General features: G+C 43.3%; 11 protein-coding genes, 1 non-coding gene and 1 pseudogene across 33 annotated transcripts in view; 4 read left to right on the plus strand and 9 right to left on the minus strand.

Moving 5' to 3' along the window:
• Nucleotides 1–129,775, plus strand: part of PPP1R12B (protein phosphatase 1 regulatory subunit 12B) — a 252,830-nt gene extending 123,055 nt beyond the window's left edge. The window contains exons 14-25 of one of the 2 annotated variants that reach the window (XM_004481913.3): nucleotides 14,907–14,997; nucleotides 24,351–24,554; nucleotides 26,780–26,963; nucleotides 27,052–27,164; nucleotides 27,882–27,923; nucleotides 100,818–100,834; nucleotides 105,243–105,378; nucleotides 106,327–106,431; nucleotides 109,890–109,940; nucleotides 111,195–111,245; nucleotides 116,788–116,968; nucleotides 122,265–129,775. In XM_004481913.3, the coding sequence (XP_004481970.1) occupies nucleotides 14,907–14,997; nucleotides 24,351–24,554; nucleotides 26,780–26,963; nucleotides 27,052–27,164; nucleotides 27,882–27,923; nucleotides 100,818–100,834; nucleotides 105,243–105,378; nucleotides 106,327–106,431; nucleotides 109,890–109,940; nucleotides 111,195–111,245; nucleotides 116,788–116,922 (1,129 nt within the window). In that variant the 3' untranslated portion in view covers nucleotides 116,923–116,968; nucleotides 122,265–129,775. The remainder of the gene's footprint in view (nucleotides 1–14,906; nucleotides 14,998–24,350; nucleotides 24,555–26,779; nucleotides 26,964–27,051; nucleotides 27,165–27,881; nucleotides 27,924–100,817; nucleotides 100,835–105,242; nucleotides 105,379–106,326; nucleotides 106,432–109,889; nucleotides 109,941–111,194; nucleotides 111,246–116,787; nucleotides 116,969–122,264) is intronic. The other variant, XM_004481915.3, reaches the window with a different exon arrangement.
• On the minus strand, nucleotides 9,135–9,879 carry LOC101444159 (lysosomal-associated transmembrane protein 4A-like). Its single transcript, XM_023585592.3, has one exon. The coding sequence runs from the start codon at nucleotides 9,877–9,879 to the stop codon at nucleotides 9,178–9,180; it is 702 nt and encodes a 233-aa protein (XP_023441360.2). The 3' UTR covers nucleotides 9,135–9,177.
• Nucleotides 129,776–131,764: 1,989 nt separating the features above from the next.
• SYT2 (synaptotagmin 2) lies at nucleotides 131,765–252,296 on the minus strand. Of its 4 annotated transcripts, none has more exons than XM_004481909.4 (9): nucleotides 252,011–252,296; nucleotides 149,543–149,737; nucleotides 145,706–145,872; nucleotides 144,245–144,364; nucleotides 143,636–143,803; nucleotides 143,129–143,296; nucleotides 141,671–141,788; nucleotides 140,627–140,760; nucleotides 131,765–137,969 (listed from the first exon to the last, which is right to left on the minus strand). In XM_004481909.4, exons 2-9 carry the CDS (start codon nucleotides 149,718–149,720, stop codon nucleotides 137,763–137,765), a joined length of 1,260 nt encoding a protein of 419 aa, XP_004481966.1. In that variant the 5' UTR covers nucleotides 149,721–149,737; nucleotides 252,011–252,296; the 3' UTR covers nucleotides 131,765–137,762. The 4 variants fall into 4 exon arrangements, with proteins under 4 accessions (XP_004481966.1, XP_004481965.1, XP_004481968.1 ...); XM_004481908.4 differs by having other exon boundaries at nucleotides 149,543–149,789; nucleotides 252,011–252,088; XM_004481911.4 differs by lacking the exon at nucleotides 252,011–252,296 and adding an exon at nucleotides 186,179–186,268.
• A 12,209-nt stretch (nucleotides 252,297–264,505) lies between these two features.
• Nucleotides 264,506–371,116, minus strand: KDM5B (lysine demethylase 5B). 7 transcript variants are annotated; one of them, XR_011645531.1, is made up of 28 exons: nucleotides 370,691–371,106; nucleotides 324,517–324,594; nucleotides 322,973–323,095; nucleotides 321,911–322,081; nucleotides 320,110–320,244; nucleotides 316,550–316,646; nucleotides 315,044–315,153; nucleotides 313,758–313,916; nucleotides 312,395–312,514; nucleotides 310,641–310,799; nucleotides 309,273–309,454; nucleotides 307,611–307,773; nucleotides 304,968–305,087; nucleotides 303,944–304,138; nucleotides 299,119–299,300; nucleotides 298,849–298,973; nucleotides 297,766–297,916; nucleotides 297,497–297,611; nucleotides 294,979–295,334; nucleotides 293,392–293,530; nucleotides 289,142–289,321; nucleotides 288,127–288,285; nucleotides 270,111–270,596; nucleotides 269,085–269,196; nucleotides 268,077–268,231; nucleotides 266,926–267,249; nucleotides 266,484–266,623; nucleotides 265,670–266,391 (listed from the first exon to the last, which is right to left on the minus strand). XR_011645531.1 is itself a non-coding variant. In XM_004481907.4 (27 exons), exons 1-27 carry the CDS (start codon nucleotides 370,886–370,888, stop codon nucleotides 266,254–266,256), a joined length of 4,632 nt encoding a protein of 1,543 aa, XP_004481964.3. In that variant the 5' UTR covers nucleotides 370,889–371,116; the 3' UTR covers nucleotides 264,506–266,253. The 7 variants fall into 7 exon arrangements, 5 of the variants coding, with proteins under 5 accessions (XP_004481964.3, XP_012376435.2, XP_058130949.1 ...); XR_011645530.1 differs by lacking the exon at nucleotides 370,691–371,106 and adding an exon at nucleotides 369,966–370,215; XM_004481907.4 differs by lacking the exon at nucleotides 266,484–266,623 and having other exon boundaries at nucleotides 264,506–266,391; nucleotides 370,691–371,116.
• LOC111761494 (U6 spliceosomal RNA) lies at nucleotides 267,746–267,848 on the plus strand. The gene has a single exon (XR_002794842.1). It is a non-coding gene; the product is annotated as a U6 spliceosomal RNA (small nuclear RNA).
• A 4,378-nt stretch (nucleotides 371,117–375,494) lies between the features above and the next one.
• On the plus strand, nucleotides 375,495–384,266 carry LOC101425259 (alpha-1,3-mannosyl-glycoprotein 4-beta-N-acetylglucosaminyltransferase-like protein MGAT4E). Of its 4 annotated transcripts, none has more exons than XM_058274971.2 (5): nucleotides 375,495–375,751; nucleotides 380,973–381,045; nucleotides 381,552–381,701; nucleotides 382,099–382,195; nucleotides 383,071–384,266. In XM_058274971.2, exons 3-5 carry the CDS (start codon nucleotides 381,576–381,578, stop codon nucleotides 384,228–384,230), a joined length of 1,383 nt encoding a protein of 460 aa, XP_058130954.1. In that variant the 5' UTR covers nucleotides 375,495–375,751; nucleotides 380,973–381,045; nucleotides 381,552–381,575; the 3' UTR covers nucleotides 384,231–384,266. The 4 variants fall into 4 exon arrangements, with proteins under 4 accessions (XP_058130954.1, XP_058130953.1, XP_058130955.1 ...); XM_058274970.2 differs by lacking the exon at nucleotides 375,495–375,751 and adding an exon at nucleotides 376,213–377,949 and having other exon boundaries at nucleotides 380,795–381,045; XM_058274972.2 differs by lacking the exon at nucleotides 375,495–375,751 and adding an exon at nucleotides 376,213–377,949.
• A 23,762-nt stretch (nucleotides 384,267–408,028) lies between these two features.
• LOC101438629 (tubulin alpha-1C chain) lies at nucleotides 408,029–415,778 on the minus strand. The gene is made up of 5 exons (XM_058274973.1): nucleotides 415,675–415,778; nucleotides 413,867–414,089; nucleotides 412,802–412,950; nucleotides 410,976–411,656; nucleotides 408,029–408,424 (listed from the first exon to the last, which is right to left on the minus strand). Exons 1-5 carry the CDS (start codon nucleotides 415,675–415,677, stop codon nucleotides 408,131–408,133), a joined length of 1,350 nt encoding a protein of 449 aa, XP_058130956.1. The 5' UTR covers nucleotides 415,678–415,778; the 3' UTR covers nucleotides 408,029–408,130.
• Nucleotides 415,779–427,572: 11,794 nt separating this feature from the next.
• Nucleotides 427,573–450,412, minus strand: RABIF (RAB interacting factor). Of its 3 annotated transcripts, none has more exons than XM_004481905.4 (2): nucleotides 450,183–450,412; nucleotides 427,573–430,149 (listed from the first exon to the last, which is right to left on the minus strand). In XM_004481905.4, the coding sequence occupies exons 1-2, from the start codon at nucleotides 450,306–450,308 to the stop codon at nucleotides 429,904–429,906; spliced, it is 372 nt and encodes a 123-aa protein (XP_004481962.2). In that variant the 5' UTR covers nucleotides 450,309–450,412; the 3' UTR covers nucleotides 427,573–429,903. The 3 variants fall into 3 exon arrangements, with proteins under 3 accessions (XP_004481962.2, XP_058130957.1, XP_058130958.1); XM_058274974.2 differs by lacking the exon at nucleotides 427,573–430,149 and adding an exon at nucleotides 436,629–441,046 and having other exon boundaries at nucleotides 450,183–450,344; XM_058274975.2 differs by lacking the exons at nucleotides 427,573–430,149; nucleotides 450,183–450,412 and adding exons at nucleotides 436,629–441,046; nucleotides 446,185–446,294.
• Nucleotides 450,413–453,551: 3,139 nt separating this feature from the next.
• KLHL12 (kelch like family member 12) lies at nucleotides 453,552–499,896 on the minus strand. 2 transcript variants are annotated; one of them, XM_058274976.1, is made up of 12 exons: nucleotides 499,813–499,896; nucleotides 497,484–497,723; nucleotides 489,395–489,548; nucleotides 488,290–488,507; nucleotides 481,591–481,740; nucleotides 479,087–479,201; nucleotides 458,293–458,399; nucleotides 457,284–457,479; nucleotides 456,645–456,803; nucleotides 456,261–456,359; nucleotides 455,282–455,468; nucleotides 453,552–455,096 (listed from the first exon to the last, which is right to left on the minus strand). In XM_058274976.1, exons 1-12 carry the CDS (start codon nucleotides 499,879–499,881, stop codon nucleotides 454,970–454,972), a joined length of 1,821 nt encoding a protein of 606 aa, XP_058130959.1. In that variant the 5' UTR covers nucleotides 499,882–499,896; the 3' UTR covers nucleotides 453,552–454,969. The 2 variants fall into 2 exon arrangements, with proteins under 2 accessions (XP_058130959.1, XP_004481961.1); XM_004481904.4 differs by lacking the exon at nucleotides 499,813–499,896 and adding an exon at nucleotides 499,333–499,517.
• Nucleotides 499,897–501,903: 2,007 nt separating this feature from the next.
• Nucleotides 501,904–516,942, minus strand: ADIPOR1 (adiponectin receptor 1). 6 transcript variants are annotated; one of them, XM_058274979.2, is made up of 11 exons: nucleotides 516,655–516,926; nucleotides 514,186–514,326; nucleotides 513,143–513,209; nucleotides 511,466–512,405; nucleotides 510,252–510,486; nucleotides 508,833–508,949; nucleotides 507,870–508,041; nucleotides 506,780–506,966; nucleotides 505,612–505,799; nucleotides 503,089–503,282; nucleotides 501,904–502,767 (listed from the first exon to the last, which is right to left on the minus strand). In XM_058274979.2, the coding sequence occupies exons 5-11, from the start codon at nucleotides 510,390–510,392 to the stop codon at nucleotides 502,639–502,641; spliced, it is 1,128 nt and encodes a 375-aa protein (XP_058130962.1). In that variant the 5' UTR covers nucleotides 510,393–510,486; nucleotides 511,466–512,405; nucleotides 513,143–513,209; nucleotides 514,186–514,326; nucleotides 516,655–516,926; the 3' UTR covers nucleotides 501,904–502,638. The 6 variants fall into 6 exon arrangements, with proteins under 6 accessions (XP_058130962.1, XP_012376439.1, XP_058130960.1 ...); XM_012520985.4 differs by lacking the exon at nucleotides 511,466–512,405; XM_058274977.2 differs by lacking the exon at nucleotides 514,186–514,326 and having other exon boundaries at nucleotides 516,655–516,912.
• Nucleotides 516,943–519,397: 2,455 nt separating this feature from the next.
• On the minus strand, nucleotides 519,398–524,635 carry CYB5R1 (cytochrome b5 reductase 1). Its single transcript, XM_004481900.5, has 9 exons — nucleotides 524,529–524,635; nucleotides 524,069–524,218; nucleotides 523,856–523,928; nucleotides 523,247–523,353; nucleotides 522,885–523,014; nucleotides 522,165–522,248; nucleotides 521,171–521,256; nucleotides 520,625–520,724; nucleotides 519,398–520,221 (listed from the first exon to the last, which is right to left on the minus strand). Exons 1-9 carry the CDS (start codon nucleotides 524,541–524,543, stop codon nucleotides 520,049–520,051), a joined length of 918 nt encoding a protein of 305 aa, XP_004481957.2. The 5' UTR covers nucleotides 524,544–524,635; the 3' UTR covers nucleotides 519,398–520,048.
• Nucleotides 524,636–559,077: 34,442 nt separating this feature from the next.
• Nucleotides 559,078–560,693, plus strand: LOC101424818 (POU domain, class 5, transcription factor 1-like; annotated as a pseudogene).
• A 4,098-nt stretch (nucleotides 560,694–564,791) lies between these two features.
• LOC101424368 (alpha-1,3-mannosyl-glycoprotein 4-beta-N-acetylglucosaminyltransferase-like protein MGAT4E) lies at nucleotides 564,792–568,434 on the minus strand. Its single transcript, XM_004481959.2, has 4 exons — nucleotides 568,345–568,434; nucleotides 567,873–568,002; nucleotides 566,748–566,904; nucleotides 564,792–566,008 (listed from the first exon to the last, which is right to left on the minus strand). The coding sequence occupies exons 2-4, from the start codon at nucleotides 567,978–567,980 to the stop codon at nucleotides 564,867–564,869; spliced, it is 1,407 nt and encodes a 468-aa protein (XP_004482016.2). The 5' UTR covers nucleotides 567,981–568,002; nucleotides 568,345–568,434; the 3' UTR covers nucleotides 564,792–564,866.
• Between the last annotated feature and the right edge of the window lie 8,282 nt (nucleotides 568,435–576,716).

A 576,716-nucleotide genomic window follows, 5' to 3' on the forward strand; every position in this document is an offset into this window, starting at 1 on the left:
AAATAGAAATTCTGCCCCACCCTCCAATCCAGTAATTGCACTGGTAAAAGGCCCTGTAGACTTCCAGGAAAATGGAGGATTAGAGAGGAGGAGGAAATATTTCTCTCCAAGAAAAAAATAGGTAGAGGACAGGCAGAGACTGTCTAGAGGGCTGTCCTGCGACTCAGCACACCTGGGGAAGATGAGACACCATCCAGAAGAAAGAGGGGCAAAGGAAAGGAGTCTCAGCTGCTGAAAAATGCCATGAATAAAGCTGCAGAAGCAGCAGCTGGCGACCATCCCCTAACCCTAAGAGCAAACAGCAGTCTGCAGACTGCAGGGACTGTGGACTGCAGTGGCTGTGGACCTAGGAGTTGCAGGGATCCTTTTCGCCTGTCTGCCAAAGCATATCATCTGCTGGCAGGCCAGAAAAAGTGCACAAAAAGGGAAAAATTAGTTAATTAAAATAAAATAAGGCAATCAGGTGCCTTTATTGCCCTCCCCTTGAAAACTGGATCTTGGAAACTGGCCTGTACCCCATTACTGGGTCCTTAGCCCTGCTTTGAGCAGTTAAACAGGGACAATCCTAAATATCTAGAACAAGTTGAACCAAGAGTCATAGAATAGTGGTAGCATACAAGTACTTAACAGTAAATCCTTAGATGAAAGAGAAACTGAACATCAGAGTAAACTCAGCATCAGAATCAGAACTAATTGTAGAATGACCTAAATAAGTAAAAGATTGTCATTTGTGAATATGACTTTGGCACTTGAGGCTGGCAGGTTTTAAAGGAAAAAAAAGTTCAAAATTACAAGGATTTAAGATGCTATAGTGCTTTTCTGGGATAGTTTACAGAAACACCAGACTCACATTTTCTTGAAAGCAAAGGAAATCCTTGAACCTGTAGTCTGGGCACTATGTAACTTGGAATCTGCAGCAGGGATTGCAAACTTTTTCTATAAAGCACCAGATAGTAACTATTTTAGACTTTGTGGGCCCTATGATCTTGTTGCAACTACTCAATTCTGCTGTTATAGAATGGCAGGTAGTGGCAGTGGGCACGCAGCCTCACCCATTTGTTTGTATTGTCTATGGCCGCTTCAGCATTACAACAGCAGAGTTATTGATTAGGCCTGCAAAATCTAAAGTATGTACTACTGACCCTCGACAGATAAAGTTATTGACCCCTGGTATTGAGCAACCTTGGCACTAGTGACATTTTGAGTCAGATAATTCCTTGTTGTTGCCTACTTGGGGACAAAATTGCCCTTTTTTGAGAACCACTGGTCTAGAGGATTAGGAAACCTTAGTTTGGATGAGGGCAATTTCCTTTTTTTTTTTTCTTTTAATGATTCTTATCAAAGAGTGGTAGTTTTGGTTCCTTACTCAAACTTCAGCTCTGATCGCAGCCTGGAATAAGAAAGGTTAAAATGACACTTGATCATTTGAATGCAGTAGTCCCTAAACTATAAAATCCGGTCATATCCTGATACGTGACACATTGGATATAGGAATTTTCCTAACTATAGTGAGCTTATCAAAATTGAACAGGATTTATAGTTTCCCTCCATCTAGGCTTACCCCATTTACACCAGATTAGAATTTTGCCCCTGCATTTCTCTGCCATATGTTTCTTTTTTCTTTATCTTTTCCCCACTGTTGGCATTTGCCAGCTGGCTTCTCCTCAGCCTCAAGTGAGGCAGTATTTACAGTTCACTTGGAAGGATGCTGCAACTAGGATAGCCCAAGGGCAGATGAAAAAATAACCAGAATGAGAATGCTCCATCTCTTTTGCTCTATTTTCTTTCACATGAGGGAGAATTCTTCTCTCTCCCCTGTCTATATCTAGTGAGTAGTATTGATTAGTTTGGTACAGTATATAAAATATGCATCTAATGGAGTGGTATTTTGGGAACTGTTAGCAGCATTGGTTCTGCCGAGCCCCAAGATTTTGCCTTCCTCCCTCTTTCTCCTCCCCTTCCTTCTCCTCCTCCTTCTTGGTAGACAGCTTCTTAGCAAATTACAAGCTCTGCCTCTGGCTTGCTGGATAGCAGTGGCAGTGCAAGCTTTTTCTAGTTTCCAAGGGAGACCGGATGCTGAGACTGCAGTGTTTCCCAGCAGCCACTTACCTTTCTTGCTTTCATCTCCACACATCTTTTGACCTTCATTCTGCTATGCAGGCCTGCGCAAGGAGGTAACAGTGTTTTCTTGATGCTCTCTTTGTCAAAGGGAACAGAGGGAAAGTGGGGTGGTATGGGGCAAGACATATAGGACAGCAGAGTGTAAATGCTATAATTAAGAGAAGAGTAGCTCTTGAAGTGTGCTGTGTCCATGCCCTTTTTCCTACTTGCTATATCTAATGACTGTCTTAAAGGTGGGAGCCCTAGTGCTAACTCATACGACATAAAAGTGCCATGTATAAGTGTAAAATTGGTATAATAATGCCTCCAGGAAGCATAGAAGAAAAATGAGAACTTTAACTTGAGAAGAATTTAAATCAATTACTTTTAAACTTATTGAACAAACTGCTTTTGTGAGAAAATTCTGTTATGTTTATTTTCTGTGAGTTGGATCTGGCTTTCAGGTTTACGGAGAGGGCTTGGCAATAATGCCTCTTAGCTGGATTTCAGAACTTCCAGAGCTGTGCAGTTCAATATGGTAGCCAGTAGCCACATGTAACTATTTAAAATTAAATGAAGTAAAAAATTCAGTTCCTCAGTCATACTATCCATGTTTTAAGTGCTCAGAGGCCATGTGTGACTGGTGGCTACCATATTGGACAGTACAGGTATAAACCTTTCCATTATCATGCAAAGTTCTATTGAACAATACCGTTCTAGAGAAAGTGACCTATGGAATGTAGGAAATTTGGTATTGCACCAGAACTAATGAATAAGCATTTTAATAAGAAGACTTAGAGCCATTTGTCTAGAATCAGCATATGGTTCACTGGTTTAAAGCCTGATAGGACCTTTAAAACTATAGACTTACCCCTTTATTTTATAAAATAAGAAACTAAGTTCCCAAAAGATTAAGTGATTCTCTTAAGGTCAATCAAGCAGTGAATGGTAGAACTGAAAGTATTAATAGAACCTAGAAACCTTGTTCTTTCTATTATACCACAGTATTGGCATCCTATTTCTAAATAAAAATAGCAAGGAAATTTGAAGTGAAACCTGCCTGATAGGACCCCAGCAGCTATAGAATTAACTATATCCTCTAAAGGAGAATTAAGTCCCTCATAATATCTGTCACTTATAGTTTATTGATGGCAGCCTGATAGCAGATAGATGACAACCTCTAAAAATGTGAAAATCATCCTTTCCCAAGACAGAGTTGATTATGACAAACTATTGGGAGGTGTCAAGGGGTGCTAGAAGTCTAATGTAAGACCTCTTTATCTACCAATTTCTGTTATTCTGGGTTTTGGAAGCAGAAATTTCTTGCTCTATAAATCTAGTTAGGTGGAAGAAATGGTTTCATTGTGGTGTAATATAAGAAAAACTATACTGGAAGCAGAAAGACCATGATTGTATCCTTTTAAATCTGTAACTAAATAACATTTTGACCTTGAGAAAGTATTTTAATGTTTCCTTAGGCCATGATGGACTCATTTATAAAGTAGGAATAAGTTTATCATCTCTACCTGAAGCCTTAGAAATAGATCAGATTATTTCTTGAAGTCATAAAATTTTTAGCCATAAGTTCTATGGTTCTGTTATTCCTCTATATTTTTCCCCTTCCCTGATAGCTATACATATGTTTTCTCTGAATATGACCTCTCTGAGTAACCTTTGTTTATATTCCTTATCTCCTATTCCAAGGGATGATAAGGTATCTTATAGGTCCATTAGTATCCCATAATTTACAATCATGGCATCCTGAGTGCTACACAGGACATATCCCCAACTTGGTTCTTCCCTGTTTAAAGCTAAAACATTTAAGTACCCTTTGCTTTTAAGAACAGATTTGAGGCATTGCACTACTTAAGGTTCTTTCAAAAACCAATTTCCCATTGGTGGATTCCAGAAGAAAATTTTATTTTCTCATCACTCTAGGGAAAGCAGTTTTGTTCTCTTCTTGGAAATCATGGTTATTTTTCTTTCATTCTTCTTTCACATAGAGTACTTAAAAAAAATTTTTTTTTAAAGATTTATTTATCTCCCTTCTCCCCTTACCCCCTCCCAGTTGTCTGCTCTCTGTGTCCATTCACTGTGTTCTTCTGTGACCGCTTTCTATCCTTATCAACAGCACTGGGAATCTTGTGTTTCTTCTTGTTGCGTCATCTTGTTGTGTCAGCTGTCTGTGTGCGTGGTGCCATTCTTGGGCAGGCTACATTTTCTTTCGTGCTGGGCGGCTCTCCTTATGGGGCACACTCGTTGCGTTTGGGGCTCCCCTACGCGGGGGGGCACCCCTGCGTGGCACGGCACTCCTTGCGCGCATCAGCACTGTGCATGGGCCAGCTCCACATGGGTCAAGGAGGCCCAGGGTTTGAACCATGGACCTCCCATGTGGTAGGCGGATGCCCTATCCATTGGGCCAAGTCCACTTCCCTAGAGTACTTTTATTAGGTACTTCTATGAACCTTCATGAAGAACATTTTCAAGGGAATTGATTTCTGCATGAGTTATCCATTTACGGGAAAATAATTAAGGGAAACTTTTTTTTTATTAATTTTTTTTTGTTTTTAAAATTTTTTTTCATTTATTGAAATATATTGCTCATACATAAACATGCATAAACAATAAATGTATAATAGTTGTGACCTTACAAAACAAATATATATAACATCAAACAAACATATATAACATCTCACCCTACCACCAATAACTTCAATTGTTTTTAAACCTTTTTAACTAATGATTAAAGACCATTGTCAAAGTATTACTACTAAACAAAGTATTTTTCCCCTAACCAATCCGATTATTATCTTTATATCATTTATATATGAACATACATAAACAAGTGTATAGTAAACGTTGTGAACTTACAAAGCAAACATGCATAACATCATATGGGGATCCCATATATCAACCCTCCACCAACACCTTGTATTGTCATGAGACGCTTGCTACAAACTATTTAGGACTTCTTTGATTGGGTTACAGTTTTCTGAATATGAGTGCTTTACATTGTTGGTTAAGTTTGTTCCTATTTGATTTTTATCTGTCATATTTTATTTTCACCACTCTTTTGACACTTTCAGTTACTTTTATTGATATAATCTTCATTTTTAGACTCTCTTCAAGGCCTCTCTCTCCTGTCTTTTCTTTTCAGGCTCTAGCACACCCTTTAATATTTCCTGAAAACCTGGTCTCTTGCTTAGAAATTCTCTCAGTTTCTGTTTATCTGTGAATATTCTAATTTCACCCTCATTTTTGAAAGACAGTCTTGCTGGATATAAGATTCTTGGCTGGAAGTTTTTATCTTGTAGTATCTTAAATACATCAGACCACTGTCTTCTTGCCTCCATGGTTTCTAGTGAGAAATCAACACTTAATCTTATTGGATATCCCTTATATGTTATGCATTGCTTTTCTCTTGCTGCTCTCAGAATTCTCTCTTTGTCTTTGGCCTTTGACATTCTGATGAGTATGTGTCTTGGAGTTGGTCTATTTGGATTTTTTCGGACAGGAGTACTTTGTGTTTCTTGGACAGGGATATCTATGTCCTTCAATAGGACTGGGAAATTTTCAACCATTGTTTCTTTAAATATTCCTTCTGCCCCTTTCCCTTCTCTTCTGCTTCTGGGACACCCATGGCACATATGTGTACATACCTTTTGCTATCATTTAGTTCCCTGAGACCTTGTTCAATTTTTTTCATTCTTTTCTTCATCTCTTCTTTTGTATGTTCACTTTCAGAGGCCATTTCTTCAAGTTTACCAATCCTTTCTTCTGCCTCCTTAAACCTGCTATTATATGATTCAAATGTTTTTTTAATTTCATTGATTGCACCTTTCATTACCATAAGATCTGCTACTTTTCTGTGTATGCTTTCAAATTCTTCTTTGTGCTCATCCAATGTCTTGTTAATATCCTTAATCTCTTTAGCCATCTCATTGAATTTATTAAGGAGATTTGTTTGAACATCTATAATTAGTTGTCTCAACTCCTTTATGTCATCTGGAGGCTTATCTTGTTCCTTTCACGGGGCCATAGCTTACTGTTTCTTGGTGTGAATTGTAATTTTTGGTTGGTGTCTTTGCATCTGGCTTACTCTTTTTTCTGGGTGCAGTTTTTCTCTCTTGTTTAGGGTTTCCTATTGTTTCTCCCTTGTAGGAGCCAAGCATGTAGTTGTTGCTTTAAGCTGTGGAGGCTCAAGCTGCTCTCATTGTCCCAGGGACTAATGAAGCTTCTTCCAACTTTCTCTTTTGCCAGGGGTAGGGACAGAGTCACAGCTATGTGGAATAATCCACGTGTAGACCTAGACTGTAGTTGCCCAGAGAGACTGATGAAGCTTCACATCCCTTTCTCCCCTACCTGGGGCATGGATGGAGCTTCAGATATGGGCAGCAATCTATGCAGTGTGGGTCCTAAGATGATTGCAGTTGCCCTGGTAGACTTCTGATTTTCAGTCTATGCCAGCCAAAATTCTGTGCAGTTGCCTGTATAGGCTGGTGCAGGGATCCTCAGCCCTCCTCCCTGCCAGTGGTGGGGCTGAAGCCTAGGCGGGCTGCAGGCTGGTCTGTGTGAAAGGAACTGTCAGCCCGGCTTCCCCTCAGGCTGGGGGCAGAGTCAGAATGGTGGCTACAGGCTTCTTTTTGACTTGGGCTGGTTCTCACCCCAGCTATTCCTAGGGTTATCTCTTAGCCAGCCAAGTCTCAGTAGCTGAAATCGGCAGCCACCTTTTCTGGGAAATGGAACTTCCAATTCCCGTCACAGAGCAGCTCCTGGGGTGGCTTGTGTCGCCAGAGTAGGACAATCACCAAGCTCCACAGCTTGACTGGTAATTTTCCAGAGGGGCTAGCGCAGGTCCCCACAGCTTCATTCCTGCTAGAGGTGGCATTGGGGCCTCGGCTAGCCCTGCAGTCTAATCTGGATGGGAAGAAGCTGGTCCCCAATAGTACTGGGATTTTCAGTCTGCCCCACTTCCCCTCGTGCCAGGCACAGAGTTCAGATGGCAGCTCTCAGCCTCTTTCTGACCTGGACAGGCTCAAACCTTAGCTGTTCTCAGGATCATACTATAGCCCACTGAATTTCCTCATCATAGCTGAAATTCCCCATTTTGGGGAAGTGGGGCTTTCAGTTCCAGCCGCGGAACAGCTCCCAGCTTGTGCCTCCAGTGGAGGATGGGCACTGGCCTCCAGGGTGTGGAGCGCTCTACTTACGAGTCTTCTCTGCAGATGGGCAGTCTCCTCCTTCCACTCCTTCAAGGACATTGCAGGATGCTCTTCTGGTCTCCTGGAGCATCCAAACAGGTGCTTCAGCTAGCTCCAGAGAGCTCTGGGTGTTTGCTAACTCCCTGTAGCAGGAGCTGACTCTAGGAGCTCTTACTCCACTGCCATCTTGCTGGTTTCTGGTTAATTTGAACTTTTTTTTTTTTATGAGGTATCAGGGTTCAACCCAGGACCTCGTACATGGAAAGCAGGTGCTCATCCACTGAACTACATCCACTCCCCAATGAGAGTTGGCTTTTTCGTTTATTTGTTTGTTTTTAGGAGGTACTGGGGGTTGAAACCTAGGACCTTGTACATGGGAAGCAGGTACTCAACCACTTGAGCTATATCCACTCACCAAGGGGAACTTTTTTATTAGATTAGATGAGTTGATATTATAGTGTAGCCAGCCTTTCTTTCTTTTCCAAATTACCATGACTGAGCTTTAAATGTGATGATGAAAATAATGTAGTAGTGGTGGTAGAAGTGGCAGTAGCAGCAATTGAACTGTATTGAATTTTTTAAATCTATTTCTCTCTCCTTCCCCACCCCCCACCCCCAGTTGTCTGCTCTTCTGTGTCCATTTGCTGTGTGTTCTTCCATGTCTGCTTGTATTCTTGTCAGCAGCACCAGGAATCTGTGTCTCTTTTTTTGTTGCGTCATCTTGCTGCATCAGCTCTGCATGTGTGCAGCGCCATTCCTGGGCAAGCTGCACTTTTTTTACATGGGGCGGCTCTCCTTATGGGGTGCATCCTTGCACATGGGCTACCTTATGGGGGGGACACTCCTGCGGGCATGGCACTTCTTGCACCCATCAGCACTGTGCATGGACCAGCTCACCACAAGGGTTAGGAGGCCCTGGATTTGAACCCTGGACTTCCCATGTGGTAGGCGGACGTTCTGTCAGTTAAGCCAAATCCATTTCCCTGAACTGTCCTGAATATGTCATGTGTGCCAGGTACTGTTCTAAGTGTTTCATGTAGATTTTCATTTAATCTTTACAACAACCCTATTAATGCTTGTTAATATCGCTTATGGCTGTTAAGATAGCCATCTTATAAACTTAGGTTTAGAGTGCTTAAGTAATTTATCCAAGATTATCCAACAAGTAAAATTGATGACCCAGGGAAAACCCAGGCAATCTGATTCCTTTGCTAGGGTATTTAATCACTACACTATATGTATCAGAAGCTATTTTAGGTCTTCTATCATTATTTCTTATGACCTTGATGTTCACTAGTGATTTGGTAGGCATTTTGTAAAGCTTCTTTTTTTTTTTTTTTATTTAAGAGATTTATTAAAGCATCTTATTACAAAGATGGAAACATACAAATCAGAAACATGCATCCGTCATCTTCCATAGTCAAGTAAAAATGTTATGCATTTTTCCTGTTTTCATAGCTGAAAACTTCAGATCTTATATCCATCTCAGTCCTGAATTTAATTCATTCATTCTCTCTGAAAGTATCCAGGGCAGCTAAAAACCAAAATATAAACTATTATATAATGAAAGTGCAGAGTTAAAAAAAGAAAATACATGGAGATACCCCTTTCCCACCCAACCCCCCAGTAAAGGCAAACAGTGGCACTTTGCTCTTGGTTAACCTAGATTGTCTTCAAAACTATTCAAATTTAATATGCTTAACAAAAAAATTACTTTGAATACTTATCCCAAAAGCTCCTTAGTGTTTTAAAGATAAATGCTTAAACAAAGGAAAATGTATTTTCTATCAAACAAGTTTGAAGAGCCCTGTATTGCACTGTAAAAGAAATAAGATTGAAAGTCGGTATAGGGTTTATTGACAAAGGCAGAATTTCTTCAGGCAGGTATGTAAGGAGGCAGTGGTTCTTTTTCAGGCATTTTCACTGCCATTTCATAGGTTGGCAAAATATACTGTGGAGGTGCTTCAAAGGCAGGATACTCAGCAATCTCTGGCACATTTCTGTTGTTAATATATTTATAGCAGTTCCAAATGCAGTTTATTAGATAAGCCTTAAACACGATGAATAAAGCAAAGAACACAAGAAAAATGAAGAGGAAGCAGCTGGAGTCCAATGCCAGGAGGTCATCTTTGTAGGGAAAATCAGGTAATTGATCCAGATATTCCTTGATTCTTGGCAAGTAAGTGAGAGAACTGATAGTAACCTGGCAACTGAGAACAAAATCAAAAAGGCGGTAACAAAAGAATGGAATCAGCCAACCCACTTGATAAGAAATTGCTCCATATACCAGCATTGAACTGATTATAAACGTAAGAACAGAGACGGCAAAAAGAACGCAGGCATTATCAGCCATTCTCTCAGGGGAATAGTAATTTCCTGTGACTTCATACTGAATGTTGATGGCTGGCAATGAGTTTGGATGAGTCACCTCCACAGTCAGCAAAATTGCCACCAACAGGTTTACCACCATGTACCAGGTACCGAGGATGATGGTTCTGGTGTGGACCTGGCAGCAACCGCAGCACTGGGTGCTGTAGAACTGCCCGCTGTGGCTCCGCTTGAAAGTCATGGACACCATCAGGAGTCTTGCGCTCCTCGCTCCTGTGAAATGCTCTTGGCCCAGCAGCTGAACCCGGAGAGGACTGTCTCCGCCTCCGAAAGCTGACAACTCATCTCTGGTAAAGCTTCTTTAGGCAAAATTTTTCTGTCTCATACATAAAGGATCACTGTGCACTTTAAAAGCAGAGAATAAATTATTTCTGTGAAGTTGTACTTAATTCACTATAATCAGTTATTGGAATGCCCTCTAATTATATAACCTCAAAGTCAACAAATACAAAGGAAAAAATGCTTCCTGCCTCATAGGAAAGAAACACAGTAGAAAGATAAGGTCATCAAATGACTTCCCATGCCTCTGAATTGAGGATGTGAGTCTGGTTTTATCTGGATGCCTCCATTATATGCCAGGAGCTATTATTTCTATTCTGTGACCTGTCTTCTTTTCAGATTCATGGTATGGTCGCAAATCCTTCTCAGAAAGAGCCAGGGGTGTTGAGTGTGGGCTTGGTCCAGCATAGGGGTCAGCAAAATCTTTCTGTGAAGGGCAAGATAGTAAATAACTAGCAGACCTTGTGGTCTCCATCTCAACTTTAAACTCTGCTGCTGTTGTGCAACCTTAAGACAATACATGAATAAATGGGTGTGACTATGTTACAATAACATTTTGTTTACAAAAATATGACAGGCCAGATTTGGTTTAAGGGATGGAGTTTGCTGACTGCCAGTCTAGGTTTTAGAAATCCAAGGACCTAGGATGTACTGAAAAGACAGTATGTCCACAAGGCAGTTGTAAGTTATGTACATCACTTCTGTGAGCCAGGGAATCCCCATCAACATAAAGAAGAAGATGACTGAAAATGCTACCTTCTCCCTCAAAGACATATACAAACTCAGGCACTGGAGTTTTCTGGGTTTTGTTTTCATAGGATTTTTTTTCTCTATGGCATCAGTAGTATAGTCTCATATATTGACAGGTTATAAAATACCCAAACTTTATATTTATATATATAAATACATGTGTTTTATCGATACATGCATAGATAAAATCTAGACATACATGTAGTCAAATAGAAATAGGGTTATCTTTATATGGTAGGATTTCACTTGATTTTTGTTTTCACATTTTTATCTGTTTTGTAATTTTTTTCCCATGAAAAACATGCATTATTTCAAATATTTAAGACTCCAAGTCAAGTGAAACCTTCTTAATCTCACTTACCAGACCCATTTTTACTAGCTCTGTTTGTCTCATTCCATAAAACTCTCTATAGTAGGCAGAGAAATAATGATCTTGGAAACTCTGTTTTACTGTGGCTTCTCTCCAGTATATAAAGAAATAATAGTCAACAACGAGTATAATAATGATACTATGTATGTTTTGAGGTTAGTAATGGCATGTGAGTTAAGTAGGGTGACTGATAATCCAGATAAGATTTCATGGGACACACCAGTGCAAGATGTTAATGATAGGGTGGTATATGGGAACCCTGTATTTTATGCATGATTTTTCTGTAAACCCATACTTTCTCTAATTAAAAAAAAAAGCCTTCATGGGAAGTTTACTCCTCAATATGCTTTCTTACCAATCCTAAGGTCTGGTCCACAGCTGTGCAAGTTTGGGGACTTTTGTTAATTCAGACACAGGGGAGAAATGTATTAAAAGAAGACTCAAGCCTACCAAACTCATAGTAGATTGATACATATATTGGAATTCCATTTTATTAATCTACACTGAAGGAAAAGAATATGACTAACTAAAATAGCCTGGTTGGGGACTTTTGCTTCAGGTTATGGCACATCTTGCATTAGACAAACTCTCCCACTTAGAAAAACTGAACAGAAATATTAAAAAGTATATTTGAAGACATTAGAGAGTTACTAAGGAAGTGAGGACTTGAGGGATCAAGATGCTGAAGAGCGGAGGGACTATAAAGAGGTGAACCCAGCATTTGGCTGTGCTTTCCTCCTGAGGCATTTGCTGATTAGTAAAGCAGTAGCTATGAGGCTAAGACACTGGGCAAGACCTTTAGCCATCTCTGGAGTTGAGGGGACAAAATCAGGTTAAGGATTTGCTGAGGAAAAGGGACTCCAGTAGACATCACATACTTTCAGCATGGGATCACTAAAGGGCAACACCCTACACATAAAGGCTTACCAGAAGTAGATCAGCCTTTGCAAAGACTGAAGCTTACCTTCCAATCATTTCAACCTCAAAATGGGTTAAGGTAATTTGCCTTAGCTGCAATGGTTCTGAAAGTGGTCCCCTAATCAGCAGCATCATCTGAGAAACTAACTTAAAACGCAAATTCTCAGACCCCACCCTAAACCTACTGAATCAGGACCTCTGAATGTGTACATTTCACAAGCCCTCCAAATGATTCTGATATAGGTGTATGTTTGAGAACTACTTCCATAATTTAACTGTCAAAAGGAAAAGAATATCTTCTATGGAGAATGAGAAAATCGTCCAGAGCCTTAAGTTATCCCTACATTTTTTCATAAAAAATGCCTGGCATTAACTTTAAAGGTACCAGACATACCAAGAAATAAGACCAATTTACAAAAACCAAGAGAGAAAACAGACAGTAGAGACAGATCCAGATATTTATATTATCAGGCATGGACTTTAAAATAGTATGTTCAAGAAAACAGAACACAAGATGGAGAATTTCACCAGAGAACTGCAATCTATTTGTAAAGAATCATGTGGAAATCCTAGAACTGAGAAGTAAAATAACTGATGTTAAGAAACTTGATGGATGAGTTTGCAGTAGACCAAATGAAGAAGATTAGTGAACTGAAAAGTTGGACAGTAGAAAATATCCAGAATGAAGCCCAGAGAGATAAAAGAATGGATATAGAAAAAAATGCATAATAAATAAATGGGACATGGCTAATAAAGTCTAACATAAATGTAATTGGAACCCCAGAAGAAGGGAAGGAGAGAAGCACTAGCTGCATTTTCATGGAACACCATTTTTCCTTGAAAGATTGACTGATGGTCAAACTGTGGTTATTCAGTCTTGGATATATGGCAGGCATTTTCTTAAAAATGAACAAAGTAAGCCTGCTACTTCAAGGAAAATAACTGATAGTGTTTGTTGCCAATTATAAAACTTAAACTTTTAAGCAAATTTTAGAAAACTTGTATCTCCTATTGTGTTATTATCGATAGCTTCCCATTATGTAAAGACTGTTCTAGAATTGGTGGTGATATTTAAAAATGTGAAGTTTTTATTATAGTATAAAGAAATATCAGCATTTGGAAGATCTGTATAACTTAGTACACCAATATTTTCCGTGTGATCAATAAATGATGTCACAAAAGCATGCATGGGTAAGAAGATTCATTTAAAGTACAAGATAGACCAATGAATTTTAAAATTACAATATGAAAAGTCTATTGACATGGCTTCAGATTCCACATTGCAATTATCCTTAAATTACAAATTGTGAGTTTTGGTATAGTATTAAAGAAGAATGTCGCAATTATTTGGAAAGGGTATTCTAATAGTCTTCCCTTTTCCAACTACATATCTGTGTGAGGCTGGTTAGTCTATATATTTCAAGCAAAACAAGAGATGGAATACAGAAGCAGTTAGGACAATCCAGCTGTCTTCTATTAAGCCAGACATTAAAGAAATTTGCAAAATTGTAAAATTTGCCATTTTTCTTACTAAATTTTTTTTGTTTAAAGAAATGGAGTTATTTTTTATGAAAATGTTAATAAGTAAGAGGTGATTATTTTTAAATGAATTAATACATATTTTTAAGTTTTCTCAGTTCTAATTTCTAATAAGGTAAATATTGGTAGACATACTCCCTGACATAAACAAAAGCCCTTTGGGGTTCTCAGTAATTTTTAAGAGGATAAAAGTGTCCTCAGATAAAAAAAAATTTGAGAACCACTGCTGTAAATATTAAAATGACATTTAAAAGATATCATAAAGGAGTGGGTGTAGCTTAGTAGTTGAGTGTTTGCTGCTCATTTATGAGGTCCTGGGTTCAATCCCTCGTTAAAAAAAAAAGATATCCTAAGGATGTTATGAACAATTTTATGCCACTAAATGTGGAAATAAAAATGAAATGGAAAATACCTTGTAAATCAAATATTACCAAAACAGAAAATGTGAATAACCATAAACTATTGAAGAAATTTAATCCATTATTTAAAACCTTCCCACAAAGTTCATTAGTGAACTTTTCAACTGTTCTGAGTAACCCTAATCTTACACAAATTCTTTCAGAAAATAGACAAAGAGAAAACATTTCCCAATTAGCTTCAGTTCAGCTTACTTTAATTCCCCTAAACCTCACCAGAATATTACAAGGAGGACAAATTACAGGCCAGTTTCCTTCGTGAAGATAGATGCAGAAATTCTAAACCAAATAATGAATCTATATAAAAAGATACCACATCATCAAATTGTGTGTGTCAAGAATTTAGTGTTGTTTTGTCACTCAAAAACCTTTCACTCAAAGATCATTCAGTGTGAGAAAAATGATGATAATCTTAATACATGAGGTGGGGGAAGCATGTGATAACTTCAACATGTACTAATGATTAAAAAGTAAAACAGACATACAAACATAACCTACTAGGATTGGAATAGAATTTCTTTATTGGTGAGGATATCTGTAGAAATCTTAGAGTATACGTCACACTTAGTGGTAATATAGTGTTCAACTCTCTGAAAGCACAGTTAACTACTAATCACCACTCCTTTTCAACATGTCCTGCACGTTTTAGCCACAGCAGTAAGCCAAGAAAAGACATACGCTTCTAAGGTTAGGGAAAGAGGAAATAAAAGTCTCATTTTCTGTCATTTTATGACAGGATTCTATGTGAACAGGGATACTTTTACAAATAAACTATGGGGTTATGTAATTTTTACTGATCGCTGATAGCATTCCTGTTATTTGGATTCTACCTAAGTTCATTTTTAGAGTATAGAAATAACTTCAGTTTGTGGAAATACCTTGTCATTCCCTAAATATGTGCAGGAAAGTGTCTAATTTTTGCTATTTTTTTTTTTTCCTCTGAAGGTCATATCTGACTCCCGTACGGGATGAGGAAGCAGAATCTTTACGGAAAGCACGCTCCAGACAAGCTCGGCAGACGCGAAGGTCGACTCAAGTAAGTGTGACCTTTTTTTATGCCCTTTTCTCTACCTACCTTTCCTTTACCTTTTTGTAGTTAGCAAGTACAATATAAAAAATGGTCAAATGAGTGCCTTAGTCCAACTACTGTATTAAGAGCTTTGCCTTACGTTAAATCTTATACCATATAGAATCAAATGAGTTTATAACCACACCTACCCACTCTCACCTCTGTTCTTCCAGGCTCAAAGCACTTCCTTCACAAGACTAATTATTCTACTTGTGCTTAAGGAACTGCATCTTAAGAATCCTGAGGGATGGTACAGGCACTTTAAGTTTGGCGGTTCCTAGAAACATGTAACATATGACCCAGCAATTCTGCTCCTGAGTATATACCCCCTAGAAAGGAAAACAGATGTCCACATACAAAAACTTGTATACTGATGTTCACAATAGCCAAAAAATATTACAACCTAAATGTCTGTTAACTTGTGAATGGACAAACCAAATGTAGCTTATCCATTCAGTGGAATATTATTTGACAATACCAAGGATTAAAGTACTGGTATATGCTAATGCATGCTACATTGTGGGTGAACCTTGAAATGTTATGTTAAGTGAAAGAAGCCAGACACAAAAGGCTTTACATTGTATGATTCCATTTGTATGAAATGTCCAGAATAAGCAAATCCATAGTGGGAGAGGAATGGGGAGTGACTTCTAGTGGGTATATGTTTTCTGTTTAGGATGATTGGTGTTGGGGTTTAAGATATATTTAGGGGATTTGAATCTCTGGACTGACAATATGATAGCCAGGACCTGAGCCTCAGCAGACTTCAGCTCCTACAATCTGATTTATTGGACTCACCTCACTCAGCTAAGATGGAGTTGAAGAAAGACAACCACCACCACGGAGCCTAGAGTGCCTACAACTGAAAGCAGGAGGATTGCATCCAGTATCCATGTGGAATCTGAGCCTCCTCTTGACATAGAGATGCCACGGACATAACCAATCCAAGGTCCACAGAGAAAAGATGGCATTGGAGTGGAGTGGGAAGAGTGGACATGGTGGCAGATATGGGTATGGGGAATGGCAGGAAGAGATGAGATGTGGAGGCGCCTTTGGGACTTAGAGTTGCCCTGGATGGTGCTGCAGGGGCAATCACTGGACATTGTAAATCCTCCCAGGGCCCACTGAATGGAATGTGGGAGAGTATGGGCCATGATGTGGACCATTGACCATGAGGTGCAGAGATGCCCAGAGATGTACTTACCAAATGCAATGGATGTATCATGATGATGGGAGTGAGTGTTACTGGGGGGGGGAGTAATGGGATGGGGGTGGTGGGGTTGAATGGGACCTCATATTGTTTTTTTAATGTAATATTTTTATAAAATCAATTAAAAAAAATAAAAAATCTTCTGAAATTAGACCATGTGGTAGAGATACAAAACAGCAGATTTGAAATCATAGAAGAAAGAATCAACAACGTAGAGGAAAGAACAATTGAAATTGAAAAGCAAGAACAAAGAGGGAAATGAATGGAAAAAAAATTGAGCAGGGGCACAAGAATTTGAATGATAGCACAAGCTGCACTAATATATGTGTTATGGGAGTTCCAGAAGGAGATGAGAAGGGAAAAGTGGTAGAAAGAGTATTTGAGGAAATAATGGCAAAAAATTTCTCAACTCTCACGAAAGACATAAATATACATGTCCAAGAAGCACAACATACTCCAATTAGAATAAATACAAATGGACCTACCCCAAGACACATAATATTCAGAATGCCAAGTGTCAAAGATAAAGAGAAAATTCTGAAAGCAGCAAGGGAAAAGGGAAACATCATATACAAGGGAAGTCCAATAAGACTCTGGATTTCTCTTTAGAAACCATGGAAGTGAGAAGGCAGTGGTATAATATAATTAAGGTACCGAAAGAGAAAAACTGCCAGCCAAGAATGTTTTATATGGGAAAAATGTCTTTTAAATATGACAGTGAATTTAAAATATTCACAGATAAACAGAAGCTAAGAGAGTTCATAAATAAGAATCCAGCTCTACAGGAAACACTAAAGGGAGTCTGTGACCAGAAAAGAAAAGAGAAGAGAGAGAGGCTAGAAGGAGAGTATAGAAGTGAAGACTATCAGAAAAGGTAACCAAGAAAGGTAAAGAAATGGACAAAAAGAAGATGTGACACATGAAAGCCAAAGGCTAAAATAGAAGTAAGTTATAACTTTACAGTAATAACATTGAATGTTAATAGATTAAACTCCCCAATCAAAAAACATAGGCTGACAGAATGGATAAGAAAACATGAACCATTCAAATGCTGTCTGCTCTTAAACTCACCAGAGACCCCAGAATGCAAATAGACTGAAAGTGAAAGGTTAGAAAAACATACTTCAAGCAAATAGTAAGCAAAAGGAGCAGGGATAGCTATACTGGTGTCAGACAAAACAGACTTCAAATGCAAGTAAGTGAAAAGAGATTCAGAAGGCCATTATATTTTAATAGAAGGCACAATGCACCAGCAAGGAGTAACAATAATAAATACCTATGCACTTAACCAAGGTGCCCCAAAATACATGAGGCAAACTCTGGCAAAACTAAAAGGAGAAATACACATACCTACAATAATAGTTGGAGACTTCAATATGTCACTCACGTCAATAGGTAGAACAACAAGACAGAAGATCAACAAGGAAACAGAGAGCTTGAACAATATAAAAGAGCTGGACATGACAGACATATATAGAACATTGCACCCCAAATCAGCAGGTTCAAACATTCTTCTCAAGTGCTCAGAGATCTTTCTCCAGAATAGCCCACATATTGGGCCACAACACAGCTCTCAATAAATTTAAGAAGATTTAAATGATTAAAAAACACCTTCTCTGATCATAATGGAATGAAGCTGGAAATCAATAATAGATGGGAAAGGGGTAAATTTGCAAATATATGGAGACTAAACTACATATTCTTAAACTGTCAGTGGATCAAAGAAGAAATTGCAAAAGAAATTAGTAGGTATCTTGAGATAAGGGAAAATAAGAACACAACTTATCAAGACATGGGATACAGGGAAAGCAATGCCGAGAAGGAAAAATGTTTATATTAAAGAAGAAAGAGCTAAAATCAAAGATCTAACTGAACAACTGGAGAAACAAGAAAAAGAACATCAAACCAATCCCAAAACAAGCAGAAAGAAAGAAATAACAATGATTAGAGCAGAAATAAATGAAATCGGCAACAAAAGAAATTGGGAAAATCAACAAAACCAAAAGCTGGTTCTTTGAGAAAATCAATAAAATCAACAAACCCTTAGCAAGACTGACAAAGGATGCAATATATAAAATCAGGAATGAGGGGGGAGGATATTAACGACTGACATCACAGAAATAAAAAGGATCATAAGAGGAAATTATGAGAAACTATATGCCAACAAATTAGAAAACCTAGATGAACAAATTCCTAGAAATGCATAAAAACCAACCTTGACTCTATAAGAAATATAAGAACTCAGCAAACCAATCACTTTTTTTTTTAAGATTTCTTTTATTTATTTCTTTCCCCTTCCCCCGATTGTCTGCTCTCTCTGTCCATTCACTGTGTGTTCTGTGTCAGCTTGTATTATCCCAGTGGCACTGGGAAACTGCGTCTCTTTTTTGCTGCATCATCTTGCTGCGTCAGCTCTCTGTATGTGCAGCGCCACTCCTGGGCAGGCTGCGCTTTTTTCACGCAGGGCGGCTCTCCTTGCGGGGTGCACTCCTTGTGCGTGGGACACCCCTACTCAGGGATGCCCCTGTGTGGCACAGCACTCCTTGCATGCAGCAGCATTGTGCGTGGGCCAGCTTACCACATGGGTCAGGAGGCCCTTGGGGATCAAACCTTGGACCCTCCATGTGGTAGATGAATGCTCTGTCAGTTGAGCCGTGTCCGTTTCCCCCAATCACATTTAAAGAGATTGATCATCAAAAATCTTCCAACAAAGAAAAGTCCAGGTCCAGATGGCTTCACTGGTCAATTCTACCAAACATTTCTAGAAGAGTTAATACCAATCCTGTGTAAACTCTTCCAAAGAATTAGAAAAAGAGGGAAAATTAACCAACAATTTTATGAAGCCAACATTACCCTAAAACCAAAGGCAGATAAAGGTACTACAAAAAAGAAAATTACAGACAGATCTCTGTAATAGACATAGATGCGAAAATTCTCAACAAAATACTTGCAAATCAAATCCAGCAGCATATTTAAAGAATTATATATCACAATCAAGTATGTTTTATTCCTGGTACACAAGGGTGATTCAACATAATAAAATTAATTAATGTAATACACCACATTAGCAAGTTGTAGGGAAAAAACCACACGATCATCCCAACTAATGCAGAAAAGGCATTTGACAAAATCCAACATCCTTTTTGATTAAAAATAAAACAAAACACCTCAAAAGTTAGGTATAGAAGGAAAGTTTCACAACATGCATAACAGGCATACACGAAAATCCCACAGCCAACATTGTACTCAATAGGAAGAGGGTGAAAGCTTTCCCTCTAAGATCAGAAACAAGACAAGGATGTCACTGTCACCACTGTTACTCAATATTATGCTGGAAGTTCTAGCTACAGCAATTAGGAAAAAAAAAAGAAAAGGGCATCCAAATTGGAAAAGAGGAAGTAAACTATTACTATCACTATTAGCAGATGACATAATTCTATATTTAGAAAATCCCGAAATATCTGCAACAAAGCCATTAGAGCTAATGAGTGAGTTCAGCAAAGTAGCAGGATACAAGATCAACACGCAAAAATTAGTAGCATTTCTATACTCTAGTAATGAGCAAACTGAGGAAGCATCAAGAAAAAAATTCCCTTTACAATAGCAACAAAAAGATTCACTTATCTAGGAATTAATTTAACCAGGAATGTCAAGGATCTGTATCCAGAAAACTACAAAACACTGCTAAAAGAAATCAAAGAAGACCTAAACAAATGGAAGGATGTTCCATGTTCATGAATGAAAAGATTAAGCATCATGAAGATGTCAGTTATACACAAATTGATTTATAGATTCATTGCAATATCAATTAAAATTTCCCTACTTTTGAGAAATAGAAAAGTCAATGACCAAATTTAATTGGAAGGGAAAGTGGTCCCAAATAGCCAAAATCATCCTAAAAAAGAACAGTGAAGTCAGAGGACTCATGCTTCCTGACCTTGAAGTATATTATAAAGCTACAGTGGTCAAAACAGAATGGTATTGGCATAATTATATACACATTGATGAATGGAATTGAACTGAGGGTTCAGAAATCCCTCACCTCTGTGCTCAATTGATTTTTGATAATCCTTCCAAGTCCACTTTTCTTAGACAGAACAGTCTCTTCAACAAATGGTGCTGGGAGAACTGGGTATCCATAACTAAAAGAATGAAAGAGTGCCCCTATCTCTCTTCCCATACAAGAATTAACTCAAAATGAATCAAACACCTAACCATAAAAGCCAGGACATAAAACTCCTAGAAGATGATGTAGGGGAAATATCTACAAGACTTGTAGTAGGTGGGGGTCTTTTAAACCTTATACCCAAAGCACAAGCAACAAAAGAAAAAAATAGATATATGGATGTCCTCAAAATTAAACACTTCTGTACCTCAGAGGACTTTGTGACAAGGTAAAAAGGCATTTGACTCAGTAGGAAAAAATATTTGGGAATCACACGTGGGACAAGTGTCTAATATCTATGATAGAGATTCTACAAGTCAACAATAAAAAAGCAAATGACTCAATTAAAAAATGAGCAAGAGACATGAAAAGACATTTTTGTAAAGAAGAATTACAAATGGCAAAAAAAACAAAAAAATGTTCAACATCACTGGCATTAGGGAAATGCAAATCAAAGCTGCAGTGAGATATTTCACACCTACTGGAATAGCCACCATCAACAAAAGAAAAAACTACAAGTGTTGGAGAGGATGTGGAGAGATAGGAATACTTATTCACTGTTGGTGGGAATGTAGAATGGTACAGCTACTGTGGAAATCTGTTTGGCGGTTCCTAAGGAAGTTAGATATAGATCTACCATATGAACCAGCAATACCACTACTAGATATATGCCCAGAAGAACTGAGAGCAGTGACACAAACAGACATCTCACACTGATGGTCATATTGACATCATTCATAATTGCCAAAGATGGAAACAACCCAGGTGTTCATCAAGCAATGAATGGATAAACAAACTGTGGTGTATTCACATATTGGAATATTATTCAGCTGTAAGAAGAAATGAAGTTGTGAAGCATATGACAACGTGGATGAACCTGGAGGACAATATATTGAGTGAAGCAAACCAGGCACAAAAGGACAAATATTGCATGATTTCACTATTATGAACTAAATATAATGAGCAAACTCTTGGAGTTAATAGCTAGAATATAAGTCACCAGAGAATAGAATGTGGTTTGAGATTGGAAAGCTGACTTTAATCTGTGCAGAATTGGTAAAACATTGTTTGGAAATGTTTGGAAATGAATAGGAATGGTGAAAACATATAATAGGATTTATAATTAGTAGCCTAACATGGGTATGATAGTGGAGTTTTTTTGTTTTGTTTTATTTTGGTTTTTTTGAGTAATGAAATGCTCTAATTATTGAAATGATGAATGTGCAACTCAGTGATTATGTCAAATGCCATTGATTGTACATTTTCTATAAGTTATATATAGTTTATGAACAAAAAAATAATAAGATGGGTTGGGGGGGAAATGTACCACATGTAAGACATGCACTGTAGTTAGTAGTAATACTTTGGCAATACTTTTATAATTTGTTACAAACATTTCATGGAAGTGCAAGGTATCTATGGTGGGGTGATGTGTGAGAGCCTTGTATGATATTATATATGTTTGTTTTGTAAGTTCACAACTTCTATATACTTACTCTTTATGTATGTTCATGTGTGAATGATATATTTCAATGAATTGTTTTTATAAGTGGGAAAAAAAAAAAAAGCTGACTGTGTCACTCCTCAGCCTAGAGCTTTTCACTAACTTCTCCTTGTTCTTAGAATACAGACTCAAATCTTCAACATGACCTATGAGCCCTTCAGTCCTCTGCCCTTGGCTGCCTTTCCAGCCTCATCTTATTTCCCATTCTTGCTGAACTCTGGCTACATGTGATGTGGTGCCTTGTATTGTACACAGGCCCTTGCTGATGTTCTTTCCTCTGCCTGGAGTTCTAGTGCCTATGTCTTTAACTGGTTAACTCTTACTCATACTTTAGAGTTTAGATGTAATAACCCTCTAGGACCTTCCCAAACTAGGTTAAGCATCCGTCTTTAATAGTAATTGTGATAATTATAATTTTAGTTTTGTTTGATGATTGTTTGTCTGTTTCATTTTACTAGAATGTAACTGCCATGAGGTTCAAGATGGATATTTTTGCTCACCATCTTTTCCCCTAGTATAAAATAAATAATATTTATCGAATAAATAAATAAGTAAGAATAAAGGGAGACTATAAACTGCTCTGTAACAACTTTAAATCTGCTTATGAAGGGATGGCAAAAGATAGGGAGGACATAGATTTGAAGTTGGAAGAGACTGGAAATGTAAATACCTTGACGGGAAAGATTCAGTAAAAAAGGGACTGAGGTCTATGTCAGAACTCGAAGGGATCTTTGAATCCCTTGAAATGTGTACCTTGTTTTTTTGTTTTGTTTTGTTTTTGTTTGTTTTTTTGAAGCACTCCAGGCCAGGGATTGAACCCAGGACCTCACGTGTGGGAAGCCGGCACCCAACCACTGAGCCACGTTGGCTTTCCTGAGCCGATTCTATCATTTATTTTGTGTGGTTTTGTTGTTGTTGTTGTTCTTTCAGGAGGCATCAGCAACCAAAGCTACAAAATGAATGAATCTTGACAACATTATTCTTAAGTGAAATGAGTCAGATGCAAAAGAACACTTTAATGGTTAGGCCAATGTGTCAACCTGGCCAAGTAATTGTGCCCAATTGTTTAGTCAAGCAAGCACTGGTCTAATCGAAAGCCGGGACCACTCTCATCCCCCATGTAAGAGGAGGTGCACAACCACTTGAGCCACATCTGTTCCCTATACATTACTTTTGAGAAGATTTTATCAGCATCTCAGTAGACTTCATAATGTTCTCAAAGGGACCTCTTACCCTAAAAGAAGCATATATCCAAAGGGAAAATCCAAGCTCCTTAGTATGGCATTTAGATCCTCTATGACCTAGCCTTTGCCTGCTTTCCTAAATTCTGCTATCCCCATTCTCCCTCTACTTCTCCAATTTCCTTTTCTTCTGTGGCATGCTTCACCTTTGCTAAATTACCTACAGATTCCTGAATCATCTGTGGCCCCACTTGCCTCTCTTTATCTTTGCACAGACTCCCTCTATCCATAATCCCTCTTTTCCTCCCTTCCTAACTCTTTTTACTTTTCAAAACCCAGTATTAGGTAAGCCTCTAATATACTCCTGTGTTTCTGTCTTAATGCTTACATTCCATTGCAGTCATCTGTTTTCTTATCTCTTTTCTACTAGATTAAAACTAGTCGTACAAGAATACTTGGATTTGTCTTTGTAGTTCCAGTGCTTGAAGACACTCAGTAATTTCTTTATTTAAAGAGATTGAGTGAATAAATGAATGAATAGCTAAAAAAGCAAGTTGTGGATATGGTACCTGCTCAACTTCCAGCTTTGGAATTTTCCTCTTCTTCTGAGGATTTAAGCATATAAATACTTGAGTTTGAACCAGCTCAGTCTCTTCCCAACTCCTTTTCTCCCTTCTGCTGATGTTTCCTCATCATTTGCTTATCTGCAGTCCTGCTCAGCCTGAGGGGAACATTAACTGTTGGAATGTATCCATGTAATTTTTAGAGCTACTTGGGAAATAATGTTAGAGAAAAACTAGTTTAGGGTTTTCGTTTTTGTCCTAGCTTAGCTCTGAATTTTCACCATTCTGAGCCTGATTTTTCTTTCTACTAGTAAAATTAAGTTCTAGTATCTGCCCTTCAAAGAACCTTTGTTAGTATCCATTTGACCTTGGGAGGACAGGGCCACTTTAGACAAAAGATAGAGAACTGTTTGATATGGAAAAAGTACATCCCCGATAGGCGGACCTCAATGTTGACCTGTTTTTTTAGAGAGCAAATTAGAAAAGCTAAAGTATTACATTTGAAATGAATCTGGACTGAAACCTGGGCTCTTTGCAAACTAAGGTGCTTATTTTAATCATTTTGGGAGCTTCATTTGGAATTTGGTACTATTCTTTCAGGAAGTTTCCCTGCTCACTCATTAAGTGTTATGCCATGGTTAGTGTGAAGCTAACCATTTGAAGACCATCTTTCTTTCCTGACTTCATATTTTCCTAGGGCGTAACCCTAACGGACCTTCAAGAAGCAGAAAGAACTTTCAGCCGGTCAAGGGCAGAGCGGCAAGCCCAGGAGCAGCCTAGCGAGAGGCCCGTAGACACTGCAGGGCTTGAGGGGAGCGCAGAGAAGCATGAGCCCTCCGGAGTGCTGGCAAAGGAAGCTGGGGAGGGCCACCAGCCCTGGGGGGCTAGCCTGGATGAAGAGGTGAGTTCATTTTTGCTGACATTACTGTGCTTAACACGGGATAATTCATTTGGGGAATCTCTTTCCTCCCTGATAACTTAAATGTTATCAACATTTGGACAACTCATAGAAACAACAACATATGGACAACAACATATGGACAACTCATAGAAAACACTGTTTTATGACTGTCTTTAACTGGCAAACCTGTATGACTGAAAGAATTCAGATGATATTGGTCCTTATGTAACTTTTTTTTCCTCTGGAGATTAAGTAATGCTTTTGAATAAATGTCTTCTATTCTAAAGAGGTTGGTACTAGCATAGTAAAATGAAAAAAAAAAAGGCATTTATTGAATGTTTATGCCAGGCACAATTTTAAGTATTTCATATGTATTCATTTAATCCTCAAAACAACTCTTTGTGGTAAATATTATTATTCCTATTTCTAGAGAAGTTAACTTGCCCAAAATGTCACATAGCTGATCAATCAAAGATTTGAACATAGACAGTCTAGGTCCATCCATAGCTTGCACTCCTAGCCACTAGTATGTTGCTTCTCCAAGTTCCCACAAAGCCTCCCTTAATCCTGTGCCACAAAATCTCATAGGCATTTTGACTTATGTTCCAATTTCCAAGTGGAGTTGGTAGTCAAAGCTATAGGGTTATAATTACGATGAACATACCTTCTGGTTTACCTAAGATGGTCCCAATTACATCACTTGTCACTGTTTAAATAATATCACTCCTTTTTCACCCTCAGAATGTCTCAGTTTGAATGAGAATTCATGGTTATGATAGTTATAGGAGAAAGGAACCTCTTCCTGCTTTAACTCTGAATGGCTAGACTTCAAAATTAAGGATCTACTATTTAGTTTGTTTTACCGGCTACTATCTATTTAGTACTTGTTACTAGGTACTGTTCTAAGCACCTATATTGGTCAGGATTCTCTAGAGAAATAGAACTGGCAAGATATATATATGCACACATGCATACACATACATATGTATATATGTCAATATTATGAGCTTTATTATAGCAGTTGTCCCATGTCACCATGGGGATTAGCAAGTCTAAATTCCATAGGGCAGGCCACACATTGGAACTCTTTTGAAGGTTTTCATTAATTCCCCAGGAGAAGCTGGCTGACTGAAGTAGAAACAGAAATTCTTCTTTCTGGCTGCTGCAATCATCAGTTGCCCCTTTTCGGCCTTCAGCTGCTTAGATGAAATGTTGCTCATTGCTGAAGGCAGTCTTCTCTGTTAATTGTAGATGCAATCTGCCATAGATGCAATCAACTGACTGATGATTTAAGTCCATGAAATACTCTCATAGTAACAATAAGGCCAGTACTTGCTTAATCAAACAACCAGACACCATTACATAGCCAAGGTGACACAGGATATTAACCATCACAGCACTCAACATATATTATCTTGTTTAATCCTCACAGTCCTCTCTGAGAAAGGTATTATCCCTACAGATGAGGAAGCTGAGGCCTAGAGAAGTTAAGTAACTTTTTCAAGTTCACACAGTAAGTGCTGAAGAATTTGAACCAAGTTCTGCCTGACTCCAAAGCTTACTATATTTTATTGCTTCTGTCTTTATAAGTTATAGGCAAAAAAATGTGCTGTCTGTATGATGTAAATTTAATGCATAGTAAGAATTTCTGTCTCTGCATCTTCATTGAAACAAGTTAAGGCTTATTGTCAGGCTTTATCTGTTCTCACAGGAAAAAAAAACTTCAAGGGGAAACTGGGAATTTAAGAAAAGTTTCAATAGGCTTGGTTATGGCAAGTTGGTAGAATGCCAGAATTTGGTAGAATGCACAGATTTGGTCTCTCTTCTCAGTTAACTCCTACATTCTGCTTCTTCATATTTATGAGCTCTTTATTTTTCTAAGCCTTGCCTTTCAGCTCTCTATCTTAAAAGGGCCATGATCCTCCCTATTTTCATTCCAACACCAAAAGACTTTTTATTAACAAGGCCAATGCTCTTTAGTTGCCCTTTGGTTAGTTTGGAAATGATTTGTCTCATCTGCTGTCAACATAATGGTATTTTTAGAATAGGAGACCTACTGTTTCCTTACTGGCTAATTAACTAACTGACTTTAATTCTGTTCAATAACTATTGAGCCTCTACTACTACTAAACCTCAAGATATAGAAAAAGCTCGTTTTGAATACACCTGCTACCCTTATTCTTTGGTTGAATTTGACTTGTAACATCTCATCCTATGTATTCCAGCCTGTCTATCGTCGCCTGAGGGGTTCAACTCAGTCAGACAAACCCACAACACCAGTGTCTCCTTCTGCATCAGGACCCTCACTCTACACCAGCTCCCATCTGCTACAGGCAAATCGGTCTTCAGTCCCTGATTCAGAAAGTTCAGAGACTACCACAAACGCCACAAAGGAGATGGACAAAAATGGTATATAGGACTTCAGAAAATGTTGACCCTTTCCCAATGCATGTAACCCAGATTCTTAAGACTCATATTTTCTTTTATGTCTGATCAGACCGTGAAGAAGCAGATTTGGATGATCAGTCCTCTAATAGGCTGTCCATCCGAGAGAGGAGGCGGCCCAAGGAACGGCGAAGAGGCACGGGTATCAATTTCTGGACAAAGGATGTAAGTAGATGGCTCTGTGTTAGGGCATATCATATTACCTTTGGCTGCCATCCTTTCTGTTGAGGTCAAAAGAAACAGTCCTTCATAGGGTCATGAATCTTGCAGATTGTCAGGATATATTACTGAGGGGAAAAAAAAGGAAGATTCAACTAGTGTGGGACTCATTTAGTATGTTCTTGCTGGGTGCCCTGTTCAACACACATTCAGTACTTTCATTTACCCTCCTCCTCATCCTGTTCTATCCTGTTCTCACTCAGCCTTATTATTGGCATTTTAAAAACCAAGCAGCCAATAATTTGAACAAGAAATACCTGATTACCACAGCTCATTTGAAAATTAGATAAACCATTTGGTGAAACAAGAAATCAGACAGTAATAGTCATTTGTTAGAAACTATTCTTTAGATAAAAGTTTTGTTGTTAGAGGGCCAGTTAGACTGACAGCTATTAACAGAGATGAAATAAAGTCTTTTTTCTTGAAGATACCTCTTCTTCAACTGTGGCTCATTCAATTCGATACCTTTGATGACGGTGATGTTCCAAAGAGCCTGCCTGTGGGGGCTACTAAAACCAGCAATAACAGAGCATCATTTGGCAGTCAATTTTCATTGCCCAAGTTTGAAATGCCGAGATACATAATTGATGGGAGCTGACCTTGTTGCTTTCAAGGGTGCCTATGACAATGATCCTCTTGTCTGTCTTCCTCCTCCCTTTTCAGGATGATGAAACTGATGTCTCTGAAGAGGTGAAAAAGGCATGGGTAAGCGACAAGCCAATGAGGCATGTCTTTTTAGGCTCAGCCTTGCTCTTGTGCACATGATTTTAATAGAAGAAAGAGCAGGCCCTATGCAAATTTCTCAGGGCACCAATGACCATATCTGGGTTAAGGGGGAGTTTGGAGATAGACATTCCTCTGACAGACATGGCACTTGTTAGTTGGTGGTACTATTTTCTTATGTGGCAGTACAATCCTTGGGCTCTTGATTAAGTTTCTTACACTTTTCTGTGCCTGCTGTCGATACCTTAACATTTGTATATCTGTCTTCTTTTCTCTCTCCTTTGTTATTGGATTGTACAAAGTACTTTGAAATCTTCAGAAGAAAAGTGAAGAGTGATACCATTTCCTTTAGCATCCACATTAATAGAGAGGAACATAAAAATGGAGAATATAAAACATCAGACTATCCAAAAGTCATTTATATTGTATTTGACTTTATAATGAGATTACAAGGTGGGGTGGTGGGATGAGGTATGGGAATCCTCTATGTTATGCATGATTGTTTTGTAAACTCACAACTTCTCTAATAAAAAAAAAAGTGGGATTAAACACCTGGCCTCTTATATAACTCAGAGCCCTAAGGCCTGGCATCCAAGTCTTCTCTGCAGATAAAGGCCTGGGCTCTGCTTGCTGGAAATACTCCAAGTTCCTGTAAGCCTCTCAAAGATGATAGAAAGTTAGCAGTTTTCTATTAGTATTACTTTGCAGGAAGGAAAGGTTTGGTTTTGACTAAATGAATTAAGACTATATATACATCTCTATTGGGAATTATGTAAAAAGATGGCCTTTTTCCACCTTGCAGTTCATTGAAAGTATGTTCTCAGAATAAATTTGATAACCCATACTGAAAATCAACAACTAACTCATTTTTAGCAGAGGAAATAGAGATATTATATTGTGTCAATGACCTGCCTGTTTTTTAGTCAAGATCAAAACAGTCAACAGTCACCTTCCAAAAAGCTATGCCCATTATGACTATGGTGACACAGGTGAGAATTGTCTACCTTTGGTCGAACCTGGCCTCTTTACTAACATGAGCTGTGTCATATAAAAATACCAGCATGGAGTTTCTTCGGGATGGGTTTGTGCCAATAACAACAACTCTTGGATCCTTCAGGGGTTTGGAAAGGCTTTTGGAGACAGGAAGAATGAATAAAGGAAAATTCCAAGGGAAACTATAACATTTCCTAAAGAGAGAATCTGAGTAATATATTGCAGAGAATTAAAATGGACATAATCCCTACATTGGTGAACAGACCATTTAAATCCATAAAGGGAATTATAACAAGGAAGGTTTTGTTGTCATAGAAAGTCTTTTGTCAGGGAAAATTGTTGTCGCTACCTTTTTAAACTACTTGCCACTGGGAAATACTACTATGTGGCACCAAGTAAGGAAAATTTAGAGGATCTTGATGCAGTGCTTTCCAGAGAATTTCATTTTAGGACCACTGACTTAAAATTATAGAAAAGTCTTTCTTGTTGGTGGCAAAGACTGTTGAGAATTGGCATGAAAATCATTTGTCAGGTTGAAAAGTATTCTACTCATCCAATTGCTTGAGGCATCTACCAATGTTTACCATGTATCAAGCAGACACCAGTGTGAATCTGAGAGAAGCATAAGTAGCCTATTATCTCTAGGCTGGTAACTTTGAATGTAAACAGCTAAGACTGGGTTGGTACAAAGGCACTCCAGGTGCCAGTCTCCAGCCCCACCAGCACTGTAGTAGGTAAGGCTAATTACAAGTCAGCACAAGGTGAGTCATCCTTTTCATAAAAACCTATTTCCTTTTTCACTGCTCCAGTTTATTTCAATGGAACTATAAGCTGTTTTTCTCCTCTGAGCTCTCTCTTCTAACACTAGAAGGCATGATGCCATTATCCATATGGGCCCACAGAGCAACATGCCTGCACATCGCCCAGTGTAAATTGCTGCAATTCTACTTCAAGATAATCAGCAGTACCTTACCACTTTCTCTCCCCTACCTACATGTCTACTCATCAAGCAGCACAGTTGACTCAGCTCTGCAGCAGAGGTGACCCAGTCAAAGGAGGGTCATTCTGTTGAAATGGCATTGTTAAATGATTGGCATGAATACTACTGAAAAGCCAGGGCAGTTCTTTCTTTTCTGTTTTTTGGTTTGTTTTCGTGTGTTGTGGGGGGTGGGTGTTGGTTCACTAAAACCTTATCTGCTATTGAGGTCATACCAGCAAACTTTTCTCTCTTGGCCTGTTCAGTAAGAGTGGTATAATCTGTTAAACTTAACTTTTTCCAAGACCTTGACATCTAATTTTTTTAAACTGAGATGTGATTTATAATCAGTAAAATGTAAAGATCTTATATGCACAATTTGATGAGTTTTGACAGTTGTAATCATCAGTATAAGCACCACCCAAATCAAGATACAGAATTTTTCTATCACCTTTGAAAATTCTCTCATCTCCAGAGGCAATCACTCTTCTGATTTCTATCACCACAAATTAGTGGTACCTGGTCTTGAGCAGGGAAACTATAACATTTCCTAAAGAGAGAATATTACTGAGTGATAATATCCAGTAATAATATCCACTCAGTAATAATATCCAGTTTTAATGGTAGAAAGGAAACTTCACTGGTTATTATTTCTATTTTATGTCTCCAGTTAGGGTTAGAGCTAAAATGACTTAAAATATGTGGAGATTTTTTTCCCTCCACTTGAAGATTTCTGAAGATTCTTCAACCTCTCACCCATGTATGAGTAACAACAACATAATTAAGAACATCTTTCTGTTGTTTAACCTAAATCTCTTTTTTATGCACCTAAATTAGAAAATAAAACAAGCATTTATATACAGGAAGGGTTTATAACCAAGAACGGCCCTGCTGTTTGTTATCAATAGAGTATGTGATAGAGGATAGACCAGTCATGCTATGCTAGAGACACAAAAGAGTGGCATTTGGAAGACCGGGGACTTTGCTTAATGAGCTCAACATAGTACATGGTTTTAGTCAAAACCCATCCCTATTGGTAAATCCATGAACCAGTGAGACTGACAATGAATATATAACTTGAGATCTTACCACCTCTTTGAGAGGTGTGTTTAAAGCAATTCTACTGAGTCATCCACATTAGGTATGTGGTGGATGGTCTCCAGAAGTCTTAATATATCCTTTGTCTTGGCTATCTGAAAAAGAAACTGAATCTGAATCTTAATGTGAGGAAAGGGTTATTCCAATTATACCTAAAAATGTTTTTATATTTAGAAGTGTGTTGAGGTTTTCTTTAGTAGTAGTAAGTGCACAGAATGTTTGCACAATCATAGGCACACTGCAAAAGGTGGTGGCCATTTGGATTCTTTCTATCTTTTTTACCCAAATCTTTGCTTGCCTTCGTTTTTCTTAATTTTGAGTTTTATCTGCTGCATTCTTATCACCTTCCCACATATCAAGATTTTAATCCTCTGGAACAAACTGTTTCCCAAGCCAATACCGTTGTATAATTGAATTTATCACTAGAGGGCACAAGTGGTCAACAGAATAGTTACTGATGAACTAGCAGAATGGTGTCCTAAAGAAGCTGAGCAGAAGATAAATTGCTTTTGTTTTAAGGGAATTGTTGAAGAACCCAGTTCAATGTAGCAAAGTTACCAGCCTCCCAACTTTTGGTATCTTAGAATTGGAAGGGATTTTAGAGAAAACCCGGTTTAGGAACCTCATTTTATAGTTAAGAAAACTGAAACCCAGAGAAGTTAAGAATTGTTCAGGGGCATGCAAGCTCTGCTAGGTAAGCACTCTGTACCCTGCACCTTTTTATTTGACTGTAGTGAAGTAGACCTGAAATTAGGGTTTATATCCTTTTCTACTCCCTATTCATCCATTTGGTTTTTTCCTCAGCATTTTACATATTCAAATTGACTTGCTAGTAGCATCTCACATCCTTGAGGGAAGGAATATCTTGAAGAACAACTTAAAAGCCTACTCAGTGTCAGGATTCCATGGGTAGAGCAACAGCATTCTTCTACTGTCCTTGACATAGGTGGGTAGTTATAGCTGTCAGAAAGTTAAGGATTTCCATACTTTAGATAGGAAAATATTTCTTTTCCTGTTGCTTTTTGGCAAGTTAGTGGCACTCAATCTAGATAAAACCTACCCTCAAAATTAGCCATGTACCTGTCCCAGACTAGGTTTAAATTACTAATTTATGGATAGCAAGGTATCTGCCATAGATTACTGGCAGCATGTTATAAGAGATCTGCCGGAAGTATTCCAAAAGAAGTAAGCAATTAAATATAAGGTTTTCAAACTAAATAAAAGAGAGAACAAGACTGAAATTTGCTGACAAAGTTTAGCTTTGAACTAAACTTTACCAGAAAATAAAACTTGCTTTGGTAGCCACTTGACCCCAGGAATCTCCCTTAATGCCAGAGACAACTAACTCCCATTTATTCACTCAAAAAGTACTTTCAGGGGTCTGTTATGTTCTAGATTCTGGGAATGCAACAACAAACAAAACCAACCAAAAACCCTTGCTCTTGTGGAGTTTACATTCTAGTGGGGGAGACAGATAATAAATATGATAAATATATAAAGTATATAGGATGCTAAAAGTGTTAGATGCTATGGAAAGACTATATAGAGTAGGGTAAGGAGGAATAGGAGTGCCAGGATGGGATAGGGGATAATCATCATAAGTGGAATGGTCACGATAGCCACACAGAGAAAGCACCACTTTAGCCTAGACTTAAAGGAAGTAAGGTGGGAAGCTATATGGCTATATGGAGCTAGAGGGTTTTAGGCAGAGGGAACGGCAATTACAAAGATCCTGAGGCAAGACCTTGCCCAGTATACTTGAAGACCAATGTGACTGGAGCAGAATGAGCAAGAGGGCCAGATGTAAGGATTTCAGCTTTTGGCCTGAGTGCATGGGTAGCCACTTGTAGAGTTTTGAGCAGAGAGAAACATTATTATATTTTTGAAAGTTGCTCTGGTTGCTCTTTTGAGAATAAACCCTAAAGGAGTCATGGATGGAAACAGGGGCATCGGGTAGGAGGCTATTGCAATAATCCAGGGAAAAGCTAATGGTAGTTTGAACTAGAGTGCTAGCAGGCAGTAAAGATGCTGAGGAGTTGTTGTATCTAGGCTACATTTTGAAGTTAGAACCAGTAAGATTTGCTTGGTGGATTAGATATAGAGTGAGAGAAAGAGAAGTCAAGGTAGCTAAGGCAAGTGAACTGAAAGGATGGAGTTTTCATTAACAGAGATGGAGAAGACCAGGGGAGAAGTAGATTCCGTGGGGGAAGAAGCATTTACTTTTGATTTTAAAGTATTAAACTTAATAGGTCTGGGAAGCAGACATCTCTCAACTGATAGAGCATCCACTTACAATATAGAGGGTCCAAGGTTCAATACCCAGGGCCTCCTGACCCATGTGGTGAGCTGGCCCACGTGCAGAGCTGCCACAGGCAAGGAGTGCTGTGCCATGCAGGGGCACCCCTGCTTGGGGGTGCCCCACACGCAAGGAGTGCGCCCTGCAGGGAGAGCCACTTCGTGTGAAAAGAAAAAAGCACAGCCCACCCAGGAGTGGCACCACAGACAAGGAGAGCTGACGCAGCAAGATGATGTAACAAAAAAGAGATAGTTTCCCGGTGCCACCGAAGGTGCACGGGGACCCAGAAGAACACACAGTGAGTGGACACAGAGAACAGACAATGGGGGTGGGGGGAGGGAAGAAGAGAAATAAAATTAAATCTTTTTAAAAAAAATTTTTAATAAGTCTGATTCACATCCACATGGAAATGTCAAGAGAATGCTTGGATATAGAAGTCTAGAGTTCAGGTGAGAGATCCAGTCTGGATATCTAACTTGGATGTCAGTACACATATAGATTGTACTTAAAATCATAAGACTAAAGGAGATCACCAAAAGAATGATTGTAGATATAGAAGAGGGCCAAGGACAGGGCCCTGGGTCACTCCAAAATTAAAAGTTAGGGGAAAGGGAAGAACCAGCACAGGATACTGCTTTACTCTGAGAATATGATTGCAGTTTTCCCCCTTTTCCAAAACAAAATCAAACAATACACAGGAATAGTTAAGTCATTTTGCTGTTGTTTTACCATTTTTTCTCAGCTTGCATAGGGACATGAAATCTGCTTGGCCTGTTTTTAAAGAGCCATGCAATAGTGTGAGAAAGCTAGATGTTCCAGACATCTTTTGAAACATTCATCCCCAGCCACCTCTCTATGAACCTTGTCTAGAAACCTTTGAAGTTCAGACGTGTCATAAGACTATTCTTACATCAGAAGGATTCTATTGATTAACCATGTCTGCAAACGATTTTTTAAAGTGGATTCACCTCTTGGTCCCCTTTGCTTTTTCTAAGTTTTATTACATCTTTGAACAACTAGCAGTTTCATTTCAGTTAAGAAGAGGCTTTCTTTGAAAAACAATGAAAGTTTTCTTTTATTTCTGGGTGCTGTTTTATACTAAAATCTGATTTAGCTAAAAGAGACTTTAAAGACCATCTAATTGGCCTTCTCATTTTACAAATAATAACTAAGGCCCAAAAAGCTTAAGTTACTTGTTTGGATCACATAGCTGTATTCCTCGTCCATTGCTGTTATACAAACTTCAGTTGAATATATCTGTCACATATTTTTATGACAAGCAATGCAGCATAGTAACTAAGTGCAAACCCCGGAACTTGATTCCCAGAACTCAAACCCTAACTAGGACACTTAACTATTTTGGATAAGTTACTTAATCATTCTGTGCCTCAGTTTCCTCAGCTGTAAAGTGAGTCTAATGAATTAATACATTTAAATAGTTAGAGATGATTGAAAGCCATTCACATTATTTCCAAAATCTATAGGTTGCTAGATTTGGATGAGTAAGACATTTTGGTGTACTTTCATTGACCTTAGAATTGTGTGATTTTGCAGTTGTTTATTAACTTGTCCTTAAAGAATGGATTATTTGGAGAGTCAAAGAAATAGCTCAGACTTCCCTATAAGTGTATGTCTGTGAACTGACACATACCTGAGGAATAAGTTTTTAAAAGGGAGAGCAGAAGTATAGAGGAAAATAAAAGAAGGGGAGGAACAAGGACTAAAGGTTTCAGATTTTGCTCAGAATCCTTTAAGTACCAGATCAGATCAAATCCCTAAAAATTTCTCTGTCGGTCTAGTGGGCTTTCATTTTTGTACCTAAATTACCCCTTCCATTTATGTTCCTCTTCCAGTATTTCTGAGAGTTCTAATTTCATAGATTTTTTTTTTTTAGGAGGTACAGGGGATTGAACCTGGGACCTCATACATGGGAAGCAGGTACTCAAACCACTGAGCTACACCCACTCCCTAAGTTTCATAGACCTTTATTATTTTCCCCATGCTCTTTCTTTGAGCAAATAACAGCCTTTGTTCTTGCCCTGATTTTTCACAACTTCGTTTCTGGCTGTTTGCTGGCTCATTTCCCCTCTCTCAAGTGGTATTTTTTAATCTTGTGAACCCCTGTATCTGCTAGAGGCACTGCTATTTTCTGTCCACTCTCCACCTCTGGAGCAATATCTTTGCCATTCTCCTTTTAGGTAAAATCTTAGGTCTGTTTTGCTTTCCCATTTGTGTGAGGCCTGATTGCCTAATATGGTAAGGTATGTCCCAGACAAGACTGCACTGTCAAAATAGAACAGCAGTTAGACTAGTTTAAAGGCACGGTAGGTGAGCTATCAGTTAGAGTTAGTTATTTATGTGGCAAAGTAATATTTATCATAGTATATAATGTAACACCTACACCCCTTTTTCTTTAAGCAAGCCTCTCTTGCTTTTAAAAGAATGAAAAGATAATAAAATATATATTTTCTCCCCTCAACCTCTTTATCATTCAGTGGATGAGGGGGAAAAAGGAAAAGGTAGTTTGTTCCCAGATGAGAGGGTTTTAAGGAAAAGTCTGAGAAATTTCATAACATGATAATGCTCAAAAGAATATAAGAATACATATAGGTTTATTAAGTGATGGCTATTATGAACCATGTTGTTTTAGCCAGCCTCTGGGAGTTGGCAGCCATTCCACATGCAGGAAAGTAAGGTGTCCTGGATTTGTAAAATTGATGACAATGAGCAGTCCCTGGGAAGGAGAAGTATAGCAATCAACCAGTCCTCTATGTGGAACTTGCCTTCTATCCAATGTGCACTGAAGAATCATCTCTAGTGGCAGACTCCACATAGGCCTGGAAGGATTTTTCCTCTCACTCTTATTTGTTCTTGCTTTACAACTGTAGTTTCTTAAAATACTGCCAATTTGCGATTTTCTATATATGGGTCATATTTGTGCCTTGCTCTAGCCCAAGCTGTATAAACCATCTTAAGAACAAAGTTTCTTTTGGCATCTTCCTTTTAAGGTATCTATTAATTTTAGGTCATGCTGTTGCCAAGGAAATCTCAGTAATCAAAGCTCAAATATATTCCTTTGAGACCTTGTAATTTTTGGATCTACTGTTCCATTACATCAGCAAACTCTGCTTTAGTCAGAAACCTTTCTTTAAGATAGAATAAATTGACCTTCAGGGTATTTTTTGGGCTTCTCAAACATCTTATGGAAAGATGTGTAAAGCTTATCGTCTACTAAGGATGGTTTGGTTAACCTCTTGACAAGCTTTTCTTATTTCTTCCTTCCTGCCTCCAACTGCCTTCAAGATACTGGCTTGTGTTAGTGACCTGTGACCCTATGCCTCTTTGTCAGAGGGACACTGAGGAGCTTAAAATTCTGCTTGAACTTTTCTTTCTTCATTTTTATTATTTTTTTGTTTTGTTGAACTTTTTTTTTGATTATAAAAAGTAATAGGCAAGTGGATGTGGCTCAAGCAGTTGGGCGTCTGCCTAGCATATGGGATGTCCGAGTTTTGGTTCCCAGTACCTCATAAAGAAGACGAGCAAGATGACAAGCTGATGTCATGGGCTGGTACAGCGAACTGATGCAGCAAGATGATGCAATGAAAGGACACAATGAGGAAACACAATGAGAGACACAACAAGCAGGGAGTGGAGGTGGCTCGAGTGATTGGGTGGCTCCCTCACACATGGGAGGTCCCAGGTTTGGTTCCCAATGCCTGCTAAAAAGAAGACTAGTAGACAGAGAGAGCAGACAGCAAAAACAACAAAGGGGGGATAGAAATAATTAAATAAATAAATCTTTTTAAAAATGTGTTGCCAATAAAAAAAGGAAAAAAGCAATATATTTCATTATAGAAAATTTATGAAGTATAAAGTATAAAGCAGTGGTTCTCAAATGCAACAGTAGCATTTTTAGAGAGGGTTATAAAAATTCATAAGGGTGCTTTTGGGAGTCACAACAATAGGGGATGTTTTAATATGCATTTAGTGGTCAAGGGCCTTCTGCTGTCAACAGGAGCAAGGATTTACACATGGAAACACATGTGTAATATGTTTTAGCCAAAGGGGTGCTGATGCAAAATGCCAGAAATTGGTTGGTTTTTATAAAAGGTATTTATTTAGGGTAGGAGCTTCAAGAAACCAGGCCAGAAAGCATAGGTTACTTCCCTAACCAAAGTCTATTTTCACACGTTAGAGCAAGATGTCTGCCGATGTCTGCCACGGTTCAGGCTTCCTGGATTCCTCTCTTCCCAGGTCTTGCTATCTTTCCGGGCTCAGGGTTCCTCTCTTCCCAGGGCTTGCTTCTCTTTCCTCTGTGTGCTTACTTCCAGGAGCTCCTGCTTAAGTCTTCAGCATCATACTCCAACATTAAGAACCCTCCAACTCTGTCCTTTGTCGTATCTTTTATCTCCTTTGGGCCTACTGAAGTGGCCCAATCAAAGCCCTAATCATAATTTAATCATGCCCGGGTACAGACCAGTTTACAAATATAATCCAGTATCTATTTTTAGAATTCATAACTATATCAAACTGCTGTACTCTACCCTCTGAATTCCAAAAAGACATTACAATATTTAAGAAAACCTTAAATCAGTAACAATGCAAGTACTAAATCATATCACAATCAATTTAAAGATATACAGTTTGTCTTGGGCAAATTCCCCTCTGCTATACACCTTTGAAACTTACGAAACAATTTATCTGCTTCCAATACACAAATGAACAGACAAAGGATAAACATTTTCATAACAATAAGGAAAAATTGGGAGGGAAACATGAGTCATGGGTCCTCTACATTTTGATAAACCTGCAGGACATACTTCATTAGTTGTCAAATTCTGAGAGTCATTCTTAACATGATGGTTTCTTCTCCTTGGTGTCTTATGGGAACCTACCCTTTCCACAGGCTTGCCCAATGGCCATTTTCTTGGTTCCACCCTCATCAAGCACCTGGGTGTCGACCAAGCTCCAGACCTTACTCTCAAAGAGTGTTGAGGTGATTATCACACCTTACCCAATCTCTGGGCTGGAGTCTTAACCCCCCTAGTACAGTGAAATGAAGACAACATTCCCCCTAACCTTTGGCATACAGGCTCAACCCTTTCAGAGCAATGAGTTGACCACATGGCCTTCCCTAACCTTTGACATGCAAACTCAACCCTCTCAGAGCAACGAGTTGACCACCTGGCCTTCCCTAATCCATGGGGGACAGGTCCACCCCTCTCAGACCTGTGGGGTGCTGACCTTAACCGCCCTAATCCTTGGGGAATGTGCTCTACCTTCTCTGTGCCCTGGGGCAGCAGAACTCTCCCAGAACATCAGGCAGGAACATCCACCCTCTTCAACTGCTGGGGCAAACTCACCATCTCTGTACACATGGGTGGGGTTCCTCTCTTGGCCCAAGGTGATGTCTTAATTCCAGATCTCAGCTTCCATGGTTTTCCTCTTGAAGTTGTTTCCCCTTCATTCTCTCCTTTCCATGTCCCTTTTATTCCAGGCTGACAGTGATTTTGTTCATACAGCTCTCTCAAAAAGTCTCTTGGTTAACATGCAGGAAGCAGGGGTCCAAGCCATTAGAGAGTAAGACTTTCCACAAGTTTGTTTGTTTGTTTGTTTGTTTTTTAAGATTTATTTATTATTTCTCTCCTTTTCCCCCCCTCCCCCCCGTCCCGGTTGTCTGTTCTCTGTGTCTATTTGCTGCGTCTTCTTCTTTGTCTGCTTCTGTTGTCAGTGGAATGGGAATCTGTGTTTCTTTTTGTTGCGTCATCTTGTTGTGCCAGTTCTCCGTGTGGGCGGTGCCATTCTTAGGCAGGCTGCACTTTCTTTCACACTGGGCGGCTCTCCTTATGGGGCAAACTCCTTGCACATGGGGCTCCCCTACGCGGGGGACACCCCTGTGTGGCATGGCACTCCTTGCGCACATCAGCACTGCACATGGGCCAGCCCCACACAGGTCAAGGAGGCCCGGGGTTTGAACCCCGGACCTCCCATGTGGTAGACGGACGCCCTAACCACTGGGCCAAGTCTGCTTCCCTCTACAAGTTTTTCTGACATAACTGCATCTTCAATCCTGATTTACAAATTCCAAAATTAGTTAAGTCCTCCAATGGGGCACCATCATCTGGGAGCTTGATTTCCAGAGGCTCGGACTTTCCAGAGTCAGTTTCTGTTTTCTTTGTTCCCAACAGTTCAGTCCTCAGCTTCTCTCTCTTCTCTACCATTTTGCTGTAAGCTGCAAGCAGAAGTCAAGCAGCATTCTCTGGGTGTAGTTTGGAAAGTTCTTCAGTTAAATGCTCAGACTCACCACTTTCAAATTCTGCCTTCCATAAAACACCAGGGGTTAATCTTGCTAAGTTCTCTGCAACTTTAAAGCACAGATTGCCTTTCCTTCAGTTTCCAATATTAGTTTCATCATTTACTTCTAAGGCATCATAAAAAGTCTCTTTAGCTCCATATTGCCCTCAACAGTCTCTTCAAAGTACTGTAGATCTTTTCTTCTAAGCATCTCACAAGTCCTCCAAAAAATACCCTTTACCCATTTATAAAACTGTTCCAGCATTTTGGTAATTACAAAAGCACTTCCCCATTCCTATGTACCAAATTCTATATTAGTCAGGGTTCTCTAGGGAAACAGAATCAATAAGAGGTATCTCTCAATAGTAAGAGATTTTATCAGAGTCTCTCATGTGACCATGGAGATACGCCAGTCCAGGTTCTGCAGGTAGGCTGCAATCAGGGGCTCCAAGGAAAGTCCAGTGAAGGTCCTTGATGAGTTTGGGGAGATGTTGGCTCTCCAAAGATGAGCTGGGAAATACTTACTCAATGCTGGAATCACTTCCCTTATAAGGCTTCAACTTACTGGATAAAGCGTCACATTGCTGATGGCAATCTCTCTGATTGTAATAAATATAATCAGCTATCTATGATTTACCACAGCAATGAAAGTAAAACCAATGGTGACTAAAGTCCATAAATACCCTTGTATTACAATTAGCCCAGTGCTTGCTTGACCAAACAACGGGGCACAATTACCTGGCCAGGTTGACACATTAGCCTAACCATCACACACATTTTATTATAAATTACTTTCCTTTTATTCTTCATATTACTGATTTTTTATTATTTTAGCTACATTTTATATCTATGAATTTTATGTCAGGATAATAAAGGGGAGGATGTTAGAAAATAATTGTTACAAAAAGGGGGTTGTTTCTGCTTTAAAAAACAGGAAGAAATTGCCTATTAACGTAACTTTCAGAGGAAATCACTATTAACATTCTGATTACTTTTCTGCTGGTATTTTACCTAAGTTTTCTTTTTTGTTTTAATTATATATATATATATAGCATGCCTAAGACCATCTAAGGACATTTTTAAGAAAAGGATCATTTTCAGTTGAGTTTTCCTGAGGCCCCATCATTACCATGATGACAATTTCATAAGGTTGTCTTCAAAGTAGTTGGGTTCAGCTCTTTTATCAAAGTAGTCATTTCTGTGATGGCTTTGATCATAGATAGCCTCCAGGAATAATTATTCCTTTTCAATTGGAGTTTGAGAGTTACCTTGGTTATGAAAGTATATATTTCTTCTTTTGACAGTATGGTTGGAGAGCCTTAACCATGTCTTAGATTTAGCTAAATATCAGAGTTCTAGCCCGATGATGGAGGTAGAAAGCTTAGTGTGGGATTTGCAGCTCCTTTTGAGTAAATACAATGTTTATGGATTTGCCCCAGCAGGACTGTTGAGCTTGAGGCACTAACAGATGTTGCTTTTTAACATTTTATTTTGGTAGGGTTTAAATGGTAGGATAGTTGTGATGAAAATGTAAAAATGAATGGTTATAACATGCCATTTTAAATGTTTCTCCATGCCATCTTAGTTTTCAATCAAGCAAATTCAAGAATCAGATAGCAGCCATTTAGTGACCTAGGTCTTTTTCATATAAAGAAGCCTTAGTTTTGTATCCAAATATGATCCTTTAAGGTACATAAATGTTTGCACAGGTGTGTCTTAAAAGAGTGTGATTGTTTAAAAATGCTTGGCATTTTTATGCTTTAAAATTTTTACATTTTCTTATAATCGCCATTCTTACACTCTAAACTATGCCAATGTTATTGCTATATAGAGGAAAAGAGGGATAATTTAAAAACCCATTAGCAAATTAATAGCTCAAAGTAAAATATTTAATATGGCCTTAGAGCTTATAACTCTTGTTATATTTCTGAAAATTTTTTCAGGTGATAGGAACATTTTAAGAGGAAAAATAACATATTGGATGTTATATCACCAAATAAAATATTTTATACTTTAAGATGGTATTTGACTTAGGAGTCGGGGGACTTTCAAAAATGATATGCCAAGCTGATGAGTCATGGGACTGTCTGTGGTGACTGAATGCCAAGTGTTTCATTTCTCCAAGTGTCTGGTGTAGTTAATTGCTGGCATTGTGGAAGGGTCACTTCTCTGCCTCTTCTGAGACCCATGGGGCAGATGTTTAGTTATTTTCCAGCAGTATGTGTTGTGGGAGGGACCTTGACAGCAGGGCCAGCCTCCATCTTTAGCACATAATTCTCTAGGTCAGGGATCAGCAAACTCTTTTCCATACGGGAGTTGATAGTAAATGATTTCAACTTTGTAGACCATATGGTCTGTTGCATCTACTCAACTCAGCTGTTATAATGGGAAAGCAGCCATATACAATACGTAAACAAATGGGAGTCTCTATGTTCCAATAAAACTTTATTTACAAAAATAGACCCATGCACCAGATTTGGCCTGTAGGCTAGGCCACAATTTCCTAGCCCCTACTCTAGGTTTTTTATTCAGAAAAGTGTTTGCTGATGTTAACAAAGCTCCAAAATGTCAGTTTTTCTCTCATAAAAGCACTTCTCTGGTAATTTATCTTCTTTCTAGTTCCCCTGATTCTTTATTATCTTCAACAGTTTGGGGGGTTGGGACAAGGGAAGTCATCTGTTTGGAGGGATACATATTCTCACTTAGAAAAGTTTTGGTCATGCTGCAGGAAACAAGCTATTAAGCTTGTTGAATAAGGGAATGAAGGAAGTTTGGGGGAGTTGCTTTCCTATCATTTTAGATGCAGTTTCTCTGTTCTATTTCAGCTCATTATCCTTTGAGGAGAGTCTGAAATATTTCTCCCAGTGTGTTGCTCTCTGCTTTTCTCATTGATCCTATCCCTTCTCACTCCAAAAGACATCGCTTTGGGTTTAGCGAAGATTGCAGTTTAGGGATATGTAATGAGGCACTTGAGAGATTCAGCTTTTTGTAGATTATGACCATAAATAAGGTTGCCTTTAAAGCTTACAGATTCCTAGAAGGGTGCCTGTCAGAAGAGTGTTAATTGCTGTCATTCACTTTAATTGCTGTGTATCATTTGAATTCCTTAGGAGTAGGTTTGGGGATATATTAGTCTTTGCCAAGTCAACTTTCAGTCTACTGCATATATGCAGGAAGAACTTTTGGGGCAGGTGAGGAGGGATGAAAGAAATCAAAGCTTTGACTCTGCAATTACTTGAAATAATGGTTAAGAGGAATACCTTTTAGGAAAAGGAAGCTAAATCTTAATTATTCAACAACTTTAAGGAAAATTTGATGGAAACTGACATTAATATGTTACAATAAAACCTCATATCAAGAGTGAGAACTAAGCATGAGTTTGCAGAATTAATTCCCCAAATAAACAATGCCAACTTCTTTCTGGAGAATAAATTCTATCTAGTATGTGGCATGTTGTTTGAGAAGGCCTCTCTTAGGTCACTGGTACAATATAGAGCTGTGGAATAAAATTAATGAAATATTGTTTTGACTCCTTATAAATCATTTCTGAAGTGCTTGACTTAGAGGTCAGGGCAAGTTTGATACTCACGTCCAGCAAGCTGAGCCATTTTCAATGATAATAACCTAATAGGTAAAGCTTCTGTAGTCTTCCTCAAAAGTGGTAAGAATCACTTATTTATACTGTAGATTTTCAAGCATCTCCCCTGGAAATTCTGATGTAGTAGAAGGGAGGCTATAGAGAGTGGAGGTCCTAGGAATCTGTATTATAAAAGTCCCCGAGTTAATTCAGCACTGTTCCTTTTTTTAAAAAAAGACTTATTTTATCTACTTACTTCTTCCCAGCCCCTCATTGTTTACATTTGCTGTGTCTGTTTGTTGTGTGTTTGTCTTTCTTTTAGGAGGCACCAAACCCAGGACCTCCTGTATGTACAGGAGACGCCTAATCGCTTGAGCCACTTCTGCTCCCTCCAGTGTTGAATCTCTCATTATGTTTTCCTCCTTGTGTCTCTTGTTTCATCATCATGTTGTGTCAACTTGCTGAACAAGCCCATCATGTCAGCTCACTGTCTTGCTTGTCTTCTTTAAGAGGCACCAGGAACCGAACCCGGGACCTCACATGTTGTAGATGGAAGCTTAATTGCTTGAGCCATGTCCACTTCCCAGCACTGTTCCTTGAGGTATAATGTTTAGGGATTGCAGACATCCCAGGTAAATCATCGTTAAAGAGTAAGATTAACTGTGGCACACTGATAAAGCTTAGAGCCAGCACCTATACCTTTCTGTCCTCCAGAAATATACATGTAACCCACAGAATACCAGATTTTCTTTTTTTTTTTTTTTTTAAAGATTTATGTATTTTTATTTATTTCTCTCCCCTACCCTCCCCACCCTGGTTGTCTGTTCTCTGTGTCTATTTGCTGTGTCTTCTTTGTCCACTTCTGTTGTCAGCGGCCCGGGAATCTGTATTTCTTTTTGTTGCATCATCTTGTGTCAGCTCTCCGTGTGTGCAGCACCATTCCTGGGCAGGCTGTACTTTCTTTCGCGCTGGACGGCTCTCCTTAAGGGGCGCACTCCTTGCGCGTGGGGCTCCCCTACGCAGGGGACACCCCTGCGTGACAGGCACTCCTTGCGTGCATCAGCACTGCGCGTAGGCCAGCTACACACGGGTCAAGGAGGCCCAGGGTTTGAACTGCAGACCTCCCATGTGGTGAACAGACGCCCTAACCACTGGGCCAAGTCCACCGCCTGAATACCAGATTTTCAAAGACCCTCTAGGGCAATCCTGTTCCATTTTTTTGATCACATAGCATCATGTATTTGTTCAGTCAACACATTTATTGACTATCTACTCTATGCCAAGTACTGTGGTCTAGGGGTACAGAAATGTACAGGTAGATGAAGTCCCTGCCCCTCATTGTATTCACATTGTAATGGAGCAGGAGATAGTCCTGTTAGACATCCAAGTTGAGATGGCAAATAGAGAGTTGAAGACAGGAGTCTGTTATTGAAGAGAAATATGAGAGCTGGAGTTTAAAAATTGGGAGTCATTGCCTTAGAGATGGTTTTTAAGAGTCAGAGGACTTGGTGAGTTCACCCAAGGAGAGAGTATAATTAAGAGGAAGACCCTTAGCTAAGCCCTAGATTATTCCAGGTCAGGCTTAGACAGGAACAGGAGTATTTTTTTTCCATTATAACAGGAGAATATTTAGATAAGTTGGTGTTGGGAAAATGAGGTGATTCTGATTTGGCTTATTGTGACACCATACATGTATACACACAAACATACATTACCTAGAGAGCTGTTAGAGCTATTGGAGTCCAGATGAAAGGTAATGAACTAGGACTTTAATGGTAGGTATGGACCAAAGGGAAGAAATTTAAGAAAGGTGAAAACTCAGCAGGATTTTGTATGTAATTGAATGTGGAGGATAAACATAAAGAAGAGCCTGGTGGTGGGAAGGCTGCTTGCTGAGTTTGGAGCAAGAAGATATAAGTCCAAAGCTGGTTCCAAATCTTATTCAGTATATGGTCTTAGAAAAGTAATTTAACCTCTCTGAACTTCAGTTCCATCTTTGAGCTTTCACACATTATTCTCATTACCTGGAATGGTCTTCTTCTCTCTTTACTGCCTTTTCATCTCCCCTTTTCCTTTTTTATCATCACATACTCATGTTTATTTTGGTCTTACCTCCTCCAAGAAGCCTTCCTGAAACCTTCCCCAGACCAGGCTGGTTTTCTCCTTGGTACCTTGGAGAGTTTGAACTTAATCTTTAATACAAAGTGCTAATCACACTGTATTGTATTTGCCTAATACTAAAATACTTAAAAACTAAATATTTTGAAGGCAGGATCTGTTTCTTCTTCATTATTTTACCCCCAGCTTCTAGCAGAGTACCTAGTATTTAGTAGGATTTCTACACTATTAGTAGGAAAATTCCTGTTTCTAATTATGATGACTGCGTGGATATTGTGCCAGTAGTGAGATTGGGAATTCAGGAGGAAAAATATGTTTGGGGATGAAAATAATGATTTGGCTTTTGTACATGCTGAGTCTGAGATACCTATCTGACATATGAAAGTAAATGTTCCACAGGCAATTAGATACATTGGCCTGAAGCGCAGGAAGTTCCCGGGCTAGAGACACAGGTTTGGGAAGGCATCAGCCTGCTGGTAATAGTTCTAAGCTATGAAAGGGATGATATTTTCCAAGGATAATTTATAGAGCAGTGATTCTCAACCATTTTTCTTCCCCAGTTAGTATTCTGAGGGATATTATGCACTCACATGACTAAATGTGGCTCAGTATCACATGATTATGAAGCAGAGGCAGAGAAAAGGAGCACATTCCCCAGGAGGAAGTCTATCAGAATGTCTGTGGGTTGTACAAAGAAGGACCACGCCATATAAAAAGGATAGTCCAGAACAGAGTCCTAGAGCACACAGGTGTTTTAAGGACAGGTCAAAGAAGAGAAATACCCGTGAAAAAGATAAGTAAGGAAATGGCCGGAGAAGTAGGGACAGAGCCAGGAAAGAATAGTGCTCCACCAAACAAGGAAGTGAAAAGTTTCAAGGATTCCAAGTGACAGAAACTAGCTTCATATAGCTCAAGCAAAAACCTTATGTAACTGGAAAACGTGCATATTGATCACACCTGGCTTCATCCAGTTAAATCTGGGAGGCTAAAATTGTCATCAGAGTTCTGTCTTCTCCTTTGTGTCAGTTGCAGAAGAAGAAAGACTTTGTTTTCTAGTGTCCATATATCACATTCACAGGGGGATGATAATTGAGCTCCTTGGGTCAGGTGAATTTTCCTGAATCAATTTCTGTGGCCAGAAATTGCACTGGACTAAGTTAGAGAAGCGGTAAAGCACAAGAGTCTGAACTCTGGAGCAAAGTTATTGAAGTTCAAACCCCTGTTCTGTGTAACTTTGGGAAAATTACATAATCTTCTTGTCTCTTAGTTTCCTCCACTATAAAATAGAAGGAATCATAGTACCTATCACATAGGTCATTTTTTTTCAATGAGATAATACACATTAATTAAGTGGACTACATCTGACATTGTAAGAGCTTATTAAATGTTAGCCAGGAAGCAGATGTGGCTCAAGTGATAGAGCTTCCACCTACCATATGGGAAGACCTGGGTTTGATCCATGGGCCCTCCTGGTGAAAAAGAAGAGGAGAAAGCGTGTCTGCATGGCAAGCCAGTGCCCACACAAGTGCCAATGTGGTGAGTGCAAGTGCCCGCGTAGTGAACTGTGCCCACGCAAGTGAGTCACACAGCAAGATAATGGTGCATCAAAAGAGAGACAAGGGGAAAGTCAAGGTGAAATGCAGCAGAAACCAGGAACTGAGATGGCACAGCTGACAGGGAACCTCTGTCCACATCAGGGGTTTCCAGGATTGAATCCCGGTGGATCCTAGAGGAGAGAAAATGAGAAGAGAAGACAACAAAGACAAGCAAAAACAGCAGGGTGGGAGGAAGGGAAGGGGGGAAAATAAATAAATAAATCTTAAAAAGAAAAAAGTTAGACACTTTGATGATGACGATGATAAGATGAAGAACCTATTCCTTGTTTTAGAGATGGGGTTAGGATAAGATCAGCTACATGGAATAGGTTACCCACAGGAAATAGGGGTTCTTTTACCCAGATGAGAAAGACAAATTAGAAAAACAAACTGTAGCCACCTTTGTGATCACATCCAGTAGTTTAAGAATTGAAAAGTATCCACTGGATTTGGCAACATAGAGGTTGCTGACTTTTGAGTTTGATTTGGTGGAATGGGGATTGGGGACATCAAAGGAATGATTATCTTCTTGTGACTCCTTGGCATGTGATGATTTTGATGGATTTTCTCTGTGTTAATTGCCTCTAGTTAGTAGCCATTGCTTCGTGGGCAAAGATTCGTGATAATTTTTCCATTAAAAAATAAATTCCTTGTAAAGACTTAAAGAGATCAAACTTCCCACAAATAATCCTTATTCCACTTTTCTGCTTTCTTCCCTTGTCGAGTACAGATGGTAGGTTATCATTCTTGCCTTCTTCTGCAAGCGTATTTTGAAGGAATGGAAAGCAAATATACTTGGGCCTGCAAGGGTATTTTGAAGGAATGGAAAGCAAATATACTTGGGCCTCAGAGGAGCATTTTTCTACCTGTTAGGCTAGCAATTATGAAAAGATTTAGTTGAGTTAGTGAGATATGATTGTCAGTCACTGTCAGGCTCTTGTTTCTGGTGATATGGCCTAGACCTACCCTGTTTTCTCCCGGTCATGTTTCTGCCTTTCCTGTGATGAGCTTACTTGCTTACAGAAAGGTTCAGAGAGAAAGCCTAATTTGGGATTGATAAAGTTCTGCTTTTAAGCTTTCCCTAGATAATCTTAACTAAAGTAGTTTCCTCAGAGTGCAGTCATAGATGACAGCTGTCAGAAATTGTCTAGAATGTCTTCCTTAAAGAAAACTTTTAGAAGAATAATTTTGGGAACCTTTTCCCACCAGCTGTGCTCCTCCCCAACTATATCGTCATCCCAGAAAACTATAAATAAAACTTTATAACATAATTATCAGGAAAAAGTCAGGAACTAAGAATTCTAGCCTCCAACTTTGCCATTAATACAGTGTAAAAAGGGCAAGTGGATGTGGCTCAGGCTGTTGGGCACCTGCCTCCAACATGGAAGGTCCTGGGTTTGGTTCCCTGTGCCTCCTAAAGAAGACAAGCAATAAGCAGACATTGAGCAAAAACAACGAGCAGACAACAAGCAAACAATGAGCAGACAGTGAGCAAAAACAAAACAAGTAGGGAGCGAATGTGACTCAAGCAGTTGGGCACCCACCTCTCACATGGGAGTTCCTAGGTTCAGTTCCCAGTGCCTCCTAAAGAAGAAATGAGCAAACAGTGAGCAAAAATAACAAGTAAAAAACAATGAGCCAACAGACAAAGGGGCCATCTCAACTTTTAGGAAAAAAAATAAAATGAAATGTGTAAGATATGCTCTATGAATAAGCTGTGCCTGCCTATGTATTTAGGTTAGTTCCTTAAAGAAAGTTTATTCCAGAATTTACTTCCTAAAATTGTTGCCTTTTTAAAAAAATATACACTACAACTAAGCTTCAAGGAATAAATTTCGTTTAAATAATGATTATTATAAAGCTATGTGTATCAACATAGACAACCAGTTAACAGATGTAAGGGAAAAGTGTTCAACCTCACTAGTATTCAAAACTATAGAATAAAATTATAATGAGCTATGATCATTTTCACCAACCAAAATAAAGACTTTGAAAAGATAATGTCCAGTTTAGAAAGTATAGTGAAATGGACTTTCTCATATTTTACTGTTGAGAATGCCATTTTTGGGAAGCAAATTGCAAAACTATCATAAGGCCCAAATTGACCCATGGTTTCCACTTGGGGAAATCTATCTCTAGGAAACACTCCTAAATATGAAAACAACAGCAACAACAACAAGCTTAGGTACAGAGGTTTTCATTACAGGGTATGTTATATATTTTTGCTATCTGTACGTTTATTCAGCAAATGCCTGCACATCCACTATGTGGAAGAGTGTTTGTTAGGTACAAGTGAACAAACAGATTTTGTCCATCTAGGCTATTTAAAATTGTGAAAATAGGAAACAACCTAAATGTCCAATATTCTGGCAGTAGTTAAATAAACTATGATTCATCCATGTAATGGAATATTATGAATCATAGTTTATTATTCCATGACTACTAGCCATTTAGTGTTGTTTTCTTGGAATAGATTATACAATTAGGCAGCCATTTAAAAATTAGTTACCAAGATAGTATAATAACCTGGATTAATGCTTATGATAAAATATACTGAATGAACTAAATTCAAAATGATTTATGTAGTATGATTACAACTACAGGGGGATGGAGGATACCTAGGCCCAGTTAAAAAGACCAAGAGAAAGTCACCAAAATGTTAGTGGGTGTGTCTCTTTGATAAGAATAAATATGACTGCCTCTTTTTTCTACTTTTCTTTTCTGAATTTTCTTTAGTGCACCCTTTTTACTTGTATAATTTTTTTTTTCTTAAATGCTTTGGTAAAATAAACTTACAAAAAGTGAAGGCTTACGTGAAAGTGAAAACTGCTCAGTGGCTTTTATGGGAACCAAATGGGAATTTAGAGAGCTTTATCCCTCTCTTCTGATTGGTTGCCTATTTTAGCAGTGATGGAAATATCAAATAGTGGCTAGAGATCTGCTGAATACCTACCCTTAATGTAATTTCTCACCACACATATGACAATGTGGATGCAAGATACTGCAATGTAGGCCTCGCATATAGCAAGGTACATGATGGTAAGATGCTTTTCACCGAACATGGTTTCTTAGAAAACAGTATGTCTTTAAGGTGTTATCTGAAAGTCATGCAGAATTGGGACTGACTATTTACTAACTCAACATCCTTGAGACATTTAAATTCTGAATCAGCTTGGGTTTTACTGCACTGTGGTGAAATTATACAGTTCACTTATAAATAAATTTACATCGTGACCTTTAGTCAAAGCTCTGAGATTTATATTTACGTTTTCCCTCCCACCTCAATCCAAATTTTTTATTCTTTTTTTTTTTTTAAAGATTTTTATTTTTATTTATTTAATTCCTCTCCCCTCCCCTGGTTGTCTGTTTTCTGTGTCTTTTTGCTGCGTCTTGTTTCTTTGTCCGCTTCTGTTGTCGTCAGCGGCACGGGAAGTGTGGGCAGCGCCATTCCTCGGCAGGCTGCTCCCTCCTTCACGCTGGGCGGCTCTCCTTGTGGGTTCACTCCTTGCGCCTGGGCTCCCCTACGCGGGGGACACCCCTGTGTGGCAGGGCACTCCTTGCGCACATCAGCACTGCGCATGGGCCAGCTCCACACCGGTCAAGGAGGCCCGGGCTTGAACCGCGGACCTCCCATGTGGTAGACGGATGCCCTACCACTGGGCCAAAGTCCGTTTCCCCAAATTTTTTATTCTTAATCCATTTCTTGCTATTCTGTAGAGCTCCATCTTTATCCTTGTAGACTTTTTCTCTCTCATTCTCTTCCTCACATTTCTGTTCACATGAAATTTCTAATTGAACAGACTCTGCAATATGAATGGTCAGATCTCTCACATCCTGTTAACTTTGAAACATGCCGCTTAGTTTTGTCACTATCTACAGTGCACTTTGATCTGGTCAATTTGAGTTTTATTTTTGTTGTCTTCTCAGATATCAATGACAGACACTTTTGTAGAAAAGATGACATCTTACCCTTTGTTGTGTCTGGAACTTGTGTGTAGGGTTTTTGTTTTGGTCTGGGTTGATGTGCTTTTTTTCTATTTAAAGCCTAGATTGGGTCTACACTCACACAGAAACTTTATCCAGCATCCAGGCATCAGTAGGCTGTTCCTTTGCAGAGTGATAATCAAAACCATGCACTGGCAATTGTGACTTCCATTTGCCTTGAAAACTGATTTCAGGAATGCATGGTTTCTTTGTTCACCTGGCAAGTTATTTACTCAGAAAACTGAGAAATGGAGAGCTCAGCCTACTTATAAAGTACCAAGCTGTTGAGGTCACAGAAAATTATTTCTGGAAGCTACTTTAGAAGCCATTCTACCCCAACTCCCTTATTTTACAGATGAAAACCAGAGGTCCAAAAAGGAGGCATGGCTTATCCTAAAAGCTGTACAATGACTTAGTGGCAGAGAATGAACAAGAACAGTTCTGAATTCCTAGTCCAGCATTCTTTCCACTATGCTGATGGCTGTCTTCCAGGTGCAAGGGTGCAGGCTGGTATTACAGATCTCTGCTGGCTACAATGGCTCTTCCTGGTGCTCAGAAAAGCACCCTTTTCTTTTGCTCAGTCTGATTCCTTTTATGGAAATCAGTGATAAAATTTGTATGTAAGTGAAACAATACAGTCTGCTACAGTCCCAAGTTTCTTATCTTTTTAAAGACATCGTCCTTCCATTTCTGATTGTCCTGTATGTCTGTAATTTCAATCCAAACAAATTCCTAATATTGGGAATTTTTCTTTACTGCAGTTGATTTTTTTTTTTTTAAGATTTATCTTATTTATTTCTCCCCCTCCCTCCTGCGCCGTTGTCTGCTATCTCCATTCGCTGTGTGTTCTTCTGTGTGTGCTTGCATTCTCGGTGGCACCGGGAATCTGTGTCTCTTTTTGTTGCGTCATCTTGCTGCATCAGTTTTCCATGTGTGTGGCACCACTCCTGGGCAGGCTGTGCTTTTTTTGCATGGGGCGGCTCAATGCAGGGCACGCTTCTTGCACGTGGGGCTCCCATATGCGGGGGACAGCCCTGCATGGCACAGCACTCCTTGCGCATGGCAGCGCAGCGCGTGGGCGAGCTCATCACATGGGGCCAGGAGGCCCTGGGTTCAAACTCTAGACCTCCCATATGGTAGGCAGATGCTCTCTCAGTTGAGCCCATCCGCTTCCCAACTGCAGTTGATTTTGAGTTTGAATTTGGCTGAATTTAAAATGTTTACAGACTAGTAAAGTCAAGAAAATTGAACTGCTATTATTTCAAAAGTGAAAGTCATTTTAGGACTTCCAGATCAGGATGGCAGACAGAATATATTCTGGATCCTATCCTTCCCATTCTGAAATGGAATGATGGGTGTTTTAATTTGTTAAAGCTGCTGAAATACAGATGCCATAAAACGGATTGCTTTTAACAATGGGAATTTGTTAGTTTACAAACTTATGGTTTCAAGACTGAGAAAGATGACCAAATCAAGACATCATCAGGCAATGCTGTCTCCCTAAAGACCAGCTACCGGTGATACTGGAGTCCTCTGCCACATGGCATGGCCCGTGGCGGCATCTGCTGGTCCCTCCCTTCTCTTCCAGGTTTCGTCACTTTCAGCTCCCTGCTTCCATGGCTTTCTCTTCTTATCTTTGTGTATTCATTCATTTATAAAGGACTCCAATAAGAAGAGTAACCTAATCAAAAGGCCTACTTACAATAGGTTTACAACCACATGAACAGATTAGCTCTAAGAACATGATTTTCTGGGGTACATACAACTTCAAACCATCACAATAGGTAAATATTTTTCTAAATATATTATTTTTAATACCTACCTATGCTTAGTAAGACAGTCTCTTTGGGTCAGTAATGGGGAAAAAAGCCACTGTGGTAAGGGAGCTATGAATGGATACAGGTAATTGGGACCAGGGTTTTTAAAAAATATTTGAAAATAAGAAAGAATGACAATGAATCAACTAAGCTTCAATTCAAGAAGCTAGGAATAGAATAGAGTAAACCCAGATAGAGTAGAAGGAAGGAAATAAAAATAAAAGCAGGCATCAATGAAAGTAAACAAAATAGAAATAGAGATAATTGGTAATGCCAGAAGCTGATTCTTTTAAAAGACTTACAAAATATAATAAACCTTTGACAAGTCTGATCAAGAAAAAAAATTTTTCTTATAGACTTACTGTTATTCTAGCAATGGAAGAACTTGTATCATTGATATAAAGGCAGTGGCCACCAGAGGTTCTGAGGGGAGGAAGAGTGAAAAATAGGTGTAATATGGGGGCATTTTTAGGATTTTGGAATTGCCCTCCATGACATTGCAATGACAGATACAGGTCATTGTATAGTTTGTGATAACTTACAAAATTGCGTGAGACAGAGTGTAAACTATAATGAAGGATGTTGTTAGTGTGGGAGGCGGAGGGAGTGGGGCATATGGGAATCCCCTATATTTTTTTATGTAACATTTATATAGTCAAAAGTTTCTTTAAAATAAATAAGAGCAGTAGGTAAAAAGAAAGATAAGAAAAGAAAAATCAATGCTGACCTAATTTCAAGGCAAGTTGACAGTAAAAATGTTATGTAGCACCCAGGGAAAACATTATCCGTATTCAGGTGAGCCTCAATGAAAATGGTAAATGTTTTCAAGGCCTGGCGAGAAAAATATTAAATATTTAAGAACAAAAAAAAAAAGAGATAAGAAAAAATAAATAGTATTAGGAAGGGAAAGCAGGACAAAATTACAGATATTAAAAATCATAAGATATTTTGAACCAATAATCTTGAAAATTTGAATAGACACTTCTGGGAAAATATAAAATATAAAAATGGCTCACAAAGAAGAGTAGGAAAACTAAAAAGCCTGCTACCCATTAAAGAAATGTAATCAAACTTTAACCGCAGTCACCCCAATCTCCTGCCAAAAGGCACCAAGCCTAACTGTTTTGGGGGGCATATTTTTTCAGACCTTCAAGTGAATAAAAAGAGGAAAATCAGAATCCTCTCTAGAGTCTCTTGCTTCCAACTTGTAAGAGCTACAAAAGGAGCCTGAGAACTGAGGCAAGGAAAACAAAGTCTAAATATTACCTACAAAAAGCACTAGTAAATAAAGAAATTTGCCTGATTATGACTAGGTGATACAAGTCTCACGGGTTGGAACATCAGGTTTCGTGTTCACCCTTAGCAAAAGATCTGCTTTGCTCTTTGAGTTTGATTCCAGTAGTAATGATGGGGTTTGGCCACTCACTCAGTCTATGACAACAAATGGACCAAAAATCTGTGACATGGGAAAGTTGTTTTATTTTGGTTATTTTTTTTTGGGGGGGGGGGAGGAGACAGAGGATAGGAATGGTTTGTTTTGATATGATTTGACTCTATGACCTTTGTTTTATACCACGTTGTTATCACTACCTAAATCCACCAGCCCAGCTAATAACATTACATGCAGTACCATGCAAACTTGTTAGAACAGTGACTGGGATGTGGTGAACATTCAAATATTAGCTTATATGTTCTTTGTGCTCAAAGGCAACAATGTGTAGTTATGTATATGCCAGTCAGAACAGTCATCATGGAGCTTAGTTCTTTCTTAAATTTCATGCTAAGCAAAAAACTCTTGGAATCTAATTAATTTGATTGCCACACTGACCCTGTTTGCCACAAACATTGCCACACCTCATAACCTGCATAAGTTGTATTTCTTAGAAAAATGTGTATGTAGCTCTTATACCCAGCAACAGTGTTTGCCTCAGCATAATTGTATTTATATGGGATTATATTGGCATTGCAGTGTGGGAATGACAGAGTTGACAGAACCATTAACTTGATGTCCTAGGCATTGTTTCACTTTTCCACCCATGGCTGGTTGAAGGAACTTTATTTCTGATTTATATTATGATGTGGGGGATGAATTACATTTTTTTTTTTACAAATGAATGTACACAGATATTTACCTACCTCAGGCAAAAATAAGTTGGTCATGTTCCAAATCTAGGCCAAAAAAATAGTACTTTTCCTCTGAAATGTTTTTTTTCTTTCAGCCTCTTTTTCTTTTTTTTTTCTTTCTTTTCTTTTCTTTTCTTTTCTTTTCTTTTCTTTTTCTTTTCTTTTCTTTCTCTTTTCTTTTCTTTTCTTTCTTTTGGCTTTTCTTTAGGTATATCCTATGTCTTGGACACAGGAAAACTCTTATGTCATCATCAGAATTACTGTCATATTTTTCAACCAGACCAAAGCTTAGGCCTTCCCTGGGAGAACCATAGTGAAGGGGCAAACTGGTGTCCAGTGGAAATATAAAAGGCAAAAAAGGAAAAGTTGGATATTACAAGGAAATTTGGTTTGGGGTGTCTGAGTATATATATATATATATATATTTTTTTTTTTTTAAGATTTATTTATTTGTTTAATCCCCCCCCCCCCTTTGTCTGTTCTCTGTGTCTATTTGCTGCGTCTTGTTTCTTTGTCCACTTCTGTTGTCATCAGCAGCACGGGAAGTGTGGGCGGCGCCATTCCTGGGCAGGCTGCACTTTCTTTCGCGCTGGGCAGCTTCACCTTATGGGGTACACTCCTTGCGCGTGGGGCTCCCCTACGTGGGGGACACCCCTGCGTGGCACAGCACTGCTTGCACGCATCAGCACTGCGCGTGGGCCAGCTCCACATGGGTCAAGGAGGCCCGGGGTTTGAACCGCGGACCTCCCATGTGGTAGACGGACGCCCTAACCACTGGGCCAAGTCCGTTTCCCTCTGAGTATATTTTTAATGTGAGAGAGTATTCTCAAGAAACCCAGGTGAACAGATTTTATTTCTAGACCAACTATGAAGACCAAAGAATTAAAATTTCTGGACTTTATTTAGATCATACATAGATTGGTTTTTTGTTTGTTTTTTGTTTGTTCGTTTGTTTTAGTAAGAACCTTCTTCCTTAACTTCTGCTATTACTACTAATGGGAAATAATTGCTCTTTTTACCATCTGATGGTACATACCGCCAAATTTATAGACCTTAAATAAAATTACCAAAATATAAAAATAAATCAAGTTGATGATGATTTAGAAATTGAACTTCAAGTAGGATTTCTGAACTTTCATGTTTTTAGTAATATATTTTTGTAAGTTTCTACTACTCATAGCTTCTGTAGCTTTATAGCTTTAAGTTGTAGATTTAATTTTCAAGATGCTCATAGTCACCAAACACTTGAGCTGAATTTTAAGTATGTTGCCGCTAGCTAGTAGTATGTTTTGCTTGACATACAGATTATAAGCACAACCCAAATATCATGTTAATTTTTTATGTACTAAACAAATTTATTTATTTTAAAAATTACTCTAAAATTTAATTCAGTAGAATTTCTGGGGTATTACGTAACATTTCTCTCCCTGAATTTTTACAGCAGCCTTATTGAGTTAAAATTTACATACACTCAACTACACATGAAGTATACTCTTTGATGTTTTGAGAAGTATACTAACTGTGACATTATCTTCAAAATTCTGCATCTAACTCTTAACTTTACTGAATCTTTATTTGGTAAAGTTTAACAAAATGTTTCAAATAAACCATATGCTTTTTTTTTTTTTAATTTATTTTTTATTTATTTCTCTCCCCTTCCCCCCGCCCCAGTTGTCTGTTCTCTGTGTCCATTTGCCGTGTGTTCTTCTGTGACTGCTTCTGTCCTTATCAGTGGCACCTGGAATCTGTGTTTCTTTTTGTTGTGTCAGTTCTCCGTTCTTGGGCAGGCTACACTTTCTTTCACGCTGGGTGGCTCTCCTTACGGGGCACACTCCTTGCGTGTGGGGCTCCCCTACATGGGGGACACCCCTGCGTGGCAGAGCACTCCTTATGCACTTCAGCACTGCGCATGGGCCAGCTCCCCACGGGTCAAGGAGGCCCCGGGTTTGAACCGCGGACCTCCTGTGTGATAGGCAGACACCCTATCCATTGGGCTAAGTCCGCTTCCCCTAAATAAACCATATGTTTTTAAACTACTTATCCAGTGTTTAACCAGTCATATACCATAGATAGAACCCTTTTGGCTGCTTTTAAGCTAATCAGAAAAAGAGATTTAATTTGCCCTGTTAGTGGTTCTGATCAGGTCAAGCAGTTTTTCTCATCAAGGCACAGTGATCATTTTGGCAAGGTTATTTTTCATCATACAGGCTTTCTTAAGCATAGCAAGAATATTCAGAGTCCTTGACCCTGCCCTACTAATTATAGGTAGTACCCTCCAGTGATCACATACAGGTGATCCACAATAAGACTCAAGTGCAGATTTCTCATCAGAAACCAGGGAAGCAAGTAACCAGTGGTATGACATTTTTAAGGTATTTAAAGTTGCCAGTCAAAAATTCTTTATCCAGCAAAACTGTCCTTCAACAGTGAGGGAGAGGGAAACGGACTTTGGCCCAGTGGTTAGGGCGTCCGTCTACCACATGGGAGGTCCGCGGTTCAAACCCCGGGCCTCCTTGACCCGTGTGGAGCTGGCCATGCACAGCGCTGATGCGCGCAAGGAGTGCCGTGCCACGCAAGGGTGTCCCCCGCATGGGGGAGCCCCACGCGCAAGAAGTGCGCCCCGTAAGGAGAGCCGCCCAGCGTGAAAAGAAAAGAGCAGCCTGCCCAGGAATGGCGCCGCCCACACTTCCCGAGACGCTGACGACAACAGAAGTGGACAAAGAAACAAGATGCAGCAAATAGACACCAAGAACAGACAACAAGGGGAGGGGGGGAATTAAATAAATAAATAAATCTTTTAAAAAAAAAAAAAAGTGAGGGAGAGTTTAAGACATTCATGAATAAACAAAAACTGCACAAGTTTGTCATCAGTAGACCTGGCCTGCAAGAAGTGCTTAAGGGAGTTCTTCAGTTTGAAAGGAGAGTAAATAATTGCTTGAAGCAGTGTAAAGAAGTGAAGGGGTAAATGCAAAGCCCAATAATATGGTATCCTCAGCATATAACTTTATTTTTATTTACTATATTTTTAAAACACAATTAAATAAAAAATAATTCTTTTTCCATGTATGGACATGCAAAATATAAAGTGGTAGTGTGTGACAAAAACAACATAAACAGGGAAAAAAGAGGGGTATAAGAGCAGAAACTGTATGCTTCTGAATATAAGTTGGTATCTTTTCTAATTAATAAGTTATAGACTTGGGTTGTTTAATATAAAGCCCAGGGTAACCACAAGGAAAGCACTTAACTTATATACTGAAATGAAAATGAGAAGGAGATCAATCATTTACATCATAGAAGATTAACTGTATGTGAAAGAAGACTGCAATAAAGGAAAAGAGGGACAAAAAATATATTACCTATAAGAAACAAAGGACCAAATGGCAGAAGTCCTGCCTTATCAGTAATTACACTGAATGTAAATGGATTAAACACACCAAATAGACACAGAGAACAGACAACGGTGGGGGGGGGGGGGGGGGAGAAAGAAAGAAATAAATCTTAAAAAAAAAAAGGCTTCATCCAACTATATGTTGTTTACAGGAGACTCACCTTAGACCCAAAAACACAAATAGGTTGAAAGTGAAAGAATGGTAAAAAATAATCCATGCAAATAGTAACCAGAAGAGAGCTGAGGGAAGTGGACTTGGCTCAACTGATAGAGCATCTGCCTACCATACAGGAGGTCCAGGGTTCAAACCCAGGGCCTCCTGACCCATGTGGTGAGCTGGCCCATGCACAATGCTGATGCGTGCAAGGAGCGTCAAGCCACACAGGGGTATCCCCCACGTAGGGGAGCCACACATGCAAGGAGTGCACCCTGCAAGGAGAGCCGTCCCTTGTGGAAAAAGCACAGCTTGCCCAGGAGTGACACTGCACACACAGAGAGCTGACACAGCCAGATGACACAACAAAAAGAGACACAGATTCCAGGTGCCGCTGACAAGAATGTGAGCAGACACAGAATACACAGCAAATGGACACAGAGCAGACAACAAGGGGAGGGGAAGGTGGGAAGGGGAGAGAAAGAAATAAAAAATAAATCTTTTAAAAAAAAAGAAAGAGAGCTGAGTTAGCTATAGTAATATCAAACAAAATAGACTTTAAGTCAAAAACTGGTAAAAGAAACAAAGAAGGAAACTATATATTAGTATAAGGGTAAATTCACCAAGAAGAAAAAATAATCGTAAGTTTGTACCCCTACCACAGTACCTCAAGATACATGAGGCAGGGAAGCAGATGTGGCTCAAGTGATATGGCTTCTCCCTACCATATGAGAGGACCCAGGTTCAATCCCTAGGTCCTCCTGGTGAAACAGAATGAGTGCCTGCGTGATGAGCCAGTGCCCACACTGTGAGCCAAGTGCCCATGCAGTGAGCCAGTGCCCACACAAGAGAGTCACACAGTGAGGTGGTGATGCAACAAAAGAGAATCGAAGGGGAGTCAAGGTGCAGCACAGCAGAAACCAAGAACTGAGGTGGCACAATTGACAGGGAACCTCTCTCTACATCAGAGATCCCCAGGATCGAATCCCAGTGAATCCTAGAAGAGAAAATAGATAGATAGATAGATAGATAGATAGATAGATAGATAGATAGATAGATAGATAGATAGATAGATAGATAGATCAAACTCAAATCACAGACCTAACCCCACACCTTGAAGATCTAGAAAAAGACTAGCAAGCTAAACCCAAAGCAAGCAGAAGGAAGGAAATAACAAATATTAAAATGGAAATAGAGAATGAAAAAACAATATAGAATCAACAAAACCAAAAATTGGATCTTTGATAAGATCAATAAAATTGACAAACCTTTAGCTAGAGTGACAAAGAAAAATAAGATGCAAATAATGTAAGTCAGGAAAGAGGGGGCATTTCTACTGCCTCCACAGAAATAAAAAGGATTATAAGAAGATACTATGAAGATACTATGAAGATATGCCAACAAATTAGATAACCTAGGTGAAGTGGAAAAATTCCTAAAAGCACACAAACTACCTACATTAACTCAAGAAGACATAGAAGATCTCAACAGACCAATAACAAATAAAGAGATTGAGCAATAATCAAAAACCTCCCAACAAAGAAATGCCCAGGACTAGACAGCTTCACTGGTGAATTCTACCAAAATTCAAAGAAGAATTAATACCAGTACTGATCAAACACTTCCAAAAAATTGGAGAGGGAACACTTCCCAATTCATTCTATGAGAAAACATCACCCTAATATCAAAGCCAGAGAAATCTATCACAAGAAAAGAAAATTACAAATACCTCTCGTGAATACTGAAGCAAAAATCCTCAACAAGCAAACCAAATCCAACAGAACATTTTAAAAATATGCACCATGATCAAGTGTGATTTATCCAAGGTATACAAGGGTAGTGCAACATAAGAAAGTCGAAGTTTTAATATACCACACTAATAGCACTAAGGAAAAAAAACAACACATGATCATCTCAATTGATGCAGGAAAAACATTTGACAAAATTCACAACCCTTCCTTATAAAAACACTAAGGAAGCTAGGAATAGAAGAAAACATCCTTAACATGATAAAGGGTGTAGATAAAAACCCACAGCTATCATAGTACTCAGTGTTGAAAGAGTGGAAGTTTTCCACTAAGAATGGGAGCAAGACCAGTATACCAGTGGGTATACTGGTAACATTGTACTGGAGGTTCTAGCCAGAGTGATTAGGCAAGAAAAAGAAATAAAAGGCCTCCAAATAGGAAAGAAGTAAAATTCTCCCTTTTTGTAGATGGCATGATCCTATACACAGTGAATCCTGAAAAATCTACAACAAAGCTGCTACAGCAAATCAACAGTTCAACAACATGGCAGGGTACAAGATCAACATGCAAAAGTCAGTGGAAGGGAAGCAGCTGTGGCTCAATCAGTTGGGCTCCCATCTACCATATGGGAGGCAAGGCTCACCTGTGCACCACGGAGAGCTGACACAGCAAGATGATGCAACAAAAGGGAGATGAGCAGATACAGAAAAAAAGTGCAGCAAATGGACACAGAGAAGAGACAGCAAAAGAAAAGGAACAAGCCTCAAGGGGGGGGGGGGAGACAAATAAATAAATCTTAAAAAAAAAGTCAGTGGAAGAGGAAGTCAAGAAAACGTTATTCTTACAATAGCAGCTACGAGAATTTAAAATAACCAGGGATAAATTTAGCCAAGAAGGTAAAGGACTTGTACATGGAAAACTACAAAACATTGCTGAAAGAAATTAAAGAAGGAAAGCGAATGTGGCTCAAGCAATTGGGCTCCCATCTACCATATAGGGGGTACCAGGTTCAGTTCCCAGGGTCTCCTGGTGAAAGCGAACTGGCCCTTGCCACAAGCTGACTCTAAAAGATGATGCAACAAAAAAGAGACACAGGGGAAAGTCAATGAGAGATACAACAAACCAGGGAGCTGAGGTGGCCAAAGTGATTGAATGCCTCTCCCCCACATCAGAGGTCCCAGGATCAGTTCCCAATGCCTCCTAAAGAGAAGATGAGAAGAGAAGACAAGCAGGCACAGAAGAACATGCAGCAAATGGACACAGAGGGCAGACAGCAAGTGCAGATGACAAGGAAGGATAAATTAAATAAAATAAATCTTTAAAAAAATTAAAGACGATCTAAATAAATAGTAGGGCATTCTGTGCTCATTGTTTTGAAGATTAAATGTTGTTGTCAGTTCTACCCAAAGCAATGTACATGTTCAGTACAATTCCTATCAAAATTCCAGCAGACTTCTTTGCAGTAATGGAAAAGCCAATCATTGAATTCATATGGAAGGGTAAGCAGTCCTGAATAGCCAAAATCATCTTTAAAAAGAAGATCAAAGTTGGAGGACTCACACATTCTGATTTTATTTTAAAACTTATTACAAAGCTACAGTAATCATAACAGCATTGTGCTGGCACAAAGACAGACATATAGACCAATGGAATAGAATTAAGAGCTCAGAAATAAATCCTCACACCTTTGGCCAAGTGATCTTTGGCAGGTGTACCAAGTCCTCTAGGTGGGGAAGGAGTAGTCTTTTCAACAAATGGTGCTGGGAGAACTGGATATCCATGTGCAAAACAATAGATACCTCACACCATATATAAAAATTAACTAAAAAATGACCAAAGATCTAAATATAGGAGTTGAAACTATTAAAAAAACCCTCAAAGAAAATGTAGGGAAACATCTTCAGGACCTTCTGTTAGGCAGTAACCTCCTAGATTTTACATCAAAGCATAAGCAATAAAAGAAAAGATAGATAAATGAGATTTCATTAAAATTAAAAACATTTGTACATCAAAGTATTATATCAAGAAAGTAGAAAGGCAAACTACAGAATGGGAGAAATATGTGGAAACCATATATCTGATAAGGGTTTGATATCTAGGATATATGAAGCATTCCTACATCTCAACCACAAAAAGACACACATCTCAGTTTAAAAACAGGCAGAAGACTTGAATAGACATTTCTTGCAAAGAAGATATACAAATAGCCAATAAATACATGAAAAGTTGCTCAACATTTTTAGCCATTAGGTAAATGCAAATCAAAACCACAATGAGATACCATTTTACATGCACTAGAATGGCTATTCTTTAAAAAACAGAAAATAACAAGTGTTGGGAAGGATGTAGAGAAATAGGAACAGTAGTTCATTTTTCGTGTAAATGTAAAATGGTGCAGGCACTGTGAAAAAGTTTAGGAATTCCTCAGAAAGTTATGTATAGAATTATTACCATATGACCCAGCAGTATTTCACCACTGTTCATAATATCATTCTTCACAATTGCCGAAAGGTAAAAGCAACCTAAGTGTCCAGCAACAGAAGAATGGATAAACAAAATGTGGTACTTACATACTGTCAAATATTTTTCAGTTGTTAAAAAAAAATGAACTTCTGATGCATGGATGAACCTTGAAGACTTCATATTGTGTGAAGTAAGCCAAACCAGACACAAAAGGACAAATACTGTATGATTTCCCTTATGTGAAATAATCAGAATATACAAATTCATAAAGTTATAAACTAGAATATAGGTTACCAGGACTGGGGGGAGAAGGGCAATGGGGAGTTCATGTTTAATTGATTTGGAGTTTCTTTTTGAGGTGATGGAAGATTTTGGCAATGGATGATTGTGATAGAGGCACAACTTTGTGAATGAAACCAACAGCACTGAAGTATATAGGTGAAAAAAGATAAAAGGGAAATTTTAGGTTGTGTATAAGTTACCCCTCTCCCCGCCCCCCCCAAAAAAATAACCATAGAACTGGACAACACACAGAGTGAACTCTAATGTAAACAGTCGCAGAAGTTAATAGAATAATTATAATAATATTAATTCATTAATTTAACCAAAGTACCACACTAATATAAAATGTTACTAATAGGGAACACTGTTGTGTGAGAGAGGGGTATATATGAACTCTACTTTCTGCATTGTTGTAGATTATAGTATGTTCTCCACAAAAGGCATGTTCAGGTCCTAACCCTTGGTCCTGTGGGTGAACCCATTTGTAAATAGGACCTTTGAAGATGTTATTACTTAAGGTGTGCCCAAGCTGAATGAGGGTGGGCTGTAATCCAATATGGCTGAAGTCCTTATGAACAAAGGAAATCGGACACAGAGACAGAAGGTGTAGATAGTGTAGATAGGGACTGTATAGGATTGTGGAGCTACCCTTCGATAACTTTAATGTTTAAAGTGCCCAGTTCCAAAAGATTTATAACATAATTAAAGAAAGTTCCTCTAAGTTTTATAAGCTAATAGAGTTATGGGAATTATTTGTAGCAATTATTTGCAGTAGGTATATGGTTTTGCAGGTATGGCCTATTCCCTTCCAACCCACACATATTTTTGTAAACTCTGTTCAGTGTGGTTCTGAACCAAAGGGGAAATGATACTCTTTCTCACTTACCTATTGCTTCACCCATGCCTCCCTGTTCTCTCCTTCCTCACATAGAGTTCAATCCTTGCCTTACTTAAAATCTTTACTAGATGAAGTGGTTTGTTGTTTTTTTCTTTCTTGTTTTTTGTCACTTTGTTCTATCCTGGGTAAATACTAGAATCCCTTCTGCAAGCAAGTAGTCCCAGTGAAAGACAAATACAGCAAGCAGAATAGCCAAAATGGTTTTTCTGTGAACTTCATAATTGTTTACATGCCTAAAATGTAATGTGCTTGTAAATTCTGAAAACAGGAATCTACCATCACCTCCCTCTTTTTATGGTAATGAATACTGTTGATCATGAATTGTCAGGTCATGAATTGGGGGTAGGAGCAGGAGAGCCTTGTTCTTCATTTCGGAAAAAATGAGTTAGAATCCAAACATTTCTTTCTTGAGATGATAGTAAAGGCTGTACTTTCTTTTAGTTAAAGCACTCCAGTGACATTCAAAGAATCACATTCATGCCATAGACCACACAAACAATATGCAGTGTGTGTTTAGGTAGTCTGAATGTTTGCTTGATGAAACTGACAGTTTGACACTGGAGATGATTCTGGAAATTGTATCAACTATAATTTTTTAAAATTAGTCATTCTTGGCTTGTAGTGATATTTGTCCATCAAATGCCAAATTTTGTTTAATGAGAGGGACTTTTTATAGTGTTTTCAGATTTTACTGATCAAGCAGTGTAAATGTTAAATTCAGCTCTAGTTCAAAGCACCTATCCTTTGCCAGTTTGATAGCTTAGGGATGAAATGACTAATCCTTCCATCATGCCACAGTAGAAACTGTTCTTGCTCTTCTCACGAGTGAATGACTTGTACTGGCTGTTTGTTCTTATAAACATCATTATACCAATAGCTTTCAAACTTTTTGACTGTAACTCACATTAAGAAATACATTTTACGCTGTCACCCTGTATACATACAAATTTATTTTATATAACTGAAACAAAGTTTTCATGAAAGTGTACCCTTACTTTACTATGTGTAATGTATTCTGTCATTTGCTATTCTGTTTCACATTTTATTGATCTGGTTGTGAACCATTAAATTGGTTCATGACCAACTAATGAGTCTCAGCCTGAAGTCACTATACTTCCAGATCAAGTGATTGCTGCTACTACTAGTGAACCCAATTCTTTGGTGAAGATATAATCTTAGAGTCCATTGTAACAAGAGGCTATCTTTCAAAAGGTCTCTGGGGTTAAAAGCAGTCACTTCATTTGTCTTGTCCCTCTTTTCCACCCCATTAAAATGAAAGAACTGTTGTTTTAGGATTTTTTATTTTGAAACAACTTCAAAATCACAGAAATATTTTAAGAATAGTATAAAGAACTCTTACATACTCTTCTCCCACAGATCCCATTCAAGTTTTCACCTGTTGTTCCAGTAATGTCCTTTATAGCAGAAGGATCTAATCAAGTCTCACACATTACATCCATTTCTCATGTCTTTAGTTAGCTTTTCCATGACTTTTATGACCTTGACATTTTTAAAGATAACAGACTATTTATTTATGTCTCTCAGTATGGCAGTTTGAGATTATTTATGAATCCCAAAAACAGAAAGATTATGTTTGTAAACTAATCTATTCTTGGTGTAATGCCCTTTGATTATATTAGATTCAGTTGAGGGGCCCTTGATTAAACTACCTGTTAAGATTAGGGCTTTAATTTGACTACATCAGGTTGAGTCCCTGCCCCCCTGGTGGGCCTGTGTAAACAGGCACACACTCAAGAAGACACATGGAAGAGACATGTTTGATCCTGGGGCCCCAGGAAGAGATGGACCATTTGCCTGATAGCTTACAACTGACCTTGGGAAGAGGGCCGAGACTGATATTGGAAGCCCTGAGGGACGAGCCCTAACCAGGAAAGAGAGAGAGGATTGGAAGCTGGAAAGAAAGGATAGACCAGGCAGAGATCAGCGACCATTTTGCTTCAACACATGGCAACTAACTTTGGTGAGAAAGCAACCTTGAGTTGGACTTTTTAGGGCCTTGTAACTGTAAGCTTTCGCTCCAAATAAATACCCTTTATAAAAGTCAGCAAATTTCTGGTACTACGTGTCAGGCTAATAACTCAGTTTAAATATGCCCAGTGTTTCTTCATGATTAGGCCCAGTTTATGCCTTTTTGGCTATAGTGACACAAAAGTGGTACTGTGCCCTTCTGAGTGCACCCTATCAATTTGTCTGATCACTGATGGTAACTTTGATCATTTGATTAAGATGGTGTCTGCCAGGTTTCTCCATTGTAAAGTTCCTTATTCTTCCTTTGTGATTATTAAGTATTTTATGGGTAGATGCTTTGCAATTATAAAAAATAGTTACTCATATGACTTTTACCTACAAGTTTTGGTATACATTCTTTCTTTCTCAAATTGATTTTATGATGATGGTTGTCAAATGGTGATTTTTCTTATTCCATTACTCCTTCATTTACTGGTAGGCATTCTACTGTAAAGAATACCTTTCTCTTCTTCCCATTTATTTTTTCATTATTTTGTTTATAGCAGTGTACTATTGGATTCCTATTTTATTCATGGTTTTATAATTCATTACTATCATAATTTATTTTGATGCTCAGATTGTCCAGATTTGGCTTTTAAGCAGGTTCTTGTGTCCTTTTGTCATGTTCCCATCATTGTTTAAGTACTGCCTCACTTTTCTGATACAACAAAATATTCAGGCTCATTCTCTTTCCCTGCCCCAACTCTGGAGTGAACCATTATCTCCCAGTTATCTCGATTCTTGAGATGAGTAAACTAAGATTCAGTGAGGTTGCAGAACTTGATTGTGTCAGATAGTTAAACAGGAATTTGAGCTGTAACCCAGGATATCTGGCTGTACAGTCCACACCCTTTCCTAGCCACATGTAATGCGTGATGGTATATTAATTGCTTTGGGAATCATCTCTGGGAGGGTAGGGGATTTCACCAAACACCATTACTCTTAAACCATAGGATATAATTTTCATGATTTAAAAAATAAAAAGAGGAAAAAGTAGAAATTACTCAACTGGTTCATTAATTTCTTCCTCTGCTAAGTTTTGGGAGAGTTGAATCAATGAGAGTTTGTGCTCAGGATTCAAGTCATGAGGCATTTTATTAGGTTGCTCACATATTTTATGTGTGCAGTCTCAAAGACAAACACTTGTAGCTCTTTATTTGGCAATGCTTACATTTGTTAGAGGTTCTATTAAACTGACTACTTACTTGGAACTCCTGATTCATTTACCACAAATAACTCCCAAAAGTTCACGGACTTTTTTTCTCCCTCTGGCTCACCTAGAAGAAATAAGCAGATGAAACCAACATTGTATCCTACCTATCTGGAATAAATTATCCACTAACCAAGTGGCTGTTAGAAAAGTTCATTGCTGTAAGACTGTGGAAGTCATCTGCCTCTGAAGTGTTTCTTTATCAGGCCCTTAAGTTACCAAGCCTGAATCATCAACTGCAGAACCCTCCTGAGAAGCAAAGAAGATAGTAATTGTTTCTTGTTTGATACTTCTTGCTTAGTCAATATGTACATGTATTTATAAAATATATATAAGGATCTTTGAGCAGAAAACTTGTCTGATTAGGCAGCCTTTTGAGTGAGAATGTGTATGCCCTATCCAAGAATGTTATCATTGCATTTGGCCAGAGTGGACAGAATTGTAGATTGTTTTCATCTCTGGATCCCTAAATGGAACTGGAAATGTGGTGTACTACCCAAAAACTAGATTCTCTTTATAACTGAAAGGCACAAGACTGTGACCAAGAATATTCTATTCAGTTCTTATTTTCATGGGGCCAGGAAGGATACTTTCATGTTTGCAGGGGAGTTAATATCTTCTGAGTCAGAAAGGATACAATAAGTGCTTATTGGCTAGGTTGAGAAAAAAAATAAATATGTAAAAGAACAAGTAAATTTTTAAAAAATTATAACTTTCTGGGGAATTTATCTCTGTCCCATATTTCTGATAAATTCCTATGAGTGTCTCAGATACCCAGAATCTTCTTTAAGGATTTGAATTGGTAGATCTATTCAGATTTGCTTTTACTTTAATTAACCAAAGCTTATTCCTCAGGCAGTTGTGTTTTGTTCCCTTGGTATTGGCTGTTAGACTTTGGTCAAATCATTTTAACCTTTCAGAATTTGTTTTCTCCTCTGTAAGATAATAGTAAGGTACTTTTCAGCAGAGTTGAGAGGATCCTGTGAGACATTTATGTTAGACCACCTTGTAAATAATGAAATAATTTACCATCACTTGTATTGGCTGTAAGTGGAGATAAAATAGAAGTAAAAAGAGACTGAGACCATTTGGGAGTAACAAGGGCTTACAGTCCCTCTTCAGTTGCCAGTGACTATGAAATCACTATATAAACCTTACAAAAACAGGTGAGGAAATGACTGATCAGAATTGTTCTTGCAGTTACTATATGGATTAATGTAACATGGTGAATTTCATTCTACATATTGAAAATATATCCCTAATCTTTCACTAACCAATCAAGCTTGCTTTGTTGCTATTTAGCTTTATATCAGTATTTTTTTCCTAAGTGAGGATTCTAATAAAGACTCACTCCCACTAGAAGGGATTAAGTATATAAGCAGGACTGTTAACATAATAAGATTCATAGATCTGAATCTCCAGGATAATTGACCTTTGAGACAATATAGTTCTGGTTTGTGGTAGAATTAATCAGTTTTCTTAAGGAGGTTTTTTCCCCCATAAATCATGAATTAGGACCCCTTTACATCTTATATTCCTTAGACCATGACCACCCCCATCCCCAAGTAGATGATTGTGTCCTTGATTTAATTTTGCAAAATTGGTCATAGGAATAAAGTAGATATCAGAACAATAGAAGAGAAAGAGTGCATATTGGGAAAGTTTCAAGAAAGAAGTATAAATTTCATGTGGAAAAAAGAGAGGCCAGGACAGAGTTTCCAAGCACAGAGAGAGAAGTAAGTTGTTACTTTGGGGATAAACCCATTGGCATAGAAAGCATTTGACCTAGAAATGTTGGAGAGTGTAATGATGACAACAGAATGTAAAAGATTAAATTTGAGAAATTTCTTCAAGGCCAAATATAAAATCCTTCAACACCAAGCAAAGAAATTCCTTTCTTTTTAACTCTCAATTTTCCCTATGAGTAACTTGAGTTCCACAGTAACTTGCAGTTCCATTGTTGTCTGTTTTCTCTCTTCGTTTCTGACCTTTTTTCATTTCCCTCACTTGCTTCCCCCCTGAGCCCCCTTCTTGTTCTTCTCTGATTATGACCTCTTAGAGGACTCCAGTAAGCTGTATACTTAAGAGACTCAGCCATTAAGGCCTCTAAAGTACAGGGAGCATCCTTTGCAGTGAGCCAAAGTTTCAGTTTGTTGGGTTTCCTCATGGTGCAGCAGGAATGATATGTCATTAAAATTGAACATAAACGGCCTGTCAGTGCTTTGACTGATGTGTCTGTCTGGGCTTTGTTACTTTAGAGACCCAGTAGTTGAAGAATCCCCATTCTTATACTTAGAGAAGTGTTCAGAGAAATCAGCTTTTGAGACCATCGCCTATTCTAACTGAGGTAGTAGCTCCCAGAAGATTAGTGGGTTTTGCCCCTGAGTGTGCCCCCAAAGAGAGTCCTGTTATTCCTACAAGCTGGCAGACTTTCTTTCCTCGTACAAGTGGCAACTCGAATCCTGAGTTGAAAGTGAATCTTTGCCCTTGGCTCCTCTCCAGCATTCCTCACTGAGCGAATAGGGATTTGGAATGTCAGAAAATAGAAGAGGGGAGGGGAAAAGATGTGTGTATGACTGTGAGTGTTTATATGTAAAAGCAGCTTCGTCTGGGAGGACTTAGGGAAACTCGACTTCCTCTGACGGCTTCCTTCTCATAAACTCTTGGTTCCCTGCTTAAGTTTTTGTTTTGTTTTGTTTTTTAAGTTGTTTAACCTGAGTTTATCACAGTAATTCCAAACCCCTTACAGCCTCTGGAGTCAAGCTAAAGGAGACAGCATGATTACAGAGGATTTATATTTCTTCACTCTGGATAAAGTGACAGTAGTTGTTCCCAGGCTCATCTCCGGCAGGATCCAAGGTCATCTTTCGTTTGGGATTTAATCTGGTGTCATCAGGAGCCTAGACTCAGGTTTTGTTGGGGAGCAAGCCTCAATAAGAAGTGTCCTTTTGGAGACTCAAGGAACCAATCGTAAAATTTGTGGCTCAGCACAACACCATCTACCATAAGCTGCCAGTCCTGGGCACTTGTGGTTGAAGCTGAATTGAAAATATTGATGGAACACGTCTCTCAGACTCTGTCTAACTGTGGACTGGTTCAGAGCTCGAGACTATAATTTACAGGGCAGCTTTTATCCTTTATTTAGTTCTATCCAAAGTCATCTTGCATCAAGCTAAAGGAGAGATTAAAAGTCTGTGAGGGCAACCTACAGAGGCAATTTTCCAGCTTTGTGTGAAGAATCCAGTGGTTGAGTGTCTGTCTGCATCCTCAGGAACCATGTCCTCTTTATATACCCGAAGTAAAGAATTCACTCGGAATAGGAAATCTCAGTCTGATTCTCCCCCAGCATCTCCCTCCCCGACTGCCAAGACACTCCGAGTAAGCAGCATTTTTATTTCCATATGTTCATAATTGTGTCAAAAGTAGAAAATGTAAAGATATGATTTGAGGGATTAAGTTTAGAGCAAAGGCATTTCAGAGCATATGGGAATCAGCAATAAAAAAAGAAAATTTGCAAGACTCTTAGTTTCTCTACAACAGCTTATGGTTCATAATTCTTCTTATAGTCTTACATAAAAGCAGACAAATATGTGAGACTACAGTTTGTTTCTTACCTTTCAACTATCAGTTGTAAACTGTTTGATAGTAAGATTTTAGAGTATTTGTCACTATATCTTAGAGGGTTTTAAAACATTTCTATGGCTATATTTAGTTGCTGCCTTTCCTGTGTTTTTGGGTTAATACTTTATTTCAAGGAAGAAGTTCCCAAATGACTATGAAACTATGTACAATTAAACTTCAGTTACTTGCATATTCTGCGTGCATGTTTGTATATGTGTGTATTTGAGAGAGTATATCTGTGCTTTTTTGTATGCCTGTCTGTTAGTGATAAAAAGAGAAGAAAGAAACTAGGAATTATGGACACCTGGAATCTCACTTCTCAGTCACCGGGTAGCACCCGGAAATTTCATGTATAAAAGCCAAAGAAATAACTCCTTGCCATTGACAACTAGTTGTATGGAGGTAATTGTGATGGCCTAGGTGGATCCATTTGTGACTTTTCTCCATTTTCTCTAGTGATTGTCTCTGTGAAAATGATTTGCATATGGCACTTGCATCCAATTTAGGGTCTTCCTCTGTAGGAAGCTGGCAAAAGCAAGAACTGCTGCTAATAGCAAGCAATAAGAAGCCCTAATGGGCATATTAGGTAGTAGACAAGGTAGTTCCTTCTTTGGGAACCAGATTGTGGTATGCTGTATATACAGAGTAAGAAGAGGAGAGGTCTTAGCTTCCTTATTTGGGGAAGTGTGGGAAGAAACACAGACTACTGAATTTCTTTTTAATTGTTTTATATCCATTTTCTATGCCTTTCTCATTGTGTAAATTACCATGTACTATAATTTTATATATGGCGTGTTGGTCTGGGACTTCAGCGAGAGATGTTTAGTTACTAAAATACTAAAAGATTTTTTTTATGAAGCTATTTCATTCATAAAATTTTCCTGTGAGTGGACCTAGACAGTTTCCATGTAAATATCACTGTCCTTGAGTTCTGGGAGTGTTTCTTCAACATGTGGGCTGGTTACCTTTCTTTTCCACAGAACCACTGAATGCTTTCTCCCCAGTTGCTATTGGATATTTTTTGGTGGCTACCAATTGGAGTCCACATAACTGAACACCTTTCCTTTGTTAGTGTTTCCCCTTGCTCCCTACACTTTTATCAAACTCAGCAGTACCTTTTGGTATAAAGAGCTCATTAACATGTTTGTTTACCACTGTATCCACAGCCCCTAGAGCAATCAACGAATATCTATTTAGTGAACATCTCCTTTTCTCCCTTTCTGTTTTAGCCCATTTTTTCTTTCAAGTTATGTGGCAGTTTGAAATTATTTGATGAGTCGCAAAAAGAGAAATACTGTGTTTGTAAATTAATCTATTCCTCTGGATGTGATACCCTTTGATTGCATTAAATTCAGCTGACAGGCCTTTGGTAAGATTGCTTTAGGGTTTTGTTTGGACTATGCCAGTGAGGCTTGACTAAGATTGAGACTCCACCCCCTTGCTGGGTCTAATATAAATAGAATCACAGAGACAGACAGAGGAAAAAAGGAACTGCCATATTTGATTCTGCCATGTGAGAGAAAATACTACAATTTTGCCCACAGCTGAGCTGCAAGGAGAGAAACCCTATGCCAGGCAAGAGAGGACTAGAGAACTGCTTAAGCACAAAGCCCCCAGAGGCAGGTCCCACAGAGCACCTCTAGAGGAAATGAACCGTATGTCTGATAGCTTGCACCTGAAATAGGGAAGAAAGCAGAGCAACTAAGCCTGAGAGAAGAAGCCCAGAGAAGGCAGAGACCAGGCAGAGATTGCCCTCCATCTTACTTTAATACATAGCAACTAACTTTGGTGAGAAAGCACCTCTTATGGTGTCTTTTTTAAATAAAAGATACTTAGATTACATAAATGTTACATAAAAAATAGAGGGGATTCCCATATGCCGTGCTCCCTATACCTCCCACATTTTCCCACATTAACAACATCCTTCATTAGTGTGGTACATTTGTTTACAATTGATGAACATATTTTAGAGCATTGCCACTAAGCATGGATTATAGTTTACATTGTAGTTTATACTCTTTCCCACACAATTTTGTAGGTTATGGCAAGATATATAATGGGCTATATCTGTCATTGCAATGTCATTCAGGACAATTCCTCTTATGGTATCTTGAGCTGGACTTTTCACAGCCTTGGAATTGAAACTTTTACCCCAAATAAATACCCTGTATAAAAGTCAACACACCCCTATATATTCTCTGTAACATTTATGTAGTCAAAGTATCTTTTAAAAAATAAAAAAAGTAGAAAAAAAAAAAAGGCCAACACATTTCTTACTTTACATCAGCACCCCTTTGGCAAACTAAAACAGAAATTGGTACCAGTAGTGGGGTCGTGCTGCTGCAGTTACCAAAAAAGCTGGAACGGTTTTATAAATGGGTGAAGTGTATTTTTTGAAGGAATTATGAAATGCTTGATAGAAAAGGCTAGATTCCTTTGCAGAAACTGTTAGTAGGAATATGAACCCTAAAGTTATTTCCAATGAAGCTTTAGACAGAAATGATGAAACTATTATTGGGAACTGGAGGAAAGGCAATCTGTGTTTTAAAGTTGTTGAAAACTTAGCAAAATTGACTCCTGAAGTTAGATGAAAGGCAGAATTTGAAAATGATGAGATTTTTAAAATAAATGTGGAAAATGCAGCCTGACTTCTCCTTGCAGCTTATAGCAAAATGTGAGGGGAAAGAGATAAACTTAGAACTGAATTGCTGGGTACAAAGAAACCAGAGACTGATTTTGGAAATTCCAAGCTTCCAGAAAACAAGTCCCCAAAGGATAGTGGCCCATGTGAAGCCTTAACTAAACTTGGAACTTGTAAGTCAGGATTAGAAATCGAGTTATCCAAAGAAGGACTTGTGGAAAATCTTACTGTCTGATTGCTTAGACTCCTGTTTCCTGCATGCTAAATCAACAAGCTTTTTGCAAGATCTGTGTGAATGAAATCACTTTCAGCCTAGACTAAAAGGGGCAGGGAGGGAAGAGATTGAAGGGAATACTCTAATCGAGTATGCCCTGCAGGTTTTCAGAACTGTTGGGGACCCTGACACATGTTTCCTTCTCAGTCTCTCTTTATGGTAATGCAAATGTTTATCCTATGTCTATCTGTCCTTTGTATATTGGAAGCAAATAACTAGCTTTGTAAGTTTCACAGGTCTACAGCAAGAGGGGACTTTTGACCCAAGACAAACTATATTCCTATAACTGATTTTGATGTGCTTTTGTGCTTAGCATTGCTACTGAAATGATTTTTTTTACAATATTGTAATGTCTTCTTTTTGAGATTCAGAGGATGGAGTGTAGGCTTTCTTTTTTTCTCCATCCTATCAGCTGCCATATACCTTCCACTTCTACTCCTGTCTTCCCCTCCCCCACCAGCCTTTTAGACCAAGGTCACAGTGGGAAAGAAGTTGAGTGTCATTGGATTACAGGAAACCAAGCATCAATGACTTTAATAAGAGATTGCTTCCCAGTTTCTGTGGTCAGTGGCAGTGGATTCCCATAATAGCATAAGCTTACTGTAACCAACTTCCAGTGTCCAAATGGCTTGTTTTCATACACCACTCATGTCCAGTTACGTTGCTTATATCTCTAACATCTGAGAAAGTGAAAGGTATGCCAGACTTATTTGAAGCCTGACGCTCAGGACTGGTTATAAAACTAAGATTTCATCTCCTAAGATTCTACTATAGCCTAGTTCCTTTCCTCTTATATCCCAACTAATTAAGATGCTCTTTAAAAAAAAGTTGGAAAGAACATTGTATGACCTCAGTGATATGAAATAGTTAGAATATGTAAACTCAGAGTCAGAATCTAGAATCTAGGTTCCTAGGGACTGGAGTGAGAGTAAGGAATAGAGAGTTAAGGCTTAAAATGTACAGTTTCTATTAGGAATGATGGAAAAGTTTGGGTAATAGATGGTGGTGATGGTAGCATAACATTGTGAACGTTAAAAGAAAAACAACTTTTTGAGTACCGTGTAGCAACTAGTTTTGTGCTGGTGGTAGTGTTGTGTTTATATCACTGGCTGTAACTGGCTGCTACATAAAGATGGTTACAGGGATTGACATCACCACTGGGGGACAGGAATGGGAACAGTATTCTAAACAGTCTAATACTAAGAAAAACATGAGCATTTACATCAAAGATACCTAGCATGTGCCAGGCCGTGTACTTACTTTATCTCATTTAATCCTCAGCAACCCTAGAAGGGTGAGTATTGCTATCCCCATTTTCCATATGAGGAAACTGAGATACATAGAAGAGAAATGGCTTATCTAGTATCACTCAGCTAATATGCAGCAGAGTCAAATTCAGGCTCAGGTCTGACTCCAAAATCCGTATTCATCAGCAAGACTGGACTACATACCAAAATATTTGAAAGCAGGGTTAAGGACATGCAAGGGTCAAAGACAACAGTTAAAAGCTTGAGTACCTGTGGTAGTCCATTCCACAATTCAGACTTGGTGGGGACACAGGAAACTGAACTTGAAGGAAGGAGGAAGACTGATCTGCAGACCAGGGGAGGGAATTGGCAGGCCATTTCTGAAGCTTCTGTTCCTGATTTGCAAATCCCTGTCAGAGCAGATACTCTGAGACCATGGACTCCACAAAGCCTGAGACCTTGTGAGCTACAGGGTCTTCACATTGCTCTTAAAGGCAGAAATGCTTGGACCTTTTACAGTAGAGGCTCTGAGAAGTAAAGATACAGTAAAGATGCTGGGAAGTTTCTGTGTTTCAGAGTTAAGGTCAAGTCGGCTCTCTCATTATCCCCATCCAAACCTCCGTAAGATGTGGGCATACAATTTTCTCGTAAAGACTGCACAAAGTTAAAGAGGTGCAGCCTGTGAGCCAACATTCTTCAAAACATGAATGGAATTTTGAGCCAGCATGTGAAAGTTTATGATTTTTTTTCAGTGTCTTTAAAGGAGCTAAATACTAAATGCTTTCCAAATAAGGAAAATGGCCTCAAAGGGAAGAAGTAATAGCTATTCTCATGAGGAGAATATTTTGAACACCTTGCTCTAGTCAAATGTCTAAGAAGCAGTATGGGCAGACTATAAACTGAAACTCAAAACAGATACTATATTTTTCTTTAACTTCAGAAAACAGAAGGCAAGATGAATATTAGATTTTTCAGTTTCCAGAAAACTGGAACTACTTTATCATACCTTCACTAAAGCCCCAGCAGCTTCTGACACTCAAAATATTATGTATTCAGTGTTTCTCCAGAAACTGAAGATCCTTTTTAATAACAACTATAGTATCTAAGATTGCCTGCCGATTGGACAACTAATATAAAACTTAGTTAAGAATCACTCACTACAGATAGTGGTGATGGTAGAGCATTGTGAATGTAATTAATCCCACAGAATTGTACATTTGAAAGTGGTTAAAATAGGAAATTTTAAATTTTATTTATATACGTTACCACAAAATAAAAAGTTTTTTTAAAAAAGAATCATTCACATGTAGAAGATAATACATCTCCAACCAAGAAGATTTTTGTTTACTTGCTGTAGTTGGTATTTCAAAAATGGTAACTATTTTTCATTTTCTGAACATAAACATAATTTTTAAAAAATTTACCTCTTTCCTTCAACAGGGTAAACATCCATCATCCATCTTTTTGGTATCCACCTCTCACACCACCCTTACCCACTACCACCTCCCTCTACCTTTCCCACCACCACCATTTACAGTGGCTGTTATAAGTGGTACACTCCTTATTGTGCTGTTTGGGTCTCTGTCCATACCTAACGATGAAATTTTTTTTGCCTTTTTCTTGGCTCGAATGGTTTTACACTAGCACACCATCTCTTTTGTCTAAAAGCTATAGAACTCCTTTGATTAAAATATCTGCTTATCTCTGATTTGTTACTCAGTCCGGTTTCACTCTCATATCTAATGGAAACCATACCACATAGTTATTTTTTTTCTTTTTTTCTTTTGTCTTAATTTTTTTAATGTTACATTACATGTTACATTAAAAAAATATGGGGTATGATAATTTGAAGGTACAGCCTATGTTCTCATACAGCATGAGATTCCAGGTTCACACAACTAGTAGAAAAGCTTCATTCTGGCAGTAATTTTCCAGCTTTAAAAAGAAAATTTGGAATTAAAGATACATTAAAGACCTTTACGTTTGGTTGGGTGCAAAGTTTATAAATTCTGTTAACTTACACACTGGTCACTTAGATGACTTAGCATTTTTTAATCTTCCTGAAAACAAGAGCTGGTTAAATATTGGTCAATATTTTCAAATTATTATTTGCTTAGTTAACAAAATATTTTTTAATACAGGCACATCTGACTGAAACAAATACTAGAGAACACCCAAAATATTTAGCAGTGCTTATTTGATATTTATTATATTGAAAGTAGATCATTATCTGAAACCTGGGGAACTTTTAGTCAGATTTTCAAATGGTATTTGTGGTCATAGGATTTGACTTGCATTTCTTTTCTTTTTTTTAAAAGATTTATTTTATTTCCCCCCCTCCCCCCTGTTGTCTGCTCTCTGTGTCCATTCGTTGTGTGTTCTGTGTCTGCTTGTATTCTCATTAGGCGGCTCCAGGAACCGATTGTGGGACCTTCCGGAGTGGGAAAGAGGCGATTACTCTCTTGCGCCACCTCAGCTCCCTGCTGTGCTACGTCTTCTTATTTTCTCTCTGTGACTCTTTTTGCGTTATCTTGCTGTGCCAGCTCTCAGCATCAGCCGGCACTCCTGCATGGGGCAACTTTCCCACGCAGCGGAGCACTCCCACGCAGGGCAGCATTCCAGTGTGAGCCAGCACTCCGTGTGGGCCAGCTTGCCACATGGGCCAGTTTGCCCTCACCAGGAGGCCCTGGGCATCAAACCCTGGACCTCCTGTATGGTAGATAGGAGCCCAGTTGGCTGAGTCACATCCATTTCCCTTTAACTTACATTTCTAAACCAATATCAGTAGCATTTTCTCATTTAATCTGGATTGCTACTCTTTCAGGACTCACATCTCAACAGAAAAGACAACGATTTTACGTAATATTTTTCACTTCAGCCATTAATGTACATAAAGGGAACAGTTACCCAACTTACTTTGTTTTTGTAACCAATCCTATAAACTGAGTACATTAGATAAACAGTTGGATAATAAAGGATTGCTGCCTTCAGGAGAGCTCCTGTCTGTGTGGCTACTCTGGTTACTAGGCAACATTCTGCTTCTTGGCCTTCCAAACTGTTGGTGTTGATAATAGTTCTCTGCATGTGCTTTGTACCCTCCTTCTTTAATGTATTCTCTTTTCTTCTGGGTCTCTGACACTGCACCTGGGGCACTACCAGTCTGGAATCTGTTCTTTTCTGTACTTTATAATCTATTGTTATAGAATGGGAAACATTTGTCTGGGTGAACAATGCTAATTAAGGGCACAATCTGTTGACCTTTTTTTTCTTTCTTTAATTAAAACCTCTAGTGTATTGGTTTTTCTTTTATTTAAAAAAAAAAGTCAATAAGCAGTAATTCTTCAGCCCAAGGCATATTCCTAGGCAAAAGTAGTGGAACATATAGGAATAAAAAGAGCCATTATATGAATTCTAAATACTGGGCTAGTTAACCCATGTCCCATATGGAGCAGGATGTAATGGAAGCTGAAGTCTCAGGTTTGTTGACCAGAGAGACTGGGAGCTTTGAAGGCATCAGTTTCTTTCCTAGAGTTTCCAGGTGACAAAACAGAGATGCCCACCCTGTCCTACCCTTATCTCTCTAATTTACTGGTTCTATGATAAATGGATATTTTGAATACTCTCACAACTAACATTCCATGAGCATCTGCTATGCAGTAGTCCCTGTACTGTACACTGGGATTCAGAGATGAAAGACAGTCCCTGTCTTCAAGGAACTGACAGTCTCTTTGGGGGAAATAAGAAAATCAAGGATTGTAACACATGAAAGTGAATGTTCTCATAAAGGTTTGTAGGTATAGGTACTTTAGATCAGTCAAGTGGAAAATACATTAGCATGTTTTTTGAAGAAAAATAAAAGCTAAGTAGACAAAGAAGTAGACAAAGAAGCACATTACAAAGGTGAACAAATATATGAGAAATTATGACATTATTTTGAGAGCTGCAGATCAGTATGGCCAGAAAAAAGATATATTTAGGAGTCATAAGAAACAAAGCTGGAGACATAGCAAGGGCCAGGTCATGTGGGTCTTAGTATGTCGTTCTTTTTTTTTTAAACAAATCAATTTTATTGATACATATTAATAAACATACAATTCATCCAAAGTGTATAATCAGTGGTATTTGGTATAATCATGTAGTTGTTTATTCATCACTTCAGTCATTCTTAGAGCATTTTCATTATTTCAATAATAATAATAAACAAAAGACAAGAAAATTCTTAACCTCTCAATCTCTTCCTGCTGTACATAAGTCCTGTCTCTGGCTCTTCTTGCACAATTACTTGTTTATTTATTTATTGATCAGTTTTATTGCGATATATTCACATAACATACAATCTATCTAAAGTGTATAATCAGGGAGCCGGTATAGCTCAAGTGTTTTGAGTGCTGGCATACCACATACAAGGTCCTATATTCAGTCCTGGCACAAGTACCTGAAAAATAAATAAGCAAAATATATAATCAACGGCTTTTAGTATAATCACAATATTGTGCATTCATCATCACAAAAAATTCTATAATTATTTCATTACTCCAAAAAGAAAAACACACCTCCTAGTGTGCTTTCCCTAGCCCTACATAACCACTAATCAAGTTTCATCTTTATAAATTGATTTATATTTATATTTTATATAAATGGAATTATACAATGTACTACACAACATATTTAGTTCATAATAATGCAGTCATACAGTATTCCTTTTGTGTCTGGCTTGCTTCACTCAACATAATGTCCTCTAGGTTCATCCATGTTGTCATATGCTTTACGAATTCAGTTCTTAACAGCTGCATAATGTTCCATCATGTGAATACACCACAGTTTGTTTATCCATTCATCAGTTGATGGACACCTGGGTTGGTTCCAACTTTTGGCAATCGTAAATAACACTGCTATGAACATAGGTGTGCAAGTGTCTATTCATGTCACTGCTCTCAGTTCTTCTGGGTATATACCCAATAGTGGTATTGCAGGGTCACATGGAAAATCTATATTCAACTTCTTCAGGAACTGCCAGTCCTCCACAGTGGCTGTACTATTCTACATTCCCATCAACAGTGAATAAGTGTTCCTATCTCTCCACATCCTCTCCAACATTTGTAGTTCTGTCTTTTTAATAGTGGCCATTCTGATAGGTGTGAAATGATATCTCATTGTAGTTTTGATTTGCATTTCACTAATCATTTGTGATGTTGAAAGTTTTTCATGTGTTTTTTTGCCATTTGTATTTCTTCTTTGGACAAATGTCTGTTCAAGTCTTTTGCCCATTTTTTAATTGGATTGTTTGACTTTTTATTGTTCAGTTGCAACATCTATATATCATGGATATTAAACCCTTATTAGACCTGATTAAACCTGATTTCCAAATATTTTCTCCCATTGAATCAGCTGCCTTTTTACCCTTTTGACAAAGTCCTTTGAGGTGCATTAAGTGTTTGATTTTGAGGAGGTCCCATTTATTTATTTTGTTGTTGTTGTTGCGTGTGCTTTGGGTGTAAGGTCCAAGAAACCACCACCTGCCGCAAGGTCTTTTAGATATTTTCCTACATTTTCTTCTAGTAGTTTTATGGTCCTGGCTTTTATATTTAGGTCTTTGATCCATTTTGACTAGATTCTTGTATAGGGTGGTGAGATACAGGTTCCCTCTCATTCTTTTGGTTATAGATATCCAGTTCTCCCCTTACCATTTGCTGAAGAGACTGTTTTGTCCTATTAACATGGACTTGGTAGGTTCGTCAAAAACCAGTTGACCACAGAGGTGAGGGTTTATTTCTGGACTCTCAATTACATCCCACTGATGAATGTGTCTTTCTTTATGCCATTACATGTGGTTTTGACCACTGTAGCTTTGTAATATGTTTCAAGTTCAGGAAGTGAAATTTCTCCCTTGTCACTCTTCTTTTTTTAAATATTTATTTATTTATTTAATTTACCCCCCTCCCCCAGTTGTCTGTTCTCTGTGTCTATTTGCTGCGTCTTGTTTCTTTGTCCGCTTCTGTTGTCAGCACGGGAAGTGTGGGCGACGCCATTCCTGGGCAGGCTGCACTTTCTTTCGCGCTGGGCCGCTCTCCTTACGGGGCACACTCCTTGCGCGTGGGGCTCCCCTACGCGGGGGACACCCCTCGCGCGCATCAGCACTGTGCATGGGCCAGCTCCACATGGGTCAAGGAGGCCCGGGGTTTGAACCGCGGACCTCCCATGTGGTAGACGGACGCCCTAACCACTGGGCCAAGTCCGTTTCCCTGTCACTCTTCTTTTTTAGAATGCTTTTGGCTATTCTGGTGCACTTACCCTTCCAAATGAATTTGGTAACCTCCATTTCTACTTCTGTGAAGTAGGCTATTGGTATTTTTATTGGTATTGCTTTGAATCTATAAATCAGTTTGGGTAGGATTGACATCTTCATGATATCTAGTCTTCCAATCCATGAACACAAATGTCTTTCCATTTGTTTAGGTCATCATCGATTTCTTTTAGTATTGTTTTGTAGTTTTCTGCATATAGATCCTGTACTTCTTTGGTTAAATTTATCACTAGGTATTTGAGGTTTTTTGTTGCTGTTGTAAATGTAATTTCCCCTCTGATTTCCTCTTCAGATTGTTCAGTAGTAGTGTACAAAAACATTATTGATTTTTGCATGTTGATCTTGTATCCTGTCACATTGCTGAACTCATCATTTATTAAATCAAGTAGCTTTCTTGTAGACATTTCAGAATTTTGTAAGTATGTGATCATGTCTTCCACAAATAGTGAGAGTTTTATTTCCTCTTTTCCTTATTTGGATGTCTTTAAGTTTTTTTTTCTTCTCTGATTGCTCTAGCAAGAACTTCTAGTACAATGTTGAACTTCTAGTACAATGGTGACAATGGTGACAGTGGGCATTCTTGGCTTGTCTTGTTCCCATCTCAGAGGGAAAGCTTTCAGCCTTTTCCCATTGAGTACAATGTGGGTGTGGGTTTTTCATAAATGCCTTTTATCAGATGAAGGAATTTTCCTTCTATTCCTATCATTTGAAGTGTTTTTATTGAGAAAGGATGCTGGATTTTGTCAAATGCCTTTTTCGCATTGGTCGAAATCATCATGTGTTTTTTTTTCCCCTTCAATTTGGTAATATGGTGTATTACATTGATTGATTTTCTTATGTTGAACCAGCTTTGCATACCAGGAATAAATCCCACTTGGTTGTGATGTGTGAGTCTTTCGATATGCTGTTGGATTTGATTTGCAAGTATTTTGCTGAGAATTTTTGCATCTCTGTTCATTAGAGAGATTGGTCTGTAATTTTCTTTTCTCGTAGCATCTTTACCTGGCTTTAGTATTAGGGTGATGTTGGCTTCCTAAAATGTGTTGGGTAATTTTCCCTCCTCTTCAAGAGTTTAAACAGGATTGGTGTTAATTTTTTTTGAAATGCTTGGTAGAATTCACCTGTTAAGCCATCTGGTCTTGGACTTTCTTTGTTGGGAGATTTTTGGTGACAGAGTCAATCTCATCAAATGTGATTGGTTTGCTGAGTTCCTTTATTTCTTGTAGAGTAAATGTAGGTTGTTTGTGTATTTCTAGGAATTTGTGCCTTTCATCTAGGTTTTCTAGTTTGTTGGCATATAATTTCTCACTATATCCTCTTATGATTCCTTTTATTTCTGTGGTATCATTGGTAACTCCACCTTTCATTTCTGATTGTATTTATTTGAATCTTCTCTCTGTTTTTCTTTGTTAGCCTAGCTAGGGGTTTGTCAATTTTATTGATCTTCTCAAAAAACCAGCTTTTTGTTTTGTTGATGTTCTCAATTGTCTTGTTTTTGTTGTTCTCAATTTCATTTATTTCTGCTCTGATCTTTTTTTCTTCCTTCCTGCTTACTTTGGGATTGGTTTGCTGTTCCTTTTCTAGTTTTCTAGTAATTAAATCTTGAGTTTAGCTCTTTCTTCTTTTTTAATATAGGTGTTTAGGGCTATACATTTCGCTCTCAAAACTGCCTTTGCTAATTCCCAAAAGTTTTAATAAGTTGTGTTCTCATTTTCATTTGTCTCAATGTATTTACTGATTTCACTTGCAATTTCTTCTTTAACCCACTGATTATTTAGGAATGTGTTGTTTAGTCTCCACACATTTGCAAATATATCTCTTTCCTGTCTGTTATTGGTTTCTAGTTCCATTCCATATGATCTGAGAAGGTACTTTGTATAATTTCAGTCCTTTTATATTTATTGAGAGCTGCATTGTGCCCTAACACATGGTCTTTTCTGGAGCAAGATCCATGGGCACTAGAGAAAAATGTATAACCCACTGAGTTTGGATGCAACATTGTGTATATGTCTGTTAGATCTAACTTGTTTATCATATTGTTCAAGTTTGCTGTTTCCTTGTTGATCTTCTGTCTAGTTCTGTCTAGCGATGTGAATAATGTATTGAAGTCTCCAACGATTATTGTATAGATGTCTGTTTCTCTCTTCAATTTTCCTAGAGTTTGTCTCATGTATTTGGGACACTCTAGTTAGGTGCATAGATATTTATGTTGTTATATCTTCCTGGTGAATTGCCCCTTTTATTAATATATAATGACCTGTATCTCTTATAACTTTTTTGCATTTAAAGTCTTGTTTTGTCTGATATTAGTATAGCTATCCCTGCTCTTTTTTTGGTTATTATTTGTGTGGAGTATCTTTTTCCAACCTTTCAGTTTCAGCTAGTTTGTATCCCTGGGTCTAAGGTGAGTCTCTTGTAAGCAGCATATGCATGGCTCATGTTTTTTTTTTTATCCATTCTGTCAGCCTATGTCTTTTGATTGGGGACTTTAATCCATTCACATTCAGTTGTATTACTGTAAATGTATTATTTACTTCTACCTTTTTATTCTTTGATTTTTATGTCATACCATATTTTCATCTCTTTTTACTCTTTAGGTTATCCTTTCTGCTGTTCTTTCTTCTATACCCTCCTCCATGCCTTCTCTCTCATATTTTTCTTTCAGGCTCTAAGGCTTCCTTTAAGATTTCCTGCAAGGGTGGATTCTTTTTTACAAACTCTCTTAGTTTCTGTTGTTTGTGAATATTTTATACTCACCTTCAGATTATTTATTTATTTATTTATTCTTTATTTCTCTCCCCTTCCCCCCCAGTTGTCTGCTCTCTCTGTCTATTTGCTGTGTGTTCTTCTGTGACCGCTTCCATCCTTATCAGTGGCACTGGGAATCTGTGTTTCTTTTTGTTGCGTCATCTTGTTGTGTCAGCTCCATGTGTGCGGCACCATTCTCGGGCAGACTGCACTTTCTTTCGCACTAGGCAGCTTTCCTTACGGGGTGCACTCCTTGCATGTGGGGCTCCCCTATTCAGGGGACACCCCTGCATGGCATGGCACTCCTTGCACACATCAGCACTGTGCATGGGCCAGCTCCACATGGGTCAAGTAGGCCCGGGGTATGAACCGCGGGCCTCCCGTGTGGTAGGCAGATGCCCTATCCATTGCACCAAGTCCGCTTCCCTCACCTTCAGATTTGAAGGACTGTTTTGCTGGATAGAAAATTCTCAGCTGGCAGTTTTTCTCTTTTAGTATCCTAAATGTACTTCTTGGTTCCATGATATCTGATGAGAAAACCATGCTAAGTCTCACTGGGCATCCCTTATATGTCATGATTTGCTTCTCCTTGCTGCTCTTAGAATTTTCTCTTTGTATTTGACATGTGACATTCTGAGTAGAATGTGTCTTGGAGTAGGTCAATTTGGATTTATTCTGATTAGGGTACAGTGCACTTCTTGGGCATGTAAGTTTATTTCTTTCATAGGAGCTGGGAAATTTTTGGCTATTATTTCCCCAAATACTCTTTCTGCCCCTTTTCCCTTCTCTTCTCCTTCTGGAACTCCCGTGATACATATGTTGTTGTGTTTTGTGTTGTCATTCAACTCCCTGAGACCCTGCTCAAATTTTTTCCATTCCTTTCTCTCTTCAATTTCAGCTGTTCTGTCTTCAGTATCATTTATTCTATCTTCTATCATTTCAAGTCTGCTGTGTATGCCTCTAATATGTTTTCTTTTTTCAGACTTATTTATTTCTCCTCCCCCCCTCATTGTTTGCACTTGCTGACTGCTTGTCTTATTTTTAGGAGGCACCAGGAACCAAACCCTGGGCCTCCCATGTAGAAGGGAGGCACCTAATCATTTGAGCCACCTCTACTCCCTGTTTGTTATGTCTCTCATTGTATTTCCTCACTGTGTCTCTTGGTTGCATCATCTTGTTCCATCAGCTCACCACGCCAGCTGGTCATGTTAGCTTACTGTCTTGCTCATCTTCTTTAGGAGGTACCAGGAACTGAACCCAGGACCTCCCATGGTGGTGGATGGGAGCCCAGCTGCTTGAGTCACATCCACTTCCCTCTAATGTGTTTTGTTTTTGTTTTTGTTTTTTATTGCTGGCAAATAGCTATTTTTTTTTTAAAGATACTTAAATTACATAAATATTACATAAAAAAAATATAGGTGGTTCCCATATGTCCTGCTCCCCACACCATGCATATTTACCCACATTAACAACATCCTTCATTTGGGTGACATTCATTGCAATTGATGAGCATATTTTGGGGCTGTTTCAGAAGTGTTCAATGAATTAAAATTACTCTACAGTTATCATTATTAGTGTGGTCTAAATTTTTTATTTTTTAACACTTTTTAAAATTAAAGGTAGTAGATCACAAAGAACATTACGTTAAAAAACATAAGAGGTTCCCATATAACCCACTCCCCCAAACCCCATCATTTTTGTAAATTGTATTTTTTTGAAGATATATACATCTCAAAAAATGTTATGGTAAAAAAGATAGGTGGTTCCCATATACCCCCCACCTCCCCACCCCACTCCTCCCACACCAACAACCTCCTCCATCATTGTGACACACTCATCACACTCGGTGAACACATTTTGGAGCACTGCTGCACCACATGGATAATAGTTTTCCCTGTAGTTCACACTCTCCCCCAGTACATTCAGTGGGTTATAACAGAATATATAAAGCCCAGCATCTGACCCTGCAGTATCATTTAGGACAACTCAAAGGCCCAAAAATGCCCCCACATCACATATTTTCTTCCCTCCCCCTGCCTTCAGCAACTACTGTGACCACTTTCTCCACCTCAATGATACAATTTCTTCTATTACTAGTCACAATATTTTTATAGTAGAATGTCAGTAAGTCCACTCTAATCCATATTTTATTCCTCCATTCTGTGGACCCTGGGATGGTGATGTGCACTCCACCTCTAGATCAAGAGGTGGCTTAGAGAGAGGTGAAGATGGTCAACCACCACACCAGGGAATCAAGAGTGCCTACAACTGCAAGCAGAAGAATTGCATCCATCATCCATGTGGAATCTAATGTGTTTTTGATCTCACCTATTGTGTCTTTCATTCCCATGAGCTCTGTTACTTTTTTATTCAGGATTTCAAATTCTTCTTTGTTCTTGCTCAGTGTCTTCTTGGTGTCATTTATCTCTTTAGCTATATTGTCTTTCAACTCATTAATCTGATTTTAGAAATTGTGTGCATCTCGTTAATTGTCTCAAATCCTGCTTCTCTTCTTGGTTTTGATATGTTGCTTTTCTTGGGCCATGTCTTCCATTTTCTTAGTATGGCTCCTAATTTTTTGCTGATGTCTAGGCATATGATTAAGATAGTAGTTTACTCAGATGCTCAGTTTCTTTCTCTTTTAGGGATTTAGTGGCAAGAGGCTGGGTTACTGCTGCTTTTTGATTCTTGGTTCGACCTGAATCATTAGGATTGTCCCTGTAAGTTGCTCAAAATTGGGCTCTGAACCCAGTAATGGGTTGCAGACCTGCTTCCTATGGCCTTGGGGAGGAAGACTATAAAGCCAAAAAAAGTCTCTCACTTTTAAAAAATTCTCTCACATGTACTTCCTGAGTCTGCCAGTAGATGGCACTCTTTGCCAATCCTCTATTCAGTGCCTGGTGGGGGTGTGTTTGCTGCAACACGACCATCAGAGTGCTAGGGGTTCCTCCCTGGAGGCTAAGAGCCTTGCCATTCAAATTTTCTCAGAGACAATTCTCCAGCCTTCTCTCTCGGCCCCCTCCCTTTTCCCAGGTAGGAAACAATGCCACTCCCCTCTGCATCTCAACATTCAATCCTGGTTAGTAGAGGAGATTGGGAGAGTCAGATCTCGTTAGCCTCAAATCTCTTTAGTCCCTTGGTGGCTTTCAGGGCAAACAATTTCACAGCCCTGCCCAACCTAGAAGGACCTATGGCACATAGCAGACCAAATCTGTGGGTCAAAATCTGAGTCAGCCTTAGCCTGTGTCCCTCTCGCTCCCTTTTCCTGGGGAGGTATGTCCTTATCAGTCCTGGTTAGAAGAGAGAGAGATTGAGAGTGTGGGATCTCTCCAGTCCCACACCAGCTCCCAGGACAAACAGTGGCGCAGTTACTCCCAGCCTGGAAGGGGTGGTGGGACACAGCAGATCAAATTTGTGGGTCAGAAGCTGAGACAGTCTTAGGCTTGTGTCCCCATCTCTCCCCTTTCCTGGGGCGGTGGATCCCTGGAGCCCCATTTGTCTGTAGCCGGCTCAGAGGCCTGAGAATCCTAGTGTCTTTAGTGGAAGAGAGAGTGCCTGCAGTAGCAGCCACTGGTTTCAATTCAGTTTTGCCGTCACAATTCCCCTCCTTTGTCCCTCTCTCTTCTGAGCAGTGTCCAGCCTTCACCCGGTGTCCTAAACCCTAGAAGATCTTTTTTCTGGGCTGTTTCAGCCTGTCCTCTAGCTATTTTTCTGGACGAGAAGATAGTCCTGTGTCTTTCTAAGCCGTCATCTTCCTAGAAGTCAGTATGTCATTCTACAGGTGAGGGGAGTTATCCTGTGGATGAAGGATTGAGGATTTGAAGTAAAGTTGCTTGATCAGATTTGCATATTAGAAAAATACTTGGCAGCTGTGGAGGCTGGTTTGTAGAGGGGGGGTCAGAGGGTGGTAAGGTCTGTTAGCCCATGATTGCAGTATTCCAGATGAGAAATGATAAGGGGCTGAACAGAGACATTTTCAGGGCAATACTGAGAAGTCAAGGGGTAGCTCCCAGGCCTCTGGTTTAAGTGACTTGGTTAAAAATGGTATGAGAAGCTGAGTTGCAAGATACAGAAGGAAAAAGAGTATTGAGTAGGGAAATGGTTTCACTTTTGGATATGTTTTTAGAGGTACTTTGGGACATTCAGGTGGTAATATCTAGAGAGTAATTGGTCTGAAGCTCAGTAGAAAATTATGGGCTGAAAATATTGATACTTATGATTGAAGCCTTGGGAGCAATGAGCTTGACTAAAAGGAGTAAATGTAGCATCAAGAAAGAGCTGAGAATAAAATCTGGATATAGAAGTGTGCTTCTGCTGCTTCTCGTGACTTTTTCTTATTCAGATACAATTAGAGTCACAGGCAGAAAATAGAGCAGGTCTTACTTATTTCTTGTTTCTTTATTTGGAGGTATGATAGTCAACTTTATATTACAGTGATAAGCTTCCATTTTCAAGGGATCCAGAAATTTAGGTCAGTTAAGGGTCCAAAGAGTTTTGGATTCTAGTTTTGTGTTTAGTACATAACCAGCTATATGACCAGGAATTGTTTTTTTTTTTTCAAATGTGAAGAAGTTCCCAGAGTATTCGGCATGTTTTGTGTTTTTTTGCTTCTTTTTCTCAATCTTATGTTTGGGTGATCTGACAATTATCATCAGAAAGCTGAAAGGAAATGATTTAGTAGTCTTTATATTGTTTTCCCACCTTTTTTTGGCTTTGTTCTTGACATACTAATTATGTAATGGGTTATAGTTATCCACAACTGGACAACTAGGTTGTTCTCATCGCAACCCCAAAAACCCAGCAGCCTTCTTTGGTTACACAATGCAGGAAGCTCTTCCAGTGAACTGACTGCATAAAAATACTATAACTGTGTCTGAACTTTAGCCTCTTCGTGGTTCATTATTAAAGCAACATTTTCCTATAGGAGTTGTTACATCTTTGTGTTGATTTTCAAAATCAATTTCAGACAATTGGTTCAGACAGCAAAATAATGACCTTAAGCATCTATAGATTAGAAAGGGTAAGAAGGGAATTAGCCTAGATAGTAAAAATCCACAAATAATCAAAACCCTTTACTTGAGTACTAAGGAATTTCTTTAAGCTTATTCCTTTTGCAGTCAATGTGCACTGGCAGCCAAAGACCAGAGAGGGACAAAAGAGAAAGAGAGGGAAGCGGATTTGGCTGAACTGATAGAGCATCTGCCTACCATATGGGAGGTCCAGGGTTCAAACCTGAACTTGTGAGGGAAGCGGACTTGGCCCAATGGCTAGGGCATCCGCCTACCACATGGGAGGTCCACGGTTCAAACCCCGGGCCTCCTTGACCCGTGGCAATGCTGATGCATGCAAGGAGTGCCCTGCCACGCAGGGATGTCCCCTGCGTAGGGGAGCCCCACGTGCAAGGAGTGCACCCTGTAAGGAGAGCTGCCCAGCGCGAAAGAAAGTGCAGCCTGCCCAAGAATGGTGCCACAAAACACGGAGAACAACGCAATAAGAGGACACAACAAAAAGAGACACAGATTCCCGTGCTGCTGATAACATCAGAAGCAGACAAAGAAGACACAGCAAATAGACACAGAGAACAGACAACCAGGGTGGGGGGGAGGGGAGAGAAATAAATAAATAAATAAATCTTTTAAAAAAACAAAAAGAAACACAGATTCCCGGTGCCTCTGATAAGGATAGAAGCGGTCACAGAAGAACACACAGCAAATGGACACAGAGAGCAGACAACTGGGGGTGGGGGTGGGGGAGAATAAATAAATAAATCTTTAAAAAAAAACAAAAACCTGAACCTGTGGTGTGGTGAGCTGGCCCACACGCAGTGCTGATGCGCGCAAGGAGTGCCCTGCCACGCAGGGGTGTCCCCCACCTATGGGTGTCTCACATAGGAGAGCCCCATGTGCAAGGAGTGCACCCTGCAAGGAAAGCCTCCCCATGTGGAAAAAGCGTAGCCTGCCCAGGAGTGGCGCCACACACACGGAGCACTGACACAGCAAGAAGACGCCAACAAAAGGAGATACAGATTCCCAGTGCCGCTGACAAGAGTGCAAGTGGACACAGAAGAACACACAGCAAATGGACACAGGCTGCAGACAAGGGGGGAGGGGAGAGAAATAAATTTTTAAAAATAATAATAAAAAAAGAGAAAGAATGGAAAAACGGAAAACTGTGGTAATATCAATAACTAACGTTTATAGAACATTTGCTTTGTACCAGGTACTATAGCAAGTACTTACATAGTTTGTCTCATCTAATGCTTTCCTTATGTCATTACCCTCATTTGACCAGTGAGGACACTGAGGCAGAGAGAAATTAATTATCTAAAACAACATGATTAGTAAGTGTAGGCCAGCAATCTGGCTCCAAAATATTAGTCTAAATCACTAAGCCATGTGCTATACCCTTGAACTTTGTTGGCTAGATTCAGTTTCGTGAGTGTATAAATTGTATGTAAACCATATAAAATGCTTAAAAACATATCCATTAAGTAGTCAGGTCCTCTCTCTTATTTTGTTTATGCTATTCATTGCTTTGTAAATTAAAAGATGGCACAAAGATATGCTTCAACTCAGAACCTGTTACATTATAACAAGTTTTGAATTAGTAGGGCCTGAATCATTGGGGTTTTCTTATCTGAGGGACCCTTCCCCTGCCAAAAAAAAATGAAAACATAGCCTGCCAGTGTAGTTCCTCTCCCAAAGATCTACATCATAAAATATTTGTCTTGCTCTGAGATACTTTTTATCCCCCTAAATTAAAAAAGCCTTGTGTATCTGAAGACTAATGGTCCATATGGAGTATAAAAGGCTAAATTTAGTAGAAGAATTAAAGAAAGCTATAGTCTTCATATTTCAGAACTGCTACTAGCACTTTGGGATAACTGTGGCCCTAGCAAAACCCCAATTTATACCAGATTTCTGACAAATCAGACATATATAACATCATTTTTGTGACTGCCAGTTTCAAACTCCAGGTTGATATATCCAGTAAGCCTACTCCTTCCATGAAGTCTTACCAAATATCCCTAGCCAATGTTGGTCTCTGCCTTTTCCAGCTATCCTTTTTATTTACTGTGTGCAGAAAGTAGTCTAATATTTGACTACATTCAGTTGACCACTCTTTTTATAACTGTATAATTGTTTCTGGGTGTGTTTTCTTGTCTCCTCAAAGAAGACTTTGAGCTCTTTGATATCAGGGAGTCATGTCTTAGATATCAGTAAACATCTATCTATTTTATTCCTCTAAGTAACACTCACAAAGCTGGTCACACACCAGGACTTTATACTCAAAGAATCAATGCTACTTGCCTGTTTAATATTCAGTCTCTCTGCTTCTTTCCCATTTGACCATCTGGAAAGGAGTCTGAGACCACACACTAAAGAATCCTATTTCTGAAATGAAGGCCAACCATAGATCTTTCCAAGGCAATTTGATCCCTGTTTGTTGCAATCTGCTGTGTATCTATGGCTCCAAAATATGTGGGTTAATATTTTGGTTCCTGTGGGGTCAGAAAGAGACAAAGCAAAGAAAAAAGAAGTCCTTGGTTTTATATGGAGTCTACTTAGAAATTAAAAGTTTTTATGTTACTTAGGTCCCAGGTATTTACTTAGGTCCTAGGTATTTATTACCTTATGTTACTTAGGTCCCAGGTAATTATCCTTTACTTATGGGGAACCTGGCTAACACTTTGCAAAAGTTTTGATTCACTGCCTAGTGCAAACAAAATTAAAATAACTACTACCCAGTTAGGTTTCTAGACTGTGATGCATACCATATTAAAAAACAAAATCAAACATGATTTGAGCATGGAAAGCTTAATCCTAAAGAAGTATTGTGGAAGTCAGGAATGTCTATTGAAAACTCTTGACAGAGTAGTGGAGTGAGACTAGGAAACTGAATTAGAGAAAGGGAATGAAATTCGGTCAAGTAATGGGATTTAAGGCCTAAATAGGAACTTTTAAAATTTATGACTTACTGGGAAGCAAATGTGGCTCAAGCAATTAGGTTCCCACCTACCACATGGGAAGTCCATGGTTCGATTCCTAAAGAAGACAGCGAACTAGTACGACGGGCAAGCGCAGCAAGCTGACACAACATGAAGATGCAACAAGAGACACGAGGAAAAACGTAATGAGAGACACAAGAAAGCAGGGAGCAGAAGTACCCACTGCCTCCTGAAGACAAGCATGACAGCAAGCTGACACGGCAGGCAGGCAGAGCAAGCTGACACAACAAGATGATGCAACAAGAAGCACAAGAAGAAGAAGAAAAAAGACAATGATATATACAACAAAAGCAGGGAACAGAGGTGACTTAAGTGATTAGGCTCCTCCCTCCCACATCAGAGGTCCCGGGTTCAGTTCCCAGTGCCTCCTAAAGAAAGAAAAAGAGAAGATAAACAGACACAGCAAGTGTAAAAAACGAGGAGGGGGGGGAGAAATAAATAAATAAAATTTTTTTAAAAATGTATGACTTACTATATGCAATATTTCCTAGAATATTATGAGAGGGACTGATCATGTGTTCACTGAGCCTGTTTTTTTTTTAATCATTTGAATGTATTTTTTGAGCTACTGTGGTTTCAGGTGGCCATGCACACCTGTGTTGACCTAAAATCATGACCTATGGGGAAAGTAAAAATAGATGTTAAATATGAGACATGTGACTTATATGCCAAAGCCACAGTTTTAGAGCTACTCATTCTCCTGTTGGTCATCTTCGTCATATATAGTATACAACATGTAGAAGGCTAGATGGAGAATATGCCTGAGCCTGCAAATGTATTTAGGGATCATAAGAGTTTATGAATTATCTTTAAATGTAAAATAGTTTACTTTGGATATTTTGGGGTGACCTTAGTATATTCATAAGTTTCCCTCTACTATAAGTAAGTTTTGTGAGTTCCCAAAAATCCAGAAATTCTTCAGAACTCGGGAATATCCACAATGAAAAGGTACAGGCCTGCATAGAAAACAAGAGTTATAAAATTCCAACAATATTTAGGTAGCATTATTTATAGACACAGCAAAAGATGAGTTTGTTGCTATCATTTAATCAATGATTTTCCTTTTAAAGCATAGTGAGCAATATACACTAGTATATGTGAGGTAGCATTACATGATCTCATCTCTATTTATAATATTAAATTGATAGGGTAATCCCAATTGGCATATAAGATTTTTCAGAAATATTTATAAAAATAGCTTACAGTATGTCCCTGTTACTGTTTTTCAATCATATGTGTACTAAGTAATTGATAGAGACAAATAAAGGAGTATAATGTGATTTAAAAGCTAATTTTGCTTGGAAGCATATTTTCTCACACACATACATACACCTGCTCACATTGGTGCACACTTTCCCCAGGATAAAACAGTTCTTTGGATGTTATTCTGATTTTTGAATGTATATAATATTCCTTACTTTGAGGATATTACAGATAAACTAGACTGTGGTTTTTTGTGGGTTTTTTTTTGTATTTTTTTTAAAAAGGAGGTCTTTATGGTAATCAGGATTTCTACAGTGGCTCCCCCAAGGATGTCCTGGTCTAACCCCCAGAACCTGTAAATACAATGAGATATCACTCCTGTGATTATGTTAGCTTATTGTAAAGCACAGTTGACTTTAAAATGCAGAGATTTACCACATAGGCCTGATTCTAATCACATGAGCCCTTAAAAGCAGATCATTTTCTCAGCTGATGGCAGGGGGGAAGCCAGAGAAATTAGAAGCATAGAAAGGACTCAATGTGTCATTGCTAGTTTGAAGATGAAGGGGGCCATGTGAGAAGGAATGTGGTGCCTTGGGGAACAGTGAGCAGCCTCCAGCTGGCAGCCAGTGAGGAAACAGGGACCTGAGAACTGCAGCCAAGGAACTGAATTCTACCAACAACCCAGATGAGCTTGTAAGCAGATTCTTCCCCAGATCTTCAGATAAGAGCCCAGTCAGCAGATACCTTGATTTTGACCTGGTGACAACTTGAGCAGAGAACCAAGTGAGCCATGCTAAATAAACTTCTTGCCTACAAACTGAGATAGTAAATTGATATTGTTTGAAGCCACTAACTTTTGTACTAATTGGTTGCAGCAACAATGGAAAACTAATACAGGCCTCGTTGTCTATGTTGTCTACTGTCACATCTTTGCATAAATCTTGAAAAGTTTTTATTCCACTTCTGCATATATTTCCAAGTTGTGCAGGATCCTCAAATATATTACTGGAGCAATATAGACTCAGAAAGATAAATTTCAAACAAAGCTAGAGACTGATGCACACTCCTTTAAAGTTTCCCCAAACCCCATCTGTTTGACTTACAAAGGACACTCTTACCTGGAAGTAGAAAGTTTGAAAACCTTTGTCTTTCTTAGGCATATATATGTAACAAGAAAGATTTCTTGAAAACTCAAAAAGTTATAAAATTATATTATTTTGCAATTAACTCAGATGATGATTAAGTTTGAAGTAGCCCTCAAAATCTGAAGGGCCCTTGCTGCAGCTTCATTTACATCAGTAACTTGTTCATCATCAGTCATTAATCTGAGAAGACTGAAAGAAAGGCTGGTTCTCTGTAGGCCATCCCAGAATAGCTCAAATAGTTTCCTCTGGCTCAGCTAGTACACAAGAACACAGTATAAAATGTTCCTTCTGCTGAGTCCCTCTTCAGGGAAAATGTAAATAGGAGTCATGTTCCCCCACCCCACCCCCATCACTGTAGGGTCGGGCCATAATTCCACAGGAACATGAGTTAACCCAGTTTTGGCCTTGGCAGTGGACATGTGACTTGGTCTCATTCCTTTCCCTTGGGCCCAGCTTCCCAGAGCCACAATTTTATTTTAAACTTGGTTGAAGGAGTTTGGTTTTAATTATGGGCCTTCTTGAACTCCTGATAACTTTAAAGTTAAAAGCTTTTGTGGGGATTTTTCTAAGCCAGTCTCTGGTGTGTAGAGAGCCCTACACATTTCACAAATCAAAACCAGCCTTGTTCACGTACCTTTCTAGCATTACCATCTGAACTAATGGTGATGGTTACTCTGTTCTTTTATTAGAAACAGGACTCAAGCAATAAGAATTTCAATAAGTATGAAAAGAAGGAGCCTGCTTCTTGGTTTTAGGGCATTTAAAAAACTATGACCCATCCAGCTAGTCATCTTTTTACTTCTGCTCTCAGTATTCTTGTTGGTTCTGAGCAGCATTTAGTCTCTTTTGCTTTGGGGTTCCATTCATAATATGTATTGCCCCCAATTGAACCATAAAAGCTGTGAAAATAATTCCTTCTCTGAAAGATTTTTATCTATTTCACACACACCAGAGCGTCTCATCTTAATGGCTAGCATTCTCTTCAGGAGAAGTTAGAGCAACAACTCGTAACAAAAACACTTAACAGAAGTTCCTTCTAAGATTACCTAGTAAGAACATATGATATATAATTTGTGCATTAGCCTTTAAATTGGATGGAAATCTCATGCCTTTTTAAAGACATATGATGTCATGTAAGAGAGAGTGAGCAAAAGAGGGACGCCAGAAGGATGGGGCCATTCCTAAAGCATAGATGAGAAGAACTCACAGTCCTAGCCTCCATAGTTTTGCCTCGAGTCCCTGAACTCTGTCCTAAGACTTCTCCTTATATCCTGCCCGCTAGGACGGCCTCCTAGAATTCTCTTCTCTCAGAGAACCTTCAGCGTTCATTTCCCTAGCCTGTTTCTGCCTGCCTCGAATGATGCCACTTCCTGGCTCATCGTTCCCCTAAGACCACTTAGAACTCCAACTCTAGTCTCCAGCCCTCCTGATTTACTCCATAATCTCCCTGCAGGGTTGACAGTTAACTTTATAAAATGAGAAGCAGTATCGGAGTAACAGTGAAATGTACTTGGTTTGAGTGACAGCAGGATGAAGAGGAAATATTGAAGTTAAATCTCCGCTAATTCAGTCACTCTGCTCCTTTACCCAAGAAACCCAAACTTTTCTCTCCTGCAATCTAACCAATGTTTTTTTCATTGAACCTAGATTATCTAGGATATCAAGAAGCCAAATAAAACGATAGTTTCCAGAAGTATCCATCAGTGAAAATCAACTGAGAAGTCTGATGTAAAAACCTAAGCCATTTTATCAGAAGCAAGGGAATTGAACTGTAAATCCAGAATACTTTTAAGCTATTTTGCCTTCCAGCCTATAAGAACATTATAAAACTTAGAGGAAACTGTCTAATACAATTACACCATCTCCTTTAAAATTCCAGTTTTCTCCCTTCTTTGAAGTAATATTGTTTGCATTATGGCAACTGTGGTTACCTCTACTGTATCCATATAATTCTATTACTATTACTGAGGTTTTATGTAAGAGGGCTCTCCTCTAATTGGTAAGGTTGACCCTCCCAGGACTTTGCTAAAGCTAGCCTTCAAAGGCAATAATCAAAAACCAAATCCAGATACCCCAGAGGAAGTTAGGTAAAAGTTAAGGGGAGTGTTAGAGAAAGTGGGGAAAGATCAACAATTAATTTGGAAGCCCTGTTTTTTCTGATATCTGGATCTAGGTGAATTGTGCCTTTTCTTATCCACTGGGTCACTCATCACCTATACATTTTTTATGAAAGTTCACCCCCAAAAAGCTGAAAACAAGAAATCTTAACATGCCTTAAAAAAAGATGATAAACAGCAGGTTGTGATATTTGCCTTTAGTTGCTCCTGGCAGGCAGATGTTAGAGTGTCATTCATCAGCTCTTTCTTACAGGACTGTCATTATGAAAAAACTGCCGTAAGCCTGTAGGGGCAAGAATTGGTGTGGCGATCGCAACTTTGAGTACCATTAATATTATCTTCCTCCACATGTTCTCATCTGTGGCAAAATTAATTTAGACCTCTTGAATACCCTCTGAAATCTGTGTTTTCCTATCCAGGAACCCTGTATAGGCTTTTTCTGATTGCTGCTTGGTAGTCCTAACTCATGTTTATATTTTATATTAACTTCCTCAGTAGAGGCCATACTGTACAATCAAATATCTGTAAATTTTGTTGATGGTGATGACAGAGCATAAATAGCTTCATTGTACTTCAGAACATTCTAAATGAAAAGGGTTGATAACATGTCATTCTTATAGAAGTAAATCAATGAAAATGATTAGCATATTTTGATTATAGATACTGGCTAAGATTGATACCTAGTACAACCCTAATTTCCCTGTCTCTGTGGAAGGAAAAGCTTGTTTCTTGGCTATAAAGGCAGCTGCCAGAGCTAACCCAGCAGAATTTAAAGTTAAATGTAGGGAAACGGATTTGGCTCAATGGATAAAGCATCCACCTACCACATGGGAGGTTCAAGGTTCAAACCCAGGGCCTCCTGACCCATGTAGTGAAGCTGGCCCATGCACAGTGCTGATGTGCGCAAGGAGTACCGTGCCATACAGGGGTGTGCCCCGCCTAAGGGAGCCCCATGCACAAGGAGTGTTCCCTGTAAGGAGAGCCACCCCGTGCGAAAAAAGTGCAGCCTGCCCAGGAGTGGGGCCGCACACACAGAAAGCTGATGCAGCAAGATGACACAACAAAAAGACACAGATTCCCAGTGCTGCTGACAAAAATACAAGCGGACACAGAAAGACAAACAGCGAATGGACACTGAAAGCAAACAACTGTGTGGGGGGGAGAAATAAATGAAAAATAAGTCTTTAAAAAAAATAATAAATAAATAATAAAGTTAAATGTAGCTAAAATCTTACCTAACAAATTAGATATTTACAAAGAGGAAACTAAAAAAGCATTTTCAAGTGAGGTCGCCGCATTTTCAGGAGAAAACAAAGTCAGCAAATAGACAGTGATTTAATTGTCAGAAAGGTAATCCCGCCTCAGTCCATGCACATCAAGGAGAACTGGGCTTATATTTCAGTAGGAGAAAGAAAAAGAAGGCCAAGGCAGATGTTTTCATTGTAGATGGGTCATTTTTTCCATATCTGAGAGAGTCCGTCTTTGGAGAGACTGTCAGGAATGGTTCTCCCATATGGATGGTTTAGTTTGAAGGCTATACTGCCTAGAAACAGTGAGAGAAACTAGTGTCCTAAATTATTGTCTCATTTAGTTGTGTGGGAACTCATTTCCTTGTATCAAATGCCCTAAGTTAACTTGATACCCTAATCAGCATCAACAAGCAATACAGTATCTTGCCAACTAAAAAATGAAAGAGAAAGGAAAGGGAGCTGGGGCCAGGGATGAACTGACCTTTTAAGAGCATATTTTCTCATAGTTATCACACTTAATTCTTACCATAAGAGTTAAGTGGCAGTTTGACCAAGGGCATATGGCTAGATGATGTCAGAACAGAAATTAGAACTCAGTTCCAGCCAAGGCCTTCATACTTCCTCCCAGAAACATTATTAAGGCAGATCAGTGAATGTTTGGGAATAAGATAGTGGATGGATCTCAGATAAAGAAATTTTAGGGAATCCTCCCGTAACATGTTTTAAATATATTATGTGGGTGTATTTCTCTAATACCATCTTCTCAAAACTTCCTTCTTTTCAGAAACCTTCTAAGTTGGAGCCCACCAGTTTCCACTGTTATCTCCATAGCACTTACTTGCACGTTTTGCCTACATTTGTTCAGACCATCTTGTTAATTATGGCTCCTCACATGGCTTACTCTACTTATTCTCCCCAGTACTCCCCCTAGGGGGCTTTGCACTCAGTGAGTGCTTAAATACAGTAGACTCTTAGCATTTGATAATATGAAGTTCAGTCCCAATTATTTATGAGTCTTGGACAAGTCACAATTTGCAGTTTTCTTGGGTTGTGAATTTTAATTCATCCAGCTATGAGGCCAGATCTCACCACAAAGCAGTGCCCACATAGCCAACAGCCCAGCATCTCAGTTTCACTGTAGTACACTTGAAGCTTTTTTATATATTGAGTAATTTCTTGAGAAGTGATTTAAATTTAGTTTCTTTATGGGAAAAAAAAAAAGGCTTAAACTAAGGAAAAAAACTTTGGTTAACATCAATGAAGTGGTCCTTGCTATGGGATAGCATATGACTCTCACTGGAGTTCAGTTATAAATACTTAAATGTGAGACAGGGAGCAGATTTAGCTCAGCTGATAGAGTGTCTGCCTACCATATGGGAGGTCCAGGGTTCAAACCCAGGGCCTCCTGACCCATGTGGTGAGCTGACCCATGTGCCATGCTGATGCGTGCAAGGAGTGCCGTGCCACAAAAGGGTATACCCCACATAGGAAGCCCCACGCACAAGGAGTGCACCCCACAAGGAGAGCTGCCCCACGTGAAAAATCACAGCCTGCCCAGGAGTGGGGCTGCACACATGGAAAGCTGACACAGCAAGATGATGCAACAAAAAGAGACACAGATTCCTGGTGCCGCTGACAAGAATGCAAGCAGACACAGAAGAACACACAGTGAATGGACGTAGAGAGCAGACAACTGCAGGGCGGGGGGGGGGGGGGGGGGAAGGGGAGAGAAATAAATAAAAGTAAATAAATCTTTAAAAAAAAAATGTGGAACAGGGAGAAAGCTCAGAATTGTCCTGAATTGCAGATTTGCAATTTTAGGATTCTCAAAGAACTCCAAGAACTCCAGGTAGATGAGAATGTTGAAGATATACTTTAACATTTTTCTTCCTGACTTCCTCATCTCAGTTGGGCATGTGTTCACGTTAAAAGCCTTTGTTTAGTCCACTGGTGCTTTTATCCAGGGCCATACATCAGAATCACCTGGGGGACTTTTTTTTAAAAGGCCCCTCTCTAAATCTACTGAAAGAGAGTCTCCACGGTTAAGGTTCAGATGTGCACATTTTGCAAAAGCACACATGATAATTCTAAAGAATATAGCCCTAGAGAGAAAGAGAGAAGAATTCCACCGTTAAAAGCCACCTTTTAGCAAGGTCATCCTACTTGGTCCCTCTTTAGTCAGAAATGCAATGTCACACTACACTTCCCCTGGACAGCTTTGGGGTATTGCACTGCCACACTGTGTTGGCTGACATGCTGGTTGCTTCCAGGGCCTGCTTAGTGCTTCAGCAACACAGTGTCATCCAGTGATTCCTCAGTAGTTCAAGAATTCATTATTAATTTTGTGGATTATTTGGTCCTTGTTTCTCTTCTTCCTTCTTCTGTCTATCCTTGAGGATTTTGTCCTTTTAATATCTCAAAAGAAATGAATAAAAGTCAATTAAGTTTTTATTTGCCCGAGTTCTTTAAAAAAAAAAAAAGTGAAGGGCTAGGAGGGCAAATGTCATCTATGATTTATATATATATTTGTTTGTTTGTTTTTGTTGTTCAGATTGTTTTAAATGACCATAGGTAATGAAGTTTACCATTTATATTTATAAAACCCCTTTTTTCTGAGACTTCAGAACATGGTCTTTTTCTTTTCATTTTTCTCCCATTATCCTAGGGACTATGAAGAGAATTTCTCACTTCCCCCTCCTGCTCTTCTCACCCATCTACTTTTACTAGCCATCTGGGAGAAACCCAGGAACTTTCCAGAGTTGTACTATTTTACAATTTTACAATTTACTATTATTTTACTATATAATTTATTATTTTACTATTTTACAATTTACTACTGTAAATTGCAGTATTCACTCAGGGTTGGGGGTAGTAAATTGAAGGAAATAAATAGAATGAATGTTGAGGTACACAGAGGTTAAATGTCACACAGAAAGGCATTAATGATCACCTTGAGAACACCAGATTGATTTGTTGGTTTGGGGGAATGGGGGAAGCTTTCAGTCATTTTTCATTTTGCTGATTTCTAGTTTAAAAAGATGCTATCCCAAATGCCCCAAATCTAGTGAGGGATGGATTACAAAAGGTATGAGCTACTGCTAAGTAGCCTGGCTTTCTTTGTACAATCAGTTGAATTGCTTTTCTTAAATTGCACCCCTATTTCCAGCTGTGAAGTTGAGACATCTAATTTAAAAAGTGCATTTATAAATGGAAATAATAAAATACTCCCTTGCTAATGCTATTTTTGTTTTGTCTCCTCCATTCTCTAGCATGAAAGACTTTCTAGGTAAGAACTTTACCTGTTTTATATGCATGCTTAATACTTGAGTGAATGCATGTCTAATTAAATTTAGCATTATATAGTTCAGTAATATTTCTCATATCCTTTCCTTCCTTTTCATTTCCATAGCCACCACAGCAATTCAGGCTTTTCTTATCTTCTGCCTAAAGTAACACAATAGCTTTTTAAAATATCGGTTTTATTGTTATTTTTTAAGGGGTACCAGGGATTGAACCCAGGACTTTGTACATGCAAAGCTGGAGCTCAACAACTGAGCTATACCTGCTCCCTGTGCAATAGCTTTTTAACTCACCTTCCTGCCTCCAGGTTCTCCCTTTTCCAGTTATCTTGTGTACTTCCACCAGAGTAGTTTTCCTAAAGTACCACTGTACTAGGCATTAGAGAAACAACATGAATAAGACACTAGCCATACCCTTAAGTACCTTAGAAACCGTTGGAGAGACAGATAATTTCGGTAGAATATAATGCTAAGGCAGAAATATGGACAGGTATCATGAGCACAGAGGAGAGGCAATTAACCTAATCTGGTGGTTCAGGGAAAGCTTCATTGTAGATACGTGAATTGAGATTGAGATTAGATACTGTCATTTGATAGTGTTGGATTTCATAGTTGATCCAACACAATACCTTGTACCTAGAAGTGCTCAGTAATAATTTATTGAATGAACTAACCTGTTTCACAACTGTTAAAAATTAAGGAAGGATATCAGGCTTTTTTATAGTTGAAGGTATAACCTTCCAATTTTTTACCTAAATTAATGGTACAAAATTGATTTTCCTGAAGAATAAAATAATAAAAAATAATCAAGACTATGGAACCCAAAGTTTAAAATCTCTTTTTCATTGTTCCTCTGATGGAGAAATTAAGAAGAGGTTGGGGAGAGGTGTAATTATGGCAAAACATAGAGAAAATGAGTCTCCACTTCTTATAGTTTGTTTGGTAATTAAGCTGGTTGTGCCTTATTAACATATTCTAAAATTTACAACTTTGCATGTGTTCTTTCTCCTTACTCTCTCACCAGGTACCAGCTGGGGATAAATAATATTACTTCTAACCTAGCAGAAAATTACTTAATTTTGCAAAATTGATAGAATGGCCTTTTGCTCTAATCTTTTGTGACTCTATTACATTATAATGACCATTTGTGAAAGTAGACTTTCCCTACAGACTTCAAAATATGCTATAAAACTGTAGTAATTAAAACATTGAGGTCCTAGTTCAGGAATAAAAAGAGATCAATGGGACACAATCAAAAGCCATGTGTATAAGCTGACTGTTCAACTCAGCAGGAAAAGGGTTATTCAGTAAATGATAATTGGAACAAGCTACACTGTAGTTGGGAAAATAGATCCTTCCGACAAGCCAGATTCCAGATGGATTCATTTTTAATGGAAAAGGTTTTAACACAAAATTAATAGAAGAGAATGTTTTATAATCTTCACATAGGAAAGACTTTCCCAAGCATGATACCATAAAGGTAAAGCTGTTGATTTAATTATGTAAAATTTTAAATCTCTGCTAGTAAGAGACACCATAAACAAGGACAAAAATTAAAGTGGGGAAAAATATTTGTAATCTGTCAGTTTTCAAACCCTTTCTATCTGTTAGGGCTACCACCCTCCCTACCTAACCCCCACCATTATAACAAGAAAAAGGCCTAATGAATAGGCAGGTCAGAAATAAAGCAAGGTAGGCGGCAGACTTGGCCCAGTGGTTAGGGCATCCGTCTACCACATGGGAAGTCTGTGGTTCAAACCCCCGGCCTCCCTGACCTGTGGGGAGCTGGCCCATGAGCAGTGCTGATGCACACAAGGAGTGCCCTGCCATGTAGGGGTGTCCCCCGCGTAGGGAAGCCCCACGCGCAAAGAGTGCACCCCATAAGGAGGGCCGCCCAGGGCGAAAGAAAGTGCAGCCTGCCCAGGAATGGTGCCGCACACACAGAGAACTGACACAACAAGATGACGCAACAAAAAGAAACACAGATTCCCGTGCCTCTGACAACAACAGAGGTGGACTAAGAAGAAGATGCAGCAAATAGACACAGAGAACAGACAACTGGGGTGGGTGGGTGGGTGGGCCAGAGGAAATAAATAAATAAATCTTTAAAAAAAAAAAAAGAAATAAAGCAAGGTAAATAACCAAAAATTTTGAACCTCACTAATGGTTAAAAAATATTAAAATTGACAATAGTAAGATGTTATATTTCTGCTATTGATTTGGAAAGGATTAAACCTCTCTGAAAATAGTATGGCTGTTGATATACATATATATATATATATATATACACATTTGAAATATATTTACCCCTTGACCTAACGGTTCCACTTCTAAGATATTATCCTAAGGAAAGTAATTGAACAAACACACTAAAATTTATAGAAAAGTCTACTCATTGTAGCAATGTTTATATAATAGTAAATTTCAAAACAATATAAATGTCTACTAATAGGGAATTCATTAAATTATCATACAAGTATACTATTGAAAACTGTGTGGTCATTTAAAAAAATGAGGCAAATCTATTTTTACTTACATGGAAAGGTACCTTAAAACATCATGATAAGTTGGGGCCAGGAATGAGGGGAGTTAGGCAACAGAATGTATTATTTTATTTATATAAATATATTTTTAACATATTTATTTAAAAACCTGCAGGGATACGATGTAAACTATTACTAGTGGTTATTTCTTGGTCAGGATTATAGGGTAACTTTCACTTTCTGTTTTAGACACTTTGATATGACTTAAATATTTTTATAAGCATGCATTGCTTTTGTAATCAGAGAAGTCAATAAAGAAATTTCTATTTACAAAAAGAATAAGAAGAACCCTGTGTGACATAACATCTCTAGAAAATTTTCTAGTGTCCCTTAATGTCATTAAGAGCTAATTACTTTGCCTTTCCCTTCTCTGTGTTATCCTTGTCCCTCCTCTACCCCATCTAGTGCTTATTTCAGCTTTCCTCCCCACCCCCACATTTGGCAATAGCTAACACAGAATAAAGACATTAGATGATGGTCCACAGCTGTTGAAGGAGACCAGTACTGTCTGCGGGCTTGTCACTTGGCACAGCAGAACAGACAGATACACTGAACTAGGCTGGGAAGAAAAAGGGGCTTTATTAGCTGGCATAGGACAGGAGAGCTAATCGATCTGAAATCTGCCTCCCTGTTAGGTTTTTTTGTTTGTTTGTTTTGTCTTTTAACAGCTTTTATACAGGTTTGAAACAAAGAGAATTAATCATAGACTCATCATCCTTGGGAAGGGGATTTGGGGAGCTTTTCTAATTTTTCTGCTCTGGTTAACAGATACACTTTGTGCCTTGTGCCTCTAAGTTTCACAGTGGTAAGAGTAGGGAATAAGTGAAGCATTATAAGGAAACATCGTACATTTTCTTTACAAAGAAAGAGAAGTAAAAGGTCTGATTAATATTAAACTCAATAGGACTATGTGCTTTTCTATAGAAACTCCATGTCTATTCCAAGGTACTTGCTAGGTTACAAGTACAATTTGTTTTGCTCCTGCTACTTATTCATGCTACACTGTGCCTTTTCAAGCCATCCCAGTTTTGGCAGGCTCTGCTGGGTGGGTTTGTACATAGCAGTCTGATTTGTGCCACATTTTACTCTGGGAAGAGTGAAGTCTGAAAAAAAACTTAAACCAGGGCGTGCACTTAACCAATGACCTTCAGCTTCCAGATACTCAGCTGAGAGACCACTCCCCTAATGAATTTGCCAGTGCTGGAAATAAACCCACCATCAACTCTAAGAGAGTTGCAATTTCTAGGAGATGGAGAAACCCTAATCACAGGCATAACACTCTCAATGTAGAATATAAGCAAGAGGATAGAAAACAAGCTGTTTTAGCACTGGGGTGGTATCCCTGAAGTATTTGGAATTTCAGCAAACTTGTAGTGTACCTTAAAAGTGTACATACCATGCCCCAACTGGCATTTCTCCTCCTTTCAACCTCCAGCTCAGACCTCCGAGTTCATATGTTTTTGATTCATTGACAGTTCATTGGAATTATTTTCTAAGAGCCACTGAGATCCAAGAAACTTTTGCTTTTAATGTATACTCTACTGAGGAAAGATGCTCAAACCTAAACTAATTTGAAAAGCTGTAAGATTTAAGTCAACACATAGCTCCAAACCACCAATTTTTCAAGTAAGCTCCATTCTTGGCAAGCAATGGCCTCCCTCCCCAAGCTCTAAGGCCTTGGAATGCTGACTGAGAGAGCAAGGAAGGACTGCTGCACATTGTTTCATACCAGGGCCATCAAGTGCTTCTTAGAGAGGATGCAAACTGCCTTTAAGCATTACTTTCCCCCTGCTTTTCCCCCTGCTTCTCTGTTCTCAAAACCAATTTTTTACCTTTAATTTATTTCCCACAGGTTGGAATCAGGAGGTAGTAACCCTACGACCAGCGATTCTTACAGTGACCGGGCCTCAGCAAGAGCCCGTCGGGAGGCCCGTCTAGCCTCCCTGACCAGCCGTGTGGAAGAGGACAGCAACAGGGACTATAAAAAAGTAGGGCCTTTTTTTAGTGTTCCTGCTCCTGGGCTACAACCTATAAAGCTTCTCAGCCTTTTTCCTCCCAGTGTAGAAAAGTGAGTGTAGTTCTGATGACACAGAAGCAAATGTACTTAAGTGACAAATAGTAACAACTAATTCCTTGTAAGTTTCTCGTTTCGCTCTACCTCTCCACCAACTAAATAAATACCCCTTTGTATATTGTTTTTTAGTACAGTAAATATATGCCTTATAATCAGATATCTAAAGGTATAAGAAAAGTAAGAAACTAAGAATTATTTTTAAAAGGGGAATAAAATGCTGAGCCCCTGAGAATCGTTTGGTAGACCCTGTAATTTTTAACAAATAAATGCTTTTAATAAGGTCATGTGTATATCAACTAAATATTTCTTGATGATAATAAAAATATTTAATAGTAATAGATTAATAATAATCTAGGTTTGGATAGAGTTTAAATCACTTCATTTGTTTCTTATAGAAGGGTACCCAGCTCCAAGGGTAGACTTGAAAACCTTCCTTTTCAGGTGCTTGAGATACCAGGGAAAAAAATGTTTTTGTTAATAAAATGTTTGTTTTGTTAGCAGAACTTAACTAAAATCAATATACACACTAGGCTGGTTCCAAAAAAAATAATTCTCTTTGGTATGAGGGTGTGTGAGCCATACTTTTTAAGCAATGTAATACCCCGGGAAGAAAATGGAATGATTATTTTTTCCCCAGAGATTAACATTGTTGAAGTTGGAGCATCGTTTTCTGTATGCTCAGCACCTGGGACTTCACTTTAAGAAGAAAGAGACCAGTTGCCTGAATGTATTCTTTCCATTTTCTCCATTTACCTCACAATAGTAGATTAGAACAGAGAGCCCTGGGCATTCTCATGTGATGCAAATTGGGAATTCCAATTCTGAGAGTATGTGATCAGATTCTCTCTTTTCCCTTCCCCAGCTCTATGAGAGTGCCCTCAGTGAAAACCAAAAACTGAAAACAAAACTTCAGGAGGCCCAGCTAGAGCTAGCAGATATAAAATCCAAGCTTGAGAAGATGGCCCAGGTAAGGAGGAAGAAGGGGACAAAAGATTGATAGGCAGGGATTGATGTAAGGAGGCATGGGGAGTGAGGAAGGGCTGGGCCAGGCCTCTGTGGAGGCAGTGAGGGATAAGATAAGCATCTTAGATTCTGATTTGATTTAGGGCTCAATCAGTATTTAATCTAAAACTGAAAATTCATAATTCAATGAACACCTCCTGATGGTCTGATGTTATGGATAATATATTTCTTACGTATTTCTCTACTGTACTACCAGATTAGTCCTAAACAGTTTCTCCTATCTTATTCATCATGTTTCAGTTCAGCTTACTACATATCACATCCTAGAGAAAGAGAAGCAAGACACTGTTAAACCTAATGCAGAGAGGTAGCAAATTAGGCCTAGAGAAATAAGTGTTTTGCTCAGGTCATATAAAAAATTAAGGGCAAAGTGGTACTAGAACATAGATACAAGTCCCAAACCAAAGATTCTCCCCAGTAGCATATACTGCCTCCCCAAGCCATCTCCATCTTTCCGCTTAGAAGTAAGGTTAGTTAGGAACAGAAAGACCAGATAAACCATTGCCTCTCACTACTGGGCCTGATTTAATAAGATATGCTTTAGAGGATGCCGGAGGTAATAACCTCATCACCAGTGTAATAAACCCTGCAACTGAAAGCTAAAGCAAGTACTGTCTTGGGTTATTTGCTGAGTCAACAGGAACCTTTTGAGTTATTGCCCTCCTGAAATGCCTGGGAACTTAGAATTTTGAAAGTTGAACAGAGATGAAAATGACTCTTTACTGGAGGGCATGAAATGAAAACCAGACGTGACTTGTTAGCTCTGGCCATGTGATATTATCCGAAAGCAAAGGCCAAAATGTTAGGGTTGTACGATACCAGTACATAGATTCTTGTGGGGAGGTGAGTTGAGTACCCTCTGAGCATGTCGTTGCATTCCCTCTGGAATGGGATGAGCAAGAGGGTGCCAACACTTGAAAGTCAGCACCACAGAGCTGTAAGGGATGCCAGCAGAACAGCCATTTTCCCTGGAGAAGGGTTGGGCCAGGCACAAAACATGTGACCTGACCTGTAAGCTGCCTACCAATTTGGAAGAGGCACCCCCTTCTACCTGGTTATAATAGCTGAACATGGCCCTTGTACTGGGAATTTTTGCGGTCTACTGCAAAACAAGCAGATAACATCTGGACTTAAAGTTATTTAGTGGAATTAGAAAAGTAGGTCGGTAGATCTAAAAGTAAAAACATATATATGTCCCCTCACTTACCCCTATGCACTTAAATATAATCCTGCCATAAGGTAGAGGGAGATGGACTAAATAATAACCCTTAAGGTCTCTTGACCCCAACATTACTGAGCCAGGCAAAATGTCTTGAATCATAGAAGACCCTCAGAAAATATTTGGAGCTATTAATAATTTTCATTCTGAATAGTGCCATGTATTGGCAACAGTTAATAAAAACAGATTATGCTGGATCTCATCAGGTTTTACTGGGGCTGTTTTACAGAAAATTAAGGAGGAACGCAGTTGCACCTTCTTGCCTGCTCCCCACTTTCCTCAGCAGAAGCTTCTGATAGCATTTCCTGACCTTTAGGGGTTCTCTGTTTTTCTACCAGACTGCTTTATAGCGGTGAACAGTTTAAGAAGCTGCTGGCATGGAACTGCATGTAGGATATTGAAAATAAAATCAGCCTTTCCAGGCGCTGGGGAAAAGTGTTTATTCTCCAGCCAACTGCTTTGCTGGGTGTGTCAGATTATACTTAGTTTTGCCAAATATAAAAAAATCAGAAGAATTGGTGGTACTACAGACCAAGTCTCTGCTGTTTACCAAACATGGAGTTATTTGGCAGGACAGTGAAGGGAGGGTCTGTCAGCCTCACACGTTTGTATGAAAAGACAGTTACCACATGAGAAGAGACACCCAGTGTTTTTACGTAAAAGGTCCACCTGTATGCTAAGGGGTTTAAAACTTAAGAAAGAAAATCTGGTTGTTCTTTATATAAGTGAAACTTGAAAATAATGGAATCATCACAGCTTCTTAGGTTTAGGAAAGAGAGACTTACGAGGATATGAACAAGCTAAAGGATTTCCTCCTGCATTTTTCCTTTTCCTTCTGTTTCATAGTAGATGCAGTGTAAAGGCAGGCAGCCATGACCTTCAGAATAGAAGGTGAAAGCCCAGGACAGGAGCCAGAATTTCAAGTTGTACTATTAGTTCTAGCTATTCCTTAATTTTAAAAAAAAAGAAATCTCTGCAAGACTGGCATAATGTCTATCTATGTTAAATGTTGTCTGAGTATAGCATGAAGCAATATAAAAACAATCACCCTGGGAGCAGATATGGCTCCTGTGGTTGAGCACCTGCTTCCCACATGGGATGTCCTAGGTTTGGTTCCCGATGCCTCCTAAAAATGGGGGGGAAAAACAAGGCAAGCAAACAAATGAAAAAACCAACTCAGGGGAGCCGATGGGGCTCAGTGGACAAGTGCCAGCTTCCCACATGCGAGGTCCTGGTTCAGTCCCTGGCCCTGGTACCTAAAAAACAAAACAACAACAAAAAAATCACCCCGTATTTATTAAATGCCTATTGAATGTGAGAAATTCTACCCAGTTCTGAAATGCTAAGCCAAAAAGGGCTCATTTCCATTTCCCTGTAAAAGGAAGGATTATAATCTGATTTTGTACTTTTTAGCTATGATGGCTAAATCTTTTTATTCCTTCTACAAAATTTAGTTTAAATTGAAAGTCACAGATGATCTAAAATAAACTTTCTAATTTTTTTCTTTTAAGTTTCATGCTCTTTTATTCAAATAAAGCCTTACCTTACCTAGGTAAGGTATATAACAGAAAAAAAAAAAAAAAGGAACTGCTCTACTCAAAGCAGGGCAAATCTCATCAATGGCTCCTACAACCCCTGAGCCTACCCCCACATGTGAAAACCACTGCCCTAAAAGAAAAACAGCTTCAAGTCTCCGAACAGTAAGAATAGGGGTAAAAGGGAGTAGAAGGGTGCCACAGGCTTAGACATTCAAGCTTAGGAGTCCTGGACTTTTTAAAGAAGAAAAGCCACTTTTCATTTCCTCTAGATTTCAAGATTACTCCTGGGGAAAAAAAGAGGGAGATCTGGTGAAGGGTGAGCAGGTGTAGTTGGCATTAAAGACCTAGTGAGAACGAGAGGGTGTTGGGAGTAATATCTTTGTACTTAGGAGTGTTATCAGTTTCAGGGAACACTACTAACAGTCTTTGCCTCCTTAGAGGGGGTTTTGTAAACTTCAGAGAGGTGGTTAATATTAGATTTAGAGATATATCAGAATCTGTTTACTAGGGAATCTATATAGTGAAAGCACAAAGCCCTGCCATCTACTTCTAGATGTCCGTTGGTGAAGCTGAACTAGACGGGGCTTTCCACTGGCCCTGAGTCAATTTAAGTAACAGCTGCTTTCCTTCCATTTGTGCTTGCAGAAACAAGAAAAGACCTCTGACCGCTCATCAATGCTGGAAGTAGAGAAACGGGTATGTGTGTGCTTTCCCCTCTCTTTCATCTTTTCTTCTCTTCTGACTTTCTTCAACTTTGTTGTTCGTGCCAACAGAAAAAGTTCATCTTAAGAAGGCGGGAGTTGTGCCACATTCCATTCCCAGCTTGATAATAAATTCTTTTTGTCTGACTCTGGTCAGCAATTTGATTGCTAGTCCTTTTGGCATCCTCACTTGATCAGTACTTTTCATGTATCCAGTCTTGGGGTGGGAAGGTTCCTTGGAAATTCATCTCATACGTTGTTTGGCCACCAGGCAGAACTGCACACACACACATATACTTGCAGTATGTTTTGGTTGATTATAAATCATCATACACAAACCCTCCCATCACTTTGAACAGAAAGGAAGCTTACAACAGGACCCTCTGCCATCAATTTAGAACTTGTGACTTGAAACATAAGCCAGCAGTCTTTTGCTCACTCTGACTGATGGGAGGATTTCTGGTTCAATTGCTGACCTCCTTCTGAGTGCCTTCAGAGTATTTTTCTGGAATTTGACATTCTTGGATTGGGAAAACTCAATTAGATTTATTGATGAACCCTAGCATGGATATGACCCAAGGGTTATAATATGTTCCCATCGTTCCTGTTACTGTCTGTTTAATTTGGAAAGCAGCTGAATTTTATGTTTTATTCCCTTGGCCTGTAACCAACCCTCCTTGGTGTCTCATCTAATCAAGGAATCCTCCTTGAGTTCAGGCTAAATCAGAAGGCACTTTTTGGGAGAGAGAACTACATTAAGGAGAGGGGTCTGTTTCTTTGCAGACAATGATGCCTATTACCCTGCTCTCCATCTGCTCCCCATCGTGAGAAAAGCAGTTCACTAGGAGTGTGGGGGGCATCACTAAAGGTCATGATGTCTTTTTCTTAGTAGAGAGCAAAGGTTCTTGTCACTTGCAGTCATCTGAAATTCTGTGAAATCGTCAACTTCAACAATATCTCAAAGTGCCCTGGAATTATTTTGGCTGCGTATTAACAAGTTGCTTCCCTAAATGTCTTCTAATTTTCTGATGGGAGACTTAGATATACTGTGACTTTTTGTTAGTAAAAAAGCCTCGTCTCAGAAGTGGCAGGATCAGATAGTGCTCAAATCTCCTGGGTAAAGTTTGCCTGAGTCACTTGATAAACCCCTCTGACCGTGGAGCTGCTGATCATATGGCAGCTGGAAGGTAACGTTTTGACTCCCTTCTAAATTCTTCAAGTGCTCAACAGTGTCATTGTTTTTAAATAGGAGAGGCGAGCCTTGGAACGGAAAATGTCAGAAATGGAGGAAGAGATGAAGGTATGAAGAGATTTTCTTTCTCTCTTTGTATGCCTGTTCTCTGAATGCCTGCTAAAACCAGATATTTAAGCAGAGGCCTACCCCCTCCAAATTTTGGTTTAAGTTCAACATCCTCAAGGAGAGATGATGTGTGAAATGGGGTGAGCACCTCTCTCCAGCCATTTGTTAGACTCTCAGCTCACAGACCATCCACTGGGTCCACCTCAAAGCTCTTCTGGAAAAAAAATGCTACCTTTAGTTTAAGTAGAGATCTCTGGAAGGCCTGACAAAAACCTGAGTTAAATTTTTAAGGTTTTCCATGCTGTGGAGCACAGAGTTGGCTAAAGGGTCAGAACAATTCTCCAGCTCTGTGATGTGTCACACTGGTACTCCTCCCGATCCCAGGCCCTTGCTGAAAGGAACACAGCTTGAGTCATTCTGCAGCAGAATGACAATTTATTGGCGTATTGGTTTCCTGCCCCAGGTCGTTTCCCCTGAAACGTTCAGCAATGCTTGGCACTCTCCCACTGGAATAAGCTCATGTCACCAGATATACTTCGCAACTCGCTGCTTTCCTCTCTCCCCTACCATGACCTCCAACCCACCTCCATTAGCCACTTTTTTGGACAGCTGCCATCCTGGCTAGTTTTGATTGCTAAGAATGGGCAATCTGCCCAAAGGAGTCACTTCACAGCAACAGGAGGGAAACCTAGAGCTGCTCAGGGTGGCCACCTGGCTATGATTTCAGAGCTCTGCAGTATGTGATGCCACATGCCCACACATCCTCAGCTTTTTTCTTCCTTGAAGGATATTATTTTCTTGGACATATGGTTCAAAGCATTCATTTGGTGAAACAGGTTCCTTCACTTGGGAGCAGAAGCACTGGGGCAGCAGTAGGCATATTCCCACTTCTCTTTCTGTGAGCAATTGTCCCTAACCTGCACTTGGAGCACTTTGGGAGTGACGTTTGTTTCAGGGGCCTAAAAATACTGATTATTTACTGAAGGAACTTTTCAGGACCTGACAAAGTCAAGGTTTACCTAGGATCCAGTGCTCGTAATCCTGTTACTCTTTATATTTCTAGTATGAAGAATAAATGACAGCCCCCTCCCCTGCCTTCTTTACTCACCATCCCAAGACTGTAACTGATAACAGTCACATGGAATTTCAAGCAATACCTATTTATATCTCAAAAAGAGCCATTTTAAAGCTCCCAAGGTGATTCAGAGCAGCAAGAAGTAGAAATAATAAATGGTTGGTTCCCCTGAGATGATGGAAATAGTATGATCTAACACCCTTAAGCTCCTCCATCTTCTGGTTTTACCATACAGGATTCTCTCCCATTTAGAATAGTGTGTTGGGAGAGCTAAACGGTTCTTTATGAATGAATCCCACAGCTCTTGGTTGCATAGGGTGCTCTTCCTATTGTTAAAACCCCCTGAGTTATACCATCTGCATCTTGTTAGGCAGCTCTCAACGATGCTCATTACGAAATGGCCTAGGTTCCTGCGACCCAGCAGGCAGTGTCCAGTCGGCCTCTCGCTCCCACGCCCTCGCGCTGCATCCCCCAGGCCTGGAACACCTCTCCTCCCCATGCCTGGTCGGCTCCTACAGGGCACCCCCCCTCTTTTTTTTTATGCTGGTGAAATATATAACATAAAGTTCATTTTAACCATTTTAAGTGGACAATTCTGTGACATTAAGTACACTGACAATGTTGTGTAACTTTCACCTCTATTTCCAGAACATTTCATCATCCAAAACAGAAACTCAAACCCATTTAGCAAAAACTCCCCATTCCCCCATCCCACCACCCCCCAATAACCACTATTCTGCTTTCTGTCACTATAATTTGCTTGTTATAAGTATTTCATGTAAGAAAAATCCATGCAGTATCTGTCCTTTTGTGTCTGGCTGCTCTCACTCAACATGATGTCTTCAAAGTTCATCCATGTTGTCACATATATTGGAACGTCATTCCTTTTTGCAGCTGAATGATATTCTATTGTGTGGATGGACCTTAATTTGTTTGTCCATTCACCTGTCAATGTTGTGAATAATCCTGTGATGAACCTTGGAGTAAAGATATGTATGAGTCAAAAAAAAAAAAAAAAAGAAGAAGAAAGAAAGAAATGGCCTAGATGCTGATCAAGAGCAGATAGATGAGGCAGAAGTACGCAAGAGCCCAGAGCCAGGCCATACCCTCCAATCAAGAAGACTGTATCATATCCACTAAGGCCCACACACACAATGATCCATAAAGTATCCAAAGGTAGAGAAATTGAGGTCCTTTCTTATTTCTCTTCCAAATCTAAATTGGCAACTTTGGGAGCCCCTTCAGTGGTTCTATTTGCTCTAAATCTTATGGGTTGACACAGACTTACATATTTCTCTGTCCTCATCCTTTGAGACTATGATTTCCTAAACTATGTCATGAGTTCTTCCCTTTCCTCAACAGAGATCATATTATATAAAAGTGTTTGCTCCCAGCCATAGGCCACTTGCTAGCCAATATCAAAATCAGTTGTGTCAGCTGGTACCACATCATGACTGTTAGCCCCCAAACCAGTAGGTAAGCTGATTTCAAGACTGATTTTTTAAGTTAAAAAATGCACCCATTCAGTCAGTTCCCATTATTCTTCATTACCCATTACAAAGCCAAATGAAGAAACATCTGCAGACTCTAAGGCCCCTAAACATCATTTGTCAAATCAAAGCCTTAATATCAGGTTTGCAAAGAGCCCAGCTCCCCCTAGAGGGCTAGGAGGAAGGTGCATTTCCAGTCACACCAATTTTATGTTTGTATCTGTATATTTGGAGTTTTGATCCTTTTGGGGGGGACCAAAAACTTCAAGTTTACAGACTCAAACTTTATAAAATTGCTGTGATTTGCTCTAAAGAAGTTTAGGAAAATACTTGGTTACCTGTCAAGCTCTTTATCCAAACTACTTTTTTGATGGTAACCAATTCTCTAGAGTAGTTAGTGGCCCAAATCTCTGTGTACTAGGTAGCCGGCCAACAGTACAAGTAACTGTCTTGTTAAATCGGGAACCCAGTAGAGCTTGGGGCTAGTCTGCATGCTTGTGGCATGCTCAGTTTATCCACAGATGCTCAAACCTTCTTGGAGCAATCATTAGGAAGCAGTTTGGGGACTGACCTCCAGTGAACCCTGAATATATAGAGTAGATGCTTAAGGAGACAGTAACTGCTTTCTACTAGGATCTTGTTTTTCTGACTCTAGTAAATAAAGTACGAAGACTGCAGGCCAGTGTTGGAAAGTGAAACGGGGTAACCATGAGATGGGCTCACCCATATATATGGGGCTCTGTGGTTCTGACATGGGTTATGCCTTACTGGTCTCTACTTGGAAAGGTAAGTATATATAAATTTTCCCCCAGGAGAAGCTCTACTCAGATCCTGGATTGGAGTAGCATAATATTTCAGCCCCTGACAGGTGTTCATTTCATTGTGAACTGTACTAGGCCTGCCAACATCAGACCTGGTTACCTTTCTACGACGTCTCCATTCAGCATCAGCCTCCTTGTCAGACCCTTCCAAGGTCCTTGCATGAGAGGAGCCCCGCAGCAAATCCCTTTTTAGCTTGGTCTTGAAATTTTTATTTAATTTATTCTAGAAACATCCCTAGCCTGATCCTTCCCCTGAGCTCTGCCCTTCCCCGCCCTACTCTATGCCCTGCTCTCCTCTCCATCCCCTTGCCACTCCATATATTCACTACTGCTTCGTATTGAACATTCTACCAGATTGTTTCCTGCCTCTCTCCTTCATGCTGATAACTTCCAAATTCTCCCACCTCAGTCTGCTTGTACTCACGTAGCTTGAGTCACTTTCATTGTTAATGTCTTTGATGTTACGCCTTGAGAGCTAGGGACATATAATGTATAATCACAATTGTATTGAAAGCCTTGGCCCAGTATAAACACCAAAGACAGGTAAGAGCCAGGGACTTCCCATTGATTCTTAAATTTGGTCCCTTCCCATCTCTAAATTTTTCCATACACTGCACCATGATCTCCCGCCTCTGTCCTCTCCGTGGCTGAGTTGCTTGCAGTGGGCAAAGAGAATTGCGTAGTCCCTAAACTTTAAGGGCTACATGGAACTATGTGGCTGTTCTACCTTTTTTCCAAACTGGCTCTTCTCCATGTTTGGGGAAAGAGATATTCAGCAGTTTGTCTCTGCTTGTTTTTCCTTCTCACTGTTTTGGGGGTTTTTCCCCCCTCATGCTATCTTTCATTTCCTTACTTCTTCACTTCCAAACAACTGACTCCACTAATCTTTCATTTCTATCATTCTCATACATGTGGGTATGAGGGACTTTTCTCTGGTACCTGGAGGCTTTTTTGTCATTATAACCTACAGAATTGTCCAGTTTCATCTATGAAACCCAATTCTCATAACAGAATCATTCCCCTCCTCCCAAAGAACTGCCTGTATCAGTTTAGGGTCAATACAGATGAACAGTTATGAAGGACAAGTAACAGAGTAGGCAGGCCTGTGATAAAATTTCACTTATTTAATCTTTAGATCCCTTATGGGATGAGAGGTATTAGGAAGAATATCTGTGAGCTGGTTTTTCTTTTCTATTTGCAACACTGACAGACAAAAGGGCTGGACTAGCACATCAGTCCAGACAATTCTGTCATTGTTGGACATTTAACAATTTCTCCAAACTTTCATGCACAGCTATAATTTCCAGAGTACGAGTCTGTTTGTAAACACCTTAAGCAGCAAACAGCCTCTCTTTGAACTGGGACAAAGGGAATACAGTTAGCTGTGAATTTAGTGATGCACATAATCAAATAGCAGGTCAGAGGCAGGTTAACAGTTATTGGATCCTGGAACAAGCTCTTGGACTGCAAAGGAGAATGAGCAGAGTTAATGAAGCAAGTTAGAGGACCAGCCAGAGAACTGCCAGTTCTTTATTATTTTGGTATGCATTACTTCAACCTTCTAAATGGTTCATGACCCATACAGAAAATGTTTAAAAAACAAATCCCTCTTTTATTCCCTTTTTATTTTTAAAAATAAAAAATAAATCAGGTAAGAGAAGGACCTGTAAAGAAAACACATGGGGGTAGAGGAACAAGTATGGGGGGAAGAAGGGAGAGAGAAAAGGGCAGCAACTAGATTTAGAGACACACAGTCCTCAGCTCCCATCCCAATGATGATGAAGAAGGGTCCCTGGGGCTATGGTTCAACCATGTTAATTAAGTTCATAAGTCCCCACATAGCGGGCTGTCATTCCCAAAAACAATCCAGATGTGGTTTTTGAGATGTTCAGTGGTTGTATTCATATGTCTGACCTGCACCATATTGAGACCTTAGCCAAGAATCACAGATGCAGCTCTCCCCTCCCTGGTGCTTTTCCCCATCATTCCCTCCCATTCGCTCTCATTACTCCTGCCTTTCTCATTTCCTTTCTTGCATGTGAACTAAAAACAAAAACAAAAAGTCACGTGATTTCTTTGTCCTACTTTTATCTCCTCTGGTCTGTCTTGTCTCTTTGTCTTGTCTGTCTGTCCCCTCCATGTCTCACTCTCTACAGAACCTCCACCAGCTAAAACAGATTCAAACCTTGAAGCAGATGAACGAGCAACTGCAGGCTGAGAACAGGGCCCTGACCCGAGTGGTGGCCAGACTCTCGGAGTCCATCGAGTCCTCGGAAACCCAAGAGCTCTAGTTCTTGCCCCTCCTCTCCACCTCACTTCCCTCCTCCACTACTCCAGGCAGGTTCACTCTTCTTGTTGGTCCCAGAAGCTCTGTGTTCATCCCCGCTCCATCAGAGCCTCCTCAAGCAGGTTCCTGTAAAGGTTGGTCATCTGGAGATAGAAGGAGCCAGGACTGAGACCACAGAGTGGGGTATAACATCCTAGGTCAAGAGAGGCAGTGGGGTAGCCCTCGACTGGCCTAGCGGTATATTTGGTAAGCTCACAACACAACAACCTTCTCCTCCCTTAGAGACTGAATATGGATTTGCTTACTTTGCTACACTTAGGTATACACATATGTATGCACATGACTGTGTGTACAGCATACACAGTTCTTTGATGGGGTCGTTACCAAACTGAGCTAGAGCTTTCTTAGTCAGCAATGACCCAGATGCAACCTGGTGCCAAGTACAAGCAACTGGGTTTTTGGTCCTAGACTCTAAGTTGTAAGTAGTTGGTCTGGCACCTAGGGCAGGAGCTCTTAACACTGTCTGCACATTAGAAGCACCTGGGAGCTTTTAACAGCTGCCAGTGCCTGGACTTACCCCCTAAGAATGAGGTTTAAATGGTCTGGATTGAGACCCAGGCATCAATGTTTTCAAAGCTCCCCTGTTGATTCTTAGGTACAACAGGATTGAGTACCTTTGCCTCTTGGATACCAGGTAGAACTAAAACCCCACGTTTGACAGCATTTCTAGATGGGGAGGCCTAGAACTGAAGGCTAGAGGATCACTACTAGCCGAAATAGACTCTCCTTCCCACCATATGAGCAGACTTGGATTCGTATTCTTTACCTCCTTCCCACAGTAGTCTTTACTTTCTTCTACCTCCTTGGAAGGCATTGCTCTCATTGTGTCACAAATCTCTGGGCCCTAGGGATTTGTCCCGCTGAATGTGTGGCCTGTAAGGCAGAATGTACCCTTAAAAAATGGGACCCTTACACAACCAAGCCCTCCCTACTGAGAATGGCTTTGCAAAGGGATGCCAGCAATGGAGCATAGAGAAAGAAGGGATTTGCAAGTAAGAACCAAAAAAATGTGTTTGGTCAACTGGAGCGCTTCCCTGCCAGTGGGTCTGAAAGACAAGTTCACAGATAACTTGTTTTCCCATCCCAAGATGCAGTCACCACTGCTGAGCAAATTCACTCTCTGAAATGAATTTTTAATTCTCAGCAACAATCCAATTAGTCCTGACCAGGTCCTGTTCTTTTTTCTGCCTGTTTGCTTTGCCTTTGGCATCAGTAGCTCGCAACTAATACCCACTAGCTCTGAAGCAGCTAAATTACCATAAGGGCTAAGCTAATTAATATCCTACTGCAGGAAGAAAATTGAAAGAGAAGTGCTGCCATGGCTCTGAAGCTTTCTCACCCTACTTACTGAATGCCTCTAATAGGTCCAAACTCCATGCTTTAAAATAAGCCAAAAGATTCCTGGAAAAGTTAATTTGGGGTGAGCTAGGACTTTCCCCAAAATGTTCAGTTTCCATCTTGTGCAAGATACTATAGGATATAGAGCAAAACTAGATTTCATGCTTTCAGTAGTTAGTACCAGTGACAACAGCTGTCATTTATTAAAGCCTGTACTAAATACTTTATATGCTTTATCACCTTCATTACCCAGAACAATCTTACTTGTGAAAAAAACTGAGTATCAGATTAAGTAACTTGCCCAAGGTTACTCAGGGAGTTCAAAGTGATAGAAACAAAATTCAAATATGTGAGGTTCCATGGCCCAAGCTTTTATTCCTGTTATGTAAGCTGTCTACATATTTGATAAAGAACCTTGAGCCATTTGTTAAGCATATGGCCTAAAAATTCCAGAAGAATCTATTGCACTACTACAACATACCCCCAGCATTGCAGCTGAGAGATGAAGTATAACCTGCTTTCTCAGCACTCTGACTTCCCTGCTGAATGTAAACTTCCAAAGAACCATTTACCTACCAAAAGCTTTTGCCACCGTAAAGAAAACCATTGCCTGGCATATGACCTTCTGTAGCAGAGTTCAGCACCCTGGCCTATCAGTATGGCCCAGAGCCCATACAAATAGGAAAAAAAAAAAAAAATCGGAAGAATAATACTTAATGATCCATGAAAATTATATGGAAATCAGACTTTGGTGTCCATAAATAAAGGTGTATTGGAACTGAGCCATGCTCATTCATTCATGTATTATGCCCATGGGTGCTTTTGCACAGACAGCAGAGTTGCGTAGTTGTAACAAAGAGGTGGTGTGACCTGCAAGGCCTAAAATATTTACTCTTTGGCCCTTAATCACAAAAGCTTGCTGAGCCCTGCCTTGGGGAAAGATAACTAAACCAGACTGGTAGTGTGGTCAAGAGATTTTGCCTTGCCTGACCTCCCAAAACCACTCCCCACCCCACCCCCTTTTTTTTAAATAATCCTCTGGAGAAATTGCCTTATCCCTCAGCATATTGTGCAAGCGATTTAACCAAGAAAATATAAATAGGGTCTCTCTTCCCACTACCCATGAAGCTGGGAGCAAAACAGTTCAGGAAAAGCTCATTGAGTCCCTCTCACCCTACAGCTTGCCTCTTTCTCTGCAGGTTCCAGACTTTCTCATCCTCTTCCTTTTTAAATCATTCCTGATTAAAGGATTATAAGAAATAATATTTGCGAATACATGTACTTAGGTTTTTTTTCGAAGTAACTTAACATCAAACAATTTTATGGAAATTTAGAAATTGAATTCCAAAGAATTAAAGTACTAAAGCTTTGTTAGACCACCTGTTTATATAGTGCTTTCAAGTGTATTCTTATGTAAGCATTCTTTAACTTTAGGCAAGTAGGAGATAACACTGTTCATTTTTCCCCTTGTCTCTTTTAAGAGTAGTTTATGAGGCTTTTCTCCCCCCCTTGATTTCTACATTCCTTTTCTTGTACTTTTTGACACTCCCTTAAGATATCAATTGCAGCATGTTGCAGCTGGGAAATTGCCTTGTCCAATTTTTTTTCCCCCAAAGAATGGAGTTCTTAATGTGGAAATAAATCACCAAGCCTTGACAAGTTGTTTGTAAGAAGAAAAAAAAAAGCTTAGTTCCGATTTGTTGGGCTGCTATCAGTGAAATGCAATCCATTGCCATATAGAGTTTCTTCCCCACCTCTGGAATCCCATTATAGAAATATGGCTTTCAGAGTCTTACTGCTGTCTAGGCCACAGGCCCCAAAATGGGACATTGGAGAGCAGATGGCAAGGTGAAGGGTTATGAGGCCACCTGGAGCTGACTTTTTTTGAAAATCTACTTGAGTAAGTTTCTGAGCACTCAATTTTGGCAGGCAAACTGTGGGGGTAGAGGTGTGAAAGAGAGGGCAGCCAGAGCTGCTTGGAGGTAGGAGTGGCAAGGACAAAGGTCTGAAATTTTTATTTTGATATTTTCTGTATTGAAGTCCTCTTAGTGAAGAGTTTAGAAGACCTACTTGCTCTCCCACATTCAAGGAAATACTCATAGTGGCAGTAGAAATACTCAGTATCACATGACACATTTTATGTGTCAGCACACTTCCACAGCTCTTACCTCCTGTAGACCACAGACCTCAGAGAGCCCCTGTTTTATGAGGAAGTAGGGCAGGGATTATTCTTTTATAGGTATCAAAATGGAAACGCAGAGAGCTCAAGTGATTTTCCTAAAGTAATACAAAGCGTCAGTGACCATGCTGATGCTGAAATTTCAGTTTCTGGACTTCTGGTGTTTTTACTCTCCCTTCACCCTACCTCTCTTACCTTAATGAAAGAATAAGCACACCTGCAATCAGTATTATCTTTGCTATTTAATAAATGGGTGCCTTGGACTAGTTATGAAATTCTTGGTTTCCTCATTTGTGGAAATAAGGATAAACAAGAGTATCCCAGATTCATAAGGTGCTAATGAGATCCTAGAAGTAAGAGCTTCTAGCACAGAGCCATTTACATTATAAATGTCTAAAACTTTTTTTCTTTTTGTTCCCCTAAGCCAAATTCTTTATATATCTGTGATGCATTACTTTCAAAGCATAAATGTGTGCGTAACAGATACATATTTATATAACTTAATCTACATTTTCCCTGAGATACCAGAAGCAAAGATGATATTTTTCGAGGTACAGTTAGATCCCATAAGTGGTTAATTACAAAACCAGAGTTAGAACAAGATAGGCCTCATGACACCTCAGCCCAGGCCATCCTTCACTGGCTGGTGGGAGCCACTGCCTGTGGTAGCAGTTCTGTATATCTGAGAGATTAGTCAATCAAAGAACATCTGTACTGAACAGATGTGGATGTAGAGTCCTGTAGCCTTCCTGGTGAAGATTTTCCTACCTTCTAATTTAAATTTCTCTTGCCGCCAACAGGGCCTACATATGAACTGTATCCTTGTCTACATCCCACTAGGGTTTTTCAGGTGTACACTTTACCTGTCAAAGTGCCTAATCACATAGAAAAACTTGGATATCCAGGCTGGGGCTTGGGGCTGCTCAATTTCCTTGATTCCATAAATTGGGCAACATGTTCCAAGATGGCAGAAGTTAGAATTGAATTCTTCATTCCCCACCCCCAAAGGTGCCTATTTCCTGGAATTGCATCATCATCCCCTAAAACTGCTGCTAATATTTTTGGATATAACTTGGTAATTATCACCAAGGGGCTTTGGGAGGAGTTAAATGCATGCCTAATGCTTACTCTGCCTCGCTGTATCCATGAGCTCCCTGGATTTTAGTGGTAGAAGGTGGATATGTACAATGTGACCAGCAAGAATTTTGCTGAATTATTTCACCAAAGCCATCTGGAAGGAAGAACACTTAAATAATCTCGTGCACATGGCAGGAAAGCTGAGTTCTGCCTCTCTCCCCTGCATTCTTGTTTTTGATGGGGTGTGAAGCAGTGTCCTCCTTTAACTCTTTAGTTGACCTCTTCCTGAACTCCTTCCCTGTGTCCTCACCAGCCCACATTGACACTGTCCCCAATTTCTGTAGGCTAGCGGTAAGTTTAAGAGCAGGAGCACTTGAAAATAGTCACTGATTCAGCAGAATGAAAGTATATACCATGTGAAACATGAAGTGTGCATTCAAAGAAATAAGATATATTCCTAAATGTGCTAGTTTAAAAGATGAAAGGGCTGTGGTCTCCCTCAGTTACTAATATTACCAACTCGCTACATAGGAAGATTTGAGAGAATTTCATCCCTGGGTGAAGGGGTGGTGACAGGTCATTACATAAGCTCGCAGAAGGCCCTGCTCACCAGGCGGACCTGGCCTGGTCAGGGAGGGTGGAGCGAGTGGTCGTGCCAGGCTCTAACACCCCTGTCCCTCTCGCCCTTACAGGTGTTAACAGAACTGAAATCCGACAACCAGAGGCTGAAAGATGAAAACGGTGCCCTTATCAGAGTCATCAGCAAACTGTCCAAATAGACTAGGCTCCATATTTAGGAGGGAAGAGACAGCATTTGCTGCCCTCAACCCTCTTCCAACCTTTGTCTTCCAACCAAAAGAAGTGAATATTTTGGTGGAAGGACACTTCTCTCTGAACCTCCTCCAGGCACCTCCTTTTCACTGTACATTTTCTCTGCACACTCAACACCCTGTTTCCTCCCATATCCCTACCCCTTAAGTTTTATTTGAAGCATGACTGTGATCATTGGAACCATCTGGAGAGGACCTTGGGGAATACACCTGGCTCAGCTGTGGATCCCCCAACTTCCTGCTGCTCAGCTACTTTGTCCACATTGGATTTGGTCCAAACATGTAAGGTCTCTACCCTAACCAGTACCCCCCAGTCTTTTACACTGACCCAGTGTCCTCTGATATAGGTGAGGCTTGTGGTGGCCACTCCAGGGTCTGTCTGGGATTCCAAGAATAACAGGAGAATGTTGAAATAATCACTGAAAAGCCTCTTGAGCTGTGTTTCTATTCGATTCCAAGGTGACTGCAAGTCTACTTTGAGGCGCTCTATTCTTCTTCACCCCTCAGGAACTTACTTTAACTCCCCACTGGTGTTACTTTTATTTTTTCTGTCAACAAACCAGTAACATCCCTGACTAGTCTTAACCCCTATTCCTCTTACATGCCTATGCCCTTTTCTTTCCCCAGGGCTCAGACAATCCTGGCATCATTTATTCCTTTTCTACCCTTTTATTTTCCCTTCTCCCTCCCCTAACCTCACCCCTTGATGTAAAAGCTAGAGCAGAGTATCTGACATCAGTTGTCTTTGGCCATTATGGAAAATCATGTCTCCTGGGCACTCCAGAGACTAGAATAATTGCCTTGGTTGGCAGCATCCCTGCCCTCTCTCTGAAAAGCTAGACCATGGTATAAGCAGCATCCTTTCTTATTATCTCCTACTTGTTTTCCCCTAAAAAGTGCTTTTCTTTATTGGAAAGTCTAGGCTCTGACTACTGCATTCTGCCTTACCTCCCTTGGACCTTGTTTTCCTCACTTCACAATGGCACCTGCTCCTAATGAAAAATGAAGACATTTCAAGGAGGCATAAGCACTGGGGAGCGTAGATTGATAGGAAATAGATCAGGGAATGGAAACAGGGTGGAAAGACATATAGGGTATAAAAGTAGAGTATCTGAGGACACTTGCAACCTTGTGGCAAAGAAGATGGAAGGTGGCAGCCCACTGGGCCGCAAGAATTGTGGTGAATTTGTTTCTTCTGGTGGTTAGATTTAGAGTAGAAACATTTGCTTTCTTAGGGGCCAACAGGAGAAATGACTTCTTAAGAGAGGTTTAAAAGGATGAAATAGTTTCAACTCATTGGCAAAAGCCATGAAATCTTTGAGTGGCAAGGCCCAGAGGTCATTTGGTCTAGTTTTCCATTGTTGGGTCACAAGGATCCCCTGCTACCACAGCTCTGACCCATAGTCAGGTAGCCTCTGATGACGCATTACTCCATGGTTAAGCAACTCTGGTAACAGAAAGTTTCCTAATCTGTGCTGAAGTCTGCCTTTGGATTCTTCCAGCAGTCCACATCTGCCCTTTGTTGCCCTTCTGGGGTGTGCAGCCCGTGATCCCCCTTAATCTAATCAGCTGAAGCATCCCTGGTTCTTTCAGTCCTTCCTCAAATGGCATGCTTTTCATGCCAGTCACATCTTGGTGATCCTCCTCTAGACAAAAAATATGTCATGCCCAAACCTGGACAGAATACTCCATAAATCCAGTATGAAATTAACCTAATAGTTCTTGGCAACCCAGCGTTAATAACTTAATATTTTTGCTTTTTGTAGGAGTCTTATCCCTTGGTTCATTTTGAGTATGCATGTCATTTAAATCCTCATCATTTTAGGGTGGCCGGTGATATTCAATACTTAGAGTGGTCCTTTCTCTTAACATATACTACTACCTCCATCCACTTTGATTTTCTTTCCAGGTTACAATGACGGTATAGTTCTCCATGGCCCTCTGAAACACCAAGTGTGCTTTAAACCAGAAGCTACAATTCAAGATCTCAATCCCAAAATAGGAGATATTTCTCTTCTGGCAAAACCCCATATTCAGAGTATACAAAACTCTCTTCCATTTTCAACCATTTTTCAAGAGTAACTACCACCATATTGGAATTTTGTATTATCGCAGGAGTACTGTAAGCTTGGTTCTCAGGGAATGCTAACTTAGAGTAGAAGTTTCTTATCTTCCACTAAAGGTATTTCTTTCATTTTAGGGAGAGAGAGCAACACAAGATATTGACTAATTGGTTCTCCTGGCACTTACAGATATTGAGGATGGGGCTGCTATCTTTTTTTGGGAAACGGGAACTAGATTATTAGGAAAACATCTTGACTTTCATTCATTAGGTAGACAGGGTAAAGGGGTTGCAGAGAGTTCCCTCATATCTACTTGTGCCTTTCAAAAGAGTTGGAGGCAGTTCTCAAACTCTTAGATTGGTGTCCCTGCTAATAGCAGCCCTTTCATGTTAAAGCTGCATTTTCTTGCCAAAAAGTTTGCCTTGTGGACCAAGAAACTTAGAAGTTTTTCAAACTCAGGAATACTGGAGTCTATGGCCAAGAACTCATGGAAGTATAAACCATCCTAGGGACTTTCAGGCACTCTCCCTTATGCAATTAATTTTATTAGACAAATTAACTGAATTCTGGTCACTCTCCAGAGAACAAAATATCATTTCTTCACAACTCCCATTTTGACTGGAACTCCCATGAGGTGTAGTGGTAGTCTTCTCCTAGCCAGCTATTTTTTCTATAGGTGCTGGCATCAGCAGGTCTGCCTTCTCTTGTGTTGCTCTGACAATACCTGCTTTTGGACAGTTCAGTAGCCACCAACCTTCAGTCCTTACCTGCTGTTTTGGATATTCACTGAGCACACCAGGTGCTAGCCAATACTTGGGGCTTAGGTTTGTCTATAATGAAATACCAGGAATGGGGTAGAGAAGATTCTAAGAATAGCTTTATACCTTCTGTTCTCATTAATATGGTATTTTTCAAAACCAAGCTACCCCTGTGGGAGTAATGATTTGGCCATTCCAGAAATTCTCTGGCTGAATTTTGCCGCTTTGCCTGATTGTTTTTCAAGGACTGCTTATCCTTTTGCAGATAGAGCCAGAACATTATGACTCTAGCCCTATCCAGTACTCTACTGTAACATGGCTGTGCAAATCTTAGGGTGTTGACTCTAAAGAATCAAAAGAACAGACATGCCTTGGACTTGATGCACTGAATTCTTTATTGAGCAGCTCATTTGATATTTCCTGGAACCTGCCTGTCTTATTCTATCCAAATGCAGGATGGGTTTGCTTCTTTTAGGGACTTTCCCTGGTTTCTATCCCAGCTCCCACCCTGTTTTTAAGGAGACCTAGATCCATTTATTGCCATCTGAAGCCTCTGGTAAGGTTTCAGATCTCTGTTTTGTATCATTTCACACACTCCCTCTGTCCCAAGCAATACATGTGCTTATTGTTAAGGAAGCAAGGTGGCTAACAAAATGTGCATGAACAACTATTTCTCCACTGGGAATTTTAATTGAGCCAGAGATGAGGGAAGAAGAAGAAATTCTCAGAGCCATCCAGTTTTGTTTGGTCTCTGGATTTCTGGCCCCGATACAGCCATTCAAGCACAGACAGACACTGCCTCCTCTCAGAGAATGGCCATTGTTTCAGTTGGGGGCACTGGTGCAGGAGATGGTCCTAGTAGAGCTGGCACTTCTGAGGAGGTGGGCACAGGAAGAGAAGGGAGCAAAGAGGCATGGAAAAGAAAACGACTTCAAGTGTCTCCAGTTGTTCAGCTTCCAGGCTGCTTTGTACCTCAAAAAGGAAAGCCTGAGGGGTTCAGCAACTAAGTCAATAGGAAGTGAGAATTCCTAGTTCCACCCCACCAAAAGCAACTGGTTTCACTGGAGCTTAACAACGAGGTGACACTACACATGAGTCCTGGTATCCTTCCCTCTAAGGCATCATCAGGGACTTCATCGAATGCCCATTGTTTATACTGACACTGTACCTAGCTCTGGACACAACAGCTATGGTCCCTGCCCAAATCTAGGTCCAATTATAAGCGTAGATCTGGACCACCATACTGGTTTTTAAGGAAGATTCCCAATCCCTCAAAGGATGTAAGTTCTTCTGATCCAAAAACCAAGGCAGCTTTGAAGACAGCATGAAAGGATAAGACCCTAGGAGTCAGAACTGGATTTTTAGGCCACCTCTTATTAGCTTTGTGACCTTGGACAAGCCACCACCCCTGTCTATAATGAGATTGGACTAGATAATCCTAACATCTCTTCTAGGCTTAAAATCCTGTGATTTATTCATTCCTAAGAAGGTCAGAACAGTTTAAACTCAGAGTTTCTACTGTTTCTAACATCAAAATTCAAGAGCAGAAATTTTTGTTTTCTTCTGGATTCAAACTGTTTAACACCAGCATATCAAGGTTGACTTCTTATCCTTTTGGAAAGTGAATTGAATAGTGAGGGTAATTGAATTGTATTGGAATTGCTTTCCCTTCTAATGGCTAGGTAAGAATTAAAACCTGCAGAGGTGGAAATTGGTACTCATAGGGAAATGGATAGAAAGCAATTTGTTGCAAGCAGCCTTTGGACAAATTGTTTTATAGAAAATAGAGCTGCTGCTTCATAGGTTTCCTCAGCCATCTTGAATGTGGTCTACGTGGCAGACTAACTGCATTTCTGCTGAGTGCCAGCTGGATCCTAGTCTTGAAATCTGCCTTTCAGCAGCAAAAGAAAATCTCAATTTTTAGTTCCATTGAGCTCCGCTGGATTCTGGACTTTCAGAAGTAAGAGGTTCCAGTGCTGTTCAGGATGGTCCTTCCTTTAAAGCAGATTTGCATGGGGCAGTACCAATGAGTAAGAACTTACAAATCCAAAGTCCACATAGCCACATCGCATAGAACAGCATGCAAGACTCCTGCAGGACTGGTGTGAGTGGAAACCCAAGAAATGGAGGTGAGCTGCTTGTTTGGTGAGAAGAAGTTAAAAGGTCAGGAGCTTTGAATATAGAGCAGAATGGAGGCAGTAACTCTGCGAGGAGGGAGTTATGCAGAAACAAAGCTTTGGCACATGGAAACGAATGTCTTTCTGGTAACCTCATCCCTCCTGCCCCCAGCTGAGGGGAGCTTTTAATCAGCTTGCATAATGGTATTGACGTTGCTTAGGAGCAGTGGCCCCTATCAGGGACAGCTCTGGATCACTTATGTTCTGATTAGAGTGGAAAATGGATCAACTTCCTTGCAGCCCATGAACTGCCATTGTCACAGCAACGAGGGAATGAAGTTGTCTCTGAGGGTTGAGAAAAACCGAATAGAGAATCTTGACTAGCCAGCCAGTAGCTGCATGGTAAAAGAAGATGTGTTCACTTTTCCTTTGAGAGTTGTGGTTGAAGATCAGAATTGAACCTAGACATGGCTTGTAACCCAGTATCCCAGAAGCCCCTCCTTGGGAAGAACTGTAAACAAGAAGTGGGTGTGTTCAAAGACCAACACCATTGATGAATGTTCTGACATTTCCTAAGAAGGTCTGATAATTTGAGGATTAGTCTTGCTTCTAACCTATGTGGTAAAAATATGCACATTTACTAGCCCAGAGCTGTCAGCCCCATATAGAAGTCTGGCATATTCTTGATTAGAAATGAAACCTCAGAAACCAATTTTATCCAAGTGTATTATTTTGTTAATTCATATCTTTTGCTTTTTCCTCTCCATTCCAATCTCTCACAGGACTTCTCTCTGAGCCATTCTCCAATTCATCTGCTTGTCATTTTGGACTGTGAATCTGCCAGAAGTGATTTTTTGTTGTTTCTCCTCCAAATTTTCCCCAATGCTTCCAATAAACTTTTTCTTGGGTGGCCCTTACAGTGACATCAGGATGCTCTTATGCCCTTCCAAAATAAGCATACACTTCACCCATCCTCTCCCTCTTATCTCCCCCCTCATTTTAATTCTTGGTTTTTCTCACTTGGGGCTGATGGTGCTTTGGAGAGGAGGTTTTCCATGAATCAGTCCAGATTCCTGGAGGAATTCCATACACCAGCAACGACCACTACCACCCTGTCCTCCAGTTTCAAAGTTCCCTGGCTATGCTAGTGGCTTCCCAGGACAGGGTTTGACTCCTAGGCCTTTGGTTCAGAATTGCTCCACGTTCCTGCAGAAAGGCAACGGTTAAGGAAGCAGAGCCATTCTCCAGGACTTGGTGTTTGTGGCTGGGTCTTCCTAACCATTCTCGACCGATGAGGGCTCGCTGTATGACTTAACCCATAGCCATGGGTAACTGTTGTCTAGATTACTCCTGAGAGGTTTGACTGTTTCCACCTTAAGACCAAAGTGTATCTTTTCAGAAAAAAAAACTTGATTAGTATGTCAGTGTATCTCTTGATAGTAACTCAGCCCATTCCTGCCTAGAAGAAGAAAGGATTCCGAAAGGCATGCTAACTGTGAAGAGCCTCTCAGGAGAGCCATGTTCTCGCCTACACAGAGCTGGGGGTCAGTGTGCAGATCCTGAGCATGGGACGTGCTGTCCTAGTGAGTCTCTCAAATATCTCTGCCCTTAACCTTTTCTCTCTCACACACTACTGAAACCTGGAACCGATTCCAGCTTGTCCTCTGGTGAAGAGAGACCAGGTAAAGAGGCTAGAGAAGAAAGGATAGGAGCTCAAGCACACACAAGAGGCAGGCTGCAGGGATAGGAGAGGGTTCTGGGAGAATGCAGCATCCCCAAATACCCCCTTTTCTAGCCAGCATCCCTTGAAAGATTGGGCCTGCCACCTGGCTGGTGCCCCAAGTAGGTCTGTCACCTCTCTGGGGAGGGAAGGGATCTCTTTCACCCTTGTATGTCCCCTCCTGGAGAAGATACGGCCTGTTCTCACTCGAATGGTTCAGACTCGGGCTTTGGCTTCATGGTTTTCCTCCTTTCATTCTTCCCTCTGCCCTGACCTTAATTAGACAGGGGTGAAAATAGCTGTTAAGAAACACCACAGCACTCCATGTCTCTCCCATTTTAGGTGTAGCGTTTGTCTCTTCTCCATTCACTCACCCTTCACTCCTGACTTCTGCTTCCACCACAGTTAAAGCACTAGATGTAATGTTTTCAGCTGAGTTGTATGGATTAACTTCAGTCAATTGTAAATACACCTGGGGTGGGGTGGGGTTGTTTAGGGAGGGGAAGCCAGACTCGCTTTGTGAACTGAATGTATTTTTATGCAATTTTGAGTGGCCTTTCAACCCTGAGATGAATGATTTTGTTTTACTGGTTGTTATTATATAGTATTATTAAGTATTCTGTGTTTGAAAGTTTGGTAATAATAATATTCACATCTCTGACTCTATACACAACAGTATTTATAAATGAGTAAATAAAACTGTGTTTTAACTTTGTGACTGTGTCTCCACCATGTTAAGAAATGGGATTTATGAAATCCCACATCCAGGGCAGCGTCTTGCAGTTTTATTTCATGTTACCCCCATCACCGTCGGGGCCTCACTCTCCTACCTCCTGCACTAAGAGGCCTCTTCCCCAGTGACAGCCACAAGTGAATCACGTCTGTAAGAGCAGGGTCTCTGGAAGTATCAAGACAAGTGCTAAGTGGGGACAGACCAAAGAAAAGCCTAGACTGGAGGTTCAAAAGAACTGTAAGAAGGAAGCAAGGTTCCAAGTAACTAAGTATAATTGTTTCTTTGAAGACAGCGTGCATGCTAAGTGACAAGGATGTTGAGCCCATCTACATGAGCACTAGGATACTTTTGTACATAGAAAAGTTGAGGTGCAGAGAGATGGAGGTTTTTCTGGAATCATAAAGGTCTCCTGGAGGTCTTTCTTCACCGTTAGCTCTCTGCTAGATACATAATGGTCTTCATTAGGTTATTGCTTTATTCAGGAGATCCAAAACTGCTCCATAGCTCCCAACTACAAATGTAGCTAATTTAGGGGTTGTTGGAGGGTAAAGCCACACTCAAAGGGGCCATACCCCGGGAGGAGGTTGCTCAGGCCCTTTGGCAGGGTTGTAGTTCGGTGGCCAGGTCTGACCTTGCTTAGCCAAGGTTCCCGTCTGCTTTCTCCATCCAGCAAGCCCTGTCCCTGGCTTTACCCAGCCCTGCGTTTTCTGCCAAGCAGAAATCCTTGGTCACAGACTTGGAGTGAGCAGAGGGAGGTCCAAGGGACGATTCCTTTCCCCTGTCATCACCCAGCTGTTGTAGCCCAAACAGCAGCGGAACAAATGTACATGATGTCATGGTTGAAGAGTTCAGACCTGCCCTAGAGCCTGAAACAGGCAAAGAAGCATGCCTGATGCAAGGGGTTCCAAGACCCAAATGTCATTTCTCTTTCTGTAACCCCCACTGGGTGCGGTGAGGACTGTGGAAACAATCCCCCAGCAGTCATGTGGCCTAGCCCCCCACAGAGGAGGGCCCACAGCTTCCCTGTAGCAGATGCAGCGCTCACGGGTTCAGCCAGGAGAGCCTGTTGTCAAGTCCTGTCCTTTGTGCTAAGCAGGCTCATCCTCCCCAGGCCTCCAGCCCACCCAGCCTTGGGGACTAAAGCAGCAAGACTGGATAGCCCTTTAAAGGACCCGGGCCCTGGCTGGCACCCACGGGCCCTGTTTCTGCCTTGCCTTCACTGCCCCTTGTGTATTTTGACCTGACTGGCAAGAACAGCCCAGCAGGTGGTGCGTCCAGGGAGGACAAGTGCTCCAAGCCGCTGAGGCCGACCGCCCCACTCCTCCCTCCCCAGATCTCACAGCCTGTTCTAGGGTCACAGGTCTAGAAGGCCACTGTGTGACCTGACAAGACGGCAGCAGCATGCTTGTCTTCAAGGTAAGGAGACAGGAGAGGTTGGTTCTGAGGAAGGACTATTGCCTCATTTGGGGGATAAGGCTGCCCTACTCTCTCTCTGCTTAAAAATTCTGGCGCTCTATCCTCAGGCCCCAACATCTTTGCCTCAGAAGTCAAAGGTGTTTGAAGCTGTTCGCAGTGAGGCAGTTGCAGACTTTGTAAAAATTCATCATCTTTTCAGACTCCAGAGCCTGCCTCCCCATCCTTGGGCTCAGGCTGTGACAGTTCCCTTCAGCCAGCTCTACCGGAAGTGCGAGAAACCAGTCTACCCCCACCCAGGCCTCCCCAGCACCACCACGCTCCCTCCAGAAAAGCGACTGTCGGGCACTGGCATATGGCGCAGCCCCACCACCCACCTAGAGCCCGTCTGGTCTACCCCCTCCCCAAGAAGAGAAGAGTGTGGGCTTTGGGCTCCTTGGTTGCGTCCCATAGGGAGATGCTGGAGAAGACTCTCGGAGCCATCTCCACACCCTCACCCACCATGCTGACCCTCATGGGTGCCCAGCAGAAACAACTAGAGATACCCCCCACCCCAGGTTTCTTTCAGCTCATTTCTTTAATAAGGAGACACAGCTCATTACAAAATAATTTGACAAGAGATCAGACAAGAACAACAGAGTCCACATTAGCAGGGGCTAAGGGGGTATGTGTGAAGAGCATTGCCAAGCAGAGGAGGGCAAGGCGGTCTATGCAAGTGTCCTTCCTGTAAAGACAAAGACGGGGCTCCCAGTGAGGCTGTGCATTCCAGGGGTGCCTTGGGGCAGGCGAGGGTCTGCCCCAGCCCTGGTTTCAAAGTTTTCAGGCCCCAGGGTTTTCAGGAGATAGCAAATCAAGTCCTTAGATGGGGAGGAGTCTGGGCAGGATGGCCAGGGTTCCTTGGCATGAGTCCTAATTGCTAAGGAAGGCTGGATGGAGAAACTCCCAACTCCCTGGATACACTGCTCCAGCCACCTCACCAGACCAGACTCAACTCTTGCCTCAGTTTCTACTCTACTGTGGGGAGGTCCCAGAAAGGGCTGGAGGGAGGCAAGACTTATCTTCCCTCCACTCCTCCTCCAAGCACCTCTTCCCAGTCTGTTCTGAATCAGTCCCCTCTGCGTGCTCCACTCTGCATATCCTCAGCACAAAGCTAGCCAAGGGACATCTGTGTTCTCACTCCACCCATGGGTCTCAGTATGGAAAGGGCAGAGCCCACCTTGCTGTCTTTGGCCTCATCTAACACACCCAGCAATGACAACCCTGCCTGCCCGTCACCTTCATGCCTCTCCTCCTCCTCCCCACAGCTGCCATGCCTGAGGCCTCCTGGGGCTATTCAGATGCATGGTCCACCCACCCTTGCCAAGTGGGCTCACGGACTGCAGGCTGGGAGCTGCATGTCCCTCTTGACTCAACACTTTGGCCTAGGGACCTTCAGAGCATCCTGTCCCCCCTCCTCACCTCCTACCACTGAGCATAGCTGTCGGTGGCTGCTCTGTGGACCCACATGCATATCTGCTCTACCCAGTTCTCTCCCAGAGAGGCCCCTCACAGCCAGAACTGCCCACCCACCACTCTCATGGAGCTCTACAGGTAGCCCCACCCTTGGGGTGCTGCCTGTCAGCCTGCAGGTAGAAACATGGAGAAGTCCACTGCATTTGCAAGGCTGTTTCCCTGGTTTCTCCCAAGAGTTCCTCCTCCATTACCACCCACAGACCCTGGCCCCACAGTGTTAAGTAAACCGAACTGATTCTGCCAACCCCAGGTGATAAATGGGAACCTGACCACTGGCTACTCCTGAAAATCTTAGTTGCCTTCACAGGGTCCCAGGAGAGGTATCCAAAATATGGACTTCCCACCACTGCCCTGTCTAGACACGGAGAAGAGGGGATTGGATTGTCAAAGTCCAGCTTGGGCAGGCCATCGGGGGCATCTCCTGAGACCCCAGCAGAAGTCCTGGACACCATCCATCCTCATGAGATGGGACTGAGGGAGCAGGAGAGGTGACAACAGGTGAGCCCTTCACAAGTGTTCTGTGGGGAGCCAGTCAGAGGGACATTGGGGGCCCCTGAGAGGAGCCAGAGGGCGGTCTCCAGCAGGAAGCCCCTTTATGGCTTTTCAGTTAATTCAGACAATGGGAGGAAGTGGCACACCACACACATACACAGGACACAGAAGCTGCCGAGACACTGGACACCAGGCAGGACGTGGGGCACCGCACACCGAAGGCTGGCTCTGCAGGCGGATGTGCAGCAGACGTCGGGGAAGGGTCTTCAGGGGCTCCGGGGGTCCTCCAGCATCTCCGACTGGCACAGAGCCAGAAACCAGCTCCCGCAGGATGATGGCTCCCATTGGGGGATCCCCCACGGGTGGAGGCAGGCGTGGGACTGGGGGACAAAGACTTTATACAACATAAAATCGAAGAAACAGCCTCGAGTTCTTTAAAATAGGTTTGGGGAGTAGGAAGACTCTGCATTGCCATGCAGCTATTTACAAAAAGTTATAGACATGCATCTTGATGAAACAAGATTCTGTTCATATGTTTATAGATAACTATCATCTTTTATGTATTACTAAGCACACATGGAGGGGGGATCAGATGAGGCTCGAATGGCTTCAGAAGGTTCTTTTTTGTTGTTGTCACTTTTTAAAAAAGTATATTCATGTGTCTTCAAGTCACAGTGTCCCCTTCTCAATATTGCAGTTCAAAAAACAGGTCAAGTTAAATCCTCGGTGACCAGTCTCTGGCCCCTAAGGACCGAGGGGGTGAGGGAGAAGGTCCTAGGATACGGTTGCCAGGGGTAAAATATAGGACACCTGGTTACATTTGAGTTTCAGATAAATAGTGACTAATTTTTTTTTAGTATGGTATGTCCCAAATGTTGCCTGGGACATCTTATACTTAAAAATTATTCACTGATTATCTGAAATTCAAATGTAAGAGGGCATCCTGTATTTTTATTTGCTAACTCTGACAACCCTGTCACAGGGGCCCTGGGCCACTGAGGTCAGGCCTTGGGACTCCTCCTGCCTGGAGAGGGCCCCAGCCAGCCTGGGTGATGGGGTGGGAGGGGAGAGGGTGGAAGGGGAGAGGTAGGGCAAGCTGGAGGATATAGGGCACTTCCTGGCTCAATTTCTTCCTACTTTTAGGGAGGAGGCACCACAGGCTTTCTCTTTAGGCTGGATGAGACCCAGGACTCAGAGGCCTCAAAAATTAGCCTACGGCTCTAAAAGAACACGGAATCTCTCCCTACCAGCTCCAAGGAAGGGCTTCGCAACCCTCCTGGTACCACCCTTATCCTGCCCCGTGCAGGGAGGCAGGCTTATAGGAGAGCTGGCTTTATCCACAGGGGGCTGCTGCAACCCCTCTTTTCTCTCTCTCAAGCCCTGGTGCAGGAAAATCATTCCAAACTGCTTCTGCTGAAACCCAAGATATATCTCATTTCCGGGGGAGAAGAGAAATCAGAATCGGAGACTGACCTAATCCCTTCTGCCATTCCTCTGGTTGAGGGACTCCAGGACAGTCACTTCTCATTCATGCAGGTGCCTGTTAACGTCTGGGGCTGCCCAGGTCTTTACCCAGCTGCTCCTAGGCTTCAGCTTCCTCTTCTAAAATCCAAAGATCTGCCCGTAGCTCTAAGAGTTAGTTTTCCTTCTGGGATGATTACTCAGGGAGAAAGGAGAAAACAGCTTTCAGGTCTCACCCCTGACTTTCGGGTGGGATTGGGCTTGGGTTTTCATGGTCTCAGCCCTCTGTAGAAATCACCTCTATATTAATTTCCTCTCTCTGCAGTAGACCTGGAGAGTGAAAATTCCATCCTCAGAGGCATCCAGAACCTCTCACTAGTCAGACACCCTACCTCTATCCTACTTAGTGCCAACACCCCAGCACCCTAATATCCCAGAAATAAATGCACATGGTAGAAAAGGGTGTGGAATGATGCTCTGTGGTTTGGGTGACACCAACCCTCAGTGTATGTAGAAACGTAAGCGTGTTCCCTGCTCAGCCCAGAGGCTGGAGAGAAGCCATCTCTCTGCTAGGGTAGCTCTTCTGGGCCAAATGCCCAACCCAGGATCAGACAAGCCCTGGGGAGGGAATTGCCCCTCATTCCCTTGCTCTCCACTGGGGCCAAGCCTCAGAGTTTCTCAGCCTCACTAGAGGCAGCCTCCAGGTAATAAAACCCAGCCCCTGACCCCAGGCAGGCAGACACCCTGCCTACCAGTGGTGCCTACTGTTGCCTTTCCTTCCCTGTTGGGAAGGGACAAGACTCAAGCTTTGGAAGGACTGAATGAGATTTAGAGGCAGAGAGAAATCCTAGGTGATAGCAGGTGGACAGGGAAATAAAAAAAGAATGAAGGTAGAGGGGAAGAGATTAGCAGGGGAGGGTCCATGAATGTGGCTAATAGGATGGAGGTGAGGAGAATGAGTGTGGGGAGAGACCCTGAGAAAGCACCAAAATCCCATAGCTCTGGGGGTGGGAGAAGAGTCCAATGACCTCTGATGCCCATGCCAGGAGATCCTACGCTATAGACTCCCAGATCCTGAAGCTACCCAGTTCTCTACAAACCCAGGTCCCAAGCACCAAAGCTCATAATCCTTGGCAGAGTCCAACTTTCCCATCAGTAAGTAAACACACACACACACTCTTACACAGGTTCCAATGAAAAAAATTTTTTTCCCATGTACCAGGAGCCACTAGCAAGAAGGGGAAGGGTCTCTGAGAGGCAGGCTGGGCTGGGCCTGCATCCCAGTTTGTTTCTGGTTGAGGTACCCCCTTCCCCACTCCAACCAAAAAACAAAAGACTCCAGTAAAATAAAAAGACATTCTGCACCTTCTTCATGCTGGGTCCTCAAAGCCTGATTCTCTCTGACACCTTTCATCTGTCTCAGGGGCCTACAGGAAGCTGAGGTGGCCCAGATGGGGCAGGACAGGAAGTGTTGCCATTTTTCCTGGGAAAGAAAGTGTGCCCCAGTCTTCTGAGGAAGTCATGGGTTTTCTGTGGTAAAGAAATTGCAAAGGCCTGAGGACTCCATGCATGGAAGAGAAGGGGCAAAGGAAGGGAGACAAGGAAGGGAGTCAAAGGAAGTGGTGCTGTCCCCTGGCCACATGGGAGCCTGTCTCTCTTGTCCAGGCTGAAGGTTTGGAAGGGGACTCAGTGCAAACTTGATGAACATATATATGGCTTTTTATTGATGCTGGGGACAAAAGGTGAAAGAGGAATGGGACATAACTGAGCATGGGGCAGAAACCCAGCAGGTTTCCTCCACTGCCCATTTGGAATGGGTGTCCTTCATTTCTCAGAGTACCTAGAGAGAAGCTTCCCTAAGGAAAGGTAAGATGGGCCCCCCCTTGGATCTCCCTGGGTCAGAGAGCAAGGAGTAGGGGGGCCCCAGTACTTCCATCTACCTCATCCAGGGAAATCTCTACCATCTGTATACCCTCTCTCTCTCACCACCCACCCCCTTCTTACCTGGACCTCAGGAGAACTAAGAACATTTAAACCTTCCTTTTAAAGGTCTCTGGCTCTGTACAGATAACTGTCTTCAGACAGTGTTGCTTCACTTAAGTTAAAAAAGAAAGAAAAGCAAAAGCATGAGAGGAATAAAATGCAAATGAACTGCACTGCTAATATTCTGGAAAGGGAGAAAGCATCTGTGTTTCCCACCAGAAGAAGGCAGAGTCCCAGGAGTTTCGTTTGGTTCTTTCTAGGTAACGGGCCTTCCGTTTGTCCATAGTTTGAAATTGTCAACAAGAGTGAGGTCCTGGGACTGATAGTCCCTGTTAGGATCTGATTAGTCTAGGAATAGTTTATTTACATGAATGTCCCAGAGACCACACTTCTGGGGAAACTAAGACTGACAGGAGTAAGTCTATGATGGCATCAGGCATTTGCTGCTAGTTCTGGACAAATCCATGTCCACATCTTGCTGCCTCCTGAATAGCCACCTACTAGGAATATAGGAGCTTCTGGCATCTGACAGGAATCTGAACCCTCTCCACAAGCTGACAGAAGAGCTCTCATTTAGACAGTGGACTTTCTTCATTTCAGGGTGCCTGAAGAGCCTTGTCTTCCCACATAGTTTCACTGTCCGTGGCTCATTCCAGGAGTGAATAGAGATGCTTGAAGCTACACATACATACACACACGTACACACGGATCATTGGCCACTGTGTTGCCTTTCCTGTCAGGAAACAGGATGTACTGCCATTTTGTTGGTCCAGAACACTCAAAAAACAGGAAGTGCTATGACTTCCCGTCAAAAGAGGGCCTCACTCAGGGTGAAGCTTAAGTGAAGCTTTGCAAGAGTGGAGGGGAAACATGGCAGGGCATGCAACAGGGGCAACTCCTGGGACAATGAAAAGAGCCAGGCTTCTCTTTCACCTCTTAGGGGACTCTCCTCACACAGCCGTCAGAGGAAAGTTGGTCTTTAAAAAGAGAAAAAGGAAGGGAAAACAAGGATACAACCACAAACAAACAAAAAAACCTCTAAGGTTGCATAACTGAGGTATTGATAGCTCTGGATCTCGTCAGTGTCTGTGAGGGGAGCAGTCCCGGCCTACTTGTTCTTGCCCAGAAGCGCGTCCACCTCCTCCTCGGGTTTGAGTGAGTGCCACTGGGCGATGGGCCTCCGGGGATTGGCCAGCATGTCGGACCAGTGCCGAAGCTCTGTGCCTGTGGCATTGCTGCCCACGAAGATCTTGCCAATGGCTTCGTTCTTGCCCAGCTTGTCATAGTCCAGCACAGTGACCACTACCTGGACTTTCTGCAGGGAAAGCAATGGAGAGTGGGAGTTGGCAGGTGAAGAGGTGAGATCCCATGACCAACCTTCTCCCCCTCCATCAACCCATACTCCAAACGATTGGGCAGAGAAGGTCTCCCAGAGCTCCTTGCTTCCATCCTTGGCTCCAAGTAAGACTGTACTTACATGGAGGCAGTGGCCTTTGAGAGGCAACCTCTGTTTCTGCTGATAGGCATTGACTGAGCATGGGCGATCTTCCAGGTACTGTGCTAAGTAAGCCCTTGGGATTCAGGAGAATGTGGTGGGGGGAGGAGGGCAAAAATTTACAACACCAACTGATAAAAAGTTACACTCGAAAGGTAAACACAAGGTAATATGGAAATTCAAAGGGGGTGACAGTCCTGCTTGGGTCAATCGGGAAAGGCTTCACAGAGGAGGTGATGTTTGAAATGGGGTCTGAAGGCTGAGGATTTCCCCAGGTAGGGAAAATAGGAAAGAGGAGTGCAGAAAAGAAAATTGGCCTGGGTAGAGGTATGAAGACATGAAAGTGCATTTAAGTTCACAGTCGTTGAGATGTAGAGAGGCACTCAGAAGCAAAGAGGCAGGAAATGAGGTTGGTAGGGTGGGTTGAGTCCAGCTAAGGAGTTAGGCAAACAGTAGGGCACTCCCCAAGACTTCTAAGATACTTCTAAAATATCCTGTATATTTTAGAAAGAGAACCTTGGCATTGAGGTCAAACTGAAGGAGGACCAGGTCTGGTGTCATGGACACCAGTGGGGACTGCCTGGGAGGGTGGATATCGAGGAGCCGCATCAAGGCTGCGGCAGTGGGGATGGGAAGGAGGGGGCAGACTGGAGATGTGTTTAGGGGAGAGAATCAGGGCAACTTGGTGGCCAGCTGGATTTGTTGAAGGAGACTGCCTTTCTCCTTCCTGAGCCCGGCTACTCGGTCTTACCCTTTATGAATGCACCTTTTTTATTTTTTTAGGAGGTACCAGGGACTGAACCCAGGACCTCGTACATGGGAAGCAGCACTCAACCACTTGGGCTACATCTGCTCCCCTCAGGCTCACCCTTTTTTTTTAAAGATTTATTTTTTTATTTATTTCTCTCCCCTCCCTCCCCCCCCCCCCACCAGTTGTCTGCTCTCTGTGTCCATTTGCTGTGTGTTCTTCTGTGTCCACTTATATTCTTGTCAACGGCACCGGGAATCTGTGTCTCTTTTTGTTGCGTCATCTTGCTGTGTCAACTCTCCGTGTGTGCGGCGCCATTCCTAGGCAGGCTGCACTTTTTTTGAGCTGGGCGGGTCTCCTTACGGGGCGCACTCCTTTACGCCCAGGACACCCCTGCATGGCAGGGCACTCCTTGTGTGTATCAGCACTGCGCATGGGCCATCTCATCACACAGGTCAGGAGGCCCTGGGTTTGAACCCTGGACCTCCCATGTGGTAGGCAGACACTCTATCCATTGAGCCAAACCTGCTTCCCTCAGGCTCACCTTTTAGACCCAAGCTTTCTCTGTGAAGCCTCACCTGAATTGCTCTCACTCCTCTACATTTCTGCAATGAAGCTGACACCTCACTATTTTGAATTGCTTGTTTCCTGGCCCCACTCCCACCTGTGTTCCTTGAGGGCAAGGGCTGTGTCTTCTCATTTGTCCCTGGCACTTAGGAAATGCTCAGTGAAGCATGTTGGATAAATGAGAATGGAAAAAGAGAGGGAAGGCATCTAAGATGATGCCCAGATTCCTGGCTTGGGCAGTGGGGTAGATGGTGGCGAATTCCTTTGAAAATTCAGAATTTGGAAAGAAGAGGCATGGCTGGGAAGGGGGACAGTATGGAGAAGATTATACTGGCTTAGACCTGTTGAGTTTGAGATGCCTGGGGCAATATTCTTTATGTCCATCTTCGGTTCTATAGTAAGGACTCCTCTTATTCTAGCACCATCCATGTGCCTTCAAAGAACTTCCCATAGATGATACCACCAGGCCTGATCATTCTCTCAGCACCCTCTCCCCCATCCCCTTCAGGGGAGGGGAGGCAAGGAGGGAGCAGCTCTTCATAAAGAGGGAGAGACGAGACTCCAATAGAACCCAGCACCCCGTGAGCTCCTGGCCACATCCGACTCCCAGCCCGGGGTGGGCAGTGGCTCTCTTGTCCCACTGTGTCCAGATCTCACATGCCCAGAAGCAGTGAGAACAGACCTCATCTCAAACACTTAGAGAACTCGCTGGCGGGGTGAAAGAGAGGAAAGGACGGAGGGAGCCGAGAAGGGAAGGATAGAGAGAAAAGAGGAGAGAGAAAGGGGGTCAGCGGGGAGATGGCAGCAAACGTGGGAAGCCGCAGAAGGGGCAGGGACGGCCGAGGCAGGAAGTGGCTGGGGGAGGACGGGGAGCCGGCTGCTCCCAGCTCGCTGGGGCCTGAGCTCCCCCCGCACACACCCACAGGTGAGTCAAGGAATGCCTCGTAGAATTGTTCAGTTCCTCTGAAAAGGAGGCGCCATGGGAAAGAGGCCCCCAAGCCCCGCAGCGTCATTAGACCCAGGGCCTTCCGGGGCCTGAGCGAGGCTGCGCCGCGGTCTCCGGGCAGCCCCGCTCTCCTCACCCCTCCGCCCTCCTCACCCCTCCGCCACCCACCCACGTGCATGCTCGCCTCCCCCGGCCCCGCTCCAAGGGCCCCAGCACCTGAATCTGCTCGAAAGGAATCTCGAAGCTGAAGGACTCGTTGAAGTACGGGTTCAGGGTCTTCTTCTTCACGGTCGTCTTCTTCTTCTTGAGCCTCTTGCCGTTCTGCATCAGGTGGATCTTCACGTAGGGGTCTGTGGAGGGAGCGTCCCCGCCCGAGGAGGGCCCCCTCAGCCTCCCGCCCGCCGCCCGATGCGCCTCCCGCCCTGCCGAGACCGGGCCCTGCCCGAGTCCAGAGTGCCCGTCAGGCCCAGGGGTGGCAGAGAGCTGTCACTTCAAGGACCAACTCAGATCGGGTGCCCGTGGCTGCCCGGAGCAGCGAGAAGCTCTGCGTCTAAGTGAGGCCTGGGTGGGAAAGAGCGTGGGGCTTGACTGGTGATGTCTGTCATAGGCAGGGACAGAGGAGTGCCGAAAGCACGCCGCACATCGGCCGTCCCGGATCCAGTCCAGTCCTCCTAACCTCGCAGATGAGAAAGTGAGGCCCAAAGAGGGGAAATGACCGACCCAAGGTCATGCAGGGAGTCGGCGACCGAGTTGGGACGAGCACGGAGAGGGGCCGGGTGGAAGGCACGTGCAGGCCTGCTTCTCAGGTAAGGCGTGGCAGAGGCCTCACCGTCCACCAGAGCCTGTGCTGTGGGCCAGCCCCACTCACTGCCAGGTAAAGCTGAAGCTCAGAGCACTCCCCTGGGGAGCCTTTCCTGGCCCACAGCCTCTCCCAGAAAAGTGTCTCGTTGCGGTGTCAGGATGAAGGCACATTTTGGGTTAACCCTCCCCACTTCCTACAAACTTCCCCTGGGAGAGGTAAAACCCTAAGTCACGGACACATTCCTCCATGACCCATGGAGTGGGGCAGGAAAACACCCAGACAGAGGGGGCAGGGGGCCCGCGGGGAAGGGGGTGCTGGAGGCCCTCAGGACCCAGCCTGCGGCATTCCCCCCGCGTCTTCCCGGCGGGGGTTTCCTTCTGAGCGGATGTGCACAAAGGGCTCTGGCGGTGACCGGCTCTCTGGTGCCGCCCAGCGGCAGCCAGGAGCTCTGCACGCACCTGAGAGGCCCCCCACGTCCATCTTCTTCAGGTTCTTGGCCTCCAGGATGCAGACAGTGAGCTTCCCGGCTGTGGGCACGTAGCGCAGGGAGGTGCAGATGTCCCCCAGCTTCTCGGGCTGCTCAGGGAGGAAAGCAGGACTCAGGGCCAGCTCAGCCACCCCGGGGCCTCCAGCCAGGCGGTGGTTTGTGCCCACCTGCCTCAGCCACCGTCGCCTAAGGAGGTCTTTCCGCATCTGACCTTGGTGCCTCTTGCTGCAGTTCAGCAAAGGCCCTGAGAGTGAGGGAGTGACACGGTGGAAGCCACGGCCCGGGGAGGCCCAGGGGCGAGTGGACCCAAGTGCAGAGGCCAGGGCGAGCTAGAGGCGCCCCTGTGGCATGTTCAGGTCCTGCCTGTCTCCCAGGGCAGGGGGGCCAGGACCGGAGGAGGGGAAGAGGAGCAGGTGTGGCACCCACGTGCTCGTGTCCCAGGGCCCCGGGACCTGGCGTGAGCACTGCCGGAGCCCCCCTGCCCGTGACTGCTCCCCCTGAGCTCCTCTCTGTCAGCCATGCCATGTCAGGGAGGTGGCGCTCTCCAAGGCGCTTTGCCTCCCTTTTCTCACGTTATTGTCACTGTCTTGCGTTCATGGAGGCAGGGCAAAGGGTTCGTTTTAACCAATGAGAAACTAAGGTTCAGAGAAGGGGATGATTTGCTCCAAATCACACAGTTTAGCCCTGGGGGCAGGGTGAGAACCCAGGGCTGGTTCCTAAACCCTCTCCCAACCCATGCCACCCGAGTCAAAGCTTGTCAGAGTCAGGGTCCCCAGGGCCAACACCGACCACATCACCTGGACCTGATTCAGGTGTGCGGACCCTTCCTGCCACACCCACATGAGCCCCAAGGCAGAGAAGGACGCTTCAGGCTTCTCTTCCAGCCCCTCCACCACCGCCTAGTACTGGGCTGGGCACACGGCTGGGGCTTGGCCAAGACACAAGTAACTGATGCTCCAAAGGGAGCAGCAGTTGAAATAGAGTTTTTGGCACATAGTAGGTGCTCAATAAATACTTGGCAAGTGAATGCTGTAATAGTTGTTGAGAGAACAAGGCCCCGTGCTGAGAATCCTTTAGTATAAAGGTGGGCTTCCTTGTGGGTAAATTGAGGCCCTCAGTGACAGCAGAACTTCCAGAGTCACAATAATAACGGTATTCTCATTTTCTTGAGCACCGACTAGGCAGGCACTGTGCTAGACGCTTTACATCCAAACTTCATCCTCATCGATACAAAAAAGGATAATGAAGAGAACCCAGATACAAAGAGATTAAGCAGCTTGCCCAGGGTCGCACAGCTGGGAGGCGTGGAGCTGGGCTCCTAACCCCGGCCCCCCGGCTCAAAGCCCACCCCCCCGTCATGCCCAGGGGAGGGAGCCCAGGAGAGCAGCCGCGTGTGTCTTGCTGCCGCCCGCCTGGTCCCTGCCCTCACCTCCTCCTTCTCCCCGCCCTGCAGGTCTCGCCACTCCTCGATGGGCTGGCCGAGGTCCACGGTGTTCATAGGCACCTTCACCTCTCCGATGATGTCGTGTTTGGAGAAGCGGTCAAAGTCGTAGATGGCCATCACCAGGGTTTTGCCCCCCAGCTCCTGGTATGGCACCTGCAGGGCACACTCAGGATCAGAGGGGGGCCAGAGCAACCCTGCACCTCCGGGGGCTGCTGCGGGTGGGTCCCTGGCCCCAGTGAGTCCACCGAGGTAGAGAGAAGGCCCAGGGTTCTGGGGGAGCAGAGGGCAAGAGTGCACTAGGGTGGTTGGGGTCCCAACCCTCCAAAGAGGCTAAGGCGGTGGGCCCACATGGAGGTGGACACCCTGCCATGGTCCCGGACTGAGCGGGTCCAAGGGGCCTCAGCCATGGCTAAGGACTAAAGAGAAGTCCGCAGAACCTGGGGTCCCGTGGGAGCAGGGAAGGAGCGGGATCCTCCTTCCAGCCCTCATCACCTTGAAGGTGAAAGTCTCATTGAAGGCAGGGTTCAGGGTCTTCCGATGGACTTTGGTCTCATATTTCTTCTTCTTGTCTGGAAGGAGGAAGACTTTGACGTAAGGGTCTGAGGTGCCCCCCATGTCCAGGGCAGGCAGTTCAGCCGCCTGTAGAACGCCCACGGTGAGCTGCGGAGACACGGAGGGAGGCGCCTGAGTCTCAGGACCGCCCCCACACCAGAGCGGGCCCCAGACCAGCACCCACCAGGCCCTCCTCAGAGGCAGGTGGGGCTGGGAGGGTGGAACTGGTGCTCGAGAGGGAGCTAAGCTCCATCTCCAGCCTCAAGAATTAGGAGAAACGTGGCGACCGGAAGCTAGAAGAGCAATTGATTTTGCCCAAGGTTGGTGGGCAGCTTAAGAGCTGTCAGCCTGGGGCAGGGAAGCTTTCCCAAAGCAGACTAGGGACCAGGGCAGCGTGGAGGTCCAGGAACACATGTCCTGCAGTTTCCAACCTGCCCCACTCCATGGCAAGGAGCCCCCCTGGGTCCGGAGGAGCTGCGGCGATCGCTTCCGTCCAGCTCCCGCCGCCTCCCTCCTCCCCACCTTGGCTCCCTGCCCAGCCCCACACACCTGGTTGGCCTGGAAATCATAGTCCAGGGAAAACTGCAGTTTGCCCAGGTTCTCCGGCTCTTTCTCCTCCTCTCCTTCACCTTCTCCTTCAGTCAAGCCTGTCTCTGCATCGTCATCATCCTAGGGGGGCTGGGAGAGCGGAGGAACACATTTAAAGAGAGAAGAGAGCAGCCTGTCCTGACGCAGGGGCAGCGGGAAGCCGGCTCAGCTGGGAGCGGGGCTCAGGGAGGGCCCGCAGCACTGTGCAGGGGCCTCTTCTCCATGGCCCATCAGAACCCCCAGGCTGCTCCTCCAGGGCCTCCCCAGGGCCCCTGCAAACTCGAGCCTGTGTTTTAAAGGTGTGACTCTGGGGTGTGGTGTGCTCCTCTCCTTCCCACGAGGCGCAGTGCTGAGGCCAGGAACTGCACCAAAGGCTTTGCCACTTCCAGAGCGGGGGATTTGCTTCCTTTGTTAGCCCCTCCCCAGTACTTTCCAGCTCAGGCCCCACCCACCCCAGGCAAGACATACCAGGAGGGCAGTCCAGGCAGACAGGAGCAGATGAGTCCACAGAGGTGGCAAGAGAAGGAAGAAAGGGGAGTGAGAAAAAAAAATCCTCCACTCAGACCAGCCCCTGCAGTCACAGCCATTTGGTGAGACCAAGTTGGGCTATGCCCAGGTGATGCCTGGGAGGCCACACACACACACACACACACACACACACACACACACACAACACACGCAACACTCTGCAGGTTCCTTTTGAGCATGTGCCACACACATACACACATGTAAGCATGTGCACACATACACACAAACACGCAAAGGTTTTGATCCCTGGCCAGTTCCTTCTTGAGATCAGGCCTTTCCTTCCATCCTCCATACTGATTCCTTGAGCAAGAGATTTTTTTCCAGTCACTCCCAAAACAAACATGGGCAAGCAAAGCTATGGCAAAGGTAAAGCACACAGAGGCCCCTGCAAACTCGGAAGGGGACACCTTCCAGGGACCCAAGGGACCTCTCCAGGTTGACCAAACCCAAAGTCAGAGCTAAATAAATTCTAGTGTGATTCAAAGTGGCTTCAGGTCAGCCCTGTCTTGGTGCCCGAAGACCATTCTTCTGCCTCATTCGATTCCCCACCAATAAGCCCTCCAATGAGAACACAGGGCGACCCAAATGATGTCTTCCTGAGGAGGGAAGTTATCTCTTTTTCCAACATTTTGTCCCAATTGCCTCTTTACGGTCAGTAGTGCCCTCTTTCTCTGTCTTCTCAAGGATGAGGTCTCGCTAGCACATCCCATTTGCCAACCCTAGATGATGTTATTCTGGAGATGTAGCAATAGGGCCCAAGGTCCCTCCCTGTGTGAAGTTCTAAGGAGGGGAGCCGTACTGGCTGGAGAAACCCAAAACCCTTGCTTCACTGCTCACCATCAGGAAGGCCTGGGCTGGGCCTCCCGCACCCCCCCAGCCTGGTGGTGGTCCTACCTGACCCCCTTTCATGTCCTTCATGTTCATGGCGTTCTTCATGCCTTTGCCCTTCTCCTTCTTGTTCTTCTTCTTCTTGCAGCAGCACTTCTTGCAGATGCAGAAGCAGCAGGTGAGGATCAGGAGACCAGCGACCACAGCAATAGCAATCAGTGCCCAGGGTGGTACTGCCCACACAGAGAGGACCCCGGAGTCAGCAGTGCCCGCCTTGCAGCCCCAGCCCCGAGCACTGGCAAAACAGCTGTGGCTGCTAACGCTCACCCTCCTCTTTCTTTTGCTTAACCACACACCCAAGAGTGGTTTGCATATAAGTTGCATATACTCTGTGTACATTTTCATTAATACCTCTTGTACTTTCCTTAGTCTGCAGCCTTGTGATAACTGAGAACATCGCTTTGGCTCTATTGAGTATTGACTAGTTTGACCTGTGGAGAGCGGACTCATCCTGGAGAGGATGGGATGGTCCTTACCAGATCCAGGGGAGGAAGAGCCTCTTGGCCCCATCCTACATGCCCAGTTTTGAGAGGGCTGACCCAGAGACGAATGGCCGTGTCCTTAAGGTTTAGCCTGGACCTGGAAAGCTGGGCTCCGAGCGTTTGGGGGGGGGGGGGGAGGCCTGGCGAGGACCACGTGGGCCACTCTCTGCACTCCCTACCTCCCACGATAGTGCCGTTTTTCCTCTTAAACTGCATCTCTGGGGTCCCCCAGGAAGCCTTTGCCAGATTCAGGAAATACTGGGCACTTTTATTTTCTATCTTCCAAATAAAGTTAATTTCAATGTGTTCCTAGAAAACCAATAGTGATTTCTGATTCATAATTTTTCATCTTCTTTTTTATTTTTATTTTTTTGGAGCATTTTCTAGGTTGTAAGAACTTCTTTTTCCTCTGGGATATTGGGAACACATAAACCCTCTCTTCATTAGTGCCAGACCGCAGCGTCCCCACTTCCCTGAAGGGCACTCACTGCCAAGGAATCCAGCCTGAAATCCAAGCAAGAACCCAAGGGCATCTATGAAAACCCCGCAGCCAACATCATACTCAACAGTGAAAGACTGGCAGCTCTCCCTCTAAGAACAGGAACAAGACAAGGATGCCCACTGTCACCACTGTTAGCCAGCATGGTACTAGAAGTTGTTTTTCTTAGGCAAGAAAAAGAAATAAAAGGCATCCACATTGGAAAGGAAGAAGTAAAACCACCCCTATTTGCAGATCCTTTATATAGAAAATCCTGAAAAATCCACACTAAATCTCCTAGAGCTAACAAATGAATTCAGCAAAGTGACGGAGTAAAAGATCAATACCCAAATATCAGTAATGTTACTATACACTTAAAAAAAGATTCCATTTACAATAGCAACTAAAAGAATCAAATATCTAGGAATGAATCTAATCAAGGATATAAAGGACTTGTACACAGAAAACTGCAAAACGTTACTAAGAAAATAAAAGAATAAGTGGGGCATTCCATGTTCACAGACTGGAGGACTAAATACTGTTAAGATGTCAATTCTACCCAAAGTGATTTAACACAATTCCAATCAAAATTGCAACAGCCTTTTTTGCAGAAATGGAAACACCGATTTTCAAATTTATATGGAAGGGTAAGGGATCCCAAAGAGCCAAAAACATCTTGAGAAAGAAAAAATTTGACAGACTAACACTTCCTGAATTTAAAACTTATTACAAAGCCACAGTAATCAAAACAATATGGTAGGGAAACGGACTTGGCCCAGTGGTTAGGGCGTCCATCTACCACATGGGAGGTCCGCGGTTCAAACCCCGGGCCTCCTTGACCCGTGTGCAGCTGGTCCGTGCGCAGCGCTGATGCACGCAAGGAGTGCCGTGCCACGCAGGGGTGTCCCCCGCATAGGGGAGCCCCATGCGCAAGGAGTGTGCCCCATAAGGAGAGCCGCCCAGCGCGAAAGAAAGTGCAGCCTGCCCAGGAATGGCGCCGTCCACACTTCCCGTGCCGCTGACAACAACAGAAGCGGACAAAGAAACAAGACGCAGCAAATAGACACAGAGAACAGACAACCGGGGGAGGGGGTGGGGAATTAAATAAATAAATAAATCTTTTTTAAAAAAAACAAAAAACAATATGGTACCAGACAAGGACAGACTTATAGAGAAATGAAATCAAATTGAGAGTTCAGAAATCAACCCTCACATTTATGGCCAACAGAATTTTGACAAGAGTATCAAGTCCACTCAATTGGGAAAAAATAGTCTCTACCACAAATGGTGCTGGGAAAACTAGATGTCCTTATGCAAAAAGAGTGAAGGTGGACCTCTACCTTACACCACATACAAAAATCAACTCAAAATATTTTTTATATAAAATTTTTTAAAAATTTTAAATATAAAAACCAGAACTTTGAAACTCCTAGAAGAAAACATAGGGAAGCCTCTACAGAACTTTGTGCTAGGCAATGGTGTCTTAGACTTTATACCCAAAGCACAAGCAACAAAAGAAAAAAGATAAATAGAACCTCATCGCAATTCAAAATATTTGTACATCGAAGGACTTTGTCATGAAAGTAAAAAGACAACATAATGGGAGAAAATATTTGGAAACCACATATCTGATAAGGATTTAATATCCAGAATATATTTTAAAAATCCTACAACTTAACAATAAGACAAACAACCCAATTTTAAAAATGATCAAAAGACTTGAATAGATATTTTTCCAAAGAAGGTGTACAAATGGCCAAAAAGCACATGAAAGATGCTCAACATCACTAGCTATTGGGAAAATGCAAATCAAAACCACAATGAGATACCATTTCACAGTCACTAGAATGGTAACTGTTTTTTTAAAACCCAGAACCTTCATTCATTGTTGGTGGGAAAATAGCACAGCCATTGTAGAAGACAGTTTGGCTGTTCCTCAGAAAGTTATGTATAGACTTATCATTTGATCTGACAATCCCACTTCTAGATATATACCCAAAACATTTCAAGGAGAAACTCAAAAAGATAGTTGCACACCAATGTTCATGGCAGCATTATTCACAATTACCAAAAGATAGAAGCAACCCAAGAGTTCATCAACCAAAGAATGGATAAACAAAATGTTGTCTATAAGTACAAGGGAATATCATTCAGCTGTGAGAAGGAACAAAGTTCTAATACATACAACATGAATGAATCTTGAAGACATCATGTTGTATGCAATAAGCCAGACAAAAGGACAAATATTGTATGATCTCACTGTTACGAAATATTTAAAATAAGCAAAATCATAGAGTCAGAATCTAAAATATAGTTGCCAACGGACAAGGTGGGTGTGAGAAATGAGGAGTTAATGCTTAAATTGTACACTGTTTCTATTTGGGTTGATCATAAAGTTTTGGTAAAGAATAGCAGTGATAGTAGCACAACATTGTGATTGTACTTAATAGCACTGAATTATATATTTGAATGTGATTAAAAGGGAAATTTTAGGTTGTATATATGTTACTAGAATAAAAAAATTTAAAAAACAACCACATAGGACTGTACTACACAGGGAACCCTAATGTAAATCATGGACTGTAGTTAATAGTACAATATAAAAATGTTCTTCCATGAATTATAACCAATGTATCACACTAAAGCTAGGTGTTAGTAATAGGGTGGTTTATGGGAACTCTGTATTTTATGAATGATTTTTCTATAAACCTACAACTTCTCTAGTAGAAAGAAAAGAAAAAAAGAAGAAAGAATCCAGTGAACTACATCCCAGTAGCGCTCTCCCCCACCCCTCGGCCTGCCGCAAACCCTACCCTGCCCACAAAACCCTCCCCGGACATTACTTTACCTTTGCCTGCCCTCTCAACCCCAGGGGACACTCACGGGGAATCTTGTTGATCTCATTGAAGAACCTCTCCTTCAGCTTGGCAAACATGTCCTCCTGGCTCTCGCCAGGACCCCCACTCTCGGTGGAATTGTCTGCCGGCCCAACGGGCATGGTGGCGGTGGTGGTGGCAGGAGCCACGATGGGCTCCTGGTTCCTCTTGAAGATGTTCCTCATGGTGGCGGAGGCGACAGCTGGGGAAAAGAGGGCAGGGTGAGCGTCCCAGAGGCCCAAGGGCAGAAAGCTCTGTCGAAAGGACCAAGAGAAAATTTCCAAATGTAGACTATCAATAGCAATTCCTTTATCATTCAAAGCTCTTTTGCATAATAGTAACAAATATGGTAAAACAACAATATAATAGCCATCATTAAGTTAGTATATAAGAGAGTCAGGCACTGTGTGAAGTACTTTCCATGCATCATCTCATTTAATCCAAATGACAACCTAATGTGTTATTATTATTACCATTTAACAGATGAGGAGACAGAGGTTCAGAGAGGTCAGGCAGTTTTCCCAAGGTCATTTAGCTAGTAAGTTCTGAAACCAAGATTTGAACCAGTCTGTCTGACCCCAAAGTGACTCTAATCACTTTCACAGACGTCACTTAAATTCTCAACAACTCTAGGAAGAGGCAGTAAGACTCTTCTTGACACTCCTTGACATCCATGATATCCCTCTTCCTAGACTTCCCCCTCTGCACAACACTCATACTCTGTCAGCATCCCTGGCTTGGTTTCTTTCTCTGCCTGGTATTTCTGGGTGTTAGCCAAGATTCTTGCCTTGGACCTCTTTTTCTTCACTGGCTGCATCAGCACTCACGCATGGTTTATTTCAACATCTTCAGTAGGAAGACGGCTCCCAAATCTACATCTCTAGCCCAGTCCTCCCCTGAGCTTCAGTCTAGGTTCGTCTCCAGTCCTGCCCCCTCCATACAGTCACACATGAACCTTCCTATATAAAATAAGGGCTATTCCTTGACAGTAAAAGTGCCTCCATGCTTATTGTAGAAAATTGGGGAACCAGGGGAATTAAGAGCAAGAGAGAAGGAGAGATTACCCATAATTCCATCCAGAAATAACAAAGGTTAGCATTTTGGGGGCATTTTATGTGAGTATTTTTTCTGTGTGTGTATAGCTTGTTTTTTACACGTTGAGACCATACTATATATAGTTTGGTACTCTGCCTTTTTTTTACAGGAACTTTGAATCATAGGCAACTTTCTTTATTGTTAAAAATTTCATTTATCATTAAATGGCTCAATAAGATCCCCACTATCATTTGCTTAGCCACTCCACTATTAGACATTTAGGTGGTTTCCAATTTTTTGCTAGGAAAAAATCACTGTGGTAAATATATTAATAATCTTCCATTAAGGGTAAAAAAAAAACAAGTAAATATACTCAGTGAAAGAAACTAGACAAGAGGTACTACATTTTGTTTCCCTCTATACAAACAAATTAGAAAGATGGAAACAGAATAGCAGCTATATATGGCAGGGGAAGCATAGAAAGATTGAGGGGTGATTATTAAGGGGTAGAACTTTGTGTTTCCTATTTTTTGTTTATTATTATCATCGGAATAATGAAAATGCTCTAATAATGACTGAAGTAATGAATGCACAACTATGTAATTATATCAAATACTATTGATTTTATACTTTGGATGCATCATTAAAATTGATTTAAAAATATTACTGTGTTGTACATAAATCTTGGTCATTATTTAAGGCAATATTCTTATGAGCTTCCAAACTCTGCCCCCTTTCACATCCTGACCTCTCAATCAAGCTATTTCTGCTTCTCAAAGTGGAAGCCCATGTCTTCTCTAAATCGAAAGCCTCATGGGAGTAGATGCTGTTGGCATCTTCACCCTATACACCAAGCACACAGTGGGTGCCCAGGAGGTATTTGTTGACTGTGTACCCCTTGGGGACAGTGCACACCAAGTGGTACTCTAGGTCACCTCCCTGGAGCATCAGTTTTACTTAACGATAATTTAAAGTATTATTTTTTATTAAAACAAACATGGAAATATATTACAGAGCAGAATACAAACATCACAGTAATTTTAAATGTATACATGGTATTTTTCCTCTGTGCATGGCAGGGTCTGAGTTACTTCTTTGTTACACTCAGGGTTCTTCTGAAGGAAAGTTTTAGGAGCTCAGAAGTTTCATCCCTTCTTTAAGGCCCTGAATGAGTCCTCACCAGTCCCCCATAGAGACTGCTCCAGGTTTCAAGTACCGTTGGTGACCTGTACTTAATCACACACTCACAGTCACCAAGGATTTATTAAGTTCTGAGGTAGACAGAATCATGTTCCCCCCAAAATGTCCACCTCTTAATCCCCAGAATCTATGAATATGTTACCTTACATGGCAAAAGGGACTTTGGATATAAGATTAAATTAAGGATCTTGAGATGGGAAGATTATCCTGGATTATCTGGATGGGCATATGTAATCATGAGGGACTTTATAAGAAAGAAGTAGGGGAAACAGATGTGGCTCAACCAATTGGGCTCCCATCTACCATACAGAGGTCCAGGGTTTGATGCCCAAGGCCTCCGGGTGAGGACACGTTGGCCCACACAGTGAGCTGGCCCATGCAGAGTGTTGGCCCACACAGGAATGTGGCCCCATGCAGGAGTGCCACCCTGTGTGGGAAAGCTGCCCCATGCAGGAGTGCCAGCTGACACAGATAGCTGGCACAGCAAGATGATGCAACAAGAGACACAGAGAAGAGAAAATAGGAAGATGTAGCAGAACAGGGAGCTGAGGTGGCACAAGAGAATAATTGCCTCTCTACCACTCTGGAAGGTCCCAGGATCAGTTCCAGAGCTGCCTAATGAGAATGTAAGCAGACACAGAAGAACACACAGCAAATGGACACAGAGAGCAGACAATAGGGGGAATGGTGGTGGTGGGGGAATAAATAAAATAAATCTTTAAAAATAAAAAGAAAGAAGTTGGATGTTAAATTTTAGCCTCATGGTAACCACAAAGAAAATATATGACAAATATATACAGAATGAAATAATAAGGGACTCAAAATGTTACAATACACAATATCAAATAAATATGAAAGTAGGCATGAATGGAAGAATTGATAGACTAAAGAAGGTATAAAACTTATATACTTTTTTTTCCCCAAAAGAGCAGAAGAAAGTCCTGCATTATCAATGTAATTACTTTAAATATAAATGGATTAAACTCTCCAGTCAAAATGCAGAGATTGGCAGAATGGATTAAAAAAGAAATCATGACCCAACCACATACTGTTTACAAGAGGCTCACCTAAAATTCAAAGGCACAAGTAGGTTGTTGAAAGTGAGAGAATGGAAAAATTTATACCATGCAAATAGCAACCAAAAGACAGCTATAGTAGCTATACTGGTATCAGATAAAATAGACCTTAAGTCAGTTACAAGGGACAAAGAGTGTCACTATATAATGCTAAAGAGGTTAATTCAACTAGAAGATATAACACACACACACACCCCTAATAGTTGAGCCCCAAACTATATGAAGAAAATATTGACAGATTTGAAGGGAGAAATAAGCAATTCTATATTAAGAGTAGGAGACTTCAATACACCACTTTCAATAATGGATAGAATACCTAAACAGATTTTAAAGAAGGAAATAGAAGACTTGAACGAATCTCTAACCAACAATCCTAACATAGAAGATTTCACCCCACAGCAGCAGAATACACTTTCTTCTCTAGTGCACATGGATCATTCTCCAGGATAGACCACTTATTAGTTCACAAAACTGGTCTTAATAAATTTTAAAATATTGAAATTTTACAAGTTATCTTTTCTTACCACAATGGTATGAAGCTAGTAATCAATAACAGAGGGAGAACTGGAAAATTCACAAATATGTGAAAATTGGAAAACACACTCATAAACTACCATTGGGCTAAAGTAGAAATTACAAGGGAAATTAGGAAATATCTTGAGGTAAATGAAAATGAGGTCACACTATACCAAAATTTATGGGATTCAGCAAAGAATAGTATTGAGAGCAAACTTTATAGGTCTAAATACTTACATTAAAGAAGAAAGATGGGACACAGACTTGGCCCAATGGATAGGGAGTCTGCCTACCACATGGGAGGTCCAAAGTTCAAACCCAGGGCCTCCTGACCTGTGTGATGAGCTGGCCCACGTGCAGTGTTGATGCATGCAAGGAGAGCCGTGCCACGCAGGGGTGTCCCCCATGTAGGGGAGCCCCACATGCAAGGAATGTGCCTGTAAAGAGAGCTGCCCAGGGCAAGGAGAGCGGAGCCTGCCCAGGAGTGAAGCCACACACACAGAGAGCTGATGCAGCAGGATGACACAACAAAAAGAGACACAGATTCCAGGTGCTACTGACAAGAATACAAGCAGACACAGAGGAACACACAGCAAATGGACACAGAGAGCAGAAAACTGAGGCAGGGGGGGGTGGGCGGGGAAGGGGAGAAAATTTTTTTTAAATCTTAAAAAAAAAAGAAGAAAGATCTCAAATCAGAGACCTAGTCTCACAACTGGAGACTCTAGAAAAAGAAGAGCAAACTAAACCCAAAATGGGCAGAAGGAAGGCTATAACAAGATTAGAATAGAGATCAAAGAAATAGAAAGAAAAAAACAATACAGAGAATCAACAAAACCAAAGGTTGATTCTTCAAAAATATGAATAAAATCAACAAACCTTTAGCTTGACTGAGAATGCAAAAAAGAGAGTGCACAAATAAATAAATCAGAAATGGAAGGGGAAACATTATTCTGACTCCACAAAAAAAAATATTAAAAAGGCTTATAAGAGGATAGTATGAACAACTATACACCAATAAATTAGACAACCTAGATGAAATGGACAAATTCTGAAAACACACAAACCATCTACATTGACTCAAGAAGATACAGAAGATCCCAACAGACCAATAACAAATAAAGAGATTGAATCAGTAATCAAAGAATTCCAAACCAAGAAAAGTCCAGGACCAGATGACCTCATGGGTGAATTTTACTAAACATTTTAAGAGAATTAACACTGATCCTGCTCAAACTCTTTAAAGAAAAAAAAAAAAAAGAGGAGGGAACACTCCCTAATTCTTTCTATGAACCCAGCATCACCCTAAAACCAAAGCCAGATAAAGATACCATGGAAAAAAAAAATAACAGACTAATATTCCTGATGAGTAAAAATACAAAAATCTTCTACAAAATACTAACAAACCAAATCCAACAGCACATTAAAAGAATTAAACACCATGAGCAAGTGGGATTTATCCCAGGCATGCAAGGATGGTTCAACAGAAGAAAATCCAATAATGTAATATACCACAATAGTAGAAGAAAGGGGAAAAAAACACACGATCACCTCAAATGACACAGAAAAGGCATTTGACAAAATCCAGCACCACTTCTTACTAAAACACTTAGAAAATTAGGAAGACAAGGAAACATTATCGGCATGATAAAAGACATATACAAAAAACCCACAGTTAGCATCATACTCAGTTGCGAAGAACTGAAAGCTTTCCCTCTAAGATCAGGAAAAAGACAAGGATGCCTACTGCCAACATAGTTATTCAATATTGTACTGGAAACTCTACCCAGAACAATTAGGAAAGAAAAGAATAAACAGCACCCAAATTGGAAAGGTTGAAGTAAAATTTTCCCTATTTGCAGATGACATGATCCTATATACAGAAAATCCTGAAAAATCCACAGCAAAGCTCCTAGAGCTAATAAATGAGTTCATCAACAGGACGGTGTACAAGATCGACTCATGAAAACCTTCAGTGTTTCTATACACTAGTAATGACCAATCTGAATAGGAAGTCAAGGGGAAAAACATCCATTTTCAATAGCAACTAAAAGAATCAAATAACTGGGAATAAATTTTACCAAGATGTAAAGGACTTATACACAGAAAACTACCAAACATTATGAAAAGAAATCAAAGACCTAAATAAATGGAAGGACATACTATGCTCATGGATTGGAAGACTAAATAGTGTCAAGATGTCCATTTTGCCCCGAGCGATTCACAGATTCAACCCCAAACAAAATTCCAACAGCTTTCTCTGCGCAAATGGTAAAACCAATCAAATTTATATGGAAGATTAAGTGTCCCCCAAAATAGCCAAAATGATCTTGAAGAAGTACAAAATTAGAGAATTCACACTTCCCAAATTTAAAACAACTACAAAACTATAGTGGTCAAACAGCATGGTAATGGCACCAGGACAGCTAAGAGACCAATGGAATTGAACTGACAGTTCAGTTCATAGTCATAGATGACTCACATCTACGGCTAGCAGATTTTTTGACAAAGTTGCCAAGTCCACTCAATTGGGAAAACATAGTTTCTTCAACAAATAGTGCAGGCAAAACTCAACATCCTTATGCAAAAAGAGTGAAGGTGAGCCCCACCTCATATCATATACAAAAGTCAACTCAAAAAGGGATCAAAAGGAAGCAGACTTGGCCCAGTGGTTAGGGCGTCCGTCTACCACATGGGAGGTCCACATTTCAAACCCCAGGCCTCCTTGACCCATGTGGAGCTGGCCCACACACAGTGCTTGTGCATGCAAGGAGTGCCCTGCACGCAGGGGTGCCCCTGCATAGGGGAGCCCCACTCGCAAGGAGTGCACCCTGTAAGGAGAACCACCCAGTGTGAAAGAAAGTTCAGCCTGCCCAGGAATGGCACTGCACACATGAGAGCTGATACGACAAGATCATGCAACAAAAAGAAACACAGATTCCCATGTCACTGACAACAACAAAAGAGGACAAAGAAGAACACACCGCAAATGGACACAGAGAACAGACAACTGGGGGAGGGGGGAAGAGGGAAGGGGAGAGAAATAAATAAAAATAAATCTTTAAAAAGTAAAAATAAATAAAGTGCACAGCCCAGTGCTTTAAAAAAAAAGGGGGGGAGGGGGGAGGGATCAAAGACCCAAATATAAGAACCACGACTATAAAATTCCTAGAAGAAATGTAGGGAAGCAGCTTTAAGATCTTGTGTTAGGCAATGGTTTCTTAGACTTTTATGCCCAAGCACAAGCAACAAAAGAAAAAGAATAGACAAATAGAACTTCATCAAAATTAAAACTTTTGTGCACCAAACGACTTTATCATGAAAGTAAAAACACAACATACTCAATGGAAGAAAATAGTTGGAAACCACATATCTGATAAGGATTTTAATATCCAGAATTTACTTTTAAAAATCCTACAACTCAACAACAAGAAGACAAACAACCCAATTTAAAAATAGTCAGAAGACTTGAATAGGCATTTCTCCAAAGAAGATATACAAATGGCCAAAAGCAAATGAAAAGATGTTCAGCATCATTAGCCAGTATGGAAATACAAATCAAAGCCACAGCAAGATAAAATTTCATACACACTAGAAAGGCTAATTTTAAATAATAATAATAATAAATGTGAGAGAGGATGTTGTGAAATAGGAGCACTCATTCATTGTTGGTGAGAATATAAAATGGTGTAGATGCTATGAAAAACAGTTTGGCAGTTCCTCAGAAAACTATGTATAGGGCGGCGGACTTGGCCCAGTGGTTAGGGCGTCCGTCTACCACATGGGAGGCCCGCGGTTCAAACCCCGGGCCTCCTTGACCTGTGTGGAGCTGGCCCATGCAAAGTGCTGATGCTGCAGGGAGTGCCCTGCCACGCAGGGGTGCCCCTCGCGTAGGGGAGCCCCACGCGCAGGGAGTGTGCCCCATAAGGAAAGCCGCCCAGCGCGAAAGAAAGTGCAGCCTGCCCAGGAATGGCGCCACCCACACAGACAGCTAACACAACAAGATGACGCAACAAAAAGAAACATAGATTCCCGTGCTGCTGACAACAACAGAAGTGGACAAAGAAGAAGACGCAGCGAATGGACACAGAGAACAGACAACCGGGTGGGCGGAGGGGGGAGGGGGGAGGGGAGAGATAAATAAGTAAATAAATAAATAAATCTTAAAAAAAAAAAAGAAAACTATGTATAGAATTACCATATGACCTAGCAATTGTACTTCTAGGTATATACCCCAAAGAATTGAAAGCAGGAATTTGAACAGATATATTCACACAAATGTTCATAGTGGCATTATTCACAATTGCTGAAAGATGGAAGCATCCCAAGTGCCCATCAACAGATGAATGGACAACAAAATGTGGTCTATACATACAATGGAATATTATTCAGCTGTGAAAAGGAACAAAGTTCTGATATATGGGACAAAAATGGATGAGCCAGACACAAAAGGGCAAATATTGTATGACCTCACTGATATGAAATAATTAGAATAAGCAAATGCATGGTCAGAAGTCATTTAATCATAGAAATATGGGTTTATTTCTGACCTCTAAATTCTATTCTGTTGACCTACATGTCTACACTTATGCCAGTGCCCACACTGTGTTGATTACTTTAGCTTTGTAGTTTTGAAATCAGAAAGTTTAAGTCCTCTAACTTTCTTCTTTTTTAAGATGGTTTTGGCTATTCTGGGCCCCTTGAGTTTCCATATGAATTTTAGGATCAGCTTGTCAATATCCATTTTTTAAAAAAAGCCCGTTGGGATTCTAATACTTGAATCTGTACATCAGTTTAGAGAGTATTACCATCTTAACAATATTAAGTCTTATAATCCATAAACATGGAGTATCTTTCTATCTATTTAGATCTTCTTTAATTTCTTTTAACAGTATTTTGTAGTTTTCAGTGTACACGTCTGACACTTCTTTTGTTAAATTTTATTCCTAAATATTTTACTCTTTTTGGTGCTATTGTAAATGGAACTGTTTTCTTAATTTCTCAATTAATATACACTTAATTCCTAGTGTAGAGAAAATACAGTTGATTTTTGTATTTTGCCACATTGCTGAACTCTTATTTGTTCTCATGTTCTTAGTGGAATTCTTAGGGTTTTAAATATACAAAGTCATGCCACCTGCAAATATATATAGTTTTACATCTTCCTTTCCAATCTGGATGCCTTTATTTCTTTTTCTTGCTTAATCACCCTGGCTAGAACTTCTAGTACAATGCTGAATAGAAGTGGTAAGAGGACATCCTTGTCCTTTTCCTGATCTTAAAGGGAAACCTTATGTACGGTGTTAGCTATGAGTTTTTCATAGATGCTCCTATCAGACTGAACCCTCATGGCCTTTCGCCGTGCATTCTCCACTCTAAGCACACCCCTGGCTCCCTTCCCTGCACCCAGTCCACGGGCACTTCCCCCACATATGCTCCTGCTCCCAGGCTCCTGCTGCAATCCACCCCTCAATCGTCTTCACTGCAGTCCAGTGGGAGCACAGTCTGGGGGCAGAGGCTGGCTGTGAATCCCGGGGATGCCCACACCTGCCAGATGACTCAGGTAAACCCCTCTCTGAAATTTGATTTCCTCCTATAAAAATTGCAGAAAATAATGCCTACTTCTCAGAAATGTTGTGAAAATAATTAAAAGAATACATTTGATTGTATCTGGCACAGATAACATTCAATACATATGACTGAATATGACTCTGAAAAGCATTTATTGAATCCCTGGAAATGACTTTAGAACAGTAGAGGGACCCAAGACGAGTACTGGATGTGGACACGTAATAAAGTACAACCAGGATTGAAGAATGCAGCATGCTCCAGGGGTTCTGGCAATTCTGCAAACCAGGATATGAAGTGAAAAAGCAACATCTGAGGAGGTCTTGAAGTCCCAGTAAAAGGGATTGGACCTAATTCTGTACCCAGTGGGAATTACTGAAAGTTTTGGGCAGAAGAGTGGCCTGACCTGTTAAAAGTAGGGCTTGGGAAGTTAGCTCTACCAGGAGAAGAGGGGGTGAGGCTGGGGGACGGGGGTCAGCAGGAGGCCAATTCAACAGATTGGCCAAAATGTTATGGATTCAAAGTAGGGTAGGAATGTAGGGGAGAGGTAGAGAGGACAGACACGAGAGACACTCATTCATTCAACTAATATTTCTTGAGCTCGTATCACGTTTCCCTCAAGGAACACACCATTAAGTGGTATAGACAGATATTAATTAATTAATTACACATAAACAAGTATAAAGTTGTAATTGTAAAGGTGCCTTACAAAGGAGAGGCACCTGGTGCTGTGAGAGCTTACAATGGGGCGTATTTAACCTCATCTGGGAGAGCAAAGCTGCTTCCCTGAGGAACTGAGATCTGAAGGATGAGTTGGAATATTCAGCAAGGAATTTAGGCAGAGAGAATGGCAGGTACAAAGGCCCAGGGGTGAGAAGGAAGGTGGTGAGCACAAAATCTGAGAGACGGCCACAAGGCTGGAGTCCAAGCACAGTTCAAGATGAGGCTGGCAGGGCCAGGCCAGGTACATAATTATACAAAGGCCACATCAGTGAGTTTAGTCTTTATCCAAAGAATAATGGGAAGCTGTTGGAGGGTTTTAAGGATGAGGAGTAGGTGGGTGACACGTACAGATTTCCATTTTGAAATTTTCACTCTGGTCGTAGTGAATGAAAATGTCAGAATTGAGAATGGCTCCAGAGAGAAAGGGGGAAAGAGCTGAGAACAACTAACAGTGAATCTCTTGTGATCCACAAGCTTTTATGAAAGACAAGGCAGTGTTCCTGGGAATCCACCACTGGAGAACGACATGCGGCTGCCAAGAGGGAGCATGGGACTGTTAATAAAGCCACAGCAGCAGAAGGCTGGCTCTTCCAGAGCCAGAAGAAGATTGCCTTTTAAGTCCATCTCCAACAAGAAACATGAGGCTAACGCTGCCCAGACTACAAGGGCATAAGGAGGACAATTGAGAAGGGGGCTCTTGATAGAAGACAGGCGAAGGGCCAGGGCAGCATTCAGGGTGCACCTGCTCAGTTAAACATCCAGCAAATGGTAGCAGGTACTTGAGCCGAAAGCCTTGGGGTCATCCTGACTCTTCTGCTTTTCTCACCTCCCACATCCAGGGCATCTGGGAGTCTGTACCTTTACTCACTTCATTTTCCAAATTTGACCACTTCCCACCCTTCCACCTGGAGAACCTCCTCAACAGCCTCCCATCTGGAAGCAACCACTCTTTTCTACTCCATCCAATCTCCATATTGCACACAGACTGATTTATTTTAAAACCTCCAGTGGCTTCTCATCACACTTAGACTAAAAGCTCTACCTGGCCTGGCCTTGCCAGCTCCCCGGTCCCAGGCCCAGTGCTGTGAGCTGGCCCTCTTGCTGCAGGCCACGGATGCACCAAACTCTCTGCAGCCTTTGCACAAGCTCCCCTCGGCCTAGAAGGCTCTTCCCCGAGAATGTCTTTGGCCTCCCTGGGGCCACCATCTGGCCCTCCTGTCTTCACTCGCCACCGTGGTTCATCAAGCCAATAACTGTTTTTTCCCCAAATCCCTACACTCCCTTGCTGCCCTGTCTTTCTGTGGCACTCGCCTGATAAACTGCCAGCTCTGGAGAAATCCTGCCCTCAGCTTTCTCCTCCGTGGTGGCCCCCAGGTCCCTCAGCACTGCTTGGGAGAGTCCACACGAGGGCAACTCAGCTGGGTGTCCAATAAATTCCCCACATCACCAGCCCCTCAGTGCTGCACAGAAACTCACTCTATGTCCCTCCACAATGGCAGCTCCAAACCTTCTCTATCTCTGAGGCTCTCCCAGCCCCTCATCTCTCTCCTGCCTGTTATTTCAAGGAAAAATCGATGCCAATGGAGAGAATTCCCTCAAAACACCCCCCTGCCTCAAGCCAGGCCACAAGGCTGTTCATCGAGAGCCCCCCTCCTCTGGACTGCCTGTTGCGTCTGAGGGCTTCTCCTTTCTAAGGCCAGCGCCTCTCCTCGTGCGTGAGTCCTTCTCAGGTCTCAGGAAACCTTGGCGATTCCTGTTCTTTCTTACCATTAACCTTTCTCTTTCCCTCTCTCTACTGGATCTTCCCCATTTTAAAACACCCAAATCCAGCCCACCGCCTATTTTTTTGGAAACAAAATGTTGTTGGAACACAAACCTGCCCGTTCATTATGGACAGTCTCTGCGTACATTTGTGTTGCAACAGAGTTAAGTAGTTGCAACAGAGACTGTATGACCTGCAAGATTGAAAGTATTATCTGTTCCTTTAGTGAAAACCTTTGCCTTCCCCCGCCCTACCAGAAGGCACACCACCTGGCATTCAATAAATATGTGGTCCATGAAGGAATAAATGGATGAGCAGATCACTGGCTCAATTACGTCATTTCACAGATGACACTGAAGCCCACGGGGAAATGGCTTTCCCAGGGTCACTCCATGCATTAGTGGCTGGCTCCAAGTCCAGTGTCCTTTCTACAAACCATGATGGCTAATGATGTTGAGCATCTTTTCCTGTGCTCCTTGACTGCTTGGATATCTTCTTGGAGAGAACCCTATTCAAGTCTTTTGCCCATTTTTCAATCGGGTTGTTTGTCTTTTGGTTGTGAGTTGGCTCAGCTCAGCTGCTCCAATCGTTCCCAGCCTCAATGCAGGGTCAACCACCCCAGGACAGACAGGGAGGGAACGTGTGTGACGAAACCCCGCAGGGCTCAGACAGTGGCTGCACGGCTCAGAGAGCTGCCCGCCCTGCCTCTCCTCCTGCAGCAGGCCCAGACTGCAGAGAACCCGCCACAGCCACGGAAGCTGCTGGACGTTGGGTGGCTCCTTTTACCTCTCCTCTCTCAACTCTCAAGATGAGCTTGGGTTCTCAGCCCTGGCAGTGAGGTGACGATTAAAGGTGATGACATGTGTGGAGAGTCCACACACCTCCCCACCGCCCAGCACCTGCCAGGTCATTGAGAGCTGCTCCTTATCTTTCTGAGGCTGCCATTGGGTTGCATTTCCACCTCCCGGAGAGGCAGGCGCCCTGGGGGCCCAGAGCCCAAAACTCCCCCTGCAGACTGTCCCGTTGATGTGGCCCTGTAGCACCTTGACACCCAGCTCTGCCATCTCTTCTAGAGTCTAAGAAGGAAAAAACAGCCCCAGTCCTTTTATTCCCTACCCCACGACCCCGAGCTGCACCCTGTAGGAGCTCCTGTGCTCTCCACCCCCTGAACTGCTCCCCAGGCCCCTCTGAGGCCTGCCCTTCCCAGGGGTGGAGCGTTCCTGTCAGCACAGGAGGACGTGGGGCTCGTCAGGGCCCCCCTTTCCCCTCTCACCCCTCAGTCTGTTCCCAGCCCTGCAGGCAGAGGGGTTGTGTTATTAAAACATACATCAGAGTATGAGGAGTGTGCTTAATAGTACAAATACAAGAACATATGATCTAGAACAAATGTGCATCACTATTACAAGATGGTAAGACTATGGAGATGCATGGGGAAAATACAATTCTAGTATCTTATGGACTGTCATTAAGAGCAATATTGTAATATTCTTGCATCAATGTCAAAGGTACTGTGTTAATAGTAGGGGGTATGGAAAAAATATACCAAGTGTCCACTATGGACCATAGTTAGTGGTAATTGTCTGATGATGTTCTCTCATAATATGTAACAAATGTACCACAACAATGTCACGTGTTGGTGGGGGGGTGTTGTATGGGAATTTTTCACGTTGTGTGTGATTGTCTTGTAAGTTTACAACTTCTCTATTACATATATTTAAAATACACCAGAGCATCACTTTTCTACGCAGAACACTACCATGGTGTCTCACTGCATCTCAGAGAAGCCCACGTCCTTGCAGTGGCTGCCACGACCCTGGACCCCTCCCCTCCCGCCTGCTCCTTCTCCCCGCTTGCAGCCGCCCTGGCCACCTGCAGCTCTCCCAATGCCCTGGACACACTCTTTCTCAGGGCCGTGGCCCCCACTCTTCCCTCTGCCTGAGCACCCCTCCCCAGAGCACCATTCGGCTCATTCTCCAGGTGTGGCCTCGGTGTCACCTCTCCATGACACCTGGGGTGACTGTATTTAAAACCCCAGCCCACCTCCACCTGGCACCCCCTCTTCCCTCCCAAGATTAATATTTTTCCACAACATTCAAACCATCCGACATACTCTGTTTTTACTTATTTTATCTGTCTGCCTCCCCTCACTAGAATTTAGGACAGGTGAGAGCAGGGATTTTTGCCTAGCACATCTTGGGCACTCAGTGAATGTGTCAGTTGAACGGGTGAGTCAGTGCATGCTATGCTGCCACGAGCCTCCAGCCTCTGAGTCCTCTCCCAGGTGTGACATATTACCAACTATTTTTATAGCACTTAAGAGTTTGTTTTTAGCAACAATCCCCCAAGGGCAATGGCTAAGACCAATAAGGAAGGATGGTCCAACAATGAGCCCCTGATGCTAATGACTATGCTTGTGAGCCTGTGTGCCTGAAATAAGAACTAGGCCTAGAGCTGCAGGGTGCCTAAGAGTTACCTCCTGGGAGCCTCCATGTTGCTGAAATGTGGCCAGTCTTGAAGCCAAACTCAGCATGTAAATGCATTGCCTTCCCCCCAGCATGGGACATGACTCCCGGGGATGAGCCTCCCTGTCACAAAAGGATTACTACCAAGTACCAGCTGATGATGTGGCAGGAGAACGACCTTGAATAAAAGGGTCAACTCAGACCAGCAGAATATCTCAATCTACTTGTAATATCAGGAGTTAAAAATGTTTTTTGACCTTGAATAAAAGGGGGAAATGGAAGAACAAATGAGTTTATATGGCTATGAGTCTCCGAAAAAGAGCCAGGAGGTCATCAGAGGGGTCGCCCTTAGGCACACCTCAGCAGAGTCCCAGAGACAGCTAAAGTAGATACAACCCCAGGTATTGGTTCTTTTGAGGGCTACAGAGACCCACAGATTCTATGGTCATGGCAGATGGAGTTCAGTGCCATGTCAGTTGGCCCTACTTTTGAGTTTGTATTCCTGAGTGTGATGGAGTTGGACTGAGATGTGATCTTGGTTCACAAGCCTCTCCTGTCACTTTTACCAGACCTGTGGTTGGCGCTGGGGTTTAGTGTATACTCAGGGGACCTGAATCTCTGGACTGTCCATGTGATAACCAGGCCCTGAGCCTCAACAGACTTGCAACTCCTATCCTCTGGTTTATTGGACTTACCCCAGCCAGCTAATAGGGAGGTAAAGAAGGTCAACCACCACACCAGGGAGCCAAGAGTGCCTGCAACTGCAAACAGGAGAACTGCATCCATCATCCAAGTGGAATCTAAGCACCCTCTTGATACAGAGGTAGAGTGGACATAGCCATCCCAGGGTCCACAGAATGGAGGAGTGGAGTATGGATTGGAGTGGACTTGCTGATGCTCTATTCTGGAATTGGTGTGATTAGTGATGGAAGTAAATGTGGCACTGAGGTGGAGAAAGTGGCCGTGATGGCTCCTGGAGGTGGGGAGTGGGAAGAAGAGATGTGATGTGGGGGCATTTTCAGGACTTGGAGGTGTCCTGGGTGGTACTGCGGGGACAGTTACTGGACATTGTGTGTTCTCCCATGGCCCACTGGATGGACTGGGGGAGAGTATAAACTTAAATGTGGACCATTGACCATGTGATGCAGCAGTGCTCAGAGATGTGTTCACCGAGTGCAGTGAGTGCCCCATGATGTTGGAGGAGGTTGTTGTGGGAGGAGTGGGGTGAGGGGGGTGGGGGGGTATACGGGGACCTCATATTTTTTTAATGTAACATCAAAAAATAAAGACCAGAAAAAAGAGTTTGTTTTTAAAAACAACAACAAAAAACCTTTCGTCTTCTCTCTGGATAAGCCTCTGGGGCAGGTATTTCTCATCCCCTTATTCCGCCAGAAGCTAAGGACACAGGGATGCTGAAAACTCGGCACCTGCCCTCAAGACTCCCAGGAGGAGCCGGAGACAGTGGCCCGCAGCATCTCCAGCTCCAGGGCTGCTCCCCTTGTGGCTTGAGGCTGCAGGCCTTGGGAAGGTGCCAGCTGCAAGGACTGAGGATGATAAATGATTTGGGGGGGCCCAGGACAGAGTAAACTCTTCTGTGTGGTCAGAAGCAACCAAGCAGGAAAGCAGGAAATGGCACCACTAGGCAGAGAAGGCTCAAGACCCCGCAGGGCCACGCATCGACCCAGCCATCCAAGGGGACTGCCAGGCCGCTCCAGGCCTGCTGGGCCTGCAGTCAAGGCCTGAGGAGGGGGCGCTGGGAGGCCTGTGTGGAGGGCACGCGCCAAGGGAGGCTCTGAGGGGAGGCTCTCCTCACCTGCAGAGCTCTGGGGCCTCAGGCTTGGACCACATCAAAACCTCCTGGGGGGAAGCAGATGTGGCTCAAGCGATTGAGCTCCCACCTACCACACGGGAGGTCCATGGTGCAGTTCCCAGTGCCTCCTAAAGAAGACAGCAAGCCACAGGCGGTGCAGCAAGCTGATGCAACAAGAGACACAAGAAGAAAAACACAATGAGAGGCACAACAAAGCAAGGAGTGGAGGTTCCTGGCGTCTCCTAAAGAGGACGAGCAAGACAGCGAGCTGGCATGACGGGCAGGCTTGGCAAGCTGACGCAACAAGAGACACAAGAAGAAAAACGCAATGAGGGACACAACAAAGCATGGAATGGAGGTGGCTCAAGCAATTAGGCCTCTCCCTCCCACATTGGAGGTCCCAGGGTCAGTTTCTGGTGCCTCTGAAAGAAACAAGGAAGACGAACAGACACAGCAAGAGCAAACAACGAGGGGGTGAGGTGAATGTGGCTCATATGGTTGAGTGCCTGCTTCCCACATGGGAGGTCCTGGGTTTGGTTCCCAGTGCCTCCTAAAAAAACAAACAAACAAACAACAAGCAAAACAAATGAAAAAACAACTCAGAGGAACTGATGTGGCTCAGTGGTTGAGCACCGGCTTCCCACATCCCAGGTCCCAGGTTCAATCTCTGGCCCTCGGTTCCTCAAAACAAAACAAAACAAAAAACCTCCTGGGGAGCCTGCTAAAATACAGAGCCCTTGCCACTGTGCCCCATCCCCCAAAGCCTAACTCAGTGTGGCTGCATGGCCCCGGACTCTGCATTTAAATAAGTATTCTAGTTTACTCTGAAGCAGGGGGTCAGTGGGCCACACTCTGAAAAACGAGTTTCTAAGTAATTAGGAAAGACTTGCTGGAGGAGTTCGAATCCCAAGACAAGTTGTTGGAAGTACAAGAAGCCTCCAAGGACTCTGACGGCCGATGATGCCCTCCAGCCCACTTCCATCAAAGGGTGCTTCAGGAATGGCAGAAGGAAACCGGAGGCCACCATGGTTTACTAATCACGGCTCCTTGAGTGAGCGCTCACCATGTGTGCATTCGCTCGGTTTGAGCGCTTTCCACAGATTATCTCATTTAATCCGCCTGGGAGGGTACCAAAAAACTTCAGTCCATGTCAGAGATCAGGCACATTCTCAGAGTTAAGCCAGCTGCTCAACGTCACACACCTAGTCAGTGTCAAGATTCGAGCCAACATGTGCCCAAGTTCAAGTCTCCTGCTCTTCACGCTCTATCTCCCATGGGTGAGGCTGAGAGAGCCCAGCCCTCAGGAGGGGAGTCTCCAGTAGTGGGAACTACCTTAGAGGAGCAGGATGGACTCAAAGCTAGGCCCTAGGTTGGGGGGAGAATCTGCATGGGTCTCCCCTTCTCCCCCAGCCCACTGGCTGCCGTCCATCTGTCCAGGCCGGGCAAACGGGTCCCTGTGAGAGTAGGGGGTGGGTTGTGAGGAGCCCCCTCCCACCGCTGGGCTATAGCTTCCACTCCCCACCCATCAGCAAAGCTCCCCCGAGCACCCCACCGCTCCCCCCCGAGGCCTACAGCTCAACTAGAGCACAGCAAAGCCTTGTGGTCATTCCAAGCTCTGCTGGACCCCTGTCCTCTCCAGGCTGGGAGCTGCTAGGCAGGGAGGGGCCAGGGCGAGGCGGGGGTGTGGCCTGAGTCCTTGCAGAGTCTCTGGACCACGCTGGGATCTCAGCCCGAATCAACTGCCTCTAAGTCCCATTTGACCTGGGATGGGTGGGTGCGGTGTTGGGGGGCAGGTGATAACCTGGTTGACCTCGTTTTTTCCCTCAGTCCTGTAGCACCAAAACCAAAGGAAGAGGTCTGTCTCTCAGGGTAGGAAACAGGACCAAGGAGGGGTATTAGGGAGGTGTTGAACAGCGAGCCTTGGGATGCACCAAGTACCACCCCCCTGGGGAGTGCAGGGGCTGAGGGGCACCCCTTCCCCGGAGAGCGCCATCATAATAAGCAGAGGCAACACGGGTCGAGAAGCTTTATCCTTCCTTAACTTCAAAAACCCGGAGGTGCTCCGAGCTTAGCTGAAGTCTTTGGGCATTGACTACAGGGAGACTTGACTGACAGTAACCAGCTGTGTAGATGAAAAGAGAGTTAGGCTCGAAGCAGAAGGCAGCATGAGATGGCCTTACACACAGTCACAGAAGTTCTAGACTGTTCTGCATTTAGGCTCTTGCTCGATGTCCTCCCAGATGAGACTCATTCCAAAATGGAATCTTGACCCCACATCAAAGACGAGAATGTTGGATCCTCATCCATCATCCCCATAACACATGTGCACAAACACACACATCGGGGAGCAGATGCAGTGCCTGCTTCCCACGTATGAGGCCCTGGGTTCGATCCTGAGCACCTCCTAAAAGACGCAAACCACAACAACGGCAAAAAAGCATGCTCACACACTCCCCACCACTGCCGTCCCCAACCCATTAACTGTGACTTGGGGACACACACTTCTGTGAATTACCCCACTCAGTGCCCGCCTCAATTAATGCAGCTAATGGAGAGCTGACTGGATACAACTTATTTCATCTTTCCCCACATTGTATTTGCAGGAGCCAAAGTAATGAGACGGAAATGGGTTAAACACCAAGATCCCTCTCCCCAAAGCTAGCAGGCTAAAAGATCAACACTTAAGGATAAATTTATGTCTTTGTTTTTTGCACCAATGCTCCAGTCCAACATGTGGTCCTGGGAAGCAGAGGATAAAGTTTTAATGAATGAATTTTCTAGCTCATCTTGAAAATAAATTTCCCATTTTTGTGAGTTCCTGATAGGCCTTCCAGGGTGGTTCTGTTAATAGAGGGTTAAAAATTAATAAGTCATTATATTACAAAATAACAAAAGGTTAATACCCGAGGTCACTGAAGCTCACCGCTGTTTACGGCACTGTGGCCTGCCCTCGCTCTCGGGAAGGCTCACGTTGGAGATGGTAATCCTGGGTGGAATTCACCCTGGCTTATGGATTGGGTTGATACTGGGATGGGAATGCCTCCCCCTCCTCTGTTTAAGAGCCCTGTGAAAGACCTTGGGACACTTCATTCTGTATACCCCTCCCCAAATCCTTGTGACTGACCCTCGTTTGCTGCCCCCCCCAGTCCGTCCTGTTCAGCCCCTTAATATTAATGAAGGAACCTGTGTCCAGCTCCACCCCAATTATTCACTAGCACCCCAATGTTATAAAATGCAAGAATTTCTGCCGATCAGGGAGGCAGTTTTGGGCCATGAGGCTACTGTGCTCCTTTGCTTGCACAACCAAGTAAATTCTCTCTTTGAAACCCTGGTGTCTCAGGAACTGGCTTCAAAGATGCACCAAGAGAAAAGAATCTGCTTTTGCTCAGTATCAGTTCCACGAATGTCTTTGCTTCGAAGCAAGGCTGCCACCCCTCACGACAGAGGAAGCAGAGACTGTTCTCCGCTGGCTCTGGGAAGCTGCCCACACCAGAGTTCCTGGGAGTTGCAAGGTCCTTCCCAGTGTCTAACCCCCATCTCTCCTGCTGCAAGACAGACATTTCCGTTCTCTTGCACGTAGGCAGAGATCAGCAAATCTCAGACCTCGGTGGAGGCAACAGTCCTGGGGTTCAGAATCAACAGCCTCAGGCCTGTTTCTTAGCTCCCCTGAACTGCAGCTGGAGGTTAACCATCCCCGCTCTGCTCACCTTAAGGGCGGATGCCATGATCAAAGGAGAAGGCGCCTGCGTAAGGCCCGTAAGACCCTGTAAACCCCGCGGCAATGCACACCTGCCAGGGATTCTTCCTCTCTGAACCTAGACTCCAGGTGTGCGTTTCTTAAATCACAGACAAATAAAATCCTGGACCGCGAGAGCTGCAGGAACCTTGCAGATAACGCAGTCCAAAGCCCTTGTTTGAAAAGTAAAGAAACCAAAGTCCCAGAGGAGACGTGATGGTTCAAGCTGCACAGATTAAATAGCTAACTGGTGGCAGAGCAGTGTGAGTTGTCACTGCCTCGACTCTCTCTCTTTGCCCCTCACCCACCCCCACCCCTTCCTGGCCCGGCTGTCCGGTTGCTGCCATTTTCCTTCTTGGCTAACTCCTGCAGCGTGCAAGGGGTGCAGAGGCGAGGGGGTGAGGACTGGTTAAGGAAAGACGGACACCCTGTCAGGCCAGGCCTGAAGATGAAGGAATTTCTGAGGCTGAGTCGCTTGGCACCCCACCATCTGGGCACCCGGGCCCAGTCACAACTTAAAAGAGCCCCATCACCCCAGTGGGGAGAGGAGCTGCAGTCCAGTCTCCCCGGAGAGAGTTAATGCCGCAGCGCACTGCATGCAGCGGGAGGAGAAGCTGCTGAGTCACAGCCCAGTGGCCCGGCCAGTCCGGGGCGGCTGCTTGGGGCTCCAGCTGCTGCCAGCCCAGGGGCCTCCCTCGAGCCACCCCCAGACCTGCTGCGCTCCCTCCTCCTCTGAGAACTGGCCTTGGTCCAGAGCCCCCACTCCCCAGCCTCTGCAGAGGCTGGGGCTCCCGCTGGCGGGGGCTCAGGATGCTTGGGAGGATCCTGAGTGGATGACCGAGGGAAGAGATGGCAGGTTGCTGGTTATGGGAAGAGTGGAGGGGGTGCACCAGTTGGGCCCCAGGGGGTCTGCCCCCCAAGTGTCCTAAAGCCCTGCAGATGCGGGTGTGTGCATGTTCTGAGAGGCAGGCCTGGGGGCTGGGACCCAGGGGGCTGGGGAGGCTCTGCAGTGGGCACTCCTGTCCAGTGCTCCAAAGAGGGGTCCTGGTTTCTTAGGGTGCAGGGGGTACCTCTGCTGGAGAAGAGCAGCTCTGTGGCTTAGCCATGATTAACTGTCACAAATCAATGGGGTTGTTGTGGTCCGTGTGTGCAGCTCTGCCACATGTGAAACGCCCGGCGCTCTGCAACACGGTCCCCTGCTAGCCTTCATACCAGATGCACATCTTCATTTTGAGCTAAAAACCATAAAAAATTGATGCATCTTCTTCCTGACTAAACGTTACAAGCTCTGAACACACTAGCTCTGCTAAGCACTGCCCCACTCAGGGACCGGGGTTTGGAGGTTTGGAATAAAAGTGAATGCCTTTTAATGTGCGTGTGGGTTTGCTGCGGTTGGTGGAAGAGGGAGGAAGTGGCAGGAGTTACGACAGGATGACGGGTGCCCTCAATCGCTTTGAGAAAGCAAGTTAGAGACGAGAAGCCTCGCACCCCAATTCCCGCGTCCTCCTGGGGGCCTGGCTAGGCAAGAGCTAGCGGCGCCCCCTGCCGTCGGCCTAGGTGACTGCAGCCTGCCCTCGGCGCCGTCTCTACCCGCAGCCGCCTGAGACCGCGCCCCCCAACCCCACCGCGCCCCTGGCCCCAACTCAATGCTCACAGCCCGAAGGGGAGGCGGCGGGCCACCGGTGCGGGGCTGGAGGCAGAGGGAGGCTCCATTGCCCAAGTAATGGAGCAGAGCGTCAGCGCCTCTGCCCCGCGGCGCTGGCAGCACCGAGGGGGGCCTCTCCCCACCTCAGGCCCTGCAGAGGCGCGGAAGTGCCTGCGTGTGGGGGGTGCAGGGTGCGAACATGTGTGTAAGCAAGTGTGTAAACACGTGCGTGAGCAGGTGTGAGATGGCCCTGTGCGGGACGTGAGAGGCCCTGGGGAAGGGAGAACTGGGGGTCTCGGGGCCCCGCCACTTGGCCAGGAAACCAGGGCCACATCTCAGTGCCCTGCGCGCAGACGGTCACCTTACAAAACCAGAGCCACCCTCTGTCCCTGCGCCACCCAGGTGGGGGGGTTCTCCACCTGCAAAGGCCGCTTGAGGTCTGGGGCCCACCTGGGTGTCAGGAGAGCTGGTTTCTCTCCCCGTCTTTCCATCCCTCAGAAAGTGGCTTTGCACCCCCAGGGGAGCCCCTCAGCCTTCCAGACGTGCTGTCCTGAGAGGCTGAAAGATGTTTACCTCTGAACACGGCAGCAAGGCATGGTGGGGAGAGACGAGAAGGTGGGCTTAGAGCAGCCTTCCTCCACTGCAGACAGAGGGCGATGCTGCCGGCCCCGCGCATTAAGCAGGCAACGCGCGCTGGCACCAGGGGCCCGCAACAAACAGTAGCTTTCTTCCCTTCGTCCTCCTGCAGGGGGGCAGGCTCCACCTGCCCACGTGACAAGGTCAGCCCTCGCACCCCCCAGGACGGGGGCCACGTTGCGAGCCGAGTGGGGGATTCTGACCACCAGCCCAGGCTCCATCCAGGAGGACGCGGGGAGGTGCAGACGGCGCGGCCCGGGAGTTGGAGGCCCAGAATTCTCCCCAGTCTCAGGACGTTCCTCTCCCAGGGGCTGCGTCACTGCTGCCTGGTGTCAGCCGCGCGTCTCCCTGTGCACGGTGAGGGCTACCAGGTGGGAGTGAGGCTTGTTTATCTCTGCATTTCCTGCCGGCCCTGGCCCAGCATCAGGAACCAAGGAGATGGTGGCATCTTACGGGGAGGTGCTGCCCTCCCTCCGGCAACCTGTCCCCCTGAGCTCTCTGTTTCTGAGAGGTGACCCCAAGCGCAGGGCTCACCTGTCAAAGTCAGACCCTCACACCCGGGGTCCTGATGGTCGTCGGTTGGTGGTGGCCAGGCCTGCTGTCAGGCCGTGCTCAACCAGACGCAGATAAATGGGCGGCCTCTGGGCGGGAGGGCGCTGGGCCCCTCGGGAAGGCGGTGGGGGTGGTGGGCCGGGCAGCGCAGACCCTCCAGGGAGTCACAGGCTGAGGAAGGGCGAGGGGAGGAAGGGCAGAGGTTGTCTTCCTTGACCAACCTTGAAAATAACCCCCGGCGTGTTTACTTTTTAAAAATCCACCCTTTCATCCGATCCTCACTGCCCTTTATTCCCCCAAGTCTTATGCCAGGCTCTGCGTTAAGTGCTGGGAATAGGAGATGAAAAAAAGTCCAACGGATCCTCAGCAATTCACTGGGGGATGCAGCCGGAGCTCAGATCACTTGCCCAAGGCCCCACTGCAAACTTCAACCCTGACTTCCTGGCACCCAGCCCAGGGCTCTTTCCTTCTGAACCAACAACCCAACACACTTCTCCAAAACGCTGGGAAAATAGGTCTATGGGGGGGGGGGCGATTTCACGAATGCCCTGGCCCCAGGGGTGGGGATATGTGCCAGGAGGAGAAAGGAAACACTACCAGATGTCCTACTAAGTGCCAGACCCTGCGTTTCATTTACGCCTCAGCCCGCTGAGGTGGGTACTGTTACACCCATTTTATAGAGGAGGAAACTGATGCTAAGCAGGTCTGAGAGAGGCTGCCCGCTCACATCATGTGCCGTTGCCCCTTCCGCATAGGATGGACGTTGCCCCTTCCGCATAGGATGGAAAGAGCTGCCCCTCCAGGCAGCAGAGTGCTTCTTTTCTGGGCCAAGCTAGAAGGGGTCAGAAGCCAGCAGGAGCCAGCAGCCAGGGAGGGCGTCAGCTGAGGAGGACACAGCCCGGCTGGCCATTTCCCTGAGCACCTCTTCCTCCCAGACTCGGGGCAGGCCCCGCGGGGCAAGCAGATGTGCCACTCGTTCCTCAGACTGCGATGCCCGTTACCGCGGACACCTCTGACAGCTCGTGGTCTCGGGAAGCTAAAGTGGGTCATGCAAGTCCCAGGGGCACAATTAGGTTCCCTTAAGAGGCCAACTTCAACTTCCTCTTGCCTGACCTGGGGGCAAGAGCAGAGATGAGAAATGGGGCCCGGAGATTATCCCACTCGGTGGCCTCAAAATGTCAACAGACCAGAAGAGGGGAGAGGTGGGGGGAAGTTCCTAATTGTTAAGTCCCAACTAGGAATTACTCAGGGATCTAGGAGACAGTGCCTGGAGAAGGCATTTGGCACCGGGCACCGGGCACTGTAGAAGCACCGGGCAGAGTAGCGTGGAGTGGACTGGGATGGACAGGCTGGGTTCAGGCCTCGGCGCCTCCTTTTATTAGCCCTGTGACCAGGCAGGTTGTGAACTCTCCCGGGGTCTCAGTTCTCCATCTGTAAAATGGGAATGCTCATAGGATCTGCCTCAGGCGGATTGAGGCTAAGGAACAACGTGTATGGCATTACGTTGTGTCCATAAATTTTGCTGAGCAGGGCTGGGAACGGACCTGCAAGGAGCACACAAGGAGGCAGGGTGGGGCTCTGCAAACCACCCTGCTATGGCCAGCTCAGGCTCAGCACCCTTTTTCCTACTTTCTAAGAGAACCCAGGCCCCTGCACCAGCAGCCTCTCTTAAACCGTCTTCCTCCCACCTACACCCTCGGCTCCAGCCAAACCAGCCCTTTTGAGACCCAACTGTGGGCCAAGTCCTCTCTTTCGGGCCATTAGGACCTCCTTGGCTTCTTTCCTGCCTCTGTATACAAATACTGCCCAAGCCTTACCCCCACCTCCAGGCTGTCCTCCCAGATACTCTTGCTGTCCATCTCTCAGCCTTTGCCTGCTTCTTGGATGGTGGCTACTGTACGTACCTCCACTTTGGTTCTCAGGTTTTCAGGTTCTTACGCATGGCTATCTGACTGTACCCCCTGCCCCTGTAGAAGTTACCAGAGTCTGGCTACCCTTCCCCTAGCAACCACTCCCATCCTACAGGTGACAAAACTGACATGCATAGAGATAAGGTTGGGTAGGCCAGATTCCTCAAGCTGAAACCTAGCCATGCCCACGGGGCACCCCAGTGGAGATGCCCAGGGCAGCTGGGTGGGCAGGTGAGTTGCTCAGGAGAGTGGGGCTGTGGTTCTGGAGTCGATAGCACAGGTGGCAGGAGGGAGGGGGGGACACACAAGTCACCTGGAGAGAGTGTAGGCATAAGAAGAGGGCCAAAGGTGGGCTTTGGTGAGCATTTAAAGGACTCATGGGGGAAAAGGAAATACAAGGGAGACCAAAGAATGGCCAGGAATGGGAGGGAAACCAGGAAGAGGAGAAAACCAACCTATGGTGACAGCGTTCAGAAGAGTGGCCATGTTTGTGGGGTGACAGTGACTGAGAGGGGGTGCAGGGAGCCTTCTGGGGAGCTTCTCTGGCGTTCAAGCAGGTGTATATACCAATACATTGTGCATTTCACTGAATGTTGTAAGTCGTAGGTTAATAATAATTTTACAAAGCCGTGTGCAGAGGAGAAAGAGCTGTGGGTTGATCAGGCAGCTCCAGCCCCAGCGCGTGGTTAGGTGCTGGAGGTCACACAGGGGGAGGGGGCCTGGGCCCTCCCAGGGCCTGTGCACAGTTGCCAACCTGCTTCCCCTGTGATGCACATGTCCTCCTGCAGAGGGACCAAAGAGCAAAGGAGCAAAGAGCCAGGGAGCGCCACTCCGGGGAGGCTTCCTGGAAGAGGAGCCCTGAGCCAAGGCTTTAGGGGAGACAAGAATGGGCTCCCAAGGGGCCTGGCCAGTTCCAGGGAAAAGACAGATCTATCAGGGATGGCCTGGTGAGGAATGCTGGGCCCACTCAGCCACCACGGCCTCCCTGGGACGCAGGGATAATGCTGACTTGGGAAAGTGAGGGCCTGGCTCGAGAGGCCCCCTGGCTTCTGGAACCTGCCCCCTGGAGCCTGACTGGGCCAGGAGAAGCCTCCCCAGTGCGGAGGCACCTTCTACACCCACCACTGCGCAGCACGCGCCGCAGAACGGGCACCTGCCCTGGCTCGAGTGAAACACACAGGGCTCCTGGCTCCCTGCTCTGGGCCAGAGGAGTGGCAGACAGGAGGGGGACAGAGGTGTGTCCCCACTACGTGGCTCCTGGTGACCTCCGCGCCAGCAGTACCTGCCCCCCCCCCCCCCCCCCCCCCGCCCCACATCAGTTCGGAAGGTCCACCTCGGCACAGCTGAGGAAACTAAGAGCTGGGGAAGTGCTCGCCCGGAGGGTCACAGAGCTAGAGGGCGGGGCCTGGCTCCCAGTCCAGTGCCCCTCCGAGCCAGCAAATCCTGAGGGCGGGCGCGGGCTGTGCACCCAGGGCTCGGGGCCAGGAGGTGTCGGCGTCCTGTCGCATGCTGCCTGCCTGAAGCTGCAGCTCTAACCAGTCTGGCTTGGATCAGACCCCACGGCCTGTGATTGACATCTCAGCAGCGTTTCTGATTTGCTGCCACACGGCCGAGCGCTGCGCACACTTGAGACAGGAAAGGCTCCCAGGGTTCACCTCAGCGCCCCCCATGGCCATCCTGGGTCTTCTTGGGGCTCCACCGCCCAGGCAAAGCCACTTCAGAGGAGAGAGTCACACCACGTCTCGGGGCCCAGCGGTGCCTCCGCCCGTGCCCAGGGCCCCGTGCCGTGCCGGCCACCTGCATCTCCTCTGCTTCCCCTCTCCTCCTCCAGCAGCAGGGAGGGTGGAAGGCACACCTGCTCCAGTGGGCCGGGAGGGTAGGCTTAGGCTCAAAATGCGGGAGACTTTTCACAGCCAGCAACCTCCTGTGGTAATGAGTGCCCTGTCACTGGAGGTATTCAAGCTGAGGTTAGAGCACTCCTGGAAGTGATGTCATAGACGGGACTCAGACGGAGGATGCAGTGAACCTCAAGGTCCCATTTCCACCCCCGAGGGCCTCTAAATCAATGACACCTCCATCCCACCCTCTGCTGCCACCTGGCCTGGCTCACCCATGCCCTGCCCGCCCTCCAGGCAGTTTGTCCTCAAGGCGCTCAGCCTTTGCAATATCACTGCGCTTGTAGGAATGGGGAGGGGGGAGGTAGGATGGGGGGAAATAAAGACCGAGGGGTGGCACGGGAGAAGCGGCCAGTTTCCAAGAGCCCGGAATCCAGTGTCGCCAGCACCAGGCAGGAGGGGGCACCTACGGCAGGTCTCAGTGAGCAGCAGGGGCTCCGGCCCCTGGCGGGGGGGCTGGGGGGAGCTGTCAAGTGGGAAGGGAGCCCAGCTAGCTCACTCCGAGGTTCATTAGAGAAAAGGTGAATGCTGAAGACGTGTCATAGCAGGCAGCTCATTAAGCCCACGGAGCTTAAAAATAGTGAGACTCGCAGGCATTGGGGAGGGGCGGGGGGAACGCCTGAAACTCCAGAGCATCATTCCGGAGGCAAGAACCGCAAACTCTGGGGAGAAGGACTCCATAGGCAGCGGAGGGAGGCAGCCGAGCCCCTGCCCGGCCTCCCAGCGTAACCCTGGAGCCCGGGCCTGCTGGGAAGGTCAGGCCCCTCACGGAGGAGACTGAGGCCCAAAGGAGGCTGTTCACGGGCATCACCGGACACGCACGCCTGAGCCCTGCTGGGCCCTGCACGCGGGGAAGAGGAGATAAGACAGCGCTGGGTCACAGCCTGTCCTGAGGGGGGCAGAGCCTGCCCCCCCAGCCCCTGCCTGGTTTGCCTGGGCTGGGAACGCCCCAGAAGCCCCTTTAGAGCCCTTTTCTATCAGTCTAGGGGTGCAGGCTTTGAGGCTAGAGAGCCTTTGCTCAAGTCCTCCCACTGCCACCTGCCAGCTGGGTGGCCTGGGGAGGTCCCTTCCCCGCCCTGAGCTTGTTTCCTCTTCCCTAAAATGGAACCACTCCTGACTCCACCACTCTCTTCCCAGGGTTCTTAGGAAGATTAATTGAGCTGTCCTGGATATTATGTGCTTAGCACAGTACCTAGGACATAGTAGGAGTTTTGGCTGGTAGGTTCCAAGAAGCAGCAGATATGGAGTAAAGGGGGGACCCAGGAAAAGGTTACCGGACACGGGGAGCAGGGCGGAAGATGCAGGGGGCTGTGGCTGCCTGCCTGGGTGTTGCCGATTGGGTTTGGAGAACGCGATTACTGCTGTCACGGGCAAAGGGTGGGGAAAAGCGATCTGGGGGGTCACAGGCTAAGGGGAATCACTGGCTCAACTACTGAACGAACCCATAAATGACCCAAGACCAGGAACCAGGCCAAGCACCCGAGGCAGATGGGGTAGCTAACTGGCATGAGGGCTGGAGTGGACTCCGAGGAAGCCGGACTCAGGTGTGGGGGTGAAGAAGGGAAACAGAAGGAGTGGAGGGATAAGAGGGTGCAAAGCTCTTTCCCAGCTTAGATGGCAGGAGCAGGTTGGTGCCCCTGCCTTCCCGCCCGCACCCCAGCCAGCCCCAACCTGGCCTGTGAGTACAAGCAGCGACCCGAGGCCTTGGACACCCACCCCGCATTTGGCCTCCTGGGGCCTCAGGCTGCTGGGGAGAAGGCAGAGAACCTAGAGAGGCTACCAGAGCTGGAAGGAACCTTAGGATTCAATTATTCCAGCCTCTTGTGAGGGACGGGAAACCAAGGCCCAGAGAAAAGGACTTTTCCAAGGGTACTTTCTAAGTCGGTAAGAGAGCCTGAGCTAGAATCCAGGGCTCTTTCTCCTACAGTGCACTCCTCCCCCCAAAATCCCCACCCCAACCCTGAGTCTAAGTTGTCTCCACCTAAGTGCCACGCTGGAAGCTTTATATACTTGGGAAACTCGAGAGGCTCAAGCCACGTATCATACTCCCTAAAGCCACAGAACCAGTCAGTAGGAGGAATGCAGGCTCGGGTCTTTTCTTTCTCTGCTTCCAGGAGTCAACGAACATTTACTGAGCATCTACTAGAGGACAGGAGTGGGCTGGGAGCACTCTCACACCTTACCCCATTTAAACCCCACATCTGGGAACGGGGTGGTAGAAGAGCTAAAAGCCAGACTCCCAGGGTTGCAATCCTAGCTCTCCTAGCCAAGGGTCAGTGGACAAGTTATTTGGAATCCCTGAGTCTCAGTTTCCTCATTCCATCCCATGAGGATAATAATAGTAGCTACCCCATAGAGCTGTGTGAAAATTAAACCAGGCAGCCCAGGTAAAATACTCAGAACCAGGTCTAATACAAACCCTTACAAAGGAAGTTGTATCAATCCCAATTTAGAGATGAGGAGATGGGGTTCAGAGGGACTCAGCAACTCCCCCCTTGGTCACATCACTAATAGGTTGCAGGGTCTGGTTTTGGACATTTTTTGCTGGACTCCCAAGTCGGAGGCTCTTTTCTGCAGCTTCTCCAAAAGACCTAGTGCAGCCCAGAATAGGTCTGCCCTGAAGTATCTTAGGAAAAGTCTCCATTCTCTTCAGGAAGTTCTCCCTGCTGCCGAATCTAAATCCTTCCAACTTCCAGTGGGGAGAAACTCAGAGGGATTTGACGTTAGGGCCAGGGTTAGAGGAGACAGGTAGCAGAGCTGAACGCCACACTTCTAAGTAATGCCCAACACCTTCTGGGGCAGATGCAGGGCAGTGGAGTTCACTGCCTGAGCTCATGGCTGGTTTTGGGGTTGCCCGCAGACAAGCAACCTCATCTCTGGAGCTCTTGGTAAAATGATATTTGGGAAGCAGCTCTGAGGAGGGCTCCAGAGGCAGATGTTTCCAAAGGCCAGAGTGACTCTGAATTAAATCCCTTCCCCTCTCCCTACTTGCCACTCACCCCAAGTGACCAGCCGGGAGGGTCATGGGGCCGTGGCCATCACTGGTTGCTGGCTTAAGCCTCTGCAGCCCGGTCATTCCTTGGTCTTTGGCAGGACCTTGGGGGGCTCTGGCTTAATCATCACCCCAAACTGTCAAGAAGTTGGATTGGCTCCACCTCCCACCCCAGGAAAGAAATAAGTAAAGGAGGAGGCCAAAGTGCTTTCAACAGGGATCCGTGACTTACCTGGCAGGAAAAGAGCTTAAAGTGACATTGAATCAAGGTTTCTGCTTCGGGGCAGCCCCCGTCCCTGCCTCCCCGCCCTGCAGGGAGCCTGGCCATGTGTGGCAAGGGGAAGGGGCTCCACTCCCACTTTCAGCAACCCAGGGATGGCATCGCCTCGGTGTGTCTAGGGGCCCCAGGCCGGGGGGTCCCAGTTTGCAGGGGAGTTCCTCCTGTCCTTCTCTCTGCTTGAACACGGACCTTGTCCAAAAACACTCCTGTTCCTCCTGCTAAGGAGCGTTCAAAGGCTCAAAGCCACCATCCTTTTTCCTGGCAAATGAGAAAGAGCAGACACTGAAAGGGCCAGGCGCAGCCCAGGGCCACAGAATCCAAGTGGCCCCAATGGGAGGGAAGCCCACTAGTTTTGCTGCCATTTAAAAGAAGCCCAGCCTGCCAGGGCCTCAGCCCCGAAGGTTGCATGTGTCACCAAGCTGAGGCAGCGAGGCCGACGTGCATCCCCTAGGCGGCCCTGTCTGTTCCATGTGATCCCCAGGACACCCCGGGGAAGTGAGCCAGACAGGCTTCCTTTTCTTCATTTTCAAATGGGGACAACTACAGTCCAGAGACGGGAAGAAATAGCTTGCCCCACGCCACATGGGGACATTAATGGTAGACTCGCTGGATTCTAGAGCTTTCTAATCAAATCCAGTCACTTCACTGCCTCACCCCACCCCCCGCTGCAGCACTATGCTGCTTCACCTGCAAAAGCCCCCCTTCAGTGTTTTAAGAAACACCAAAATATCACGTGCGCTACACTTACTGCGCCAGGAGCTGTACGTATGTTGACAGGTTAAAGCCTCGTCTCAACCCTTTGGCACATAAATTATTTTATTTCCATTTCACAGATGGAGAAACTGAGGTACTAAGTGCTTAAGTCACTGGACCCAAGTCCCACAGCTAGAAGTGTGGAGGAGTTGGGATTTGCACCCGGGAACCTGGCCCTAGCATCTGTGCCCTTGGCCATTGTGCATCACAGCCGAGCACCTTTGAAGTCAGGATCGGCACATTCCAAATCCCACCAGAGGTGGGCTGGGGTCCGTGGTGGGCTCAAGGAGCCAGGGCAAGATGGAGTGCGGGTGCAGGAAGTGCCCTTAAATCCGGGGGGGAGCGTGGGGACAGGCGGCAATCTGTCCCTGAGCAGCCGGCTGCCCTCAAGGCCCAGCCCCTGGCAAGCAGTGGGAGCAGGCTGAAGGCAGGCTCCGGAGCTGGCAGCCGTGGCCCGCCCGCTGGGAGCAGCAGCTGGAGAGTCTCCCCTGCCGGAGCGGCTGGTGGGTGCTGCAGTCTCCCTCCCAGCAGGAGGGTGGGCTGGGCTCAGCCGGGCCCAAGGGTCTTCCTTCTCCTTGCCCCGTCCGTCCTTCCCTCCCTCAGCCTCACAGCCCATGCTGGGGGGCAAAGCTGAGAGCTTGGAAGGTCACTCGGGCTAACTGGTCTCCAGGACAGCCAGCCCTGCTGATCAACCTGCGGGCTATGGGGCCAGGTTTAGCCTTAGATGTCGGACCTCTAGGGATGTCACTGTGGCGCCTTGGGCAGCAGGTGTCCAAGCCGGCTCGTTCCCAAAAGAGGAAGGAGCTCACTGGATCCACTCCATGGCTTCCCACCTGTCAGACTCAAGAACTGGTGATTTCCACCTTAGGAAGTCCTTCCTTGTACCACACAGGAGCCCTTCTTGCTGCAGTATCGCCTCATGATCTCATACAAGAAACACTCCTGCTTCCACACGCACCCTTTGTTCAACTGCTAAGCTGCGATTCCAGGACCAAGCAGCAGTCACCAAAAAAAAAAGCCTTAAAGCAGCCAGCAGCTGCCATGGGTTCAAGAATTTCATTTCAGTTGAAGAAAATCTGTGGCGTTTGTACCCCGCCCCCCGAATCCCTCCCGGACCTCAGAACACCCGAGAACAAGGTAACAGAACGCAGGTGAGAAAAACTGAAGGATGACAAAACAAAGGCGGGGGGGGGGGGGGGGGGGGGGGAATCATTTACAGCCTCTCTTGACCTGACAAGGACTTTTCCCCCATCTTTCCCTCAGCTCACCAGCCCAGATAAAGAATGAGCTTCTGCATGGCTTTGCCTGAGCCCCACTCGATGGGCCATCTGCTCCCAAGGCCTCTCTGCAGCAGCTTCAGAAGTCCCTTTCTCCAGGGAGCTGGAGGAGGGGAGGCTCCAAACAATCGGGGGAATTTATTAGGGATCGGGTTGCTGGGAGGAGGGTGGAAGCAAATGGGGCCGGAGGCACTGTGAGATACAAAGCATCATTTAATGCGGCAAAGGCCGAGGCTGCTTTAGAAGTCCCTAGCCACACCTGAGGCCCTAAGCTCTGCTCCCTTCTTTTCAGAATCACTCCCCCCTGCCCCCACCACCTCCCCCGAAGTCAGACTTATTTCCCGTCCTGTGCCACTGGGTAAATATTGACTTTCTTTCACTCAGCCCTGCCGATGGAACTGAGACCAATGGGGCGGCTATTGTGTCCTTCCTCTCAGAGGGCAGGCGGCTGTCAGCTCCCAGCTCAGAGCAGGGGCCAGCAGGGGAGGCAGCCGAGAAAGGAAAGCATGGTCGTAAAAGTAATATTTCTATCTTTCCATCTTTGATTTTGCCTTTCTGTCCCCACGCCCTCCCTCCCTCCCCTTCCCGAGCCCATCAGGGCTTGTGCCGTCACATTTCCGCGGTCGTGCTGCTGTGGCCTGCCTGACCCGAGCGCAGCGGCCGTGGCTGAGCGGGTGTAACTGGAAAGCACTGGCCTGGGAATTCAAGCCCCAGCTCTAAGATGGGGTAACCTTTTGCGAGTCCTTTAATTTTCTTGTACCTCAGTGTTCTAATCTGAAAAATGGGGATGTTGAGCCCATAATCTCAGTATCTAGGTCAGGAAGTTTCTTCCTGTCAGTGACCAATGTTCTTTCTGTGGCAATCACGGCATTTTAGCTTCTGCTTTGATTTTAGAAGAGATGAAAACTAACTGCTCAGTGCTTAAAGGGGAGGATGGGGGGAAGAGCACTGGGCTGAGAGGCCACAGGTGCGAGAACAACCTCATCTCTGCCGTCAACATGCTGTGGGACACCAAATGCAATGAATGTCTCATGATGATGGAGGAGAATGTTGCTATGGGGGGAGGAGTGGGGTGAGGGGGGTGGGGGGTATATGGGGACCTCATATTTTTTGAATGTAATATTTTAAAAATGAATAAAAACAAAAAAAAAGAAAGTTTCAATCTGGAAAAAAAAAGCATGTGGTGGGATACTGGGCAAGTTGCTTCCCCTCTTTAAGCCTCACTTTTCCAATAATTAAAACAGAAGACGTGATGAGATGGTCCCTAAGGCCCTTCCAGAGCTTGTTCTAGGGTTCCTTTCGCCTAATACTTCTGTGGGCAGTGATGCCCCAGCTCCTTCCTCCTTTTAAAGATTTCATTTTATGGCCCTTTTCTCATGACTAACCTTGAAAGGAAGGCTGTCACGCCTCACGCTTGCTTTCCCTCTTCACCAGGAAGGAGCCTTCGGGTAGCCTGGTCCAAGCTTCTCTCCGACAGACGCACACGCGGCCTGCAGCGCCCTGGGGCCAGAGATCCAGCTCTCCCCTCTGCAGCCCCGTGGTCAGGCCCGGAGCACCGCCAGCCACGGAGACGGGCGTTTCCCCGGGAAGCCTGCGCTCTGTGACACCTGCAGGGTTTTGAACTCTGCTCCTACCCTTCCTCCAGCCTGAGGCCCCCTCTGTGCTGACGGGGAGCTTCAGAAAGCCCATTCCTGGTGCACCACCAAATGGCACACGAGGAACTCCTCCTAGTCCAGGAGTTGTAGAGAAATGATTTCGATGTCCTCCTCATAAGCTCCTTTAGAGGTAAGTAATATTCTGGGGGCCTGCATGACTCCAAACCACCCACCCACCCCTCCCCAGGTTGACGAAGAGACCACCTGGCCACCGGTCAACAGGGGGAGAAGGACCCTCGATTCATCCAAACCAAACTTTCCTAAACAAATGAGGAAACTGAGGCCCAGAGGAGGGTGTGACTTGTCCAAGGTCACAAAGCGAGTCCTGGGTAAACCTGGGTCCTGGCCCTGCCCCTTCTCTGGCCTCCCCGCCAGCACACCCCATCTGGTCTGGCTCTGGGAGTCCCCCAGAGGCTCTACCACTACTTCCACCCTGGCCCCAGTGCAGACGGGCCTCAGGGCACCCACGGCAGGGACCTTCGGTCTCACCCCTGCCTGGACCTCAGCTGGCTTATTCCTGGAGGCCCACTAGTGGGACTCAGGGAGTGGAGTGAAAGGCCCACTTGGTCACAACCATAGAAGGAGCCAGAGGTTAGGCGGAGTGAGGAAGGGAGAACACCGGTAAAGTAGGGTGAGGAATTGCAGACGGTACACAGTCTCTTTTCCATGCATTTTGGTGCCTGCTGCTATTCCCATTCCCACTCGGGAAAGAAGCTTCGGAATGAAGTGGGAGGGGAAGATCACACTACAAGTCCACAAGGCCTTTGTTCCAGTCCTACAGGGCTTTCGTTGTCATTATTAACAATAACTCACACTTAATGAGCACCCCAGGAGGGCTCAGGCACTAGACTAAACATTTTGCTGGTGCTTCCCATTTAATCCCTCACAACAACCCTAAAATACCACCTTTATTATCATTCTCTTTTGACCACTGAGTAAATGAAGCTCAAAGGTGTAAAGTAACTTGTTCAAGGTCACACAGCTAATAACCAGTAGAGCCAGGGTCTCCCGAGGACTCACTCAGGCGAGGGCAGGACCTTGAAAGGCCCCATTTAAATGGAGTATTTGTCTCAGCTTGTCTCCACTGTGGAGGAGGCAGTGCACTGGGAATTCCTCTGCGGCCACCTGGAGACCACCTGCCCCATCTAAGCCCACGGCCCGGCTACTCAGACCCGGAATTGCAGTTACAGAACTGCAGGGTTGAAAGTGCCCTGCGAAGTTATCTAGTTCAACTCTCTCTATTTACAAGTGAGAAAAGCAAGAAATGGACTTTCCCAAGGTCACACAAGGTCACACATATTGGAGGCTGAGGCTGGAATTAGACTCGGGCTTCCAGTCTTAACCCAGGACTCTTTCCAGGACACAAAGAGGCCCAGTGCAGGACCATTAGCCCACCTCTCCCGAAGCTGAAGCAGAGCTCACCCCAGGAGTCAGAGCTCGAGCTAAGAGAGAACTTTCCGACGGCCGGGGCTGGCGTTGCACACGTGGTGCTCTCCACTGCTGTTGTGGAGACTTTTCCAAAGAGAGAATTCCTTCACATCACCTTGTGGGTGCAGCCCTGCCTGGAGACAGGGGGGTAGACAGCCTGACCTCGGGGGTGCTTATGTCCCCCTTTAACTTTTGGGCAGGCTCACCAGTGTCCTCTTTGTCACTGGGAACCCTTCCCCAGGGAAAGCTTTACCCCCTGCAAAGAGGATGTGCAGTGTTGGAAAGCTAACCATTTTCCCCACGGGGCTGGAGAGTCTGAGAGTGGGAGAGGAGGCGGATGAGCAGCCTGAGGGTCTTATCGCCCCCTGCCTTTTAGGGAGTGAGTGGGAGGGGAGCCTCTCTCCAGAGGCTGTCACAGAAGAAATGCCGCTGGGGAGGCTGCACCCCACCCCCATCCTTCCAGCCGGCCTCACCTGCAGCGCTGGGGCCAGCAGGTGTCGCAGCTGGGAGAGACTTCAGCTACCAGAAGCTCCAACCCCCATATTCTAAGTGAAGATACTGAGGCCCAGGGGGGTAGCGGTTTGCCCAAGGTCATAGGATGGGTCCGAATCCAAGCTTCCTGACTCCCCGTGGGGTGCTGTGTTCTTCGTGAGACATTGCCATCACCCTCCGCCGGAGGTGAGCTCGGAGCTCACAGCAGAGGCCAGGAGCCAGAGGCGACGGATTCCCAGGCGAAGCGCTCAGGGCAGGCGCGCCCGTGGCACTTCCCTTCCCCCTGCCCCGCCACCCTCGTCCGGATTCCTGTCTTGAGCACTGCGTGCCTCCATCATCCTAAGGTTCAGAGAGGTGTAGCAGCTTGTCCAAGGTCAACAGCGAATTGGGTAGAATATGTGCCCCTACTGCCCAGCTGCACCTTCCCCACTTCATCCCCACATCGGTGGCTCCAGGCTCCGCGGCTTGACAGGACTCCTGGGACCTTGGTTCCTCAACCGCGCTAAGCCGCGGCGCTTGCCGGAGTATGGAAAAGTTCCGGGAGAGGAAGGGGCGGAAGACGCGGCCGCGCAGCGCAGCCCAGCTCAGCCCCGCCCAGTGTACCCCAAGACTAGACTGCTGCGGCGGGGCGAGGGGCGCGGAAGCAGAGCGGGCCCGCGCGCCGCCAGCGCCCCCAATGCGCCCCACTCCGCGCCAGGGGGCTCCCAGGTCCGCGCTCGCGGGGCCTTGGGCACATCCTCACTGCGGCTGGGGCGAGTGGGGTCCCACGCGCTCCGCACCCACTTCTCCCCGCACACTCACTTCATCCACCGTCCCCCGCGCCCTTCCCTCGGTTTCTCCGCGGCGGGAGCCTCAGCTTCCCCGCGAGTTCCCGGGTCCCAGCGTGGAGGCACAGAAGCCGCTCTCGCCTTCTCCCCGCGCTGGCCCCAGGCGCCCACAGAGGAGAAAAGGGCGAGGGCGAGGGGTTCCCGACGCGATTCAGGACCTCTCCCGCAGGACTAACCGGGAACCCCAAGGCCAGCGGATTTCAGGAGCCCAGTGCCCCAGGGTGGGCGCAGTCCTTCTCTCGGTCTACCCGACTGTGAGCGCCGAGCCCGGAAAGTCCGATCGTCCCAGCTGGGGGACCCCGCAGCCACCCGCGCCCCTGGCCCTCGGGGTGGCCGCTGGCGCTCCCCGCGCGGCTTCGCCGGGGACTACGGGCTGCCCTCCCGGAGTGCCCCCGCCCGGGGCTCCCTCTTACCCGGGGCGCAGCTCAGCCTGAGCGCGTGGAGAGGGCGGCGCGCGGGGGCCGTCGGGGCCCGAAGTCTGGGGCCCTCTCCGCGCTCGCCGCCGCGGGGCCGCAGCGGCTCTCCCCGCGCCCGCCCGCTCCCTCCTCGCTGGCGCTCGCGCGCTCGCTCTCTGCAGTAGTAACAACCCGATCCCGCTTCCCCCGCCCGCCGCTTGAGATGCTCCTCACATCCGCCTGCACGCAGCGCGGGCCAGCCCCTCCGAGGGCGATCCCCGCAAACCGCGACGCAGGGCCCCCGCCCCAGGCAACCCGCGCTGCTGGGGGGCCGCCTTGCCGCCCCACTTTCCCCAGCAGGGGAGGGAGGGGCGATAGGAGAAGAGGAGGTGTGCCCGAGTGGGACGTGGGGTGGGGGAGAGGGGGTTCAACCCGGCGCAGCCTAGGAGAAGTTTGGGGTGGGCGGGGTCGGCCTCGCGGCCCGGAGCCCCGCGGGGCTCCCACGGCTCTGCGGAGGAGTCCCCGCCCGCTCCGCGCCCTCCTGCGACACTCCCACCCCACCGCCGCCGCCCACGAGCTTTACGGGCCTCTCTAGTGCGGGGATTGGCTGGGGAAGGGGACCGCGGGGAGGGGGACCTCTCCACTGTCGGGAACTGGCGAAGGGGTGGGAGGGAGCCGATTTGCTTCAGGAGATCCGGGGAAGGGTTTTCCGAGTCGAGGAAGAAAAGAAAAGGGGGAGAGAAGAGGAGTGATAGAGACAAAGGCCGCTCCTGGAGGAGAAAGAGGAGGGGGCTTAGGTCCAGAGAGCGCCCACGGCCTGCTGCCCCCAGGCGCCCGGGTCGGTGGGGTCGGAATGGTGCCCGGGACTCTACCAGGGTCACTTGGGGAGGGGAGGAAGAGGAGTGGAGGGGCCCCTGGGAAGAGAGGAGGAACGGTGTCCCCTGACACTGGACCTTGGGCCTGGCTCCTGGAGAGGAACCCCCCAAAGGCGCTGTGGGTGAAGACCCCAGGACTTCCCCACCAGCCCCAACCCCGCTTTCTCCCTCTTGGGGGAGGCAGGGCTTAGCGCCGCCCCCGCCGCAGGGAGGAGCGAGCATTTCCCGTACGAGGCCAGAGGGCGCGGGAGGGACTGGGAGCCTCAGGAGGCCTCCCCTCCTTCGGGGTCCATCCCCAATCCGCAACACCCATCTGCTAAGACGCTACGCCAGGTGGGATTCCTGCTGGTGTCAGGTCAGCAGCCATTCCCTGAGACCCCAGCCCCACCCATGCCTGCCCTCCTCCCCTCAGCGTCCCCTTCACCCTCAGCGGCAGCTCCTTCCACTTTGCCTCCTCTTCTGCAAACTCGGAATCATGAATCAAGTTTGGGGGTTGACCCAGAAAGGGCCACCCCCTGCTGGAAATCCCGTATGTGTGTGACATGCGATGCCAGGGAAGGGCGAGGGAAGGGGGGCTCTCTCAGGGCTTTCCAGGCCTCCTCATCCCCAGAGTCTGAGGAACCACGGGTGTTCCCAACACTGGCAGCAAATCCCCTCCTCGGCCCCTCCTCCCCTGCCCACGCCCCCCACCCAGTCGCCGTGGCTCCGGCAGCCGGGCCACTGCAGTGCCGCAGCCCCCGCTGCTCCCTGCTGGGCTGGAGCCTCCCCTTAGCGCGGCAGCAGCTGGCGAGTTGCTAGGACCCTGGTCTGCAGAAAAAGCTGAGGCGGGCATTTCCAAGCCTGCCGGTCCTGCGAGGAAGCATGTGCCGGGACGCCTGGCTGGGGCGGCGCATCTGTGCTGGGAAGGTGCGTGAATGTGTGCGGTTATGAATGAGCTGCCTGAGCGCCTCTGCTGGTCCTCAGATAAGAAACGGGGACCTGGGAGTCCAGGGCTCAAGGTCAGAAGCTCAGCGGAGGACACCAGGGATGCCCCCACCCCCTACCTCCGCTGCTGATCTCGGCGCACCAGGGCGGGGCGCTTGTCACCTGGGATGGATGGACAGGCCCGGGAGCAGCGTAAGAAATGCCTCTGTTGCCTCTTTCAGCTCTTTCCTCCCTCAGTCTGTGAAATACGGTCTAATCACAGAAAATATAGCATTTATGTAAGGTTGTATCTGCTCCTTCTGAAAACGATTTCCTCCCCATATATTATATCATGAAATTCTAATGGGGTATGGGGCGATCCGGTGACTTTTGCAAAAGCAGAAGGCTAGGTCAAAACGGGAGGGAGGTGAGGGCCATGTGGTCCTTGAGAAGAGGCAGCTGTGGTTCTCAGCACTGCCCCTGTCTCTGGGGGACCCTCTCCCCTCCCCGCTAAAGGTTGTACATGGCTGTAGCCGGGGTACCAGGTACAGAGGGTCTTACGGCCTTGATTTCACTTAGGAATCCTTACCAACAACCCAGGTGGCAGCAGGGCAAGGCAGAAACCATACTTCACCCCACTGAGGCGCAGAGGGTCGAGGTGACTTAGCTAAGGTCCCACCAGTCAAGGGGGGAGCTTGGTCTTGGGACTCAAGATGCTAAACCCTCCCCTGGTTTACATGGGTTGGGTGCATCTAGGGCTATGTCCTTCTTCCCAGGTGCCCCGGCTGCCCTGGTTGCCCCTACTGCCATGTCTTCTTCTTGCAGGTTTTCTGCACCAGCGCCTCTAGATGTCGCCCCTATCCACCCCTCCAGCCTTACCTGGCAATATCCACTTGCTCACCCTCTGTGCTCCAGCTGCACTAGCTCCCTGCTAGGTGCTGAGAGGGCTACATTCTCTCCTGCCACAGAGCCTTTGCACATGCTGTCCTGTCAATGCAGGATACTGTCCTCTCTGCCCCACTTCACCACACCCACTCCCCCTCATCCTGCTAGTCTCAGTTCCCTGAGCCCTGTTCCTTTTGCACCCTATGCATCTCCTCTTGCAGCAACTGTCACCCTGTCATTTCTTGCTTGCTATCTTTCCCCTGCTAGACTTAAGGCTCCCTGAGGGCAGGGACTCTGCCATCTAGCCCACTGGCACATAGCAGGTGCTCAATAAACAGCTTAGTGGTTAGGAGGCTCAGTCCTCAAACCCTGGCTCTGCCCCTTGTATGTGAATTTGGGGCAAATTATGTAATCTCTGTAAGTCTCAGCCTACTCACCAGCAACATGGGAGTTTTAACCGTAAAATAGGGTTACTGTAGATTAAAGGAATAATGTATGTAGAGACTAACACAGTGCCATTCTTGGCACATCAATGTTAGTTCCTGCTGATAAAGAAATAAGGGTCGAAGGAACGAACATATTCCTCTAATCTCAGCCTTTTCCTCCAGAGATTTATTTTCCCCCCAAATAAATCCATAGTCTAAGACAAATCCTCTCCCCTCCCCCCAACCCCGCCCTTCCAATGAGATCCTAACCCCTCCTATATAGAAATTCCAGAGCTGTCCCGGGGCTCTGGGCTCTAATTCAACCCTCCAGCATCTGGCTTGCTGCCCCATGTTTCCCAGGTCTGGAGTCTGAGAGCCCATGGGTGGAGGGGCCACGTGAGGAAGAGCCCCACGAAGAGGGCTTTGCGCGCTCCCTCACGCTCTCCCTGGGCAGGCTTCTTTCCAGCTGCGGGATCCTGACCTTCGCCTCCGTGGAGGCTGCCGCCTGGGAGGCGGACAGCCCCTCCTCCAGCCCCACCCCACAAGCACACCTGCCCCCTCCCGCAGGAGAAGTAGCTGAGATTGCCTGCCGCGTGAAGACAGCCCTGCAGGAAACACTCCCCCGCCCACCCACCCCAGCCCCCGCTGAGTGGGGGGAGAGCCGGAGAGAAGGAGAGAAGAGGAGGATCTTTGAAAGGCTCATCTAGCTCTTCACCTTGACCGAGTTCCCTCCTCACTTCAGACCTGTCCAGACAAAATAATGACTCTCAATTCTTCCCTTCCAGAAATGCAGCAGTTGGGTTTCAGCAACGAGCTTCTAAATCCTGCAGTCACCACCTTGACCGTCACTAGTGCTACTGGAGGCCTTCCCTTTCTCCTCTACCCCCTCCTCCACTTCCCCCTCCTCCTTCCCTCCCTCTCTCCTTGCTTCCCTGAACAATCAGAGCAGTGGCCCCTAGTGCTTTTATGGCATCATAGGAATCAAAATCACTGGATGTCACAGCAGTCCTGGGCAACAGCATGCATTGGAGTCTAAAAACATAGGCCCCAGTGCTGGGTTTGAATCCCAGCTCCGTCACTTAGCTGCTGAATGACCTTGGGCAAGTTACTTAACCTCTCTGTGGCTCATCTGTAAAATGGGAACAAAAGTAGTATCTGCCTCATAAAATTGTGAGCAATGTTCATGAATTAATGCATGTAAAGCTCTTGGAACAATGTCTGGGACATAATAAGTGTTTAGTAAATGTTAGCTGCTGATTTTATATTATCTGCATTTTGCTGATGAAGAAATTGATTTAAAAGATAGCTGCTGTTTATTGAATACCTTCTCTGTACCAGGCAGTTTTGTTTTGTTTTTTCTTCCCCTCCCCCCTCCAGCTCCCCTGCCGTGATGGTTTTTTTGCTGTGTCCATTTGCTGTGTGATCGTCTATATCTGTTTCTGTTTGTCTGTATTCTCTACTGGTCTTTCTCCTCTAGGATTCATCAGGATTCGATCCTGGGGACCTCTGATCTGGAGAGAGGTTCCCTGTCAATTGTCCTGGTCTCTGCTGTGCTTCACCTTGACTCTCTCCTTCATCTCTCTTTTGTTGTGTTATCATCCTGCTGCGGACTCATTTGCGCGGGCACTCAGCTCGCCACACAGGCACTGGCTCACGGCGCAGGCATGCTTTTTCTTATTTTTCTTTCTCACCAGGAGGCCCCAGGGATCGAACCTGGGTTCTCCCATACAGTAGGCTGGAGGCCCTATCACTTGAGCTACGTCTGTTTCCCCCAGGCAGTTTTTTTATGTAAAAAGTCTGAGAGGAATTGGACCTGAGGCTCAGGTGCATACACCAAACCCAGGGAGCCTGCTGCTAGACCTCTTTATTTAGTTATTTTTTTAGTTTTTTAAAATTAATAGATCACAAGGAATGTTACATTGAAAAACAGAAAAAAACAAAAAACATAAGAGGTTCCCATATAACTAGACCTCTTCTTGATTATTTATTTGTATCCACTGGTCTGCAAGGGGCTAAAGAGTAATATCCTGGGTAAAAACTTCAACTATGTCCACAGCTGGTCTCCAGACATATAAAAATATATCTGACAGTTCTCCAAGAGGGATTCCAGATAGAGAATTTGTCCAAAAGAAAGAATAAAGCTGGCAGAACAATCTAGACTCCACAGTGGGGCCTGGAGTTGAGAGGAAGGGAGCCTCCAGGTCCAGGAGAGAGGCAAGCACTTGACCTTGTCCTGACCCAGCTATTCCGGGAAGAAAAGGGGCTATGCGTAAACTGAAAGAGCTGTCTCAAGAGCTAGCTAAGTAAATCTAACACTTCAGGGCCCAAGCAACCTTGCTGTGAGACCCAGGCCCCTCAAATGAACATACCACTGAGGGGGAATGTTTTCATTCTCTCTTGGAAAGAGACCACTGAGCTACTGAGGCAGGGGAGGATTGACAGCTGTGATGCATGGGCAAATCAGCAGGAGGAGCGGGGCTTGGGCATCATAGACCATGCACAGGGGTGTGGACAGAGGTGGTGCCCGGGGAGCTACCAGAAAATGGCACCCCAGACCAGTATATGAGGGCACATAAGACAGCTTGAGGGCCTTCCAGAAGTCATGCTGGGAGAAGCAGCTTTGGGAGAGACTGGGTTTTCTGCAGGAGCAGATAGGTGCTCGGAGCTCACCAGCTTCAGGTGTTAGGATGCTGAGGATGACAATGACTACGACAGCAGTAATGACCATGAGCGAGATGGCGACAGGAAAAACAAATTGAGTGTTTACTACGGGGCAGGCACTAGTTTAAGTATTTAACATGGATTTACTTACTCTACCTCCTGAGAGTGGTGTGACTTGCCCAGCCACCCAGCTAAAAAGTGGCTCAGGCCATACTGCTTCCCTCTACCCCATCCCACCTAGAGGACACAGAGAAACAATCCCGGCCCATCTTTGTTTAAAAGAGATGCTTCGGGGAAGCGGACTTGGCCCAGTGGTTAGGGCGTCCGTCTACCACATGGGAGGTCCGCGGTTCAAACCCCGGACCTCCTTGACCCATGTGGAGCTGGCCCACGCGCAGTGCTGATGCGCGCAAGGAGTGCCCTGCCACGCAGGGGTGTCCCCCCCACGTAGGAGAGCCCCACGTGCAAGGAGTGCAGCCCAGCATGAAAAAAAGTGCAGCCTGCCCAAGAATGGCACCAAACACACAGAGAGTTGACGCAGCAAGATGACACAACAAAAAGACACACAGATTCCCGTGCCGCTGACAACAACAGACGCGGACAAAAAGAAGAACATGCAGCAAATAGACACAGAGAACAGACAACTAGGGGTGGGGCAGGGGGGAGATAAATAAATAAAATAAATCTTTAAAAAAAAGAGAGAGAGAGATGCTTTGGAGGTAGCTTCGCCCATTTCTCTCCTCTGCTGCTCCCTTCAAAAGAACCTTATCTCGGCAACCCCCAGGTTTGTCTGAGAGAAGGGCCGAGCTGACTTTGGGGAAGCTCTTGCTCACGCCTCACCCAGTCTCTTCCAGCCTGCTATAATTCCAGCTCCAGTTTTCCCTGCACAAAAGAACAGTCAGTCCTCATCTTCCCCTCCAGGATTTCCCTGGACATGGGGAGCAATTCCAAGTTTTCTCTAGACCTGGGCTGGACAGGTAGGCCATCTCAGAAGAACAGTTCTATGGCAGGGGGGTGGGACTTGAGGAGGAAAGGGGAATTGGGGCTGATTAGAGGATCCTCCCAGAGAATTCAAGGAGCCAAAATAGTTAACTAACTCCCCAAACATATGTGAGCCTCGTGTTTTCAGGTGAGCCTGCCCATCTGTGGGCTGGGTGTCCAGCCTGCAGGAGGTGACCCCCTGAAGGGGCCATGTGCTTGCACTGGGTGACATTTCTGTCACCACCTACCTTCTGGTCAGGGGCATATATAACAAAGTGTGTACTTTCCTTCTAGAGTAGTTGGATCTTTGGAATAAAAAAAAACCGGGAGCCCAGCAGGGATCCTTCTGTCAAACATCCATCTGACATGCATTTGTTGAGTATATACTATGTGCATGCTGCTAGGCTCTGGGCCCACAAAGTCCTCTGGGCACAATCCCTGCCCACAGGGACGTGGAAGTCTATTGGGGGAGCCAGGCACCTACACAGGCACACAAGTATACAGGCTTGCGACAGATGGTCCAGAGCCACTGCACGTGAAGAACCCTGGGATCAGAGCAGCCGGAGCCTCTCTGGGGGCCAGGTGGGAATATTTCCCCGAGGAGATCACTTTTGGCTGGGTCTTGAAGTATGCTTCCACTTTCATCCCAAGGAAAAAGGGGCAGGTATTCCAGGCAAAGGGCACATGGTGGGCTGAAGTGTTGAAGCAGGAGGGCTTGGGGCTGGAGGCCCATGTGGGCAGACCAGAGAGTGGTTGGAAGTAATAGGAGACCTGTAGACCCGCATAGGCAAGGAGGCGCCCTGGGCGGCTTGAAAGCAGGGAGCTGGCGGGAGCAGTGAGGGTGACAGGCCCGACAGAAAAGAGAGGCTATCGCACTAGGTTAAGTGAAGGAGGATCTGGGGACTAAGGAGTAGTGGTGGGAGTGGAGAGGAAGGGATGGATTTGCAGGTCTAGACGGAAGACTCCTCAGGCCGGGTGACTAGTTAACTAATGAGATGTGGGGAAAGAGGCTTGAGTGAAAGGAAGGATGTAGAAGCCCTTCCTCTAGAGACCGAGCACAAGGGAGCACCGAGTGGAGGGCGTGGGTCATGAGCTCAGTTTGGGGAATGCTGAGTAGGGGGAGCCTGTGCCATTTTCAGAAGGAATAGTAGATGATTAGAAACGTTGGCCTGGAGTGCAGGAGGGAGGCTTGAACCAGAGACATGCTTTTGAAAGTCATTGGTCTGTAAACTGGAGAGAATACCTTGCTCTAAAGATGTGAATATCCTGCTAAGTGGTAATGACAGGATTTGATCTCAGGCTGTTGGACTCTAAAGCTGCTTAGTTCTTTCTACCTCAGCACATTCCTGTATATCAGTTATTACCTTAAGTCTAAAAAGCTGCAAAATACTCCTAAACACTCTTTCCTTTTCCCTAAAGCTTCCAGATGTAAATTTCCATGCAGTTATTATTCTTCCCCTATTACAGAATTAGAAGTCGAGTGTGTGTGTGTGTGTGTGTGTGTGTGTGTGTGTGTGTGTGTGTGTGTGGTACGGGCCGGGGATTGAAGCTGGAAACTCGTATGTGGGAAGCCAGCACTCAACCCCCGAGCCACATCTGCTCCCCTGAGTTAATTTTTTTGTTTTTGTTTGTTTGTTTGTTTTGTGGGTTTTTTGAGGCACAGGGAACTGAACCTAGGACTGCCCATGTGGGAAGTGGTGCTCAACTGCTTGAGCCATGTCCACTCCCCAAGCTGATTTTTAGTCTGAAGTGGTGCCCATCATAGTCAGCCGTTCAACTGGAAACGTCAGTGGAATTGCTGTTCCCTCAGCAGAGAGTTGACGGTGGCTGACGGGGGGGGGGCCACCCTGTGTGCATCTGGAGAGATGACAACCCCTTGTCCCTTTGCCTTGAGTGAGTGGCAGCTCAGCTCAGCTCAGAAGGATGATGCAGAAGCCTGGCTTGCTGGGAAGAAACAGGCATGTGTCAAGGGTTGTGGTGATGGCAAAGGAGAAACTCTGGAGCCATACATGCGGGGGGGTGACAGGGACATGTCAGTGGTTCAGCCTCCATCGTCAGGTGATCCCAGGCTCCACCACACGGAGCCCCTAAGCTTTTCCTCCATGGCTCCCTTTCCATTGCTCCCACCCGCCTTTCTGCAGGATGCCTGTCCCAGAGCAACTTGAGCACATCACCTTGTCTTCCCTGCCTCTTGCCTCCTTGACAACAATGGATTTAGCGCATGGGGCCAGGAGTCCGTCCCCCTCTGATGGGATGGGGGGCCTGGGCAGCTGGCCTGAGTGTGGTGGGTCACAACTTCTCTAGTCCATCAGCATCACCTGAGGTGCTTAAAAGACGCTGCCTGGTCACACCCCCCGGCGATTCTGATCCAATTCACCGGGGGAAAAGCCCAGGCGTTAATCATTCTACCTGCAGCCAAGGCTGAGAATCACTGCTCGATGGAAAGATAGTGGCTTCTCGAGTGACGCCTGGAATCCTAGCTCTGCCTTGTCTTAACGGTGTGACTTGGATGAATGACTTCAACTCTCTGAGCTCCAGTTCCCTTTTCTTAAGAAACTGTCAGAGCCAATTCACCTAAGATAACCCATATAAAGCACAGTGCTAAAGTGAAGTTGACCTTTGATGCATATCATTTCTCTCCACCTCTCTTCGCATAGAGCCTGGGACTTCCTCCTAACACAGCCTTGCAAGTAAGGCCGCCAGCTTAGCAACCCATGAAAAATATGCCCTTCCGCACTGGAATAACTTCTCCCTATCTCTGTGTGTGTGACTTGACTCCTTACTGTCATTACCCTAAAAGAAAATCCTGAGCAACGCCCTTTTCCACCTGCACCCAGTCAATCTGGGTGGGCTGCTCTTTGCCCACAAAGGCCCTTCCTAAACCAGCCCCATCTGACCACTCCAACTCCCCTGCCTCTGCCCCCAAATGCCAACTCTCCTAAACTTTCCAGCCCTCCTGCACCCCGTGCTTCTTCCCCACTCATCGTGCCTACTTCCCTGCATTTACTCATGCTGGTTCCTGGAATGCCCTTAGCTCTTCCTCTAAGCCCCTACATGCCACCCCTTCCCTTATCACTCCACTCCTCACCTTCTCCCCTAGTCTCCATGGGTTCTCACTTATGCTTTAGCATTTCATTACATATGATCTTGTGCAGTTCTTCAGTTGTTTCACTCATACACCCATGTCTCCATCTTCAGACTATATAAACTGTGAGGCAGGGGTCGGTCCTACAACTTTTCAGTTACCACAGAGAAGCCAGTACCGTTCTGGGCAGAGGGCAGTGCTTCATCAATCTCGACTCTTGCCCTTGTATGGGAGTCGGAAAGAGATTGGAACCTATGTACCCAGAGACTGTGCCCAGAGATTAGAAACAGGGCATAGGGGTCTCTCCAAGCCTGTTTCAAGCAAACGCTGGCCTCATTTTTCAGATAGAGGAGCAGCCTGGATGCCTAAGCCCCAGCATGGCGTTGGGGCCCCGTCACACCTCCTTGGGCCTCTGAGGGTCCACCACAATGATCATTAACACCTCTTCTCCTGCTGAGGAAGAGGCTGCAAACCTGGGTTCTGGGTCTATCCTGGAACTAACTCATTGTGTGGCCTTGGCTAAGTCATCCTCTCTGGGGTGGCTTCTTGGGGCCTGGAAATCCCATGTCTTTATCTTAAGGGCAGCAAGGTCATAGATGGGAAGTCTTAGGGTAGCGACTTTTAGGAGCCCTGACAGCCTACTTTCCGCCAGCCCCCTCCACCCCTCTCCCACTCCAGGTCCCAAACAGGGGAAATTAATTGAGTGTTCAAGTCTCTTCCCTCACCTAGCCAAAGCCAAGCTTACTGGGGAAATTCGGGTGACATTGGTACAAATAATTGAGTGTCTTTCCCCAAACAGTATTCAAGCCCTATTGCTTTAGCTGCTGCTTAAATGGATGAGCTAATTAACTTAACTAATTGCTCCCAAGGACTAATATTTCCACAGTCACGTGACCCAAGAAGGCACATTCTCCATTGCTCTCCCGCTGCCCGCGCTCCCGGATGGGCCCGTTCCTGCAGAACTTGTGAGAGCTGCCCGCACGGTGCGTGCTCTGCTCTCAGGCCAACCTGATTTCTTTAGAAGTGACCAGAACTCCTTCCTTCACCTTCACTGTCCATGCGCAGACTTGCCTCTGCCAATTCATTCATTCATTCTACAACTTATGGTGGATTGTCTGGTTAATTGGTCAAATGCCGTTCTCAGCACTGATGAGTCAACATGAGAAAACCCTTCAAGGCTGTGCCCTAGGAGGGTGTTCCATCTACAGGAGCAAGCAGACGTCAGTCCCATGACCATGCACTTGTAAGATCTGTGCTACGAACAGTGCTGTGAAGGACTGTGGGATGGTGCTCAAAGACTCCTTAACAGAAGGACTCAGACTTGTAAGGGAGATGCAGGGCAGCTTCCTGGAAGAAGTGGCTGTTGAACTGAGGCTTGAAGGCTGGGCAGAAATTAGCCAGGCAGAGGCAAGGGACGTGCATTCAGGCAGAATGAACAGCTTCTGGAGGAGAAGGCAGACCCCAGGTAAGAGGAGATGGAGGCTGGACCGCGGTACTGGAGATGGAGAGAAGTAGAGGGTCTCGAGAGAGTAGAGGAAGAAGCGACTAGCTTTGGTATTAGATCAGGTATGAGGGGAGAGGGAGACCTCAAGAGTAACTCCGAAGCTCTTGGCTGGTGCTGCTGGATGGTGAAGCTGCTCACTGGGCAGGAAACCCTAAAGTCAGACCCAGTGCGGGCAGGTGGGTGAGAGCATGAGTTAGGCATTGAGGCACCTTTGAGGCATCAAGGTGGAGAGGTTGAACATACAGATGGATAAGTAAGCCAGACCGCAGGGGACAGATACCTGATTATGAGTCATCTATTTTGAGGAGGGGATTGAAGCTGTGGGAAGAGAAGAGGGCCTGGGGCAAGCCTGGGGAAACCCAGTATCAATTTCCCCAGACTACGTCCCTACTAGACTTGAACGCACATTCCATTCTTACCTTGACATCTTACTCTGATTTTCTATCTCAGAGTCATTCACTTTATCTACTGTTAACAGCTCGTCAAGTGCCCAGGCCCTCAGTGACCAGGGAATACTGCCACTCCTGCAGGCACAAGGGGACATGTCCCACTCAGCTCCGTCCTGTGTGGAGCCTTTGTGTCTAGCTCGCTTCACCCTGGTGAGATAAAAGTTGTTCCTTGTTTTCCAGAAAGGACAGTGGGCTCAGAGAGCCATATCCTCACTGTCAAACGGTAAGTGGCAAGATTTGAACTATTCTCTTTGACATGTTCTAACTTCCAGGTACTGCTCTGGAGGCAGGGAGAGAGCCTGAAAGACCCCAGGGGCGCCAGCCCCCTTCCTTCTGTGTCCCGGTTCCCGGCTGTGGCTGGCAACGACTATGGGAGCCACTGCGAACCAGAGACTGGAAGATGCAGGACTCGGATTTCCTCCCACGGGTACAAGGGTTGTTGGGTGCAGGCAGAGAGGCCTGGGGTAAGGGTGACAGCCAATGCAGTAACCCCCGGGACAGATCTCAACAGGGCAGGAAGTGCTGGGCCAGGTGGGAAAGGGGACTGGGAAAGCGGCTTCCTGGTTGGAGCAGCAAATAAGGATCAGGAAGTGGCTTAGTGCAGAGAAGGAGACTGCATTCCAGGCTGTGCCTGCCCCGAGGGGATGCTGCGCCAACACGGAGGCGAGGAGGGGAGAAGGATGGACGAGTGGGGGTGGGAGGTGGGGGGGGGGCGGTGTTAGCAGGGAACTGTGCAAAGGCCCTCCAGGCCTGGGGGCCCCACACACCCCCGAGGCCCTGGCTGACTGTTCTGGAAGGGCTGGGAGGCACCTTGGCAGGAGAGAGGCTGGGAAGCCCTCCCTGCTGCATCCCCCAAAAGGCAGAGGAGCAGGTGTTCTCCAGCAAGTGCCCTGCGGCTCCCAGCCTCATCAGTGAGCGTGAGGCACTGATGGGACAAGCAGGTCTTGGGACACACACACATACACACACACACAAGAACCAAAAGTCCTGGGAGAGTGGCCTAGCAGGGGATAACCCGGAGGCTGAATGCTGGGTCCCCTGGTGGTCATTGCCGTATCGTTCCAAGACAAGGTGAAGCCTCTTGGGCCTCCAGATCCTCAGCTGCCAGGGGCTTGTGCTCCCCCATCTCCTGGATCTTGCTGCTCTTTTTTCTACACCCAGGGCCAGGCAGCACAATCATCTGTGTGTGCATTTGGTACCCCCATCCCACCCCAGGGCTCTGTGAGCCTGAGATTCTAAGAACGGGGTTTGGGCCGGGCAGATGTAGGTTCAGACTGCTTTCTGAGTAACCTTGGGGCGGTGTCTTTAACTTCCTGAAGGCTCGTTTTGTCATCTGTAAAAGCAGGAAGCAGCACCTTTGTGGCAGGGATGGCGTGAGGTTTCAAGGCGATCTACCACATGTATGTGTTGGACACACCATGTATAGAGGGCCCAACCTGGTGCCATGGCCAGGATCAATGTGAGTTCCCTTTGCCTTCCCACTGAGCTGTCCCCAACCCAACCTCCTGCTCCAGGGGGTAATTCCCTGACAGTCCAGACTGTCTCTTGAACATTCAGCAGCAGGAAACCCTCTTAGGAGATAGTCCTTCCCACTGTTTGGACACCAGGTGCAATGGATGTGTCATGATGATGGGAGAGAGTGTTGCTGTGGGGGGAGTGGGGGGCGGGGGCGGTGGGGTTGAATGGGACCTCATATTTTTCATAATGTAATTAAAAAATAAAAAAAATTTAAAAAAAAAAAGAATTAGTATGGACTTCTCTATCTTAAAGTCTGCCTTCCAGCAACCCAAATGTCCATCAGCAGATAAATGGACAAACAAAATGTGGTATAAACATTCAATGGTTTTAACATATGCTACTACATGGAGGAAACGTGAGGACATCACATTGAGTGAAATAAATCAGACACGAAGAGACAGCTATTGTATGATTCCACTTATATGAAACACTTATAATATGCAATTTCATAGAGACAGAAAGGAGCGTACAGGTTACCAAGGACAGGGCAGGGACGGGGGTGGGCTGGGGTTATAGGGAGTTCACGCATAAGGGGTGGAGAGTTTCTGATTAGGATGATAGGAAAGTTCTGGTAATGGATGGTGGTGAAGGTAGCACAACATCATGATTAATCCCATTTCTTGCATATAGATTTCCACAATTCAAAAAAGAGAAAGAGACATTAAAGCAACAAAGATAATTAAATGCAATACATGGTCTTGGATTGGATCTAATAATGGAGAAGAAAAAGCCCAAAAGGATATTACTGGAACATATCAAAAATGGAATATAGACCACAAGCTTTATATCAATGTTAAATTTCTTGAAATTGGTAACTGTACTTAAAATGGTTACATAGTGAATATCCTTGTTCTTAGGAAAGTGGAGGTATTTAGGGTTCAAGGTGCATGATGTAGATCATCTCCTCTCAAATGTTTAGAAAATATATTTAAAAAGAGACAGACAGATACCAGATGAATAGATAGAAAGAATGACATGGTAAATGTGGCAAAATGTTAAAGGATGCTGGCTCTGGGTATTTGGAATACGTTGGCGTTCTCTGTTTGGGTTTTGTATTCTTTTTGCAACTGTACTTTAGTTTTGTAGGTATTTCAAAATAAAAAGTTAAAAAGTGCCTATCAGGCTGGAAAATCACTCTAAGGGTCAGGCATTTGATATTAACAAAGGTTCATCAGCAAACTGAAAACTGGTTTCACAACTCCAGCAGTGGTCCAGCTCTCTGAAAGCAGCCGTCACAGCCTTCCCCGGGCTCCTTTTCCTCGTCTGGCATGCTCCTTCCACTCTTGTTCCAGTGTTTTCCATTGCCTCTGCCATCCGGGCAAAGTTTTACTGGACCAGAACCAATTTGCCTGCATCCTTCTTGCCACGGGATGTCGAGGGAGACACAACACCCTCTAAATATGAGCCAGTTGGTCCAATTCCAGGGGTCAAAGTGAGACCGAGCCAACTGCCTCAGGTCAGCGGCACAGAGCCTGTTGCTCATGCCCCTGCCTCGGGCAGAGCTGGTCCGAACACTCCCACGCCGGGGCACGTCCACCCTGCCCTGTGCGGCAACCCTGAGAGGAGACCAGGAGCCGGGAGGGCTTCTCTCCTCCACACAGCCCTGGGGCCCACTTCCCCCGGGAGTCAGGGCCAGCACCCTGGACAGAGCTGCCCCTCGTTTCTCGGTGGGGACCCTGACACTGCGCAGTGGAAGGGCTGGGGCCAGGGTGGGCGACCACGAGGCCCTGGGGAGAAGTCAGGGGGGCAGATTCAGGCAGCTCTGTGAAGGGACCGCGCGGCGGGGCAGTTTTCCGCGCTCCCCCCTCGCACAGGACTGCCGCGAGCGTGGGTGTCCGGGCCCTGGGAGACGAACGCGGAGGCGCCTCCCTGCCTGACCTCCCTGCTGCGCTGAGGTCAGCTCTCACTCCAGAAGCGGAGCCTGCCCTGTGGCTCGCACAGACCGACTCCCGGGGGCCCTGGGTTGCCCCTGGCGAGCTCTGGAAGCCCCGGCTGCAGGAAGCACCTGGTGGAAAAGGGCGTCTGGAGGGAGCGGGCTGGGGGGCCCGCGGGCCAGCTCGGAGAGGAGCCCTGATCCTGCACCTGGCGCTGAGGCGCCCGAGCCTGGTGTCAGCGCGGCGCTCCTCCTCGGCTGCGGGGAACGCCCGCCCCTGAGCTCGCTAGTCAGCAGGACGTCCGGGGCTCCTAGCAGGATCCTCACACTTGGTTCCACTCGGCGAGTTCCCAGGCACTTCCTGCACCACCTCTGGGCCTGTGTTCTAGAACAGCGCTGGGAGTGACCTTGGGCAAGTCACCTAGCTCCTCTGGGTCTCCGGTTCCTTGTTTACAGAACAAAAGGATTGGCCTAGCTGGTTTCTTAAGCCCCTTCAGCTGTGATGCTGGCTGGTGCTGCGTCTAGGAGCAGGGAGCCTGGAGGTGGGCGGATGGTGGAGGGTGCCTGGTCTTTTTTGGAAAGAGGAGAAAGTGCTGAGGGCATCTCACACCAGACGGTGCCAAGGACCTGCAGGTTTCAGGAACAAGGCGCTCTGGATGAATGCTGCTAACCAGGACACTGGCAGAGGTGGCAGAGGCAGCCGAGGTCGGCACCCAGGGAGCCGGCCCCCTGGCCCTGACTCCCTGTCCCTCTGCCTCCCCCTCTCCCCTCCCCAGCTCTGCAATCCCCACCTTTGCCTCTACTGATGCCCCTCGGATCCTGCCCTGGGCCAGCGCGGAGTGGTGGGGCGGCAGGACAGCTGGTGTGCCCGTTACCCCTACCTCTGGCCCTCGGGGCTGGACAGCGCTGCCACAGGGGATGAGGAGGCTGTGGCCGGGGCGGAGGCTGGGCAGTGCGTGTGGCGCGTGTGCCTTAAACAGCAGCGAGCAGCCTGCACCAGTCTCAGAGGCACTGCAATGCAGTGGTCGGATTTTTTTTGTTGTTGTTAGTTTTTTTTTTTTCCCCGAAAAGTCCTCATTTCCCAGGGAAATGTACAGCCAAATGCTTCCAGGAAGGGGTGGCCAGGTTGCCTAGGGATGTGTCAAGCCCCCCCCCCCCCCGATTCAGGGGACTGGCCCCACCGCTCATCCTGGCAGGGTGCCGTCCCCTGGACCCTGCTCCTGGAGAAAGCAGGCACATCTCCGTGGAGGGAGCTTGAAGTGGTGGGCTGGTCTTCCCTTCCCTAGAGCTGGGACACAGACTGATGGAACTTAAATGTTCTTTTAATGAGAGCACTTCTCAGTTTGTTGATCTCCAGGGACTCTGGCTTGAGGCGTGTTCATAGAGGTAGAGATGCCTTCAGGGTCAGGGAAATTCTCTCTCCCTCTCTCCCTGTCTCTCTCTCTCTCTCTCTCTATTTTCTGGGGGTGGGGGGAAAACAGGGCCCCACCCCCTTTGGGGTGTCAAATACCAAAGCTGCTGCAGAGTCCTCAGGAGGGCATGGACTTGAACCACCCCTCTGGTTACTTGGGAGCAGGAAGCCTCCCCTCTTTCCCACTTCATATTATAATAATCTTGCACAGGCTCTACCCCTGCTTGTGTCCTTCTGTTCTTGGGTTTCGTTTTAAGGCGACTTTTCAGTCCCCCTCTGCCTTCCCAATTAAAAAGGTAATGAGAACAATCAGCTATGAAAATAAACTTTGGGTTTATTGGGTTTATTGGGTTTATTTATTGAGGAGCCTTAGGGAAGCAGGGGCAGACCTTTCCCTGCCAGCCCTGTCCCTCAACTTTCTCTCCCTTGCTGCAGGGTTTCCTGGGACTCCGATAGCCATGGGGCGACCAGGGAGGCTCTCTGCTGACAGAGAGAGAGCAGCAGAAGGAGACCGGCAGTATTTGGCCAAGGCCTTTGAAAGCCCTTTGCAGGGCCAGGGGCAGCTGCCCCCCCAGGCTGCCTGTTGGCTCTTGGGAGCCCTATGTGGGCGCAGCAGGCATTGGCACCACAAGGCCCTGTGCTCTTTCCCCACGACCCGGACAGGCTGTGAGGGCCCCGTCTGCCCTTCTCTGGTGCTGGGTCTCTCTCGGGCACAGATGGCTATAGCTAAGGTGCAGCCAGGGCACAGCCGAGCCAATCTGGGCACCGCCCAGGGAGAGGTGCTGCCAGTCTGCCCATCTGCCGAACAGGTGACAGTCGCTGACGTGTGGAAGTCGGGGGTGAGGGGCAGAGAGCCGAGGGCTGCTCGGGTCAGACCTGCAGCCTGGGACCTCGCTCCCCCCCACTCACTGCCACCTGACTCCCTGGGCCGCCTGCAGGAGGGCACAGCCCCAGCCCGCCGGGCTTGAGCTCCACATGTAGTTCTTCACATGAAAACAAACTGACCCCCACCTGAGCACTGCTGCCCCCCCCAACATACTCCTCATATTTCCATCAAAGCGCCAAAGCGCGAGGGCAGACGGCTCTCCTAAGAGGTCAGGACAAGGGGCCAGGCTCTAGGGGCAGTAAGGAGGATGGGGTTATCCACAAGAGGCATCCCCCCAGGAACACAGAGGGAACCCCATGGAGCAGTGGAGAGTTGACAAGCCCAGACTTTGATCCTGACTCTGCCCCTTCCGGCTGTGAGGCCTGTGGTAAATTCCTTAACTTGCCAGAGCCGCAGTTTCCTCATTTGGGAGGGGGAGAGTAATAGCCACACCTCACAGGGCTGTGGGAGAGTAGCATGAGGGCACGCCCTCCGTCAGGGGAGGCTACCACCAGTTTTACTACTGCTGCTCCAGGTAGCAGGTGAGAAAGGGGGGCAGCTCCCCCGACATCCTTCACCAGATGGCCCCCACTTGAGTGTGCATTAGAAATCTCCTGGGAGCTTCCACAAAGTGCAGATTCCCAGGCCCATCCCCACAGGCTCGGCTCAGCTACCCCAGCTGATTCTGACACGGGTGGTCCATGAACCACATTTGGAGGAGCCCTGGCCCAGACGGAGGGCGGGGGGCCAGCCCCAGTGCTCAAATGATGCGAGAGGAGGCCCGAGTGCTCACAGTTTATTGACCCCTGCCGCTTACTCGCCCTTCCCTCCGCCCAGCCTTCTTTTTCTCTCCTCTCAAGGACTCCAGGTACTTTGGTTTTTTCCTGCCACATTCTCATGTGCATTTGTATCCACTTTGCTCAAGTCATTTCCTCACTCCAGAGATACTTGCTGAGCACCTGCTCTATGCTAGCCACTCTTCCAGCTGCTGGAGTAATGAACAAAACAAAACTCCTTGCCCTCATCGACCATATAATTCACTTTTTCAATTATATATTCTCTCCTGTATTTGTTGACTTGTTCACTCATTCATTCATTCATTCCAAAAACATTCCTGAGTGCCAGGCACTGTGCTGGGTGCTGAGGATGACAAGAGCAAAGCCTCTTTCTGAGTAAAAGGACAAGGGCTTCCTGGCCCTTAGGGACTGCCTGGCCTTGGGGACCCTCGGCTCCAAGCCCCAGGGCAGAGAGCAGTGTCAGGCCGAGCCTCCCCTGATGGAGGCAGCCACAGGGACCAGCTGGCTGCACAGACCCCAGAGCCGTCTCGATGAACAGGGTCGTTAGGCAGGAGGAGCGTTTTGGAAGAGATGGATGGCTTGGCCTTCCTCCCCAGCTCACTCATCTTCACTGCCAGTTACAGAGTCTTTCTTTTTTCTTCGGATCCGATGCGGTCCCTCTGCATAGTCCTGTGCCTCATAATTACGTGTGAGACGGGCTAATTTCCCCAAACACGGTGTCAGGCCATCGATAACATTCCCTCACGGTCGCGCTGCGCCACTCGGCAGCCCTCGCGCCACCTGGCAGGAGGGGCTCAGCCCATGGCCTCGATTTTTCATGCCAGTCCTGCATCCATCACCGGCTGCCAGCTCCGGTCTCTGCTCCAAGGGGGCAGGTGTTCGGAAAGAACACTCCACAGGCGCTGGCCTCGGCCCTCCACCCCTGCTGCGGCGCTTACAAAGCACTGAGGGCCTTCAGAGTCCACCTAATCCCAATCCCCTTATTGTGCAGGTGGGGTACCTGGTGCAGAGTGGAACCCTAATTTGCTCAAGGTCGGTCACAAACCTCGTACATTTCATTCCTCATTATTCCTGTGCTCATTCATTAATTCATCTGATATCTTGAGGGCCTATTGGATATCGCGTGCTAGGATGACCAAGAGGTGGCCCCTGCCCGCAGGAGGCTCACACCGATGAGGAGACACACACCGTCATCACAATGCAACACAGCAAGGACAGTGACCGGGGTGGTGGGAACAGAGAGGAGGGGTGCCAACCCAGCTTGAGGGCCCGGGGCCCACACGAGCAGACTTTTAGAGGAAAAGGCATTACCCAAGCACGTGGTGGGGGAAGGGCGTCCCGGGCAGTCAAAGACCTGGAAGTGGTGAGCAGCTTGGCGTCAGGGAGTAGGTGGCAGAACTGGAACCATGCCCAGATCTTCAGGTTCCAGTGTTTTTCCCCTGCCTGTGCAGCCCTGCTGCTTGTTAGTGATGCAGGACTACACCCCTTGATCCCCCTACATGGGACTGGGCCTGCCGGGGTGGGGCGAGGGGACCTGTATGCACTGGGGCAAAAGAATCAACCCTCTAATTAGCAAGGAGTTCAGGGTAGCGTTTAGAAGGGAGCGTGTCAATTATTAGTACTGGTTAAGGCCAGGGGCCCCCCTACAGATAGAGGGAGTACAGGTATTAGCGGGGCCAAGCGCCACCTTTCATGTCGTTAACCAATAGGAGGCATGGGCAGAGCCAAGTGGGCTGGAGAGACCCCGGATGCCCCACCTTCCCTGAGTTGACTGCCCATGCCCCCACGTTCCCTGAGAGACAGTGTAGTAAAATGGTTACAAACGCAGGCTTTTGGCATCACACAAAACTTGGTTCTATTGTGAGTTCAGTCAAGTCACTTATTATCTGAGTAACCTTGGGCAAGTCAGGCAGATAACCTTCCTGAACCTTAGCATCTTCATCTGTAAAAGAGAATTAATAATATCCATTGAACATTGTAAATCCTCACAGGGCCCACTGGATGGAATGGGGAGAGTATGGGCCATGATGTGGACCATTGACCATGGGGTGCAGAGGTGCCCAAAGATGTACTTGCCAAATGCAATGGATGTGTCATGATGATGGGAAGGAGTGTTGCTGGGGCGGGGAGAGGTGGGGTGGGGGTGGTAGGGTTCAATGGGACCTCATATATATATATTTTTAATGTAATATTATTACAAAGTCAATAAAAAAAATAAAAAAAATAATATCCATTGAATAAAGTTGTTGTTGAGGATTAAAAATAGTGTATACAGAATGGTTAGCATACATGCCTGGCAAATAAGTAAGTAAGTAAATAAATAAATAAATAAAATGGATGATTAATGGAGATACAACTGGGATTTGGGAGAAGTGAGCTTGTTCTTTCCCAGAAGAGAGAAGCAGTAGCTGGCCAGGACGCTGAATCCTTGAACATACTTCCTATTGCCCAGACTTGACTGTGTGAACTTGTATAAGTTACATAACTTCTGTTGGCCTCATTTTTTTTTAATCTGTGAAATGAAAATAATAATACCTCTTAGGGTTATTATGGAAGTTAAGTCATACTTCTCATGGGAGACACCTGGGGGCGGTTATGGACATAGTAAACATTCCTCCTTCTTTCTGTAGGTCTAGGCTCCTGCCACACCCCTCTTGGCCTCCTCATGGGACCTCCTCCCTGGAAGCCTTCCTTCCTTAGCCTGGGATTACGAGGTCTCTGGGTTAACGTGTTTTATCACACTCATTCTAGCATGGACGCTGCACGTCACATCCGCAGTTCAGTTGTGCCCAAGCCCTCGCCTCCTCTCTCCAATTGTATGTTCACCGTGGTCTCCTGCATCCCAATCACAAAGCCTCTCTGGGCAAACTCATCATCTTTACTTCCTACCTGGTTCCTCCTCCTAAATTCTCTGTGTCTATTTATGGCACTACTGGATTTCTGTCCACTCAGCATCAAACCCTTGGGGTCTCCAGTTGCCCTGAAAAAAAGCTTGGCATTTACTCAAAAGGGTAAATGTAGAGCTACCATGCGATCTGGCAATCCCACTTCTAAAGATGTGAAAAGAATTGAAAGGAGGGACTCGAGCAGATGTTTGTACACCAGTGATCATAGCAGCATTACTCACAATAGCCTAATGGTAGAAGCAATCCAAGTGTCCATCAACAGATGAAGGGTAAACAAAGTGTGATCTATACATACGAAGGAATGTCAGTCTTAAAAAGGAATGACATTGAGATACATGCTATTACACATACTTGAAGACATCATGTTGAGAGATATAGGGAACACAAAGGAAGAGATATTATATGATCACTTATATGAAGTAGCTAGAACATGCAAATTCATAGAGACACAAAGTAGGGTACAATTTTCCAGGGGTGAGGGAATGGGTGCAGGGTCTCTCTTTGGAGTGATAGGGAAGTTCTGGCAATGGATAGTGGTGAGGGTAGGGCAACTGTGACTGTGATTAATATCACTGAACGGTATGCCTGGGAGAGGGTGAACTGGGAAAGTTTATGTTGTATATGTATTTCCACAATTTAAAAAAGAGAGAGAGAGAAAGGGACTAAAGTGATAGTTATGATTAAATTCATACATGACCATTGATTGGATCTAATGGAAGAGACAATGCCCCAAAGAACATTTTTGGGATATATGAAAATATTGGAATATGGACTATAAGGATTATATCAATGTCAAATTTCTTGAACTTGATAACTGTACTTAAGGAGGTTATATAAGTGAATATTTTGTTCTTAGGAAATATACATGGAAGTATTGTGTTCAAGAAACTTGATGTTGGGAAGCAGACTTGCCCCAGTGGTTAGGGCGTCCGTCTACCACATGGTAGGTCCATGGTTCAAACCCCGGGCCTCCTTGACCTGTGTGGAGCTGGCTCATGCGCAGTGCTGATGCACACAAGGAGTGCCGTGCCACGCAGGGGTGTCCCCCATGTAGGGGAGCCCCACGTGCAAGGAGTACGCCCCATAAGGAGAGCCACCCAGCACTAAAGAAAGTGCAGCCTGCCTAAGAATGGCGCCGCCCACACGGAGAGCTGACACAGCAAGATGATGCAACAAAAAGAAACACAGATTCCTGTGCCGCTGACGACAGAAAAGGACAAAGAAACAAGATGCAGCAAATAGACACAGAGAACAGATAACCACACAGAGAACAGACAACCGGGGTGGGGGGGGAGGGGAGAGAACTAAAATAAAAAATAAAAAAAAGAAACCTGATGTATATAATCTACTCTCAGATGGTTAGAAAATAGATAAATATATAGACAGACAAGATGATATAAAGATACATAAAAAGAGAGGAAGGAAGGAAAAGAAAAGTCGCAAAAGTATGGTCAAAGTTGTTGGATTTGGATATCTGGATGGGCGTATGTTGGAGTTTTCTGTACTGGTTTTCGATTATTTTTTGCAATAGTCCTGTAAATTGAAATTATTTCAGAATAAAAAGTTTTTTAAAAAACTTGGGGTCATCTTTTTTAAAAGACTTTTTATTATAGACATTTTCAAACTTAGAAAAAAGTAGAAACATACTTGTCACCCAACTTCAAAGTCTGTGAACATTTTGCAATCTCATTTTACCTATTATCTATCCCTTACACTTTTCCTTTCTGGAGTATTTTTAAGCAAATGTAGATATAATGTTATTTCTCCCTAAATACTTCATGTAGCTCTCCAAGGAGACCTTTTAAAATATATATCCTTATGACCACTATGCCATTATCCCACCTAATACAGTTAAGATTCTTTACTATTATGTAACACGCAATCCAAACTTACTTGATTGTCTCAAAACTGCCTTCTTAAAGTTGGTTTGTTTGAGTCCACACATCTGCATTTTGTTGCCATACCAGCTAAGTCCCTTTATTCTATAACAGTCCCTCTCACTTTTGCATGCCGTCAGTTTTTTTGACAAACTGGATCATTTGTCCTGTAGAAGGTCCTGCATTCTGGATTGGCTGATTGCATCCTCGTGGGGTCATTTAGCTTGTTCCTCTATTCCTTTAGGTACTGGGGCCGGAGATTGAACCTGGGACCTTGTATGCGGGAAGCCAGTGTTCAACCATTGAGCCACATCGGTTCCCCTGAGTTGATTTTTTGTATGTTTGTTTGTTTGCTTGTTTTTGTTTTCAGGAGGCACCAGGGACTGAACCCAGGGCCTCCCATATGGGAAGCAGGTGCTCAGCTGCTTGAGCCACATCCACTCCCCAATACTGAACGGTATGCTTGGGAGAGGGTGAACTGGGGAAGTACCCCCCATATATCTTGTAAACAGATGGTCAGCTCTAGAAGCTTACAACCTCTACACTGCAACTTGATGAGGCTACTTGTAATTCTTTAGGAGCAGGTTCTTTCTCTAATCTCTGGGCCTTTGCATCTGCTATTCCTTCTGCCCTGAACACTCTTCTTTCTGCTTCCCTTGGCTAAGTCCAACTTTTCTTTTAGGATCTGGCTTAGGCACCACCTCCTCCTAAGAGCCTTCATTCTAGGTTGATACATTTCCTCTGAGCATGCTCTGTACCTTGCTTACCCCAACCCAGCTCATACCCCCATATTGCATTTACCCATTTGATTACATTTGCTTCCTTCCCTTATAGACTGGGAGCTCCTGGAGGGCAGGCACTGACTTTCAGTCCTCTTCCTACACACACACACATACGCACACACACACACACACACAGGACCAGTGCCTGGCACATGTGAGCATTCAATCAACGTGTACCTAATGGATTCAACCCCCCCAGGGATGGCCTTGGACTTACAGGGCCATATGGCAGTGGCAGGATTTTAGGAAGATCCTCAAGGCAGGCACTAAGTTAACTATCAATACACAGAAGCAGCAGCAAGAGCCCAAGGAGTGAGGAGGGGTTTTGCAGGGGGTGGGAATTAAAATTCAGTCATGCCCTTCTCCCCTGGAGCTAAGCTCACAGGCCCTCCAGGGCTCCAGCTACCCAACTCCACCTCCCCTTTGCCCTGAAGGAACTGGAAATGGACACTCCCCCAGTGGGTTAAGGGACCTCTGCTCTGGCCGCAGGGCCTGCAGGCCTCAGGACAGGAAGCACTACCGGGTGGCTGGAACACGGCCACTGTGTCTGGGGCACATTGCTCAGGGTTCTTGGGAGAATAGAATCCTTTTTCTCTGCATTTATACCTACTTTCTGATGGTCTTGGGACCCAACAACTTCCTCCCCTAAATGCAGGGTCAGGCAAATTGTAGAACTCCAGGATTCCACGAGTATGGTAGTCTCTAAAGTTATGCAACCAGGAAGTATGGGGGTTGGTGTCTGACAGCTTGCCAAGAGCTCTTCTTGTCACTACCTTTAAGTACTTGTCTCCTCCCTCTGCAAGGCAGGTGGGGAGAGGCAGGTTCACCTATCAGCCTGAACCTGGGCTTCCCCAACCAGAGGGTGTGAAGGTCGGGGAGGGACTGGAGAGAAAGAAAGAGATTCTCTTGCTCACAGTCCAGGGGGCTCTTGTGAAGTCTAAGCTCCAGCCTCCCAACTGCTCACCTTTAACTAGAAGGAAAGCGGCTTATTTCCATCCCAATTGGCTTTCCCAAGTGCACATATCAGCAATGAGGCTCCAGTTTTCTTCATTGTCTCTATTTTTATGTTTTTCAACCAACTTTACTGAGGTATAATTACATACAAACAATAAAATAGTCATTTTAAGTGTACAGTTTGACAAATTGTGTCAAGTATATACCCACTTCACCACCAAAAAATACAGAAGGTTTCTTTCATCCCCCAAAGTTCACGCGTATCTTTTTGTCCTCAAGTCCCCACCATCCCGAGTCACAGGTAACCAATGATTTGTTTTTCTCACTACAGATTAGGTTTGCCTGTTCCAAAATTCCATATGAACTGAATCCTACAGTACCTGCACGAACCTATTCTTTTGCGCTGGTTTCTTTGCTCAGCTTAATTAGTTTGTGATTCGTTCGTGCTGTTGCATGTAACAGTAGCTCATTCCTTTTCATTGCCGACGTCTTCATTTCCCAGCTGCTAAAACAAGCACCACGTTAGAGGTTGGCTTAGCAACAGGAATTACTGGCTATTGGCTTCTGGTTCCAGAGGCTAGAAGGCTTGCTTCCTCCTGGGTGACTTCTGGCTGGCTGGCAGTCTCTGGGTTCCTTGGCTTTTCCATCACTTGGCAATGCACGTGGTGACATCTTCTTTCTCTTCCAGGGGCCACTGACTCCCAGCTTCTGGCTGTTTCCCGTGGCTTCTTTGTGCTCAATTTCCTTTGCTTACAAGGACTTCAGTCATGTTGATTGAAGACCCCCCTCCCCTTCAGCTTAACTAATAACATCTTCAAAGGTCCTCTTACAAATGAGTTCACACCCACCACAGGACCAGGGGTTGGGACTTGAACACACCTTTTACAGGGCACATGATTCAATTCCAAAGTATTGAAATTAGTATGCCATTATATGGAGAAACTATTTAAATTCACATTTTTAATTTAAAAATTTTAAATTATGTATGTATACTCTATGCTTATCCCTTCAAGACTTCTGTTCTAAGGAATTTTGCTGCTTTCTAAGAGGATAAGGACTTTATCCCTGGAATTAAAGTGGTTAAGTAAAGGTGATAATTGCAAAAAAGGATCTTGGTTCCCACCTCTTGCATAAAGTATGTAGTCAGGCGGTAGAGAGGTTCCTTCTTGTCTGGAGGTAATTTCTCACACTGATTTTCAGTTTCCTGATTCCATGTCTGTGACATTCACCAAAATAATATATATGAGTACCTACTACACCCTACGTCCTGGGCTCAGTAAAGATGACAAGGCGCCTGACCTCAAGACACTTGTCAGGGAGACAGGCAAACAAATAGGTGATGTCTTGTGTTCCTACACCAGATTAAAGTAACCACCAGAGAAATCTGTTTGGGGATCCCATGCCATGGGCCTTTAGATAGAGTGTATGCCTAGAGGTGGAAAAACAAAGCTATTTTAAATGTCTTTAGCCAGAACAACCCAAAAGGCCACAGGAGAGAAGCATTACTTCATGAATTATACATCTTTCTCTAGATTTCTCTTGTCTCTGTACATAAGGGTCTCTGAGAGGACCTCTGAGCCTGTCTCTCTCTCCTCCCCCTCTTCAGTCCATCTGTTTGTCACCCCCTTCTCTCTACCATCTTTCCACATTATTTGGCGATCAATCCAAAGTTCATATGTTTATTATCCACTGGGCTTATTAACTAGAATTTTGTGTTCACAATTACTAATTTAAGAAGCAGGTCAATAGGACACGGATTTTATTTTTTTAAAGAGCTAACTATAAAATAAGTGAGGTCTTTCTGTAGCTCTCAGTAGGAACAAAGGTTACCTGGTAGCTGGTCCTCATGATGGCAAATAACTAATTTAACTTAAATTTCTCCAGTGACTTGACAGCTTGACTGGCTATTTCAGCAGAATCTAGATCCAGTCTGTTTGTTGAAATGGTAAAATTCTCCTCATCCAGAGAAATTTCCCATCCAGGAAACTGGGACAGCCTGGTGCCCCATGGAGCAATCCCAGATGGCTTAGGGCCCCCGAGGATTCCACACTCTTCTTTCTGTCCTGCACGTAACAGGGACTGAGTATGCTGGGGGTGCCTGAGCAGCGCAGGAGAAGATAACTCTCTCTCCATGGTGTACACCTACAATTTCAAAGATATGTCACAGATACAGTCAAAAGAGAATGACGTCTTGGTCTGCCGAGGCTTGCTGGGAGCACTGGAGTACCCAGGTGCTGAATTTATTATCTTCTCTTGACTCACAACCGATTCCAACAGCACTTGCATTTCAGTTCACAGTGTTTAACATGGTGGGTAAGTGTGTGTGTGTGTTAGTCAGAGTCTAGTTGGGAAAACAAAGAGCACTTTGGGTCTTTCAAACCTAGAGAATTTAGTACAGGAGATTGATTTAAGAGATGATGAGAGAACTGAGATGCCAACAGGGAGCAAGGACTCAGTCCAGAGAAAAACAATAGCAGAAAACCACTACACTCCTAGAGTTAGAGGAAGACAGAAGAAGGTGGTGTTACCAGGGTCCATAAGCTGGGACCTTCCACCAGGAACTACAGCCATAGAGGAGACACATTCACTGTCAGAGATGCCTCTGGAGGCAAAGTGAGAAAGGGATTCCCCTGTCCTCCCATGCTGCAGTCTTCTGCCAGGACCTCCCTTCGGCTGAGCCTACCCAGAATCAAGTTGGCAAGAGAGCCTGGGAAATGTAGTTCCCTGCAGTCAGAGCCGAAGAGAGGAAGAGTGGGAAGTGGATCTAAGAGGAAACAGGCAAATGATCAGCACAATATGCGCATGTATGTCCATGTGAGTACTGTCAGAAAGGGGTACTAATACCTTAGGTTATGGTGGTTCTTCTAAATAAGCCCCAGGAGAGTATTTTGACAGAGCCCATAGCAGGCTTCACAGATAGTTTCTGGCCTTCCTGCCTCCCCACAACTGTCAAAGCCCATACACTAGGTCAATGGCATACAAATGAATAGAGATGGACGTTTGGGTGGAAACAGAATACAAGTAGGAGATCTGGAGCCCACCCAAGATATAAAGGTGTGGAATGTGTTGTAGGGTTCCACCTACACACTCGTATTGACAGACTTGCACGAATAAACATCCACCCCGTCATCTCTGTATTCCCGTACACCTCCATTTGTGCACTCACACACACACACATAAACTGTGGCTAAAACACAGAAGATCCACTTTAAATCTTATTTTCAAATGTGCTTCAAATCTCTCAGGATGATGTGGAAGATAGAATAATAAGTGAGAAAAGGCTTTATACAGTTCATAGCACATTACTCAAATAAATGTAAAAATAAATAAATAACCTGGACTGTGACTTCATTTTCCGTTTAGTCTGATGTGAATGAAGGCAGCTAGTGACGGCTACAGGTAAAATTATTATAGGATTTACAAAGTGTAAAGGCCGTGGTAAATAGAGAGAATCCCTTTACTAGGGGGGAAAGATTATGATGACAATACCCATTTATCAAGGGCTTACTACCTGCCAAGACCAGTGTGTGGGAGGCACTTCCTGTGCCTTATCCTGCTAGCCCTTAGGGTACTCTCCCCATTTTCCCGAGGAAAAAGATGGAAGAACTCAGGCTTCAGAGGAGCAAAGCTGGGATTGGGGTGTGGGTGTGTCTGACCCTAAGACCCAAGCACCGCAGAATAAGGCATCTCCTCAAAGAAAGGGAATTGAGAACACTGATGCGGGACAGCCAGGCAATTGTGATGGGCTTGCTTTTTTTTAGAGTAGTTGTATGTTTACAGAAAAATCATGCAGAAAGTACAGAGTTCCCATATAACCCTCTCTCATACATGCAGCTTTTCCTGCTATTAACATTTTGCATTCGTATGGTACTTTTGTTACAATATTGTTATGATCATCCTATTAACTTTAGCCCATTATTTACATTAGGGTTCACTCTGTCTATTTTGCAGTTCTGTGGGGTTGTTTGTGGTAACTTACATATAACCCAAATTTCCCTATTTATCTCTTTTCATATATACAATTCAGTGGTATTATTGACATTCACAACACTGTGCTACCATCACTACATTGCCAAAACTTTTTCCATCTCCCCAAACAGACAGACACTCTAGACCAATTAAATATTAACTCCCCATGTCCCTCTCCGACCTGGCCCCTGATAACCTGTATTCTAGTTTCTGAATTTATGAATTTGCATATTCTGCTATTTCATGTAAGTGAGCTCATACAGCATTTGTCCTTTTGGGTCTGGGTTATTTCACTCAGCATGTCTCCAAGGGTCATTCATATTGTCACATATATCAGGACTTCATTCTTTTTCCGTTTTTTTTTTTTAAGGAGTACCAGGGAATGAATCTAGGACCTCGTACCTGGGAGGCAGGTGCTCAGCCACCGAGTTATATCCACTCCCCAATGAGAGTTGGTCTTTCCATTTCGTTTTTAGAGGGTAACAGGGATCTAACTCGGAACCTCGTATGTGGGAAGAAGGCGCTCAGCCACTTGAGCTATATCTGCTCCCCTATTCCTTTTTAACAACTAAATAATATTCCATTGTATGTATCTACCATATTTTGTTTATCATCTATCGATGGATATTTGGGTTGCTTTCATCTTTTGGCAACTGTAAATAATGTCAATATGAACATCGATGTGCAACTGTCTGCTCAAGCCTCTGCTTTCAGTTCTTTGGGGTATATACCAAGAAGTGGGATTGCCAGGTAATTCTATACTTAACTTTCTGAGGAACCACCAAACTGTTTTCCAGAGCGGCTTCATCATTTACATCTGCACAAACAATGAATGAATGTTTCTATTTTTCCACAAACTCTCTAACACCTGTTATTTTCTGGGTTGTTTTTTTTTTTAATCGAAGTCATTCTACTGGGTGTGAGATGGGTTTGATTTTTCATTTGAAAATCATTTGATTTTCATGGTTAGTGATGTTACCATCTTTTTGTGTATTGACCAGTTGTATATCGTCTTTGGAGAAATGTCTCTTCAAGTCTTTTTCCCATTTTTAAATTGTTTATTTTTTTTTACTGTTGAGTTGTAGGAGTTTTTTTTAAAAATTAATTAATTAATTAATTTAATTCAAGCCCCCCCCCCCAGTTGTCTGTTCTCGGTGTCTATTTGCTGCGTCGTTTCTTTGCCCACTTCTGTTGTCGTAAGCAGCACGGTAAGTGTGGGCGGCGCCATTCCTGGGCAGGCTGCGCTTTCTTTCGTGCTGGGCGGCTCTCCTCACGGGCGCACTCCTTGCGCGTGGGGCTCCCCTACGCGGGGGGCACTCCTTACGCACATCAGCACTGCGCATGGGCCAGCTCCACACGGGTCAAGGAGGCCCAGGGTTTGAACCGCGGACCTCCCATGTGGTAGACGGACGCCCTAACCACTGGGCCAAGTCCGTTTCCCGAGTTGTAGGAGTTTTTTGTATATTCTGGACATTACACCCTTACCAGATAAATGATTTTCAAATATTTCTCTCATTCCATAGGCTGTCTTTTTTACTTTCTTGAGAAAATCCTTTGATGCACAAACATTTTTAAGTTTGATGAAGTCCCATTTATCATTTTTGTTGTTGTTGCTTGTGTTTTGGTACAGAGTCTAAAAAACCATTACCCAACAAAAGGTCCTGAAGATGCTTCCCTATGTTATTTTCTAAGAGTTTTATAGTTTTATCTTAGACTTATGTATTAGACCCATTTTGAGTTAATTTTTGTACATGGTGTGAGGTAGGGGTCCACTTTCATTCTTTTGCATATGGATATCTAGTTCTACCATTTGTTGAAGAGACTATTCTTTCTCCATCCAGTGGAATTGGCATCCTTGTCAAAGACAAAGTGACCAAAGGTGTTAAGATTTATTTCTGAACTCTCAACTCAATTCCATTGGTCTGTATGTCTGTCCCTGTGTCAGCTCCACACTGCTTTGATTATAGTAGCTTTGTAAAAAGTTTTAAAGTCAAGAAGTTTGATTCCACCAACTTTGTTCTTTTTCAAGAGGTTTTTTACTATTTAGGACCACATACCCTTTTATATGAATTTGATCTTTGGCTTTTCCATTTCTGTGAAGAAGTCTGTTATAATATTTCTTGGAATTGTGTTGAATCTGTATATTGCTTAGTGTATAATTAACATCTTAACAATAGTTAATCTTCCAATCCTTTACACAGAGTGTCCTTATTTAGATTTTCTTTAATTTCTTTCAGTGTCGTACAGTTTCCCATGTACAAGACCTTTACATCCTTGGCTAAATTTATCCCTAGATATGTGATTCTTTTAGTTGCTCTTGTAAATGGAATTTTTTTTTCTTGTTTTCCTCTATAGATTATTCATTGCTAGTGTATGGAAACACAGATTTTTGCATGTTGATCTTATACCCCATCACTTTGCAGAAATGATGTCCTCTTTGGAGACACATGTCTTTCTTGAGGAAGTCAAAAAGATGCTTGTTAAATCAGTAGGAAGGGTGTAAGAAATATTGGCTGAATTGGGGGAAAAACACATGGCAATCAGCTATCTATATCTCATTTTTGTCCAGGTTTCAGGAATTTTACTATCTGTTGATGTTTCTACAAGTTTTGGGTTCATTTAATAAATTCAGAGTGTATTAATTCCACACAATCTATGAAACCATCAGCTAGGTTAAGTAGTTACAAATAAAAAAGTAGATATCTTGAGTTATATAACTGGCCAAATCTTTGTGTGTCTTAAAATTTTGCATTAAATTGCACATCAAATTTTAAAATATCATTTAGAAATACTAATGTTTAATTCTTATTTTAAGAGATTTTTAAGACTATGGTTGAGTAGGAAAACATGAAACATACCACTGTCTCACTCAGTCAACCTCTCCTGCCCTGGGAACCTTGGCTTTTAAAATCATGAGGGTATAACAAAGGTCCTACCATCTGTCTGTTGACAGCTTATTTGAGTTGATATGGAAGGATAAGCTCTTATGAATACTAAGCTTGCAGGTTCAGACTCACTGAATGATGGCCTCATACACATACCACCCCAAGCATTCACCAGTACACATTGACTCAAGAACACACACACCAGACCTCATGAGTAAGAAGGGGTCAATATCAATCCAAGGGTAGCCCAGAGAACATACCTCATGTGATGGGAGAGGGGATATGAATGAGGTTTTTCCCGGTGGTTGGGGTGATGAGAGCATGTTAGAATTTAGCCCCTAGCAGCTATAAGGGTCTGATGGTCCCGTGGGTGACCCTACCCTATAGGAGACTGGATCAGATGGAGAAGGAAGTAAACATACACTGTTACTACTGAGCTCAGGCGCCTATCCCAAGAGAGGACAGAGTTGTAGGGCAATTGAAAAGTGGAAGAATCAATCACTTAACTCTTTAACCCTTACATTATCAAATTTCTTTGCACCCAGAAAGCTACCGGCGATAATTGGGGTGAGGCTCCTGAGGCTCCAAGTAGCTAAAGAACTGTAGAAGCCCCTCCCCCAGCTAGCTATCCCCAGGAATTACTATTCTTTCTTGAGTCATTTAATGTGTATAAAACTGAAGGGAAAGGGGGAAGGAGGATGCATATACACTGGGTACTAAATCAAGATTAATGAAGTTCCCGCCATGATTAATTACTGTACTCTTTGGAAGCTTGTGAGCATAACGTGGACATGCCATTTATAACAGCCAAGTCTAGTTTTGAGCAGCATGGTTGAGATGTGATGGGTGACTTCATTCTCTCCTCACCTAATGTTTGGAAGCAGCGGTAAAGGAAGCAGAGTGAAAGGAAGGAACCCCTGAAAGTCTTGGGTCACTGCTTTATAGTAAAATGTATCCTTTGTTTATCCCAGTTCTTTCATTTGTTTTTATCTGGATCTAATAATCCAGAATCATTTGATAGACCCTGGATAATTAGACAGCAATAGGTATCACCTATGAAACAAAAGAAATAACATCTTCAATGACCTGTAAGTGGATGACTGAATTTAAACATGAGCCTTCCCTTCAAAGTCTCTTCCTCCCCTTTCTGGATCTTAAATGTACACCGTGCCAAGGTCTCTCATGATTTGTGGGCCAGCTGACCCTGTATCTCTTCACATACTCAGTTTGGACACACGTGAGTCCAGGCAAAGAACCGACTGGTTGCATTAAGTTGCACATCAGTTCCATGGGATGACAGCCGGTCTAATGAAACAGATGGGTCAGGAAAATGTAAAGGCACAATTTACTCAACTCCAACAGCAACCCTCGTCATACGACTCCTCAACCAGTGGAATGCAGAGGACGCACAAGAGGAGCCCCTTCCTCCTGGAACCAGAGTCATGATCATCCTCTGTAGCAGTTTGACATGGTTATGAATTCCAAAAAAAAGATATTGGATTATGTTTGTAAACTGGTTGTACCTGGGCGTGATTAAATTATGATTAGGAGGATGTTGAGTCCCTGGCCCCTTGTTGAGCATTGACTCACAGATAAAACTACATGGCAGAGCAGAGGGGTTAGTTGGAGTTTCCATGCTGGAGTTTCGATGTAGGAGTTTTGATGCTGGAGTTTTAAGCTGGAGCCTGGGAAGTGAACACTCAGGAAAAGAACACAGAGGAATAGAGATGGCTCCATAGACAAGGCAGAAACCCTGAGGAGAAAGAGAGAGTCATTTGCCTGATAGTCTACAGCTGGCCTTGTGGAGAAAATAGAAGAGGTGAGCCTGGAGAGAAACGAACACCAGGAAGAGAGGAACCCAGGAAGCCTGAACCCTGGCAGACGTCAGCAGCCATCTTGCTCCAACATGCAACAAAAGACTTAGGTCTTTATGCTTTATGGCCTGGTAACTGTAAGCTTCTACCCCAAATAAATACCCTTTATAAAAACCAACCGATTTCTGGTATTTTGCATCAGCAACTGTTTGGCTGACTAAGGCATCCTCTCTCGTCCTTGAAACTAAAAGGGGTTTGGGGTAATGAATGAGGACCAGAGCCTGACCCATGACCCATGACCTTAGAATTGGAGCAGGAGAAAAGAGCTACTTTTGGCAGCCTCCTTGGGAAATAAAAGTCAATGTCCAGGGACCACTAAAGTAAGAACATTGGTAAACTACTTTTCATTTTAATCCAGGACCTCAAGGGGGTTCATCTTTCACATGAACTTCAGAATGAAACCGGGTTTCACATGGATTTCTAACTTGACTCTTCACTTTCTGGTTATGGACTCAGAAGCCTTGAATTTGAGTTGATGAATTAGGGATGCCTCCAGGCACCAGGCAGAAACAAAACAATCCTGTCTGTGTGAAGATAGCAAACAATTAGTTAAATATAGTGTTTTGCACACAATTGAAGAAAATCAAACACACAAAGGAATAATATGCCTTCAGTATGAAATGGCAGAAACAACGGATAATAGAAAAAGATCCATAAGGGCTCCAGATATTAGATTTAGCAGATACTGATTGTAAAACAACTATCTTTCCTATGTTCAAGTAAATAAAAGCCAAGCTTGAGGAACTGAGAGCTATAGAAAGTGTCATGTAAGATTTTTGAAATAATGAAATACAATTGAAAATAAGAAATCAATGAATAGATTTAACTGCACGTCTGAAGAGAAAATTAATGAATTAGAAGATAGATCAGAAGAAATGATCCAGAACACAGTGGCAAAAACTTGGCAAATACAGAAGAAAGGGTAAAAGACTTGGAGGATACAATGAGAAGAAAACATCCATTTAATTGAAATTAAAGTGAGGGGAAAAAAGATAGAGAAAGGGGCAGGGTTAATATTTAAAGACATAAAGACTGAAAAAGATATCCAGAGTTGATAAAACATATCAATCCACAGTTTCAAGAACCCCAACAAATCCTAAGCAGAAAAAGATAAAAAAGAAATTTGGTGGAGCGAGTGCAGCTCACTGGTTGAGCACCTGCTTTGCATGTACAATGTCCCAGGTTCAATCCCCAGTACCTCCTGAAAAACAAACAAGAAAGAAATTCACACCTCTACACCTCTATAAGTGATAGAGAAACTGAAGAAAACAATGGACAAAAGTCTTTAAAACAGAGTCAAAACAACCACACGAATACAGAAGAGAACAGTACAGGCTCCAGGGCCTCAAAACATCCAGATCTTGGCCAGTGTACAAACAAAGCCGAAGGTGTTTTTCACTCCTCACTTGGAAATCTGGGCCGATGGACTGGGGAAGAGAGGTTTAAAAAAAATCTTTGAGGTCAGAAACAAAAGGAAATGACAAATAAGCTGTCCAAAATGTGTTAGACGGTGGGTCTGAGGAGAGTGTCTGATATAGGTACCATTAAGCTTGCTTAGAAATTGAAATGACAAGTGTCTAGAATAAATAGAAGGATAATCTCAGAGTGCTGTGTGTGGCAGATGAGCTTCAGTGTTCAAACATGTAAGTGAAAAGTATGCCAAAATGGCCCAAATAGATCAAATAAAATCATGGGCCTGGGACATTTTATATTCCAGGAAAGGATCAGCACTCTGGGTCTAAATCAGGACCAAACAAACAAAAAACATATAGACATTTTGTCTACATACTCCAAAAACAGTTTGGGGTGAGTTTTGACTCAACTGGTGCTTTTCCTCCCAGAATGGACTGAAGGACCTGGATGTTTCTGTGTTGTGTGCATATCCTCGGGAGGAGGTGCAGGCGGCTCCGGCTGAAAAGGACGCATTCCCCAGAGACGGAGGCCAGTTCCTTGGCGAGAGCTCAGGAAGGAGGCTCACCCAGGCTCCCCTCGCTGCTCCCGGGGCAAGCGGAGAGCCCAGCGGCTGGCATGCCCCCTCGGAAGATTTACTCTCCTTCCCACCACCGTCTCCAGCCACCTCTAGTTTGTCAGGCTGTAATGCATTTTCTACATCTGTAGAAGATTTATTCGAGGCAGGGAGATTTATTTAGCACATTCATGCTCGACAGAGAGGACAATTCCTCCTAGAGTTGTGATCTCATTTGCCGTTAGAAGCCTAGATGAGATTGCTGGGATGACGCGCCGAGAGGCTCGGCTGGTGAGCGTGGCGTGTGCGTTCACGCAGCCGTGGGATTTGCGTGTAACGGGTGAAGTCCTGGCGGCAGGTGAGTTGGTGAGTATCCACGTGTGGATATGGCTGGGAATGTATTTCTGAATAATGGGGGCGCCCCAAGGGTTCTCAATCATGCACACGCCCAGGTATAAGCCTGGTATATTCCAGCGTGTGGACTGGGGTACGTGAGGACGTGAAAATCTGTGCGATATTGCGATCTGTGTACATGTATGTAAATATAGGACTGTGCGCTCTGATGAAGCAGAACGTGCAAATCGTGACTGTGTGTGCTCACTCACTCATCCACAGCTGTATACCCGATGGGAGTACGATTCGTTTTCAGCCAGCGGATTCTTTTAAACGAGTAAACCATGTTATGTCTCTCCAAAGCTTAACCTTCTCCAAGGGCTCCCGTCGCACTTAGAATGACGTTCCAACTCCTTGAGCAGCCCTCCGAGACCCTGCAGCGTCTGCCCCTGCCCTCGGCACTGACCCAGCCCCTGGCCCTCTCCCCGGACCACCCCCCGCCGGCCATGCTGGTTTCTGCCTCACCCTGCACTGGCTGAACCCTCCGCGGACACGCTCTGCCCCAGGCCCTTTGCTCGGCTGTGTCACTGGGACTCAGCTCAAGCGTCCCCTCTTCAGGTCACCCTGCCACAGTTTCTTCAGGGTGCTTACTGCCATCTGAAACGATCCCGTTCCTGTAGTTACCTTGTCATTGTCTGTTCCTACATCCTAGTAAAATGTGGGCTCCACAGAGATGGCCATTGCCACCTTGTTTGCCACTGTATCCCCAGAACCGGGCTTGGCACGTAGGGCACTCAGTCAGATCCATCAAATGAAGGGCTGTATGTGTGCCAACATAGGATATATACTGAGAGAGAATAAGATGCCGGGAATATCTGTGCATGTTGGGCACCCAGATTAGAATGAGTCCGTGTTCCCATATATTTAACATATATTCATTCAACAATTATTTCCTTAGCACCGATTATGTGGGGACACTCTAGCAGGCCCTGGGGACAGGAGAGTGTCCCTGCCTTCACTGAGTCTACAGCCTAGGGGTGGAGAAGTACACTAGTTAGCCATACATATACATACAAAATCAAGAGCTACAACAAGGCCTGGGACTGCAGAGCCCGCAGTGCTGTGAGGCTGTGTGACCGGGGGACGAAGTTGAGTTGGGGTCTCCACAAAGCCTCTCTTGAGGAGCTGGAGTCATGGTCAAGATGAGAGAAGTGGCCCTTGTGACAGCCACGCTTTGCGTTTTCCAACCCACATGCGTACACGTTTCCTCCCAAAGGTTGTTGCTGGAAGTCCTGAAGGAAGAACTCCCGGTCTTTTAGGATGAAATGTTTGCTGGTGTCAGGCTGGATTTCCCTCGTGGCCTCCTGGCCAGTCTCCCTCCACCTTCTCCCACTTTCTCTAACCAATCCAGCAGCCAGGTTAATAAACCCGAAACACCTGCAGGACCCAATTAACACTCTTCTCAGCATTCCAGGCCCTAGCCTGAATAATCAGCACTGCTAACCTCTTTTGAGTACTTACTATGTGTTAGATGCCTTGAACCATACTAGTTTGCTCACGTCCTCTCATTTCATCCTCACTGCCCATTGGAGGCAGGTAAGACCATGGCTATTTTACAAAGGGGAAACTGAGTAACTTGCCCCCAGCCAAGCCACCGGTAAGTAGCAGAGGCAGGTGCAATCCCAGCCCACCTGACTCCTAAAAGGCCCGTTGCTTGGCCACTGCCCTTTCACCCCTGCAGCCTCCCCAGCAGCCAGTCAGCGTGCACTGTCCCTCCAGCCAGGGGGGCTCAGGCAGTGGCCTCAGCTGGGGAATGCCCACTTCCCGCCTTGCCCACACAATTCAGAGTCAGCTCAAGTCCCACTTCCTGCATTCAAAACACATTTATTGAGCCAAGTGTCCTTCACGGTGCTGAGACCGGGAGGCTGGATAAAACCCCACCTGGCCGGGAGGAGCCCCCAGGCAGAGCACCCTCCATGAAGCCTGCTCCCAGCTCTCAGCCCCCAGTGCCCCCGCCCCTCTGAGCGCCTCCACTCAGATCACACAGTCCTCCCACTGGCCTCTTTTGCCTCTTACGAGTAGCACACAGACCCTTCCTCAATTCACATCGGCTGATTACATTTCTCTTTGCCTTTTCTTGCCGAGTCTAATGTTTAAACAAGTGGCAGGGGATGTAATTGCCATGAATATTTCACTTCGCATCAGACAACCAGGTAGCTTTTTAGATATAGCTGTGCTGATCAAAACAGCAGCTTCCCCCCAGGCCAGCATTTGGCCTTAATAATAGAAGGCTAAGCTGAAACCGAATTGATGATACTGCTCTTCCTCACTACCTGGGCCTGAACATTAGCCACGACATGCATAAAAAAAGCAAGTTCAAATCTAAACAGTAAAAACATGAAGAGTGGGGGGAAAAAAAGCAAGTAAAGAAGAACATAGAATACAAAATGCCATTTATGTATGAGTTGTAAACACATTATGGCAGGTTGTGTTTTCCGAAGATGCCCACACCATTGTCTCCCATCCCACATGATCTTCCCATGGGACTTGGATGCTCCTCTCAATGAGAGGCCCCTCCCCTAGAAATCAGGTGGATTTTGTGACTGCCTTGGCCAATAAATTGTGGCAGAAGTGATACCGAGCTAAGACCAGGTCATAAAAATACTAATGCATTTCCACCTTGTTCTCCCAGGATACTTATTCTCGGAGCCCCACCACCGTGCTGTGAGGAAGCTCAAGCAGCCTAAGGGATGGTCACATGGAGAGGAACAGAGGTTCCCAGCCCATGGCCCTGGCTGAACTGCCTCCTGATAGCTAGAACCAACCTGCGAGCCATGGGGACAACCCACCTTGCAAGTGGACCATCCAGCCTTGGACAAGGCTAATACCATGTGGGGCAGAGATGAGCCATCCCTGCTGAGCTCTGTGCAAATGGCAGGTAGCTGAGCGAAGTAAATGACTGTTGTTTTAAGCTGCTAACTGGGGCAGCTTGTTATCAGGGGTGTTATCATATGTTGTAGGGTGGATGTTTGTATCAGGTAACTGATACAAAACCCAAAACCCAAAACTATATGGGTTATCTATCCAGACACGTACAAGTGCACAGCAAAGGATGTGCAGGGTGAAGATGCACAGCAAAATCATGATGGGTCCCTTCAAGGCAGTGGGCAGCGAAGGAGATTGGAGGTAGTGCTGCCAAGGGGATTTTAGTTATCTGCAATGTGCAATATTAAAAGACAATATGTGCACATATTATTTGTGTTGTTTCAAAACATAAGAAAACACTGTAAAACTGGATTTTTTTTAGGTGATACTGGGAGTTGAACATAGGATCTCACCCATGGGAATCAGGCACTCAACCACTGAGCTAGATCCTCTCCCCAATGAGAGGTTTTTGTTTTTTGTTTTGTTTTGTTTTTAGGAGGTACTGGGGATCAAACCCAGGACCTCGTACATGGGAAGCAAGAGCTCAACCACTTGAGCTACATCCACTCCCCTAAAACTGGATGTTTGTTATACTTTTCTGCATTTTTAAACGTCCTAAAAAAATTTCTCAAATATATGGCAACATGTACAGACTCTGGTTCTATGACCGATGTGAATCCAGATTTCCAGTCTGTATGTGGAGACTAAGTCAGGCTCTTAACACATTTTCCAGTTATCTACCTCTTCTCTCTTTTCCTTTTTTCTTTTCATTCTAGGGCTGACCCCAATGCCCCTGCCTCCTCTGAGACCCTGCTCCTTCTTTACGGATCCCTTCCTTATTCTCTCGCTCTCTGGAATCCTTACTCCGCCTCTTTCTCCGGGGCCTCCTTTCCAGCTGTGGCCAGAGTCTCTGGGAGAGGGCTTGTCCCTTCTCCTGCAGGAGCCAGTCTCCCCTCTGCCTTCCCCTCCCACCTCCTCTGGAGCGATCCCCAGGCTTTCTTCTGTTCTCCTCGTCAGCGATCCCCTCGTCAGCGATCCCCAGTCTTTCTTCTGTTTCCCAATTTCCTTGCCCCTTTCTACAGAGAAGCTCAAGTTTATCCTCTTAATACCTGAAAACACACACACACACACACATCCACACAACCTCCGGCGACCCGCCTATGTCTCCTCCTCCCGACACAAACCACTGCCCCACGGTGCTGCCCTGAGAGCCTCCCCGCCCTCCCTAGTGCTGACCCAGTAGGCTGCCATCTGGCACGCTCGGACTCTGGCCCTTCCTGGCCATTGGAACAGCTTTCACAAAGGTGCCCCCGGCCCCGGAGGTGTCAGTTCTTGGGGACACTTTCCACTCTTGCCTTCCTCGACCACCCTGGCCTTTGACGAGGGCCGCTGCCCCCTCCTGCCTCTCCCGCCCGGCCTTGGGGCAGTGGCCACCTCCTGTTCTCCTGCCTCTGCCCCCAGCCCTCGAGCCCAGCTTCCTTCCTGTCACCTCGCCTGGCGCCCGGCCGCTGTTGTGTCCCCAGGGCCCCTCCCCGGCCCCTTCTCTGTCTTTGTCCTCTCCACTCACACACCTTGAGGCTGAAGGCCTCAGGTCTTCTCCCTGAGCGCCAGACCTGTGCTTTCAGTTGTTTACTGGCCATTTCTACACAAATTTCCCACGGGCACCTCAAACGCATCACATCCAAATTGAAAGTCATTCTCAGCCCGCAAGTTAAACCCACTCTTCCTCCTGTATTTCCCTCAGCACCGTCATTCTTTCGGCGTTGCCTGGTTCGGAGGCTTGGGGGGTCATCGTGAGCTTCCTTCTCCCGACCTCTCACTTATAATTGGTTACCGAGTTTGGCGCATTACTCTTCCTAATTAGCTCTTAAAGGCAGACTCCGTCTCCCAGAGGTCCAGGCCCTCATCATCTCTCACCTAGATTCCACAATTATCTCCTAACTGGTTTCCCTGCCTTCTGCAGCTCTCCTCGTCAAACCAAGACTCACACTTGTAAAGTGTACACTGGTCATATCCTCATCTCTCCCCACAGCCTTCAGGACAAAATCCACACTTCCCAGCTTGGCGTTCACGGCCCTTGGTGACCTGGCCTCTGCCTTCCTTTGTAGCTTCACCTCCTCCCAGCCCCTCCTCATAGTCCACGCGTCCTTAAGCCCCCAGGCCTGCTCCATGCCTCTCCACCCTGCCCACCTTGTTCTCTCTGCCAAGAGCCCCCCTACTCACCGAGTGCACTCTACTCATTCTTCAGAACATTGACTAAATGATGCAGCCCCCTTAGCATGACCCTGTGGCGAGAGCTCCCGCCTCCTGGACATCCCCGAATCCTCCTGGCTAGAAGCCTGCGTCTCACTGTATTGAATTAACGTTTTGGATGTCAGTGACCCCCCATGTATGAGTTCTCTGAAAGCAGGGGCCACGGCAAAGTCATCTCTGCACCTCGGCACCCAGCACAGAGCCCACAGTTAGTTGGGGATCCATACATTTTGGCTAAATATAGGGCTTCTTAAAAGCAAGCGTGAAGATTCAGAGGATTCAAATTAGTAGGTCATTGTTACTGAAAGAGACAACCAGAACCTACTAGTTTCTGCCCCTAGGAGTTCAACCAAATAGGATCCAAAGAAACTCTGATGGTGAATGATTCCACCTCTCGTGCCCAGAGCCAGTCAGTGATTCAATTCGCTGCTGTTACAACTGACGGGGCCTTGGGGAGCCCAGGGAATGGGAAGATGCCCAAGAGGAGAAAGGGAGATCAGCTCAGTTCTCCTAAAGCACGCAGCAGGCGTCACTCCCACACACGCCCAGCGTCCCCTGTCCCTCTCTGCTTTTCGCCATCTAAAAACAGTCCCAGAGACTTGAAGCCCACATCAGACACACTTAGTGCTGTCCAACAAGCAGGTCCCTGAAAACTGTCAAACAACCCAGGGCAGCGGCCGGAGGGATGAGCCCCCACCTCTTAGCAGGCACCTGCGTCTCTACCCCTTAGCGCCACTGCCGGCTTTACGCCCTGGTCAACTAGGACCGGGCCAAACTCTCAGGGGACTTGAGGAGCAAAAGAAGAGCCCTCGCCATGGCTAGGTCAAGCACCTCTCCTAGTACACGGAGCCCACCGTTCTGCCTCCAGCCTGGGTCTCTGTCCAGGCGCCTCACGCAGAGGCTAGAGCAGCAGCAGAGGCAGCACAGTGTAGCTAATGTGAGTCCCTCTCCACGGCTGGGTCCCGCCGTCCCCGCCCCATCTCCTGGCCACAGCCACCTCTACTCCCTCCCCACCCCCGCCTTCCCTTGCTGCCCATAACCCACAAATCCTTCTCAGCGTCTGCCCACTCGTTCCTCACTCCTAAAAGGCTCCCGGGTGTGTGTGGGGGGTGTAAGAGGATGTGTTAGAGGAAGAAGCCCTGGGGCTGGAGACCTGGCACGTGAAAACTGAGAGCCGGCCCCTGCAGGGAGTTCGCCACCACCACCCCGCAAGCTGGTGTCTCGTCTTATTTAACAGGAGAAATCCCCAGAGCAGGGTCCTTAACTCCTCCAGCCCAGGCCAGCAGACAGGGAGCACTCAGGAAATGTTAAGTGAAATCTCTAAGAGGCTCCCCGCTGAAAGCCCTTCAGGCTCCTAGGCTAAGAAAGGGCTTCGGAGCAGAGCAGCTGTGCGGGCAGGGCCTGGGCGCCCCAGCTCGGGGGAACGGGGGAATGGGTGTGACGCCCTCCAGAGTGAGGCAGCGCCCTTCCACGGGAGGCGACGCCATCCTCTGCCTAAGGGGCGGCAGGGCTCACAGTCACAGGTGGGGACGACAGGGCGCCGAGCCATCTCCCCCCCTAGGCTCCCCAGAACAGCAGCATCAGGAGGCAGGCTGAGCAGCCAGGGGTGCAGGGGCCGCATCTCCTAGCATCGCTCCCCAGTGAGGTGTGAGGTGGGGTGCGCGGAGCAGAGGTGAGCCCCGAGCCCCGATGGGGATCAGAACTGAGAAAGTGACTGACTCATTGGCTCCCCATCAACTATCCAGCCATGGCGCCTTCTTGTTAGAGATGAGGTTGGGGGTCCCAGCCTGGCAGGGACCCTGAGGGTGCCTACACCTGAAACCAGCCTCCCAGGCCACGCCGCCAGAGGTGCCCAAGCCCACCCTGGCTTTAGCGTCATGTGCGAGCTCCCAATGACCCGTCTTGTCAGTGAGGCTGGAGCCCTGGAGGGAGGGTCTGGTCACGGCTGCGTCCCCGGCCAGCCCCGGCCAGCTGCCAGCCGGGCCGCGGGCACAGGAGGGGCGTATTGGCTGACCAAGCGGCCTGACAGGTGGGCGGGCAGAGGTCCAAGGTGGCATGACAGGGGTGCCTTGGGCTTGACTTCTGACGGCGCCCTCCCCTTCCTGGCTCAAACAAGCACCCACGGCAGTGCCAGGCCATGGGGAAACTGAGGCACCACCTGCCTGGGAAAGTCGGGCATAAGCACACACCAGATTAAATGACAGGGTAAGATAGCCCTAGAAAAGAGGTCACAGGGCAGAAGAGAATGAACTGCTAAAGGAGGTGAACAGACAAGAAGGATGGGTGCGGCCAGGGAGGGAGGGACGGTGGTGAGCTGCTGGAGTCAGAAGGGGCTTCGAGACCGGTTTAACCTGAGCTTTGAAGAGGGGTGGATTCGAATAAGCAAAAAGGCCGCTAGGGAGCGTTCCAGGTGGAGAGAAGGGCCTGGGCAAAGGCACGGAGGGGGAAAGGCAGAGCGCAGATCTGGGGCCCGGGCGAGGTCCAGTCTGACTGAGGCATGGGGTGTCTAAGGGTGGGAGGGGTGAGAGCTAAGGCCGGAGAGCTAAAGAGGGGCTAACCGTGGACCAGCCTGCACCCCAGGCAAGTGGTGAACTGATGGGTGGGGAGACATTGGCGGGGAGTCGGGGAGACCCCGCGGGGGCGGGGCTGATGTGCTCATGAACGTAAGGCAGCAGTGGGTGTGGGTGGGTGGGGGCGTGAGCAGGTGTCCAGCCCTGCCAGGACACCAGCCTAAACTGGTGGTGGCAGCCGCCTGAAGAGGAGGCAACGACAGAGGCTAGGAAAGGAGAGCCGGGGGGCCGGTGACCACACAGTCGAAAGTGGGGTCCCCGGAGAGTCCCCGGGCCAGGAGTGGGGAGAGCGCCCTGGGTAGAACTGGGCTCTGGGAATTCAGCCCTCTCCCGGCATTCCTGCCTGCCGAGGAAGTAACTGCCTGAACAAATAATACTTCTACCTCCTAAGGAGTAAAATAAACTAAAATGGAGCCATTCCCCATTCACCCAGCAGCAGCAATCATCTCTGTCCATTTACAGGCTTTGAGAACAAGCGCGGGGCGGGAGGGGGGCTGCTGTCCGTGCCCCCACCCACCCCACCTCCGTCCCAGGCCCCTCCCCTAACACTGCTCACACCAACAGGAATTCCATCAGCAGTGCAGAGAATCGAAGGAGTTCAATTATTCAGGCCCAGGCATCCAGGGGCTTTAAACACATGCATTCTTTCCTTCGTATTTTTGAAATCGCCATTATTCTAGAAACAAAAGGTTTCAGGTTTGCGCCCACCCCTGGTATCTCTGGCCAGTGGGCACTTTGGAATCTGCCTGGACCGTCCACAGCTCCTTTTCTGGGTCTGTCACCCCCTCAGCCCATCTCACCCACATGAAGGGGTCCCTGGGTGGGGAGAGAAGGCAGTTTAGGGGGCAATGGTACCTGTGGAAGCTGGTGTTTGGCTGAGATGTCTGCATTCTTCCTTTTCAGTGCTCTTTTGCAAAGTACACAGAGGGTTTTATTTTCAGTCCACACCGAAGCATATTTCAGGGCAAATTTCCTATTGCCTGTCACAGCTCAGGGGTAAAATGAATACACATTTCCCCAGCTCCATTAACTAGGGAAACAGGCTCACATTGCTAGAAGGCATGTTCCCTGTGATCGAGGCAGGGAATGAGGCCGTCGGGAAATAGCTCCTGGGGTCCTGGAGAAGGGGGCACAGGTATGCAGGGTCCCAGCCCCTCACTCCTGGTCGTAAGTGCCAGGACACGCGGGGGTAGGGCAGGCACAGCGGCCGGAGAGGGGGCCAGCCCTGCCTGGGGCGTGCTTTGGTCCACGGGTCCCCCCCCCCCCCCCCCGTCACCTCCTGCCTCAGCCCACCTTCCTCTTGACACCCTCCCTCCAGTTCTAACCTTAGACAGACAGACAGACGGGATCTCAAGGCATAGAGTGAGGTCATGGCTCCCGTTTCCTTTTTGAAGGCCAGGCCCTGCTGCCCTGAGTCCCCACTGGCCTAGGAAAGCAGGAGGCCTGACCGGGGGCAGGGGGACTCCACACTCCAAGCAGCCAAGGACAAGTTATCCTGAAACCCATTCCCTAGACTCTGCGGGGTGAGGGCAGACAGAGCCACCTGCTCCCATCGGTTGTTGCCCCCCCCATCACCACCCGCACCATCGCCCCTAACGGGCTCCTGAGTCTAGCTCTCTGCCTCTTGCCACCATCCACCAGGCCATTTGCCGCCCCTGCCAGAATGACGACACGAAAGGACGCATCTCCAGAGCAACACTCCAATCTGCAGTGTGAACCCTGGTGAGCCACTATACTCTGAGTTGCACTTTCCCCATCTGTAAAATGGGCTAATATGATCTGCTATAGCCCCCCTCAACTCTTCTCCTCCACCCCTAGGGTCAGAAGAGTGAAATATGCTCATGTGGTGAAAGCTCACTGAGATTTTAAGTGATTCCTTAGCAGGAAAGACCCTGTCAGAATAGCGTTCTGGGCTGCCCCAGGGAGTGCGGTAGGTGGGCAGAGTAAAGAGCCTGGGACAGGGCAGGGAGCACTTGCACCAGGGACAACTGGCGGGTCCTCACTCTCTCTGGCAAGGATGTTCTGATTTGGTCTTCTGGACAGTGCCCAGGTACCCAGTGGAGAAACTGTCAAGTTGGAGATGAGAGATAGCTACAGAGGGATCTGGCTCTAATCCCAAAATCCTGAGTTGCATTTTCCTCTCTGTTAAGCAAGCATTACTCATCCATCTCCCACGCCCGTGATATTGCATGAGACCTTGGAGGGAGAGAACGGCAGACCCAAGAACAAGCAGGTATATTTGGTTGCAGCAGGAGGGCATGAGACTAGAAGGCAGGAAGAACTTCCTGATAAGGGAAGGAGCTTGTCAGACATGGAAATGAATGGCCCAGTCTCTTTCCACAGGGGTATTTCAGAACTGCTGAGAGTGGGCTGGGTTAAATTGTTCACACATAACCTAATGTCCTCAGGTAGCCACCTCACCCAGACTCTGACGGTGCAGGCAGATGTGGGAACAGTGTGGCAAAGAAGGAAGATCTAAGCAGGGCATCAGGACATCTGGGTTCTAGTTGTGGCTTGGAACTCTGCTGAAGGTGACAGTGCTCACAGGAGGTGCCAAGGTGTCCAGCCCCACATTGACAGCAGAGGGCATTGGGGGTCAGCAAGGGAAGGCATGCGCTTCATCCTTACTGTGGAACCCCCGCCCCAGAATCCTGGTCCAGTCTCCACCTTGAATTCTGGGGTCTGAATTCTTCTTTTGCTGAGCTGAGGAGGAAGGACAGTGACAAGTGTGGCTGGAAAGCTCTCAGTCACCCTACTCCCTAAGGAAGGGAAAAAGAAGGCCAGCGCACACCTCTAAGCACAGGTATTGAGCACGATACTTCACATAAGTAAGGATGAACCAGAAGACACTCTCCAAACACACACACAGAGCCAGTGACCAGTCAGCCCTCCCAAGCACATGGCTGCCTGTGGCTGTAAATCTATCCTGGGATCCCAATGACATCATTCCCACAGGAACAGCAGGGAAGGAGAGAAGAGGATGGGGGTAGGGTGGGAAGTAGAAGCCAAGAGAATGTCATTGCAGAGGCAGCTCTGTGGAAAGCCTTGGTGGGAGGACCAGTATTCAAGGTCCATCCTGGGTTTGGACCAGTCCAGCATTCCAGTTCCCACCTGGGGTTGGACCCCAGCTCCAAACTCACCAGCTATGTGACTTTAGGCAAATCGTATAACCCCTCTAAGGATCCTTCCTCATCTGTACAATAAGGCTATTCTACAGAGTTGTTTCAAGCACCCAGGGGGCAAGGAGAACCACGGGAAAAGAGGTTTTCTCCCTCATGTTCTTCCACCACTAACACTTCTTAGACAACCCAAGTGCCACAAGCTTCCCCTTTCCTTACCTCTGGAGATCCCTCCTAGTGGTTCACCAGCACCCCAAATGTTTGGGGCAGTGTCATCATCCCATAAAGAAGCAAGTCAAATCTCTAGAATTAAAGATGATGGGCCCCTGTTGTCTTCCCTACAAAGAACACGCTGGGCAGGCTGCCCCACAGGTGCCCTTGTGCAGAGCCCACTACCCCCTGGGGAAGGGCCACCCCCCACCATGGTCATGAGAGTAGGGAACCCCAGCAGTCCCACACCTACCAGGATGGTAACATGAAACACTGATTACACAAACCTGCCACAGTCCCCACTGAATATTTCATACAAGAGCAACGATCCATTAGTCAACATCAATTATTCATCTCTGTCAGGGCCAGAGCCAGGGATGCAGCATGAGAGCAGCTGGAGCTAGGACCCACACCCTCTCTACCTCCTCTCCCCCTTGAAGGCAACCGACAACCTCTCCCATCTCCCACCCTTGTAGGGTTGTACTGAGCGCCTACCTCTGAAAAGTGTGTGCAGGAGTCAGATGGATATCACCCCACTGAGCAGATGGCCAGCATGACACAGGTCAAGCTGGGGCAAGAGAGCTCACAGTAAAGATTTCCAAGAAAGATGGACTAGAAACACTTCCTTTTTCAAGCTCAGCAGCATGCTTGGAAGCAGGTTGATATAGCAGAGGTGGCTGGGCAAAAGGCTTGACTCCTATTCTCCGTGTGTCCCTGAGAAATACTCACGGCCAGTCCATCCCCAGCCCCGTTCTGAAGGTTTTCTGTCTTCAAAAGAGGTTATAGAATCACGGGTTCTCAGAGCTGAGGGGAAAGGCCCTCAAGCCCCAGGCCTCAGTGCTGCAGGAAGTCCTGCCACAACTGAGCATTCCACCGGTCCTCGGTCTCCACTGAAATATGCCCACTGACAAGGCACTCATGTCTCTTGAGGCAGGCCACTTAGTCTTTAGATAGTTCTAACTCATCAGTCATTCAACAAACGTTTACTGAGCATCTATCAAGAACCAGGTAAGGAAAGAAGCACTTTGTATATATTTATGAAACAGACCAAGTCCTTGCTCTATTAGACTAGTCTTCCCAAGTGGGGGTCAAATTAGTCTCCATGTATGCTGTATGTCCTGCCTGTAGTAGGAGAGGAGATGTAGAAACAATTCTCTTTAAGACCCAAAGCCATGTGCTCTCTGCAGTAAGACCGTGGGACCCAGCTTGCTGCTCCAGGCTGGCCTTGTGCCCTGAACTACCTGTTTTGGCCAAGGTTTTCAGGCCAGGACCCAAGCAATAAATATTCCTAAGTGCTAGAGGTTCAAGTCCCCAGGTCTCCCCATCCTCCCCCCAAGAATATTGTGTCCACACACACACACACGGAGTCTTCTCTGCCAAGCGGGAGTCTGCCTCCACCTCTCCGTGACCCCACTGCACCCCCAAGAACTGGTTTTGCCCATGGTGAGGTAGGCAGTGAACAACTGGTGCTATGAACGGCACAGGGAGGCACTGTCCAAATGTCTTCCCCAAAGCCTCCTCACGACTTGAATCCCGCCATATCTACCCAGTCATTTTGGGGGAGGCATTACTGCCTCTTAAACTTGGAGACGCCTTCTGGTTGGGAGGAGCACCTTGTTCAGCAGAGCAGCAGCCTGAATTTGTGCCTGAGGCTGCAGAGAAAGACGGGCTGGGAGTGTGCGCACAGCGGGGGAAGGGAGAAGAGCGGAGCAGACCTGGGGGAATATGGGACCGATTAGCAGAGGCCGGCAGGTCAGCCCTTGGCACCTCTGAGGAGAACTTAACGGGGAGCACCAAACGGGGGGGGGCAGGATGTCACCTAAATTTTACCTGGAATTTCCCCTTTAATGTTAGGAAAGTTGAGGAAGTTTCCGAGTGATCCCACACAGTTCGTTGAGCCTGGGATGCCCCTCAGGACTCAGGGGCTTACAGTTATGTCCTTGGACCAGACTAAGTGCCCTGGGCAGGGAAACAAGAGAGGCTTAGACTATTAGTTTAGAGGAGAGATGTAGAGGGGGTGGGGATGGGAAGAGGAGGGATGAGAAGATAGGGAGAGGAGCTTCCTCCTGTCTGCAGGGTTTCTTGGGGCCTGGAAGCAGAGGAAACCACCTTGCTCAGCTGACTCCGAGAGGCTGAGAATGTGGGGCAGCCCTGCTCCAGGTACAGGAGGACCCGGGGCGTCTCTGGCATGGATCCAGCACTCTGCCCTCTCTCCCACATCACAGGCTCCCCCAGACATCAGAGCTCTGGAAAGCTGCAGGTCTCTGCCCTCCCCAACCGCCAACACCTGGCCCCTTGCCGTTCCGTGCCTGCCTCCTCCTCCCACTGCGGCCAGCCCTCCTGCTAGGGCAGTGTCACTGCGACCAAGGGAGGGGGAAGGCTCAGCTCTAACAGCCTTCTCTGACCTGCCCACCGTGGAAAAGCCCAGGTTCTCCACACTGATCCTTACTGTTCCCCCTCCCCTCCAGCCTCTTTTCAGGGTTCTGTCTCCACTTAAGTTTCACATGAGCACCCACTACCACAGAAACCCACCCATCTGACCAATCCAGGATAAGTTTTGCCTATGAGTGGAATGGGTAATGATGTTTCTGGAATAATGAGTAGTACAGAGAAGTTGCCCGTGGTCTAAACATTTCAACAAGCTGGAGAAAGAGTCAAGTCCCTGACTCGGAGAGGCCATGCCCAGATTCCAGAACCTAAGGTCATGCATTCTTTTCATTTTTAATTCCTCCCTCCCCTTTCCCTCCCCCTCCCTCCCCATATCCCTGCTGTTTTTGCTGTCTGTGTCCATTCGCTGTGTGAACTTCCGTATCTATTTCTCTTTTTGTCTTCACTTCTCATTTTTTTCTCCTCTAGGATTCACCGGGATTCTATCCTGGGAATCTCTAATGTGGACAGAAGTTCTCTATTACCTGTACCACCTCAGTTCCTGATTTCTGCTCTGCTTCACCTTGGCTTTCCCCTTCGTCTCTCTGTTGTTGCATCATCATCTTGCTGCGTGACTCACTTGTGCAGGCACTGGCTCACCACGCAGGCACTCAGCTTGCCACCCGGGCACTTATGTGAGCACTTGGCTTGCCATGCGGGCACTCGGCTCACCACATGGGCACTGGCTCACCATGCAGACACACTTTCTCTTTTTCTTTTTTTACCAAGAGGCCCCGGGGATCAAATTTGGGTCCTCCATATGATAGATGGAAGCCCTCTCACTTGAGCCACATCCACTTCCCCGGTCAAGTCATGCCTTCTTAACATCTATGGGCTACATTGACACTACCCTATTCCAGGCAATGTAGGTCAAAAATCTACTTGTAAAGACTTATAGTTGAGCTTGGAGTTCATCTGGTCTTTCTCCTCATTTTACAGACATGAAATTGGGGACCAGGGAGAAGAGGGGGTTGGTCAAGATCACACAGTCAGCAATGCCATGTCCCCACTACTCCTGTTCCACCTCTGAAATTCAGAAGTTAGGACTCAACCTGTGACTCTCCAGTCTGTGGGAGGAGGAGCAGCACCAAGCTCTGTCCATGGTACTGAACCCTCCTGTTCCCAGTTGAATTTCTGCACACTGCTTAAACACCAGACAAAAGTCCAGCAGCACAAGGAAGGGGTCAGCACACTGTCCCAAACCCTCACTTCTTCTCATTATCTTGATCTAGGTGTGGGCATCTGGCCCTAGATACTGAGGTACAGGTCCTTTCAGGGAAGCTAAATATGAGAAAACAGCATGACTGACTGTGGTTACTGAAAGGGCAAACTCTTCAAGAGGGAAGCCACTAGAAAGGAAGGTCAAGAGAAACTTGATGGCATTTCCTCTTGTATTAGGTAAGGATAGGGGTATAACAGGAGATTCTTTAGGAGGATGTGGGGTGATTTTGAAAGGTCCTGCCAAGAGGCTAGAGGTCCAATATCAGGATCTTCAAAGGTCACCTTTTCGAAGTCCAGGATCATGACTGTGACCCTTCTGTGGGTCCTTGGAGTGAAGGATGGTGAAGAGGTTGATGCGTTTTCTAGCGTAAACCCTAAGATACCCCCGAAAATGCATGGAACGATACCAGGGTTGTATTAGGAAAGGAGTTGAGCCTATTCTGAGCCTTGGACTGCAAGTGCCTGCTGCAGGAACCTGGAACCTGTATTCTCCACAGGGTTCCTGGACCTTTACTCTCCCTTCAATATTTAGGCTGAATGATTGTAGCTTCTTGGCAGGACAAAGGTTCAGCACATGTGAATGAACCACATACAAAGGAGCCGTTTTAGCAGGAGAGGCCCAGCATCCTGATTTAAATGGGCAGCCCTGCCCACATGGTGAAGGCACCTGCACGTCCTACTGCAGTCTGACTCTCATACCTGAAGTTTCCTGGTACTGAATGCACACACACACACACACACAAACACACACACCTTGCCTGAGAGAGAACAGTGACACTGGTAAAGGAAGGGGTTCCTCCCTGCTAAGCATTTAAGCATTGCTGTCATGCCCAGTGTTCTCCTTTTCCTCCTCCTCCTTCTTCTCCTCCTTCCCCTTCTCCTCTCCCCACTCCCCAACATGACACACTAGTGACTACAAGGAAACTCTGGTTGACCACCAAGCACGCACTGAACTCTCTCCAGCCTGTCTACACACACTCTCACAAAATCCCTGGGATGGAGGGAATCTTTTTTTTATTGATACATATTAATAAACCATACAATTCATCCAAAGTGTACAATCAGTGGTACTTGGTATCATCACATAGTATGGAGGGAATCTTGGTGGTCAGTATGCCCTTTCCCTGTGTCTGTCCTCAGCCAGGCTTTTCTGCTCTTAGAAGGAGGTCCCACCATCTGCTTGGTCTTGTGTCACAATTTCTAACCACCCCCCACTGTTTGGAAATCCTCTTTATAACCTTCATGCTGTAGGTTAATTCCATTGCCTCTCTGGCATTGGGAATCATTTTTAAAGATGTATAGCATCTTCCTAAGTGAATGTGGCAAGCAGGGTCCTGTCCGGCCCCTCCTAATAAGGCAGACACAGGCACACACTCACCCATGCACCCACAGTCATACAGAACCTGTGATGACTAGTAACAATTTTTAAAAGGCCAAAGGACACAAAGAATCCTGATCCCTGTTCCTGTCCTTAGAGACAAAACTGCCCCAGGGCCCTCCACCCTGAGGGCCTCACAGGCTGCCCGTCCCACACCCTCGAGGAATTTATCAGCCCTTGTTTCTGGGTCTGAAACATGAAATTCTCTGGCCTCCTTGAGCCCCCAAAACCCAGCCTCCCAGTTCCCACACTGCCAGCAACTAATACACTTCTCAGAAGCCGTATTTATATCACAGCAGGATAAGGGGAGCAAAGGTGGAATTGGACTCAATTTGATTGAGTGCAACAACCACACAGTTAGCCACATGTGTCATCAAGAGATGCGAACTGGGGATAGTTTATGCTCAAAAACTCATTTCCAAGAGGACCTGACATCTTCCTCTCACAAACATCCAGACAGCGCTGACATCAGTGGCAATGCGAGGAGAAGAGATTCATGGACTTGTCTAAGGAAGAGACCTTGTAAGGTCATCCATCTGCCCCTGCCTCCAGGCAAAGCACCTCCCCCTGAAAAGCTCCTTCTCTGCTTTTCTGCAACATGTGTCTGACATTCTTCCTCATACCCCTTTGGTCACCTGCCAGATGTTTCAGTGTTACAAGAAAGTGCTGCCTTATACCTAACTTAAACCCTGCTTGCTGCCGTTTCCAACCATTGCTGTAGTCCTGCCCCAGTGCGATGACACAACCTTCTTCTGTCATGGCTCCATCCCTGATTCTGGCCACTTTGGGGGTACACCTGCCATGGCCACTCGTTGTCTGTGATATCAAAGGGTCATGGTCCCCTGACTCTGGGCTTGTTCTCCATCTCCCCACTTTCTGGACGGACTGGCCAAGGATCCTCCTCGTTCCTGTTCTTGGGTTTCTTTCTCAGACTCCTTGGGAAGATGTAGAGATTGGCCTTTGGAAATTTCTGGTGCCTTCCTGCGACTCTGGGAAGGGACTGCAGGAATTTTCTGGTCCCTCCCCCCTCATCATTTTACAGAGGAAGGAACTGACACAGAGAGGGGAAGTGACAAGCTCAAGTTCACCTGGGGAATTAGAGGCAGACCCAGGAACCCCAGTCCCCTTTCCAACCCAGATCCTGTCTCCCAGCCCAGACTTCTTCCCTGAACCCTGCCCTGCCAGGGTGTAGTATTATAGACATGTACCATCCACACACCCCTGTGGTGCCAGGGAGGGGAACTGCCAGTCCACGAGAGTCCCTCTAAGCCGTGGCTCACGCTGGCCAGGCACCCAACCTCGGAGCATTCGTGTGCCACCTAAGAGAACGTCTCCTTTGACCTGGAGGCAGAGCCTCAGGTTCAATTTCATTCTCAGTTCCCAAGGAATGTGAGAGGGAGGCACCACTCCCCACGGGCAGCCTGCCAAGACTGTGTGTGTTTGGAATGGCTATGTGCGTGTGTGCTTGTGGGAAGCTGTGGATCTTCTCTACTCTAAGCCAAATGTCCTGAGATGCCACAAACCCAAACAAGGAGGAAATGCTATATGAAAGGATAAGGTTAGAGCAGGGCAATGGGGTGGAGCTTGGGAGGGGACTGTTTGAGGAATCTGTCTAGTTAATTCGTGGGAGGGAAAGGGCCTGAGCCCCTGTGCCCTAGAGCTTAAGGTCCTGGGGGTACATCCCGCCTCTGAGTGCTTCCAAATTTGCTCTTGATTTCTCCCCTACCCATTAGCTGCCAGGCCGGGGTCTGCCTGCAGTGCAGCTCCTGGGTAGAGAAAGGAGGAGCTGAGGGAGAGAAATCACACCCAGAGGCCAGGGAGAGCGAAGGATCAGAGACCCAGGCCCTGCTTGAGCTGGATGACCCCAAGGGACAGAGGCCATGCTCTCCCTGCAGCCCCTCGTCCAGGTGAGCCCCCTCCCCTATCTTTGTGTCTCCGTCTTTCCCCATCCCTGGATGCAGCCTCTACAGAGAGGCATCCAGACAGCAGGGTGGCCCCGCCATGGTGTTGGGGAAGGAACCCTGTGCCAGGACAACCAATTAAACAGCCCCGTGACACGCGCTGCTCCCGTTAGGCCCGGCGTGGGTGGGCAGACAGCTGCCTGCATGGGAAGAAGGTTCTTCCGCAGTCCTCCAGGGAACCAACTGCATCCTCTCAGTGCCGCCGTGAAAGTCACAGGAGGGACGTGAAGCCTGCCTTCCTGCTGGAGGAGCAATCATCTCCCAGCCTTGGAGATCAGGGTGCTAAATCCTAATGACGACAGGCAGGTGTCCAGACAGACAGAGCCCATAACTCTGCATCTGCCTCTCATCTTTTCCAGGCTCCGTCAGGAGGCAGGGGGGGCAGAGGAAGGGAAAGGGGTGCTCAGTGAAGCGGGGGAGTGTGGTTAGACACAGGGGGCACTCCCTCACTGTGCGGGGCTACCAGCCATCAAGGCTGAGCTTACTCCTGGAGCAAGTCCCAGCAGAACACCCTTGGGGGGCCTGCCTCTAAGGGGGCTTTAGGTCCCCTGGAAAGGACAGGCAAGGTCGCCCGCCACCTGCAAGCCCTCGCATCTGGGGTTGGGGTGCCGGGGTGCCTCTGCATCCACGGAACTGTGTGGACACGACTGACAAGACCAGTCCCGGGTCTGGCCCCATGAGCCCCAAAGTCCTCCAGAAATGGACCAGCCTCTTCCCCTGCCCTGCAGTGTGAAGCGTGGCGGGGGCACGGCAGGTGGGGACAGACAGACCTGAACCTGGATACTGGTGCTGCCATCCACTAGCTGCGGGACCTTGAGAACATTTACTTTGTCTTTCTGAGACTTAATGCCCTCACCTGTAAATGGGATAGAATATCATAGACTCTAAAGATTTATTTTACTTATTTCTCTCTCCTTCTCCTGCATTGTCTGCTCTCTCTGTCCATTCGCTGTGTGTTCTTCTGTGTCCACTTGCGTTCTTCTCATGGAGCACCAGGGAACTGTGCCGCTTTTTTGTTGCGTCATCACTCTCCATGTGTGCGGTGCCACTCCTGGGCGGGCTGCGCTTTTTTTTTGCATGGAGCAGCTCTCCTTACGGGGCACACTCCTTGCGCGTGGCAGCACTGTGCATGGGCCAGCTCACCACACAGGCCAAGAGGCCCTGGGTATCGAACCCTGGACCCTCCATATTGTAGGCGGATGCTCTATCAGTTGAGCCACAACTGCCTCCCATCATAGACTCTAAAACTGGCCTGAACTACTGGTTGTGGAACATTGCAAATTTAATAAAAATCATTGAATTGTACTTTTGAAACAGGTAATTATTATGATATATGAATTATATCATAATAAATCTGCTTAAAAACATATGCTGCTTGGGCTTCTTGGAAGGGTAAAATGAGGTAATATATGAGGAAGTATCTGGATCCATTTTATGAACACTTGCTGAGTCCCCACTGCAGATTCTGGTCTCAATAGACTGAGACAAACTCTAGAAACATTAGACAGTTCACGAGTAGGTTTTGCCTTGATTGCTGTTGAATTGGTTACTTGCTCTGTATTCTTTTTAAAAAAAAAAAAAAAAAAATATATATATATATATATATATATATATATTTAACTTCTCTCCCCTTCCCTTCCCCGTTGTCTGCTCTCTGTGTCCATTCACTGTGTGTTCTTCTCTGTCTGTTTGCATTCTTGTCAGCAGCACTGGGAATCTGTGTCTCTTGTTGCATCATCTTGCTGCGTCAGCTCTCCGTGTGTGCAGTGCCACTCCTAGGCAGGCTGAGCTTTCTTTTTTGCACAGGGAAGCTCTCCTTGCAGGGTGCACTCCTTGCACTAGGGCTCCCCTACACGGGGGACACCCCTGCGTGGCACAACACTCCTTACGCGCATCAGCGCTGCGCATGGGCCAGCTCACCACAGGGTCAGGAAGCCCTGGATTTGAACCCTGGGCCTCCTATATGGTAGACAGACGCTTTATCAGTTGAGCCACAACTGCTTCCCTGCTCTGTTTTCTTTAAGAAGTCACTTTCCCCCTCTGAACCTTGGCCACTTCATCTGTAAAATAAAGCCTTGGGCTGCTCAGAGTTTTTAAACATTTGTTCACAGTCTCAAAACTCTTTCTTTAAACAGAAGCTGGAGTGGAAACTCAATAAGCAGACAGATAATGGCAGAGTCGCTTTGGTGAAGGCAGGGGTGGGGTGGGAGCTGAAGCCCCCCCGACACCTCTCTCTCCCAGGTCCAAGGAAAGCGCCCCTCCCCAGGCAGCTACGGAAGGGGGTAGGGGCCTCACCCGCAGAGGGTCCCTGGGTGCCAATGGGCCAGGTGCTCTCCGAGGCTCCCTTAACCCTGGCTGTGCATCTCTGGGCCAGTTTGTTCCATGCAGGCTGCCCAGGAAGGCTGCCAGGCAACCCTGGACCTCTGAAAATAATAGATGCTCCCAAGTTCTGCCCTCACCAGTCAAATCCCAGGGAAGCCGGGAATTCTGGGAGGAGCAAGCGATCCTCACCCAGCACTCACCCCATGTCCCACACCACGCCGGGCTCTACCTTAGATACGGGGTTCTCAGATTTTTTGGTTCCAAGACCCCTTTACTGAGGAACCTCCAAAAGTGTTTGCTCAGTGAGTTATATCTATCAATACTTAATGTTTTTGGAATTTAAAACTGAGATGTATTTATTTATTTATTCACTTAACACTAACACAATAAGCCAATTATGTGTTAACACAATCAGCATATTTTTATAAAAAGTAACTATTTGCCAAAAATATCTAGTAAGAATGGCACTGTTTTACATTCTTGCAAATCTCTTAAATGTCTGGTTTACTAGAAAGCTAGCTGGGTTCTTATGTCTGTTTCAGCATTCAATCTGCTGCAATGATTGTTTTGACTGAAGTATGAAAGAAAAATCCAGCCTCACTCAGATAAGCAGTTGGGAAAGGGAGGAGTATTTTAATAACCTTTTCAATCAGTCCATTGTGGATATTCTTCTTTGATAGAACACCAAAACTTGACAGGTGGTAGTTTCTCAAAGGTTAGTTGCAAGGTAGAATCTGAAACGTTGCACGGGGAAGGGTTCTTTTACCTCTGTGCATGATTTTGTAACATCATGCATTTATCAATTGGAAAAGATTGGTGCACTGAGTTGAGCAGGCCTTCCAAATATTGACAACTTTCATTATACAGTGTTTACTCTTAATATTCCCATTGCTTTCATCAGAAAAGCCTCACTGTATTAGACACGAGTTTCCCACGTTCTAATTTTTGTTTGAAAGCGCAAATCATATCGTTGGCCACAAATATTGTCGGTTGTTTTCCTTGAAGTGACAGGCGCACTTCATTCATATTTGCAAAAATGTCTGCCGAACACCTGAGTCTAATAACTGCAGTTGTCTGTCAGTCTTTCCAATAAAAATGGAGTTCCAGGAAAAACAGGGGCTGGACCAGCGTACAGCTCCCCCAGATGCACGGGTGCTTTTCCTTGAAAAGTGCGGTGCTTCAGGATGCAGCACCAGTCCTTGAGGTGCGCTTACTGAATCACACAGAATATGAAAAAGGTGTGCGCTTGAGTCGAGATTTAATAACACTTATCATCTCTGCTGCTTCATCACAGATACACAAGTGAAAATGGCATTGAGCTGGTTAGCTAGTTAGCTAGCTAGATAGCTAGTTAAGAGTACCCTGACTACTAGTACAACTTGGCGCTCTGCCTTGATTCCCTGCCAGGACACCATCAGTTTCACACATACCGTTTTAGTACTATCCCTTTCACCACAATGACAATGGCAAATCACCTCCTAGTATTATTATGAGAATAGTTTTGACTTCATGGATGTCCCTGTCACTGAAAAATTCTTGGGGACTCCCAGGGACCTGCAGACCTCACTTTGAGAGCTGTTGTCCTAGGACACCTTGAGCACTCTTCCCAAAGGCCATGCCTGCGGGTGGTGGTATCTGCATTTTCAGATGCGAACGTGGAAGCTCAGCAGGCTTAAGTAACTGGCCCAGCAACAGACCTACAGGCAGGAAGTGGCAGACACTAAGGCTCTCTCACGCGCATCTGTTTCAGCTCTGCCCTGTGGAACACGCAGCGTCTGGGCTGTGGACCCACTGGAGTGATGGACAACTGCCCTCCCCCGGGGTCCCAGGGGAGCCTGAGGACCCCTCCCAGCCTCCACAGAGCTGAGGACCCTGGCATCTGGTCGGCCCCCTGGACACCCCTGCTGCCCCTGCACTGCAGGACACCTGGTCCAGGTGGGGCCGGTCCGCTCTGGGAAGCCCCAGACCTCTGAGGCTGGGCTACCAACTGCAGGCTCCGTCCCCCCTTCTTGTCTGTCTCCCCTAGCAGTGGCGCAGCCAGCGCAGTTTCCAGCATCAAAGAGCTAATCCAATTTCTCGCTGCGCTCCCCCTTCGCCTCCTGCAATGCCAGGATTGATTTGGAACCAGGGCAGCCTTATTAAAGTGATGCCTTTTCCTCCTCGGGGGAGAGTCAAACTGAGACTGAGACGGAGCCCCTCCCCCTAACTAATTCCATGCTGCCTGCGAACACCAATCCCAGTCGCACTGCTCCCAGGCTTCCGGGGTTCACCAGTGGCTTTTCTGGGCTCCAGTGGCGAGGCTGGATGCCAGGCTCCAGGTCTTCTTCCTTTCAGGACCCCAGAACACTTCACCAGCACATTCTGGCTCAGCCTCCGTACACTTCTCCAGTGGGAAGGGCCCAGCCCTCCTCCTTCTTTGCAAGTCTCTATCCTCCCTCCAGGTGAGAACAAGGGAACCCCAGGGTCCTGGCATTGGGCCATCTGTGGTTGGCACAGGTGGGCATTCATGGCTGACAATGAAAATGGGGAGCCTGGCAGCCCCGAGGAGCATGGAGATCAGGGGCTGTGGGGGCTAAATATGCTTTTCTCCAAATAAACACAGGATGAAAGGCGAGGGAGGCCTCAGGAATCTCCACCACTCTTCGCCCAAACTCATTCTCCAGGATATCTTTCCATGCTGCCTGGCAAGCCCTCCAACCCCCCGTCCTCTCCAGGAAGGGGTCAGGGCACATGGAGTTAGGCTGTAGCAGACGATGGAAAAGTGAGGCATCAGAAAGAACTTCCTTTCTATAAACAGGGTGAGAGCTGCCTCCCCAATCCATTTTCAAAGCAAGAAGGACACTCAATTCTAGACAATTAGTTGAGACCAGAAGCGACGGTGAAGGAGAGCTGTGTGTTTCCAACCTTCCAGCCCCGGAGGAGCTGGGCTGTCTGGGGAGGGGCTGGGCGCCGGGCCCCGGCTGGCCTCGGGGAGTCATTTCTGCCCTGGAAGGGGGCAAACAGGCCCCACACATCCCCACCCAGCTTGCCCCTCACTAATCACACGTCCCACTTCTTCATTTGCCTTCAGAAGAGATTGAACCCAGGAGTGGGAGTGAGGAAGGGGAGGAGAGAGAAGGGAGAGGGAGAGGGGAAAGGGAGAGGAGGGTCCAGGATATTCTCTTCTCTCTCTCACACACACACACACACCACTGCAGTTGGTCACAACTCTCTTTTCTCTGTTTCTCCACAGCTGAGCAGGAAGCCAGGAGAAGGCCCTTCTCCCTCGGAGCCTCTCCCTCTTGGCCTCAGAACCCCCCTCCCCAAGGAACCTGGGTCTGGTCCCATGCGAGCGAAAGAGGCATGTAGAAGCCCTAGTGTGGCTGCTGTGACTTTGCCTAGACACCTCTTTCATCTGTGGTGGGCTGCTAGGCCTCACCCCACCTCGCACTGCCTCCAGGTCCTCCCCTCAGTCTACGCGGGTATGGAAAAGGGTTAAGCTCCTCCCAGCGCCAGCCCCCTGCTCAGTTCCTGACCCCCTCATCCCATCCCTCCATCCATTTCTGTTTCCCATCTCCCTGGTGCATGCCCCTAGTTACAACCACTTACACTTGCTATTAAGATGCAGGGACTAATGATGGGGGAATTCTGCCTCTAATTGCAATAGTCTCTAATTGCTAAATTCCAGGGCCATTGCATCCCTCCAATTATGGGCAGCCCTGCCAGGATTCTCCAGGGCCTGAGGACTCCCTGCTGTACTCAGAGCCACGTGGTCCTCACAAAAGTCTCACGGGACCCCCTGGAACCCCTGTCCAGCCACTTCCTCCCTTGGTCCCAGGCTGCCTAGTGACTCGGCCCTTGGCCTCCTGTTCCCTTGCAGGGGAGAGGGAGGATGTGAAGGAGGCTCCACCTCCTAAGGCAAACTTGGTCCTGGCAGGCAGCCGTCCTGGGGTAACCAGGGGTCCTGCCACCTGCGTCCTCGTGAATGCTCCCAGCTGGGGAGCTCTGCTGGGTACTGGGGGGCTCAGGAGAGAAGAAACCCACGCCCCGCCCTGGGGAGCTTCCAGCCTGATGGAGGTTTATTTTGACCTTCCCTTCACATCCCTGGTGCTTAGTCCACCCGAATGGAGAGTGGCAGGAAAAGGAAGAGGAACCTAGGAGATCAGGAAGGATTAGTGCACTTCACCTCAGACCCGAAATGCGAGGCTTGAGTCCTGGGCTGTGATTTCCACGGGGATCTGACTTCTCAAGCCTGGACTCAGAAGGGGAGAAGCAGACACCAGCTAGATTCCATTTCCCCCGCCTGGGCAGGAGGCCGCCCCTCCCCACCCACCCACGGCTCCAACACACACACGCACACACACACACAGAAATGCATGCATACCAATGCACACACCGCTAGGTCCTGCTGCCGCTGGGATCCAGAGAAACCATTTAATTACCAAAAACGGGGAGGTGCCGCGGCATTCCATTACACACGAGGCTGCCAGGCCCAGGGCAGATCCAGCCAGGTGCCCATCTTTGCTCTGGTCCACCTGGCATGCCTCCTCCTGCCCCCTCCAGAGCCGGGGGCTCCTCTAGAAGGCCCCAGCAGCTCTTATGGAAAGTCCAAGAAAACCCAGCTAGAGCTGATTCAATTTCCCTTGAGAACACTGCCTAATATTTTCAAAGTCTGCTGCCTGATTCCAACCACCCAGTCTCTTGCTTATACTCAAAGCATTCACGAGCTCATCCCCAGGGGCCCTGGACAGCATTTGCTGGCTCCATGCTTAGGTAGAGCTGGTGCGAAGGTATGAGGGGCAGGGGGTTTTGGGTGGAAAGGAAAAATACTGACCTATCAATAACAGTGCCATGGATCTGAGTGTGTGCACTCACTTGAGTGCTCTGGTGGTATGAGCTCTAGGACAAGCCACGTAACTTCTCTGGACCTTTCGGTGGGGGTGGGAGGTGTTGGGGAGGGGCTCGAGGAAAGGAGCAGATGCAGCGAGCAGTGATGACAACCGTGCTGCTTGGCCCCTAGATCTGGACCACAAAGGATTGCAGCTAGTCCTGCTTCTCACCACACACAATCCAGGCCAGCTACGCCTTTTCTTATGCCAACAGCAAAAGCTGAAATCCTGAGGCGCCCAGAGAAGGTGGTCAGAAAAAAAGGGCCTTTCCTGAGTTTACAACAGCAGAGTCACCCCCTCTTCCTTTCTTAACCCTGAACCCCAGATCTGGGGGTTGCTTAGTGGCACCAAACACTCGAACAGTTTCAATGGCCTGAGCAATTCATATTCTACTTTCCTGGGTGGCAAGACAGGAAGGGGTCTCCAGAAACCAACCCTCACCCCCCGCATTCAGCCAAACTGTCTCTTGATCAGATGGGTTGGGGAACCCTGCCCTAGTCTGGAAATGATCCAGGGAGGAAGCTTTTACAACATCTCTTGACTGCTCTATTTGGGAAGTCCTTCTTGATGTTTAAATCTGGGGCCTCCTGATGAAGTTCAAGCTCTTTAGGGGAGGGGTTTGGCAGCTGGGAGTGCACCTGCAGCCCAGACTCACACTGATTGGTCAGGCCCTCTGGGCCTGGATCCTCGTCTCTCCCTGGCTGCTTCTCTGAATGCTCAGTTCCAAGGAAAATGAAGGATAAACGGGGCAAATGCTTCCCAGAAATTAAGCTTTGGCAAGAGACAACTAGTTAGGCATAAAGAAGAACTTCCCAAAAAGTCAGAGGGTTGAAATTCTGGAATGGCCACCAGGAAAGTTACAGCAGTTCCTTCGAGTTTTTAAGAATAATAGAGGTGGAAAATGCTCCATCCAACTTGGACACCCAAGAAAGAGACTTGTCTGTGGGAAAACACTTACATAACCTGCACCATGTGCCAGGCACTGTTCTAAACACTTTACAGGCATTAACTCATTTCATCCTCACCAAAAAACACCTATGGCATAGATATGACTTTTAGCTCCAACTGAGCTCCAACTGAGGAACAGAGCATTGGACTCTTGTTTACAGTCAGAATAAGTGGTAGAACCAGGCAGTCTGGCTTCAGTCATTATACTGCCTCCTAGAAGAAAAACAAAACACAAGCAAGAAAAAAAACTACAACTTGATGGTTCTTCATTGAAACTATATTATTCATCGCAGGCTTCCTGACCCCTGAAAATCCAGAAGGAATGAATCCCAACTTCTCTGAGCAAGTGGAGGATGAATAATCAACTTGTAACCTGTATGTAGATTATTCATTTGGAGAAACTAGATTTGTATCGGTCCAGCGGGCCAAGGCTATTTTTCAGTAATTCTAACAGTTATAATTTATTGTGGGTAGGTAAGGTGTTTTATGGGTAAGGCTCTCCAGACCTGGTCAGTCTCTTGGAGCATCTTGCCTGTCTGCATAATACGTGCCACAGTTGCAGTTATTTGTGCAATTATTTGTTTAATCCTGTGTCATCCACTAGACTGCAAGTGCCATAAGGGCAGGAACTAGGTCTGCCTTGTTCCAAAAGGGAATCTCCACTGCCTAGCATAGCTCCTGGCACAGAGTCGGTTCTCAAAAACCAGTAGTTGAATGAATATGGAAACTGTTGCTCAGAGGAGCTGAGCTCCGTGTGGAGAGCCACTGGAATGCAGGTCCTGCAAGGGCAGGGATTTTTGTCTGTTGTGTCCACTGCCATATCCACAGTAACCAGAACAGTCCTGGCACATAGTAGGTGCTCGCTAATAAATACTTATTGCATGAATGAATGAATAAGGTCACACACTTTGTAATTAGTGGCCTGGGAACTTGAACCCATGCTGGGCTGCTGCTTATTTTAACTGCGAACTCCACCGAGCAAACACCCTCAGCCCCTTCCTCTTGCTCGCCATTCCAGGTCTCCTTAAAGAGTATCCCTATCACCCTAGACCTTCCGTACTCTCTGGCTCAAGAAAGCAAATCTAACTTTAGCTAGAACCTGCTTAGATCAGGAAAGCCCAAACATAAAACCCCGAAGCCAGGTGAAGCAGCCTCTCTACTCATCCACAGCCTTTGGTTATCCATGAGGATGCCCCTGCCCGGGCAAGGGAAGGATGAGCCGCTCTTCCAACCCACGGAGCCCACAACCTCCTCCCCCTCCATCCTCACTGTCCTTCCCACAACCCTGCTCCCAGGCCACATTTTCCCCTTGTCTACTCTTCCCTGGGAGGGCTGCCCCAGCTCCGTGGGAGAAAAAGAAGACCCAGCCTGGATACGGAGGAGCTGGGTAGAGGCAGAAGGGGTCCCTCAAGGACAGGCTTGCTTGGGGGCTGAGGAATGTTGGGGACAGACATCTTGTCCCCAGGGCTTTGAGAGGACAAGGTAGGGGGTTCTCCAACCATCTTCAAAGCCCACTCCCCCCAGGTCTCTGCAGCGCAGGAACAGCCCTGTAGACCTGCCTGGAAGCTGCCTGAGGGGACACAATGAGCTCCAGCTGCAGAGTGAGGTGAGGAGAGCCCAGCCCCACTCCAGACCGGGCCTCCCCATCCCTGCCAGGTCGTCCACGTGTCTGCCCATGGAGAAAACCAATTCCAAATAAAAACCATTGCAAGTTTTTCTGTGGGGGAGAAGGTAATGCTAACAAACACCAACTCCTTTCTTTCTCTTCCCCTGGTCAGTTCCATAGCGGGTGTCAAGCCCCAAAGCTGGGAGAGTAAGAACCAAGCTTGCCGGGGAAGGGTTTGCCAAGTCCCTTCCCACCCCCACCCCCACCCCACAAAAAAAAAAGGTGCCTGGAAAAAGCAACTGGGCTGCTGAACAAACAGACTCACAATCGAGTGGTCTGGTCTCTCTTGCTCCCAGGGCCAGTGGCCAGGAGATTTATGTGAGGGTGGGGTTTTCCCCTCCCTCAGCTCCCCAACTCCTCTTTGGGCAAGATGGTGAGGCTCAAGCTCAAGGTGTCCCCCAGGGAAGTCCTAGCGGATGAGTCTGGACAATCTGACCAGGAGACAAGCAGGACACAGGCAGGCCGGTGAGGGAGAGGAGCCCAGGAGAGGGAGGTCAACTAGCGTTGGTCATTCCCCAGGGACCAGGGAAGAGCAGGGTTGGAGCTCCCTGGCCTGGCTGCAGCATGCCTGGCATGGACCCCTGACGCTGACTCACCCCCAGGGCCCTGACACAGGCTGCAGCCTGCAGTGCCTGCCAGGCCACCGCTCACAGAACGCCAAGCACGTCCCACTGCATCAGAGCCACCCTGCCCCCGCCTACCTGCCCCCCTGGCCGGGGCTGAGGGGCACTGGGTAGGGCTGTTTTTGTCAGCACCTCTGCTGGTCGTAGAGATGTTTCTGGCTGCCCTGGACCCAAGCAGGGGAAGAGAACTGGAAGGTTTAAGGGCGACCTGCTCCTCGTTGCCCATCCCCACTGCTAAAGCGCCTGCTTCACCAAGAGCTGGATGGACAGGGGGTAAGGACAGTCTACTACACATGGGAGAGTCCCCAGCACGGAGGCAGCCGTGGAGGAGGAGAAGGGCACCCTTCCACTCTCTAGGTCAGACGACAGCCCACGTTCCTGGCTTTCTGGGTATCCCCAGCTCCTAAGTACTCCCTTGTCCTCATGCCCACCCCATCCAGCCAACGCCGCTCTCCCCCCACTGCTGGCGACAGCCCTGGCCTCTGCAGTGCCCCCCTCCCGGGCCAACCCCTCTGTCCTTGCGCTCCCCTTCTTTCTGCTGCCATGGGAGAAGGCAGTAGAGAGCACTTCTCAACCTTCCAGGGAAGGGGGGAAGGGTGCTGCAGAGGGGGAGAGGGGCCCCCGCGGCCCATCCGTGGGCTGGGGGGTGTTGTGGCAGCACCTGTGGAATGTGGCCTGGAAAAGAAGGAAGGAGAAAGGAAAACAGGGTGGGGAGAGAGGCCTAAGTTAATGAGATGGGGAAGGAGAAAGCTTTTGAGTTGGAGGGGGGGGAGGGAGGGAAACACCCTGTGCCCTGAGAGAGGGGGAGGGATGGGTGCTGGAGGATGGAGGACCCCAAATGAGAAAGATAAAGAAACTCGAGAAAGGGAATGTGAGTCGCCCGCACCTCCCAGGCCTAAGCGCCGGCCTGGGGACACGCAGGGACGGGACGTCCTAGGATGTGCTGAGTCATGAGATTTCGAGGGAGGCGAGGGACGTCTCTATCCCTCTCTCGCGTCCCGGTCCCAGCTTCTCCTGGTCCTCACTTCCAGATAGTCTTTGTCCACTGCCTCCCCACCCTCTCCCTGATGCAGGGACTCCGTCCCCGGAGCCCGCGGGCCCTCCCCTCCCACGACGGCGGGGCCTGGGGGTCCCCGAAGCCTGAGGTGGGGGGCAAGAGAAGCTCCGCTGGCGACCGCTCAGGCGGGCGGGAAGTGGGCCAGACGCGGGTGGGGTGACCTCGGGTATCCGGAAAGAGGGGTGGGGGCGCGGAGCCCGAGGGCGCAGGGGACGCCAGCCCGCCGCTCTCCCCTGCAGCACTTCACCGTGAGACCCGAGGAGGACACCTGCCCCCACTCCCAGCCCAGCCCAGCTGAGGACCCGACTCCGCGAAACGAACCTTCCATCCGCACCCGTCCAAACTCCCCCTAAGACGGGGCAAGCGCTCGCCTCCTTGGCCTCAAACTTACCGGGCCCCACCTACCTCTCAGGAGCCAGATCCCATCCCGCGACCCCTCGACTCAGGAGCAGAGCACCCGCCCAGGGAAGAGAAACTTTGGAGGGGGAGGTCGGTGCCCCCCAGGAGCTGGGGTACGGACTTACCGGGGAGCGACCCGGAGGAGGCAGGAGAGATCCCGGGTCCCCGATGTGAGGGGCGTCGGGCTGCAAGGGCGCGGCGCTCGCTGCTGTGGAAAAGGGGCGTCCGCTCCCCCCGGGGGCGCGGAGTCCCCGCTGCGCCTCTGCCCCAACTCGGCTCCGAAGTGTCTTTGCCGCAAGACTTGCTGAGCTTGGCAGTCTGCGCCGAGGCGGCGGAGGGAGGGGGCCGCTCTGTGGGCGCGCGGAGAGCGCTGCAGTGAGGGGAGGAGACCGCGCCGGCGGGCGCGGGAGGGCGGGCACCGGGAGAGGGGACGCAGGGCGGGGGCGGCGGCGCGGCCCGGCCCGCCCAGCACCGACCGGGGTTCCCGGGGCGCCTCCGCCTCCCGCTCAAGGTCACGGCTGCTGCTTCCAGGGCTGGAAGAGTCAGGGAAGGGGAAAGCGCCCCGTCGTCCCACCCGAGGTGGACTAGCTCTCTCGCACCAGCTGCTTCTCCCCAAGCCTCCTAACTCCCTGCAGCCCAAGGCTAAATTATGGGCCTCCTCCCTAGCCATTTTGGGATCCCTGAGTTCCTCTCTCACTGGCGCCCCCCCCCCCCCCCCCAATAAGGCCACCTCTACCTATAGTTGCCACCTGGATGGAAGGAGCTTAGGAATCTGCAGTGTGGTAAAAGGAAGCTCCTTGGGAGAAGATAAAGGTGTCTGGGGGCCTATGAGAATGCAGTGGGTGGGTAGGAGTGGCAAGACACTGGGCAAGGAGGAGGAGGAAGACTGGGAAGGTGGAAAGGAGGAAATGGCTATTTATTGACAGGGTCTTTTGCACATGCTAGTTTGCTTAATGCTTAGGACTTCCATTTAAGATGGGTATATGGGCAGTTTGCAGATAGGAAAACAATCCCTGTATGGTACACTGGGCCAAAGTTAAGTGGCTGCATTGAGGATGCGCCTGGGCAGGAAGAGAACGGCTGCAAGCTCGCAGTGATGAGCCCTTCCTGTTCTACCCAGGAGTTGCCAGAGCAGTGGGAGTAGAGGACACAGACAGTGAGTATGCTGAATAAAGACTTCCATATGTCACAACTTGAATATCCACTTGAACTCTTTTGGAGTCAACTTCTATAACAGGTCTGTAACAGTCTGCCTCTCTCTGCAATGCGTATTTGCTGAGTGAGATAGTAAGCAAGAGTGCAAAATGAGCAAGCAAGAGTGCAAAATGAGGGGATAAAAAGTGGGATTTCAGGGTTTGGGGGAGAAAAGTAGTAGTAGCAGGGGCCTTTTCAGATCATTTTGCAGATAACGCCAGGTAGACCTCAGAGATCATCCCTAGCCTGCTTGCCTCAAATCAAGGGGGCAAGTGGCTACCACCACATTGGCTGTCATGAAAGAGGAAAAGACCTCCACGGAGTCCTAAATGACATTGAAACTGTGCCCATTGCCTCTGAGGCATGAGGTCATCTCCACTCACCTGCACAACAGTGATAATCAGAGGCAGAGGGGGAAGTGGGCGTCTATGAGGAATGAAACTAGACCTGATGACAATTGTCACTCTGTCCTTCACCTTCAAAGAGGGGGCCCTGGGGCTCCTTGCTCCACCTATAGGGCTGGCGCACTACTCAGTTTGCTCCTTCCTACTCCCCTTCTACCATCTGCTGCTGGACAATGGGCCAGAGAGAGGGCTGTGGCCTTCAGGCACAGAACAGAGTCTGACTCACTGGCCTGACACACTTTAACTCTTCTACAGCACCTGGCCCAGCTGCCCATCAGTGCCATCAAAGGCTTGTGTCTATCTGGTGCCCCAGCTTCTCCTAAGCACGCCTGGGAACCCAAGGTTAGAGAAAGCCAGGCTGCCTTCTCAGAAACTCTCTAGAGAGTCAATGCTGCAATCAATTTTGTTAAATGAAAAATGTGGTGTCCCTGGTTACGGCCTTAATGTTCTTTTAATTCATCATGAGCAGCAGTGTCTGGATTATAAACCTAATTGGAAGCTCAGCATCCCTCATGCTTATTCCCCCCAGGCTTTTGGAGCTGGAAGGGGAAAGAATGGAAAAAGACATCCCGCCTCCACACCCAGCCAATTATTAGATACTTCACTTTCCAGTTGTTTGTCATTTTAAAAATATGAGTCCTTGGCAGTCTTAAACCATCATTACTGAATTTCATGCCTATCTCATGGCCATCAAAGCAATCCCTCTGCCTCCATACAAGACCATTTTGAACCCATTGAAGTCCGACAGGGCTGCCTATCTAATTCTGAGAGTTCTCCAGGGAGAAAGATTCTGCAACTCCCTTGATTACATTGTTTCCCCACTTTCTACTGGAGTGCTTCTTGTGCTCCAGTCCCTCCTCCCCCAGGCCCACCCCTCTTTCCCCCCAGGTTTTTAGGTAGAAGAGAGAAGAGTAGTGAACTGCAGCACCTTATTCCCATCCCATGCTTCCTTTGGACTGAAAACCACTACGTCCCTCCTCTGCCTGCCGCAGGTCTTCTGCTTAAATAATTCCATTTGTGTTCATCTCTTATAGGTCTAAGTTCCTAGCACTAGCACTTGCATTGTTTCCTTCTCTGTCCCAGAGATCTCTTTGTCCTCACAAAGCTTTTCAAAGCTCTGCTGTTATTAGAGCAAACAGAAAAAGTGGGGACAGGGAACACTCAGACTTCAACGCCGCAGGCCCTGGCCAGCCCCTGCTTTCTCTTGAGACACATATGAACACAAAGCTCATTCACAAAGCTGTAGTTCCCATCCTCCCACCCCTGCACCCATCCATAGCACTCTTATGGAGCAGTTAGTATTGTTTCTGACAATTAAGCAAACAAAGATTAAATTCTCCTTGGAAGCACACTTGCTTTACTGATTGTAACTGAGTAAATGGTTTTTAAAACTGTACATGTAATTCCTGTCACTAAATCCTGTCTTAGTATTCTTCTGATTGATTTAGCTGATATGACGAGCTTGAATATTTTTAAAATTTTACTTATATCAACATATTTCTTATTAGAATCTGCTGAACTTTTAGATATTCCATAAACAATACTTTTAACCTAGAAGAAATCAGAAGGGGCAAAAATGAAACATGGGTAATGTAGAGTTAAGTATTATACAATCCACATGCTTTCTTAGATTTTAATTTAAAATCCTGGTCTCCAAACAGCCTGTGAAGGCCAACTCCTCCAGGAAGCTGATTAATTACCTATGATTATTTAATCCCTGTGCAATGAACAAAACAATAACATTGAGCTCAACTAAAACTCTTGAACACAACAGAAAGTTAGAGGAGAAATGAGGACTACTTATCTCTAAGTTTACACTCTAAGATGGGAGGCACTTAAAGTTTGCAGGACCTTATCTGGCATATAGAAGAAATTCAGCAAATAGCAAATAGTAATCCAGAATTTTATCAGACCCCAGTAACTAGAAAATGTCAAGGAAACTTCATCTTTTCACATTCTTCGATCCCCTAACTTTTCTGATTATTTTTTCCTTCTTGGAGTTAAAGGGAATAATAACCTAAAATGTCAAAGCAGAGTATTCCCCCTTTCCCCAACCAAGTATCAGTGACACAGTTTTATGTCCCAGTTTAATTACTCTGAGCCTTAGTTTTCACCCCTCTAATAGAGAAGAGGGTTCTCCCAGATTATTCTGCTCAGTGTTCCCCTCCCCCAGCCACCCACCCTTTATACTCTTTCAGTGAATCCAAGAATGAAAAGATACTGTATGCTAGGAGGTGCTTGCCTTCTGAAGATGAAGAACAAGTGGCTAGGAACTAGCAATCATGCAAGGGCAGGATGTCTTTCTTTTCCAGAGGGCAACTGTAGGCTTTGAAGCTTCCCATCACTGAGGAGATGAAAAGCTAGTCCGTTGAAACACTTTCTAAATAATTAACCCTGGCCCTTTAATATCCCTGCAACCATTAAAAACCCTCCATAAACTGGAGAGTGTCAAAGAACTAGCCCTTGGGATGTGCCCTAGCCATGGGAAGTGAGCACCAGAAGCCACAGTGGAGGACATCTGGGGAAGCTCTAGGATTGATATACTCCTTTGGGGCCCAGATCCAACTGCACCCTTCTCTGGGCGTGAGGAACAAGTGCAAATCAAAATTTCTTACACTTCCAATTCATTCATGGACCCATTGTCTCTGCAGTCAACAAATTATTTACCACTATCTGGGATATTGTCTGTCAGACACCCTGCTAGGTAACAGGGACGTGAACAGTTAACACCCCTCGAGGAGTTCATCACCTAGTTGGGAAAGACAGACATGGAAACAAATAGTAACCATGCAGGGAGTGAATCATGTGAAGAGCATTGACGAGTAGAAGCTGTTGTGGGAAAGTGGAGAGCTACTAACTCAACCTGGTAGGAGGGCAGGAAACAAGCTTCCCTGATGAAATGCCCTTTCAGCTGCCTGGAGAGCTAGGGCTATTTTTCCAGATAGGCAATGAAGAGGAGAGCACTCAAGGCAGAGAGAATAGTCATAGAAGTATACGGTGCACTCATGGAAGAGCTTGAGTTCGGAGTCAGAGAGTTTACCGGAGCTTGGGCATGTTTCTTAACCTCTCCGAGCCTTAATTTCCTTATCTGTTCAATGGATTGTTTGTTGTGAAGATTAAGTAATGTGTTACAAACACTAAGCAGGGCCTAAACAACTATCATTATGCTTAGGGAATGAAACTAGCTCCACCAGCCTGGAGTGGAGGGTGGGTTTGAGGAGTAGTGAAAGAGGAGAGGCAGAGGCAAGATCATAATAGGATCTGTAGGCCTGTTTGGATTTTCCTCAAGAAGGCAGTGAAAACCACTGATGGAGTCTAAGCCCAGGTGGAACTTGGTCAGATCTACATTTTAGAAAACATACTGAGATCCGGAGCTGTGTTAAAGGCGCTGTAAAATACCCTCCTCCTGGCTTCTCAGAAGGCCACATAGAATAGTGCCCATCTGCTTGTGCCCTGGTACCAAACTGCCCAGGTTCAGACCTCAGCTCACCTCTCACCTCCTTTGAGTCTTTGGGCCAGTTAGATCACTTCATGGGAACATGGTGAGGATCAGCTGAAGTCATTGAAGCAGCTGACACAGTGCCTGACAATAAATTACAGTAATTCTTATTTCGAATTCCAGGAGGCCAGCAAATTGAATGATGATTCCCTGTATCACTCGCCCCAGAAGTTGAGTGATTATACCAAGGCAGCCCAGTGAGTCTAGATACTGCCAAACTCTTCACACTCAGCCTATGTCTTGGTTGGGGAAAGGTTTGACAAAGGAGGACTGAACAACCTGAGCCAGATCCCACCCTGCAATATTCCGTTATATCTGGCCTCCCTTTTGAACAGAAGATAGCTGTGTGTGTATGCAGCTAAGACCCACAAAGGACATAGGCATGGTGGGTCTTTCATCTGGGTGTGGAGGCTCTGCCCAGATAAGATTCAACTACAAGAGCATTTTACCTCAGCGGGTCAGGCTAATGCAGTGGTTACCCTTTTGCAGACAGGCCAGTCACCTCGAGATTTTCCACTTTTGCCTATACAATTCCCATCACTAAAAGTCTTCGTTTTCTTGTTCCAACCTGCTCTTGTTGCCAGGAACATAATAAATTTGCCTGGCCTCAATCCCAGTTGAGGTATCCATCACAAAGTGACTTTGCTAATGGTGGGTGTAAGGTGTGGGATGGGAGCTGAGTACCATGGCAGAAGTGCCACCCCCCAACCCCAGCAGGCCCCTGAAGCAGCAGACACCAGAACCTTAAGAAGGCAGCTAAAATCCATCTCTGACTTGAATTACTCAAATCAGTTTAGGAAAACAAAACATATTCACGCAGTTCTTAAAACATTTTTTTTTTTTTAAATTTTGAATCATCTATGAGCCTCACCCAACTGGTAGTAGCATCATGAGCTCCCTTTAGAAGTGTTTTGGAATGGTTTATTGCCTTGGGAAGCTACATATCCAGAGCCTAGCCTCAAGGGTATTCAGAGACCTTTCATTCTTGTTTTTTAAAGGCCCAGACTCTAGAATCAGACTGAGTTTGAACCTTGGCTCCATGTGTTCCACCTGGATCTTAACCTCTCTGAATCTGTTTCCTGGTCTGTAAAATGCGTGATAGTACTTACACCTCATTGGGATGTTGTGAAGTTTAGTGTTAATATATGCAAAACATTCAGAATAGTTCCTCACACATACTAAGTGTTGTGTTGGCTTTCATTATTTCTGTTATAGATGCTATTTCTTTGCTTGAAATGTCTTTTTCTTCAACTTGCCCTAGACGTACTTCTTGTTCTGGCTACACTGAGGGTTCCTGAATGGGTTGAACAGAGATTCCTGGCACCATTCCCCTGGCTCTTGTCTACCCAGTTAGGCAGAGAATTTGTACCTAGCCTCAATATTCAAGTACCCCACTCTGAGAGCAAAGTCTGTCCTTATGCAGAGGAACACCTTTACTGGAACAATTTGCAATCAATGCTTCTAATTCACTTAGGTGGTGCTTTTAGGGAGCTGCGGTCAAGTCAAACTTATTGCAGGGAGGAAGTTTTGAAGAGGAGCTAGGATAAGGACAAAATATCCCTAGGGATCTGGCAAACCGTTCTTATATTAAATGCTCTAGGGCCCCACTCTTAGCTAGGCCATAAGGCCTGTTTGGTGATAACCTAGCTCATGTCAACTCAAACATTCACCTTTCTCAAGTTTGACTCTGTTCTCCAGTTCCATCACAATTTACACATGCCCACTAGACCAAGAAACTGGAAAGATGTGTTCACATAGCTCCCTTCCACAGTAAACTTTGAGTTCTTTGGTTAGTGTCTGTTATCTATACATTCCTGAATCTATAAAACCTAGAGAACACAGGGGGCACGCAATACAATGGGCAGGTAATTGTTCTGTCTAAGGTAGAATAGAAACCAAAGCCTTATTTTTCAGTTTTAAGTCTATAACCCAAGCTGGGGCATGAGCTGAGGAATCTTACAAATCCCCCCTAAAAAGAACCGAAACACTTTGTGTGAGGGGTATAACATTGCAGAAGATATATCCTTAGGCCAGGACTGTACAGAGGCAAATGAATGGGGAGCGACGTTGGGTGTCTAAGTCTTTCTACCATTGCCTCTCCTCCAGTGAGCCCAGTTCCAGCTCTGGGAACTATGGAGGCGAGTAGCTCAAACCCTAGTCCTCCACTGCCCTCTTCTGTTGCTTATTGGAAGTTCCTGATGGCTTATCCTTAAAGGCCTGGAAAACACCCATTCCTCTCCTCCAACAACTCTATCACACCCCCTGGTTTCGGGGTACTAGGGGATTAATGTTAGAAGCAATACAACTGTGATTGACATTAGTTCAGACTAGGGAATGGGCTGCTATATTCCATGACAAAACAAACAGTAGAACTGGTCATAACCTTCCCTTAAGAACTCTGAAGTTCCTCCTCCAGGGATCTAGCAGGTATAGAGTAAAACACTGACATGCTTATTTCAAACTCTAACAACTAAGGGCACAATTTTGCCTCAAATCGCCAGTCCTCCACTCCAACCCACAGGGAAATATTAACTTCTAAGTGTTTGTAAGGATTAAATAATATACATGAAGCCCTTAGAATAAAGCCTGGCAGTTGGTGCTATAGAAATTACTTTTAAAAAAAATACTCGTGAGGTGGTAGAAACCAAGAGTGGAAAAAGCATGGCTAATGTATACTGGGACATGGGTTTTAACTCTGGCTCAACTATTGGCGATGAGCTTTATACAAGTACTCTCCATATCCCAGCTCAAACCCCACATTCTCCATGACTGCATCCTCAGTGCTCAGTCTACAAGTCATCTAAAGAGTTCCTCCTGTGTTTGCTTTTCCAAGGGCCTAGCCATTCTGGACTCAGAAGCCCTCCATAATGTGTTGATACTTCTTTATCCAGAGGGTGGCTCTGTGGGAAGAACTAACAGTGAGGTTTCCAATCAGCACACTTCAGTCCTTTGATTAAGGCCAGCCTCTCCCTGTGGTCATCATGTAGGTTGTGCTGCCTGCACCAAGAGGGGCACTGTGCCTTATCTCTACCCTACCCTTAATCCTTGAATCTATAAATTATAATCAGAGACACAACCTGGGGGCAGATGGTGTGACTCTACCCGAAGGATTTCTCTGTTAGAAGGGCTGGAGTTTTACAGCCCTTAATAGTATTAGTTCAGGTTGTCTAAGCTCACTAATTTAGCTCACTAATTTTCCCCACCTTCTGGCCAACAAACAGGATGGACCTACATTAAAATAAGATGCCTAGTACTTATGGGAACTGAATAGTGCCACCTGGTGACCAAGTCTGGAGTGGCAGCCAGAGTTATCTTAAATCTGATAGTGGCTCAGTAAACAGATGTCGAATGAACTCAGTGGAAAATAAGATTTGAGTTGAAAGCTTGCATTTTCAGGCAAACTTCTTCAAACTCTTCTCTGATCTGGTTTCTGAACACCATTTTCTCTTTATTCAGTAAGAAGGCCTACTCCAAGTTTGGTGAAGGCTGGAGGTTGGGTGTGTGTGTGGGGGGTGTATGAGATGGAAATGAAGTGTGAACACTCATGTCCACCATGACCCCTGCTAGACAATCTCCAGGGTATGACAGGCTCAGTCTGTGTCCAGGACCTGCCTCTTGTTGAACTTGCCTAATTGAAGATACACAGGATGACCCTCGACAGAAAACACAGCTACTACTCCACCAGCATAGTTATGGAACCAAGTACTAACCATGTGTTCTCAAATTTCCATGAGGAAAAAAGCGATCATTTCAGGACCAACTATGGCTGCTAGGTTTCGAGACCTCTCCAGAAAATAAAAGCACCTCACAACCAGGGCCACAAACTCAACTGTAAGCCACAATTCTCCAGTTTCCTTGCTGCCTAGGTGCAAGAGGAAGGTAGAAGCATGGATAATGGGATGAAGCAGGTTCACCAAACCCAGAGCCAAGCTGTAGACAACCCTAGAGGAGGTGCCAGGAAGCAAACAGAGCAATAAACTCTTCCTTAAAATAAGGTTAAGATGGGAGCAGATGCGGTTCAAGAGGTTTAGTGGCCTTTTTCCATACGGGAATTTCCTCAAAAAAAAAAGAAAAAGAAAAAAGAGGTTAAGGTCCAAAATCAGTTTCATTTCTCCTAGTGCCTGGCTTGGGCAAGTTACTTAATCTCTTAAGTTTCCACACTTATGAAACAGGAATACTTGATGTCTACCGTGAGGGGCCATTCTAAGGGAAAATGACCATAAAAGGTAGTCACTCAACATTAAAATAACATTCCCATGTGTGCCATAACTGGTCAGTGGGTGAGGACAGCTTCAGAGGCTATGGAATATCTTTAACAGCAGCCATCTCCTAGGAGCGCATAAAGTCTTATATTCAAGTGACTTCAAACCCTGTAGACACCCTCTTAAGCAACTCGAGTAACGTATTAAGAGTCTTTCTGTAAAATATACTGGTGGTCTTGACCTGCTTAACACTTGTGGCCAGCTCTCTCCTGCTCTCACCCATTGAGTGTTCCTCTAATTGGACAATAAACTTATAGTAATTACATTTTAATTATTAGAAAAACAATGAAATAAGTGGAGTTATTTTTATGAAAACCAGACTAAATTGCTTATAAAAACTGCTGTTAAATTAGGGTGAAACCCTTATAAAAGATTGGAGATAATAAATCCCTAAAATTCTAAAGTCACATTGCTTCACAACATCTACATTCTTTATCTACTTAAAGCAGCCCAACTGAAAATCATCAATAATGCATTTTAGTTGTTTTGAGAAGGCCCTTACCACCAAACTGTAATCATTGTTTTAAATTAGTTTAAGTGAATATATTTATTAGTTTAAAATCAAATATATCTTTTCCTGTTTTAACCGTCTTCTTAACTGTTTGACAACCTGTCCTAATCATAAACAAAAGGGTTTTTTTTTTGTTTTTTTAATCTATGCTCATACTAGAATTCTAGTCAGTGAAAAAATTTCAAAGGGCAGACAGGAGAGTCAGTGGTTGAAACTCTTCTCCAAGTTCCAGCTGGGTAAGTTTGCCAAGACCTAGATTTGCAAGGGGTGGAGGTGTGGTTTTGGGCACTTGTTTTAAAGAGAGCAATTGTTTCCTCAGAAAGACAACTTTTTAATTTTCCCATTTTCCCATCCAAGGGGAAGCAGAAAGAATAGTTCTTTGGCCTCCACTCACCTGGAACAGATCCAATCACCTCACAATCATTTGATTCCACAATCACAATGCAGGTTTATCCTGAAAATAATGCAGGTTTATCCTGAAAATAAAAACGTACCAGCCCTTCATCCTTATACAATTAACCCAGAACCAAAACAGGGAGCTGGACTTTCTGTTGTTAGTTGGCTTTAAATGTTCTATTTACACGAAGAAAAATGTAAAAGTGCATTCCTTTGTAAGCAATCATGAAAACATGAAAATTTGTTTACTTTAGATAAACTTGAAGGGAAATATGAAACATACAATTTACAATTCATTCTTTATACCTCGAGAGTGGATTTACAACAGTATTATTTTATACAAGTTCCTACTTTATACAATTTCTTGTTTAGGCAGCTTTTCAATAACATTTCTATTACATGTTACAACATGGAACCTCTCAGAGGAAGCTTTGAGGCTTAAAGGAGCTGCATACAAGGGAGCAGGACAAAAGAACAAGAGTGTAAAGCCATCATTCTGGTGCTTTGTTGTCACTAGGCGTTGAGCGAGGACTCCTGATCTTCACAGAGCTAAAGGCTCATAATGTGATCTTCATTGCTTTCCTTGGCTCTTCTTCCCAGCAGGCAATGTCTCCTCAAAAGGGAACTGTATTTTCTGCATCATTTTATCAAGGAAAGCCCATTTGAATTATGGAAATTAAAGGCTGATCCCCAGCATGGACTGGCAATATATAGTCAGTCTGCAGCTGAATGAATAACCAGCTCTGGCTTAATGCTTGGCAATGGGCAATGATTTTTAAAGGATTTTTTTGTCCAATTCTATCTCCTGTTACAGGTATTTATCACCTATTATCTATAATTCATTCCAGTCTGTGTTTAATGGCAGGAAACCTAGGCAGCAAAAGTCATGTACACCAATACCAGCCAATACCTGCTTTAAGCCAGAAGTAGGTCTTAAATAGACAGCTAATGTCCACCAAGATTATTAGTGAAAAAAAAGGAAGAGGCAGGAACCCATTATAAAAGTACCATGACAGAACAATGGCTGGCAAGAAAGAAAAGCCAGTATTTAACTCATTCCAGGTAGAAGTCCATTCTTCTTAGGCTTATCTTCACTAATATCCAAAGGGTCATGTTCATTTGTATGGTGAGATAATAATGGTCAGTTAGGTACATATCAGACCTTCTGGCAAAATACATGATCCAAAGCCTAAAGATTTCAATTTCTTAAGCTCTGCATGGCAGAATGAAGGAGGCAAATTCAAGTTTTGACCAACCTCCACCACCACAGGTGGCACTTCTGGCTTTAGGTTAACCTTGGAATAGAAAAATGAGTCCCCCCTCCCAGGATGCAGAAATGAAATTGCACCAGAGAGGTTAACCTCCTTTATAGCTAGTCCAAATTACAAATTTTCCAGGCTAGAGGCTATGATGTACAAGACGCCAAGACCTTTCTACAGAAGGTATCCCCCAGTCAAATCTGAAAGGAAAAAAATAAAACAAAACACAAGTCACTGAGTGAGGGCACTCTTCATCCACTCTTCGGTGCCAAGTTCATCAGATTTTTTACCCACTGACCCTCGTGGCTCGGGCACTAATCTAATACAGCTCTTCTTCTCTCCTATCTCATATACCTGCAAGACTACTGTGATGGAAAACTGAAGTTATCTGTTTCTCTGTGTGTTTATCTTCTTTCCCCCAAAGGTCAAAGTTTCTCCAAGGTATAAAACTAGCTTCGCAGCTAATACACAAGAAAGCATGGTTTTAGATAACACTGTAGTTATTTAGGGTACAAACAGAAGGCAAATGAATCTGTGTTTGACATGTGCGAGGAAGGAGGTATACTACAGGAAACTTGGAAGACAAAGCCCAGGTTTTGTATAATTTTGGACAACTGACACGTACTTTAACTTCGATATCATCACATGTAAAAATATCAGTGGCTCTCACCTGGGAAGGGAGTGGTTCAAATACACACATGCCTACCTTTCCCCTCTCACCCAGAGATGCAGCGATTCCTACCATACCAAGGTTGCTACTGTCAAGTATTATGTACAAACTGCAGATTAAAAAGGAAAATCTAGTATGAGGAGTGGAAAGTGCATATTAGAACGGCAAAAGTTCTAAAGGCAAAGATTTATTCTAGTAGCAGTGTGCCCTCTAAGGTTACTTTCTCAGTGGAAGATGAGGATTAGGACAGCTGGCATCCTGTCCCAATGTCAGGAGGCTCTAAGAACTTGGATTCTAAAAAGGCCAAACTATTATTATTCCAGATTGTATTCTGGAGACTATATTCTTCTCTCTTGGCTCCCAAACCCCAATCACACAAAGAGAAACATAACAACAACTGTGGGAAAACTGCAGACAACTAGGAGTCGTTCTTAAAGAGATTTAATTATTTGAATTGCATAAAGGGGGATAGTACATTTAAGTCTCTGCTACATCACAAACTGTGTTATTTTTGTTTTTGTTGTTTATTTTATTAATGATCCTCTAGTTCTCCCATCTTCAGGTTTATGGCTATAGAATGTAGGAAGAGAATTGAAAAAAGTAAGCAAGAGTCCATTCTGTTCACCAGAAAGCCTTCTCCACTGCAGAACACAGCCCTTTAAAAAGAAAAGGAAGGAAAAATAAATGGGCTATTCATGTCTAGTAAAAAAACTACAGTGAGGGAAAAAGATAGGAAAGGACAACAGAAAGGCATATCCTGGGCGTTGTGAGTTTCTACTCAACCCGTACATTCCCAGACTTCTGTGAGGATGTCTTTCTTAGATTTCCTTTTGCCATTTAACCTTAAAATATGTTTCCCTGCCAGTACAAACCCAAAAAAGGCATCCTGTCCACAGAGAACTGATTTGAGGATTGGAGTAATTTCCCAACTTCCCAAGAAAGCTTATTAAAAAACAGCATGGCTTTACTGTTTGATTCTTTCTGCTCTGCTGTAATATTTTCAATAAACCTGGGGACATTTAAAAACAAAAACAAAAACACCACCACACCAGCATGACTTTAAAACACAGGTTCTATTCTTTGAAGATTGAGTTATATTTTACTAGTGAGGGCTGGAGGCCTATGGCCCACCAAACAGAGCAAGATGCAACAGAAGAATCCCCTAATGTTGTTTGCAGACTGGTATCCACTGCTACTGCAGCATGGATGGGCAAGGGCAAAGTGAACAATCCCCTCTGGCTCTGAGAAGCCCAGAGGATAGATGGGCAGAAGAAACTGTAGTCTAATGGCTCTAAATAACCAGCATTTAATGTTATATTATGACCAAGGATTTATTCCACACTATAAACTGCACCATTTGATACAAACTACCAAAATTTTAAAAGAAAAAAAAAGAAAAATTAAAAAACAAAAAACGATAAGGTGAGGTGAGGGAAGAAAGGGGCAGGGAGAAAGCCAAAATACAGCTGTGGCAATTACTTACAGAGCAGTCGCTTTTCTACATCACTAGTTCATCAGTGACACTAGAAACTAGATATTTGCATTCTGTACATCAAACAAACGCTAAAGCACCAACACACTGTTCCAAGTTTTGTTTTGTTTTGTTTTTAATTCCAGCCACTGAAACCAGACATAGAAGTTATTGCTCAGATAAATAAACCTAGTCTACCAGGAAAAAAAAAAGTGGATAAAGAGAGAAACAAACAAAACCCCAAAAGTGAAAAACTTAAGTTCCCCAATGTGGTAACAGAGTAAACGAGAGAGATTCCTCAAATGAGGATTTACTGGAATTTCTGGTGCCTTTCTGGGCACTGAAACCGAGTTGGACTCTTAAGCCGGTAAATCCCAGACAGAGGTAAGGTTTTAATGCTGTACATGAAAAGGTGCAAGCTTCAATGCCTTCTAAATTGGTGGAAACCCCTGCAAAAAACAGTCAGTGTTTCAAACCTCAACAATCACAAACAGCTCTTAAGGAAAAAAATACAAAAGTGTCAAAAAATTTTTTAGTTGTTTTTTCTTTTTTTCAAAGAGTTCTGGAAAAATGATCCCTTAAGGAATAGAAATAGCACCGTTTACAGGCTGGTTTGAATACCAGTCCTGTAGCTTTGCTGAGAAATTAAAGAAATCTTCTTGGTTGGAGTCCTGAATTACATTAAGTGGGAGTATTTGTTTTTTACTTTCGGCTTGGTGTGTCCTTCACAGTACAGCGCACACAGATGTAGTCTTCTTTCTCTGCCATCTCTGGAGAAACACCAACACAGACCTGATGAAACCACTGATTGCAGCTGCCATCACACTGGACCCAGTCCACCTGGTTACAAAGAGCAGGGAGATGGGGTTTTCAGAGGAAAAAATGTGATTCAAAATTGGGCAGGCCAGCCTCAAAATATTCAGGCCATTTACCAGTAACGGTCACTGTCCCACCACTGGGACCTCTGGCAAAACAGCTAAGCCAAATGAGTGTAGCTGGTTCACCAGCCAAAGCAACCGAGTCAAAGCCATTCTTCAAGTCGTGACTGCTTTGGGGTTAAGACAGCGCCGCCCTGTGATAAGTAAGCAAAAGGGCATTACATCAGCATCCCTCCCACCTTCTTAGCGCCGGGACGGTGAAAGCTGTAGGAGCAAGAAAAGGAAAAAGGGAAGAACAAGAGTTTCTTCAAGAAAAGGAAGAAGACCCAGGAACGATGGTAAGAGCAGAGATATCAGTGGGGGAAGGGCTGAGCAATCCATTCAGATCAGCTCAAAGCAGATAAGCAGAAGAGAAAGACCCAGCGAGATGAGGTCTAGCTTACAGGGTTTCTGAGTTAAGGGAAAGCAAGTCCTCTATGGCCCAAACCTCACTGACCTCATCTCCTTCTGGCTGCAGGCAGCTCACAGCTGGGCAGATGGCATCTTCATCCTCAGAGTCTTCCTGTTCAGAATAGGATGTGTCTGAGGGCAGGGAATGAGTTTCAGTAGAACGGGCTAACTCATAGCTACTACGCTCTCTTTCTAACTTGAAATTGTTCATGTCCTTGGGATGGCTCAGTTTGATTTTCTTCTTTTTGGGGGTCCGCATTTTTTTAACTCGATCCCACCGTTCACTGGATAGGCCCTCTCTTTCCAGGCGTCTCTTCAGTTTTCTCTCAAGGCTGTTGATTCCATCTCGCTTCCCTCGGCAGCAGTCATTCTGGGTAGAAGATAGGAAAATTCAATTTTAGCCTACAGTTTGCCTACCACTAAAACTAGTGAATCTAAAGGGAACATATATACTAGAAACCAGATGATCCCCCTTCAATATTGAAAAAACATGGCATCCAAAGTATCTCTTATCCCCTTCATGCTCAGCCAAGACCTATAAGACAACTGGTTTAACTCACTGTGGGTGCTATTAATGGAACACAGGAAAAAGGAACACAGGAAAAAGGAAACGTTAAAGATTAGCCTTCATTAGCCAACCAGCACCCAGGAGATGGAGAGATGGCCACAAAGATTCTTCTTTCCACCAAATCCCTAAGTAAGTGACTGATTGCTATCAAGTTACTATCTAGGTGTTTATGGTTATCCTGTGAACTATAACCTTAAGGAACCACATTGCTGCCTTCCTTCTTTAAAGACATACACCCACCCCTTACAGGAGTAAGAGGCATTAATGGAAAACAATTAATAATGGCCCTATACTGCCATTGCTTCAGCAGCACATATACTAAAATTGGAATGATAAAGAGAAGATTAGTATGGCCTCTGCACAAGGATGACATGCAAATTCGTGAAGTGTTCCATATTTTTGAAGCTCTTACTAGCAACCAGAAGGGGTGATATAAGAGAGAAACACAACAGTTGAACAGCTCTTATCTTTGTTGAATAGCTCCCTGGGGTCTCCTACCCACAAACTCCTTGCTAAGAAGCTAACCTTTCCTGGATCAAAGATACCATCTCATTCACCCCACTATTTAAAAGAAATGGCAGTAAAAACCATATAGCCCCAGTCAGATTCTGCCTTCTAGTGATACCTACCTTCTCAATGTTGGATCTAACTGGTGAGCTTCGGTCAGTTTGCTGAGCAGGGCTTGGCTTTGCAAGTAAAGTCTGGTAAAGTTCCTGAATTTCAGGAAGGGATACCTGGAGCAACTGGGCTTCCATTAATAGTTCATTCACTTCTGGACTAATGCCTGTTAAAGATCATACCAAATCTTAATTATGACAGAAACACCACGTTTTAATGAACGCTGTTCACATTCACATTTAGACCTATAGGACGAGCTGGAAGAAGGCTTGTCCCTCATACCACTACCACCCTCTTCTTTTCAATTATGTCCAGTTGAAGCTAGATTCAGTTAACCTGCCTACAGCTGCAAAAAATAACAGAGCCTAAATGAGATTTCCTACCTCTTCTGATTACCAGTGAAATGCTAATTCTATACAGAATCCCCTCTTCACTTATTTATTGCTAATGCAGAAGGGATAGTACCTCTCTGCCTTGATGGCTTTTAATAGGAAGCACTGAAACAAGTTGATAGCTCAGGACAGAGAAAAGGTGAGCAAATCAAATAGCTGCAGTACTACTAGACGCACACTGTGATGGGGCGACTAAGGATCAGACCTCCAGTTGCAACAATAGGCAGAACTCACATGGCAGGACTTATAGGTTAAGTATAGGAAAAAAGGAGGTAGATTTCAAGTATGGATTATCTTTAAGATCCTCCACAAGTCTCCTAAGTACTGTAGCAACAAGGGAGCCCATGACTTAGCATCTGACCTGAATATTTGGTATGAAATGATCAGTTGGCAATGGGATTAATGCTTTCATCCCTGAAAAAAACAGACATAAACCCTTCGTATTTCCTTTGTACTTAGAAACCTTCAAAAAAGACCTATTCCCAACCTTGCCAATATATAGTAACCTATGTCTAAGGATTACAGAATAAAGTTGTTTTTTATAGTACCTGATCACCTATTAACAAAAACCTAGTACAAAATCCCTCGTTACTTTCCCAGCCTCCAAAATAATTAAAAAATACAAACCATGGAGAGGGATACAACTTCGTCCAGTAGAAAAGGGAGAGTGCAAATATGAGGTTCTGTTATCCCAGTCATCAGGCAAGGAAAAGGATGTTGTGCCAGTAGGTTGAGATACCTAATGGAAGGAAAACATTCTGTAGTAGTAAGGCTTTTCCAGGATTAAAATTATTCCCAGCGCTCTAATGAAAGTAGCCTGAGTTGTCAGATAGGCAACCAGGAAAGAGAAAAGACCTGACTTTCCTGAACTGAAAGGAGCCTCTTGTGTTTTAGATTTTTTTTTTTTTTTTTTTTTTTTAAGGTACTGGGGCCCAGGATTGAACCCTGGACCAAATGATGTCATTCATGTGTCTCTGTCCATATAGAAGAGGGCAGTGGTGAACGATAGCTCTGATAAAGAAATCTGTACTAGATTTGTAAGTTATCAGGTTAACTTTATATCAAGATTGAATACTGTCCCTTCCTGGTTGTACTTTTTGACATCTTCACCTTCTTTTCCTGCAGGTATCATATACAAAAGAGGACAGAAAATTCTCCCCATTTTAGTGATGGTCATAAGAATCTGGCTTTTGGTAGAAAGATTGTGGATAGCATGAAACTCATAGCTTCTCCTCTGAAGCAATATAGTGCTCAAACACTTCCAACTTTCCCTTTCTACTCAGTGACTTAAGCAAGAGAACAAGCAATAAAAGAATTTCTAATAAAACAAAAATTTTAAAAATATGCTCATGTATATGTACATATATATGTAAAATGCTAAATATCTGGATTAAAACAGAGAAAAATTATATGCATATATATGTAAAGATGACTATATGTTCTATAGAAACCAAGTACCTAATAAACAACTCCTGACTACAAGGATACAGGGTAGATAGACATTACCCTTGAAATAGGAAGCTATAGATAAAGTGAGTGCTGGAAACAGAAAAGTTATCACCAAGGAAACACTGACACCAGAGCTACAGATTAAAAAAAAAAGGTACAGAACTATGCAATTTCCAATACCAGCAAAGAAATGTTCAGACTCACCTTGTTTGTCTCTGGCACCTGTCCTGCTGAGACTTGCCATCTGCTAATTAACAGTCCTGATCCCACTCGATCTTGCATAAATTTTAGATTCCCTGATGAAAGCAGTTGCTGAGCTCTGTGCTGCCAGTTCACGGTTCTTTCAATCATATATCGAAGAGCATCTCCCTCAGGAAGGCGAACTCGGATACGCTGCAGGGAGGCCAGCAGGGGCAGAATTTTCTCTAAGGGAGGTTTCTCTGACCTCCGACAATGGGGACAAAGCCAGACTCGGGGACCTTGGGAAATACTCAGTACTGCCACACAGCTAGTGTGGAAAGCATCTCTGCAGAGTTCACATTGGATCATAGGAGCAGCTGGGGCCTTCTGACATAGGCAGACTTTCATCTCCACATCTTGGACAGGTGACAGCAATTTACCTTCATTGGCAAGTCTGAGAGACTGCAAGGCTTCCATTTCCTTTAGACGAGCTTCCCCAAGTGTTGCCATCTGAAAAGGAGTTACAAATCAAGGACAAGGACATAGAGAACTCAGTGGTCCCCCTAAAACTCAAGGTTCTAGGGTTTAAGAGGATGGGGTCCAGAGAGGATTACCTGCATTCAAATCCTGGACTGCCTCACATTAAACCATGTACCTTGGGCAGCATACTCTGACAAAATTTCATCATGTAAAAATGGAGATAATTACATTATGTGCCCCACAGGGCTGCAATGATATGAAATAATCAGTGAGATTAATCATATTCACTATGTTATGCTACCATTACCAATCATTAATAAAACCTTCCCATCACCCCAAGAAGAAACTCTGCACCCATTAAATATTAACTCCTTATTCCCTCCCTGCCTCTGGTAACCTATAGCTTATTTTCTGTCTCTACAAATTTGCATTTCTATATATTTCATGTAAGTAAAACCAACAATATCTATTCTTTGACTCAACATGATGTCTTCTAAAGTTCATATCCATATACTTGAATGTATCAGGATTTCACCTTTTTTAGGTTGAAATTATATTCGCCCAAATGTATATACCATATTTTATTCATTCATCTGCTGGTAGACATTTGGGTTGCTTCCACCTTTAGGCTATTGTAAATAGTGCTGTTATGAATGTCAGGGTATAAATATCTGTTCGACTCTCTACTTTCAGTTCCTTTGGGTATTTACCTAGAAGTGGAATTGATGGATCACATGGTTAATTCTACACTTAACTTTTTGAGGAACCACTAAACTGTTTTCCACAGCAGGGACAGCATTTTACATTAATATCAATAATATTCAAGGATTCCTACTTCTCTGCATCCTCACCAACATCTGTTAAGAGTACATTCTGTTTTTTTATTAACAGCCAATCCAGTGGATACGAAATGGTACCTCATTGTGGTTTTGAGTTTCATTTCCCTAATGGCTAAATGATGTTGGGAATCTTCTCACCTGCTTATTTCGCCATTTGTATATCTTCTTTGGAGAAATGTTTTTTCATGTCCTTGACCCATTTCTTTAATGGTGTGGTTTGTCCTTCTGTTGTTGAATTATGTAGGAGTTCCTTGTATATTCTGAATATTATGTCCTTGTCAATATGTGGTTTCTAAACATTTTCTCTTTCTGTAGACTGTCTTTACAATTTCTTAGTAATGTCCTTTGATGTACAAAATCTTTAAATCTTGATGAAGTCCAATTGATAAAGGAGTTTTATAGTACTATCTCTTATGTAGGTCATTAATTCATTTTGAACTAATTTTTGAGTATGGGATATGAGTTAGGGGTTCACTTTTATTCTTTTGCATGTAGATATCCAGTTTTCCCAGCACCCTTCCCTGAGACTATTCTTTATCGATTAAGTGGACTTTGTCAAAAATAACTAGCCAATAGGGTAAGTAAGGGCTTATTTCTCAATTCTATTACACTGGTCTAATGTCTGACCTTTGTGCCAATACCATAGTGTTTTGATTACTGTAGCTTTGTGGAACAATTTGAAATCAGAGTCTGTTAATTTTGTTCTTCTGACAGATAGTTTTGGCTATTCAGGGCTTCTTGCCCTTCCGTATGAATTTGATTGTTGGCTTTTCCATTTCTGCAGAGGCTACTGGAATTTTCATTGGGATTGTGTTAAAAATGTCAATCACTTTGAATAGGAAGTACTGACATCTTTATATTAAGTATTCTGAGCCATGAACATGGGAGCTTTCCATTTAAGTCTTAACTTTTTTTCCTTAATTTTTAATTGACTTCTCCTCACCCCCTCACTGTATGCATTTGCTGTGTCTCTTTGCTGTGTGCTAGTCTTCTTTTTATGAGGTACTAGGAACTGAACCTGGGAACTATGATGCAGTAGGGAGGCACCTAATTGCTTAAGCCACCTCCCCTACCTGCTTTGACTCTGATTATATTTTCCTCCTGTCTCTTATTGCATCAACTAGCTGTTTTGCTCGTCTTCTTTAGGAGACATCGGGAACTGAACCTGAGACCTCCCATGCGACAGGCAGGAGCTCAATCGCTTGAGCCACATCTGCTTCCCCTTTAATTTCTTTTGCAGGTTTCCATGTACAAATCCTTTACATCCTTTGACAAATTTATTTATATTTTATTCTTTTAGTTGCTATTGTAATTTTCTTGAGTTCCTTTTTGCTTTGCTCATTGCTGGTAAACAGAAACTTCAATGATTTTTGTGTGTTGATCTTGTAACCCTTGTCACTTTGCTGAATTCATTTATTAGCTCTAGTAGCTGTCTTGTAGATTCTTGGGGATTTTCTATTAATAGATCATGTCACCTGAGAAGCAAGGATAATTTTACTCCTTCCACGTGGAATGTCTTTTCTTTTTCATGCCTAATTGCTCTGGTTAGAACTTCTAATACAATGTTGATTATCAATAATGATAGTGGGCATCCTTGTCTTATTCCTGACCTTAGAGGGCAAGTTTTCAGTCTTTCACCATTGAATATATTAGTTGAGGGTTCTTCATATATGCCCCCTTTATCATGTCAAGAAAGTTTCTTTCTATTCCTAGTTTTCTAATTGTTTTTTATTAAGAAGGGGTGATGGATTTTGTCAAATGCATTTTCTTCATCAATTGAGATGATCATATATTTATTTTTTTTATTCTATAAATATGGTAATTATATTAACTCATTTTTTTATGTTGACCCAGACCCACTGTTTGCTATCTGGGATAAATCCCACTTGATCATGGTATATAATTCTTTTCATGTGCTGTTGGATTCAGTTTGCTAGTATTTTGGTGAGGATTTTTGCATCTATATTCAAACGGGATACTGGTCTGTAATTTTTTCTTTTTTTGGTAGTGTCCTTATCTGACTTTAGAATTAGGGTGACATTGACCTCATAGGATAAGTTAGGAAGTGCACTGTCCTGTAATTTTCTGGAAGAGTTTGAGCAGAACTGGTGTTAATTCTTCTTGGAATGTTGGTAAAATTCTTTTTTTTTTTTTTTTAAAGATTCCTTTATTTACTTATCTCCCCTCCCCCCCAGTTGTCTGCTCTCTGTGTCCACTGGCTGTGTTCTTATGTGACTGCTTCTATCCTTTTCAGTGGTACCGGGAATCTGTGTTTCTTTTTGTTGCATCATCTTGTTGTGTCAGCTCTCCGTGTGTGCAGTGCCATTTTTGGGCAGGCTGCACTTTCTTTCGCACTGGGAGGCTCTCCTTATGGGGTGCACTCCTTGCCCGTGGGGCTCCCCTACACAGGGGATACCCATGTGGCACAGCACTCCTTGCATGCATCAGCCCTGCGCATGGGCCAGCTCCACAGAGGTCAAGGAGGCCCAGGGTTTGAACCACGGACCTCCCATGTGGTGGGTGGACTCCCTATCCATTGGGCCAAGTCCGCTTCCCAAAATTCATTATTGAAGTCATCTAGTCTTGGGTTCTTCTCTGTGGGAGGTTTCTGATTACTGCTTTAATCTTTTTAACTAGCTGTTGGTCTGTTTCTTCTTGAGTCAGCATAGTTAGTGTGTTTCCAGGAATTTGTCTATTTCATCTACATTTATCTAATTTGCTGGTGTAACATTGTTCATAGTAACCACTTATAATCCTTTTTATTTCTGTGGGTGTTCAGTAGTAATGCCCCCTTTCATTTCTGATTTTAGTTATTTGCAGGACTCTTTATCAGTTTAGCTTAAGTTTTGTTAATTTTATCGATCTTTTCAAATAACTGATTTTTGTTTCATTATTGTTTTTCTATTCTGTATTTCATATATCTTCATATATCTTCATATATCTTCTCCACTCTAATCTTTATTATTTCCTTTCTTCTACTCATTTTGGGTTTAGTTTGCTGTCCTTTTTCTAGTGCTACCAGGTGTGAGGTTAGGTTACTCATTTGAGATATTTCTTCTTTTATAATGTAAGCATTTACAGCTATGCATTTCCCTCCCAAGCACTGCCTTTGTTACAGCACATGTTTTGGTATGTTGTTTTCGTTTTCAATCATCTCAAGATTCTTATTTCCTAACTTCCCTTGTGATTTCTTCTTTGACCCACAGACTGTTTAGGAGTGCATTGCCTGAGGACTCAAGAGACAAAGGACTCACTTCTTTCTCATAAAAATAACTAAGGGACAGGTAGAAATGGTCTGGAAAAAAGTTCTAGGGCTTAGAATACCAGGGGAGGGCTGGACACTACCCAGAAGAGAGAGGCGCAAAGGAAAAGAATCTCAATATGAAAACTCTGAGTAAAAGGTGCAGCTGCAGGTACCCATCCCTTCACCTTCAGAGTGAACAGCACTGAGCCACCTCCCCAGGAAAGGGGAGAGAGAGGGACACAGCCTAAAGCTGATTCAGCTTTCAGCCAACACATTTAGTCTGCCGGGTATCATGAGCTCTTCCAGGCTAGGTGGGGCTGTGCCACTGTTTCCCCTCGAAGCCGGAATGAGACTAAAGAGATGCAACTCTCTCAAACACCCTCCCTAATGAGCAGGTCTAATTGTTGAGGATGCAGAGGGGGGTGGAATTATTTCCTACCCAGGAAAAGGGAGAGGAATGCTAGCAAAGGTTAGAGAACAGCTTCTGAGAAAGTCTGATTTCCCAGGCTCTGAATAGCCCTGAGACAGGATCCTCCATCACATTGTTCCCACCAGAGTTGCAGTGAAAACATACCAGCCAGGGTTTGAACTGACAGGTCTGCCTAACAGCACCATCTGCTGGCAGACCATGGAAGTTCATGTGAGAAAACTAAAAGTAAATAAATAAGAGGCTTTTATGGCATTTACAACCACCCACCCAGGGACCTTGGAAGCAGGTGTGCAAGCCATTACTGGGTCCATGACGCAGATTTAAGCAGTTAAATATTAATAATCCTAACGAGCAAGAACAGGTTGAACCAGTAATCAAAGAACAGCAGTAACATGCAGCCTCCTACCATGAGTCCATATGCAAGAGAAAGAAATTGAGCATCAGCTTAAACTCGCCATCATAAACAGATGCCTAGACATCGGCAAAAAAGGAAAATACGGTTCAAGCAAAGGAATATATCTAAGCAGGATGAGATGCACAATTTAAGACAACTAATCAACAAGGTTAACACAAAATCTCCTAAATCAAATCAATGAGTTGAAACACAGTATGGCTAAAGAGATAAAGGACATCAAGAAAACCCTGGGTGAGAACAAAGAATTTGAAAACCTACACAAAAAAATAACAGCTTACTGGAATGAAAGACACAAGAGGTAGCTCAAAAACACATTAGAGGGAAGCAGACAGGGCTCAACTGATAGAGCATTGGTCTACCATATGGAGAGTCCAGGGTTCCATCCCCAGGGCCTCCAGACCTGTGTGGTAAGCTGGCCCATGCACAGTGCTGCCGCGTGCAAGGAGTGCTGTGCCACGTGGTGTCCCCACGTAGGGGTGCCCCACACACAAGGAGTGTACCCTCCAAGGAGAGATGCCCCATGTGAAAAAAGCACAGCCTGCCCAAGAGTGGTTCCACACACATGGAGAGCTGATGCAGCAAGATGACACAATGAAAAAGAGACGCAGCTACCCAGTGCTGCAGGATAATGCAAGTGGCTGCAGAGAAACACACAGCAAATGGACACAGCAGAAAACCCGGAGGGGGGTGGGGAGAGAAGGGGAGAGAAATAAATCTTAAAAAAAAAAAAAAATCACACATCAGAGTCATACAGCAGAAGACTCAAAATGATAGAAAAAAGAATAAGTGATACAGAAGACAGAACAGGTGAAATTGAAGAGAGGGAAAAAATGGAAAGAATTAAGCAGGAGCAAAGGAATTTGCATAACACAAAGCACGACAACATTGTGTCATGGGATTTCCAGAAGGAGAAGTAAAGCGCAATGGGGCAGATGGAGTATTTGAGGAAATAGCTGAAAATTTCCCAACTCTCACAAAAGAAATGAATTTACAAGCCCAAGTAGTAGTACAGGGTACTCAAATCAGAATAAATCTGAACAGACCTACTTCCAAACACATACTCCTCAGAATGTCAAATACCAATGATAAAGAGAAAATTCTGAAAGCAGCAAGGGAGAAGCAAACCATCACATTTAAGGGACTCCCAATAAGGCTTAGTGCAGATTTCTCATCAGAAACCACAGAGACAAGAAGATAATAGTAGGATACAATTAAGATACTGAAAGAGAAAAATTACCAATCAATAATTCTTTACCCAGCAAAATTGTCTTTCAAATGTGAAGGTTAGTTTAAATTATTCACAAATAAACAAAACCTAAGACAGTTCATAAAAAGGAATCTGGTTTTGCAGGAAGCACTAAAGGGAGCCCTACAGCCTGAAAGGAAGAGACAGTAGAAAGAGGCTTGATGGAGAGTGTAAAAGGGAAGACTATCAGAAAGGATAACTAAAAGAGTAAGAAAACAGATGAAAATAAGGTATGACTAAGAAAGCCAAAGAATAAAATGGTAGAAGTAAATTAATGCATTTACAGTAATATCATTGAACGTGAATGATTAAACTCCCCAATCAAAAGACATAGGCTGGGGAAGCACATGTGGCTTAAGCAACTGGGCTCCCATCTGTCATGTAGGAGGTGCAGGGTTCGATGCCCAGGACATCCTGGTGAAGGCAAGCCGGCCCGTGTGGCAAGGTTGCCCATGCAAAGTGCTGGCCTGTGCGGGGAGCTGGCACAGCAAGATGACACAACAAAAAGAGACAGAGGAGAAATAATGAGATGCAGCAGACCAAGGAGCTGGTGTAAGAGAATGATCACCTCTCTCCCACTCTGGAAGGTCCCAGGATTGGTTCCCAGAGCTGCCTAATGAGAATATAAGCAGACACAGAAGAACACACAGCGAATGGACACAGAAAGGTAGACAATGGAGGGAGGGGGGAGAAATAAATAAATCTTAAAAAAAGAAAAAAAGATATAGGCTGAAAAAAAGAAAAATACAGGCTGACAAAATGGATAAAAAACAAAAGCTATCCATATGCTCTCTAATGGGATACAAATTGGCTGAAATCAAAAGATTGGAAAAAGATATTCCATGAAAACAGTAACTCTCAAAAGGGAGCAGGAAGTTATACAAATATCAGACAAAATAGACTTTAAATGCCAAAGAGTTGTAAGAGATGCAGAAGACCCTTATATATAAATAAAAGGAACAATCCACCAAGAAGTAGTGAATTTCTGTCACCAAACCAGGATGCCCCAAAATATATGAGGCAAACTCTGAGTTCAACACAACACTCACCATCAGGAGATAGAACAAATGGACAGAAGATTAACAAGGAAACAGAGAACTTGAATATGATAAAATAGTTAGATCTAATAGACATATATAGAATTTTGCATCCTGAATCAGTGGGTTATATATTCTTCTCAAGTGTTCATAGATCTTTCTCCAGGATAGACCACATGTTGGGACCCCAGGTAAGTCTCAGTAAATATAAAAGGACTGAAATTATACAAAGCACCTTCTCATGTTGTAATGGAATGAAACTGGAAATCAACAGACAGGAAAGGTGAAATTTTGCAAATGTGTGGTGGCTCAACAATACACTCCTAAACAATCAGTGAATTAGTGAATAATAATATTGAGACAAATTAAAATGAGAACATAACTTATAAAAAAGTATGGGATACAATGAAGGCAGTGCTGAGGGTAAATTTTTACCTCTAAATGCCTGCATATAAAAAGAAGAGCTAAACAATTGACAGAATGCTAGAGAATAACCTAGGAACTGAAAAGCACAGTAAACTAAGAGATGGATGAGAATTGTGGTTGATGGTACAGATGCAAGAGTGTCCTTTGTGAGCTAGAGCAAATGTACATCTCTACTGCAGGGCGTTGGGAATGTGGAGATGCATGGGAAAAATACAGCTGGTGTGACCTATGGACTGTGGTTAGCAGTAATAATATTCTTGCATCTATACAAAAGATGTACTGTGTTGATAATGAGGCAGTATGGGAAATGTGAGCCAAATGTACACTATGGACATGGTAACAATCAGATGATATTATCTTATGTAGCAAATGTTCCACCAGTGTGGTGGGTTGATGGAGGCGTGTTGTTTGAGAACATGTGAATGCACATGTGAATGATTGTTTTATAAGTTTACAAGTTCTGTCATAAAAAATATATTTAAAAAATAATAATAGGGTGGGTTGGGGGAAAAACACATCAAATGTTAGATAAGGACTATGACTAGTAGTAAGATTTTGACAATATTCTTTCATAATTTGTTACAAATTATGTACAACATCTCACGACTATGCAAGGTGTTGGTGGAGGGGTGATATATGGGACCCCTGTATGATGTCATGCGTTTGCTTTGCAAGTTCACAACTTTACTACACACTTAATTGTTTATGTATGTTCATATATAAATGGTATAAAGACAATAATAGGGTTGATTGGGGGAAAATACTTTGGTTAGTAGTAATATTTTGACAATGCTCTTTAATCAGTACTTAAAAAGGCTTAACAACAACACAAGAAATTGGTGGTAGGGTTATGAGAGTCTTATATGATGTTATATATATTTGTTTTGTAAGTTCACAACTATTATTATATACTTACTGTTTATCTATGTTTATGTATGAGTGATAGACTTCAATAAATTAATTTAAAACAAAACACAACAAAAATGGGTGTATTGTGTGACAATAAAGTTGTAATCAGACATTGAACAGAACCCGAGTTAGTGAAATGTCCCTAACGCATAAACAAACGACATGTTAGAAGAACCCAAAGACGACTATGGTTGCATTCTCATAGGTGATGATGAAAAGTGGGAGAACAGTGGTGGCAAAATCATACAGAACAATTCAATATTTAAAAATTGCATTATATTTTATGATTATAATAAATTATAAATTTATCCACAAAAAAAGAAGAAGAAAAAGAGCTAAAATCAAAGATTTCACTGAATTGGAGAAACTACAAAAAGAACAGCAAACTAATCCTGAAGCAAGCAGAAAGAAATAAAGATTAGAACAGGGAAGCAGATGTAGCTCCAATGACCGGGCTCCCGTCTACCATATAGGAGGTCCAGGGTTCAACTCCCCAGGCCACCCAGTGAAGGCAAGCTGGCCGGGGGAAGAGAGCTGGCTCACATGAGTGCTGATCTACGCAGGAGTGCTGGCCCGAGCAGAGAGCTGGTGCAGCAAGATGATGCAACAAAAAGAGACACAGAGGAGAGGCAGTAAGAGACACAACAGACCAGGGAGCTAAGGTGGTGCATGAGAGCACCTCTCTCCCACTCTGGAAAGCCCCAGGATCAGTTCCCGGGTGTCACCTAAAAGAGAACAAGCAGACACAGGGAGCGGACAATGGCGGGGGGTGGGGGTGGGGGCATAAATAAATCTTAGAACAGAAATAAATGAAATTGAGAACAACAAAATAGGAAAATCAACAAAACCAAAAGCTCATTCTTTGAGAAGATCAACAAAATTGACAAACCTTTAGCTAGACTAACAAAGAAAAAAAGAGAGAAGATGCAAATAAATAAAATCAGAACTCAAAGGGGGGATGTTACAACTGACCCCACAGAGATAAAAAGATAAAAGGTTATTATAGTAAACCACATGCCAACAAATTAGACAACCTAGATGAAATGGACCAATTCCTAGAAACACACAACCTACATTGCCTGTACAAGAAACAAGAACTCAACAAACCAATCATATTTTAAGATTGAATGAGTCATCAAAAATCTCCCAAGAAAGAAAAGTCCAGGACCAGATGGCTTCACAGGTGAATTACACCAAGCATTGCATGAAGAATTAATACCAACCCTGTTTAAACTTTTCCAAAAAATTGAAAAGGAGGGCAAATTACCCAACACATTTTATGAAGCCAACTCACCCTAATACCAAAATCAGATAAGATACAAGAAAATAAAATTCCAGACCAATCTCTCAAACCAGAGCATATCAAAAGAATTATACACCATGACCAAGGGCATTTATTTCTGGTGTGCGAGGGTGGTTCAACACAAGAAAATCAAGTAATGTAATATAGCACTTTAATAAACTGAAGGGGAAAAAAAAACATATAATCATCTTTATCAATGCAGAAATGACATTCAACAAAATTTACCATCCTTCTTGACAAAAACACTTTTAAGATACGAGTAGAAGGAAAGTTCCTCAACATAATAAAGGGCATATATCAAAAAGCCAGAGCCAACATCATTATCAATGGGAAAAGGTTGAAAGCTTTCCCTCTAAGATCGAGAATAAGACAAAGATGTTCACTGTCACCAGTGTTAATAAACACTGTACTGAAGTTCTAGCTAGAGCAATTAGACAAGAAAAATAAACAAATAAATGGCATCCAAACAGGAAAAGATAAAGTAAAACTTCCACTATTTGCAGGCAATATGATCTTATATTTAGAAAATTCTGAAATGTCTACATCAAAGCTACCTGAGTTAAAGAGTTCAGGGAAGTGGCAGGATACAAGATCAACATGGGGAAGCGGATTTGGCTCAAATGACAGAGCGTCCGCCTACAACATGGGAGGTTCAGGATTCAAACCCAGGGCCTCCTGACCCATGTGGTGAGCTGGCCCACATGCAGTGCTGATGCCCACAAGGAGTGCTGTGCCAAGCAGGGGTGTCCCCCGCGTAGGGGAGCCCCACGCGCAAGGAGTGCACCCTGTAAGGAGAGCCACCACACACAAAAAAACCACAGCCCACCCAGGAGTGGCACCGCACACACAGAGAGATGATGCCAACAGAAAGAGACACAGATTCCTGGTGCTGCTGACAAGAAATGCAAGCAGACACAGAAGAACACATAGCAAATGGATACAGAGAGCAGACAGCTGGGGGGGTGGGGGGGGGAAGAGATAAATAAATAAATCTTTTTGAAAAAAGATCAACATGCAAAAATCAGTAGTGTTTTTTAAATTTGTCTTTATTTTTTTAAATGTTACATTAAAAAAATATGAGGACCTCATATACTCCCCACCCCCCTCACCCCACTCCTCCCATAACAACAACCTCCTCCATCATCATGGGACATTCACTGCACTTGGTGAATACATCTCTGAGCACCGCTGCACCACATGGTCAATGGTCCACATTATAGTTTACACTCTCCCCCAGTCCACCCAGTAGGACATGGGAGGACATCCAATGTCCAGTAACTGTCCCTGCAGTACCACACAGGACAACTCCAAGTCCTGAAAATGCCCCCACATTACATCTCTTCTTCCCACTCCCCACCCTCAGCAGCTACCATGGCCACTTTCTCCATCTCAATGCTACATTTACTTCCATTACTAATCACAATAATTCCAGAATAGAATATCATTAAGTCCGCTCTAATCCATACTCTATTCCTCCATCCTGTGGACCCCTGGGATGGTTATGTCCACTCCACCTCTGTATCGAGTCTGTGTATTAGTATTGAAAAATCAGGGGAAATCAGGGAAAAAATACCTACTCGTATTCATTGAATATGAGTAGGTATTCATTCCTACTCAAATACCTAGGAATGAATTTAATAAAAAAACCTGTATTCAGAAAACAATAAACATGGCTAAAAGAAAAAAAACGACCTAATTAAAAGGAAAGGCACTCCATGTTTATGGTTTGAAAGACTAAATATCATGACAATATCAATCCTATCCAAACTTATTTATAGATTCAATGCAATACTTGTATTAGTCTGCCAAAGGGGTGCTGATGCACAGTAACAGAAATCTGCTAGCTTTTATAATGGGTATTTATTGGGGGTAAAAGCTTACAGTTACAAGGCCCTAAAGAATCCAACTCAAGGTTGCTTTCTCACCAAAGTCAGCTGCCACATGCTGAAACAAGATGGTCACTGATTTCTGTGAGGGTGCACCCTTCCCCTCTGGGCTTTCTCTCTCTCAGCTGCAGGCTAACATAGGGCCTGTCTATTAGCACTTCCTCTCTCTCCTGGTATAGGGCTCGTTTCTTTCTAGGCTTTCTGTATCAGTCTCGGCTCTCTTCCCAAAGTCAGCTGTAAGGTATCAGGCAAATGGTTCATCTCTCTCTGGGGCCCCAGGGTCAAAAAACAACAGAGCTCTCTTTTCCCATGTTTTCTTGAATAAGTGTCCATTTATGTCGGCCCACCAATGGGGTGGGGACTCAATCTGAGTCATGCCTAACTGACATGGCCAAAGCCCTAATCTTAACAGGTAATTTAATCAACAACATCTCAGCTGAATCTAATGCAATCAAAGGTATCACTCACAGAGGAATAGATTAGTTTACAAACATAATCTTTCTCTTTTTGGGATTCATAAAATAATCTCAAACAGCCACAAATACCAATCAAAATTCCAAAAGTCAACTCTACAGAAAGAGAAAATTGCAAATTTATTTGAGAGGGAAAGGGTATCCAAAAAGCCAGAAACACCTAAAATGAAGAGCAATGTGGAAGGACTCTCACTGCCTGACCTTGAATCATACTACAAAGCTACAGCAGTCAAAAAATAGCATGATATTGTCATAAAGATAGACACACTGATCAGTGGAACAGAGTCCAGAAATAGATCCTCACCTCTACAACCAACTGGTTTCTGACAAACCTACCAATAGGACCAAACAATCTCTTCAACAAGTGGTGCTGGCAGAACTGGATATTCATAACCAAAAAAATGAAAAAGGACCCCTATCTCACTCCCAATACAAGAATGAACTCAAAATGGATCAATAAAACTACTAGAAAAAAATATAGGGAAACATCTTCAAGATCTTGTGGTAGGTAGTGGTTTCTTGGTACTTATATGCAAAGTGTGAGCAACAAACAAAAAAATAGATAAATAGGACCTACTCAAAATTAAACATTTTTGCACCTCAAAGGACTTTGTAAAAAGGGTGAAAAGGCAGCCGACTCATAAGAGAAAATACTTGGAAATCACATATCTGATAAGAGTTTAATATCCACGACACATAAAGAGATGCTACAACTTAACAATAAAAAGACAGACGACCCAATTAAAAAATGGACAAAAGACTTGAACAGACCATTTGTCCAAAGAAGAAAAAGAAAAAAAAAAAAAAAAAGAAATAGCCAAAAAAACACATGAAGAAATGCTCAACATCACTAATAATTAGGGAAATTCAAATTAAAACTACAATGAGATATCATTTCACACCTCTTAGAATGGCCACTGATTAAAAAGACATACATAAAAGATAACAGATCTTATGGTAATAAAAGGCACAATGCAAGAAATTTTTTGGCTTTGTTTTGGGAGAAGGATTACAGAAACGTTAGAACTATGGCAGGGGAGGATCACTGGTCCTGGGTGTCACTGGTGGGGGGATATGTGGGAAAGGATACTCCTGGGGCATGCCTCTATGGAATATGATTCCGTTCATTTGGTCATGGGGTGTTATCTCAGTGGGTGGAGACTCACACAATTACTAACAAAATATTAAATTCCCATCCTGGGGAGTCCTGTTACATTCTCTAACAGAGAGGCAAGAATCTCTAGAGTACAGAGACAGTGCCTAGTGAAAGAGGACACCAATATGCCAGGCCCTTGATATTGACTGTACACATGACCCTTATTCTTGTAAAATGGAAACTTAGCTTAGTAATACAAATTGCCTAAGAGTTACCTTCTGAAACCCCTGTTACTCAAATGTGGTCTCTCGCTAAGCCAAACTCAGCATATGGGCTTCCTGCCTTCCCCCTGCATGGGACATAACTACCAGGGATGGGCCTCCCAGAACCGAGGGATTATTACCAAGTGCCAACTAGTGATGCATTTGGAAAAAGACCTTAACTAAAAGAGGGAAATATTAAATACAAAAGAGTTTTTACAGCTAAGAGATTTCAAGGTTAATAGGGAAGTCACTCCAGAGGTTACACTTATGCACATCTTGGAAGGCTCTTGCTGCCACAGTAAGCAATGCCTCAAGCATTCCAGCGGTTACACTTATGCACATCTTGGAAGGCTCTGGCTGCCTGAGGGCTCTAGAGACATCTGGATCCTATAGGTAGGGCAGATAACCTCAAGAAATTGGCACCCCATTAGGGAGAGGTCTTACCTTGGAATATATTTTAACCTATCTCCCCAATGTAACAGAGTTACTCATTCATAATTTCTCTACACATGGTTCTTCTGCCCCTTTTATTTGAACCTATAATTAGCACTCCACCTATTAAACCTATGTCCCAGAGACTTAAATCTTTGGTCTGTTCATATGCTGGTTGAGACCTGTATTTCAGCAGAGATGCACACAATACCTACATTCCAGTTCATCAGACTCGGCCAGAACAACTAACAAAATGATAATAATGGATAACACCAATTCCAAAAAACAGTATCTACAAATGCAAGCAAGACAGTTCCATCCATCTGCCTCACGGGATCTAAATCCCCTCCCAATCAGGGGCAGAGTGGCCATCACCATCCAGAATTCCTCAAGACTGAGGAATGAACAAACCTAAGAGGAAATGCAACTATGGACCAAAGTAGACTTATTATTATTTTAGTAATGGAAGAACTTTTAACACTGATAAAAAGATAGTGGTCACCAAAAGTTATGAGGGAAGAGAGAAGAATAGGTACGAGGGGAGGGAGAAGAACTGCTGTAACATGGGGCATTTTGGGGACATTGAAATTGTTTTTGCATGGTATTGCAATGATGGGATACAGGCCATTGTACATTTTGTCAAAACCTATACAATTGTAAGGGCAAAGTAGAAATCATAATGTGAACTATAGATGATGGTTAGTAGCAATGCTACTGTTCTGTGTATCAATTATAACAAATGTACCATACTTATATAAGATGTTGACAGGGGAAAATGTGAGAGGACAAGTGGGTGGGGTATATGGGAATCCACTATAATTTCGATGTAACTTTTCTGTAACCTAAAACTTTAAAAATAAAGGTTAAAAAAAAAAAGATGGAAAACTCAAGTGTTGGAGAGGGTGTGGTGAGACAGGAATGTTTTATCACTGTTGGTAGGAATGTAGAATGGTATAGCCACTCTGGAAGGCTATTTGGCAGTTCCTAAGGAAGGTGAATATAGATTTACCATGTGACCTGGCAATACCACTACTAGATATATACCCAGAAGAACTTAAAGCAGTGCCATGAACAGACATCTGCACACAATGTTCATATCACATTATTTACAACTACCAAAAGATGGAAACAACCCAGGTGTCCATTAAGTAATGAATGGATAAATAAATTTTGGTGTTCATATATGATGGACTATTATGCAGAAGAAATGAAGTCATGAAGCATATGACAACATGGATGAACCTGGAGGACATTATGTTGAGTGAAAGAAGCCAGGCACAAAAAGACAAATACTGTATGATTGTGCTATTGTAAACTAAATAAAATTGTGCAAACTCATGGAGTTAATAATAATAGAACATAGGTCTACCAGAAAATAGAATGAGATTAGAGAATGGAAAGTTGAGGTTTAATCTGCGCAGAACTGGTAAAAACGGTGTTCGTAAATCTTTGAAAATGACAGAAATGGTGAAAGCAGTGCTAATATATGGGTATGACAGTGGTTCAAAGGGAAACTCTAACGACATGTTATGTTACTAGAAGGAAAGCTAAAAAATATAACATGGAACTGTATAGCACAGCAAAACCTTATATGAAATATGAGTTTGGGTAATATTACATATATGACTTTTTCTTTAAAACTGAACAAATACACATTAATGTTATAAGGTATTAATATCAGACAAAAGTACAACCAAAGTAAACTATGGACAGTAGCATATAGTAATATATTAATAATTTTCTATTAAGGGAAAAAAAGGAAATAGACTAAGTAAAAGAAACTAGATAAAAGGTCCTAAGTATTGTTTGACTCCATCAATACAAAATATAAATACAAACAAATTAGAGAGACGGAAATAGAATAGCAGCTATGTATGGCAGGGGATGGATAGAGATTGAGAGGTAATATATTAAGGGATAGAGTTTTTTGTTTGTTTTTTCATCTTTTATAATTATTAGTGGAATAATGAAAATGCTCTATTAATAACTGAAGTGATGAATGCACAACTATGTGATTATACTAAAAACACTGGTGGATAAACTGTATGCTTTATGACTATGTATCAATAAAATTGATTTAAAAAAGAACATTTTTAAAAAGGGCACTGCTTCATTTCCACCTAACTGAATTTTTCAGGTCTCCCTGTTCTTGATATCTAGCTTCATTTCACTGTGGTTGGAGAAGATACTTTGTATGATATCGATACTTAAAATTTATTGAGCTTGGGACCTAACATACAGTAATCAAGAGAACGATCTGTTTGTACTTGAGAAGAATGTACATTTTGCTGTTGCCGGATGAAATGTTCTATAATGTCCATCAGGTCCTGTAGGACATACCACTCTTAAAAGTCCAATTTCCTTGCACATTTATCTCCTAGAAAATTCACTTATCTTGAAACATACAGGCTTTTCACACCCTATGTATAGAAAGTTCTGAGGTTCTCTATTGGTTATTCAGCTCCCTTAGCTTTTGTGTGCTTCTAGAAAGGTACTTTAGGTAGATTAACAGGAGCCATTATGCAAAAGCAATCTATGTTTCTTACTATCTTTCAGCATTAAGTAGTGCTGGACACAGCAATGGAGAAAATAAAAACTGGATCCTTCATGAAAAATTTAAGTAGAAATCACTTTTTCAGACAAACTATTAAAAAAGACCATCAGGGCAAAGGTAAAGGCAAGTAATTTGCAAGGTTGCTTTTCTGCTGAAAGTTGTAATATATTCAAATTGTAAAGTCTCTCCTTGTAAAAAAAAAAAAAAAGCCAAGTTATATAGGAAAGTACTGAGTTAAGTATGTATGAATGACTTGAAAACACATAAACAGATGTAGAATCAACCTCACTGTAAAATGCTGATGTGATTCTGAATACATTTCTGAATATTACTTACAAACTAACTGTTCATAAATGGAACTTTTTTTTTACATGAATAGATTAAGCATTTACAGCACTCAAGGCATCCAATAGATAAACAAATCAAGGCATTACAAATTTACTCATTTATTTTACTCATTTTATTTCACCCAGGAAATAAAAATAGTATCCAAAGGGTGGCAAATATGAATCATTAGCCATGTCAGACTTAGCCATTACCACCTCAAATTTAATGTCCAGTTTCTTTGACCAGCTTCCCCAAGGAATGTAGGTCGGGCTCAAATAAGGATCCAATACACTTTAAAGTATATTTCTTATTGTAAATTGGTAAGTTGGCATTGCAGTTTCACCTATCTGTTACGTTTGATCTCTTAGTCAGCTTCCCTAGATCAACCCATGGGAACTGAAAAGACAAGAGTTCTTAAACCTCCAAGCCTCAGACTGAAAGGCTTTTCCCTAACTCTTCTGCACTTCTGTGCATCTTCTGTTCAAAACTTTTACATTTAGCAAACAATTTTCAAAAAGTTTATTTGGTAAAATTGGGCTAATTTTTAAAGCCTTTCTTATATCTGACTTCCCAATATTCCTACAAACAAGAGTAGGTAGAAATTAGCCCTCCTCCCCATCGCCTTGCCGCAACAACAGAGAAAGTAAAAAGCAGGGGGAAGGGGTGAGCCCACTACATACAGCTGAAGCAGTCTCTTTGCTCTCAGTTAAAGCTCTCTCCAGGTCACTCAGACTCTCTAATTTGGTGGTTCTCTTCTTCCCACTTGGGAAGGGCTCCTTTAACTTTCTCTGCTTCCTTTTCAATCCCAAAGCGCCAATATCACATCGAGGACATAGCACCTAAAGTGGGATGAAACACAACATCTGGTTAAATGGATTTCAGATAAAGCATTCAGAAGTTCCAAAATAAAAGCCTAAGTAGTGAGAAGGATATAAATTTCTTAATATATAACATTTTCTTAGGAAAATGCAGGCCTGAGGCCAGAAGATGCTCCTCTACTTTAAAAAAAAAAAAGGAAGAGAGCAGATGTAGCTCAAGTGGTTGAGTGTATACTTCCCATGTACAAGGTCTGGCGTTTAATCCCTGGTTAACTCCTTAAAAAAAAAAAAAGAAAGAAAGAAAAAGGCACATAAACAAAAAGCCCAACTCATGATGTGGCTCAGTAGTTGAATGCCTGATTTCCATGTGTGAGGTCCGGGGTACAATCCCAAGTACCCCCTAAAAAAGAAGAATAAAAATAAATAAGTTCTTACAAACGATTGACTTTGACTCCAGATTCAATTAAGCAATAAGTAAAAATGTGTTACGTACCTATTCTAGCCATGATGTGTGATCAATGTCAGTCCATCAGAAAATGCAAAGTGCAGCTAAGGTGCTTTATGTTGAATGGGTGAGATCATTTACCAGTTTGGTGGGAGAAGACCAGCCAAGGGTAAAAGTTCAATTTCAACAAAGATTGAGAATTTTCATAAATAGGAAAACATTCTTCCTTAGACACTGAATACTATCCTAAAGGTATCTAGAGAATATTTAAAAATTGCTTCACCATTAAGTTTTGAACTATCTCCTTGACTCTACTGGAAAAATTACTCACAGAACATAGATCACTGATGTCATCTTTGTATGTGCTGGACTACATGTTTTAACCAAGCTATGATATCTAAGATCTTGTAGATGTACTGGTTGCAAACTTACCTCTAAGAGAGAATATGGAGAATTCTCAGTCAAGAATGTATTAGCAGCACATTCTTTCCAAGCCTGAACCTCAGCTACTAGTGACTCCAATCTTGGTAAAGAATTCAGATGTACTGGGATAGATCGACCTCGTGCAACAAGTTCTATGAGTGTGTCTAACACTGGGACACGTCCTCCAGCCTAATAAAACAAGAAAAATTATTATAATTTAGACAGAAAAAATAATAACCATGTAAAAGTGAAAAAAAGCACAGAGCACATTCCCTGGTAACCTCTGTGTACCTGGGAACATGTATATCTGGCATAATCTGTCTGGTGGTGGCATATGGAGCTTGCCATCCCAACACTTGCCTTATGGGGTTCACAGAATACTGTGGAGAACAGTCAAGTTGTGTTGCATGGGGTAAGGGAACTGATGTTGTAGCACTAAGTGCAGTACTCAGGACTGAAGGAAACTGTTTCCTGGGGAAAAGGTGTATCTGTGTAAACGGGGGAATTCCTAGAGCCACAGGTACATGCCCAAGACAAGGCATATGAACAGGAAGGATCAGCAAGGCATCTATGCTTTGGCCTCAAACTATTCTTCAATCTCGTTTTATGGATAAGCTCTGAAGAACATTCTCATAGGTCAGTCTGCAAAGACTGGGAAAAGTGTTTCCTTTTTCCTTTTTTTTTTTAGTTCTTGGCATTCAAGGGAAGCTCAATCATAAACTAGCTGGATATAAGCTTAATGAATAGGCGCCTCAGAGTCTAACTACCAATGATAACACATTCAAATGTCAACATGTCCAGGTTTCAACACAAGACTGCAAACACCCAAGGCATTAGAAATCCGCAGTGAGAACGACCAGACCTGGAGCTTATCAGACAAAGATTAAAAAAAAAAAGGTTCCAAATATGCTCAAAGAGCTAAAGGATAAAATGGACAAAGAACTAAAGGCAGTCAGTAAAATAATAGATGAATTTAAAAAGAATATTAATCAAGAGATGGAAATTATGAAAAGGAGCCAAACAGATGTGCACACCACAGTAAAAGAAATTAAAATTTCCCTATAGGGGTTCAACACCAGATTGGAGCTGGCAGAAGAATGAGTGAACTTGAAGATAAGACAATGAAAATCAGCCAATCTGAGGAGCAAAGAAGAATGAAGAAAAGTGAAGGAGCAGATGTGGCTCAAGCAGTTGAGCACCCAATTCCCACACGGGAGTCCCAGGTTCCATTCCCAATGCCTCCTGAAAAAAAAACAAAGAAAACAACTCGGGGAAGCCAATGGCTCAGTGGTTGAGTGCCAGCTTCTCAAATAAGTCTCAGGTTCAATCCCTAATATCTAAAAAAAAAAAAGTGAACAGAGCCTGAGGAACTTATGGGACACCATCAAGTATATGAATATACTCATTGTGGGAGCCCCAGAAGGAAAAGGAAGGAGCTGAGAGAATACTCAAAGAAATAATGGCTGAAAACTCCCCATATTTTCGGAAAGGCATGAATATACACATTCAAGATGTTCAACAAACTCCAAATGGGATGAGTCAGTAATTTGGGACTCAGTGCATAAACAAGTATTTTGTGATAAGAACTACATAAAGATGGGAGAGTATAGGAACATAGTTTATATATACTATTGAAGTTAAGCTAGTATCAAAGCAAATGGAGTATTACAAATTTAGGATGTTAAATTTAAGCCCCATGGTAATGACAAAGAAAATATCAGAGGATATGCTAGTTAATAGAGGCAAATTATAATACAGGTTGCCATGAGTTAGAGGCAGGATAGGTTTCTGTTTAGAGAGATGGGGAAGTTTTAGCAAAGGGAGGGGATAAGGGTACTGAGGTGGTAAGGGTACTGCAAATTCATGAATGTGATTACTCCTATTGAATCGTATGCTTGGGAGTGGCTGAGATGGGAAAGTTCATGTTGTATCTATGATTCCACAACAGAAAAAAGAGCAACTAAAGAGACAATGACAATTAAATGCAAATCATGATTGTGGATGGGATCTAATAAGGCAGGACAAATGGCTCAAAAGGCCATTACTGGAAATGTAGAGACTTCCTATTTGGGATGATGTAAATGTTTTGGTAATGGTAGCACAATATTGTGATCACAATAAACAGCACTGAAATATATACTTGAATGTGGTTAAAGGAGAAAAGTTAGGTTTTAAATACGACAATAGAATAAAATTTTTTTTAAAAATCCATGGAGGGAAGTGGATGGGGCTCAAGTGATAGAGCTACTGCCTACCATACAGGAGGACTTGGGTTCAATCCCTGGGGCCTCCTGGTGAAAAAGAAGAGAAAGCATGCCCACGTGGTGAGCTAGTGCCCATGAGAGTGCCCACATGGTGAGCCAGTGCCCGTGCGAATGCCTATGTGGTGAGCCAGTGCCCCACACAAGTGAGTCACGCAGCAAGAGGATGACACATCAAAAGAGAAACAAGGGGAGAGTCAAGGTGAAGCATAGCAGAGACCAGGAACTGAGGTGGCACAATTGACAGGGAACCTCTCTCCCCATCAGACCTCTCCAGGCTTGAATCCTGGTGAATCCTAGAGGAGAGAAAACGAGAAGAGAAGACAACACAGACAGCAAAAACAGCAGGGTGGGAGGAGGGGAAAGGGGGAAAATAAATAAATCTTAAAAAAAAATCCATGTAACTACACTAAATGAACAACGAACTCTACGTTATAACCATTATACCACTGACTATAATAGTACAATTATAAAAATGTGCTTTCATCAATTTTAACAAATGTACCACACCAATGCAAGGTGTTAACAAGATGGCATATGGGAATTCTGTATTTTATGCATGATTGTTCTGTAAACCCACAACTTTATCTTAAAAATAAATAAATAAATAAAGAGGACATTACTGGAATATACGGAAAAAATTGGAATATGGATTACAAGCTTTATATCAATGTTAAAGTTCTGGAACTTGATAACTGCACTTAAGTAGGTTATAAAGTAAATATCCTGTTCTTAGGAAAAGAACATGGTAGCAGTAAGTGTTCAAAGTGCACTTATAATGTATACAACCTATGCTTAAGTATTCAGAAAATGCACTGATAAATACACGATGGATGGATGGGAGGGAGGAAGAGAGTGAGGGAGGGAGGAAAAGGGAATGGCATATACATTACAAAATATGAAGGGAGCAAACCTATCCAGAAGCACATCCTCTCTTTTTTATTTCACATTCTAGTTTCTCCTTATTGCAATGACTTCACCTGAACTACTACCAATCATCAAGTAAAAAGGGGGACCATGTTTCAGCAGTGGTTGACAAACACCTGAATCTAAAACTCCCATTAAGGAATTTTATGTGCATAGTAAATATCTTCGTTTTTCTTTGTAATCTCCTCAATGTATCTTCTCTTCCCTATAAATTAGAACAGGTGGCCAGATGGTTTGTTCCAAACATTTGTAGAATTGTCCTGTCTGGCACTTCTTGTTAGCAACTGGTCAATTAGCACCACTTAAAATGTCACAAATATTCAGAAATCCAAATATTCTTTCATTCCTAGAATCTGGTGTTCTCCAAAAAACCTATCTTGAGACTCAAGATTAGTATAAATTAAGAAATTTAGCTCATTAAATAACTCAAAGATCTTTTTTCCTCACTGGATCCACAAGACCTATTGGTTGTAAATGATTAAAGTGGTAAAGGAAGACCCCCACCACTACTTTCTTCTTTTAAACTTATAGGCAAGTCAGTGAGTTTAACATCTAGCACAGGGCCACAAATATTTGGTGATAATTCTCAGAATATTTTTTTGTTTAACAGGGTTGAAGGGGACACTTTTGTTTAAGTCACTACTGGTGAAAATTCTGCACCTTTGGATCTAAGTTTGGTAATCACAGAAATAGATTCACTGAATCTGCTACTCTGAATGATTGTCTACACTCCAATGTTGGTCACTAGCCAACAAATCTCCATGAGTCAGTCATACTTATCAAGGATCCAAAACTATACCTTTTCTCAAAACTTTTAGCTTTCTCTTTGATCCCCAACCATGGGTTTACTCAAGTTTGCATGGGAGGCTTACCAGCTCCCAGAAAAAGTTAGTTGAATTGTCTAAGCCTTAAGTATATCTAAATAAGGTTGAAGAAAATTAGTAAAACCCTACATATAATGACTATCTAAGGGCTGAGAGCCAATGCATATTATCCTTTATAGCTTTTCATGTATTAATAATTATAGATGTTCTTATGTATATTCAAGACATTAAAAAAAAACAAACACACCTGCAGGGCCTCTACATCCTGAAGCCAGTCTCTGGCTCTCTGCAGAGAGTCTTTCAAAACCACACCATTGGGCAGATACGCAGGGATCTCTTCAATTTCTTTCACTGCTGCAGCAAGGCTATTCAATGAATGCCGTGGTCTATAAAAATTAAATGTAAAAATTACTTAGCATTTTATATGATGGTTCAATTTTCTTATGGTTACTAGAGAGACCAAAAAATCATTTCAGAGGAAACACAGTATGTCTATTTTACTAGTTTCTTGGCTGCATAAAACTTAAAAGCATCTAAAACTAAAAAAAGCAAAGACTCAATGAAGCATCTAAGTTCCACTTATTCCTGATTTTATGATGGTATAACCACAAATTTCCATTTGTAGAAGGTAATTTGGTGATAGAAAAATCCCTATATGCTAAAGGCTCATACATTTTCACAACAAAAATTGTAATTGTCCAAAATATTAGCATGCTCAATGCACAGTACCTAATAACTTAGACCTCTATTTTAAGATTACAAAAGAACATCTATAACCTAGTTATTTTTTGTGCTTTATTATAAATGAACATCTATAACAAATATTTATTTGTTGCTTTATGTTGTCAATTGGATCAATTAAGGCCTGTTAAAGGGAAGCAGATGTGGCTCAACTGATAGAGCATCCGTCTACCATATGGAAGGTCCAGGGTGATCCCCAGGGTCTCCTGACCCGTGTGGTAAGCTGGCCCATGAGCAGTGCTGCCACACGCAAGGAGTGCCATGTCACACACGCATAAGGAGTGCACCCCACAAGGAGAGCCACCCATGAAAAAAGCGCAGCCCGCCCAGGAGTAGCATGGCACACATGAAGAGCTGTTGCAGCAGGATGACACAACAAAAAAGAGACGTGGGTAGTTTCCCAGTGCCGCTGGATAATGCAAGCAGACGCAGAAGAACACACAGCGAATGGACACAGAGAGCAGACAACGGGGTGGGAAAGGGGAGAGAAATTAAAAAAATAAAAATAAATTAAAAAAAAAAAAAAAGATCTGTTAGAAAGCCAGATTAGGGAGGGGCTTTGTTCCCTTCTTTCTCGAAAGGCTAGCCTAAGACCAATCAAATCTAGATAAGGTACCCTGAATTAAAAGCATAAGTAACAGCACAAATGTATAGCCCTCTCCCTGCTGAAAATTATCTGTACTGTCTTTCAGAACAGTGTATGTTAACTGTCATATATTTTTACCTTAAGACTCCTTAAGATATCATTTTTCACCTGTGGGTTTAAACAGTTCCACTTATTTTAAAAACTTTTCCTCTCTCAAAGATAGTATTTTCTGAGTCCAGGGAAATTTTACTAAACCAATTCTAGATGCAGTTCCATTTGCATTATTCATTTCATAATCAGTTTTAAGAAAAAAATTAGTATTCTTTTACTAAAGATCTAAAGCAGCCCCAAATATCTCAGCTATTTCTACAGGTATACAGTAAACATAAAACCGTAGCTAATGTTTCCTGAACACTTGCTATGTGCTAATTAACTGTGCTCTATGCTTTAAGATAGATAGATTATCCAACATTCCTCCAAGGGTGAGATACATGCTTGCTTTTTTACCTGGCTTTGAGGAGACTCTTTGCTTTGTCATCCCAGTGTTCTGACACAGTGAGCAGTTCTTGCAACCGGGCCATAGCCTTCTCCACTGCTGAATATGGGGCCAGCCCCACTCCTAAGTCTATGAGACGTCTCATATCATCTAAAGTAAGGGAGTTAGGGTCTAGGCAAGCTTGCTGCACCTCTTCCAGCCAACGGGCCTGTTCCAGGCGAATACGCATCTCAGCAAGCTGTGGAAGTTCAACATCAAATTCAAAGCTGATGTCTAGCAAGTCTTGCAGCTCAGCAGCACTGGGCATTTCCTCTGAAAGTAGTTTCTGGCTATGCTGTTGGAAATCCTCCACACGATTCAAGAGGTCCTAAAAATACATACAATGTTGCTTTGATCAAAACAGTAGTTTCAGTAATTGGCTTCTTTAATACTCAGAATCTTCACTGCATATTCAATGTGATCTCTCTCATCTCACCTTTTTTCCATTTTTTTTTAAATGAGAGAAGTTGTGAGCTTACAAAACAATCCTGCTTAATGTGCAGAATTCCCATACATCACCCCTCCACCAACATCTTAGAATGTTGTGGAACAATGGTCCATTCAGACTATTAACACTAACTATGGTCCATAGGGTACACTTGGTACATTTTTCCCATATCCCCATTATTAATACATATTACTATTATACATTTGTTATAACTCATGAGAGAACACTCATATTTGTACTGTTAACCAGTCTACCTTCACAGTTATCCAAAGTGTACACTCAGTGGCTCTTACTTTCACTGCGCAGTCATCACCCTAGTAAACCTCTGAACTTTTTCCTTAGTCCAAAAGGAAAAATCCCATACCCCCTCATTATATTGACCCTTAACATTGATATATCTTCTTTGACAATGATACAAGAATATTACAATATTGCTAACTATAGACCATAAATTACATTAATTGTATTTTCCCATGCATCACTATGTTCTTACCACCTTGTAATAGTTATATACATTTGCTCTAGTCCATAGAACATTCTTGTATTTGTATTATTAACCACAATCCTCACCCATGTCCACATTCACTGTTATTCAGTCCCTACATTATTCTCTAGCTTTCTTTCAACTGACACATCCCTAGACTACCCCTCTGCCACAATCCCATTCATAAAACATTTGTTAGTTATACTAATTTATAATGTATCACCATCAACTCTATCCATTTCCATACTTTTGCAGTCAAGCTAATTGAAAAATTCTACATACATTAAGCATCAGTACCCCTTCTCAGTCCTCATCATATCTCCTAGTAACCTATAGTCTAGGTTTTTACTCTATGTTGTTTATTATTCTGTGTATTTAGTTTGTACTTATGAGACCATATAATATTTGTCCTTTTGTGTCTGGCTTATTTCACTTAGCATAATGTCCTCAAGGTTCATCCATGTTATCATGTGTCCCAATTTCATTTCTTCATACAGCAGCATTGTATTCCATCATATCTATATACCACTTTGTTGGACACTTGAGTTGTTTCCATCTTTTGACAATTGTGAATAATGCCTCTATGAACATCAGTGTGCAAATGTCTGTTTGCATCACTGTTTTCAGTTCTTCTGGATATATTCCTAGTAGACGGATTGCTGGATCTTATGGAAGGTTCTATATTTAGCTTCCTGAGCAACCGCCGAACTGTCTTCCACAGCACTTGTCATTTTCTGTGTTTTTTAATAATGGCCATTCTATGAGGTGTGAGATGTCCTGTAGTTTTGATTTCTATCACACCTGATTTTAGTAATAACATATGGGTAAAATTAGGTAATATACGAATGTTCACTAAGAAAACTGACTAAAAAGATCTTATGCCAACTGTGAGTACTAGAGCTCCTGGTCATTTTCAATATAAAAATTTCCTATTTTATCTCTACTCTGTGGACCTGTTATAATCTCCTTACATACTGGTAAACCACTCAATTTATCATTAAAACATTTGTAAATAGGGAAGCAAATTTGGCTCAACTAATAGGAGCATCCACCTACCATATGGGAGGTCCAGGGTTCAAACCCAGGGCCTCCTGACCCATGTGATACACAGTGCTGATGCGCGCAAGGAGTGCCGTATCACGCAGGGGTGTCCTCCACGTAAAGGAGCCCCATGCGCAAGGAGTGTGGCCTGCAAGGAGAGCCACCCAGTGCAAAAAAAGCACAGCCTGCCCAGGAGTGGCGCTGCACACACGAAGAGCTGATGCAGCAAAATGACACAACAAAGAGAGACACGGATTCCTGGTGCCACTGACGAGTATGCAAGCAGACACAGAAGACTACACAGCGAATGAACACAAGAGAGCAGACAATCGGGGAAAGGGGGTGGGGAAGGGGGAGAAGGGGAGAAATAAAAAATAAATCTTTAAAAAAAAAATTGTTAATAAATGTACAATTAACCAAAGACTACTTAATCCTCTCATTTATAAAATTAACAATTCATCTAATTTATAAAATACGAGATTACCAAAGTACTTTCCACACATTCTTCTATGGTTACCTTTAGCAATGGTGTTTGACTGAGGACACATGGAAGAGCATACAGCTGTGTCACAAACTGCCGGAGCTCATTCACGGTCAACTGATTTTGGGATTTCCCTCCACCAGATCGGTATCTATAAAACAAAGGTTCAAAGAAGTCTTATGAGAATATATATATTCACCACTCCCAGGTTCCAACATCTTAGGGATCCAGAAGTAAAACCCGGTCATGATAGGTTTCCAAGTTTAGACATCAGAGTCCAAACTCAAATTGTCGGAAGTACATACCGAGTTTGCCTTTTGCCGTTGAGCAACTGCTGTGCGACAGAGGCACACTTCTCTGCATCCTGTGTCACTAAGCGCAGATGACGCAAAAGATCATTGTCTGGGAATTTCTTCATTTCAGATTCTTCAATTAAAGCCTTAAAGCTGAGAAGGCCTAGGAATTTTTAAAAAAGTCATCTTTCTTGTGATTATTATGCTTTATTACTACTGGTTGAAATACAAAGGATGTGTTTGTTTTTGTCAATTTTTATCCATAAATAAAAATTTTAAATACAATGTTTGAGATAATTAATAAATGTGTTCATTTGATTTTTCTTCTTGTGGGGAGAGGGTAGGGAGGGTAATAAGCATGTATGCCTAGAGCTGGCCCTCAATATAGTAATGTTAAAACCTGAAATTTCTATGATGTATAAAATAGAAAACAACTACTTGTAAAAACAAAGCAAATATAAATTCTTATTGTGGCTTTAACCATCACGTCCTCCTGCATTTTATTGTGCATTTGGCAGGTAACTCAGAAGTAGTCATAATGAAATGAAAGGGGGCAGAGTTATTCTGTTGGGCTACAGAAAGGAGGGTAAGTGAAAACCCTTTGAATGAAATGGGAAGAGAAGCAGTGATTGACTTTCAAAGGTAATGACAGGTCTGACTTTCAAAGGTAATGACAGGTAACAGAGACCTTAACTTTGATTAGAACTAGTAAGTGATATAACACCTAATTTAGCATCCATGCTGCCTCTGTCCCTAGATCTAGCTAGGAAAAATATATATATAAAAAGATCTAAGATTTCATATAAAATGTGAAATGCTTTAGTTTCTGAGACAAAAGGGTTTAAGAACATTTTTCTGTTTCCTAACAATATGTTTTCATTAAATAAACAATCTTGAACAATGCATATATTAAGACTTCATTCTAATGTAAGGGTAGGTACCTCATTTACCCTCTGTGCTAATGCTCTGAAATCTAGCTGGACAGGGGCTAACCAAAGAAAAAATCAAGTTGTTTCAAGTAATCACTTTGTTGATAAATCATTAAAATCAGCACAACTTGCCAATCATCAAGTCATATTTTTCTATATTACATACTTTTTTTCTTGTTGATCTTGGCCTCCAAAGCTTCATTCACATTCAAGGCCCATTCATTGTAAGATTCTGCTCGAAGCTTCAATGAATTCATCATGGGGTATAGATCATCCAGAGTATATCTATACCTAAAAACAGAATAGCAGACTTAGTTTGATGTATGCTTGGAGAAAAGTAGAAATTCCAGCCCTGAAACAGGAATATCTCTGAAGTTTTATTAAGGATTCATTTCAATTTCAGTTTTCCACAAAAAAAATAATTCTTCCTACTCACCGCAGTTTATATTTATAAGGAGGGCAGGAACACAATTCTTTTACATGATGCAGGCAAACAAGCAAGCCAGGTTTACAAGAACAGGATATGGCAGACATGAAGCATGTAGTTTTACATTTTATACACTGACGCTCATCATCTGGCAACAGCTCAAAATCCATTCTTTCCGAATCGATTACTCCCTATAAGAAAATGTACACTTTAGAGGTCCCCAAAGGATAATATAATCTATCAGCCCCTAAAACAAGCATGCAATAGCTGATTTTCCAAAAAAGGATATAACCAAAATAGGGAGTGAAGCACATAATTAAAAGTGCTGTGCAATACAAAGTAACAATAACATAGCAAGTATGGGAGAGTTCATCTATTTCACTAGTCTAGGGAGAAAGCCTTGTTGAAATTTTCTCAGGGAAGCAGATGTAGGTCAAGGGGTTGAGTGCCTGCTTCCTATGTACAAGGTCCCAGGTTTGATCCTTGGTAACTCCTAAAAACAAAAACAAACAAATGAAAAAATCAGCTCTCATTGAGGAACAGACGTAGCTGAGTGGTTGAGAACCTGCTTCCCACATACAAGGTCCTGAGATGCTGGGTTCATTCCCCAGTACCTTCTTAAAAAAAAAAAAAAAAATTCCTTTCTGGACAAGGGAGAGTCTTACATTTGGCCATTTTTATCTAAACATGAAAAGAATTATAATAGGACTGCAAAATTACTGAGAGGTTAGCTGCCTATTCTATTCCAAATTGGCATGGTAATATTTTAGATATAGATAAGGGCAAGGGAATATATATAATCTTTCTACTTCTCAGGAACCAATAAAGCCATTTATAGGGTCCAGGGTAAGACTGTTAAACGATCCATAAAAAGAACAAAAATAAATTAAAAAGGAATTAAGATAAGACAAGTGAAAAAGACTAACATACAGGGATGATTTGAGGTTGGGAAGATGCTGGGTGATCTCTTAGCCTTTTACATGAAAAGTGATATCAGTATCTGAAAAGGTAAGAAAGCTTGTACAATAAGGAGAGAGATGAAAGTCATAATAAAGCATTTACTAACTGAAAGAGTGTCAAGAAAAGTAGAGGAATTGGAAACCAAAATGGAGGAAGAAAAGTCGAGAAAAAATTTTCCTTAAGATCTTCAATTAGTAAATTTCAGTTACAATTTATAACGTCTGACATCTAGAGGCTCTTCTTGGTATATATCTTTAGTCATTTAGAGTTAGAATTTCTACCAACTTTTCTCCTTTTCTGGAACTGGGTCTAAATCCAACCTTGAGCCTGATTAGTCAGTTTATTAGCCATCAGGCTCCTCTGTTTTATACTTTTATCCTGTATTTTAATCTTTTGACCATTTCACTTCCTGTCAATTACAAGGACCAACAAAGACAAGGAAAGCAAGGAAAACACTAATGAATTAATTTTGGTTTTAATCTGGAATTGATAATTAAAAGGAACTTCATGATGGAGATAGCAGAAATTTTTGCTTAAAATGAGATTAAGGACCATTCCCATGAATTTTAGCTGAGAAGGAGTCATATAGTTCACCAATTTTAATCTGTAAATATCCACATCTGGAAAAAATATATATTTTCCTAACTTCCACAAATGAGCTACCATTACTGGTGTAAGACTTGGTAAGTTGCTTAAACCCTGTCAGAGGAAGGTGGGTAACGGACTGCTGCTGCTGCTGCTGCTGCTGAGATGATCCATAATGGACTCCAAAGAGCTAACATTCTAGGATTCTACCCAAAGAGGAATATTTAAAATAAATCAATGTTATTCTATTCACAGATTGTATGATTGTACTGAAAGAACTTACAAAAAAGTTACTATAGCTATTAAGTGAATTAAGCAAGACTGTAGAATACAAAGTCAATCATTTCTAAATACTAGCAACGGTCAGAAATTAAAATTTTAAAAGTACCATTTACAATAGTACCAAAAATCATGAAACACGTGGTTCTAAATCAATAAAATAGGTTCGAGAGTTGTATATTGAAATCTATAAAATATCAATGAAAGGATACAAGAAGACCTAAATAAATGGAGAGATATATCATGGTTTTTGTATTGGAAGACTCAATATTGTTCACATATGAATACACAGATTCAATGCAATCCCAACAGACTTTTTGGCTAGAAATCAATAAATCCATTCTAAAATTGATATAGAAAAGCAGAAGACCTAAAATAGCCAAAACACAATATTGAAAAAGAACAAAATTGGAGGACACATACTACCTGATTTCAAGACTTCCTACAGGGAAGCGGACTTGGCCCAGTGGATAGGGTGTCCCCCTACCACATGGGAGGTCTGCAGTTCAAACCCCAGGCCTCCTTGACCCATGTGTATCTGGCCTACACGTAGCGCTGATATGCGCAAGGAGCGCCCTGCCACGCAGGGGTGTCCCCGCGTAGGGGAGCCCCACAAGCAAGGAGTGTGCCCCTAAGAGAGCCACCCAGCACAAAAGAAAGTGCATCCTGTCCAAGAATGGCCCTGTACACACGGAGAGCTGACAAAGAAAGATGATGCAGCAAAAAGCAACACAGATTCCCAGTGCCGCTGATAAGGGCAGAAGTGGTCACAGAAGAACACACAGTGAATGGACACAGAGAGCAGACAACTTGGGGGGGGAGGGGGGAATAAATAAAAAATAAATCTTGGAAAAAAAAACTTCCTACACAACTACATTAATCAAGACCATATGGGGCGGCGGACTTGGTCCAGTGGTTAGGGCATCCGTCTACCGCATGGGAGGTCTGCAGTTCAGGCCCTGGGCCTCCTTGATATGTGTGGAGCTGGCCCATGCACAGTGCTGATACGCGCGGGAAGTGCCACACAGGGGTGTCCCCCGCGTAGGGAGAGCCGCCCAGCACAAAAGAGAGTGCAGCCTGCCCAAGAATGGTGCTGCGCACACAGAGGGCTGACGCAGCAAGATGATGCAGAGGAAGGAGGCACAGATTTCTGTGCCGCTGGTGGCTGCAGAGGCAGACAAGGATGACTCAGCCAGTGGACACAGAACAGACAGCCGGGGGGGGGGTAAGGGGAGAGAAATGAATAAATAAATAAACCTTAAAAAAAAAGACCACCCCCCAGGGCCCACTGGATGGAACGTGGGAGAGTGTGGGCTATGATGTGGACTATTGACTACGGGGTGCAGTGATGCTCAGAGATGTACTTACCAGGTGCAATGGGTATGTCATGATGATGGGAGAGAGTGTTGCTGTGGGGGGAGTGGGGGGTGGGGGCGGTGGGGTTGAATGGGACCTCATATTTTTTGAATGTAATATTTTAAAAATAATAATAAAATAAAATTTAAAAAATGAAAAAAAAAAGAGAATAAGTGGAGTGGCATGAGCATTTAGGAAAGAGCCATGCAATGAGCTTGAAAATTAGGTATAACTATATGTTGAAGGACTCTGTAGTCAGAATTTTATTCTCAGGCCAAGTGAAAGGCTTTAAAGGGTTTTAGTCAGGGAAGTAAGACATAATCTGATTTCTATTTTAAACCGATTACTTGGGTAACTGAGTAGAGAACAGTATGGAGATTGGCAAGAGAAAAACCTCGGTCAGGCAGCTGGAGCAGTAGTCCAGATCAAAGATTGTATAGCTATGACCAGACAGGGGAAAATAGATGGATTTGAAATGCAAATGGGGGTAGAAGTAACAGCCGGTGATGATAGGTGAAGAGAATAAGGAAAAGTGGGAAATAAGAATGCCCGAGAGTTTTGCTGTGAAATTTTTATTTGATTGGAAAAATTGATTTGATTACTGTCTGCCAAGATACGGGAGGAAAGAGGGGTACTTAAAAATACTTTCTCCAAAGAGTCCACCTTATCAAATACAATCTGATTTCTGAAAATATATATTCAATTATTTTCCTATGAAGGTGTAAACGATAAAAATTTTCTTCCAGTTTTAATTTTTATAACTATTCAAAATATTTTGTTTTTTTATTTTTAAGGAATCACGTGATTTTATGATTAAAACATTAAAGTGGTGGGTCAATAAAGATTGCTGATGAAATAAATAAACATCTTTTAAAAATTTAAAAAAAAAAAAAAAGAACATATGGTATTAACGATGGGATAGATGCACAGATTGAGAGAATAGAATGAGTCCAGAAATATATATGTGATGAAGTGATTTTCAACAAAGGTATCAAGGCAATTCAATGGAGAAAGGATAGACATTTTGAGAAATGGTGCAGGAACAAATGGACATCCAGATATTAAAAAAAATTAACCACAATGCTTATCTTGTACCATATACCAAAAAAAAAATTACTTAAATGGATCAAAAACCTAAATGTAAAACCCAAAACTATGAAATTCTAGAAGAATACACAGGCTAAATAGATATTTGTGCCTATGGATTAGGCAAAGATTTCTTAGAACACAAAAAATATATAACACATGAAAGAAAAAATGGCCTTCATCAAAATTCAAAACTTCTGCTCTTTCAAAGATATTGCTAAGAGAATGAAAAGATGAGATAGAGACTAGGAGAAAATATTTGTAGAACATTTATCTGATAAAGGACTGGTATTCAGAATACATAAAGAACTCTTATGACAATCCAATTTCAAGAAATGGGTACAATGTTTGAATGGACATTTCACCCAAAGATATATGGTTGGCAAATAAGAACACAATCAAGATGTTTAATATCATTAGGCATTATAGTTATTACTACAAATCTATTAGAATGGGCTTAAGGAAATAAAATAAACCAAGAAAAGATTTCTAAAAATGTTACTAAAATGAATAAAACTTTACTAAGTATTATCCAATGACATGCAACTGGGATTCCAAAAAACCTTACCAATTTACGGACAGTTTCCCTTAAAGCTTTCTCATCCTCAATCATAATGGCCATATCTTTCTGAACAGTTGAAGCCACTACGACATCTAATACATCAGCCTTGGAAGCCATCTTGCAAATCATCTCATCATGGGAAAACACACAATAACGGTGAAGCAAACGATAATGCTCTACACACTGTCGGCCTAATGGTAGCTGTGTCAAAAGACAGAAAAAAATATATGACATTTATCTTTCTCCTTTCTGTTTCCAAATACTTCTGACCTTTATCATCAAATTAGCAAATATCACATTCTGGGTCATACACATATGTATGAACCCTAAAGTCAGATTCTTAAGATTCCTAAGCCAGCTCCAGAATTTATCAAACATGTAGAATCTACCCCAAGTAAATTAATGCCTTCTAATTTATCTAATTGGAAATACGAATTTACATATTTCCTGAAACAACTCTGCAGAACTAGTATGGCCAATCTACTTGAAGGTATATTTTAAACGTAACAATACTACTACAAAAACTATATAAGAGAAAGTAAGTTTGGTACAGTCAGAAAAACACTGTTAAAAAGGTTACAATCTGTTAGATTTAACATCACACATACTTAAACTAAACATTCTTTTTAGATACATGAAAAGTATTAATACTTAAAATTAATTCAACTTTAAAACTAAAACCAAATGTAAAATTGAAACCGAATGTATTATTAATTATAAAATTGCTATGTGATGGCTAATTTAAGCCAGTCTGAACCAAGTATAATTTTCAGACTGAAACTGTTACCAGTTTGCAATGCCAGTATGTAAATCAAGACTCCTTTCTTCATCAAGACTTGTCAGCTAATCCAAACAATGTGCTTAGCACATGCTTGATTTACAATATGATCCAAATGCCTTACCTTTGAGCCCCCCTTTGAGCAAGCCCTGGTTTAAGAAACTATCCATGTCAGTTTTTAAAGCATTATATACCATTTCCTCAGGAAAAAACAATGAATTTGAAAAGGTTTGTAAAATTATAATTACATACCCAATCAACAGTGCAGAAGTTAACAGCCTCAGCAAAATTAAAACCTTGGTTAAAACCACTATGATAGGCTCGTGGAAATGTAATCACAAACTCCCCAGCACACTGATTAGTTCGGTAAACCTAAAGAGACAGAAATTGGAAATTAGATAAAATCCTTACTAAAGCAAATCTGGACATAAGACTATTAGATGATTCTTCAGAAAAGTCAGCTTTCTGCCAATTAAGGGGGCAGGGCCAGGGAGATGGGGAAGCTAAGTATCACCTAGAGTTACTCATTTCTGCCACAAGATGGAGCAGTACCTCATCCTACGGTTGATTAGTTGTCCCTTAGAAAAGGCTTACACTACAAAAATCTGCCCAATCCAGGATCTTCTAAACACCAATTAAAAGAATTCCACTCTATTTCAAGAATCTCATAACATATAGAGCTCTTCCTGATTTGGACCTCATATTTACCTCCCATCATTCCCTCTTCCCACCACCAATCCCACCCCAAATGCACCTTTATTGCTCTAGGCACATAAATGCTCACAACGTATGTACTATTATATACTACGCCTTTTCAAACCTCTATACCTCTACATCAGTGATTCCCCAAAGAGCGGACCCCAATTCTTGCAGCATCAAAATCAGCTGGGAACTTGTTGAAAATGCAAATTCTCAAGCTCAACAGAATCAGAAACTTGGGATGAGGCCCAGCCTTCCAGGAGTTCTGACACAGGCTAAAGTTTGAGGACCACTGCCCTCCACATGAGCACTATCCCTTTTATAAGGAATACTTCCTCCCTCGCTCATTCTTTGCCAAATATACTCTTTATCTAAGTCCAGATGTCATTTCATTTATGAGACCCTTTCTGACTCTCCAGTAGAATTAATTGATCATGCTCCTGTTGATACCATTATCAAATAGCACCCTTCCATTACCTGTATAAGCATGATCTGTTTTTCTCCCTTAAATTCTGAGCCACTGAATACACAGTTTCATCAGTCTCTGTAGATCCAGAATCTAGCCCCATATGGTTTGGTCAATATTAAAGAACCACAACCAAAAGTCCCATTTAGAGCAAGCTATTCTTTTTTCTTTTTTTTTTTTTTTAAGATTTATTTTATTTATTTCCCTCCCATTCCCCCCCCCCCAATTGTCTGTTCCCTGTGTCCATTCGCTGTGTGTTCTGTGTCCACTTGCATTATCCAGCGGCACTGAGAAACTGCATCTCTTTTTTGTTGTGTCATCTTGCTGCATCAGCATTCCATATGTGCGGCACCACTCCTGGGTGGGCTGCGCTTTTTTACATACGGGATAGCTCTCTTTACAGGACACACTCCTTGCACATGGGGCTCCCTTATGTGGAGGCGCCCCTGTATGGCACAGCACTCCTTGCGCGTGGCAGCACTGCATATGGGCCAGCTCACCACACAGGTCAGGAGGCCCTGGGGATCGAACCCTGGACCATCCATATGGTAGATGGATGCTCCATCAGTTGAGCTACAACCACTTCCCCAAAGCAAGCTATTCTTAACAAATGAGAAGGGACAAAGTAAAAAAAAAAGTAGAAAGTACCAAGGAGGTGAGGTTTTGATATTCATTGGCCATTATTTTCTTAACTATGACCCACACATAATTTAAGATCCCTCAAAGAAAAGTCCAGTCTGCTCCCATTTTACTAGCCCTATGAACTCCACAGTATAAAATTTAAGTCATGGCAAGATCAAGAATTCATACCTCATATATATGATTTAGCTAACTAAGGTGGACTCTTCAACGTCATACATCTTAACTGGACCTCCCAAAATATCTGCAATTTTTCCCAAACGTAAGTCAGTACACAAAGTGTCATTTCATATAGTAACCTCAGAAAAAAGATCACCAAGAGCACTTTTTACTCTAGAGTGGGTACACTGAAATCCAACCTCAAGACCTTAAAACAGATTTAAATTCAAAACAAGCTTAAAGCAGCCTCAGAGGAAAGATCACCAAGAGCACATTTCAGTCTAGAGTGGGAACCATGAAATACAACCTCAATGCCTCAAAACATATTTAACTTGCAAATCAAGCTAAAATCTACCAAGCATGTCAGTTTGGTTTATCATACAAAATAAAATGCATGCAGAGTCAATAAATAAAATTATTTTTTAAATGAGGGGCAGAGTATGCAGGATTCTAACACCAGAGTTTGGATTTGTTAACAGAATCTAGTCATTTTCACAGTAAACTAATTAATTACAATATAATATATTTAAGTTTTTATTTTGTTCTTTTGAGGGACTGAAACTGTAGGCAAAAACTATAGTTTAGAAAGCATTAGTAACAGTTATACAATCTTATGATTTTACTAAAAACTACTGAATTGCTCATTTTTTATTTAAAAAAAAAATAAGGCCTTACTTATCTTTTGCAAAGCAAGGCTGCTTAGTAAGCTAGCTTTATTAGCTACAACAAATTAGTTTTTATGGTGTCTAAGGATTAAGTCCCACCGGGTTGATGCAATATAAGTACAAAATTGCACCAAACAGCTGTCTCTGCTATCAAGTTATACTATGGGAAATGTATAACCAAATCAACGTCAAAGAAAAATGAATATCAGGGAAAAAGAGAAGTGATAAAATAACCATGAGTGGCAGGAGGATTAACCCAGAACCTACAGGCACTTCATGAGTCATTAAGGTATTGGGGTTCATGATGGTCACAAGCTGATGAAGGAGATCTGGCTGGGACACAAAGAGCTCTGGAGCCAGTTTTTTCATTACATTTTCTAGCTGCTCGGCTGCATACCCTGGGACTCCATACCAGGTTTTTGGTTCACCCCTGGAAATAGATGGTAAAAATAAATCAATCTGCAACACCAACAAAAACAAAAGGATTAATCAGTTCATATTTTTCAGATACTGTTTATAAAAATGTGCTACAAAGGCATGTTCAAACCGGAAGAAGTATTGTCAGAAATGTGATCTGAACATATATATTGCATTTTCTCCCTTCACTAAACATGAGACTTTCCATCTGAGTTCCCTCCCTCTTTCCTCTTTTAATCTGCAGAAATCTAGAACTTCTAAGAATATAAGGGAAATACATTAGCTACAGGATAAGTGGTTACCACAATTTCCTATAGAAATTGATGAGTGATGAGAACACTTATTTTCTTTTTGCCTTGCCCACTCTGACAGATGAGGTTAAATCAAACACTAATACAGCAATTAGCATTTCTAAAAAGCTTATTCTTCAAAGCATTTCACAGTGTCAACCAATTCATCTGTAACATCCCTGTGAGGTATTTTAAATATAATCTTCATTTTACAGCTGGGAGCAATTGCCTAGGGAAGCAGAACCAATGCTATACATATATATGCCAACTCCCTCTTGTGGTACATCCTCAAATTCCTTGTGTGGGAATCTGAGTGGATCACACAGATCTCTAAACATTTTTGCACTCAGAAAAGCAAGGAAACTGAAGGGGGGCAAACAGATGTGAAAGAAGAAATAGCTTTGATTGAAGAATTTAAAAAGTAAACAAGCCTAAATATCTGCTTTATACACACACACAAAATGATGGGGCTCACTTTAATATGCGAAGTGATGCCAAAATTCAGCCCTAACAAAAGAGAAGCTGGTAGTCACAAGGCTTGGGAGGAATACTACCATACCTATATTCCTCCCATCTCCCAAAGGGGTATCTCGACTACCATTACCATCAAAATGAGACTTTTTATATAAAAAGCAATACTTAGTCCTTTTAATCTTTCAATGAGTAAAAACTTCTTTATAACAATCTGGTGAAAGCTGTCTAAACTCTTCCCAGAAACATCTAATACTTGCAAAATAATGTGTGTGTGGGAAGGAGATGTGGCTTAACCGATCAGGCTCCCATCTTACCATATGGGAGGCCCTGGGTTTGCATCCCAGGGCCTCCTTGTGAAGGCAAAGCTGGCCGAGAGCTGATGGCCCTCGCCCGTGCAGAGCCAGCGCAACAAAATGACACAACAAAGGGAGACAAGCAGACACAGAAGAACACACAATGAATGGACAGAGAGAGCAGGCAGCAAGCAAGCCCCGGGGAGAGGGGCAGAGATAAATAAATCTTTAAAAAAATAATAATAATGTGTGAGTAATTTCAGAGACTTCATGGACTTTCTAGGAAGAGCTTAAGAACCACTGTTTTAACTTATTAGGATGCCTATTCCAACAGTAATAAGAAACCTTAAAGAAAAACTTGCTTATTACCCTGCAGACACTATATCTGAGATGAAAAGGAAAAGTTTCCTACCCAGCTTGCATACTATTCATAAATTCTATTTGAAATTGCTCACCAGTGCAGATAGTTAATTGAATAGCTCCAATGGTCTTCAATATGCCAACAAAATGAAGAAAAGCACATTCCCACATATAACCATGGAAGTTTCATCCCACATATATCAGCAGTTATGTGAGCAAGGACAGACTGCTCCATCACTGGCATATTATTCAAATTCCAGCCACTATCAAGGTATTCCTAAAAATGAGACAAAAAAAGTATGTATGTTAACATTTTAGAGCAATGCTGTAAAAGGTTGGCTAAATATAGTCTCTTTCAAAATAAAAAGATGAGAGGTAAGGGGAGGCAAGGACCACATTGCTCACTTCTGTGACAGCACAGATTGTCCTGCCTAGTTTTGAGCTTTATAAACTCTTGTGTCTGCCCTTTTTTGGATATAAAAGAGTATACACTTTTGAGTTCATTCATATAAAGTTCAAAAGTAAGCAAACTGATTCATGGTGTTGAAAGTCAGGATAATAGTTATCCTGAGGGAGGGAGGGTAGTGAAGGAAAAAGGGCAAAGGGGGGGCTTCTGGGGTGCTGGTAATGTTCTATTTCTTGGTCTAACACTGGTTACATGAGTGTGTTCAATCTGTGAAAATTCATCAATATAATTATGTATCTTCTGTAGGTATGTTAACTTTCCCAAAACAAAAATCTGCTAAAGGGAAGAGATGTGGCTTAGGCAGCTGAGCTCCTGTTTCCCACATGGGAGTCCCAGGTTCAGTTCCCAGTGCCACCCGAAAAAAAAAAAAAAAAAAAAAAAGACAAACAACAACCAAAACAAATAAAAAACCAAGCCAAACCAAAAACTCAGGGAAGCTGATGGGGCTCAGTGGTTGAGAGCCAGCTTCCCTCATACGAGATCACCAGTACCTCAAAAAAAAAAAAAAAAGTCTGTTAAAAATATCAGGATAAGAACAGAAATCTAGGAGTTTGTTAGTAGGGAAATAGATTCAAACATTAAATTTCAAGAATAAATAGGTCTGGTCCAATCTGTCAGGGTTTTTTTGTTTTTGTTTTTATTTCAGAAGACAAGAAATAGAATCTGAAGGCAAAGGGAGGTTAAGTTATTTTCTGACCTCACAACAATGAAGTGGCAGAGCTGAGACTAGAACCTTTTTCTGTGGACTCTTTCTACTTTCTAAAATCATTAAAAATATGGTAATTAAAGATGTGCTAAAAGTAATCACAAATTACTTCAAGCCAACCCAATAGAATTTCATTAGTAACTCAATTTCCAAGGTAAATACATGGGCTTTTATATATTTTTTTGCAGTAAGGCTGCTATTAATCTAGAATTTCATCCTTTAAATCAAGGATGTGCTTTAAAATATTGAGCTCTCCCTCAATATTAAACTGTCCGTATAGTTTGAGCCTACCTCTTCCTCAGGTGAAAGTTTGATCTTCCCATCTCTGACAGGAAAGCCACTGCCAAATTCTTTTGAGGCAATATCAGCTCCATATTCCACTGTGACATCCTCTTCAATAGTGCTTACCAGTCGCCAAAATTCTTTCTCAACAAGCTCTGTGGGAACCATCTAGTAACAAAACAAAGGTAAGAAATTAATTCTCTCTGACACAAACTGCCTGTAAACAATTCAACTAGAGGCGCTAAGGTGACAGGAAACACAGAATAGCACCCTAAGGAAAAACTGTATCCATAATGTTCCACAATTAATCTCAGTCAATTCTATAAATAAGCGTAAGAAAACTTCACAAAATTTATTGAATGACTACAGTGTATGATGCATTGGAACACATTTATTATATACGGTCATTATAAAAATAGGTTAGTATTATAAACTTCAGGATAGAGTCCATTTTTCATTGATTAAGAAATTCATGTTCCCCTATCATCAATCTGGGCACTATTGTAAAAGGAAGTTAAGGAACGCAAAGTATCAATACTTACAAACAGGAGATGTTTTTGTGTTTTGAGAAATGAAGTACACAATTGGCTATTGTATGGCAGTAATCTGAATGATGCTTTATACTTTAAGATGCTTTCAAACACACTGCCTGAGTTCATCCTTTCAGTCTTTTCACTAGATCTTGCTGAGAGCAATGTAGGTAACCATTATGACAAAGAAAGGGTACAGAATAAAAGCAATTCCTTTGCAAGGACATTCCCTACTAAAAAGAGTCACCAAACTGATTATCAAGGATTTCTTGTTAATCTGAGTCCAGGGACAGGTAACTTAAGTGCCTATCCCCTAAAGCCGTCATCTAAGTAAGATAAAAAGCCAAACACAGATAGACAAGGGATATGAAAAAAGAAGTCATATACAAGTAACCAGACTCGGTCTGCAAACATATAGGGAAATATAATGCATGAGGGGTCAAAAGAAGAGCAAATTCAAATGGAGTATAAATTTAAGTCCATTAAATAAGCAAACATTCTAAGTAACATTAACAGGTAATGGTAGTGATGTTATGGAAAACCCAGTTCCTTAATACATTGCTGGAATCCCATAATTGATAAAATTATTAGGGTGGGAGAATAATGGATAAATACTCTCATCTGACCTCACTAATCATCCCAACAACATAATCCAACTACAGATATCTACCTACATGCACAAAGTGACTGCTGTAGTACTTTATTGGCAGAGAGAAAAACCACAGCTTAAACATTCTTTAGTATGGAAACCATTTAATTTTGGTATACTCATTTTACAGAATATTAAATACTGAATTAAACATGCCTATGCTTCTGTGAATAAAGGAGAATTAAAAATGGGCTCTATCCTGAAGTTTACAATACTAACCTATGCTTACATAAAAATATATAACAAATGTACTCCTAATGCATCATCATACAATGCAGTCTTCAATAAATTTGAATTTTGTGAAGTTTTCTTTAAATTAGATTTGTTGAACTAAAAGGATTGATGGTGGTTTTCTTTATTGGTATTCTACTCCTGTACCATTTATGTGAAAAAGCCTATCTTTAGAGAAGTCCTTTGATGAAAATTGAGAATGCATTTTAAAATATTGTACAATATTAATACCACAAGGTTTCATTGTACATAATGACTTTATCAAAGATAGAAATCAACTCAAATTTGTTTTCAAATACACTTCTCTTCAAAAGTTATTAAAATCCTAAATCAAGCAGTACATAAATACATACATGGACTGGCATGTTGAAGTAATCAGATTTGAACGCATCTGCCATTTCCCCAAAAGTACGAAGGGTATAGTCTCTGGCTGCTTGTTCAAAGCCAAAAGCTTCTTGAGGCTTACTACACTCCTGAAAAAAAAATTTTTTTTTAATTTATTCCAGGTGACAATTAAAAATGGTTAAATATAGCTGGGCAACTGCCAAACCAGCAGATTAAAAAAACAGGTTTTATTTATCTATTTTACTTCTATGCTATGTCTTCATTAGAAAAATTAAACTGCCTGCAGAATGGGGTTGCCCTATGTAGCAAATGAAAAATTAGTCTATTTTAACAACTACAACTTGGAATAATTTAAATATTTGTAAAGAGTCAGCCTAAAGATTCTACTTCCTACCAGGATCAAATATGGCTTTTAATACTGCAAATGATGGAAACAATGTCCTCTAAGAGTTAAAATTGTAAAATCAACACATGAAGGATTAGAACAGAAATAAATTACTTGATGGAAACAGAATAGGTCTCAGACCAGCAATATTTGATTATAACTTAGTATCGCCATCGAAAACAAAAGGTACACAGGCAGTACAACCTGCACTACCTCCAGTGGAACTATGGATTTGATGATTTTCAACACATCCCTCTTATGAGAAATTAAATATTTACTTCTTCCAACATCCACACACCTGCCCAAGGCCTAATACCTTCCCTTGAAAGGAACACCTACCTACCCTTATGTTGCAACATGGCTGCACAGAGAAGAACTAAATTCTTTATATCCAAGCTATACAATGTAAACATCTTTGCTATATATATTCCAAAACCTAACACATAGGTAATAGACCAACTGACTGCTTCGTAATACTCATAAAGTTATGGCAAAGTCTTCTTTAGATTTTATCTATGATACCACAGTATTAAAAATATTGATAGTGTTTCATGAAAATGTCTATATTATATTTATAAATGAAGAAAGAGTACTGAAAATTTCATATGTAATACAATTCCATTTGTTTTAAAAGGCCTATTACAAACAGAAAAGGTCTGGATGAATTAAACATCAAAATATTGATAACGGTCATCTATGTATATTGAAATCATATATATCCATTTTTCAACGTAAGTGTTTTTTTTACCATTTTTTGCAAAGAGCAATGGGAAAAAATGAAAAACAAAACAATGTAGCCATTACAATTTTCCACTGCCTTTTACCTGATCATACAGCTGTGAAATTCACAATACCTCCTTCCTATTCTGGTCCAAACCAGTTTTTGCCATTGGCCTCATTATTATCCACTGCCAAATCTAAAACCCAAAAGCAAAGAACAAATGCTCTGAAATTATCTAATGCTACCTCTGCCATCCAATTCTAACCTGCGCCAAACACTTAGGACACCTCCAGTCTCCCTTGGGAACATCGTGGAGAGGTGGGATCAAGCAAAAGGTATGGTAACTGTCATCACAGCCATCACACAAGAGAAGCCGGTCCTCATCGTTGCCACTGCCACATAAGAGGCAAACATATAGATCTACCTGTAGCAATAACAATAAGAACAGAACAAGGGCACATGAGCTACTATTTGATTTTGTGAAATTCTGAGAATAAGATGGATTTGAGGCATAATCTAGTCTCTCTACCCTGCTTCAAATCAAAAGGTTTCAACTTCTTCAAGGGACATTTCAAATGAAATTACCACTTTAAATTCTAATAAAAGGGGCGATGGTTAAGGAGTTTCCCAAATGCCCAGTGATAATGCATAATTATTACCTAATAATAGAAAGCTGAACATTCAACTAAACAGAGAGTCTCACTTTTCCAGTCTATTTATTGTACCAAATAAAAGTAAGGGTTTTCTGATTGGATTTTTTTCCTTGGTGGGTAAGGGGGGGGGGTGATATCTGTGAAGAGAACATTGAATTCTTGATTACTAATTTCAAATTCCAGGATAAAAGATCACTGTTGTCAGGCTACAACACTAGGCTTTCAGAAGGGGCAGAAGAGAAAAGCACGCAGATCCTCTGTAACACTCGCTTACTTTTATGTTCTGAAAAACACATAAAAGCCCTTCGGCTCTGTTATATCCTCCCTCTACTACACTCATTTCTTTTTCCTTCTTTCCCCTTACTGGCTGGAAACTTAAAAATCCTATGCTTGATTTTTTATTTAGTCTCAGCTCATTTGGAAGTGGATTAGTGATCTAAGAATAATTCTGTATACTAATCCAGCTCATCATTATTCAGTGCTAAACTGAATGTACTCCAGAAAAATGGCTGTCAATCTCTCTCAGATGTTACTACTGTTCTCATAATGGATTCATTTATTTTCTTGCTTATAAACTGATACTACAAACTAACTTGGAAAGGACTCTTCATTGTCAGGCACTAAGCTAGTCAATAATCTAAAGCAGGGATTCTTAACCTTTTTTGTTCCATGGACCCCTTACTAAGTCCACAGTATACTGTGTATTATTTAATATATCACCCCTGCACCAGCATGTCTCCACAAGAATGATGGGTTGTTGTTTTTTTTAAAATTTCAATTCAAGTTCACAGACTCCTGATTAAAAACCCCTGATCTAAAATATTCACTTGGGAGTAAAGGAGTTTATAGGACATAAGGAAATAAAGAAAAAGCCTAATAAAGGAAGATGTCAACTCACAGCATTGGTGGTTTTTTTAGATCGACTCTTGGGCTTTTCCTTCTCACTTTCTACAATATACTCTTTCTTCTCAATGGGCTCTTGCTTGATGGTACTCTTCATTTCTTTCTCTGTAGGAGGCAATCCAAATTTAGTTCCTTCTATACAGTGCTTTTCTCTGCCTCCTCCTTCCCAAAGTACAGAGTGAACACAAACATAATTTCATGCTGCTCCTCATTTTAGCCACAGTAGCACCAAGTGTTACTATGTTCAAGGAATTAGTGCTGATTACTTCATGATAAAATGCAAACTTTAGCACCATTTAAGTTCCAAGTTGTGGCAGAGAGAAGTTCCCTCTGGAGATCCTGCTCAGGTTTGTCTTGCTTTGTAAACAGGAGCTGATATAGCCTTCTTTTATAAGACCAAGTATACTGAGAAAAGCAAGTTCCTCTTAATCATGACTGTGAGACTGAGAGCTCACCGACTGCACCTCCTCCACATTATGTTACACTTCCATGATCTAAGAGTCTAAAGACTGAAAATTTTGACTAAAACACAGTACCTAAGACCTAATTTATACTAACTCATAAAAGAATAGTAAACATTGGTTATCAATTATCAGTGTGATAGGCCTTGTGCTAAATGTTTTGCATAGTATTTAATCCTTCACAACAAACCCATTTCAAAGATAAGAAAATTGCTATTAAAAGAAATCAAGAAACATGTCTATTAGTCATACAATAGTAGTTGAGCCAGAATTCATATTCAGGTATTTTTAAGACTCTACTATCTACTACATTGTGTGCTACCTTTCCACTATATCTCACCAGTCCCTAAGAGCCAGTTTTAACTATGTCTTCATTTTTATGTGCCTGCCCATATAGTATATAGGATTTCTCTTAAGACAGTCCCAAGCCTACCTCTCGGTGGTGACTTAAATTAACAGACAGCCAGGCAAGCAACTATCAACTAAAATTCAGACTTAGAAAACATGTCTGCCTGCCTTGACTGAAATAAATCTATGGCATTCAAAGATACCTATGCTTTTAGTAAATCACTTCTTTTCAATGTTATTAAACCAAATTACAAAGTTTCAACCAGCTGCAGTTGGGAAACTAAATCACATTCCTACTACACATTTATTCATGTGTTTTTCTCCCCTAATGGCCAGTTAATTATGAGGACAAGACAATGATATACTAATGTCTTAAAACCCAATCCAGTATCAGGGGAAGAATAGAGGGATTGAGAGGTGACTGCTCAGGCACAGGAGTTTTCTTTTTGGAGTAATGAAAATACTCTAAAATTGATTGTGGTGATGAATGCATAGCTCTGTTATTATACCAAAAGCCACTGTACACTTTGGATGAATATATCTCCGCCAAATTATCAAAAATTGCTTTAAAAAACAAACAAAACCCAGTCATTGCAGTGTGTAATAGTTTCCCTAAGTTGACTTAATTAATGTATAATTATTTTTACTTGTTTATTTTTTACTTCTTTCTTATTCATGTATAACTTTCTTACCATTTTCACATTTTGGAGTTGGACAACCCATTCGACGCCTCAGATTATGAGTTCTGGCTTCTGGTGTCTCTTCTGGTTCTATTTTAATATTCATGGCCTAAAAAATATTTTTCACACATTAATATTTCCCTTAAAAAATAAATCTTTAAAAACCTTAAGGTGACTAACAATCTTACAAGTGGTCCCTATTAATAGAATATTCAAAACATAATCTTGGGAAGCAGATGTGGCTCAACCACAGTTAGGTGCCTGCCTACCACATGGGAGGTCCTGGGTTCAGGTCCCAATGCCTCCTAAAAAAGATAAGCAGACACCCACACCCGCTGAAACATGCTGGACGCCTGCACCTCACCGCAATGAGCAGATGCCTAAATGAGCAGATGCCACAAGCCAGGAGAGCCTGCAGGGGAGCAGATGTGGTTGGACACTATCCTCCCAAATGGGAGGTCCCAGGTTTGGTTCCCAGTGCCTCCTGGAGAAGGCAAGCAAACAATGAGCAGATGGACAAGAGAACCATCTGGGGGAGGGAGGGGATAAGTTTAAAAATAAAGTAAATAAATCTTTTTAAAAAATACCCTTAAAGGGATCTCACCCTTAATGTTATTTAATGGGCAGCAGCTGTGACTCAAATGACTGAGCTCCTGCCTACCACACAGGAGGTCCCTGGTTCAGTTCCCAGTGCCTCCTAAAGAAAACAGCAAGCTGGCACAATGGGCAGGCACAGCAAGCTGACTCAACAAGAAACACAAGAAGAAAAACACAATGAGAGACACAAGAAAGCAGGGAACGGAGGTGGCTCAAGCACTTGTTAGGCACCTCCCCCCATACAAGAGTTCCTAGTTTAGGTTCCCAGGTCCTCCTAGAGACAAGGAAGATGAACAGACACAGCAAGTACAAACAATGAGGGGGTGGGGATAAATAAATAAATAAAATAATCTTTTAAAATATATATATATTGTTTTGGGGTGTTTTTTATTTTTGTATGTACAAAAGTCTTTATTTATCATTACCTTTTTTTCCTTTTTTTAAATAAAGTTAATAGATCACAAAGAATATTACATTAAAAAATGTAAGAAGCTCCCATATAAGCCACTCCCCACCCCACCCCGTCATTTTTGTAAACTGTATTTTTTTGGAGATATATATATCACAAAAAATATATATATCATTATTTAAGGAATGGATGAAAAAATCTTAGAAGTTACAAAAATATTCTCCACATCAAGAGGTCAAATAACAGGGAAAAGCCAAAAGATCAAAATAAATTATGAGGAAAAGTATTACTACCCAAATAAGAAACAACTCATTTTCCTCACCATATGCTTTATTCAAATCATCATTAAACCAGATCCTAAATAGATAAATATCGTAATTTCATTAGCCTACAAGTGTTTGCCGGCCTCTTCCAAGGACTACCAACATTTATGGAAAAAATTCATCTTCCACAATGATTTTCTAGTAATCGTTTTAGTAAATCCTAATTGTAAACTCTCTAATAATGCAGAAATAATTGTTAAGATTCCCTCCTTGGGAAGTGGATTTGGCTCAACTGATAAAGTGTGTGCCTACGACATGGGAGGGCCAGGGTTCAAACCCAGGGCCTACTGACCCATGTGATGAGCTGGCCCACAGACAGTGCTATGCCACGCAGGGGTGTGTCCCCCGCATAGGTGAGCCCCATGCACAAGGAGTGTGCCCTGTAAGGAGAGCTGCCCTGCGTGAAAAAAGCGCAGCGTGCCCACGGAGTGGTGCTGCACACACAGAGAGCTGACACAGCAAGATGATGCAACAAAGTGACACAGATTCCAGGTGCCTCCTGATGAGAATACAAGTGACACAGAAGAACACATAGCGAATGGACACAGAGAGCAGACAATGGGGGGAAGAAATAGAAGATAAATCTTTAAAAAAAAAAGAAAAAAATAAGATTCCCTCCTCAATCAGTCTGTTTACTTTCTTTCTCAAAGTGCTGTTACTTATTCAAAAATTGTAAACAATTTTGTGGTCTGTAACAATGAAGTGTTTGTGGAACTAAACCATCAATTTTTCCCACGTTTATTCATACATATTGAGAATGTCCACTGCTGACAGAATTTCTCCCATGGGCAGTATCACCACCACATGTCATTAAGGCAGATATTAACGTGGCACTAGGGCATGTCTCACAGCTACTTAAAAGATCAAGAATATGCTCAAACAAAAACTGATTCTTAGATTAATGAACTTTTTTTTTTTTTAAAGATTTATTTATTTAATTTCCCCCCCTCCCCTGGTTGTCTGTTCTTGGTGTCTATTTGCTGCGTCTTGTTTCTTTGTCCGCTTCTGTTGTCGTCAGTGGCACGGGAAGTGTGGGCGGCGCCATTCCTGGGCAGGCTGGGCGGCTTTCCTCACGGGCGCACTCCTTGTGCGTGGGGCTCCCCCACACGGGGGACACCCTTGCGTGGCGCGGCACTCCTAGCGCGCATCAGCACTGCGCATGGCCAGCTCCACACGGGTCAAGGAGGCCCCGGGTTTGAACCGCGGACCTCCCATATGGTAGACGGACGCCCTAACCACTGGGCCAAAGTCCGTTTCCCAGATTAATGAACTTTTAAGCATGCTTAAAGACTTTAACTCTTCCTATTCAAGGGTAGTCTCCTTCATTCAGGAAAATAATGTCACCAAATTTTTTTCCAGTTTCCAACTTACCTAAGTAAAAAACAATTTTCTTAACTATCCTTTCCTGAGAAAATAAAATGGCTAGTTTTTTTTCATCTTTATCAATAACTATTAAATAGCCAGAGATTAATTGAGAAGCCCAATTAATGTCATATAAGGTTCCCAAGCCTTATTTGTCTCCTATAAATTATCTGAGGCCTAAAACTTACATGCCCATCAGGCTATGCAGAAATCCAAAACTATTGCATTTCTGTATGGGAACATGGCAATTGGTCAAATATTCTTCCCTTTCCCAGGGGAAACTTCTAAGGCTAAAAAGTCTTAAAGCAAACTATCTTTCTTATCAGTTTTTCACCCCTCCTTTTTTCCCTCATGTTGCACTCTCATTTCATCTTATTTTTCAGTGTTCCCCCATGCTGCCCAATTCCCCCATCTTAACATAAATATCTGCCACAGACTACAAAATCCTTTTCAGAAAGCCTGAAAAAAAAAATAGCTTTCACTATCTTCCAACCTATCTTTTAAAAAAGTTTTTTCAGCAAATATCTTCCCATCTTCATATCTCTTAACCTTAAACTCCAATAAACACTGCAAAACTTCATCAGAATAACCAGGCAATCCAAATGTGATCACAAAGAACTCCAATTCTTTCAAAGGCTCTGACCATTAAAATTAAGCGAATGACTGTCCATTCAGGGAGAATAAACTTAAGAGTTCTTCAATTCCTTATCTCTTTGAAGGCACAATTTCCCCAGTATAAAAGCCAGAATACATACAGCATCCCTTTGTGAGATTAAGAAGGTCCGAAACTACAAAAAGCATATGCATGAAAGAAGTCCAGTATCAGAAAGACATTGGTACTAGGACTCAAGATAATCTGATCAAACTCATGAGGTTCTCACCTCTGCTCTCATGCGTTTTGCTCGTCGGGCAGGAGGACACGTTTCCAAGAGCTGCACAGACTGCCTCTGGGGAATATCATGGGGTTTATATTCCTTGTCCTTTGTATCCGTGGTCAGGTTTGGCTTCTGTAGACACTAGAAATAAAACAAACTGTACTGATGAATTTCTACCTTTACTCTTAGAGAATTTTATTATATTTTTGCAAGGTACTTTTGACAATTATTTACATAGATAACATGTCTGCAATTTAAAAAATCTAAATACAAAGACAAGTCTGCAGTTACCAAGCAAATATACATATCTATAGGTACAACAACTTTAAAAAGTTTTTTTTTAATAGATTAGTGATTTTGATTTGATCTACTTAATCATGGATGTCATTAGGTTGGAACAGGCCACAGCAGGCTCAAGGCACTCCAAATGCTTTAATTACCCATGCTTACAAATGTCAATTAATTGAAGGTCCAAATTGTTAGAATAGCTCCCTAAAAGATTCACCCTAATGATAGTCCATATTAGGAATATTTTTCATTGGGATAAAAAAACCCACATTTAGAGTAAAAAAATAGGGAATTCAACAGGTTTTCTAGATTGTACAACTCTAAAGTTTTACATACTTAGCAATGTTCTTTTTCTCACCATCTCACAATGAAATTACACTGCTTCTCAAGTGTATAAACGAGGTATTTCTAAAATGTTGCAATTCATAAAGCGGATATATCTCTCTGGTATACCTCTCTGTGCCCTTATTCATTGTAACTTCCATACTGAGATGTGAAGAATTCATAAAGAAAAAATTAATCCTTTGAAAACAACGCTATCTAGATCTGACTATAAACAAAGACATAAAGGTTCCACATACAATGTTCTGAACAATTTCATCCATGTACCCATCCCCACTAAACACTCCTACAATGTACATATTAAAAAAACCTTTCTGAATATCAAATTGTCCACTTTTTTCGTGTGCTAAAATGAATGCTTTCCTGGAAGAAAAACTCAATGCTATGGTTTAAGCATTATAGGTATATCTACAATATTAGGAGGGAGTTTTGATCAGTGGTTTACCCTCTGAAACCATGTTATTATCTTCCCACAGTAACCATTCTTAAAACTATAGGGCTCAATGCTGTAATCTTAAGAGACACTCAAAGGGTGTAAATGGATTATGACATTCCTCCTTCTACCAGGACCTTAGAATAAGTGCAGAATTTTTTTTATAATTTTATTTTATTTCAATCAGAATGAAAGTTTTTATCTGAATAAGGTGACAAACACAATTTTTTTAAAGAAACATAGTTACTATTGGAAAAGGGAACCATTAGCTATACAGTGTTTATTAAGTCTCCCAAGCTTAACGAATATCAACATTCTATCTGAAAATCTCCTTGGATATCTCAGCTGGTAAAAGAAAACAGGTTGGCAAGTTATTTCACAGGCTGTATCTTAATGTGAACAAACAGAAATAAACTTTAAACAGGAATTGAATGCAAAATCATAAGCCATAACAAGTAGACAATAATCCATTCTTTCTCACTGAAAAGAAGAAATGCCTGTGGTGAAGTTGATATAGATTTCAGCTTTCAACAACAGAAAGATATTTCCTCTACAATCTTACTAATTCCCCCCAAAGCTCCCAAGTATGACTGCTCCCAAACCAGAATAAAACACTGGAAGAAAAATCCACAAAACATCTTCTAAAACAACATCTTTCAAGCATTAACAAGGCCTTTTTATTCCCCCTAGAAGACAATGTAAAGTAATAAAATTAAACAGGTTAAGACTAGCCCCAGTACTCACCCTCAAACTATCTCCAGACAGAAATAAGTTGTAGGGGTTGAGGATTCTCTCATAATGCCCTCTGATGTGTGAGCCTACAGCTTTGCCAGGAGCAAATCCCATCTTGGTGGCAATTTTGGTCCATTTTCTATCCTTGCAAACAATTGCAAATCCACCTTCTTCTGCAACTAACTGTTAAATAAAATAGCAAAAGAAATCAGAAACACCTATGTGGAAATTACTTCTAAATTCCCTCATGCCTAGATATGACTTCAAGAACAAAATGTTCATGCCCATGGCTATCCAAAGGTGAAAATCTTTTAAAAATACCTTTCCCAAGTCAAAAGAAAAAAGTGCTATATATACACTATTAATTTTAAGTTAGAAAATTTTAAAATATCTTTTACAACATAGTCTCTAAACCTTTTGCCCTCCAAAAGGCTTCTTCTCACTTCTCCAAAGCAGTCAAGATTTTCTGGAAGAACTAGGTAACAAATCTCTAATATAAAGAATGGGCTCCCAGGAGCAGATATGGCTAAAGCCACTGAGTGCCTGCCTCCCACATGGTAGGTCCCAAGTTCGGTCCCTGGTGCCTCCTAAAAACAACCAACCAACCAACCAACCAACAAACAAAAACAATTCAGGGGAACCAATAAGGTTCAGTGGTTGAGGTTCTGGGTTCAATCCCTGGCCCCAGTTCTGTTAAAAAAAAAAAAAGGCTCTAGTACATGGTCCTACTCCATAACCCTTAAGGTATCCATAAACTAAGAAGTAGGAAGCATAGTAGCATGCTTTGGTGTAAAGTGTACCTGAGACTGAGTTATGACTCAGCCTTGCTTGCTAAATCTCCCTGAGTCTCAGTTTCCTTACCTGTAATAAAATGGAAGGAAACAGTGTACAGGATTATTGTGAAGTTTAAAAATGACTAAAAGCAAGAGCAATCAAGATGTTCTTTAAGATAAGCCTTCAACATCTGACAAGGAGATCCTGGTCCTCCTATCATTCAATGAAAGGAGAATTTCATCTCACATGTTTAAGACAGTAAGTTACATTTCGTCAGGAAAATGGTCATTAATCCTTTACCTTATTAAGCTGAAACAAGTCCAAGATCTTCCTCTCCACATGTGGAATTTTCAGAGTACTTCCCTGTAATTCCCAATACTTTGCAATCTGGTCCAAAAAATTCAATTTTACACGAGTTTGTGCCTAAATGACAAAAATATTGACTTTTAACCTCACTGAGCTTATTTTATAGCTTCTGCCTATTACTTTTCCATGTGGTATTTTCATCCTTAAGAATATTTAAAGTCAATACCTACTTCTCAATTCAATCCACAAAATCACCAAAACTATCTAAGATAAAGCTGGCTAACTAGCCATTTATACATTAACGCAACCAAACTTTAATTCAGCCCTATCCTGCCAGACAATGAGTTACATACTTGGTAAACCCTCCTATTAACATAATTAGGCACTTTGAAAGGCCCCTCTTTGAAAAGAAGTGCTAGAAGAGCACATTTCAAGTTATTGGTTAAGACTGTATGAGAAGTAAGCTTCTATATGCCCACCTTGTTCCTTCTACAACTGGATATCTTAATGGTCTGTACTCGAAAAGTACAAATTTTCTTATTTGCTCAAATACGAAAATGAATACAGTATATAAAAGTTATTCTCTTATCAATTTTAATAAGTCTTGATAATCTAAAGAACACAGGAAACTTTCTTAAGTGTTATTTCATTAACAGTGTTATTTCATTAACAGATTATTACTGTCTTTCTCAACACATTTTAGAAATTGTCCTTTTTCTCTCCCCTCCTTGTAACATACATATCTGACAGTCTTGCAAGTTTTGGTTTGTAGCAGACCAAAACTAAGAACGATGTTCAGACATTCCTAAACACATCCCAAGACCTCAAGTTAGCACCCATCTCTTCTTTCAAGCTTAACTACCAACAATTTTTTTCCCCATTTTTAACCTGATTAAAGCCTATATCCATTAGATGCTACCATAAAGGTCCAGAGAAATCAACGGACCATACATCCAATTTAAATTAGAAATGTTTGGTTTAGTATAGAAAAACAAAATAAAATACAGTTCAATACTAAAATCAGATTAGTAAAAGATTAATGTAAGCAACCTACTTCTATCAATATCCCAAGCCTTATCCACCTGTACTTTAAGACTTTCAGTGGCTTAGGGGCTTAACAAACTACATGTTCTTTAAAGAATCTCCTCCTTGGGATATTCCTTGCAGCTCTCAGGGAAACTAAAGCTTATTACTAAATCTAAGTGAAGACATATATTTGGAAGGAAAAAAGAGCAGGGAAATTGTTCTCCGGTGAATCATTTTGAAAGTAGATTCCTTTTAAGACTGAGGTCTAGCAGTTGCTACCTAAATTCTAAAGGGTTTAAATTAATAAGTCAAAATACAACTGACCAAAAAATCAGATTTTTAATGAAATTTGGTTTGCTGCAATGGCCTTACTGTCATTTGTTTTACCATGAACATCAATTATTGGCCACGGTTCTACGTCGACTTTGCTAAAACCATGAGATTGAAGAGAGATCCTCTGCAAAAAGGGTCCCTCTGGAATACACACACTATAACAGTAACTAGGACATTACCTCCAATTCATTCAGCCTCTGAATACGTGGGGTAAAGTGAAGTTTATCAACATCACATGCAAATGGTGGCTGCCAATCCTAGGGGAGAAGCAAAGGCTTATATTAGAAGAATTTGTAATTCTTAGACATTTTAAAAATTACTTTAAAATTAAAACCCAGGGAAATGGATATGGTTCAACTAGTTGGGCACCTGCCTACCATATAGGAGGTCCTGGTCCCTCTTAAAGACAAGCAGCTCAGCTGCCTAAATGAGCAGATGATACGAGCCAGGAGATCTGATAGCCTGTGGGGAGCGGATGTGGCTCAGGTCATTGGGCACTCGCCTCCCATGTGGGAGGTACCAGGTTTGGTTCCCAAAGCCTCATAGAGAAGGCGAGCACACAATGAGCAGGCAAAAGAGAGAACCATGGGCGGGTGTGGGGGGGATAGGGGGAGTGAGGGGGGGGGCTAAAACCCAGGGAAAGTAAAGGCATGTTTATCTCTAACCAGTCAAAACAAAATAGAACATAGGGTTGTAGTTCTTCAACCTTTTTTCTGCACATACTGCATAATACATATGACCATCTTTCACAAATGGAAGACACAATCCACTTACACACATCCCATCCTGATAACCTTGCCGCTAACCCATGTCACTGAGCCTCAACTTGTTGAAAAATCACTTAGGTGAAAAAGACTTTGACTTCCTTATTCCCATAAAAGTTATCTCTCTCTTAATAAAACAGCCAAAGTCATGTCAAATTATCTACAAAATATATTTTCATATACTTAACCTTCTAGTTGAATTAACTTTTATTATAAAATTGAGGCTAAGTTCTCCTGCGGAAGGAAAGGGAAAAAGTGACACAGATTTTTTTTTTTTTTTTTAAAGATTTATTTATTTATTTAATTTCCCCCCCTCCCCTGGTTGTCTGTTCTTGGTGTCTATTTGCTGCGTCTTGCTTCTTTGTCCGCTTCTGTTGTCGTCAGCGGCACGGGAAGTGTGGGCAGCGCCATTCCTGGGCAGGCTGCACTTTCTTTTCACGCTGGGCGGCTTTCCTCACGGGTGCACTCCTTGCGCGTGGGGCTCCCCCACGCGGGGGACACCCTTGCGTGGCACGGCATTCCTTGCGCGCATCAGCACTGCGCATGGCCAGTTCCACACGGGTCAAGGAGGCCCGGGGTTTGAACCGCGGACCTCCCATATGGTAGACGGACGCCCTAACCACTGGGCCAAAGTCCGTTTCCCGATTTTTTTTTTTTAAGATTTATTTTTTATTTATTTCTCTCCCCTACCCTCACCCGCTCCCCCCACAGTTGTCTGCTTTCTGTGTCCATTCGCTGTGTGTTCTTCAGTGACCGCTTCTATCCTTATCAGCGGCACCGGGAATCTGTTTCTTTTTGTTGCATCATCTTGTGTGTCAGCTCTCCGTGTGTGCGGCGCCATTCTTGGGCAGGCTGCACTTTCTTTCATGCTGGGTGGCTCTCCTTACGGAGCACACTCCTGGCACATGGGGCTCCCCTATGTGGGGGACACCCCTGCGTGGCAGGGCACTCCTTGCGTGCATCAGCACTGCGTGTGTGAGCCAGCTCCACACGGGTCAAGGAGGCCCGAAGTTTGAACCGCGGACCTCCCATGTGGTAGGCGGACTCCCTATCCATTGGGCCAAGTCCGATTCCCAGTGACACAGATTTTTGAAATCATTCTTAGCTGACACAGGTTCAAAAACTTCAGATAATAATTAAAAGGACTATAGTAACAGAGTAAGTGCCAAATGAAGGAAAGGGCAACTTAAAAATGGTAGGAGGGAACAGGTGTAACTCAGCTGATTGAGTGCCTGCTTCCCATGTAGTACAAGATAAATTCCTGAAGCCTCAAAAAAAAAAAAAGGAAAAAGGTAGGATCTCAGGGCTCTCTTGGCATCCTAGTTGGCCACAACCCCCATTTCCTAACTGGCTGAGCCTGGAGCCAGCCCACACATCCAGTGCAGGTCCCTGGTTCAAGAGGGAGAAGAAGAATCCTCATGCATATACTGGGAGCATTTATTATTAGCCCACTATATCTGGTGGCAGTGTAAAGGACTGAACTAGGACATTTGTCACAGACTGCCATCTTAGAACTTGCCCTATATGCAGAAGCCAGTTCACAAAGCTCTGCCTCACAACATTGTGATAAGGCAGCGGTCTCCACTGTCTAGGGCAAGAGATTGCTGGCTGTAGAACATACAGTGCAGTATCCAGTATTATGAGGAAACTGTTTCCTAGGGAAGAAGGACAATTCTGATCAGCATACATGGGGGAATTTCTCGGGCCACACACAAACATGCCTAAGATAAAACCCACAAACTAGATGAATGAGGAAGTCCCTGTCTCTTGGCCTCAAGCTATTCTCTAAATTCAATTTATTCATAAACTCTGAAGGAGAGAACACTCCAATGGATCAAACTGCAAAGAGTGGGAAAGATGTTTTCTTTTCTTTTTTGGTTAGTTCCTGGTGTTCAAGGAAAGTTCAGTTACAACAATAGCTGGATATAAGTTTAAGGAACAGGCACCTCAGTGTCTAAATTCCAATGGTAACACTATTCAATTATCAACATGTCCAGGTTTCAATACAAGATTACAAATGTACAACAAAACAAAGCAAAAACCAGGAAGCAATGGCATAAGCAAAGAAGATGAAAGCATTAGAAATCATCAGTGAGGAGGACCAGACCTAGGACATACCAGACAAAGACTTTAAAAATAGGGACCTAAATAAACTCAAAGAGCTAAAGGAAAACATGGACAGAGAACTAAAGGTATCAGGAAAAAAGACATGAACACAAAGAAAGTATCAACAGAGAGTTGGAAATTACAGAAATGGAACACAGCTAGAGACCACAGAAACAAATTTTTAAAATTCCCCACAGGGGTTCAACAGCAGACTGGAGCTGGCAAAAGTAAGTATCAGTGACCTTGAACTTGAAGACAATTGAAATTATCCAATCTAAGGAGCAGAAAGAAGAAATAAAAGTGAACAGCACATCTTAACAGGATCTCAGAGACAACCAAAGTAGATACAACCCCAGATAGGGGTGCTCCTGAGAGCTACAGAGACACCCAGGTCCTAGGGTCATGACAGATGGCTCTGGAAGTTAGTGCCTTGTCAGTGGGCCCTACTTTGGAATTTGTGCTCCTGAGAGTGATGGAATTGGACTCAGATGTGACCTCTCTATGCATGTTTCTTCTGTCACTGTTACTGTACGTGTGGTTGGCAAGGGGGTTGGTGTATGCTCAGGAGACTTGATTCTCTGGACTATGTGCCAGCTGGGCCCTGAGCCCTAGCAGAGTTGCAACACCTACTCTTGGGTTCGTTGGACTTACCCAGGTCAGCTACAGGGAGGTAAGGATGGTCAACCACTACACCAGGAAACCAAGAGTCTACAGCTGCAAGCTAGAGAATCCCATCCATCAGCCATGTGGGATCTAAGACCCCTTTCAATTTAGAGGTAGAATGGGCATCGCCATCCCAGGATCCTCAGCATGGAGGAATAAAATATGGATTACAGTGGACTTACTGGTATTCTACAATAGAATTATTGTGACTCTAGCAATGGAAGAAATATCGATATGGAACAGTGGCCACAGGCATTATTAAAGGCAGGGAGAGGGAAAAAGAAGTGTGATATTGGGGCATTTTTGGGATTTGGAGTTTCTTCAATGGTATTGGAGGGACAGGTGCAGGACATTATATATCCTGCCATAACCCACCAAATGGACTGGGAGAGAATATAAACCACAATATAAACTATAATCCATGCTGTGTAGCAATGTTCCAAAATGTACTCATCAAATGCAACAAATGTACCACACTAATGAAAGAAGTTGTTGATGTGGGAGGAGTGGGGGGTGTGGGGAGTGGGGTATATGGGAACCTCATATATATACAGACACACACACACACACACATTTTTTAAAAAGATTTATTTATCCCCCTTCTCCCCTCAGTTGTCTGCTCTCTGTGTCCATTTGCTGTGTGTTCTTCTGTGACTGCTTCTATCCTTATCAGCGGCACCAGGAATCTGTGTTTCTTTTTGCTGTGCCATTTTGCTGCACCAGATCCCCGTGTGTGTGGCGCCATTCTTAGGCAGGCTGCACTTTCTTTCACGCTGGGTGGCTCTCCTTACAGGGCGCACTCCTTGCGCGTGGGACACCCCTGCGTGGCACAGCATTCCTTGTGCGCGTCAGCACTGCGCATAGGCCAGTGTTTGAACCGCGGACCTCCCATGTGGTAGGTGGACGCCCCATCCACTGGGTCAAGTCTGCTTCCCATCTCATATTTTTTAATGTAACATTTTGTGTGGTCTATGTATCTTTAAAAAAAAAAAAGATAATTTAAAAAAAGTGAATAGAGCCTGAGGAACCTGTGGGGCACTATCAAGTGTACCAATACACATTGTGGGAGTCCCAAAAGAAAGAAAGGGGTAAAGAGAATAATCAAAGAAATAATGGCTGATAATTTTCCCTAATTTAACAAAATACATAAATATATCCAACAAATATGCTCACCAAATGCCAAACACAACCAGTTACCTATCGTCTAACTGTCAAATAACAAAGATAAAGAGAATTCTGGAAGTCCAAAGAGAGAAGCAACATGTCACATAGAAGAAAATATCAATAAAATTACAGGCTGATTTTTCATCTGAAACCATGGAGGTAAGAAGTCAATGGGATGATATAGTTAAAGTACTGAAAGCAAAAAACTGCAAACCAAGAAATCTATATCCAGCAAAACTCTTAAAAATTAGAGAGAGATTAAATCATGCCCAGATAAACAAACACTTTGACTTTGTAACGACTAGACTGGCCTTACAAGAGATGCTAAAGGGAGTTCAGCAGGTTCAAAAGAAAGGACAACAGACAAACAGATGGAAGCCACAGGAAGAAATAAAGATCTCCAGTAAGTACTGTGGCAAGTTAGAAATTATTTTAAGAATCCCTAAGAGAGAAAGATGATGTTTTTAAACTAATCTATTCCTGTGGGTGTGAAAACATACGATTGCATTAAATTCATATGAGGGTCCTTGGATTAGATTACTTGATAGGATCGATTTAGGGCTTTTTATTGGACTAAGTAAGGCATGACTGAGATTGAGTTTTTACCCCCTTGCTGGGTGTCTCATATAAACCCAGAGATAAGAGAAAGACAGAGGAAAAGGGAGCTGCCATATTTGATCCTGCCATGTAAGAGAAGACTAGAGGATCGTTTAAGCATGAAGCCCCCAAGAGGCTGGGCCCATGAAGCAGTTCAAGAGGAGAGAAGCCCACGAGAGGCTCAAAGAGCTGAAACCCAGAAACAGACAAGCCCTGTGGCCTGGCTGACCTCAGCTGAGATCAAACCTTGGCAGAGATCAGAAGCCATCTTGCTTCAACATGTGGCAGCTGACTTTGGTGAGAAAGCACCTCTTATGGTACCTTGGTTTGGACTTTTCACAGCCTTGGAGCTGTAAGCTTTTATCCAAAGTAAGTGCGATTTATAAAAGCCAACCCCTTTCTGGTACTTTACATCAGTAGCCCTTTGGCAAACTAAAACAGGTACCAACATGGGAAAAGATAAACACCAATACTATTGTATTTTTTATTGTAACTCCACTTTTTACTTGCTAAGGATCTAAAATGCAAATGCAGAAAATGTAATGAAAAATCATTGGTTTGGGACTCATAATGTATAAACATTTAATTTGTGACAAGAACTATATAAAGTGGGGGGACGAACTACATAAAGTGGGGGGACAGAACAGTATAGGAACATAGTTTGTATATACTATTGAAGTTAAGTTGGCAATAAAGCTAACAAGAGTATTACAGATTAGCCTGTTAAACTTAAGCCCCATGGTAACTACAAAAAAAAAGTATTACAGAATACACAAGCTCACAGAGAAGAAAGGAGAGTTCAGGCTGCCAGAGGTGGGAGGCAGGGAAAATAAGTTAATAACTGTGGGTGTACGGTTTCTGTTTGAGAAGACAGGAAAGTTTTAGTAATGGATGGTGGTGATGGTATGGCAGTATTGTGAATGTGATTAATCCCACTGAATTGTATGCTTAAGAATGGCTGGGATAGGAAAGGTTATGTTATACATATGTTTCCACAATTTTTAAAAAAATGTAGTATCAACTAAAGAGTCAGTGACAATTAAATGCAAATACGTGGGAAGCAGATTTGGCTCAACTGATAAACTGATAGAGCATTCGCCTACCACGTGGGAGGTCCAGGGTTCATATCCAGGGCCTCCTGATCCATGTGGTGAGCTGCCCCACACGCAGTACTGATGCACACAAGGAGTGCCGTGCCATGCAGTGGTGTCCCCCGTGTAGGGGAGCTCCACGTCCAAAGAGTACGACCCTCAAGGAGAGTTGCCCCGAGCAAAAAAAGCACAGCAGGCTGCCCAGGAGTGGTGCCGCACAAAGAGACACAGATTCCCACTGTCACTGGCAAGAATACAAGTGGACACAGAAGAACACACAGTGAATGGACACAGAGAGCAGATAACTGGGGGGGGCGGGGGGGAAATAAATTTTAAAAAAATTTTTAAATAAATAAAGAAACGCAAATACATGATCCTGGAAGGGATCTAATAAGGCAGAAGAATAGACTGAAAAGGACATTATTGGGACATATGAAAAAATTGGAATATGGACTGTAAGCTTTCTATCAATGTTAAATTTCTTGAGCTTAATAACTGAACATAAGATGGTTATGTAAGTGAAATTCTTGTTATTAAGAAATGAGCATGGCAGTGAAGTGTTCAAGGAGCATGATGTATATAAACTACACTCAAATGTTGGTAATTACAGATAAGGCCTTTAAGTGTTTCTCTAAAGTTGTCATACTGCCTTTTAAGACTATAGCTAATGTTTAAAACCTCAATGACACAGTATGCTTTCTGGATAAAAAAACACTACTTACTCGAACCAAGGTCAAAAAGATGAAAGTTGGTAATTTTTGCAAGGCTTAATAGAGAAAGAAAGAAGCTTAATTGTACAAAATACATTGTAATAGTGGGAATTTGCTTTGCTTCTTAATATACTATAACGTGGCTTAGAGATTTGCACTCTAATACTTTATAACAGCTTCTGCCCTTCTGAAATGAATTGATCTGGATGTGAAAGACCAAAAACATAAATGGTCAAACATTTGGTCTTACTATTATCCAAATAGTCTGAAAATCTTGTGAGCTAAGACTAACAGGTTAAAAACTATGTTATCCTCTGATTCATTAGATAATATGCCCTCTAATCCCAAAACTCAATGATATAGAAAATAATTTCATGATATCAAAAGTCGATATAGGCGGCAGACTTGGCCCAGTGGTTAGGGCGTCCATCTACAACATGGGAAGTCCACGGTTCAAATCCCGGGCCTCCTTGACCCACGTGGAGCTGGCCCACACGCAGTGCTGATGCACGCAAGGAGTGCTGTGCCATGCAGGGGTGTCCCCGCGTAGGGGAGTCCCACAAGCAAGGAGTGCGCCCCGTATGGAGAGCCACCCAGCACAAAAGAAAGTGCAGCCTGCCCAGGAATGGCGCCGCACACACAGAGAGCTGACACATTGACATGACACAACAAAAAGAAACACAGATTTCCTTGCCGCTGACAACAACAGAAGCGGACAAAGACGACGCAGCAAATAGAGAAAACAGACAACTGGGGGTGGGGGGTAGAGGGGAGATAAATAAATGAGGGAAACGGACTTTGGCCCAGTGGTTAGGGCGTCCGTCTACCATATGGGAGGTCTGCGGTTCAAACCCCGGGCCTCCTTGACCCGTGTGGAGCTGGCCATGTGCAGTGCTAATGCGCGCAAGGAGTGCCGTGCCACGCAAGGGTGTCCCCCGCGTGGGGGAGCCCCACGCGCAAGGAGTGCGCCCGTGAGGAAAGCCGCCCAGCGTGAAAAAGAGAGAGCAGCCTGCCCAGGAATGGCGCCGCCCACACTTCCCGTGCCGCTGACGACAACAGAAGCGGACAAAGAAACAAGACGCAGCAAACAGACACCAAGAACAGACAACCAGGGGAGGGGGGAAAATTAAATAAATAAATCTTTTAAAAAATAAAAAAATAAAAAAATAAATGAATAATTTTTTTTTAAAATAGTCTATATAGTAGGGAAGTGGGTGTGGCTCAGCCGATTGGGCTCCTGTCTACCATATGGGAGGCCCTGGGTTTGCATCCCAGGGCCTCCTTGTGAAGGCAAGCTGGCCCATGCCCGTGGAGAGCTGGCGCAGCAAGATTACGCAACAAAGGGAGACAAGCAGACAAAGAACACACAGCAAATGGACAAAGAAAGCAGACAAGAAGCAAGCAGCAAGGGGGGTGGGGGATAAATTTTAATAATAGACCTTAAAAGAAAAAGTCTATATAGTAAAGCTTTGGAGAATGAGATGAGTATAATTTTATGTATTTAAATAACATATGTGCATTTTGTTTTTCATAGCATGAAACATCTTCAAATAAAATGAATCCTAAAAAGAAAACATCAAAAGGAAAACAGTAAAAGCACCTGGCAGGAGGCTGTTGACTGAGGGGGTAGCAGGTGCCCTCTTCCCACTGCTAATGAAGACTTTAACAAATGTAAGGACATTCCATGTTCATGGACTGGAAGACTAAACATTGTGAAGATGTCAATTACAAACCAAGCTGATTTATAGATTAAATGCAATATCAAATATAATTCTAACAGGTTACTTTACAGAAATAGAAAAAAATTATGAAATTTAATTGGAAGGGAAAGGAGTCCCAAAGAGCCAAACACATCCTAAATAAGAAGAGCAAAGTTAGAGGACTCACACTTCCTACTTAAAGTGTAGTATAAAGTTACAGTAGTCAAAAAAGCATCGTACTTGAACTTACAATTAACACTATACTTAATAAATATATGTCCCGGAGACTTAAATCTTTGGTCCGTCCACATACCAGTTCAACCCTGAATCTCAGCAGAGTTGCAACACCTACTCTCCAGTTCACTGGACTGACCAAGGACAACTAACAAAGAGATCATGAGGAACAACGCCCATCCCAAGGAACAGTGTCTTCAACTGCAAGCAAAACAGTTCCATCCATCTGCCCCATGGGATCTAAGCCCCCTCTCTCAGTTAGAAGCGGAGCGAGCATCACCATCCCCAAATCCTCAGGATTGGGGAACGAACAGTGGACTAAAATAGACCTATTACTATTGTACTATAGACATTATTATTTTAACAATGGAAGAAATTTTATCACTGATATAAAGGCAGTGGCCACCAGAAGTTCTGAGGGAAGGGAGAAGGAAGAATGGTGTAATAGGTAATATGGAGGCATTTTTGGGATATTGGAATTGTCCTGCATGACACTGCAATGATGGATACAGGCCATTATACATTTTGTCATAACCTACAAAATTATGCAGGACAGTGTGTAAACTACAATGTAAACTACAGCCCACTGTTTGTAGCAATGCTTCAATATGTGTTCGTCAATTGTAGCAAATGTACCACACTAATGAAGAATGTCATTAATGTGGGAAAGTGTGGGAGGGGGAGAGAGGTGGGCATATGAGAAATCCCTGTATTTTTTAGGTAAAATTTATGTAATCTAAAGCTTCTTTAAAAATAAAAATAAATTATTCTTAAAAATATAAACACTTTTAAAAAAAAAAAAACAGCATGGTTTTGACATAAAAGTAGACACACTGATCAATAGAATCAAATTCTGAGTTCAGAAATAAATCCTCACCTTTATGGCCAACTGGTTTTTGACAAGCCTACAAAGTCCATGTTTATTTTTTTAAAAAGATTTTTTATCTATCTCTCCCCCCAACTCCCACTGTCTGCTCTCGTGCCCATTTGCTGTGTGTTCTTCTGTGTCTGCTTGCATTCTCATCAGGCAGCATGGGAACCTGTGTCTCTTTTTGTTGCATCATCTTGCTGTGTCAGCTCTCTGTGTGCAGTGCCACTCCTGGGCACACTGTGCTCTTTTTTTTTTTTTTGCACAGGCTGGCTCTCCTTGTGGGGCGCACTCCTTGCATGTGGGGTTCCCATACACGGGGGACACCCCTACATGGCATGACACTCCTTGCACAGGGCAGCACTGTGTGTGGGCCAGCTCACCACACGGGTCCAGAGGCCCTGGGTTCGAACCCTGGACCTCCTATACGGTAGGTGGACACTCTATCAGTTGAGCCACATCTGCTTCCCCCAAGTCCATGTTAATGGAACAAAACAATCACTTTAACAAATGTTGCTGGGAGAACTGGATATCCATAACAAAAAGATTCAAGATACAATATTCAACTCAAAATGGATCAAAGACGAGGAGTTCTGACAAAATGGCATCAGCTTAGGTGGGCACTCTCCAGATCTGAGAAGGGTCAAAATCCTACCCGAGTGAGCTGTTTTGGGAACTCACAGAACAGGAGGCTTCAGAGCATCAATCTGGGGGGGAACTGGACAAAGAGATATAGAGCCCAAGGGAAAACACCAAGAGTTTCTTGCCCCTTTGGCTGCAAAGGGCTAACCCCCATCTTCGAGGCAAAAAGCCTCCGCCCAGCCACCAGGTAGGAGGAAGCATACCCTGGGAGGAAAAGGGTCCTGGTGAAGAGTGGAGAGGCGTTTCCTTTCTGTGGGTTTGGTTACCTGGGTCCCCTCTGAAACTTCAGGGAATAAACTAGCTCGCACCAAGGCAACCCTGGGAAGAGGCGAAAGGGGAATCTGCTCAGGCAGCCTGACACATCCAACTGCCCTGGGAGAGAGGAACTTGGGTAGGGAAAAGGCAGAGACAGGCAAGTGATAGTCTGGGACTGAAAACTATCAAAATTTCAGCTCCCCTAAGGGAGGCGGGCAGTGGGAAGCCTCAATAAGCTTTCAAGGGCCTATTTAGTGTCCCCTGGGATGAAAGGGGATCTGGAAGAGGGTTGAGAGTGGTTTCTTGGTGGTGAGTTCAGTCACCAAAGTCCCCTTTGAATTTCAGAAAGGACCTCGACCTGACCAGGAGAGGGGAGGGGATGTCCACTCACACACACTATCACGCCCAGCTGTCCTTGGAGAGAAAGCAATAAGAATAAAAAGGGGACAGGGACAGACAAGCGCCTAATCAGCAGGACTCTGGCAAACTGCAAAGATTCTAACTTCCCCGAGGGAAAGTGGGCAGATAGCTTTCTCAAAGACTAACTGACCCAAGGAGAAGTTTAGCTCAGTGGAGGAATTCCTGCCTCAAATTTACGAGGTACCTGATTCAATTCCCAGTTCCTCTTAAAGAAGTAATCCACCAGGTTATAAGACATCCAACTGATACTTTAGGAAAAGGAACATATAGACGTAAATCTTTTTGTATTAGTTTTTCTTGGATCTCTTATTTTTCTTTAAAAAGGTTACTTTTTAAATTTAACTTAGTTTACTTGCTAAAACCTTCTTCATCTTTCTATCTTCTGCCTTTGTTGTTGTTTTTACACTCCACCTCTTTTTGTTTGGTCTTCAATTTTTCTTGTCTTTCTCTACTTTTTTCTCTGTTTTCTTTGTTTTTTAACTTTTTTTTCTATTTGTCTTTTCTCTTTCCCTCTCTTCTCATCATCTGGCCTTTTAATTCCTCCTATATATTTTTCTCTATTTAATTTCTCACCCCATTGTTTGTACTCAACTTTTTTACTCTTATTCCTTGCACATCTTACTCGAATGTATTATTCATTTTCCTAGGGCTCATACAGTTCCTCTCTACCTTCTACTACTACTATTACTATTACCCCTTTTTCTCTTCTTACATCTTTCCTTTTCTCTGGCCCTAATTTTTTAACTCAAGGGAACATCAACAGGAAGGAAATAGAATTAGAGAAACCAACTGTCAAAAAGTAACCTTACAAAAGCAAAGAAACAACAATATAAAACACAAGATTAGAAAGAGAAGCTAATCAACTGAACAAACCCATCAAGACAAAACTAATGCCTAGACACCAACAAAAAATTACAACCCATACTAAGAAACACGAAGACATGACCCAGTACAGGGAAAACAACTAAAAAACAGTAGGAGATGCAGAACATGGAACAACTAATCAGAGATGTCCAAACAAATATCATGAATGAACTTAATGAAGTGAAGGAAGAGATTTAGGATATTAAGAAGACACTAGGAGAACACACTGAAGAAACTGTAAACATACATAAAAAGGTAACAGAGGGAAGCAGACTTGGCCCAGTGGATAGGGCGTCCATCTACCATATGGGAGGTCCACGGTTCAAACCCCGGGCCTCCTTGACCCATGTGGAGCTGGCCCACACGCAGTGCTGATGCACGCAAGGAGTGTCCTGCCACGTAGGGGAACCCCACGCGCAAGGAGTGCACCCTGTAAGGAGAGCCGCCCAGTGCGAAAGAAAGTTCAGCCTGCCCAGGAATGGCGCCGCACACACGGAGAGCTGACGCAGCAAGATGACGCAACAAGAAGAGACACAGATTCCCATGCCGCTGACAACAGAAGAGGACAAAAGAAGAATACATAGCAAATGGACACAGAGAACAGACAACTGGGGCGGGGGGAAGGAGAGAGAAATACATTTTTAAAAAATAAATCTTAAAAAAAAAAAGATAACAGATATGATGGTGATGAATGGCACAATACAAGAAATTAAAAATACACTGGAAGCATAAAACAGCAGATTTGGACATGCAGAGAAAGACTCAGCAATATGGAACATAGTACAGCTGAAATCAGACAGTAGAACAAATAGATAAAAAGACAGAAAAAATCCAACAGGGACTCAGGGATTTTAATGACAACATGAAACACACAAACATACACATTATAGGCATCCCAGAGAGAGAAAAGAAGGGAAAAGGGACAGAGGTGTGTTAGAGGAAACAATGGCTGAAAACTTCCCAACCCTATTGAAGGACACAGACATCCATATCCAGGAAGTACAGTGTATCCCAAACAGTATAAATCCTAACAAGCCTACTCCAAGACATATACTTGTCAATCTGCACAATGCTCAAGACAAAAAGAGAATACTGAAAAACAGGAAGAAAAAAGAGAACCATCACATAAAAGGGAAGTGCAATAAGATTAAGTGCTGATTTCGCATATGAAACCATGGACGTAAGAAGGCAATGGTACGACATTTTCAAGGTGCTAAAAGAAAAAAACTTCCAACCAAAATTCTCTATCCAGCAAAACTGGCATTCAGAAACAAGGGAGACTTCAAAATATTCACAAATAAACAGTAATTAAGAGAGTATGCCAACAAGAAATCTGCACTTCAAGAAATACTAAAGGGGGAAGCAGATTTGGCTCAAGGGACACCTACCACCTACCACATGGGAGAGACAGAGTTCAAACCCAGGGCCTCCAGACCTGTGTGATGAGCTGGCCCACACACAATGCTAATGCATGCAAGGAGTGCTATACCACGTAGGGGTGTCCCCTACATAGGGGAGCCCCACGCGCAAGGAGTGCACCCTGCAAGGAGAGCTGTCTCATTCAAAAAAAAAACGCAGCCCACCCAGGAGTGGCGCTGCACACACAGAGAGCTGACACAGCAAGATGATGCAACAATAAAAGATACAACACAGATTCCCAGTGCTGCTGACAAGAATGCAAGTGGACACAGAAGAACATACAGTGAATGGACACAAGAGAGCAGAATGGAGGGAGAGGGGGAAGGGGAAAGAAACAAATAAAAAATAAATCTTAAAAAAAAAAATAGGGGATGGGGGAAAAGAGAGAGGATGTTGGATATATGGGAATCTATAGTCTGTATGTGACTTTGCTGTGACCTAAAACTTGTTTGAGAGGGAATAAATGGAAGATAATGTCACTGTACATACAGGACAACAGACCTCACAGTAATGAAAGGCAAAATGTCAAAGGGAAATTTTTAATATTTTTTATTATCCCCAATTTTTAAATTTTTAAATTGCTTTGTTTTTCTTATTTTTAAAACTACCATTATTTCATTTTCTTATTAAGTGTATTTAGCTATTTTATGGGCTTCATTTTTGAAATTCTGAATCACAGAAAAATTACAACTGTGGCAGGGGAGGACCATTTGTGTGGAGCATCAGTAATGGGGGATACATAGGATGAGGTTCACCGAGACGCACATATAAGGCACATAAATGTATCCAAGTATTCATGGGGCATTGTTCCGGTGGATGGAGATTCACACAAAAACAAAAAGAATATTGAATTTCCACCCTGGGGAGCTCTGCAACATTCTCTAATAGGATACCAAGCATCTGCCAAATACAGAGGCAAGAGCTAGTGAAGGAGGATGGTCCATTGATGGGCTCTTGGTATTGATCACTATGCTTATGAACCTTACTCTTGAAACAGAAACTTAGCCTAGAATTACAGGGTGCCTAAGCATTACCTCCTGAGAACCTCCTTGTTGCTCAAATATGGCCTCTCTCGAACTCAGCATTTAAATGCAATAATTTCCTCCCAGCGTGGGCCATGACTCCCAGGGATGAGCCTCCCTGGCACCAAGGGATTACTACCAAGCACCAACTTACAATGCTACTGGAAAAAGACCTTTCCTTTCCCAAAGGAAGAAAAAGTAATGACAAATGAGTTTATATGGCTAAGAGGCTTCAAAGTGAGTCAGGATGTCATTCCAGAGCTTATGCTTATACACATCTCAGCAGGATCTCATTGACTGCCAAATTAGATACTACCCCAAATAGTGGGGCTCCTGAGGGTTCTGGGGACACCCAGGCACTACGGTCAGGGCAGATAGCTCATGAGTTTGGTACCTTGCCAATGGGCCCTACTTTGGGGTTTGTGCTCCCCAGTGTGACAGAATTGGACTCAGCTGTCATTTCCCTATACATGGCTCTTCTGTCCCTTCTATTTGAATCTATAGTTGGTGCTGGAGTTGGTAGGTGTATGTCTTTAGGCTGTCCATGTGACAGCTGGGCCCTAAGCCTCAACGGAGTTGCAACACCTACTCTCCAGTTCATTGGACTCACCAGAACTAACAAGGAGGTGATGACGGAAAACTACCATACCAAGGAACAGAGAGTCTCTACAACTGCAAGAAAGAGAGTCCCATCCCTTGGTCATAATGGACTAAGTCCTGTCTCAATCAGAGGTGGTGTGGGCATTACCATCCCAGAATCCTCAGGATTGGGGAATGAACTATGGACTAGAGTAGACTTACTGGTATGCTACTATAAACTTATTGTGATTCTAGCAATGGAAGAACTTATATCATTAATGTAGACACAGTGGCCACTGGAGGTGAGGTCAGGGAGAGGGAAAACCTGTGTAATACAGGGCATTTTTGGGACTTGGGAATGGTCCTGAATGACAAGTGCAACAACAGGTACAGGCCATTACACATCTTGTCATAACCTATAGAATTGTGTGGGAAAGAGTGTAAACTACAATGTAAACTATAGTCCATGCTTAGTGGCAATGCTCCAAATGTGTTCATCACCTGCAATGAAAGTACCACACTAATGAAGGATGTTGTTAATATGGGTAAATGTGGGTAGTATGGGGAGCAGGGCATATGGGAATTCCCTATCTTTTCTACGTAACATTTATGTCATCTAAATATCTTTTTTAAAAAAATAAAAATAAACAATTATCAAAGATTGCACAAAAAAAGGATCAAAGACCTAAAGATAAAAGCCTGGACCTTAGGGAAACGGTGTAGGTCAATTGTTGAGCACCTGCTTCACATGTACAAGGTCCAGGGTTCAACCCATTACCACCTAAAAATAAATAAATAAATAAATAAATAAATAAATAAATAAATAAATAAATAAATAAATTTTTTTGAAGCCTGGACCATAAAACTCCTCAAAGATAATGTAGGGGAAGCATCTACAAGGCCTTGTAGTAGAGGTAGTGGTCTCTTAAACCTTACAGCCAAAAGCATAAGCAACAAAAGAAAAAATATAAATGGGACCTCCTCAAAACTAATATTTCTGCAACTCGAAGGACTCTGTGAAGAGGGTAAAAGGCAGCCTACTCAGTGGGAGGAAATATTTGGAAATTACACACCCAACAAGGGTATAATATTCATGATATATAAAGCTATTCAAAACTCAACAGTAAAAAGACAAATGACCCAACTGAAAAATGGGCAAAAGATCTGAACAGACACTTCTCTAAAGAAGAGATACAAATGGCAGGGAAAAAAAACACATGAAAAAATATTCAATATCATTGGCTATTAGGGAAAAGCAAATCAAAATTACAATGAGACATCATTTCATAACTACTAGAATGGCCACTATTAACAAAACAGGAAACTACAAAGTGTTGGAGCAGTGAAGAGATAGGAATGCTTATACATTTTCAGTGGGAATGCAGAACAGTACAGTCACTGTGGAAGTCTGTTTGGTGGTTCCTAAGGAAGTTGGATATAGACCTGCCATATGATCTGGCAATAACACTACTAGGTATATACCAAGAACTGAGAGCACTGACACAAACAGACATCTGCACATTGATGTTCATAGAGACATTATTCACAATTGGCCAAAAGATGGAAACGCAGTGTCCAGCAACTGAAAAATGGACAAACTGTGGTATACACACACAATGGAATATCATTCAGCTGTAAGAAGAAATGAAGTCGTGAAGCATATGACATGAATGAACCTGGAAGACATGCTGAGTGAAGCAAGCCAGGCACAACAGGACAAATATTGTATGATTTCACTATTATGAGCTAAATATAATACACAAACTCTTTGAGTAAATAGCTGGAATATAAATCACCAGGGAATAAAATGTGGTTAGAGAATGGAAAACCAAGGTTAAATGTGTGCAGAGTTGGGGAAAAAAATGTTTGGAAATGAATAGAAATGATGAAAGCACCTCATAGGATTTGTAATTAGTAGCACTAACATATGGGTAAGCCAGTGGTTTGTTTTGTGCTGTTCTTCTTTTCCTTGTGGTTTTTTTTTTTTTTTTTGAGTAAATAAAAATGCTCTAATACTGATGGAGGTGATGAATGCACAACTCTGTGATTGTACCATATGCCACTGACTGCACAGTTTTGATAAATTTTATAGTTTATGAACAAAAAGAATAATAGGGTGGGTTGGAGAAAAAATATACCAAATATAAGAAATGACTATAGTTAGTAATAATACCTTGACTATGCTCTTTCATAATTCGTTTGAAATATTTCACAACAATGTAAGGTATTGGTGGTGGGGAGAGGTATGGGAGCTCTGTATGATGCTATGAATATTTGTTTTTTTAACCTCACAACTTTTACTATACACACATTCATGTATGAATGATATCTTTAACTTCAATAAAAAATATATTTTAAAAAAAACTAATCACTGCAGACTTTGTTTCCTGGTTAACAAAGAATGAAAAGAAAAAGAGATAATAAATGTCATTCAGCTTTGAGAACTTCACTGTCAGCTGCAAAGCTCTACTCTAATAAAAGAATTACATATTATTTGGAAGAGTCACTGTCATATTAAAACTAAGGTATCCTTGGCAAAGTCTGGTCTCATTGGGCCAGACTTCGCCAAGAGAAAAGAAATGAGACTTTAAATGAGAAAAGAAAAAAAAAAAACAAAAACATTAAGAAGGGAAGGCAAGAGACCATAATAAAGCCTGTAAGTGAAAATTTTAAAATAGAAAAATAATCCTGAAGTAGCCAAATAAACTATCAAAAAATCCCCACTTAGAAATACTGCTATAATCTTTGATACTTAAGTATTTGATACTTAAAGGGCTACTGGACCTTATTAACTATCATGTAAATTAACCAAAAAATAAAACTTTACCCCATCAATAAAGCTGATCATAAATCATTTTTCTAACATAAAATCAGTATTTCCATAACAACTAAGGTATCTGAAAGTTAGTATATTGTAAGCAGTCCCATATATATTCTCTACTGAGTTTTTTCCTTTACTTTTAAAATCTTAAAAATGGTAGTATTTTAACCCCTTCAAAATAAAAAGTCCAACAACTTTATTATTAAAAATCTCAATTACTTTCCTCAGCATTAAAAAATGTATTCCTTAGGAAAGCAATTAAAGAAGTTGAGGCTTCAAAATCCTCAGGAGAGGTGTGAAAAACATCAGGTAAACATTTTTCTTAGTCCCAGCACTAATGTAGCAACAACTTAAAGCACACATAACTAAAAGGATTGTTTCAAAGATAAGTCATTGTGATAATAATTTTCAAAGGATGCTATAAGATTTTTCAAAGTACTCTATGAAAATTCACTCTTTAAATGATCGATCATTAGCATCCATATACTTAGTAAATCAGAATAGTGTTTTAATCTTTCTAATTATAACGGAGCTGTTATCACTTTGAGATCCGATTATTAGCAAACAAGAAAAGTATACTCTCTATGGAGGTTATGGAAGTTGGTTCTGACTCCCTGCAGACAAAAACAATAAAAAATCATTGTCAAAAGCACATTCTTGTTAATCTACAAAGAATAACATTAACCAAGGAACAGAACATTAAAAGCTTATATTCTATCAAACCTAGCCATCAGAACTAAGTCCAGTTTTCAAAAAACATATTTTTACTGTTTCTAGGTTATCAACATTTAAACAAAAAACTTTAGTGCAAAATCTTGAGGATCCAAAAAACTGAAATTTCTCTTAGTATTGAGCAAGTTAGCAAACCTTTCAAGCAGGGTATATGACAAGACTTAACTTTAATAAAGATCTGACTAACATACATAAGGAACACAACTTAAACACTACTTTCCCTTCAACTTAATGGTTTCATGTCAGTTAACACGCCGTTAAAAACTGCACAAACGCAAAAGGTACAACCAGGCACATCACAACCACTAAAAAGTCCCTCTTAAAAAGACAAGGGGGTGCTTCCAGGACATCCAATTGCCACTCACTGTAGGCGTTTATCAGGAAAACTTTGGAATACAAAGGACTGCATTTAGCGTCTTCCAAACAGAAACAAAATACCTTAGGATCAGGGTTTCTTAACCTTTTTTGTTCCACGGACCCTTTTCCCAGTCAGGTGAAAACCATGGACCCCTTATTAAGTCCACACTATACCACGTAGTATTTAATAAATATAACATACCAACACATCCCCAAAAGAATAATGTTCTTTCTGAATTTCAAGACAAGTTCATGGAACCCTGGTTAAGAAACCCTGCCTTAGATAATGTTGCCACTACATTCCCTTTCCTACTTATTTCTCTCAGGGTGGCTTTGGCACCAACCTCGTTAAGCCTTAATTAGCCACCAATGTGCTCAAAGGTTTTCTAAGACTTCCCACCCTTACAAAGCCAACTGTCCAAAAACGAAACAGAACAAAACCTTTATTTGGAAGATGTTCTTCTTAGACTATGGAAGGAATCACTTTTACATCTTAAATTGGGGACCCATAAATTTTTTAATTCCTAAAATACAGAATTGAGTGTATTTGGACTTTTGACACTAGAATGTCAAAAGGGGACTATGATCTTTTAAAAATTGGTACTAAATATCTTTAAATTCCCAGATTTTCCTTAGGGTATGCCTGGGGGAAATTGTTAGCAACTTTTTAAGTTATTTCAGTACCCCAAACTGCTTTCTTTCAACAGCTTCTCCCTGTTCTTCACAAAGACTTGATAACAGATCAGACACACATTCTTAACAATGTTAGTAAGAGGCTAAACAATATAGGACAAAAAGAGCAATACATCCACTAAATGGACTAGGAGAGAGTGTAAACTACAATGTAAACTATAATCCATGCTGTGTAGCAGTGCTCCAAAATGTATTCATTCAATGCAATGTACCACACTAATGAAAGAAGTTGTTGATGTGGGAAAAGTGGGGGTGGGGGTGGGGTGGGGGGATTGGGAGTGAGGTATATGGGAACTTCCTATATATTTTTTAAAATATTTAACATAACATTTTGTACAATCTATGTATCTTTTAAAAATAAATTAAAAATACATTAAAAAAACAAAGAGTAATACAATGAAAGTCAGAAGACCTGAATTTGAGTTTGGGTCCTTTCCTTCACCATCACTTAAGGGACCCCAACTTCTGCATTTGAAAAGTACAAATATAGGACTATGGTGAAAACTGAGATTAATTTTAATTGCAATTATAAAGCAAAAATAGGGATTAAGTTCTATCCATTCAGATATAATTTTACTCTAGCAAAAATAAAATCACTGCAACCTCAATTTTTAAGGTGAATCCGAACTCTAAATTCTACCTTTAAAGACTTTTTCCAACCTAAGTCTAGTTGGCATCCAGTTGCCAACTAGCACCTTTCATCGGAGCAACTTCAACACAGGTTAAAGGGCTCTCCTTATTTACCTGCTTCCTTATTTTTCTAATGCTCATTTTTAAAGCATATTAACACCATTTACTTTTTCCTTGTGCAATATAACAGAGGTTAAAGAAGACAGGCTACAGGTCACACTGCCTGAGTTCATATTCTGGCCCTACTGTGTGATCTGTACTATTTAATATCTCCCTGTACCTTAAATACATGTAAAAAGGAATAACTGTGAGGCTTAAATAAAATAATAGAGGTAAAGTCCTTAGAAAGGTGCCTAGCACTTACAAAATAAATGGTAAAAAATGTTAGTTTTTATTTAATGTTGATTTTGCAAAGTTTCAGCTTCCAGGAAACTTAATGCAACCTTGCTTTTTAAAAGAAGTAAAATGTACTGTCAGATTTCCATGCTTAAAAAGCTTCTTCACGGGAGCAGATGTAGCTCAAGACGTTAAGTGCCTGCTTTCCACACATGAGGTCCCAGGTTTGATTCCTGGTACCACCTAAAAACAAACACAAACAAATGAAAAAACCCACTCCCACTGGGGAGTGGATATAGCTCAATGGTTGAGCACTGCATCCCATGTACAAGGTCCTGGGTAATCTCCATTATCTCCTCCCAAAAAAAGCTAAGCAGTAGAACAGGTTTAAAATATATTTCCTACATAAAAGTAATGCTTATTATTGAATGTTTAGAAAATACACAAAAAGAAAACATTTTATGCTGAACACATGTAGAATTTTATTTATTTATTTTTAGGCGGTACCAGGGGTTGAATCCAAAACCTCATACATGGGAAGTAGGCACTCAACCACTTGAGTTACATTTATTCCTCTATGGAGAATGTTTGATAAGGTCAATTCTAAACATACGGTAATGGATAGAGTTGATGGTAGCACATTATAAATGAGTGTTAAACACTCAATTTATGGATGTGATTGTGGCTGAAATGGGTAGTCTAGGGAGGTTAATGTTAGTTGGAGAACAGCTGGAGGATAATATAGGGAATGTATAACTGTGATTGTAGTGGTATATGAGGATTGTGGTCAATATAAATACAGGAGTGTCCTACAAGATGTTAAGAAAATGGTGATACATGGGGAAAATATAACTAATGTAACTAACAGTCTATCATTAACAATAATATTCTAATATTTTTATAGCAAAAGGTATTATATCGATGCTAAAGATCAAAAAAAGAATATGAGGTTTAGTTTTATGAAATATGGATATGATTAAGCTTTTTTTTTCTGTTCATTTTCTTCATTAACAAGGAGACTTTGATCTTGCTATTTAACTAATCTGTGCTTATCTGTGTACCTTTCTGAACACTGAAGGAACAAGAGTTAGTTTGTAGGATTAGATGAGTTAAAAGTGTCTGAACAGAAACTTTTTTGGAGTAATCCTTCCATACTTGTTAAGCTGCCTTTTGTCATTTCTTTTTTTGAATTAATGAAATTAAGTTTGAATTTTTTAAAAAAGAAGAAAAAATTAGCCACAGTCCCAGAGAAAACCTATTATATTTTAGTACATCTCTTCCAGGGTTGTTTTTCTTTAATGTTTATCTTCATAATTTTAAATATCAAAAAAATTTTGGGAAGCAGATGTGGCTTCACACCACTGAGCTCCCACCTCCTACACCTCCTACATGGGAGGTCCCGGGTTCGGTTCCAGGTGCCTCCTAAAAAAAAAACAAAAATGAACAACAAAAAAACTAACTCAGGGAAACCAATGTGGCTCAGTGGTTGAGCACCAGCTTCCCACATACAAGGTCCCAGGTTCAATCCCTGGCTCCTGGTACCTCAAAAAAAAAAATTTTTTTTTAATATTGCCTTTTACTTCCTATACTGTGAAAAAAATCGCACTGCATGACACTTTTTAAATTTCTTATTGTTGAACATTTAGGTTATTACTCTCCAATATTATTCAATATTAAAAACAAAACACTTAGATACTTATGAGAAACAGATTTTTGTTTTGGCCTCAATCAATTATAATTTATATAATCCAGTTCCAGAAATGTAGAAATCAACTTTATCACAGCAGTTGGGAAATCTAAGAATTATTCTGGCTCTACAAACAGACAGCTGCATGTAAGTGTAGAAATGGATTTTAAGAATGAATCTCTTCATAGAACAATGTGCCATGGATGTTATTGACTGAGTAAAACGTCTAATTAGAAAAGTTAATTATAATAAAAACTATAAAATTGAAAGTTCTGACTGCTAAAACCTTACCCATGAAGAAAAATTCCAACTAAACTTCATAAAGATAACAAGAATAGTAAAATGCAGCATATGCTCCTTTATTTAGGAAATGGGTATATTAAGTCAATTAAGCTTCATATTGCAGCACAAGGTTTACCTTAGAAAAGGTGATACAAAATTCTAGCAGCTTTACTGTTTCAATCTTTCTATAAAAATTCCTCAATCTGGTAAGAGGCATATATGAAAAACTCACAGCCAACATCAGACTCAATGGGGAAAGGTTGAAAGCTTTACCACTAAGATCAGGAACAAGACAAGGATGCCCACTGTCACCATCGTAACTCAATATTATACTAGAAGTTCTAGCTAGGGCAATTAGACAAGGAAAAAAAAAAAAAATTAAAGCCATCCAAACAGGAAAAGAGGAACTAACACTACAGTTTGCAGATGACATACTCCTGTACTCAGAAAATTCTAAAGTATCCATGACAAAGCTACTTGAGCTAATGAGTTCGGCAAAGTGGCAGGATTCAAGATCAACATGCAGAAATCAGTAATATTTTTATACGTTAGTACTGAAGAATCTGGGGAAGAAATCAGGGTGCAAATTCAATTTACAATAGCAACAAAAAGACTCGAATACCTAGGAATTAATTTAACCAAAGAATTACAGGACCTATATGCAGAAAACTACAAAACAATGGTAAAAGAAAATTTAAAAAGACCTAAACAAATGGAAAGACATTCTGTGTTCATGGACTGGAAGAATAAATATTGTGAAGATGTAGATGTCAATCTTACCCAAACTGATTTATAGATTCAATGCAATCAAAATTCCAATCAAAATTCCAACAGCCTACTTTACAGAATTAGAAAGGGTAACTACCAATTCATTTGGAAGGGAAAGTGTACCGGAATAGCCAAAAGCATTCTAAAAAAGAAGAGCAATGTGGGAAGAATTTCACTGCCTTACCTTGAAACATATTACAAAGCTACAGTGGTCAAAACAGCATAGTATTGGCATAAAAATAAACACATCGATCAGTGGAAAGAACTGAGAATCCAGAAACAAGCCTTCACCTATATAGTCAAATGGTTTTGGACAAACCTACCAAGTTAATTTAACAGGACAAAACAATCTCTTCAACAAATGGCATTGGGAAAACTGGGTATCTATAACCGAAAGAATAAAGAGGACCCATATCTCAATCCCTACACAAGAATCAACTCAAAATGAATCAAAGACCTACATATAAAAGCCAGACACATAAAACTACTAAAAGAAAATGTAGGGAACATCTTCAAGACCTTCTGGTAGGTGGTAGTTTCTTGGACCTCAAACCCAAGGCATGCGCAACAGAAGAAAAAAATAGATAAATGGGACCTCCTCAAAATTAAACATTTGCACCTCCCAGGACTTTGTCAAAAGGGTAAAAAAGGCAGCCAACTCAATGGAAGAAATATTTGGAAATCACATATTTGATAAGAGATTAATATCCAGGATATATAAAAAGATACTACAACTCAACAATAAAAAGACAAACAACCCAATTAAAAAATGGGCAAAAGACATGAATAGGCATTTGTCCGAAGAAATACAAATGGCAAAAAAACACATGAAGAAATGCTCAACATGACTAATCATTAGGGAAATACAAATCAAAACTATAGTGAGATATCACTTCACATCTATCAGAATGACCACTATTAAAAAGACAGAGAACTACAAGTGTTGGAGAGGATGTGGAGAGACAGGAATACTTATTTACTGTTGGTGGGAATGTAGAATGGTACAGTCATTGTGGAGGACTGTTTGGCAGTTCCTTATAAAGCTTCATATAGATTTGTCACGTGACCCTGCAATACAACTACTAGGTATACCCAGAAGAACTGAGAGCAGTGATACAAACAGACATCTGCACACCTATGCTCACAGTGGCATTATTCACGATTGCCAAAAATTGGAAACAACCCAGGTGTTGACCAACCGATGAATGGATAAACAAATGGTGTTGTAATTCACAGGATGGACTATTATGCAGCTGTAAGAAGAAATGAAGTTATAAAGTATAAGACAACGTAGATGAACCTGGAGGACATTGTTAAGTGAAGCAAGCCAGATACAAAAGGACAAATACTGTATGACTGTGTTACTATGAACCAATATATAGTGTAACATATTATATGAATAAAAAAAAAAAATTTATATGTATCCAGTACATTTAACTAAGAAATGGGTGTTTTTATTCAACTGTTTTCTTTTTAGTTTATATTTTCAATTGTTAAATGTACAAAATAAAGTTAAAAAATAACAAAATATAAATAAATATTCATATTAAACATGTTAAAAATAAATAAATCTTTTCATAGACAACTGGAAGCTCTCTATAAGAATAAATGTCAGAGTTACTGGACATTGTATGTCCCTCCATGGCCCAATGAGCAGACTGGGGAGAGTGTAAACTATAATGTGGACCGTTGACCATGTGGTGCAGCAGTGCTCAGAGATGTACTCACCAAGCACAATGAATGCCCCATGATGATGGAGGAGGTTGTTGTTATGGGAGGACTGGGGTGAGGGGGGTGAGGGGTATATGGGGCCCTCATATTTTTTTAATGTAACATTTAAAAAAAATGAAGACAAAAAATAAATAAATGTCAGGGAGCAGATGTAGCTCAAGTGGTTGAGTTCCTGCTTCCCATGTACAAGGTCCCAGGTTTGAATCCCCAGTATTTCCTAAAAACAAATACCGACAGGGAAGCAGATGTGGCTCAAGTAACTGGGTTTCTGTCTACCATATGGGATGAGCCCATATGGGCTCAATCTCCGACCTCCTGGTAAAGAGGTGCCTGCCCAGCAAAGCAGGCCAGTGTGGGGAACAACGTAGCAGGATGATGATGCAACAAAAGAAAGACAAGGAAGAATCAAGGCAAGATACAACAGAAACCAGGAACGGAGGTGTCACAAGTGACAGGGAACTTCTCTCCCACATCAGAGATCTCTAGAATCAAATCCTGGTGAAGCCTAGAGTAGAAAAACAAGAAGACAAAAAATGAAAAACCGACACAGAAGACCACTCAGCAAATGGACACAGCAAAACAGCAGGGTGTGGAGTGAGGGAAAGAAAAGAAAAAAAAAAAAGACAAGCATACACTACACCTGCTGCAACAAGTTAGACTCAGCACCTGCCACAAGAAGCAGACGACTAAATGAGCAGATGCCACAAGCCAACAGAAGCTGCTCAGGCCACTGGGCACTTGCCCCACCCCCAGCCATGTGGGAGGTCCCAGGTTCGGTTTCTGATGCCTCCTGGAGAAGCCAAGCAATGAGCAGAAAGACAAGAGACTATTGTCTCTTGGGGGGGGGGGCAGGGAATAATTTTTTTAAAGGAAATAAATCTTTATTAAAAAACAACAGCAGGGAAGCAGCTGTGGCTCAATCAGTTGGGCTCCCGTCTACCATATGGGAGAGCCTGGGTTCGAGCTGAAGGCCCATGCGCCACAGAGAGTTGATGGTCCATGTGCCATGGAGAGCTGGCAAGAAGACACAACAAAGGGAGACAAGCAGATACAGAAAAAGCGTGCAGTGAATGGACACAGACAAGAGACAGCAAAGAATGGAACAAGCCGCAAGGGGGCGAATAAATAACTAAATGAATCTTAAAAAAAAAAAAAAAAAAAACAGCAGCAGCAATATGCAGGTAGCCGATGAGGCTTGAGCAGTTGGGCGCCCAACTCCCACATAGGAGGTCCTGGGTTGGGTTCCTGGTGTCTCCTACTAATGAAGACAAGCTGATGCAACAAGCTGACACAACAAGCAGATGCAATGAGCAAGGTACCGATGTGGCTCAAGTTGTTGAGCACCTGCCTCCCACGGGGGTTGCTAGGTTTAGTTTCTGGTGCCTCCTAAAGATGATGAGCAGATGCAACGAGCAGATAATGAGCATACAACAAGCAGACACACGAGGGAGCCATCATGGGGGGGGGCGGGGATTTTTTTAAAGCAATATGCACCCCTATCTGATGACCATAAAAATTTAAATACCAAAAGTAAACTCAACACTAAAACTAAATAAAATGACCAAATGAGAGCAAAAAAGGCCCACTTCAACATTTCAATTATTTTGGGTTTTATGGAAAAATGTATTTGTCCTTTAAACACTTAATTTTCATTTAATAGAAACAAAAGGTAAAGGAATAACCAAAGTTTTTACTGAATTCTCTGGTTTTGTAACATCTTTAAAAGATAAGCATGTAAATGCAATTAAAGAATCTTCCTACTCACAGATCCTAGAGTTATTCCTACTGAGTCAAGCTTTTGCAGTTTTTCTTTTTACTACTGAAACAATTTTGACCTTAAGATATTCTTTAAGCTCTTAAAAACTGAAGGCCTAAAGGAATGTAAGTTAATCTATTGACTTTTATCATATTAGAAATAAAAACTGAGACATTTTGAAACTATTACTTGGGAGCAGATGTAGCTCAAGTGGTTGAGCCCCTGCCTCCCATGTACGAGGTCTAGGGTTCGATCCCTGGTACCTCCTAAAAAAATAAAACAAACGAAAAAACCAACTCTCTTTGGGAAATGGATGTAACACTGTGGTTGAATACCTGCTTTCCATGCACAAGATCCTGGGCTCACTCCCTAGTACCTCCTAAAATTAATTAATTTAATTAAAAATTCTCTTTACAAAAGTGAGGCTTGCACTGTTTTATTTTGCAAATGTTTTGCAAATCTCTAATCCTTACTTAATAAAATCAGCCCATTTTCTGCCACCTTCTGCAATCAGATGGCCTATGCTGTTCTAGTTAAAGTATACAAAGAAAATCTGTCCTTATACAGATACTTAGTTGAAAAGATGAAGTTGCTATGTACCTGTTAAAAGAATCCTAGTAACTCTCCAAGGGTCCCTGGCCCAAACTGCTGAAACAACTGACCTACTGGGCCCCTCTAAAGGTCTCTGCATTCACTAACATTCGCTGCTTTCTCTTTTACAGTATAGAAATTCATGCATCAGGAGGAAAAAAAACTCAGTCCATATGTATGGCTAAGCACACAGCTGGCAGGCACTCCCAGGGCAAGTCCGTGGATCTCTGCTTCTGAAAGGAACAGAGTAACCCTTGTGAGCATCCACACATGCTCGGCCCAGTCTCTCTAGTGGTAGCCTGAGAGACTGAACCAAGACACATCTCGCAGACTGCAGTCCCAGAACTTGCCCTGAATGTAGAAAGCAGTTCCCAGAGATATGCCATAGAACACTGCAGGAAAGCAGTCAAGTTTTAGCTGCCTGTGAAGCAGGGAAAGAGGTAAGAAGAGACAGAACTGGCAAGAGAGGAGGAAAAATTACCATCAGAGAATACCTAACCTCAGTAGAGAATCACCTGCCTAAGCTACTAAATGACAAAAGGCCCACCCATCACCGCCCATCACAAGCCACACTGGACAGTTCCCACTCTGGAAGGCAGGAATAAGGAGGGAGGGAAGCAGTAAAAAGTTGTAGTTTTCAATTCCTCTTTTGCATAAAAGGGAAACAACTTTCAAGTCCTCTTTTACATAAAGTAGGGAGAAGAAAAAAGCTCTTAAGCTTTTTATAAGACAACTCTATGAACCACCACATAAAAGGACAACTCATGTGCCCACACCCTAGCTTGAGGGTCTTTCTTGGAAGACCTCCCAGGGCTTCACAGACCTCAGAATTTGGCAACAGCTATGAGAAAAGAAAAATATCGACCCAGTCAGCCTTTTCTACCTGTCCCTGGTCTTTCCAACCTACTCCTTTGCCCTCTGTTCCTTTCAGTCACAGAACATAATCTCAACCCTCCTGACCACGGTTCCCCTCCCTGGAAGAAGGTGGAGGACTTATTCCTTATACTGTGCAGATTCATGGGCCACGTAGGTTGACGGCTGACATCATCCACGGGGGTCTGCCTGGGAAATTACCCGAGTCAAGAAGGAGTTTAACAGATGCTTTTCCTGTCTCGCTGCCAGGGAAGAACATCTCTTTGCTGTTTCTCTTTTTACAATTTGCTACCTTACTTTTCTCACAGCTTAGATCTGTCCTTAGGTTCTGAGATGGCAAGATTCTCCCTCCACATAGTAGGTCCCCATTGCTCAATCCACCATTCAGGAGAATCTGCTGTTTCTGCGGCAATCCTCGGTCCAACTGAGCCCATGGATCTCTCCTGTTAACACTAGTTAGCTTTTTTCTATCTGCTTCTTTGTCATCATGATTCCCAACCTCACCATTTCACTGGGGAAAGCCAGATGTGGGGTTGGTCATGAGACATGACCTCAACTCCTTCCAAGGCACATTCTCTCCAACTCTTGTGTACCACCCTAAAGACTGCTCAGATACCTTCAGAAACACCCTCCAGGGACACGTCCTCTTCTTCATGTTAGAAACCCTTCTGACCCATATTCTTTCTCCATCTGAGGCGACTGGACAGTCATTTTAATGCCTGCCAGTTCCGCCTCAAACCTTCCTGTCCTCTCAAACTTCGGATATGCTTGAACAATCATCAGGCCCAAGGATGCCTGGAGACTCCCCGGCTAGTAAGACCTAGGACACTAGGTCTCAAACTGGAACCCAGGAAATGAAGGGGGAGCCCTTGTAGGGAACCCTACACTTATTCTGGAGCCCTCCATGAGGACCCAATATCTCCTTTCTTTCTCTTTCAAAAGTCAGACATAGATAACAAACCCTCCCCTCTGTACCCACAGACACCCCCCTCAGGTGCCTCTTAAAACACTGGAGCACTTTTCAGCTGAACAGCCTAAAATGGAAAAAGTTATACTTTTTCTGTAATAATGCATGGCCCTAATATAAATTGGAGGAGAGAGAAACATAACCCAAAAATGGAACACTTAATTATAACACCATACTCCAATTACACCTACCATTCGCCATTTATGTTATGCTCATACCCCTCTAGAAAAGTCAAGCAGGATGAAAAGGTCATAAAGAAATGTGAATGAATATAAAAACTATTGGGGGAGGCAGATGTGACTCAAACAACTGAGCTCCCACCTACCAAATGGGAAGTCCCGGGTTTGGTTCCTGGTGCCTCCTAAAGAAGACGAGCAAAACAGCAAGCTGATGAAATAGGCTGGCATGGCAAGCTGATGAAACAAGAGGATGCAACAAGAGACACAAGGAGGAAAACATAATGAGAAACACAAAAAAGGGGGCTGAGGTGGCTCAAGCGATTAGATGCCTCCCTCCCACATGGGAGGCCCCAGGTTCGGTTTCTGAGCACACAACAAGCACACGATGAACCAAACGAGCACACAATGAACAGACAGCAAGCACAATACAATGAGGGGTAGGGAGAAATAAATGAAGTAAATCTTTAAAAACAAAAACTTATTGGAAGAAAAAAAAGACTTGAATAAATATTCCTCCAAAGAGGAAATACAAATGGCTAAAAAGAACAAGAAAAGATGTTCAACATCACTAGCTATTAGGGAAATGCCAATCAAAAACATAATGAAATATCATTTCATTTCACATCTACTAGAATGGCTGCTATTAAAAAAAAAACAGACAACTACATATATTGAAGAGGATGTGGAGAAATAGGAAAACTCATGCATTACTGGTGGGAATATAAAATGGTACAGCTGCTGTGGAAGACAGTCTGGCAGTTCCTTGGAAGCTAAGTATAGAATTAACATATGATCCAGCAATCCCACTACTAGGTCATATACCCAGAAGAACTGAAAACAGGGACTTGAACAGATTTTGGAAACCGACATTCACAGTGGCATTATTCACAATTGCCAAAGACAGAAGCAACCCAAGTGCCCATTAACAGATGAATTATAAACAAAACGTGTTATAGACTGGGGTTAGGGAATGGGGAGTTGATGCTTACTTGTACAGATTTTCTGTATAGGCTGATGTAAAATATGGAAACAGATAGTGGTGACAGTAGCACATAATTTTGCGTGTAGTAAACAGCTCTGAACTATATAGGTGAATATGGTTAAAAGGAAAAACTTTATGTCGTAATTTTACTAGAATAAAAATTTGAAGATAAAACATAGGACTGTATAACACAATGAATCCTATTACAGATAATGGACTATTGTTAATAGTACAAGAATGTTCTTTTATGAACTATAATAAATGTACAACATTAATAGAAAGTGTTACTAATTGGAAAAAATATATACCTAATATAAACGGATGGTAGTTAATAGTACTATTTTAGTGATCTTTCATCAATTGTAACAAATATTCCACAACAATACGAGGTGTTGGTGGCAGGGCAATATATGGGAATCCTGTACTTTATGCCTGATAGTTCTGTAAACCCACTTCTCTAATAGAATTTAAAATTAACAACAAAAACAAAAAACACTATAAGCTATCTAGAAATAAATCTATACATTTATGGTCAGTTGAATTTTGACAAGGGTGCCAAACAATTCAGTGGGAAAATAATAGTCTTTTTGATAAATGAAGCTGGGTAAATTGGATCCACATGCAAAAGAATGAAGTTGGACCTTTACCTCATACCATATACAAAATTCAGTTCAAACTGGTTTAAACACCTAAATGTAAGAGCTGAACTATAAAACTCTTAGAAGGAAACACAAGCATAAATCTTCATGACCTTGGATTAGGCAGTGATTTCTTAGACAAAACACCAAACACAAGGCAACCGAAGAAAAAGAAAAAGATAATCTAGATGTCATCAAATTTTAAAATTTTAAGTTTCAAAGGATATAATAAAAAAACTGAGAAGATAACCCACAGAATGAGATCTGAAAATCACATTTGATAAGGATCTAGTATTCAGAACACATAAAGAACTCTTACAACTGAATAATAAAAAGCCAGATTAATTCAACTAAAAAAAGGCAAAGGATTTAAACAAACATTTCTCCAATAATATACAAATGACCAACAAACCCCAAAATAACTAGATCATTAGTCATTAGACAAGCACAAAGCAAAACCACAATGAAATTCCACTTCATACCCACTAGGATGGCAATAATAAAAAAGGCAAATAAGTATTACTGAGAATGTGGAGAAAATATAATGGTAAAAGAGAGACATGCCATTGTAGTTACTTTTTAAGCATTAAGTTTCTTGTTTTTGGGTTTTTTTTTGGTGCCTGGGACCGAACCCAGGACTTCATACATGGGAAGCAGGTGCTCAAACACTTGAGCTAGTTTTTTTGTCCTTTTTTCAGATATTTATTTTATTTATTTATCCCTCCACCACCACTGTTTGCACTTGCTGTCTGTTCATTGTGTGCTCATCTTCTTTTTTGGGAGGCACTGGGAACCGAATCTGGATCCTCCCATGTGAGAGGGAGGCGTCCAATGGCTTGAGGCACCTCTGCTCCCTGCTCAGTGTGTCTCTCATTCATTGTATTTCCTTATTGTGTCTTGTTGTATCATCTTATTGAGTCAGCTCATTGCATCAGCTTGCTGTCTTGCTTGTCTTCTTTAGGAGGCATGGGGAACCAAATCTGGGACCTGCAATGTGATAGGCAGGCACTCAACTGCTTGAGACACATCTGCTTCCCCTAAGCATTAGTTTTTAATAAAACTTGACAATAATGATCCACATTTGTAGAGCCCTTAAATTACTTAAATGTATTACTGTCAAAACTGTGAAAAATATTAAATGGCTTTCTCATGGATCCTGCTTCCCAACCCACCTGAATGGACACTTTATACGCACTAGCTAAATATCTTGTTTATAAACAATAGATTCCATCACAAGGAGCTTAATTTCCCCCAAAAATTTCCGTAATAAATTTCTACCAGTCACTTACAGGAGAGATTCACATAAGTTTTTGGTACATCCCCAAAGTCTTATCAGGCCTGTAATGGAAACATCCTTTTAATATTCCCCAAGAAGGATTCTAAAAAGATGAACTTAATTCTGCAAATAAATCATCTTCCATTCAAATGGACTGACATCTCGGTATGAAGCCAGTCATAAAAAGTTAAAAGGAAAGTATTATTTCTTTCAGATCATTCATAGACATCTTATGGTACCAAAGTCATTGAATGGAACCAGAAGAAATTTCAAATCCTTCTCTCCACAATAATTATAATTGGTACAATAATTACTTCAGTATGCCTATACCAAAGCATGTTAAGATCAACTAGCTATACTTTTTTCTCAAGGAACTTATTTAATAAACAATTTTGACTCTTTTTTTTTTCATACCTAGAATCATAGTAAGGAGAATTTCTAGCAGAAAACTGATGCTACCAAGGTTAAGAAATGAAGATTACATACTCACTTCAGAGAGATTCCAACAATGATATGTTCTGTGTGTGAAGGGGCGGAGACCAGAGAAAAGAGGTTGGACTCTGCCCCTTCAACATTCCCCCAGCAACACCTAAACCTACTTGGCCACCAAGAGCTAGGGAAGTTAAACATCTCACACTGTAACTTCAATGCAACTCTAAGGCCTCATTAGGGCTATAAACACATGCTTTTTACCTTTAGTCCTCTACAAACTGGTCATTCCTGGAGATTCAAAATCAGAGTCAGGAAAGGGACAGTGGTGAGACTAAACAGTCTATAACTCAGAGGAAATACTGAAAAGATTACCAAATCTTTGTTGTGCTTAATATTCCATCTAAAGACACATTGGTATACGGAAAAAAGTAAACAGCAAGCCATATACATTTTACTTCATGTAAATATTTAAGAAATATTTAGCTCTGCTACAATTAAGATACATTAACTATAAGCCTAATGTTAAAAGCCGATATAATTTTAGAGTATGTATGATTCCTAATAGTCATTATTTGAAGTAAAAGACTGATGCTTGAACCTGAACTGGAACTGCTATGATCGTTTAGTATTTACACAAGGTCAACCTGCCAGTCTATTCAATATACTATAATTCTAACCAAACTTCAAGTTTAGCTCTCCTGTTTGAAAAAGAAAAATGTACTAATACACAGCCATGCTCCATTCAGGATGTCAGATAAATAGGTTTACTCTCCAAAGATCTTAAAATAAAATTATCCTATGATGGAGAGTTCAGGCTATGATGTGTGCTATTATAATATAGTACCCTTGACCAATTTATTATTTAATGTTTATATGCCACATTCCAAAATAAATTTAAATAGAAAATTAACCCACTTTATGCTAAAATATGAGAAAGTTGCAGCCTGATGAAACCAGTCCTCATTTGAATGGCTGCCTGACCACTGGGATATACTCTATAAAAACTGTGTAAGTATCTGCTTTTCCAGGTTTTAAATAATTAGTTTTGCAGCTGGGTCTAGAGTTGAGACTATGTCATGAAGACACATATAAGTCTGAAATACTCTCAGCAAACTGGCTTTAATCCCCCTTGGCTTCCCAACACCATATTTCCTGGTGCCTCCAACTAGATTCTCTTCCTTCCTTAAATGTTAGTGTTTCTGGGGGTTGTGTCATACCCCCATTATCATTTTCCCATCCCTGCCCTGATCCTGGTAAGGTTAAAGCCTTTCAAGACATCCCAGGCAGCCTTCTCTCCCCAAATTCTACCCACCTCCATACCCTAAAACCTAGTATTTCCAACCACTCTACGCACAACTTCTATTCCTTGTACACATCATACTATATAATCTACTTGCAGATCTTTTCTCCCATTAGACTATGAATTCCTTTAAGCAGAGGCTAATTCATTTCTGAAAAACTCTAGAAGCTTAACAAAATGCTTGACACTTTGACATTTCAGTAAATGTGATGAATTAAATGCACAACCAGCTCCACGGACCCAACTCATTCATTCACGAGTTGATAAAAAGGATTCCAGTTTCCTGAAATAAAGTCCTTCAACTAATAATTTCAGATCAATTTGAAGTCAACAGGTAGGAAAATTCCTTATAAGAACAGCTGCCAAAATCTTGTCAAGGAATTACCTGAACAAGCAAACCTAAAGCGGAACATTAGAATTACCGGAGGAGTTTCTTAAAATTCAAACACTTAGGCTCCACATGATATTCTGATTCATTTCTGAGGTGAAGCCTAGAATGACTTTGATGGGAGGAAGGGGAAATCCTAAATACTTTTCCAATGTGAAGCTCAGTGGTCACTGAAATTGATGAGCCAAGAGTTTCCATACAAAAATGCCTATCAACCAAAAGTACATGAAAGTGCTAAATCCGACCTACTGATAAACTAAAAGAATGAGGGCATATGAATTATTCAGAAATTATTTATATAAACACAGACAAAACTAAATGGTACCTTAATAAACTTAAAAAAAAAAAACTAAATGTTTTTTAATATCATGTATGTGTAGCTTACACATATTTGTATTGATTTCCCTATAGTTACTAGTATTAAGAACACCTTCCCACCACTTACCCTCTTCCCAAAAAGCATTTGTGTTTGAGGGGAGAAGGTAAAGAAAGAGGGAAAACCTAATTCTCCTTCCCAAAAAGCCTGTGAAGATAAGAGAGGCAGCCTAAGTTTCTGGGATCTATGAAGGGAGCCACTATATACTAGAAGGAAGCTGAACTTTGGAGTAAAAAGGTACCAGGAATCTGTGTCTCTCTTTGTTGTGTCATCTTGCTGCATCAGCTCTCCATGTGTGTGGCGCCACTTCTGGGCAGGTACGCTTTTTTCGCATGGGCAGTTCTCCTTGAGGGGCTCACTCCTTGCGTGTGGGGCTCCCCTACGCAGGTGACACCCCTGCATGGCACAGCACTCCTTGGGCACACCAGCACTGCACATGGGCAAGCTTACCAAATGGGTCAGGAGGCCCTGGTTTGAACCCTGGTCCTCCTATGTGGTAGATGGATGCTCTATCAGTTCAGCCAAATCCACTCCCCGCCTGTTTTTTTCACTTGCTGTTGTCTGTTCATCTTGTTTCTTTAGGAGGCACCGAGAGCCCAACCTGGGACCTCTGATATGGGAGGGAGGTGCCTAATTGTTTGAGTCACCTCCACTCCCTGCTCTGTTGTGATTCTCATTATGTTCTTCCTCCCCATGTCTCTTACTGCATCATCTTGTTGAGTCAGCTCACTGTCTTCTTTAGGAGGCACCAGTATCCAAACCAGCAACCTCCCATATGGTAGGTGGGAGCCCAGTCCCCTGAGTCACATCCACTTCACTGAATAGGATCTTAAGATGTGACCCAACTCTTTCAGTGTAGGTCTTAATCCTCTTATTGGAGTCCTTTATAAGGGAATGAAATTCAGATAAAGAGAAAGCCATAGGGAAGCAAGAAATTGAAGGCAACAAAACCCAGAAAAGAAGGGAGAGACCAGCAGACACCACCATGTGCCTTGCCAAGTGTCAGAGGAATCCAGGAAGACCATGTGATAAGAATCCAATGAAGAAGACAAACTGCTGGTCTTCATAGAAAACACTGTTTAATGATGCTTTAACTTGGCCGTTTTTCTCAGCCTCAAGATTGTAAGCTTCTAAGTTAATAAATCCCCACTGTAAAAGCTAACCCATTTCTGGTATATTGCTTTTGGCAGCCTAGCTAGCTAGAACATTTTGATCTCTATTGTCTTAAAGTTTTCATTTCCTAGCTAGCTAGTATCACACCAAAAAAAAAAAAAAATATCATGGAATCCTTAATCAAATTCTAAATCCTCTTCTCTCTTTCAATGAGCAACTATCTTATGTAGTAAAGGCAGATATATTTTACAAATGGTAGCTAGGAAAAGCAACAAGGTTAGCAGTGAAAAAAGCAGTTACAAAGTAACCTAGAAGAATGGGCTGCAATTAAGCACAATTTTACAAAACCTCAAAATCCTCACCCTACACCAATTCCTCCAGCCAGTCTCCCACCAGAAATCTGGTGGCTGGTTATTCTCAATTTGTACAAAATCATCATAATATTGGATAGGAGCCTCTCTGAAAGAGGGAAAAGATTAGAATACCTGGAAGTTTACAAAGTGGGAACTATACTCCAGAAATCCTCTCATTATTGACTCTCCTACTAACCAAAAAGACATTCCCATACTTTCATCTCCATCCCCCTCAACCCCTGAGCCACAAATAAAGACACCAGAGCACAAATTTAGAGATCCTACCCCTTCCCATCTAGTCCTTCCAAGTCAAAGCCTGGCAAGGATGAGATGCTACCATCTGATTTAAATATAGCCAAATGACAAGTTGGTATAACCACAAAGAAAACTGGTAGAACCTTGCCTTATGGACATCCATCCGCAAGGCTTCCACAGTATCACAGTTATCCCATACTAGAAGAAATTAAAACAATTTTTAAACAATTCTTAACACAAAGCTCACAAACTCTTGCAAATGTACACGTACTATACAAGACACACATACACATAAATCCTTGCAAATTTTCTTTAAGATCCAGATACAGAAAAGCTTCATCTAAACCAGAGGTTCCTAACAAGGGGTCTGTGAGTTCGAACTGAAATTCAAAGAAAACATTATTCTTGTGGGGATGTGTTGGTGCGGGTGTGGTATATTTATTAAATAATACACAATGTAGTGTGGACTTAGTAAGGGGTCTGTGGTTTTCACCTGACTGGAAAAGGGGTCCATGGAACAAAAAAGGTTAAGAACCTCCGATCTAAGCCAATACAAAGATTACTTTCTTTCTGTATATTCTAGTTTTGATGCTGGCCTTTTGCCTTTTCAAGTTTTACTTTCTAAAAATCCTTTCACTGCAGAAGAAAATGAGGAATATGCATTTGGCACTAACCCTTGTCTCTCTAAATCTCTCCCCAGACTCTTCTTAGCAATGCGCAAATAAAGCTTTGGGATTTAAGCTCTTTGCAATCCATCAATTAATTAATCTGGACAGCAGCCCTAGGTCAGTGTCAGATCCCCTTAGAGCAGATAAGAAGGCACACATCAGAGTAAAATGACTTTGTCCAAGGTCATGATGGGATTAGATTCAAGACTACCCACCTATTTTTTAAAATCGAGAACATCCCCCTCCTGTCCTCTTTTACGTAATAGAGGAACTGGTTTTTCAAAATAACAAATTAAAATATATACTCATGTTTAAGTGGTTATAATGGGAAATTTTAGGTTATATGTTACCAGAATAAAAATTTTAAACCATAGCACGCTACAACACAAACAGTGAAACCTAATGTAAACTAGGGACTATAGTTAATAATATAATTATAATAATATGTTTCATATTTTTAACAAAAGTACCACACTAAAGCAAAGTGTTAGTAATAGGGAAAACTGTGACTGAGGGTTGGGTATATGGGAACTCTGTACTTTCTGCATGATTTTTCTGTAAACTTATAACTTCTTTAATAAAATATAAAAGGAAAAAAACACATACATGCCCTACCCTTTGATAAACCTCATTTTTACCCCTACAAAATACCCTTTAAATTTGACAGCATTTTACAACAGACTGCCAAGTGAAATTTGAGTTTTCAGTTCTAAAAAGCTATTCGTTATGTAATCTTCTGCCTGATCTTAACCACTCTCCTATCTGAGAAATGGAGTCCTCATTTCTAGGAGGAGAATGGTAAGTCCTTAGATTTTATGGGGTTAATGATAGAAAACATTTTTAAATTACTTAATTTTTAAATTGCCCCGTTTTGAAGAAAACATTTGATACCACATAACTCCGATCAGCAATTCTGCTGAAACAGAAACCACAACACCAATGTTGTTCGTCAAATTGTAACATTCTTCACAGAAATGTGAACCTAATGACCTAACCAACAATTCATTAAGACCCTTCCAATTCCCACTTACTGAAAACTTTTTTTCCAGGAAGGGAATGCCTACTATTTAGGTTACTCCTGATTACCAGCTTTGTTCTTATCTGACCAAGGCCCCCTTCTTCCAAGAGAGAAAAGTTGAGAGAAAGTCTGGGGGGAAAAAAGGATAGAAAGCAAACACTGGACCAATGCGGGCAGAGAATGCCCTCTACCTACCACCCACTACCACCATCGTGTACCATAAGTTGGCCTGAAGATAGGAAAACTTCCTCACAGGTTCCAACATATGTATAACAATGTAACAAAGCTACTGATTAAAACTGAGAAATACAGTCCCCACCCTTGTTGGGCAAACTGACCATCACTCACCCAAGGCTAGCATTCTTAATTGTCCAAATCTCTCATTCATACCCTGAATAAGACAAAAGCTAAGCAAAGCTGAACTCTACAGTGAAGGACACTGATCTGCTCTCTACACTTTTGTGTATGTTTGAAATTTTTCATAATAAAAAAAATTTTAATTTACACGTTGGAAGTGATGGCTCTGACAGAAGTAATTAGTCTTTAGGTCCAAAAAGAAAGCATTAATTGATAAAAAGTAGAAAAATGGATGATATGACTCTGGGCTATATCTAAAGGTGGCAATGGTGCTTTAATAAGAGTGTTCTACAATTAAAGATCTGAATGTTTAAATGACAGTAGGAAAAAAAAACTTAAGAATACTTTTAGTTAAATTCCACATTCTTTGTTCCGAATATTTTACAATCACAGAACAGAAATATCTCACTGCCCTAGAGGAAGCTTTTTCTCATTAGTCTGGTTCATAGAACTGGTTGTGAAAAGTAAATTCAGAGAAGCAGCTGTGGCTCAAGCAATTGAGCTCCTGTTTACCATATGGAAGACTCGGGTTCAATCCCAAGGACCTCCTGGTGAAAAAAGAAAAAAGGCAACCCAGACCTGCATGGAGAGGCGCAGGCCCTCACGCAGCAAAGCGACACAGCAAAAAGATGACGACACAACCAGGGAGAGGGGGGGAAAAAAAGTAGATTCACCACTGAACTCATCTAATAGTCAATGACAGAAAAAGAAATGTTTCTGGAAAAATTTCTGGAGGTATACAATGGCACTATCTCGTTTAATTGTTTTCTTTAATTCTGTGCTAGGACATAGCAGTTTTTACATGTTTAAGAAATCCATTAGGTTGCATACAATTCTCATGCCTAAAACAAATTTATCACAACTCAGATATTTAAAACCCAGTTATTAAGTTTCTCAAACTTTAAATCATCAAAAGTTAAGGGGGCAAGAAGCGGATGTGATCTTCGCCTACCGTATGGGAGGAGCCAGGTTCGATCCCTGGGGCCTCCTGATGAAAAAGAAGAAGAGAAAGTTGTGTCTGAGCAGCAAGCCAGTGCCTGCGTGGTGAGCTAAGTGCTCATGTGGGTGCCTGTGCGGTGAGCCAAGTGGCCACGTGTGTGCTCATGCAGTGAGCCGACGGCCCACATGGTGAGGCACGTGCCTGCATGGCAAGCCAGTGCCCGCGCGACAAGTCCATAGCCTGCACAGTGAGCCAGTGCCTGCTCAAGTGAGTCACACAGCAAGATGATGTCTCAACGAAAGAGAGACGAAGGGGAGAGCCAAGGTGAAGTGCGGCAGAGACCAGGAACTGAGGTGGTGCAATTGACAGGGAACCTCTCTCCACATCAGAGGTCCCTGGGATCAAATCCCAGTGAATCCTAGAGGAGACAGATGAGAAGACAAAAAGAGAATAGATACAGAAGATCACACAGCGAATGGACACAGACAGCAAAAATTAGGGAGGGGGAATGGGAGGGGGAAAATACAGTAAAGCTGTAATCTAAACTTAAAAAAAAAAAAAGTTAAGGGGGAAGGAAGCAGATGTGGCTCAGGAGTCTGGGATACTGCCCTTGGGCTACCACCTACTACACTGGGAGGTCCCTGTTCTGATCCAGTGCCTCCTAAAGGAGACAGGCATAGCAAGCTGATTCAACAAGATGACACGAGAGACAGGGAGAAAAAACATAATGAGAGATACAACAAAGCAGGGAGCAAAGGTGGCTCAAGCAATTAGGCACCTCCCTCCTACATCAGAGGTCCCAGTTCCACTCCCAGTGCCTCCTAAAGAAACAAGGAAGATGAACAGACACAGCAAGTGCAAACAACTAGGGGGTGGGGAGAAATAAACTAAAAATAATAATTTAAAAGAATTTTTAAATAAAAAGTTAAAGGGGACCCACTGTGGCCCAAGCACCTGAGTGCCTGATTCCCACTTGGAAGGTCATGGGGTACCAGGGCCTCTTAAGGAAAAAAAAGAAAGAAAAACAAACAAAAAAAAAACAACTGAGGAGAGCCAATGTAACTTGGTGGTTCAGTGTCAGCTTCCCACATACAAGGTCCCAAGTTCAATCTTGGCCCCATTACCTCAAAAAAAAAAAAAAAAAAAATGGTTAAAGGGACTAGACAAGGGATACAGCTTTCCCAAGGTATCACCTCACCGGCTCATCTAACCCAAAGGAACTTGTCAGTAGAACTCTGGTTATTCTTCAAGTGACCCAAACTTAACAAAAATTTCAGAAAGGGCAGTAGAGCTCCCTCAGTTCCCAACATTTATTCCACCCAATTTTAATTTTTTTGAGGTTGATTAATTACTTTCTGCACTTACAATATCTAATTCTCTTAGAAAAAGAAAAATCAAGAACTACCGCAACACAAACCAAGCAGAAAGGTTGCACAAGGAAAAAAGCAGTATCTTCCTAGGTTAGGTGTTTTTCAAACCTATAGATGGCATTTGGAAAGAAGTATACAGTAGGTTTCTGCACCCACGATATGAGGAATTGAATTAACACTTTTATTTCTATGGCATGGGCTCTCTCTCATCCTTTTCTATAGCCAACCTTAACATGGTCCAAATTAAAATAAGAGGTTATATAAAGGTCTGCAAAAGATCCCATTACAGCACATAAACCAGGTTTCTTTTTTTTATTATTTATTTATTTTAATTTATTTCTCTCCCCTTTTCCCCCTATCCCCCCTCCCCCGTTTGTCTGCTCTCTGTGTCCATTCACTGTGTGTTCTTCTGTGACCACTTCTATCCTTATCAGTGGCACAGGTTTCATTTTTTAAAATCAAATAGTTTACAACAATATTTTTTGCCCTCTGAAAGAACATTCTCTGACAGATTCCTGCCTGGCGATATTCAAGCATCCTGAACATCCTGAACTTGTACCCCAAATTAAACACAGAAGTTTATCACTAATCAATCAACCATAAATTTTAAGTCTAGGCCAACAGGTCATGAAGAAAATTAAGTACCTTCAACACAGAAAAAGAACGAAACTGAGTTAATAATTTTCTCTAATTTATTATCAGTGGTTTTCTTCAAGGAAAGAATTTAGAACCCTGCTTTAATGTATAACTAACTTTTCAAAGGCAATTCTCTAGTCTTCTTTGCTCTATAAAATGGTTTAGAATGCATTTTAAAATTGATAATAATAGGAGGGGAATTTAACTTTCCAGTGGGGGTATAGGTACAAATCTTTAGCTATTCATATATGCACAAAACCACTCAGATCCCATCCTAAAAATGTGTTTTATTAGCTCACTAAGAGTCCTAACTGGGTATGTTTATGACTCCTGGTGTGACCAATTCACCACTGGCAAACCAAAATTTAGCTAAACACCCATTCACAGACCGCAACAAATGAAATTTTTGTTTTGTTTAGGTAGACAACTGCAAACTACAACTGTAGGACTTAATCCAGCCTCCTACCAAATGAGAAAAAAAAAAAGATGATGATTTTCTCCTGGATGCTAAATTTATCTTAAAAAGAAGCCACAAATGGGCACAGGTTTCTTTTGGAGTGATGAAAATGCTCTAAAATTCATTGTGGTGATGGTTTCAAATTTTTTAAATACCAGTGAATTGTATATTTAAATGAAGAACTGTATAGAACATGAAATATATCTCAATGAAACTTATATTAAAAAAATAGTTATAGGGAAGAAGACATGACTCAACTGATAGAGCATCTGCCTGCCATATAGGAGGTCCAGGGTTCAAACCCAGGGCCTCCAGACCCATGTGGTGAGCTGGCCCATGCATAATGCTGCTGCGCACAAGGAGTGCTGTGCCACACAGGGGTGTCCCCCGCGTAGGGGAGCCCCACACGCAAGGAGTGTGCCCCGCAAGAAGAGCCTCTGCTCGAAAAAAGCATAGCCCGCCCAGGAGTAGCGCCACACACACTGAGAACTGATGCAGCAAGATGACGCAACAAAAAGAGACACAGATTCTCAGTGCCAGAGATTCTCAGTGCCACCATTGAGAATGCAAGCGGACACAGAAGAATACAGAGCGAATGGACACAGAGCAGACAACTGGGGGGAAGGGGAGAGAAATAAAAAATAAATCTTAACAACAACGAAAACAGTTCTAAGTTCCTCCTTCAATAAAAGATGTTTCTATTGATAAGACTTCTCCAAATGGCAAAGAATCACAACTAGAGAAAGATTCTGTACAACCAAAGAAATTGGGAAAACAAAAGAAAGAGGGTTAGGTCAAAGTTGAACCCCAAAATTAGACAATGACAGGCTGGAATGGGAGTAAATGATATCACTTACATCTTTTCCATACAAAGAAAGCTTAAAATGCATATTTAAGCTCCTCCCTGTTCCATAAGGGTGGAACCAACAGGTTCATACAAAGATGTTGGATGATGACTCTACTGAAACACTTAAAGGCAGTTTTACACTTTGAGTATAAAAATGCAAGGATCAAAGTACCCACTACAGATAGTTAAAAAAAAAAAAAGTTGTGTCTACTGTGCCATATGGGGTTTGATTTAAATATGACTTTCGGACACTGCCAAAGAAGAAATTTGTAGAATCTGCCTATGTCCAAAAGTCAGATGTTTGAGGGCAAGAAAGTTATTAAAGCCATAAAATATATTCCAATCAAACTTGGAAGACTCAAAAAGTATTCACTGGGCAGCCAACTCTTTCCACCTAATAGTTACACTCCAAAAATTAATCATCTCCCAAATAGTACAAAGTGACATAATTTGTTCTTAAACAGACATAAGTATATTGAGGAAATGAAAAATTTGTATTTTAAAAGTAACAAAACCAGAAGCCAAATTAATTATAGATTAAAATAAGGTCTCAGCCCAGAAAACAAGCCTGGTTATCCTAAATATTTGATGTAATTAAAATAAAAGTTTATTTTTCTATTTAAACTTTTAACTCAGGATTTGAGTACAGTCCTCTTGATTTATTACCTTTGATCACATTTCTCTTATTTTCACAAATTTCTAACTCCCCAGTCCTCATATGCAAAATTAATTTAAACACCCATTAAAGAAGCCAAGCAGTTTAGGAACCTCATTGAGACAGCAGCTATAAACTGAAGCTACGTAAGTAGCATTAAAGATACAAAAATAAGAACAAACAGAAATAATTCTTCCCCTCTCCTCATAACAAGTAAAATACCTATAGCCTCAACCCCTGTAATGTAGCCACTTGTGTGTTCCAAAAACTCAGTAAACAAAAATCATATAGAAACACAGGCATTATACAGCTACCCCATGGAAAATATTTCATACCTCTGGGTTTTTTGGTAGCTTTCTTTCAACTACACGAAACCACTTGTTCACAGCTTTCCTAAAACGAAACAGTTTCTAAAACAAAGACTGTTTACATCTCTCCATATGCCTTTGTTCCAACAAAACCCCTCTTCAAGAGGTACAACTTCTGGAGAAATTTCCCTTTTTGTTGTTATATTAACAACAAATATTCCCCAAACTCTTTCCATTTGGCAAAGGAGTTTCCTAACAAAGGAACAAGCACCCTGCACACAAAGGCAGTCTCCAAACAGAACACCGGTTATATTTGGAGATTATTTGTGCCTCTTTAACTCCCTGCTTCAGGCTGTAGTGTATTCTCAATACAAAATGGTGGCCATCATGCCTGACATTCAGAGTGGGAAAAGGCAATTCAATCAAACATTTTGCAAAGCTTACTAATGAATATGCTAGCCAAGATGGAAAAAAAGGTAGCCAAACCTAACCAAAGCAGCACTATCTTTTCCAGGAAAGGACCCTATAAAAGGAATACAATAAGAAAGCAAGATAAAGGATTTACCCCAGCCCTAGTATACCACAAAACCAACATGGAGGACAACTTCCAGGAACCTGACTTCACATTTTGGTTACCAAAAACTTATTCAAGTTGCCTAATTTCTGAATAAAATCCCATCTGTGCAAATAAAACTAAATTGCTAAATATCTGAAAAACATATCCTATTCTTCAAGAATTAAAACCCTGGCTCAAAGCACTCCTAGTTGGCTTACTTTTCTGCAGGCCTCTTTGCCCTCTGAACGAAATTTACTTTCTCTAAGTAAGAAGAGATTCAACCTTGTCCACTTGAGAAATAGATCTATTTTCAAACATTTCCCCCATACTAGTTAGCTAATTATTTTCGGAGGCATATAGTTCATCTCCATTTTCAAACTAAAGTATAGTGTGTCTGTTTTAATTTGGGGGTGGGGAGATGGAAGTAACAGGGACGACTTATTCAAGGATCTCTCTCAAAACAGTCTCCCGTAACAGATTAAGATTATATACAGAATCCCCGCAACTCAAAATGTCATTACAAAGAGCAAGGTTAAGGGAGAATGGGATTGGAATGGGAGGGGGCTCTTCCTTCACTTTTTTTCTGGGGAGGGGAGGGGAGGGGAAGAAGAGCAGGGAGAAGATTCTCAAACAGCAGGAAAGGCAGTTAAACCTCCTTCCCAACGGTCCTAGCCGGTTCAACCGTCGTTTAGGCCAGCTCGGATTTAGACCATCCCAAAAGGTGGACAAAAACAGGGGTGGAGACGGGCACCCAGTCCGGGCTTGGCGAGGGGGTGGGAGGGATGGGGGTGTCGGGGAGGGGGTTGGCCGGGCTGGCCTCCGCGAACCTTGGAGCCGTTAGGGATGATCTCAGAAACATCCCACCCCTCTCACAGAACTCCCAGGTCTGAGGCACTTTAGACACGGCCTGGAGAGCTGAGGCGGGTGGCTGCAGTTCAGCTCCCCGTAGATTGCGGGAGAGAGAAAATGAACATTAAATCTTCGGGGGTCTTCTCGTCTGACACCTAGCCCCACAGACGCAGCCTCACCCCCACGGCATCCACCCCACAACGACACGGCCCAGGCCTCCCCCAGGGAGCCGAGCGGTTGGGCCAGAGTCGGGTGTGAGAGCCCACGGGAGCGCGGGCGGGCATCTGAGCCCACCGTGCCCAGGCCGCCTGCCCTGCCCTCCGCTGCCCCGAAAGTGCCCCCCAGACACTTACGCCCCCCACAACATATCCGCTCCCGGGCCGGCCCCGCGGCTCCTCCCCCGCCCTCGGGCAGCGCCGGATACCCCGTCCTCGACCCCGACCCAGGGGGCAGCACGAGACCCGGGGACGAGGGGTAGAGGGTGCCCTGGTCTGGAGGGTGGGGCGCCCAGGTGAGGGCCGCTCCGGGCCGACGCCGCCACCACACAAAGGACCAGGGGCTCCCGCCGCCATATTGAAAACTTTCCTCCTCGCACGACAACTCGCAACTCCCCCACCCCCACCCCATCACACACCCCCGCACCCCGGGGGCGGAGGCCAGGACCAGCCTGCGGAGCCGAGCCGGAGCCGAGCCCTTCCTCCCCGCCCGCGCCTCCGCCCGGCTCCGGGAAGAAACGACCCCGCGACCATCCTCCTTCTCCTGCCACACCACTCCATCCGGATCCGAACCCGAACCCCCGGGCCGGGCCGCACACCCGCCTGCCGGAGCCCCGCGCCGACCGGGCCCTCCGGGTCGCACCACCAAGCGCCCCGCTCTCCCACTCTCCCTGTCTCCCACCCTGAAGAAGTCCCCGTCCTCCTGCCCTCCTCAACCCCAACCCTCTGGGCCGCCCCAAACTTGACGCGGCCTCCGGGGCGACCCTGCTCCCCGCCCCCCGCGCCTCGGGCCTCCCGGGCCCCGTGCGTCCTCGCTCCCTCCCCCAGCCGCGAGCAGGATCCGGGGTGCTGGCGTGACTCACCGGCGGCGGCCGCACCTTACAAATCCCCGTCTGCTCGGCTATGGGCCGGATCTTGTGGATGAAAGCGAAGGGGTCCGCGAACTCTTCCCAGCTGGGCTCGAAGACCGGGCACTCGGGGGGAGGTAGAAACTCGCCCAGCGGCCCCGGGCCCCCAAGGGGTAGCGCTGGGCGCGGGGGCATCGCGGTGGCCTGTTCCATCACCGCGGGTCCGGTAAGGACGAGGAGTGGGTGGGCTCCTGGACCGCGGCTGCGAGCTCCACTCGGTCCGAGACCTCCGCAGACGCGACTCAGGCGACAGCAAGTCCGACTTCTACTAGCAACGGCACACCTTGGGCTTTTTCAGCCTTCCTCCGACGACGTCTTGCCGCTAACCCACGCCGTGCGCCTCCGCCGCCACGGCGAGGAAAAAGAGTCCCACCCCCACCCCCACCCCCACCCCGGGCCGCGCTCCCCGCCACGCCCCCAAACCGGGCGGGGCCGGGACCTTCTGCCGGGAGAAGGAGTTTATTCTTACGGTTCAGCGGAGCCAATGTTTGTTGACCCTTTACTATGTACCGGGGTCCCTGCCCTCGAGGAGTTAATAATCTGGTGGAGAGGATCAGACACATAAATCAATCGTTTTAATCATGTCAATAAACGGCTGTAGGTGCCGTGATAGAAGTAGACACTTAAAAAAAATCCGGGGAGGGGCAGAAAGAGTACTAGGAAAGGAGGAGGATTTTCTAGGTAGAGGGAACCGCTTGAACAAAACAGCACGGAAGTGAGAAAATAATAGTAATGGTAACAATAAGAGCCAACGCTTTTAAGCGCTTGCATACTTAAGACTGTCCTAAATACTTTGCATTAGTCATGTTGCATAGCCACCTTAGGAGGTAGGTGCTCTTATTTCCATTGCACAGAGAAGGAATGAGAGGCACAGGTAGATTAAGTAATCTGCCCGAATTCACACAGCTAACGAGTGAGGAGGATTTATGTATTGGGAGGTGGGAATGTTGCAGGGAAAAAGAATGGTCCGCAAGCAATGACAAGATTGACTTTGAGAGAAGCAAAAGAATTTTGCAATAATCCAGATGAGAAATAATGGGTCCTAAATTAAGGCAGGGGTGCTAGTGACGGGAGAAAAGGTTGCAAATGTAAGAGATAAAATTAGTATATAGCGATAGATCAGAGAGGGGTAGTGAATAGATGCCGGCATTGACCTTGCTAGATAACACAAACAATGAGAAGTCAGTTTATGGAAAGGAAGATACATCTGGATATGCTGAGTTTGAGGTGTCTCTGGTTCATACAACTGGAGATGTCCCACAAGCTGGAGGATATAAATCTGAAGAGAAGAGATCGGAACTGGAGATATAAATCCGGGAGTCAATGGTATGAGTGATAATAAGAGCTATTTATCTAGCTCACTGGTCTTCACAACAATCCTATGGGGTAGGTACTGCTATTGTCCCCACTTCACAGGCAGGCAGTGGAGGCACAAAGAGATTAAGTAACTTTAAGAGGTATGAACACTTTTGATGCACTTTATTTGGAGTGATGGACTTCAACACTGAAAAGACCCCTTTTATCTAGAAAGCAGCCGAAACCTTGGAATGACTGTTTGCCAGGGCTTCCTTAGAAGGAATAACAGTCCTAGGCCCGCATTCGGATTCACTTAGAGGAAAGTGGTCTCATATCTTTAAGGATCTTGAATTAAAAAAAAAAAATTCTCCTCTTCAAAAGAGTTCAGAAAGTTACTCTGAGAAGGGAGTCCTTTTCTTAGCTCTAGGAGCTTAAGGCCTGAGTAAGGCTTTCTCTGCTCCCCACTGCAAAAGCCACTCAAGCCAAACGGAAGCTGGCATCCTATTAGAGAAAAAACAATCATCAGTGTAAGAGCAATAGCAAATTAGAGCAAAATGTTAATAGAATAGGTAGTATATATACAGAAATTTACTGCAAAATTCTAACTTTCCTAATTGTTTTAAACTTTTTCATAATAAAACGTCAGGGAGAAAAATCATCATTCTTACTTTTTACATCATCATTCTTACTTTTTACCGTAAAGAAACGGTCTGAGGGTCTTGGAGTTGATTTCCTGTCATGTGTTCCCTCTTGGGAAAGCGTTAGAACTATAAATTACTTTCACCCTTAACGTTTGCATTCTACAAGCCAGGCAGGTATAACTTTGCGAAAAGTCCTAGACATATTTGAACTGTGACTATTTAATTGAGGTGGCACAGGAAGAACAAGCCTAAGCAAATCTTCCCAATTCTCAACTGTGTCCCAGGACACAGGTTCCCAACTCCAAAGGTCTTCAAGTCCCGCTTCCTCCATTTCCGGTAGTGACCCTAGTGATGAGATTCTGTTGCTCCTAGATCAAGCAGCAGCTGTTGGCTCCCCACGGGCATGAAGTGACGTTGAGGAAGGGGGGCGGTTGCCAGGGTAGTGGGGGGAACCTCGGGACCGAGCGAGCCCTCCCGCGGGGCAGAAGACGCTTCCCCTTGCCCTTTATGATGTGTGTTTACATGGGCGGAGGGATCCCTCCCCAGCTGACAGCCACCCCGCGGCCGGCTCTTCTTTTTTTAAAGAGCCTAGCCACAGGCGGCGATTGGCCGCGGCCCGGGCCGCACCAGCCTCCGGGGGCGGGGCCCCGGCCGCATTGTCTCGTCTGGGGCCGGCTGGAAACCCCAGAGGCCGGACCTGGGCAACCCTGGCTTGGCGGTGCCCGGCCCGTGCTCCCGGAGGCCCGGGAGCGAGGCCTGGGCGGGGCCAGGTTCGGGTTCCCGGGGGAAAGCGGGGCTAGAACCCGGGCGGCCCAAGCGGAACCAACCCCGCTCCGAGTGCCACGTCTCCAGGAACCCCCTCCTTACTCTTGGGCTACACTCCGCCCCCAACCCGGGCCTCCGTCTCGCAAACCACCCCCATTTTGGCAGCCGCAGATACTTCGGGCTCATACTTAGGGGTCTCCGTTCTCATCTGGCCCACTCAGCCCCGAGGTCTCCTTCCTCAAACCCGCCCGCCCCAGCTCGGGGCCGGCGCTCCCAGATGGGCGCCCTTGGACCCTAGATCCCCCCGCCCGGTGATGCGGCGCTTCCCGCGCGCTTTCCGGCCGCGGCGAGGGGAAGACCGCACTCCCGCATTCCAAACTGGGGGAGCGACTTCCGTCCCCTGCGCAGTGCTGGGGACTGGGCCCCCGGAGGAGGGAGGCAGGCCCGGGTCCCCGGCCGCGGCGGAGGGGGCGGCGGCCCGCGCAGCACGTAGCGCACGTGTAGGGCCGGCTCCCCACCCCCTCCGTCGCCGCCGCGGATAACTTTCCAGCGCCCGGGGGTGGGCGGTGCGCCTCCGTTCCGCCTTGACCTCCGGCCTCTGCGCCTTCCCAGACTGCGCCCCTTCTAACATCACCCTTCCCCTCCGAGCCCAGTTGCCCGGCCCTGCCCCCGGTTTCCCCCGTGCAAGGCTTTCCTCTTCATCTCTGTTCCTTATCTCTAAAACTCAGTGGCATTTCTCTCGAACTCCTCTGCTGCACTGAAGTTTGGTGTCAGATGTCCCTTGTGGGAACCCATAAACCTTTGGAATCCCATGATAAGCCGCAGCTTTTTTGGCCTCCTTTTTATTTATTTTGTGCACTCCCATTACGTCTGGTTACTACCCTCATTACTGCACTTAGAACTCAGCTTTTACCTTATTTCCTCTGGTGTTCCTTCTCTCTCCCTCTACCCACGCCCTCTCCCCCCAGAATGTAAACCCGGGAGGGAAACAATAATGTCTCTAGCCCTGGTACCAGGCACGGTAGACTCTCCAAAAATATTTGTTGAAGGGGAGGAGAAATGGCCTTGAGTTTCTGTGGCTCCGACTGGCTGAGAATTAAGCTTTGGGCAACAAAAGAAGAATCAGCTGCCCAGGTGAAGCAGGAAGGGATCTCACCACAGATCAGACATGAGGTGTTGAGGGATTCCACAGCTGAGATAAACCTCTGTCCTACCTCATTATTTTCTTTTTTTTTTTTTTAAGATTTATTTTATTTTCCCCCTGCCCCGCCCCCACTCCTGCCCCTGCCCCCCTGTTTTTGCTGTGTTCACGTGTCCACTCACTGTGTGACCTTCTGTATCTATTTCTCTTTTGTCTTCTCATTGTTTCTGCTCTAGGTTTCACCAGTATTCAATTTTGGGGACCTCTGATGTGGAGAGAGATTCCCTGTCAATTGTACCACCTCAGTTCCTGGTTTCTGCTATGCTTCATCTTGACTCTTGCCTTTATGTCTCTTTTGTTGTGTCATCATCTTGTTGCATGACTCACTTGCGTGGGCACTGGCTCACCGCATGGCCAGTCGGCTCACTGCGTGGGCACTGGCTCACCACGCAAGCATGCTTTCTCTTCTTTTTCACCAGGAGGCCCCAGGGATCAAACCCGGGTCCTCTATATGGTAGGCAGAAGCCCAATCACTCGAGTCACAGCCACTTGCCCCTACTCGTTTCTTTGCAACCAACAACTTCTTTTCCTTTGCGTTCATACTCTGCTGAACTGGTCTCCTGTGGGAGTTCCCGTGCTTTCTGTTGTCCCACTCCCAGCTGTGGGGCTGACCTTGGGGATCAGCCCACACTGTATCAAGGGTCTCATCCCTGAGCTTCTGTCCCTGGGAAGCTGGGTCTGTCACTGAGGAGGTGCCTGTAACTAAGTACCTCTTCTTTCTCCCCATCTCCTCTTCCTGTCCAGCCCCAGAATTCCTTCCCCACTGATAGAGCCCAAGGGGATCCCAGCTAACTTCAACCTCAATCCTGGGCTTTGGTCTTACTTGGGTGTGGAGTCCAGAGGACTCAAACCTGGTTTGGAGCTCCTCCCCATGGAGCCTCCAACAGGCACTGGCAAGTGGGACATTCCCATGGCACTGCCAACCCTGTTCATGGGGGTGGGAAAGAGCAGAGTTACCCACACCAGGGCTTCAGGGTGTGTTTCCTCCCATTCCGGTTGAGCCACTTTAGAAGCCTTAGACTCCCAAGGAGCAATCTTGTGCTGCCGAGAAGCTGAGAGATGAGACGGGGAATTCCAGGTTACCTCTTCATTCCACAGCAGCAGCCACCACCTGTAAGTCGTGTCCCAGGGCTGGGGGCCCCTCTCAGCACGTTCTAAGGCTTTGGATAGCTGAAATGTTTGGAATTTTCTGTATCTGAGATGAAAGTCTTCTAAGAGGATGAAAACAGCTGGAACACTGTGTCAGAACTTTACAGGCCACCACCGCATTCACTAAACGCGACTGAAATTCAGTGTTCAACCAAATCATGTTGAGTGTTCAGCACAGGATCTAAAAACCAATTGCTAAATGCCAGTTCCCTTTCTTCTCACCCCTGGCCATGTGTGGAAGTGGGGCAGGTATGTGAACGACTAGAAATACAATGGTACACGAATAAGATGGTATATTAGCCAGAGGGGTGCTGAGGCAAAATACCAGAAATTGGTTGGTTTTTATAAAGGGTATTTATTTAGGGTAGGAGCTTACAGATACCAGGCCATAAAGCATAAGTTACTTCCCTCACCAAAAGTCTATTTTCACATGTTGGAATAAGATGGCTGCTGACGTCTGCAAGGGTTCAGGCATGCTCAGTTCCTCTGGGCTCAGCTCCTCTGTTTTCTCCACAAGGCTCTCTAGGCTTTGCCCCTCCACAAGGTCAGCTGTGGACTATCAGGCAAAGGGCTCTGTCTCTTCCCCCAGGGCACCAGTTTAAGGCTTCAGCATCAAACTCCAACATTAAGAACCCTCAGCTCTGTCCTTTGCCATGTCTTTTATCTGTGAGTCCCCACCCGCCAAGGGGCGGGGACTCAATGCCCTAATGACTGGCCCAATCAAAACCCTAATCATAACTCAGTCATGCCCAGTACCAGATTACAAACATAATCCAATATCTATTTTTGGAATTCATAACCATATCAAACTGCTACAGATGGTGTCACTGGCTGGCAGTAATTCAGAGTCCACTGGACACATCAACCTTGTGAAGTAGATACGATCATAACTTTTTCAGATTGAGAAATTGAGGTTCAGAAACTAATTAGCCACAGATATTAACAGAGCCAGGACTGGACTCTTGATTCTAATACTTTTGTTCATCTCCAAACAAGCTGACTTGTTCATCTCCAAACAAGCTGAGGAAAGGGACACAGAAGCCTCATCTCAACTCTTACCACCAGCTGCCCCTAAACCTGCCAAAATCACCCCCTTTTCTTCCTTCTAAGTCACAGAGGCTTCAGACTTTTTCAACTGATCTACAGTACTTTTAATGCATGCCAACAAAAGTAGTTTCACAAAATACTTGCTTTTACACAATGATGCTCTTATATGCTGGTTGAGATGAGACTTATCTGGGTTTTCTTACTAGTAATGACCCTCAGTTTGAAAAATACTACTTGGAAGGTAATTTTTCTTGCTGTTTGGGTGGCTTTCCACCAGATAAAATAGTTGAGTTTTCCCTACCCATCTACTCTGCCCCTTCCTCCCCAGGCATCCTCTAAATTCCCCCAGAATACTGCCTTACAAAATCAGTAAAAATCTCATCTCTTCAGTTTGGTTTTCAACACTACTTGCTTATCATATCTACTTCCTTGCCCACAGCTCCTTGCCCACAGCCCTGCAACCCCAGGGATCCCTTTGTGCCCCATCTTTTTGGCACTTTAGCCCATACTGGTGTAACATCGTAAGAACAGCATCTCACAAGGAGTCTTCAAGTCTCCCCAGACCTGACTTAGAGCAGGGGTCAAAAACTCAAATGCCTACAGAGGTCAGGTAGGTAAACGAGTGAAGTCAGCCAGGAGTCTGTGGAGAAGTGCTGAGGCTTGCCCAGCTCCTGGAAGTGATCACTCACTACTTAGACCAGGTTTGCAAGATGTTCCAAGTTTTCAAGAGAAGCCAAAAACATCTACAGGTTTTGTTGTTGTTTTTCAATGCAAGCTTCCCCAATTTTTAAATGTTCCATATTGAATTTTTAAGAAACACTGTGGGCCAACCCAAAATGCTTGTGGTCAGACCTGTGTTGTCCGTGGAGCCACCGGGAAAGCCTAGTGAAATGAAGTTTTCGGCCTTTCAGAAGAAACAATGGTTGCCAAGGGAGCTCCAGCTGGGAGGGGCCCTGAGAGAAATGCTAGAGGGGAGGTGAACTCCTGCCCCATCACCAGCCTGTGGGTCTAGTTCATGTTCCTGGGCTTATAGGAGAACTCTGCCTTCCAGCAAAGTCCAAGGCCCACACCCAGGACATACAGAGGCCACAGGCAGTGTCACACATGGCCTGTTGGTGAGGGTACTGGGGGTGTCAGGGCTTTTTTTTTTTTTTTTTTTTTTTTTTTTAAAGATTTATTTTTATTTATTTAATTCCCCTCCCCTCCCCCGGTTGTCTGTTTTCTCTGTCTTTTTGCTGCGTCTTGTTTCTTTGTCCGCTTCTGTTGTCGTCAGTGGCACGGGAAGTGTGGGCGGCGCCATTCCTGGGCAGGCTGCTCCCTCCTTCGCGCTGGGCGGCTCTCCTTACGGGTGCACTCCTTGTGCGTGGGGCTCCCCTACGCGGGGGACACCCCTGTGTGGCAGGGCACTCCTTGCGCGCATCAGCACTGCGCATGGGCCAGCTCCACACGTCAAGGAGGCCCGGGGCTTGAACCACGGACCTCCCATGTGGTAGACGGACGCCCTAACCACTGGGCCAAAGTCCGTTTCCTGTCAGGGCTTTTTATTATCTATTTTCCCCTTTTCCTCTATCTTTTGCCACTTCTAGAACCCTCAGAGAAGAGGAATCAGACGCCAAAATGCAGAAAGGTTCTCAGAGTGCTATGCATCTGTGTAAGAATCAAAAAGATAAAAATTCGGGTCAGGAATTAGAAATAAGGTGAGAGGAGCCCTTCTCAAGTCTGAGGAAAGAGGAGGCAGTGCTCATCTCTGTGGTTGAAAATGGCAGTTGTTCCTTACAATAAATGAGCTAGCTTTTACTGATTTACTGAGGACTTTCTCAGTGCCAGGCATTTTTATGTGAATTATCTCTTTTAATCCTCATGAGAATTCTAGATAGTAGCCATCCTTATTACTTTCATTTTATAGTGGAGGAACTGAGTTTCAGAAAGGTTAAGTCATTCGCTAAAGGTCACATGGCCAGTAAGTTTAGCAGAACCAGATTCTGGCCCCGGCTGTCTGAATCCAGGATCACCACCCATATGTTGCCCTTCTCTGGTGTGCTGCCTAGTCCTCCTGGCACTGCTGTGTCCCCACAGTGTGTGATAATCAGCAAATTAATACTTGTTGAGCACTGTCTTGCATCAGGTACTATGCAGAGTACTCTAGATACAGCATTGAAGAAAAAGTCCCTGACCCCCAAGTTTATATTCTAGTATCGTAGCAAGAGACAGACAATAAAAACATAAACAAATGAGAAGATAGTTGAGGGCAGTAATAAACGCTGTGGAAAATAAAACAGTAATGGGAGGGGTAGTGAGGCTACTTTAAGCCATGATGATCTGAAGCGGGAATGAGAACATTTGAGCTCAGACTTGAATGTTGGGAAGGAGGTGGCGATGGGAAAATCTAGAGAGAATTCTAAGCGGAACATCATGTGCAAAGACCCTGAGTCAAGAAGCAGGTTAGTATGTTCAAGGGACCCCCCCAAAAAGCCCCTGAAGCTGGAATCTGAAGAATGAGGGAGTGGGGGGAGGGAGTCAGAGGCAAGCAAAGGACTAGATCAGGCAGGACCTTGCAGGCCATGATGAGGAGTCTGGATTTCATCTTACTGGCAGTGGGAAGCCACTGAGAGTTGTAGGCAGGGAAGGGATGTCATTTGATTTACAATTTTAACTTCCATTTGGAGAATAGACTGCAGAAGAAAAAGATGGCCCAAGAGACCAATTAGATGGTTCCAGCAGTCCAGGAAGGAAATGGTGGTGACTTGTACTTAAAAGTAGAGATGTGAGAAGGGGTCATATTCTGGATAAGTTTTAGAGGAAAAGGTAACAGGACTTAATAAATTGAATGTGGAGTGATGACTCCTAGATTTTTCCCCCAATTAATTGGGCAAACAGTGGTCCTATTTACTGAGATGGGGAAAACTTGAGGAGGAAAAGATTTGGGAGGTAGGGGGAAATCTGTATTTTTATTTCAGCAGTGTTAAAGTTGAGATATCTCTAATTCATTCAAAAAGAGATTTTGAAAGTAAGGGAATCTGGAGCCCAGGATAGGGGTCAGGTTTGGAAATAAGATTTGGAAGTCAGTGTATGTGTGTGTATTACCAAGAACTCCCAGGGAAAGCATAAAGAAAGGGAAGAGAGAGCTAAGGACAGAGTCTAGGACACTCCTCATTTACAGGCTGTAAAGAGTATGAACCAGGAGAGGAAACTGAGAAGGAATGGTCAGCAAGGCCAGATTAATGTCAGCAAAGGAAGTGTTTCAAGGGGGAGGCAGCAGTCAACCATGTCAAAAGCTGCAGAGAGGTTGAAGAAGATGAGCAGAATATGAAATAAAGAAGTGGAGATCATGAAGACAAAACTTTCAAGGAGTTTTGCTGTGGAGGAATAAGGCAGAAATTGGAGAGAACATGAATTCGGGGAGGGATTTTGGCGCTTTTTTTCCCCCTACTGGGAGATAATAGAGCACCAGGTCACAGTGGTAGGGATGGTTCAGCAGAGAAGGAGAAATGGACAATGTCGTAGAGAATGAGAGTAATTAGGGGTGAAGAACTTGAGAAGGTGAGAGGAATAGGAGTCAGTGAGTGAGTGTCAGGAAGCCAGAGAGCAGAAAACCTGACAGATGCACAGAAGTGGAGGGCATTGTGGGGGGTGGGGCGTTTCGGTTGTTCTGAGTATCTGTTTTCACTGTTAAAAGATACTGATACTGGTCTTTAGGATGAATGACAATGACTAGCTACCAAGGATTAAGCACTTACATATCACTTGAAAGCCCCAAACATATGTATCTCCAATGATAAGTGAGTAGGTAGGTAGGACACAAGAGTAACATCACAGAGGGAGCTTAGCTCAAGGGTAGAGAACTGGGGAGACCTCAGTTTACTTGTCCTGGCCTCACCCTCCTTGTTCATTTCTCCTAGAATGACTACTCCTCATCACCTCAACTCCTCTTATTCTTTGTCTCTCTCCTACCTCCTCCAGAACCTTCAGAACTCAGTTAGCTGAATGAGGGCAGTCCCCTCAAATGCGACTGGCAAACTACACAGGACATATAGAAGAGAACAGAGCTATGCCTGTGGTGTTGAAATCCTTTAAACTGCAATTGTAAAGCCTTTTTTTTTTTTTTCCCAGTATATGTATCTGTGTATTTATGTTCTAGAGAAAAGACTATTTCATTGTTCGTTGTATCTAAACCACCTATGTGACTAAAAGTCTTTGCTTAAGGAAACCAGGTAAGAAAAGTTTAATCTGTAAAGACTTTACTACCATATACAAATTTTATTTTCATAACTCTTTTCAAAATGCTAAGTGGGAAAGAGAGGGATACCTATTAACCTCTACTAAAACCTCTAGCAGGCAAAGAATCCATGAATATTGGGGAGATTAGAGAATATTATGGTCTCAGGAGCATAAAAATGACCAACTACAATCTCCTGTCTTTTGTATACTGAATATGTATACATACAGAAAGTAGAATCTTCAGAAAGAAATCTATAAAGTGAAGACAGCAAAGGTCACCATAGCATATCTTTAGGCAGAGAGTAAGTCTATATTCCATCAGTTTCCCAGTTCAGAAAAAAAGAGAAAAATGGCAGGACTGAGAAATAAGTTAACGATGCTGAGGAATGGTGAGAATATTGGGGCCCAGGGGAAGCCTTCCAGAGGACAAAAAGGAAGTTCTAGACATGGGTGGGACAGAGAAAGTTATCCAGCTGTACATGTTGGCTTTTTGCTATAGGAACCACATCCCAGCGTGGACACCATGCAGTGTTCCATCAGGCGCTGCTTCATAATCTCCGTGGGCATCGTATTCCTGTGGATTTTCATCACTTTGAGAGCTCCAGGGGAAATTGAAGATGACAAAAAAGTGATGGTTATCAAAGGCCAAGTAACAACTCTTGCTGTCAATTTGGGAATTGGGGGATGCAGGGTAGAAGGGTGTGGATTGGTAGATTCTCAAAAACATCTGGGCTTTCCTTCTTCCTGCACCTCTCCACTTGAGAGTGGAAAACTCCAAAGGGAGTGGGGGCATGGACCTGAGCCCAGTGGTCCATAAAGCAGCTACTTTTTTTTCTTCCAAATTTGTTAAGGTAGGCAAGTGAGCAAATACCGTGTGAGCCCTGGATACTGTGGCCAATGGCCAGGCCTCCTGAGAATGTGCTGGGCTTAAGGAGAATGATGCATTCCATGTCTTTTCCTGTAAAAATTTATGGGAAGCCACTGGGGGCCAAATTCTGTTCTTTTTCTAAAAAGAGGTTCATGTTTTGCCTTTGCCAATGCCCCAGGAAACTAGTTACAGCAGCAGAAAGGAGCTGAGCTCACTAGAAGACTGGCAGAAACTCACCTTCGAATATACGAAAAAAAAACAGCAGAGAAGAAAAAGTGAGTGCCAAGGAGGGGAATGGGGTATCTCAGAGAAAGCAGAGATGTCTAGAGAGGTAAGACAAGTAGGAAGGAAAGAAGAAAGGGGAAGGAAAAAAGGCAGGCAATGCCCAGGAATACTTGAATCTGGCAGACCATTTTCTTCCCACCAGGACATTTATATATCAGGGATATGAAGAAGGAGGGAAAAGATAAAGTTTGTTGTTATAGAAAGGGGAATCAATGGATTAGAGAATTTTAGATTAGGAGGGGCCTTGGAGTCTTGCAGTTCAACTCCCTTGTTTTTATGAATCAGGAATAAGCTCAGGGGTGAAAGGATTTGCTCAAGGTCAGACAATCAGTGGCAGAACTGAAACAAGAACCTTGGGCTCCTGACTTCCAGGAAAAATGTTTTTGCTACTCTACATTCTTCAAAGGAGAGTTTTGGGAAGATGAGCCATGTAAAACCAACAAAATTATAACCGTAATAGTTAATTATTTGTTGAGCACTTATTAATTGTGCCACACAGATCTAGGTTCTAGATTCAAAGAAGACTTGGAGGGACTCCCAGGCACTCTGACTCGGGTTAGTACCTTGCAAACTTTAACACGCATACAAATCACCTTGTGATATTGTTAAAAATGCAGATTCTGATTTAGTGGGTCTGATGTAGGTCCTAAGACTCTGCATTTCTAATAAGCTTCCAGATGAAGCTGATGTTGCTAGACTAAGGACCACCTAAATATCCCCTTTGCCAAAGGAGACAATAGATGGAAAATAGGAGAGGACAGAAAGGAAGAGAGAAGGTCCCAAATAGCATCTCAATACCTAACCTTGGTGACAACTGTCCCCACCACCATACACTGACAATTATTCCCATTTTGCTTCTCCCTAGCATGGCTGACGGTAGGGATCACCTCGGTACAACAATCCAAGGGAAGCAACCTCTTGAACACATTGATCTCCCTGTTTCATGCTTCCTCTAAAGCCGAGCAGAAACTCTTCACGGTGCTGGTCCACCTGGCAGGTTCTGACATCACTTGGCTCAGAGAAACCTCTGCCCATATTTCAAGCCTCTTCAGCCAACAGATCTTGGCAGGGCAGTTGTTACTGATCCATGCTCCACCTGACGCCTACCCCACTATGGATGGCATCAGGGACGATCCCAATCGTAGCGTATTCTACTCAAAACAGAATGTGGATCACGCCTTCCTTATGAGCTTTGCCACAAACCTCTCTGATTACTTCCTGTTAATAGGGGACAATGTCTTTTGTGCCCCCAACTTTGTCACCCACATTCGTTGGAAAGTGACCACCATGAGGTCCAACCCATGGGTGCTACTGGAATTCTCTAATATCGGCTTCCTTGGCAAACTCTTCCACAGCAGGGATCTCTCACTCCTGGCCCATTTCCTCCTCCTTTTCCATAAGGAGAAACCCCTGGAGAGGCTGATCCCTCATTTTCGTACCCTCCTGGTCCAGGAAAAAACAATCCTTTGCAGACCTTTTCTCTTCTACTACAGGGCCTCCTACTCCACCTTTGATGACAAACAGAACACCCAAGCTGTTAAGGAAAAGGACTCTTACAGTCCTGACAACCCACCTGGAGCCATTTTCACTGATATGAAGGTTTTAGATGCTCACTTCCCTTGGGAAGCCTACTCTTTGAATGAGTCATTTTTTTGGACACACAATGTTAGTGCAGGGAACCACCTGACAGTGATTTTGAACTATCCAGTGAACCTGAGACGAGTGCAAGTGATGACAGGCTCCATCATGGAGGGAGAATATGCCCTTGAGAAGGGGCAAGTGGAGTTGGGTTATGACCCCATGGGGATGTCCCAGTACTGTACCAGCTTCATTATTCTGGACCATCTCTTAGAAGGGCAACTGGATCAGGAGGTACTTCCAAAAGATATGGGGTCCAGTGTGAGCTGTGTGAGGCTGGTGGTGAAAGCTAGACAGGTTGGTGGTCTCATGATCAGGCATATCTTCCTATGGGAAGAAAAAGATGAAATAGAAGAAAACAGCCCAGAGTTGAAGATAAACCAATAATAATATGAAAAAAGTTAAAATCTTGAAGCCTTTTCATTATAGCATATATGCGTTCCTGAAAGTGGAGATGCAATGGAATGAAGGGCAGAGAGAAAAGACTTTTCATTGTTCTTTTGGTGTCTATCAAGATGTTAGGATAACTGTTCCTTCTTTTCTCTACCAAACAAGCTCCTGTGCTAGGATATCATTGCTGGAGAAAACATAGCTTAGCCCAATTTGGGGAAAGACTTTGGCCACTTTCTGAATCTTTCTATTACTGGGATTCTGGAATTTACACAAATACAGGATGTTTGTATGTATATGTTTTTATGCATGCACACTTATATATTCACACATAATCAGGGGTGGGGTGAGGTATAATGTATTAGGGTGAAGACATTTTACTTCTATCTATATCCCAAGTTTATGTCTAGGCATAGGAAAATCATGGGAATGCCTAGAATTAGCACCAAAAAAGCCAAGGACCAGACTCCCCTTAGTTTCGCTGTGTGTTCTTCTGTGCCCGTTTGTATTCTTGTCAGCGGCACCTGAAATCTGTGTCTCATTTTGTTGCGTCATCTTGTTGTGTCAGCTCTCCGTGTGTGCAGCACCATTCCTGGGCAGGCTGCACTTTTTTCGTGCTGGGCAGCTCTCCTTACAGGGCGCACTCCTTGCACGCGGGGCTCCCTTACGCGGGGGACACCCCTGCGTGGCAGGACACTCCTTGCATGCAGGCCAGCTCATCATACGGGTCAGGAGGCCCTGGGTGTGAACCTTGGACCTCCCATGTGGTAGGCAGACACCCTATCCGTTGGGCCAAGTCCGCTTCCTGGACCCCCTTGTTGAGCACTTTGAAGTTTAGGAAAGTAGCAGATAGACTGATGGCAATAAAACTAATCCCTTAACTTTCCTACCCTTTAAAATTCTTTTATATTGCCGATCTAACTCCCTCATTTCCTCACCAACAATTGTGGGCATAAAGTTTGTAACTAAAGCTGTACTTTCTAATCAGCAACTTACTCCTTAATTCCCCCATGAGCTTCTATATCCACAATACTAAAACTCTTTTCCCTATGTGTAATGACAAAAATACTCAAAATCCACTGGACTATATATATTTTAAATAGTGACTTTTTTTCAGATCTCATTCTCCTTAAATTTGCAGCAATATACAATATTAACAAGTCTTCATCTTGAAAATATGCTCTTCCTTGACTACTGGTATTCATTCATTTATTAGATACTTTTTAAAAAGATTAATTAATTAATTTAATTAATAAGTACATTTTATTTATTTATTCCCTGCCTCCGCCTTGTTGTCTGTTCTCTCTATCCACTATGCTGTTCGTTCTTCTATGTCTGCTTGTCTTCTCTTTAGGTGTCACCAGGAACCAAATCCTCGGTCCTTCCAGAGTGGGAGAGAGGTGCTCAATCTCCTGCACCACCTCAGCTCCCTGATCTGTTGTGTCTTTTATTGTCTCTCCTTTGTGTCTCTTTTTGTTGTCATCTTGCTGTGCCAGGTCTCTGCTCAGGCCCGTGTGCTGTGTGGGCCAGCACTCCACTCCAGCCAGCTTGCCACATAGGCCAGCTCACCTTCACCAGGAGGCCCCAGGAATTGAACACTGGACCTCCCATATGGTACATGGGAGTCCAACTGCTTGAGCCACATCTGCTTCCCCATTAGATACTTTTTAAAAATATTTTTTTTATAAGAAGGTATAGGTTTACAGAAAAGGTATATAGAAAGGAAAGAGTTCCCATATGCTCACCCTGTTATTAACACTTTGCATTACTATACCTTTGTCATAGTTGATAATAAAGTATATTATTATAATTGTACTGTTAAGGATAGGCCATAATTTACACTAGGGTTCATTATGTTGTACAGTCCTATGCTGTGGTTAAAATTTCCACTTTAACAATATACATATAATTCAAACATATAATTCAAAGATGCTAATTACATTTACCATGTTGGGCTACCATCACTGATGTCCATTATCTAAATTTTTCCACAACCCTAAACAGAAACACTACCAATAAGCATGAACTCCCCATTCCCTACCCCCACCCCAGTCCCTGGTAACCTGTATTCTAGTTACTCTATTAAATAATTTGCTTATTCTAATTATTTCATGTTAATGATATCAACAATATTTGTCCTTTGCATCTGGCTTATTTCACCCAACATAATGTCTTCAATGTTCATCCATACTGTCACTTGTATCAGAACTTCATTCCTTCTTAAGGCTGAATAATATTTCATTGTATGTATACACCACATTTTATTTATTCACTCATCTGCTGATGGACATTTTTGTTGATGGACCTTTTTGTTGCATCCCTTTTGGCAAATGTGAATAATGCTCCTGTGAATATTAGTGTGTAAATATCTGTTCGAAGCCCTGCTTTCAATTATTTTGGGATTACACATAGAAGTGGGATTGCTGGGTCATACGGTAGTTGTATACATAACTTTCTTAGAAACTGTCAAATGGTTTTCCATGGCAGATGCACCATTTTAGTCTCACCAACAATGAGCAGGTGTTCCTATTTCTCACATCCACACCATCACTTGTTATTTAGCTTTTTTTAATATGTAAGAGTAGCCATTCTAGTAGGAATAAAATATCTCATTGTGGTTTTGATTTGCATTTCCCTAATAGCTAATGATGTTGAGCATTATTTGTGTGATTTTTGGCCATTTGTGTATCTTCTTTGGAGAAATGTCTATTCAAATCTTTTCCCCATTTTTAATTGTGTTGATTTCTCTTTTACTGTTGATTTGAAGGACTTATGTTTTTATATGTTTGAGATATTAAGCTCTTTTGGTTTCCAAATATTTTCTCCCATTCTTTAGATTCTCCTTTTACTTTTCATGTTAAGTTCTTTGATGCACAGAAGTTTTTTAAAGATTTATTTATTTATTTCTCTTCCCCCCGCACCAGTTGTCTGTTCTCTGTCTATTTGCTGTGTGTTCTTCTTTGTCCGCTTCTGTTGTTGTCAGCAGCTTGGGAATCTGTATTTCTTTTTGTTGTGTCATCTTGTTGTGTCAGCTCTCCATGTGTGCAGCACCATTCCTGGGCAGGCTGCACTTTCTTTCATGCTGGGTGGCTCTTCTTACGGGGTGCACTCCTTGTGCGTGGGGCTCCCCTACGTGGGGGACACCCCTGTGTGGCACAGCACTCCTTGTGTGCATCAGCACTGCACATGGGCCAGCTCCACACAGGTCAAGGAGGCCCAGGGTTTGAACTGCGGACCTCCCACGTGGTAGACAGACGCCCTAATCACTGGGCCAAGTCTGCTTCCCTAAAAGTTTTTTATTTTGATGAAGTCATTTTTATCTATTTTTTCTTTTGTTGCTCATACATTTGGTATAAGAAAACATTGCCTAACACAAGGTTCTGAAGAAGGTTCCATATATTTTATTCTACTTTGAGAGTCCTGGTTCTTATATTTAGGTCTTTGATACATATGGAGTTAATTCTTGTATATGGTGTGAGGTAGGGGTCCATCTTCATTCTTTTGCATGTGGATACCTAGTTTTCCCAGCACCAGTTGCTGAAGAGTGTGTTCTTTCCCCATTAAGTGGACTTGTGGCATATTATATAATATTGTACATATTAACTCTATGTATATAAACCATTGTTTGATTTTTTGAGTAAGGAATGTATTCTATTACTTGTAAGAAATGATGTGAAATAAAACCTATTACTTGGTTAAAAAAAAAAAGTGCTTCAGCTCCTACACTTTGATTTATTGGACTTACTCCACTCAGCTAACATGGAGTTGAAGAAGGTCAACCACCACAACATGGAGCCTAGAGTGTCTACAACTGGAAGTGGGAGGAGTGCATCCAGTACCCATATGGAATCTAAGCCCTCACTTGACATAGATGTGCAATGGACACAACCAATCCAATGTCCACAGAGAAAATGTGGAATGGGTGTGGGAACGGTAGCCATGGTGGCTGCTGGATGTGGGGAACGGGAGGAAGAGATGAGATGTGGAGGCGTTTTCGGGACGTGGAGTTGTCCTGGATAGTGCTTCACGGACAATTACGGGACACTGTAGATCCCCCCAGGGCCCACTGGATGGAACGTGAGAGAGTCTGGGCTATGATGTGGACCATTGACTATGGGGTGCAGTGATGCTCAGAGATGAACTTACCAGGTGCAATGGATGTGTCATGATGATGGGAGAGAGTGTTGCTGTGGGGGGAGTGGGGGGCGGGGGCAGTGGGGTTGAATGGGACCTCATATTTTTCATAAGGTAATTAAAAAAATAATAATTAAAAAAAAAAGTGGACTTGTACTTACTTTTGTCACAATTGGCTGTAGATACGAGAATTTATTTCTGAACTCTCAATTCAAATTCCTTTGGTCTATTTGTCTGTCCTTGTGCCAGTACCACCCTGTTTTGGTTACTGTTGCTTTGTAACATACTTTAAAATGGGGAAGTGAGGGTCCTCCAATTTTATTCATCTTTTTCAAGATCAATCTGGCTATTCAGTACACTTACCCTTCTATTTTAATTTGACGATTGGCTTTTCAATTTCTGCAAAGAAGGTTGTTGGAATTTTGATTGGGATTGCTTTTAATATGTAAATAGTGGATGAGGCTCAAGTGATAGAGCTTCTCCCTACCATATGGGAGGACCTGGATTCAATCCCTGGGGCCTCCTGGTGAAAAAAAAAGAAACAAAAGAATGTCTGCATGGCGAGCCAGTGCCTGCGTGAGTGCCTGCATGGTGAGCCAGTGCCCTGCACAAGTGAGTCAAGCAGCAGGATGACACATCAAAAGAGAGACAAGGGGAGAGTCAAGGTGAAGTACAGCAGAGACCAGGAACTGAGGTGGCACAATTGACAGGGAACCTCTTTCCATATCAGGGGTCCCCAAGATTGAATCCCAATGAATCCTAGAGGAGAGAAAATGAGAAGAGAAGACAACACAGACAGCAAAAAACATCATGATGGGAGGAGGGGAAGTGGGTGAAATAAACAAATAAAAATATGCAAATAGTTTTGGGTAGAACTGACATCTTAATACTAGTTTTCCAATTCATAAACAAGGAAAGGTCTTCCTTTAAATTAGGTCTGCTTTGGTTTCTTTTTAGCAATATTTTGTAGTTTTCATGTGTGCAAGTCCTTTTCATCCTTGGTTAAATTTTTTCCTAGATATGTGATTCTCAGAGTTGCTGTTGTAAATGGAATTTTTTTCTTGAATTCCTCTTCAGATTGTTAATTACTACTGTACAAGAAAACTACTGATTTGGGAGTGTTGGTCTTGTACCCCACAACTTTGTTAACTTTTTTAGCACTAGTGGCTTTGTTATAGATTTTTCAGGATTTTCTATATATAGGTGTGGTAGTTAGAAGCTTTATGTATCCCAGAAAAAACATGTTCTTAAGTTTAATCCATTCCTATGGGTTTAAATCCTTTGTAAGTAGGATCTTTTTTTTTTTTAAGGTTTATTTTTTTATTTCTCTCCCCTCCCCACCATTGTCTGCTCTTTGTCCATTTGCTGTGTGTTCTTCTATGTCTGCTTGTATTCTTACCAGCAGCACCAGGAATCTGTAATCTGTCTCTTTTTTGGCGCATCTTCTTGCTGTGTTAGCTCTCCATGTGTGTGGCATCACTCCTGGGCAGGCTGCACTTTTTTTTGCATGGGGCAGCTCTCTTTGTAGGGTGCACTCCTTGCATGTGGGGATCCCCTATGTGGGGGACACCCCTGCGTGGCACAGCACTCCTTGCATGCATCAGCACTGTGCATGGACCACCTCACCACATGGGTCAGGAGGCCCTGGGTTTGAACCCTGGCCCTCCTATATGGTAGATGGATGCTCTCTCAGTTGAGCCAAATCTGCTTCCCTATGTAAGTAGGATCTTTTGATGAGGCTAGTTCAGTTAAGGTGTAACCGACCTCATTCAGGATGGGATTTAATCCTATTACTGGAGTCCTTTATAAATGGAATGAAGAGGGGACACAGAGAGAGAGAAGAGAGGAAAGAGAAGAGAAAAGGGAGAATGAGCCACAAAAGCAAGATGCTAAAATCAACAAAAGAAGATCAGCAAGATCAAGTGCCAGTTTCTCATCAAAAACCATGGACGAAGGGAGTGGATGTTGCTCAAGTGGTTGAGTACTTACTTCCTATGTATGAGGTCCCAGTTTGATCCCCAGTATCTCCTAAAAACAAAATAAAACAAAACAAAACCAATTCAAGGGAGTCGCTGTAGCTCAGTGTTGAACACAGGCTTCCCACATGAGGTCCGGGTTCAATTCCCTGGCCCCGGTACCTCAGGAAAAAAAAAAAAAGGAAACGAGCCAGTGGGATGAAATACCTGAAGTGCTGGAAGAAAACAGTTGTCAACCAAGAACTTTATATCTGTCAAGATTGTTTTTCAAAAATGAGGGAGAGTAGACATTTTCAAAGAACAAAAGCCTCTGAAAGAGTTCATCACTACTAAACCTGCCCTGTAAGCAATGCCAAAGGGATTTCTTTCAGACTGAAAGGAAAGGACACCAGACAGTAACAGTGAATTAAAGTGGCATAAAGAAATAAAGATCCACAATAAAGGGAACCATATACGTAATTATAAATGCCAGTACTCCTGTATTATATTTTAAAATATGTAACACCACTTTTTACTTATTCAAGTTCTAAAATGCAAATGCATAAAAGTAATGGTAAATCTATGGTTTTGAATACGCACTGTATAAATATTTGACTTCTGAAAAATACAACAAAAAGGTTGGTTGATGGAAAGGTTTAGAAATAGTGTATGTATATGCTATTGAAATTAAGCTGGTATCAAATCAAGCATAATTGTTATAGATTTAGGATTTTAAATTTAAGCCTCATGGTAACCACAAAGAAAGAATATGAAAGATATAAACAGAAAGAAATAAGAAGGGACTCAAAATGGTACCACATAAAAAATGTAATAAATACAACAGTAGGTATTAATGGAAGAATTGTGGGACAAAAAGGTGTAAGATTTACAAAGACCAAATAGCAAAATGGCAGAAAAAAGTCCTGAATTAGCAGTAGTGACTTTAAATGTGAATGTATTAAACTCTCCAGTTAAAAGGCAGAGATTGGCAGAATGGATAAACTATATGTGTTGTATACAAGAGACTCACCTTCAATCTAAAGACACAAGTCGGCTGGTAATAAAGAATGGAAAAATATGTACCACGCAAATAGTAACCAAAAGAGAGCTGGGGTAGCTATACTAACATTGGACAAAATAAACTATAAGTCAAAATCTGTTAAAAGAGGGAGAGGTTAAAACACTCCCAGATAAACAAAAGCGAGGAAGTTCATCACCACTAGACAGGCCATATAAGAAATGCTAACTTAGAGAGGTGAAAGGAAAGGACACTAGACAATTGACAAGCCACATGAATTAAGATCTCCATTAAAGATAATGACATGGGTAAATATAAATGCCAGTACTATTATATTTTTGCTTTGTCAATCTACTTTCTACTTCCTAAAAGATCAAAAAGGTTAATGCATAAAATGTAACAAGAAGTTAATGGTTTGAGATTCATAATGCATAAATATGTTAGTTGTGACAAGAGCTACATAAAGGTGGGGGGATGGAGGGGTAATGGAACATAGTTTATGTATACTATTAAAGTTAAGTTGGTACCAAAGCAAACAAGATTAACATTAGATTTAGCTGGTTAACTTTAAGCCCTATGATAACCATAGGGAAAATATCAGACTCTGTGCAAACTAACAGAGACAGAAAGTAGAGTACAGGTTACCAAGTAGAGTACCAAGTTTGCAAAGCAGGCACAGTGGAAAGTTAATGCAAAATGAGTATAGCATTTCTGTTTGGGGTGAAGGAAAAATTCTAATAATGGATGGCTGGGAAACGGACTTTGGCCCAGTGGTTAGGGCGTCCGTCTACCATATGGGAGGTCCGCGGTTCAAACCCCGGGCCTCCTTGACCCGTGTGGAGCTGGCCATGCGCAGCGCTGATGCGTGCAAGGAGTGCCGTGCCACGCAAGGGTGTCCCCCGCGTGGGGGAGCCCCAAGCGCAAGGAGTGCGCCCGTGAGAAAAGCCGCCCAGCGTGAAAAGAGAGAGCAGCCTGCCCAGGAATGGCGCCGCCCACACTTCCCGAGCCGCTGACGACAACAGAAGCGGACAAAGAAACAAGACGCAGCAAATAAACACCAAGAACAGACAACCAGGGGAGGGGGGGAAATTAAATAAATAAATAAATCTTTAAAAAAAAAAAAATAATGGATGGTGGTGAGGGTCCTGCAATACTGTAAACGTGATTAATCCCATTGAATGGTGTACTTGGGAGGGGTTGGGATGGGAAGATTTATGTTGTATATATTTCCACAATTAAAAAAAATAGAAAGTAAAGAGATAATGACAATTAAATGCAATACATGATACTGGATAGGATCTAAGAATGGAGGAGAAAAGGCTCAAAAAGGCATTATTTAGGAAGTGGACTTGGCTCAATGGATAGAGCATCCACCTACCACATGGGAGGTCCAGGGTTCAAACCCAGGGCCTCCTGACCCATGTGGTGAGCTGGCCCACGCACAGTGCTGATGCGCGCAAAGAGTGCCATGCCATGCAGGGGTTTCCCCTGCGTAGGGGAGCCCCATGTGCAAGGAGTGCGCCCCATAAGGAGAGCTGTCCCATGCGAAACAAAGTTCAGCCTGCCCAGGAGTGGTGCCGCAAACGGAGAGTTTGCAGCAAGATGATGCAACAAAAAGAGACACAGATTCCCAGTGCTGCTGATAAGAATACAAGCGGACACAGAAAAACACACAGCAAATGGACACAGAGAGCAGACAACTGGGGAGGAGGGGAGCAGACAATTGGGGAGGATATGTTGGTGTATTCTGCAGGGGATCTGTATTATTTTTATTTCAAAATAAAAAGTTAAAGAAAAAAAAAGGCAATGAGAAGTGTTGGTGAGAATGTGAAGAAATTGGAACTCGCCTATATTGCTGGTGGGAATATAGAATGGTACAGTAATTTTTGGAAAATAGTCTGGCAAAACTCAAAATATTAAATACAGAGTTACTTTATGACCTTAAAATTTCACTTCTAGGTATATACCCAAGTGAATTGAAAGCATATGTCCATACAAAAACCTGTATATGAATGATCATAGCATTATTCATAATACCAAAAGGTAGAAATAGGGAAGCGGTTATGGCTCAACTGATAGTGTATCCGCCTACTATATAGAGGATCCAGGGTTCGATACTCAGGGCCTCCTGACCCATGTGGTGAGCTGGCCCATGCGCAGTGCTGATGCGCGCAAGGAGTGTCATGCCACACAGGGGTGTCCCCCACATAGGGATGCCCCACGCACAAGGAGTGCGCCCCGCAAGGAGAGCCACCCTGTGTGAAAAAAGCGCAGCCCGCCCAGGAGTGGTGCTACATGCACGGAGAGCTGACGCAGCAAGATGATGCAACAACAACAACAAAATGACAGTTTCCTGGTACGGCATGACAAGAATGCAAGCAGACACAGAAGAACACACAGCGAATGGACACAAAGAGCAGACAATGGGGGAAGGGGAGAGAAATAAATAAAATAATTCTTAAAAAAAATAAAAGTGGAAATAATCCACATGTTCACCAACTGATATGATTCATTGTGGTAGATGGAATTATTCACCCCAATTTTTGCATATTTTTAATCGTAATCCACATCCCTATACACAGGATCTTTTGAAGATGTTATTTTTATTTTAAGGTGTAGCCAATTGAATCAGAATGGGTCTTAGTCCTATTACTGGAGGACTTATTAAAAAAACAGTTAGGAGCAGAAGTCAGAGAAAGCAATGGGGAGGAGCTGGAAGCCAACAAAATCATGAAGACAAAGATCACCAAGTTACAGAAAAGCTAAATGTTTTAGTTTGCCAAAGGGCTACCAATGCAAACTCATGATCCCTACGTGTTGCCACGTGGTGAAGCAAGATGGCCTCCAATCTCTGCCAAGGTTTCAGCCTTCCCCACTGGGCTTACCTTCTTCCTCGAGCTTCTCTGTGGGCCCAGCCTCTTGGGGCTTTGTGCTTAAGTGGTCTTCTCTCTTACATTGCAGGATTAAACATGGCGGCTTCCTTTTCCTATGTCTGTCTGAGTCTTTCTGTGTTTCTGTTTATATCAGACCCAGCAAGGGGGCGGAGACTAAATCTGAGACATACCTCCCCAATGCTGACATAGTCCAATCAAAAGCTGAAAATCAATCTTATCAAGTAATCTAATCAAAGGCCTCTCAACTGAATTTAATGCAACGGAAGGGGATCACACTCAGAGGAATAGATTAGTTTACAAACATAATACATCTCTTTTTGGGATTCATAAAATAATTTCAAACAGCCACACTAAGAAACCCAAGGATTGCCGGCCAGCCAGAATGCTACCAACCCTAGAAGGAAGCATGCTTTTTAGCCTCTGAAACCATTAGCCAATAAGTTCCTGTTAAGTCAACCCAGTGTGTGTTTTTGTCTTAGCAGTCTGGCAAACTGAGACATTCAGCAATTAAAAAGTAATGAAGTATTGATATATACTACAACATGGGTGAGCCTTGCAAACAAGCTAAGTGAAAGAAACCAGGCATAAAAGGTCACATATTGTATGATTCCATTTATATGAAATGCCCAGAATAAGCAAATCCATAGAAACAAAAGCCATAGATTAGTGCCCAGGGACTGGGAAAGGGGGATGGGACATGGCTGCTAATGGGTATGGCATTTTTTTTTGGAATGATGAAAATGTTCTAAAATAGACTGTGGAGATAGTTACACAAGTCTGTGAATATATTAAAAACCTTTGAATTATATACTTTAAGAGTGAATTTTATGGTCAGTGGTTTATATATTAATAAAGTGATTATTTTAAAAAAGAGCAGGGTGAGTGTAAAGGCAAGTTCCTGAATTAAAACCCTCCTGAAGGCAATAGAGAATCACTGAACAGTTTTAAGCAGGAAGATGAAATAGCCCATGTTGTGTTTTGCAAAGAATCAAATACGAATAACAGGACAGGAAAACCAGTTAGAATTAAGATAATGTGTGTAACATGCCTATTAGGGTGCAGAAAAATAAATACGTAATAATAAATGACCCTTCCTGCTTCCCTTTTCTTTCTACTTTCTTTCCCGTATCCCTCTTTCCTTCCTTTCCTTTGTCTTCCCTTTTCTTTTCTTCCATAAATCATTATTCATGTTATTTCCACACACCCCTAATTATTATCTCGATTATTGACATGACTTCCTCACCTGTTCCTAAATATTGGAATATCCTAAGGCCTTTTGCTCTAATTTATCTATACTTTCTCATTTTGACTTTTCAACCACTTATGACCTTTCACCTGAATAAATTTTCAAGTCTTACCTAAGGCAACACCATCCTGATTTCTCTAACTTGAGTCTCAGTTTCTCATCTCCAATCGATGATAAATTCTTTCAACTTGGCCATTTACTATCATCTCAAGCTCAACGTGGGTAAAACCAAACTCTTCAACTTGTTCCAAAAAGCCAATACCCCCTCCAGACATGTATATTTCTGGCAATGATTCTATTACATAAATTCAAACTCTTAAAGCATTTAAAAAATGGTCTGTGAACCATGACATTAGAATCACCCGGAATTGCTGGTTTAAAAAGCTTTTACAAAATCTTGCTCATTCTCTAATCAAAGAGCTTGTATCACTTGTATCACTGCAAATTTCTTTTTTTTTTTTAAGGCTTATTTATTTATTTAATCCCGCCCCCCCCCCCCCCCCCCCCCCCGTTGTCTGTTCTCTGTGTCTATTTGCTGTGTCTTGTTTCTTTGTCCGCTTCTGTTGTTGTCAGCGGCAGGGAAAGTGTGGCCGGCGCCATTCCTGGGCAGGCTGCACTTTCTTTAGCACTGGGCGGCTCTCCTTACAGGGCGCACTCCTTGCGCGTGGGGCTCCCCTATGCAGGGGACACCCCTGCGGGGCGCGGCACTCCTTGCGCGCATCAGCACTGCGCATGGGCCAGTTCCATACGGGTCAAGGAGGCCCGGGGTTTGAACCGCGGACCTCCCATGTGGTAGACGGATGCCCTAACCGCTGGGCCAAGTCTGTTTCCCCACTGCAAATTTCTATCTTCATATTCACTCCAGTCTAGGCCTATTTCTCAGGCTCATGTTTAACCATTTCCACAGAGTGACCCCTAATAGCCAAAGAGCGCAGTAAGTCACATCCAGGGCACCAGGGACACAAAGAGGGCTATAGACTCTGGCCTTGAAGAACTCCTAGTCTAGAGAGACAACTGAGACACAGAATTAAAGGAGCACAGAGAAGGGAGGGAGTGGTAATGCTTGGAGCCATAGAGGAGGTGACAGTCAAACAGACATGTTCTTGAAGGAAGAGTAGGTATTTGTCAGGTAGAGAAATGTAGAGAACAGTATTCCAGGCAGAAAAGTGTGAATGAGTAGTGTGAGCATGGGAACTGGTGTCATATCAGGGCACCCTCTACACTTGACAGTGGCTGAGGCCGAGGCCTTGTTCACGCGTCTCCAGAGGCCCTGAGGTAACACAGATGGGTAAAGCAGGCCTAGTATAAGAACCTGGTAGCAAAAGTGTCATCATAAGTGGCAATGGATCCTCAGCCTCCGTGTCTAGGAGATGGTGGCAGTATGATGCCTATGACACTTGAGTCTGCACTCTCCATCTGAACTCCTGCTCAGTTTTATGGGATTGGTGCCATGTGGAAATGAGGACCCAGTGCTGACAAGATTCAATTATTTTTCAAGTGAAGCTGGAAATACCCATTTTTATGTTGGACCTAATTTTTTTAAGGTTGGCAATTAATTCAAAATGTGTAAAATACCGTTAAAAACATCTTTGCAAATCTTGTACCTGATGAGCTGCTACTCTCCTCCACTCTGGAAAGGCCTTCCCAGATTAAGTTTCATCTCAGGTTATATCATCCTCAATTACATTACAACTTTCCCAGATACTCTCTGATGGCCATTTTTAGTCTCAGAAGCCAACTGGTCACATGGATTCCTGGGACATATCCTTATCTGTATCAGTAACACAAGTCATCTCAGCACGGATTACTCTGCAGATGGCTGAACTGATCTGTTGTTGGTTCCATCAGCTCCTCTTTGAGAAGCTGGCATCTACCTGATATTGACCCACCTACCCTCTTTGGGGTCTAGCTTCCTCCTAATGAACCACAACATTTAGGATAAGCCATCAAATGACTTACAAGGAATGCTATAATTAAAAAGAAAGCCCTGTCACTGTGGATTGGGGTATGACACCAAAGGTTGAGGGGCCTGAAAGATCTATGAGGTTTACGGTTTAGGGTAGAGCTCAGACTAGGGCCTGGCTGGCTGTGACTCTCAACTCGTAGCTGAAGAGGACAATATGAGTCAAAGTTAGACAAGTGGGCATGCCATGCTGCCAAGACCGCTGCCTTCCCATGTGCTGGGTTGGGGGTTTTTACCTTGAAGAAGCGGAATGGTGAAGGTTGACAATGAGGTGATTCATTACAGGGTGAACAGAGGAAATGCATACAGTGAGGAAAGAAGGGACCAATGTACTAAAGGATGGGTACAGGGCCTCTGGGGATGGGTAATTGAGAATGTCATGCTTCTTAAAGAGAAGCCCAGGCAACAGGGGACTCATGGCTACAGGTCTAGATTAGTTTACTTTACCTTGAGCCCGAATGAGCCCTACTAGCCCACCTTCTCCACAACCTCCATCTCTGGGATATCTTTTGTCCCTAAGGATGCCCAACCTTCTGTTCCAGATGATTAGGGCAGCAGGAGCCAAGAAAATCACTGAGAAAAAGTTGCCTTATTATTCCTTGGGGTAAGTGGAGCCTACAAGATCAGCCTTGGCTACCAGCAAGCAAGATGCTTCTCTCTACTCATATTCTCCTGTTGTGCTTCTCCAACTCTTTCTTTGCCCAGGCTTTTTGGGATTGGTGAGATTCAGGTAAGGGGTCTCTGGTGTGCGTCTGACTTCTGGTTCCCTCTTCTCATGGTCCCTTCACAAGCACTTCCCTTCAGTATCTTTCAGTAACCTGCTCACCTTTCTGTGGCCCATCACAAGTCAGACACCTGCTTCTAGAAAGCTGAAGGAATTGGGATTTGCTTGAGAGAAAGATGTGACACTCCCAAGGAGAGGAAGTGGGTGTTTCTGGAGAGTTGTATAAAAGCCGGCTGTTTTAAAAGGAAGACTGATAAAGAGTAAGTGGTTACGACCTTGGCTTTTAGAATCAGACTGTTAGGGTTCAAAGCTCAGCTGTCATTTACTGGCTGAGTGACTTTGGGAAGTTACTTTAACCTCTGGACCTCATTTTTCTTATCAGGTAAAATGGGGATAATAGTGCCAAATTGTTGTGAGAATTAATTAATTTAGTACAAGTCATTGACTACACACTGTGAATAAATTATATGGTATTTGAATATATCTCAATAAAACTGCTTAATAAATAACTATGCAAGAGTGGCCAGAAATAGCAGCTATGTACAGCAAAGGAAACAGAGATTGAGAGGTGGAGAATTTTCTTGTCTTTTTTATTATTATTGAAATAATGAAAATGCTCTAATAATGATTGATGAATGTACAACTATGTGATTATACCAAATTCCACTGATTATACACTTTGGATGAATTGTACGTTTTAATATGTATCAGTAAAGTTGGTTTGTTTAAAAAAAAAAAGTATGCTGAACAAATAGAACATTGTTTGGTACTTTGGTACTTAGTAAGCCCTGACTCAATGTTAACTTCACTAATTTACCAAAATTAAAAAAAGAGAAAAGGTTAAGAAGCTCCCATCAAGTGGGCCATGGCTTCCTGAGACCCATGTGTACCGCCACACATACTCGGCCCTGCCTCAAACCTCCTCACTCTTCTATGTGACTAATCCTTGCCTCTTCTGCAAAAGCCAGTTCGGCAGCCTCTCCTGAGCTCCCAGGAAAGGATAAATTGGATTTGTCTGGAGAGAGTCCCATTTTATCTCCAAATGCATTGCCAAGGTTCAGTGGATGTCTGTTGAACAAGTAAATAAATCCTTTTTAATTTCTCTTTGGTTCATAAAGTTCACAGGCATTCATTATCTGATTTAATCTTCAGAAGCACACTGCAAAGGAAACCCCTGTTTTACTGATCTAGAAAGAAAGAAGTCAGAGAGGGTGCACCGTCACACAGGAGTGCTACAACCCAGATGCTGCCTTACGCCAGACCCCCGGACTACCTACCTCGTGCAGCCAAATGTGGGTGAAGCGGGGAGGTCCTCGCCACCAGCTGAGGTAGCTTCTGATTGCTGAGAAACCCAAGTTACACGAAGCTGCCAGCCGCACCCACACTCCCGTCTCTTGTCCATCCCAGCCTTCTCAGCTTACTGAACTAGAGACCCTCTAACCTGGCTGGGCCCCAGACCTGCCCTTCCAAGGATGTGGCTTCCTCAGGTCTCGGGCTGGGGTGGGGGCTGTCTTCCTTCCTGGGAGACGGCTTTTTGACCTTGCTCACTCAGTGGAGCCACAGTTGGGAGTGCAGTGAGGGGAAGCAGTGGGCGAAGTAGGTGCAGCAGGAGCACATTCCCCGTTCCTCATCCCCTTTGCAGCCGGAGGGTGTCGCACCAGGTCTGTCCAGGCCGTTGTCTTCCTCGCCGACCTCCTTTCCTCACCCTATACCCGCCACATCAATCCTGTATCAAAAGCAGCAGCTTCCTGTTCTCCTGCACTACCTTTTGGTGGGAGTGTCATTTGTGTCTCTTGGTAGCTGGGTTCCTGCCAAGGATGACATTGGCCAGGTGGGACAGGCTCTGGCTGCCCAGATGAGGCCTGTCTCTCCTGGGGAGCTGAGGGGAAGCCACAGTGCTGATAAGGATTACAATTAAGATGCACATGCCCCGTGCGCCCCCCACCCCCTCCAAACTATGACCAGGCACCAAGAACTGCACTGCAGCAATCTTTTCTCTTCCAGGCTTTTCATTCATTCAGACCTTTATTGAGCTTCTGCTGAGTGCTAAGAGCTGTGACATTAGGGTCTCAGTGCAAATGTCACCTCCTTCATGAAGCCTCTGAGGCTCTCCCCAGGTGCAAGTGACCCTACATTCCACCAGGCTAGCATTCTGTTCCTGGATTTGAATCTCAGGGCTACTATTTACTAGGCTGATAAGACCTTGAAATGGTATCCCACCTCTCTGAGCCAGTTTCCCCATCTGTACGACAGGGATTACGTTTACCACATAGAACTGGCATGAGTTAACTCATCCATGTAAGGCAGATGGTAGAGCGCATCAGCTCACTCCTCCCCTTCTCTCCAGGGACAGGTGCCTAGCATTCGGTTTTTGTCTAGCATAGTACCCCTCCCATCCCCAACCCAGATCAGCCCTGGGCTGCCCCAGGAACCCTATCCAGAGCCTGAGCCTCTCCCCTCTTTCCTAGGGCGCTTCAGGCAGGCCCAGGCAGGTAGGACATTTCCAGTGTTGCCAGCCCTGCCCTAGGTGGGTGGCGAGGGGCAGATTTTTCCACCCCTAGGCCTCAGGGTAGGATTCTCCCATTTCAGGTTGGGTTACTTTAGGAGCCCTAGACATCCAAGGAGTGATACTGTCATCAAGAAGGCTAAGAGACAGGGGGCCGAGGTGGCTCAGGGTTTGGGTGCCAGCTTCCCACATACAAAGTCCAGGGTGTAATCCCTGGCCCTGGTGCCTTAGGAAAAAAAAAAAAAAAGGGAAGGCTAAGAGAGAGGTCAGAGAAAGTGAGGCTCACTGCCTCTCCCAGAGGCATCATCCTTACCTCTCTCCCTTTACCTGGGCATGGGTGGCTGCTCAGTTGCAGGGGAGGAGCAAGGGGTGGGAAGAGGTATGGGTTAGACATGTAAATTCAGACAAGCGACCTCAGTGATTCCAAGTGTTCTCATCTCTAAAATGAGGATAACGTCTTCACAGCATTGCTGTAGGAATCAAGTGAAATCAGTGTCTGAAGGCTCAAAACAGGAAGGCAAAAAACACACCCAGTCAGATCATGTCATTACCTAGCTCAAAGTCCTCCAGTGGCTTTCTATAGCTCTTGGGTCAACATTTTGAAAACTACCCCATTTTAGCCACATGGTTCGTGTGGTTCTGCCAGTGGACCTGGGGTCATCCTTAACCTGGGGCCATTGAACGTGCTGTTTCCTGGCCTGAGCCGCTCTCTGCTCCTGTCCTCCTCCATCAGCTAACTTGACCCCTCTGTCAAGGAAACTTCCCTGACTACCCACACAGTCTCTTGTTACTTGCTCTTTCTGCACCCTCTTCTCTTCCTCTGCATAACTCTAGCCAGAGTTGCCCAACTGTAACCCCCACTGGAATGTACCCTTCCTGGGGACAGGAACCATGCACATCTATTTTGTCAGTAGAGCCCCATGGCCCAGCAGAGTACACGAGGAATTTTATTATTTGGTGAAAGAAAAAACAATGGAGTCAGAGGGAGCCTCGCTCCTAGTCTCATCAACTCTCCCTGAGCCTCAAGTCTGTGACAAGCACAATGATCCCCACATACACCTACAACATCAGTTCAGCTCTAGTCTGGAGCAGTCTACCAGAACAGGAGGGCTTACTCCTCCCAGTCAAAACCTGAAATTCCAGACACTTGCACCTTCCTTCCATCCTCCCTTTTATGATACCCAAACGCAACCTGTTTCCCACGTCACCTCACTTTCAGGCTTGCGGCTCTTCTGCAGGTTATTCAGCTGTCCGAAGGCTTCCAGGTGACTGCTCCCTTCCTTCCCTAGGGCCTGTCACATCGAACAGGCTCCAGCATAGGGCCACCTGTGCCCTGTCCTAGTTGTTACACCTTGGACAAATCAATTTCTGCACCAGCTTCATCTGTAAAATAAAGCTACTGCTTCACAAAATGGTTGAAATCATGAGGTACACAAAGTGTGGGACACTGTGCCAAGCACTTTACCTGCCTTAATCCATACAGCCCAATGAGGCAGAATCTACTCACCACGTTTTACATTTGAGATAATTGAAGTCCAGCGGGATCAAGCACATGGCTGTCCACACCACTATTACGGTGTCTGAACTCAGAGCCCCAAGCACAGATTTCAGTGCTTGCCCTGCTAACTTAACGTCAGGTGCAGAAGGGCGCTCAGTAACTGCAGGTTATTTAGATTCAAACTTCAGTTACTGATGACAGCTGTGAAGGTTTGTCTCCTAACACCCACTTAGAACTTGTTCATGATGTTTAAGACAGGGACATAAAAACACCAGGGATTCCCATTCTCCCTCCTTTTCAAGAATGAACTCTTACTTTTCTTGGTCAGGGTGTATGTTTGTTGGAAGCAATAGGGATGGTGGGGGAGGATAGCAATTACAAAGTATTCAAGAGGTTCCAGGAACTTAGAAGAGTCAGTCAACTCTATTTCAAATTCCTAAACTCCAGGAAGTCACGGAACATGTTCGTGTTTGTTTGAAGCTCTCTTGTGTGCAGGCCATGAGTGTCTCAGGTTGAGGAATAAACTTTTTTTTTTTAAAAGTATGCACCAACATAACCTTATTTCACTCTTTCCTCAAATAGCTGGGGCCCCTAGAGAGATCAACCCCCAGGGAGATTTTTTTAAAAAGACCAGGAGTTGGGCTCCCACCCTAAGCCCGACTTTAAAGCAGCTCTGGGGTAGACCCCCAGGCATCAACATCTGTTAAAAGTTCCTCATGTGACTCTGACGTGCTGGCAGCCTAGAACAGTGTGGTCTCAGAACAGCAGCTCCAGCATTCCCAGGGAACTGGTTAGAAGTGCAAATTCTTGGGCTTTGCCCCAGACCTACTGAATCAAACTCTGGGGTTGAGACCAGCATTCCATGTTTATGAGCCCTCTAGGTGACTCTGATGCAGGCTAAAGATTGAGAACTCTCATAGAGGCACTATGTTTTAAAGCAGAAAACAATCCAAGAGCAGAAAACAATCCAAAAGGACATCTCAGTCTGTTATTCTGTACCTTAGGAAATAGAGGGAGAGTTAAACAGTTTCCCCAACGTCACCCATCAATTTCCTGGCAGACGCAGACTTAGAACCTGGGTTTTGTCTTCTCAAGTTCTCTCCGTTGCCCTGACACTTTTGGGCAACTTTGCGGACTGTGCTCAAAGACGGCCACCGACAATTCCTCCTATCCCTATACATATATGCCACCCTTTCCATTAATCGGTGGACTTGACTTCCCCTACCAAGGAGCCTGGGCCTTCAGACCTAGCACTTGTGATACTTTGCAGCCCCAGTGTACTACTGGAAAGAAAGGCCCTGGAGGATGAGACACTAAGGAGAAAGGGAGGCCCAGCCCACTCCCAGCCATCTCCATCCCCCAGCCTCAGATGTATGAGAGAAGCCGTCTCATATTTTCCAGCCCTAGCCAACTCCACGGAGAGATGAGCTGTCCCCACCAAGTTCTGCCCAAAGGACAGAATCATGAGTGAACAAATGCCTGCTGTTTTAGGTAAGTTTTGGGGTGGTTTGTTAAACAGCGATAACTGAGACGAGCCCCAAACACAGGCCCTTCATAATTAATGCATGTTTCTTTCTGCTGGAAAGATTTCTGCCAGAGCCCAATGTCTGTCTATCCCTCAGATAAAATATTTGGGTCTCACGGCTGGCTGAGTGGCTGGGAATTAGGACAAAGTTCTGCTTTGTATATAATGAATGGCACCCTCTGACCTACCTAAAAGCTTCCGAGAGAGCGGGTGAGAAGCGGAGGCTCTCGCTGTGAGCAGGCGCGAGGAGAGGGGTATGAGGGGTGCTTTGTGTGGGTGGGCTTACGGCCAGCGCTTGGACGCACAGAGCTGATTGTGTGGGCTCCAGAACACGGGGACCCAGGGGGTGAGAGGAGGAATACAAGCAGTGAGAGGCCATGGCTGAGGGGAAAACTGGAATAATTAACTGCTGAGAACGAGTATCTTCAAAAGAGATTAATTTTGGGAAAAGAAGTGCTACAAGGAAGCATAAAGAAGCGATTACTTAGAATAAGAACAGAGGACTCTTATGTGGGGGAACAGTGATGGAGAACAAAGTGCTCAGACCAATACACAAAGCCCCCCCCCATGGCGTGTTATAGTAACACACCATTATGGTAATAGAGTAACACACCAATGTAATAATATTGGTAACATGGTACAATACGGTAAAAATATAAGGTAACAACGATATGGACCATAGCTAATACTTAGTGAACACGTCACTGTGTGCCAGGTGCTGTTCTAAACAATATATATTTAATCCTAACAACTAACCCTGTGAAGTGCATGCTATCGTTTTATTCTCATTTTAGAGAGCAGCCCAGTGACATGAGGAGGCCACACAGTTACAAAGTAGCAAAGCTGGGGTTCAAATCCAGGCAGTCTGGCTTCAGAACTTGTGCCCTTAATCACTAGCAGTGCTGCCAAGCCCTTTTTAAGGTCAGCCAAATGGGTTTCCACGTTGTCCCTCACGTCGAGGCAGAGCAGTTAGACATACTTATGCCTGGGACTGACAGAATCCACTCAAGGGGCCAGGCCGGGGGGGTTGGGGTTGGTGCAAAACCTTGAATGGGACTTGCCCACTGTGTTTCTGGATGCCTGAAAGCAGCCCGTCCCAGAAGAGGCAAGCTCCAACTCCAAGGAGCCTATCCCGGGCAGGGAGTCTGTGCAGACTTGATGGGGAAGATCCAGTCTCCAGATCAGCAAGGAGTGGGGAGGGTGTGAGAGGATGTGCCTACACACACAACTTGGCTTCTTCCACTGGGTTCTGTGTCCTTGGCCAAAGAATCACGAGTGGATTCCTAACTGGAGATCGAGTCCCAGTCCCTCAATTTATAGGGAAGAGTCCAGAGAAGAGAATTACTTGACAACGTCTCCACCCTTCTCTCAAGTGAAAGAGGTGGGCCATCTCTTTTCCCATGGGCTGCTACATTACATTTTCTTTCTTCCGGTGGGGTGGTGACTGAAAGAAGGGGACTGCGAGGGAAGGGTGGAAGGGGAAGGAAGCACATGCTCACTGCCAGCCTCCTCATTCTTTCCATCAACGAGGGAATCCTATACTGCCACCTCAGCCAAGAGTCCTTCCTGCTGGATCCTTCTGAGCAGGCACCAATAGCCCCCTGGTCTGCTTCTCAGGTCAGAGTGCCCAGGATCATCCCTTGTCACCAGTTTTGTTTCCAACTTTGTTCCTTCTCTCCCTGAGCAATAAGAATGAGCCAACCTTAAAAAAAAAAAAAAAAAAAAAAAAAAAGGACACTGGGGAACATGGGAGGTCCTGGGTTTGGTCCCCAGTGCCTTCTAAGAACAAGGAAATACAATAAGAAGCCATCTCAGGGGAGCTGATGTGGGCCAGTGGTTGAGTGCCTGCTTCCCCCTTACAAGGTCCTGGGTTCAAACTCCTGCTCAGTACTGCAAAAGGACAAAAAAAAAAAAAAAGAACCAGTCTCACTGTGAAGTAGGGAAGTGGGAAGGTGCCAGGGACATGGGAAATCACCTACTTTACAACTTTCCCTTGGACCTTAATTCCCAGAGTGGTTAGACAGCTGAGGTCTCAGATGGTCACCATCTTCCTAACCATAACCCAGCACTCCAGCTCTTATCCTCCTGCCTCACACCCCGTCTTGCAGCCCAGCTCAATACGCGACTATGCACTGGGGGGCCAGCACTGTTAGATGAGATCAAAACAGAGACCCTGCCTTCAAAGGGCTCCTGTACGAGGGGAGTTCTTTCTTCTCATTCCTGATTGTGAACCTTTGGCTTGGATCAGGACATAACCTGACCTGACGTCATTGAAATTTCACCTGTTTCCCCATCACTCTGCCTTGTACCTTAGGCCCCAGAATGAGAAAGCCAGTTTTAATTTTGAGATGTTATGCTATTCCCACTGCCTTGTTCCTTCCTGGTCTGCCTGTCAACTCCTATTCACACTTCAAAATCCACTCAGTCTCATCCCCCACTTAGACTGTCTGCCTAGCTTTTGGATCTTATTTACATTTCTAGTCATATTTGTCACATTATATTGTGATTTGTTTACACCTCTTCCTCCTCCTGACTTTAATTCTTGCCTTCTAAGCCTAGACTCAGAATGGCAGGTAGATTTTTTTACCCCATATTACAAGAACCCTTGGAAGTGGCCATGTTGAGAATTCTAGGGCCCACCGAGGATCAGGAGGTGGGGCAAGGTATACTGTTTGACGGAACTATTTTCTAGCCTTCCTTCTCATTTAGGCGAATTCCCCTCAACCTTCTATCCCGGAGCACCAGTAGAATAACTACTCCAGTTCCCTTTCCCTCCAACACACTAATACTGTGTTCAGTGGGTACAGGCTGTAACCAAGGCATGGAGCCAACTTCCTGGGTCAGTTACAAACGGCAGGCAGATGGTACCTGCTGGAAGTCATCTAGGTTTAGACTTTGCTATGGCCAGGATGAGTCTTTCTGCTGCTAGTGGCTGTACAATCATCTGTAAGATCCCAGCTCAGTCAGGACAATGCTTACTCTGTTTATGCTTAGTAAACTGTGTAAAGACTCTAAGTGCCTCTTATTTAAGACCAGAACCCCCAAGGCAAGAGTTTCTCTTCTCCATCACTACCTTCCTTCAAGGGCTCCACAGTGTGAAAGGAGCACGGGTAAGGCTCTCCCAGGGGACCCAGGAACTTGGCTCCATCTGGGCCTTGGGAGTGGGAAGTAGGGTTTGAGAACAAGCACAGATGTCATAAAGGTCCTTTCTGCTTGTTTTGAAAGTACAAAGTGGGGGACAGAGGGGACAGAGAAGAGAAAGGGGCTTACATTCCATTCTAGTCTACCCCTGCTCCATGAGAGGAGGTAATAGTGGCTGCTAGTCTGTCCAAGCTAACTATCTTACTTCCCTGCTTGTAACTGGCCCACTCTAGTGTCCAGTCATAGGAGGGGGCTCTGGGAGGAAGGTCAGGTGTGAACCCTCATTGCCTAGAGCACCTGTGCAGGGGGAGGGGTGGTCCCTCTACATAGTGGGTGAACTAACAGAGGAGGAAATGCTAACAGGTGTGAGTCTAGTGCCCAGCAAGAGAAAAAGCAGGGGAAGGAGAGGAAAGACAATTTCAGCTCAATGGTTTCTGGACAAAAGTACCAGCAGGGCAAATAGACAAACTTGCTGAGCAGAGAGAGATCCAGATCCTTTAATAAGTACTGTGCAGGTTCTCTAGCCTCTTTCCCTTCTTTCTCTTTCCCCAACTCCACCTGTAATTCCAGCCCTTTGAGTACTAGAGGAACCAGGAGGTTAAGAGTCTACCAGGAGCAGCTTTGGGGAAAAAAACTCTGAAGCAGAGGCAACAGAAGTCTCCAGCTAGAGCATGGTAGACATGTGTTGCTATAATGGAAGAAGAGGCATGCAGGTAAGGAAGACACATACCAATGTCAAAGCTGGGCCATTAGGAAATTAAGACAACTGGACAGAGCCCTAAATTGTAAAATGGCGGCTCCAGATTGGCCAGTGAATTCAACCTCTAGTGCCTTCTCTTGGCCATGTGGAGGGATGATGGGTAGAAGGCTTGATTCTTTCCAAACTGAAAAATTGAGACAGACTTCCTGCCCCAGGAGCTAGGTGCATTTAAGCTTCAGCAGCTTTAACTAGAACCTCGAGAAGGTTTAACTCTTCCTTGCGGTGGGCTGTGGATAAGTGGGTATACAGGAAACCACATGAACTCAAAGCAGTAAAGCCCAGGTCCTGAGCCTGTGAATATTTATCAGGACGGCCTGCTGCTCACACACCAGGCTTAGAAGCCACCCTGCCCCTGAACTTGAAGGATTAGAAGTAGTTGGGAAGGCTAGAACATACCCACTGCCAGGCAGAATGGTACACACAGGTCCATATCACTTGAGACATCAACTGTATTTGTAGGTGAGTGCGGAAACAGTGGAATGAGAGATACAAAACGGGGGAGACAGATGGGGTGCTGCAGGTGCCAGGACCCCCTAGAACTCCTCACTCTCATCCTCGCCATCCACAGACTCTGTGCCCACTTCTTCATAATCTTTCTCCAGGGCAGCCAGGTCCTCTCGGGCCTCAGAGAACTCCCCTTCTTCCATGCCCTCGCCCACATACCAGTGAACAAAGGCCCTCTTGGCATACATCAGGTCAAATTTGTGGTCGAGGCGGGCCCAGGCCTCAGCAATGGCTGTGGTGTTACTTAGCATGCAGACTGCCCGTTGCACCTTGGCCAGGTCTCCCCCAGGTACCACTGTGGGGGGCTGGTAGTTGATGCCAACCTAAGAAGAAACAGAAGTAGCGTTAGTGCGAGGTTCCATGTTCCCCAGAAGGGGTCTGTATATGGATCCCCACGACTGGGGAAGGGAAGTCATCTTGCATTTGGCATTAGCTAATCTCTAAGAAACATGGGGCTAGAGGAACAAGTTAACTGCCTGTTGGGGACTAAATCATACCCCCCACAAAAGGCAAGTTCAGGCCCAAACTCCTGGTCCTGTGGATGTGAACCCATTTGTAAAATAGGGCTTTTGAAGATGTTATCAGTTAAGGTGCATCCAAACTGAATTAGGTGGGCCTTAATCCAATGCAATGGAAATCCTTATAAGCAGACAAAATTGGACACAAAAGGCGAAGTCACAGGGAACAGCCAGAAGCTAGAAGTCAATGGAACCCAGAAGAGAAAGAAGACGCACCGCTGCCGTGTACTTGCCACGTGATGGAAAAGCACCAACGATTGCCAGCCAGCCACAAGATACTGACCCTGGGAGGAAGCAAGCCTTCTAGGCTCTGAAACTGTGAGCTAAAAAATTCCTGTTACGCCAACCCATTGCATGGTATTTGTTTGAGCAACAGGGAAACTAAAATACCCCTTAGGGAAACAGACAAATCCAGAATGTGGACATTCTACAGGGCAACAAGACTCGTCCCTTCAAAAAGTCTTGGCCAGATCTACTTGGAAATATGTCTCTGAAGATGTGATTAGTTAAGATGAAGCCAAACTGGATTAGGGTGGGCCCTACCTAACACAACTTGACTGGTGTTCTTACAAGGGGGAAATCTGGACATAGGAAAGACAGACGAGAAGAACGCCACATGATGAGGGGGCACGAGAATGAAGTGCTGCATCCACAAGTCCTTGTTGGTCACCACCAGAAGCTGTGAAGAGGCAAGGGGAGGGTTCTTCCCTACAGGATTCAGAGGAAGCATGGCCCTGCTGTCCTTCAGAACTATGGAACTATAAATTTGTTAAAAAACAACACTGGAGGGACTGTTATACATGAAAAACCTTAAGAGATGAAATGCCTGGTCCTTTAGTAGATCCTGATTTTGAAGAACTGACTATATTAAAAAAATCTGGAAACGGCTGTGGCTCAATCAACTGGGCTCCTGTCTACCATATGGGAGGCCCTGGGTTTGCGTGCTGGAGCGTGCTGGAGCCTCCTGGCGAAGGCAAGCTGGCCCGCGCCTGCAGACAGCTGACAGCCTGCGCCGCAAGATGACACAACAAAGGGAGACAAGCAGTCACAGAAGAATACGCAGTGAATGGAGACAGAGAGCAGACAGCAAGCAAGCTGCAAGGGGACGGGGGAAGAAATAAAATAAATCTTAAAAAAAAATTGTAGCAACTGGGAAAGTTTGAACGTATTTTTATTTGAGAATTATTAATTTTGGTAGGCATAAGAATGTATTTGTATATTATATAAGAGATGTTTTGTAGTGCATATTGACACATGTCAGAAATGTGATAGAGCTCTAAGTGTGTTTAAATGGAGTAATAAGACAAAAATAAGTAAACATAGTAGAGACATGTTGAGTCTAGGTAGTGTGGATATGGGCATTAACTGTATAGGAGTTTAGATAATAGTTTAAAAATATGAAACTTTTTGTGAAAATCTCCAATTGGATCTAAACTTCACTGACTTTAAACACTGGTCTATCTAGCATATATAAAGGCCATTCAGCTCCCTGTTAAATTCCTCTAGGGACAGCAAACTGACTGCTTCTTAAAGGCGGCCTAGGTGGCTTATCTTCATGTGAGTAGCTAAAGGTCTCCCTAGCATGGAGATGGAAACGAAGCCTGCCTCCCTGATATAGTACTCCTCTCAACTCTTCAAGATTAGCAAGGAGCTGTTCTTGTTTGACCAGAGGAGTTCCTGCCTCTTCTCTCCTTGGTCACTCATCCACAGAGTGTAACAGAACAGGAAAGCTCAATATGTTTTCTAAATGCCACGGTTGCCACCCTTAATCTTTCTAGATTCTTAACCTGAAACAAAACCTATAAAACTAGGTCATACGCCCAGCGCCCTCTGGGGAAAGTGAGCTGATCAAAGGGTGGAGTATAAGTTCTTCTTCATTTGAGGAAGCAGATGCCTTCACAGAGGCAGATCACAGGAAGCCTTCTGACCCAAATGTCTTCCTATTATCTGAAAGGTAGGCCTTTCCGTGTTTCCAAAAGCATTCCTTTCTCAGCAAGAACCATATTACGTGGCTGTGTCCTGGACACGCGTCAACAAGCTACGTAGATCCGATCTTTCCCCCAACATGATTGGCAACCCAGGGAATGACTATTTGTCCAGCTAAGTAACACAAAATTGACACTTCTTTTCATAAAGACAAGCTTTCATGAAGAATTGACCCTGGCTTAGCGTTAAAAGCCTGGGACCTAGACAGGTTGAGATCTATCAAGTAAAAAACAGCCTCTAAAGCTGTTCCTTGCCCCTATTCTCCCCATCCCTAGCCCATTTATTCTTCACGCCTTCAGCTCTACAGGTATCTCCCTTCTCAGCAGGTACACAGGCTACACACTAATCCCCTCCTTTACTCCCAACTTGCCTTGAAACCCGTTGGACACCAGTCCACGAACTGGATAGTGCGCTTGGTCTTGATGGTGGCGATGGCAGCGTTCACATCCTTGGGCACCACGTCTCCACGGTAGAGCATGCAGCAGGCCATGTACTTGCCGTGGCGAGGGTCACACTTGACCATCTGGTTGGAGGGTTCAAAGCAGGCATTGGTGATCTCTGCCACCAAGAGCTGCTCATGGTAGGCCTTCTCGGCTGAGACAATGGGGGAATAGGTCACCAGGGGAAAGTGGATGCGGGGGTAGGGCACCAGGTTGGTCTGGAACTCGGTGAGATCCACGTTGAGAGCCCCATCAAAGCGTAGGGAGGCGGTGATGGAGGACACAATCTGGCTGATGAGCCGGTTGAGGTTGGTGTAGGTAGGGCGCTCGATATCCAGGTTACGGCGACAGATGTCATAGATGGCCTCGTTGTCTACCATGAAGGCACAATCCGAGTGCTCCAGAGTGGTGTGGGTGGTCAATATTGAGTTGTAGGGTTCTACCACTGCCGTGGACACTTGCGGGGCTGGGTAGATGGCAAACTCCAGCTTGGACTTCTTGCCATAGTCAACAGAAAGCCGCTCCATCAGCAGGGAGGTAAAGCCTGAGCCAGTGCCACCCCCAAAGCTATGGAAGATGAGGAAGCCCTGAAGGCCGGTGCACTGGTCTGTCTAGAATAGAAGACAACCACTGTTAAGGATGCAGAGGGCACATCGCCTGCCCACATCTCTTCTGTCAAAATCCTTTTCTGTCTAGAAAGCTGTAACCTACTACAATTATTTTCACTTCTGTATGAAAACAAAAAACCTTTTAAGTATGGTTTATACTTAAACATATGAATTTTTTTAATGTATAGCTTGATTTTTGACAAGTTGTAATTCTTTATAACCCCCAAACCAATCAAGATACAGATATTTTCATTACCCCTAGAAATTTCCCTCATGCCCCTTTGCTTCATCTCTGAAGAGGGGGAGAAAAGAATATCAACAAGGAGCTGGGAGAGAGATGACCTAGAAAGGCAGCTGGTATGTATAAAGTGGTGGGGAGAAGGGGATAAAGGTAAGATGGGGCATAGGATTTATAGCCAGAGAGCTGGGTCCTCAGCTTTGTTCCTTTTGCCATCTGGTTTGGGGGTGGGTGGTATCTTGTTAAACATGCAGATTCCCAGGCCACACCTCAACTAGAGCCCAGGAACCCATAGAGTTAACATATACCTTATGTGATTCTGATGTAGCTATTCCTTGGATCAGAAAAGTACCAATCTATACCAAATACATGGGTGAAAGCAAAATAAAATGTCTTTTTTAAGTAAGGTCTAATGCAGGAGGTACTTTATTTTCATTCTTGAAGTGGGGAGCATAGAACCCCATTCCTCCTGTCATTCCGAGGTCCTCAGAGCAGAGAAACTGTAGAGATGACAGTGACAAAATCCTGGCTTTTAGTGGCCTCACTCCAGGCTCTCAATGACTCAAACAAGGGATGGGGTAAACTGGAGAAGTGGTTAAAAGCTAAGCAGGAGCCGCTCCTGCTGGGAAGTTCTGCTTGGGAGTCTAAAAACAGCCCTCTGGGCTGCTGAGGTAGCTTCCTCCTACACGCTGGGCCTAGAGATGGACCAAAGTTCAAAGATGACCTGGCAAAGTGAGGAAACAAGCAGGACAGAAGCCTCAGCTTGAGCTGGCACACTCAGGACTGGGTGGCGGTTCAGGTTTCTGACCCTAGATCCACACCCAGGGTACACAGCTCCCCCTAGGGGTGGCAGAGTTGACAGACAGGCTAGAGGAAAGTATGTGGCACAGGGGCACCTGGTTCTGCTCACCAGCTTTCGGATCCGCTCCAGCACCAGATCGATGATCTCCTTCCCCACAGTGTAGTGGCCACGGGCATAGTTGTTGGCAGCATCTTCCTTGCCAGATATCAGCTGCTCAGGGTGGAAGAGCTGCCTATAAATGCCAGTTCTTACCCCATCTTGAGGGGAAGAAAGAGGGCAAAGGTAAGAGAGGCTCGACGCGCTCCCCAAGAGAACACAGAACCTTTGCTGGGAGCTCCCCGGGGTGGAGCGACAACAGAGTAACGGGCACACAGCATTCTGGAAATCCACTTCCTACCTGGGCCCCTGAGGGAGAAAGTCAGGAGGTGCCCGCAGCAGTCCCTCCCTCCCATCTTAGCCACTTCATTCTGCTTGGTAGAAGAATTCAGAGAAGAGCTCAAGGGACTCTCACCTGACTTTTTTTAAAGGAGGTACCATGGATTGAACCAGGGACCTCATACATGGGAAGCAGGCACTCAACTGCTGAGCCACACCTGCTCTCCTCACTTGACTTTTGGTTGAAAATCCAGCCCACAGATAACATCCACAGCATCTTTAGAAAGATGGGAGAGGGTAGGATTTTCAGGAGCAGGAAACTGAGGTGCTCTAAGAGAAGGGAGCCAGCAGCAGCTGCCCAAGTCTACCCAGGCCCACATCCGATTAGGGTCTACTTCAGCTAAGGCTGAGCAGGTCGTTACGAACGTTCCAGTTCCCAGTCCTTAGGGAACGTTATCCTCAGAGTCTGGGGGAAGGGAAAAACATTTAAAGTTTCTGTTTTTGTATCTACTCCCTTTCTGCAGTCTTTATTCCCAATCTGACCCTGACTCAAACATCTGGCAGTTTCTGGACAAAGTTGTTTGACTAATCTCCCTCCCTGAGCACAGAAAACCCCCAGGACCCCTCCTGAAGACAGAATCTAGACAAAAGCAGCAGACTTCAGTGTGGTTGTTGGCAGGAAGTCGACTGCATTCCAAGTGTCTTTCTCTAAGCAGAATTCTCCCCTGACTTTGAGAGGCTGGAAAAAAACAAACAAACTTGGGCTGGAGGAGGGGAACCCCCCAAAACCCCCCTCACCTACGACAGCAGGCTCCAGGTCCACAAAGACAGCCCGGGGCACATGCTTGCCAGCCCCCGTCTCACTGAAGAAGGTGTTGAAGGAGTTATCGCCGCTCCCCAGGATCTTGTCGCTGGGCATGGTGCCGTTGGGCTGGATGCCATGCTCCAGGCAGTAGAGCTCCCAGCAGGCATTGCCCATCTGCACCCCAGCCTGGCCCACATGGATGGAGATGCACTCTCGCTGGTAGGGGGAGCAGAGCAGAGGGACATGCTGTGAGGTGTGGGGAGGAAGGTGGGGCTTGAAAAGCCCTCCCTGGGAGCACCCTTTACCTTTTCTCCCCAGAGGATGAAGCCTAAGAATTGTGTGTTATCTAGCCTGAAACCCTGAAAAAACTGGGTTCTCTTTCCAAGCCTTCCCACACTTTAAACCAAACCACCTCTAGGCCCCCATTTTCACTTACTCAAGGCTTAAGTAAAATGACAACTAAGCCTAGGTCTTCCCGTAAAGGAACTAGAGAAAACCATAAGCCAAGCAGCACCCCCCCCTCCCAACATTGCACAGTTCCACCTCCCCCTCCAGCTGGAGCACCTTGGGAAAACTCAGAGTCAGGCCCACCAAGACCTCCTAGGCTCCAGCACTGGGGGCTAGAAGAGGTCTTCCCGGACAGGCTCTGTCTTCTACACGTCCTGAAGGGGCAGCAGACTCCTAGCTCAGGTCCTTGGATTAACTGAGGCAGTGGCTCTGCAGTGAGAGCCATCTTGAAAGCTCACCCACTGTCCCTTCCTGGGAGACATGCACCTACTCTAACTACTGTCCCAGGCTACTGCAGTACAGACAGGCTGATCCAAGCAAGTGCCACTCAAGGGTCAGAGCAGAGGCCAGAAGGCCTACCCCACCTTCCCACTCTGCCCACAGGAGTAATTTCTATGGAGGATCAGTTTGAAAGGGCTGCACACCTCCAGGTGCAGAGGGGATCTTCTAGGAGGACAGCTGGCAATGCCCAGCAGTCTCAGGAACTATGCTCCAAGATAACCTCAGATCTTTTAGAGGGGCTCAGAGGAGATACAGGGACCAAGACATTCCTGCGGGGCATGGGGGCACATCCCAAGTTCTCAGTTTTAACTGAGGGATCTCAAATCCTTAGGCACCCAAAGAGGAGAGAACTGGAGCAAAGGACGTTCTTTCCCAGTCACCAGGAGCTTACTGGTACGAGGCCAAAGGTCGTGGGCCTCTCACCTCTGGCCGGAGCCCGGCCCCCAGATGAACGCGTTCTCAACTGGAGAAACCTGTTGGAGCTTCCTGACCACCCAGGTCCGGCCTCCAGCGCGGGAGTGTGATCTCAGAGGGAGGCGGGACTCCGGCTGGAGGCGAGGGCCTCTTTGTCCCGGACCGCAGCGGAAGAAAGATGGGGCGGGTCCCGGGTCCGCTCCACGGCCGGGCCGAGACTGCGGGCGCGAGCTTGCGCGCAGCGCCGACGGGACCCCGCCACGTTCTCGCCGGGCCCACGCCCCCAGCTGCACCTCGCGCCAGGCTCGGCGGTCCCGCGGCGCTCCTGAAGCGCTCAGAGTTTTCCACCCCGCACCCCGCCGCCCGTAGGAAAGTAGGGCTGGACTCCCCGGGGATCCCCAGCCCTTCTCACAGCCCACGCTCACCATGAACTCCCCAAACACCCCCGAGCGTCCCCGCGCAGCCCACCCACGCCCTGACCAAGCAGCACCCCCCTCGCGCTCCCCGCCTAGCCCGCCCTTGCCTTGGGCTCCCCGGGCACCCTCCCCCGCGCAGTGTCCCCTCACCATTGACTCGGGGGACCCCAGCTCCCACTCACCATGGTGACTCCGATAGGTGAAGCTTCCGGAGGGGTCGTTGACTGCAGACGCGCTACGAGTCTCCAGTAACACCACGAATCCCGGCGGCGGCCCGCTGGCGCGGCTTTTATATCCCCGCCGAGCTGCCGGCCGGGCCTCGCAGCCGGACTCCCATTGGGTCGCGGCCCGAGAGGAGCCTCCCCTTGCGCGCGTCTCCCGGGGCAGGGCCCGGCCGAGGCGCTCCCCTCGCTCTGCTATTGGGCGACCACTTAAGAAATGTCCCCGCCGTAGCCGGTCATTGGACAGTTTGTAAAGCCAAAGGGAGGGAGAGTCTCAGGGTCCCGCGTCCTCTTCTCCGCCTGTTGCACTTGTGCGGGGTCTGAGGAGGTTCACGCTTTGGGAAACTACCTTCATTTCGTTTTGGTTTTAGGTCTTTACACCGGTAAAACCATGGGCCTGGTTGGAAAAGCGCCTAAGCCTCGGAGAGTGGAGCTGCTGAGCTCTTGGAGAAGGAAAGATGCAGGGATTATCATCAGGTGCTGGGGACTTCAGAAGCCGGACAAAATGCACCTGAGTGAGGTGGGCACACAGGTGTGGGAGAGAGCCTTGCAGGTGCGGGTAATAGCGCAGATTCCTGAACCCAGAAGGCAAGAGGTCCAGGCTTGCCAAAGTAGTTCCAAGGGAATTTGTGGGGCTAAAGGGAACAAACGGGTGTGTGTGTGGGGGGGGTTAATGCTAGACTGAAGAGTCTGCGCCCAGTTCCATTGGCTATAGGGTGCATTGAGAGTTTTTTGAGCAGACTGAAGTGATTAATTAGAACAGCATTTTAGGCAATACATAGCTGTTACTTGTGTATTATTTTTTCCAGTGGTGCCTTCATATTATTCCATGCTAAAGGGCATACACACATTTTCCCTCTCAAGCTGTTTGTTAGCAGTCTGAGAGATTTTACTACTAAATACCTAAGAGTAACAAAGTAGCCCTTTCCTAGTTTGGCAGGGTTAGTTGGGGTTTGATTTTATGAAAGGACTAGAAGCCCCATCCCACAATGGTTACCCTTCATATTTGTGAAGCACATTCCAGAGGAATCCAAAACATCCATGATCTTCCATCATTCTTACATCCTAGTGGAAAGGTGACTACACCCAATTTATGTAGTCAGGCTTGGAGTCATGAATTCTGGCCCCAGGAAAATCAACAACTGTAAAGACGTTTTGCTGATAGAGCCCTGGAAGACTCAGAATAACTGTATCACTGGCCAACCTGACATCCACCAGCCGCCCCCTGGATTCCTGCACCAATTTGTCCACAAGACTCCAGCCATTTCATTCTAAACTGTCCTGAAATATTTTGAAAGTAAATGCTTGTTCAGGTGACTCAGCGAGATTTAAGCCCAGGGCACAAAGGTTAACTTAAAACTCTGAAAAGAGTTCTTTTGTCTTAATCTTTGGAACTGGATTTTATGAGCCTGCCAGCTCTAAAGTGGATGCCTCTGGTCAAGGGATGGGGTGAGAGTGTGTCTCCGTGAACAATCAAATACGTGTTTTGAAAACCCATGAATATACAAAGCTAAGGCATGTTTGGTTTTTCATAACCTGTCACTACCCCTAGCAAAACTACTTAAATGTAGCATCCTACTGAAGGATGGCCTTATCAGTGGTTAAAATAAAGCTACCTAGTTATTACTCAAAAAATCCTAAGTTCAATATCATCACCTGTCTCTTCCTTGCCTTATCTTATTAGGCATTCATTCTACCTGCTGATAGAGTCCACCAGTTAAAAATGTTCTACCATTCCTTTACTGAATAGAGTTTACTTTAACTCAGGAATTCTATGTTTATTTGAAATAGTGACATCCTCAGTGTTATTTGTGGAAATTAAGCAAACCCCTCTTGACAATGTTGCTTTATATCACACCAGTTAAAACTAGCCTTTTATAAAGTATTTGGATTTATGATCTATTACCTAAACTGCTTCCAAATATAGATCTTTATTTCTAGTTTTTCTCCCCCTTTTCTCCATATTACCTCCTGATCTCAATCTCAGTATCATTGCAGACAAAGCATTTCACACATCTCTTCAGGAATTTAAAATATTCCAACATTCAGAGGGAAAGGTCAGCTCCAATTTCCAAGCAATCTAAAGAATCCTGAGCCTGCATCCTTTCCCTAGGTATACTCACTCCTATCCTCCCCCACCACATAGCAATGAAATGACACTGTGAATTGAAATGACAGCCACAGTATGAACAAGGGAGAGTCAAAAGTAGATGAAGAGGCTTCGTGAAAACAAGAACATTCTGCTCATCAAGTGGTGAAGAATCAAGGTAAACAGTGAGATACCAGGCCATGCCTCGGTATGTATGCTTTATTTATTTATTTAGAGGTACCAGGGCCTGGGGATTAAACCTGGGACCTCTTTTGTGGCATGCCAGCACTCAACCACTGAGCCACATCAGCTCCCCTGAGTTAGTTTTTTCCCTTTGTTTGCGTGTTTGGGTTTTTGTTTGTTTATTTTAGGGGAACTGGGGGCCAAACCTAGGATCTCCAATGTGGGAAGCATGCACTCAACTGCCTGAGCCACATCTGTTCCAAATACTTATTCTTGAACCAGTGCTAAAACTGTATAGGCAGCACCTGGCTTTCAACTAACTGAATTACTTACAAATGATGGTCACCTTAGTATAGTTGCCCAAACTGGTTGCCTACCTGAGCTCACTTTCCCTATTGTCTTAGCTTGAGATTTCCTTCTCTTTGAATGGGGTAACTGCTCCTTGGGATGGAACCCCCAGTTTCTACCCAATCCTGATTTCACATCTCATACCAGAGCCCATTCAGAGCTAAGGGTGGAGAAGATACTATATCAGTCCATGGGAGTTGCTTGCTCTCTTCTCCCCTCCCTGGTGTCGTAAGTGTCCTAGTCCAAATTCTATCTTCTTACTTGTTCCCCCACTGTTTTCAGGTCATAGTTCATCCTGGTTCCCTACCTGGAGTAAACTCTGCCTGGAATCAAAGGGCTTGGATTTTGGAAGGCCTCTACTCTAATTGCAGCAGAGGACTTGTTCCTAGAATCCAAAACTAGAAACATTAGTTATATAACTATGCTTCTGGTACACATATAGTTTGGTGTCATAGGCTACAAACTAGTCATCATGTATAACATTCTTTCTATATGAGGCAAAATACATTCCAAGTTTCAAACAATGGACTTCAAGTGAATTTGGTTGATACTTCTGTGACTTAACCCTGAATTCTTTTAGATCCATAGTCCAGGAATTTAATTCTCCAGACAGAAGAAAACTTTGGTCAAATGGAAAGGCACTGCTGAAGTTAACACCTTTATTTTCTTGTAGCTCCACAGACAGTCATGGCCATGGCCACAATGATCTGCACAATCCAGGATCACATCTGTTTTCATTGTCTTTTGCCAAATGACATTGGAAAAAGTGTGGTACTGATTCTAATTTTTAACTCACTATCCCTGCATCAGAAATATAATTCATTCTAATCCCTAATCCCATTTTCAAAAATCTACACGAACTACTGTAAATTAGTCCGATTGAAATATATAGCATTTAGTTGAGCTTGTTTTTAAATTCCCTTAATATTTATCACACTATTAAAGTTCCAGACATGGAGACTATAATAGAAATAGGATATTCTTGATCCTTAAACTCATGGAATTTATCTTTCTTAGGGAGTGAAGAAGTAGTCAAGGGTTTAGTTTTGAAATATATTTGGGTTTAAGAGGTAATAGAATGAAGCAGATTTTGCCCAACAGATAGGGTGTCTGCCTACACATGGGAGGTCCAAGGTTCACACCCAGGGCCTCCTTGACCCGTGTGGAGCTGGCCCATGTGCAGTGCTGATGCGTGCAAGGAGTGCCGTGCTACGCAGGGGTGTCCCCCGAGTAGGGGAGCCCCACGCACAAGGAGTGCGCCCCATAAGGAGAGCCGCCCAGCGTGGAAAAAGTGCAGCCTGTCCAGGAATGGCGCTGCACACACGGAGAGCTGATGCAGCAAGATGATGCAACAGGAAGAGACACAGCTTCCGGGTGCCGCTGACAGGAATACAAGCTGGCACAGAAGAACGTACAGTGAATGGACACAAGAGAGCAGACAACTGGAGGCGGGAAAGGGGAGAGAAATAAAATAAATAAATACATAAATAAATCTTTAAAAAAAAGGTAATAGAAATGAAAAGCCATCTAATTTTGAAGGGAATCACTGAGGTTTAAGTTACTGGGCTTTGCACAGGAACATTAGTCTTTTAAAAACCTTTTTTTATTGTGAAAATAACATACTTTTAAAAAAGTGCACACACAAAGTTCAACAATTATGTAACAGCAACCAAGATAAATAACCAAAACAAACAAAAAAAAACATGATCAGCATTGCAGAAGCCCTCCACTGCCCCCTCCAAATCATTATCCCTTCCTTTGTCATAAATTAAGTGCTCATATGTATAAGTCTGTTTCTGAGCTATTTTATTCTATTAGTCAATTTGTTCTCGGGACTAGTTACACTATTCAATAGAGAAACTCTCTCACCTTATTCTTCTCCAAGTCTGTCTTGGCTATTCTTGGTCCTCTGCATTTTCATATAACTTTTTGAATAAGTTTGTTGAAAACTGTTAGGATTTTGGTTGGGATATTACTGAATCTAAACATCAGTTTGGGGAAAACTGACATCTTTATAATATTGATCAGGGGTTGATACATTTTTTCTTTTTTCTTTTTTTTCTTCCTATATTCTGTTTTTCTAGACACACTTTTTCTTAAAGGAACAGATAGTTTTTTTAGGGTCTGTAGGCTAAGAGGCAAAATTGAGGATATTAGGTCCTATATTAGGAAGGTACTTAAATAATCATTAAAAAATGTGAAAAAAAAAAAGCCCCCAACATTCTTAGCTTCCTAAACCAGGAGACTTGTTGAATGGATTTAGCTTGTGGGCTATGTGTAGTTTACTGAACCCATGAACTTATTTTAATTTCTCTCAATAATAATATATAATGTTTTTTAAAAAAAATTTATTGAAGCATATCACTCATACATAAACATACATAAACAATAAGTGTATAGTAATAGTTGTGAACTTACAAAACACACATACATAATATCATCAGGGCTCTCATGCCTCACTCTACCTCCAATAACTTGCATTGTTGTGAAACATTTTAATTTTAATTTTATTTTTTTTAAGATTAATTTTTTAAAAATTTCTCTCCCCTTACCCTCCCCCCCCCAGTTGTCTGCTCTGTGTGTCCATTCGCTGTGTGTTCTTCTGTGACCACTTCTATCCTCATCAGTGGCAGCAGGAATCTGTTTCTTTTTGTTGCATCATCTTGTTGTGTCAGCTCTTCGTGTGTGTGGCGCCATTCCTGGGCAGGCTGTACTTTCTTTTGCACTGGGCAGCTCTCCTTACGGGGTGCACTCCTTGTGCGTTGGGCTCCCTTACGCGGGGGACACCCCTGGGTGGCATGGCATTCCTTGCGCGCATCAGCACTGCGCATGGGCCAGCTCCACACGGGTCAAGGAGGCCCGGGGTTTGAACCGCGAACCTCCCATGTGGTAGACGGACGCCCTATCCATTGGGCCAAGTCTGCTTCCCCTGAAACATTTTTAACTAATGACTAACGAGCATCTGCAGGGGACAGGGGCGGGGGGGGGGGGGGGGGGGGGAATAAATAAATAAATAAATCTTAAAAAAATAAAAATAAAAAGCATCTGCAAAATACTACTACTAACCAAAGTATCTTACATTTGATGTATTTTCCCCCAACTCACCCTATTATTACTATACCATTTATACATGAACATACATAAACAATAAGTGTATAGTAAAAGTTGTGAACTTACAAAGCAAACATGCATAATATCATACAGGGGTCCCATACATTAACCCACCATGAACATCTTGTGCTGTTGTGAGACATTTGTTACAAATTATGAAAGAATATCATCAAAAAGCTTACTGCTGACTATAGTCCATGTCTTACATTTGATGTATTTTCTCCCCAAACCACCATGCTATTATTTTAAAAACATATATATTTTTACTATAGATGTTGTGAACCTGTGCAGAACTCCCATACAATGCCCCTCTATCAACATACCACACCATGGTGGAACATCTGTTACAGATTATGAGATAATATCATCAGACTCTTACCACTAACCATGGTCCATAGTGTATATTTGGCACACTTTTTCCATACTCCCTCATTATCAACACAGTACATCTTTGGCATAGATGCATGAATATTACAATATTGCTGCTAGCCACAGTCCACTGGTCACTCCATTTGCATTTATCTCATGCTTCTCCACATTCCCACCACCCTGCAATAGTGATATACATCTGCTCTAACTTACAAAGGACATTCTTGTGTCTGTATCATCAACCACAATTCTCATCCACCTGGATTTACTGTGCTCTTTAGTACTTAGATTATTTTCTAGCTCTTTTTTAGTTGAATTGACATTTACATCCCTAGACTACCTTTATCAGCCACATTCCCATTTATAAACCAGCTGTTGCTCACTATTATGTGTTACCATCAACTCTATACATTTCCACACTTTTATAGTAAAGCTAATTAAGACATCTACATACATTAAGCATCAGTAGTCCTTCTCAATTCTTCTCTTATCTCCTTTAAGAATCCACCACCTACCACTAGGTCTTGAAGATGTTTTTCTATATTTTATTCAAATAGTTTTATGGTTCTTGCTTTTCTATTTAGGTTTTTTATCCATTTTGAATTAATTTTTGTATATCATGTGAGATAAGCGTCCTCTTTTCTTCTTCTGACTATGGATATCCAGTTCTCCCAGTACCATTTGTTGAATGGACTGCTCTGCCCAAGCTGGGTGGCTTTGACAGGCTAGTCAAGAATCCTTGACCATAGATATGAGAATCTGTTTCTGAACTATCAATTCGGTTCCATTGATCTATGTCTGTCTTTATGTCAGTACCATGTTGTTTTCACCACTGTAGCTAGGTAATATGATTTAAAGTCCAGAAGTGAGAATCCTCCAGGATTTGCTTTTCCTTTTAAAGATGTTTCTGTCTGTGTGGGACCCCTTACCCTTCCAAATAAAAAAATTTTTTAAAGAGATCTTTATTTTGTTTTTTCTTTTGTTTGTTTGTTTTTATTTTTTTCTCTCCTCTTCCCCCCACCCTCCACCCCGGTTGTCTGCTCTCTGTGTCTATTTGCTGCGTCTTCTTTGTCGGCTTCTGTTGTTGTCAGCGGCATAGGAATCTGTATTTCTTTTGGTTGCGTCATCTTGTTGTGTCAGCTCCCCGTGTGTGCGGCACCATTCCTGGGCAGGCTGCACTTTCTTTTGCGCTGGGCAGCTCTCCTTACGGGGCGCGCTCCTTGCGCATGGGGCTCCCCTGCGTGGGGACACCCCTGCATGGCACAGCACTCCTTGCACACATCAGCACTGCACATGGGCCAGCTCCACACGGGTCAGGGAGGCCCAGAGTTTGAACCGCGGACCTCGCATGTGGTAGACGGATGCCCTAACCACTGGACCAAGCCGCCTCCAAATAAATTTGATAATCATATTTTCCATTTATTTTTTTAAATGCTGGTGAATTTATTTTTATTGGGATTGCATTGGATCTGTATATCAATTTGGGTAGAATTGACATCTTAATGATATTTAGTCTTCCAATTCGTCCATGAGTATGGAATGTTCTTCCTATTATTTAGGCTTTTTATGATTTAATAATGCATTGTAGTTTTCTGAACACAAGTGCTTTATATCCTTAGTTAAGTTTATTCCTAAATATTTTATTCTTTTAGTCGCTATTGTAACTAAATTTTTTTCCTGACTTCCTCCTCAGATTGTACATTACAAGTGTCTAAATTTTAAAGTCTATTTCATCTGATATAAGTATAGCTACTTTGTTTTTTTTTTTTTGTTTTTTTTTGGTCACTGCATTTGTAAAATATCTTTTTCCAGTCTTTCACCTTCAATCTATTGGTAACCCTGGGTCTAAGGTGAGTCTCTGGCAGACAGCATGTAGATGGCTCATATTTTTTTAATCCATTCCGCCAGTCTGTGTCTTTTGTTTGGGGAGTTTAATTTCTTAACATTCAATGCTATTAGTGTAAAGGCAGTTTGTATTTCAACCATTGTGACCTTTGGGATTTATCTGTCATATTTTATTTTCACCACTCTTTTGAGACTTTTTAGTTACTTTTACTGATATATTCTTCATTTCTAGACTCTCTTCCAAGCCTCTCGCTCCTGTCTTTTCTTTTTAGATTGTAGCCCTCCCTTTAGTATTTCCTACAAAGCCTTTCTCTTGGTTTCAAACTCTCGGTTGTTTATCTGTGAATATTTTAAACTCACCCTCATTTTTGAAAGGGAATCTTCCTGGATATAGATTCTTGGCTGGAAGTTTTTCTCTTGCAGTATATTAAATATATCATACCACTGTCTTCTTGCCTCCATAGTTTCTGATGAGAAATCGGCATTTAATCTTATTGGGTATCCCTTATATGTTATGCATTGCTTTTCTCTTGCTGCTCTCAGAAGTTTATCTTTGGCATTTGACATTCTGATTAGTATGTGTCTCGAAGTTGGTCTATTCAGACTTATTTGGATGGGAATATGTTGTGCTTCTTGGATATGGATATCTATGTCTTTCAATAGGTTTGGGAAATTTTCTAATATTACTTCTTCAAATATTTCTTCTGCCCCTTTTCCCTTCTCTTCTCCTTCTGGGACACCCAGGACACATATGTTTGCACATCTCTTGTTGTCTTTTAGTTCCCTGAGAACTTGTTCAAGTTTCCAGTCTTTCCTTCATCTGTTCTTTTGTGTGTTCACTTTCAGAGGCCATGTCTTCAAGCTTACCAATCCTTTCTTCTGCCTCCTCAAATCTGCTATTATATATATAAAAAAACCAGTGTGGTTTAAAAAAATTTTAAATTTATTTCTTTCCCCTCCCCCCTCCCCCAAGCTGTCTGCTCTCTGTGTCCATTTGCTGTGTGTCCTTCTGTGACTGCTTCTATCCTTACCAGCGGCACGGGAATCTGTGTTTCTTTTTGTTGCATCATCTGGTTGTGTCAGCTCTCCGTGTGTGCAGTGCCATTCCTGGGCAGGCTGCACTTTCTTTTGTGCTAGGCGCCTCTCCTTACAGGGTGCACTCCTTGTGCAGGGGACACCCCTGCGTGGCACGGCACTCCTTGGGCACATCAGCACTGTGCGTGGGCCAGCTCCACACTGGTCAAGGAGGCCCGGGGTTTGAACCGCAGACCTCCCATGTGGTAGGCGGATGCCCTATTCATTGGGCCAAGTCTGCTTTCAAATTCTTTTTTGTGCTCATCCAATGCCTTTTAATTCCCCCCTGCCTTGTTGTTTGCACTTGCTATGTCTGTTCATTGTGTCCCAATGTCTTCTTAATATCCTTAATCTCTTTAGCTGTATCATTGCATTTATTAATCTATAATAAACATCTATGATTAGTTGTCTCAAGTCCTTTATGTCATCTGGAGGCTTAACTTGTTCCTTTGGCCATGTCTTCCTGTTTCTTGATATGGATTGTAGTTTTTTGTTGGTGTCTTGGCATATATATGGCTTACTAGATGAATTATTCTGGGTGCAGTTTCTCTTTTTAGTTTAGGGTTTTCTTGCCCTTTCTCCCTTGCTGGTTGTGTAGTAGGAGCTGAGGATGTAGTTGGTGCTGAAAGCTGTGGAGGCTCAAGCTGCCTGCATTGCCCCAGAGCCCAGTGAAGCTTCTCCCACCTTTCCTTTGCTAGGGGTAGGGACAGAGCCAAAACCTTGTGTAATAATCCAAGTTGTGCAGGCCTAGACTGTAGTTGCCCAGAGAGACTGATGAAACTTCACGCCCCTTCCTTCCCTGACTGGGGGAGGAATGGAACTGCAGGCGTGGGCAGCAATCTATGCCATGTGGATCCAACATGATTGCAGTTGCCCCGGTAGATTTCCAACTCTTCAGTCTGTGCCAGCTGAATGTACCTGGAGAGGCTGGTGCAGGTCCCACCAGCTCCTCCCTGCCAGAGGTGGGCCCAAAGCCTCGGCTAGGGCTGCTGTTCAATATGGGTGGAAAGAAGCATGTCCCTGCCATCACTGTGATTTTCAATCAGCCCGGCTTCCCCTTATGCTGGTGGTGGAGCAAAAAGGACAGCTACTGGCCTCTTTCTGACTTGGACAGATTCTAAGTTTAACTGTTCTAAGGGTTATACTTTAGCAAGCTGAGGTTTCTAGTCAGTAGCTGAAGTCAGTGGCCAACCATCTTTTTCCTTCCATTTTTTGGAAATGGAGCTTCCAACTTCAGTCGCAGGACAGCTCCTGAGGTGGGTTGTGCCACCAGTGGAGCACAGGCAATTGCCTCCATGGCGTGGAATGCTCTACTCATAAATCTTCTCTGCAGGTGGGCAGTCTCCTCCTTCCATTCTCTCAAGGATGTTGCAGGATGCTCTTCTGGTCTCTTGGAACCCCAAACAGGTGCTTTAGAGAGCTCTGGGTGATTACTAACTGCCCCGTAGCAGGAGCTGACTCTAGAAGCTTCTTGATCTTCTGCCATCCTGCTGGTTGTCTATATATATAAAATGTTTTGTCTTGAGGTCTTACACATTGGCTGTTAGATTTATTCCTAGCTCCCAATTTTCTAGTTCTCTAGTGTCTAGTCTGCTGTTAAGGCCTCTCTCTGAATTCTTACTGTTGGTTATTGGATTTTTAAGATTCTAGAATTCACTTTTTTTTTTTAGTGCCCAGCTGTGTGCTGAATTTCCCAGTCTTGTATATCTTCTTGAACAGCTTGAGAAATTATTGTCTGTGTCTGTTAGCTCCAATATCTCCAGTCACTATGGACCTCTCTCTGTTGCCTATTGTTTTGCTGGGTTTTTCTCATGTCACCTCATGTGCCAAGTTACATTTTATTGTATTCAGGATATTACATTAGCAAAATTGTTTGTAGAAATAATTCAAGGCCTAGGAGAAAGACATCTTCCTCTAGAGAGGGCTTTTTTTTTTTGCTTATGGCTAGAGTTTGGGTGGGAGGAACTGCCAGTCTGGAATCACTGTATTTAATTTCAAGGATTGAGGTAATTGGAAGCTGAGCTACAATCCCGAGACAACCTGTATATTTCCCATTTCTGGTTTATCCTTATTCCTAGAGTGCAGCCCTTTGGGACCTCAACCCAAAGTCAGGAGGTTCACCAGGCTAACCACCTTTGGAAGGCCCTGTCATCCTGCTTCTGGAAGGCTCTCAGAATTGCTGATTGATCAGCCTCTGAACTGCCTTCGGAAAGTTTGGCAAATGCCCACAGGGGAACAGTAGTCCATAACAGTAAACTTACTTCCCAGGAACTCCATTTTTCCAGTAGTCTTGATCTAGTAATTCTTCAAAGTCATGTTAGCTCTCATGCCTTCAAAAGGATTTTTAAAATATTTTGTCCAGCTTTTTCAGTTGTCTTCAGTAGAAGGGTCAGTCCCAATGGCCTACCCACCATGACCAAGAGCTGATGTCTTCTATTAATATGTTAAAATCACCCAGGAAGCCTCACATGTGATGTGGTGGCAACATGTGAAATGGCAATACAGCAGAGTCCACCTTTGATTCTGTTAAGACAGTTTTGTAGAAACAACCAAGCCTTGGTAAAATCAATTGCTTTCCCTCAAAGGAATGCAGTGTTCTATACTCACAGTAGCAAGCATAGGTTACCTTCATCTACTGAGGGCAAATAGCAGTTAACTGACTTACAGAGCAGCTTATCATGTGTAAAGGGAATGAAGAGATGCCTTTATTTTATACTGGACACTAAGTTATTTGTTAAATAGTTGACAGACCTCAAGATAAACCTTAAAGGTCACATTTCAGCTTTCTTCTGATTTTTCAAATTATATATTCTTCTCAAGGACATACAGGAATCTTAATGTCCACTGTTTGAATGCCTTTATTTCTTTCAAATCAAACTGAAAAGGCAGAATAGCAACTCAATGTTTTTGGCTTCTGGAGCAACAATGTTTGGCAATTCCCTCCAAAGGAAATACAAATGACCAATAATTATATAAAAATTTCCTTAGTAATAAAATAAATGCAAATTAAAACAATGAGATTTTAAATTTTCTCCTATTAAACTGATAAAATAATTTTTAATAATAAATACCCAGTGTTAGTAAGGGTTCAGAAACGAGTGCTGCTTTATACTGCTAGAGGAGGCTTAATGTGCACAGCCCTTCTGCGGAAATAGGCGTCAATTCAACAAAGACTTGAAAATGTACATACCCTACAATTTACTTCTAATAATGAATGCCAAGGAAATAATTAAGAATGTGCATACAGATTTAACTACATGGTTTCACATTATGTCATTGTTTATAAGAGTAAGAAATTAGAGGCAACCTAATAGTGGACTGGTTAAAGAAATTACAGTACAGACTACAGTGGAATACTCAAAACAATGGTGTAAGTAGATGGATATCCACTGTTAAAGGAAGATGTTCACCCTATTTTGTTAAATGAATAAAAGGTCACAAAAGAGTACATACAGTAAGATGTCATGTTTGTTTTCTCTTTTAAAAACATACATGCTTATATATATATACATAGAAAAACATCAAGAAGAATACACACCACATTACCTTTGGCAATCTCTGGGTGATAAAAGTATGAATGGCTTTCAAAATTTTTATACTCACTTTGTCTGTATTGAACGTGTATTACTTCTGTGATTAAAAAAATAAAGAAAAAGTTGGAGCCTAACTTAAAAAAATGCTGAGATTTGACTTGCGATGTGCGGGGCCTTATACCCCCTAGAGGCATCTACTTGGTTTTGTTCCTTCTGACCTGAGTGGTTGATTCTGACAGTTGTTTTTCAGCAAGTCCCATAATAATGGACATTTGATCATTTGTCTGGAAAACTCAGTTCTCTGATTTTCTATTAGAGATCATTCAGGCTTCCTGACTGGGGAAGGAAGCCACTTTTCTAGGGGAGATGGATGGTTACAGAACTGTGCCCAAAGTCCTCACTTTACTGGGGAAGCCCTCAGAATGTTTTGGGGTGAAGGGAGGAATCAACCAAAAAAACATATTCAAAGGAATGACTATGGATGGCAAGGTGTCTATTTAGTCCTTATTTCAATTGTAGGCTTCCTGAATCTTAGAGGTAGAGATGACAGGAGGATACTTGAAACCTGGTTGTACAGATTATAAGATGGTGACATTTCAGAATAGAAGGGCTAAACAAGAAATTAATAACATTAAACTGTCAGATCAATCTCATAGCTACAGAAATAGAGGCATGTGAATGGAAAGTTTGTATTCTAGATTGGTGTAGAGATTCTAACTGAACCAAAACTCTCTGGAGACATGCCCCGTAGGTTCAGTATAGGATAGTATCCATTCAGGAAGTCTTTCCTAAGAACCAAGAATGTCACTTGTCCAGATGAGAGAAACCTACAAATGTGCATATAATTTGGCAAAGGCCCATCCCTCAAATATCCAGTACCCTTCACTCTGATTCTAAGAGATCCTGGGAAAACATGGCTGAGTATTCCTTAGAGTGGCTGTCAGGGTTGAAAAGGCTGCTGCAGTGAGGTGCTAAAATAAGAGAAACCACAGCAGGATTTGAAGGGAAGAGGGCTGAGTTCATCGTTACAATAAAATGTCTCTAATGACCTAGAGCAAAGGCTCTCAAACATGGCATTAGAGGTGTGGCCGAAATAATGTGTTTCTGATTAGCTATTTAAATACCAATGTTTATAAGCACTATACCCTTTAAAAGAACAAATTACTAGAGATACAAAGTTAGCCATACAACAAAGTCACTCTCAGACACTTGTATTCACATAAACTTTTTTGAATGAGAGAGGAAAGGGTGGAGTTTCAACAGCACATGAGCATTATCTGTCATGTGTCACTGTGGCTAAAAGGTTGAACACAGCTCTTCTAGAACAAGAAACAAGGGAATCCCTGGGTAACATGGAACCCAGGCAGAACACCAGGGATAAGAACAGATTTGTCCAGTGTTCCAGAACTGGAAGAAAGGGAGATGAGAAAATGTAATGAAGGGCTAAGAGGCATGCGCTGGAGGCTTTAAGGAAGCAGGGTTAACCCTTTGCATGTTTTAGTGGTCATGTCGGTACTCATACTTTTACATTAGTACTGTACTGAGAAGGCAGCAAAACAGTTATACCAGGTTAAATGCCAGTTTTTATGGGGAGTAGCTTTTATAGCTGGAGGTAGAGTTGAAGCCCCCTCCCCTCAGTCACTCATGGGAAACCCGTTCCAAGGCCACGTAGAAACTGTTCTTGTCATCTAGGCAATGCCAGCCAATCGGTCCAATTTCACAGTCTGCGCAGACCAGAAACTTGATGTTGCCCACGTCCTTGGTGAAGCCCACGTTCTCAAAGATGAACATGTCGTCGACCAGCCAGTGTTCTTGGAGGAGATCGCCATCAGGACTGCCGCCATCGGCCAGCGCTGGCTTCTTCCTCATGGAGGGAAGGAACAGCTACAGTGGAAGAGAACATAAAGAGGAGACATCAAAGCTGAGCTGGCCCAGTCACATCATCACATCCCATCTGCTTAGAGTTTACGCTGCTTCCAGCAGCTTCCTGGAATGAAAAAAAGGGGAAAGAACCCTATCATGAAGTTACAGACTAGGATGCTGGGTGGCTCCTCTGTTGTATCTAGTCCATGCCTTGATTCTTAAGAGATGAAGAAAGAGGAGCTGCCTGGTTGCTGTGGTGACTTGGCGTCACTGCTATCCTGACCATGGCCGCCAAGACCCTACATGGCCCTACTCTTCTCCAAGCTCATTATATTCTAGCAACACTGGCCGTCCCGCTCTTCATCAAACAGGATAAGTCTGCTCTCTCTTTGGAGCCTGCACGACTGGCTCCTTGGCATTCAGGTCAATGTAAGCTCATGACGTCTTTTCTAACCAAACAATCTGAATTATCTTCCCATACTTTAAATGTTTCAAATGCAACTTTATTGAGATACAATATAACTGTACACATTTAGAGTGTAAAATCTGATGTATTTTGACATGTATACACTGGTGTATATACCACAATGAAGATAATGAACATATCCATCACCCCCAAAAGTATCCTCGTGGCCCTCCTACTTTATTTTTTAACTATCACGTCACTCTCTGAAATTACCTTATTGATTTATTGACTTACATATTGTATTAGTCAGCCAAGGGCGTGCTGATGCTAAGTACCAGAACTCTGTTGGCTTTTATAAAAGGTATATATTTGAGGTAGAAGATTACAGTCATAAGGCCATAAAGCCTAAGTTACTTCCCTCATCAAAGTCTGTTGCCATGTGTTGGAGCAAGATGACTGCTGGTTAGCATAAGGCTTGCGACTCTCCCAGGGGCTCATTTCTCTCCGGGCTCAGCCATTCTGCTCTCTCCACAAGGTCAGCTGTAGACTATCAGGCTCTCTGGGCTTTGTTTCTCTCTCCAGGGCTTGATTCTTTCAGGGCTCAGCTGTAGACTATCAGGCTCTCTCTCTTCTTAGGACCTCTGCCGTGTCTATGAAGCTGTCTCTATTCTGTGTTCTTCTCCTGTGTGTTTAATTCCTGGCGTTCCAGCATCAAAACTCCAACTCTCTCCTCTGCCACACTGTTTCCTATTGATGTGGCCGAATCAAAGCCTTAATCATAATTTAATCAAGTAGAAGGGAAACTTCTGAATCTAATACTATCTATTATGCCCAAAGGAACAGACCAGTTTATAAACATTATCCAGTATCTATTTTTGGAATCCATAAGAAATAACAAATTGCTCCACATATGTATCATGTTTCTGTCTCCCTCCACTAGAATGTAATCTACTGGAGAGCAGAGAGCATGCCTTTCTCATTCATTACTATATCCCTAGTGCCTAGAACAGAACCTGGTAAAGAGCAAGAACTTAAATATTTTAAAAGAATGAGTATAGGATATTTGGCTTTGGTCTATTCCATCAGTGTTATGAATATACTAAATTTATCATATAAAAAGAACATTAGAAAGGAAAATCTAGTTCTTGAATTTAAACAGTATGCCTAGGATGCTTGTACCCTTCAATTTACACAACTTTCAGATCAAAAGAAAGCTTCTAGCATACACACTGACAACCTCTTTAATTTCTTTTGCATGCCTGGCCTAATCAGTTTTACCTGCCCCAGACTCATGAAAACTACAATGCTAGAAGAGCTTGTTACCTCTCTGCTCCTTATCGTTATGGCTACTGTGAACATACTTATTTCCCAATCCATGATACACTGGTTTTTGCTTTTTTTTTTTTTTGAGGTATGAGGGGCTGAACCTGGAACCTCGTACATGCCAAGCAGGTACTCAACCACTGAGCTACACCCGCTCCCCACAATACACTTCTAATGCACCTCCAAACTCTAATAAAAGAGGCTGGCCTCAGTGTGCTAATTTGGCACTGGCAATCAGAATAAAAATGGGGTGAGGGTGAGGAGGGACATTAGTTCAAGAAAAGATAAATGCTTGGTAGGGATGAGATAAGTCTCTCCCTAAATTGCAGTTAGAAGCCCCCACAGCTGCTAGTGTGCATTAAATACCCTGGAAATTGCACTTCTGAAACCTGAGCCATACTGCAGTCAGGAAGGTATCCCCAATAGGAAGGGGGGGAACATTGATCCAGACCATTTCGACTCCCCATCCTCTAAGAACCTGGCTTATTAGAACAGTTGTCGGGCTATTACCCTTTGCTTTGTCACTTGAGAATTCATCTGAGAACTTCATGAAATATGATAGTCCCTCCTCCTGTTAAGAGTTATATTGTTATACCCTTTTGCCTCATTTGATGTTTATATGTATCCCCAGTGCTTTGTTTCACCCTAAATAAAAATGGAAACAGGCAGAAGCAAAAAGAGGAATCAAAACCCAAGAACCAGGAAACCTGGATTTCAGTCCTAACTGTAATTTTCTGTGTCTCAATTTCCTGAAAAATATTACTGACCTGTCCCTTATATTGTAGGTATGAATAAAGTCATGAAAGGGGAGTAAACTTTAGTGAACTAGTGAAGATACCCAACTGATATTTCAGTGTGCCAAAACAAAGAGAAAGTCAAAGACTACTGTGGCAGTTTGACATTATTGATGGATTCCAAAAGGAAATACTGATTATGTTTGTAAACTGGTCTGCTCCTCTGGGCTAGTGGTACATTAGATTCTATTGGATTCAGAGGTTTCACTCTTAGTCAATTAAATTATGATTAAGACTTTGATTGGGCCACGTCAGTAGGCTGTTGACACAGAGAAAACGGCAAGGCAAAGGATTTAATTCGAGTTTGAATGCTGGAGCCCCGAGTTTGAATGCTGATGTAAACACACAGAGAAGCAGATACTTGACAAAGGACAGAAGGCTCCACTAGACACGGCAGAGGCCCAGGAAGAGGGATGAGCTGTTCACCTGATAGTGTACAGCTGGCCTTGTGGAGAGACCAGAGCAACTGAGCCCTGAGAGGAAGGAACCCCAGGAGAGAGAGGAGACTTATCCTAGCCTAGGGCTGATACTGGAAGATGCTGGGACCATGGAGATTTAAAAGGAAGAAGGAAGCCTGAACCCTTGCAGACGTCAGCAACCATCTTGTTCTACACGTGGTAACAGACTTTGGTGAGGGAAGTAACTTACACTTTATGGCCTGTAACTGTTATGCTTCTACCCCAAATAAATACCCTTTATAAAACCCAACAGAGTTCTGGTACTTTGCATCAGCACCCCTTTGGCTGACTAATACAACTACTATAAGCATTAACCTTCAGGAGTTGCCCAACAAATAGAACCTGCTTTCCTCCCACTGTTCCCATTTGTAGTGTAAAACACCATCTCTGTAGAGTTCTCATTTGATTAGAGATTTAAGGGTATTACTATTGACCATTCAAGGTGTCATAATGGGCTCTGCTCCTCTATTCCTCAACATTCCTGTTTTAAAATTTAGGTCCTGTAAGTCAGAGCCACAAAACTATGTATCTGTTCATGAATCTCAACTTATACATTGCATTGTCAAGGGCAATTACTGGGTCAGGGAACATATGGAATACAATAAGCCTTTCTGGGTAGAATATTAGGGTGGAAATAAAAAACTTAACATCTAATTTGAAGCAGCTAACATAGTTGGTTGGGGGCCAAAGTTGTGGGTTAAATCTCTGCCCAAGTGGGTTACCTCTGCTCGGTTTGGGACCCCAGGTAGTACCATTAATTCTAGACAGCCTTTCTCAGAAATCTATATAACATCACAACTGACTGAGATTCTGTTGATGGCTCAGTGGAATCCCATTTGCTTTTTCAAGAACTGTTAAGGGTATTCTTTTAAAGAGAAAACATTTCCTTATTTTTTTTTTTAAGGAATCACAAACTTTATTTTTTTAACATTTTCTTTTTCATTGTAAAAATATATTTTCATTATAGAAAACTTGGTAAGCATGACCTAATACAGATAAGAATAAAAACTGTTACAGAAAACGTCTGTTAATTTTTTCGTACTTTTCTCCCTTCTGTTGAATACATGTGGTTGTTTAAAAACACATCCACAAATTCTTTGACGATCCTTCCATTAGGGGGTGGAGTCCATGTCCCTCCCCTTGAGCACAGGCAGGCAACTGTGATTGTCTTGATAACTGTAATGGGGTAGAAGTAGAGAAGGCCGTGCAACATTTGCAGGTTGCTCAGGACACTTGCTCTAGGAGCCTTCAGCCACCATGTAAGAAGTGCTGCTACCCTGAGGCCACCATGCAGAGAGACCATGTAAAGGAACCCACTGAAAGACAGAGATACCCCCAAAGTCTGTTCAAGTCCTCAGTGTTTGAATATTCCCAGGCGTTAGACACAGTAAAGAACCTTTCGAGGAGTGGGTGTAGCTCAGTGGTTGAGTGCCTGCTTCCTGGGTTAATCTCTGGTACCTCCTAAAAAAAAAGCAGCTTTCGACATGGCCCTTTGGACTGCCATCACATGAAAGGCCCTGAAGGAGAACTGCTGAATGAAGCCCCAGTCTTCAAATTTGTGAGCCAAACAAAAAACTTATTAAGTCACTGTTTTGGTGTGATTTCCTATGCAGCAAAGGTAACTAGAACAGTACTGCCTTACATGCAGAGATGCATGTTCTGTTCTGATTCCTGGTTTTTAAAATGTAAAGCTGTACTGAGATAATTTTTGGTTCACAATTATGATAAAATATACACAGGGATCCCACCTACCCTTTATCCAGCTTTCCTCCAACGGCAACATTTTGTAAAACTATAGTGTAAAATTACAACCAGGATACTGACATTGATACAATCCACTGTTCCTATTCAGATTCCCCCAGTTTACCCGTACTCACTTGTCTGTGTATTTCTCTATACAATTTTCTCACCTTACATTGTGCATCCACCAACACAGTCAAGCTAGTCAAGATACTGACTTGTAGTTCTGTCATCACAAAATCACTCATGTTATCCTTTTAAAATCTCACTCGCAACTCCCACCCAGCCCTCCCCAGCTGATCCCTATCCTCTGGTACACACTAATGTCTCCATTTCTAAAATTTTATCAGTTCAAAAATGTTATATGTAAGTGGATTCATACAGTATTTAACCTTTTGGGATTGGCTTTTTTCACTCAGCATAATTCCCTGGAGATTTATCCAAGTTTTTGTGTAGCCTAATAGTGCATTCCTTTTTATTGCTGAGTTTTCCACAGTACAGAGGTGTACCATAGTGTGTTTAATCACTCAGCTACTGAAGGACATCTGGGCTGTTTCCAGTTTGGGGCTATTACAAATAAAGCTGTAATGAGCATTCTTGTACAGGTTTTTGTGCGAACCTAAGTTTTCATTTCTCTGGGATAAATGCCTCAGAGTGTAAATGTTGGGTCAAGTGGTAGTTGCAGGCTTAGGTTTTGTAAGAAACTGCCCTTGGTTACTGCCCTCACTCAGGTCCTCTGCTCTCATCTTATCCAAACAGTGCTCTATATTTTCTCTCCCACGACCCAATCTTTCACTGCCCACTCCTGCCACAACCCTGCAAAAGAAAAAAAAAAAACCAAAAAACCCAAACAACTACCTTCCATGACATCATTTCCCTTTTCCTACAGTCTCAAACATTTGGTTGAAAGTTTCCTTTTTCCTTTGGTCTTCACATAAGACACCAAAACAGCCTCCTCAGTGGCTGCTGCCCACTCACTCACACTCAGCACAGGATCTGGAGATGGGAACCAGCATCTTCCTAGCTCCCCAGTGTAGCTCCTAGATTACTTCTACATCCTCCTGTGAACACCTCTGCTCCTTTAAGGTTCATGCTACCAGGAGACTGACCCCACACAGTCACCTGAGATGGCTATAGTCACTCTTCCCTGTCCATGGCTGACTAGCATGTGGCTCAGTCTTTCTTCTTCTTTTTTTTTAGGATGCACCAGGAATTGAACCTGGGACCTCAAGGAAGCAGGTGCTCAACCACTGAGCTACACCCCCCCACCCCCAGTCTTTCTTTTTTCTCTCCCTCAGTCTTTCTTTTGATTCTATATCCCACCCCCATTGTGTTTAGTGTCTACACCCGGGGGATGACCCATCTGCATAGCTCCTCACCTCCTCTATCCTGATCACCTTAACTCCACCCCAGCCTCATTTTTTTGCCACTTTTATCATGCTCCTGTCTCTTGTCATTTTTTATCATATTCTGTGTTCTGGCAAATCGAACCTTTCGGTTCTTTGAACATACCATACTTTAGCTCAGAACTATGAAACATCACACTACTGTTTGCCCTGCCTCTGGCTCACTTAATAATAATTTTCTCTGCCACAAACTTTAGGTAAGACTTTGAGATGTAGATTTACTGAGTTGGAAGGGATGAGCATTTTATATGTGAAACTATTTAAATGAATTCAAAAGAACACAAAACATACGCTGTACAAAAAGTGGAGTAATGGTATCCACTAAACATTCTAGTCCATTCCACCCATGCTAACCCATTATTTACACTAGATTGATAGCTTTTATTCATTAATTTATTTAAATCCAAATATTAATGACAATCCCTTTTAGTGCAGGATGAAAGTGGATAAGACACAGGAGCACACAATCTAGTAGCACAAATAATAAAGAAGAAATTCTGTAAGGTCAACTGAGATTATTGATGGAGAGTGCTTTAAGATTTATTTTATTCACTTTATTCCCCCCCCACCCAGTGTTTGCTCATCTGTCTGTTCATTGTTTGCTCCTGTCTGTTCATTATTTGCTTGGCTTCTCCAGGAGGCACCGGACAGAACCTGGGACCTCCCATGAGAGGGGAGTGTCCAACAGCCTGAGCCACATCCACTCCCCGCAGGCTGTGGTGTCTGCTAGCTTGTGGCCTCTGCTTGTTGCTGCAGGGGCAGAGTCTAGTTCACTGGGGCAGGAGGCAGCAGGAGGAGGTGTCTAGCTTGTTGGTGCATGAGGCGGTGTGTAGCTCCTTGCAGTAGTCTTTAGGCAGTACTGACATTTTGGGCTGGAAAAGTCTTTGTTGTGGGGGACCACATTGCGCATTACAGGATGCTTCACAGCATCTCTGGCTTTACTTACTAGATGCCAGTAGCAACCCACCAATTGGGGCAACCAAAAATATCTCCAGACATTGCCAAAATGTCTTCTGGGGGGCACAGCTGCCTGCTATTGAGAAACACTGCACTGGACTCAAGAACTGTGGACTATAAGATTCAGGGGAGTGGATGTGGCTCAAGCGGTTGAGTGCCTGCTTTCCACATGGAAGGTCCCCAGTTTGGTCCCTGGGGCATCCTAAAAACAAACAAACAGTAAGCAAACAAACAAAAAAACCAACTCAGGGGAGCGGATGTGGCTCAGTGGTTGAGCACTGGCTTCCTACATACAAGGTTCAGGGTTCAATGCCTGGCCCTGGTACCTACACAAAACAAAGCAAATGATTCCGTAAGCACTAGGTCCTAGATCATCTCATGGTACTAAAAAAAAGACTCGTTCTCCAGTTGTTACTGTCTGGAGAAATACTAGGTAATTCCACTGGGTGGAATGAAAGAGAATGCTATGGCCACCTGTGACCTGCGCCTCCTTACACACCCTACATTTCTCCAGCTTTCTCTAATGGCTGGGGGCACACCTTCAGAAACCAGTAATTGTCCTGCTGCAATTGCCTTCATCGTGGTTTCTCTGCAACATTTTGGGTTTATAACAAAAAACAGCTACCCCCACAGCTTGAGAGTTTCACGAAAGGTGTTGGTACCTCTGAAATTTTGAACTGTTGGCTCTGTAAGTACAAGGAGGTGTATTTCCCCCCTGCTTTTCTCTTGAAATATGTGCTAGGGAGCAGGAAGGAGTTGTTACTAGTTCAATCTTCTTGGGTTTTTAATAAAATATCCTATAAACATCATGTCTTCCAAGTTATATTTTTGCTGAAACTATTATTTGTGGAAAGGAAGTAGAAAAAAAAAATTACAACTGAAATCTGGGAGAACGGGGGTTGGATTGAGATGTGCTAGATTCCAGGGAAAGGGGTAGGATTCTTCCTGATACTGAGCAAAAGTGGGTTCTCTTCTCCTGAAGTCTCTTTAAAGCCAATTCCTGAGACACTGGAGTGCTCCTTTTGTTTTATAAAAAAAAAGTGTGAGAGAGTAGAGGGATGGGCTGTGGAGGGTGAGAGAAAAAGAGGGCAGGATTGACTGGCGATGGGCAAATGACATATCATTTGGCCAGAATGTAAGCATAGCCCTTAGGGTTGGTGCGTGCCGGTGCTAGACGAAATATCTAACATGATGTTGCGCACGCTTTTTTGGGGTGGATAGCGCTGTGGCTAGCTTAACTGCGAAGAATTCTCAGACGTATAGCAATAAAGGGGGACGGAGGGTGCACCCAAGCCCTTTACGCCGAGGGAAGCGAACCCGTACCGACGGCTAAAGTCAGAGAGCTTCACAGCAAGCAGCTTCATAGGCGGGATGTACAGTGGGAAGGGGGGTGAGGACGTGGTCGAGATTGAGGAATGGAATCAGAGGTAGCAAGACGTTGGTAATGGATTTGAACAAATGAGGAAAATACACTGTCAGCATAATCTTTGGCAAGGCGGATGATTCGTCGAATGGCCCAAGGACCAACGGTGAGACCTAGGATGATGCGCAGAACTGGGGTTAGTAACGGGAGGAGATAGGGGAGGAGGGGCTGCAGAAAGCCCCAGGAACCAGCAGTTTGGGCTCGTTCAAGTCGGCGTTGGTTGAGACCTTTTTCAAGTTCTTTTAAGCTGGAGTCTACTAAACCGGTATAGTTGGCATAGACACAGCATTCTTCTCCCAGAGCTGCACATAGGCCACCTTCTTTGAGGAGGAGGAGGTCAAGGCCTCGGCGGTTTTGCAGGACAACTTCTGAAAGGGAATTGAGGGAGTCTCTAAGATATTTGACTGCATCTCGGAGGTAGATGATATCAGAGTCTACTGCTTGTCTGAGGTTTTGGAGGGCGGAGGCTTGTGTGGCTAGGGCTGCAACACCAGTGGCAGCTCCAGCTGTAGCTAGGAGGGAAGTGACAGTGAGTACAGCAGTAATAGGTTCGCGTTTGTGGAGGTAAATAGCTTCTTGAGTGTGATCAAAGGCTTCAAAGAAATGTAGAGGAGTGTGATAGACGACTCGAGGCGTGAGGAGGATGAGAGCACACGTTTCTTTGGTCTTGTTAAGTGTGGCAACAGATAAGCATGGGGTAAGTCCGGTGGAAGAGCAAAGCCATTGGGTGGTGTTTAGAGGAACTAAGTATTTGGCAGAGATGTTTGGGGAGGCATAGTTGGCACAGGCAGTAAGGCTAGGAGTGTGGGAAGAACGGGGGTGAATGCATAAACCTTTGGAAGAGATGTGCGTAAAAGTGAGTGGGACATGAGTAGATTGATTCCAATTGCAGGAAGAGGGGGAATCGTCGGTGGAGGAAGTAAAGAGTGGTGAAGGGATAGCAAGTGGATCATAGAGGGGGAGGCTGGGGGAAAGACACAACCAGCAAGAGTGAGTGAGGTTGGGGTGGGAGGCATTGAGAGAGGAATAGGAGGCGTTTAGGAGTTTGAAGTAGGGACTAGAGGGGATGAGAGGATGTGGTTGTATACCTGAAGCGGGGGGGGAAGTGGGGCTTGTAGAAGGGACGACGGCGGCCGAGGTGGAAGAGATTTTGAGGGGAGTAGATGAGGACGGAAGAAGGTGAACAGTGGGTGAGGGAGGAGGGTTAAGGATGTGGTTGGGACCAATAGCAGAGGGTGGGGCGGAGACAACACGCTTTTGGATTTCAAACAAAGCGCCACGATCATAGTTGCTCATATACAACCGGAGTCCATAGGGGCGAGCGGCCAGCCATGTATCGTCGTTTGGGTTTTTTACTGTCAGCGAAATGAAGTCCCAACGGGAATTGTTGGCTACTTGGAGAGAGAGATACGGGTCTCTGTTGGGGGCGCCGGACCATCCATGGGCCATGGTCACACATCCCCAAGAGGGACAGTAGAAGTGTGATGGGTCATGACAACCTCGAGCACTAGCAGGACAGATGTAAAAACCAGACACAGGGTTAAATTGAGGGCCAAGGAGACGATTGTTTCGAGAAAGCAGGCATGCTGTATTCCCGCCTCGACAGGATGAGGAATGGTGGAAGCCTACTTTTGCTTTTTTGATGTTACTCACTTGGCATTCGGGACGGAAGGAAATTCCAGCAAGAGGGCAGACGTGCGTGAAAAAGGAGGGAGCGACACTAGTAACATTATAAGCGAGAACACGTTTTTCTGGAAATGTCTGCAGGGTCCAGTTGAATGGCTGATGGGAGGAGGAGCTTTGGGCAGAGGAGGCTAGAGACAACATGAGAATGAGGAGATGGATGAGGTAGGGGAGGGTAGGGGAACAGGAGGCGGGGGTATGAACAGAGCGGGCTCGTCGGAGGAGTTGGAGAACTTGGCGTTCGATGGGGTCATCATCTTCAAGGGAAAGACGGCTTAGGCGGCGGGCAAAGAAACGTTGTCGACGTCGTTCGCGGCGAGAAAGAGCTGGTGTGGTTCCCATGGACGACAGTGTCGGAGAGGTAGACTCGGGTGAATTTACCTGGGGGCGTATAGTGGTCATGGGAGAAGGACGACGAGAGAGGTGAAAATGCCAATTAAAAGTAGAAAGGCGACAGCGAGGAGGAGGCGTTGACGGAGGTTCCAATCTGTTGGGGCTGTAGCTGCGAGGCAAACAGCTGAGAAGATTGTTAAGAAAATGAAAATTACAAGAAAGAAGCAGAGTAAGAGTGGGTGCGAGGGGAGCTTGAGGAGCATCTGCACTGAGAGTTCTTTTCTGATGAACTATAAAGCACGTTTTGGTGAAGGTCAGGCACTTGTCAACGGCGGGTTGCGGAGGTAGCAAAGGCTTTTCTTGTGGAGTATGCAGAGTTGGGTCCTTTGAGAGATCTGTAATGACAAAAGAAGGAGAAGAGAGCCCTCATAGAGGAGGGGCAATCAGCAGAAAGAAACTCGGAGAGAGCACTTATTTAAATATAAGCATTTCAGGGAGGGGCTGGTTGGTGCTGAATTTGAGCGAATGGGGCGACATCTGGGCTTCTGCTGTCAATGTTGTCTCTCACGGAGGGCATAGGGTACTTATCATTAAGGGGAACCTTGGGGTCGGTGGCAGGCCTGATATAGCGCCCAGGAACCCAGAGTGGTTGTGGCTCAGAGTCTGGGAAGATACAAGCAAAACCTCTCCCCTGTGCTAGCAAGGGAGCCGGGTCCTGCCAAAGATTTGTGGCAGGGTCTTTCTAGTGAACAAGAGGGACTTGCGAGGGTTGCCACATGGGTCCCCAATATTTGTGGGTTGGGGAAAGTCCCTTGTCATCAAAGGTCAGGAGATTGTGATGAATAAGGCAGGCAGTGATGACGTCAGCAGGGGCTTTATGGGGGGAGGAAGCTCTTTCTTTTTGAATGAGTAGCTTGAGCTGTTGGTGAGTGCGCTCAACAATTCCTTGCCCTTGTGGATTGTAGGGGATGCCAAAATGGTGTGTGATGTGGTACATTTGTACGAAGCTGGCAAAGGTGGCACTGCGATAGGCTGGTCCATTGTCGGTTTTGAGATCCCAGGGAATTCCCATGAATAGAATGGCTTGTCGGAGTGCTTTGATGCAATGTTTAGCGCTCTCTCCTGTGAGGGGCACGGCGTAGCACAGGTGCGAGAAAGTATCAACTGCAACATGAAGATACTTAAGGCGTCCAAAGGCGCTAACGTGTGTGACGTCAAGTTGCCAGCGGGAGTTAGGCCGTAGGCCGCAGGGATTAGCTCCGCGAGGCTGCAAGGGTCCAAGAGGCAGCAAAGGTGCACATGTTTGGCAGGAGCGCACAAGATGTTTACATGTTTCAATGGGGAGGTCTGGGAAGAGCTTTTGAATGGATCGCGCTGAGAAGTGGAATTGAGAGTGTAGGAGCTTAGCTTGGTTGACAAAGTCTCCCAGTCTTGTTTTGTCAGTGAGGTTTTCTTGAATGGCAACTGGGCATACATGGCGGCCGGATGCTAAAGCGTCGGCGAGGGCATTTCCTTGAGCTAGCGGTCCTGGCAGGCCAGAGTGACTTCTGATATGAGCAATGAACCAGGGTTGTTGCCTTTCTTCAAGCAGTCGCTGTACAAAAGCGAGTGCTTGGTCAATAGTTAAGTCACTGGGTAGGAAAGTAGCAAGCGGGAGGCTGCGACACACTTGTAAAGTGTATAAGCTGTCTGTGAAGATGTTAAGAGGCTGGTCCGGGTAGAGATTGAGGACTGCGGTGACAGCTAAAAGTTCACCTGTTTGGACAGAAAAGTCATTAGCAAACACCAATTGTCGTGGCTTAGGTTCTCTTGGCGTATATATGACAGCAGCGAATGTCTTTTTTGAAGCATCGGTGAAAGCAGTGATGGCAAAAGGAATTGGCTTTCTTGCGGGCAGCGGATGGAACGGGTTGGAAAATGCTAATTGAGATACCCCTTGTAGTAGTGGATGATGCGGATAGTGATTGTCAAAAGAGCCACGAAAGAATTTTATTAGGCCTTGCATTTGGGCATTATTCATGATGAGAGAGGTAACTTCTTTTGCATCAAAGGGCCAAACGATGGTGTGTGGCGGGACGCCGTACGTTTGTATGGAGAGAAGTACTAAGTCAGTGGCTAATGTGATCCAAGCCCTTGTAAATGGGCAGATTTTTGGGAGTTTACTTTTTGACGTGTGTAGAAAAAGAAGAGGACCATCTTGCCATAGGAGACTCGTTGGGGTGACTGGTGTTGGCAAAACTAAGGCAAGGATTGGGAGATCGGGAGAGAATCGCTCTAGGCGGCATTGCTGGAGTGCAGCATTTACTTGTTGGATGGCTTCTTTGGCAGCTGGGGTGATGGTGATGGGGCGAACGACTGCAGCGGATGGACTGCACTTAGTCTGCAGGAGCTCGAAAAGGGGTTGCATCTGCGCTGTTGTGATGGGGAGTGCTGATCGAAGCCAACTGATTTGTCCGCAAAGCCGTTGGAGCTCAGTCAGCGTCATGTGATCAGAAACATGGATTTGCGGGCTGGTGGGCCGAATATATTGATGAAAATGAAAGCCTAAGAACTGGAAAGGTGGCTGGGGGTTGACTTTGTCAGGTTGCACTATTAATCCAAGACTTGAAAGGTTTGTCGTAACTGCAGAGAGTAAATCATTGAGAAGTGTGTTAGAACTTGCTGCTAAAAGGAGGTCATCCATATAGTGGATGATGTATGTGTGCTCTGGATGGAACTTAGAGCGTAGCGGCTCAATGGCATGATTGACATAGAGCTGACATATAGTTGGACTGTTCCGCATGCCTTGTGGTAGTACTCGCCATTGGAATCGGAGTGCTGCTCCTTGATTGTTGGTACACGGGACTGTAAACGCAAATCGTGGACAGTCTCGCGGGTGAAGAGGAATGGAGAAAAAGCAGTCTTTGATGTCAATGGTGGCTGCATAAAAATGCTGAGGGACTGCAGTGGGATGCGGGCAACCAGGCTGAGGTGATCCCATTGGCTTAATATGTTTGTTAATTTCTCGAAGGTCATGAAGGAGGCGGAACTTGCTCGTGTTCTTTTTACTGATGACGAAGACTGGCGAATTGTAGGGACTGGTAGATGGCTCAATATGCCCTGCTTGTAGCTGTTCTTCGACGAGGGCAGAGAGAGCTTGCAGTTTATGAGTTGGCAAGGGCCACTGCTCGACCCAGATGGGCTCCTCTGTGTCCCATTCCAGAGGGATAGGGTCAGGTCTTGAGATGGGAGCAGTGGCCCCTATAAGGGGGGGGGCGGCGCAGCTATGAAGGCTTCTGTGGTGATTCGAGCTTTTAGCTGGCTGAGTACATCTCTTCCCCACAGGATGGTTTGGACTGAAGAAAGGACGAGTGGAAGAATCTGGCCTTCGTGACCTTCTCGGTCGCTCCAATGCAGAGGCTGGGAGGTTTTCCAGGAGGTAGCAGCTCCCGTGGCGCCGATGACTTGAGGGCCGGTTTCGAGGGGCCAATGATTGAAGGCGGCGATTTCAAAGGGAATACAAGAGATTTCAGCACCAGAGTCTAAGAGCCCTTCGAGCCATTGTCCGTTTATTTTAAGCTCTAAGGAAGGTTTTTGGTGATGTTTGATAGGCATTGTCCACATTAAGGTTTTGGAGCTCTCTGGAGGGACTCTTGGGGGAGGGGCTGAGGCCTGCCCCGCTGGAAGTTTAAAGGCTGGGAGATACGTTGCGATGAGCGGCAATCGCGGGCCCAGTGATACCCCTTGCCACAGCGCGGGCATGGTGTGGGGGGGCCTCTTGGTCTGTGCAGTGCTACGGCAGGGCGGGGAGCTGCCTGTTGAGGGCACTCGCGGACAAAATGACCGGGCTGACCGCATCGAAAGCAGGCAGAAGTGGAGGCAGATGACACAGCCATGGCGGAAGCGAAGGCAGCAGTAAGTGCTTTAGTCTGTGGGTCAATATCTCGACAAGCCAATACCCATTCATGTATTGGCTTATCACGGATAGGAAGAATAACGGCCTGGAAGGGTGCAAGGCACCCATCGAGAATGAGTTCTTTTGCTAACACAAACTGAGCATCTTCGTTAGTAATTTTCCGCTGGCATGCTTCTAAAACGCGTGCGACAAATGCTGGAAAGGTTTCTTGCGAGTCTTGAAGCATTTGCGTAAATTTGGTGGACTGCTTGGTAGAAACTAAAGAGAACGATCGCTGGACAAGAGCTTTTACTCGGTGCCAAAACCCTGGATCTATGTTTATATAAGAACGAGGGTCAGCATAGTTGTTAATTCCTGTGTAGGCGTCAGCTGGATCTTGGATACCCGCCTGGACATTTTCTACCACTTGCTTATCAACAGCTACTTGATAGTAAGCACGCCATTCAAGGAACTGGCCTGGCGGAAGGATGGAACGGGCTAGAGAAATCCAGTCATAAGGAAGAGCAAGTTGAACCCCTAACTCTTCTATTAATTGTTGGACATATGGGCTACCTATGCCGTCTTCTTTAACAGCTTTGCGAAGAGTTTTAACTTCTTCGGCTGTGAAGGGAAGCCAAGTCTGAGGGCGTTGCTGCGTGGGCAGAGGGTTGAGCGGGTATAGCTGGGGGGTGGGAGAATGTGCTTCGCTAGAAGCAGGTGGGGAGCTGCTGCCATACGGTGGTGGCGAGGGATGAACGGTAGCGGAAAACAGATGAGAGAATGATGGCTTAGCAGCGTCAAGGCGGCAACAAACTGGCGGCGGGATATTTTTGGGCGCTGGACAAGATGGCGGAGCGGCGACGTCACTTTTAGGCGCCTGCCAAGATGGCGATGTAGTTACGTCATTTTTGGGCGCCGGCCAAGATGGCGGCGAAGTCACGTCATTTCCGGGGGCCGGCCAAGATGGCGGCGAAGTCACGTCATTTCCGGGGGCCGGCCAAGATGGCGGCGACATTATGTCCGGGGCAGGGCCGGAAGATGACGAGACAGGGAGGGGCGGGTAAAGGTGAGAGGAGGCGCCTTTGTTCCCGCCGGCGGGCTCGGACATAGGTGAAGAAGAAGCCGGAAGTGCGCCATTTTGGGCAGAGGTGGAAGAAAAAGGAGAAAGTCCGCTATTTTGAGGAGCTACTGAAGCGGCTTCTGCGGGCCGTGGGGAGCGCGGGCGGGGAGGTTCGTGCTCGAGAGCGGCGGCGAGCTGGTCAGACAGAGAATTTGGGTCGCCAGGATCATCGGGCTCATAGTCATTGGGTTGCTTAACTGATTTGTCTCGGATGGCTTCTGACGGTGCACCAAGGAGACAGGCGCGTATGGCTACTAGAGCAGGCAGCAGGCCGTGCGGAAAAGACCGCTTTTCATGCTCTATGGCGGAGGTGACTCGATCTATGAGTCGAGAGTATGTGTCTGGGCTCCAGAGCTGGCAGGTGGCGAGCCACGGATTAAGAGGGAGTATCAGGTCCCAATATTTTTGGAGCTGTTTTAGGGAAACGCGGACTCCATTGGAATCAAGAAGGGCGGCTAAAAGCCAAACCTGAGGGGTATGGTGTGAGGAGAGAGAGGTGCCCATAGTGGGAGAAGAAAAGACGGCGATGGGGTCCCTACCTGGAGAGCTGAAATGGTCGCCAGTAGACAGCAGCAGCAGCAGCAGAGAGGGGCCGGAGGGCGGTGGAAGGAAAGGATCCCGGACGAGCCCCCTGCTGAGAGTTGCTATTCCAAGTTAGCAACCCCTGCTGTGGGCTGCTACTCTAAGTTAGCAACCTACGAGGACCGGGCGGGCTTCCACGGCTCGGCGGTGAGCCCCTAGGCCAACGCGTAGGACTAGGTTCTCCAGGCGTGGGGGACACGCGGTAAAAACCACGGAGACAGCCTGTGAGAATGAGCTAGTCTAATTTATTGCGGAAATACACTTGATTATATAAGGTCGGGTCAAGGGAGGGGTAAGAATTGGGGCGGGTAAACTACGGGGCGGTAGTGGATAGGCGGAACTGTGCAGGCAGCTATGAAGTAGGCGGTGATTAAGAAAGGGGGCAGATTATGAGTTGGCTAAGTGGACGGGACTGGCGGGAAGGATAGCAACGGCTGGAAAAGGGAGATAACAAAGGCTAGGAGGAGGGGTGAAGGGAGGCAGCAACACTGGAGTTTCAGAGAGAGTTTATTTGGTTGCGGAAGCAACAGAGCACACTGGCCTCATGGTCCCAAACTGCCTCTCTGATCTGCAGAAATTCTAATGTTAATACCACCAGGGTGCCAGCGAATAACAGGCGGAGCCCAACACAGAATGCTTCATTACTAAACACTCATGGGCTTAACAGGACGGGGGGACCAGGAAGAGGCACAGAAATAACAGTCGTTACCAGAGATCAAGGTTCTGGGAAAAGGGGTGTATAGAACAAAGGTCTTTTACAAGGTTTTTCATACGGATAGTAAGCAGAATGGGGTGGAGTGGTTACCATCCTAATAGTAAAGCATACACAAAGGTGAGTTCAATTAAAAATTACCATCACAATAATAAGCATAAACCAGGGTAAGCCTAATCCATAAACAAGGGTAAAATCAATCTAGACTTACCATCACAAAGGTAAACATACACAAGGGTGAGATCATTCTCGTTATTTCAGTAATTTCAGATATTAACCTTTTGCTATTTTACAATATAAAGACATCCATATAATGATTTTGTAATAATTATTTGTTAATTCTGAACCCTTGGCAACAGTCCTTCCCACAGTCCTTTCTCAAGAAATATGAAATTTCCAGAAATACTGAAGCCACAGTGAGGCAGGTTAGTATAGTGAAAGGGGAAAGGTGGCTGGCATGGCAGACCACATGGCCGTGAGACCTGTGCCCAGAAACCTCCTGAGAAGGCTGCCAGAAAGACATGGGAGATGCTGGCCATGAGAACCTCATCTGGAATGAGAGAGAATGCCCTGGATAGCCTCAAAAGGCCTCACTCTTGGACTCTGAGAACTGACAGGTGGGACAACCAATCAGAACAGAAAACAGCTGGGGCCCCGTCCCCCAAATCATGAAGGGGTAGGAAGAAAGACTTTAAAAAACCCTGACCTAGGAAGCGGATGTGGCTCAAGTGATTGGACTACAGTCTGCCATATGGGAGGTCCAGGGTTTGATTCCCAGGGCCTCCTGGTGAGGGCGAGCTGGCCCAGAGGCTGGTGCAGCAAGATGATGCGACAAAAAGAGACAAGGAGGAGAGACAGCAGACCAGGGAGCTGAGGTGGCACAAGAGATTGAGTACCTTTCTCCCACTCCAGAAAGTCTCAGGATGGGTTCCTGGTGTCGCGAAAACATATGACAATCAGACTTTTCTTGTTTTCTTGTTTCTTAATAAACTCTTTACTCCCTTGCCAACCCTAGGCATATCCTTAAGTTCTTTCATGTGACATAAACCAAGAACCCAGAAGCCCAGAAACCAGAGCCATCCTGTAACAATGGTATAAACAAATAAAGCCTTTATCTTTTTAAAAAAGAAGAAAAAAATAAAACATATAAAAATAATTTCTGGGACCTTTCTAGATGAGAGGTCATTTTGTTAGTTGAGAAATTAATTTTGGCATGATTGGCTTATAATAAAATATACCAAATAAGAATTAAAATTAAAAAAATAAACTCTAAACTTCTTTAAGGAGTCTCAATTTCTGCCTGTTTAGAAAAGCAGAGAAAGGAAAGGGGGATAGGAACTAAAATATATTATTTACTGTATGCAATGCACAGTGCTGAGTGCACAGAAATACTTTCCTAAATGAGGAAACTGAAGCTCATGGAAATTAGGTACTCTCCCAATATTAATGGATGATAGGCCAGAATTCAATTTCATGTATGTTTTAGTTGCAAGATCCATGCTAATTTTGCCACACCAAAATGCCATTAACTTAGTAAAACAAATCGAAAACTCTACTCCCAATCTTAAAACAAACTGAAAACTCTACTTCCAATTCTTGGAGCCTAATCAAGAGGACAGGGGCAGCTCCACCAAACTCTAGACTAAGAGTCATCAAAATCTGGACAAAACAATGAAGACACTGATACCTTCTTCTTCCATTGATTAAAAAAGGCTTTGCTTTTGGAGGCAAGGGGTGCTTCTTGCTCCCATATTGGACATTACACTTTATCTGTTCAATCACTAAATAACAGAATGATCTGCCATAGTTTTAGTAATCTTGAGTGATAGAATACGCATATCGAGGCAGGTTAACATAGGGAAAAGGGAAGGAAACACAGCTGGGACCAGGCAGAGAACATGAGACTCTGCCTGGAACCCCCCTGAGGGAAGGCTGCTACTTAAAACAAAGCAGGAAAGACACTGGCTGAGACCCGGGTACTACGTCCCTTTCGGACCCAGGAAATAACTCTAAACAGGCTCCACTGTCGGTTCCAGATAACTCCAAGCCAGAGGCCTCATCGTTCGTCCTTGAGAGCTAACAATGGGGCTCAAAAGGCAAGCACTCAGAACAGCAAATAACTGGGGCTCTCCTCACATTAGGAAAAAGGAGGAGGAAAAGCTTTTAAAAAGGTCCGGGGGGGGGGGTAGGGGTTAGGGGGGTGCATGCAATCTCTCACCCTATAGCATGCCCAAGCCTGGGGCTGTTTACATTTTTTCTTATTTCTTAATTCTTTACTCCCTAGCCTACCCTATGGCATGCCCTTAAATTCCTTTCTGCAACATGGCCAAGAACCTAGACGCCCAGAACCAGAGAATTCTGCTAACAGTATGATTGATATGTAATTATTCTTTGCGCTTACCTGAGGAGATGTTACTTTAATAAAAAACTCCCCCACCCTCCCCCCCCAAATGCCAACTTTCTCACTGGGGTAGTGGTGGTAAGAAAGGTATTAAAAATCCTAACTTGGAGTGAGTCTCCCTTCAAATTTTATTGCAAGGACTTCAGATTTCTATTTCACCTGAAATATGGTCCATGCAGCAAATCTTGCATTCCAGAACACTGGTAATGTATTTAGGTTATAGGAGTTACTTTGTCATATTCCCTACAACAAATTTGTTTCTAGAGCTCCGGTGTGGAGCAGATACGCGCCTGTCGGAAATGAGACGGTGAATTAAGGACTGATGGGTGAGGTCTGATGTGGGATACAAATCAAATTATACTCAAGCGCCATTCTGGCAATTCGATGTACGGAGCTGAAGGATATAGGAAACCGCTGGCTCAGGACCATTCCTTCCACTTTCATGCAGGGAAACTGAGCCTTAAAGTGTGGCAAGGGGCCCGCAGGACCCGTTCTCCGGACCGGCGTTCCTTGGCCCTGGGGGGCGGTACCGAGAAGTGGGAAGTCGAAAGCCAGGTAGATGTGCACAGAGAAAGGTTCTCCGCTGCAAAAGGCTTCTGGGGTCCACCAGCCTGGAACCGGCGACCAGGAAGAGGCGCCCAGCACTCGCCGCGCCAAGCTGGAGCGGATCCCCGCAGTTCACAGCCTGAAGGGGCGGAGCCTAGAGCCGCGAGGGGCGTGGCTTAGGAGCCGCGTAAATTGGGGTGCGGCTCTGGAAACTGAGGAACGGGAAGTAAGACCCTGCCTCGGCGCCTCGGGGATAGACGGTGCGGAAGGTAAAGGCCTCTAATCTGCCTTCCTACCTGTCGGCGAGAGAAGAGAGCAGTTCCTGGTTGCAGCACCCGGGAGCCACAACGTTGGCACAGCACCGCCTTCCGGTTTCGGCCCTCCGCTGACACTAATTCGTTCAGCTGCTCCCCTGGTTCCATTGCCGCGACCGCCACAGCTTTCTCGGCCACTACTGCGCAGGCGCTGTCTTCTGCTCGCTCTTTCTTAACTGCGCTGGCGCGGCTGGCCAGAGGCGGGGCGGGGAGAGGACGATCACTCCCACTCTGCGCAGGCGCCCACCGCGCGTGACTAATGCGCAAGCGCTCTCGCCCATTGCCTGACTAGAGTGGCTTTGTGACAGTATCACCCCCTGGGACCCTTGGCAAATCCTTTCTCCCTTGCCCATCTGGCCTCTGGGCTACCTTAATATCAAGACCTGGCTAAATAAGTCACTAAAAATGACCTTAGCTCTTTCGTTATTTGGCTGAAAAATTTAATCTCATTAATGAATGGCGACAATATCATGTGCAATGTGACTGACGCGAATCTAGGGCAGATCAAAATCAAGTTTTGGCTATGTCACATTCTTCTGAGACTACAAAGGAGGACATGTCCCTTTTAAGTGTTGGAAAAGGATACCTGGAAGCATTGTTGGTTTCAGGACTGATCATCATAACTGAATTCTCAAAGCATCATCATATTGAAGCACTTTTTAAAAAAAGATTTACACCCCTCTCCCCCCTATGTTTGCACTTGCTGTATGCTCTCTGTGTCTGTTCGTTGTGTGCTTGTCTTTTTAGGAGGCATTGGGAACTGAACCTGGGATCTCCTGTTTGGGAGGGAGGCACCTAATTGCTTGAGCCACCTCTGTTTCCGGCTTGTTGTGTCTCTCATTGTGTTTTCCTCCTTGTGTCTCTTCATTGTATCTTTTTGTTGCATTAGCTTCCTGCACCAGCCCATCATGCCAGCTTGCCACCTTTATTTATTAACTCCCCCTCCCCATTGTCTGCTCTCTGTGTCCATTCACTGTGTTCTTCTGTGTCTGCTTGTATTCTCATTAGGCAGCTCTGGGAACCGATCCTGGGACCTTCTGGAATGGGGGAGAGGGATCATTCTCTTGCACCACCTCAGCTCCCTGATTTGCTGCATCTCTTATTGTCTCTCCTGTGTCTCTTTGTTGCGTCATCTTGCTGCATCAGCTCTCTGCGTGGGCCAGCACTTGTGTGCAGGGCAGTAGCCTGTACAGGCCAGCACTCCCCATGGGCCAGCTTGCCTTCACCAGGAGGCCCTGGGCATTGAACCCTGGACCTCCTATATGGTAGACAGGAGCCAACTGCTTAAGTATCTACTTCGCAGCTCACTGTCTTGCTCATCTTCTTTAGGAGGCACTGGGAACTGAACCGGGACCGCCCATGTGGTAGGTGGGCATCCAACTGCTTGAGTCACATTCGCTTCCCTTGAAGCACTTTAGAAGCTCACTTAGTAAGTCACAATTACCTTATGGGGTTGGCAATCTTATCCCCCAGTGAACAATAAAGAAGGTAAAGATCAGAAAGTTTACTTTCCAAGGTCCAAAGATTCCGGCCCTACTTTTTTTTTTTAAGAAAAGATTTGCCCTCCCTTGTGGCTTGTTTTGCTATCTTTTCTCTATGTCCATTCACTGTGCATTTTTCTGTGTCTGCTTGTCTCCCTTTGTTGCATCATCTTGCTGTGTCAGCTCACCACAGCATGTGGGCCAGCTTGCCTTCACAAGGAGGCCCTGGGACGTGAACCCACGGTCTCCCATATGGTAGATGGAAGCTCAACTGATAGAGCCACAGCCACTTTCCCCAGCCCTACTCTTAAGCCACTGCTCTTAATCATTACACTATACTTCCATTTGATTAGACTTCTTTAGATCTCCAGCTTATTAGTTCTATTTTAACATGTCTTGGGTTTCCTGAAATGGGCAGGTGAAGGAGAATGAGAAAAAGAACTAAGCGATCTAAGTAATCCCTAATCTCCCCACTTCCCCCCTCTACAGTTATTCTTCCTCTTTGTCCTTCATTACATTTAATAACTATATGCCAGACATTATGCTAAGACCTGAGAAGTCTAAACATGCATACAGACCTAAACCCAATGACACTGTGATTAAACAAATGGAAAAGTGGATTACAGAATTAGAAAAGATTGTACCCAGTGATATTTGAATTAGGCATTAAAAGGTGACTAGGATTTTTATCAGGAAAGCAAGGGTATTTCAGACAGAATAGAATAATATGTGAACAAGGGTGAGAACAAATTTAGGAATGGTTAGTAGACCTTGTGGTTGGAGCACATTATGCCTGGGGGTGGAGTGAGGTAAGATCAGAAAGGGAGATTGGGCCCAATCACCATATGCCTTGTGTCATGCTAAGTAATTTGAATTTTATAATATGGTCAATGGGGTCTTTGGATTTTTAGGCCAGAAACAACTGTTCAACATTAACTGAAATCATCTGTATGCTTGGTACTGTAATGATCCCACCTGTGCTTTGGAAAGATAATATGACAAAATGGAGAGGCTAGATTGAAGAAAGGAAAAAAACTAGAGGTAAAGATATCAGGAGGCTATCACTCCATGAGTCCAGTCAAGAGACAAAGGCCTCAACTATCTAGTAGCATATGCAAGAAGGTAAGACTGGGGAAAGAGTGGAAAGGAAGCAATGAGTTTCAATATGCTGATTCTTCTGCAGAATTTTCAGTTGTGGCTGTCATATAATGTTTAGGGATTATGGTCTAAACTAAGAAGGGAAGTCGACAATATAGACAACCTAGGAGTCATCATTTCTTGACCCAACCATTTCTCTGCCTCCCATTCAAACTTCCCTGGATCACTTCCTGAGATATGATGAACCACATGTTCCATACGCTGTCGTTTAACCAGCAGGCACAATCTATCTGCTAAAGAACATGGATCAAAGTGTTAACAATCTTCTTCAGTGAAAATAACTTCCCCTTTTGGTTTTCCCTTTCCTTTGCTCTGGCAATACCAGGATTTTTGCAGTTTTGCAGGCCTTCTGCATCTCACCAACCATAAACTGAAGCAAACAGAAAAAGGACTGTGAGTGACCAAAATCCTAAAATTTAAATGGGTACTAAATTAGTTCAATATTGCCCCTTTCTTCCTGTTGATTTTCAGGTAAACTCCAAGTTTGAGAGGGACCAATGAAAATGGCAAGTTCAGGTAAACATCTTACTGATGAGGATCTCCATGGTGGTAAAGTGTTCTCCTCTTACCCTGTGTCTAACAGAGAAAGACAGCAGAGCTAGTTGACAGTGAAACAGATGAAGAGATGGGATGTACATTTGATCCCTATCCCCTTTCCCCCAAGATGTCTGGTGATGGCAGTGCTGGTTAGCCACAAACTCCCCTAAAGGCATTTGAGACAGGTGATTTTTAATATTTTCTTAAAAAAATACAAAGGAAATTAACTCTGTAGATGAATACAACTTGGGGAAAGGGGAAAAATGGAATTTCAGAGCAAATGGAAAGTGCATCCTTATTTAGATCATCACATTCCCACACTTCCAGTACCCATAAAGCAAAAATTTCACTCCATAACACAGAGGAGCCTTGGATGATAGCTCAGAAATGGCGATAGCAGAGGTACTGCAACTAACAAAAGAGATTTGGTTGTCTTTGATTGGTCTATACTGGGAAGAATAAAGTCCACTGACAGGACAGGTAAGGGAAACTTATAGGAGGAAAAGGACTAAATGTACCAAACAACAGCAGTAAAAACCACTCCTTAGCAGAGATATGCCCTTAAAAGAACGGGGTAGTAATCAGGTAGCTGAAATACTAGGCTGCTGTTACCTCACCCCACCCCAAAATAAATAGTGTGGGAGTGTAATAGTGTAGTAGTAGTTGATTCAACAAAGTCTCTCACCCACTCAAGGCAAACCTTGCCATGGCTATATGAGGCCTGGTAGGGGAAAAGACGATAGTAAAATCAGAGGTACTTCTAGTTTATCCCCAGGCATACTGAACCCCTAAATTTTTGCAAATTTCTTTCATCCCAATATTTGTTCACTCTGTTATTCTTTTGGACAGTGTCCAGTGACAAGAGATGCAACATTCTACTTTAGAAAGACCTTGAGGAAATAAAGATCCTTCAAAAATATACTTTTCTCAGTCTTCCAGGCTATACTTCAGTGGTTTCTAGGGTCACTCAAATTCCATCAAATTAAATTTACTTACTGTATCCTCTGTGCTGATATACCAACCCAGTCCCCTTCAAGGGAGTGTCAGATGAATCTCTCTCCAATGACCTCCCAAGGCTCTGACAGGGCTCTATTTTTCCCTCCAGAATGGAACTGCATTGTCCCTAACTATCTGTAGAAAAGACATTTATTTGTTCCTGGGGAAAAAAAATGCTTGGGTTTTTTCCAAGCGTACTCAAGTTGGTATCCTTCCAATTATCTAAGCTGAATACTGCACACATCTAGTAGTTCTCTGCAATATATGAGGCACACTATATATATAGATATATATATATCCCAAACACATGGTAAGTGTCAATGACAAGACGAAGTACTCCCCATGCAGGAGGGATGATCATGGTCTCTCATATCCATTCAGTGTGCATCCTCTTTCCTTGAGTGTCAGTTACCCACCCTTCTCAGGGACAATTATCAGCGCGGGGAGAGTGTCAAATAAGTACAATCATCACTGCACCGGTGCTTGTAATCACCCTGTGCACACAGTAAGACATAGACATTCTGGAAAGGATCCTTGATTCTCTCAAAAACTGTCCCTTGAAATGGTCACTAGCTTTGGATGGCATTCCAACAACAGTCACTTCTCTCGGAGAACACATACACCGGCATCACAGCGCTGAGTTCCCATGGATGTCACTACTTCCCAGCTGTCGATGATGGGGTCATAGCATTCAATGCTACTCAGCAGAGAATTCCCATCATATCTGCGTGGGAAAGAAGCAAAAGAAGGAATTGAGTTTTCTCTTCTTTTCCATACAAGTCCTTCATCAGGTTGCCACTGGGGATTGTTCCTCCCACCACCCAAACCCTGTCTCCATTCAAATAATGAGGATTGGACCACATAGACTCTTGTCCTGAAAGCATGATGACTCTATAGTTTCTAACTTACCCTGCAATTGCATAGAGTCTCCCCCGAAGCACTGTAGCCCCTACATAGCATCGTGGGGTGGTCATACTAGTGACAGTTGTCCAGGAGTCTGTACGAATGTTATATGCTTCAACAGAAGAAAGGTGGGCTGTACCATCAAATCCCCCCACCACATAAATATGGTCATTTAGCAGGGCTACTCCTGCACCTGGGGGAAGAGAGGGTATAGCAAATAAATACTAAGCCTAGGATCTGAATTCTAGAAACAAAACATGGTCACTGATGCCTAGCTGCACTCTAGAAGAAGAATGCAGACCGGGGCCAGAAAGGCCTAGAATATCTAGTCCAGCACTGGTAAGCACAGCTGTAAGCCCTCTGGCTAACATGAAATGAGGAAACAAAAATTGAAATGGTTGTCTTCTTCATCTTCATTGATTTGGAGCCTAACCCTCTTCAATTAGAAGAAAAGAAGGATGTGAGAAAAAGAAGGCAATAAAGGCAGAAAGAAAGCAAGAGTTGTGAACATGGTTTTATACAAATTTTACCCAGAGGAAGTAAGCTGAAACAGCACAGTGTTTTCTCTTTTCATATATTTCAAGCTACTCTACTGTGAAGGTAAGTAACTATTCTTCTGTTCCCAAAAAAATGAATTAAAGACATTACTCAACATTTATTTAACATGTACTACATGTATAAATTGTACTAGATATTATGGAACGTAGGGAAGGAATAAGGATGTAAAAAATTAATAAAATCAGAAGGCTTTTGCCCTCAAATTTATAATCTAGTTGAAAGTTTAAATTGTCTTTATCCTCAATATTACTCAGAGAAAACAGAAGCAAAGAGGAAGATAGAATCTGACTTTTTACATTAAGCCTACAGTGAAGGAGGAAATATAACTCAGATTTATTGATACTGTTGTCCTGTGTTTATTACTATATATGTAAAGATTTGACAGCACTGTCTACTGTTCCCCACCATCAGATCGGACTGGTCTTACCAGAGCGCTTGGTGGCCATTGGCGTAACATTAGTCCAGTGTCCTGTATGTGGATCATACTTCTCAACTGAATTTAATATATTTAAGCCATCATATCCTCCTGAAAGACAGAAAGAATGTTAAGTCCCCATGCCCATTCCCAGAGTGCTTTCCCTGAATGCTTCCATTAATTCTTTTGATTTTAGTTCTTCCACAAAAATTCCAATAAAGAGAAATATGAGTGCTCTATTTTCTGTCTATAAAAAAGATAATCCCAGTTAATAGAAAACGTATTGGCCTAGACCAGGGTTTTAGTTGAAGAAAGTCTATGGACTTAATTCTGATACAAAGATGAAAGGTCTGTTACTCATAGTTTTCTTCCATCCCTGTCTCCCAGGCTGAATACCAAGACAGTAGATCACTCCACTGGCCACCACAAGGCCGGCACCTTCCCGGGCTGTCTGCATATCTCCCAGCATGCTCCACTGGTCAATGTTTGGGTCATATCGCTCCATACTGGTGTGACGCCTGCTTCCATCAAAGCCTCCAGATACATAGATCATATCTGTCCAGGATGAACAAATCACAGACTATTAGAGAATGAGAGATTTCTAATAACTCTCTTCTCTACAAATTCCTCTCAGGTTCTTCAAGTGTCTGGGAGCAAAAACAAAGTGTTTTTATGTGGTAAGTCAATTAAATTTTATAAATAAGAAAGATGGCACAGTTAAGACATTTAAAAAGAATGGGATAAGAAGGACTTCTTATCTGAATAATCTGAAGACTAGAGTTTGCAAAAATACAACTAGTGCCATTTTCCCACCTATTGCATGGGAACTTGATTTACCAACTTTATATAGTGAGCACTGAAAAACCCATGAATACTGAATAACTTTGTTAACACTATATTTCTGAAAGCAAAAAGTAATAGTTGACCATATGTGTTATCTTCCACATTTTCTGCTTTTGCCAGACAGCAGGAGAAGTATGAACCTTGACCCAGTCAGAGCAAAATGGAAACAGTGCCCTGTACAAACAAGCCTACCTCCCAGGGTGGTAGCTCCAGCTAGGCCTCGTCGAACATTCATAGGGGCCACAGAATACCAGACTCCATCCTCATCTGCTGTGTAGTCTAGACATTCCACTGAACTAAGGCGAGAACGGCCATCATAGCCACCAATTACGTAGATCCGGTCATGTAGGGACACTGAGGCTACATATCGTCTCTTTCGAGTGATGCTCTGTGAATTTTAGAAAGAAGAGGTAAAGAGCATTTAAGTCAGATAAGCTTTGGGCCTAATCTTTTTCTCTCCTTTCTGTTTTTATCCACAGACCTCTCTGCTGCTTTGTCACCACGAACCATCCTATAGGTATCTCAAGTGGCCTTTGGCTATCTACCTACTGAACGAATACCGTCTTACTTGTTGTGGTACTCTTAGAGATGCAAGTCTTCTGCACATTTGCCTCTTTCCAAGGCTTCCAAGGATTTATTGTTTTTCCATTATCAATTATCTGGCTCTTTTCTATTCTATATGTTACTGGACTAAGAGACTGACACCCTTCCATAATGTATAAAAGTATTCCTACATTTCTAATCAAAGGGTCAGAATTCTGAAGACTCTAAAAGGCAGAGGGATTGATTAAAATATTTCTGTATTTCTCAAAATAATTATTATTCATTCAGCATTGAAACAGATGTACTCAGGAAGAAAGTTCCAAACTTCTGAGTTCAACTGAACAGTAGTTGAATTTAACACAAAATACTGAGTTCAATTTAATACAGCATGACCAATGGAGCATGCTGGAAGTTATACAGACTAGCTAGGAAGGTGCCAAAATACTGGTGACTAGCTGAGTTTAATCTAACACAGTGCCATTCACAAATCTGAAGTCAAATCTGTTTATTGGGTACCTACTGTGTGCAAGGCACTGTTATAAGGAACACTGTGCTGTTACCAGGCTTTCTACTGTTAGGGGTGGAATAACTATGACCTAGAAGCAGGGAGTGACGACATTTAAGCTGGCTGCCTACAAATGGTTCCACCATTACTTACTGGCAAAAAGCTCCACTCCTGAGTTTTGGGATCATATTTCTCTACCACATCAATGGGAGACTGCTGACTTCCAAAGCCCCCAACTACCAGAAGCACTTCATTGGCTCCTGTGGACAAAGGGAGGAAAAGATAAGTTACTACATCATCCCTGACTGAATAACCCCTCACAAGGAGACAGCTCTAGGATATCTTATTTTATGTGGCCAGAGAAGCAATCTGAAATAGGAGATATATTGTAAGGCTACATAACAGAAAAATATTTCTTCTTGATGCTCTTGCTCTTGAGAATATGAATATCTGAAATTTAAATTTCTGGGCATGAAAGCTCCAGAAGACAAAGTGAACATACCACTATACCATTTCAACCCATCTAGATGACTCTAGCTGACATAACTGAGGTCCTATGTGCAGGTGGGAGGCAAACAGTTTTCTGCCCTTCTCAAATTGTGAAAATCAAATTGGGAGTGGTTTTGCAATGGAGAAAGAACATTCTTTTACACTTTTCTCTAAAGTTGAGGGTTGAAGACTTAGGAATCAAGAATCAAGTGATAAGTATGTTCTTCCATTGGCAGTATAGTAAAAAGAATACATAAATAAAAGACAAGATCAAATTGGGCTGCAATTTGACCTTGGATTTTAAATATCTTGCATGTTGTTCTCACCCCATAAGGTCCGTACCCACTATAAAAATTGTATGGAAGAGTAAGTATATAAAATGTTATGCAAATGTAAACATTATTATACAAATAAAAATTTACAAGTGCTGATTGGGAAAAAAAAAGAATCAAGCGATAGATTTTTTTTTTTCTTTTTAGGAGGTAGTGGAGATTGAACCCAGGACCTCATACTTGTGAAACACATGCTTAAGCACTGAGCTACACCCATTTCACATCGAGTTATAGATTTTCAAAATCTCTTCTTTGCGAACTTTAATTTTCCAATTTAGCCAACTTCATGACCATGTTCCTTGCCAATTCATCAAAACTGCCAAGTAAACACAGACTAGGCTATGCAAGAGAAAGTCTTTTTGCTACCATTTTCCCAAAGAAGCTTTTTTGACAGTTTTTTATATCCTCCTCTTCACACAGATAACAATCTTATTCTAATAAAATGTCCCCTACTTTGTCTCTTTCCAAAGAGCAAATTCCCTCTGAGGAAACCTCTTTGGCATTTGCTCTATTAGAACTTATGAAGACAATTGTTAGCTGGAGCATTTTAGACAATTAAATCTCTAGGAGAGTATTTAGGAGACTAAGGTGATTTTTTTTACACACTTTTTTAATTCCCCCCCACTCCCTGCCTCCCTGAGATAGCGCCCTCATTTGTTTGCTCATTTTTTTTTTTGCTCATTATTTACGCTTGTCTGTCTGTTGTTGTTGTTTTTTTTCCCATTTTTTCTTTTTTTAGGAGGCACTGAGAACTGAATCCAGGACCTCCCATGTGGGAGGTGGGTACTCAACTGCTCGAGCCACATCAGCTCCCTGCTCATTTTTCGTTTTTCCTCCTTGTCTGCTTGTTTTTTTCTTCTTGTTTTGCTAGCTGTCTGCTCATTGTTTGTTTGTGTTCTTTAGGAGGCACCAGGAAATGAACCCGGGACCTCCCATGTGGGAGGAGGGCACTCAATTGCTTGAGCCACATCTGCTCCCTAAAATGATCTTAAATGTAAACAGGACTTAAAAGAGCAAATGTAACACCCTGAAGCTTCTAAGAAACACAGATCCCCTAATGAAGTAATGGATCTGACAATTATAACATAAATAAAAAAGATAAACATACTACTTTATAATGGATAGGTAACCAGATATTGTATACTTCCTTTTTTTAAAAAAAAAGATTTATTTATTTATTTCTCTCCCCTTCCCCCCCAACCCCGGTTGCCTCTTCTCTGTGTCTATTTGCCACGTCTTCTTTGTCCGCTTTTGTTGTTGTCAGCGGCATGGGAATCTGTGTTTCTTTTTGTTGCGTCATCTTGTGTCATTTCTCCGTGTGGGCAGTGCCATTCTTAGGCAGGCTGTACTTTCTTTGGCGCTGGGCGGCTCTCCTTATGGGGCGCACTCCTTGCACGTGGGGCTCCCCTACACGGGGACACCCCTGCGTGGCACGGCACTCCTTGTGCGCATCCGCACTGCGCATGGGCCAGCTCCACACGGGTCAAGGAGGCCCGGGGTTTGAACCGCGGACCTCCCATGTGGTAGATGGACGCCCTAACCACTGGGCCAAGTCCGCCCCCCTGTACTTCCTGATGTAATGGAATAGGTAATATAAATCCACCACCACCAAAGTAGTATTCTTTCCAAAAAGTTAACCTGATTCTTATTAAGCCTCTAATCTAACCACCAGTTTACAGGAAATTCAGGGGTTAGAGGAAATGTTAAATGTTACTGCTGTGATGAAATAGCAAAATCCAAAATATGGAAATTCTATAGGTCACACAACATGGTTTCTTCAACAAATAAACTACAAGGAAAAAGCCAAAGCAGGAGGCGGAACCTGTGGATTGAAAGGCTTAGAAATGGGTGGCAGACTTGGCCCAGTGGTTAGGGCATCCGTCTACCACATGGGAGGTCCGCGGTTCAAACCCCAGGCCTCCTTGACCAGTGTGGAGCTGGCCCATGCGCAGTGCTGATGCGCACAAGGAGTGCCGTGCCACGTAGGGGTGTCCCCCACATAGGGGAGCCCCACGCACAAGGAGTGCGCCCCGTAAGGAGAGTGGCCCAGTGCCAAAGAAAGAGCAGCCTGCCCAGAAATGGCACCTCCCACACGGAGAGCTGACACAAGATGATGCAACAAAAAGAAACACAGATTCCTGTGCCGCTGACAACAACAGAAGCGGACAAAGAAGACACAGCAAACAGACACAGAGAACAGACAACTGGGGTGGGTGGGAGGGGAAGAGAAATAAATAAATAAATCTTTAAAAAAAATTGGGATTAGAGTTCCTTTAAAAAGATGGATAATGGTATTTTGGAGATGTTAGAAAAGGTTCCTTATCTTATAGAGATACATTCTGAAGTATACATAGATGAAATTAAAATCTGTCAGGGATTTGCTTTAGAACAGATCAAACAAGTCAGGCCATGTGTTGATAATTGCTGAAAGTGGGTGATGGGTATTACATTATCCTGTTTTTATATATATTTGAAATATATATAATTTAAAATTTCAAATATGTGAATTTTCTAAATAATATATATATCCAACACATAAAAAATGTTTAACCTCACCTTTTAAGAGGGTATCTGTCTCCTACACTTGCCAAATAAAGTAAATGGATTTTTCTCCAAGGTGGGACAGGAAGTAAGTCTCAGCAGTCAGCTCCTTCTAAAGAAAGCAAAGCCTTTGGCCAAGGGTCTTTTCCTATTACATTGACTTCATGTATCCATAAAAGTCCTTCAAGCTGGGAGAGGTCACATGTGACTTGTTTTTTCCTTTGCAGAACTGTTCCCCTATTTTTGTTTTTTAAAGATTTATGTTTTTAACATTTATTTCTCTCCACACACACCCCCCCAGTTGCCTGCTCTGTGTGTCCATTCGCTGTGTGTTCTTCAGTGTCCACTTGTATTCTTGTCAGCAGCACCCAGAATCTGTGTCTCTTTTTGTTGCGTTATCTCGCTGTGTCAGCTGTCTGTGTGTGTGGAGCTGCACTTTTTTCGTGCTGGGTGGCTCTCTTTATGGGGTGCACTCCATGCGTGTGGGGCTCCCCTATACGGGGGACACCCCTGCATGGCAGGGCACTCCTTGCATGCATGAGCATTGCACGTGGGCCAGCTCCATGTGGGTCAGGAGGCCCTGGGTTTGAACCTTGGACCTCCCATGTGGTAGGCAGACGCCTATCCATAGGCAGATGCCCTATCCTCCCCTACTTATTTACCTCTTCTTACCTGACCTGTTCTCTTCCTCTGACTTGAACAGAGAGGATAAGAGTAATCCTATCCAAATACATTTCTTCTTGTGGATGAATATGATGCTAGTAGATGTTATTAATATGGATAAGAGAATGAAAATACTCTGTAGCAACTGAGTTATTGTCTATGCTTGCACATTTTAAAATTTTCCTTGATTTCGGCTGCAATTTTGTTGCTTTATGTAATTCCCAGAAAATAAACTGGGGAAGGGGGATGGGGTGGACTTCTTTCTTTATTATAGGGTTCCATTTAGGCAGCTTTTGAAGGATAGGGGTATAGAAGCAGATAGTAAGTTTTTAAATCATGCAGTGAAATTGAGAACTGACAGTACTCACGGTTGGCTAAAAATTATTCAGCAAACATTCTGGTAACTGATATATCCATAAGAGAACATGGACAGAGATGTACGTATGAGCCTCTTGTGGACTTTATGACTCTAAGTGTGGTTTGAGACCACTGGGTTCCCAATTTTTTTTTTTTTTGCCATGAATGACTCCTTTCATTATTTTCCCCAGTTCTCTCCAGTTACCCAGACCCACCAATTTTAACATTTTGCTACCTTTGCCAAATGTTCTTTCTTCTGAACATTTGAGAACAGGCTGTATTAACTCCTTGAACATGTACATCTCCTACAAACAAGGATATATACACTTAGACAATCACTTTAAGTGTAGTTACCAAGTTCAAGAAACTTAACATTGATATAAAGCTTACCTTCTATATTCCAATTTTTTCTTATGTACCAATAATGTCCTTTTGAGCCTTTTCTCTTCCATTTTTAGATCCTATCCAGCATCATATATTGCATTTAATTGTCATTATCTCTTTAGTTTAGCTTTTTCTTTTAACCATGGAAACATATATATCTCTCCCAAGCATACCTTTTAGTGGGGTTAATCAGACTTACAATGTTATAGTACTTTCACCCCCACCCACTACTGGAACTTTCCCTTCATCCCAAACAGAAATCCTACATTCATTTTGCTTTAACTCCCCACTGCCCCTGCTCCCTAACCCTGGTAACCAGTATTCTACTTTCTGCCTCTACTAATTTGCACATTCTCTAATATTTTCTTTATAGTTACCACAGGCCTTAAATTTAACATTCAAACTCTGTAACAATCTCATTTGCTTTGATACCAACTTAACTTCAATAGCATAATAAATTATGTTCTTTTACCCTTCAGTCCCCCCACCTTTATGTAGTTCTTGTCACAGACTACAAATTTATACATTATAAGTCCAAAACCACTGATTTATCATAACATTTTATGCTTTTGCCTTTTTAAGATCCTGTAGGAAGTAAAAAGTGGAAATACAAATCAAAAGTACAATAGTATTTGTATTTACCCATGTCATTGTCTTTACTAGAGATCTTTCTTCACGGGGTTCAGTCAGTTGTCTTTCACTTCCTTTCAACATCCTGAACTCCCTTTATCATCTCCACTGATGTAGTGGTGAAAAAGACCCTCAGCTTTTGTATATCCAGGAATGTCTTAATTCCCCCCTCATTCTTGAAAGATAGTTTTGTCAGATATAAAATTCTTGGTTGGCAATTTTTTGCTTTCAGCACTTTAAATATCTTCCTACAGCCTTCTTACCTCCATGGTTTCCAATGAGAAATCAGCACTTAATCTTACTGAGATTCCCTTGTACGCAGCATGTTCCTTCTTTCTAGTGGCTTTTATAATTTTTATCTTTGGCATCCAAGAGTTTCATTATAACATGGCATGGTGAGGGTCTATTTGAGTATATCCTATTTGGAGTTTGCTGAACATCTTAGATATGTATATTCATGTCTAGTTAAATTTGGGAAATTTTCAACTGCTGTTTCTTTGAATATGCTTTCAGTCCTTTCCTCTTTTTCTTCTGGGATTCCCACAATGCATATATTGCTATGTGTGCTGGTGTCCCACAAGTTCCTCAGGCTCTGTTCACTTTTCTTCATTCTTTCTTCTTTCTGCTCCTTAGACTGGATGATTTCAGTTGTCTTATCTTCAAATTCACTGATTCTTCTGCCAGCTCAATATGCTGTTGAAACCCTCCAAGGAAAATTTTTTTTTAAGGTACTGGGGCTGGGGATTGAACCCAGGACCTTCTATGTGGGAAGCTGGCGCTCAATCATTGAACCACATCGGCTTCCCTTTTTACATTTGTTTTACTTATTGTCTTTTTTTTTTTTTTTTTACAAGGCACTGGGAGCCAAACCCAGTACCTTCCAGGTGGGAAGTGGGTGCTCAACCACTTGAGCCATATCCACTCACTCCAAGGAATTTTTAATTTCTGTTACTATGGTCTTTAGCTCTGTTTGGTTCCTTCTCATAATTTCCATCTCTCTATTGATATTCTCTTTGTGTTCCTATTTCATTTTTCTTACTTCCTTTAATTATTTGCCCATATTTAAGACCAAGTCTTTGGAATGTTTCAGGTCTGATACTTCTCACCGATGGTTTCTAATGATTTCACCTTCTTCTTTGCCTGGGCCAGGGCTTCCTGTTTCTTTGTATGTTTTGTAACCTTTTGTTGAACCCTGGATATTCTGATATTTTAATGTGTTATTGCTGGAATTTAGGCTCTGAGGCATATACTCCTTAAAGATTTTTTTCCCCTAAAGCTTTTATCCAGCTACTGTTATGACCAAACTCAAGCGTTCCTTGAATGCCAGGAGCTAACTAAGACAAAAACAAAACAAAACATACTCCTTATCCAATTTTTGTAGATTGATCTGTTATCTGTATGAGTGCTCTCCTTCAGAGCTTATCTGTCTGAAGAATAGCCCAGGCCCAAGCATAGGGGCCTCCCTGGTCCTTTCTGTGCATGTGTCTTCCCTTGGACATGTGCATGCAGCCTTAGCAATTTCTCCATTTACATGGATACAAATATTTCTGTTTCCTAGGTAGCTGTTTCCTTATGGTCCTGCCACTAAACTTTATGTCCAATAGTCAGCAATGCCTTGCCTCAGGCAGCACAATTTGTCTGCTCTCCTGTAGCGTTCTGTATGAGAGTTCTGAGAACTGCCTTTCATAGGCAGGCCAAGTTCTGGGATGGTGAGTCCCTTAGGCCACCACTAGATGGACTGAGTCAGAAATACATGCTCCGAGTCTATGCAAAATTGTTACTATGGTTCCTTTGGAGCTAAGACCAGAAATCCATGTGAGTGGTGGTGGTGGTGAGGGTGGTGGCAGTGGTGGTGAAGGCAGTGAAGGATGGGGGAGGGTCCAGCCAGGAGAGTAAGAGATTCTACTGCTTTTAAGCGGCATTTTTCTTGAATTGGCAGTTCACCATTACTACAATCATTTAACTGTTGTTAAAGGTACATTTAATTGTTGTTAAATATTACTGGGAAGCGGATGTGGCTCAAAGAGTTGGGCACCTGCCTATCATGGGAGGTCCCACATTCGGTTCCTGGTGCCGCCTAAAAAAGACCAGCACGACAGTGAGCTAACATGACATGATGGCATAGCAAGCTGATGCAACAAGATGATGCAATGAGATGATGTAACAAAGAGACACAACAAGGAAACACAATGAAAGGCACAACAAGCAGGGAGTGGAGGTGACTCCAACTATTGGGTACCTCCCTCCCACATGGGAGTTCCTGGGTTCGGTTCTCTGTTCCTCCTAAAAAAGAAAATGAGCACACAATGAACAGACACAGAAAACAGACAGTGTACCAACACCGGGGGGAAGGAAAGGGAGCTGAATAAATAAAATAGATCTTAAAAAAGTGCAGTAAGCCATCTTGGCAGTGCCATGGTCATTACTTTTTTCAGGGGGAGGAATGTGTGTGCGCTATGGCGTGCTGTTAGGGCATTAGAGCAGAGAGACTGCAGGACTGCAACTAACAGGGTTCAGAGGGCTACACTGGCATTTGCATTGATGTCTAGTTCAGGAAAGGGAACTACAAATTAGGAATAGCAATTTCCATTATATCCTCTGGGAGAGAACAGAGGGTAAGATTACCAACTAAAAACAAAATCCTCAAACTTTACTTGGCATGCTATTTTTACTTGGTTTTTAATTATTATTTTTTTCATTTAAAAATACTTTGCTAAAAAATGCTAACCATCATCTGGGCCTTTCAGCGGATTGTAATCTTTTTGCTGGTGGAGGGTCTTGCCTTGATGTTGATTGCTGCAGGCTGGGGTGGCTGTGGCAATTTCTTAAAATAAGACAACAATGAGGTCTGCCACATCGATTGACTCTTCCTTTCATGAGAGATTTCTCTGTTGCACGTGACGCTGTTTGATAAAGTTTTACCCACAGTGGAACTTCTTTCAAGACTGGAATTGATCCTCTCAAACTGCTTTGTCAACTAAGTTTATGTAATATTCTAAATCCTTTATTTTCATAATTTATATTTTATTATGTATTATTTTTATTTTTGGAGGTACTGGGGATTGAACCAGGACCTTGTAACATGGCAAATAGGCAGTCAACCACTTGAGCTACATCTGTTCCCCAAAACCAAGATTTACTTTTCTTATGCTGTATACGAAGAGTCATTATCCTGGTAGCTGATTTAGTAACATCTATGAATAGTGATGGGTAGAGGACATAATGGTAGGAACAATCTAATTCTTAAGACACTGACAAAGTGATGCTAAGTCTTATCTCTTTAGTGCCAGGTTCATATGATGTTTATATATACATTTTAAAAATGAAATATAAAATTATATGTAATATTTTAAACAAAAGTAATCCCATGCTTATGATAATAGAGGTATATAACTTAAACATTAATAATTAACCTTGCTGAAGATTTAGTATGGATCCTTGAATACCTTTGTTATGCTCTTAGAAACAAATGCACATAAATAGTTTTTTGCCTCTTTTCTAAAAAATGACTCCCTCCCCGCCCCTAAGTATATCTGAGTCAATCAGTCTGTCTACCAAGCTATGTATATGTGACTTGAGGCTTGTTTTTTTTTTTAAGTAAAATTCATTTAATAAGTATGTTCGATATAAACAATTTGTCACAAATGTTTCATTTTAAGGGTCTACATGAAAAATCACAGTATGCATAGACTGGAAGAAAATTATGAGACAAAAACAGCCCAGAGATGTTCATGTGTCAAAACATGAACCTTTCCAAGTCTTTTTTTTTTCTCCAAATCTTCTTAAGGTTTGGGGAAAAAAACTGGTTCATTTTTTATTAAAAACACATACTCTATCTATGTGTGTTTTTTTTTTTAAGATTTATTTCTCTCCCTTTTTCACCTGATGTCTGCTGTGTCCTTTCGCTGTGTCCACTTACATACTTGTCATGTGGTGCTGGGAAACTGTGTTGCTTTTTTTATTGCATCATCTTGCTGCGTCAGCTCTCCATGTGTGCAGCACCACTCCTGGGCGGGGCTGCACTTTTTTTGTGCGGGTGGCTCTCCTTGTGGGGTGTACTCCTTGTGCGTGGGGCACCCCTACATGGGGGACACCCTTGCATGGCACAGCACTCCTTGCGCTCAGCAGCACTGCGTGTGGGCCAGCTAACCACATGGGTCAGGAGGTCCTGGGTATCGAACCCTGGACCCTCCATATAGTAGGCGGACGCTCTATCAGTTGATCCATATTGCTTCCCCCATGTGATTTTTTTTTTAAGATTTATTTATTTATTTATTCCCACCCCTCACCCTGCCCCAGTTGTCTGTTCTCTGTGTCTATTTGCTGCGTGTTCTTCTTTGTCTGCTTCTGTTGTTGTCAGCGGCATGGGAATCTGTGTTTCTTTTTGTTGCGTCATCTTACTGTGTCAGCTCTCCGTGTGTGGGGTGCCATTCCTGGGCAGGCTGCACTTTCTTTCGCGCTGGGCGGCTCTCCTTATGAGGCGCACTCCTTGTGCGTGGCGCTCCCCTTAACAGGGACACCCCTGCGTGGCAGGGCACTCCTTATGCACATCAGCACTGCGCGTGGGCCAGCTCCACACAGGTCAAGGAGGCCCGGGGTTTGAACCGTGGACCTCCCATGTGGTAGACGGACGCCCTAACCACCGGGCAAAATCCACTTCCCTGATTTTTTTCTTAATGCATGTGATTCTTTACTATTCTTCTCACCATATACCTAATTTCCTATAAATTCCAATAAATTTCTAAATTAATGGTGTTTGATTTAAACTTCCCAAGAAATGGTTTACCTACTGCCATAAGAATGGAATTAAAAATACCTATGGATCATATTTAATCCTAAAGAGAACAATGGATTTGGTTGGGTTTCAAGACAATGATTTGTATTGAAGTGATCATACATTCTTTACCTTTTTCTTGGGTGCAATTTGGAAGTAACCTGCCTTTTAATAGCCTACAATGGACATAATGGTGGTAATTCAAGTGAGTAGTAACATCACTAACAAAATCATCTAACACACACATTGCTACAATGTTACCACAGTTACTACCAGATCAAAAGTTTCAGGAAAACAGAACCACTAAGCCTTTTGACTTGCACAAATTCAGCACTTGATAGGATATAAGCCTTTATTTTCTTCCTTTTTGGGGTTTTCAGATTGGTCTTGTGTTGTTCCTTCCACTTGCTCTTTTACATCTTCCTTCATGCTTAGGGCCTGCAGTTTAAGGGGTGTTTCTGAGATTCCACTTGGAGTAACTTAACTCTGGATGTCTGGGACAGCATTCCAGCTCCCAGCTGTTGCTGAGGATGCAAAGGTGGTGACCACAGCCTCCACTTCAGTCATTTATGATGAATGTCCTCATAGCAACATACTGTTCATATGTGCTGGGTGAAGGACTATCCGACACCATTTCAAGAATGGGAGTTTCTCCCTAAAGATTAATTTTTCACATACTTTCAGCAACAAACCATGGTTAAGTGTCCTCTTTGATAGTTAAAATGGGATTGAAATTCTCAGTAATTTCTTCATGATGTGTATCTCCTGATTAAGACCTGCTATTATTTCTAAGGCAGGTTTAGGAAGAAATGCTGATCGACTTTCTTTCCTTTATTGTTTTGGTCCCTTTTACATGGTCTCTATAACTTGATGGTTTCAAGCTTCCCTCTGATTTCTCTTGTTCGGGTGCCTTTTCAGTATACCATGTCCTCAGCCACGTGCTGACCTGCCCATCGAGCCTGGGCCAGGTCCCCGCACTCTGGCTTGCCCAGCCCTTCTGTGGCCCGAAGCTGTGATGCGGGCTCTAGACTGCTGCCGCTTCTCCTGTCCACTAGGATGCAGCCGTGTCTGAGCTGCCTGACTGGGGTGCAGCCACAAGGCTCTTAATACCTACATAATAATATTCTATAAAATGGAATATACTATAATCCAGTCAACCATTCATTCCTCTTCAAAAGGAATTCAGGTTGTATCCTTTTTTCTTCTGCTATCACTAACAATTTACAGTAAATACTCTTACATATATATCCTTAAATAACAGTGTTCATTTTTATAGTATGGATTCCAAGAAGTGGGAGACAAAGGGTATACACATTTTAATCTTTAATAAATATCTTTTAAAATCTTCATCTCTGACATGCTAAATGAAGCAAATTTTTAAATGTTTATGGGTCACTTACCTTACACCTTTTCTGTGTGCTACCTATACATCTCTTTTCCCAATCTTCTATTCGGTTGTCTTTTTCTTATTGATTTACATGTTCATTTCATATTAGTAATGTTAACCTTTGTCATACATATTGAATATATTTTCTCAGTCCATGTCTTTTGCCATCAATTTAAAAAATTGATGTAGTCAATTAATCTTGTAAATTTCTGGATTTTCTTAGTTTAAAAAGAAGTTATACAAGTATTTCCCCATGTTTTCTTCTAAAATTTACATAATTTTCCATAGGTAGTTTTTCTATAGTGTGAGTCAGGGATCACATTTTGTCATCATGCAGAAACTAACAGAATAGTACTATCTACTATGCCTTCTCTAAGAGCTCCCTTAAAAAAAATACAGATATTTTTGGGTATAGGATTATGGGTGACTTTCATTTATTTATTTTTTGCTTATTTGTATTTCTAAATTTTCTATATTGAACATATAGTACTTAAACCATTAAAAACTGAAGGGGGAAAAAACTGAAGGGGATAAATTATGATTTCACTTAAATCTATTAGTGAACAGCCTTATTATCAATTAACACATTAGCATGCATGACTCTCCAGTCAGAAAAGAGAAAGAATAGGAAATAGTAAAAACAAAATACCATCCCACAGGAAGAGGACTTGGCCCAGTGGATAGGGTGTCCATCTACCACATGGGAGGTCCGCAGTTCAAACCCTGGACCTCCTTGACCCATGTGGAGCTGGCCCATGTGCAGTGCTGATGCGTGCAAGGAGTGCCGCCCCATGCAGGGGTGCCCCCCGCATAGGGGAGCCCCACGCGCAAGGAATATGCCCCATAAGGAGAGCTGCCCAGCACAAAAGAAAGTGCAGCCTGTCCAGGAATGGCGCTGCACACAAGGAGAGCTGACACAGCAAGATGACGCAACAAAAAGAAACACAGATTCCCGCGCTGCGGACAGAAAGAAGAACACGCAGCAAATGGACACAGAGAACAGACAACTGGGATGGGAAGGGGGAAGGGGAGACAAAAAAAAATACCATCCCATACATACAGAGTGATTTATAAACTACAAAATGCTTTTTTAAAAACTTTTTAATTTTTATTTTATATTTTTCAATTAAAAATTTTTATTTATACAAAATGCTTTTACACATTATATCTAGCCTCTTGGGATAATGAAACAAGGAGGATAGGAAATGGGAAGGGAATTAACATCTGAGTACTTATTATGTGCCAGCTATAACGTTAGGCTTCTTATATATATATATTATCTCATTTAATCCCCTCAACAATCCAGTGAGATAAGACCTAAGTGGCATTATTTTAAAGGTAGACGCATAGGCTCAGATATGCTGCTATCCTGCCCAAGGTCATACAATCAGTCACTGATGGAGCTGTGATTTTAATCTCTGTCTGTTTACTAAAATAACAGTTAACACATACAGCACTTATTATGTGCCAAGAACTGTTCTAAGCCTTTTATATAAATTACTCAATTTAATCCTTATAACAACATTGGAGGAAGGTGCTATTATGATTCTGGTTTTACAGATGAGAAAACTGAAGCACACAGAGTGTCTCGTCCAAGTAAATATACTTAGTAAGTAGTAAACTGGGATCTGTACCCATGTGGTCTGGGCTCCAGAGTTCATGTTCCTTAAAACCACATATCACTACAAGATTCCCTGTACTTTCTATTATACTGGACTGTCACTCCCTCCTTTTTTCATTCCAGCATTCAAAAAACACACAAAAAGGAGTCAATCAAGATGGTGGCATAAGATGCTCCAGGGTATTGTTACTCCACAGAATCTTAGAACAACTAGCAAAAACTGGCAGAGCCGCCTTTCTCAGAACTCTGGCCCTGAGGAGAGAACAGAGTAACCCCTATATGTCTACTGTGGTACCTGGACGCCCATGCCAATGTATTAGGTGGCAGCCTGAAAGACTGAACTGGGAATCTCAACTATGCCCTCCCAGAATATCCCCTGCAGGCTAAAGCAGTATAAGAAGCAATTAAGTCAAAGTGGTGTAAGGCAAATGATTACCTGTTCTAAGTAATAGAGCACCCAGGAGAGGGAGAAAGTCTTTTTCATAGGGAGTAGAGGGGACACTGAAATTATTCTAAATGTGGAAATTTCTAAGGCCATGAACAATCACAAGCCAAAGTTGCAAAGACTATCAAAGGTGTTTTTTGTATTGCTTTGCTTGTTAGTTCCAGGCAATCAGGGAAGCCTTTATCATATCACTAGCTATATACAAACTTAAGGAACAGGCAGCTCAAGGACTAAATCCCAGAGTTAACACTTTTTTTCAAAAAAAATTATTTATTTATTTATTTTTTAAAATTACATTATGAAAAATATGAGGTCCCATTCAACCCCACCGCCCCCGCCCCCCACTCCCCCCACAGCAACACTCTCTCCCATCATAATGACACATCCATTGCACCTGGTAAGTTCATCTCTGAGCATCACTGCACCCCATAGTCAATGGTCCACATCATAGCCCAGACTCTCTCACGTTCCATCCAGTGGGCCCTGGGGGGATCTATAATGTCCCGTAATTGTCCGTGAAGCACTATCCAGGACAACTCCACGTCCCGAAAACGCCTCCACATCTCATCTCTTCCTCCCGTTCCCCACACCCAGCAGCCACCATGGCTACCGTTCCCACACCCATTCCACATTTTCTCTGTGGACATTGGATTGGTTGTGTCCATTGCACATCTATGTCAAGTGAGGGCTTAGATTCCATATGGGTACTACACTTTTAAATATTAAAATGTTCAGTGTACAACAAAAGATTAGGAAAAAAGAAAAAAAGAAACAGGAGTGATGGTGCTTTCAAAGGAAAAGATAAAAATCTAGAAACCATCAATAAAAACACCAGACTTTAGGCATATCAGAAAAAGACTTAAAAAAACAAAAACCAAAAACACAACCCTTCAATATATTCAAGGAAATATAGGAAAACAGAGAAAAAACTAAAGGGAACCAGGAAAATGATGAACGAACAATATGAGAGTCTCAATAAATAGATAAATTTTAAAATGTAAACAAACAGAAATACTAGGGTTACAAACCACACTACAGAAATGAAAAATTCCCAGGGTTTTAATAGCATAATGTAGCTGGCAGAAGAAAGAATCAATGAACTCAAAGATAAGGCAACTGAAATTTTTCAGGCTAAGGAGCAAAAATTAAAAAATTTTATAAAAGTGAATGAGCCTAAGAGACCTGTGGGACATCAGCAAACACATCGATATATGTAGGATGGGAGTCCCAGATGGAGAGGAAAGAAGGACTATTCAAAGAAATACTGGCAAAAGAATCCCCTAACTAAGGAAAGACATGAATATCCACATTCAAGAACCCAATGAATGCCAAACAGAATAAACTTGAAAAGAACCATGCCCAGACACATAGTAGTCAAACTGTCAAATGCCAAGGACAAGAAGAGTTCTGAAAGCTGTGAGAAGCAAAATGTCATGTACAAGGGAGTCTCAATAAGATTAGATGCTGATTTAGCATCAGAAACCATGGAAGCAAGGAGGCAGTGGGAAAATATTTGAAGTGCCAGAAGAAAACAACTGCCAACCATGAATTTTATATCCAGCTAGACTGTCTTTCAAAAATGAGGGTGAGATTAAGACATTCCCAGATAAACAAAAGTAGAGGGAGTTTGTCAACCCTAAACCTGACCTACAAACAATGCTAAAGGGAGTTCTTCAGACTAAAAGGAAAGGACATTAGACACTGGATCAAAGCAGGATAAAGGAATAAACACCTCTGGTTAGGTAACCATATGGGTAATTATAAATGCCAGTATCATCGTATTTTTTTGGTATGTAACTCCACTTTTTGCTTCTTACTGGTTTTAAAATGAAAATGCATAAAAAGTAATGGTAAATCTATAGTTTCAGACATACAATGTATGAATAAATAATTTGTAACAAATACAACAAAAAGGTGGGGTGATGGAGGGGTAGAAACTTAGTGTATGCTATTCAAATTAAGTTGGTATCAAATCAAAGGTGACTGTTACAGATTTAGGATATTCAATTTTAGGCTCATGGTAACCACAAAGAAAATATATGAAAAGCATAAACAGAAAGAAATGAGAAGGGACTCAAAATGGTACACTACAAAAACTAAATAAATATGAAAGTAGGCATTAACAAAAGAATTGGGGGATTAAAAAAGGAATAAGATTAATAAAGACCAAAGAGCAAAATGGCAGAAGAAATTCCGGTATTATCAATAGTTACTTCAAATATAAATGAATTAAACTTTCCAAAAAGGGTAGAGATTGGTAGAATGGATAAAAAAGCATGACTCAACTATGGTATTTGGAAGACAACTTCAATTGAAAAACTTAAGTAGGTTATAAGTAAAAGGATGGAAAAAAATATACCAAGCAAACAGTAACCAACGGAGAGTTGGGGTAGCTATACAAATATCAGATAAAAAAGTTATGCCAAAAACTGTTATGAGGAACAAAGAAGGTCACAATATACTCATAAGGGGTAATTCAACAAGAAGATGCAACAGTTATAAATATATATGTACTTAAAGGCAGAGCCCTCAAAATATATGAAGCAAATACTAACAGATTTGAAGGAAGAAATAGATGGATCTATTTTAATAGTAGGAGATTTGCAAAAACCACTTTTAACAATGGATAGAACATCTAGACAGAAGAATAATTACTCTACTGTAAACCAAATAGATCTAACAAACATATATAGAACACTTTACCCAACAACAGAATACACATTCTTCTTGAGTGCACAAGAATTGTTCTCTAGGATAGATAATATCTTAGGTCATAAAACAAGTCTTAATGAATTAAAAAATATTGAAATCATATAATGTATCTTCTCTGACTGCAATTGAAAGAAGCTAGATATCAGTAACACAGGGAGAATTGGAAAAATCACAAATATGTGCAATTAAACAATACACTCTTAGGACCTGGGAACAGTCCCAAATGACAGTGCAATGACAGATACAGGCAATTACTTATCTTGCCATAATCTAAAGAATTGGGTGGAGAGAGTGTAAACTACAATGTAAACTATAATCCATGCTTAGTGGCAATGCTCCAAAATGTGTTCATCAATTGCAATAATGTACCACACTAATGATGGATGTTGTTAATGTGGGAAAGTGTGGGAGATGTAGGGTCAGGGCATGTGGGAATCCTCTATATTTTTTATGTAACATTTACGTAATCTAAGTATCTTAAAAAAGAAAAACAACTAAAATTAAAAAAAAAAAGAAACAACCAATGGGCCAAAGAAGACATCACAAGGGAAATTAGGAAATTTCTCGAGGCAAATGAAAATGAAAACACAACATACCAAAACTTATAGGATGCAGTAAAGGCAGTGCTGAGAAGAAAATTTATAGCTCTAAATGCTTATATTAAACAATTAAAGAGATCTCAAATCAGAGACCTAACCTCCAAACTGGAAGATCTCGAAAAAAGAAAGCAAATAAACACAAAGCAAGCAGAAGGAAGGAAATAACAAAGATTAGAATGGAGTTAAATAAAATAAAGAAAAATATAATTAAAAAATCAAGAATTGTTTATTTGAAAAGTGACACCCTTTAGTCAAACTACGAGCAACTGTATGCTAAAATATCAAATAACCTAGATAAATTCTGAGAAACACACAAAGTACCTACACTGACTCAAGAAGAAATGGAAGATCTCAACAGACCAATAAAAAGTAGAGATTGAACCAATTATTTAAAAAACTCCAAACAAAGAAAAGTGCTGAACCATAAGGCTTTACTGGTAAATTTTACCAAATATTCCAAGAATTAAACTCTAATCCTGCTCAAACTCTTCCAAAAAACTGAAAAGATAGCCTGTTTATGAGGCCAGTAGCACCATCCTAATACCAAAACCAGATAAACATACAACAAGAAAACTACAGACCAATATACCTTATGAATATAGTCTAAAGTCCTCAACAAAACACTAAGGAAACCAAATCCAACAGTACATTAAAAGAATTATACATCATGATCGAGTGGGATTTAGCCCAGTTACGCAAGAGTGGTTCAATGTAAGAAAACCAGTTAGTATTAGTATGCCATATTAACAGAATGGGGAAACCCCACACAATCACCTCAACTGACACAGGAAAAACATTTGATCAGAAACAGGAGAAGGATGCCTATTCTCACCACAGTTTCTCAACACTATTGAAAGTTCTAGAGTAATTAGGCAAGAAAAAGAAGTAAAGACATCTAAATCGGAAAGGGACAAATAAAATTTTCTCTCTTTGCAGATGACACGATCCTATATATGGAAAATCCTGCAAAATCCACAACAAAGCTTCCAGAGCTAATAAATGAATTCAGTAAAGTGGCAGAGTAAAAAATCAACATCCCAAAATCAGTATTAAACAATCTGAAGAGGAATTCAAGGAAAAAAAATTCCATTTACAAGTGCAACTAAAAGAATCAAATATCTAGGAATAAATCTAATCAAGGTTGTATAGGACTCATACACAGAAAACTACAAGACATTCCTAAAAGAAATCAAAGACTGAAATAAAGGGAAGAACCTTCTGTGTCCATGAATTGGAAGACTAAATATTGTTCTGATATCAGTCAACCCCAAACAATTTACAGATTCAACATAATCACAATAAAAATTTCAACATCCTTCTTTGCAGAAATGGAAAATCCAATTATCAAATGTATATGGAAGAGTAAGGGGCTCCAAATAGCCAAAGCCATCTTGAAAAAGAAAACAAAACTGAAGGGCTCACACTTCCCAATTGTAAAAGTTACTACAAAGCCACAGTAATCAAAACAGATGGTACCAGCACAAGGACAGACATATAGCTCAATGCAATCGAATGGAGAGTTCAGAAAAAAAAACCTCACATCTATGGCCAACTGATTTTCAACAAGTATGCTAAGTCCACTCAATTAGAAAAGCATAGTCTCTTCAACAATTAATTGGTCCTGGGAAAAGTGACTATCTATATGCAAAAGAAAAAAAAAATAACTCAAGTGTATCAAAAACCTAACTATAGGTAGCAGACTTGGCCCAGTGGTTAGGGCGTCCGTCTACCACATGGGAGGTCCGTGGTTCAAACCCCGGGCCTCCTTGACCCATGTGGAGCTGGCCCACGTGCAGTGCTGATGTGTGCAAGGAGTACACGCAGGGTGTCCCCCGTGTAGGGGAGCCCCACGCGCAAGGAGTGGGCCCTGTAAGGAGAGCCGCCCAGCGTGAAAGAAAGTGCAGCCTGCCCAGGAATGGTGCTGCCCACACGGAGAGCTGACACAACAAGATGACGCAACAAAAAACACAGATTCCCATGCTGCTGACAACAACAGAAGCGGACAAAGAACACACAGCAAATAGACACAGAGAACAGACAACCGGGGTGGGGGAGGGGAAGGGGAGAGAAATCAATCAATCTTAAAAAAATAACCAACCCCCCCCCAAAAAAAAACACCTAACTATAAGAATTAGGACTATAAAACTCCTAGGAAGAAAACATAGGTAATTACTTCCAGGATCTTGTTTTTAGGCAATAGTTTCTTAGACTTTATACCACAAACACATGCAATAAAAGAAAAAATGGATAAATGGGGCCTCATCAAAATTATAAACTTTTGTGCATCAAAGGACTTCATCATGAAAGTAAAAAAGACAACCCTATGGGGGGGTGAGGGGTATATGGGGACCTCATATTTTTTGAATGTAACATTAAAAAAAAAAAAAGAAAATTAAAAAAAAAAAAAAGACAACCCTACAAAATGGGAGAAAATATTTGGAAACCACACATTTGCTAAGGGTTTAATATTCAGAATTTATAAAGAAACCCTACAACTCAACAAGACAACCTAATCAATAAATGGGTCTAAACACTTGAATGGACATTTCTTCAAAGATATACAAATGGTTAAAAAACACATGAAAAGATACTCAACATTATTAGCCATCAGGGAAATGCAAACCAAAATCATACTGACATACCATTTCATACCCACTAGAATATCTATTAAAAAAAATACAAAAAATAACCAGTATTGGAGAGGGTGTAGAGAAATAGGAACATTCATTTATTGCTGGTGGGAATGTGAAAAGATGCGGCTGTGTGAAACTATTTGGCAGTTCCTCAGAAAGTTAAGTATAGAATTACCATATGATCAGGCAATCTTACTTCTAGGTACATAACCAAAAGAAGTGAAAGCAGGGATTCCAACAGATAGTTGCTCACCAATGTTCATAGTGTCATTACTCACAGTTGCCAAAAGGTGACACATCCAAGTGTCCACCAACAGATGAATGGATAAACAAAATATCTAGCCATAAAGAGAATAAAGTTCTGATACAACGGATAATACGGCTGAACCTTGAAGACATCATGCTGAGTGAAATAAGCCAAATACAAAATGAAAAACATATGTTGTCACTGACCTGAAATAATTAGAATAAGCGAATTCATAGTCAGAAACTAGAATACTTGTTACCAGGGGCTGCAGTGGGGTTAGGGATTGGGGATAATGCTTAGTTGGTACTGAGTTTCTGTTCAGGTGGATGAAAAAGTTTTGGTAATGGATGGTGGTGATGGCAGTATAACATTGTCAATGTATTTATACCACTGAGTATATATTTGAATGTGGTATAACGGGAAATTTAAGGTTGTACCATATTACCAAAATCAAAGCAAAACCACACAAAACCAAACGACAGTGCTGTATAATAACAAACAGTGAACCCTAATATAAACTATGGAGTATAGTTAATAGTAGAATCTTAACAAAATTGTTTCATCAATTTAAAAAAGTTAGCACATTAATGTAAAGTTAGCACACTTTAATGTAATGTAAAGTGTATAGTAGAATCATAATATTGTTTCATCAATTGTAACAAAGTTAGCACACTAATGTAAAGGCAAAACTGTGCATGTGAGTGGGGGTATATGGGAACACTTCATTTTCTGCATACTTTTCTGTAAATCTACACTGTCTTATAAAACAACAACAATACACACAAGGGGAAGGAGAGACGTGGGTGGGAGCATACCACTTATTACATGGCATTCAAAATAATCTATAATGAGCAAACTCCTTTACATTGCATAATACTTCACAATCTATAAAGTGACTTCATGCTATCTCATTTAACCCTCCAAACAGTTATGTGAAATGGGCAGGTGAGATATCCTTAGTTTATAGGAAAGAAGGCTCAGAAGTAAAGTGACTTGCCCAGGATGACACCATTAATAAGGATTAAGTCCAAAACAAGGTCTTTTCACTTCTTACACAGTGCTCTTTTCAACTATATTATGCTACCTTCAAGGGGGAGGTGAAAAATACCCCCACTGCCATGATGCCAGCTTACCTAGACGAGCCCTTGTCCTGGGTCCCTGCATCTGACTCCGCAGTTCAGGTCTCAGATGAAACTTCTTTGCTTCATCAACTAGGTCCCTGCATTGTAAACTACAGCGGATGAAAGGCTGAAAGACAGCAGATATGAAAGTGAGCCACAGGGGCCTCTTCCAATGTTAATAAATATAAATGGCACAGATAAAAAATGAACTTTTTAATATAGGAAACCAGTTTCCAAAGTCCTGTGGTTTTAGGAGGTAATAACTATGCTGGTTTTAACTATGCTTTGGATTAATATTAAATATTAAAGTATTAATATTAAAATTAATATTTTTTAACAGATAATATACTATCTGATTCAAAAATCAAATGATATAAAAAGAGATTTATTGAGAAGTTTTGCTCCTAGCCCTATCTCATCTACCTTGGCACTTACATTAGTTTGTTTGTATATCTTTTTAATGATTATGCAGATACAAGGATATAATAACTAATTAAACTTTTATGGGGAAACTGAAAGCCTTCTGTTATTTCCTGGGATGACAGGGAGGAGTACATCTTGTCTGAAATAATTTCCCCAATGTTCACAGCATTGTCATAATATCCATATCTGTTTCTACTAGAGCTCTGTTCTGGCTATCTTCTTCCACTTGTCTCTTCAGATTCACTCTACAGCCTTCTCCACTCTGCTTTCTGGCTTAGAAGATATAAACCATGTCCATAGGACATCCATGCCCTCTGGTTTCTGTTTGGGCTCAAAGGAAAGAAGAAGAGTGAAGTCATGGTCTTTATTTTCCTGGCTCCTCCACTGTAAGGCTGGCTGTATCCCTCAACCAAAGGTCACGGTTCTTCTCAATGAGCAACTCTACATGACTTACTTTCCTTCCAGGTTCTGGTAACCATGCCTCAGCTTTGTCCTTTCAGGCCTAGGGGTGGTGAAGAGCTTGACTGTACTAGTTCCAGGTTAACTTCACTGTCATTTGTTTTTTCCTTATACTTGCTCTTTTTTTTTTAAGACTTATTTTTATTTATTTCTTTCCCCTCCCCCCCATTGTCTGCTCTCTGTGTCCATTCACTGTGTGTTCTTCTGTGTCTGCTTGTGTTATCAGGTGGCACTGGGAAACTGTGTCTCTTTTTTGTTGGTTATCTTGCTGCATCAGCTCTCTGTGTGTGGGGCACCCTCCTGGGTGGGATGGGCTTTTTTCACTGGGGCACCCCTACGTGGGGGCGCCCCTGTGTGGCATGGCACTCCTTGTGCGCGGCAGCACTGCGCATGGGCCAGTTTACCACACAGGTCAGGAGGCCCTGGGTATAGAACCCTGGACCCTCCATATGGTGAGCGGACACTCTATCAATTGAGCCACATCTGCTTCCTAAACTTGCTCTTTATACAAGCTCCTTTATAAACAAACCCTCCTCAAATAATCTTTTCCTTTTGAGACCCTGATGGATACATGCTCTAATTACAGAGCACCTATTTACCTGAACCAAGAAAATTTCAGTATGGATGGGAAAGGAAAATAAACAATAGTAGCAGCAAATAGTTATAGAAGCAATTTTTAAGAAAGAACACAAAAAGAAAAAAAAATAAAGAAAATTAAAAAAAAAAAGCAGTTTTAAAGGCTTTTCAATATTAACCTATTTAATACTGACAACAACAGCCTATGAAATAGGTGCTATTATTATCTTCATTTTACAGATACGAAAGTTGAGGCACAAGTAAAGGAAGCAACTTACCTAAGGTTCATGTGGAAAGTGAACCACTAACCACTATGTAAAGAATTGGACACATGAATAAGTGGACAGATTGTAAGGAAATTACAAATAAGTGAAAAAGAGTTTGAGATGTGACACTAACCAGTCTGCAACTTCTCTAATGTCAAACTGAAAAACTGAACTTGCAGTTAACTCCAGAGACCTAGGCCTGGACTAGCAGAAGGAACTCATTCATTCACATGGACCTTACCTACATCTTATAACCAATCTTGTCCAAAGTATGGTCCAGGTAATATAGGTGGTTTATAAGGTAAGAATGATGAAAATGTACCACCAACAACTTAAACAGGAGAAACACTTTTATAAGGTGACACGATTAAAGTTATATATCATATGACCAAAGTCAAAATTAAATGCATCAAAATGCTTTCATGTTGACTTCACCATAGGTCAAAAATAAAGAGGTTTGCTAGGCAAAACATTTTTGCCATATTTTTCAAGGCAATTTGGAACAACTGACATTTAATGGAAAGGGGACAGTTTATCACCTGATACTGGTTATGTAAAACATTGAGGGGCATGTAAAAAAAAGTACTTAAATCATAGTTTTTCATCTGTGTCAGAAGCCTGGCTTGCCAATTAACCTCTCCTAGGAATATCCCTGGGGACTGTCAAGTACCATTCTCCCTGGTATCCCTGGAAAGACTAAGCAGGAAACTCTGTGCCTCAATTTTGAACACACAATACTAAGTTACAAGAGTTTTTCAAGGTGTTGGATATTTTGTGTCTTATATGTCTTACCTCAGCATCTATTACATCTGTGATATACCTAGGGGTCAGCAAGGGCATTCGGACATACTGTAGTAGGTCAGGCAAAGATTCTTCTCGCTCCTTCTTGGCATGTTTCACCCAATTGATGACAGCCTCAAAGACCGGCTCTTCAGAATCCACCTGTAAATTTATATTCATACATCATCGATCTAAGCTTTTGAAATTACCTCACATTCTCAAAAAGTAACCAAGCTTACTTTCTCCTTCTCACGCTTCAATCTCCACCACCTTTATTTGCCATCTTCCAGAAAAAGCTAGGCTCTAGGGAAGATGATCTTTTCAGACACAGCTAACTTAGCCCAGGAAAAGAATTACAGTCAACTTGGGTAAAAAGGTTTCCTAAGATAGACCATCAGTGACAGGTTGGACTTCACTTTAGAATTTTTTCCATTCTGGAATTCTTTTCTGGTCATTTCTGAAGATTTAGGGGAGGATTCTGTAGTCCTATTCAAATTTGGCTCTTGAAATTTTGTTTATTCGTAAGTATGGTCTAATCATCCCCAACCTTGATTTCCAACCCCTCCACTCATGCCTGTGAAGCAAGAGTTTTTTCAAAGCATTGTCAATTACTGTTTGAACAACAAAAAGGCACTGTTTTATTTGAGATGATAAATATAATTAATCATTTGGGATACTCAGTTTTCATAGGAAAACTAGATAGGTGAGAAACACCCCAAAAAGCATCATACCACCAGGAAGACTTAGGACCTCCCGGAGACAGATACCTAAGTATAGGTCTTATGTTCCTTCCACCAGACCCCTAGAGCTTATGTATCTGTCTGAGAGATCCCTTTTAGAGTGTGACTGTGATAGAGAAAGAAAACACCCATGAACTGTTTTTAAAAAAACTGGTAACTCTGGAAATAGAGAAAATATTTCAGAAAGTTCATTCATTAGACAGATATACTAAACAACTGCTATGTGCCAGGCAATGGGTTATGTAATAGTGAACAAATCATATATGATCTCTGCTCTTAATGGCCAAATGGGGAGATAACTGTTAAACTGGAAAAATAAACGGCTCACTTTGTCATTACATATTATAAGAATGGTTCAAGGGTTATGAGACAGAAAACCCAAGATTTCTATTTTAGATTGATGGGTCAGGGAAGAGCCTCCCTGAAGAAGCAATAAACTTATTTGTTTTTTGTTTTGTTTTGTTTTGTTTTTTGAGGTACTGGGGGCTGGGGAATGAAACTGGGACCTCATCTGTGGGAAGCCGGATCTCAACCAGTGAGCCACATTGGCTTTCCTGAAGTGGTTTTTTCATTTTGTTTTCGCTTGTTGTTTTTGTTTTTTCAGGAGGCACTGGGAACTGAACCCAGGACTACCATGTGGAAGGTGGGCACTCAACAGCTTGAGCCACATGTGCTCCCAGAAGCAATAAATTTAGCAATTAGCCATGGTAAATTAGAGAATACTCCAAGGCAGACTGAAGAGCACAAGCTGGAGCTGTAGTGTCCTCCACAGTAGCCACCAGCCATATATGGCTATTTACATTTAAATTAAAAATTAGAAAACTAGAGAGAAGGAAACAGAATAGCAGCTATATTTGGAAGGGGAAGTGTAGAGAGATTGAGAGGTGATGGGTTTTGTTTGGTTGCTTGTTTGGTTTTGTTTTTTTAGTATTATTACTGGAATAATGAAAATGCTTTAAAAATGACTGAAATGATGAATGCACAACTATGTGATTATACTGAATACCACTGATTGTACACTTTGGATGGATTTATGCTTTACTAATATGTATCAATAAAACTGATTTGTTTAAAAAAATTAAAATCTAAAATTCCATTTCTCAGGGGAGTGGTGTAGATCAGTGTTGAGGTCCCAGGTTCAATCCCTAGTACCTCCTAAAAAAAAATCTCTGTTCTCAGTTGTGCTAACCACATTTCAAGTACTCAGTAGCCATATGTGGCTAGTGGTAACCAAATTGGGCAACACAAATATAGATCATTTCCACCTTTACAGAATGTTCTATTGGACAGCACTGTCCTACAGCAAGAGAGAAGTTGCAACTTAAGGAAATGATGGAAGGCTAGTGTAGTAGAATGAAGGAGGATAAAAAAGACAATGCTGGAGAGATAAGCAAGGTCCAATTCATAGAGGGCATTAGAAGACTGGAGTTTACTCTAAGAGCAATTAGAAATGTTAAGAGGTTTCAAGCAGGGCAGTGACATGATTTTACTTAAATTTTGTAAAGATACACTGGCTGCCATGGGTAGAATAGTTTGGAAGGGCCAAGAGCTGGGAGGCCAGTTAGGAGGTTGCTCTGGTACACCAGGCAAAGATGATGGTGCTTAGACTACAGCTATGGCAGTGATAGTAAAGAAAAGTAGATGCATTGGAGAAATAGTTGGGAGATCAAACTAATCCAGCCCTATTGATGGATTTGATGCAAGGAAGGACACATAGGGTGCCCAAGATTTTCTTTCATTTTTTTCCCCCTTCCCCCTCCCCTGCCCTGCTATTTTTGCTGTCTGTGTCCATTCGCTGTGTGAGCTTCTCTATTTCTCTTTTTTGTTTTCTCGTCTTTCTCCTCTAGGATTCACCAGGATTCGATCCCAGAGACCTCTGATGTGGACAGAGGTTCCCTGTCAATTGTACCACCTCAGTTTCTGGTCTCTGCTGTGCTTCACCTTGACTCTCCCCTTCATCTTTCTTTTGTTGCATCATCACCTTAATGTGTGACTCACTTGTGTAGACACTGGCTCACTGCACAGGCACTCAGCTTGCTGCGTAGGCACTGGCTCGCTGTGAGGACACTCAGCTTGCCATGTAGGCACTGGCTCTCCAAGTGGGCACTGGCTTGCCATGTAGGCTCACCACATGGGCACTCATGTGGGCACTCAGCTTGCTACGTGGGCACTCAGTTCACCATATGGCACTCGGCTCGCCACATGGGTAATCAGCTCACTGCATGGGCACTCAGCTTGCCACATGGGCACTGGTTTGCCATGCAGGCATGCTTTCTCTTCTTCTTTTTCACCAGGAGTCCCCAGGGATTGAACCCGGGTCCTCTCAAAGGGTTCCGCCTTATCACTTGAGTCACATCTGCTTCCCGTTCTTTCATCTTTGTTAAAGAATGTTAGCCTGAGGGAAGCAGATATGGCTCAAGGAATTGGGCTCCTGTCTACTATACAGAAGGTGCAGGGTTTGATACCCAGGGCCTCCTGGTGAAGACAAGCTGGCCTGTGTGGTGGGTGAGCTGACGCATGTGGAGTGCTGCTCTGCTCAGGAGTGCTGGCCCATGTGGAGAGCTGATGCAGCAAAATGATGAAAAAAAAAGACACACAGAGGAGAGACGATAAGAGACACAGCAGAACAGGGAGCTGAGGTGGCACAAGAGAATAATTGCCTCTCTCACACTCTGGAAGGTCCCAGGATCAGTTCCTGGCGCTGCCTAATGAGAATACAAGAAGACACAGAAGAACACACAGCAAATGGACACAGAGAGCAGATAATTGAGGGAGGGAGGAGAATTAAATAAGTCTTTAAGAAAAAAGAATGTTAGCCTGATAGTTCTAAGCAGCTGCATGTTAGATTCTGACACTCTCTAGGTTTAAATTAGATATGTCAATTAAAAGATTTCTCAATCATGAATAAAGATACTGATCTTACTGAAGCCAGAAAAAACTGAAATTGCAGAGAAACAGCTGAACTGGGAGAAAAAAAACGTTAATTCCTCACTATGGAGAAAAAAGAAATTTTCTCCATAATAAATTTTCATGGAGTATGCTCAATACTCAAAACAACCTTATGTACTAAGTACAAATATTATCTGTATTTTATAGAAGAGAAAACTGAAGATTAGTAGTTAGGTAACTTATTCACTATCATACAGCCAAGATTCAAACTCCAGACTAACTCTAAAACCCATGTTGTTTTTTAACCAATCTAATATACCACTTTTCCTTGTTTTAAATAAGCAGCAGCTTTAGTTTGCAATGCAATGTCAGACATCTGGTTACTATTTTTGGTTGGAATAGGGAACAAAAAAAATGTGTCACTTGCTGTCTTCAGGAAAAAAGGCAAAGGGAGTCTTAATAGACACTTAAGGAAGACTATACAAGAGTTCTCAAACTGTGTTTTTCATCTTAGCTTCTGAATAAGGTGAGTTATTTGCTTTCTCTGTTCCATCTAGGTTTATTCCAGAGTCTATATAGTTCTAAAATAAGTTACTTCTGTGACTGCTTTCTCATTTGGCCAATCAGAACTATGAGCTATGACTAGCTCATAGTTTAGCAATTAAGAGGACAGGCTCTGGAACCAGATTGCCTAGATTTGAATCCTGGCTCCACTAAATACCAGTAGTACAGTGATAACCTCTAAGTCTTAGTTTCCTCCACTGAAAAATAGAGCCAACTGTGGGAATTAAATAAGACAACTTCCGTAAAATACCAAGAATTGTGACAATAGTATGTAAGCTCCAGGGGATAGGGATTTTGATCTGTTTTGTTCATAATTGTATCCCTAACACCCAGAACAGTCTGGACATATAATAAGTGCTCAATAAATATTTGATAAATGAACCAATAGTAAATGCTGAATAAATATTAGCTATTCTTACATGCAGTGAACTTCAAGATTGTAGTTCAACATACTTTCCAATATATGGGTAAGTCAAGAAAAATTCAGATATTTTAGTGAATTACATTTCCAGGTGAAAAATGTGTATTTTGGCTATGCCTGGCATTTCAGTGCAAGGATATAATATCCCCTATGAGGGTAAAAACAAAGATTTTAGCAAATACTTGGCTTGGGAGCATTTGTAACAGTAGAGAAGAGAGAAAAAAATTCAATTCTTTGTACAGAATTGAATTTCTTCTAACTAGGGGAAATAAAACCCAACAGGTAGACTTATCCTACTGCTTGGCTCTGCTAGGTATTTTCAAGAAGATACAAACTAAATAAAAAATTGGGCCACTAGAGATTAATACAGAGGTTTCAAAAATAATCTAATAGTCCTATATTGAACTTCTCACTCCAATTCCTAGCCTAACTACAAATCTATATGCAATCAAAACTCTGCTAAACTACTGATATTACGATTTAGAATTAGGAATATTTAAGATTCTTCTTGCTGGGTTAAGTTGCTAAAGGAGTGCCTAGGCACAGGAAGTTTCCCCCCGCTAGGTAAAGTATTACACCTTTAAAATCCAGTTCACATGTCTTTTCCTTCTACCCCTCCAGCCCCTCACAAGACACTTACTATCTGGCATTTGTTTGTGGCAGATCCTTACCTTCAACCACTTGTCCCTTTTCGCCTCTGGAGCAAAAGTTTTTTATTCTTTCTTCTGTGTAATATCCTTACTTTGCATAGGCTCCCATTACTCTCATTATACTTTATTATAATAAATTTAAAAATTTATATGTCTGTCTCTACTACTATACATAGATTTCTCTGATACCAGGAACTGTGCCGTTTTTTTTAATCCCCCCACCCCCTGTGGTTTTTGCTTGCTGTCTGCTCTCTGTGTCCATTCACTGTGCATTCTTCTGTGTGTCTGTATTTATTTTTATTTTTTCCCTCTTCCCCCTTGCGGCTTGCTTGTTGGTTTTGCTCTGTTTTCATTCGCTACGTGCTCTTCTGTGTTTTTATTTATCCCCCTTTTTGTTGCGTCACCTTGCTGAGCTGGCTCTCCGTGGCGCTTGTGGGTTAGGTAGCACTCGGTGGCGCTTGAGGGCCGGCAACTTTCCACAGTGCGCAGGCGAGCCTGCCTTCACAAGGAGGCCCCGGGACGTGAACCCAGGGCCTCCTATATGGCAGATGGGAGCCCAACTGATTGAGCCACAGCCACTTCCCCTGTGTCATGCTTTTTGATCCCTAGTACATAGCACTATATAGCAGATATTATCAATAAATGTTTGTGAAATGAGTGAACAATGGATAAGTGTTCTATGGAAATCTACTCCCACTTCCAAACTCAGCTTATGCCCACACTGATGAACAGTGATCTTCAACCACTGGGATCACATTTTTCATTGAGTAAAGCAGAAAACTCCCTCCTTGTAAATATGCAATTAAATTTGGCATAATTTTGTGGAGTTCATGAAAACTTTGAAGCCACCTGAATACTTGATATGAGGGGCCCTTCTGAGAAGCAGATGTGGCTCAAGTGATTGAGCTCCCACCTACCACTTGGGAGGTCTGTGGTTTGGTTCCCAGAGCCTCCTAAAGAAGACAGCAAGCTGGTGCAATGGTCAGGAGCAAGTTGACACAACAAGATGATGCAACAAGAGACACAAGAAGAAAAACATGAGAGACACAACAAAGCAGGGAGCAGGGGTTCCCAGTGCCTCCTAGAGAGAATGAGCTAGACAATGAGCTGGTGTGATGGGCAGGTGTGGTGAGCTGATGCAGCAGGATAACGCAACGATACAAGAAGAAAAAACATAATAAGCAGCACAACAAAGCAGGGAACAGAGGTGGCTCAAGTGATTAAGTGCTTCCCTCACACATCAGAGGTCCCAAGTTCAGTTCCCGGTGCCTCCAAAAGAAACAAGGAAGATGAACACATACAATGAGGGGGGTGGGGAGAAATAAATTAGTAAAATGAATCTTTAAAAAAAAAGCCCTGCTACAGAAACATAGTAACTCCACTCTACTTTGCAAATTTTGTAATGGTCGAGTCTTGAAGAAACCATACCACCAAGCCAAATCTGTACCTGAATTTCATCACACTTGATTAGCTTTTCCACCTCTCCTTGACTTAGAAGAATGAATTCTTCATGCTGTACAACTTCAGGAAAATGCTTCTGGCTAAAAACCTCAGCTGCTTGCATCAGGTCAACACAATTGTGAGTTTCAGCAAAATCCCTGATACCCAGGCAATTAGAAGGGTCCAACTGACTTTCTAAGAACTCACAGCAGGCTTGCTTCACACCTAGGACAAATGCAGACAATGAATACTTCAGTATAGTGAGACCAACTGCTTTAAGAGACACTGGATCAATTAAACAAAAATGCCTAGAAAACTTTTGGGAATCATGCTATAAAATTAATTACTAATTCAGCATAATGTACCTAATTTCTACTGTATATTAAAGCTTACCAAAAGACTCTGTGAGGGAAAATAGGAGATGTTAATGACAATCTCATATTTTTCTAACTGAAAAGTACAGAAAATAAACTTAATTTCACAACTGTGCACTAAAGCAAGAGCTTCACACTGTTTCAATCATGTATTAAAAACTGAAAATGTTTCAATCATGTGTATATAAAAACTGAAACTAAGAGAAATAAAACTAGAAATTATCAAAGATAGACACTGAGAACTGGAAAGGGGAGACCATTGCTACTCCTGTGAAAACTTCAAACTCATTTTTATGCATCACTTTTAATTTTATTTTTGAATAATTTACATAGTTTAGAATTTAAAAGATACAAAGGATTTACCATGAAAAAGTCCCCTTAGCCTCCTTATCCCACTGACTACCTAGTTCTCTTTCCTTTAGGCAGTGAATAGTATCAATTTCTTGTCTTTCCTTCTAGGATTACATATATGTCAGGGAATCCATATATTATCTCCCCCTTCCAGTTTTTAGAAAATACTAAAATTGTAAATATTTTCTTGCATAGTCAAATTCTCATATTTGGAGATTTCCCTACATATCTAATGACAACTTATCTTTTGTTGCTCAAAGAGATAAAAGGGCAGGAAATATGAGTGCCTGCAGTCTATCATAATTTTCATGATTAGTTTACATCATTAATTTTAAACATTTGCAGAGCTACATTGGCATGAAGAACCACAATTTCTATGGTCTATACCTTTCAGCTGAAGCAGACAGGCTGCAGGCAGCAGTTCTTGTACATTCTCCACTGTCACATGTACTGTTTCTGTGTACACAAAGTCCAACAGGATTTCCATGGTAGAGGCAGTTAAACCTTGGATATCAACATAAGGTTTCCCCTTTTCTGAAAGCTGATAATTCAGAGAGTATTAAATAATAGTGGTTAGAATTTCAAAATATAAAGGCAAAATCTCATCTCTAAGAGTTGGAGGTGATGTCAATAATATTTATTCACTGAATACATACTTTAGAAAAAATTACAGTATCTTTTAATTTATATGAAGAAAATATGGCACATATTTGTAGCTTTTCAAATGAAAAGGTGGTTAACTGCATCCCAGGACTTACACAGTGGGGCGATGGCTTCCTGGAATATCAATTTTAATAGTAATTTAAAACACTGCTTTCATATATTTTTTTTCTGCTAAGGATATTTATTTTTAAATGTTAGATTCAAAAAATATAAGAGGTCCCCACATACCCCCCACCCCCCTCACCCTACTCCTCCCACATGAACAACCTCTTTCATCATTGTGGGATATTAATTGCACTTGGTGAATACATTTTAGAGCACTGCTGTACCACATGGCTAATGGTTTACACTGTAGTTTACACTCTCCCCCAGTCCACCCAGTGGGCCATGGCAGGACATACATTGTCCAGTATCTGTCCCTGCAGTACCACCCAGGACAACTCCAAGTTCTGAAAATGCCCCCACATCATATTTCTTCTTCCCTCTCCCTACCCTCAGCAGCTACTGTGGCCACTTTCTCCTGCTTTCATATTAAAACAAAGGTGTATGTATATAGAATAAAAGGCAAAGTTTCATGAACATACACTAGGGTCCACGAAATTTTATTTTTCATTTCCTACAAATAAAAGCTTTATTAGGCGATGATACAATCTCTTTAAAGGAAGTTGGCTCTTTGGTGCTCACCATTTCTTTCTTCAAACTTTATTTTCCAGTTCCCTTTCATTTATCACAGAATTATAAATTAATTTGCTATTATACATCAAGCATCTTTCACTTTACATGTCCCGCCCTTGTTTAAAAATATATTTCTGTTCAATCGCATACATTAAAACCACATTACACTGTCAAAACTCTAGACATCATTTTATTCTTCTCTGCTGTTTGAGACCACAATTCTGCCTTTTATGAGTTATTTTAATCCAATGCTTTTTAAAAAAAATTTATTTCTCTCCCCTCCCCCCCCACCCTGGTTGTCTGTTCTCTATGTCTATTTGCTGTGTCTTCTTTGTCCGCTTCTGTTGTTGTCAGCGGCATGGGAATCTGCGTTTTCTGTTGTGTCATCTTGTTGTGTCAGCTCTCCGTGTGTGCGGCACCATTCTTGGGCAGGCTGCACTTTCTTTCGTGCTGGGTGGCTTTCCTTACGGAGTGCACTCCTTGCATGTGGGGCTCCCTTACACGAGGGACACCCCTGCGTGGCACGGCACTCCCTGTGCGCATCAGCACTGTGCATGGACCAGCTCCACATAGGTCAAGGAGGCCCGGGGTTTGAACTGCGGACCTCCCATGTGGTAGACGGATGCCCTAACCACTGGGCCAAGTCCACCGCCTCTAATGCTTTTTGTGTGTGTGTGGGGGGGAATTGACTTGGGACCTCCTATGTGGAAAGTCAGTGATCAACCACTGAGCCACACTGGCTCCCTGAGTTGGTTTTTTTGTTTGTTTTGCCTGTTGCTTGTTTTCAAGGAGCCGAACCCAGGACCTCCCATCTGGGAAGTAGTCACTCAACTGCTTGGACCACAACCTGCCCCCCCACTACATTTATTTATTTATTAAAGATTTATTTTCTTTTTTTTCTCCCCACCCCCTCATTGTTTGCACTTGTTGTATCTGTTTGTCTTCCATGTTTCTTTAGGACACAATGGGAATAGAACCTGGGACTTCTGATGTGGGAGGGAGGTGCCTAATTGCTTGAGCCACCTCTGTCCCCTGCTTTGTTGTATCTCTCAATATATTTTCCTTCTTCTGTCTCTTGTTGCATCATCTTGTTGCATCAGCTTGCCACACCTGTGATGCCAGTCTGCTGTCTTCTTAAGGAGGCACTAGGAACCGAACCAGGGACCTCCCATGTGGTGGACATGAGCTCAATCTCTGGAGCCACATCTGCTCCCCCCAAATGCATTTAAAATGTTTTTTAATAATCAATGGCTTTTAGTATAATTACAAGGTTGTGCATTCATCACCACAATCCATTTTAGAACATTTTCATTTGAACTTTTAAAATAGAATTAAAATCTCAAAGAAATTTCATGCTTGTAGAAGACTCCTGTAGGTTATACCTCAGACTTTTCAGGAGTAGCCAGACCCTCTCACCTGTCCTGTCACTACATTTAGTGATAACAATACAGTGGAACATGGAGGTCATTCTAAGGGGCCTTCTGCTGTAACATGGAATACAACTGCAAAGTTGGATATTTTTTCAAAATATTGGGTTGACTATTTTGGGAGTACTAAATTGTTGGGGATATATTTCATCTAGAATATATTTTGTGATCTAAAACTAATTACCCTATGAAAATTTTACTAGAACTTAACCTTAATTTAGAAACCCATATCACTCACAAAACTCCAGTGTACTTCCATTATGAACTAAATGGTCATATCAACTTTGATTGCTGAATCAGCCCAGAGTAATAATCAAAAAGCATTCTCGGGAAGCGGATTTGGCTCAACTGATAAAGCGTCCACCTGCCACATGGGAGGTCCAGGGTTCAACCCAGGCCTTCTGACCTGTGTAGTGAGCTGGCCCACGCACAGTGCTGAGGGTGCAAGGAGTGCCATGCCACGCAGGGGTGTCCCCTGTGTAGGGGAGCCCGTGTAAGGAGTGCGCCCCATAAGGAGAGCCGCTCCACGTGAGAAAAGTGCAGCCTGCCCAGGAGTGGCACTGCATTCACGGAGAGCTGATGCAGCAAGATGATGCAACAAAGAGACACAGATTCCTGGTGCTGCTGACAAGAATACAAGTGGACACAGAAGAACACACAGCAGGTGGACAAGGAGCAGACAACTGGGGGGGCAGGGCAGTGGAGAGAAATAAATCTTAAAGAAAAAAAAAGGCATTCTCTACCAAAATCAAGAACAAAATTAATCCCTAGCATTGAAAAACATCACTAGCGTCGAGTACCCAGAATATAAAAAGAAGAACACTTAATCTTGGCAACAAAAAGACAAACCATCAATTTAAAAGTGGGCAAAGGATTTGAATTGACATTTTTACAAAGAAGACATATAAATGGCCAACTAGACCATGTAAAGATGCCCACCATCATCAGTCAATAGGCAAATGCAAATCAAAACCATAATGAGGTACCACTTCACACCCCTTGAATGGCTATAATTAAAAAAATGGAAAATAAGTATTGGCAAGGATGTGGAGAAACAGGAACTCATATATTGCTGGTGGGAATGAAAAATGGTTCAGCTGCTATGGAAAAGTTTGGTGGTTCCTCAAAAAAGTTAAACAGAATTAGGACATGACCCAGCAACTCTACTCCTAGGTATATAAAAGAACTGAAAACAGGAGTTTAAGCAAATACGTATACACATATGTTCATAGCAGCACTCTTTTCAAAAGGTGAAACAACTCAAATGTCCATCAGTGGCTGAAAGGATAAACAAATTGTGGTATATGCATACAACGAAATAGTATTCAGTCATAAAAAAGAATTAAGTACTTGATACATGCTATGACATGGATGAACCTTGAAGATATTATATTAAGTGAAAGAAGCCAGACACAGAAGGACAAACGTTGTATGATCTCATTTATAGGAGATAATTAGAACATGCAAATTTATATAGTTAGAATATATGTTACCAGGGGTAGGGTAAAGGTGGGGAATGGGGAGTTAATTCTTAATTGATAAGAGTTTTTGTTTGAAGTGATAGAAAAGTTTTAGAAGGAAGCAGATGTGGCTGAAGCAATTGGGCATCTGCCCACCGCATGGGAGGTCCTGGGTTTGGTTCCCAGTACCTCTTAAAGAAGATGAGCAAGAGAGTGAACTGGCATGGCAAGCTGGCATGGCGAGCTGACTCAACAGGATGACGCAGTGAGATGACATAGCGAGATGATGCAACAAGGAAACACAATGAGAGGCACAACAAGCAGGGAGCAGCTCAAGCAATTGGGCCCCTCCTCCCATATGGGAGGTCCTGGGTTCGGTTCCCGATGCCTCCTAAAAAATGAAGATGAGCAGACACAGAGAGCACATAATGAACAGACACAGAGAACAGACAGTGAGTGCAAAGCAATGAGGAGTGGGGAAGAAATAAAATAAATAAAATAAAATTAAAAAAAGAGAAAAGTTTTGGAGATAGAGGTAGTGGTTGTACAACTCTGTGAATGTACTAAATGCCACTGACTTGGTCACTTTAAAATGGTTCACTTTACGTAATATAAATTTCAGATCAATTAAAAAGTTACTAGCACATTATTTTGGAAAAATATATTACATTTTATTAACATTTTAACACAGTACAAGTATTTATAAACAATGCCTTAACATTCATTACTAATGATACTAGAATATATAAATATATTTTTCATAGATGTTTCTCATTCAATAAATAAGTTTATTAAACAGCTAAATGTTTAAATATGGAAATGGCTATACTACATGATAAATTAGAGCAATTATAATATAATTTTACATTTATACTTTCCTTTGCAATTTTTTAAAGTACTTCTCAAATACTATTATTTTATTTGATTTTTGCAGCAACCTGGTATGGTAGCTTGGTCTGATATTACTGCCATTTAAAAGACCTAAGGGCTCATTCTTTTTACCATTCTATGGTTCAGGCACACGTCTGAGTGGCAAAGAACTATCTGCTGGTTGGAATGTTCACCTCAAAAAAGCTTACTGGTATGAGGACGGGGACAAGACCCTTCTACAAACTGTGGGTGGCATTAGGCCCTGGAAGAGTTGGTCATACTACACTTAGAAAGCACCCTTTGATGTTATTCAACATATTCAGATTACAGTGATGCTCCAGTTTATCACCAGTCCTGAGGAATTCAGGTTCCCCTGGGGCAATTTCAGGTTCTCCTGATGCTTTATTCATCTGTCTTCTATAAACTGCTTCTGATACTATGGTAAATGAACATATACAAGACTGGTATGATGCATCATGGATGTGAACCCATTATCCAATGAACTGATTTCACCCTCAAGGTACCCACAAATATACCAAAGGTCCAGGTGCGGGAAGGAGCTGAAAGTGAAGCGGCTTTTTTCCAAATGACAAATGAAGACTCCAGCCTTAAGAGGTGCTGTCAGTAAGCAGCTTGTTCACTGAAAAAGCCCAGCACCTTGCTGGAGCCCAAGCAATGATTTGAGGGAAATTCTTGAGGTATATTTCTGCTGGACTCCAGTCTGCCATTAAAGGAACTCAAATCTTGGAGAACATTTCAAGGCAATCCAGTCTAGCTGTTCAAATTAGAATACAATTCAGCCTTTATACTGTCTCCAAATAAAGTATTTTTAATCTTAAAAAAAAAAATCTAAGATTCAAAGAAATTATATGGCTTGACCAAGGTCACTTAACTAGGAAGAAAAAAATAAAACCCAAGTTCTTTTACTTTGGTCCTGTGATCTTTCATTGGACCAGATTTGGGGAGTATTTCAGGATTAGACAAGAACTCTGAAACCATCTATTTCAATACTTTTATTTTATAGATCAACCAAAATGAGGTTATATGGTTGTCAGGGTTCACTCAGAACTGCTAAGAAAGCTAGGCCTGGAATCCAGGTCTCTGGACACTCTCCTTTAAACCAGTCACTCTTAAAAAAATAAAGACAAAACCATCTGGCATTTTCTAGCCTCATCTCATTTTTTAAAGAGTTACTATAGTCAACCACCACACCAGGGAGCCAAGAGTGTCTTCAACTGAAAGCAGGAGAATTGCATCCAGCATCCATGTGGAATCTAAGCCTCCTCTTGATATAGATGAGGAGTGGATACAACCATTCTAAGGTCCACAGGATGGAGGAATACAGTATGGATTAGAGTGGACTTATTGATATTCTATTCATGAATTATTGTGATTAGTAATCGAAGAAAATGTGGCATTGGTGTGGAGAAAGTGGTCATGGTGGCTGCTGGGGGTAGGGAGCAGGAGGAAGAGATGTGATGTGGGGGCATTTTCGGGGGTTGGAGTTGTCCTGGGTGGTGCTGCAGGGACAGTTACCGGACATTGTATGTCCTCCCATGGCCCACTGGGTGGACTGTGGGACAAGTGTGGGCTATGGTGTGGACCACTGCCCATGAGGTGCAGCAGTGCTCAGAGATGTATTCACCAAGTGCAATGAATGTCTCATGATGATGGAGGAGGTTGTGGTGATGGGGGGAGGAGTGGAATGAGGGGGGTGGGGGGTATATGGGGACCTCATATTTTTTTAATGTAACATTAAAAAGATAAAGAAAAAAAAAAGTTATTATAATATGGTCACTGATGAGAAAAAAAGAACAGAACCCCATGCTAATTTCTACATGTGTAGCAAGAAGGTGAAAATGGACTAATTTTCTTCAAGCTGTCAAAGAACAGTATGCACAATATATAATTAGCTGTAAGCAATCCTAGTCCATTAGTATTTCATTCTCAGCAGCTGCTGGGTGATATATTCCTAACCCAGTCAAATGCCAACTGCTTCTAATGCTCCTTGGCAGATACTGTGGAGGATGGTATAGGATATGGATCTGTAATATCATATTACACAAGATCCTTTTAAAATTAGCCTGGTTTAGCTGGAATGACCTGCCAGGTTTCTGCTTCTCCTAAAAGCCATGTGACTGAGCAATGGCTCACAGCATCATAAGAAAACTATTTTAGCTTTCAAATCAGATGATAGAACATAAAAATCTGTATTTCAAAAGCTGAGGAGGCACAGTAGTTAAAAACTGTTTGGGCTTCAGAATCAGAAACTTGAGAATTAAATCCTACCTTTACAAGCCATGTGACTTTGAGCAAATCATTTAATATATGAAACTGTTCTTTCATTGGTAAAATGGGATGTTAACACCCACATCTAGGATGAGTGCGATATGCATAACAATCATATAGCATAATATATGGCTAGTAATACCTTTCCTATTCAGATCCAGCAGCAATATCTAAGGTGATGGGATCAACTAAAGAAAATACTGACGGCGAATAAGATTTTTAAAAATGTGTTTTTATGATGAAGTATTTCAGATATATAAATAAATATGGATAAATGATATAATAAACACTGGTGTACCCACCACTCAGCTTAAGAAACCAAGATAATTTATTTAAATCTCTTTGTAAAACCAGACTTGGATCTTGGAAAAAAAAATTGAGGTCTTTTCCTCTATTCTTTCTGAATACCTCATAATATATTCAGCAGCCTTATCCTATATTTTGTGTTTTGCCAGGCAATGATAAAAGAGTTTTTCCTAATGCTTTGTGAGCATTTACCTGTCAAGCCTAATTTTTCCTAGTTCCTTTGTTAACTGCTTAAGCAGTATCTTTTCCAATTTATAACCTAAATACCTATAAGTATTAGTCCTCTTCTTTCCTAATTAAAATTTCCCTAAAAGCTACAATGGTAGGATGGATACTGATTCTCTGTACCTATTGTCAGGACTCAGGAAATAAAGACTGAATTCAACTCCTTCTCCCTCCCATCCCCCCACCCCTTGGTATCCCTTTTAAAATATGAAACATTAGAAGGAGAAAAATAGCAAAATAAAATTTAAAAACACTAAGTAAAATCCAATAGCTAATATTTAAGTATTTACTACATGCTGGACATTGTTCTAAGTACATTACATATAATTTCTCAAATTATCTTTGCAATAACCCTGCATTATTATACATTACTATTATCATAATTTTAGGGAGGAGGAAACTAAGGCATGGTCAGGTTAAGCAGTAGATCTTACTCAGAGCTTGTCTAACCCCCACACTACTGAAATTTATATTATATCAAACTTCTATTTTATTCAGTGAAAAGAGACAACTGTAAGGTTACATGCACGAATTTCATTTGTGGGGAGATAAGTTACTTACCTCACTAGTGAACATGGCGCAGAAGTAGTCGCTACAGGCAGCCAGCACAATCCGGTGGGCGGGGAAGTCTTTCTGCTCCACTCTCAATGTCACATCACAGAGGGTATTGCTCTTCCTGAGGGAGTTCATTGAATTAAGGATGGATTTAGCATGAGTATTTGTCATTATGTCTTTGGGGGCCATAATGCCTCCCATCAAGCAATATGGAGAAAGAGGAAAGGGAATCCTTGGGTCCTGCAACTAAAAGAGAAAAAAACCAGTGAGCATTTTTGAAGGACTGGAGGAAATGGAACATACTCTATTAGCTTTAAAAACCCAGGAACTTAAGAGGAGGCATCCTCAGACCTAAACATCCACTAGAGTACGCCTTCACTTGGAATCACTGCCACAAACTAGCCACCAGCGATCCCAAGTAAAAATGATCTCTTCTTCCTTTGAAGTCCTATGTTGAGTGTCTCTACCACTTGACATTTTTATTATTATCAATACTAAACTGTATTGTCAGCAGAAACTGAACATCCCTTGCATATTTTCACAAGATTGTCTCAAATGAGGAAATGATAAATTCTTTAAAAGGTAGGATTTCACTACTAACTTATACCCATCAATAGATAAGTACTTAGAGGGATCCTGTCTTGTATCTTTCTATTGTAGCAGGTGCACAATAAATGTTCAATTGAATGTTAAGAAAAAAAAATTGTGCATTCAACTTAGAGCAAGAAAGGTCAGTCAATGAAAATGATCTTTCTCCAAAGAGGTATGCAAAGACTTATTTATGATGACCCCCAAATATATCAGGACTTCTTAAAATGAAACATGAAATGAGGACCCAGAGCCTCTATGAACAAAGGAAACTACACAAGCTAACGATGGACGTTCACATGATTAAGCTATTGAAGCTCTTCAAGAGAAGGGTTTTCCTTCAAACTCTGTTATTTGTAATATCCATCAACATCAACAAAACAAATATTTGTAATTTTTCTATATTCAAACAAAAAGTCTTATTAGGATTACAAACCTATCAAAACACTACTAACTTTACTGCCATAGCTTGTCACTTTCAAAGTTCACTTTATGTGTGAATTAAATGAACTCATTAATAAATTACACATAAAAACCAGCTTAAGTACTTTCTTGATTGTTGACAAGGTTTAGTCACACTTAAAAAAGCCCTCATTACTATCCCAAATTCTCATCTACTTCTGTTTTACAGTCAGCATATTTTTCTGTAAGCATTGTGGATAATCCCTCTAACAATTCTCTGCAAGATCCACTGTACCGAAAAGGAGGTGATTTGTTGAGGCATATGATGTTTTTCAAAAGGATTTTCCTTAAGCCAACTTAGTTTCAAATCTGGGATGTAAGAAAGACCTGAACTAATATGGCCCACCTTATTACTAGATTCAGAGTTTCAGCGTCAAAACTGACAGAAACCGTAAGGCAGAGCGGTCTACCTCCTTGATCTTCAAGCTGTCATCAGACAAAGTCTCAGTCGCATCCCTCACGCTCATCTTTGAGTGACCTATTCTAGAACTTCCGTTAAGATCTGAATAGAGGGGTTCAACCACGGAAGAATTCGGGAATGGGGGCAAATTCCGGAAAGGCTAAAATTCGAGATGGAAGAAAAAAAGAAGGGGAAGAGCTCTCTTCCTCTTACAGATATTGGAGGGGCGGTGGGGCGCAGGAGAGAGTACGGAGCTAGGTGACAGATGTTCCCTAGCCTTCCTACTCTCCCAGGCGTCCCTTCCATTTCGCCTAGGAAGGAGACGACGAAGGGGGTTAGGGCCACTACCGGGAATTAAAAGGTAGGAAGGAAAGTGCTGACTGCCTCCACCTCCGTGCAACTCACCTCGGCTCCCGGGCCCACCCAGCCGCGCCGGGCCCGTCCCCCGCCCGTGAGGGTGGGGTGGGGCGCGGGGCTAGCAGGCGGCCCACGATGAGCCGAACCGCCGCCGCCGCCGCTGCCCCAACCCGTAGGCTCCGGAGCCGTCACCGTGGTTGTCGCCTTTCTCGTCTCTGCGACCGCGCGAAGTGATGACGTAACGCAGCTGGAGGCTCGCCCTCTTCCCTCCTCCGGGTATATGTCACGTGAGCAGGCTGGTTCACGTGACCTGAATCTACCCAGGTGCCCAGCTTTGGTGCGCTTGGTGAAAGCCGCAGGGAAAAAGGCAGCGCAGAGTCGGGTGGAGCGGGGAGGGCGATGTACAGCTCGCCAGCTCGGTGTTTGGCTGAGGCTGAGCCCCTTTTCCCCACGGCTCACGAGGCAGACTAGATTGAGAGGATTCCAAGGATTTGTAAGCTAAGGTTCTGATCGCAGAGTATGTTTTACCTGCCAGGTATTCAGGAACCCTCTCACATCGAGAAAACCCACGGAGGATTCAAGTTTCTTCAGGTCCATTGTCCACAACGGCCTTTTCGGGCCGTCCTCCGCTCTGGCGAGACACCTCTGATTCCTGCGATTCACCGACCCTAGCATTCTCTGCATCATAATGGACCCAGTCATCACCCCTGAAGTGATTCTGCTTTCTCTCCACCCCAAGACAATTGGAAGGAATTTGCTGCCACTCAAAGTTGGACACTGTTTCAACTCCCTTCATTTAAATACTAGATAGAGTGAGGTGGTCAATAAATATTGGTTTTCTCTCAGATCCACCTTCTCTGGTCGTCTATACTGAAAAATAAGCACGCAGCCATCAGCAAGGGACTTACATTATTTTCCTCATCTAGAAAATGGACGGAGTTGGATCAGATGTGTTTCTTATTTCCTTCCATTTCTATACTAGTTGGTTGCAAACTCATATGCTCCCAGAGACCAGGTAGGTGACTCCTATGAGTGAAGCAGGCTAAGTAGGGACAATAATTGTGTAACACAGCTTTCTCTAGAAAGACATAGCTGCTATTTAGCTCCAGTTGAGTGTTCCCACTGTACAGGCCAAGCAAAACATGTTTATGGACATTCATGGCCTGCAGGTCACCAGTTTGTGACTTTTGCTAAGAGTGCCTTATGTTTTATTATTTTAAAATTTTTAAATGGTTTGCACTCAATAGCAAATATAAATAAAATAATACATAATATGGAAGAAAAAGAATCATAGTACAACACGCAGATACTATTATCTAGTTGGAGCAAAAGAATATAAACTTTACCATTGATACATGCTACATGATCTCCCCCTCACACTGTTCCTTACCACTTCAGATATAACCATTATTCTGAATTAACAGAACTTTCATGTTTTACCATTTGCTTGTATACTTAAACTATCTTCGTAGTTTTGCAAATTCCTAAATGCAATCATACAATATGTATTCTTTAAGTTGCTTTCCTCCCCACACTTATTTCTGAGATTCAACTGTTGTCATTGTAATTCATTTTCACTGTTAGTATATCATTATATGAATAAACCAAGATTTATTTTTCCATTTAACAGTTTGGACATGGGTTGTTTGCAGTACTTTGCTATCTCAAACATCTGCTATGCACCTTTTGGTACAAGCACAAGTTTCTCAAGGGCAGTGTTTTTCAAAGTGTGAAGTGTGACCCAATAATGAGTTATGAAACCATTTTAGTCAGAACTGGCATTTTAAAAAATTAAGTAATCCAGAACAGCTATGCAATCCATTGCATCTCATAATGTGTTGCTGCATGGAATGTTTGGGTCTTATAACGTGTATATACTATATGAACATCTGCATGAAGTGGTGATACCAATGGACACCTTCACCAGCAGCATCTGATCTGCTCCATATCTGTGCCAACAATTAATATTATTAGACTTTTAATTTGTGCCAATTTGTTTGGAGTGAAATGGTATGTAATTGTGGTAAATTACATTTCCCTATCACCACCTGAGGTGGAGACACTTTTCCTGTTTGTTGGCTGAGTTGGATTACTTAAAAAAAAAAAAATCTGCTTTTCCAGCTGTACAAATTTGAAGTGAATCCAATTTTATTACCCAAGAAGACTCTCCAACTGCTTATATTAGCTGAGAAGTGATTGCTGCTGGGCTTTACATTATCCACTGGGCAGAACTCATGTCAGGTTGAGTACAATTCCCAAAGACACAAAAAAGGCATTGGATGACCCCTTATGAGACAACATAAGCAAGGCAGTGTTAACAGAACTAAACTCTAAAAATATATACTTTTGATAGTCATAAGAGATATATCCCAACATCTTTGAGAATCTTCTAATTATTGGATACCATTATAGCATACTAATTTTCCTAATGTCTGTGCAATGGGTAGAGAAAAATAAGCTGTATTGAGGAGCAGATGCTAGGAATTCAGGTATGCTCATTTATTGGCCCACACATACCACTCTGTCAGAGCTTATGATTCAAATATATGTCTCAGCAGAATCAGAAACTATTACAGATCTTAGACCTTTGGGGTATGCAAATAGTTGAGACCACGAATGTTAAATCTTTGAATGCCAAGTATCTTCTTTACTTTATTATCATCATACTCTTTGCATCAAGATACACAGCAATGATAGCAGGTTTCTTTTTAAAGCTTAGTATTAAATATTAAATATCTTTTCCCATTTTAATTTTACATTACTCTGCCAAGGAAAAAAAAATTAAAACTCAAGTTATTTGAGGCCTGGACATACTTCCATGATTAGCCGGGCTATGTAAAAGTTGGTGGCTTTGTTCTTGCTGCTTTGTATGTAGATCCAGGCCCTAGAAAGATGTGACCAGGTTATAATTGTTTCTGAAAAGTGTGCTACAAAAATGGATGGCCTGTTATAAGCCAGGTTACAAAGTAAGGATGGGGATAAGGGAGGGACATTTTCTTTCAGAAACGATTTCTGAAGAGTCCCAGTCCATTATTCTTCCCCAAAATGGTTTGAGGAGGGGCTAAAATCTCAACATGAGCTTCAAAGTACTGTCTCTTTAAGGGAACCATAGTTGCCTTACCAAGGAAGGAGAAGGTCAAGTTAGATGATCACCTCCCACCCCAACTAGGGAACTGCAAATGGAAAGTTTATAGCCCAGAGGGTGTGAAAGTGGGCTGAAGCTTAGTTGATACTGAATTCTCTAAGAGGTTTCTTCTAGAAACAGACAACTCAGACTCTTCCTCTCACTTCAGCAAAGAAGTTATTTTTAAAAGCACTTGGGAAGTTCCTCCGCCACCCCTCTGGTGGGAAGGCTCAGAGAAGGGAATCATCAGTACAGCCACCTTCTAGGCCATAACGGAATTCCTGAAGATTGGAGACCCCATAGAAGTGTACAAAGGCGGCTGCCACCACCAGCACATGGAAAATCTGATGAGACTGGAACTACAGGAACAAAAAAAGAGAAGAGACTTTAGTATAATGGCAAGGAGGGAGCAGAAATAAGAGAGAGAAAGCATTTGACTCTTTTCTTTTGGTTTCTCCTAAAAAAATTTTTTTTACACCAAAAAGGTGATATGTTTGTTACAGACAAGTGATACACCAAAACGTTAATTTTGGTTATTTTTTCAATTTTTTTTTTCTATATATATATGGAACTCCCCAATATTACAAGATTCCTATGTTTCTTAATCCCTTTTTACTTAACTTTTAACTTTGTTTTGGTCAGTCACCATCACAGGCCCTACTGGAAGAGTCATTTCTTACCCATATGTCAAACTTTCCAGGGAAGAAGCGCTCAGGAATTCGAGCAGCATAAAGGCCAGCTCCAGTGATGTACATCACAGCCATGAGGAAGAACCAGCCCATCTGGCCCACTGTGGTGGCCTTGACAAAGCCCTCAGCAATAGTAAAGTGCATGGTGGGCACAACACCACTCAAGCCAAGTCCCAGGAACACTCCTGATCAAAGCAAACATAAGATCTTCAAACAAGGAAATATGTGGAAGTCACTGTTGTAGTACTCTAGACTCTAAATGTTTATGATATTTAGCTATTTTTAGATGAACTATAAATATTTAGGAAATTTAGCCACAAATGGGTAACAGCAGATAATTATTCCAAATCCAAAATGGGAAGAGGCTGTGTGCTTATATAGCTATTACCTTTTAAGGAACATCAAGAATGAACATCTTAAATCCTTCATTATCTGTTAAAGAGCCTATGCAAGAATGGTATGTAAAACCCTCTCATGGCTGACTTAGGTACAGAGTCTAGATTTTAAGGCTTCAGTTGGCTAAACAGATCACCTGGCTCCCAAGCCAGAGAATAAGAAGACAGGTTTTCCATTGAGACCATAAGAAGCTTAGCCAGGACTCTGACTTGAGTAGATAGATATACCCAGCTTATAAGTTATCCACTGGGGAGCAGATGTGTCTCAAGAAGTTCAGCACCTGCTTCCCACATGGGAGGTCCCGAGTTTGGTTCCCAGTGCCTCCTGAAAAAGCAAAAACAACAAGCAAAACAAATGTAAAAACCAACTCAAGAAAGCCGATGTGGCTCAGTGGTTGACTGCCGGCTTCCCACATACGAGGTCTTGGGTTTAATTCCCGGCACAACTCAAAAAAAAAAAAAAAATTGTTCATTGCTGCTGGGACACACAAATAAAGCTATACAAGGGAACAATGGGTACTGTATCAACACCACTGCACTAGACATAACTTGAAAGCAGGAACTACTGTCTCCATCTCCCTATTGAAGACAGTTGGCATTTGATAAATATTTAATTCTTTATAACTGAAGGTTAAAACATAGCAGATATTAAGTCTAAAGGGAACGAAGACTAGTGGTAATTGGTGGCTGCTGCAAGTAATAAAAACTTAAAAAGTCGAAACATGTTTGTGATTTTAAATATATCAGTTGTTACCTATGTTTATGGTCAAGTTATTTTACTCATCAAACCAAATCTTCCCAACAACTCTGGGTGTTTTAATTTTAACCCCTTTGTTTGAGTACTTGAGATCAAGGTCACTAAAATAATGGTGGCAGCTACTTTTTTTTTTTTTTTAAGGAAGTACCAGGGCTTGAACCCAGGACCTTGTGCATGGGAAGCAGGTGCTCAACCACTGAGCTATACCTGCTCCCCAATAAGAGTTGGTTTTTTCATTTGTTTTGTTTTTAGGAGGTCCTGGGGATTGAACCCAGGACCTCATTCATGGGAAGCAGGGCTCAACCACTTGAGCTACACCTGCTTCCCGACATTTAAAAAAAATAAATTTATTTATTTATCCACTCCCCACCCCAGTTGTTTGACCTCACTGTCTGCTCGTCTTCTTTTTTAAGAGGCACCAGGAACTGAACCCAACATCTCCTATGTGGGAGGGAAGTGCCCAATCACCTGAGCCACATCTACTCCCTGCTTGTTAGGTCTCCTGTTGTATCTCCTTGTTGAGTTAGCTCACCGTGCCAGCCCATTGCTTCAGTTCACTGTCTTGCTTGTCTTCGTTAGGAGGCACAGGGAACCAAACCTGGGACTTCTCATGTGATAGGGAGGCGCACCACTGCTTGAGCCACATCTGCTCCTTACATTTTTTTAAAACTACCTTTTTTTTTTTAAGATTTAAAAAAAAAAATTTCTCTCCCCTTCACCACCCTGTTGTCTGCGCTCTCTGTCCATCCACTGTGTGTTCTTCTGTGACCACTTCTATCCTTATCGGTGGCACTGGGGATCTGTGTTTCTTTTTGTTGTGTCATCTTGTTGTGTCAGCTCTCCGTGTATGCAGGGCCATTCTTGGGCAGGCTGAACTTACTTTCATTCTGGGCGGCTCTCCTTACGGGCTGCACTCCTTGTGTGAAGGGCTCCCCTACGCGGGGGACACCCCTGCGTGGCACGGCACTCCTTGAGCGCATCAGCACTGTGCATGCGCCAGCTCCACATGGGTCAAGGAGGCCCAGGGTTTGAACCACAGGCCTCCCAGGTGGTAGGCGGATGCCCTATCCATTGGGCCAAGTCCACTTCCCTTAAAACCATCTTTAACCAAGTATAAAAGCAGTCATATCCATGATTGCAGTTAATTGACCCATTGGGTAATTATCTATTAACATTCTACTAAAATAGTATGAAACTTAGGAGAGAATTGAGCTTTGAGAATCCATGCTATTTTGAGAGCTCTAAACACAAATCAAGATTTGAATGGGGTTCCCAAACTATAAACCTTAGGGTCCAGGTGGAGCCTTTCAGGACCAAGCCCCAAAGATACTTAGGAGGTTCGACCTATGTGTATTCACCCACCTGCTCTTGTCTGTCGGTGTTTAGGAGTGGCAAACCGGTCCCACTGTGCCACAATGATGGCAGAAATCCCCAGAACACAGACGATGGAGAGGTAGATGAGCCGTGGCTGTGGGGAGCAGTAGAAGGAGTAATAGAGCCAGGGGACAAAGCTCCCCATAATCAGCAGAGCGATCCCTGAATAGTCCAGTCTAAAGAAAGAGCCACAAAGATGAAACAAATCAGTGGGAAAAACAAATTCCTATGGTTCATTTAACAGGCTCATTCTTTTCTCCACCTGCTCCCGGGCTTGACCATTCCCAGTCTTCCTTTAATTCCCATAAAATCTACATTGTATCCTGGATCAAAATTCCACAATGTCAAGCACTTCTATTTTACAGTGGAAACGTTTCTAAAGAATCCTTGATCAAAGAACTTTATCCCTTTTCCTTAGTTGTGAATAGCTGTGTCCTCACAGTTGATATTTATATTTAGGAGTTCTGTCACAATTTAGCTAGTTTCCCAGCACTGTACTCAAAAAGAGCTCTGAATATTCCCCAATTCAGATAAGCTGGGTTTTAAAAACAAAACCTTCAGATTGGGAGTATTATTAGGGGTTACTTTAGCTTTCTGTTTTAGCGTGACTTTTAAAAATGATAAGAATGTGTTCTTGTTACTGTTGTTATTGGGGGGAAAAAATTAACCCACCATTTTTACCACCAAACTATCATCACTACCAATAACAAAAATCCAAGCAAACAAACAAACAGAACCCTATGCTCAGTGTGGGGGAAGCATTAGATGGTGGACATCTGGGACTTCCAGCACTGCATGGGCAGCAAAGATAAGCTTCCCTTGACTGGTGCATAGGAGCATAAGCAGAAGGAAGCACAGGGTGCTTTACCACACCCTGCTCTGGCTTGGGCCAACAGGAAGGTAAGCTAGTACTGGGTACAAAGTCTTGGAACAGAAACTTGGCAACTTGTATTCCAAGTTTCACAAAGGATGAGTCATACACCTTTACATGTGCAGGTAGAAAAAAGCTTCCTCATCCACAAAACAAAAAGCCTCTCCTCTGGCATATCTGAGAATATTTAGGACTTATTGGAGTATCCAGCACCCAATCAGTACAGGGTTCGCAAGGTGTGACAAAAGTGCATGGTCTTTTCCTACTGATGTTCTTTTGACTCACTTGGAAAAAGTCCGAGAGACTTTCTCTGAATGACAATAGACGGTGTGAAAGAGCCAGGAGAAACTGAGGCAGAGCACTGCACCCAAAAAAAACATCCCAAAAACCACCTTCTCCTGTAGAGGGGCCATGAAGTACATATTTGGTCTGAGCATGGTCAAGATTCCCAAAAAGAGAAACAGCACGAAACCTACAAGAGGAAAGAAAAAAAGAAAAAAGCCTGTGAAGAAAAAGGGTATGTGTGTGCTTTGACAGTGTCACATAATTAATGGTATTAAATCAGTGCGCTATAAGGGAAATACAGTCTAACATTTCAGGAGAAAACAGCACCAGCACCAGTCGTATTTCTATATTCAGAAAGAAAGACCATTTTGTTGAAATGCTGGCATTTCTTTACAACAGGAAATCATGAAGTAGAATTAATTGCCTCCATCCAGAACAGTTCTGCAAGGGATCATAAGAGAACATCTAGTTCCAATTCCCCAAGTCTTAAAGATCAGTGATCAAAGGTCAACCAAGGGAAGCGGACTTGGCCCAATGGACAGGGCATCCGCCTACCACATGGGAGGTCCTCAGTTCAAACCCTGGGCCTCACTGACCTGTGTGGAGCTGGCCCATGCACAGTGCTGATGCGTGCAAGGAGTGCCATGCCACACAGGGGTGTCCCCGCGTAGGGGGGTCCCATGCGCAAGGAGTGCGCCTCGCAAGGAGAGCCACCCAGCATGAAAGAAAGTGCAGCCTGCCCAGGAATGGCGCCGCACACAAGGAGAGCTGACACAGCAAGATGATGCAACAAAAAGAAAACACAGATTCCCAGTGTCGCTGATAAGGACAGAAGCAGTCACAGAAGAACACACAGTGAATGGACACAGAGCGCAGACAACTGGGGTGGGGGAAGGGAAGAGAAATACATAAAAAAAAAATCTTAAAAAAAAAAAAAGGTCAACCAAGGATACAGGTACTCTAAAGACACAATTCCAGCTATCAATCCATCAGAACAACCTTGTTTTTCCTTCCCATGGACAAGGCTATATGATCCCTTCGCATTTAAAGAGATAAGAAGTTGGAATTTCCCCCCATCTCAATCACTTACCAAGCAGATGGGTCCAGATGTTGCCAGTTTCAGTATGGATGCGGAAGATGCTCTTGAAGCAAGCCCGAAAGGAGGGCATGGGTGGTCTGTGGCCATGTAGCAGGTAGTCATTGTCCTTTAGCCAGTCAGGGAGCACATCATATGGGATGACCCTCCAACGTCCTTCCCAGACCTAGAATATATACCCTTTCTATGCAGTGCCTTAGAGAATACTAGCTTCTCCAAGGACAAGGGATAACGGAGAAGCTTTGGATGGTCCCAGGTAATAGAGGGATACCCAAGGCAAAGCATGAGTGAAACTCACACAGTACTGACCCATATTTTGACCATTTTAGTGAATGAAAGCAAAGAAATGGGAATGAAAAATAAGGCTTTTAAAAATCTACAGATCCTTCTTTTGCCTCTTTCCACCAAGAGATTTTGTTTGTCCCCTGCTCCATCCTTTCCCTCAATTAGATTCCAAGTTCTTTCTCGTCTGTGATTATGTCTTTTTAGAGCAGGGCTTCTGAACTGAGCATCTTGGACAACAGACAGAATCTGGGGAGGGGATGGAAACTTGCATGGAAAAAATATTATCTTCATTTCCATTCACCTCTAATTAAAATTTAGCATTTTCTTCAATTATAAATGTAGGCAACAAATCATGTATTCTTAGTAGAATTTGTGATTTTTCACTAACAGAAATCATAGATAGTCTCATACCACATTAGTCTTGAAGACATTTCTTGCAGAAAAGACTTTCTATTCACCACTTTAAAGTTTGTCACTAACATGTATTTAATGAAGTAATAAAGGAATCCATATTACTCTATCACATTTAAATATGCAAAAACCAAATCCACCCACAGGAGTAAAAGCTTTTCAACCCAATGCATACTCTGAACCTGGAAGCCTTGCCTGCTGGGAATTTCACTGCAAGCTGGCTACCCTTCCCATTCCAGGGCAGAAGATTTTAGGCTGCACCTTATATACAAACTCCTCCATCTTCTCCATGGCATGGTGGGCTTGCAGAGGAAGTGTCAGTACCCGCACTTCCTCCTCTTCTTCTTGGGGCACTGGGCATGTTTGCTCTTCTTCAGCCTATAGGGGAAAAAACCAACCAACCAACCAACCTTAGGAGTTATCTCACAAACTGTATTACTTCAAACCAGAGGGATCCAGACAACTAAACTCAATGATTTCTGCCCAATCTTTCTCTTCTCTATTGGACAATGTGGCCTACCTCTAAAAGCATAATACTTGCTGGGCTGACAACATCATGGAAGTTTATTAATACTTTATAAATGCTGAAGAGAAAGCTCTTTCAGCACACAGGAGACAGACTCTGACTGAAACTGGCATCTGAGGGGCACAGGATGAGCACATGAGTCCTAAGTGTACTTTAATCTGAATGATCCTAGTACTCAACTTTCCCCTAATTTCCCACTGCCAGGTCACTAAATTCTCAAAGCAATGAAAAAGACAGTCTCAAGATTCCCTTAGCAATTTAATTCTGTTCACAGTTTTCTAGAAGCTGACTCTGGGGAAGCTACAGTGACTGAACCTTTGTATCCACAGCAGCTCCCACTGGTATCAGGGCCCTAGAACTGTTTCCATGGAAAGCAGCAGCACTGACTCCATTGCCCAAAGGAGCCTTGAAACTAAAAGTGCACACTGGAGAGCACATGCCAGTTCAACTCCTTCTCTGGGTTATTTTCTCTCCCTCCTCTCTTGATGGTCCATGGCAAACAAATGGTCCCTCTTAGATTTTGTGATAGAGATTCCTATTTGCCTACCCTAATATCCTTTCTTTCTCTCTTCCTCAGTAACAAAGCCCTTGGATTTATTCAGGGTGGCAATGTGCCCATGAAAAAACTATATTTTCTCATCCCTATTTCAGCTCAATATGGTTAACTAGTTATCTTTTGGCTTATGAGATATAAATGGAAGTGCTGAAAGGTACTTCCAGAAAGTTTCTTTAAAAAGGGAAAGAATGAGCCCTTTTTCTCTTTCTCCATTCCTCCTTCATGGTAGCTAAAATAGGGACATAATGGGCAGCATATTAAGAATAATGGAGGAGCAAGACAGAAAGAACCTCAGTCCCTGATGGTAAAAATCCAAATCACCCTTGGATTGATTACTTCCAAGCAGATTTCTTTTATGTGAGAGACTTCTATATTAACCTATTGGATTTTAGGCCTTGTGCTAAGCACTGGGGTTACAAAGATGAGTGAACTTGAAAAAGCTTACCATGGGAAACAGACAGATATGCATAATACAGTCTAATAAGAACTGGAAAGAGAGATTCCCAGGGTGCGATAGTTCCTTCTTTTGGGAGAAAGGTGAGATCTTAAAAAATGGAGACAGAGGCTCAAGGGAATGACTTCTGGGAAGACAACTTACTTTGGTTGGATTGGCGATTACCCGTTTGCCCTTCTCTTCTAGCAGGGGTCCCAGTTCGGCCAGTTCCACTGTGTCAGCTTCCCTGTTACTGGCAGGAGCCCCATTGCCCTGTGCCACCACAGATCCTTTGTGGGAAGACATCTGGCTGGTACTTCAATACCCTGCTGCTTCAGCTTGGGGAAAGGTTGGGGTCTCTCCGCCCCAGGGGGCAGAGATCTCCCTGTGATGGTGGACACTAAAAGCAAACACAGACATGAAGGCTGTTGACAATTTATCCCTCTTATAATTTCATTCCTATCGTTTAATATTAAATAAAATAAGAAACAGCCAAGCAACCCACACGCTGTCCCCAACTCTAAAGACTAATAAATTGCTTAAATTAAACATATTCCTGTCTTCCCTCTTCAATATTATCCTTTTAACCCAGGACCTCACTAATCTGACAGATAAGGTTGAAAATGTAACACTTGTTTGCTTCCAAAAGATCTATGGCTATTTGCCAAACTGTCACCACAAAAAAACAGCAACCCATCTTCCACTTCCTCTCACATGCTTGGATCCCAGTTAGTGAGAAAGGTCTTCCTACCATTCCTAAAACTCATTCTGCCCAAGAAAATCTGGCTCTAAGATTGAGGAACAAAACTATGAAGCCAATACCTGACAGCAATTACTATAAGACTATCCAGGCTTAGAAATGAATTAAATGCCACTGAACTCAATTGGGCTTTATCTGCAAATGTTCTGCTAAATGCCTACGAAAGGAACTTGGTTGTGGGCTGGATGCCCAGTGGCTAATTTCTATGCAAACTCTACTAATTCACTATTGTAAGATTATAGCCTGGGTTCAACACTTGCATAATAAGTTTTCATCACAGACTCTCTTTAAAGCAAGCAATAACTTATCCGGAAGCAGAAAACTGAAGACAAGGAGGCAGCCACTTGCCTTGCCCTTTGCCATACACACACATGCCACCCAACCAGTTATGCAAGAGCATGACCCAGTCACCATAGCCCATAATCCAAGTCCCATTCAGATTACTTTTTCAGAAACCAGAAATAGGCACAAGATCCTTTAGGAAAACCAGAGGAACCCAAAACTCAGTTTTCTAGGAAAAAGTCTCAGAAATACTTTAGGTTTTCCTGGGTTGGACTTTAGGGCACAATTGAAAGCAATAGGCAAATTAGTCCAAGAGAGACAAAAAACGGTAACTCACTGTACAGCAGACCTTTACGTGGTATCAACACATACAGAGTTCCTCTTCCTTTAAATGTGCAAAACACTGACAAGACAGATGCCAGCACAGTCATAGTCAACAACTGAGCTCAAGGAGAACAGGAAGCTGGAGGCCCCTGAAAACCTCAGGAGCCAGGCAACTCACAGAGAATAGACATTAGGAAATCTTTCTCAGTATGTTGACCACAAAAGAAATTTTCTCAGTGTGAAACACTACTGAATAAACAGCTTTAGGAAATAATTTATACCATGAGCAAAAAATATGGCCGTGGGCATCTTGGAGAAGTCAGAAAAGGCGGATATACTAAGCTCATAGTACTGGCTGCCAATAATTTAGAAGGCTACAAGGGCTGGAAAAAAAAACTGTCCTCAGATTTGAGGACGCAATATTACATGGATCATAAATTCATAAATATCCCTAATTTCAAAATAGGTGAATGAATGATGAATGAATGAATTAATACATGGATGGGGCAGTATTCCAGCAGCAGTATTCTTGCCAATAGCTAAGGATTTGTGAACTTTTTTCTTGTGATTGTGGCACTCTTTCCTATGCCCTTTCCCACAATAAGTCAACACATCCATTAAATTTAGCATATGTTTTTAGTATTAGCACCCTAGGGCATTCTAAGATACTGTGCAAAACATGAAGTTGAGTAAGTTATTCATTATCTTTTATTACTTTCCTAGGCTGCTATAAGAAACTACCACCAACTGGGTGGCTTAAAACGACAGAAATGTATTCTCTCACAGTTCTGGAGGATAGAAGCCCAAAATCTAGGCTCTAGAGAGGGGGATCCTTCTTTTTCTCTTCCAGCTTCGGCAGCCACAGTTGTTCCTTGGCCTGTGGCAGTGTAATTCCAATCTGTCTCTATCTTCACATGCCCGTGTTCCCTGTCTGTATCCAAATTTCTGTCTTCCTATAAGGACACCAGTTATTGGATTTAGGACCCACTCGAATCCACTATAATCTTATCTTAACTAATTACATCTGCAAAGACGTTATTTCCAAATAAGGTCATGTTCACAGGTTCTGGGTGGACATGAAATTTTGGGGAGACACTATTCAACCTAGTATAATCCTTAAACAGTCTACAATCAGAGAGCATAAGGCAGTTTGTGATAACATAAAAAATGAGTGATTCAATTTCATTGCTACAGGAAGGCCATGGAGGGACAGAACACTTTAACTAGAATGATCACGCAGTTATTTTGAGTGCTATTAACTATTTTGTAGCAGCAATAAGAAAAATATAGATAAACATTAAGCTAGGCAATTATGAACCTGGCAATTAGCTGCAGAATCCAGTTTGGCATTCTTACTAATTTCCTCATTTGATTTGAAGTTTTTCTAATGCCTTCAATTCTACAATTCTCTTAGGATGACCTTAGTCCCTTGGCAATCAAAGTCTTCTTCCCTTTTCAGTCCAAACCTTTTTTTTTTTCCCCAAACCTTTTTTTGTGTGTGTTAATTCTCCTGATTCCCTGCAGCTTCATTATCACTAGCTTGTATATGGCAACCCCATTCTGTGCACACACATTGTTTTTTTTCAGACCCAGAGTCACCAAATCTAACAAACACCCCAGTTAACTCACAAACCAGCCATCAGCTGCAACCCGTCATACAAGAGCTGTCATCGTGTATTAAAGTACATACAATGGAGGTCAATGGAGATCATGTCATCATAGTGAGCAAAGTCCACTGTCCAGTTTGGTCTTCTAAACTGTAGCAACACAGAGACAGGAAAGGGAGAGAGGGATCGGATGCTGGCAAGAAAGAAGAGCAAATAGTCTGGGAGCCTGAAAATACCACTTCTGATAGAGTGGACCATTCACAAACAACTGGGAATTTTAAGTAAGTGCTTTAGTCTCCACTATATAAAATCAGCACAAATTCCTAAGGTGTTGGACTGATTCTGGGATTACTCAGGAGAGCCAAAATCTACTTCTTTAACTTTCTGCCAGCTTTCCATGTCTTATGTATTTTGAAGGAAACACATTTCCCCTCAAACTTCCAACACCCAACACCATACATTATTATTGAGCCAACTCCACTGAGTACATTTTTGATGGAATTTATTCTACTCAAGCTAATAAATCTTTACTACTAAGCTTTCTAAGTGGATAAACCTAAGATATTAGAGAATAAAGCTGAAGAGGCAGAGAAGTGTTTCCCCTTACAGATAAGAAAATCCTGTACCAAACTTGGGAAAAGATAGATACTAGTAAGCTGGAGAGTTTATTTCCTTTTTTAGTTCTTTGTTTTTGTTTTTATTTTTTCAGTTCTGTAACTCCGCTTTTACTTCATACAGGATCTATTATACCACCTGTTCATTGCCCGAATTCTTTTGAAATTCTCCTTTCTAGTTTTTTGGGACATTTATTCCGTAAGCCAGGGCCGAAGTTTTCCAGGCTATAGCACATCGCTTCCCTGGAGTCAAAGGCATAAAACTACTTTGCAGTTTTTAATCTGGGGTGTTTGGAGTCTATAAGTAGGCTCTATCTGTGCTACCTCAATTCTTGTTGTTCTAAAGCACTATTAGTCTTGCAGTAAAGACAAAAAACACAGCCATTTTCTCCATCAATTCCCTTCTTCAGGAAAGGTGGCTTCATATCACTGTTGGGGTAAACTGAGTCAAGGTAAAGCAGACCATGTTTGAAAATTATCAAAATGCAGTAATGGGGCTTTAGCTCTCCCACCTCATGTCAAGTATCATTGAATAGTCTGAAGTAGAAAATCACAATCCAATTTCCTTTGTAGTTCTTCCCCAGTTAAAGCTTTCCCAATAGAAGGAGAGGTCTTTTTGTTCCCTAACAGATGCAGGAAAGCTTTCTGAATGCCTGTCAAAAAACAAAAATGTGAATAATATATAGGCATATGAGGGAGTTTCTTGCCAGTGTCTGTTTTACAGTTGTGCTCAATTTATTCTGTGTACCTCAGAAACAAAAGTAAACTAGGTCAGGGAACAGATGTAGCTTAGTGGTTGAGTGCCTGCTTCCCATGTAGAGGTCTTGGGTTCAATCCCTGGTGCCTCCTAAAAAAAACCAAACTAGGTGCATGCCTAAAAATCAATCACTTAGAACCGGTTTGGCTGGAGGACACTTTCAACTGTCTTTTCAAGCTAAGATAGCTCAAGCTACAAACTTTATAAATATTAATCACGCCCCCACACATTTCTGAGCAAGATAAGGGAATCAACTTTGAGTATGATGAGGGGAACAAAGTAAGGTGGGTGACACTAGGAACAATGAACAGTAAGGACAAAATGTAATGACTCTGATGAGTACCAGCACCAGAAGAAAAAAACACAATAATTCAACAAGACTTGTAGATTTGAAGATGATAAATTTCTAAAGGTAGATGGGTCAGGTTCTATCATAACTATTTGACTTTTTTGGGTTGACCAAATTGTTTAGCTCATCAGCAAATCACATACAGATGGGGAAACATCACTACAAAGCTAAGTAGCACTAAGCGCTATATGAAATCAGAAGAAAAGCTCACTTTTAGTTGAAGTGATTAGGGAAGGTTTTGTGGAAGATTTAAGCAAGGATCCTCATAAGTAAATATGGGAGAACGACATTCCAGAAGGGTACCGTAGCATGAACAAAGGCATGAAAGATCATAGCTCCTAGGGCAGTGAATAACACACTTTTTCATAAGGCAGTCCTGCACAGGTACAGTGAGGCCAGACTGAAGAAACCTACGACAGCCTAAAAGCCTACCTGTGGTGTACTTTATCCATAAGTAATGGGGAGCAAAGGGGATTAATGTTGCTTCCCGATACTTATCTGAGATTTTTTGCAAGCAAAGTAGTCACTTTTTTTAAACCCTTGGGAATCATGTAGTTTCTTGGCCACTGAGAATAGAAAGAACAAATACTTTCAGATTCTACTCTGTAACTAGGTAGTTTTGTGGAGTCTACTCTTAAAATGGACCTTTACAGATAACACCCATTTATTTATGTATGTGGCTTTTTTTTTTTTTGGTTGTTGTTTCTTTTTAAGCTTGATTCCCCTAGTATCAATGACTCTATGGGTACACTGAAGTTACTACTAGAATAAAGAAATTTAGTGGCCACCAGTGGGGGTAGTGGTGGTAGTGGGAACAGCACTGTTACTATGACTTTCCAATCCGTTTTGTTTGTGAGGTATTGTCCAATGAGCCCCACTCATTCTAAACTCCTGCACTCTACTGATAATATAAAACCTCAGGAACAGCAGTGGCTCCACCACAAGCTACCCAGCCACCACCAAGACAGAAAGTAGTGAACTATCCTACTATTACTTCATTTCAGAAAAAAATATAGTCACTGCTGTGTCTTTTTGTAAGTACGTGGGCAAATACCATGATTAATTTAATAAAGTACATGATCTCTTACTGCTCCTCTAACAGCTGAAACTTTGTAAACTGAAATTTGCCTTGGCAGTTTCCCACCCTATGAAGCACCAGAAACTGACCGAAAACATTCATCTATTGTAGTCTTAAAAAAAAATCGAAGGCTTGAAGACCAAAAACTCACACAGAAGATAGCATACATCAACCCTAGATTTCTGAGGAAAAGAAATGTCGTCTTTGCCAAATTTGTTTATATTTTGCTCACATTGCAGCTTCTAGGATTGCCTAAACCCGGTAAAGTTTGTCCACCAACCTCCCCTCCTCCATCACGGTGTGGGTACTGTCACGGACTGACCTGCCAAAGGCTGCTGTTGGTAGAGGAACCTTAGCGCTTCCCAGCCTCCAAAGGCCGGTGTTCCGGGCTGGGGGCGGCTCTTCCGCGACCCAGACCCATTCCCCTACTCCCCACTTGCCCGCGCGGCCGCTTGGGACCGGGCTGACCGGGGCCGGAACGACACTGTACTCAACAGGACTGTTGGGAGTCGGGGTTAAAGTTGGGGAACGAGCTGCCCACCTAACGCTTCAAACGCTTTTTAGGTGCCTCTGAGGCGGCGCGCAGTGGGAGGGGCCGGAAATGTTTACAACCCCGACCGCAGACCAGGGGGAGGCCCCGGCGGCCCCAGGGCCGAGGCCCGGGCCGCGGGGGCCGCCGGGGCCGCGGGACTCTCGGTACGTCTGGGCTGGGCTACCCTACCTTGTTCCCTTCTCAGGCCTGGGCTGAGGCTCCGGGGAGCCCCGGCGCTCGCCCCGTCAGCCCCGGAGAAACTTACCGCCGGGCGGGCGGGCTCTGCTGGGGGCCGGGGTCCCCAGCGCTACATCCCGCGGGACTGGAGGCGGCCTGCGGCCGAGCGGCCCCGGATCTTCAGCGCCCTCCCCACGCCGGAAGGGACGCGCGACGACTCGGCGTCACCTCCGCAGTCGCGTCACCTCCTCTCGTGCTCTACCTCTCCCGCTCCAATTCCTGGCATTCCTGCTTGAGCCCCAATCACAAGGCCGCTCCTGCGGGTCACAGCTCGCGCCCGGGCCCCGCCCCGCGGCCCGCGCCCGGCCCCGCCCCCTCCTTGCCGGGGGCGGTGGCACCCACCAGTCCCGCCTTACCCACCGCAGGCCCCGCCTCCGCGCTCCGCCCCAGTGGTATATTTAGATTCTCAAAGGCTTTGGCCTCACGGTCCAATTCCAAACTTCACCCCGCCAAAGACCTCCCTCCCGCGCTAGGACGCAGCTCCCTGAGCCACAAACTGGAACACGTGATGAAGGAATTTTAGGGAATTAGACTGAACCCTGGGAAGGAATGCTGAATTTCCAATCTTGTCACCTGAGCTAAAAAGTTCTTTACATCTTATCAATGCCAGTCGTTTTAACTCCGACATATTTCTCAATCAGTCCTTTCTTCTTCAACCTCATGACCCCTCCATCCCTCAGATATTTATGGAGAGTCGATTATGTGCCAGGCTAGGTTTTCGTTTTGGTTCCTGTTCTGCACATCTGGGAAACAATATAGAGTGGTGCAGCCCTCACCTGAACCATTCAACACAGAAAATAATTTGAGGGACAGTTTACTTAGTTCTTCTAAGGATGAATATTAACTAGTATCATTCTAGGTACGGAAGTTAATTCCTTACTTACAATGGATCCCTTAGGGCTTAATTCTCTTTGGTGGGTAAAAACATGGGCTCTGGTGTCATGCACACCTAGGTTGTCCCCGGCCAGCCTGTAATCTTGAGAACCTTACTCAACTCCAAGTGATAATTACCTTACCTCATCTGAAAAGTGGGAATAGTAGTGCTATTTCACAGGATTTTTGTCAGGATTAAATGAGATAATCTATGCAGGCTCTTAGTATGCCACTGGCACATAATAAATGCTTCATAAGCATTAGCTATTGTTGTATTGACCCACTATTAAATCCTCAGAAACTTCCCATTGTCCACAGGATTGAGTTCAAGCTTATTTCACATGGCATTACAAGGTCCTTTACAAATTGGTTCTAACCTATTCTAAGGCTCATCTTTCTCTACATTCCCTCTTGCATCTTGTCCACAAGAACTTCTAGCTCGCAAATATGAACCTATCTTTCATTACTCCAGGGTTTTGCACATACTGGTCCTTCTGTTGGACTGTCTTTTCTCCCATTCTCTGTCTGAAGATCCGAGCAACTTAAAATGTCCATTACTGTTTGATTTTTTACTTTAACAATGCTAGGTTCACATTCACTGACCACTGCTCAACCACTGACCAGCTGTATGACCTTCACAAATCCGTAATCCTTGGATCAACTTGTGGAGTTCTTAGCATAGTATGTGACACATGGCTGTTACTCAAAAATGTTAAGTCCCTTTCTCCTCTTCTTCCAGCTCTGAATCCTTCCCAACCTCCTCCTAAATCCCCATCTGTACCTTGTATTTATTATTCATCAGGTTGTGCTGTAATTATTTTTTACTTGTCTATCTTACTCTGAATTCTTTGGGGGCCTATGACCAGTCTTGGTCATGATTTACCTTCAGGGCCTAGCACAAGACTTCGCACATAAGTCTTTAATAAATGTTTGTATGAACATTGTGGATGAGTCAGAAACCCATGTAAGACAAGAAATGGTGAGCTTCTATGTGAGAAATTCTTTTCCCTAAGCTTTCCACTATACACATCAAACAGTCCTAAGCAAAACTTTCCTTCTGTAGGTGAGGTAGCCAGGACTGTCTTGCAGAGTGTGTTGTGATGCATGTAGAAGCTAATTAAGAAATATTTGATGAAATATCATCAACACCATTTATGGAAGACCTGTGGTTGGATTTCCCTGGGCTCCTGTGGAGGGGTGAATTTTCAGTCCACATGCCTTTCTCTCAGGGGACCCAGGAAAAGTAATACTAAGTTGCATGCAGAAAAACAATATATGCCTTTCTCCTGCGCCCTAGGCATTGTTTTGTCCCAATGGGCCTAACAAAGAAGAATCTGAAGGGGCTGCTCTAGTCCTACCCTGGGATAAGGGAGTGGACTGTGTCATGTTGTTACAGCAGAGAAGGACACTCAGGACAGATGGGTCTGGGAGAGGCCAACTCTATTCAGGCACCAATAAATCTGGTTGGGACTGGTGAGGTCAGGTTACTTTTTAAAGGTGAAGGCTTCTTTTCCAAACAGAAAGCTAATATTAAATTTATTTTCCAGGCACCCTGAAGAATAAATATGGTGAAGGAAGGGCCAAGAAAAGGAAGAATGGGAAGAGCTGCCAAACCAAGGCCCACTGCAAGAGGTATGTGGGCTCAGAAATCGTCCCCTCTAACATATGTCATCCTCACTCCACCTCAAAACCCTCCAGGGAGAAGATGAGCCTCTGGCTCTGCTGAGACAGCTGCTGAGATGATTACTGAGTTTGGTGACAGCTCACATTTCAGCACATAATACAGTTGCTCAAAGGCTCTTTGGAAGACATGGGAGAAATTCTGTGCTAGAAAACCCTTCCTCCCAAGGTTTTCAAGCAAGAAAAGCCTTGGAAACAGACTCCAGACACAACAATGCTTTACATATCACACAGGGGCCTCTGCCCCATTTATTTGCATAGCCAGTGGTTCCTGACACAGAGCAGCCTTAGACTGTGGGTAGCCACTTTCCTCTATCCTGGGCAGGGGCAGAGAGAGGGAGACAGAGACACAAATACCTATCTCAGACTCCTTTCTCTGAGGACTGGAGGTCAGAAGAAACTATTTCTTCCTTTCCTGCAATCTCACTACCTTTGTGGTCTGCTCAACTTGCACTCACACAAAGAATTTGCCCATGGGTTAAGCCCTGAACATTAAGTAAAACCCACTGCACAGGCTGTTCCTTTCATCATAGACACAGAGAAGGTGAGGATGTGATGCTATAAAGGAACTATAGTCCTGGAACATATATACATGCTCCCTTCTTTCTGACCCCATGGAAGAGATTGACTGCTTCAAGGGCCTGACCTGTACCTACTATGTGTTGATTTGGGAGGCTTTCTAGGAAAGACTCAGCCTTGGCTCTCTTCCATGGGCTAAAGGGAAGTGTTCCTGAAGGTACCATCCATATTTCAGCTCCAGAGTAAGACACAAAAGGCTGATGCCATCAGGAAAGGAAATAAGGGCTTATAGTGTTTCGTAATGACTAGGGACAATTGCAGAGAACAGGACCAGGAAAGCTTGCATATACTCAATAGGTGAATCGCATCTTTTGCGAGTAGCCCAGTTTGTCCAAGTTGGGATGGCAGGCCAGCTGCACCATCGGGGGTGGCCCACAGAGCAGTAGCAGCACATCATCCCCTGGGGCAGGCAGATGCTCCTGGATCATGTTGGCAGTCACAAAGCCCTTGCTGTAGGCCCAATCTGAAGTATAAGGGAGAGGAGAGAACTGACGTCCCAGACCCAAACTGGTAAGGGGGTATGACACAAGGAGGACAGGCCATTGAGAAGAATCCAGAAAGACTCCTGAGGAGGTATCAAGCTGGGGGAGGAGCTGGATGGGTAAACTCAGCCTGCCTCAGCAGATGATGAATATATTCAGCCTGCCTCAGGCCTCGGCTCAGCAGCACCGCCATCCCTGTTATCTACCCAGTAAACTGGAACTGGGAGGAAAGGGCCCAGGAGACTATTGTGTTTGTACACTCCAACTGGGGACTGTGGCAGTGTTGGCAAGGGTTGATTTAACTGAAAAGAGAACTCACAGAGGGGCGAGGCCTTGATTTTGGTGATAAGAGGAAATTGGGATGTCCAGAAATGGGGAGGGTACCTTGTGGGGGCTGATCCAGAGTGTACCAGAGCTTAAAGCGATTAGGATATTGAACCTGCAGTTCTTCCAAGTCCTCCCGCAAGATTATGTCTTTTTCAGTCTGAAATGAAAAGGGAACGGGAAGTCTCTATGAACCTTCTCGGGCCCACATAAAACAAATCCTCTTCTATAATAACTTTCCTATGAGGACAGAAAAGGAATGCTAAAGTTCTAGGGAATAGGAAGACCTTAGAGAGCTCTTAGGGAGTTAGGATAAGGGGAAGAAGAAGGGAACAGCCTGCATCTACATAGTATGAAATAAAGAGGGAATATTTAACCAAGATGACCCAAGTTTCCATGCTCAGAACTAGATTCTTTAAATGTTTTCTTTTCTCTTTTCCTTGGAGACCTTGGAAGGAATTTGGTACAATGTCTTGTCCTATTTCCTCCTTACTGTAGAGGGAACAATGGGCAGGGGCTAGAACAGGAATGGACCAGTTCTGCCATTTGTCCCATACCTCTCCGCCCTACCTACAGAAGTCCCAGGACTGAGAAAAGCAAACCAACCTGGTTGGCAAAAAGCAGAAAGCACTGGGTTGGATCTTCAGGGTCTTTCAGGATGGCACGGATCAGCTGAAGCATTGGGGTGATCCCTGTATAATGATACCCCTCAGTGAGATGAGGCAGCCACACCCTCTCCCTTCCCCAGCTCCTTAGTGACAGACCTTTCTACTTAATACTACTCGTTCACCACCCTGCTCCATTTTCCTTTAGTGTCCTAATTCTCTAATCTATTCCTGGTTACTCTCTAGTATCTATATTTCTGGACAGAAATACCATTTACCCCAAACTTGCTGCAATTCATATCTAGTAGGTGAACTGTAGACACCCTCAATATTCACATACATTCATACTGTTGAAATCCTTCTAAGGAACCAATCTAAGATTATTCCTCTAAAATTCCCTTGGAGGCTAGGTCTCATAAATGTCACAGATGACTAAATGTACCTCCTGATGCAATGACAAGGGTTCTGGAATACTGGACTAGCAGTAGTTAAGTGCATGTGCTTTGGAATCAGGCAGACATGGATATTAACCTTGCCTCTGCCTATTACTAATTATATAACCCTATGGAAATCTCATAACCTCCATTTTCTCATCTGTTAATTGGGAAGGCTAATACCTACTTCATAGATGCATATATAATGTATTAGAACAATACCAAATACATAGTAGCACCCAATAAATGTTCATTTTCTTTCTTCCAGACAAATCAGTCCCAGCTGCTTCTCTCTACTCACCTAACAGTGATTAGATCCATTCAATTTGAGATCTTAATAGAGCCCATCTGATTTATTTCTCTCATTCTCTCAGTTAAAACTTTTTTTGTCGTTGTTGATTTCTACCTGATTATGATTTTGTTTTTGGGTAGTAGGCATTGCTGAGCAACTCCCTGATTAAAAGCTTGGCAAAGAACACCAAACCATCTAAGGGTCACCTGGAAGTTTTCATAGCAACAATCAACAGTGTGGGAGAGAATGGCCCCTCAAATGAAATGCACCTGTTCCGCCAGCAATCATTCCAAGTTTCTTTGCCATTCGGGGTTCTGGAGGAGATTTCTTGCTAGGCTGAATGTTAAAATTCCCTGAGAAGTCAAGTGAAGAGAGGATGAAAGAACAAAGTCAATACATAGAACTAAGGCCAATTTAGCAGCTGCTATGAAATCTGATCTTGGAATCAACCCTGACAATAATAAACTTGAGGGACAATGGGGGAGGGCTATCTGTCCTTATTATCAACTACTAGTCGACTCAGGGTCACCTGGTATGTTAGTATGTCATTGGCTGTCTCTGGCAGAGGGTCACTCCCTGGTGAGGGTGTCAGGCATGGGGCCAGGTATGAATCTACTTTCCCAAGAGGTACAGAGCAGCTCCAAAGGCTTGCTAATGCACCCAGCAGTTCCCACGGGAAGGGGTGAAAGCTATCTCTGGCTTTTTCCAAGCTCAGTCTGAGGGGCGAATCTTTGATGGAGGGGAAGACAGGCATATATTTGCTTTAGTAAGCTCCACAGCTTCCTAAATTCAAATGGATAGAGAACTGCTCCCTGTGGCAAATGGGGCTGAGTAATATGCCTTTCTATAGTATCAGTGCTATGCTCAGAAAGGATAGTTTTGGTTTTTACAAACACATACACACACACACACACACACAGTTTTACTGTGCCAATAGGACTGCGGGAATTGGAGAAATGGGAGACAGGCTCAAGAAGAGAGGTCATTACCTTTCCCAGTATAAGTGAGCAACCCGCTTGGCCCCCGAAACTCTACCACATCCCCAATCTTCAGGCTATTCAGGTACTGAGACATCTTCCCTCCATCAGGAAATTTGGGGTGCACACCCTTCAGGTAGACCTGGTAAGACAGAATGGAAAAAACCTTATTTGGAATGTCACTGGTTTTTGAGCCCCCAGTTAAGCTGAGGCTAGGACAGGATCATACACATGCTATTTTTTCCAGTCCACACATTTTCCTTATATCTGCAAAGGACATACCAACTCTTGCTATCAAACAGATCTTGGAAGTTTCTACTAATCCCAGAAAGACTGAAGTAAGACGCTCCTGGGGTTCCTTCCTACCCCCTTACCTTGATGACAAGATCCACGTAGCCTTGGTCCTCATCACTGGTGACAGGAGTATATGGCCTGATGACCAGGCTGCCATCAATTCGGGCAGACAGGTAGACATGTTTGCCTAGAGACCACACAGGGAGCTACATAAAGGTTGCTTGTGGATATGCTGCATTCCTTTTATCTTTCAAAATACTAAGGGAGATTTCAGAGAACACAAGCTTCCTGCTTGTGCTCAAGCAAGGGCCAGTGAGCTACCTCCTAGAAGGAAGGAGTCATGCCTTTGAGTCCCCAGATGGATCCTTCATAAACCCCGCATTGGAAAAACTGTCATTTTAGCAGCTGCAGAGGAGTTGAGGATCTGGGCAATAGGAATAATTAGTGTGTGCTCAGGGCAGAAGTATACGCAAATCCTGCAGGAGGGAAGACTGTTCATGGCTAAGGCACAGAAACCACACTGTACAGAGATTCAGTGGCACCTCACAGAACAGGATCAAGAGCCAGATGGGAGAAGTAGACCGATGCATGGAGGAAAGAGATAGAAGCAGTGTGTTTCAGGAGACCCCAGAAGGGCAATCACCCCCTTAGTATACCAGGGAAGGGAGCCCAGTCCACACTCTCCTTACCCACAGGCAGCCCCAGAATGTGGTGGGCAGTGGGGAGGGCAAAGCGGAACCTCTTGGTGTTGTGGCTCACCGTCTGGAAAACAGATGACATGGGTGTTTCACCAAGCGGGTCTAGCGCTGCCAAGTCCCAATCACCACGGTGCTGTCCCATTCACATTAGGAGGAAAACTCTGCTCCCCTACTCTTCGACCCACCCCTTACTTCCCAACTTACCGTCTTGTCTATTAGTCGCAGGAGGTACTTCTCATTGGGGTCTACGAGAGTGACCCTAGGCCGGCGGGACCTCCGAATCAGGTAAGAGCCCAGAGCTATGCCGAGTAGAGTCAGCAGCCCCACCCCCAGGGAGGCCAACAGGACTGGGCTCTGTGGGTAGAGGAGGCAGCGTGATGGCCACGCGGGGGAGAGCCCAGGGCATGGGTGGTGGCCGTCCCGTGAGACCAGCTGCCCCTGGAATGCCGATCCCGAGCTTCCTGGTGGGTCCCTGCCGGGGCCAGAGGGGTAACCTGGGCGGGGTCCCGAGCAAAGATGTGCGGTACCGGGACCCCGGCATCCAGGACAGGTCCACAGACCTAAGGGGCGGGACCGACAGTGAGAACCCCTGGGTCCGGGACTGGGTGCCCAGAACCGGATGGAACGGGGTCCCGTGGTGCAGGTTACGGAGCGAGGGTCTCACCGGCTGAATCCCCATGACCGGTCCACACGACCTCCACCGCCCGGCCCGCGGACAGATCCCACAATGCGCCGCGGGGCGGGCAGGAGGCGGGGCCTGTGGACGGAGCCGCTCTGGGCCCCACCCCTTCCTCTGCTGCTCGGTGGCGTCGCGGCTCGGGAGCCCGCGTTCTTTCCCGAGACCAGTTCAAGCCGCAGGTCGGGCCGCTGCTCCCCAGCTCTTGCCCCTCCCCTGATCCCCTCCTCCATCCAGACCGACTTTTTCTTGAACAAGGTAGGGATCTGGCAAACGGAGAAGTCTTGACTTTGAGCCAGGGGTAGACTTAGTAGACCAAGAAGGAATGAAGTGATTATGTAGTCACCTTGGTTTTTCACTGGCTGAATTGCAAGAAGAGACTTGAACTGCCTGATGGTGTCTCTCAGGAATGAACAGTGGAAAAGCAACTTCGTTTCCCTGTTTTCCCTGACAAAATGCTGGTTTTGTTCATAGAACTAGGCCACCAGGGCACCAGGATCACTCGGGAGCTTCCCTTCCCTTCGGGTCCAGGTTAAGCTACCTGTCCTAATCTGGTGCCTTGTGCCCTCAGGCTCAAAGGCCTGGGTTTTGGAGTCTGACTGTACTGAATAGGAGTCTCGGCTCCACTACAGGCATACCTCGGAGATATTGCGGCCTCTGTTCCCCACCACTGCAATAAAGCGAGTATCACCATAAAGTGATTCACACAAGGCTTTTTGTTTTCTAGTGCATATAAAAGTTACGTTTACACTATACTGTAGTCTATTAAGTGTGCAAATAGCATGTCTAAAAACACAAAGTACATACCTCAGTTAAAAAATACTTATTGCTAAAAAGAATGCTAACCAACATCTGCACCTTCCGTGTGTTGTAATCTTTTTGCTGGTGGAGGGTCTTGCACTGCTGTCAAAGGTTGGTGACTGATCAGGGTGGTGGTTGAATGAAAGTGGGATTGGCTGTGGCAATTTCTTAAAATAAGACAACAATGAAATTTGCTGCATAGATTTTTTTTTAAGATCTATTTTTTACTTTATTTTAATTTGTCCCCCACTTCATGTCTGTCTGCTCTTTGTTTCCTCACCTTCTGCTCTTTGCTCACCTGGGACGTCCCATGCCTGAGCCACATTTGTTCCCCTCTGTGGGGTCTGATGACTTTGTAACATCTGTGTGTTTAGGTGTCTGCTCACTGCTGCAGGGTGCTGCATCCAGCTCTCCTTGCAGCAGGGTTCAGGAGGCTAGCTCTCATTGCTGGGGGTTGCAGCATCTGCTTGTCTTCTTTAGGAGGCACCTGGACTGAACCGCAGACCTCCCATGTGGTAGGCGGGTGCCCAACTGTTTGAGTCACATCCACTTCCTGATCGACTTTTTTATCAGGAAAGATTTCTCTGTAGCATTTGATGCTGTCTGACAGCATTTTTTTTCTCATTTAAGTATATCACTCATACATAAACAAAAATAAAAAATAAGTATAATAATAGTTGTGAACTTACAAAACAAACACATAACATCATACAGGGCTCTCATACCTCACCCTACCACCAATACCTTGCATTGTTGTGAAACATTTTTAACTAATGATTTAAAAAGCATCCTCAAAATATTACTACTAACCAAAGTATCTTACATTTGGTGTATTTTTCCCCGAACCCACCCTAATATTATTAATATTATTATTATTTAGTGTGATATACATGAACATACATGAACAGTATGTATATAGTAGTGAACTTAACAAAGCAAACATTCATAACATCATACAGGGGTCACATACATCAACCCACTACCAACACCTTGCATTATTATGAGGCATTTGTTACAAATTATGAAAGAATATTGTAAAAATCTAACTACTAAGTATAGTCCTTATCTTACATTTCGTGTATTTCCCCCCAGCCTACCTATTATTAGTTTTAAAATACATTTTTATGACTTACAAACTTACAAAACAATCATGCACATGTGCAGAATTCCCATACAGCACCCCTTTATCAACACACCACATGGTGGTGGCACATTTGTTACAGATTATGAGATAATATCATCAGAATATTACTAGGTCCATAGCATACATTTGGCACACTTTTTCCTTACTCTTCTATTATCAACACAGTACATCTTTGTCATAGATGCATGAATATTACATTATTACTGTTAACCATTGTTACTATTAATAGTAATATTATTATAGTTGTATTTTCCCCATGCTTCTCCATATTCCCACCACCCTGCAATAGTGATGTATATCTGCTCTAGCTCACAAAGGCCACTCTTACATCTGTACCATCAACCACAATACTCATTCACCTCTGGGTTCACTGTGTTATTCAGTCCCTAGATTATTCTCTAGCTTTATGTCAATTGGCATTTACATCTCTAGACTACCCTTTTCAGCCACATTCCCATTCATGAACTGGCTGTTACTCAATATAATGTTACCATCAACTCTATACATTTCCACATTTTTACCGTAAAGTTAATTAAAACTTCTACATACATTAAACATCAGTTGGGAAGCGGACATGGCTCAAGTGAAAGAGTGTCCATCTACCATATGAAGGGTTCAGGGTTTGATCCCCAGGGCCTCCCGATCCATGTGGTAAGCTGGTCCATGTGCAGTGCTGCCACACACAAGGAGTGCCATGCCATGCAGGGGTGCCCCCGCATAGGGGTCCCTCACTCCCAAGGAGTGTGCCCTGCAAGGAGAGTTGCCCTGTGTGAAAAAAGCACAGCCCATCCAGGAGTGGCACTGCACACATGGAGAGCTGACACAGCAAGGTGATGCAACAAAAAAGAGACGCAGGGAAGAGACTGAGGCTCAACTGACAGAGTGTCCGCCTACCATATGGAGGTTCCAGGATTTGATACCTGGGTCCTCCTGGCCTGTGTGATGAGCTGGCTCACATGCAGTGCTGCCGCATGCAAGGAGTGCCATGCCATGCAGGGGTGTCCCCTATGTAGGGGTGCCCCACGCTCAAGGAGTGTGCCCCACAAGGAGAGCTGCCCTGTGTGAAAAAAGCGCAGCCTGCCCAGGAGTGGCACTGTACACACGGAGAGCTGATGCAGCAAGATGACGCAACAAAAAAAGCGACAGTTTCCTGGTGCTGCATGACTAGGATGCAAGTGGACATGGAAGAACATGCAGCAAATGGACACAGAGAGCAGACAATGGGGGGAAGGGGAGAGAAATAAATAAAATAAATCTTAAAAAAAACAAAAACCAAAAACAAACATCAGTAATCCATCTCAGTCCTCCTCTTATCTCCTTTAAGAATCCACTGCCTACCACCAGGCACTAGAAGTTTTATGATTCTTGCTTTTATATTTAGGTTTTTGATCTATTTTGAGTTAATTTTTGTATAAGGTATAAGATAAGGGCCCTCTTTCCTTCTTTTGGCTATGGATAGCCAGTTTTCCCAGCACCATTTGTTGAACAGACTGTTCTGCTTGAGCTGGGTGGGTTTGAAAGGCTTGTCAAAAATCTCTTGATCCTAGATGTAAAGGTCTGTTTCTTAACCATCAGTTTGATTCCATTGGTCTATGCATCTGTCTTTATGCCAGTACCATGCTGCTTTTAACCACTTTAGCTAGGTAATATGATTTAAAGTCTGGAAGTGAGAGTCCTTAAACTTTGTTTTTACTTTTTAAGATGTTTCTGGCTATTCAGGACCCCTTACTTTTCCAAATAAATTTGATAATTGTTTCCATTTATTTAAAAAATGCTGGGAAGCAGACTTGACCCAATGGATAGGGCGTCCATCTACCACATGGGAGGTCCGCAATTCAAACCCTGGGCCTCCTTGACCTGTGTGGAGCTGGCCCATGTGCAGTGCTAATACACGCAAGGAGTGCTGTGCCATGAACGGGTTTCCCCCACATAGGGGAGCCCCAAGTGCAAGGAGTGCGCCCCATAAGGAGGACCACCCAGTGTGAAAAAAGTGCAGCCTGCCCAAGAATGGCACTGCACACATGGAGAGCTGACACAACAAGATGACACAACAAAAAAGAAACACAGATTCCTGGTGCCGCTGGTAAGAATAGAAGTGGTCACAGAAGAACACATAGCAAATGGATACAGAGAGCAGACAACTGGGGGTAGGAGGTGGGGGAAGGGGAGAGAAATAAAAAAAAATGCTAGTGAAATTTTTGTCAGGATTGTTCTCAATCAGTATATCAGTTTCAGTAGAATTGACTTCTTAATGATATTTAGTCCTCCAGTCTGTGAGCATAGAATGTTCTTCCAATTATTTAGGTCTTCTAAAATTTCTTTTAACAATGAGTTGTAGTTTTCTGAATACAAGTGCTTTACATTGTTGGTTAAGTTTATTCCTAAATATTTGGGTTTTATCTGTCATATTTTATTTTCACCACTCTTTTGAGACTTTTAGTTAGTTTTACTGATATAATCTTCATTTCTAGACTCTTTTCCAAAGGTCTAGTCTCTCATTTTTTCTTTTCAGGCTGTAGCCTTCCCTTTAGTATTTCCTGCAAAGCTGGGCTCTTGGTTTCAAACTCTCTTAGTTTCTGTTTATCTGTGAATATTCTAAACTCACCCTCATTTTTGAAAGACAGTCTTGCCAGATATAAGATTCTTGGCTGAAAGTTTTTCTCTTGTAGTATTTTAAATATATCAGACCACTGTCTTCCTGCCTCTATGGTTTCTGGTGAGAAATGAGCACTTAATCTTATTGGATATCCTTTATATGATATGTATTGCTTTTCTCTTGCTGCTCTCAGAATTCTGTCTTTGTCCTTGGCATTTGGCATTCTGATTAGTATGTGTCTCAGAGTTGGTCTATTCAGATTTACTTGGGATAGGAGAATGTTGTGCTTCTTGGACATGGATATACATGTCCTTCAATAGGGTTGGGAAATTTTCTATCATTATTTCTTCAAATATTCCTTCTGCCCCTTTTCCCTTCTCTTTTCCTTCTGGGACACCCATAACACATATGTTTGCACATCTCTTGCTCTCATTTAGTTCCCTGAGATTTTAAGTTTTTTCTATCTTTTCTCCATTGTTTCTTTTGCATGTTTACTTTCTGAGGCCATTTCTTCAAGCTCACCAATCCTTTCTTCTGCCTCCTCAAATCTCCTATTATATGATTCCAGTGTATTTTTAATTTCATTTATTGCACCTTTCATTCCCATAAGATCTATTATTTTCCTATGTATGCTTTCAAATTCTTCATTGTGCTCATCCAATATCTTTCTCATATCCTTACTCTCTTTAGCCATTTCATTGAATTTGTTAAGTAGATTTGTTTGAACATCTATGATTACTTATCTCAACTCCTTTATGTCATCTGGAGGCTTATCTTGTTCCTTTAATTGGACCATATCTTCCTGTTTGTTGGTGTGGATTGTAAGTTTTTGTTGGTGTCTTGGTATCTGGCTTACCAGATGTATTTATTCTGGAGGCAGTTTCTCTCTTTAGTTTTGGGCTTTCTTGCTCTTTCTCCCTTGCTGGTTATGTAGTAGGAGCCAAGGGTGTAGTTGATGCTATAAGCTGTGGAGGCTCAATCTGCCCTCATTTCCCCAGGGACTGATGAAGCTTCTCCCAACTTTCTCCTTTGCCAGGGGTAGGGACAGAGCCATAGCTGTGTGTGATATTCCAAGTTGTGCAGGCCTAGATTGTAGTTGCCCAAAGAGACTGATGAATTTCAAGCCCCTTTCTCCCTTGTGTAAGGTGGGGATGGAGCTGCAGGTGTGGGCAGCAATCTAAGCCATGCGGGTCCAAAATGACTGCAGTTGCCCCAGTAGAGTTCCCACTATTCAGCCTGCCTCCCGAATGTACCCGCAGTTTCCCAGAGAGGCTGCTGCAGGACCCACCATCTTCCTCCCTGATAGAGTGGAATTGAAGCCTAGGCTAGGGCTGCAGGCCGATCTGGGTGAGAGAAGCTGTTCCCTAGCAGCACTGTTATTATCAGTCAGCCCGGCTTCCCCTTGTGCTGGGGGCAGAGGCAAAATGGTGTCTCCTGGCCTCTTTCTGACTTGGACAGGTTCAAACTTTAGTTGTTCTTAGGTTTATACTTAAGCCAGCCGAATTTACTAATCAGTAGCTGAAATTGGTGGCCAACTCTTTCTTTCTCCCCAGTTTTTGGGAAATGGAGGTTCCAATTGCAGCCACAGAATTGCTCCTGAGGCATCTTGCACCACCAGAGTAGGACAATCACCGGCCTGTGTGATGTGCCTGTATTTTCCCGGAGAGACTGGTTCAGGTCCCCCCAGCTTCCTCCCTGCCTGAAGTGGGGCTGGGGTTTTTGCTAGAGCTGCAATCTGATCTGGATGGAAAGAAGCCGGTCCCTATGAGCCCTATAATTTTCAGTCCGTCTGCTTCCCCTCGTGCCAGGAATGGAGTTAAAATGGCAGCTATTGGCCTATTTTCAACTTGGAAAGTTTCAAACTTTAGCTGTTCTTAGGGTTATACTTTAGCCAGCTGAATTTACTGATCAGTGGCTGAAGTTTGTGCCCAATCATCTCTTCCTCCCCAGTTTTTGGGATGTGGAGCTTCCAATTCCAGCCGCAGAATAGCTCCCTAGGTGGCTTGCGCTGCCAGTGGAGGATGGGCACTTACCTCCGAGGCATGGAGTGCTCTACTTACAGACCTTCTTTGCAGATGGGCAGCCTCCTCTTTTCATTTTTTCAAGGATGTTGCAGGATGCTCTTCTGGTCTCCTGGAGCCCCCAAACAGGTGCTTTAGATAGCTCTGGGTGATTACTAACTGCCCTGTAGCACACACTGACTCTAAGGGCTCCTTACTCTGCCACCACCTTACTGGTTGTCTCTAAGTTCTGTTTGATAGCATTTTACCCACAGCAGAACTTCTTTCCAAATTGGAGTCAATCTTCTCAAACCCTGCCACTGCTTTACAAAGTAGATGCAATATTCTAAAGTCTTTGTTACCATTTCGACAATGTTCACAGCATCTTCACCAGAAAATTTTATCTCAAGAAACCAAAACTCCTGTTAATGTTGATAATTTGACCTTCTCCTATGAATCACAAATATTCTTTTTTTTCTTCTTCTTCTTCCGCTCCCCCCACATCCCACCCTGCTGTCTGTGCTATCTGTGTCCATTTTCTGTGTAATCTTCTGTATCTATTTCTCTTTTTTGTCTTCTCATCTTTCTCCTCTAGGATTCACTGGGATTTGATCCCAGGGACCTCTGATGTGGAGAGAGGTTCCCTGTCAATTGCACCACCTCAGTTCCTGGTCTCTGCTGTGCTTCACCTTGGCTCTCCCCATCATCTCTCTTCTGTTGCATCATCATCTTGCTGTGTTACTCATTTGTGCAGGCACTGGCTTACTGCAAGGGCACTCGGCTTGCTGCGTGGGCACTGGCTCACCACACGAGCACTCAGCTCACCATGCAGAAACTTGGCTCACTGTGCAGGCACTCGTATGGGCTCTCAGCTCACCACGTGGGCACTTAGCTTGCTGCTCAGGCACCATGAGGGTACTTGGTTCACTGCATGCGCACTGGCTCACTATGCAAGCAGTGGTTCACTGTGTAGGCACTGGCTTGCTGCGCAGGCATGTTTTCTTTTCTTCTTTTTCACCAGGAGGCCCCAGGGATTGAACCTGGGTCCTCCCATATAGCAGGTGGAGGCCTTATTACTTGAGCCACATCTGCTTCCCACAAATGTTCTTTTTTTCTTTTTTAAAGATTTATTTATTTATTTCTCTCCCCTCCCCTCCCACCCCAGTTGTCTGTTCTCTGTGTCTACTTGCTGCGTCTTCTTTGTCCGCTTCTGTTGAAATCTGTGGCATGGGAATCTGTATTTCTTTGGGTTGCATCAGCTGGTTGTGTCAACTCTCCTTGTGTGTGGTGCCATTCCTGGGCAGGCTGCACTTTCTTTCACGCTGGGCGGCTCTCCTTATGGGGCACACTCCTTGCGTGTGGGGCTCCCCTATGCAGGGACACCCCTGCGTAGCAGGGCACTCCTTGCGCGCATCAGTACTGCGCATGGGCCAGCTGCACACGGGTCAAGGAGGCCCGGGGTTTGAACCACAGACCTCCCATGTGGTAGACGGACGCTCTAACCACTGGGCCAAGTCCGCTGTCAAGAGTTTTTTATATATTGTGGATGCAAGATCCTTGTAGTGTATGTGATTTGCAAATATTTTCTTCCAGTCTGTAGCTTGTCTCTTCTCTGTCTCAAACTGTCCTTTGCTATTGGAGCATTTTAAATTTTCTTGAGGAGGCACTGGAAACCGAATCCATGATCTCTGCTGTGGGAGGGAGGCGCCTAATCACTTAAGCCACCTCCATTCCCTGCTTTGTGTTTTTCCTCTTCCATCTCTTGTTGCATCATCTTGTTGCATCAGCTCGCCAAGCCTGCCTCTCATGCCAGCTCGCTGTCCTGCTTGTCCTCTTTAGGAGGCACCAGGAACCTCTGCTCCCTGCTTCGTTGTGTCTCTCATTAAATTTTTCTTCTTGTGTCTCTTGTTGCATCAACTTGTTGTGTCAGCTTGCTGTGCCTGCCCATTGTGCCAGCTCACTGTCTTCTTTAGGAGGCACCAGAAACTGAACCACAGACATCCCATGTGGTAGGCAGGAGCCCAACTGCTTGAGCCACATCCCTTTCCAATAGTGCAATTTTAATGTTCCTTCATCAGTTGCAACAAAGGAACCACTCTAGTGCAATGTCAGTAATGTGGAGGTATATAAGAATGATATATTTTTTACATGATTTTTCTGTAAACCTACAACTTCTCTAGTTAAAATAATAATAATAATAAAAATAGGACATATTTCATAGGCTTGTAGATTGGATGTTTTAAATGAGGTAATCCATGTAATTTGTTTCACACAGTGCTTAGAACACAGAATCTCTCAATAAATGCTGCTTACTACTGTAGTGTAAGCAAGGTGGTGGTGGGATGGTGTACAAGAATCCTATATTTTATGCATGATTGTTCTGTAAACCCACAATTTCTCTAATACAATTTTTAAAAAATTCATTGGTCTATTTTTGTGGGGTCTGTTCCTGGGTTCTCTCTTCTGGTCCAAGATCTATGTGTCTCCTCACCAGTACAATACTGTCTTTATGTGTCTTTAAATTGGGTAGTGTGAGTCCTCCTTTATTCTATTTTTCAGCACTGTTTTAGCTATTCTAGTTCCTTGGCCTTTCCACATAAATTTTAGACCAGCTTGTCCATAACAATTAAAAAATCCTGCTGGGATTTTATTTGGAATTGCATTAAATCTATAGATTATTTTGGTGAGAAATGATGTCTATTACATGAACACGGTATGTCTTTCCTTTTCTTTAGGTTTCCTTTGATTTCTTTCATCAGTATTTTGTAATTTTTAGCATACAGATCCTGTATGTGTTTTGTTAGACTTATACCTAAATATTTCATTTTGGATTGTGTTTGTTATTTTAAAGCTGTTTTTAAAATTTTTGATTTCCAATTGTCCATTGCTAGTATAGAAATATACTTGATTTTCGTATGTTGACCCTATATTCTTCAATCTCAATAAATCCAATCATTAGTTCTAGGAGATTTTTTGGTAGATTCCTAGGAATTTTTATGTAGACAGTAATGTTTGTGAATAGAGACAGTTTTATTTTTTCTTTTCCAATCCCTATGCCTTTTATTTATTTTTCTGACCTTATTGCACTAGTTAGGACTTCCAGTATAATGATGAATATGAGTGGTGAGAATGGATATTCTTGCCTTGTTCTTATCTTAGGGAGAAAGTATTCACTGTTTCATTAAGTATGATGTTAGCTGTAGAATTTTTTTATTGATGTCCCTTATCAGGCTGAGGAAGTTCCCTTCTATTCCTAGTATTCTGGAGTTTTTATCTTGAACAGATGCTGAACTTTGTTAAATGCTGTATTTTGTATCAATTGATATTTCATCTTCACTCTATTAATATGATTAATTACTTTGCTTTTTTTTTTGGAGGTGTTGGAATTGAATCCAGGACCTTGTACGTGGGAAGCAGGTGCTCAACCATTGAGCTTCACCCATTCCGTGTACTTTGATTTTCTGTTCAGGATTTCAAATTGTTCTTTGTGCTTGCTCAATGTCTTCTTGATGTAATTTGTCTCTTTAGGCATATTGCGTTTCCAATCATTAATTTGATTTTGGAAATTTGCGTGCATCTTGCTAATTATTTCTCTCAAATTCTGCATCTCTTCTGTGGCTTTGATATATTCCTTTTTTTGGGGCATGTCTTCTACTTTCTTAGTATGGCTCATAACTTTTTCCTGATATCTAGGCTTCTGATTAGGATGCAGTTTACTCAGATGCTCAGTTTCTTTCTCTTTTGTAGGGATTTAGTGATAGGAGGCTGTGTGTTACCACTGCTCTTTGATTCTTGGCTTGACCTGAATTGTTAGGATTGTCCTGCTGGTTGCTCAAAACTGAGCATTCGACCCAGTAATTGATTGTAGAATCGCTTTTTAGGGCCTTGGAGAGGGAGGCTATAGAGGCCGGAAAAAGCCTCTCCTACTTATTTTTAATTTTCTTGGGTGTACTTCCTTAGTCTGCCTGCAGATGGCATGCTTTGGCAGCTCTTGGTTCAATGCCTGGTGGGAGTGTATTTATTGTAATACGGACTGGATCAATGTGAGACCTTCCTGTCTGGAGGCTGTGAGCCTTGTAATTCAAACTTTCTCTGAGACGGTTCTGCAGCCTTCTCTGGCGGCCCCCTCCCTATTTCCTGGTCAGAAATATTTCCACTCCCCTCTGAGTCCTCAACAATCAGTCCCTGTTAGTAGAGGAGGAGATTGGGAGGGTTGTATATCTTTAGCCCCTTGTGGGCTCCCACTTCAAACAATGGCACAGCCACACCCTGCCTGGAAGGGCTTGTGGGACACAGCAGATCCAATTTGTGGGTCAGAAGCTGAGTCAGCCTTAGGCTGTGCCCCATTCCCTCCCCTTTCCTGGGGTGTTAGATCCCTGGAGTCCCCTTTATCTGTAGTCTCAGGCCCAGAGGCCCGAGAATTCTAAAGTGTCTTTTTTTTTTTAAAGACTTATTTATTTCCCCCCTTCCCCTCCTCCCACCCTGCTGTTTTTGCTGTCTGTGTTTTCTTCTCATTTTCTCTCCTCTAGGATTCTCCAGGATTTAATCCTGGAGACCTCTGATGTGGAGAGGGGTTCCCTGTCAATTGCACCCCTCAGTTCCTGGTTTTTGCTGCACTTCACCTTGACTCTCCTCTTGTCTCTCTTTTGATACATCATCATCTTGCTGCGTGACTCACTTGCGTGGGGCACTGGCTCACCATGTGGGCACTCACGCGGGCACTCTGCAGGCACTGGCTCATCATGCAGGCACTTGTGTGGGCACTGGCTTGCTGTGCAGGCACACTTTCTCTTCTTTTTCACCAGGGATTGAACCTAGTGCTCCTATATGATAGGTGGAAGCTCTATCACTTGAGCCACATCTTCTTCCCTAAAGTGTCTTTAGTGTGGGGGATGGTGCCAGCAGCAGCTGCCACTTGTTTCAACTCACAGTTCTGTCATCGCCATGTCCCTTCTTTGTCCCTCTCTCCTCTGGGCAGTGTCCAGCCTTTGCCTGGTGTCCTAAACCCTAAAAGATCTTTTTCTAGGCTGTTTCAGCCTATTCTCTAGCTATTTTTTCTGGAGGAGAAGAGAGTCCTGTGTCTTTCTAGTACACCATCTCCCCAGAAGTCACACAGACTTTGATTTTAAAAATATTGAGTCAGCATTGCATTCTTGGGACCAACATCATTTGGGCGTGGAATATTCTTTTGTTATATTACTGGATTTGATTTGCTAATATTTTGTTGATGATTTTTGTGCCTCTTCATGAGAGATATTGATCTGTAGTTTTCTATTCTTGTACTGCCTTTGTTTGGTTTTCATTTTTTAAATGTTTGAATTAGGGTCCAAGTCAGGTCCACACAATGAGATTTGTTGATATGTCTCTTAGTCTTTTTAAAGCTGTAGGCTCATTATCCATCTTTCTCTTTTCATTTCCTTACAGATTTATTTGTTGAAGAAACAGATGCCTGTTCTAGTCACTGCAATATGTTGCTGGTAGACAGGTATTTGAGGTCCAGGATCCAAGAGGCACTGCAGTCAGCATCACGAGTCTGCAGATAGACCTGGGGTGAATTACGTTGTTCCTCACCTGCCCGAGATCCTACCAGAAGGTGGGAAAGTGGGCAGTTTTTATCAGGAAACTCTGTTCTCCCCTCAGGTGGGGAACCTGTGAGGAGGTGGGGTTAGCCCTGCCTGGTTGGGGCCCTATATAGTCCAGGGTGGAGGAGGGAGCTTCTGTTGCTTGGAGCTTTCAGTGTGTGGCTCCAAGGAGAAGGGAAAGATGAATGTCTGGTATGGGTGGTTGAAGTCAGGAAGTCAGAACTGATTATAGATTAAAGAAATGGGAGTTGATGACTGGGAAAATCGATAACAGAACACACTAGCTGAGGACCTACCATGTGTCAGACACTGTGGTGGGTTGAGGCTGTGTATACCCCAGCAAAACAAGTTCTTAAATCTAACCCCTTCCTGTGAGTGTGGACCCATTGTAAGTAGGACCTTGTGATAAGGTTAGAGAGAGAGAGAGCAACAAAACCCAGAAGAGAAGGGAGAGACCAGTGGAAGCTGCCATGTGCCTTGCCATCTAGCAGAGGAGACAGGAATTGCCAGCAGCCAGTCTTAGGGAAGAAAGCATAGATTTGGTGAGGCCTTGATTTGGTCATTTTTCCAGACTCTAACCATAATTGAATAAATTCTCATTGTGTGAACTGAACCATTTCTTGGTATTACTTTAAATGACCTAGGAAACTAAAACAAGCACTGTGTTAGATACTAGGGAGGCAGTGCTCATCCAACACAGGCCCTCTCTTGGTGTGGTAGTTTGAATCCCAACAAAAGACATGTTCTGAATCCTAATCCACATTTCTGTGGATGCAACTCAGGTACCAATAGGACCCTTTGAAGATGTACTTTTTAGTTAAGGTATGGCTGAATGGAATTAGGGGGCCCTTAATCCATATTACTGGAGTCCTTTATAAGTAGAAGAAATTCAGATGTGCTTAGTCAGATAAGGCCAACAGGAGCCAGAAGCTGCAGTCAGAGAAAATTGGGAGAGCAGACACAGGAGAGAGAGTGCCATGTGACAGGAGGCAGAGCGCTAAGCCAAGGAAACCCAGGAACTACAGCGTGCCGTCACCAGAACCCTACAGGCTTCAGGGAGAAAGCATGGCCTGTCTGGACCTTAATTTTGGACTGCTAGCCTCCCAAACCATGAGACAGTAAATTGCTACTATGTGTCAAAGAAAATCCTCAACGGACAACATTACACAGCAAGAATGACTTTATTCAAGGGCTGCTATAGCTGGGGTTGGTGGGACAGAGTAGAACTCAACTCTGTTCAGAGGACAGCAAGTTTTTTAAGGGCTGGGAGTGGGCCAGAGGAAAAGCGCAGGAAGATAGTTAGGGGAGTTGACTACTGGAATGGGTGCTGATTTACTAAGGTTGTAATCAGGAAAGTTTGGTTTGGAAGTTTTCCTTTGTGGTAATTAGGCTGCATGGAGCCTATTAGGGCCAGGACAGAGGAGGTGGGAGATAAGGAACTGCCTAGTTAGGAGCCTCAAAGGCACCTGGGTAGCATAAGAGAGAGGGGAGGGAAAGGTTGGGGCAAGATTGATATTTAGGGTCTGAATCTGTCTTTTTCCCAGTTTTTCCTATAGTATGAGTTATTTTTCTTTGCAGTCCCATGGCTGCAAGATTATTTTCAAGGTAGTCAGGACCTGGGAGGGAACAGGTAAGGGTGCAGGAAGAATACAACTGAGAGCTTGGTTAAGAGAAAAAATAGTGTACTGTCTTGGTCATTGGTATTTGTCATATCAGCCTGGCAAACTAAGACACTGGGGGAGTGCAAACTCTGGGGCTACAATCTTAAAAATCCTTTCTTGGCTCTCCATTGTTCTTAGAATAAACACCAAACATAGCTTCTAGCCTCCCTACTGGAGGTGGACACTTTCCATCTCTTCTTCCTCATACGGTGACAGACTCCATCTTCTTTCTCCCCTTCAGCTGCACTGTCTTCCATTTCCTTGAATGAGCATGCTATTTGGAGCTTTGTGATCTTTGCAAGTGTCATTTTCTCTGCTTAGAACATTCATTGTCCATCCTTCCATCCACCGTTCACCTAGTTTTAATTTATGACACAAAGCCATGGCAGGCAGAATTCTAAAATGGTCTCCGAGATTGCTGCCACCTGGTTTACAAGCCCATGTAATCTCCTTTCTTTGAGTGGGGATAGGACTTCTGAATGTGATGGGAAAGTCACTCCCTTGATTGGTTACATTAATAAGACCCCATCTTAGCAGACTGGAGAGTCTCCTGCTGGTTTTAGTGAAGTAAGCTGCCATGTTGTGAGGGCCATGTAGGTAGTTTCTGATGGTGGCATGAGAAGCAGAGAGTGACCCTCCAAATGACAAGCCCTACAGGTCCTAGGAACTGAGGACCTGTCACGAGGAACTGAGTTCTGCCAATAACCTGAAGGAACCTGGAGCATGACCCCAGCCTAGGATGAGATCATAGTCTCAGCTGATGCCTTGATTTCAGGCTGGTGAGACCCTGAGCAGAGCGCCCAGCTGTGCCCTGACTCCTCAGCCATGGAAACTGTGAGATAATAAATTGGTGTTATTTTAAGCCACTGAGTTGGTGATAATTTGTTATACAGCAATAGAAAATTAACATAGGGCTCAACACAAGCATCACTTTTTCAGAAGAAATTTTTCAGCCACCCCAGTCCCCAAAAATCAAGTCAGTGTCCCCTTAGATGCCTTGACTTTGTACTGAATTTTCTTAGTCCTTACCATGATCAATATGTTTGATTAATTGTGTAATTAGTTGTATTAGTCAGTGAAAGGGGTGCTGATGCAAAGTACCAGAAATCTTTTGGTTTTTATAAAGGGTATTTATTTGGGGTAAAAGCTTATAGTCACAATGCCCTAAAGAGTCCAGCTCAAGGTACCATAAGAGATATTTCCTTACCTAAAGTCTGTTGCCCTGTGTTGAAGCAAGATGGCAGGCAGTGTGTGCGAGGGTTCAGCCTTCCTCTTCCCTCTTAAGGCTCTGTGGTCCCAGCTTTTTCCAATCTCCGCCATAGGCTGGCATAGTGTTTGTCGCTCTTCCTCGGGGCTTGTTTTTTTTTTCTGGGCCCAGCTGCTCTGGTCTCTTCACAAGGTCAGCTATAAACTATCATGTGAATGGCTTCTCTCTCTTCCTGGGCCTCTGCCCTGTCTAATGAGCTGTCTCTCGTCCTCTGCGTATCTTCTCTGTGTGTCTCCTTCTGTTTCTGTCTGCTTGATAGTGTCTGTTTATATAGCCCACAAAGGAGGTGGGGACTCAAACTGAGTTGCCCTAATGATGTGGCTGAATCAAAGCCCTAATCTTGATTTAATCAAGCCTTTGTCTTTAAATTGATCAAAGGGTATCATGCCCAGAGGAACAGACCAGTTTACAAATATAATCTATATCCCTTTTGGAATTCGTAAAAAATATCAAACTGCTATAGTTGCTTTCTGTTTTTCCTCCTTAGACTGTGAGCACCATGAAGGTAGGGACTGACATATTCCCAGCATCTCACAGAATGCTCTCCTACATTAGGTACTCAAATATTTGGGCTTGTACTGCCTTACAGAAAGCATAAGAAAGGAAAACTTATTGACCAATGTCACTTATGAACATAGATATAAAAATCTGACATAAAATATTAGCAAAACCTATCTAACAATTATTTTAAAAAACAATAAATCTTAATCATGTTGAGTCTCAGGAATGCAAAGATGGTTCAAAGATGGTAAAATTCTCCACATGAACAGATTGAGGGAGAATGACCATATGATCATCTTACTAGATGCAGAAAAAGCATTTGCTAAAATTCAAATCATAACTTTAGCAAATTGGGAATAGATGGGAACTTCATTAACATAATGAAGATTATGTTCCAAACCCTACTGCAAATGCCATATTTTAGATACATTTCCATTAATCAGGAACAAGGCTAGAATGTTTGCTATTGCTGCTACTATGCACTATGGTGCTGGAAATCCCAGCCCAGGAATCGACAAGCATTTAGTTTGGGTTAGATAGTAAATATTTTAGGTTATATGAGTTCTGTTAGAATTACTCGGATTTTGCTATGGTAGCAAAGACAATAGATATAGACAATATGTGAATGAATGTGACTGTTATAATTTATTTACAAAAACAGGCAGTGTGCAATATTTGTCAATTTCTGTCCTAGTGAGTGCAACAAAATAAAAATAAATGAAGAATGAGAATTGAAATGAAAATGACCGAGTTGTCATTTACATATAATGTGTAAATGCATTGAGGACTCACTATTATAAATAATGAGAGACTTCAAGAAGATCAATGAATATAAGATCAACCTAAAATACAGAAACTCTTAAACCATAATTTATAATATAAAATATATATTAATATTACATTAATATTTCAATATACTAATGTCAACAGAAAATATAAAGTACCTAGGAATAAGTATATCAAAGGAGATGTAAGACTCTTATGACAAAATTATCAGACTTCCTTAGAAGACATATAAAGAAGCCATCCCTGTTTCATTGTATGGTAGCTTCTAGTTGTTTGGACAAAAACTTTGGAGTTATCTTCCCTCCTTTTCTCAAACCCTGCAACAAATCTTTCAGGAAATCATCTAGTTTCTATCTTCAAAATGTATTAAAAATCCGACCATTTCTCACCACCTTCACTGCCACCACCCTGGTCTGAACCATCATTTTCACTCCCCTGGATTACTGCAGAAGCATCCTAATTGACTATGGCAGATTGAGTTTTATACCCCAGAGAAAACATGTCCTTGTTAATCCACATCCCTGTGGCTGTGAACCCATTGTAAATAGGACCTTTAGAAGGTATTATGTTTTTTAAAATTTTTGACTGGGCTTTAATACTCACAAAATATGTTTTTTATTTTCTCTCCATTTACATTTGTTATTTCACATACCATTTGTAATAATTTTATTCATTTTCCCTCATGGAAGTCAATGGATTTGTATATTCTTTTCCATCTGTGGTTTTGTTTCCTCTCTTTTCAATAGGACAGTGTCCTTAGTTTCTTTGTGTTCCCTACAGTCTTTGAGGAGCTGAGGAGTTAGAGATGTGTGTGGGTTTTTGTCCTGCACATGTTCATTTTTTGATTTTATGGTGTACATGCTGTACAATCCAGAAGTAACTGTGTTAATCTAGGTAACTAGATTCTTTTTTTTTTTTTTTAAGATTATTTACTTATTTATTTCTCTCCCCTTCCCCCCGCCCCTGGTTGTCTGTTCTCTGTGTCTATTTGCTGCGTCTTCTTCTTTGTCCGCCTCTGTTGTCAGAGGCACGGGAATCTGTGTTTCTTTTTGTTGTGTCAGCTCTCTGTGTGTGCGGCACCATTCCTGGGCAGGCTGACTTTTCTTTTGCACTGGGCAGCTCTCCTTACAGGGCGCACTCCTTGCGTGTGGGGCTCCCTTATGTGGGGGACACCCCTGCATGGCAGGGCATTCCTTGCGCGCATCAGCACTGTGCATGGGCCAGCTCCACACGGGTCAAGGAGGCCTGGGGTTTGAACCACGGACCTCCCATGTGGTAGACGGATGCCATAACCACTGGGCCAAGTCCGCCACCTCCAGTGCCTAGATTAAGTTAGGAGTTCTTTCATTATACATCTGGATAGCTACGACTCCTTTAGCATCCCCCACTATCCGGAGAGGGGCCCTGACATCCAGCCACTGCTACCTAGGCCATGTGCCTCTCTAGGGGCACAATCAATAGATTTTTGACAAGGGTGCCAAAACAATTCAATGGGGGGCAGGGGGAGAAGAATAATCTATTTCAACAATATTCTTGGGGCAACTAGAAATCCACATGGAAACAAATGAAGTTGGATACCTACCTTATATCATATATAAAAATTAACTCAAGTTAGATCAAAGACCTAAATGTAAGCACTACATCTATAAAACTTTTAGAGGAGGCATTGGTGTAAATCTTCATGACCTTGGATTAGGCAATAGTTTCTTCAACATGATACCAAAAGCAAATGGTTTTGAGACTGGGAAAATGTCCAAATTAAGGAATCATGAAGGTGATGCTTTCTTCCTAAAGACTGGCTGCTGTGATCCTTGGTTCCTCTGCCACATGGAAAGCCACATGGTGGTATCAGCTGGTCTCTCCCTTCTTTCTGAGTTTTGTTGAAAAGCTTTTTGTTTCAGTGGCTTTCTCTGAAGATGTTACTTTTAAGTAAGTTGTGTCCAATTGAATCAGGATGTCTTTTTTTTTTTCTTCCTTTTAACAATTATCTTTCTGTTTTAAGATACATAAAGGAAACAAAATGTTACATTAAAAAATATGAGGTTATGAGGTTCCCATATATCCTACTCCCCACATCCCCCACTCCTCCCACATTGACGTCTTTCATTAGTATGGTACATTCATTGCATTTGATGAGTACATTTTGTTTTGTTTTGTTTTAAGATTTATTTTATTTATTTATCTCCCCCCTGCCCCCCCCCCCCCATTGTCTGTTCTCTGTGTCCATTTGCTGCGTGTTCTTTGGTTGTTGTCAGCAGCACGGGAATCTGTATCTCTTTTTTGTTACTGTCATCTTGCTGAGTCAGTTCTCCGTGTGTGTGGCACCATTCCTGGGCAGGCTGAATTCTGGGTGGCTCTCCTTACGGGGCGCACTCCTTGCACATGGGGCTCTCCTATGCGGGGGGTGGGCACCCCTGTGTGGCAGGGCACTCCTTGTGCACATCAGCACTGCGCATGGGCCAGCTCCACATGGGTCAAGGAGGCCCGGGGTTTGAACCATGGACCTCCCATGTGGTAGACGGACGCCCTATCCACTGGGCCAAGTCTGCTTCCTTGATGAGTACATTTTGGAACATTGATACACAGCATGGATTATAGTTTACATTGTAGTTTACGCTCTCTCCCAGTCCATTCAGTGGGTTATGGCAGGATACATAATGTCTACCTGTCCCTGCAGTATCATTGAGGACAACTCCAAGTTCCGAAAATGCCCCAGTATCACATCTCTTTTTCCTTCTCCCTGACTTCAGCAACTCCTGCAGCCACTGTCTCCACATCAATGATATAATTTCTTCCATTACTAGAGTCACAATAATTCTATAGTAGAATACCAGTAAGTCTACTCTAATCCATATTTTATTCCTCCATTCTGAGGACCCTGGGATGGCGATGCCCACTCTACCTCTAAATTGAGAGGGGGGCTTAGATCCCACATGGCTGATAGATGGAATTCTTCTGCTTGCAGCTGTAGACTCTTTCAGTTCCCTGGTGTAGTGGTTGACCATCCTCACCTCCCTGTTAGCTGACCTGGGTTAGTCCAGTGAACAGGAGAGTAGGTGTTACAACTCTGCTGAGGCTCAGGGCCCAGCTGGCATATAGACAGTCCAGAGATTCAAGTCTCCCGAGCATACACCAACCCCAGCGCCAACCACAGTTTCAGTAAAAGTGACAGAAGAGGCATGTGTAGAGAGGTCACATCTGAGTCCAATTCCAACACACGCAGGAGCACAAATTCCAAAGTAGGGCCCACTGGCAAGGCACTGAACTCCAGAGCCATCTGTCATGACCATAGGTCCTGGGTGTCTCCGTATCTCTCAGGAGCACCACTACCTGGAGTTGTATCTACTTTGGCTGTCTCTGAAATCCTGCTGAGATGTGCATAAGTGCGAACCCCCTGATGACCTCCTGACTCATTTTGAAGTCTCTCAGCCATATAAACTCATTTGTCTTTACCATTTTTCTCTTTTATTCAAAGTTTTTATCTCGTTGCATTACCAGCTGATGCTTGGTAGTAATCCCTTGGCACCAGGATGCTCATCTTAATCCTATTACTAAAGATCTTATGTAGAGAAAACCATGGGGAGGAGCCAGAAGCTGGAAGTCAATGAACCCTGGAAGAGAAAGAAGATATCACCATGTAATGGGAAAGTCAAGAAACCCAAGGATTGCCTGCCAACTAGAATGCTACCAATTCTGGGAGGAAGCAAGCCTCTTAGCCTTTGAAACCAGAGCCAATGAATTCCTGTTGTTAAGCCAACCCATTGTGTGGAATTTGTCATAGCAGCTTGGAAACTAAGACATTGACCATGCTTCCATCCTTGTTCTTCTGTAATCTATTCACACAGCAGCCAGAGTAATCCTTGAAACACTGAAGTCAGATGGTGTCACTCCTCCATTCAAAACTCTGCAATTACTTCACATAACACTTATTATATTCGTTTTCCTGCTTCCCTGTGACAGTTTGAAGTTTTGTGAATCCCAGAAAAGATCATGTTCTTTGAACTAATCCATTCCTGTGGTATAGGGCCTTTAGATTCAGTTAAGGAACCATTCAATTAGATCACTTGATTAGATTGCTTCAGGGAATTTATCGGCCTATATCAATAAGGTGCGACCCAAGTTGGGGCTCTGCCCTCTTGCTTATATAAACTGAGAACTGGAAGTGGAAACACTCAGAGAGAAAGAAAGCTGCTATTTTACCCTGCCATGTGAGAAAGGACTAGAGAAGCCCCAGGAGGCTGAGAGAGAGGCTGGAGACTGGAATCTGTGGAGCACAGAGCATGGAAAGAGGTCCCTAAGAACCTAGGCCCATAGAGCAGTTCAAACCTAAAGAGACAAGCCCTGCTGTGCGCTTGATGGCCCACAGCTGAGCTCAGAGAGAAAGCAGCCTGGAGGAGAAAGCAGAGAACCAGTCAGAGAGCTGCCATTGTGCCTTGACATGGCAGGAGTCCAGGAGTGTCGACCTTGGTGAGACAGCATCTCTGATGCCTTGATTTGGACATTTTCATAGCCTTGGAACTGTAAGCCTTTACCCTAATTCATTCCTTTCATAAAAACCAACTCGTTTCTGATACTTTGCATCAGCAGCCTTAGCAAACTGAAACATTCCCTTTGGTATGTGAGCTCGATGAGCTTAAAAACCTTGGTTTGTTTTATTTACTGATGCATCCCAAGTGCCTAGAACAGTGAAAATAATAAAAGAAAAAAAATTCCTCAAAAAGTTAAGGTTTACCTTATGATTTAGCAATTCCATTCCTAGGTATACACCCAAGAGAAATGAAAACATGTGTCCACACAAAAACTGGTACGTGACTGTTTCGAGCAACATTATTCATAACAACCAAAAGGTGGAAACAGGGAAGTGGATGTGGCCCAGTGGTTAGGGCGTCCGTCTACCACATGGGAGGTCCGTGGTTCAAACCCTGGGCCTCCTTGACCCGTGTGCAGCTGGCCCATGTACAGTGCTGATGTGCGCAAGGAGTGCGGTGTCACGCAGGGGTGTCCCCCACGTAGGGGAGCCCCACGTGCAAGGAGTGCGCCCTGTAAGGAGAGCTGCCCAGCGCGAGAGAAAGTGCAGCCTGCCCAAGAATGGCGCCGCACACACGGAGAGCTGACACAACAAGATGATGCAACAAAAAGAAACACAGATTCCCGGTGCCGCTGATAAGGACAGAAGCAGTCACAGAAGAACACACAGTGAATGGATACAGAGAGCAGACAACTGGGAGGGGGGAGGGAAGAGAAATAGAAAAAGTTAATAATAAATCTTAAAAAAAAAACGGGTAGAAACAATCCAAATTCCCATCAATTGATAGATAACCACAAGATGTGACATATCCATATAATAGAAGAGTATTTGGTCCACAAAAGAAACAAAGTACTGATAATACCTACAATATGGATGAACCTTGAACACATTATGCTAAATGAAAGAAGCCAGACAGAAAAGACAAATTCATAAAGAGGGAAATTAGATCATTTATTGCCAGGGACTGGGAGTAAGAGTTTATGGGTGGTGACTGCTTAATGGTTGTGGCATTTCTTTTGGTGATGATGAAAATGTTCTGGAATTAGTGGTGATTGTTGCACAACATTGTGAATGTATTAAACTCTTCCAAATTTATACTTTAAAATGGTGAATTTTGTGTTATGTGAATTTTACTTCAGTAAAAATATAGTGAAAAAAACAAGCAATAATTAGTCCTAGGAAAAATTATACATGAAAGAATTATCACAGATTACTACTGTTCAATCAAGCAGTCAAGCAAACCCTAAGCAGCAGTGTAGCTGCTAGGTAACTTGCCACACTTTCATAAATGCAGTCGGTAAGGAAAAAATGAGCCCAAATGGATTTATTATTCACAACACAGTAGGCAGCATAAGTTTCATGTTGCATCACCTTTGTCCCCCAAGTTCCAAGGGGAGGTAGGTGGATGCAGAGTGGGACCAGGTGGATGCTTAGCACACTGTGGATCTGTGTTGCAGCTGAGGAATGCTAAGCTTTGGAAACCCCAATCTTATAAGGGGACTGCTGGCAAACCTGGCAACCTTTACCCTGTAGGGAGAGATTATCTTTATTATCCTAGTTAGAAAACAAATCTTCTCTGGGGAAGGAGAGAGACTTTATTATTCTGAAATGTCTCTGGAGAACTAGTATCTAAATCTCTCCAGAGAGAGTCTTTGTCATCAAATTTATACTTTGCCCTGGAGGAAGACTCTACCTTTACCTTCTAAGGCTGTTTGCTGTACAAACATCCTTGAAAAATAGTCCAAGGTATGTGGAAACACCATGGGGAATTTCCTCCCAACAGCTACTTTTTCAGTCAAATGAATAATTTACAGAAGCATTATAATGTAATCATCAACAAATTTTATTGAAAGAATGGAAGAAAAGATAAATGTATATTTGTGGAGCAGCATAAAAGGGCTAAAATCTTATCTATCAAGATGGGGATTGTGTATAAAACCAATAAAAAATGATAGTTTTGTAGTAGCAGAGAGAAGTCAGGTGTACATGGTATCAAAGGCCAGGACGCGAGAATTCTGAGAAGGAAGATGATTTATTTCGACTGGCCGGACTCTTGTCCTGATAAAAACCAGCCCCAAATAGAATTTTTGGGTCCTTTTTATACAGAGGAAATAAGAGTGGGGAGTCAAACAGTGCTTGTATGCAAAAGGACTTTTTGTTAGTTTCTTCAAGTGTTTTATCTAAGTATTAGATAGGTTATTTCCTCCAGGTAAGCTTGAGTTAACATATATCCCCCACATTCCAGGTAGGCTTGAGTTAACATATATCCCCCACATTCCAGGTAGGCTTGAGTTAACATATATCCCCCACATTCCTGGTAGGCTTGATTAACATATATCCCCTACATTCCAGGTAGGCTTAGAGTTAACATATATCCCCCACATTCCAGGTAGGCTTGAGTTAACATATATCCCCCACATTCCAGGTAAGCATGACACATTTGGTTTGCATCCTCCCTGAACATCTAAAGCGTATAGAGTTTATACTTCTCAATTGGCTTTCTAGGCATATTTGGATACAAAATAAGTTTGAATTTACACACAGGCTATATTATTTCCCCCCTTTGATACCTACTTAAGGTTATTAAACTTCAGCATCACTATTGTCTGAGTCCCTCTGGACTGCCTGGTATGTATATTGTGCCATGAGATGGGTAGCTGTCTGCCTTTTTACTATACCATTTATTAGGATGCACATTCTGTTTATGATGAAAGGGAGGAGGCAAGGAAGTATGGTGCATCCTCCTATGAGGAAGGCAATTATTCCCAGTAGAAGCTTGAAATTGTTTACTACTTACTGCCAGCCAAAGGGATTTCTTAAATTCTAGCCATTCCAGGTCTGCACTGGAACATGAGCAATTTTTACCATTTTGCTTGTAATTTCATCAGTAACCTTTCCAGTGCTGTCTAGTTCAAGGCAGCAGTTAGAGAGATTGAATTTTCCACAAACTCCCCCTTTAGCTGCCAGGAGATAGTCTAGGGTGAGAAGGTTTTGATAGATAGCATTTCTGAATTTAGTTTGCTGTTGGGCTAGTAAGTTTAGTGCATGGGCAGTTTCATTAGTTACTATGTCTACCACAGCTTGTAAGCGGATGATTAGGTTTAGCATATAGATAGGGTTTCAATAACCCCACATGCCATCCTCTGCCCAAGTTGCTGGCCCATAATACTGGATTATATGCTCAGGGGGCCATTCTTCACCTCCCCAGGTAATGACAGCTCTCGCTTCTCTTATGTTTTGATACACTGGATGGCTTAGCTCCTTCCCTTCTGTTAAGGGAATGAGGAAGGAGGGTTTTACTGCACTGAGCATACAAGTACCACATCAGTTTCAGGGAAGTTCTCGGAATGCAACTTTCCCACAAATCCAGTACAGGCCATTTGGAGCAGTAAAGGGGCCTTTTGCAGCAGTAAAGGGGACTTTTGTGATTAATTTGGGGAAAGTACAATTTATGAGAATGAGGTCAGATTCATTCCGTGTTCCCCAAGGCTCTGCTGTATTGGTGGTGTAATTTTGAAATTTCCCCCCTGACATGTTAGGTTTCCAACAGATATAGAGGAGTTTAGGCAGGCCCTTGAAGCACAATATTTTCCTATGACAGAAGTTTGCAAGGGCCAAATACTATCTTGGGGGAAAGCCAGGAGGCCAGTTTCATTTTATGGTTGGCTGTAATTTTATTCTCTAGTTTACCAGGGCCATTGGACTCCCATATTAGTACCTCCACATACATACATGAGGAGACATTTAAGGCTGCCCCTACTACTTCAGCTAGGTTTATAAAGAGTTTTCTTGCTGCTTGTGGAATGGAAAAGGGCTTTTCCATTTTGTCAAGAAGGAGTAGAACACAGAGTGGACTTTAATTGTGAGTGGGTGTTCCCAATACCTAACCCAGATGTAGGCTCCTGGGTCTATTCCTTTACCATCAATGGGGAGGCCCATTTGGACTCCCTGAGTCTGCCAGGATTCAGGTTTAAGGATGGTGAGATTTAAGGGTTACATTGACTGTGTGGACAATTAGCCAGGGCTATACCCTTGGTGAGGATGGCTCTTTGTTTTGTTGTGTCTGTGTTCCAGGTGGCCCAAGTGACACAGGACCAGTAGGGGCAGTAGTATGCACTTATGTATTTGCACCAGAAGCCTCCCCTCCTTGGGCTGCACTTTTCATTTCTAGAGCACACATATACTTATTGTTATGAGTATATTTTTTCTCCCAGCTGAGCCCTCCACAATTAGTGTCCCATGGTATCCCAGAGTCTATAACTTGACATACATCAAATAGGAGGGACACTCGTTGGTTCCAGCTAGTGATTGGGGTAGAGCTAAGTAGCTCCCCATTTTGAGTAAGCACCCTTATTTCCCATTTTTGGGAGACTTTTGGGGGCTTGGGGTCATAGCAGGTTATTTGGACAGATGAGTTACAGACACTATAGGAGATTCCCTGAAACTGGCAGGTGATTATCTGGCCCTTGCAGGTGTAATGGCTATGATATATTAGGTATTGACATGGGCCCCTGTTTGCACCTTTTTAATATATGATTCACCCTCTGTGGTGTCAACCTGGGACCAGAGGAGGGTCAGGGCTAGGAGTAGAGAAAATAACCTAAGGGGCATTGTAACTGGGATTAAATCAGATTCCTATTCTTCTGCTGTGCATAGACAAATCAGCTTCTGGGGTGTGCCTGGAGTAGGGCTTGGTGTTTTGTTCCCTCACAAGATGAGTTTGATTGAGTTGTGGGTGTCTGGAATACAGGCCCAGGACTCTGGGGCAGTTCTCTTGACCCAGCTATGGTGTATCCATGGGGTGATTTCAGCTACTGTAACTGCACTGGGGGTGGATAAAATGACAAGATAGGGTCCTCACTATTGAGGGGTTAGTGGAGCTGATTTCCAGTCTTTGACCCAGACTGCATCTCCTGGCTTGTATGGGTGTATGGAGCTGCTTAAGCTAATGGGGCCCTTTCTTGGACCCACTGATGCAGGTTTTGTAGGGTTTTTCCTAAGCTTATCATTTGCTGAGCTATTGATAAGTTTCCTCTTTCTCTGAGATCCTCTTCTATATTTCAGATTAAAGGGGGGTTCTCCCAAAGAGGATTTCCTAAGGGGTTAGGCTTGGGCTGGCCCGAACTTGAAGAAGAGCACTCGGAAGTACTTGCATCCATGTTAGCACAGTTTCTTGGCAAATCTTGGCAAAAAAGTCTTTGTTGTATGGTTCATTCGTTCTACTTCCCATGAGCTTTGAGGACGGTAAGCAGTTTGCAGTTTCCATTGGATGCACAGTGCTTTGGCAATCTTCTGAGTGATTTTGGAGATGAAGGTGGGTCCACTGTCAGAGCCAATAGAGAGGGGTAGTTCATATTGAGGAATGATTTCTCTGAGGAGAACTTTGGCTACTTCTTCAGCTTTTTCTGTTCGAGTGGGAAAGGCTTCCACCCAGCCAGAAAAGGTGCAAACAAGGACTAGGAGATATTTATAGCTTCTGGATCATGGCATTTCAGTGAAATCAAATTAGATCTTCAAGAGACATACTGCCGATTCTCTGGACTCCTGGGGCTCCTGTGTGCCGAGGGTTATTTTTTGCACATGTCATGCACTGCTGGCATACGGCATGGGTGATAGCAGCTAGAATTGGGATGTAGAAGAATCTTTCTAACACTTCTTTTTTTTTTTTGTCTTTATTTATTTTTTTAATATTACATTAAAAAAATATGAGGTCCCCATATACCCCCCACCCCTCTCACCCCACTCCTCCCCCCATAGCAACAATCTCATCCATCTTCATGAGACATTCATTGCATTTGGTGAATACATCTCTGAGCACTGCTGCACCTTGTGGTCAGTGGTCCACATCATAGCCCACACTCTCCCACACTCCACCCACTGGGCCATGGGAGGACATACAATGTCTGGTAGCTGTCCCTGCAGCATCACCCAGGACAATTCCAAGTCCCGAAAATGCCTCCACATCTCATCTCTTCCTCCCATTCCCCACACCCAGCAGCCACCATGGCCACATTTCTCCACACTAATGCCACATTTTCTTCAATTACTAATCATTATAGTTCATGAATAGAATATCAGTAAGTCCACTCTACTCCATATTCTATTCCTCTATCCTGTGGATCTTGGAATGGTTGTGTCCACTCCACATCTATATCAAGAGGGGACTTAGAGTCCACATGGATGCTGGATACAATCCTCCTGCTTATAGTTGTAGGCACTCTTGGCTCCATGGTGTGGTGGTTGACCTTCTTCAATCCATGTTAGCTGAGTGGGGTAAGTCCAATAAATCAGAGTGTAGGAGCTGAAGATTGTTGAGGCTCAGGACCTAGCTGTTATATGGTCAGTCCAGAGATTCAGATTCCCTGGGTATATATTAAACCCCCGCACCAACTACAGTTCTGGTAAAAGTAACAGGAGAGGCTTGTGAAAAAAGATCACATCTGAGTCTAGCTCCATCACACAGAAACACAAACTCCACAGAAGGGCCAACTGACATGGCACTGAACTCCATCTGCCATGACCATAGAACCTGTGGGTCTCTGTAGCCCTCAGAAGAACCAATACCCAGGTCTAACACTTCTTTAAGATAGGTTTTTCCCAAGTGTGTGTTCTCATGGTAGCTTTGAACTACAGTTGTGGCTAATATTTTTGGCACAACTATTCTGCGATTGGGCAATGTCCACCATCCGTTTTCTCCTTGTGTCCTACTCTCAGAGAATATCCACTCTCTCTTGGTTTGAGTATATTGCGGCTCTTGGTGATTCAGAGGCTGCAGGATGAGAGCAGGCAGTGTATACTGGAGTTTCTGATGATTAAGAAGTTGGGGAATGAGAGCAGCAGCCAGGTTTTCAGATAGGGATCCTTCCTGTGCCACTCTTTTTGCTTCAATGTCTGCCCTCCAATTTCCATAGGCAACGGAGCTGTGGCTTGTCTGGTGTCCCTTGCAGTGCATTACAGCCACTTTGATAGGTTCCCAAACTGCTTCTAGTAGTTCCAGAATCTGTGTGCCATATTTAATTTTCTTTTCTCCCGAGTTAATGAGCCCTTTTTGTTTGTGTAAAGCTCCATGCTAGTGCAGGTCAAGGAAGGCATATTTGGGGTCTGTGTAGATGTTAACCTTGGCTCCAGCTGCAAGTTGTAGGGCTTGGGTGAGGACAATGAGTTTGGCTTTCTGTGCTGATGTGTTATCTGGGAGGTGCGGGCCTCTACTGTGGTCTCGGATGTTACTACAGCATATCCCGCTAGCCGATTGCTGCCCTGAACAAAGCTACTCCCATCCGTGAAGAACTCCATGTCAGGATTTGCCAGTGGCTGGTCTTGGAGGTCTGGCCAGCTGGAATATATATCCTGCAATGTTTCCAGGCAGTTATGAGCTGGAACCCCTGGCTCCATGGGTAGCAGGATGGCAGGATTTAGGGTTTTTTACAAGTTCCAGTTGGATGGATGGATTTTCACATAATAGGGTTTGATATTAACCAGGCAGTTGTTAGTAAGCCAGTGTGTTCCTTTGGCTTCTAAGATTGTGATTACTGCATGCGGAACCCTGACAATTATAGGCTGCCCAAGAGATAATTTGATAGCTTCTAGTGTAAGCATGGCTGCAGCTGCTACAGCTTGCAGGCATGAGGGTCACCCCTGGGCTACAATGTCCGGTTGCTTGGATAGATAGGCTATGGGTCTTTGCCAGGAACTGAGGTCTTGAGTGAGTACTCCTATTGGGATGCTTTGGCAGTTATGAACGTAGAGGTAAAATGATTTACTGAGATCTGGAAGCCTGAGGCTCAGTGCTTCCATTAGAGCTTGTTTGGGAGCCTTGAAAGCATTTTTCTGTGGGCTTTCCCAGAGTAGGGGATCACTATCTCCCCCTTTGTGGCATCATATAAAGGGCGTGCAAGGACCCCAAAATTGGGGGTCCAATTGCGGCAGAATCCAGATGCTCCGAGGAACTCTTGCAGCTTCTGGTGGATGTTGGGCTCAGGGAGGCTACCGATTGCTTTCTTTCTTTCAAGTTCCAATTCACGGTGCCCCTGCGTTATTTTACAACTTAGATATTTGACCTGAGGTAGGCAGATTTGGGCTTTTTCCTTAGACACCCAATAGCCTTTTTGCTGTAGGTGCATTAAAAGGGCATGAGTTCCGTCAGCGCAGTCTTGGTAGGTGGGACTTCCAAGGATGAGGTCATCTACATATTGGAGGAGAAAACAGTTATGGCTTTCTGGTTTAAAGGATTTGAGATCACTGGCCAGGGATTGTCCAAAAATAGTGGGTGCCTTTTTAAATCCCTGAGGCAATAGTGTCCATATTAGCTGCTGCTTTCGCCTGAGTTTAAATCACCCCATGTAAAGGCAAAAATTGGCTGGCTCCGGGGCGCTACCCAAATGTAGAAGAAGGCATCCTTAAGATCTAAGCTTGAAAAGTAGGTTGCCGATGAGGGTATTAAGCAGAGAAGATTATATGGATTAGAAACTGCAGAATGGAGGGTATTACTGCTGAATTCACTGCTCATAAGTCCTGGACCGGGTGGTAATCCCCATCAACTTTTTAACTGGAAATAGTGGGGTATTCCACAGAGACTGGCATGGCCTCAATATGCCTTCTTCAATGATCTCTGAATATGTAGCCAGACTTTTTCTTGCGCTTCGCATGGAACTGGATATTGCCGTATGCTTACTGGACTGGCTGCAGGCTTTATTTCAATAATAATTGGAGGAATGTCATGTGCCATCCCCATTGGGTTACCTTCTGCCCATACCTCAGGCACATCTTCAAAGGGGAGCTGCGTGGTCATGGATTGGCCAGTCTCACTGAGGCAAAGCAGTCTCCATTCCTCTTGCAGAGGAAGGGTTAGCACTATTTTTGGAGGGTCCTGTTGTCCCACTGTCAGTGTGGATTGCCCTGTGGCGATAAAGGTAATTTGAGCCTGCGGTTTAGACAGCAGGTCTCGACCCAGGAGGGGGACTGGGCACTCTGGAAGATAAAGGAATTCGTGAGTGACCTCCTTTCCCCCAGTGTTGCATGTCGTGGCTTGAAGGAAGGGCCGTTGGGTACTTTTGCTGGTTGCCCCTACAATAGTGGTCTGATTTTTTGACAGAGGCCCAACTGGCTTGGTCATTACAGAATGTTGAACCCCAGTGTCAACCATCGTATGTATGGTGCGGCCCCCAATTTGGACTCCGACCATAGGCTCCATTGGGCCAAGAGAATAGGAGCCTGGTCTGTCCAAATAATCTCTATCAGAGTCCTCTGTTCCTGCCAGTCCAAAGTTTTGATTTGCAGAGTGTTTTTCTGAATTTTTATGAACCCAGGGTTTGGTTTTGACGCTCCACTAGCTTTCACGGCTAATGTTTTGGCTGCAGTGATGGGGTTGAGTGGCCAGGTAGGACACTCTCGCTTCCAATGCCCCTCTTCCCTGCAGTACACACACTGATTTCTCCCAATGGGTCGGCCCTTCCCTCTCCTTGGGGCTGGGGCTTCCCAGTTTCCTCTCCTTGACACACAGGATTGGATTTTTCCACTATTGCTCCTGCCAGAAGATCTGCCTTCTTTTTCATCTTCTGATTTTCTTCCCTCCTTGTTTCTACATCACGGTTGACATAGACCTTAGTAGCTATTTCCATGAGTGGAGAGATATTCATTCCAGCAAACCCATCCAACTTCTGCAGCTTCCTTCAGCTGTCAGCCTGTGATTGGGCAATGAACGCTGCATTGACCATTGTTTGGCTCGCAGGAGCATCTGGATTAAAGGGTGTGTGTACACGAAATGCTTTGCACAGTCTCTCATAGAATTGAGCCAGACTCTCATTGAGAGCCTGTAGGATTTGGGTGGTTTTTGCCATGTTTACTGCTTTCTGGCTCCCCACCTTGAATCCTTCAACTGAGGCCCTATGAAAGGTTTCAAGTCAGTCGAGCCTGGTTGCATTATTTGGATCCCATAGAGGATCTTCGCCTGGGAACTATGAGTGGCCATATTGGTCACTGTCCAAAGTTCCCTCAGGTGGGTGTTCTCTAAGCCAGGTCAGAGCCCCTTGTGTGACACACATTCTTTCTTCAAAGTTTAGTAGAGTTACTATAAGTTGTTTACAATCAGCCCAGGTGGGTTTGTGGGTCTGTATGATGGACTAGAAAAGGTTGGTCACAACTTGAGGCTTCTCCAAGAATGGTGGGGTGTGACTTTTCCAGTTAAAGAGGTCCGTTGTGGTAAAGGATTGGTAGATGAATGTCCAGTTCCCCCCTGAACTTGGCCATCTGCATCATAATAAATTGGGGCCCAGACTTCACGGAGAGATAACTGGAAGGCCGTCTTTTCCTCTGCTTCCTCTGCCCCTGGGGCTCCCTGTGGTTTGAGTTGCTGCTGCCTCTCAGCATCTCCTTCCTGACTGTCAGTGGCACTGCAGCAGTGTTGCCAGGGACAACTGGCTGTAAAAGCAGCTGGTTGGCATTTTCCGTTGTGGAAGGTGCCAAAGACTGCTGCAGGGACGGTGTAGGTGCTATCTCTGGTGCAGATGGCAATAAAGGCAACTGCGGGGATGGTATATAGGTGCAGCCTCTGATGTGGATGGCGATAAAAGCAGTGGCGGGGATGGTGCCACTTCCCTGTGCGGGTGATGACAATGGGGCACTGCTTAAGGAGACTTGCTCATTTTCATTCCTTAGTACTGCCGGGGTAGGAGCAGAAGGTGGTGGGAGGTCATTTTCATTTTGCCCTTCTAAAATGGGTGAGTTGGCACTGGATTTGGGGTGCACTTTCTCTGGGCCCTTTGCACGGTGATTGTTTGGTCTGGTTCCTGGGATGGCACTCCTTGGCTTTTGTATTAGGTGAATCCTGGCTTCCTCAGTCATGCAATTCCCTAACCAGGGTGGACTTTGACTCACAGCACTTTCCTAAGCATCGATGTAGGGGAACTGGTCTGGGTGCCCTGGATTTCCAGTTATTGCATTGTGGACTTTACGGATGATCCAGGGATCTAAAGTGCCCTCCTGAGGCCAGCTCATGCTGAAAGTTGGCCATTCTAATTCACAAAGCATTCTAAGCTTTTCTGGCTGGAACCTTATGCCATATACTTCTCCATGGAATGCACAGGGGAAGTTTTTCAGCATTCAACCTAAGGGGTCCTACTTTGTGTGTTTCCCATGTTTCCACCCTGTGCCAATGGTGCACAACAATCACTCAAACCTTACGCTTTGTCCGTCTCCGGCTGTGAACCTTGTGGGAGCTTTCAGCACCTCTTGACCGTAGCAGGTTGGTATAAACCCCTGACTCAGAAGAGGGTCCCTTTGTAGGGACCCTCCCAGACTGCCCTTGATCATATGAGTCACCACAGAACCATGGATCGGGACTCCACACTCACCCTGCAGAAGTGATTTTCTGCATCTCACTCAGTTGCCACAATCATATGCACACAACCACCCCCTTTCCTTTTTTTGGACCTAGAGAGAAGGCAGCTTTCTCACATATTTTCAAGAGTACTGGGCTCTCCTCTTTCAGAGAGTGGATCAGGCTCCCTCTTAATTTTAGAATTAGGCTTTTCCTGCACTATGCCCCCAGAGGTCTTACCCATCTGATATGCAGAGCTCCTTGCTTCATTCTTAGGGTCTCTCAAATGCTCCAGTGCTTTGGTTCTTCCAGGAGGGCTCTGGCAAATGCCACAACCTCTTTCTGGACCAAAATGGCATGTCCAGGGGTGCCCAGGGCTGGGTTTCACCCAGGCCCTTCTGGCTTCCTTAGAGACATCTGGGAGGGGCAAACAACCATTGCCACCTCTGACCTTCTCAGCATAATCCCGGATGAGCCCGCAGAAATGTAGTAACAAAGAGAAGTCAGGTGTATGTGGTACCAAAGGCCAGTATGCGAGAATTCTGAGAAGGAAGGTGTTTTATTTTGACTGGCCAGACTTGGGAGACACTTGTCCTGATAAAAACCATGCCCAACTGGTTGAAATAAATCATCTTCCTTCTCAGAATTCTTGTGTCCTGTCCTTCGTTACCATGTACACCTGACTTCTCTCTGCTACTACATTTCAAGTATATTATTTATAAATATGGATGCAAATAAACACCAGAAGAAACAGTTAAAGAAGCTGAAAGTAGTTATATTAGGGGAACAAAACTAGGGTGGAGAAAGATATTTTTTTCATTATAATCCTTTTGCTGCTCTTTTATTTGACTTCCACCTTACTAAATCCAACAATCAATTATCAGTCCTCATTTTGATTTATCAGCAGCATTTACTCTAGCTGTTTATTCCCACCTCCTTAAAACATTTTCTTCTATCATACTCATGATGGTTTTCTTCCTAGCCCCTTGTCTACTTTCTCACTCCGCTGATTCTCCTTCATCTCCTCATACTTAACTGATTCAAACTTATACTGTTGAGGTGACCCTGGGCTCAGTCCTTGGTAACCTCTTGGCTTTATATGCTGATGAATCTCAAATTTTGCAACCAGGAGGTCACTAGAAATCTTGACAGGAAGAATTTTGGTTGTGTGGTAGGAGTCAAAAAGCCTGAATGGAGAGGGTCTAAGAGAGAATTCATAGATTAATAAGGTATTTATGTTCAGAGATATTTATATTACATATCAGAGATTCAGAGATATTTATATTACAAATCCCAAGTAAAATTCCCATGAAATAGACTTTCATCCCCTCTTGGGTGCTCTATTAATGCAGATTATCCTTTGTCCCAGGCCACTTCAATTTATTTATTTCTTACATTATATTAGTTGTGTGCATGCTGCTTCTCTGCCTTCAGGGCAAATTCTGGGAGGGCCAGCCCAAGACGTGTTTCTTCAGTCAGTCTTTCAGGTTTTCCCTGATAGGTTGCCACTGACATACATACACTTAGGGGTTACTAAGCTGCCATTGGAACAGGGCCAGGGACCCAGAATGGAATCACAGGCTGACTCCACAAAGTGAAGGGAAGAGGTTGGTGAAAGGGCTAGCAAGGGCACCATGAGCTTTGCCCAATGTTTTTCAAGCTGCTTTTTCTTGGATTCAGCACTTGCCCAGTTACTGCAACCATTTCACAGTTTTCCAGAGTTTTGAGGAAGATGGCTTTGCTTGTTTTTGCTAGCTGTTCAAAGATTCTGGAGGGGGACAACACTCTGGAGTATCTTATGCCCCCATTGATCAAGTGAAAGTCCTCACTGAGTTTGGTTTGTTGTTCTGTTTTTTTGTTTTTAGGAGGTACTGGAGATTGAATCCAGGACCTCTTACATGGAAAGCAGGGGCTCAACCACATGAACTACATCTGCTCCCCTCATTGCGTTTTTAATTTCAGTGATTATATTTTTCCTTTTTAGAAGTTCTATTATTTTTGAAAATATTCTAGGTCCTTCTTTTAGTCACTTATTCTTTTAAAAATTAATTAATTAATTTACACCCCCCTCCATTGTTCTGCACTTGCTGTCTGCTCTCTGTGTCCATTCATTGTGTGCTCTTTTGTGTCTGCTTGTCTTCTATTTAGGCAGCACCGGAAACTGATCATGGGAACTTCTGAAGTGGGAGAGAGGTGCCCAATCTCTTGTGGTACCTCAGCTTCCTGGTCTGCTGTATCTCTTATGTCTCTTATTATCTCTTCTCTTTGTCTCTTTTTGTTGTATCATCTTGCTGCACCAGTTCTCCATCCAGGAAGCACTCTGTGCAGGCCAGCACTCCTTCATGGGCTAGCATGCCATGGGGGTCAGCACTCTGCATGGGCCAACACTCTGTGTGGACCAGCTTGCCTTCACCAGGAGGCCCCGGGGATCAAACCCTGAACCTCCTATATGGTAGATGGGAGCCCAATTGCTTGAGCCACATCTGCTTCCCTATTCTTTTTTTTTTTAAAGATTTGTTTATTTATCCCCTCCACTCCCCCACCCCATTCTCTGCTTTCTGTGTCCATTTGTTGTGCATTCTTTTGTGCCTGCTTATCTTCTCTTTAGGTGGCACCAGGAACTGATCTTGGGACCTTCTGGAATGGAAGAGAGGTGCTCAATCTATTCTTTAAAAAAAATTTTTTATTTTGTATTTTTAAAGAAGCTTTAGATTACATAAATGTTACATCAAAACGATAGGGGATTCCAATATACCCCACCACCTCCCCCTCTCCCACTTTCCTACATTAACAACATCTTTCATTAGTGTAGTACAATTGATAAACACATATTGAAGCATTGCTACTATCCATGGACTATAGTTTACATTATAGTTTATACTTTGCCCTGCACAATTTTATAGGTTTCGACAACATGTATAAAGGCCTGTATCTGTCATTGCAATGTTATACGGGACAATTCCAGTCCCCAAAATGTCCCCATGTTACACCTATTCTTCTCTCTCCCTCCTCTCAGAATCTCTGGTGGTCACTATCTTTATATCAATGTTATAAGGTATTCCATTGTTATAATAATAATAAGTCCACTTTAGACCATAGTTGCATTCCCCACTTATAATCACTTTTTCTTTATATTTTTAATCCTTCCTCTTAAAAAACATATTATGAGTTCTGCAGAGGGGTGGCCTTCTGTGGGCCTCAGGTTGGAGTGGGGCACCAGCAAGGTAGCCTGGAGCTCCCTCTACCCAAACTTGTGGCAGGGGCTAGGGTTGAGGGCAACCTGAAGGGGCCTTCCCTGAACCCCATGCTGTCCCTTCCTGGAGTGGCGAAGCTGGACAAGGAGAAGCTGGAGCAGAACTCTGAGGAACCAGGACATCAAAATTCTGCAGAAAGAACTTGAATGACTTGCCAAGTTCCTGAAGCAGGGGTACCCCCAGGCCCATGTGGGGCTTATCCTGGGGGCACTCTTGGGAAGGTGTTCAGCCGGAGGACATCTGCTGCTTCGAGGCTCTGCAGCTGAGCTTCAAGAACAGGTAAGCTGCAGCCCCTGCTCCAGAAGTGGGTGGAGGAAGCCTACACCAGTGAGAACCATTAAGAGATATGCATTATGGAGACCCTTCTGCAGCAGGCCAGAAAGAGAAAGTGGAGGAGCATGGAAAACAGAGTGAGGGGCAACCTGGAGAACATGTTCCTGCAGTGCCTGAAGGCCTTGCTGAGCAGCCCGGGTTGGAGAAGGACGTGGTCTGAGTGTGATTCTGTAACCGCGCCAGAAGGGCAAGCAGTCAAGCAGTGACTATTTGCAAGGGAAGGAATTTCTGTGTCCTTTCCTCTGTCACCAGGGCCCCATTTTGGGGCCCCTGGCTATGGGGGCCCTCACTTCACTACTTTGTACTCCTCCGCCTCTTTCCCAGAGGGTGAAGCCTTCCCCTCTGTTCAGGTCAACCCCCTGGGCTCTCCCATGCTTTCAAACTGAGGTGCCAGAACTTCTCAGGAGCTGGGGGCAGGAGGAAAAGGGAGGGACTGGGGAGATGGGACCCTGGGATTTATAATCGTTTTATAATTGGGAACTTTTGTGATTAAATTCTCAATTCACTAAGGAAGGAATTAGGAACACAAAGGATGGGGGCAGAGGGATTTTGGGGAAACCAGTTGGAGGCAATGTGACGTTCAATGATGCTGTTGATTTTATTTTATTTATTTTATTTTTTATTTATTTATTTTTTATTGACTTTGTAATAATATTACATCAAAAATATATATGTGAGGTCCCATTCAACCCCACTCCCCCACCCCCCCTCTCCCCCCCAAAACACTCGTTCCCATCATCATGACACATCCATTGGATTTGGTAAGTACATCTTTGGGCACCTCTGCACCTCATAGTCAATGGTCCACATCATGGCCCATAGCTGTTGATTTTAATCCTCACACCACTCAACACTTTGTTCTTAAGTAAAGGATACTGGGACAAGGTAAAAAAAAATTTTTTTTGTATTGTGTGCTTGATATTTCCAATATCTGAAATCTTTTCAGCTCTGAGTTTGTTATTTGTTTCCTCTGGTGCTCATTATGGTGCCTTATTTCCTTGTGTATTTTGTGATTTTTGATGGTGAGATCATATTCTTTGGAACTTTGTGGGGATTCTTGAGTCTTAGATTCTTTTTATATATTTTTTAAGAACAATCATACACAAAATACAGAATTCTCATACACCACCTATACTAGTCAGCCAAAGGGGTGCTGATGCAAAGTACCAGTATTCTGTTGGCTTTTATAAAGGGTAATTTATTTGGGGTAGAAGCTTACAGTCATGAGGCCCTAAAAAGTCCACCTCAAAGTACCATAAGAGGTACTTTCTCACTCAAAGTCATTGGCCATGTGTTGGAACAAGATGGCAGGAGATGTCTGCAAGAGTTCAGCCTTCCTTCTTCCTCTTTAGTCTCTGTAGTCTCAGCTTCTTCTGACCTCAGCTGTAGGCTGGCATAAGGCTTATCTTTCTCCCTGAGGCTCATTTCTTTTCAGGCTCAGCTGCTCTCTTCTCCTTACAAGGTCAGTTGTAAACTATTAGGCTCATCTCTCTTCCTGGGGCCTCTGCCATGTCTAATGAACTATCTCTATTCCTCTGTGTTCTTCTCCTATGTGTCTGATTCTGTGTGAGAGTCTGTTTTATCAGCCCAAGGGGGGCTGGGACTCAATGTTGAGTCACATTCTAATGAAGTGGTTGAATCAAAGCCCTAATCTTAACATAATTTAATCAGACATCTCAGCTGAGTCTAATATAATCAAAGGGTATCATGCCCAGAGAAACAGACCAGTTTACAAACATAATCAATATCTCTTTTTGGAATTCATAAATAATATCAAAATTCCACCCCACCACCAACAACTTGCATTAGTGTAGAACATTTGTTACAATGATGATAGCATATTTTTATAATTGTACTATTAATTAAAGTCCATGGTTTAACTTAGAGTTCACAGTTTGTGTAGTGTATTTCCATGGATTCTAAAAAAATTTATTCTTTTTTCTGTATATACAATCTAACATTTTCCCTTTTAATCATATTCAGATACATATTTCAATGTTGTTAATTGTGTTCACAATTGTGCTACCATCATCACCATCCATTACCAAATTATTTCCATCATTCCAAATAGGCATTCTGCATATTTTAAGCCTTAACTTCCCAATCCCTCTCTCTACCCTCTCCCCTGGTAACCAATTTTCTAGATTCTGACTCTATAATTTTATGTATAGAAAACCTAAAGGAATCAACAAGAAAGCCACTGGAGCTAATAAAAGAATTTAGCAAAATGGGAGGGTATAAGATCAGCACACAAAAATCAGTTGTGTTTTTATACATTAGCAAAGAACAATCTGAAGAAGAAATTAAAACAATTTCATTTAAAATAGCATCTAAAATATCTTGTAATAAATTTAACCTAGGAAGTAAAAGACTTGTCCACTAAAACCCAAAAAATAGTGCTGAGGGAAGTGGCTGTGGCTCAAGCAATTGAGCTCCTGTTTGCCATGTGGAGGACCTGGGTTTGATCCCCAGACCTGAGTCCCAGGCCTGCATGGCACAGAGGCACAGGCCCCTGTGTGGTGAAGTGATGCATCAAAAAGACGATGATGCAACCAGATAGGAAAAAAAAAGTACTGCTGAAAGAAACGAAAGATCTAAACAAATGGCAATGCATTCCATGTTCATGGATTGTAAGACTTAATATCAAGATTGTTACTGAGCGAAAGTGGGGTTCTTTGTCCGATGCACTTCAAATGACCAATTCCTGAGACATTGGGGTTTCAAGAGAGAGAGTTTATTGCTAGCACATGGCAAATAGCTCAGATGGCTTAATGGTCCCAAATTTGTCTCCCCCGGAGTTTGAAGAAGTTAGGATTTTTGTGGACTCGAACAGGGAGGGGTGCAGTGGTTGCTATTACAATAGCATATTACAAAGTATACACAAGGGTGAGCCTAGTTTGAAATAATTGTAATAACCAGTAAACGAGGGTAAGACAGGTCTAGCCAGTTTCAGTAACTTCAGGTATTAACTTTTGGCTATTCTATAATAAACTGGAAAAGTAAGAAAAAAGCATCTATATAATCAGTAATCATAATTATTTGTTAATTCTTTTTAAAAAATATAAATATATTTTGTTTTTATTTATTTATTTTAAAGATTTATTTTATTTATTTCTCCCCACCCCTTCATTGTTTTGCACTTGCTGTGTCTGTTCATCTTCCTTGTTTCTTTGGGAGGCACTAGGAACTGAACCTAGGACCTCTGATGTGGGAGGGAGGCACCTAATTGCTTGAGCCACCTCTGCTCCCTGCTTTGTTATGTCTCTCATTATGTTTTCCTCCATGTGTCTCTTTTTGTGTCATCTTTTTGCATCAGCTTTCTGCACCTGCCTGTTGCATCAGCTCCCTGTCTTGCTTGTCTTCTTTTAGGTGGCACTGGGGACCTCTGCTCCCTGCTTTTGTTGTGTCTCTTGTTATGTTTTCCTTCTTGTGTCTCTTGTTGCATCAGCTTACTATGTCTGCCCATTGTGCCAGCTTGCTGTCTTCTCCAGGAGGCACCAGGAACTGAACCAGGGACCTCCTGTGTGGTAGGTGGGAGCACAGTTGCTTGAGCCACATCTACTTCCCCATTCATTAATTGAGCCACATCTACTTCCCCATTCAAGAGTTAACTCTTGGTTACAAGATGTCAATACTGCCCATAACTAACTACAGGGTCAAAGCAATCCCTATAAAAAAAAATCTAACAGCCTTTTTTTTTTCCTTCAGAAATGGAAAAGCTGATCCTCAAATTCATACGGGAATACAAGGGGCCCAAAGAGCCAAAAAACATCTTGCAAAAGAACAAAGTTGGAGGACTCACACTCTTCATTTCAAAATGTATTACAAAGCTACATTCATCAAAAATATGTGATTGCTTACATATTGTTTCTTCCCCCAAGAAAGTTATAACTTCTGTTCTGAACTTTTGGGGGTAAGATATGGAACATTTCAATGTTCTGATGAAAGTAAAGTATCCTTTCCATAGAAAAATGCACATGTAAACCAACAAAAACTTGCACACTGTTCAGGGGAAATCATGGGCTCTTAAAACATTCATTCTTGAATCCCAACTAAGCAACTTTTGTTCCAGTTAGTTCTCAACCTTGGCACACTGGGGTTTGGGTTTCTATAGATGTCAGCCAAAGTCACTTCCATCCCCATGATTATGGTAATTTCAAGACTGTTGCCAACTCTAGGAAGAGCAATAAGTCTTTCAAGGAAAGATCCTAGGGTTTTATACTTGTGTGTAGATGAGAACCAAGGCAGGTTATGATGAAGAAATTACCTTTCTCTGATGCCCATTATATTGTGTCATCTATATTATTAAAAATTAGCCTAGAAACCTGGAAATAGAGTGACCATACTTCAGCTTGCCTATGACAGTCCTGGTTTATTTCTGTTGTTCCAGTTTAATTTTTAATAGCAACTCATTTCATTCTCAAAAGGGTCCTAGTTTGCCAATAAATTGTATGAAAACCCTACTCAGAAAGAGTAGCCCTTGATCAATTTCTAGTTTTATTTCTTACCAACCATGTAATTCCATTCCCAAACATCCCTCCAGAATTCCATTGGGCCCTCTAAATCTCCTCTTCCTCAGGCTCAGTCCAGACTTTGATCTGCCTGATCAGGAGCCAAGACTCTTGAGTTGCTAACACCGTCAGTCGTATACAACTCAACTCCTCCACAGAATCTTCTTCATGAAATACCCTCTGGTCCAAATTTCCTTCCACCAGTGGTCCCAGCAGGCTATAGAGGGTACAGCCTCTGGGATCCTCTATGGGATAATAGCCTAGTTCTACTTGCCCCTGCTCAAGCCGGTACATCCCATTTTTATGAGAGCCTGTCAACACCACTATCCGGATGACTTTTTGTGGCCTTTCCAAAATCACTGTCAGGTAGCTGCCTCTGAAAGGATTCCTGGTGATGAAACAATCCTCATTCAGGATATAGGCATATTGTGGAGAAGAAGTATATTCTGTTATCATGTTAGTGGTGACACTGGCAAGGGGGTTGTCTGGTTCGTCAAAGACTTTTTCATTCTCCACAGGAAAGCATGTGTCCTCCAACACAGAATAATTGCCCATGTGGCGGAATATGGAGGGACTGAAACGAATTGGAATGTTTTGGGCCAAAAGAAAGCGGAATTCAGAGAGAAGCAAGTCAGTAGGAGTGTCCTTAGGGAAGAGGAGGAAGAACGAGGTCAGGCGGGAGAGGTCACTCGTGTGGAAAACTTTCCCAGAGAAGTTCAGGTTGGAGAACTCCAGGATCACCCAAGGTATTTCTTTCCAGGCTGATAATGCCCAGTAAATGGCAGAAACAAATTTGGGAGAACAGTGAACATTATCTCCTATCATCAGAAAGTATTCAGAGAGCTTGCTAGCAAAGTTCATGAGGAGGGCATAATCTACTTTCTGCCTGAAACGAAGTACATCACAGGATGAAGAGTGACTGATGTTATTCAGATCTCCTGGGAGAGGAGAGCCTTTGAGAAGACCATGGATCACAAGCAGCTTCTTGTCCTCAATATGTTGTTTGAAGAGACTTGAAATGTTGGTCACTGTTTGGCTGAGCCATTTAGGTTCAATATCTGACAGATGGACCAGCACTGTGATATACTTCAGCTCATGTTCTGAGGATGCCTGGAATAGGGACTGCAGGGTGTCCAAGAGGTGATTCCTGTGACGACTGTGTGCTGAGGAAATACCCACTGTCAGCAGTTCTGAGGAGAGATATGGGACTTTTAGTACTTCAGGATGTCAAAGAGGTCCTAGGTTAGAATTCTTCTCCCAGGATTTTCATTTAATACTAATGCCTGTGATAAATTCATATTTCCTGTCCTTTGGGACCCTATGGTCCAGATTAAGAGGTTACTGTCTGATCAGAAATATTGAGTCAGTTTAATTTGATCAATACTTCATCAATACTTTGTAAGTCTGTGGGAGATGGGGAAGAGGTGGCTTTATGGAAAGCAAGGCTCTCTTTGATGTGAAAGCCTGCCCCATATCAACGGCAAATTTGCCAGTTTGACAAATTATCTTAGCCTAGTCTTGACCCTCAAAATTATTTTAGATATCATCAACCAGACCTGGATTAGAGGATCTTCAAGGACCTATGTAAACCCAAGTGTTCTTGCAGTCTAGTACACTGGGACATATCACTCACACTGCCTTCCTTTCCCTTGACCTAGTTCTTTTTTTCCACAGCTCCCTCTGGTTCCTCTCCATCCTGTCTTCCCCTCCCTGGGAGCCTGCCATGAAGGATCTTCATTAGGGGATGGCTCTTTAACAGGGTCACTGTGGACCTGCACCAAATTCTTTAGCATGGCCCTATCTCTGAGAACCCTTCTTTTGTCACCAGATGCCAGGACCTTTGTCCCTTTTTACACACCCTCCCTTTCCCTTGTTAAAAGACCCTGTCTGAACTTCTCCCAGTCTGACTAATCCCTCCTAATCACTCACTATTTTCCCCAGGAATAGTTCCAGCCAGGAGTCTGTAGTTGGCATGCTGGAGTAAAGGAGAGTTTTTCTGCATTTTCTTGAAGGTCCTTAGATGATTCTCATTTTCAGATTTGATCTGCTCCTGATGTAGTCGCCACACAATTCTCTTCTTTTCCTCCTGAGGATAGGATAAGTGTTAGCCCTGAGGTGCATTTACAAATCCTCTGGAGACAATTGCAGGGCAGATTCCCCTTTTAGAACTGGCTGGACCAAGCCCTAGAAGGCAGAGTGTTCTCAGTTCCCTATTCTTCCTACCATGTGATGCTTCCAGCATAGGTCATGGGCCCTGCATAGAGGGAACTGGGGCTCTCTTTTGTGTGGGATGTCTGTAGGAAGGCTCTAGGCTTAAGTAGGGTAAGAATTTTTGTATGCCCACACTGCATCGAAACTCTCCTACCATTATTACGTTGGCAAAAGTCTTCCAACTCTGATTAGGATTGTGCTAGGTGCTGTGATAGATACTGAAAACCATTGTCTTGTCCCTGTCCTCAAGGAATTTACACATGGTGCCTCAATTCTAAAGTCCTGTCTTTCACTGAATTCTGACTACCCATACATTTCTGAACCACTTTCCCACAGCCACCCTGTACTTTAATCCAGATGGTCTACAGCATTTTAGGAAAAATGTGGACTCCAAAGCCTTAGCATGGCTGTATTGGGTTGTACTTCTCCACTTGCTGCTTTTGTATATTTCAGGGACATTATTTCAGAGCTCTGATTCTCAATCCCTTCCTGTAAGAAATGGGAAGAATAACATCTCCCATGTCACTCTCTAGTGAGTGAAGTGGCTAGCACCCAGGAAGTCCTTATTTTATTTGCTGGTCCTGCTGGTCAGCATAAGCCTCTAAAGGTGGCCTCTCCACACTTAAGGTGCCCTGTCTTTGTCCTGCTCCTATTCAAATCCTATCCATATTTCAAAATTGGTTCAATATTTACCTTTTCCCTGACACTCTTCCAATTCTTCAAGTGCCCTCTTCTCAGAAGAACTACAGTGATACGAGTGTTTCACATAACTGGAAACCTTTCCCACTTTATGAAGGGTTTTTCAAAAGTGGTCCAGCTCTCAAGCTAAGCTCTGGTACTCACCGTTAATAGACTGTACTCAACATGCTCTTGGTTATTCTCTTGGAGAATGAAGCCCAGGAGGTCTAAGGACACAGCGGCTATGATATATCTCCACAGACAAAGGTACATGGTACTGGGGCCGGGAGCAGCTCTGCAAAGTAATGTGAGCAGGATATGGTCCTGAATTCCTATTCAGAAAAGGACAGGATGTCTTCCTCTTGCCTTGAATCCTGCCACTTCCTTTCCTCCAAACCCCATCTTGGTCATGACTTCATAATTATTTTTTTAACCTTTACCCACCCAGATGGGCCTCCCCTCCCTTCTTGTAGCCATCTGAAGAAAGAGAAAGGTTAAAGAGTTTCATTCTGTTAAGTCTCTACCTTCTTCACCTCCTTTCTGGGTTTCCAGGTAAAATTGAATGATCTTCCTTCATTTAACCAGAGAGCATTTATTGCCAAGAAGAGGAAATCAAGGGTTCAGGTGTTAAATGTACCTTTCCCAAAGCGTCAAACTCCAGTTGAGTTCTCCTCTTGGGTTTTTCCAATATGTACTTTCTCTTTATCCCCACTTACTTTTGCAACTTATCTTTTCCAGGATTACGTTTGGTAGATTTAAGAGGTTTTGAATCAAGTCAATAGTACATAGGAAACTCTTGCTGGCACATCTGCACCATGCCTTACTGGTAAGAAGGATGTGGACCCAAAAGTGGACAGAAGTTTCTAACCATGTGGAAATCTTTACTATATTTGGAGCACCATATCCATTGGAGTCTTTTTTCTAACGGAAAATGAGGCGTGAGTGTCAGAGAGCAGGAATTGTTTTGAACCCCAGAAAAAACTTTGATGTTGAAGGATTGGTTCCCAAAGTGGCTTTTCTGAGGTAGCTGAACCTGGCCAACCCTCCCGGAAGACCCACTTGACAACCATTGTTCACCCTGAATGGGGGTACTGCTCAACATTCCAGCCTCACATCAGGCATCTGTTTCTAGGTGAAGTGGGGAGAATGTTTTAAAACCAGCTTTCTAGTCTTTTATCTCAAACCCAGAAATTTGGAAATCAGGTGTCCCTTTGAATTAAGGTGACAAAGTTAGATTTTGAAAGATTCCTTTCCTTGTAGACGAACTCCATGGATAGTTCCTGGAGGAGGCACTGCCCCGATTCCACATCTCCCTCTCCAGGGTGCTGTTAGGCTGTGCTGCCTGGTAGGTTCTGAATCTCCAATTCTCTCTTGGGCCGAGAATTTCCCAGTGGACCTCTGAAGCTTCCTTTTCTTCTGTTTTCCTGTCCCTCCTCTCCAACACTTTTTGAACTCTTTTCTTGCAGTTTTCTTCTATTTTTTCTCTTTCTTTTCTAAAAACAACAAAAATCACATTACAAAGATTTAAATTGAAGTTTAGAGGTTAGATTTTATTAAGAACAATTTTTTCCACTTTAGAGCTACATATACTTTTTAATAAGATTTATTTATTTACTACCCCCCCCATTTGTGCTCACTGTCTGCTCTCTGTGTCTGTTCATTGTGTGCTCTGTCTGCTCATCATCTTTTTAGGAGGCACAGGGAACCAAACCTGGGACTACCCTTGTGGGAGGGAGGTGTCCAATCACTTGTGTCACATCTGTTCCCTGCTTGTTAATTGGGTTGAGTTTTGTTGTTGTTGTTATTGTTACATTATAAAAGTTCTGTATATATCTATCTATCTATATTTTTGTCTTTATTTTTTTTAATGTTACATTAAAAAAACATGAGGTCCCCATCTACCCCCCACCCCCCCCACCCGAGTCCTCCCCCTATAACAACAACCTCCTCCATCATCATGAGACATTCATTGCACTTGGTGACTACATCTCTGAGCACTGCTGCACCTCATGGTCAATGGTCCACACCATAGCCCACACTGTCCCACAGTCCACCTGGTGGGCCATGGGAGGACATACAATGTCCAGTAACTGTCCCTGCAGCACCACCCAGGACAACTCCAACCCCCGAAAATGCCTCCACATCACATCTCTTCCTCCCACTCCTCACCCCCAGCAGCCACCATGGCCACTTTCTCTACACCAATGCCACATTTTCTTCGATTACTAATCACAATAGTTCATGAATAGAATATCAGTAAGTCCACTCTAATCCATACTGTATTCCTCCATCCTGTGGACCTTAGAATGGTTGTGTCTACTCCACATCTATATCAAGAGGGGGCTTAGATTCCACATGGATGCTGGATGCAATTCTCCTGCTTTCAGTTGTAGGCACTCTTGGCTCCCTGGTGTGGTGGTTGACCTTCTTCACCTCCATGTTAGCTGAGTGGGGTAAGTCCAATAAACCAGAGTGTAGGAGTTGCAAGTCTGTTGAGGCTCAGGGCTTGGCTATCTCATGGTCAATCCAGAGATTCAGGTCCTCTGGGTATACACTAAACCCCAGTGCCAACTACAGATCTGGTAAAAGTAACAGGAGAGGCTTGTGGACAAAGCTCACATCTGAGTACAGCTCCATCACACATAAACACAAACTCCAAAGTAGGGCCAACTGACATGGTACTGAACTCCAGCTGCCATGACCATAGAACCTGTGGGTCTCTGTAGCCCTCAGAAGAACCAATACCTGGGGTTGTATCTACTTTATCTGTCTCTGGGACTCTGCTGAGGTGTGCATAAGGGCAACCTCTCTGATAACCTCCCAGGTCTTTTTGGAGACTCATAGTCATATAAACTCATTTGTCCTTTCCATTTCCCCCTTTTATTCAGGTCAAAAAGCATTTTTAACTCCTGGTATTATATGTAGACTGAGATATTCTGCTGGTCTAAGTTGACCCTTTTATTCAATGTCACTTTCTAGTTACATCATCAGCTGGTACTTGGTAGTAATCCCTTGGCACCAGGGAGGATCATCCCTGGGAGTCATGTCCCATGCTGGGGGGAAGGCAACACATTTACATGCTGAGTTTGGCTTCGAGACTGGCCACATTTGAACACGGAGGCTCTCAGAAGGTAACTCTTAGGCACCCTGCAGCTCTAGGCCTTGTTCTTATTACAGGTGCACAGGCTCACAAGCACAGTCATTAGTATCAAGGGCTCATTTTTCGACCTTACTTCTTTTTTGGTCTTTGCCATTGCACTTGGGGGATTGTTGCTGTTCCTTTAGGGACTGTGATCGAGCTCCCCTGGCTAGGAACTCAGCACTCCCTCAGTTATTGTTCTTAATTGTAACCATTATGAAAATATCCAAACATTTTTATGTACCCTGGATATATGCCCTGAAGAACTTCCTGCCAACCATGTGTCCCCTGTCAATAATATCCCACACCAGTATTCCTCCCCTGCCATTGTTGAACCTCTCTGTGATCCAAAACTTCTTAAAAAATGAAGCCCAATATATTGCCAGGTTCCATTAATAGTAAAATGGAATATAGTGATGAGTTGAAAGGTTAGATATAGAATACATATTAATTTAGAAAAATTAAGGTAAAAATAAATTGGCGTATCAAAAATTAAAAAATGCAAAAGCTTTGTTTTGATGTTTTGCCTTCCATCACTGCAATAAGTGTTGCCCTGTATGCAAATTGGCAAGGCAACGTCTTTTGTCTTTTCCTCAGTGTCTACGTCCTTTCTTTTTCTTTTCCTAATTATTAAGCTTATCTTCACAAAAGTTTTAGATGACAGTAATTCATATAAACAATATATAATACTCCCACATATCCAACATAAAACCCTTTCCCTTCCACAGCAATAATCTTTTTACATGGTCATACTATATTTACTGAAACTGATGTACAGATATTGAGACAATAGCTTTCAAACAAGGTAACATTTGTGTTTACATTGTGGTTTATATTTTAGACTATACAATTTTCTAAATTTTAGTTATCTTATGTTTTACATTATGCTTTACATTTTAGCCTATCAGCCCCTATACATTTTTGGTGTAATTTAAGATGTCTTATATCCATCCTTGCATAATCTTGTGGAACACTTCTATTATCCACACAATTACTTTGATTCCATCTGTTCAATATCTCTTTCCCCCTCCCCTCAGGGCCCACAGTGACAATCAATCTTCTTTGCTTGAAGGGCAATGTTCAGAGATACTTGCAATAACGTTGAGGGCTTGACATGCTCAACTGCCCTAATGCATTGGGGGCCACCATTTCTCTCGAGAGATACAATTCCCTCTATTTGAGAACATCAATCCTCCCCAGGATGTGGGTATACTTTCCCTCTCATTATATGGGTCTCTATCCAATGATATAACCCACTATGGCAAAATGAGCACTCACACACTCCCTAGAAGCCTGTCCTGCATCAAATTATCCCCTTTAAGCATCTTAAACAGGTAATCTTCCTTATTATATTTTTGAAAAAGTTTTCTCAGTATTATACTCTCAACCGAATACCTGACAATCTCCTATGTTCATATGTTCCCCCACCCTCCCCCCAATTTCTTGGGCAATATTACCCATCCTCATCCCTAGCCCCCCTCAAGCCCACAAAGCCCCACCCAAAGGTAACCCTATGCCCCCATTTTATCCTTTCCTTGTACAAATACTTACTTCCAGCTTATCATAGATTTCACCCATGTAGGTATCAGCTTACATCATTCCTCTACCCCCCATTTTCCTTTAAGCCTATCATCCAGTCTCTAGCTCTCTGAGGCAGCTTGGTTTACTTATTTCATATCATTGAGGTCATATAATATTTGTCCTTCAGTGCCTGGGTTCCTTCACTCAACATAAGTTTCTCAAGATTCATCCATGTTATCACATGTGTTTGTAGTGTATTCGTTCTTAAAGTTGAGTTGTATTCCATTGTATGTATATACCACATTTTCTTTATCTATTCATCTCTTGATGGGCATTTGGGTTGATTCCAACTTCTGGCAATAGTGAACAATGCTACTATGAACATTGGTGTGCATATATCGGTTTGTGTCCTTGTTTTCCGTTTTACTGGGTATATACCTAGCAGTGGAATTGTTGGGTCATATGGCAAATCTATAGCTAGTTTTTTGAGAAACCAACAAACTATCCTCCAGAATGGCTGGATCCTTCTGCATTCCCACCAGCAGTGGATGAGTGTTCCCATTCCTCCACATCCTCTCCAGCATTTGTAGTCTTCTGTTTTTTTCATAGCTGCCAATATTATGGGAGTAAGATGGTATCTAATTGTAGTTTTGATTAGCATTTCCCTGATAGCTAGAGATTTGGAGCATTTTTCCATGTGCTTTTTAGCCATTTGTATTTCTTCTTTGGAGAAGTGTCTGTTTAAATCTTTTTCCCATTTTTAAAATGGGTTGTTTGTCTTTTTATTTTCAAGATATAGGAGTTCTTTATATATGCAGGTTATAAGTCTCCTATCAGATATATGGTTACCAAATATTTTCTCCCATTGTGTAGGATCTCTTTTCACTTTCTTGACAAATTCCTTTGAGGTGCAGAAGGCTTTAATTTTGAGGAAGTCCCATTTATCTATTTGTTCTTTTGCTGCTCATGCTTTGGGTGTGAAGTTCATGAAGCCATTTCCTATTATAAGGTCCTGTAGATGCTTCCCTACACTGCTTTCCAAAGTCTTTATGGTCTTGGCTCTTATATTTAGGTCTTTGGTCCATCTTGAGTTGATTTTTGTATAAGGTGTGAGATGGTAATCCTCTTTCATTCTTTTACATATGGATATCCAGTTCTCCAGGTACCATTTGTTGAATAGGCCATTCGCTCCCAGTTGAGAGGATTTGGTGTCTTTATTGAATATTATATGACTATATATATGAGGATCTATATCAGAACTCTAATTCAGTTCCATTGGTCTGTGTGTCTCTCCTTGTGGCAGTACCATGCTGTTTTCACTACCATAGCTTTGTAGTATGTTTTGAAGTCAGGTAGTGTGATTCCTCCAATTTTGTTTTTCTTTTTCAATATGTCTTTGGCTATTCGAGGTCTCTTTCTTTTCCAAATAAGTTTCATACCTAGTTTTCCTAGTTCATTAAGGAATGCTGTGTTGATTTTTATTGGGATTGCATTGAATGTGTAGATCAGTTTTGGTAGGATAAACATCTTAATAATATTTAGTCTTCCTATCCATGAACAGGGAATATTCTTCCATTTATTTAGATCTTCTTTGATTTCCTTGAACAGTGTTGTGTAGTTCTCTGTGTATGAGGTTTTTACATCTTTAGTTAAATTTATTCTTAGGTATTTGATTTTTTTAAAATTTACTATTGTAAATGGTATTTGTTTCTTGATTTCTTCCAGAGCTTGCTCATTATTGGTGTACAGAAATGCTACTGATTTTTGTGCATTGATCTTATAACTTGCAACTGTACTAAACTCATTTATGAATTCTAGAAGCTTTGTTGTAGACTTCTCAGGGTTTTCTATGTATAGGGTCATGTCATCTGCAAATAATGAAATTTTGACTTCTTCTTTTCCAATTTGAATGCTTTTTATATCTGGTTCTTGCCTCAGTGCTCGAGTAAGTACTTCTAAGACAATGTTAAATAGAAGTTAAATAGTGGGCATCCTTGTTTTGTTCCTGATCTTAGAGGGAAAGATTTTAGGATTTCACCACTGTAAACGATGTTGGCTGTGGGTTTTTCATATATACTCTTTATCATGGCCAGAAAATTTCCTTGTATTCCAATCTTTTGCAGTGTTTTTTATCAAGAAAGGGTGCTGTATTTTGTCAAATGCTTTTTCTGCATCTATAGATATAATCATGATTTTTTTCCTTCAATCTGTTTATATGGTGTATTACATTGATTGATTTTCTTATGTTGAACCATCCTTGCATACCTGGAATGAATCCCACTTGATCATGGTGTATAATTCGTTTAATGTGCTGTTGAATATGGTTAGCAAGTATCTTGTTGAGGATTTTTGCGTCTAGGTTCATTAGAGAAATTGGTCTGTAATTTTCTTTCTTGTGGTTTCTTTGTTTGGCTTTGGTACTACGGTAATGTGGGCATCATAGAATGAGTTAGGTAATGTTCCCTCTGTTTCGATTTTTTGGAAGAGTTTCAGCAAGATTGGCATTAGTTCTTTCTGGAATGTTTTGTAGAATTCACCTGTGAAGCTGTCTGGCCCAGGGCTCTTCTTAGTTGGGAGGTTTTTAATGACTGATTCTATCTCTTTACCTGTGATTGGTTTGTTGAGATCATCAATTTCTTCTTTCATCAATATAGGCTACTTATGTGTTTGTAGGAATTTGTTCATTTCCTCTGAATTGCCATTTTTGTTGGAATATAGTTTTTCAGAGTATCCTCTAACGATAGTCTTTATTTCTGTGGGGTCAGTGGTGATATCTCCTTTCTCATTTCTTATATTGTGCATTTGCATCTTCTCTTTTTTTTTCTTTGTTAGTCTAGCTAAGGGTTTGTCAATTTTATTGACCTTCTCGAAGAACCAGCTCTTGGTCTTGTTTATCTTTTCAAATGCTTTCTTATTTTCTATTTCATTTAGTTCTGCTCTTATCTTTGTTGTTTCTTCCTTTCTTCTTCCTGTGGGGTTACTTTGTTGTTTTTTTACTAATTCCCCCAAATGTGCAGTTCTTCAATTTTTGCTCTTCTTTTTTGATGTATGAATTTGTGACTATAAATTTCCCTCTCAGTACTGCTTTTGCTGCATCCCATAAGTTTTTTTTTTATTATTTATTTTTTTTTTAAAATTACATTATGAAAAAACATCCCATAAGTTTTGGTATGTTGTGTTATCATTTTCATTAGTTTCAAGGTAGTTATTAATTTCTTTTGAGATTTTCTCTTTGACCCACAGTTTTTCTAAGAGTGTGCTGTTTAATTTTCATATCTTGGTACGAAATCTGGGCCTCTGGCCCTTGCAGATTTCCAGCTTCACTCTACTGTGGTCAGAGATATTATTTTATATGATTTTGATCTTTCTGAATTCATTGAGCCCTTCTTTGTGGCCTAGCATATGGTCTGTCTTGGAGAATGATCCATGTGCACTTGAGAAAAATGTATATCCTGCTGTATTTGGGTGTAATGATCTGTATATGTCTATTAGGTCCAGCTCCTCTAATATACTGTTCAAAGTTTTTGTTTCTTTATTGATTCTCTTTTGAGATATTCTGTCCAAAGTTGATAGTGGTGTATTGAAGTCCCCCACTATAATTGTAGAGGCATCTATTCTTTCACTTAGTTTTTCCAGTGTTTGCCTCATGTATTTGTAGGCACCCTTGTTAGGAGCATGCATATTTATGATTGTTCGTTCTTCTTGAAAGATTATCCCTTTCACTAATATGTAGTATCCATCTTTGTCTCTCACAATTGTTTTGCATTTAAAGTCTATTTTGTCTGATATTAATATAGCTACTCCTGCCTTTTTTGGTTATTGTTTGCTTGTAAGATTGTTTTCCAGCCATTAACTTTCAACCCCCTTGAATTCCTGGGTCTAAGATGTGTTTCTTGTAGACAGCATATAGATGGGTCATATTTCCTTATCCAATCTTCCAGTCTGAATCTTTTGACAGGTGAATTTAATCCATTGACATTGTTATTACTTTTAAGGAATTATTTATGTTAGCCATATTTTGTTTGGACTTGTGTTTGTCATATTTTTTTTAGTTTTTTTCCTTCTCTTTTTGTCTTTTTTGTTGCTCTTACACTCTCTTCCAACTCTGCCTCTCCTGGTTTTTTCTTTCTTCCTGCAGAACTCTCTTTAGTATTTCTTGAAGGGCAGGGTTCTTGTTGGCATACTCTTTTAATTTCTGTTTATTTTTTGAATATTTTGAAATCTACATCATTTTTGAATGCTAGTTTAGCTGGGTAGAGTGTTCTTGGTTGGAAATTTTTTTCTTTCAGTACCTTGACTATATCATACCACTGCCTTCTTTCCTCCATGATTTCAGATGAGAAATCAGC

The sequence above is a fragment of the Dasypus novemcinctus genome, chromosome 13, assembly GCF_030445035.2.
Source record: "Dasypus novemcinctus isolate mDasNov1 chromosome 13, mDasNov1.1.hap2, whole genome shotgun sequence".
NCBI lineage: Eukaryota > Metazoa > Chordata > Mammalia > Cingulata > Dasypodidae > Dasypus > Dasypus novemcinctus.

Bases quoted from the DNA above. Each gene is read 5' to 3' on its own strand.
- LOC101444159 (XM_023585592.3), bottom strand. From the start codon at position 9,879: ATGGTGTCCATGACTTTCAAGCGGAGCCACAGCGGGCAGTTCTACAGC.
- SYT2 (XM_004481909.4), bottom strand. From the start codon at position 149,720: ATGAGGAACATCTTCAAGAGGAACCAGGAGCCCATCGTGGCTCCTGCC. The intron at 140,761-141,670 runs GTGCGTGCAGAG...CTCCCTCCACAG, and splicing joins GGACGTGGGGGGCCTCTCAG to ACCCCTACGTGAAGATCCAC. The intron at 137,970-140,626 runs GTGCTGGGGCCC...CTTTCCCTGCAG, and splicing joins TTCCTTTCGAGCAGATTCAG to AAAGTCCAGGTAGTGGTCAC.
- KDM5B (XM_058274966.1), bottom strand. From the start codon at position 370,184: ATGGCGGCGGGAGCCCCTGGTCCTTTGTGTGGTGGCGGCGTCGGCCCG. The intron at 312,515-313,757 runs GTTAGAATTGGA...TTTTTTTTTCAG, and splicing joins GTCCTAAGTGTTTGGCGCAG to GAGTGTAGTAAGCCTCAAGA. The intron at 269,197-270,110 runs GTGAGTCTGAAC...TCCTTCCATTAG, and splicing joins AGGTGCCAGAGACAAACAAG to GTATCTCAACCTACTGGCAC.
- LOC101425259 (XM_058274971.2), top strand. From the start codon at position 381,576: ATGCAGTGTTCCATCAGGCGCTGCTTCATAATCTCCGTGGGCATCGTA. The intron at 381,702-382,098 runs GTAACAACTCTT...CCAATGCCCCAG, and splicing joins TGATGGTTATCAAAGGCCAA to GAAACTAGTTACAGCAGCAG. The intron at 382,196-383,070 runs GTGAGTGCCAAG...GCTTCTCCCTAG, and splicing joins AAAACAGCAGAGAAGAAAAA to CATGGCTGACGGTAGGGATC.
- LOC101438629 (XM_058274973.1), bottom strand. The intron at 412,951-413,866 runs GTGAGGGGGGTT...CTTCCCCTCAAG, and splicing joins CCTGGAGCCTGCTGTCGTAG to ATGGGGTAAGAACTGGCATT. The intron at 411,657-412,801 runs GTGAGCAGAACC...CTTCTATTCTAG, and splicing joins TGGAGCGGATCCGAAAGCTG to ACAGACCAGTGCACCGGCCT.
- RABIF (XM_058274974.2), bottom strand. From the start codon at position 440,720: ATGACCACTATACGCCCCCAGGTAAATTCACCCGAGTCTACCTCTCCG.
- KLHL12 (XM_058274976.1), bottom strand. From the start codon at position 499,881: ATGGACCTGAAGAAACTTGAATCCTCCGTGGGTTTTCTCGATGTGAGA. The intron at 458,400-479,086 runs GTAAGCTGGCAT...CTTTGTCCACAG, and splicing joins CAGGACAAGGGCTCGTCTAG to GAGCCAATGAAGTGCTTCTG. The intron at 457,480-458,292 runs GTAAGTAATGGT...TAAAATTCACAG, and splicing joins AGGAGTGGAGCTTTTTGCCA to AGCATCACTCGAAAGAGACG.
- ADIPOR1 (XM_004481902.5), bottom strand. From the start codon at position 510,392: ATGTCTTCCCACAAAGGATCTGTGGTGGCACAGGGCAATGGGGCTCCT. The intron at 508,950-510,251 runs GTAAGTTGTCTT...TTTCCCCTATAG, and splicing joins TAATCGCCAATCCAACCAAA to GCTGAAGAAGAGCAAACATG. The intron at 506,967-507,869 runs GTAAGTGATTGA...TTCCTCTTGTAG, and splicing joins CATCTGGACCCATCTGCTTG to GTTTCGTGCTGTTTCTCTTT.
- CYB5R1 (XM_004481900.5), bottom strand. The intron at 523,015-523,246 runs GTAAGGGGGTAG...CTGTCTTACCAG, and splicing joins ACGTGGATCTTGTCATCAAG to GTCTACCTGAAGGGTGTGCA. The intron at 521,257-522,164 runs GTGCATTTCATT...ATCATTATACAG, and splicing joins AATGATTGCTGGCGGAACAG to GGATCACCCCAATGCTTCAG.
- LOC101424368 (XM_004481959.2), bottom strand. From the start codon at position 567,980: ATGTACCTTTGTCTGTGGAGATATATCATAGCCGCTGTGTCCTTAGAC. The intron at 566,905-567,872 runs GTGAGTACCAGA...TCCTATCCTCAG, and splicing joins TTGAGTACAGTCTATTAACG to GAGGAAAAGAAGAGAATTGT. The intron at 566,009-566,747 runs GTGAGTGATTAG...ATCTCTCCTCAG, and splicing joins AACTATTCCTGGGGAAAATA to AACTGCTGACAGTGGGTATT.